Genomic DNA, 576,716 nt, shown 5'->3' on the forward strand with positions numbered 1-576,716 from the left:
GGGTAGAGCGGGGTTGAGCCCAGGCGGTGGTACCCCGCGCGTCGGAGGCTCCGCGAACCCGGCCCGAGGCTCTCTCTGCCGCGATGTGAAGAGTGCCGGCGGGGGCGGGCGCGCAACGGGAGCATCCACCTCCCGCGGTGCCACTCCGGCCTGGGCTGCCCGCGGGAGCCGGGGGCGGGGAGCCGGGAGCGCCGCCCAGCCAGCGCGCCCCGCCCGTGAGAGAGGAGGGGCTGCGGCGCGGTGGACCACTGGAGGCGCAGCGCCGCCGCCGCCGCCGCCGCCGCTGTCGGTGCTGGAGTCCGCGGCTCCGCGCAGGCGGCGCCCGCGCCTCCGCTCCCTGGCCAGCCCGCGCGCCCGTCTGCCCGCCTGCTCGCCCGCCAGGGCCGCCTCCCGCCGCTGCCGCCGTTGCCGCCGCTGCCGCCGCAGAATCGGCGCCGCCGCTGCTCGCCTTCCAGGTAGGTGTCCTAGCGCAGAGGGGACCCCGGGAGCTGACATCGCGGTACCCGCACCGCAGCCCGGGGGCATTGTGCGCGTCCGGAGGGCTGGAGGGACGCGCGGGTGGGCAGCCGGGCTTTGGGCCCTGGAGGCGTCGCCGCCCCCTGGGGGTTCCCTTGCCTGGTGAACCCCGGCGGCGGGGGCGGCGATGCCTGTCGGGCCCCGTGGCCAAGGTGGGAGGGGGCGTCTGGGTCAAGGTTCCCCGCTCGCACCCTCCCTTCCCCCTCGTTGTTGGGGGAATTCCGGCCTCCTGGCTCGCGCGCCCGCATTCCTCCGCGCAGCCCGGCACCCCCGCTCAGCCTGGCTGCCGGGGATTGAAGCTGGGGCAGGGAGAAGGACTGATGTAATTGTCAGCGGAGAACCGAACCCGCGCGGCGAGAGCGCCAGTGCCCGCGCCCGCTCCAGCTAACGCCTACGCCGCACCTCCCAGCGAATCCGGGGAGCCGAGATGAGCGGCTGGGGAAGTTGTGCATTGGGTTTTATTGTGCGCGTGCACTGCGGACTGCCCTCGCGGGCCACCCCTGTCCCCCGGCTGCTGGCTCCCCTGCAGCCTTCTCTGCAGCTTTGGTCCACACCTCCAGCCAGGGCCGAGTCTGCCTTCCCTGGTTCAGACCGGGACAGCGTTTGCATTGCAGTCTGGACGTGCTTCCCCTGCATTGAGCCCCAAGCTGCCCGAAGATCTTGTCGCCGGGGATGCTGGGGGGAGGAGAGGAAGGGAGACCTGGGGAGGAAGCCAGGAAGAAGTAATGACACCAGCAGATTTTTTTTTTTTTTTAAAGCCTTTACTGTTGTGGGCACATCTGCATGACACCTTTGGAGCTGTTTTTGAAAGTTATGACCAGATACTGATTTTGTGGCAATTCTATGATATTCCGAACAGTAGCTTAAACATAGAGACCCAAAGCTGGGGAAAGCATTACATAATGGACATGAAGCAAATGACACGAAACTAAGTGAACCCACTGGGTTGCCAGCTTATTTCTTTCTCCCAGATGCAAAGTCCTTTAGGGTTTTTTTCTTCATACCAATTTCCTTCTTTAAGTAATTGAACTAGTTTTAGCAAATTGTATGTTATATTCACTCGTGATTTCACTCGAGAACAATTTTTCCTTGACATCTTTTCTTAAAATAAAAAATTTGCATGCTAGCGGATAGTTGTATATCAAGGGGCTGATTTGTAAATGTAGTCTTCCGTCAAAGGTAAAATTTTAAAATATCCCGTCTTAATATCATTAACTTTGTTTTCCTCTTGGTTGTGTTTTTTCCTCCCTCCTCCATCCCCGTTTGTTTTTTGGAAGCATTTCTACAGTTTGAGGTACCGCAAGCTCACAATGTTGATAATCCTCTCCAATGCTACAGCATTGCAGATACAAAGACTAATAATAAATGAAACAGAAGACCTCACAGTAACTCAGAGTGAGCAGAGTTCCCAAGGTCGAAGGGAAGCTGCAGTGTAACTCGCTATTATCGCCTATAGAGAATGTGTCTTGTCTTCATTGAGTTATAAGGAAGGTCCTGATTGGTAGAATATTATTCCTATTATTCTTTTACCCCTGAATTTCTTGTGTTTCCCCTTAAAATTTTTTTTTCTCAATGTGGAAACAAAATATTTCCATTAAAATCTTTGCTTTTAAAAAACCTAAAAATCCTGTATTTGCTGATTTTTTTTTCAGTTTTGTTATTGATAACTCAATTATACATGCAATGGATGGATTCCTTTTGGGATATCTCAGTTTCAAATTATGGTTTTATCAGATGTCTCTTGGTATATAGTGTGATATGATTCTGCTGAACTTTTATAGGAACGCGTAAGTTTTCTCGTCTCTAGTTAACCTTATGTTAACTTATGTTAACCTTATGTTAACTGTACTCAGTGAAGAGGGATAAAGTCCTCCTAAGATGAAGCATTTGTGGTTAGAGATCTGTAGTACCACCGCAGAAACAGAAACAGGTTAATGCATCAGTAGTTAAAAGTTTTATGTGACTTTATTCATGAAACTGTTGGATTAGGGAGAAGATTCAAATTTGATTAAAACGCCTTGGTTAGGTAGCATTCAGTGATCATTGAGTGGATAATTTCTTATGAGCATCCATCTGTTCAAGACACTGGTCTAGGTATTGTGGGAAGTACAAATGAGAATAAAAAGATGTCTCTACCTTCACGAGTTTGTAGTCTAGTTTGGGAGGATAAGTCATGAATTCTCAAGAGGTTTTTTTTTTTTTTTTTTTAACTGCGAAGGTTAAGTAATGATTATAATACTTCTTTAAAGTTTGTTTTTAACCTTGCAAAAAAGGTCTCATGCTACGCATTGACTTCTGGGAATTTTTTTCTTCTCAACATTATGTCACCATGATTCGTCCATGTTGTATATAGCTGTAGTTCACTGACTTCCATTGCTGTACATGATTCCATTATGTATCCGTAGCAATTATGTTTCCCTGTTCTGCCAGTGGCTCCCTCCCTCCCCTTGAAAAAAAATTTGCAGTGAGTGCTGCTCTGGTCATTCATGCTTCCTGGGGCACATGTGCAAGTGTTTCTCTTGGGGAAATACCAAGGTACAGAATTGTTGATTTGTAAGATGTGTAAGTATTCAATTTCCTAGTTGTTGCCAAATTATTTCCCAAAATTGTTGTACTAATTTACACAAGCCAGGGGAATAAACAAATACAAATCGTCAAATACAAACAAGCATTTGTATAGGTATGTGTGTTGAAATACATGTTTTGTTTGTTTGTTTTAAAGCAGGAGGATAAACTTAAAACCTAGCACAGCAGTTGTCCTCTGAGAGGACTAGGGGGATGGCATGGGGAGGAACACACAGGTGGATATAAGTTGTTGGTAATGATCTAGTACCTAAAATAAGTTCATAGATGATTATCATATTTTATTTTTTATTTTTTAAAAGATTTTATTTATTTATTTGACAGAGCGAGATCACAAGTAGGCGGAGAGGCAGGCAGAGAGAGAGGAGTAAGCAGGCTCCCCGCCAAGCAGAGAGCCTGATGCAGGACTCGATCCCAGGACCCTGAGATCATGACCTGAGCCGAAGGCAGAGGCTTAACCCACTAAGCCACCCAGGCGCTCAATGATTATCATATTTAAAAAAAAAGAAAGAAAGAAAGAAAGAAAGACGGTCTCATGCATGGAACAGTAGTAATTTAGAGTTCTAAGGAAAAAGAAAATAAGGACAATACAGTGTTATTATAAGGCACACCAGGCTCCTGTACCAAAAGACCCAGAAGATGTCAGTTGAGGGATAAGGAAACAGTCCCTGTGTATAGGCATGTATTGTGTAGAGTTCATGGCAGAGGCTTACAGGAAAGATGAGCAGGAAGTGGCCTTGCTGAGAAGAGGAACCTCAGCCATCTTGAACAGAGGAAATGAACAGAAGTGGAAGAAGCCATGGGGAATTTTCCAACCATGAACCACTCAAAGAGTTTATTAAAAAGTCTAGAGAACTGATAGATTGGGGGTGAGGGTGTGAAGGGGAGAGATTCAAGGCAGGATCCCTGGTTTGGAAGCTGTTGATTGAGATGAGAATTCTCTGTTTGGAGAGAACTAAAAAGAAAGAATGGATTTTAAAAGACGCTGGGAGAAGAATCCAAGGCTTAAGATCCTAAATAGGAATAGGAGGAAGGAGTCAAAGATGTTTCACTTCATTTATTTTTTTTAAAAAGATTTATTTATTTGGCAGAGAAAGAGAGACACAGAGAGAACACAAGCAGGGGGAGCCAGAGAGGGAGAAGCAGGCTCCCTGCCGGGCAGAGAGCCCGATGTGGGGCTCGATCCCAGGATGCTGGGATCATGACCTGAGCCGAAGGCAGAGGCTTAATCCACGGAGCCACCCAGGTACCCGATGTTTCATTTTAATTAAAAGAAATAGAGAAGTTGCGGTGGGAGCTTTTAGCATGATTTAGACATGTCAAGTGTGGGATGATCGATATTCAGCTTATGTTTGAAGATACGAACTTGGAGCTAGTGGGCAGTTAGGACACTCACAGTGAAGACTTTGATTTTCTCATGTTGTACCTGGTGCATATGGAAGAGTATCTGAGGGAAGAGGACATAAAATGCCTTTGTGTAATTTTATTGTGTGAAAGAGGTAAATGCTCAGTGGTTAAGGTGTGAAGATGATGTTTTGGATTGACAGGAATCGGGTTCATGGAATTGAGAGTGTGTTGGCATCACAGTCAGAAGAGTTGGAATCAAATCTTTCTTGACAGTTTACTAGTTGTGTGTAATTTGGGGAAGCAGACCCCTCTGATCCTCAGTTATGGCACATGTGAAATGAAGATACTAATAACCACTTCCCGTGACTTCAGGGAACAGGATGTGATGGAGGGACTAGAGCCTTGCGGGCTGATGTTTGCTTTCATACTGTTTCCCATCTAATGTTGCAAAGTAATGGCACATGTGTTTGTATTTTCTGACATATACTCCCTTGAAAAGGATAAAGGATTTCAACCCTTGAAGTTCTCTTAATTATAATAAAGAGTTGCTTATGCTCTCCCATGTGGACAGGATAGGGCTTTCTATTTCTAGGGCCATTCTGGAGTAATATATAGTGTCATTTTGATTGAATACCATTTTAGCTGGCATTCTGATTTGTAAATATTATGCTAGGTACTCAGCATTTTCTTGTCCTATTTTAAAATTCGTTTTCCGATTTTGCTTCTATTTCTTGACGTTTTCTGATCCTCTGTAATGTTTTTTTCTTGCTGATTTCACACCAGCTGATACAATGATTCGTGGTTGGATAGTTTTCCCCAAGGCAATGTAATCCTCAATTGCCTTTCCTTGGCATAGTGATTCGGAGAACATCTTGACATCTTGCTGGTAGTTCCATCAGCGGTTGAATGGAAATGTGGCAATATCTTACAGGAAAAAAGAAAAGAAAAAGGAAAAGAGAAAGACAGACCTCCTGAAGGAAAAAGTTTGTTGTTTACCATTATAGTCAGAAGTTATCAAAGAGCTCCTAAGAGAGTCAAGGGCTCACTCCAGAAGCCTCTGTTTTTCAGGGATGATTAGTCATACCCTTCACTTCAGCTACACATTTCCTATATCCCATAAATAGATATAAATATTTAATGACTTGAAATCCAGGCTGGACTCAGGAGCTTTGGTCAAAACAATGAGCAAAAATTAATTTTAGGGATAACTGACATGATCTACATCTCACTTGGTGAAAGTGGTAGTCTGCTCTTCTGGCACGGTTCTCAGTTTCCATGAACTTTGGAAGAAGTTCTGCATCCCTACATTCAGTTACCAGACCCTAGGCTGATCAGTTTCACAGAGAGGTGACCAGCATCTGTGGGTCTCGTGTGAATGGGCCATGGGCCGTCAAGTGCCTTCCTTCTTCTTTCAGCCCCTCTTTATTGAGCACCTACTATGTACCAGACACTCTCTTAAGTGCCGGCTCATAAACCTGTCTGCCCTCAGGGTCCACCCAAGACAGAATCTACCAAAAACAAATCACAATTGAATATGTATGCGAATGTGGAGGGTGGATCTGGCTTTGGTTTTGGAATTTGCATGAAGTTTCTATTTTTTCATTTGTTCCTTAAACTTTTTCCAGATTTATGTTTAGACCTCCTTGAATTGAGAGTGCTATGGGGGAAAAAAACACGGTCCCTGCAAAGAACAGTTACTTTAAATGTACTTCTGTTTTATTGACTTTTTAAAGCAGAAGACTTTAAGCTCATGGCAAGTCCTTTTGTCAAGAAGATACCTCAGTGTTGTCACATAGGAGAGACAGAGGTCAGGGAAAGGAGAGCTGGGTGGGTGAAGTCAGATTTGTGAGAATGGAATGTGTCTTAGCGCCAAGTTGATTTTTAAAGGGAAAAATGGAAAATAGACCAGAATGGTTAATTAAAGATCCAGCTGTATTACAGGGAATTGACTGTACTGAATCATGATGGTCGCAAGATGAGGTTTCTGGTGGGCTACATGAACCCTTCTCTTTGTGTTCACTTACTTTATATCGTAGTACAGTTTTTAAAAATCAGTTCTTTTTGTGTTTTTGAAAGTTTATCTTCCTTAGTAATCTCTACCCGCAAGGTGGTGCTTGATCTCATGACCCCAAGATCAAGGGTCACGTGCTCTTCTGGCTTAGCCAAACAGGCAGCCCTTAGGGTGTGTCTACATTAAAATAAATCATAATATAAATGTTGAATGTCTTTAAATTGTAAGAATTATGTTAATTATAGCCAGCAGAAAAGTCCAGTGACTCTTTCTGCTACTGGTTTGGCAGTTTACTTGAAAGTAAAGCCTCTCCTGTGGGAGAATATTCCATCCAGCAGGACCAGAGTCTCAAAATCTATAGTAAGCTGTGGAAAGGCAGAGCAAGAAAGGAGGCCAAGGTAGGTAGCTTACTGTCCAGGACTGTAAGGAATAACTGGGTTAGAGAGTGTTAAGTATGTAACTTAACTCTTAAGCTTCAAATAAGTTTAAATAAATAAATATGTAAACAAGTTTAAGTAAAAGTAAATTTACATAAGTAAATAACATTTAAATAAGATATCAGCAGACTGTCTTTTGAATCCGTTTCTCCAGTGTTGATAGTGAGTACAAATAATTCATAATCAATACACAAAAATGTTTCTCCTTTAGAGATGATGGATTATGTTTTTCTCTGCTCAAGAAAATCTGTGTATCAATTCACATAAATAAAACACATGAAGAAAATACTACTCAGGCACTAGAAATACTCATCTTTGCTTGATGGCTGGTGCTTGGATGACCTTTATATTAGATTACTAAGACGTTAGAGCTGAAAGAGGTTTAAAAAGTCATCTATTCTAACCTCTCCCATTTTCCAGCTGGGTAACCTGAGGCCCAGGGACTTGCCAAGTGAGGTGCAAGCCCTGTGTACAAATAGAACTAGAAGATAATGTACCAAATAATTTACTCCTGTTGGGGAATAACAGGAAATAATGCTCTTCCCTAAATTGTGGGTACGGGAATGAGAGAATGAACCAACAGCAGCCTCTGCAGTGGAATTTTAACCTTCTTTTGTATCCTTCTCCTTCTTGAGTGGCCAGTGTAGAAAGTGAAATCATACGTATATATGTATATTATTTTCTTGGGTTTTTAGAAAAAAGGCTTTGTTCTGAGGGTAAGATGAAAGGAATGACACTACAAATATCATTATTTAAATTTTTTTGCTGTTCGCTGTCTTGATCCCTATAACTTTGTCTTTTAATTCCATGGTCAGGAAAGGATAGAGAAAAATTAAATTTTCCTGGGTTAGATGCTTTTCTATCTCTTTTTCTTTGGCATTCTCTTTCCATATGGTAATATAAGAGAAAATCAAAATGTAGAGGGAATTGAGTCAGGAACAGAATATTAACTTCTACTTTTTTATCTTGCATTATGTTGAGGCAATTCTCACCATTGTGCTTGAGACAGCGACCTATCCACCTTTTGAAAAGAGCATGGAAGGAGAAGGGAGAGCAACAGAAGCATATTTTTAGAATCTTTTTTTCAAAAGTCAAACTTAAAATAAACCTGGCCTCAATTTTTAGCAATAGCTTTATTTCACATCTGCTACACTAGTGCCTAAGTTTTATCCTAATTTGAAGAAGTTACTTTGCTTTTTTTTTAATATGTAATGCAATGTTGCTGGGAGTAACACACTATGAACAATTACTAAAGCTTAAAGTATCTAAAAGAATATTAAAATTAGGAAAATTGTGCCATGTCATTTCTGGAGATAAAGTCTGATTTTTATTTTAAATTAAGATAACATTTTTGCTTTCTGTTTATCTGTCTCAGCTAGACAATCTTTTGCATATTCACACCCCATCAGGCAACAATCTGAGCAGTTTTTGTTGTATAATTTTCCTAGAATAGAAAAAGTAGCACAGTTTGAATGGCATGTTGATTATGAAAAGACATTAATGAAATTCTTTTTGATCTCAATAAACTTCAAATCGAAGCAAGAACTATAAAAAGAATGTGATCTCCAAGGTAGGCCAAGCAAATGTAGGGTTCATGTGCAACTCCATGAAGAAAGCAAAGGAGGAGAAAGCAAAATCGGCAAGAGCTCAGGGTAATGAAAGAGGAAGGTCAAGGAAGGAAATAGATCGCTATTCTATCCCAGCTTGTCTTCTAGTCTCGTTTCAATCCCATCTGATGGAGGTCGGATATGAGGGAGGATATCTGTCGCTACACTTAAAAAAAAAAAAGTTTTTAAATGTTTTGAAGAACGTAGAATAAGTAAGATGAAAAGACTGATAAAGTAAATGCCATTTAAGGAAAAAATATATTCTGTACTGGCAGAAGATAAATAGTACCACATGGAAAAGAAACCATAACATGCCCCAAACAAGGTTTAACTCATTAATATCCAAAGAGCTCCTATAAATCAATTAAGAAAAATGACTGTTAATCTAATAGGGAAGGGGGCAACAGATTGAAAAAACAGTTGACAGAAAAGGAATTACAGATGGCACTTACAAATATGAAACTGTGCTCAACTCATGGTAAGAGAAATGCAATTTTAAACTATTTAAGTTGCCCTCCCCGCACTATTAAGTTGGGAAAGATTTTGATGTTTGTTAGTGCCTTATAGTGGCAAGGGTTTGGAGGTAACTGACAGACAGGTTCATGCATTATTGGGGTACAAAACGTACAGCATCTGTGGATAACAAAATTAAAAGTTCACCTACCTTCTCACCCCCGGAAATCTAAGAAATTTTTCTATAAATATACTTGTACATTGCAAAATGAATTTGCGTAAAGATGTCGATTGCAACATTGTCTGTAGTGGCAGAAGACTCAGGGAAAGCTGAATATCAGCATGGGATTGGTTAAATAATTAGGAGCAGAAACAAAACTAGGTAGCTATAAATAACAAACACTTATCAGTTGCTAAATTTCAAAAAGTAAGATCATTCTATATTTGCTGATATGAAATGATTTCCAAGGTATAATAAGGGAACAAATCAAGGTACAGAGTGGGATATGGCTGTTGGTGCTAAATATGAGTTTGTAAATATATGTTTATGTGTAACTGTAAAGACTATCTCTGGAAGATGACACAAAAAACTGGTAAAGTGATTGACTCTGGGGAGGAAAACCGGGTGGTTGTATGGGGATGTAAAGGACACTTACTTAGGACACTTAGTATATCCCTTACTACCTTGTGAATTTTTAAACTTACGAACATATTATCTATTCAAACCAAGATAATTTTAAAATTTAAGAAGTACAAACTTTCAGTTATAAAATATATATATTTTTAATTTATTCGACACAGAGAGAGAGATCACAAGTAGGCGGAGAGGCAGGCAGAGAGAGAGGGGGGAAGCAGGCTCCCTGCTGAGCAGAGAGCTCGATGAGGGACTCAATCCCAGGACCCTGAGATCATGACCCAAGCCGAAGGCAGAGGCTTTAACCCACTGAGCCACCCAGCCGTCCCTCAGTTATAAAATTAAAAAAAAAAAAAAGATTTTATTTATTTATTTGACAAATGGACATTACAAGTAAGCAGAGAGGCAGGCAGAGAGAGAGGGGGAAGCAGGCTCCCTGCTGAGCAGAGAGCCCGATGCAATGCGGGGCTCCATCCCAGGACCCTGAGATCATGACCTGAGTCGAAGGCAGAGCTTAACCCACTGAGCCACCCAGGTGCCCCAGTTATAAAATACTTAAGTCATGGGGATATAATGTGATATAGTGATATAGTGACCAATATTGTAACAACTTTGTATGGGGACAGGTGTTAACTGGACTCATAAACGGGAATCATTTCATAGTGTATAAAAATTATCAGATCACTATGACATACACTTGAAATGAATAGGATATTATATGTCCATTATTACAATTAAAAAAAAATTGCTCAGGAATTGCTTTTACTGATCAAGAATGTTGAGTAGTTGTAACCAAACAGTTGTAGGTAGCTGTTATACTTGTAACCAATGGCATTCCTTTGCAACTTTGGGGCTCATTCTGATCTGATAGTAGTTACCATAAAGACTCAGCTAACAGGTGAGTAACTCATCTAACAGGCTAGAGTCCAGAGAAGAGGGAAACTGCCAGTGGTTGTCCTTTGGTACAGAGTTGCTGGCCCCTACCCTTTCCACACCCAGTTCTGTCTTTCCCGTCACTTGCATTGCATCTCACCCCCTTTTACCTCATCATTCCTGAACCCCCACAGTAGTCTCTATCCCCTACAACTCAGAAGCTCCTTTTTGTTCCCTGTTCCACTAGGGGTCTTCGTTTGGCTGCCCCTTGTGGATTTTGTCCTCCCAAGCAGAGCAGAAGCTCCTTTTTCGGGCCAGTTTATACTTGCTCAGAGTATTGTAAGTGAGTGATCATTCTGACATTCTTTTTTTTTTTTTTTTTTAAAGATTTTATTTATTTATTTGACAGAGAGAGATCACAAGCAGGCAGAGAGGCAGGCAGAGAGAGAGGAGGAAGCAGGCTCCCCGCTGAGCAGAGAGCCCGATGTGGGGCTCGATCCCAGGACTCTGAGATCATGACCTGAGCCGAAGGCAGTGGCTTAACCCACTGAGCCACCCAGGCGCCCCCATTCTGACATTCTTTAATCCTGTCATCTTTCTCAGGATAATTTTTTGAGAAAGTATTTCTTGAGCACCTACTAAGTCAGAAAAGGCCAGGAAGTAAAAAGTCCTCATGAAATTGACATTCTAATTAAAGTAAATAAAAAGTAAAAGTTAATTGCTGTTTTAGTTGCCATTAAGAACTGTTTAAGGACAATAAACGTGATCGATGGGGCCGAGAGCAGTGGGTAGTGGTGGTGGATGTTTGCTTCCCAGCACCGCCATAAGTAAGTATCAGGAATCGGGTGGCCTAAAACAAGAGAAATGTATTGTCTCAGTGCTGGCGGCTTGTAGTTCAAAACTAAGGTGGGTCCCTCCTTGCCTCTTCTACCTTCTGGCAGCCCCAGGCATTCCTTTGCTTGCAGTAGCACAACTTAGTCTTTGCTAACCTTCTTCCCATGTCTCTGTTTGTGTGTCTCCTGTTTGTATAGGACACCAATCATGATGGATTAAGGGCTGACCCTACTCCAGTATGACCTCATCTTAACTACATTGCAACAATCCTATTTATGAATAAGGTCATATCCTAGGCGAGCGGGGGTTAGGAATTCAGCATATCTTTTGGGAGATACAATTCGATCCATAACATTGGGCTTGCCTGGGTGAACGGACCAGGGGAAAGGCCTTGCTAGGTGAAGACATTTGAATTGAACCTCAATAATGGGTAAGAGCAGGTTGTGAAAAAATCTGGGCGCAGAGCCTTTCCTGCCAGAGGGAACAGCAAGTATGAGGACCCAGGGAATAAGCCTCTTGGAACCCAAGGTTTTACATTCTTAAAAAGGGCAAAAAGAGTATGTGGTTTGAGCAGGTGACTTTTATGGTTAAAGTCAATAGGACTTTACTTTTTAAATTTTTTTAAGATTTTTTTAAAATTTATTTGACAGATCACAAGTAGGCAGAGAGGCGGGCAGAGAGAGAGACAGGAGGAGGCAGGCTCCCTGCTGAGCAGAGAGCCCGATGCGGGACTCGATCCCACGACCCTGAGATCATGACCTGAGCTGAAGGCAGAGGCTTTAACCACTGAACCACCCAAATGCCCCAGGACTATACTTTTGAACACTCTTGGATTTTTCACTTTTGGTGAGGCAAAGACTGAAACGTTTTTTTCCTTAAAAATTAACTGCTGAGGGGGTGCCTGGATGGCTCAGTCACTAAAGCGTCTGACTTTTGATTTCGGCTCAGGTCATGATTTCAGGGTCGTGAGATCCATGCCTAGCACAGGGCCTGTTTGGGATTCTCTCTCCCCTCTTCCTCTGCCCGCCCACCCCCATTAACTGCTGAGAAATCAGGCCTATAAGCAGTGGCTTATCACATTTTAAGAATTTTGTTGATTAAAAATTGCCTTTGCATTTTTTTTTTAAAGATTTTATTTATTTATTTGTCAGAGTGAGCACAGGCAGACAGAGTGGCAGGCAGAGGCAGATGGAGAAGCAGGCTCCTGCTGAGCAAGGAGCCCGATGTGGGAGTCCATCCCAGGATGCTGGGATCATGATCTGAGCCGAAGGCAGTGGCTTAACCAACTGAGCCACCCAGGCGTCTCCCTTTGCATCTTAATAGAATTCTCCATCACTATTTTTGGGTTTATTAACCTAAAAACTTTAAGTATAACAACATCTGAGAATTAAGTAGACTTCATAATAATAGAGGTTATTTTCTAGAGGTAAATTAATTAAGGCTAACTATAGCCTTTAAAAACCTGACATCATATATTAAATTGTCATTTTCAACAAGATTATAATGTTTTTGTAGTTCTCTGTGATACCTAATGCTAAGTAGCATTAGCATGATTTATATTACATATTCATGAAAATTCTTAGTTTCCTTGAATTTAAAAATTGATTCAGAGTACAGAAAAATCTATATGGAAATGTAAATTTCGGGATAGTTAGTCAAGAAGATTCCATGTTAGACTGGTACCATCTTTTAGCATTCAGAAGTTAAAATGAGGTAATTTAAAATACTAAAATATTTAATGCAAAATTGACACTATGATATTTGCATTAGAATATTACATATGCCTACTTTAGCCAGAACTTTGATATGGTTAATACAGATTTATTTATTTATGTTAGAGAAAAAAATAGTAGTTATGAGTAACAAGCTTCTGCAAAAAATTCTGAATGAGTTAAAAAATGTTTATGTAAAATTAGATTTTTATAGAGAACGGCTATTTAGGTAAGGCTTAGTGTTATAAACATAGACTGGGGCCAAGGCTGCCTGGGTTCAAATCCTCGCTTGGCTTTGTCCAGCTGCGTGACTCTGAATAAGTCCATAACTCTACTTTGCTTTGCTTTCCTAAAATGGCAAATATAAAAATGGCGCCTAACACAGAGGATTGTTAAGAAGATAAATATGGTAAAAATAATAACAACTAGCACTTACACAGCACTTACTATGTGCCCTGTTCTTAGAAATGTATATGATTTTATTCTTTTCTTAGATATGTATATGCATTAATCATATACCTGTATGTACATGTATGTGTACATATATACGATTAATGCATATACATTTCTAAGAACAGGGCACATAGTAAGTGCTGTGTAAGTGCTAGCTGTTATTATTTTTACCATGTTAATTAAAAATTTATATTATCACTAGTTGGAAACTTACTATGTAAAATGTAAATATGGTCATAACGTCTTTTATGCCTTGTTGCAAATCAAAAGCTAATATGAGAGAGATAAGAAAATTGTCAACAGGATTTGTAAGGCTCTGTTCTAATCTGTCAGAAGTATTTTATATGCTGAACCCCCTTAGTTATTGATAGCAATGACTATATTCAAGAGATTTGGTTAGGTCTTAAGGAAGAAAGAAAGATGATTAAGCTGTCAGTCCTACTCTCAAGATTCTGCCCATCCAATAGGGGAGCTAAGATATAATTTAGTATAATACCAATCGTAATGAGGTAAGTGTCATACCAAGAATGTGAGTTAATACTGTGAGGGCCTGTGGAGGCTGTGAAGGATCTGCGAAGGTTTTGTGATTAAGAGGGACATGGGTAAAAATGTAGGAACTGATGACATTTCTAGGAGGTGGGAAGGTTGGAGAGAGAAATATGGGGTAGAGGATGAACAGAGAGATGGATGGGCAGAAGACCAAGAATCATGTCCCTGAGTCAAGAGAGAAAAGAATTTCTGGGAAGAGAAATGGGCTATCACAAATATAAAGAAGAGTCAAGGAAAAAGAGATTTTAGAAAGATCGTGAAAGCATTCCCTCCTTATCCTCCATGGGCTAGAGATTTGGTTGCGTATCCATTGACTTTTCTTGACAAAATAGTACATAGTAGAATTTCTGGGACAAGGCATATAACTGAAAGAATTATCGGGTCAGGGGCGCCTGGGTGGCTCAGTGGGTTAAGCCGCTGCCTTCGGCTCAGGTCATGATCTCAGGGTCCTGGGATCGAGGCCCGCATCGGGCTCTCTGCTCAGCAAGAAGCCTGCTTCCCTCTCTCTCTCTCTCTGCCTGCCTCTCCGTCTGCTTGTGATCTCTCTCCGTCAAATAAATAAATAAAATCTTTAAAAAAAAAAAAAAGGATTATAGGGTCAGATAAGATAGCATTTATGGGGCACCTGGGTGCCTCAGTGGGTTAAGCCTCTGCCTTTGGCTCAGGTCATGATCTCAGGGTCATGGGATCAAGCCCTGCATCGAGCCCTGCTGAGGAGGGAGCCTGCTTCTCCTCTCTCTCTGCCTGCTGCCCTGCCTTCTTGTGATCTCGCTCTCTGTCAAATAAATAAAAAGAATCTTTTTTAAAAAAGATAACGTTTATTTATATTGATGTGATTTAAATATAGTAAAATTTCTAGTTGTGTGTGTGTGTGTGTGTGTGTGTGTGTGTGTTTAATTCTCTAAAGAGCACTTTTAAGACAAGCTACCTTTTTTTTAAAAAGAGTTTATTTATTTATTTGTCAGGGAGAGAGGGAGCACAAGCAGGGGGAGCAGGAGGCGGAGGGAGAAGCAGACTCCCCGCCAAGCAAGGAGCCCCATGTGGAACTTGATCCCAGACCCTGGTATCATGACCCGAGCTGAAGGCAGGCGCTTAACCGACTGAGCCACCCAGGCATCCTTTTTTTTTTTAAGATTGTATTTAAGGACTAACTACCATTTGTTTAGCACTTTTTGTCTGCCAGGCATTCTCCGAAGGATTTGAGGTGATTATCCTCTTGTTTAAAGCCTTGCAGATGCTCTTACAGTCAATATTGTTACTTTTATTTTATGGATGAGGAAGCCAGGGTCCAGGGAGGAGGTGACCAGCTCACAATCCGCCTGTAGCAAGTGACCAAGGTGGATTCGAAACTGGCCTGTCTGGCCCTGAAGCCTGGACTCCTGACCAATTTTAGGTAATGATTGTTCCGTACCTTCAAGGTATTCTAGATGCAGAGTTGTTAAGACCCAACTTCTACTGATGACCGGCCACACTGGCCTTGCTGTTTTTGTAATAAGCCCGGGTTATTCCCACCTCAGGGTCTTGGCACCAGCTCTTTTCTTTTCTTTGGGGCACCTTCCCCCCACTACCCCCCGGCTCCTCCTCGCCTTTCCCATGTCAGCTCAGATATCAGAGAGGCCGACTCCAGCACTGCCCCGGAGTGTGTCCATGCACCCCCATCTGAGAACATCTTCTTTATGGGTTTATTTATTGTTTTTCGTCTCCTAACTTTCGTTGTCTATCTTAGTCACTGCTGTGTTCCCAGGACCTAGTTTCATGATGGGCGCTTAATATCTGTGGGATGAACGAAAGCATGATATCTCGAAGATACAGGATTTCAGGTCATTGGTGAGATTCTGCAGGTCTGTGGAGATGCTAGCAATTCCGGTCGGCGGTTGTTCCTTTCCTATTTAGCATGTCTTTTTTTCAATAACTTTGAATTGAAAACTAGGTGACATTTTAAAGGAAAGTACTAAAACTTTCTGCTGTATTTAAAGCAATACAACTTCATTGTAGAAAATCTTGCAAACACAGAAAAGCGTGTTTTTAAAATTACTTTTAATCCTGTTTCTGGAAGCTGAATTTTAGCGTTTGGTTATATGTTTTCAATTCTTTATAAATTGCTTTCTTTTTTTTAGCAATGAATCATGATGATTTCTTGTATCACCCATTATTCTTCTTAACTTAATTGTAAAAATAGACTTTATTTTTAAGAGCCGTTTTGGGTTCACAGCAAAATTGAGCAGAAACCAGAGAGATTTCCCATCTATCCCTTCCCCCAAACAAGCCAAGCCTCCGCTATCCACACCCTACCAGACCGGCACGTTTGTTAGAACAGATGAGTCAACTTTGACACATCATCGTCACCCAAAGTCCATAGTTTAGAATAGGGTCCACTCTTGGTGTTGTACATTCTGTGCATGTGGACAAGTGTAGAGTGACATGTATTCACCATTACTGTCTCATACAGAATAGTTTCACTGCCCTAAAAATCCTCTGTGTTCCTCCTATTCATCCTTATCCCCAACACTATCCCCTAGCTGCCTCTGATCCTTTTACTGTTTCTATGGTTAAACTTAATTTTTAATAGGTGTAGAATATTCCATTTTATGTACATGCCATGTTTTACTTAATTCCATTTGGACAGCGAGGTGGTTTTTCTGCGTTAAAAAATAACCTGATGAATGGCCTTGTACACAGATTTTTGTTTACAGCTCTGATTGTTCCCGAAAATGACCATATTGAGAATTAAAGGATACGAACACTTTAAGGCCTTTATTATGTGTTCTCTAACAGCCCAGTCCTTCAGATGTTTTTTAAAACCATTTTTCTCTCCCACTGAGAATGTATGAATGGGCTTAGTAGGAAGAATTGTCCTATTAGCTGCAAAAATACAGACACAGTAATAATGGCGGATGTATGTACAGTTCACTATGTGCTAGCAATTGTTTTAAGTGATTGTCTTGATTTCAATCATTAAATCTTCACGATAATGCTGTTGGTTAGTACTATTATTAGCTCCATTTTATTTTATTTTATTTTATTTTTTTAAGATTTTATTTATTTATTTGACAGACAGAGATCACAAGTAGACGGAGAGGCAGGCAGAGAGAGAGAAGGAAGCAGGCTTCTTGCTGAGCAGAGAGTCCGATGCGGGACTCGATCCCAGGACCCTGAGATCATGACCTGAGCCGAAGGCAGCGGCTTAACCCACTGAGCCACCCAGGCGCCCTATTAGCTCCATTTTAAAGATGAGAAAACCAATACACAAAAAGGTTAAGTAACTTGCCCAAATGGTTTTCTTGGCTGTAATGTAAGGCCTAAACCTCAGCTTATTGTGTCACATGTTCTCTGTTTTTCTGGTGCGTAGTACAGACTCACCAAATGTCCCCTGTGGTATTCAGGATACAAGTAGTAGCATCAACGACATATGATAACTCGAATGACCATAGAGAATTTTTTGAAAAAGATTTTATTTATTTATTTGAGAGAGAGAGAGAGAGAGAGAGAGAACGAGCAGAGGGGAGGAGCAGAAGGAGAGGGAGAAGCAGACTCCCCACTGAGCAGGGAGAACGTGGGGCTCAATTCCAGGACCCTGAGATCATGACCTGAGCTAAAGGTGGATGCCCACCCGACCAAGCCACCCAGGCGCCCCTGAAATGATCATAGAGAATTTTATTGGCTCTTAATTTTTCAGGTAATGGGTACTCAACTAGAATTTTCCTTAATTCTTTCCTTCAAATTTCAACCTCATCTAACTCACTTGGCATTTAATACAACATTTATGCTGATTAACTGCTACTTAATGACAGGTTATAATTTTTTTTTTTAATTTCTGAGAAGCAACTGAATACAGCATACGTCCATCAGATGCTCTGAATTCTTAACTCTGGCTTTACTGTTTTTAGTATAGAAATGCTCTCAGGCAAGTAGTAAAATATGACCCACATTTTTATTTTTTGGCCAATATTATTAATCTCAATTGGAGACAAAAAGGAACGTAGACAAAAATCCACTTTGCTTTAAAAACCAAATGAGAGCTTCCCTGTGACAGCAGGTAAAGGCAGCATTTTAATTTTTGGCTTCCCTGTGGAAATTCTGCTTTAAGTTAATAGGAAGACATATTCTTTTCCTCCTTTCCACTGTTCTTTCCCAAACCTCAGCCATTACCCTTTGCACACATTTCGTATTTCTGGTGATTTGCTCCTGAGGATGCTTGCATATTTGCTCCTAAGTGCTTTGCTGGGTCTTTTTAGAAAGACAGACGGTTTTATTGCCTGGGTTTGGGGCTACATCCTATGGTTTCCTGGCTCACTGAGATATTGAGTCTTCAGCCTTTAGCTGCCTTTGAGCGAATGCTCCGATGTCATGGGGAGCCTCAGTGGGACTGATAACCATTAAGGGTTGTTTTTTATTTCCACTTGTTAAATCCCCAAAACTAATGCTATTAGAGGGCTTTTCATAGAAATAGAAAGCACTGTCTATTCATCTTTTTAGCTCCCACATCACATAGCCTTGTACATAGTGGGCATTCAGTAAGTGTTGTTGAATATATAATTTTTGTTAATTGATTCATATAAAATTACACTGTACATTGCTTGTTATTAGAATGCTAATTATGGGTTTATTTAGTTTGTATTTACACTCTAATCTGTGGGAGCATTGAAGGAAAAGCTTGTAGAGCTTGTCCTTTAAACTTTAAAGGAACACACATACTTGGATAAAGCAGTGCTGAAGTTCTCTTTTCAAATGCCCATTGTAGGATAGCCAACTGACAGTTATTTGCTTCTCTATGTAAGAAATACATAAAAAAATACTTTGAGTAAAATGCCTAATTATTCTTTGTAAGCAGACCACATAATGTGAAATGACCAGGTTTAGGGATTACATTTTTCAAAGCCAGCAGTAAAGTAAACAAAGGTTAACATGCATTTCTTTAAGTTGAAGATGCTAGAGCTTTTTAATTGCTTCTTTTTGGTTTAAAACAGTCCATTTGACAATTCTTTGCAAAACAGTAACTTATGAGTTAGTTGCAAGTAAGGTTCTGTTTCTTCAGACACATTAAAGAAATATCCACAAACTTTTTTCCTTTCTCCTCCTCTGGCATGGGTATCATGACTGTACTTAAAACAGGAAATTAGTAATCTCTTTTTGAAGGTGATGATAGAATGCTGACTTTGACAAGTTAGTTCACATCTGCCCCCAAGTTTTAGTTTAAAAATGCAACTTGGATGATAACATTGCCAAAATGCTTTGTGCCAGGATGTATTACTGGCGTTTTAGGAGGAGGGAGTTACTTAATAATTTTATGCAGTTTTTCATGCTTCCTTAGAATTGTCTTTCTAAAATGGATGGATTTTCTTTAGGAATTCCAGAAAGCTTTTAGGGGAATATTCCTAAAATTGTATCCTCTACATATATTATTATTTTATTGAGAATTAAATTTAAATTAATCTCTCTGATTTGAAGGTAGTTAAGAATCATGGTTAGTCCTCTGCCTAAAGAAAATATTGGTAGGCAGTGTTGGGAGTTGGCGGGTGGTAGACAGCTGATTTCCATAAAGTCAGGATGACAAATTGAAAGGGAAAATGGCCATGCTTCAAAATCATGGTTTTGGGAGGATAACTTTGAGAATATTTTATGACAGACAGATGCCCAAAATATCCGTCTTATATTCTCTTGTTGTCTCAATATCTAAGACTTACACCTAGCACATGAGACTTCCAGCATTACCCGAATCACAGAAGGGACCTTCTGGTCTACCTCTCTCATTTTTGAGGTGAGGAACCTGAGGTTCTGAGAGGTTCAGGAAGGTGTCCAAGCCAGGGCCAGTTTTATACTTACCATTCCAGGTCTGGCTGTGAATCCATCCAGACCTGGTACAAGGTACACATTAGGACTGATTTGCAAATATGTATACAGATGTGGAGAAGGTGCTGATGGGACTAATGATAGTCATTTTCATCCTGAGGAATCTGTCTACTGGTTAGAGTTCATGGCTGTTCTTACAGTGCCTTTTCAGATATGATTTTGGCTTTAAAACCAAGTCATATTGTAGGCAGAAGTAGATCCTGCCTTGGTCCATTTGGACTGCTATAATCAAGTACCAAAGACTGGATATCTTATAACAATAGAAATTTCTTTCTTATAGTTCTGGAGGCTGGAAATCTGAGATCAGGATTCTAGCATGGTTAGTCTGGTAAGGTTATCTTCTAGGTTGTATACATCTCATATCCTTACATGACAGAAAGAGTTGTGGTTTTTCTCATGTTTCTTGTGCTTGGGGTTCATTGAGCTTCTTGGATCTGTGAGGTTTTAGCTTTCAAGAATGTTTGAAAATTCTATACCATTATTCGAAAATCTTTTCTACCCCTTCTTCATTGTCCTTCCTTTGGGAATGTGTATTTACCTATATATTAGACTGCTTACAGTTGTCTTACTGCTCACTGATACTCATTCATTTTAAAAAATTCTCTTTTCTCTCCTTTTCACTTTAGAGATCTACTATTGCCATGTCTTCAAGCTTAGTAATCTTTTCTTTGGTAGTGCCTAAAATAATCCAGTGTATCTTTCATCTCAGACCTTGTAGTTTTCATCTCTACAAGTGATATTTGGGTCTTTTGAAATGTTTTCCATGTTTCTATTTGAATTTTTGAATATATAGGATACGATTATAGCTGTTTTAATGTCCTCGTCTATTAATTCTAATATTTGTATCAACTCTGGATTGAGATTGATTTATGTCCTTATTATAAATCATAATTTCCTGCTTCTTTGTGTGGCTGTTAATTTTTGATTGGACGCCAAATATTGTGAATTTTATTTTGTTGGTCCCAGATATTTTTAAATTCTTATCAATATTTTTCAAATTTGTTCTAGATGCAGTTAATTTACTTGGAAATAGCTTGATTCTTTTAGGTCTTGTTGTAAGATTTGTTAGGTAGGACTAAAACAGTGCTTAATTAAGGCTAATTATTCCCAGAACTGGGTTAGACCCTTCTGTGTACTTCGTCCAGTGTCCTCTGAATCACAAGACTTTCCATTGTGGCAGGTGGGAGCAGGCAGTCTTCCTGATTCTGTGTGAGTGTTACCTCTAATCCTTTTTAACATTTTTTTTTCCTTCAACGTCCTTAATTTCCTTATACCCGCAAGCAGGACCAAGCTGAATTCTCGAGGAGAACTCTCTGCATCTCTCCAGAATTGTCTCTCTGTAAACTTCTCTCCTTTCCTTTGAACCATAGCTACCTTGGTCTTCTGGACTTTTGACTCAGTATGTCTGCTGGTCCTTGCCTGGCTTCTCTCTCCCTGTGCTGTGGCCAGAACTCTCAAGGCAGTAAGCAGGTACAATCTTAGGACTCACCTCACTTTCCCATCTTTCAGAGATCACTGTTCTTGTTGCTAGATGGTGTCTTCAAAACCATTTCTTCATCTGTTTTGTCTATTTTTGGTTGTTTCAAGTAGGAAGGTAAATTTGGTCCTTGTTACTTTATCTTGGCAGAAGTGGAAGTTCCATGGTCCTTGGAAAGTAAGGAGGCAGACAGAGGAGTGACATACAGACCTTGAGAGGTTGTGGGAAAAGTTTACATAGACAGTGTCATGAATGGGAAAGCATAGGTGATGTGGTAAGAGTTTCTCTGACAGATTCAGAAGCAACTGAGCAAGGTGGCTACTGGCTTTATTGATTCATTGATTATTCTTTGGTAGCTACTGTTTGTTTGTTTAGTGTCTGCTCTGTGCCCAGGCCTTGACATGCATTATTTCTTATTTCTGCAATAAGCCTGAAAGGTATCGTTATTGATAATCCTTTTCCACCTCCCACCCCCCACCTTCTTCCCACCCTCCGTCCCAGCACTTCTCGATGTCAGAGATGAGGAAATAGAAATGTGAAGTGACTGCCAAAGTCTTGCAGCTCATAGTTTGTATAATTAGATTTCAGACTCCATTCTTTTTTTTTTTTAAGATTTTATTTTATTTGACAGAGATCACAAGTAGGCAGAGAGGCAGGCAGAGAGAGAGAGAGGAGGAAGCAGGCTCCCTGCCGAGCAGAGAGCCCGATGCGGGGCTCGATTCCAGGACTCTGGGATCATGACCTGAGCCGAAGGCAGAGGCTTTAATCCACTGAGCCACCCAGGCGCCCCTTCAGGCTCCATTCTTGTAGCTTCCAAACCAATTGGTCCTACTACGTTCTCCCTGCCAACAGTGAGATTTGTGTTGAGAGAGTGATAGGGGAATTGAGCTTTGCTAAAAATGGATACGTTTCAGGGACAGCTCCTGACTAACTAGATCAGGAATGGAGAGTGTCAAAGATGAAGGCTGATGGATGAGAAGAAGAACAGTTTCAGAGGCTTAAGCTCTCTGTGGCATAGTTAGCCTTGGATTATGGCAGTGAAAGTGAAAGTGATATGGAAGGACATTCCCAGAATTGTACCTGATATTCTCATTAATTCTGGATTTCTAATAACAGCTCCAGAAAGATTGTAGATCTGAAAAAGGTAAAACAACAATGCTTGTAGAAAAGAAATAAAGGAAGATTAAAAAAAAAAAAAAAGACATAAAGAGGGGCTCCTGGTTGGCTCAGTTGTTAAGCATCTGCCTTCAGCTCAGGTCATGATCCAGGGTCCTGGGATAGAGCCCTGCGTTGGGCTCCCTGCTAGGTAGAAGGCCTGCTTCTCCCTTGCTTCTGTTCCTTCTCTCACTGTGTCTCTCTCTATCAAATAAATAAATAAAATCTTTAAAAAAGAAGACATAAAGAGTACTCATCATAAAGGAAAACACTGAAAATTTGACTGTAGTGAAGTTACTTTAGTAAAAACACTGGCAGAGAGCAAAAGAGCAAGCAACAGAGTAGAAGGTATTTCCAGTACATATGTCCAAATCATCTTTAGGTCAGTCACTTGGACAAATGGGAAGTTAAAGGTAGTCACTTTTTGAAACACTCATATATTCTATTCTATCAGAAATTCATTAACAAACACAATGGCTTTGTATATTTCCAGAATTGTTTGTCTAATCCTCTTAAGGGCATTATGCTACTAAGCAGCACAGCTAAGTGTTTGATCAGTTTTAATTAGAATGATCATTTGTCACACTTTAGAAGCATTTGGCTCTTGGCTATAGGAGTATCAAAGGCTGAGCAAAGAAGTATTAATTCTGCCATCTTTTAAAGTTATATTTCGAGCTGTCAAAACTAGTCACAATTTCGTCAGTATGGAACCTTCAACTATTCAAGTTTATTTAGTGTGCTGATTAATCAAATTTTCATCTGATTTTCCACAATAATTCTTTTGTTAATATATGAAGGCCATGTGATTAGGATTTATCTTATTGGCTATTTTGAGAAAATCACCATCTCATTTTTCTCTTGTATGAAGGATTATAGTGTTTTCCAATAAGTGGAATGCAACAACAACAACAACAGATCCTTTTTTGGATTCTTGTATGGGTAAAATCTTTTGTATATTGTGTCAACATAAAGAAAAGTGGTAACTCACAGATTAAGTGAGAACTTAGGAATTATGAGCTAAGACATAGCAGTGAGGGAGACTGGGTCCACCAGCAGCATGTGAAAAAAGCGTCACTAGATAGTTTTCTTCTATATACAACAGAATAATGGGGCAGAGAGTCGGAGCACAAAACCATGAAGCCAACAGTACTTCAACCTATATAGCAAGTGATATTACAATCCTTCCTCCCTCCCTCCCTTCCTCCCTCCCTTCCTTCCTTACTTCCTTCCTTTAATCTTAAACATTATTTATTTTTGAGAAGTGGGGAGGGGCAGAGGGAGAGAGAGAGAAGCAGACTCCATGCTGAGTGCAGAGCCAGATGTAGGGCTTAATCCCAGGACCCTGAGATCATGACCTGAGCTGAAATCAAGAGTCAAAGGCTTAACTGACTGAGCCACCCAGACACTTACCTCCTTGGTTTTTAAGATGAAGAGAGTTAGAAAATTTGATTCATGTTGAATCACTTAAAAAAGGATTTCATTCAATTGCCAAAGGCTTTTTTAAAAAAAGATTTTATTAAAAAAAGATTTTATTTATTTTTATTTTTATTTTTAGAGAGAAAGAATGGGGGTGAGGGGAAGGGAGAGAAGGAGAGAGAAAATCTCCAGCAGACTCCGAGCTGAGTGGTGGGCTCCAATGTAGGGCTGCATCTCATGACCCCGAGATCATGACCTGAGCTGAAATCAAGAATCAGTCACTTAACTGACTGAGCCACCCAGGTGCCCCACAAAAGCCTTTTGTAACATCTTTAACAACTCTCCCTTATAGGATTTTTTTTTTTTTAAATGAGAAAATGGTATAACTGGTGGGTCCCTGCTTGTAAAGGTGTGTGCACCTGTGTGGGCTGGCATAGTGCTGTGGTGTATTAGTTTCCTATGGCTGCTGTAAGAAGTTACCATAAACTTGGTGGCTTAAAATGGCACAAATTTATTGTGTCATAGCTCTGTAGGCCGGAAGTCCAAAATCAGTCTCATTGAGCTAAAATCATGAGGTTGGCAGGACTGCTTTCCCTCTGGAGGCCTTAGGGGAAAATTCATTCCTTGCCTCTTTTAGCTTCCACACTTTGGTGTTTTTTTAGCTTGTGGCCACTCTTCAAATTTGTCTCATCTTCACATCCCTCTTTCCTCTGTGTCCATCTTCTCTTTCTATGTCTATGTCAAAATCCCCTCTGCCTCTTTCTTGTGAGTATACATGTTCTTGCACTGAGAGCCCACCCAGGTAATCCAGGATACGCACCTCTTCTCAATATCTGTAGCCATATTTTTTTCCCATATGAGATAATATTCTCTCTTTGGCTCTGTAAGGTAACATTCCCAAATTCTGAGGATGAGGAGGAAGTGACTCTATCTTTGGGGAGCCATTCTTCAGCCCACCCCAGTTGGTTTTTCTAGCTGTGGGTACACCTGCCACCAGGAGATGCCTTCAGAGTTAAATTAGCAAACATCTGGATGCCATGAGTGTGCAGGGGAAGTCACCTGTAAGAACCCAGGGTGCTGGGCCGGAGTTATTGCTCTTGGGTGTGTTTGAGAAGGAGAAGAGATGGAGGTGGAGGGAACATTTTGAACGAATCTTAAGAGAAGATATCAAATTTTCAGAGGTCTTTCTAAAGATGCATAATAACTGGTTTAAGAAAGTCTAATTTCAGAGGTGATAATGACTTGTGGCTAATATTGAGACTTTTTTCTTTTTCAGCCATTTATATTTAATGAACACTTACCAAAATATGGAGATTAAGTTTAGAGAGCTTATATGCCAGTGTGGTGAGTAACAGGGTTTTATTAGAAACAAAGCATCATCCAATAGAATACTTTCACTGTTAGTGCTCAGTTTGGTCTTAAGCTTTTTTTTTTTTCCTTAAAATTGGTATATACTTTAAAAATGTGCAGGTTCGGGGTGCCTGGGTGGCTCAGTGGGTTAAAGCCTCTGCTTTTGGCTCAGGTCATGATCCCAGGGTCCTGGGATCAAGCCCCACATCGGGTTCTCTGCTCAGCAGGGAGCCTGCTTCCCCCTCTCTCTCTGCCTGCCTCTCTGCCTACTTGTGATCTCTCTCTGTCAAATAAATAAATAAAAATCTTTAAAAAAAAATGTGCAGGTTCTACTGGGTATTTACCCTAAAGATGCAAATGTAGTTATCCGAAGGGGCACACATACCCAAATGTTTACAGCAGCAATGTCCACAATAGCCAAACTATGGATAGAACCTAGATGTCCATCAACGGATGAATGGATAAAGAAGATGTGGTATATATATACAATGGAATACTATGCAGCCATCAGAAGAAATGAAATCTTGCCATTTGTGATGACGTGGATGGAACTAGAGGGTATTATGCTTAGTGAAATAAGTCAATCAGAGAAAGACAGTTATCATATGATCTCCCTGATATGAGGAAGAAGAGATGCAACGTGGGGGGTTTGCGAGTAGGAAAAGAATAAATGAAACAAGATGGGATCTGGAGGGAGACAAACCATAAGAGACTCTTAATCTCACAAAACAAACTGAGGGTTGCCAGGGGGAGGGGAGAGGGGGAGGGTGGTGGGGTTATGGACATTGGGGAGGGTATGTGCTATGGTGAGTGCTGTGAAGTGTGTAAATCTGGCAATTCACAGACCTGTACCCCTGGGGCTAATAATACATTATATGTTAATAAAAAAATAAAAAAATTTAAAATAAAAAAAGTGCAGGTTTTGTTCTAGGCACTATTTAATTTATTAATTAATTTTACATTTATGATAATTTATTTCTTTTTCTTTTCATTTAAAAAATTCATAATAACCCTAGTAAATCAATAACTATTATCCCTGCTTTACAGACTTATTTATAAAGAAACAGTGGCACTGAGAAGTTAAGTAACTTGCTCATGATCACACAGTTAGTAATGGATTACCAGGATTTGAACTCAAGAGTCCCTACTTTTACCTATATGCCAGTGGTTGGCAAGATTTCTTAAAAAGAGCCAGATGGTAATTATTTTAGGCTTTGCAGGCTATAAAATCTCTGTTGCAGCTCTTTAGCTCTGCTGTTGTAGTAGTAAAGCAGATATAGATAATATGTAAATGAATGGATGGGGCTGTGTTCTAATAAAATTTTATTCACAAAACTAAGAAGTGGGCCAGATGTGGCCTTTGGGCCATAGTTTTCAGCCTTTTGCACTGTGCTGTATGAAGGTTTTTTTTTTTGTTTATTGCTTTAATGTTGTATTTTAAAATAACAGACATAGAGAAAAGTTAAAAATGTACAAGATTTCCTGGTCAGCCTTCATCTGTTCCTCCTAATGTCTTACATCACTATAGCACATAGTTGAAAATAACATTGCTACAGTGCAATTAGCTAAACTATAAACCTTATTTGAATTTCACCATTTAAAAAAATGTGATCCTTGGGCGCTTGGGTGGCTCAGTGGGTTAAGCCGCTGCCTTCAGCTCAGGTCATGATCCCAGGTCCTGGGTTCGAGCCCCACATCGGGCTTTCTGCTCAGCAGGAAGCCTGCTTCCTCCTCTCTCTTTCTGCCTGCCTCTCTGCCTACTTGTGATTTCTCTCTGTCAAATAAATAAATAAAATCTTTAAAAAAAAAATGTGATCCTCTCTGGTCAAAGATCCAGCCTGGGGTCATCTTACAATGCATTTAATTATTATGTCTCCTTAGTCTCCTCCAGTCTGTGACAGCTCCTTTGTCTTTCCTTACCTCTGATTACCTTGACACTTTTGAAGAGTACTGCTCAGATATTTTGTAGGGTGCCCTCCAATTAATGATGGTCTGATGTTTTCTGATGATAATAATGAGGTTATGAATATTAGGCGAGAATACCATAGAGGTGATGTTGTGCCTTTCTCCAAGCATCGAATCAGGAGGTGCATGATGTCGGTGTGTCTTAATTGCTGACCTCGATCACTAGATTAGAGTGGTATCTGCTGGATTTCTCCACTGTGAAGTTAACTATTTTTCCCTTTGTAATTAAAAAGTAGCTTGGGGGAGATAGTTTGAGAGTAGGCATGAGTCCTGTTTCTCTTCAACCTTCCACACACTAATTTTAGTATCCATCAGCAGGTCTTGTCTGTAACAGTTATTACTGAGATGTTTCCCTAATGGTGAGAAATGTCTCCCTTCTGTGAGAAAGAGCTACTCTTTCTCCCTCATTTATTTAAGTATATATGTCAGTACAGACTCTTGGATATTTACTTGATTGTATAGGTTATTATTCAGTTTGAACATTATTTTCTTTGTTTCTCAAATTGTTGAAACTTTAGCCACTGGAAGCCCTTTTCTTTTTGAGTGCTGCCTTATAGTTTTACCAAAAATGAGAATAGTTTTGTAGTCTCTTCCGTCCTCTTGTATCTTCCTCAGAAACCACCATTATCACTCCTTCAATTAATTGTTTTGATATTAACCCCCATATCGCTAAGTTAAATATATTGCTATTTTATTAAATTATAAGAATTGCATATTAATTTCTTACCATAGAATATTAGAATGAACTTCTTTCCTAACACCTTTTCCCTATCACCAACTTCCCATCATCCATCATTTCAATAGAGTTATGTTTTGGTTAGATCAGTATTTACTATCTATATTGCTGTGACTAGGAAAACACACTTCATTGGAGTAGATAGACCATAATAACTTTTCTCCTTCTACAAAATTTTTGCTTCGCTTTAGTTGGTAATTGTGGTTTTTGTTTGTACTTTGCTTAGTTTTCTATGTATTTATCATGAATTTAACCCCAGCTTTTCATCAGTTAGACGTCTAAGTCTTTGCTTCTCAAATTGTCATTCTTGGCCCAGTAGGCTTTGCATCACCTGGAAGCAGAGTATAAATACAGAAAATCAGACTCAACCTGACCATCTGTTACAGAATCCATATTTTAATAAGATTTTCCCACATTAATTCTTAAGAAATCTGGTATACATTTCCTCTAAATATGTTTACTGACATCACCACAGCTTTCTGGCTTTTATTTCTCCAGTTGGGCTGCCTTTTGTACTCAGTAGGGCACATCTGTCATCCCATTTTCCCTTTGGTGTTTTCCAGGGACTCCCCTCCATATCTCTCTCTCTTTGTCTCTCTCCCCACTTCTTCCCACTTTCCATTCCCTTTTTTAACTCCTCCAAAAGGTTTAGTAGTTACAGTATAAAGAACTATTTCCAACAATGTGAAGATGCTCAAGACCGATGCTAAAAGGTTATATATTTCTTAATTGTATTGTGCAGGTATATATCCTAAGTAAATTTTTCTGCTTGCTTTTCACATATGACAGAGTTGTGTTAAAATCTCCCACCACAATTCTGTATTTGTCAATTTCTCCTTCTAGTTTTATCAATTTTGCTTTATAAGTTTTAAAGCACTATTATTAGGTGCATACAGTTTATGATTGCTATCTTTCTGGTGGATTGACCCATTTATCACTAAGAAATACTTTTAAAAACTATTAATAACTTTGACTTCATAAGTGTATTTAGCATGATATTACTCTAATTAAACCATCTTTTTAAAATCCAGGCTCTTATGTTCAACTTTTCTGTATTTAAATTGTATTTCTTGTATGCAGTATAAAGTTAGGTTTCTTTTTTAGTCTGAAAATCTTTGTCTGTTAGTTTGAATGTTTAATCTACTTATATTTTAGGTGATTACTATCTATTTGGAATTAAATCTATTTCTATATGTTTTTTTCTCTCCTCTCTAGCCTCCTTTGCATTAATCCAGTATTTTTTTTATTGTTTCATTCCCCACTCTCTTCCATTTCTTTTTCACACTCTTCATTAACTTCCTGAGACAAAGTTTTGACATTTTAAATGTCTATAAATATTTTTACACTATTCTTATTCTTTATTGTTGATTTGAGTGGACACAGAATTCTAGGTTGGAAAATTTCTCTTCAGAATATTCAAAGCATTATTAGTCCATCGTTCCTTAAGTTCTAATATTTCCGTTAAGAAGATGATACTTATTCTAAAACCTCATTTGTAAAAATATAATCTCTGTTTATTTTCTGTCTGGCTGTTAGTATTTTCTTTTTTTGAATCTAGTTTTTTCTGGGTATTTGGTGGGCTAGTTCAGTCTGGAAAATTTAAGTCCTTAAGATTTGAAACATCTTTAGTTTTGTTGATGGTTTTCCTCCCTCATTTTTCTCTATTCTCTCTCTCTCTCCTTCTCTCTTTTTTTTGGGGATGGGCATGGAATTCTCTTTATTTGAGTATTGAGCTTCCAGAATTCACTGGTTCTCTAATTTTCTTATCTTTTCTCATATTTCTTCATTTTACAAGACCAGTGCTCTAACCCCTGAGCTATGGAGCCTATTTCTTCATTTTAAATCTTTGTGCCTGGCTTCTGGAAGATTTCCTCAGCTGTATTTTTCAGCCCTTCTATTCATTTTTTTGTATCTTGATTTCTTTTTTCCCCTCAGCCATACCTTTCTTGTTTTGTGGATATAATATCTTCTCTTACTGCCCTAAGGATGTTTTCTCTTCCTTGTACAATCTCTAATTTCTTCATGTTGCTTCCTTTCTTCTTGCTTGTTGGTCTATCTTTCATGTTAGAGCTTTTCCTTAAATATCTGGTGATCCTTGGTTACTGTTACTTAAGAGTGAGTGCCCGGAGAGCTGATTTGGAATCTAAAGCGAAGACTTAAGACAGAAGCAGTTCAGTTCCTTGAGGAAGACTGCCCTCTCTATCATAGCAACATCTTTAGTTTTTTTTTTCTGTTGGTCAGGACAGATTTTATAGAGAACAGTCTCCCAAGCTTCTACCTGAAGGCTTTTGGCAGGGCTACTATTGCTTCTTACCTACTAAATAACTTAAATAACTTCTTAACTTTTCAAGACATAATACCTTTTTCCTCTTTTGTCCCTTTCTATATTATTGCTGCATGTAAACATAACACTATATTGAAAGTAAAAGCTGTAAATAAATTTAAAAATTAAAAAAAAAAAAAGAGTCCACAGAGGCTTTCACACTGGCTTTCCCCTGAAATTAGGCAGATTAGTATTTTACTGTTAGATGATTCAACCCAAGGATATTATTTGATGGCTATCATTTGAATATTATGGCTCAATGGCTTATCAAGTTTGGGTATCAATTTTGGAAGACTAATGTAGATACAATATGCCTTATGTACATTGGACATATAAAAGACCACTGTCTCCCTCCTGGGATAGAGCAGAGGCTGGGACAGAAGGTGGGGTGAAGACTGTTATCTGGAGCCAAGTTACGAAGTTCAGATGGGGCGTGGCTATATGGCTAGACCAAGATACAAAGTCCAGGAGGTTCTGAACCTGCTGAATCCTAGGAAGTGCCTGTGTACACATAGGGGAGTAGCTGCATAGCTTTTTATATGGCTTCAGAGACTTTGGATAGCAGTCTGTCTGAAAGCCCAAGGCTCTTCAGTCTTTGATTTTTATTTGACCTTATTTAGGACTCGCCTTTTAGGTTGTCCCTGACCCCCAAACCACCTTTCCGCTTAGGGTTCCTGCCAGAGCATGATTGTTTCCAGCACTTGTTGCTTACTTCCTGATGTCATTTTGCAGGGGATTCCTAACACTCCTGATGTCATTTTGCAGGGGATTCCTAACACTCCTCTATCCTTGTGGCCCTTCCAGGGCTCGAGTCTTTGCTTTACTGTACTCTGAAGTATCCCCCACATCCTCATCTTTGGATTTGAATGCGTCCTCTGCCAGCCACTGGCCCTGACTCCTAGTTGCTGCCCTGTATTACCCCTCTGCCCAGCTTCCCAGGTCAGAGCCAGGTGGGCTCTTTTCCTGCAGTGAGGAGTGGCATCTTTGTCCATTCTGGGATTGCTGCAGATGGAAGCTCTGTCCTTGAATGCTAAATTGCGCTCAATGAATTTTCCTCACCAAACGTTGTTATAAACAGTGGTTAGGAGCTCTAGTTACACTCTATTACAGTTAGCACGTAGCCTGGGCTCCATCATTTCTAAAACAGAATTTTTAAGGAAAAGAGCTTTCAAGTTCCAGGAGATAGATTTGAAAAACCAACTTTTTGGCACAAGTCCCATTGATAAGTTGGGGGCTGTCTTGTAACAGTGTGCAAAGGAGGAAAAATGTTGTCATCAATATTCATTATGTTCCCACTTGGGTATCATGCTGTTGGGACTGCTGGATCTATGGGCTTCTGCTGGGCCCGTTTTTGTAAGTTATAATAAGGCCACCTTACAAATGGCCCTCTGTGCGTCAGCACACTGTAGAACTTTCCTTGACACATCTCGTGTCATACTAATGGGGAGGACTAAGGCAAGAAGTTGTTCCTAGTCTGAGAAAGTGCAGTTTTAATTTGAATGTGGCCTTTCCTAGAGCAGGTTCTTTTAGTCACTGAGCCTGCACTAATTTGTGTTACTCTTCTGGGTGCTGGGGCACTCATGGAACTTTTTAAAAAATTAGCACTTTCTATCAGTTCAGCGTTTTCTTTCAAGTGAGGCACTTTTAGAACAATGTGACGCAGAGCGATTTTCAAAAGATGAAAGCAGTGTGTTTGAATGGGAGTCTTACAACTAATTGCCTGAACTAATTATACATAAAGGGCCAAGCCATTAGTGTTAATAAGAAGTGACTTCAGAGAGTACGGTTTGACCCAGGGCCTGAATAACTGTTGCAAACAGTAATCAGTGAGGTGGTATTCATTGCATAGAACATCTTTAGCTGGAAATTATTCATGTCCGTTCAAATTGGGTTTTCCCTAAGTTGTTACTCTTACACTTGGTTATTTCCTTGTCGTTGAAAATGCGTACCCTTTTGAATGTGGAAGCTGAACTAGACTAGCTTACGAGGAAGTTCTTTATATAAATAAATGTCTACTCTGTGAACATGGATCTTCTTGATTGTTCCTTTTCAGGCCCTTCCCCACCCTGCACTTGAAATGTCTGTGCTCCCAGGGCTCTATCCTAGGTCTTCTCTGTCTATACTCCTTCCCTGTTTGACCTCATCCTGTTCTGACTCTGTGCTCACAAATTGCCCATATTTATCTAGACTGGGTATCTTCTGGATTCCAGATATGTATTTTCATGGGGATATCGTGTAGGAATTACAGAGTTGTGCAGGCCCAGAACAGAACTGAGACCTCTCCCAAATCTGCCCTCTCCCACCTACCCAGGCCTTTCAACTTGGGAAGTGATCCAACAAAACTCCATGTACCACTGGTTCTCTCTCGATCATTTCTGTCTATCCCCATCACCCCGCCTTTCCATGTTCCTGTTGTCTCCTTCTGGGACTGTAGCAAGAGCCTTATAACTGGTCTCCCCAAATCCAGTTTGCCTCCTTCCAGATGATACACAGCTGCTGGTATTAAGGCACAGATGTGATCAGGTCACTATCTGCTCTGAAGTGTGAAGTCATTACCCACTGTAAAGGGCAGCGTCTTTCAGTAGTATGGGCATTTGATCTTGCGTGCTCTTTATCTCTGATTCATAACAGCTTGGAGTTGCTGGCCGTCTTTCAGGTGCTTGAATTCATCTAGATCCTTCCCTGTGCAAGGCCTTTGTGCAGATGGCTCCCCGGGCCTGGGATGCTCTTCCTTTTATGCTCTGCCTGGTTACTGCCTACTTGCCCTTCTAGTCTTAGCTTCAGTATAATTTTCCAGTGACGTTCCCAAAGGCCCTCCCCAGTTGGTTAGATTCCCCTATTAAGTCTGCCAGCAGCATCCTGTATTTCCTAACACTCATCATAATTATAATTAAATGAGTATTTGTATAATTACTATTTTGATGCCTGATTATCCTACTAGCCTGTAAACTCCCTGAGAGCAGGGACCATGCCTGTCTGGCTCACCATTCTCTCCCCGGTGCCTTTCATAACAAATATTTGCCAAATGAATGTATAATGAGTGCTGTCAGGCAGAAGCGGTGGCATATGTTATGTGTATTTGTACTTATGTTTGAATGGGGGGGTATCTGATGTTCTAGGGCTCGAACACTTCCCACTCCATAATGAGCAATACTGTGAAAGCCTTATTTAGATCTTGTTAACTGTTCAGCTGTTGCATGCTCTTTCCCCCTTTGTGCTGGAAGTAGACTGTATTGGTCAGGGTTTTGCCAGAGAAATAGAACCAGCAGGAGACAAAAAGATGTATTGCAGTAATTGGCTAATGCGATCAAGGGGGATTCAAGGCAAGTATGCAGTGCACAGGGCAGGAGGTCAGGAAAGGCAGGCTGGAACTCACGGACATAGGGAGGGCCTAGCTGCTGCTCACAGGTGGGATTTCTTCTTCAGGGAAGCCCCAGTTGCACTTTTCAGGTCTTTTGATTGATTGAAGCAGGCCCACCCAGATTCTCTAGAATAATCTCCCATGCTTAAAGCCAACTGCTTATGTACTTCAATTACATCTCCCAAATGCCTTCACAGCGACCCCCAGGTTAGTGTTTGTTTGAATAAATGGAGACCGTAGCCTGTACCTAAGTTGACACATGAAGTTGACCCATCAGATAAACCTTTGATAAAAAACACCAATTTATAAAAACAAAGTGAACCTTAAAAAAAACAACATGGCACTTCTGGAATTGAGAATGGTAATTAAATACTTATTTGGTGGGCTTATCAGCTATGGAGATAATGGCCATTCTAAAGAGGTTTTTGCCTCTTCCTCTGAAGTCTGCCAAATAACCTAATTATTCTGTTATTCAAAACAAATATGTGACTTCTTCAAATGTGAATCAGTAATAAACTTCTAGGAAAATTGGCTTTAATGTATAGTGCTCTTAATAAGTGGACAACAAAGTCTTCCATGGGTGCCTTTTGATTTATTAACCCAGCAAACATTTCCTGAGCACAGAGCTGGGCATAGAGACACAAGGCGAAGCAGAATTCTACCCTGTATTTTGAGGTCTTGCAGTGGATTTAAGTGAACAAAAAAGTAAAAGAATCGCAGGCCTGCAGTTTAGTATAAAATGTGTAGTACAGAATGGGAGGGAGACATGGTTTAGTGGCAGAGACTGAAGTACCTGAGCCCCAAGCTTGGGGATGCAGCTTATTCTTCAGGGAGAGAAGAGGGTCTCTGTTGGGGAGTGCACGCTTCTAGAACCTAGGAAGAGGCATCTGAGGTGGAAGGTGAAGCAAGGGGAAGAGACGGTTAATAGATGTAGTGAAAAGAAGGGCCATCTGTACCCCAATGTTTATAGCAGCAGTGGCCACAGTCGCCAAACTGTGGAAAGAACCAAGATGCCCTTCAGCGGATGAATGAATAAGGAAGATGTGGTCCATATGCACTATGGAGTATTATGCCTCCATCAGAAAGGATGAATACCCAACTTTTGTAGCAACATGGACGGGACTGGAAGAGATGATGCTGAGTGAAATAAGTCAAGCAGAGAGAGTCAATTATCTTACGGTTTCACTTATTTGTGGAGCATAACAAATAGCATGGAGGACAAGGGGAGTTAGAGAGGAGAAGGGAGTTGAGGGAAATTGGAAGGGGAGGGGAACCATGAGAGACTATGGACTCTGAAAAACAATCTGAGGAGTTTGAAGGGGCGGGGGGTGGGAGGTTGGGGGAACCAGGTGGTGGGTATTGGAGAGGGCACAGATTGCATGGAGCACTGGGTGTGGTGCAAAAACAATGAATATTATTACGCTGAAAATAAATTTAAAAAATTTTAAAAAAATAGTAGGAGTCTGAACTAGAGGCTGGATTCCTACATGAGCAGAGTTTATCAGGTGAGTGAGGGAGAGAGGATATGAAGATGAAACTTTGAGGGTAGTGCTTCAAAGATGGGGACTGTAACAAGACCAGTCATGGAGGTGGTGGGACCAGAGGAGGAATGGATGTGTAGTTCTAAGGGAGGTAAAAAGACAGAAAGGAACACCACTTACTGAGCTTCTGTCCTGGGTCTACTGCATTGACACACATTATCTCGTGTCAGCTGAGATGCTGGTGTGACTTCTCTCCTGTATGAGATTACCCAAGGAGTATCCTGAACCAAGGGAAAAGTTTGAATGAGATGCTTAGTATTGAAGATTGTTTTTTAGGTGTTCAGTCTTTTTATAAAGGATAATATAGGTACTTCATTTTGAAAATTATCCGACATTTGATTCTAAGAGGATGTCTGTTTATAATTAAAAACGAATGGCAGCTAGTCACTATTGGGAAAGAAAAAAAAAAAAAGAACTAACATTCATCGGTGATTTCTGTGTGTTGTCTTACAACCCCCAAAGCAAATTGAAAAAGCAGAGTTTTTTGGCCTCCTCTTGATACATACATACCTCTTGATACATGAAATTGTGTTCACTAAATCTGCTTTCCAAAAAGGCAAGTGCAAGGGGCCCTCACTGATCTAATCTGGGAAAATTGCAGCATCAAAAGCAATAATGTTAGTAATGTATGATAAACCATCAGATGAAATAAGATTTGGTGAATCTGTATTGATCAGTAGATACATGGGAATGGGGGAAGGAAAGTTCTTCCTTATAGAAGAATGCCAACAAATAAATATAGAAAAAGGAAAGAAAATACAAAAATCACCACTTGGCAAACATCGCAGTGATGGTTGATGACTACAGGAGTTGTCTATGGGTGGGTGGATGTTTGATGAAGAATAAGGTATTGGCACAGTCTTACGGTATTTTTCCACTCATTATTCCAGAGGAGGAAATGGTGACTTTATGGTGAGGACTGGTGGATACAAACCTGTCCAGGAGATCAAGGTTAGCACCATTGGTGATGGGATGATCTGACATCCTGTGTCTTTTGTTGTCAGGTCTTCTTGCTAGGAATACACGGTCCAAATCTGGGCACAAGAAAACATCAGATGAACCCAAATTAGGGTGACCCAGGTCACAAGAGAAAGTCAAAAGTTCTGACTCTTCAAAATTGTCAAGGATGAGAGAGACAGGTAAAGACTGAGGAACTGTTCTAGACTGCAGGAGACTTGTCATTGTCATGTAAGTGTGTCCTTGTTTGGAGAAATGCATATTGGAATATACAGGGGTGTAGGGGCTCCGTAGCCACAATTTACTCTCATGTGGTCCAGAAAAAATACTGAAGACCAAACAATTGGTTATCTAGGCCAAGGGGGAACTAGAGTTCTTTTTATTACTCCCACAACTTTTTTTTTTTTGTGCCTGAAATTATTGTAAAATGGATTATTTTAAAAAGTTATGAAACTCCAGGAAAGACCAAGGAAGGCGACTGAGAAACGTAGTAAATACAATGAATGATCTGCAGCAGATCCTTTTGCTGCAAAGGAAATCATCAGGGTAGCTGGCCAAATTTCAGGAGGGTTTTTAGGTGACGGGTGAGTGTTCTTTGTCCTGTTCTGGCAATTTACCTGTAAGTTTCAAATTGCTTTGAAATAAAGTGTTTTGTTTAGTTTTTTTTTTTTTTTAAGTGCAAGTCCTTTTCTGAAATCCAAACTCACTTTACTTTCTTTTTTCTTTGATCAGAATAGGATAGGATTTGTTCCTGCTGTCAGAGAACAACCAGGCTGTGCTTTTAATGAGGAGATTAAAGAATGTTAAAAATTTAAGGGGTGCCTGGGTGGCTCAGTGGGTTAAAGCGTCTGCCTTCGGCTCAGGTCATGATCCCAGGGTCCTGGGATTGAGCCCCGCATCGGGCTCCCTGCTAGGCACTCTCTCTGCTTGCCACTCTGCCTACCTGTGATCTCTGTCTGTCAAATAAATAAATAAACTCTTTAAAAAAAAAAAGAATGTTAAAAATTTTAAGAGCAGGAACACGTCCAAGTGATGGATCTGACAAGTCAACCTCTTGATTCTTTGCCCTCAAATATAAATCCAGGGTAGTGGTATCTGCTGGTCTGTCTCACAAGGTGGGTCCTTCTTAGGGCAAAATGAGACAAATATGTAAAGATCCTTAAAAAAAGAGAGAATACGAATGAAATATAATCTGTTATTGAGCAAATAATATGTCGAGATGTGTGGTCTGATTTCTGATATCTTAATACTACTACTCATAGCGTGTTCTGGTTTGTTAATAGGAATGCCTTTCCCTGTGTTTCTCTTTCTTCCTCTTTTGCTTCTGGAAAATCTCCACACTCACTTGTGGCTTGTCCTTATCCCTGCTTCTCTTTCAACTTCCTCTTTCACTGGCTCTTCTTTCCTCTCTAAATTTTTTCCTCTTGTACAAATTCCTTGCTTGTATCTTTTATTCTTTTTTTTTTTTTTAAGGATTTTATTTATTTATTTGACAGAGAAGGACACAGTGAGAGAGAGAACACAAGCAGGGGGAAGTGAGAGAGGGAGAAGCAGGCTTCCCGTGGAACAGGGAGCCCAATGCAAGGCTCAATCCCAGGACCCTGGAATCATGACCTGAGCTGGAGGCAGACACTTAATGACTGAGCCACCCAAGCGCCCCTGTATCTTTTATTCTTGTCTGTCTCTTATTCTCCTCTCCCCCTTTTGTAGTCTTGTTTCCCTGCACTTTTTGTTGTAGCTTCAAGAATTCTAAATATAAGGGCACCTAGGTGGCTCAGTCATTAAGTGTCTGCCTTTGGCTCAGGTCGTGATCCCAGGGTCCTGGGATTAAGCCCCACATTGGGCTCCCTGGTCAGCAGGAAGCCTGCTTCTCCCTCTTCCACTCCCCCTGTGTGTGTTCTCTCTCCCCCTGTGTCTCTCTCTGTCAAATAAATAAATAAAATCTTTAAAAAAAAAAAAAGAATTCTAGATATAATGTTTCCACTTGCCTGTATTCAAGAGGAAGGCCAATCTGAATTAAATTCTTAGCCATAGACTATTGGTAACAAACAAACTTGTATTAATAGCTACTGTTTATTGAATGCATACTATAGGTCGAGGACTGTTGGTTGCAGTATCCATAGTCACATTTAATCCTCACAACATTTTGAAGTAGGTATTTTCATCCCCACTCTGCAGAATAGGAAAGTGAAGCACAGATGTTGAACCACTTATCCAAAATAAAAAATGGTAAGTGGTAAAGCCAAGCTTCAAAACCCGAGTGAATTTCAGAACTTGGGATGCTTCCCACCTACTGTGTCGCCCAAGGACATTAACTCCATTCCTGTTGGGTTCTACAGTTAGTGCCCAGGTCAAGGGCACTATTTAGATGAGTATCGGAAAGGAGCCAGGGATAACAATCTAGTACTGTTGATTACACTAGCAGTGAGGAGAGGCGAAGCTGAGTTACATGTCAGTGTCTGAATGGCTGGTTCTTGGCAAAGAGTTATTTATAATCAGTGCATGTTGCTGCTGAAAGCTATCCCATTGGACCCCCTTTCCAGCAAGACTCTCCTTTCAGAATGTAACAGGAACTAATTACGTGCTATTAAATCTAAGACCCATTTCATATTCAGAGGTTCCAGTGGTAAACCTCACATGTCAGAAGCAATTAGTGACATTGTGACATGTCATCTTCAATATGCTGAACTCGGATTGTTTTAAATAACTGTCACCACGGTGCTATGTGAGCAATGCGATTTTAAGGCAACAGATTCTGGAGAATTTGTTGTTGTCCTAACTCGTGTCCTGAAGGTTTCAGCAATGTGAGAAGCCAGTTAATTCTGATTTGGAGTTTTCAGATTTGGAGCGTTCACAAAAGGGGCTGGAGTGCTGGACAGGGGACGAAGTCACGTCGCCTCGGTCTGCGAGCTGGTTGGTCTCAGGGCCCCTGTTCTCACACAGTTCTGGTGGAATGACTGCTTTGCGCCAGTGGCACCTGGGCGTGCACGTAACCAAACTCCAGGATGTGAAAACAGGCCTGGCCACGGCGTGAGAAACCAAGTTCTGGTGGACTTATTTTCTACCTGAGATTAATGCCTTCCACTTTTTTTTTTTTTTTAAAAGCCATAAAATGAACAAACTCCTAATTGGAATTTGAAATGCTTGCTGGTAAAATGTATCTCACAGGTAGATGTCCTGATTCTATATTTATAAGGAAAAATGTGAAATTCAAATTATTTTTCTTCTGGAAGGAAAGTACACCGCGGAAGTGTCGTCAGTGGGGCTGTGTACAAAGGCTGCTTATGGGTTGCTGACATTAGGATTATCTCCTGAAGTGGCATCTTCCTGTGGGGTTTGGATTTTTACCATGTTGCTGAGACGCTGCTTGGGGAACTGCGGTGACTGGAGGCTGCTAGCATGTGGCTGAGCAGTGAAAGCATCTGAAAAAATGTTGCCCTCGTGGGATAACTGGACCGTGTCCATTAAGCCAGGTTCTGCCCCAGAATGCCGGCTCCGTTCCAGGCTTAGCTCCAAGGTAATTGACTCTTCAGCTCACTGAAGCTGCTCCACAACTCTCTGTGGTAAAGAACCTTTTTGTTTCCCCCTCCATTCAGGGGCTTGGCTGTTTCAACCAGACTGTTCCTATCGACTCTAACCACTGCAGAACAGTCTCTGGAAATCCCAACCGTGCACAGCTAGGAGATGGCCACTTAGCATTCGCCTTAAAAAAAGAGAAAAGGGGCGCCTGGGTGGTGCCGTTGATTAAGCATCTGACTCTTGATTTTGGCTTAGGTCATGTTCTCAGGGTTGCGGGATCGAGCCCTGCGTCAGGCTTGCGGGACATTGGCTGACTCTGGGTGGGCATGGTGTTGTCAATTATTTTAGCATGGGGTGGAAACACTGCTAGGATTTAAATACCTGATAAACACGCAGGACTGCTCCAAGGAGTGTGTTGTAAAGTAAACATACAGCGCTTTGATAAATGAGTGTGTCATTATTGAGTGAAATGGGAAGAAAACAATCTGCAAGGGGAGATGAAGCTATGAACATGATTTTCAGGACATATAAGTTAAATTCTAAGATTATTTGGTCTTTGAAGGGTGTGTGTGTGAGAGAAAGAGAGAGGGAGAGAGAGAGAGAGAGAAATTTTTCACTTGTCTTTCCCAAGTAATAAGCTTCTAAATATCTTCACAATGATACTGGCTAACGCTCAGTTTAGGAATAAAAGTTAGCGGTGTCCATCCGTCAAGTACAGTCTGTTCCTACGGAGATGCGGATTGTAAAGGTGTGTCTTTGATTAGTGTGAGCAATCCTCACAGGCTCCCTGACCAAATCCGCCAGCCAAGTTTTGGGGGGTGCCAGGAGAGCTGGTTTCACAGTTGATCATACAAGAGGAGGCATGCTTTAGATACTTTGATTTGGCTGTCCAGGTATAAATGAATGGATTTGACTTTCCTGAGCCCAGATTTGTACTTTCAAGTGACCCTGCACAGACACAGCATTTAAATTATCCCCCCGGAGTCAACTGCCCCAGAGCTCTGTATTTGAAAAATACACACACATCTTCGATCCCGTGTTCTCTGTTGTATTGTTGGCCTTTCTCTCTTTCTATGCATGCATTGGGAATAGAAGGAAAGAGGGAAGGCATCGGCTAAAGAAATCACCCTTCTGGAGTCTACAACCAGAGCTGGCTGGCCCCATGTTCTGTCCAGCCCCAGGAAGTTCTGATTCTGTGATTAAGGCAGAAGCAACCCTAGGCTATGCCTTTCCTGGGTAACCGGTGTGGTTTCCAGGAATTGATGCTGGTGATGTCCTTTTAATCTCTTGTCCATCATCTCCCTAAAATCCATACATGCTTAAGGACCTTCTATATTCTAATTCATAGAGACTCAGATATTGCAAAGATGTTTAATAATCTTAGCCTAAAGCAAAGGTTTGTTGAAAAAATAAAACTTCTTGATATGCATGAAAATTAATTACAATTCCTTTTAACATTTCAAAACTAAATATTGCTATGGGAAGTAGTATTTGTTCATGGCAGAAAAAAAATTAAAGTTGAACTTCACACAAGAAGTCAAAATCACCCATAATCCCATTATCCGGAAATAAATAGCATTTGGTGTTAAATACTCAGATTTTCTTCCTTAGGATTTATAGTCCTATAAATAAGTTATTATGTGTATATATATATATTTTTTTCTTACAAAAATGGAAACATGCCGCTTTATAAACCTCTCTCTTTCCTTATGCTTTCCCCAACCAGAGAAAATACCTGAGCCATTTTTTTCCATATTGGTGACTATATATTTACATCATCATTTAGAATGGCTGCAGAGATTGGCTGGACACATAAGTTGTATCCTGATTTTTTGCTATGATAAGTAATACTCTGATGAACATCTTTGTACACATGATGGGGCACTTGTTTGATTACGTACTGAAGATAAACTTTTAAATGTAATAGAGATGTGCCTGGGTGGCAAGTTAGTTGGTTAAGCAACTGACTTGGTCTCAGCTCAGGTCTTGATCTCAGGCTCATGAGTTAGACTCTCATGTAAAATAAATGAATAAGTTAAATAGTTAATAAACAAAAGTGAATGTAGTAGAATTTGTTAGATCAAACTAGAAAATATGTTGAAAGCTTGTGAATCTTGTTAGGATATTACTTTCCCCAAAGTTTATTCTGATTCCTTATCCACTTGTTATATCAAAAGTCATTTCTTTTAAATTGCATCCCTGTTTTTCTGGCTAAGCATTTATTTCTCTGTAATGTGCTGGTCATTTGAACTTTGTGGTAAATTGGCTAGTTTGTGTTCTTTTCCCATTTTTCCATAGACATGTTCCTGTTCTGGCTTATTGTTTTGTAAGAACACTTTATGTTTTAGGCACATGGATTTCTTCTTGGCCTCGTAGGTATTTTGCCCAGTGGATTGGAGTTTTGATTGAGATTTAGCTAAATGTAACATTAATTTAGTGGGTATTGGCCTGTTTTTCAATATTGAGTCTTGCTATTTGAGAACAATAGCTTAAACACTTCTGATCTAGGGAGATTATATGGAGTAAAGCTATGGAGTGACTTTTTCTAGGCCTTTCAGTTTATTGCCTTGCCTCAGAGTAGAACTATTTTTAAATCATTTGAGAAAACTGAGTAGCTTAAGTGTTTTTTTGTTTGTTGTTTTTTGTTTTGTTTTGTTTTGCTTTTTACCAGCTAAGCGATTGGATTCCATCTGGTTGGTTTTGATGTATTCTTTTTAATGATTTTAGCACACTCACCTATTGTTACTCCTTTTCAAAGCTCTCTTTGGCTCTTTAAAATAGATTGCTCACATGAGTCCTTATGGCTTTGGGAGTCTGACAATTTTATGATTATGCAAATGTTATTGAGCTCATCTGATGGATGTTCCCTGAGCCCTTGGCTGACTGCATAGAGACTGCGCCTTTAACTGTCACAGGGTTGGCTAGTGTGACCTTCACATCAGGCTGCGTAAAGCATGCTTGCCAGGCATCTTAGGACAATTTGGAGCGGTTGCCTGGGCAACCTCACTTGCTTCTAATCAAATGCCCAAAGGATAACCCAAGTCCCCGTGGGAATGCCTCTTCTGATGGGAGGAACTCTGTCTTTAGCAGCGGAAGTGCATTTGTCAATTTTAGGGCACTTTGCTAATGTGTTGGGGAGATGAGGTTAGGCCCTGATCTGGCAATGAACTCAGGGAAGGGAGAGAATGAAGGAAAAGTGCATCAAGAGGATAGGGATAGAAGAGAAGCATGAAGGAGGAGAAGGTAACATTGAAGTAAAGAGTGGAAATCAAAATAACAAATACCAGCATAAGAAAAAAAAACGCTATAGCACAGGCACTAAATATAAATACCAAAATGTTATGTTTAGAAAAAAGACAATCCATGGCCAGTAAATGAGGATCTGGCAAGGGAAAAAAGAAGGGTGAAGACTTCTGAAAAGCATACAATAACACTATTTTTTTCACTGAAACAGACTCATCTAATGTGTTTGGCCAACCCTGGTCTGAGGAACTAATGCTGTTTTTGTCTTGTACTCATCATTGTAGCCTGAGTAAATCATGGCTGATTTTTGGGGGATCAGAATGATGCCACTCAGAATCATAGGACACACTTTTACTTGTTAGTTCCATGAATCAGAGCCGTTAGAGATTTGAAACTAGTGTACTTAAAGTCATTTTGGTTTTTCTTTTAAACAAAGGAAATCTACAGTATACCAAGATGGTTATTACGACAGGTGGCAGTATTTTAACTGCTTGAATCAGCAGAATGCAGATCTGAGCAGAAAGGCATTGTGTAGCCCTGGGATGAAAGCCTTTCTGGGAACATCAGTGAGCGGGCCGTTCTCTATTCTCAGAACCCTCAGTCAGGTGCTTAATTCATCCCATTACATTAAAAAAAAAAAAAAAAAAGCCTGTGAGTCACTCCTAAAATACCCACAACTCCTCTTAAGACTCCCTTTTTTGAAGATGGCAAGCCAAGTCCAGGAGAGATGCAAACTTTACTGTAGTCAAAACTGGCATACCTAGCACGTGATAAGAGGTGCTGTCAAAGGTAGTTTATTTGATAAATGTTGGACAGCGATGATATTGTCCAGATTTCAGGCCCTTTGAAAACGTAACCGTTGCTCAGGTATTTTCTAGAGATTGGATTTCTTAGTTGCAGAAAACTATGGTTTCGGTTAGAGTTCTGGCAGGTAACATTTTGATGGCATGTTGTAAAAGTATTTAATGAAGGAGTATTTAATGAAGGAATGATTTAAAAAGTTGAGGACTCAGGGAAACCCCCAGGGGATGGCAAAACACTCCACAGGTAGCAAAGGTGGGAGCCAACACTGTGCCTAGGCCACAAGGAATGAGGGAAGAAGCAGTGTTCCTGGGACCCATTGAGAAGCATGTCCATGGAACTGTAAGGGTGAATCCAGCTATAGGCAGGACTGGGATAGGTAGGGAGATGGAGGTGAGTTCAATTAAATTGACTTCCCTCCACTCTCCTCTCCAGTCTTGCTCTGGTGTCTTCTATAAGCCACATCCATCTGGGAACTAGAGTAAAGGATTCTGGGTGATGCTGTTTATAGAAGTCAGTTTCCTAGAGCCCAGAGAAGGGCAGAGAAGGTTGGATCATGGGATCTGAGGTAGGAAGGGGTGAATGGAGAATAACCAACACAGGGTAAATCTTCTGTTCTCTGAGGATCTCCTTGCCCTTTGGAAACATACACATTTGGAAGATGACTTATTTATAAAAGAATGTCTTTTATTGGAGCCAGGTAGCAGAACAGAGACATCAGTCAATTTCATAACTTTCCCAGCTGATTACTCCCTTTCTCGTGCTCCACTGAGTCTAGTGTCTATTGTACAATTGTTATTATTTCTTTACGTGTGTGTTTCCCTCTCTTGACCTCAGTTACAAACTTCCTTTTATTTGTGTTGGTTTCTCCAGCATCCAGCCTAGTGCCTAGCATTTATTTAGTAGAAGCTTATGTCTTGAGTAAGTGATGGAATGAATGTTTCCTAGCCTATCTCAGGATAATTTTGACTTCTGTAGCATACAGGCTCACCTCAAAAATGTTGCAGGTTCAATTCCAGACTACCACAATAAAGTATATCTCATAATAAAGGGAGTCAGATGAAGTTGTTTTGTTTCCTAGTGCATATGAATGTTATGTTTACTCTATACACTAGTCTATTAAGTGGGAAATAGCATTATGTCTAAAAAACAATGTACATACTTTAATTAACAAATACTTTATTGCTAAAAGATGCTAACCATCATCTGAGCTTTCAGTGAGTCCTATTTTTTTGCTAGTGGAGGATCTTGCTTCAATATTGATGGCTGCTAACTGATCAGAGTGGTGGTTGGTGAAGGTTGGGATGGCTGTGGCAATTTCTTAAGATAAGACAAGTTTGCTGCATTGATTGACACTTCTTTTCATGAACAATTTCTGTAGCATGTGATGCTATTTGATATCATGTAATTTTCCATCTAAATCCTTTGTTGTCATTTCAACAGTCTTCATAGCATCTTCACCAGGAACCAATTCCATCTCAAGAAACCACTTTCTTTGTTCATACATAAGAAGCAACTCCTCATCCATTCAGGTTTTATCATAAGATTGTAGCGATTCAGTCCTTTCTTCAGGCTCCATTTCTAATTCTAGTTCTCTTGCTCTTTTCACCACATTGCAGTTACTTCATTCATTGAAGGCTTGAATCCCTCAAAATCATCCATGAGTACTCCAGTCAACTTCTTTCAAACTTCTGTTAATGTTGATATTTTGACCTCTTCCATCAACCACAAATGATCTTAATGGCATCTGGAATGCTGAATCCTTCCCAAAAGGTTTTCAATTTACTTTGCCCAGATCCATCAGACAAATCACTACCTATGACACCCTAAAGCCTTATGACACATTTTTCTTAAATAGTAAGACTTGAAAGTTGAAATGATTCCTGGATCCTTGGGCTGAAGAATAGATGTTTTGATAGCAGGGGTGAAGACAACATTAATTTCATTGCACATCTCCATCAGAGCTCTGGGATGACCAGGCGTGATGTCAGTAAACAATAATATTTCTAAAGGCATCTTTTTTTTCCTAAGCAGTAGGTCTCATCAGTGCACTTAAAATAGTCAGTAAACCACGAATATTAAAATATTCAGTAAGCAGGTGTGCAGGCTTTGTTGTTCCATTTATAGAACCCAGGCAGAGTAGATGTTCCATAATTCTTAAGGGCCCTAGAATTTCAGAATGGTCAATGAGCATTGGCTTCCAATAAAAGTCACCAGTTGTGTTAGCCCCTAATAGGAGAGTCAGCTTGTCCTTTGAAGCTTTGAAGGCAGGCATTGACTTCTCCTCTTCAGCTATGAAAGTTCTAGATGACATCTTCATCTAGTATAAGGCTGTTTTGTCTACACTGAAAATCTCTTGTTTTGTATAACCACTATCATGAATTATCTTAGCTAGATCTTCTAGAGAACTTGCAGCTTCTGCATCAACATTTGCTGCTTCACCTTGCACTTTATACCATATGCCAAAACAAAAACAAAAACAAGAAAACAACCAAAAAAAACCCGACTCCTTCTGGAGGCTTTAATGTCTTAAATGTCAAGAAGAAAACCTTAAGACTTGGGGTAGGAAAGGATTTCCTAAGTGTTTTCATACTTTTAGTCTTCAGAAATGATTTCTTAAGATACAAAAACAAAAAACAAAACCCCACACATTTAATATAAAAAAAGATTGACAAATTGGATATATTAAAATTAAGAATTTTGTTCATTTAAAGAAACTTATTGAAATTGTATGATGCCTAAATTTGCTTCAGTATTTGTTTGTGGGAGGGAAAACTGGGGTATAGATGAAACAAGACTGGTGATGAACTGATCGTTTTTGAGATTACACAAAGAAGTCCTACCAATCAAGAAGAAAAGCATGAACAACCCCCTAGAAAAATGGGCAAAGATGTGCCTGGGTATTTTATAGATACAGATAAGGAAGCACAGATGGCCAAAAAAAAAAATATATATATATATATAAAATGTTCGACATCATTTGTGATTTGGACTACAACTCAGAGCTCCAATGAAATGCCATTTTATACCCATTCAATTGGAAAATTTGAAAGATTTGTTAATGTCAAATGCTGGGGCAGATGGAGATCCAGAGGATCTCACACCTGCTAGTATATTTATACAAGTACCTTAGAAAATAGTATTGGCATTCTTTCATGACCACATTTCCAATATTTTACTCCCAAGTATATATGTAAAAGAGATCCTTGCACATATGCACCAGGAAATATGTGCAAAAGTATTTATGGCAGTACTGTGTACAACATCAGAAACCTGGGAAAACCCAAAATGTCTGTGGGCAAGAGAGTAGATGAATAAACTATAAATGCATTCAATGGGACATATACTCCAATCAAAATAAAGTATAATGAAAGAGTTGCAGCATAGATGAGTCTTACTAATATAAAATGAAAAAAATTAATAGTACATATAGTTCCCTTTTTTAGAAATTTAAAAATGACTAAAATTGTAACTGTAGGTTTTAGGAATATGTATAGATGAGATGATAATATATAGAGAGGAAAGTAGTAGAATATTGAGTATAGGATTCAGGATGGTTGTTACCGCAGGTAGGAGGAACCAGGAGGATGAGACTGGGAGGGCCATTTGGGTAGATGAGTTATGGCAAAGTCTATTTTTTGTGGCAGGTGTTGGGTTCATGGTCACAGCAGTTGGGTTCACCATGTCACAGAAATGTGACATGGTCTCATTTCTCACAGCTAAGAAATGAATGAGTGAATGAAGGCAGCTTGTGTGGCCCAGAGATATGAATGTGTCTCATGTCAAGATGGTGATTAATCCGTTATGTGCAATTGAGGTTGAATAAAACAAGAAAGGAGGATGAGGATGAATGGAAAGGGGGCAGTAGCATGGTACATCTACCACCGGAAATTTGGAAATTATACATTTTGCATAGGAGGACAATCAGGGTTTAGGCTAAGCAACTATTACAAAGAGAAACAAATAAAGCTAATTGCCCAAAAAAGATGGATGATCTCTTTCCCACTTTCTCTCTCTCATTCACATAATAGTTTAGATCAGAGCCATTCAATAAAAATGTGTGAGCCACACATGTCACAATATTAAATGTCCTGGTGGCCATATGAAAAAAAAAGAAAAAAAAAGTGAAATTCATTTTAATAACATATCCTCTTTGACTCACTACAGTAAAAAAATGTTACTTCAACATATACTCAGGAGAAAAAGTACTAATGAAATACATCATATTCTTTCTGTCTTCCTAAGTCTTCCAAGTCTGAGGTAGTTTACATGTTCAGGACATCTCAGCTTGGACACTAAATTTTCATCCAAAATACTCGATCTGTATTTAGATGTCAGAAAATTTACAGGTGAAAAAAGTCATCTCACATACTCAGGTTTTTTATTAACTAAATCAAGTATTGGTATTTAAGTTAACTAGAATGAAATAATATGAAAAATTCAGTCCCTTTGCCTCACTAGCCACCTTTCAAGTGCTCAGTAACAACATGGGGCTCGTGTCCTTCTTCTTCTTTTTTTTTTTTAAGATTTTATTTATTTGACAGACAGAGATCACAACTAGGCAGAGAGGCAGGCAGAGAAAGAGGAGGAAGCAGGCTCCCCGCTGAGCAGAGAGCCTGATCCGGGGCTCGATCCGGGGCTCGATCCCAGGACCCTAGGATCATGACCTGAGCTGAAGGCAGAGGCTTTAACCCACTGAGCCACCCAGGCGCCCTGGGGCTCGTGTCCTTCTTAATGAAAGAGCACGTCTAGTTCGTTAGGTGCCAAGATGTGCTCCCCAGCCTCTTGCATCAGAACAGTCATGTTAACATCACTTGGGAACTTGCTAGAAAACTAGAAAAGCAAATTGTGAATCAGAAACTGTGGAGGTGGGCCAAGCCAGGTAATTCTGATGCACATGAAAGTTCTTTACCAGTACCTGTACCAGTACCGGTACCTGCGCTACCATCATAGTATTGCCCTCATCTGCAGGGTAGAAGCTGGCTGGCTAGACCCCTCCTGGTACAACCTGTAGGAAGTGTGGGGACTGGGGAGGAGGGATAGAGTGGACAAGCAATTCCCTTTTTTAAAGTCCGTGACCCAAAATTGTGTACCTCCTTCTCAGATGCCTTTGAGTAGAACCAAGTAGCCATGACTTAGCCACAAGAGAGGCTGGGAATTGTAGACTAGCTGGCTGATCGTGTACCAGGTAAAGCTTGTGGAGGTTTCTGTTTCTGAAAGGAAAAAGTGGAGAATGGATCCTGAAGCAGTTGGTAATCTCACCACAACAGACAGGTATAGTTTGATTTATTTTGCGACCTAGAGCTTAGCTTAAGTTTTATTATTTGACACTATTTGATCTTCATTAGTATATTGGGTACCTTGGAAGAATCAAAAAGACAAAATATGGATGCATGTAATGCCTAAGGAAGTTTTTTTTTTTTTTTTTTTTAAGATTTTATTTATTTAACAGACAGAGAGAGAGAGAGTGAGAGCACAAGCAGGGGGAACAGCAGGCAGAGGGAGAAGCAGGCTCCCTGCCAAGCGAGGATCCTGATGCAGGACTCGATTCTAGGACCCTAGGATCATGACTCGAGCTGAAGGCAGCTGCTTAACTGACTGAGTCACCCAGGCTTCCTGCCTAAGGAAGTCTTAAAGGTGCTGTGAAATCTGTGCAAACTTGAAAGGTGCCAAAGAGAATTTGAGCCATTAAGATCAGCCCCTGATCATCCTCCTTTGAAGCAAACTTTATGCGCAGTCCATCACCTGGATGGCAGAATTTACCCCTTGGTGAGATTATTCAAAGGACAGGTATGGGAGTATTTCAACTGCACTCTACAGAGATAATACTCATTGACTAAGTTGCCTACTTTTTACTCTTAGGGTTTAAATAACATGTTACATGTTTGTGTTCCTGTTTTCTTGAAATCACATGGGTGGTCTTATTCCAAGAGCACTGAGCTTCCATTCAGCCCACTACCTAATTTGGGACTGACAAAGACCATTCGGTCTTCCAGAAGTAGTCCCAGCAATACTGCTGCTCAGTGCCTTTCCGTGCTCTGTGGTGGAAGTAGGGCCTGTCTTGAACCTTGGGTGTCCTTAACTGCTTAACTGTCCTTAGCCGTTCACAGTGACTCAGCATATGTGATTTTTAAAAAAACTATCATATAATTTGTGATTGTAGCTGACATTAGATGACAAATAATTATATAGAGAGATTTCCTAATGGCTTGAAAAGAAACACTCTATGGTATACTGCCTGGAATGTATTCATTTTCTTAATATTGGGAACTGTAAATTACCTTACCCTCTTTACAGTTCGTGAAGCCCTTTAAACACAGCTGCTTCAAGAGACATGCTTGATATTATGAGTGTAGAAATAGGAGCTGCTTTTTCAGTCTTTGGGTAGATTTGAAATCAGGACTTCTCCTGTAAAAACAAAACAAAAAAGAGGAGAAAATACTCAAAAAGAATCCTTGAATTGCCTTCAGAAATGAAGAAATTAGATTAACAGCTATTTCTGTGGATGACTTTCTGATTCCTGTAAAGTGGCCTTGCTCTCTTGAGACTTGTGGCCATTTCCATTGGTTTTACGTGGCCTTGTTTTATCCTGGCTGCTTTCTCTGAACTGGTTAAGGCTTCTCGGTGGGCTGTAAGCAGGACACCTTCATTCCCGGCAGTTCTGTTCTCAATGTTAGTTCATCCAGAGTAATTGGAATTACTCCAGTTGGTGCTCAGAATGCTTACTCCAGTTGGTGCTCAGAATGCTTAGTGCCAGATTAAAAACCTCATCAAGAGCCCCGGGGCCCTTAATTCTGGTCACATTTTCAGAGCTGTCCTGGGGGACCCCTTGCCCTCTGGGGGTATAAGGTGGTGATGACGTGTGGGAGCAGTGACAGGGGATGGATGTTCAGTGGTCATAGCAGGAGCTCTGTCTTCATAAGAGACCTGGCCAGGGATGAGCTATGTACTCTTCCTGTTTTTCCGTCTTTTATAACAATACCTACTTCATGGGTTGTTGTGAGTGTGAAGTAAGACAATCCACTTCTGATGAGCTTAGCATAGTATCTAACATATAGAAGTACCTTATAAGTACCAGCAGTTAATTAGTATTATTATTCACAGTGGGTGTCATTCTGGAGGCACTGAAAATAACTCTTGCTGTTACATATTATATATCGAAACAGTAATAGTTCTCTAGGACTAGTTTTTCTCCTTTTCTCTGTAACTTACTTTATTTAGCTTTTGAACAGTAGTAATATTACAGTCTTAAAAATAATATTCACTCAGTATTAGATTTATAGGAGAAAATGCAAATACTTTCCTAATCGTTCTTAATATTAATTATAATATATATACCTGAAGTCATATCACCCAGTTTCTGTAGTACATGTCATAACAGTGCTTTGGAGAGTAAAATAGTAATAATAATGACAACAACAACAATCTCAACTTTTGCACTTATATCTGGTATTATGAAGTGGGGGAGAATACCTGTCCAGTTCAGGGAAACATTGTTGAAGATTTTACAAGTCGTAAATTGTCAACTTCCCTGGACTTCAGCTCTGTTAAATAAACAGTGTTTCAGGCAGTCCTATAACCCACCGTCTTGTTACCAAAGTGCTAATAGTTAGGCAGACAAGTTACTTAAAAAAACAAAAAACAGAATCATTATAATTCTTTTTTTGATTTGAGATCATTATAATTCACAGGAAGTTGCCAAAAAATGTACAGGAGGTCTCATGTGCATTTCACTCAGTTTCCCCCAAAGATGACATCTCCCATGACTATAGTACAGAACAAAACCAGGGAACTGACGTTGGTACCATTGGTATATTTGGATATGTAAATATTTTCTTTCAGTCATAACTTGTCTTTTCATCCTACTCATGGGATCTTTTGTAGAGCAAAGCTTTAAATTTGGATAAGGCCCAATTTATCGTTTTTTTTTTTCTTTTTACAGTTGAGGGTTGTGTTTTTCCAAAGCAGGTCCACACAGCACCCGCTTGGGCATCATCTGAGCCCATTTGCTTGGGCCCCACCCCAGACATTGTGAATCACACTCATGGGGTTGGGGTCTGATGGTCTGTTAATTTAAGAAACTCCCTAAGATCTGAGAACCACTGATTCAGAGAGTTTGACCTTGCATCTTTTTTCTTCTTTCTTGACCTTGTCTATGACTGACCCCATTCATTCCTGTCACTTGTATTATCAAATATATGTGATAACTGCCATACAACCCTCTGACAAGCTCTAGATTAGCTGCTGTACTGGATTCTCTCTGCTGCTATATGTAGAAAGTCTTTAATAAGTGGATGATTGGTTAGATGTTACTTTCTAGGACCCCTATGAATAGGATGTAGTCGATAGAGTAACAGCCATCCTAATTATTATTTGTAGATTGTCTTGCAAAAAAAGCCAGACATTGGTCCTGGTGCTTGAAATTACTTAGTTATATAATATTTGGGGGAGAGAGATCTAGTTATATAAATACTCTTGGGGTTATTTGTTTCTTTTGTTCTTTGGTCTTATCTGTACCTCCTTTTCGCTTCATTAGAGCAGATAATTTGATGTAATCTCTATTTGCAGAACAAGTCACAGAATTTGGTGAGTATCAAGATTTCTGTGTTTGAACAACTGAATATTTAGATATGTGGTTGCTCTTTTTATAATTTTTAAGTATTTTGTTCACCAGCATAAAGAACTATTCCTTGGGTGTCTTTAACAAAGCCCTATGAAAAAGGACAGTTTCATATCTGGATACTTTATTTGATTTTGGAATGTACTTAGAACATTTATTAAAACATCAATTTTAGAATATCTCAATTTTATGTCATTTGTTTAAAGTAGTTTTTTTAAGTTAAATTCTCATTTATTTATTTAATTTTATATAAGTTAAATTCTCATTTTGTGTGTTCTCCCTGGTCATTTGCTCTGTTTAATCCATGTTTCTAGTTTCTGCAGTCCCTTAAAAATTAAATTATCCTTTTAAGATGATAGAGCATGCTGGAACAGGACTTGGGCTAAAGGGTAGCAGCCAAAAGGATGATAAAATGAAACTCTGTTTCTTATATGTGGATCTTGGAAGAAAACAGTTAAGTCCAGGAAAGTTTGTGTTTGTACCAGGAAAGTACCAGTGTTTGTGTTTTCAGACAATACAATCAATTAAAGTTTACCGGCAAGCAATGAAAGCTAATTTTGTCTTGGTTGTAAAGCTGAATTCACTTATTACCAGAGTAGAGAACAGTGATCGCCATAGGCCATGATGTCCATCTTGTAATAAAGAATATTATGTGCTGGGCACCCAGGTGGCTCAGTGGTTAAGCCGCTGCCTTCGCCTTAGGTCATGATCTCAGGGTCCTGGGATCAAGTCCTGCATCGGGCTCTCTGCTGGGCAGGGAGCCTGCTTCCCTCTCTCTCTCTCTGCCTGCCTCTCTGCCTACTTGTGATCTCTCTCTGTCAAATAAATAAATAAATAAATCTTTAAAAAAAAAGAATATTATGTGCTATCATATCATGATAGCATCTTTTATGTACAACTGTCAGGACAGTTTGACGTCAGAGAGATTCAGTTTCCATGTGGGACAGGTAGCTCTGATGATACAGTCTCTGCTGACTTCAGATGGTCATGTCAGCAGTGACAGGTCCTGTGAGATAGATAAGGGGGTGCAGCGACAGTGTGATTGGTATACCTGAACAGAGACATACTGTTAAGGAAGTGGTCACCAAAAACATTCTGTAGGAATATATTAAGGATGATACAGTCCGGGAAGCTTGAGTCCTCCCTGCCCTCCTTAGATGTCAGAAATAGTTTCTAGCCATTTATAGGCATGCCTTTGTCTTGGACCACATCATAATTTGAAACAATTTATCGTTCAAGATTTGAGACCCCCAAATTACCCTTTTGGCCTTGGCTTCCTGTCATTCCTTTTCTTCTCATTCTTCCTCCTACCCAACCCGGTACTTGCATCTTCTGTGGTGCCCAGCCTTCTTTCGGTCTTCTCAGTTCATCTGGCTTACATTTCATTGCCTTAGTTTGTACCTCGAGCAGCCTAATTCAGCAGGACTGTCTGGTTTTTATTACTTTTTGTCCTCCCCTGAGTTATTTGGCCAATCTTGACCTTGAGTTAACCCTAATGTTATTTATTCTCTTATCTTTGGTTCCAAGGATAAATGACTTTTTTGCATAAATCTTCAGGAAACTGAGATGATTTTTTTTTTTCTCCTGCCAAACCCTCATAGGTACTTGGTAAAACTTTCATATCCCTCTCACTGCCTTACCCACGTAGGGGCTCTTCCAAGTGCCTCCCCTCTCAAGACCCTACATTTATCCCCGTATTGCTGTGGAATTCTTGCTGCGAATTTGTCTAAGGAGATATTGCAAGACCATCAGAGATGAGTTCCCTTAACTTTCATCTTTTTGATCTCCAGTTCTCTGTATTTACTGTTGTCTCTGCTTCCATTCCCTATTTCAAACAACTTGGAAGGGACTTCTCTTTTCCAATGCTCATCCACCTCTTCCTGCCCTTAGTCCTATACCTTCCCATTCTTGGGAGACCCTGATTTGTCCACAGATCTTTCTTTTTTTTGTAACTGAAGTTTGGTAGCTTCTTAGCATATGCAAGCACTCAGAGCTATCTGATCTTTTACAGTACAATTTCTCAGTGATTGATTATTGATATTTTGGGTTCCATTAACATTTTATGCTGGATAATTCTTTGTTGTAGGGGGCAGTCCTGCATTGCAAGATGTTTTCCCGCAACTCTGGGCATTACTTACTAGATGCCAGTAGCACTCTGGAAAGTAGCCACACATTGCCAAATATCTCTTAAGGGGCAAAATTCTTGTGACCAAGCCTTTCCATCCAACCCTCTTCTGCTTTTCATTTCATCCTCATCATCACCAAGTTTCCCTGTGGACACTCACTTCTTATCTTCACTTCCTCACCACTCAGTCACATCTGAATCAGGCTTCTGACACTACCCATTACCAAAAACGCTCTCAGAGGACTGAAATGACCTCCTAGCAGCCAAATCCATTGACTGGTCTTTTCTCAATTCCTTAATTTTCTGTAACTTTTGACACTGGCCTCATTTTATGGTATCCATCTTATGTATTCTTTTGGCTTTCCTCCTAGCTCCCTGTCTCCTTTACATCTCCTTTCTCCTAGACTTTCTAAATATAGGAAATCCCCTCTGTGTAGGCCTCTGCTGTCTTTTTTTTTTTTTTTTTTTTTTATGGTTCTTATCCCTCCTCATGTCTCTTCCGGTCACTGCTATGCAGATGACTTCTAAATATAGATTCCGTTTCTCAGCTGCACTCTAGGCTTACATGTCCTTCTGCCTCTTGGGTACTTCAGCCTGATCTTCTACTTGACACATTAACTCAATATGTTTCAACATGTTTGAAAACAGACTCCTCCTCATCATCCCTCCATTGATTCCCATTAACGGGGCCACAGACCTTTGTATCAGCGGTTCCCCTAACATTTTTGGTTGTACACCATATCACTAAAATTATTTGTGCATGCTATATCCGAAGTATGATACTTATTAATAAATTTTATACATGTGCCATAATGTTAAGTTTTAAAACATGAAATAGAAGCTGAAGTTAATACTTAAAATTTTACAGTAAAACCTTTCTGTTCTTTAAAATATTAATAATTTAATTTACTTCATTTTTAAAAAATCCAGATCTAATACATTGTCATACAGAAATCTAAGTACAGTTTATTTTGATTCTTGATTCTAATGTTGTCTTAGTTGAAAAAGATATCCCACGCATATGTGTGGATTCAAATAGAAGTATTATCTTGGCTATACATATGAAATTGTAATTCTTGAGTGGAATGGTGATTGTTAGGGGTTTGGGAGAGAAGGGAATGGGATGGGGGTCATTATTTTATGGGTACAGAGTTTCAGTTTTTCAACATGAAAAGACTGGAGGTGGATGGTGGTAGTGGCTGACCAATGACGTAATTGTGCCTAACACCAGTGTACCATACAGTTCAAAATGACTTAGATGGCAGGGCATCTAGGTGGCTCAGTCAGTTAAGCATCTGACTTTTTTTTTTTTTAATTTTATTTATTTATTTGTCAGAGAGAGACAGAGAGGTAGGGCATGGGCGAACATAAACAGGGGGAGTGGCAGGCAGGGGGGGAAGCAGGCTCCCCGCAGAGCAAGGAGCCCGATGCAGGACTTGATCCCAGGATCCTGGGATCATGACCGGAGTAGACACTTAACTGACTGAGCCACCCAGGTGTCCCAAGCCCCTGACTCTTGATTTTTGGTTCAGGTCATGATCTCAGAGTTGCGAGACTGAGCCTGGCATGGCATCAGACTCTGTGCTCAGCGGGGAGTCTGCTTCTCTCTTTCTCTTTTACTCTCCCTCTCACTGTCCCCCCCCAAACCCCTGTGCTCTTTCTGTCTCTATAATAAATAAATACATATTAAAAAAATAATTTAGATGACACATTGTATGTTATGTGTCTTTAACCCCAATTAAAACTAATAATTTTAAAAAGGGCTTAGCAGAGAACCAGTCACATAATAATTACTTATTAAGTCAACATTAACAATTGTTATTATTATTTCTATACCACTATCATTACTAATTGTCTCCATGGGCCCATTCCTACTTCTCAGTGTCTTAATTTTGGTTCAGTAATTGATTATGTTACTCATTGTGTCTCACACAGTTCCTAACACAACATAGTAGGTACTCAGGAAACAGTTATTGAATAAATGATGTGACAACAATGGATTACAGTCACTTTTTGCTTTTCTTCATGTTAGGGATTTAGTTCTATGAAAATGGGCATTGCGTATGAGTGAATACTTAATTCATTTCTATTCGATGCCTTAAATGTACTAGTGGCATTCTGCATGGATGGTTATTCATTGTAGAAGTTTATATTTAAGTCAGTTAAACATGTATTGCATAGATACACATTTTACTCTAGAAATTTTGTTGCCACATATTGTGTATTAGCCATTTAAAAAGCTTTATTTTATGACCTCTAAAAAGGTGTTAGCATGGTTGCTTGGACAAAAGGTGGGTTTAAGATGATTTTAAAGTTTATTTTCTGAAAGCGTGATTGGGAAGCTATGTTTTTAAGTGGGTTAGAGGTGAGAAGTGTGCACTCAGAGAACGAAAAGGGAATGCTTGGTTTCAGCCTTTCATGGCTGAAGCTCTGCCTTTTACTTGCCTGCTTGACCAATACTATTTGGCTCTTCTAATCTCATTTCACAGAATAGCTGCCTTCTCCTTTTTCTTCATTGACCACCAGTAACCCATTGAAGCAGTTGTCTAGCTCAGCAGCCTACTTTCCAGTAAAATGTAATCACAATTCCCCTATCGCTCTTGGCTTCCCTGTTTGCGCCTCCTAATTCCCCCCTTTCTGCGTGAATCAGCAGATGTGGATGACGTCATCTTTTATTTGGCCGTCTCGCCTGTGTTAAATGTCACCTTGCCAGAAGTCAAGTGTGGTAAGCCTGCTTCTGCAGTTTTTGCTCCTATGAAATTGGTGGAAATTTTGAATGAACAAAGAATTTTGAATCACAGCAATTTGGTTAAAAAAAAAAACAAAAAACAAACAAAAAAAAACAACCAAAAAATCAACCCAGGGATCAGATACAGATTAGGAGCCCCTTACAACCTGAAACCATGAATCAGTGGTTGATATGATAAGTGATTTCAAACCATCTCGTCGTGCTTGTCAAAATACTACCAGGTGGCCGAACTGTGAGTAGGATATTGATGCCGTAAGTTTTTATCAGAGAAATAGTAGATGAGCTCAGTTAATCATCTAAGTCTTATCTTAAATACTAAAAATGATAATTTTAAGTTTTTTTTACAATAGCTATGGAACAATATGCATAATATATGAATTACAGAAAATCTTTAAAAATCTAGTTGTATTTTTTAAAAAGATTTTATTTATTTATTTGAGATAGCACGAGAGAGAGCATGAGCTGGGGGCGGGGCATGCAAAGGGGGAGGGAGAAGCAGGCTCCCCACTGAGCAAAGAACCCAATGCGAGGCTTGATCCCAGGCAGATGCTTAACTGACTGAGCTGCCCGGGCACCCCCCAACTTGTATTTTCTTGTATAAAATTTATTTATGTAGGAATATTGTTACAATTATCTTTATATATATTTCATTTATTAATATAGTCATATATGTATATACCTTATAAGATATATGAAATTGATAGCATATATAAAAGTTTGTAAAATCAGGGGCCCCTGGGTGGCTCAGTGGGTTGAAGCCTCTGCTTTCAGCTCAGGTCATGATCCCGGGGTCCTGGGATCGAGCCCCACGTCGGGCTCTCTGCTCGGCGGGGAGCCTGCTTTCCTTCCTCTCTCTCTGCCTGCCTCTCTGCCTACCTGTGATCGCTGTCAAATAAATTAAAAAAAAAAAGTTTGTAAAATAATTAGTGCTCTGTACCTTTATTCCAAAGACTTCTGCTTCCTCAGAATGTAAGTTGCCGTAATTGAGAATGAGCGCTGTTCGCAGTTCTTAGGGATGATCTGTCTTCCCCTCATTGGTCTGCTCCTTGGCCTGGGAGTGGGCTGTATCCAGAGGTGAGTGAGAGGGTGGGGATGCCCAAGAAGGCTGGACAACTTTTACCCAGTTGAGCTACTGATCTAAATTGTTAAGAGTGGCATGGCACACATGTTACATTTCTGTGTCATTGAATCCTACGACTTACTTGGCTTTTCCATCTAGAGGTCTCAAAGACATCTTTAACTTCTTAACATTGTGGTCAAAACCAATCTTTTCATCCCCAGTGTAGCAGCTAAGCCGGTGCCTCCTGCTGTGTTCCTTTCTTCAGTTGGTTGCTTCAACCAGAAACCTGCCATCGATCGCCTTTGACACCTCATTCCCTCCTACACTCCACACCCATATTGATCATCTCTACAATATATCCCAAATACATCCTCTTCCATTCCCATCTTAGAAAACAAAGATGTTAGAAAACCCAGATCTTTTATTTGACTCCAAATTATCTAGCTCTGGCCTACAGCTGTCACTTTGTTTTATCCTTCCTTTCCTTTCCACTCTCCACTCAAATGCTGCAGGTCTTTTTCTGGTCTTTGGTACGTCCAGCTCTTTCCTGTCTCAGACCCTTTGCACATGCTGTTCTCTCTGTCTGGACTGTCCTCTTCTTCTTGGCCTCAGTGTTATCTTAAATGCTAGTTTCTCTGAGATTCCTTTTCCTCCTTTCAAATTAAGTTAGGTCCCTCTCCTATTTTTTCTCATAGTAGTATGTCTTTTTTCCTTCCAGCATAATCTTGTGCTTAGCTGCTGCTGCTGCTGCTTCTTCTTCTTCTTCTTCTTCTTCTTCTTCTTCCTTTCTGCATAATCTTGTGCTTAGCTGCTTCTTCTTCTTCTTCTTCTTCTTCTTCTTCTTCTTCTTCTTCTTCTTCTTCTTCTTCTCCTTCTTCTTTTCTGTCTCTTTGATTAAACCATAGGTCCCTGAGAGCAAGGGCAAGTCTGTTTGGCTTAACACCATATCCCCAGCTGCTAGCAGTATGTCTGACATGTAGTAGATGCTTGGTGTATTGCATGAATGAATAAATGAGTATCTTTTAATAATAAGATAATAATAATAATAATAATAATAATAATAATATAACAGTCCTAACATTTTCCCCTTGGGTGTTAAAGGTAGTAGATCACTTTCTTGAACTGAAGGCATTCAGTAGATGGTGCTACTACTGTAGGCTTTTATACTTTCACATGTTTCTGCATATTCTGGTGTTTGCTATTCAGAGGAGACTACTGCTATGCTTATTTCGTGGTTCCTGACATTTGGTTAACAATTTAATTTTGAATCACTACTGAGACTTGCCTCAAATGGAAAAAAGACCTTATCTAGGTTGTTTAAAATGTATGAGCCCTACTGTACTGTGTAGAACAGCAAAAATAATTTGCTTCTTTGGTAGTGGAAAAAAAAAGTATTTTCTCTACATGTGTTATTTTTGCCCCCCTCCCCAAAGCTCTAAGTTACAGATGCAATATTATCTCTGTAATAAAAAGTTCTTGATTGAATGGTAGGTGAAGCTATAGCAGCAATATTAAAATGTACTTTTCCAGAGTATGCTCCATTTCAGAGGGAACAGGGCTGCAAGTGAGAAATGACAGGACGGATTTGACCGCCACACCTTCTTATTCTTACTGGATAATTTGACAGAACTCAAGCATGTCTTCCGCAACTGGCGGGTTTCTGTAGAACCACATGAGAGCTGTGTGGGGTGTCCCTGCCCCCTTGCTCCACTGGGATGGGTGGTTGATTTTCTCTAGATGCCTTTTCTAGGTGCGAAGGCTAAGTGCGCTGGGATGATTTCTTACTGTTTTCTTCTTAATTAAATAAAAATCATTGACTGTAACATATGGCAACCTTTTCATAATTGCACTTCTGCTAATTTGAAAACACTGTTACGAAGTGTATGGAGTTGGACTTTGTTGCAGTTTGCTAGAAGTCTTAACTAGAAACTCAGGCTGGGAACCTACCCCAGGTTTAGGGATGATGGTTTCACTGGGCAGTGGTGTGGGAGACAGAAAACAATTCCTCCACATACCCTTCAGGAAGATGAGTCGGTTCTTAGTCCAAGTCAGTGTGTGGTAAACACCTGTACAAAATAGTGTGTCAGACCCCGTGTGGGACATTCACAGATGAAACAAATGCGAGCTCTAGCGAGAGAGAAGTACACAGGGAATAATTCGATCCAATGATTTATGCGCAGGCCTGTTCTCTGCATCCACACTCTGTGTCTTCCCCCCACCCCCCCAAGACACCATGACTTAGGTGGGGGTGTGAGTGACTGGTATTGTTATACCTAATTTACTGACAGGAAAACTGAGCTTGGGATGAGTTAGGATGTGTTTGTTGCAAGGGGAACAGATGGGGAGCGGAAGAACGGGCGCCCACAGTTGTGTCTTCGACTCTGTGCCCCTGGCCTTAAGCTCCATAGTATACCCTAGAGCGGTTAAAAGAAGGATCGACTGTTCATGGGCCCCTGGGAGGTTCGCCTCTGGCACCGACACACAGCCTCTGCTCTCGTTGCCCTCACAGTTATGGAGGAGACCCTGACGTTGAAAGCTGATTTGGTAGCTTCCACTTACAACCCTGGCTCCTTCCTCTGTCCGCTCCTTCCTCTCTCTCATGCCATGTCTTCTATCCTCTTTATGGCATTTCCGCAGTTCTGGCCTTACTGCTGGCCCTCACCTGTCTATCCACCCCCAACATTTCCCTTGATCCAGCTTCCCATTGGTGTCACCATTCTTTGTCTTTCTTCCCTTCAATGTGAGAGCATTTCCTGATTTTCCTTTATGAATGCCATTTGCTCCTCAACCCAAAACTGCCTCTCAGTGGGATCACCAGTGTGGTCTGAGGTTCCTGTTTTCCAGCACTTACTGTCTTTGGTCTCCATACAGTCTGTATTTGGGGACCAGCTGACATTTCTGGAATGTGTCCTCAGGTGGCTTGTGGGCACCTTCTCTTTTGGCTACTTGCCTGCTGCTCTTCTTCGTCCTGCAGTGCTCTTCCTCCACTTCTACCCACAAATAATTGGAGCTCCCCAGTTGTTACATTGTCGTTAGAGGCACGAGCCCTCAGTTACCGATGGGCCATCTCTGCATGTCCAGCAGCCGCCCCTGCCACCAGAGAGATGACCACCCCCAAGATCTCCAGTTTCTGCTCTCTCCCAAGGTCCCAGTCTATATTGTATCCTGCCATGCCCAACATAGAGCAGAAATTCTTTCCATCTACTATGGGGTCATTCTCCAGTTTCCCAAAATAGAAGCCTTGGTGTCTTCTTTATGGGGGGCCATCAGGAAACCTTGATGTTTTTATCTCAGAATTATTTATCATGACCTGCTAATAGCCTCCCTTCCCGTCTCACCACACTCCAGAATGTCTAACATTACGCTTCTAGAGTTACCTCCCTCTCTGTTTAGTCTGATTATATCATTCTCCTTACTCCAGGTCCCTGACTCCCCATCTGTCTTCCCCACACGGCAAGGGCCAGTTTCACTGATGGCTTCCAGCAGCTGTGCCCTCCATGCTCAGACCCTGATGTGTGCTGGTTGTGATGGATGGCAAGGCTCTGGTGTATCGTAGGAACCTTACTTCCTCTCCCTTCTGTGCTGTAGCACCACTCCCTCTCTCTTCTTCTCTTCCAGAAGCAACACTTCTCTCTTGCCTTCAAGCCCTTTCACTCCATGGGCCTGGGAGGCTGAGAACTCCTGGGCCTTGGGCCCATGTGTGAGACGTGGACACTTGGCACACAACTTTCCCTTTTCAGGGGTGATTTTGTTTGGGCTTCATCGGAGTCCCCTCTGTGCCCCTGTTCTTTTTGCACACTTGCCTCTCTTCACACTCACCGGTGTGCAGCAGCAGAAAAAGCTTTTCTGGAAACTGGTGTTTCTTCTGACACTGAGAGGTAATGTGAAGTTTGTGGTATTCTGTGCCCTTAATTGTGACAAATGGCCTGGGGGCCTGTGACGATGTTTGCCGTCTTGTTGATTTTGTAGTCTTTTGGGAAGGATGTGTAGAGAGATTTGAATCCATGCAGCCGCCATGGTCCTCCAAACTGGAAAGCTCCCACAGGACAAATTATGTTCCGCCTGCCTTTAGGTGAGAAACCCAAGACTCAGAAAAGCTAAGTATCTTGGCCAAGATGGCATGGGTACCAAAACCCAAGATATTAGGAGAATTTTTCTTTTGCATATATCAGAGAAAGTCTAATCTGCTATTATGAAGCTTATTTATGGTTTAGCAGAAGGGCAATGTAAATTTTCTTTATTACTTTAAAGATCTTCTTTGTTCGTTTGTTTGTCAGAGAGCAAGAGAGCGCATTAGCAGGGGGAGTGGCAGGCAGAGGAAGAGGGAGAAGCAGGCTCCCTTCTCATCAGGGAGCCTGATACTGAGGCTCCATCCCAGGACCCTGTGATCATGACCTGAGCTGAAGGCAGACGCTTAACCGACTGAGCCACTCAGCTGTCCCTAAATTTTCTTAATAAATTTTTAAAAATACTGTGGGGAAGTAAAGGTCTTCTGACAATGTTTAATGTTCCTTTTAAGGAAATTTCAGGTTTGGGGCACCTGGATGGCACAGTCAGTACAGCGTCCGACTCTTGATTTCAACTCAGGTCATGACCTCAGGGTCATAAGATTGAGCCCCACGTTGGGCTCCATGCTCAGTGTGGAGTCTGCTTGTCCCTGTACCTCCGCTCCTCTCCCACCCCCAAATACATAAATAAAATATTTTTTTTCTTTTAATAAGTGATTCTTCCCTTAAAAAAAAAAAAAGAAATTTCAGGTTTGGTTGTGGGTATGATGGTATATAAGTATGTACAGACTGAAAGTTTGTGTAGCTTTATCCTTTTGCAATGAAATGGAATTTTGCTGTGATTGTCTCTTGGTGCATATTGTTGAAGATCAAGAGGAGTGTAATCTGATTTGTAACCTTAACATTGATTGTTTTAAGGTTAGAAAAGCACAGCCACTGGTGGAGAAGGGTTCTATTTCATTATGGAAGGATCAGTAATTATCGCTCTCCATGCATCCAACAGTGTCAGGTTCCTTTTACTGTGATGGAGACATTTGTATCAAGTCTTCAGTCTTAGTATTTGTCTTGAGCATTTTGGTTTGGGGATTTGAGGACTAAGAGTGTCAAGTGTTTTAGAGGGAGAGATGAGAGTTCTCTGCTTTGTTTCGTTTTCTGTTTATATAGTTAATATCTACTTATGCTGATATTTTGGAAAAAAATACAAAGAAAGAAAATCATCTGAAATCTCATTATCTAGAATCAACTGCTGTTGATTTTCTGGTATTGTTTGCTGGTGTTTTTTTGTTTTCTGGGATTTTTTTCTATTGTATATTATGCATGCTAGTTTGTAACCTACTTTTTTGGTGTACCAGTAAAATGTGAACATTTTTCCAATAAATCATCTATGGCATGATTTTTAATGCTCTATATTTATTCCTTTACATAGATGTGCCATACTTTACCTAATCAGTCTGCTATTATTGATTTAGGTTGCTTGAGGTAATTTTTGCTATTATGGCATTTCGGTGAATATTTTTATAAATATATCTTTGTGAATACTTCGATAAGTAAGGAGTAACTGACTCTCTTTTTTAAGATTGTCATTTTTCGGGCGCCTGGGTGGCTCAGTGGGTTAAGCCGCTGCCTTTGGCTCAGGTCATGATCTCAGGGTCCTGGGATCGAGTCCCGCATCGGGCTCTCTGCTCAGCAGGGAGCCTGCTTCCCTCTCTCTCTCTGCCTGCCTCTCTGCCTGCTTGTGATCTCTCTCTGTCAAATAAATAAATAAAATCTTTAAAAAAAAAAAGATTGTCATTTTTCTGCTTGGAGAAGTAGAATAGCATGTACAGGCTCTTTTGATGTCTCTTTGCTTTCCTTCAACTTTTCATCTTTGTTTTGTGTTTAACTAACTCCCTCCAGGCTCATTCCTTCACCCCTCAGTTTTTCTCCCTAGAGTTGACTTTTGCATCGAATTACTCTGTACTCTATAGCTTTGGGTGCTATCTATGTGCCGTTGACATCCAGACTATTGACCTTCTAGCTGATTTACAAGTAAATCTCCAGCTGCTATTATAAAATCTGTAACAAGGTGTTTGGTTCATAATCTCACAGCAGGACCGAACATTTGTCATCCCTCCCACTCTCCCAGCAGGAGAGATTTCTGAGCTGCAGAGCCGAATTATCTACCTGCCTACTGGACATCTTGCCTGTGGTCACCAACAGACATTCAAACTTTAAGTGTAAAAAAAAAAATAATAATCATACCCACTAGCTTTTTTTTTTTTTTTAAGATTACTGTGTGCCTGGAATCATACCAAATGTTTTAAATGCATATGCCTTTTTTTGTCATAGCACATAGGTTTACCATATTTCCCATTTTACAGATGATGAGAACAGACCATAGAAGTTTATCTAGAAGGCAGTAAATCTTTCTGTGCTCATTACAGACAAGCTTTGTGGTTGGCGAAATGGAATTCTTGATGCTTCACCCTAGAGCGTCTTCCTGAAGTATTTCTTGTCTTGGTAAATAGTGAGCTCTACCCAGGAGCTCATGCCAGCAAATTGGGAGATATCCTTGGTATCTTTTCTCCTTCATTTATCAGTATCTCCTGTTGATTCTGTTTTCCAAATATGCCTTGAATCATTCCACTGTTCTGCACACCCGCTGTACATCTCCCCCCCACCCCACCAGGTCACAGGCTCATCCTTTCTCAACAACTCCTGACCCTGCTTCTGTTCCTGCCCCTCGGGATTAGTCCTCACATACAGAGTGGCCTTTATATAGTCAAATCTAATCCTTCGCTGCGCTGGTCGTAGCCTCCCATACTCTTTCCGGCCTCACTCTCACCCCCCCTTGACGAGGCCACACTTTCTCTTCCTCAGGGCGCCGGCACCCTCTCTTCCTTCTGCCTGAAATGCCCCCTCAGCTCTGTCTTTGACCTGAGTAACTCCTGCTCCTGTCTCTGGTTTCATTTTAAATGTCACTTCTGCAGGGCAAAAGTCTTCTCAGATCCCAGATGAGGAACCTTCCTCTTTATATTGTCAGACTCCTGCCCTCCACCCTCACGGCACTGAACACAGCGTACAGACTCCTGATCTTAGGTTTAGACTCACAGATAATGTCACCTGAGACTCTGTGGGATTATTTACCTGGTAACTGCCCTTCTGCTCCCCTCACCTGTCAATGTCCTGAGAAGGTTGTGTCTGTGTCTATTTTTACCCTTGAACCTTAACCCTAAGCACAATCCTTGGCACATAGCAGACATCCACCAAATATTTGAATGAAAAAAGCATGAACGTATTGAGTTCTGGCTGCACCTGGAAGTGAAATGAGTTGGGATGTCTCTTTCCCCTTTCCGGGGGTGTGGGTGTGTAGTTGATTTTCTGTGTTTGTCCAGCAGGAGCCGAAGGACCACAAGCATGGGACCCACCTTTAGGCAAACAAGGGAGTGGTGGGCTCAGGGTGTGGAAGGGGATATGTAATGGAACAGTAAGACTCAAAGGAAGGAAGAAAGAACCACAGTGGGAGAGCCCCTTGTGATCCATAAGAGGGTTTGAAGGGTTGAATTAGTCCCAGTTCTTAAAGTTATTTGGTCAGCCATCTACTCTGTCAATATTGTGAAGTCAAACTTAGCAACAGTTACCATGAGTCTTCTTTTTTTTTCCTTCCTGGTCCTCTCAAAGAGAGGAATATCTGTGTTTCATTTTCTATGGCATAAAATTTCATTAACTGTGAGTGTGCCATTTCTGCTTACAAGGGCTTTCCGTGGAGCAGAAAGGAGATTACAAGGGGCCCTTCATGCTTGATTACTGCAAAGGAGACGGTATTCAGCAAGGGCCTCTCAGAGCCCATAATATGTCATCCTGGCAATCTGTCCTCCAAGGCACCTGCGCGGCCCTCTTTGAAGGCTCAGAGGCATTTCGGTGTTGAAGGCAGTTGTTCCTTCTGATCACGCACCTTTCCTCCCTAAAGCAGGGAAGTCACAGAACAACCGTGTTGATTTAAATTCTGAATTCCTGTACCAGCGACAATACCTTCATAGGCGCTGGCACCAAATGGAGACATTTTCTGTATTCCTGCTCTCCTGCATTTTCTTCCTCTAACTACAAGGAATGGCGGCAGCGCGTGTCCTGTACGTGTGCTTGTCATGACATAGTTCCACTTTTTGAAATGCCAGACTCGGAGCAGAAAGTAACGTGCTTTCTCCTATCTCCACACTTGTGTGTTTCTCCTTTGAATTCTGAAGAACATCTGAGGCTAGTGGGACTGCACTCGGCCCTATGAGCTGCTACACCAGAAACACTCCCAGGGCACTTGGAGAGTGCAGGGGATTAGCAGAGGCTGGCAAACCCTGTCTGTGGAGGGGCAGGTTGTAAGTATTTGGGGGTTCATGAGCCATACGGTCTATGGCTCACTACTCAGCTCTGCTGTTGAAGCGTGAAAGCAGCACAGACAGTACATAAATACGTGGGCATGGCTAGGGTCCAATAAAACTTTTAATACACAATAAGCAAAGGACAAGATTTGGCCCCTGGGCCACAGTGTGCCAATGTAATTAGCATAATTGCCCAAACCAAAACATTTAAAACAGGGAAGATGATTTGGATGAAGCAAACAAACAAACAAACAAAAAATGGGAGACTTGTTCTCATAGGGTCAGTGGTTTTTGTTAACAAATGGGACTGTATTAGATGCCCTCTCTACCACAGATAACAACACTGGTACTTGAGGCCATGTGACCAGAACCAAATTTATGCAGAAGGGCATAAATCCAATCCCATTCCTTATAATTAATGTTAATACTTCTAGACTGTCTTTGGTCAACAGGAATCAGACGTCTGCTGTTCCTTCCTTGGCGTGATGAGATCCTGACCCAAGTCCATCTTAGAGTGGGTCTGGATCTTCTGCTAAAATAACATGACCTGTTGGTAAGCAGTACGTCAGGGATCGCCGCCTGTGATAATGGCCCCTGGTATGACTAGATCACGAGTTTCTCCAACCGTGAACATTGCTGAGAGAGCGGACTGTGGATAGAATCTGTAGAAGTTGGCAAATATTGGCAAATATTCAAGCTACTGTCCAAGAGAAGTCATTACTGTTACTATTACTGTTGAGTTCCAGGAAATGCTTTTGAAAGAGAAGTAGAAGTAGATGACAAATTGAGTTGGTTGGTTTTTGGGTTTGTTTTTTTTTCTTTGTTTTGTTTTCTGCTTTGTTGAGGAAACTTCTTCCAGGAGACATGAGAAATTTCAGACATTGATGCTTAACTTTGATGTGGGGAAAGGTTTGTTAATAATGCAAGAGTTCCATGGAGTTTTCGATCTAGTCCAACCCTTTCCATTTCACAGTTGGGGAATGGTGGTTATCCCAGTAATGTCATCCTGCTTGTTCTCATAGTTTGCTCTATTATCTACCGCTGTATATTCTAAAGGGATAAATTCAGAGCTAGCAAATCAGAAGTGGATATAACAGTTAGTGTGTTCTTTATGGGCATGTTGATTGTATCCATCATCAGAGTGGAGGTGGGCTTGCGAATTGCCGTATTTAGTAAATAAAAATAGGACACCACATTAAATTTGGACTTCAGATGAACAAGGAATTTTTTTTAGTATAAAAGTTTATTATAAAATGCAATATTTGAGACATACTTATATTAAAAGATGCGTTGTTTATTTGGTATTCAGATTTAACTAGATGGTTCTATATTTTATTTGAACCATACTGGGGGCCCTATAAGCTGGGGGAAATATATACTCAGAACCCAAGTTTCATGGAGGAAGGTTTTATGAAAAGAGTGATAGCTAGCATGGAAGTTTTAGCTTGAAGCCTTGATTTTTCTTGAAATGACCAGAACTTTGGTTCTGGTGTTGTGTAATGTGTTCTACCATGACAAAGGAATAAGAAATGGGCAGTTTCGGTCATGGTTTTGTTTAGTAATTTCATAAACAGAAGCTCAGCTGGTATTCCTTGGACCTTCCTGAAACCCAGCTGCTGGCACCCCTAGCCAGCACTTTTCGGGGAGGTTGTGTGGAAATAAATGAACATGGTGTTTGAGGTTGCCTGAGGAGGATGCGGGGGTCACATCATGCAGAGTGGAAAGGCCAGGCTGGAGAATGGACATGAAAGGAGCCTGTTTGCCTAAACCAGGTCGAAAAAGATGTTGGAACACTGAAAGTGTGAAGTTGGTGCATACATCTATTATTTGAAGATTGGATGAATGCAGAGGAATATATCCAAGTGACTTTCTTATAAGTGTATTTTTGAACTGAAATGTGCTTCCTCAAGACATCACCCTGGCATGCTTATTTACTTTGAAACTTGAACCAACAAGAGCACACCAGGCCTACCCCTTAGTCTTTTCAGGGTATACTCTTACTCTTGGGGACTAGACTGGGACATCGGAATAGAGGTACACCACTTCTTCCTCTCTGTCTCTCTGTCGCTGTCTCTGCCTCTCTTTCCCTTTCCCAGTGCAAGTTGTATTTTGTGATAGTTGTAAGTGACAAAGGTTAGCTTAACGGACGAGTTAATAAAATAAAATAAAGGAATGGTCCACATGTCCACTGGGCTTCCTCGAGTTGAGTATTTATGTGCCTTAACATTGAAGAATCAGATATTTAGAAGTCCAGCTAACCAACTGAGCTAATTTCTTTTTTTAAAAATTTTTTAATGATTTTATTTATTTATTTGAGAAAGAGAGAGCATGAGAGGAGAGAGGTCAGCGGGAGAAGCAGACGCCCAAGCAGGGAGCCCAATGTGGGACTCGATCCCAGGACTCCAGGATCATGACCTGAGCCAAAGGCAGTTGCTTAACCAACTGAGCCACCCAGGCTCCCCCAGCTTTCTAATTTCTAAGCATAATGGAATCACATTAAGAATGTAATGTTTGTTATCCTGATACTGTGATTTTATATGAGCTCGTGAACATTATTTTGGATGGTCAAGCTTCACAGTTGAACCTCAGTTGTTTTTTTTGTTTTGTTTTGTTTTGTTTTTTTTAACCTCAGTTTTAAGCATGTGGATTATCTACGTCATTTAAGTTCCTAAACCAACTTCCTTCTGGCGTGTGCTTTCAGGCATCTTCTCTCAGCTGTCAGGTTGATGTTTGTGCAAGGCACTCAAACTTTTTCTTAAGGCATAAATTTTCATATTAGTAGGAAGTTATGCTAAATAAATCTTACAGTGAATATAAATAACATTTGTTATCCATCCTTTTGATTTATCAGTTCCATTACTATTTTTTTTAAGCAGGAATTATTGAAAAATGAATAGATACACCTCATGTTTCCGTTGAAAGAAATATACTAATGAGCTCCTCCAAACATCCCAGGATGGAATATTAGTTTATTATTAATTATAAATCTTCATTATTAATTTGTTACGTTTATGTATTACTTCACAGCTTAGAAGTTACTTTTATTTCCATTGCCTCCCATGATACTTGGCAACAACCCAGAGTTATTTTGATTGAGATGTACAGGGATCATTACCTTCAGCTTATAGAGAAATAAAACTAGGTTCAGAAAGGTTGAGATGATTTACCAAGTGCCTGATAGCTATTAAGTACTGGAGAGGGGATTAAAGTTCTAGTCTTTCTAAAAGACCATTAGCATGGAAAATTTAAACTTGTACCAAGTAAACAGCATACTGTGGTGAACCCCCATATACCCATCCTCCAGTCTCAACAATTGTCAGTATTCTGCCACCTTAAATCCTCTATACGTATCTTCACCAGTTCTTACCCCCCACCCCATGATGATGATGTCAGTATTTATAGTTTTTAAAAATTTACATACACTGAGAAGCACTAACCTTAGCTTTATAGCTTGGACAAACAGGGTATACCTATGTAACCTACACCCTGTGAAGATAATTCTGTCTCCTCAGAAAGTTCCCTCATTCCCCTTCTCAGTCAACTCCCCACCCTCCCTAGGTAACTACTGTTGTGGTTTCTTTTGGTTTTGTTTTTTGTTTTTTCCTACCAGAGATGGGTTTTATGTGTTCTTAAGTTTCATAGGAGTGGACTCTTTCAGAACATACTCCTGCCTCAGGCTTCTTTCGTTCAGCATCATGGCGGGGAAGCTCTAGTCTTTTGACCCAGGGTTAGGTGCGTTGTTCAGACTGGTGCTCTAGTCCTATCGCAGAGCTACAGAAAGATGATTTCCTGAATGATACCCCGAAAAAACCCAGGTCCAGGCCTCATATCATCATTGCTTAAGCTTACAGAGGGAGACAGACAGTTTTTCTTGATGTTTGAAGTACCCTTCATTCCATCCAGTGAGAGCAGATTCTGTTTGGAAGGTTGGTGGTGGAGGAGTTGCTGCACATGAAATATTTGCCTGTAGCTCACCAAGTCATTCGCTTATACGGAATGCTTCCCCACCTCTCAGGTCCCCTCCCTACTAATTTCCCCTAATGTGTCTGCCTATATGTTTTTGGAGGCCTCTTGATCAAATTCCATTTGAGCTTGTGCTGATTTTTTTAAGGTCAAGTACAGATAATTATAAGAATCAGAAGACATTTACCTGTCTTCTCATTTTAATGGGATTACTTGACGGCTTAGTTTTGCTAATTAAGTAGAAGAGGAATGATCAAAATAGTGGTTAAATTACTGTACCCAGAGCTTGCATTTCATTTTATTTCATTTAAAAGAAATCCGTGGGAACTCAACAGTAGAATTAGAGCCAAATGTGGTTTTCTTCTGTAGGGAATTTTCTTTGAATTCTTTAACTCAATTATCTCTGTTTTAAGTTACAGAAGGACAACATAGGCCAAAAATAAAATAAAATAAAAGCAGAATTACCCTTGCATGTCACTCTTAGGGGATATATGTGTAAGAGTTTATATAGGGAAGGCTCATAAGTAGAGCCGTAAACCCAAGGATGAACTAATTTATAGGTGCCTCTGGCGCCTACGGCAGACGGTTTCTTTCCCAAAGAAAGCTTATAAACTGACGTTGCTGAATTACTTGTAGTTTCTTTAACTGATTGAAAAGAAGAGAGTCTGAACGGTAAAATTAACTTTGACTTTATTCCATTTGCTGTTTGTGTTCGGTTTGAGTCAACAGTGGACGATTCATTTCCCTGTGAACCCTTCGAAGGATGTGGCTGGCTTTGGAGATCACAGCATTGAGGACCTTTGCTGAGATCCTGGTCACTCATTAGGAGGTGCTGCTTGGTGATCTAAATCTGACCTTTTCCTTCAGTTATTAGCTGGAATGCTTCCATAAAGAGAAACTCTTCTGTACCTCGTTCTTGCTTATCCATTACAAGGAGCAGGCTTGTAATAGAAAAGCAAGATAGATGCTGATTCTTTCTCTTTCCTTACCAGTTTCAAAGTGAGTTGGTTAACCGGCTTCCTCTAAAAGTGACCAGTAACTTTTTAAGTGAATTTGTGGATTTAAACACATTTGATCTATTTGAATTGCAATCATTATTCTGTTTGATGATCAAATTACCCAATTTTTGGCTAGGGGAGCCTCTTCTAATTGGCTTCGGAATTGTGTATATAGTATACATGTGTGTGTACATGTATTAATCAATCATTCACTTATTTATCTCTCTACTTATTTATTTAGAATGTGTTTCATAGACAAGATGTTCCAGGCTCATTGTACTTTTTATTCCCAGACCTCAATTCAGCCATTTCTCTAAGGGAGCTCCAGTTCCTTTTGATGGAAATAGTATTTCAAGACACAATATGAACTGTAGGGGTGGTGATTGCTGCTGGTGAGTCATTATTTTTAGGTTCTTTCAGGGCATAAAGTTAGGAAATTAAGCACATTCCTTCATGAGTTTGAACTTCCACCTCGAATTAAAGTTTACTAAGAAATGATGATTGTTTGGAAAAGTGTTAAGTGAATAACCAAGGACTGTACAATAATGGAGAAGAGGCTAAGGAAATAATTATAAAATTACAGAAAATGTTGCAAAGGAATCTTGAAATATCTGATCTGGTTTTCTGCCTACTTCTTTGCCCTTTCACAAAAGCTACATTTGAACATGTCTGAATAGAGAAAAGGATCAAGAAGGTGAAGCTCAAATCTTAGTCACTGGCTTCAGCCGGACAGGAAATGGCTGGACGCCTTGATGTGAAGTGATTTATGTGAAGTGAGGAGATCAGAAAACACATTATGGCAGTTTAAAGGGAAAACTTGGTATTGAGTAAATTTGAGCTTCAGTTGACCCTCCTTCAACTGTTTTCTCACTTTGAACTTTTTCTCAGGAAAGGGCTCTTATCTTTAGAAATGAGATATTTGGTGTGTGAAAACAAGGCAAAATTAACTGCCAGCAAGCCCCTCATACCTATGGTGGTTCTGGTTTTCCTTCATAGTCAAGAAAGCTTCTGCATCATTTTTGTCAGATTTCCCCTACTGGTCTTAACTTGAATGTTGTTGTTATTTGAGAGGCAGTGTGTAAGACATTTTGACTACTATTTTGCATTCTACAGGGTGGAGGCAAGAGGCCCAGGGTTCAGTGTCTCCTGGTTAGTGTGGAAGGCATATGCATTCATGTAAACATTCAATAGCTAAGGCAAAACATTACACATATGCACGTTATTACCATAATTAGAGATGCAAACATGAATATTTTACTGACTCCAAAGGGAGATTCAGAATTAAATACAGATGTAAATTTTTGTTCTTTGCTAGGAAAACTGCTTATAAAGGTTTAAAATGCCAGTCTCAAAAGTAGTCTGTTTTCACATTGAATATCTACAATAAATGAAGTAAATGTGTTAAATATTCTCAATTGTTTTAGTATTAAATATTCTCTAATGCTTCTTACGAAAGGGAATTGTTTTTGATGGGGAAAAATACAAATATGCCAGCTTTTTGAAAAAGATTTATTTATTTATTTGAGAGAGAGAGAAAGAGCATGAGTGGTAGGGAGGGGCAGAGAAAGAGGTAGAAGCCAACTCACCTCTGGGCAGGGAACCTGATGCAGGAGTTGATCCCAGGACCCTAGGATCGTGCCCCAAGCCGGAGGTAGACCCTTAACTGACTGAACCACCTAGGTGCCCCAAATATACCAGCTTTTAAGGTTAGTAACATGTTAGCAAAACTCTATTTCATTATTCTTATTCAGAATCTGTCTCCAAGGAAAGCATTTCATGAATCAAGATACATAAATGAAGTGTTGTTTATGTTTATTTTAAACTTAATATTCATTTTTAAAGAAGAAATTTTAATATTTTGAAAGAGGCATCAGTGAAATGCAATGTTGTAGTGACAAGTTTCCTTTCGATATATTTTTTAAAAGATTTATTTATTTGAGAGAAAGAGAGAGCGCATGCAAGCAGCAGTTGGGAGCAGAGGAAGAGGGAGAGAGAGAATCTCAAGCTGATTCCCCACTAATCAGGAGCCCCACAAGAAGCCTGATTCGACAACCCTGAGGTCATGACCTGAGCCAAAATCAAGAGTCAGATGTTTAACCAGCCGAACCACTCAGGTGCCTCCTTCTCTTTTATTTCAAAGAAATATAACTTAATAGCCTCCCTCTCTAAGCCTATGGGATCCAATGGATTAAAGATGGAAGAGGCTGGCCTTCATTAAAATTAAAAACTTCTCCTCTGTGAAAGATAATGCCAAGGAAATGAGAAGACAAGCCACAAGCTTAAGAGAAAATGTTTATAAAAGATATATCTGATAAAGGACTATTACCTAAAATATACAAAGAATTCTTGAAACCAAACAATAAGTAAATAAACAAACTGATTTAAAAATGGGCCAAAGACCTTAACAGATACCTCACCAAAAAAGAGATAAAGATGGCAAATAAGCATATGAAAAGACACTCCACATCATGTGTCATCAGGCGAATACAAATTGAAACAACAATGAGATACCACAGCACTCCTTTTAGAATAAACAAAACTCCGGAACACTGATAATACCAAATGGTGGTGAGGTTATGGAGCAATAGGAACTCTCATTTGTTGATGTTGGTGGAATGCAAAATAGTATTGGTTGCTTTGGAAGAAAGAGCGGCAGTTTTTTGTTGTTGTTGTTGTTTTTTAAGATTTTATTTATTTATTTTTGACAGAGAGAGATCACAAGTAGGCAGAGAGGCAGGCAGAGAGAGCGAGAGGGAAGCAGGCTCCCTGCCCAGCAGAGAGCCCGATGCCGGACTTGATCCTAGCACCCTGAGATCATGACTTGAGCCGAAGGCAGTGGCTTAACCCACTGAGCCACCCAGTGTCCCAGATCAGCAGTTTTTTACAAAGCTAAACAAACATACTCTTACTATATGATCTGTGGTCACTCCTTGGTAGTTACCCAAAGGAGTTGAAAACTTATGTCCACCCAAAAACCTGTACAGGAATGTTTCTAGAAGCTTTATTCATAATTACTAAAACTTGGAAGCAACCAAAATGTCTTCCAGTAAATGAATGTTTCAATGGAGTATTATCCAGCACTGAAAATAAATGAGCTATTGGGTACCTGCGTGGCTCAGTTGGTTAAGCGACTGACTGCCTTTGGCTCAGGTCATTATCCCGGCGTCCCAAGATCAAGTCCCACATCAGGATCCCTGTTCAGCGGGGAGTTTGCTTCTCCCTCTGACCCTCCCCCCCATGCTCTCTCTCTCTCATTCCCTCTCTCTCAAATAAATAGAATCTTTAAAAAAAAAAAAAAAAGGAATGAGCTATCAAGTCATGAAAAGACATGCAGGGAACTTAAGTGCATATTGCTAAGTGAAAGAAGCCAATCTGAAAAGGCTTCATACTGATTCCAACTGTAAGACATTCTGGAAAAAGTAAAACTATGAAGGCAATGAAAAGGTTAGTAGTTGCTCGGGGGTCAGAGTGGTTGGGTGGGGAAGGGATGAACAGATGGACGCAGAGGATTTTTAGGGCAGTGAAAATATTCTCTAAATTATTGTAATGGTAGATATCATTACGCATTTGTCCAAAGCCATAGAGTGTACAATAACAAGAGTGAACCAGAATTTAAATTATAGACTTTGGGTGCTTATGATGTGTCAATATGGGTTCATCAGTTGTAGCAAATACACGAGTCTGGTGGACAATGTTGGTAATGGGAAAGGTGTGCCCATGTAGCTGTGGGCGTTCATGGGAAGTCTTTGTACTTCCTCCTCAATTTTGCCATGAACCTAAAACTGCTCTAAGAAATAAAATCTTAATTTTAAAAAGTTCTGGGAGGGAAAAAAAAGGTGCTAGAAGAAAATCGGAATCCTAGGGTTTTTATATCTCTCAGCGTTTCTTGGAATTCGTAAGTTGGGAAATATGGAATAGAGGTGAAGAATCAGAATTGAAATTCAGAGTTGTAGAAAATATGTCCAAATCCCATATGATACTCAGTATACCCAGCACTTGGTACTTATCTTATCAGAAGTTCCAGACTCGGTCTTTTGTAAGATACATTTGCAAATTTATAATGGAAATGGAACCCATGTTAGTGTGATCCTGGACAAAAGTACAGCTAGAATAGACTGTGGGAGTTGGAAGGAGTTTTGTGATCATCTGATAGCCTAACATCTTCAGTCTGTAAATAAATAGACCAAGCCCCAGAGCCATTGCTCAGTGACTTGCAAAGAGACACACTTCAAAGCAGCAGGGCTGTGGCTAGAAACCCAGACATCCAACTCTTAGTCAGTGTGTTTTTTAGCTGTATTGGGATGCTTGGTGATTGTGCCTTTCTCTCTCTGACCACATGTCTTTCACACCTTGGTTAGGAAGCCTAGGGCTTGCAGAGATGCTCAGGTATGGGTATATGTGTGCTTCACACACAAGACCCAGAAATTCTCAGTACCTTCCAAAATGATGATGATCAACTTAAACTTGACCTCAGGATATCCTTGAAGCCTCTGACGTTCTAGCCTTTCGCCAAGAGCTTTTTCCTCTTGTTGGTGAGAGTCACACTAAGCCCATATTTAGAACAAAGGGCAGAACCGTTGCCTGGTAACGGGAGTCTCCAGGAGCTGTCCAGAGTGGGTGGGCCTCCTTACATGATCACCCACAGTTGGGCTGCACAAGGAACTCTCTTCTAATACTGTTCTAAGTAGTGAATGCTAGTAGCTTTGTTCCTTAAGGTTTTCCGGTTATTCTTGAGTTATGGAAATGATCAAATGAGGGAAAAGGAAAATCCATAAACATATAAAAAAGTAAATCAAGTCCCTTGAAGTTACTTGGTCGGTGGCATTGTTCCATCATATAAATGTCCAAAACAGATCATCAGGCCAATACTGTAGATTTATAAGGCATTGTCTTCTTTAATAATTGGGCTATAATGTATTTGGTCTGCAGGCAGTATTGCTCTGTGGGTGTATGTGAGCCTCTCACAATAGTTGTGTAATCTCTAAGGGGTCCCTGGGCCGTAGGTAGGGAATCACTGCTGGGCAGCTCAAGGGGGGTGTGAAAATTCAAGAGTATTATCAGTAGGGCACAGTGGGTTGTTGTTTCTTTTTTAAATATGTCACTTTTTTAGAATTTTGTACTGATTGTTTCTGTTAAAAAAATGTGTGAGTGTGAGTGTGTATGTGTGTGTGTGTGTGTGTGTGTGTACACAAAATGACTAAATACAGCCCCTGAAGTTTGCACGGAACCACTTAATTTAGTTCAGACTGTTTCAAGTTGTAGGACTGACTAACCCACAGTTGTATGAGAGGTCATGGAATCTTTGATTTGAAAGATTCAGGCCAGCTCTTGGAAGTGTGGCAACATTCGGGGGGCAAGTGTGAACAGGTCAGCATGCTTCCCTGCTGTCACTGGTCCCCATCTGACATGACTGTACCGTGTACACACTAGACTATTGTGTTTTTTTTTAAGATTTTATTTATTTATTTGATAGAGAGAGACATAGCAAGAGAGACACAGCAAGACACAAGCAGCGGGCATGGGAGAGGGAGAAGCAGGCTTCCTGCTGAGCAGGGAGCCTGCTGCAGGGCTCCATCCCAGGACGCTGGGATCATGACCCGAGCCAAAGGCAGATACCCAATGGCTGAGCCACCCAGCCACTCCTCGCACTAGACTGTTTATTCCCACCAACATTCACATATTGAATTCCTAACCCCCAAAGGATGGCATTGGGAGGTAGGCCTTGGGAGCTGATTAGGACCTGAGGACGGAGCCCTCATGAGCAGGATCAATGCCCTTCGAAAAGAGACCTCCCAGAACTCCCTTGGCCCTTCCACCTTGTCTAAGCCAGACAGTCCCTGGTATTTCAATCTAGCAGCCCGAATGGACAAAGTCAGGGTACTGGGTCCTTCAACCTTTCTCTTTCACTTTCTTTGTCTCTTGCTCCCCTTCCCTCTTCTACCCTTTTCATCCCCCGCCTTTTTTTCCTTTTCTCTTCTTTCCCCACTTTGTGCTGCAGATATTTGAGCATCGTGTAGCTGTGGGAAGTTTACAAACTAGTGGTTAAAATGTGCACCTAAAAAGAGATCACAGAAATCTCTGTCTGCAAAACTTGCTTCAAATGCGGGGGCAAGAATGCGGTGCTATGAGATGTTGATAGAGGGAGGGCCCACCCGCACGAGATCAGAGAACATTCCCTGGGGACTGACCTTTGGGCTGAACTGGGATTAGCTAGATGATGAAGAAAGGGAAAGAAGTATTTTCCAGGCAGAACGTGCTTCAAGAATCGAAAGGAGGGATAATGTGGGCGGGGCAGGGCAAGGAGAAATCGCTCTGAGGTTTGCAGGGCTGCCTATTTGGAATTCTGGTCTCAAGCCTAATCCTTAGTCCTTCTGTGAAATGCGTTTCTGTGCCCAGCTGATTCAGGGACTACATTGCCCCCGGTAGACTACCTATGTGTGATCTCTGATTTATGGGACGCCACTGCTTCTACAGCTCTTCGCTGACAGTGTTAGTCACCTGGAGCTGTTGCTTCCGTTCCGTGCGAACGGAAGCTGGCCACACACTAGGTGGCTTAAACAATAGGCGCTTATTTTCTCATAGTTCAGGAGCTACACGTTCAAGATCAAGGTGCCATCGGCATTGATTTCTCGTGAGGATTCTTTCTGACTCATGGATGACCATCTTCTCCCGTGTCCTCACATGGTTTCTGTGTGAGCTGGAGTGGGAGGGGGGACGAGAGACAGACTGATCACTATTGTCTCTTCCTCCTCTTATAAAATGCCAGTCCTGTATGATTAGAAGGGCTTACCCTTCTGACCTCCTTTGACCTTTATCACCTCCCTCACAGCCCTAGATCATATCCAAATACAGCCATGTTGAGGGTTAGAGGTTCAACATATGAATTATGTGGGGATGTATCTTTAGCATGTCTCCCTGACCTGTCACAACCTGGAGCATGACTTCTTTTTTAAAAATTTTATTTATTCATTTGTCAGAGAGAGAGAGAGAGACCATAAGCAGGGGGAGCAGCAGGCAGAGGGAGAAGCAGGCTCTCTGCTGAGCAGGGAGCCTGATGTGGGGCTCAATCCTGGGACCCTGGGATCATGACCCGAGCCGAAGGCAGGCACCTAACCGACTGAGCTACCCAGTCGCCCCTGGAGCATGACTTCTGATGATTGTCCCCAGGATAATACCTCATGATTTACAGTGGGCAGGTGTCTCAGAGGAGAACAGAAGAGTAAAGGCCTCCTGGCATTTGGGCTCGCCCCTTTGAATACCAGGGAGAGAACCAAACAGAAACCAATTCTGCTGAGTCAGCGCGCTCTGGCACAAAGCCGTAGGGCCTGTAGTGGATCAGCTTGCTCCGTCTCCGAAGTGGGCGTAGTGTTTGTGACGGCAGCTGGTGCTCAGCGGGTCAGTAGGAAAGTCAACAGGAAGCCTGACTGCATGGAGAGAGGCTGAGACTTCCAGATGCAAACTGCAGCCTTGTGACTTTAGGTGCTAACAGGTGGCTTTAGGAATCACGGGAGGCCTGCCATCTGTAACAAGACCACAGAGAAGAAAATGATGAAACTACAGTCATCCCCGGTTCTTGTCCTTTGGGTCAGATCCATGGTAGCTCTTGTTAAGTACATTCAGTTGTAGGGCCCATGCTTTTTCTGGAACTTTTAAATGAATGACCCTTGGAAAAGTCCCATTAAAAAAAAACATACTGGGGAGATGAGTAGCATGATATCCTACACATCATTCTCGGGTATTTTCTGGGCATCTGCATATGTATGGCATCCACAGGACTGTGAGCACTGTGGGAAGAGGAAGCCAGAAGGTGGGGCTGGTTTTTTGTTTTTGTTTGCCAGTGCATCGAAAGCGATCAAAGCAAGGTTTATTATTTTCTTCTCGATGATGTGAGTCTATCGATTACATCTGTACTCTTCCCACTTGACCTCTTCCATATTCTTTTTTTAAAAATTTTTTTAAGGATTTTAATTTATTTATTTGAGAGAGAGAGAGAGAGAGATGGTGGAGGGTCAGAGGGAGAGGCAGACTTCCTGCTAAGCAGGGAGCCTGATGGGGACTCAATCCTGGGACTCCAGGATCATGACCTGAGCCGAAGGAAGTTGCCCAACTAAGTTGAGCCATCCAGGAGTCCCCATATTCTTATTATAGGATTCTGCAATAGGATGAATCATATAGAGTGGATTTCGTTCTATTATTGGCTGAAAGGGTTAATGATAGAAAGAAAACTTAGAAAAGCGTAAGCCACATTCTACACTCTACTAGTAGACAGAGCTTACCTAAATACAGACCGTGTACTATCTGAAGTGTTTGACAGGTTTACAGGCTTCCTAGGAGTCAGGAAAAGGTGAAAATCTGAAGAAATGAACATTGGACAGGAAACACAAGGCTGAGAGAAGTACTATGGTGGTGATAGATGAATAAACAAGAAATTATTGAACACATGCTGGGTATGAGACTGTGCCTGGCATGCAAGGGCATAGAAGGAAAACAACCAAGGAATTTACATTTTAAGAAAGACCGGATATAAATTTGAGCAAACTATAAAATCATCACGTAATTGAAAAAAAGTACAAATGAGATGTCAGAAGGTGGTATATGATTTATCACCAAATGAAGAGTGCTACTGATGAAGTGATTTTTCTCCACTAGCGTCCAAACTCCGTAACAGCAAGGACCACCAAGGGCATGTTGGCAATGGTTAGTATAGTGGTAGGCATTCATTTAATTAATCAAGGCAAGGGAACACAACTTTTTGGGGGGGGTATTTTAAAAATTTTTTTTCCATTTTATTTTATTTTATTTCTTTTCAGTGTTCCTGCATTCATTGTTTATGTACCACACCCAGTGCTCCATGCAATATGTGCCCTCCTTAATACCCACCACCAGGCTCACCCAACCTCCCACCCCGCTCCCCTCCAAAACCCTCAGTTTGTTTCTCAGAGTCCACAGTCTTTTTAAAGGAAGGATGGCGTTTTTTGCTTTTGTTTAAAAGGTATGACTTATATACAATGAAGTATGCAAATCTTAAACATAGGCTCAATTACTTCTCTCTGTATCCATGCATAAAGCCGCCTCCAGAAGAAGATTGAGAGCATTTCTAGCACACTGGAAGGTTCTGTCACACCTCTTTCAGTCTGTACCAACCCGTAGTAGCTGCCTTTCTGACGGCTGTCCCTGAACGCGAATTCAGCCAGTCTTTGAACTTCACACACATGGAAGTATACGATCATACAACTCCTTGCCTTGAGATTCGTCCCCGTTGTTGCTTGTTCTTGCAAGCGTTGGTCATTCATTCTGGTTCATTTCTGTGTATCATTCTTAGTGGGCCTTGGGCTTATTTCAGGTTTGGTGCTGGTAGGAATACAGCTGCTGTGAACATGGCCAGATTTCTCTTTTGATGGACGTCAGCACTCCCTTCTCTTGAGCGTCTCTCCAGGAGTGGAACTGGTGGATCACAGAGTATTATTACCTTGAGAAGATTTGTCCAGCATTTTTCCAAAGTGCTCATCCCAACTTAAATTCCCCCCCAGCAATGTAAAACAATTTGACTACAGATTCTAAATTGGTTTTCTAGGTTTCATGAAAGGTCATTCAAAACTTACAAATACCCTAGTCATTACAATCCAAGGGAATGCATTTTTCTCAGTGTTAGTATTGCTCGTGTTTCCACACTCTCGAAGCCAGCGTAGGCATTCGGTCAGTATTTGAGTGGATCCTGAGATAGGTCCACAGTTTAGGAAGGAAGGTGAATATGACAGCATAGCCTAGTGGCAACTAATTGTTGAGTTCTTACCTTCACAGATACCAAGGCTCTCAGCTTTATCCCTTGCCAGTTTCCTGATGTCATTCCTTCTACGATTCTAATTGAGTCTGCTCTGTGCCAAGAAGTCTTGTCCTACTGTTCCTGCTGAATAAAATTAAGGATGTCAGGCAAGGCCCACAACAACACGGTTGCTGGTCCAGGATGGGTTGGTGACTGAGTGGGATGGGTTTGTGGACTACACCATGGTAAGGGTAGCCTATGATAGGTCATTGCAGCACGGTTGAGCATGGGGTCAGGTCAGGTCTGTTACAAGCAGGATGGGAAGTAAGCAGTAAATGCTTTCCAAGAAATTCTTCTGTGTGGTTCTCTTATCAAGGAATAGGAAGAACCACCAAGCATAACCAGGGGTAATTTAAGTCTTGAATACATGCAGTGTGACTGTTGAGCAAAGCTTCTTTAAAAGCTAATATTTGGGGATGCCCGGGTGGCTCAGCAGGTTAAGCATCTACCTTTGGCTTGGATCATGATTCCCAGGGTCCTGGGGTTGAGCCCCGTATCAGGCTCTCTGCTCAGCGGGGAGCCTGGTTCTCCCTCCACTCCCCCTGCTTGTGGGTTCTCTCTCTGTGTCAAATAAATAAATAAATAAATAAAATCTTCAAAATAAATAAATTAATGAAGTAATAAAAGCTAACATTGGGCACCTGCTACATACCAGGCATTCTTCTTTTCTCGTCATTGCAACCCTGTGCAGTGGGTTTGCTTACAGCCCATTTTACAGATAAGGAAAGCAAGGAACAGAGAAAAGATATAACTTAGCCAAAGTCATACACCTAGAGACAAGAAGAGCAGGATTTGAATCTAGATGCTTCCAGAGACTGGGTTCTTAGCCACTCACTGCCCAATAGCTGTCTGGTAGGGTAATTTAAACTCCTAAATGCGTAGTATTTATTTCTATGAACCTCATAAAAGTTGGGTACTTGAAATGAATATTTCACTCATTTTTAGCATGCCATTTCTCCCTGGATGGTTTGCAAACGTGTAGTCTGAAGAAAGCTTGACATATGGAGGTAGTAGAATAATCCAAGGATCTCAGCTTTTTTTTTTTTTTTTTTAATTTTTATTTATTTATTTGTCAGAGAGAGAGGAGTGAGAGCGAGCACAGGCAGACATAGTGGCAGGCAGAGGCAGAGGGAGAAGCAGGCTCCCTGCCAAGCAAGGAGCCCGATGTGGGACTCGATCCCAGGACGCTGGGATCATGACCTGAGCTGAAGGCAGCCACTTAACCAACTGAGCCACCCAGGCGTCCCGGATCTCAGCTTTTGAAAAGAAATATTTTAACCTAGTGTTAGTTGATCTGTATCAGAACGTCTGTAAATTAGTAGCCCAACATACTATTCAATAATGTCTCTGTATTTTTGCCTAAACTATGGTGTATGCCATGAGAATTAAAGGATAATTCTGAAATCCAGGAATTTGAGAGCTGGAAAACCCTTGCATGCAATTACCAGTGGAGTGTCTGGCATGTGGTGCGTGCGGTACTAGGTCCTGAACATGTATCACTTGTAATCTTCCTAGCAACTTGAACTAGGTTTTATTAGATCCCAGAAGCCCACTTTTCAGATGCAGAAACTGAGGATCAGAAAATCCTGCCTGGTTTCATAGCTAGAAAGCACCACCACAGGGATTTGAGCTAAGCCTGTTTGACCCCAACACCACGCTCTTTCCTTGATAATACGCTCTTCCACTTTGCCCAACGGAGGCACTCGATTTCAAGGAAGTTCCTGCTCTGTGATAACAGCTCACCTTCCTATCCCATCCATTTTTTTTAAATGATTTTATTTATTTATTTGAGAGAGAGAGAGAGAGAGAGAAAGAGCATGAGAGGAGAGAGAGATCAGCGGGAGAAGCAGACTCCCTGCCAAGCAGGGAGTCCGATGTGGGACTCGATCCCAGGACTCCAGGATCATGACCTGAGCTGAAGGCAGTTGCTTAACCAACTGAGCCACCCAGGCGACCCCCCCATCCATTTTTTTTTAATAAGTCTATGGCCTCGAATTAAATTTCCAGAAGAATAGCTTTGAATTGTAATGGATGGCATAGTTCTCTGTCTCAACATTTTACCGTGAATTTTACTGACAATACTATCTATCTAAATACAGGGTGTCTCGGTGGCTCAGTGGGTTAAGCCTCTGCCTTCAGCTCAGGTCATGATCTCAGGGTCCTGGAATCAAGCCCCGTATCAGGCTCTCTGCTCAGCAGGGAGTCCGCTTCCCCCTCCCCCTCTGCCTGCCTCTCTGCCTACTTGTGATCTCTCTCTGTCAAATAAAGAAAAAAAAATCTATCTATCTAAATACAGCAAACTTTAGACCTAATAGAACTGATTTAGTTGTCAGGCTTTTGTGTGTGTGTGTGTGTGTGTGTGTTTTGTTTTGTTTTGTTTTTGTGGTCTCATGAGCAAACAAGGAAGTTACTATGGAAACCAAATAGAAACCCAGATGAACTGATAACGCTAAGAGGCCTAAGAAATTGGGCAGCTTGAAATGATTCCATCCAAGTAGCATAGGGGATAAAAGAGAAGGACGTGAAGGGAAATTAGGCCAGAGTTATTCAGTTAAGTCATATATACAGATTATACAAACCTGATACTTGTTTAGAGTCTGTTTTATCATTTAACCCGTTGTGTAATTTATGACGATACCACTGACAATGTTTACCTAATTTGTTAACCTAGATTTTAAACCTTATCTTGACCTCCATTTGCATGTGGTAGGTATATTTGTACTTTAAAAGAATAACACATTATATGTTAATTAAAAAAAAGGAAGATAAGCAATGAAAAAAAAATATATGTAATAGTCATTTTAAAGGCAAGTGGGATAAAACAACTAGAGTCTCCTGCTCTCTGCCCGAGGGATTCAGTTGCCATTCCAGTAATCCAAGAGACGCCAGCAATGTGACATTGGAGACCAAATGTTCCAAATGTCACTGATATAAAAGCCGTATCAGGTGGAGCACCCAACAGGAATTTCCCATTAGCATGACTCTGAGTCAGGCCATCCCAGTGAGAGTGTCCTCTCACGTGGGGTCAGGGCTTAGGTCATGTATTCTTGCAGGATTGGGGGCTTGGGGAAATTACTTATGTCTAGGAGTGCATATGAGAACTCATTTATGTAACCGTTTGTAAACTGAGTAGGCAGAGCAATGTCCTCTGTGAACGGATGCCTGCGGACAGTGGGTGGCTGTTCAGTGGTCTGGCGAGAACGCACGGATCAGCACAGCCCCATGGCTTCACCCCAGAGTGAAGCCAGTCTCTCCCTTCGGATCCAGTTAAGCATTTGAAAGTACGCCATCCTAGTGGCCTGTTGGGGCTCCTGAACCTCTGCCCAAGCCGTGTTAGACTGCCAGGGTTTGGAGGTTCTTCGGTCACTGTTTTTTTTTTTTTTTTTTTAAGATTTTATTTATTTATTTGACAGAGATCACAAGTAGTCAGAGAGGCAGTCAGAGAGAGGAGGAAGCAGGCTCCCTGCTGAGCAGAGAGCCCGATGTGGGACTCGATCCCAGGACCCTGGGATCATGACCTGAGCCGAAGGCAGAGGCTTTAACCCACTGAGCCACCCAGGCGCCCCTCACTGTTTCTTTCTCCTGACATCTGCGGGTTCTGTTACGTATCAGATTGTCTGATTTTTGCATTTTGGTCCGTGCATATTTAAAGTATAAGGCATATTAGACGTGATGATTAAAATGATCATTATAGGGGTGCCTGGGTGGCTCAGTTATTAAGCATCTACCTTCGGCTCAGGTCATGATCCCAGGGTTCTGGGATCGACTCCCACATCGGGCTCCCGGCTGGGCTGGGAAGCCTACTTCTCCCCGCTTCTCCCTCTCCCACTCCGCCACATCCCTCACTTCCTGTCTCTATCTGTCAAATAAATAAATAAAATCTTTAAATAAAGATTTAATTTTATTTAAATAAAATTTAAAATATTTAAATTTAAAATATTAAAAAATTTTAAATAAAATAGAATAAAATGATCGTTATATACACAGGTCTTGAGAATTCTTTAAACAAAGCCCAGAAGCAACCAGTATTTTGAGTCTGTAGCAGAGGAAATGCGGGATCGGCTATCTGATGATTTCTCTAACTGGAAAGTACATTATCAGTTACATCAGTAGAAGGGAAGCTTTTAATGCACCGCTGTTGGTCGTTGTTGGTGAGTCACTGGGTGGTAAATGTGAAAGGCGGTTTCTTTGCTCTAGGAGTAGTGTTAAAATTCTCATCTCTCAACTTCATGTTGTGCTGTGGTGTGGTTGGACTTATGAGAATGAGCCAGATGTGGACATTACCCTCAAGAGCATGCAGTCTGGGGAAGAAAAGACACGTGTCTCAAGAACTCTGATCACGATGGACAGAGGAAAGTCCATGAGGTATTGAGCAAGGATTGTGAAAGTTAAGAACCTGGAGGGTTCCTTCTAGCTGAGCCATAGGCAGTGGCTCCCTGTCGGGGTCCTTACCTCTCACACGGGTTGTAAAGGAAGGGCAGGATTGAGATCTTAGGGATGTGAGAGGAAGACTGTTTTAGTTTAGAGGAGACACACACAGTGGGTGAAGAGTGGGTACATCTAGGGGGAATGGCTAGGAGTTCTGTTTGGTTGAAGAGTTCAAGAAGCCTGTCGCAGAAGATAAAGTCAGCTGGAGTTGGGTCACAGGGACCTTTAACAGTAGGGTAAGGAATTGGGGTTTATTTTCTGTTTTCTTCATTTCAAATTCTAGCACAAGTATGTTACTTTACAGTCTGATTGTTAAGTATGAGCATTAGTAAAAAGTTAAGTATTCCTTTTGGCAGTTTGTGGGAAAATACAAAAATAATGTTACACAGTTAAAGTGGGATGGGTCCAAATGGCTTTTTGAGGCTGAAAATTTTCCGTAGAGGCAGTGCTAAATATATCACAGAATCCTATCACTAAAGTGGAAGTCCGCTACATCCCTACAGCATGCCCTTATTTTGATTCCTCCTTAGGTTCAACAGTGTTATGATCTACATTTCATAGCAGGTTTTTTTGGTTTGTTTGTTTTTTGTTTTGTTTTGGTTTTTTGCCAGGTGGGTGGTGCTAAAATGCCCAATATCCCATTTCTCTGGCAAACAAGTTGGTTTGTTTGAAATATGAGTCATTAAGCTCCTTTATCTTTCCTCCCAATTTCCTACTTAGCATTTCCCTTCATATTGGGTACTTTGTAAGCAGTGAGGTGGCTCATTGATTTGCTGACCATGAAGGAGCAGCTCTGGTCTTTTTTCTATTTAAAGGAATTATTTTAGTCTCCCTGTGATGTGCCTTGGAAATATTCTGAGCTGATATTTTTAGCTATTGGAGGCTAACAGGAAAAAATTTAAATTTTATCAGATAGGGTTGAAACACTTTTCCATTGATAAAAACATTAGTGCAAAGGGCTATCTTTGTTAGTGTTCTCTGGCTAATTAACTCTGTTGACTAAAGCTTGAGGCTTATATGGCAAGGTCAATTAGTTTTACTCTATGATTATCTCTCAGAACCTCTAGTCCTGGCCATTGATTTCAATAAATAATTATAATAATAGTAGTCAGTTACATAGCTTTAAGTGCTATACATATAAACTTATTTAATTTTTAGAATAATCCTAAATACTAAGTATTGTAGCTGTCTCCATCTTTATAGATCATGAAGTTGAAAAGCTATATGATTGGCCCAGGGTCCCCTTACTGGTTACTGGCTGAGCTGGGATTTGAACGCAGGCACTTGGGATCCTGGGTCTTTTACTCTTGGTTTCATTAAAATCCAAGGACACCAGTAAGAATGTCCCTAGACTTAGGTAAACACTATTTGTGTCTAAACATTTAAGGCTATTTATTTTGTATAGCAGAAAGCTTTGATTTAAGAAATTTCAGACCAGGAGTGTCCTAGTGACTCAGTTGGTTAAGTGTCTGCCTTTGGCTCAGGTCATAACCCCAAGGTCCTGGGATTGAATTCTGCATTGGGCTCCTGTTTCTGCCTCTGCTTGGTGGTCCCCTGTTTGTGCTTTCTCCTTCTCTCTGTCAAATAAATAAGTTAAAAATCTTTAAAAAAAATTTCAGACCAGTGTTATGATATAGATACCAGAAATCTATTTAGCGTCTCTCTTGTTACCCATGAATACATAGTAGGACACTTGGGCAAGACTTCATGGTGGTGACATTTGAGACCTGAGACAGGACTTCGAGGATGTTCAGTGGTTCAGCAGGCAGAAAAGAGCACCAGAGGTAGAGGGAACAGCACATGCAAAAGCTCAGAGGTGGGATGGTATTCGATGTGCATGTTTGGAGGAAAATAGGATATCCGGTGTATCTGAAACAGGGTGGAAGTCAAGCAGATGCTGTATAAGGCTGCAGATTGTATCCTGCTGAAGAGTTAACATCATCCTCTCAGATGATGAATTTCATTTTGATCAAGGACTCACAAATTTTTATATCCGGTTTCAGAGGGTTTCCAGGTGTTCTGATGTTTACCTGTAGGTCCATAGGGCCCTTTTCCCCAAGCCGTAGAGAATAATTAAGAATCAGGAATAAAGGGCGCCTGGGTGGCTCAGTGGGTTAAAGCCTCTGCCTTCTGCTCAGGTCATGATCCCAGGTCCTGGGATCATGCCCTGCATCGGGCTCTCTGCTCAGCAGGGAGCCTGCTTCCTCCTCTCTCTCTGCTTGCCTCTCTGCCTACCCGTGATCCTGTCTGTCAAATAAATAAATAAAATCTTTAAAAAGAAAAAAAAAAAGAATCAGGAATAAGACAGTTAAATATATGCTTTAAGAAGGAGGACTCTGATGGCAGCAAAAGTGCCTATGAGGGGAGAGTGGTAGGAAGTAGAGACATCAGGAGACGGACGCATTTAACCAAGGCCAGCGATGGCCGAGAGGGCTGAAGAGCGCTATCAGGAAAACATAACGTGGGAAATAGAAGTGAGCAGACTTGGGGTGAGCTACATGGGAAGGTTGCAAATGAAGTGGCTAAAAGAACCTGCAGTTCTCTAGCTTGTTTTAAGGATAGATAGCGATGTCACCAATAAAAGCTGAAGACAAGAAGAGGCAAAGGTGGACAAAGGGGCAAGGGTAGAAAGGTAAGGGGCTCAATTTTTAGATCCATCGAGTTTCAGGTCATTCCAATGGAAACATCCAGTGGACAGTTGGAAATGCATCCTGGAAAAGAAGTCAGCATTGGAGAGAGACATAGCCATCTGCCTAGCGAATGGTAGGTTGAAGCCCTCTGGGTTAAGAGTTAGGCAGGGCCTCCCTGAGCGAGCAGCAGTGAGCCTGGCCGGGGAGAAGGACTCAGGGGAGATGCAGCAGCATGAGTGCACCCAAGTTTCCTGAGCGCTGGGTCTGTTCTGAATACTTCACATGCATCAGCTCACTTAGTCCTCTGCTGCCTCCGTGAAGGAGGCACATTTTCCACGTGAGGAACCCGAGTCACCTTCAGTGGTGACTTAGTGGTGAGCACCAGTGAGCCGATGAGAGTGAATTAAGCTACTTTTTGTCATAAGTCTTTTATAGATTTAAATATAGATGGGTAAGCTTTGATGACAGTATTTCCTTACATTCCCCCCTGTTCTGTGAAGTAAATATAGTAGGATCATCAGAATTCATGAAGGAAGCATGATCGGAGACTTCCATAAATTTCCAAATTCCCTGGCTTTCTTTCACATGAATATTCTGTTAAGATTCATGCATTTCTTAATATAGTCTTATTTAATAGCTAAAGCTTTCCCCTAAGTTTTTTCTCCTCATGAATGAGAATTTGGGGAATTAGTTGGAGCACTTCCTGAAATGGTTTCTTGAGTCACATTTTCATATTTCCTCTTAGTATATACATTGGACTTCCTTAGCAGTGATCTGAGATTTCACCGAACTCTACATCCCCTTCTAAACGATCCAGACTTCTCTTGTTTACTTACATGCGTTGCTTCCTTAGAACCTCTCCATTTTGTTTTCCTTTTAATCACTACTCTAGCAGTAGAGATCTTCTTTGGAGACCATTTTCTCAGAGTAGGTTTTTTGGGTCAGTTCACCAGTTATGTACATTGAGGAACAAAAAACAATGAAATCACACCAAGTTGCCATAGCTGGGTTCTCTGCTAGGAAGGGGTAAGCAAACTGTGGTCCAAGGACTGAATGCGATCCACCACTTTTTTGTAAGGAAAGTTTTGCTGGAATATAGCCATCCTCATTCATTTTGCCTCTGGCCGCTTTCCTGCTACAATGGCAGAGTTGATTAGTTGCAAATTTATGACCCACAGAACCTAAAATGTTTACTGATTTGGACCTTCACAGGGAAAGTACTAATTCTTGCTCTAGAATATACTCTTTTTGGAGGATCAGAATATGTCTAAAGCATATTTTAAAACTTAAAAAAAAAGTTTTTTTGTTTTTGTTTTTTTTAAGATTTATCCATTTATTTGAGAGAGAGAGCGAGCAAGTGAGGGGTGGGTCAGAGGAAGAGAGAGAAACCTGAAGCTGTTTCCCTGCTGACCACAGGGTTGTGGCTCCCTCCGAGGACACCAAGATCATGACCTGAGCCAAAATCCAGAGTCGGCCCTTAAACACCTAAGCCACCCCAGCACTCCATATAGCACTTTACAATTTTTAAATGAAATTTTATTCAACTGAATAATAGAACCATGGAGTAGCTTCTGTAATATTTGTTTTTTTGGATATAAAACAAATTGTCAAGGGAATAATAAAATTGAAGACTCCTTTAAGTAATATATAATCAGAATTCTTACCTATATAATCAGTCATCCGAATTTTTGTTAGCATTGACAAAATTACTAAATTTGGAAAAAGAAATTTTCTTTGAATCCTTAATAGATGCCAGGTCCTTAATTATGCTTGGCCTTTGGGATCTGGAAAAATAGAACACTTTCCCCACCCTTGGAGAAATACACGTCAATTTAAACCAAGTTAGATATAAACAAACAAATATGGAAAAATTGGCCTAGATCATAGAAATATAACAGATTTAGAAAATGTGCTGAGTGAAATACTTCAGTTTATTAACATGCTGACCATGTATTACTTCTTCAGTCATGTTTCTGAAAAAATGGTTGGGCTTTATTTCCCATTATTTTGCCAAGACAAAAAATACGTGTTATCAAACAGGATCGCATTCTGCTCTGTCAAATAGTTCCTCCTGTGTCGCTCTTGGATGACCACTCTCCCAGGTAGCTCCGCCTTCCTTTGAGGGCTGCTAATATCTTCTGAGGTCCTCTGTTGCCTCTGGATTCTCTTTCTTCAAATTTGTTCTCCTGGATTGGCCCCATTGATGCATAATCACATGATTCCACTGCTCTGAACTCAACTCCTGTTCTCTACAGACCACCTAGTAAAATCTGGTCCTGTGCTAGCATTTAAGACCTTCCACAGAAGCCTTTGTGGAAGGTCTTAAATGTTCCATACCTCCTCTCTGCCTTTCCTCCACCCCAACCCTCCTTTTTTTTGTACCCTAGACTCTGAGTACTGAAATAAGTCTGTGCTTTATCCTCTGTTGATTTTCATACACTTTTCATCATTGTTTGAAATGTCCTTGGTATCCATCTCTGCTTTTGTTCATTTCTTGCCTGAATCTACTCATCTTTCAGATGCCTCCTTTTGAGCAAGTTCCCCCCATCTATTTTCCACCTGCCTCAGAAATTCTAAGATAGAATGAATATTTTCATGTCATGAATATCCATAATATATTTTCTGGTTTTGTAACTTAAAAAGATTATTCACATATTGTATCCTGTTATCTATGGCTAAGCTCTAGATTTTTTTTTAAAGATTTTATTTATTTATTTGACACAGAGAGAGAGATCACAAGTAGGTAGAGAAGCAGGCAATGGGAGCGGGGGAAGCAGGTTCCCCTCTGAGCAGAGAGCCAGATGTGGGGCTTGATCCCAGGACCCTGAGACCATGACCTGAGCTGAAGGCAGAGCCTTAACCCACTGAGTCACCCAGGTGCCCCAATTTCTTTTTTTTTTTTAATTTTATTTATTTAAGTAATCTCTACACCTCACGTGGGGCTCGAACTCATGACCCAGATATCAAGAGTCCCATGCTTTTCTGATTGAGCCAGCCAGGTGCCCCTCAGCTCTAAATTTCTTAAGGGAAGGAGCTTTATATATATATATTTTTAAAGATTTTTTTATTTATTTATTTGACAGAGAGAGATCACAAGTAGACAGAGAGGCAGGCAGAGAGAGAGACAGAGAGGGAAGCAGGCTCCCCGCTGAGCAGAGAGCCCGATGCGGGACTCGATCCCAGGACCCTGAGATCATGACCCAAGCCGAAGGCAGCGGCTTAACCCACTGAGCCACCCAGGCGCCCCTATATTTATTGATTGTTACATTTCTATATTTCTTTAGTGTCTGGTTTTAATGTTTGGATATAATAACTTTACAATGACTTAGTGTTGAGTGGATAAATTAATTAATGCTTAATATCAGTTGTGAAAACTCTGTTATGTTGTATCAGATGGTGAATTTTAACTTATTTGATATATGGTAGCACTAATGAGATTAGATAAATTTCTGAGTTAAAAATCAGCTCTTCAGTTATTGACAGGAAAACCACAGTAGTTGCTAGGTGAAAGTGCCTACAGATCGTGTTTTTCATCTTTAGGAAGTTACCCCCAACAGCCTGTTTTCATAGAACGTTGGGTTGTAGCACTAAATCTATCCTCCAGGAGTTTAGACAGTGTAGAAATCCTCAGTGTATTTGAGATTGTCACAGATAAGAGGAGGAAAATCAATTTCTTGTCTTAACCTTGTTGCAAGTGAAAAAATCAAAATAGCAAAATCTTTTTATCACCTAAGGTATTTAGTGGAGATAGTAGACCAAGTAGACAAGATAATGAGAAAAGGTCTTATGCCATAAGGCTTAGGCTACAGTTTTCTGGGAAAGCAATTTACGATGTTTAACCCTAAATAAAGACTGTTCCATTTTTGTGAACATTATGCGGGCATTGAGAACAATGGGTCACCTAATGTGCAGAAAATAGTCAGAAACATCTCATCTCTTATTTTTGTTGTGAAATGGACTTTGCTATGTAGACTGCTAACTTTGTGTAAATACTCTTCTGCTGGTCTTTCTGTTTTTACTATTTTAAGAATCTTTACTTTAGTATGTTACAGAATGATAGAGCTCGCTTTCTCTTGTCTCCATCTTGCAGTCTATGCATTAACTTAGTAGCTATGCCAGACAATCTAGTGTTTGGTAGGATACGTCATGTGCTCTGAGGGGCCTGACTAAGGAATGAGCGGAATGTGTGGGGAGTGTGCTGGACAAGAACAAGGTGTATAGTGGGCAAAATTCAGACCGTGGGAGGATTAGTCACACAACTTACAGGAAAAATTCTGTTGCAAAGATAATGGATCATTTACTTCCTGAATGAGCCATTCAGAAGGAACCTTTGCCAAATCACTCAACTCCCTGATGAGATACTTCAAAGACTCCTACCCGGTTATTGGTTGGTATAGACGACTTTGTTTGAATCAGCCTTTCCACCTTTACAATTTCTAATTTATTAATTGCTTAGGTGGAAGGTGTTGGGGAAGCTTTTTGGTCTGTAGAATATATCATTAAATTAGAACATAATTCATGTGTTTTGATAGAAAGCAGATTAATTTTTTTTAAAAGCATTAATTTTGATCATAGATTTAAAAAGAAACTACCTCTTCCCTTGTCTGAGTATACTTTTAACAAGAGCTTTAAGAGTTAATCTTCAATATGTGTTGTCACAAGGAGTAATCAGTAATTTATAAGCTTAGTACCTTTGGACTTCTGCTGCACACAGTTTATGTGTAAGGGAAAAAACCCTGTACAGTTTCTTAAATAATGAAGTTTTGTTGTCACTTGGTTAGACTTCCTGGTTTTTGAACAAGACAATATATTAGCCACCTGCAAATGTGGAACTTGAATGTGATGATATAAATTTTTCTGTCCTACTCAAGTTTTTGAGGCTGAATTAAAATAATTATGCCTAATATTTCTGGCTTCAGGAACTATCAGGGATGACTGATTATATCTGAACCACATATTGATAGAGTGCTAATTTTTAATCAGAATGGTCAGCTACCGCCACTCCCCGACGGTTATAGAAGGCTCTTCACTTTATTGTGGTTGCTGTCATCTTGAAAGTTGTGCAGAATGTCCATATGAACCTTCATTATAGTCTCAAAACAAGCCAAAAGCTTTATGCTGTGACATTCCATACACGCTGTGTAGAAAAACACGCTTTTGTGCAAAAGGAACAATAATAGATTAATTTCTTACAAATCACATACATACAAATAGAAGTGTTGTTAAGTTTCACTTTTTAACTCACACTTACTGTGTGCGGAAAACCAAGGTCCAGTCTTTGCTTCTCAGACTCAGCACAGTCTGATAGAGGAGATAACAGGTGTAAGCAAGACAGCTCTATATACCAGTAGAATTGACCAAGGTATCAGGTGAGATAAGTTGCTTCTTTCTAGCAGAGAAGATCAGTGAAGGTTTTGGCGATTGTGATTTTGAGGTAGGGTTTGAAGGACGTATAGGTAAAGGGAAAAGAGATGAATGAAGTGGAAAAATGCTCCTTGGGCTAGGCTGGCAACAAAACACATGCACCATCTGGGAATCCCTTAGATATGGTGAGCAAGGTTCATCTGCTTTCTTCCTTTCCTCTGCTGCTGGACTGGAGGAAGCAGAGAGGAAACCATGATTTTACTCCATGGTCATCTTTTCTCTTTTACTCTCCCACTTGCCCTTTCGGGATTATAAGAGGTTATGGCGAGTAACACTAGGGAAGAGGAATGGGCATGGGTGAAAAGAACCTGCAGTTTAGCATGGGGTGGGGAAGGTGGGGGGTGGGCTTTGCCATAGTTTTCTTCTTTTACTTTTTCAGTGTCCTCTTCTTTTCCAAAGCTTGGCAGAGTCCATCATAGTAAAGAGCAAAGAAAAGTGGGGAGGGGATTTCCTGCAGCAGACCGTATTCAGTCCGCCTTCAGTTATGTGGGATTAAAGAGCAAGGATTGAGTGGTGTTTGCAGAAAGAAAAAACAGGTGTCATGCTGAGCATACAAAAATAATCTTGATGGACCCTGACTTTAGTTCTAATATTCTATGTCATCATAGCAGTCATCAGTGACATTTTACTTAGGACCTATAAGATGCATGAGATTGCCTTACAGCATAATAGAGGTTTTTAAAAAACCATTTTTTTGTAGAGGTGTAGGGGGTGTTAAAATACCCCCCTTTCTTTCCTGGAAAAATGTAACTTATAGGAGCAGTCACAGCATAGGCTCCTGAGTAGGCATCAATCTTTTGCTCCTCTGTGAAGTCTTTGTCTTTCAGAATATATATTTGTGCATTATTTTTTTTCCTTTTCCTTAAGTAAAAAGAGAAAAACCAAAACCAAGTGAAAGAAGAGGCTTGAAAAATAATCAAACCTGGGGACTTTTAAAGCTTTTTAAAACTACCTTGTGAATAACCAAACTTGCTAGAGAGGTTTATGCTTTGAAGGAAAAACCTGCTGTCTCATTTCAGGATCAGAGTAACCCATTTAGCTTCTACTTTGGAGTACTTATCAGGTTTTTCTTCTTCTTCCCCCTCCTCCTCCTCCTCTTCCTCATCCTCTTCTCTCCTCCCCGCAACTTCTTCTTCTTTGCCTTAAAGTGAACATAGTTTATCTTCTCATAAAATATCCTTTGCCTTCTGAGAAATAATGTCAAGTTGAAAACTGTATTCTTTGATTGTATAGTCAGCTTTAAAAAAAAATTATTTATTTGACAGAGCAAGAGAGCACAAGCAAGGGCAACAGTAGGGAGAGAGAGGGAGAAGCAGACTCCTAATGAAGGGCTCTGTCCCAGGACCCTGGGATCACGACCTGAACCAAAGGCAGACACCCAACCATATGAGCCACCTAGGTGCCCCTAGTCAGCTCTTTCTGCTGAGGATTGTTCTAGGAGTTTGGCAGTTGCACTCTGTATGGCACATAACAGACTACGAGTGAGTCTTTATCAGGGTACATAGTATGCTTATGTGGTGAAACTACTTTAACTTACTGTTTTTAAAAACTAAGGTTTAGGGGCACGTAGGTGGCTCAGTCAGTTAAGCATCTGACTCTTGATCTCAGCTCAGGGCTTGATCTCATTGTGGTGAATTCAAGCCCTGCATTAGGCTCTGTGCTGGGTGTGGAGCCTTACAGGAAGGAAGGAAGGAAGGAAGGAAGGAAGGAAGGAAGGAAGGAAGGAAACTGGGTGTGGAGCCTACTTACATACGTACATACACACATACACACATACACACACACTAAGGTTAACATTTAATTGGAGGGTTAAACATGTTTTTGGAAAATCTGCTTTGCCCCCTTTTAGAAAATATCTGCTATATAAATTGAGAGTTTTCTTAGTCCAAACTCTGGGTAAGATGTCAGTTATGAATGTTACTGATGGCCGATGCATTCAGTGGCTACATCCTTGAGACTCCGTAAGACAGACAAAAGAGGTAAAAATCTGAGACCATCCCTTATGAACTTTCTCCTCAAAAGATAAACTGGAAAGAATTTTCTGATTGGTCATCCGCAGTCCCCTGAGAAGCTCATGGAAGTTCTGTGGAGTTGTACTATGTGAGCATAATCTCTCTTTTTCAGTTCTGCCCCTTGCCATAAAACAGCAAGAGAAAGAAATCAAGGAGCCACTCCTGTCATCGACCAGATCACCCCAGCAGGGTCAACAGACAGACCGAGTCCCAGGGAAAAGGCTGCTGGCATCTGAGGATAAACCACTTTGAACAGCTTTTACCTTAACACTGACCTGGAAGACTTTGACTTCTGGTCACAAGGTAAGTTAGGAGAACACAAGCTTAAGATCAGACACAGGATTAGATTAGGCAGTGCTTAATAACAGCAAAAGATTAGTGAGACATTACCAAATCACGGGAAGATGTTTCTTTATACATTCTTTTCTGTGTTCTATGAGACTACAAAGTAATATATAATAATCCTGGTTATGTTTAGGCATCTTCATAAAAAGTTCTGCTGGAGGGGCGCCTGGGTGGCTCAGTGGGTTAAGCCGCTGCCTTCGGCTCAGGTCATGATCTCAGGGTCCTGGGATCGAGTCCCGCATCGGGCTCTCTGCTCAGCAGGGAGCCTGCTTCCCTTCCTCTCTCTCTGCCTGCCTCTCTGCCTGCTTGTGATCTCTCTCTGTCAAATAAATAAATAAAATCTTTAAAAAAAAAAAAAGTTCTGCTGGATTTTTTTTTTTTTTTTTTTAGGCTAGGAAGTAGAAAAACATGCCAAAAGACTTGTTAACCTTTTTCTATGTGTAGTCTGACATCATGTGGAAATAAGACATCGCCCTTCCCTTCTGGGGTAAAAAAGCTGCAGATAATAATCCCACAAAATGAAATGTTAACCCTGCTTGATTATTTACGTATATGCACATAGGTGCCTGCATACACATATTCTTAAAATGTATCCTTTTTTTAATAATCGTTCTTAGAAAACCAGTGGTTGATTTTCTTTTTTCCCCAAGAGACTGAAATAACAAATCATATATCAGCAATGCTTACTATGGTGGGGGGGGGCTCCTTGTCATCTTTGGTATTTGTGGTTATTATTTTCAGAGCTACTTCACATATGCTGTGTGATATCTTAGGCTCAGTGACTTCGATCTTCACAATTTGGACACATTCCTCCCAGTTAACACAAAGCTTTCTACTGTCTTGAGGTTAGTGATGCCCAGAGTGGGAGGGTGTACCAGCAGAGTTCTTGGGGGCTCCCACAAGCTGTGTGTCCTCTACTCAAACTCTTATTTGCCCTGGGGCACCGGGGTGGTTGTGGTGTTTAGACATCTGTAATTTGGGAAACACCTCAAATCTTCTGATACTGCTCCTACCCTTTCCTTGCATGGACTGGTTCCTCTTGGTAGAGCAGAAACCAAGGCTCAACACTTTAATGTAATCATAGTTATGTGAGAAGCTTTTTGTTTATTACTGCATTATTTAAAATTACATTTTAGAGCAGAGCTTGCCAACCAGCGGCCTATAGGTCAAATATTAGACAATAATCTTTTAACCTGTAAACATTTTCCTTTTTAAAGTGGAGTTAATTCCCAATATTGGACAATCTAGAAACATCACAGAAAAAATCAGATACCTGGCTTCTCTTGGAAGATTAAAAATCTGGTCTTATTACTATTCCAAGGACTGAAGTTTGCTAAGCTTTACCATTCCCTAAGTATTTAATGCAACCGGCCTTCCAGGCTCATGTTATGTGTCTTGGTGCCTGTAGGCGTTTGCAGTCAAGTCTCCTGCTTTGGGCGTCACTTTCTTCTCCTCTCCTTTCATGACGTCACTTCCATGTACTTTACGCATAACACACTGTTAGTCTTCATTCTTGTTTGTCATTTTATTGCTTTATATGAAAGGTGTGTGTTTGAAAAGTGATGGTTTTCTGAGGTTAAGCCGACCCCTCTGAGACTGGCCTATGAAGAAGGAAGACTTTTCCAAAATCAGAATGGTCCATTGTTCTTAGTTTGGAAATTTCATAGTGATGAGGTTTCCAGACCTTGAGGTTGTCATTTTCAGAGTGATAGTGTATGACCCCGGAGTCCAGCACCTGATCTTAACTGTTTTCGTCCTTGGGAGGCAAAACCGATTCATTGATTTGACCTCTTTTTGAATGATCCCCATGGACATTGGAGTCCATCTACCAGCCCCCGACTCAGTCTGGACACCAGAGTGATTCAGTGAACAATGTGCTGTGCCATCTACACGTGTGGAACTTTTGACATTGAGAAATCTTGCCATCAGAATCAGGTGTACCTTCAGGCATAGTGGGTTGTAGTCAAATCACAAAGTGTTTCTTTCTGCATCTTTGATCGCTGTATATTGTTGGAAGCTGAACTCTTTCCGGGGATGTTCCTGTCAATTTGATATTGAATCAAAATTTTATACAGTAATAAAGAACTTTAACCATAAAAGCATTTCAAATCATAGGGTCCTTTTCTGTCTACATTAGCTAAACCCAAACATTAATTATTTGATCAGAGTTTGATCATAGCTAGAGGAAACTGACTCAATCCCCAAACAGCAGTTCTTGGCCCAACAATTCATTTACCTTTGAATGGATAGTGCCTGTTACTTTAAGTGGAGTTTAGGTCTCAGGATATCCATTTGTAATGTTGAAGCAGACAGGACAGAAGGCTGGCTGGTCTGAATGTTTATTTCAGGTGGTTTAGGGTCCTGGCTATATTACTTTGCTCTTTCTCAGGGAATCTCCTAGGCCAGGATTGCTTAGGATCTCTTGATACTTGACCACAAACAGAGATGAAATGTTCATGAGTCCCTGTGACCATCAGGTTTAATTTCATGGAAATAAAGTAAATGGAAATTTGTTCCCATACACATTTGCTGAATTGTGAGTTGACCACGAGACAGAAGTTAAACTCTTCTTTTCTCTTTTTTTAAAAGATTTTATTTATTGATTTGAGAGAGAGAGAGAGAGAGAAAGAATGAGAGAGAGGGAGAGCATGAGAGGAGAGAGCTCAGCGGGAGAAGCAGACTCCCCGCTGAGCAGGGAGCCCGATGCGGGACTCGATCCCAGGACTCCAGGATGAGGACCTGAGCCGAAGGCAGTTGCCCAACCAACTGAGCCACCCAGGCACCCCTAAACTTTTCTTTAAAAGGAAAATGCAAGCATCTCATTTCCTTTATGAAATGTGTTTATTTGTGTTGTTCTTTCAACATAGGAATTAGTTTGTATGCATGTATACTCAGGAAATATTTCAGAAAGCCCCTTTTATCTCATTTTCTTGAAGTTCTGTTATTACCTCCCCATTCCCTTTTTCTTAACCAGGACTGACAAAATGGGGTAGGGAGTGCTTCAAAGCCATTATGGACATATAAAACAGGTTGGAATGTCATGATTAAGGTAAACTCAGGAAATCAGCTAACCAGTCAGCAAATATAACATGGATAGAGGAGAAACTCTTTGCTGATGTTTGCTCCCTTTTATCTGCTTTATAATTTTTTTTATCTCCTCCCTTAGGTAGTGGAAATGGAGGCGATATCCAGTGAGAATTGGTAATGCCAGTGTCATTTCACCTGCCCCTTTCTTCCTCTCCCAGGCTTCTCCTTCTCTTCTGTCTCTCAGGTTGAAGGAGGTCTCGTCTGCTCAACAGACATCTAATTCTAAAGAGCTGAAGGAGCCTGGGGGAAGGTAGCAGGCCGGTAGCTAGGTCTTTTCTACAGGGAAGCAGAATGAGAGGACCTCAAAATTTCCTTCTCACTCCATTGAGAAGAGTGGAAACAAATGACCAGGGAAAAGTCTCTATCCAGGGATAAAAGCTGTGCTCAGACAAGTTGATCCCCCTGTACATTGTCTTTCTCATTCTGGTAGGTGAGGTTTTGGAAAAACGGTTACCCCCAAATCTGAAAAATTTAGACCAGCTATGAAAAGTAAATTGTGCATTAGATACATATCCAGTAAAATTGGAATGAAGAAGTAAGTGGGAAAAAAACAAGTATGCTTTAATAATGTAGGTTTCATAAGTGAATAGTAGGGAAGAAGGAAATTTTGATTTATTTAAGATTCTTTTTGTCTTTTGCTGTTTTTTTCTCTACTTTAAAAAAAATTCCTTTCATTTAGAAAAATTTCAAACTATACAAAAGTAAAGAGAGTAAACTGTATAGTGAATTCCCATACACACACTTATTTATCCCTCCTCCTTTTTACTCTTAGGTGAAGTAGACATCGGGATGCCTGGGTGGCTCAGTCAGTTAAGTGTCTGCCTTCAGCTCAAGCCATGATCCCAGAGTCCTGGAATCAAGCCCTGCATCAGGCTCCCTGCTCAGTGGGGAGCCTGCTTCTCCCTCGCTCTCTGCCTGCAACTCCCCCTGCTTGTGCTTGTGCTTGTGCGCTCGCTCGCTCTCTCTCTCTCAGTCTCTCTGACAAAACAAACAAACAAACAAACAAACAAATAAGATCTTTAGAAGTAGATGTCATGTTTTTGGATCAACTTGTATTTGACCCTGAAATATAGTCATCCAGGAAAAGCAGAGTACGAGCTTAAAATTAACTTTTTGATAGACAGTTTCAGAATTAGTGCTTTAATTTCTTTAAAGGGTGATCAAAGATATTTCTTTGTGTGGCTTTTTGGTTTTTTTTTTTTTTTAGGGCAAGAGTTTCCTTTTTCCTTGAGTATCATCATAAATTCATAGATTTTAAAAATACTTATGTTTTTAATTAATTGCAGTGATTTCCCCCCCAGATCCTCAAGTAATACCTTTTTTGTTCCTTGGGATTCCCTTCAAATTGGCTCCTATGTATACATACAGAAGAGAGAGCCTATCATAAAAGAATCCCAATGAATTTTCACCAACTGACCATTTCCATATTATCAGCAACCAGATCAAGATAGAGAACATCCTGGAAGCACTTCTGTCCCATTAATTTCTTGACCCTGCTTTTCTGTCCCAAGAGAGTGCCCCAAGTTCCTCTTGTACATTTCCTACCCCAGTCTAAGTACCAGCCATTCCAAGAAACCCTCGTTCTTTTAAGTAGTTAATGGAATTCAGAAACTACAGTCTGGGTGTTAAGAGGGCTCATTCTTACGGGTTTTCACAGTTTCTCGGCTTTTTCAAGGGCAGAGTAGAAACTAAATATATTTAAAAATAAAACATATGAGCTCATACTGACTTTTTTCAAGTTAACTTTATGGCGTTTTAGTATTATTTGGTTTTATATCTGTATCTCTTTTCACTTACACTGAAAATCTTGGTTCAAAATAAGATTACAAATTTACTTGCTTTATTCATTAAGTACGTAAAATAGTTTCAAATGAATAAGCTCAGCATGACTACTACTTATTATGACTTTAATTTTATGCAGAAAAAAAGCTCTAGAGTTTTATTTATCTTTTATTCTCATTAGTTTTGGTCTTTCAAAATTTATGTGTGAGGTTAGAAAATTTTTCCTTCAAACTCCGTTTTTAGTATCAATGTTGATATGTTTCTTGGCAGTGAAATTCAGTCTATTCAACATTTAGTTCACCAGATATTTTGAGTTATTTGCCACTCAATACATCATAAGCAGGAGACGGTCCAGAAGCGACAGTGGGATTATTGTTCTCTTTGGATGGGGGATGGGTTTGTGCTGCATTAGATGTATTTATTAATGTCTACCCTTCCTCAACAGTGCGGGTCCAGAGATAGAAGAAAAACATTCTAAATGAAGTAAAGAGCCTGAAAGTGCCCCGTTCTTGTCTTCTTGCTTCTTTTTATTTGATAAATGGATATTTGACCGATCTGTATCTTGGAATGCCCTTTCCCCCACTAGGTTGGTCAAGTGATCAAGTGCTTTGATTTTGAACATATTTTCTAATATGTGATCATGGGATCAATGCAAGTGCTCCTAGAGAATATGGGGATAGGTAGTCTCTCCTGCCTCCCTCCCTTCCATCCTTCTTCCTGCCAGACATCTATCCTTCCTTTCTTTCTCCTCCACCTGGGTGATTCCTGGACCCAGAGCTGAGGGCTGAGCAAGGGAGGGAGAAGGAGAGCTACATCACTCCCTGTTTTGTCTTTTATACTTTTCACTCTTCTCCTCAAAATGTCTTATTCCCAAACTGCCACCATAACGTTAGAATCTAGTATTTGAGTTTTTTCAAATAAACTTTTACATACAGAAGGATAATTAAGACTGTAATTAATCTAACTTTGAAGTTGATTTAAAATTTTTCTTTATTGACTTTTCACATCAGATGAATAATGCTAGGAAGTACTGTGTGTCGTGAACCAATGAGACACTTCTTTCTTCTATTTATTTAAATTTATTTTAATTCCAGTATAGTTAATGGTGTTCTATTAATTTCAGGTGTAGCAATGAGACACTTCTACTTTGAAAAGTTTGGCTTTCAGAGAACAAGGATGTATCAGGAATAACAATTCTAAACTTTGCAGTAGTTAAGAAGTGATTTCAAAGGTGATGGACTAACACACAGGCTCCCCGAAACTTCACTGTGTATGGCTGGTGGTAGACTTTTTTTTTTTTTTAAAGATTTATTTATTTATTTATTTGACAGAGAGAGATCACAAGTAGATGGGGAGGCAGGCAGAGAGAGAGAGAGGGAAGCAGGATCTCTGCCGAGCAGAGAACCAGATGCGGGACTCGATCCCAGGACCCTGAGATCATGACCTGAGCCGAAGGCAGCGGCCTAACCCACTGAGCCACCCAGGCGCCCTGGTGGTAGGCTTTTTAAAATAAATTTTTATTTATTATTATTTTTTCATTATGTTCAGTTAGCCAACATAGAGTACAGCATTACTGTTTGACGTAAGTGTTCAATGACTCATTAGTCGTGTATAACACTCAGTGCTCCTGGGTATTAAGTATGGTGGTAGACTTTTAAGGTTTGAGGTTTCAGAAACAATGACAACTGGAATATATGTGTGTTTTATCCTGTGCCTTGTGTCATTCCTGCTGGGTCTGCAGTGTTCACTCATTTATGGAGGCATTTGTTCATATTCATTCAGTCATCCTTCTAGCAACGTCTCTTGAGCATTTGTCCCCTCAGAATATACCAGTCACTATTTTGGGCCCAAAGATTATAATAAGGAGAGCAGGAATCATAACTGGTAAAGTATCTGGGAACAGATAATATGCTAATAAACAAATGAACCCAACTATTGGGTGGGAGAAGTGTTGTGAAGGAAATGAAAAGAATATTGTGCTAGAAAGTGACAGAGATGGTGTCTATTTTGAGGTGACATGAGCTGAGAACTGAAGGCTAGTGTGCTGACTACATTTTCATGTTCAGAGTACTGAATTTGGGAGCACTGGACAGTTTATTTAAACAATACCTACAAATTTGGCATGTGAATTTATTTCCAAATGTCTCCTTTTTTTTTTTTTTTTTAAGTTGGGACTTTAAGGTTAAAATCTCTTGTGTTGTCAGCTTCTAAAAACTGGAGGAAGTCCTTGGGGAAGAGTAAATGGGAACTTGGCTGTGGCGTATTTGTAACTCCTCTGCAAATCTGAATTATTCCAAAATAAAACACTTAAGAGAAAGAACTGGTGAAGAAATACCAACGTTTATAGTAAATCAAGTACAGTGTTTCTTCGATTTGCAAAGATGACATTGCCAGATTTCCACAGGAAGGGACTGTGGGGAGGTTGGTTGAGAATTTATTACTTAAATGCTCTTGTACTTGACCCATCACTCATTTTTGGACTTGCCCTATTTTCTCCTTTTTTAAGTCTTCATTTTAGCTTATTAGATGTCAGAAATATAACAAAACTTACAGATAAAGTTAATTGATGTTTTTCCTTCTTAAAAATAATTTATGCATTTCTTGAAATACTCTTGAACTCTTAGGATGTTATCTTTCAGGTAAATGGGAGCGAACCTTTTTCACACGGAGCTTTTCAATGAACTGGCCTCTTAGATAAAAGTTAGCCCCTGTCGAAGCAATCCTCTCTGCCCTTTATCTTATTAGTATTTTTTAATTCATGTATTTCTAAACATAAAGTATCTTCTTTTGCACATTAGGGGTGATAGAGAAATCTGAAGTTGACAAGAAGGCATTAAATTCTGAATCTCCTTTGTGAACGCTTTGCCAACTGTTGTGTGGATTAACAGACCTGCCGTGGGAAGCTGTTTGGGAGTCTGCAGTCTTTAAAAGTACTTTGCAGTATCTGGTCCTGAGAATGCTTCCTAACCTTCCATCACCTAGTTCAAGCATTAACAAGTTATAGCCCACGGGCAAAACTGGCTTGCAAACCCGGCTTTAGAAATTAAGTTTTAGCAGGACATAGCCATGCTTATTCACGTGCGTAGTTTCTGTGGCTGCTTTTCCACTACGATAGCAGTGTTCAGTAGCTGCGGGGAGACGGTATGGCTTGTAAAGCCTAAAATATTTTGTCTGGCCCTTGATGTAAAAAGTTTGCTCACCTCCGATGGAATCAGACGGTGACCAGGTGATCTCTGTCCATTTCTGAATCTGGGAGCCCCAAAATGGTGTAGTCGCAAGCATTAGTAGACAATAAAGTCCCGTTGGTTCATGATAGAGCTCTGCTTTATCTTATTTTTTATTTATAAATGGAGATACTGTGTGTGTGTGTAGTAAAAATAGTTTTTCATAAGCTTGCTAGTTTTCAGTATTGATTTTAGTAGTAGAAGGCCATTTATATGAATGTGAAATGCTAAACATTTCAGCTATCACTTGAAATTCTTATGATAATTTTTTTAATTTCTGAGGGAATATGTTAACAATTCCCTTATTTTTGAGGCTTCAGATCTATTACTTGGGAGTGACTCTGTGTCATACTGTATTATTATTCCCTAGTGCTAGTGTTAGGTCAGTACAGAACAAGGTTGGGTGGGCAGTCCTTCACACCTACTGCCCAGAGTCAGGCTTGTTGAAACATAGGGCCTGGCCTCATAGGTTTTGACCCGCTAGTATGGACAAGCTCAAGAATTTGCATTTGAAACAAGTTCCCAGATGGCATGTTGGTCCTGGGACCACCTTCCAAAACCTCTCTAGCAGATGGCTAGTGTTGGCATTTTCCAGGCTTTGGATTTGGGGAAGAGTAGCTTTTTTTCATCTCAGCTCAGTATCAAATGATATATTAAAACTTCCTTTGAATTCCTTAAACTTCCACTCATCATCTTTGTGACAGGACTCATCAATGAACCACATACCATTTTACTACTTTTATCTGTTTTCTAGTCCCAAACTTCTGTTGCTATTGCTGCCTGTTCTCACTACTCTTGGGCTTTGCTTTAGAAAGGAACAGGGTGGCATGCCTCCGTGGCTCAGTTGGTTAAGTGTCAGACCCTTGATTTTGGCTCAGGTCATGATCTCAGGGTCATGAGATCAAGCCCCACGTCTGGCTCCATGCTTAGCGTACAGAGGTTCTCTTTCTGTTTGTGCCCTGCCCACCTCCATATTCTTTCTCTCTCTTGCTGTCAAATAAATAAATAAATCCTAAAAAAAAGTCCCTTTACTGTTGTTTTCAGTGGAGTTTGGGGGTAAAATAGATCCTGTATATAGTCTTTGAGCTTTATCCCAATATGTGTATTTTTTTTTTTTAAGATTTATTTATTTGAGAGAGAGAGAGCATGGGGGAGGGGCAGAGAGAGAGAGAAAGAGAGTCTTTCTTAGTAGACTCCTTGCTGAGCTCAGACCGCCCCCCTCCGTGTAGGGAGTTGGGGGGCTCCATCTTCTGATCCTGAGATCACCACCTGAGCTGAAACCAAGAGGTGGATGCTTTAAATATACCACCCACAGTGTGTATTTTAAAGTACCTCTTTCTTTCTTGATTCCTGTAAAATCCCATGACGTCAGTTGGGCACTGAAGTATCTTCCCTGCATAAAGGAAACAAAGGTCCTGAAGCACAAGATCTTGTGATCTTCTGGAAAAGGAAGGCTCAAGCACAGACTTTGTGCCATCCATTTTTGTTGTTTTTAGCTATAACGTACCGTGCATTAGATACTATCCAGACCTCAAATGTATTTTATCAAGGCATTACTATTACTTCACTTTATATCAGTCTCAATTATTTTTGGTACTAAAATAATCTTAAGTGTGTTATTTGATCATTCTCTTATATTTGAGTGTAGGCTTCTTTTTAATAAGGATATGCCCCCAACTCCATTTAAAGACATACTGGTACATCAGTTTCTATTTTGTGGACTTTTGTTAAATTATGCAGTTGCCCCCAAAATGCTCTTGATCCTTTGATGGAAAATTAGCAAACCTTTTTCATAGGGGCTTTTGATAAAACAGTGTCATGGGTCAAATCAGTCTCAAAATTGGTAGTCTTGAGAGTTAGGGGTCCTGAATCTGTTCATGGAGGAAATTGATGCTCTCCCGGAAACAGTCATTTGGATAAGGGGCTCACAAGTGGAGGTGTAATAACTAACCATTTTGCACAAATTATGGCATTTACTTCTTACAACTTCATGAAATTGATGTTTTTATTCCTGTTTTATAGATAAGGAAACTGAGGCACAGAGAAATTAAGTAAATTCCCCGAGGTTTCATAGCGAGGAAATGGCAAAGTTGGGATAGGTTTCAGACCTAGGCAATCCATGGTTTTTGTTTGTTTGTTTTGTTTTGTTTTCTTTTCTTTTCAGTGTAAAAATAAAAGGAAAAGACAGCATAGGATATAGGCAGTGGGGTACTGGCAAAGGCTTAAAAAATAAGCCCTCGAAAAAAAGGGGGCGCTGCTGATTCACCTGGCTTACATACTCTCACCATGGCCAATTTCACCTTCCCAAAGGAGGTCTCTGAAGGCTGGGCTGTCGAGAGATGCACCCAGTCCCCTCTGGAGCCTGAACTGGCTCCAGCTCACCACGAGGTGTGGGTGAAGATTACCACACCCCAGTTAAATGAGTACCTGAGGCTGAAGAGCCTGGGCCCCGCCCTAAATCCTCCGTTATTGTCAGCTCTGCCTTCTCTCCCGTGGCAATGAATGAGAAATAATTGAAACCAGCTTTCATGCTGAATGCCCAATGCAAACACAAATATTACCTCCCTGATACGTGGGTAAAGGCCTACCTACACCGTGCTATCCTGGAGGGGTGGCAGTTTTTAAAAAATTCTGCATAAGGCTCCTAATCAGGAAATATTTGTGACTGGGTAGATAATGGCTAGTAAATTAGGTGGGTGGCAGGTGTGGTAACTCTGGGCAATCAGGCTAATTCATTTGTGTTTTGAAAGAATTACACTCCTGCCTCTATTCCTGCTCCTCATGTATGACCCAGCACCAGGGAGAACAGAACAGATAATGCCCCGGGCCTCAAGAGTACCATTAGCAGCCGGGTGGGTCTTTTTTAAGGACCAACATGAGGTTTTCTCTTGGGAATGTTGAACTTTGTACAGTCTTTCTAACTACTGAACAGATAAGAAACTCCAGTCCGCAACTCATTTGGATTATTTTGGCCTATCAAATATAGTGAAATCAAAGAAATGGCCTGAGGGTGATGTCTCAGGCAGGCTGGGGTCACAATCAACTGTATTTAATGTCTGTAATAGAGGGCTTACGTCTTCACTGAAATGAGAAGCCCAGGAAACAATCCGACTGGTTATTGTGGCCCCTGACATCAGACTACAGTGATGAAAGGGGCATAGTTCCCCCTCACAAAGATCACACGGAACCAGGACAGATAAACACAAGCGGTGCATATTCAATAAAGTATGTATGCGTAACTATGGAAGTAATACAGATCGAAGCAGCAATTCTAATAGGTTAAGAAAGATCTTACAAAGAAATTGAAACCTGAGCATAAAATAGTACAAAATTAATGTCTGCATGTTATAAAAGTCATTATAGGTGATAGTATAGGGCCTTTTTTATTGTTATAAAATATACATAAAATTTGTCATTTTAACAGTTTTAAAATTCTCATTTCAGAGGCATTAAATACCTTCACATTATTCTATAACCATCCCCGCAGCTGTGGTCGGAATGTCCGGGTCCCCCCAAAATTCATATGTTGAAATCCTAATTCCTAAGGGGATAGTATTAGGAAGTGGGGCTGTGGGGACGTAATTAGGTCCTGAGGGTGCAGCCCATGCAAATGGAATGAAAAGAGATTCTGTAGAGATCCCTTGCCCCCTTCTGCTAGGGGAGGACACAATAAGAAGATGGCCAACTATGAACCAGGAGGTGGTTTTTTTACCAGATTCCAAATCCACTGGTGCCATGATACCGGACTTCCCAGCCTCCAGAACTGTGGCAAATAGATGCTTGTTTATGAGCTGCTTAGTCTACAGTATTTTGTTGCAGCCGCCCCAGTAGACTCAGACAACCACTTTTTTCTGTTTTTATTTGAAGTGCAGTTGACATACAATGTTACATTAATTTCAGGTGTGCAGCACAGGGATTCGACAATTCTGTGCTAGGCTGTGCTTGCCACAAGTGTAGCCGCCATCTGTCACCCTCCAATGCTACTGCAATACCATTGACTGTTTTCCCTAGGCTGTGTCTTCCATCCCTATGATTTAGTCATTCTGTAACTGGAAGCCTGTAGCTCCCACTCCCCTTCATCCATTTTGCCCATCCCCCCACCCCAGACAACAACTTTTCTTGAGAACTTTTTCATCTTCCAAACAGAAATTCTGTACTTATTAAACACAAGCTCCAATCTCCCCACTCATAGACCCTGCCAACCACCCATCTACTTTCTGCCTCTGTGAATTTGACCACTCTAGGTACTGCATATAAGTAGACTCCTACAATATTTGTCCTTATTTTACATAGCCAGATGTCTTCAAAGTTCATGCACATCATAACATGTATCAGAATTTCCACCCTTTTTAAGGCTGAATGATACTCCTTTGTACAAATATACCACATTTTGTTTATTCATTCATCTGCTGATGGACACTTGAATTGCTTCCATATCTTAGCTATTATGAAGAATGCTGCTATGAATATGATACACAAATATCTGTTCAGGTCCCTGCTTTCAGTTCTTTTGGGTATATACCAGAATTGGAATTGCTGAATCATATAGTAATTTTATTTTTAACTTCTGAAGAACCTCCATACCATTTTCTTTTTTAAAAATAGATTTCTCTTTAATTTATTTTATCTTATTTTATTTTATGTATTTACTTGAGAGAGAGTGAGTATGGGTAGAGGGAGCAGGAGGGGATGGGGCAGAGGGAGAGGGAGAAGCAGACTCACCACTGAGCAGGGACCCAAGGTGGGGCTCAACCCCAGGACCCTGGGATCATGACTTGAGCTGAAGGCAGATGCTTAATTGCCTGAGCCACCCACATGCCCCACCATTACCATTTTCAATAGCAGTTATGCCATTTTACATTCCCAGTGACAGTGCATCAGAATTAAATTCAGGTGCATTTTCAACCTAAGCCAATTTATCTGCTTTAGCCAACTCTTCAGTATACCTCAGCTCAGTATAGAAACGCTTATTTTGACAGGAAATTCCTCTAGAGAACAGGACATTTGCTGCTACTCATCACTTGGTGCCTCAGTATCAGTTTATATGCTGTCAACATGGATTAATGCATTATTATTTTAGATCATAAAGCAGAAGCCCAATCTTTAATGTTTCCTGTTGTTGCCTTTTAAAAGGTCTGCACTCTGCTGACAATCCATACTTATTAGCAGTCACGGGAACTGTAGTTCCCAATATTATTTTTCCTGTTAAAATAGGAATTATGACATTACCAAGCTTCGTTTCAAAACATGTTAGCGAGAGTCAGAAATCAAATGCTGAATGAAAAAGTGGCTGACAAATGTTAGAAAATTAGCTCTGGTAATAACAAATAGCATGGAGGACAAGTGGAGATGGAGAGGAGAAGGGAACTGAGGGAAATTGGAAGGGGAGGTGAACCATGAGAGACTATGGACTCTGAAAAACAATCTGAGGGTTTTGAAGGGGTGGGGGGTGGAAGGTTGGGGGAACCAGGTGGTGAGTATTAGAGAGGGCACAGATTGCATGGAGCCCTGGGTGTGGTGCAAAAACAATGAATACTGTTACGCTGAAAAGAAATTTTAAAAAATAAATAAATAAAATTAAAAAAAAAAAGAAAATTAGCTCTGGTAAAATTATCAAAGTGACACTTGAAACGGCCTTGTCAAAACTGTTCATGGCACATACTTTCATCAGAATCAAATGTCCTGTGATCTCATTCTATTAAATATGTGATCCAGCTTTTGTACCCATGGATTGTTTTTTTTTTAATCTATACTGGTATCAGTCCTCTTAGAAATATGAACTCCCAAGGATGTACATTCTTAGCCACTTGATAATCTGATAAAAGCTGCTGAATATCTCCCTAGGAAAATAAAATGCATGTATACCTAGCACTCTCCACATCATTCCTGGTTTTTATTTTTTATTTTTATTTTTCTTAAGATTTTATTTCTTCATCTGAGAGAAAGAGAAAGAGACAGAGAAAGAGAGAGCACAAGCAGGGGGAGAGGGAGAAGCAGGCTCCCCACTGAGCAGGCAGCCTGATGTGGGGCTCAATCCCAGGACTCTGGGGTCATGACCTGAGCCGAAGGCAGATGCTTAACCATCTGAGCCACCCAGGCGCCCCATTTCTAGGTTAAAGAATGTGCTAAATCCATCCATGAATCCCAGGTTAAAATCCTCTATAAATTTGTATTGCTTGCCATCAGTACCATCCTGTAAGAAAAAAAAAAAAAACTAGACTTGTCATTTGGTTAATTTATTAAATAATTAGTAAATTAAGGCTAAATAGCAATGTAAGAATTTGTGGCATGGTCTTTGAGGTCAAATAGATTTGGAAACCAAACCGAGTATCCTATTTAATAAATTTCCTAAACCCTACCTTGGTCATCTGAATAACAGAAGTGTATCTGAATAACAGAAGAATAACTTCTGAATAACAGAAGATATTCAGATAACAGAAGATATTCAGATTATTCTGAATAACAGAAGAATAACACTATGAATAACAGAAGTGTTCCTGGCTGGGAAGTGTGACATCTGGCCTGACACATGGTAAGAGGCTGCTGTTTTTATTGGTATTTTTCTCCTGACTCAATAGAGAAAGCTAGGAAGGAGGTGATGATCTGTTTTCTAGGTCCCTACCTCAAAATAATATGTTTGATATGTCATTTTTTTACTCGATAATTGTTTGAAAGGCCATTTGTGTTTTATTAATTATAAAATTCATAGAAGTCCAGAGAAGAATTACTCGAGGGAATAGTAGAGGTGTTTGGTTGTTCAGGATAAGGACCAATTCCCTAATCTCTTTATGATTACAGGGTTTTGAAGATTCAGTTCTGAGAATAGTCCAGTGCATAATGCCCAAACCCCAATAAAACCTAAAATAAGAGGAAAGAGCTGGACCATATTCCTGGAATAAAAGTTTCCTACCAATTACAAGATTAAAACTAGATTAGAAAGAATATATAATTATTAAATCTAGGGCATATGTCCCTGTTAGAAAATACATCAGCTCAGAAAAAAAAAAATCAGCTCAAATTACAGTTTTCAAATAAGGTCGTTGCCACATTATAATTTAATAGATTAGTGTGATATTCAAAGATGGCTGACTTCAGCTGACTTTCAGGAAAACTTTGATATGAAAAGTTACCAATAAATAAGTAGAACAATTCTTAAATCATTAGAGGAAGTTTAAGCTGGTTCACAAACCAGTGTGGCACTGATTCTAGCACTTTCCCCAAGAATTTGTTTAGGTTTATGTATAGCAGTCTGTTTATTTCGAGTTGTGTACTCCTTCTTTGCTAGTGCTGTGTGTTGAAAAAGATGTGCCATTGCTGGTACCTCATGGCTCTCTGGAATGCTGTCTCCTACTCCATATGATGTAGAAGAGAGATCCATGAAGAACTGATGTTCCCTTCATGAGGCTATTAGAGCCATGCCCTGGAATTCTCTGGTGCTTTTCCTAGGAATGGAAATTTGATGGACCATGGGTCTTTGGTGGACCAATGGGTCTTTGAACCTGGACACAGGAACTCACAATGGGAAAGGCTCAGGAAAGGGAGTCTATCTTGCCAGAATATGAAGCACTGCCCCCCACCCCCAGGCCTCTCTACTCTCTTAACTGAGGCCTTTTGCTGATTCAGCCCTGGGGCAGATCCCCAGCTTTCCCCACATCTTGGTCCATGGAGGCAGCTTTTACGGAGCCTTCCCCCACCCTGTTTATTTTCTTTGACCTTGGTTGTGCCCAAGGATCAGTTGGACAGCTGCAGGGGTTTTTTTTGTTCTCGTTGTCTGGAAGATCCCTCCCTGAGAGTGCTTTGTCAGATGCATATGACATACTGGTTCCAGTCATTGCGATAGCCACAGGGCACTCGGGTAGTCTCTTTAGGCAGATTTCCAGTAAATAACATATTTGTCATCATGAAGTTTCCAGAAAGTTGGAAAGAACCTGTATCAGAGTTTCTCAAGGGCTAGAATTCTCAAGTTATAATTTTGAGAATTTATAATTTTCTTAAATATTTGTGGATGGATATTAAATGGTATACTTTTAAAATCAGGATGATTATAGAATATTTAGCTTTTGAATAGTTATCACTTTTAGTTAGTTATAGATTGCAACAATTATCTAATAACTTAGTGCCTTCTATTCCTTGGTTATATATTTTTTATGACCTTTATTCTGTACACTTTTTCTACATATTTAGAAATGAACATATAAATAAATAAATAATATAAAATAAGTCAATAAAGCCAAGACATTTATTTATATTTTCCCTGTATTTGGCTCTTCTAATTTCATGAATTATAAACTTAGTGCATTTGTTTTTATTCTTTTGTGTTTAGTAATGCAAATGATTAAGACCATAAATTTTCCTTTCCTCATGGCTTTAGCTATGTTCTACATTTTTAAATATTCTAAATATTTCTATTATTCTAAATATTTTTATTACATTATTTTGTATATTCTTTGCTCACTTTTTTTTTTTAAGATTTTATTTATTTATTTGACAGACAGAGATCACAAGTAGGCAGAGAGGCAGGCAGAGAGAGAAGGGGAAGCAGGCTCCCCGCCAAGTAGAGAGCCTGATGCGGGACTCGATCCCAGGACCCTGAGATCATGACCTGAGCCGAAGGCAGAGGCTTAACCCACTGAGCCACCCAGGAGCCCAAGATATTTGCTTTTATTGTTAAAGATTAATTTTCCAAGTCAAAGCCTTTCTTGTGTTCAGGAATATTTTTGAACATTATTTCTTTTCTTTTTCAATGGTTGTGTTCAGGGCTATTCATATCTGTAGATTCAGGTTCCATTATCTGTTAACTTGTCCTGCCCTTTTTTCCATTTGCAAGGTGATTTCTTCAACTTGATCTTTTTAACCTATTTGTTGACTAGATTTTTCTGGGGAATCATTTGATGCTTCATTAATGCCATTTTAATTACTTTAAATTTGTGGTGTCATTGTTTGTTTCCTTAATTTCTTACCTTTGCCAGTTACCATTGCATTTCATCCTGTCTTATTTCTTATTCAGAGGCTTTTTTTTTTTTGAATTTGTGAAAGTATGAAAGCTACCCTTTAAAGCTACCCTCTCTATTGCTAGGATTAACATTCCAGATTATCCCTCTAATTATCTCTTGCACAGAATAATTTTCTCTCCTATTGGGAGAATAATTTTTCATATTGTTTCATACACACACACTTTTTTTTTTTTAACTTTGCTTTTCTTTATGTGAAATCTTCTCCTTCTCAAGAGTATCTGGGCCAGTTATCCTTGGCTCCCTTCATGTTTACTTGATTAGCATTCAGACCCTCTGAAAACTCCCCCTAGAGGGCTAAGTGAGGTAGAACGTAGGTCTGTCTTACTCATTTCCTTAGTAAAGGATCTTAGGAGGGTGGAGAGTGACCAGTTTTCAGCAGTCACAATCAGAGAACTTGTCTGTGCGCTTTTTTTCCTTCTTAGTTTGGTAAATGACGGCTTGGTGTGGGGGGAGAGGCTGTATTTTGGGCGTCGTTCGGGACATGTCCACCATGCTGTTTGGAAGCCAAGACTAAGGAAAGCAGAAAAAGACCAGGCAGGCCAGTGCTTGTGTGTTGGGATTGCTGTTCCTCCATGGCCTCAGAAAGCTATTAATCAGTGGCGAGGCTTGTTCCTGTGCTTCTTGCTCCTTGCCTCTCTAATCTAGGGGAAACTGGTGGAGTTTGCCAGACTTTCTTCTTACCACGACACTTGACTGTCTTAAGAAGGGAGTTGTATATCGGGTTTCATACGTACTGGTTTGGTTGTGAGTCCGGTGATTCCTTACATTTTATGGCATGTAGTGGCCACTATTCTTCAGTGAAAAGTACTAATGATCTTTTTCTTTTTAAAAAAAAATCCCTAACCTGGCGATTCACAGACCTGTACCCCTGGGGATAAAAATACATTATATGTTTATTAAAAAAAAATAATAATAAATAAATATTTAAAAAAAATCCCTCAGTCCTGCTTTTTAGTCATTTGCAGGAAAATCTTTATCAAATCTTACACCACCATCTTTTTTAGAAGATATGCCTTATCTTTATGAAAGCAGTCCTTGATTTTCTTTTTCTTTTGGGGGGTTAATGACTATAGAAAATAAAAAGATTCCCTACCCTCTCTCTTTAAGGAAAAAAAACTTGAATATATAATGACATCGTAATGACTATAATATATAATGAGAATAGGCATTCATTGCTCTGGTGATGATCTTGATAGAAAATGAATTTATTCCACCCAGACTACAGTGACATTGCATTGATAAGATCAGTTGATAATAGGAACGCTCTCCCCTGTGACTCCTGCTTGGGATCATCTAATGTCTGTAAATAGGCAAATATTGAAAAAGACAATCAACAAACCAAACACTAAGTTAAAACAGAATCTAATGTCAAAACTAGACCTAATTTTATGAAGGCAATTTCCCAAGTTGAGGAGAATCTTGATTGAGCAAGGTCTTGATTATTACAAACCTCAGCTGCGCTTGCAGTAAAGGAGACTGTTCGAGAAAGGGCAGAATTCATTCTTACAGTCTGTCCTCGTACTTGGAGACCTTAGTTGGCTTCACCCAGAAAAAAGTGGTATCATTTCCTCCAAGTTGTGTTAGAATACGAAGTGTAATTCTCTGAAACTCCCAATTAAGTCACCAAGATTGGGAAAAGGACTGGGAAGATATAATTTTGATTTGGGGTAGGGTGGGGAAGGTCTGACATTGCAAGGGAGGCTAGAAGGATACCATTTTACTCTTGATTCTCTCACTTGCAGACTGTGGGTTCTGACAGGACTTAGAGCAATTTGAAGGGAAACAATGTTACAAGCAGAATTTTATCTTTCACATTAAGGTCAAATTTAAAACTCAATTAAAACTATGTTAGAATCCATATTATAAGGAAAAGCCATCAAGCATTAAAGGAAACAGAGAAGAACCATAAAATAGAAAGTATAACATGATATGGCAGAGATAAATCCAGCTATTATTTATAACATCAAATGGAAGTGGGAAAAAGTCACTAATACTGGGATCATTAAGAAAGGAATAGATAATACAAAATGATACAGAAAGTTTCAACGTAAAAAAATGTACAAATTGCATTAATCGCTTGCAAACAGAAGGAGAACAGATGATATCAAATAAAGCAAAAAAGTATTGAAATGAACAAAGAGGGTCATTTTTATAATAATCAAGAGCAAACAAAGTTATTAGGAACTCTTCTGTGATAAATCTCATTGTTTCAAGATACACAGAATACAACCTAAATGTCCCAGTTGAAGCATGGTCAAAGGGATCATGGTATAGCTGTGTAATGGTCTTATATGTAGTGATTCAGAGCCATGATACTGATGGTCCTTTGTTCACAAAGAAGGCTGTTACCAGTATATTGTTGGTTGAAGAGTGTCTTACAGATAGAGTGGACATTCTTTTCCCACTTTGGTTAAAGTAGAATCAAATGTTAACTGGGATTATTTCTAGGTGATGAAACTAGAGTCAGTTTCAACATTATCATATGAGCTTTTCATCTTTTCCTATGGTGAATATAGTAGATTATTGACCCTAAGTATTTGTTCCCTTATATTGGATGCGTTTTACTTTCATGCATCATCAAACTCAGTTTGGCCTGCTTTGGCCAATGAGATGTGAGTGAAAGTGACATGCGTCACCTACAAGCAAGCACTTTAAGAACTATCTCATGGTGCCACCATGGCTGTTTTCCCTTGTCACATGGGAGTTACTCTTAAAAGCTGGAATGAAGAGGATATAGAATGGGGGTGCAGCTGACCTCTAAAGGACATGTAAATGAGACATGTAAATAAAGCTTTCTTGAAAGCCCTTGAGATTTGGGGGTTATGTATTACCATGTCACAACTTAGCCCAGCCTACGTAGTTGGGTTCCAGGTGTTTCATCTCAGTTCAATTTCAGATGAACACATGCAATTTATGGTGCCTGTGAACAGCAGCTTCTGGAAGACTTCCCTGCCACGTCAGGCTTTAGTTAGGTCTCTGGATCATAAATCTGAATTTTATGTCACTCAGTGTAAATGCAACTGTTAGAGTACTTTTTAAAGCGATTGTAGTGATCCCACTGATATGAATGGGGAAGGAGACAAGAAAATTAGATGTTCAGCTCTTGTATTGCTGTTACTTTCAGCAACAATGCTTTTCTCATTAAGTTTAGGAATTATGTTGGTATAGACTTTAAAATCTATGGTCTTTCAAAAAAATAAAATCAAATCTTTGGCTTAGGATTTTGTTTGGATAATTTATGAACATGTGCTTTGATAGAGATGAAATAATTATTTTTTGTTTTTTGTTTTTTTTTAAGATTTTATTTATTAATTTGACAGGCAGAGATCACAAGTAGGCAGAGAGGCAGGCAGAGGGCAGGGTTGCGGGGGGAGGAACAGGCTCCCTGCTGAGCAGAGAGCCCTATGCGGGGCTGGATCCCAGGACCCTGGGAACATGACCTGAGCCAAAGGCAGAGGCTTTAACCCACTGAGCCACCCAGGCACCCCGAAATAATTATTTTTAATGTCACACTAATTCTTACACTCTAAAAGTAAAGAGTAGGTGTAACTTACTCACTTGATCAAACACTTGGTTGATAATCAGATTGGGGTAATCTTTAGAGATCATCTCATTGAACGTTAGGCACTTGAAATCCTCATTGTTAAAAAAAATTCAGAAATTAATAGACACAACAATAATGTCAAAAATGATTCTTGGAATGAATTAGGTCCTCTTAATTGCCTTTTCTTCATTCTTGATATTATTCAAGATTTTCATAATTGTCATTCAACCAAAATGTCACCCTGTCATCATAGACAGGTGACCCTGAAAATGTCCTTTTAAATTAAAACAAGAACCAAGGTGTTAGCATTGGTGTTAATGGGGAAAGTGCAGTTGGGAGTTGGCTGTGCTTCAGAAAAAAAAGTTCAAAAGAGGAAATGCTGGCTCTTGATGTCGCGTGGATTGGATTTACTTCCAAATGGGTAACAGTCTAATAGGTTTGATTGTTCCAGCCTCATCCCTTAGGGGCACTTGAACACGTCGCAGAACCTCCATGCTCTTAGCTCAAGTGTCCGCATCTTGTACAATGTCTCGGACCAGAAAGTACTTCAAATCAAGGACCAGAGCAGTGTTCTTGCTTTCTGTTTGCTGGCACCAGAGCTTGGCTTGAGAAATCTTACTCACACTCATTAGACTCCCTTCACATAATAAAGGAATTAGATGGTCATCTGTCCACTGTCGGCTTCTTACTACCTTATGGCAATACTCAGTGGAACCCGATTCCCGGCCGATGCAAGAGCACTGCAGCTCTTTATCTTTCTATTAATGCAAAGACCAGTTTTGTTTCAAGAGAAAACTTTCCAGTTTTGGAGCTAAGTGGTGGTGCCGATGAAGTTGAAATCTTAAGAAAGGATTACAAGTTTTATTCACTAGAGAGTCCAGTTTTCCCAATTTATAATATAATTTAATATAATAATACATTATTATTATATCAATATTATTCATTATTATGTATTAATATATTGTATTAACATATGTTTATGTCATATTATAATCAACAAATAGTATATTAATATAGTAATGTTATATGATATATTAATATATTGATAATCTATTTTATTTATATTAACATTATTTATTATATTAATATGTTGATATATTTATAATGATTTAATATAATACTATAATTTTAGATAGAATAATTTATTGGACTGTTCTTTTGAATATTCTCTGTAGCCAGGTGACCATTAAAATCCTGATTAACACATTCAGGGTTAATTAATTGATAACCCATGAACATAATGTTGCAGATTTAGAAAATGCAACTATTTCAGACCTGTATAAAATTTACTTGCACTTGCAGAGTTTACATGGTCTATACATAAATCATACAATATATTTATCTTGGTAATATGACCTGTTAAACATTTGTCCACAGCCAAAATTACTCTGAGCTCTGGAACTATATTTCCAAGTGTTTGTCACCATTTGAATGCCTCAGTTACACCTGAAACTCAACGGGTCAAACCATACTCAGGACTTTCTGTCAATCCCAGATTTCTTTTGGCCAACCCTCGCTCAGAATACCGGAAACCCAGGAGGCCTCCTCAACTCTGCCTTCTCCTCCACTCCCCCATCCACCCTCCCTCCCCCACTCCTTCACATTCAGTTACAGCTGCCCGACTGGATGCCCAGTTTCCCATCACCTCTCTAACCATCATCTCTTGCTTCCTGATTGGGCTTCCCTCACCTTCTTTATTTCCCCAGTTTGGTTCTCCTCATGTCTGTCAAGGTATCCTTTTAAACACAGAAATCTGGTTAGACCACACCACTTTATGGCTTCTTATGCTCACGATAAAAATTGAAATGCTGAACATGGCCGACAAGTCCCCACGGGGACTGGTGTCTGCCTCTCTGTGACCCATCATGCCGCTCTAATCATGATGGCCATCTCTAATTCCTTAATCACGTCAGGCTGGACACACAAGCACCTGGTTAACTCCTGTTCATCCTTCAGACCTCAGCTCAGATCCACTTGATCAGGAATACCTCTGACTTCCGGATCCTGTGAGTTTCTCTCGCCATGTATCTTCCTCCATCTTTACTCTTTTCTGATTTTTTGATTGGCTCTCTCTTCCTCTGGACTGAAGTTCAGGTCTCACTTTTCTTTAGCCTTAGGATTGCTTTCTGATCATTGCCGGGAACTTTTTCTTCCAAACTGTGCTGTTGTACTTACCCAAGTGTCTACTTCCTTCAGGGAGTATTATCATTAAGATGGAGCTAGAATTTAGTCTTGCTGTCTTCTTGGAAAAGCAGACTGCTTTAGTGGTCAGTCTATGGGTCACAGATTATTGGGTAAGCTTCTCATCCTACACTGTCATGCTTACCTTTAAAAAAACCCCTTTGTTAGTGATCTGTGTTGCCAGTTGAACAATGCTTCTCTCAGGCACAAGTTTTTGGTCTTAGCACTTACAGTTCAGGCTTTCCTTACATGTATCCAAGTGAAAAATGAAGTGGCTCTTGGCTGTGGCTAAATGAAGCAATTCTAAGCGTTACCCCAGTTTCAGAACGTGCCCATCCATCAGTAGATTCTTTTGTTTTGTTTTGTTTTTTAAAGATTTTATTTATTTATTTGACAGAGAGAGAGATCACAGGTAGGCAGAGAGGCAGGCAGAGAGAGAGGAGAAAGCAGGCTCCCTGCTGAGCAGAGAGCCTAGTGCGGGGCTCTATCCCAGGACTCTGAGATCATGACCAGAGCCGAAGGCAGAGGCTTAACCCACTGAGCCACCCAGGTGCCCCCATCGGTAGATTCTTGAGAGCCTGTTGGTCATTGCCTTGAAAACCATATGGAGGTATGCCATAGTCTTGAGATGCAAATAACTGTGGGTAAGTGTATTCTTGATCTTTCCTAAGTGCTTGATCACACAATGCAGAAAATGCACGAACCCTTTTGCCCTTTGTGTCTGTTTTGTGTTGGATTTAACCATCATATATATGACTTGACTGTACTCAACTGAAGACACACATGGGCTGAGCTCTTATTATAAGACACTGGGCAGGGAATTGAACTTGCAGGGGAGGAAACTGATACACTTTGGCATGAGGGTCCAGAACATAACATTGTAATCTGCTTTAAAACAGAGAGAATGTGAGGGAAGAATTTGACTTAGCATATGGTTTCTTTCCATTTTCCTTGTTGACATTTATTTCATATTAACACTTTTAGCCTCTGCCTTAAAATCTAGTGGAAGACATAATACTTCCTAGTATGTTAGAGTTCTTCCTTTCCCTAACATGTTGGTACTTTTTCCTACAGATAATGGTTTTTTATTTGTATTTTAATTAAACGAGGTTTTGTTTGTTTGTTTTGCTTTTAGGTATTTTGGACACCTTCAATATTTGCCTTCTCTTTTCTGATCAAGCCTGATTCATGAAATGGAACTAAAGCTGAAAAATCATCTACTTCTTTGTCTGCAAATTTGAGACACATTTGGGATGGTCTTAAGTGCATACAACTAGACTCTAACTGCAGCTATGAGTTCAGACGAGAAGGGCATATCCCCTGCTCATAAAACCTCCACTCCGACCCATAGAAGTGCCTCTTCTTCAACATCCTCCCATAGGGACAGTCGGCAGGTAAGAGAACAGTACCAAGTGCATTTTGTTATTTTCTGCCAATACAATACCGTTAGGATATGATGGGCTCGCTAATTAATTCTGAAATGTTGTGAAGAGTTTTATTCCACAGGTAGATCTACCTGATGATGCCATGAAGACCCTGCTCTTGTTTTTCTGTTGTTTAGGATCCTTTTTTAGAGTGTAGACCACCAGGAGGGGTGGCTGGGGAAGCCCTGCTTTCCTCTTCACTGTGCACCCGAAGAGTGAGAGCATCTTCCGAAACTTGAACTCTCTGCTCTCTCTCTTTATTCATGGAGCAGGAGGAGGCGTGTGAGCCTGCACAAGGTCTTCTTTCTACAAGTCTCTCACTGGCCTGTCCAGCACGAACTTCTGTTGGGTGTTTCACGAAATGTGGTGACAGATTCAGGCATTAGGAAACAAGTAAAATCATAGTATCAGAGAATTAAGAGCGGGGGGTGGGGGAGGGGCTCTGCTAATGCGTAGAGTCAGTAGAGAAAATAAATTATTGTTAATAAAATAATTACTGTTATTGTTAATAAATAATTGTTTAATCCTGTGGAACCAATTCCGTCCCTTATTTTTGTGTAGTCATCTCGTTACTACCTCAGGAGCTGTTGTACCTGCCAGGGCTGGTACAAGCTGTTGTATCTGCCAGGTTTGAGTATTGCTGTTGGCCATTATGACAAAATCTCCTGATGGGATTTCTTTGTGGTGTTAACTGGAAATTTACAGTAAGCAGGTTTAGTGGACTATTTATAAAAATGTTCCTTTTGAGGGACATTTGCTTAGTAAGTCATTTTTGCAGTGCTTTTCCTCCCTGTCTTATGTGTTGAAGGTATATTGCCTAGTTTCCAGAACTATGAACTTTGGTTATTTCATAGTACATACTGTAGACGTGGGTCTTGAGACAGCCAAACCCGATGTGACTTCATTCTTCTAGATGGTGGGAAGGCACTACTGGGGTGTTCCCTTAGGGAGGCCTCTCTGAAGACCCTCCCTGCACTCCTCACATTTCTAGCAAGAGATTGCTGGGTTATCTGTAAGAATCAGAGAATCCTTACCTGTATGTTTTTCCCAGGTCCTAAGGGTTCTAAGGCAGATATCTCTGCTACCAGTATTTTGGACACTGGTGTCCTTTGTTCTAGAGTTCAAACAGGATGTCTTCCCTTCACTAGAAGCAATTATACCATTAACTAAATTTATGACTACACATAGTTAAAATGTTTATTGCTTTGCATTCATATAGAAAAAGAAAGTGAAAGTACCGTGAATGAAAACACATTTATAGTAAATAGCAGCTATATGCTGAGAGGCTTTCTAAGTCTGCGTTTCAGATTATCCTTCACTGCCTCCCTGTCCTTTCTTGTTTCGGCTTTTCCCTTTCTCCTTTGCCCTGGGCATTGCAACTGAAAGACACTTTAAGCAGCCTGGCCGTCCCAGCTGCTGAGGCAAGGATGGAATTGACCCGGATCACCCCGGAGAATTGTGGCAAATGGAAAAGATGGATGATGGCTGTGGAAACATCTGTCGTGCATTGTGGGGCGGCCTGTTGCACCTGAGCTCCGGGGCTCCTGTGCAAAACAACGGGGAGAAACCAAGACCCCGGTCTGCAGAGGGAGTCTGAAGGTAGAAGATGTGACTCCTGGCTGCCTTGTGAATGAAAAGTCTTGTGATGAGAATAAAATAGCATGTCTGTAAACCGAGACAATGTTCAAAAGGTCATTATTCGTTAAGGAGGGTTTACTTTAGTTTCTGTTTATCTCAGTGGGTTCAAACTCTCCCCAGTACTCTCTCCTCTGCTTCCTTCCTGCCTCCTGTTTGTTTTGGTTCATTTCTCCCAGGGGAGCGAATAGAGAACAATTAGAGTTCTGTTTCTCCCTCCCTGTCTCCATCACTTCCTAACATCCAGTATTAACTTGTAGAAATCGGAATTTTTGAGTGATCCTGTGGTATCCTATGATGCAGTGGTTTTTATATGTACTATTATTGTGTGTGACTGTTTTCCTAGTGAAGGGATGGGGAGAAAGTGTGATAAATTAGTCTTCCTCGAATGTTACTGTTCTCCTGATTTGATAGACATTGATGCAAATCGAGTCCATCCTATTCCTCATAAAAGGATCATATAAGTAAATGATCTGCACACAGCGGAGAATACATTGATACCTTAATGCACACTGTTTACCTGTCCTTACCAAGTCTAGTTCTAGATCACTAATTAATCGATTGGGCATTTCTACGTAGATGTATCACTACATCTAAAATTAATACATATAGGTCTGTTTGCTCTCAGGATAATCATTCTCTCATGGACCCAGGGTCCAACCCATCCTTTCTCCTTTGACACTCCCACATTCAGTAGGCTGACAGATTTTATTATTTCCTCTTCATAATGTGACCACTTCTTTCTATTTCCGCTGTCTACTCGCTAGCCCAGACTCCCATCATCTCAGTACCTTCCGTGGTTCTCTGGCCTCACTGTCTCCCTTACTGCCTTGTGAGATCAAATTTCCTTACTATGGCAGATTCATTCTCACAACCCTTCAAAGACTCTTGTTTGCCAACACAATTAAGGCCAGATTTCCTTCCTTGGTGTCCCATGATCTCCATGATCTGATCCAACCTCAGCATCTCGTTTTCCTCCCACCCCATACAGTCTTGTTTGTTCATCGCTCCTCAAACTGCCCCATCCCTGTCTCTGGGCTTCAAGGATTGGCTCGTGGGAACTTTCACTGACCACTCAACCCCACGTCGCCCTCTCCCTTCTCTGAACTTTCACAGAACTTTCTGGCAGCACTTGACATGTTTCCATTGTTTATCTTTTTGTACCGATCTCAACTGTTTTTTTTTTTTTTTAAGATTTTATTTGAGAGAGAAAGAGAGAGCATGAGGAGGGGGAGGGTCAGAGGGAGAAGCAGACTCCCCGCTGAGCAGGGAGCCCAATGTGGGACTCAATCCTGGGACTCCAGGGTTATGACCTGAGCTGAAGGCAAGTCGCTTAATCAACTGAGCCACCCAGGCGCCCTCCTCGTCAGTTTTGTGAGCAAACGGACGACATGCTCTAATTCTTTAGAGACAAGCCTTGCACCTCAAATATTTTAATATATCCTCGAGGATATTTTTAAAGACCTGCAATGGCATTAGTCTTGTCTTCTTATTACAAACTTGCCATTCCAGATTTATTTGTCCTTTCTCTTCTTCCCTCCTCATAGATTACGTAAAACAAAGAACATCTGGCAAGCACAAAGTAGTAATTGGCCCATCCTTCCTGTGGCCAAATTCTGTAAGCACAACAGGTGAAGGAGGAAGAGGAGCTGGGAATTGAAGTGATTCAGTGCCCCTGTGATTTCACAAAGTGTTTCTTCATCAGCACGAGAGGGTCAGGACTCCACTTAGTACTTAACAAGTTGGAAGGCTTCAGTAATTGCTCCATTTACATTTCATCCAGACTGATAGTCAATGTTAGAATATCTAACAAAATTAGCTGTGTGTGTGTGTGTGTGTGTGTGTGTATGAGAGAGAGAGAGAGACAGACAGACACAGAAACAGAGAGATCAACTATAATTCTTAAGCTGCAAGAAATAGATGCCCTAAATTTTTCAAAAAGGAAATAGAGGGGTTGATTAAGACATCTAGAACTTATACATAAATCAGTACTTCCAAGCATATCTGCCAAAGAAAGCCTTCCGAGGTGTTGTATGAAAACAGAGTTTTATTGTCAAGTAAGAGGAATGCTAAACACAATCTCTTTTTGCAATATACATTAATAAATTAAGGACACTGATAAATCCTGTTGTTAGAACTTTAACTGAGCACTTCTAGAATCTAGTAGATTTTGGAACTTTTTTTTTATTTTCCTAAGATTTGGTGGTTAAACATACACATTTTTCTTTCTGTTAAGAAATTGAAAGATCTGGGTGGCTCAGTGGGTTAAGCTTCTGCCTTTGGCTCAGGTCATGATCCCAGGATCCCGGGTTTGAATCCCACATCAGGCTTCCTATTCAGCTTCTCCCTCTGCCTGCTGCTCCCCACTGCTTGTGCTCTCATTTTCCCTCTCTTTCTCTGTCAAATAAATAAATAAAATCTTAAAGAAAAAGGAAGAAAGAAAGAAGGAAATTGGAAGATCTAGGAACACTGGAGCCCAGATTCTGAATTGGCAACACCGGACAGGACTTAGAAGCGCCTTCCCCTTTAGAAGGGGCATGTACCCTCTGATTGGTCATAGTCCCTGCCTTTCCTTATCGTGCTTCAATGCTTATGTTTCCTGCTCGGCCCCAGAAAGCATTTGAATTGCCAGCCCTGATCCTGGATATCAAGTCAACCATAGGTTGAGGTTACCAAGAGTGATCTCCAGTTGGACGTTAAGAGGGCATCCCAAACTTAGCATGGCCAAAACTGAGCTCTTAATTTTCCTCTCAAATCTACTGCTTCCCAGTCCTCCTTATCTCAATAAGCAGCAAGTCTCTCCTTTCTTTTGGTCCAGACAGAAACTTCGCCAGAAATCATCCTCAACACATCTTTTTCTTACACCTGCTTCCAAACCCTCAATGAATCCTATTGGTTCTACCTTCAGATGTACCTGGGCTCTGACCACTGCTTACCGCCTCCTCCCCCTCCACCCTGGTCTGAGCTACTGTCACATCTCATCCAGACGATGGCCATAGTCTTTTACCTGGTTTCCCTGCCTGTAAGTCCCTCACCCGACATAGAGGCCATTTTCACAGAGTGGTCAGAGTGATCCCTTCAAAACCTATGTCAGAACAAGCCACTTCTCCACTGCAAACCTTCTAGTGGTTCCCATCTGTTTCTAAATAATCTTTGAATTGCTGACCATTGCCTATAACCTCATTCATCATCTGGTTCTGCCTACCTCTCTGATCCCATCTCCGGCCTTGTTCTTCTTTACTTACTTCTCTCCAGCATTTTCCTCTGTTGTACTCCCACCTCAGGGCCTTTGCATTTTGGACCCCCATAGCCTAACTTGCTTTCCCTCCAGGCATCCCCAGGTTTGTTCTTACACTTGACTCAGTCTCCAAATGCACCCTTTTTGGATAGCCTTCTCTTTTCTGCCCTGCCTACCCTCATCACGCATTGCCTGCTCACCTCCCCTGTCTTCAGAGCATTAACCACCACTAAATAGGTTACATATATATCTGTTCCCGTCTATATCCCCTTCCTCTATGGCCTGTCACTGACCTGTAAGCTCCCTGCAAACAGGGATTTTATTTCCTTCAATAATGTCCGCCTAGCACCTCACACAGTACTTCACATATGGTACAGCTCGAATATGTTTGAATGAATAAATAAATGAGGAGTCGATATGGAGAGAAAGATTGGGAACCAGGTTCCAGAGGTCTTGATAGCTGTGAAGGAATAGTCATGAGGTGGCGAGATGACAAAGAGAGGAAGTAGTATCGTGGGGAGCTCTGTGTCTCCCAAGACGAGTGGATTTTGAGAATGGAAGAGGGATTATACAAAGGTGGTGAGGGGAGCTGAGAGCACAGGCCTTTCTGCTTGCCACTGACAGTGCTTCTATGGTGAACTAAGGGACTTGAGGCTAATGAAGGAAACGGTATCAGACAAAAGCAGTGTTGGGAGCATTCTGCATGAAAGTTAAAAATATTGGTGGGGGTGGGATGTAACTTATTTTATTTTATTTATTTGGTATAGTTGACACATGTTACATTAGTTTCAGGTTTACAACATAGTGATTCAACAACTTTGCACATTATATGCTATGTTCACCACAAGTGTAGCTACCATCTGTCCTCATACACTGCTATTAAAACATCGCTGACTATATACCCTATTATGTGCCTTTTATCCCTGTGATATACTCATTCCATAACTGGAAGCCTGTAGCTCCCACTCCCCTTCACCCATTTTACCCAACCTCCCATCCCCCTCCCCTCTAACAACCATCAGCTTGTTCTCTGCATTTGTAGGTCTTGATTCTGTTTTTTGTTTGTTTATTCATTTGGGATTTGGGTCTTTTTTTTTTTTAAGATCCTACTTAGGAGTAAAATCATATGGTATTTGTCTTTCTCAATCTGATTTATTTCACTTAGCACAATACCCTCTAGGTTCATCCATGTTGTCTCAAATGGCACAATCTTACCCCTTTCTTTTGGCTGAGTAATATGTATGTATATCTCTTTATATAGAGACATATCTATATATATAGACACATACCACATCTTCCTTATCCATTCATCTACCGAATGGATACTTCGGAAATGGAAAAAACTTGGGTTGTTTCCGTATCTTGGCTATTGTAAATAATAGAGTAAACATAGAGGTGTATATATCTTTTCAAATTAGTGTATTCAACAACTTTATCTTTATTTATTTTTTATTATATTTAGCTAGCCAACATATCATTAGTGGTTTTTTTTTTTCAAGATTTTTTTTTTATTTACTTATTTGACAGAGAGAGAGAGAGAGAAATCACAAGTAGGCAGAGAGGCAGGCAGAGGGGGGGTGGGAAGCAGGCTCCCTGCTGAGCAGAGAGCCTGATTCGGGGCTCTATCCCAGGACCCTTAGGTCATGACCTGAGCTGAAGGCTGAGGCTTAACCTTCTGAGCCACCCAGGCGCCCCCATATCATTAGTTTTTGATGCAGTGCTCATTGACTAATACGTTGCATATAACACCCATTTCTCATCACCACACATGCCCTCCTTAATACCCTTCACTCAGCTACCTCAATAACTTTATTTTAAAACAGGAGTTACTATTTCCCACTCATAGTGCTTATTCTATGGTGACATTATATGATAGGCTAAATTTATGACCAGCTGACTGGATTTTGTTTGTTTGTGTTGATAATTACTCTGACGTTTACATATTTTAGAGAATTTTTTACAATATGCAAGACTGAGACCACCTGTAGAGACAGTCTCAGTGGTTCAGGGCATTAGGGCCAAGGATCTGCATTTTTAAAAGTGAGGCCTCTGTTTGGAGCCATTGTTTATTTTTATTCGTATCATTATCAGGTCATTTCAGAAAACCAGATGCTATTGCTCTAAGAATTTAGGATTTGCAGTGCATAATTACCAGATGATAGTGTCTATTAGTATGAGTATTAGACACAATTAGAATTGTTATAGCTCTACCAGATTAGACATTGCAAATGTTTCAATGAGTTAATCTTTTTAGTTTAATGAAAAATCAAAGAAAAAAGTATTAGCCATTCCTTATAATGATTTAAAGTTCACTGAAGCTCGGAGATCATAAAATAAATAATTTTTAAGGAAAAAATTATATTATGAATAAGTCATAAGAGGCTTATAGTTAATCTTCTGGCCCGTTTTTTTTTTTTTTTTTTAAGATTTTATATATATATTTTGAGAGAGAGAGACAGAGACAGAAAGAGTGAGCAGGAACAGGCAGGCCTGGCAGAGGGAGAGGAAGAGGCAGACTCCCTGGGGAGCAGGGAGCTCACTAGCAGACCGATCCTGGGACTCCAAGACCATGACCTGAGCAAAAGGCAGACACTTACTGAACCACCCAGGAGTCCCTTGCCAGTTTTTATAAATATTTCTTTAGTATTGTAGTCAATCTTCAACAACAAATAGATTTCAATTACATGGGTGTCTAAAAACATTTCCTATACATTATCAACAGCAATACATTCCAAAACCAACCATGGCCTGTTCAGTTAATGACAAGTGAAAGCTGTCCCCAGCAGTGATTGTGTGGGACTCCTGGAGCCATGGACTGGCGATATAACCTCCCAGATCTGGGGTCAGCGGTATCTGACATACAGCTGACATTAGAAGAGAAGAAGGTGCCTAAAACCCTAGAAAGTAAAAAATGCCCCTCATCACTGTCTCTGCTTTATGTGTGGGGTTTTCATACAACATTTTTTCTTGGACAGACAGGCTGATAAAAATATCCCCCAGCGTATACGTGAACTGAATTGGACTATTTCTCTTCCAGTTGAAACTCTGAAGCATCTTCTTGAAATAGCTTTGTTAAATGAAATAACCAAATCACTGCTTTGAAATATAGTGCCTATCTTCTGAATATGAAAACTAGTTCCATCTTTGAGTTGAGAAAAATAAAATATTACCACAAACAAAAATGTTCCAGTTTTTAGAGAGAAAAAAAAAAAAAATGCAGGCATTCCCGACTTGATACCAAACCTCCAGTTTAAACTTGAGCTGCTTCCAGTTTAACCTTTTTGGGATTCCATTCATCCCGTGGAACCCTACTTTTAGAACTTAGGGCCAGTGTCAGTTGGGGAACAAAAAAAAAGAATTGCTTGCAAAACCATGCTATGACCAACTTCTGTGGTTTAGATGCGTTGTATAAATTGGGTGTTCTGGAAATCTAAGTATTAGGCATAGTTCCTGAATAAACAGAACGATACCAGCACCAGCGAATATTTCATGAGTTTTCACTATGGACGGTTAGAATGATCTTCACCGTTTTCAGAGACCTAAACTGTGGTATAAAGTGCTGGAATGTTTTCCCCACAACTTGTGAGCCCTAAGCCAGGATTTGCTTGGTGGAAACCCAATTCTAGAGCCCCTGTTCTTGGCCACACCACTAATTGCTTCATTGTGAGGCTTGACAAGCTGAATGTCCAGGAGATGGCCCTTCTGTACACTTGTAAGCAAACTTGGTAAGGTAGCATTTGTCTGTTATTTCTTAGTTATGTTTTGTGCCTCATTTTTTCCCTTCAGTGATAACAGTCATTTATTTACATCCTCACTGGCCAGGGAAACAATAGACCCAGTAGAACACAGGCCAATATGTTAATGGCTTTTATCATGAAATACTGTTATCAAAGGCAAATCATGTTCTTTGTGCTTTCCTGAATTTTCTGTGTTTGCACTTAGACCTGTTGCCTTGGTAATGAGAAGTTTTGACCATTTGTTTGTTCATTGAAAACTGTGATCAGCCTTTTCCATGAAACGAGATGAGCAGCCCCATAGTTGTCCTGCTGTCCCCACCGTTTGGAGATCTCTTTCCCTGCTGCTTGGTGTTTACAGTGTGTACTCAGTCCATGTCAAATGTGCTGAAATTGAGACCACTGGAAAGAAATTTGCCACCTGGCACTCAGATGCTCATTATCCATGAGTAATTCAGAGCTTGACACTGTTGTGGAAAGAATCTGGCTGCTGCTTTCCCTGATATGTTTGCAGAATCCTCTGGTTCTCCATGCCTGCTTTATCGGTTCCTCACTGAAGAAGTTATCTCTTATTACCTGAGCTGGCTGGTTTGGGATAGCATTTTTATAGCAGCAAATTTGCTTGTCAGACCCAAGATTAACACACCCCGTTCAGTTCTTTGGCATTACACCAAATGGAAAGAGCCACAGTATAATCAGTTAGTGAACCCCAGAGGGTCTCATTCATAGGTCATTGAGGGGGCCCGGGAATCTGTCATTCACAGAAGCTTCCTCAGGAGACTGTTACTCACCCAGGGTTGGGAAGCATCGCTCTTACAGAATACATTTATAGGTGTTTCTCAAGGACTATAAAAACATCATCTCAGAGGACCATCAATTCTACAAAACTAATTTATTTGATTTTCAATTTTGACAAATAGAAAATGTTACCATCCCTTTGCCCAGTAGCCACTGAAAGTGACTAGGCTGTAAGTAAAAATACTGTCACAGGGGTAAAGCAAAGCCCCATGCATGTTGCATGAAGTACCAGACTTCCTGACCTCAAATCCTGATTAAGAGCTGATTCTATAATAATGATAGTAGCCAGTGTTCGTGAGGTTTCAGGGAAACGGACATTCTCATGCACTACTGCCAGCCAAGCACGTTAACTGATTCTGCTTTTCTGGAGGGAAATTTTGCAATCCATATCTAAAGTCTTTTGCAAGTTCATCCCGTAGGATATAGTAACTCAACTTCTAAGAAATGTATTCCAAGGAAGAAACAAAGATAGATACATATAAAGATTTCTCTGGAAAGATATTTATGAAAGTATTTTTAATGTTCCACAGGTGTTATTTAAATAACCTGTCTCATAGTCGTGCAATGAAATATTGTACTGCTGCAAAAAATGTTTATGGAGAATGTTTCATGTTGTAAGAAAATTTTACATTGTTAATTGAAGAAAACTGGTTATTAAGTTGGAAATATAGTATAATTCCAATTTTATTTTTAAGAATTAAGTGTAGGGGCACCTGGGTGGCTTAGTCTGTTAAGCGTCTGCCTTGGCTTGGGTCATGGTCTCGGGGTCCTGGGATCAAGCCCCACATTGGGCTCCCTGCTCCCTCCACCCCACTCCACCCCTGCTCCTGTTCTCTCTCTCTCTCATTCTCTCTCTTAAAAAAAAAAATTTAGTGTATATAGGGGCACCTGGGTGGCACAGTTGGTCAAGCATCCAACTCTTTCCCTTGTGCTCTCGCCCTCTAATAAATAAATACATAAATAAATAAATAAATAAATTTTAAAAAAAGAATTAATTAAAAAATTTTTTAAAAATTTAAAAAGAATTGAGTGTATATACACATCAAAAAAAGCTGAAAGCAAATATAGCAAGATATTGAAAGAGTTTGTTGCTAGTGTGGTAGTTTTAATTTCTTCTTTCTTTTCTGACCCATTCCCTCCTCCCCCACCCCCACATTTCTGCAATGAATGTTTCTTGCTTCTATAGCAAAAAAATATATGTCCTATCTTTGGACTTGTATTTTATGAGTTAATGTGTGTACATATGTAGCTTTAAAATTGTATTTTGTACAGAGTAAATATAAATGTTGGCCATTTTAATAATGAAATTGTAAGCCTTAACTCCATAAGGAAAAAATTTAAAATTAGGTGAATATATAGGATATGCCATGTGGGAGACTTGCAGCAAGGTTTTAAAACCATCTTTGAGAGGGGTGCCTGAGTGGCTCAGTGGGTTAATAAGCCTCTGCCTTCGGCTCAGATTGTGATCTCAGGGTCCTGGGATTGAGCCCCACATCAGGCTCCCTGGTTTCCTCCCCTCTTTCTGCCTGCTTCTCTGCATACTTGTGATCTCTCTCTTTGGGAAAAACAAAACAAAACAAAACAAAAAAACCATCTTTGAGGTACCGAGGCAGGAGCTGGGGCCACCGTTTCTCCTCTTAACTCCCTGTATTTATCTCGTGGCAATTTAATTTGTTTGTTCTTTTCATTCAGCAAATATTTATGGATGCGCACAGGCAAATCATAGATATATTTGCTCTGAGTTCACATAGGTGATCAAAACAAATTAACTCCACCATCAGTACACACACATAAATGTTAAATAGATACAGATAGGATTTTTTTTTTTTTTGCTTTTATTGTTGGTAAAATCATGTGAGTGTCATCCTGAAAACGTTTGTCTCTTCTGGGTCATTTGAATAGCCTTGTAGAAAATTATAAATAATCTTGACTTTTGTGTTCTGTTCGAGTCACACATAACTGCTGTCCTGCCTTTTAAATGAACTCTGCGTGTTCTGGAGCCTTCGCTCTTGAGGTGACCTAGGATTTGTCACGTAGGATTTGTCCCTGTTATTTGCTATTTGTTTATAATTGCTGCAGTGAAGTATGACCTGAGTTGCTGGGGTTTTCAGTGATTTTGTTAGAGTGTTTGTAAGAGAGTACAGGAAAGGAGCAAACCCACCAGTAAGTTCCCGTTCTGATGTTCCTTGAAGGCAACCATGGGAATTAAAAAGCTGTTTATTCACATGCTTTTTACCACTTCAGAGTCAAGTTTGCTGAACTACTCTCAGCTGTCAATGGACCACTTGATGAAAAAAAAAAATCCTGATGGTATTTTTTGTGATGCAGGATTTCCAACCGTAGGCCGGTCCCATGTGGGGCCATGGCTATTGGTTCCCAGTAAGTTTCCTATTTCTACGCAGAAGGAGTCAAGACTGTGAGGACTGCTACGTTTCCCTTCAGGGCTTCCCAGGGGTGCCATGTGGAATTTTCCAAGTCACTGTTTCTAAGATTTTCTACTTTCATTCATTTCCGTGGCACTTAGGTGGAGATTTATGATTAATGCACTTCTGCCATCTTTCAGTGAGAGTAAGACAATTATTACTATAAAGAAAGTAGTAGAATTACTGTTTATTCAGGCGTGGCCCTCTGGCTTTGGTGATTTTAATATTTTATGCTATTGCAATAATAATAATGATAAGAATAACACTCTTTCCTTGCAGGAGTTACGGAGAAGTCAGCAGGCATGTCCACGTGCCTCTGCTGCTGGGCTGTTCAGGAAGGTGCAGGGTCTGCCTTTCCTCCCGGAGCTCTCGCTCTCTTGCTAGTAGGCATCTCGGGCATCTGTCTGGATGCACGTTGTCGGTTTCCTCAGTGAGCTCCAATGCTCTGGTCACGAGGTGCTGCTGCCTCCCATTACTAGGCTGACTAGGTAACATGACAGTCATGCCAGGTATGGACTCTTCACTTCCAGATATCCTACCCCCGCCAGGGTGTTCGGACACCTCTTTCTGTGGCTGCAAAAATACGAAGGATTCCTACAGATTTACTCTTAGGGCATTTGCCATGGAGATGTCAGCTACTATTATTATTAAATGCCCATGGTATGCCAGGCCCTGGGCAGTACTGTTGCTTACACTGGATTCCAGCTCTGTGACTTGCAGTGTCCTCTAAGGCAGACATTACCGTCCCCATTTTACGGCTCAAGGACACTGAGGCTGAAAGAGGGTCATGATTTGTCCAAGTCACCTGGTAAATAGCAGCACGAGGTTGGAATGCTCATCTGTGTGATTGCAAATTTATGTTCTTTTCTTGGCGTCAGACACTGCATCCCCGAAGGCAAAGCTCGCTGGCTTGCTCTTGGTCCCTGAGTTGGAAATGAACCTTAAGGTCGCACCATACTTAAGAGGACTGTAATCTTTTTGTTTTGTTCTGTTTTACTCATTCCTGCTTCTCTGCTTCCACAAAAGGTTGTGATCGAGGACGGCCTTTGATGTGTTCATTTAGTCTCGAGGGAATACACTGCTGGAAATCACTGCCGTTTGGCCATTTAACGTTGGCTTTCATTTCAGTAGAAGGCCGTGCTTAAAAGCCTGGATGCAGAGTAAAACCCCAACTCACATTCCAAATCCAACACTTACGGGCTCTGTGTCATTAATTTAACCCCTCTGCGCCTCTCTCGGCTCAGTCAGCTGTAAAATAAATGGCATGGTCATTACTCAGAGGCTTTTTGTGAAAAGGGAATGAAATAATCCATGTAAAGCCTGGAGACAGGGCTGCGGGGAAACCAGACATCGCCCCCGCCGCCCCCAGCACCGTCATCATCGGCGCTCTCGCGGGAAGGTTAGCAGCACCACTGAAACAGTGTGGCTGCATTAAAATTTAATGTAACTAGAAGAGACACAAGCCTCACAGCCAAAAGCCGGGAGAAGAAACTACTTCAGAAGTTTATAAACTGTTTTAGGTGTTTTTTCTTTGAAAATATTTTATGCAATTCACAAATATCAAGATAACTTAGGTATGATCATCAGATGAATGCTTTCAGTGGAGGTCACGTTCAGAGGTCCAGGGGCCAGTTCTCCTTATCGGTGTCCTAGATTTGTATGAAAAGTGAGCCTTTGCAGAAGTTTGTAGCCACAGCCTGAAATAGTTGCAGCAGCTCCTGTAGGTCTTTGAAATGCAATGAGTATAAAGACCTCACAGACTAGGAGAGCCGTGCAGTGGGTGTTGCACACTCGCACTTTGAGACTCAAGTTTCCCTCCATGGGAGTTGCACCAAATGAACTCTTACCAAATTAAAGAACTGCAGTGACATGTGTGTCTCAGACGCCTGGCTTTAGGCTAAATAGGCATCCATTCTCTCTGAGCAGGGGGAATAATGGGAAACTGAGTCCCGTCTCTGTGTGTTCTGAGTTCCTTAAAAAACTGACCTGTAACACAGCTACGTTCATCACTGTCACACATGTACCACTCTAATGGGGCAGACAGATGATTGATGGGAGAGACTATGCCTGCGTGGGGGCCAGTGGGATATGGGAAGTCTTTGAACTTTCCTCCCAATTTTGCTGTGAACTTAAAATTGCTCTTAAAAAAAAAAGTCTTGGGGGGGAAAAAAAACAAAAAACAAAAACCACTGACTTGAAAAGTTGTAATTTTAGTATTTGAAAGGAAATTTGATTTTAAAAGAATAATTAACAGGTTTATGCAATCCTTTATTGAACCTGCTTATATATGTAAAACACCTTGAAGATATTTCCCATGTGTTTCCACGTCACCGTGAAAGAATATGAAAATAGCCAGATTGTGAAGAGAAGTACACCAAAGTATAGCACCGAGTATGATCTTAAAGGAAACCTTATGGAATGGGTTCATTTTTGTTACTGTGGACGTCACCACGTTAGATTTGACCCAGCCATTAGCTTTCAGTCTACTCAGCAAGAGCTCTGTGGTTAATCCCCTGGATGTTTCAGTTTGAAAAGTTAAGTTCTTTAAAATGTTTTCAAAAGTCTATCCTATAAGAGCTGTAATTTTTTAAAAAAATAATTCCAGTATGAAACTAGAAAGCAGTTTTATGCCTAATCACATGTCAATGATTGCCAAGGGACTGGTCTCTACAAATTAATCAGAGCTCACCGAAAAACTCCAGAAATTTTTGACTGGCCACAGTGTCCAGGGTCTGTGCTAAGGGTGGGTTGGCAGTAGAGGAGGTGGGTTACCAAGGTGGAGAAGAGCCGGTCTCTACCTTCACAGAGCACCCAATCTAACTAGAGTCCAAGACTGAGTGTGGTGAAGTTTGAAAACTGTCTTCTTTTTTATTTGCCAATATTGAAACTATAGCATTCAAATATTTAGATATTTCATTACAAGTAATGAATGGGTGACTCAGTCAATTAAGCATCTGACTCCTGATTGTGGCTCAGGTCATGATCTCAGGGTTGTGAGATCAAGCCCTGCATTTGGGCTCTGAGCTGGGCGTGGAGCCTGCTTAATATTCTGTCTCTGCCCCTGACCCCCAACCTTAAATAAGAACAAAAACAAACAAAACAATCAAAACAAATAATGAATGGTTATTTGTATGGTTAAATAAGCTCAGGGAAACGCTCTTTTTTGGCTTTAAACACCCTGAGTGTGAAGGCAATTCTTAAGGTAGTGGATTGATTTTTTAGAATTGGGTAATAAATAATTGGATAGACAGCGATAGGTTCCAATATACAAATAATAAATCTGTGCAAGTTTGCTTAAGAGCTTTTGGCTTCTTCATTATCATTACAAAGGTTAAATGAAGTAGCTTATTTTTTGAAGCTAGTCACGTTTATAATAATGTATCACCTGGTAGTTTTATCAATTATGCTTTAATTTTTCAGTAAAATAGATACATACAGTTATGATAATAAAACATTTATTTACAATATCTTAGTAAACATTTTTTATGATTATCTGTGACTTGGCAAATCAACATTTGGGGCTTGTATTTTTCACTCAGCTTGAATGTGTGTTATATTGTACTATGTTGGAAATAAATGAACCTCTTTTCTTCCATAATATAAGCTGTTTTGTAAAACCAATTGAAAAAAAAAAAAAAAACAAAAAAAACCTAGCATGTTATTTGTCACAGATAATGCAGTAGGCATTCTGAAGCTCCTTTCTGGTTTGGTCGCCAGCCCTTTTGATTCCTAGAATATTTTAAATATTCCCAGGTTATCTATAGGGACAAAACTCATTTTTATCACACTTGACATATCCTTAATTGATCTTCTATGTCTGTGGCTTGGTTTGGAAATTAGAGGATTTAGTTACCTTCCTCTGGCTAAATTCCTGAATTAATACTTTATTTCCTGCCTTATAGGTGCTAAGGTCAAGTTTCTTTCCAAGTTTTGCTTTTCTTACAATGTTCATTTGTTGAAGGGTGGGGCCAGGGAGGCGATGTATATGTGTTCTAGTGCCCACTGACCTGCCAAGATGAGGGTAGAGGGGGCCCTTGAAGAGAAGCTTGAGCCAAATATATTTCACTGGACAATTTAGATTTAGTAAAATCAGTAACCAAGTGGAACAAGGGTGAAGATGCAGGTTTGCAAAAATTGGTTCAGCCTTATTTGGTCTTTGGTTCGTGGGCTACCTTTTGAGAATCATTGCTCCAGAAGCTAGGGGGTGGAATGATGAGTGGGAAGTTTGACCTTTCCTTTTCTATTTTTCTATGTTTCTATCTGAATCTTTTATAATGAGCATATATTAGTTTTGTCGTTTTAAAACATAAGAAAGAAAATGAAAGTTGGGAGAAGGGACAGTGATCTCCCAGAAGACAGTAATTACGTTTCCGCTTCAATAGCAACAAAATTCTCATTTTAGTTTCTAATTATAGGATCTCAGAATACATCTAAATTTTAAATGTAGTTGATATGTTTCGAATAGGCTCCTATTCAAAATACCAACATGAGCAAACAAATAATGCAAGTTCCTGGTCCTTTGTTCCCTTTTTGTCTGTTAAAGATCTGGGCACACACCACCAAGTTTTCCCTCCATAAGATGTCTTTGCTTTTTTTTTTTTTTTTTTTTTAAGGTAAAATGAAAACAGTGAGTAGAGTCTGACATATTTATTTGATAAAATATCATAGATCTAAATGGCACAATATAATTCAGATTTCACTAACATTTATTTAATATCATTGTCATGTATTTCACTTAATGTTTACATTAAACTTGTAAAGTAGCTCATACTATTCTCTCTTTTTCCAGAAGACAAGGATATAGATGCAGAGAGAAATTAAGTAATAGCCCCAAACAAGTACTTAGTATGTGTTGAGAACCCAAGTTCAGTTCTAGTTTCATCCGACTGTAGGCCAGTGGTTTTTCTCATTTTGCTCATTTCTCATCCCTTTCTCATTCAGCAGAGCTGATGATTCCTGCCCATCAATAGCAGTGTTCCTCTCTGGGGTAAGAAGGTGGGAGATTATCCCTGGGGGCTCATCAGAATCTATGTGTGGAATGATATGTGTAGTTTGGAAAAGATGCCAGAGATAATTCTACTTCCCTACCAGCTGCCCCGATCAACATTCTTTGCACTACCTCACACTGTACCATGATGGTTTGATTTTAGTCTATTGACTTTAGAATAGGACCTCTTTCAGTTTTGTATTTAATAACTCTGTAAATAGGGATTCCCCCCCACACACATAAATTTACCAGGCAATTCATTTCATGGAATTTTTCTGGGCTAGCATATTTCCTTCTCCCAGAAATAAATCATGCATTATGTGGGGTAAGGAATTATTTTTTTTTCTTACTTTTCCCCCCATTCTTTTAAGTCTAAATTCAATTAATTAGCATTTAGTGTATTATTAGTTTCAGAGGTAGAGGTCAGTGATTCATCAGTCTTATATAACAGCCAGTTCTCACTACATCACGTGCCGTCCTTAATGTCCATCACCCAGTTACTCCATCCCTTCACCCCACTTCCCTCCAGCAACCCTTAGTTTGTTTCCTATGATTAAGAGTCTCTTATGGTTTGTATCCCTCTCTGATTTTGTCTTGTTTTATTTTTTCCTCCCTGCCCTATGCTCCTCTGTTTTGTTTCTTAAATTCCACATGGGAGTGAAATCATATGGTAATTGTCTTTCTCTGATTGATTGACTTATTTCGCTTAGCATAATGCCCTCTAGTTCCATCCATGTTATTACAAATAACAGAATTTTTTTTTTTTTTTTTGACAGACAGAGATCACAAGTAGACAGAGAGAGAGAGAGAGAGGCAGGCAGAGAGAGAGAAGGAAGCATGCTCCCTGCTAAGCAGAGCCTGATGTGGGGCTCGATCCCAGGACCCTGAGATCATGACCTGAGCCAAAAGCAGAAGGCTTTAACCCACTGAGGCACCCAGGCACCCCAAGATTCATTTTTGATGGCTGAGTAATATTCTGGTTGTGTGTGTGTGTGTGTGTGTGTGTGTGTGTGTGTGTGTGTGTGTGTGTATCCCAAATTTTCTTTATACATTCATCTGTCAGTGGACATCCAGGCTCTTTCCATAGTTTGGCTATTGTGGACATTGCTGGTATCAACACTGGGGTGCAGGTGCCCCTTTGGATCACTACATTTGTATTTTTGGGGTAAATACCTTGTAGTGCAATTACCAGGTCAGAAGGCAGCTCTATGTTCAATTTGTTGAGGAACCTTCACACTGTTTTCCAGAGTGGCTGCACCAGCTTGCATTCCCACCAACAGTGTAAGAGGGTTCCTCTTTCTCCAAAGATGCCTTTGCTTTTGACTCTTGCACAAAAGGCACTGGCACACATATAAATACTCAGCTACATTTATCATTTTTCTCTGCTGATTCAGGTAAATCTGGGAATGGAAAGAACAGAGTCCCAGTTAATGCTTAGTTTATCCTTGGACATTATAGCTCTCAGATTAGGAATTCTTGCTAATCCCTGCCCAACTTTATATTTGGCCCCAAATTATCTGTTCTTATTTCTTCTGTTCCTCACAAATTGGAGAGATGAGAGCAATTCATAAACTTTTCACTATAATTATTCTCTTTCTAATAAATGATTTTAAAAATATATTTGGGAGGGTGCCTGGGTGGCTCAGTGGGTTAAAGCCTCTGCTTTTGGCTCGGGTCATGATTCCAGGGTCCTGGGATCAAGACCTGCATCGGGCTCTCTGCTCTGCGGAAAGCCTGCTTCTCCCTCTCCCACTCCCCATGCTTGTGTTCCCTCTCTCTGTGTGTCTCTCTCTGTCAAATAAATAAAATCTTAAAAAATATATATATATATACATATATATATATGGGTAGGATTTTAAAAATCTATGATCGGACCCTTTATTTTCAAGGTAAGAGAAATAATCAAAAGCATAAAACTTACCAATAAATAAGGAAAAAAATGGCTCAGGTCAAAGTGTAATTTCCTTCTAATAGTTTTCCAGCCAAGAGAAGAAAAGAGAGGCCTCAATGAGTAACTAACTGTAATACTGACCTTGTCTGTTGAACCAATGAAATGTTCTCACCAGAGTAAAAATGTCACATTTCATTTTCAGTCTATACCTAAATATTAACTCTATTGAGTTATTTCTTTGATATCTTTCAAGTTTATTCCCTCATAGAAAATATTTAATTTTTCCCAAAAATATAAGTAATATCTATTTACTGAACTAAAAAAATATATTAAGAAAAAGTTAAAAATCTCCTATAATCCTACCACCTTTACATAGCTACTGTTAGCATGAAGGAATATGTTTGACTACATGTATAGCACCATCATATTCTGCATGTTCTTTATAGCATGGTTTTCCAGTTGTCAGGACACCATTTGGGTATTTTTTCCATATCAATAAATATATATCAGTCATATTGTCATTTCAAATCATTTAATGGAATCCCCTTAAAAGTCACGTGTATTAGTTATTTTTTTACTACAACAAAATAATACTTTAGTAAACTATCTGTCCTTGTATCTTTGTATACCAGTCTGATTTCCTTAGGGTAAAGTTTTAGCTGTGGGATTGCTGGGTCAATGAGGCATGTTCTTCTTTTTCCAAAGACTTCATAATAAAATGACTCCTAGAAAGATAATACCTGATTTATACTCCGTTTGCCCCAGCTGATCCATTTTTGAATCTGATGGTTAAAAAAATCATTATTAGTTTGGTTTTCTTTTCTTTGACTACTTCTGAGGTTGAGGTTGAACGTCTTTTCAAATGTTCTGCATGAGTTGCCTGTTCATGCACTTTGCCTATTTTTCTGTTGGAATGTTATCTTACTGATCTGTGAGTGCTTTTCATCTTCTGTAAAACACAGGCTACTGTTTATTGTATTTGATGAACTGTTTTCTTCTCTGTGCATTTAAAAATTATTGTAAGATATTACTATTATAATTATTTCATAAGAATTATAAGCAGATCTAGAGACTTAAGTGGTGTTAAAGCTCAGAGGTTTTTTGATACAGACTTTCCTTTTTGTCTGTTGCCCTTGGAGAGGTAAGCAAATACTTTTATGTAAGACTGAATGGTAGATGTACATTCTCATAAAGTTATACATATGTTGAGACATGCTCTGTGATTTTTTAAATCTGTTGATCTCTGAACTTTTCTCCAAACCCGGAGCCAGCCCTGCAGCAGGAGCTGAACAACATAGGCATAAGAGGGAGAAACCAAATCCTGTGCTGACATTTTTCTGTTACTGTTGCCTTTGGTCTCCTCGGGAACTTGCCATTGTTAATGTGGCTCACTTTTCTTACTGTGATCCACGTGATCTCACCTCCAGGTCCATCTGCATAAAAAATGGATTGTCTAATGCTGGGCTGTATTTCCATGTATTTTCAGAGTATCCACGTCCTGGAGAGGACTGCTTCCTCCAGCACTGAGCCCTCTGTCAGTCGGCAGTTGCTAGAACCAGAGCCGGTCCCCCTTTCCAAGGTCAGTGACGGGATGTGATGCTTTCTAGGATGGCATGATGCCTGCTCTGGGGCCAGCAGGACTATAAACAGGCCTTCCACCTGACTTCCCTTAGGGTAGCTGGGATTCCTCCCATGGGCCTCTGCTGCCACATCTTTCTATCTCCAGTATGTTGGCTTTCTCTGCCCGGTGTGAGGGAGGAACAGATGAAAGTGTACTTTGCTGGGAATTGCAGGACTACAAACATCTGAAACACTCTTTAGTTTAAAGGAAGAGAAACCATGGTCATTCTCCTGTTGGAGACATGAGCAGCTATTTCTACATCAAGCTAATAAAAAAAATCATTGGGTCCAGCAAAAAATCACAGTACTAACAACAGCAGCAAGAGCTACCATGATCCCCTGTGTACTGCATCCCAGGAAAGGTGCCAGGTGCTTAAATACACGATCCCATTGAACAGAACCCTTGCTAACAGCTCCGTGCACTGTAGGTATCTATTATGTTTACAAATATGGAAACCGAGAATGAGGAACTTGCTTGAAGTCTGAAAAAGCTGTTCAATGGCAGGGCAGGGATTCAGACTTAAGACTATTTCAGTTCTAGCCCCGCTGCAGGTCCAATAGCACCTGCCTGGAGGGGCTGTTGGACATTCAGAGTCCCAGGCCTTCCTCGCTGTGAGCTCTGAGGAGAACACCGCAGACTACTGATGAAAACCTCTTTTGTTTAATGGAACCCAGGATTCCCTCCTTTCAGAAGCCTTCTCTTTCTTGGACTGGGAAGACATCTAAACTCATTTGTGTCTCAAATCAAAAAAATCATAAGGAAAAGTTGAGGAGACACCATCCTACTCATCCCTATCCCTTGCTCTACTCCGTGCAGTTTTCTTCAGCGGGCTGCCTCTTCTCTGGAGAAACTCAGAGAATAGAATGCTTGGGGATTTGGAATGCAAATATAAAAATAGCACTTTATTTCCCCAAAAAGACTTTGAAATATTTATCACTGATTCTTCCACTTTGCTTTTCCTATACTAAACAGAATCCTTTAAGGAAAGAACATACTTCATGGTATGGAATATATATTCTTGTGCTCTTTATGTTTGGAAGACATTGCAAGTTATAAAGTTTGTGGTATTGGACTGGAGTAGACTGAAGAACTAAGGAAAGGGGGTTATCAAACTTAAAAAATAATTTAGAGGGGCGCCTGGGTGGCTCAGTGTGTTAAGCCGCTGCCTTCGGCTCAGGTCATGATCTCAGAGTCCTGGGATCGAGCCCCGCATCGGGCTCTCTGCTCAGAAGGGAACCTGCTTCCTCCTCTCTCTCTGCCTGCCTCTCTGCCTGCTTTTGATCTCTCTGTCAAATAAATAAATAAAATCTTTAAAAAAAAATAATTTAGAGAGAAAGAGAAGATGATCTGATTTCTATTTGAACAGCAAACCGAGAGAATGCCTACCTGGTAACTACAACTAGTAATCTCTTTGAAAACATCAGTTCTGTCTTACAGGCAGCTAGCAGAGAGAGAGAAGAAGTAAATACTGGGGCAGTGGGCGAGGCAGCTAACATTTCTTGAGCATCTCCTTTGTCCCAGGCATTGGATCAATACAGACACTCTTTTCCAACATCAGCCTCCTCAACGAAGTTACTGCCAATGTTCCTCTCATTTTGCTGAGAAGGAAAACAGACTTGGGGCGTCACTAAGTTAGCTGTCCAGAGTCAGATGGCCGTGAGGTGTGTGCCAGAAACCGGGATGGTGGGCGATACATGGTGAGAGGAGACCTCTGAGACAGACACGCAGAAACGGAAAGGAGAGTTGCTGGTATTAAAAGCACAGATCAGGGGGCGCCTGGGTGGCTCAGTGGGTTAAAGCCTCTGCCTTCAGCTCAGGTCATGATCCCAGGGTCCTGGAATGGAGCCCCGCATCGGGCTCTCTGCTCCACAGGGAGCCTGCTTCCTCCTCTCTCTCTCTGCCTGCCTCTCTGCCTACTTGTGATCTCTGTCTGTCAAATAAAATAAATAATAAAATCTTAAAAAAAAAAAAAAAGCACAGATCAGGAGGAGCTTTCTGGTTGTTGAGCACAGGGAGGCCCTGGGGGATTGCTGCCCCTGCAGAGGGCACAGAAGCTGAGGGCATGGAAGCTCCATGCCCCGTGCCGAGAGCTTGCCTGAGAGTTTGCCCTCTGCGTCTCTTCCGCCCAGCTCTTCCCGAGTTTTATCCTTGTGTAATAAACTAGTGGTCTAGTACAAGAACAGTAATAAAGAGCAGATGCCCACGAGGCTTGCTCTGGTCCCTCGTCTCCCACCATGTGCACTGCTAGTATCCTTGGCGTCTGACTGTATACGCCGGCTACGTCCGTTTGCGCACAGTTCCCGATCCTGGCTGTGCTCTTGCTCTCCTCCAGTGTGGAATGTCTGCTCCTTCTGGAGTCTCTCCTGCACCTCGCTAAAACTCCTACTCTTTTTTTTTTTTTTAAACAGATTTTTATTTATTTATTTGACAGAGCGATCGCAGGTAGGCAGAGAGGTAGGCAGAGAGAGAGGAGGAAGCAGGCTCCCTGCGGAGCAGAGAGCCTGATGCGGGACTCGATCCCAGGATCCTGAGATCATGACCTAAGCCGAAGGCAGAGGCTTAACCCACTGAGCCACCCAGGCACCCCAAACTCCTACTCTTCTAAGCCAGGCCCACAGGACTCCTTCTTCAAAGGCTGCTCCTCACCCCCCTTCCCCGATGCACCCTCCACCCCAGCCTGTCCCTGTGCTTACGACATCTCTTACTTTAGCTTACCTTCTGTCTTACATCAGGTCGTCTAGAAGGGGGACTGGGCGTAGGCAGTTTGTGATTTATTGATGGAGAGCCCTCGGGAGCAAGGAGAAGCAGAGGCGAGGGCAGTGCGGTGCTGGCAGGAAGGGGTTTGCGCTGGAGTTCCCCCTGGACCGCGTTCCCAGGGTGAGCCCAGGAGCATGGATTGGACCACAGATTTGCTCTCACCCTGAGGCAGGGACTTTTTGTTCCCTCAGCTGTTTGTACTCTTGTGTCCTTCAGTAGGTGAGTGTCTTGAGGGAGGGAGAGGCTGAGCTATAAATGCCGCAGCTGTGGAGGAGGGAGATTCGCGCCCAGGCACCTGGGGCCAGGATCCGCTGGCCTGATGGGGGCATCTGGGTCGGGCTCCAATAGCATCCGCTTCCCATTTTCCTCCGTGGCTCCTGCTCTAGGACTGCTACTCTTGTTGTGGTGGGTTTTGTATTCATAGGTACCGTATCTCCGGGGGCCTCATGAAATCGAGGATCCCATCCCTTCCAGGGACGATAGCACCTCACCCTCTCTCAGTCCCTTTGCAAGAAGACAGGCTTCCTGGGCCCCGGTGGGTGGTGGAAGAACACTGAAGTACGCAGCATCCTGACTCAGGAGTTGTTGGCCTTCTTTGTTTGGTGTTTCCACCTTCGGAAGCACATTCCCAGACCACCTGCCCCCAGCTGTCCCGCATCTAGAGATACTGTGGGAAAGGAAATGTCTCTGTTGAACAGACTAGGGCTGTTATCAGATGACTTTCTCTTTTTAGTTATTATTAGATAAAAAGCATATTTCAGATTTCTGGAACAGCAAAAAATGTGTATCTGACTCAAGTTCTGATATGATCACATTAGGGCTTTTGACCCTGTTTCTATTATAAGTAAACCAACGAAAATTGGAGACTTTATTTATTTTTTTTTAATTTTGTTTATTTATTCGACAGACAGAGATCACATGTAGGCAGAGAGGCAGGCAGAGAGAGAGAGAGAGAGGAGGAAGCAGGCTCTCCACTGAGCAGAGAGCCCGATGCGGGGCTCGATCCCAGGACCCTGAGATCATGACCTGAGCCGAAGGCAGAGGCTTTAACCCACTGAGCCACCCAGGTGCCCCAGAAAATTGGAGACTTTAAAACAGAAAATTAGGATCAGTTGAAATTACAAAAAAATTCTTCAGTTTTCAGAAAATGATATTAACTTTCTTGAGGTCAACCTAGTCTACTAGGCATAGAGGTGGGTGGTAGTAAGTACTGAGATGGGCGGTTTCCATATCTTACGCACCGTATTTACAACATTATCATCAGCATTATAATTGAAATAGGGAGAATCTTGTTTGCTCTGGATTTACCTCCTTGCCTCTTTGTCAGTTTGACAGCTTATTTAACTTTAAGAACTGTATTAGGATTCTTTTCAATTTCCTTTGGCTTTAGTAACATTGGTTAGAGCAAATGGAGTTATTTGTTCGGAGCTACTGCATTTATGTTTAAAAATACATTTTAATTTTTTGCCTTTTCTATCTCATCCCTTTTTTTCCTTCCTCTGTAGTTAAATTAAAAAAAAAAAACTTATGTGATAGAAATCAGTAGCCATAGTACCATAGCAATAAGTTGGTATTATCGTCTGTGTTTAATTAGAAAAAAATCCAAAAAGCACTATACTTATTAAATACTTCCATTTTACAAGTTTTCCAGTGTATTCTTCAACACACACACACACCACATCATATATAAATATATATACATATATATGTGTAGAATATGTATACACACATTCTGTATATACACACACATATCACATATATACACACATCATACACACACACACACACACACACACACACAGAATAAGTCAAAGATGAATACTAGCCTTCAAATAAGATCTAGCTTAAAATGAAAATGTTATTCTAGAGATGCTCTCCATGGATAGGGCTACTAAAAATAGAAATGTCATTAAATACAGCTGCTATCTAAGAACAGAAAACTCTAATGAATATATTTACACATATAGAGTTTTCTTTAATTACTTGATTGTATCAAACTTTTAAAAAAGAAATCAGTAGAAAGCTATCATTTTTATGAAAATTTTAATTTACTTTTCTGGTGGTAGTAGAACCTAGTATTTTCTCTAATTATTCTAACATTCATAAGCAATGCTGATTTGTTGAGTTGCAGTTCAGTATTTTAAAATGGGGATACCAGAGCACCCTACTTTGTGCTCTGGACCATAATGCCACCTGCACTAGCATTGTACAAAAAAACATGGTATACAGCCTGAAATTGTCTCATCAGAAATATTTTTTTTTAAAGATTTATTTATTTATTTATTTGACAGAGAGAGATCACAAGCAGGCAGAGAGGCAGGCAGAGAGAGAGGAGGAAGCAGGCTCTCCGCCGAGCAGAGAGCCCGATGCGGGGCTCGATCCCAGGACCCTGAGATCATGACCTGAGCCGAAGGCAGCGGCTTAACCCGCTGAGCCACCCAGGCGCCCCAGAAATATTTTTTTTTAAATTACTATATCTAGCAGTGCCCGAGTGGCTCAGTTGATTAAACATCCGACTCATGAATTTGGCTCAGGTCATGATCTCAGGGACACGAGATCAAGCCCTGCATGGGGCTCCACACTGGGCATGGAGCCTGCTTGGGATTCTCACTCTCCATCTCCCTTTGCCCCTTCCTCCCTGCTCGTGTGCTTTCTTTCTCTTTTAAAAAAAAAATTAATAAATTGCTCTATCTAATTAACAGTTTTGACCAGCTCAGTCACACAGTTCCTGACAGTGTTATCTTCAAGTAGAAAATTACTTCTTGGGCTGTGTGTAAGGAGACACTTACAAATACTGTAAAGGTTCTTAAGGCTGATAAGTGGATACCAGTAAGTGTGGTTTTGTAAGGTAAATAGTTCATTCACTGGGGACCTCTCAGGGATGACCAAGTAGACAAACAAATGGCACTGGTCTCAGACTGGTCTTCTTTGTCCAGTGGGGGGAGCATTTAGAGTTGGATTTGGAAGAACAGAGGCATGATGTTGACTGAGGGGTCTTTTTATAAGCCAGGAGTGTCTCCTAGGCTTAGTGATGCTAGAATGAAGCAATGTTCGGCTGCATGTCCTAGAAACATAACTTACTGTGAAAAAACACACCCCTGTTTATACCTACTTGTCCTTAAACAGAGATGTGACTTGGCCATAGGGCAAGCGGCTTCTGGGATGGAAGGAGGGAAAAAGGAAACGGGGAATGGTAGGTAACTATATCAGCCCCTCCCTTCCCACCCCCGGGGCCAGCGTCAGTAACTGGTCATGGCACCTGTGCCTCTGGTTCTTGTCAGAGCTTCACGGTCCTTCAGCAGGTTCTGGGCAGCCACCACCTAGACCTTTGCACCAGCAGGTCCATCTGCCCTGAGGTGGAATGCATCAACCATTCTTGTTGAAGCCTCTGGTCTGTGGTTGAAGGATGATTCCCGATAGAATCAGGAACAGAATTGGAAGGCAATTTCCCAAGTCAGTTTGAGATGGGGCATTCCTCAGAGAGCCCTGCCCTCATGGGTGGCGCTGCACCCAGCTTTCCGAAGCTGAGTCCACCGAGCAGTTACCCCGAGAGACTGAGCTTCCCTGTGCGGTGGGAGAGGTTGGAGCCGTTGTGTGTGGGGCATGACCTTGTTGCTCCTGCCTCTGCTGCCCCAGTGCATCACATGCCCGAGATCTAGAATATCAGTGTTGGTCAAGTCTGCAGTTACTTTGGAGCTGCATAGGCCCTTAGGAATCACCTGGTCCAGGGATCTGAAAACCTGGAATGCTGCCAAGGGCCACATATCTAACATGGAGACAGGCCCAAGGGGCACTGTGACAAGCTGACGATTTCCCTCGTGGCAGGCCCAGTGCTGCCAGATCCCATAGACTTGAATAAGACACTCAAAATTCAGATTTTTTTAAAAAAGATTTTATTTATTTACTTATTTGACAGAGAGAGAGCACGAGTAGGCAGAGCGGCAGGCAGAGGGAGAGGGAGAAGCAGACTCCCCACTGAGCAGGAAGCCCGATGCGGGGTTCAATCCCAGGACCCTGGGATCATGACCTGAGCCGAAAGCAGTTGCTTAACCTACTGAGCCACCCAGGTGCCCCAAAATTCAGATGTTTTTTACATCTGAAATCTTCTGACTTTTAAATGTTGACAACTTATTAAAAAATGTAGACATCATAGACACATAGAATGCATCTTTAAAAGAAGAAGCCATGATTTGGTCTGTTTTTAACAAAGGAGGATGATCATGTAGCCTCTAGGATCCCAGATTTCTGGCCTGAGATCTGGTGCTCTTTCCGTGGGCTCCTAAGCATGCCTGTTTCTCAGGATGTGTGTCTTCAAAAGCATGGACTTCTGGGGGTTGTGTGGTGAGCAGGGCATGTCCTATGAGCTCTGAAATGCGTGGAGCCCATGGCACCACCTCTAGTCGAGTAGGTAATGGGCCACTCAGAACACTGTGGCCTTTCCATTTTGCACAGAAGTCCGGGACTCTGCACTAATTGAACACTTGTCATCAAAACAGCCTTCCCTTAAACTGTTAAAGTGGCTTGGTGCCCAGAGATGAACTCTCTGGAAAAATGTATTTTAAACCTTCCAAGTGCATGACATCAAAACTCCATTCTGCCCCTAAGTCCAGCGGCCAGCCCTCTCAGATGGGCCTGTGAGCATCCAGGTCTACCTGGAAACTCATTTTAACTTCACTTACCAGCACAGCGCTGTGTCGAATGTTAGACTTTGCACCAGGATGTGGTTCATACTCCTGGTGCGTCCGGTGTTCCTTCAAAAGCAGCTTCTTTGACCGTGTCATCAAACACTGAAAAACATGTGATTTAGTTTTCTTCTTTTCTCTCAGGAAGCTGACAGCTGGGAAATTATAGAAGGGCTGAAAATAGGCCAAACCAATGTCCAGAGACCAGACAAGCATGAAGGCTTTATGCTGAAGAAAAGAAAGTGGCCTTTAAAAGGCTGGCACAAGGTACCATTTTCATCGTATTCACCTTCAGATCGTCTTTGTCATAGAGAGGATCTTATTTGGTGTCATTAGGTGGAAATCAGAGAGTATGTTTGCTTGCATAAAGTAATTGTTACAGCCTTTTTTTTTTTTAACTGTATAGGCCTCAACCTATTACACCTATTGAAGACCAAGATCTGTAATATCGGTATTCAGAGAAAACATATTTTACATGATAGTTAACATCCAGCTTGTACATGTTGTCTACTCTGCTGTTTTCCATTTAGAAATAATATGAATATTAAAAAATAATAATAGGACTATGTGCTTATAAAGATATGTTTTTAAATGCATGCATATTTTCCATTGGATGGATTTTTGTTAGATATTCCACCATGATTGAACCAATTTCCTATTGCTGGACATGGAGGATATGTCTGACTTTTTTTACTATTATGGTGTTGTGATGACCATCCTCACACACAAAAGTCTGTGTAAGTCCTTGGGATGAAGTCTTGGAATGATTGTTACCAGTGCAAACTGGAGATGCTCAGTCACTGATCTTGGAAGTCTGTTTACCGCCCTCGGAAGGATGTGGCTTGTTCTTCTCCCCCCTGCCCCACATCCTTTCTCCATCTTCCAGTTTTAATTATGGAGCAAGTATTTGGTATTGCGCTGTTGCAATTACCTGAATAACGAGAATACTGTAGTGCTAAGAAGGAGAAAATTGTCCTCCATTTTCAATATCAACCCTTCGATAGACCACCAGTACTGTCTCTGAAATCACTGGGTCCTTAGGAAATAGCTTTTTTGCTATTTAAGGGAAAGACTTAAAGTTAATGGATGGGAAATGTTGCCCCCATCCCCTGTCTCTGAGGGTGAAGTAAAAACAGGTCCAAGAGGCTTCTGACTAGTGTTCCTTGTCACTTGTCAGAAGCCTCCTCAGTCTCCCGTGAAGCCATAATATTATCCCAATACCTGGAATTTCTCTCTACCCTTATTCTTCCTTGGATTTTGGCCACCTGGCCATATTCCTTCCTAGAATCACCTTGTGTTTTTCATGCTGGCCTCACCACTTTGCGGTTCCTCGAATCAGTGGCCCTGCTAATCTCTTCCCCTGTGATCACAAAATAGATGATCCTTGCTCATGTTCTTTGATAGGTAGAAATGGAAAAAGAGAAAAAAGAAGTCAAAGAAACCCATGCTCTCTGAATCGCTCACTGATAGCATTCTCAGGTCCACATCTCAGCCAGACTGGCTGTGGTTCAACAGCCACTCTTTCTGGGCCTTGCCTTTGAGCACTTTTCTATGTAAATAGTAAGAGGTTCTCACTTGCATTGCCTGTTCTCCCGGGCTCTAATGCCACAAATATTTATTCAAGTAATAGCCTGTTTGATAGCCCTAGCCATGGGTGATTGAGTAATGAAGTGTTTTTCAGCTGTGGAGATGCTTTCTTCCAAGGCTCACTTATTGCCCTAGAACCTGTGTCGAAGGGGTTTTTCTGACCTTCTCTGAGTTCCGTGCAGAGTATTACCTGAGCCTGACCCCTTGCCACCACGGCAGCTAAGTGTTCCGAATCGCATAAAACCTTCCCAGCAGAGTAATTTTCCAACAATAGAAAGACTCCTTGCATCTGTGGAGACTATAGGAGAGCACTGGACCCATTGTTCGATTGGGTCCTGAGAACTGCTCTTTCCCTTGTGAATTGCCCAGGGAAAGGAAGTCAGCAGAGGGTTCCTGAGCGTTTGTGAAGCAATGATGGCTAGATTCATTTGGACTGGACCAGGAGCATCTTGGAGGAGACAAAAACTGCCAAAAATCTTTCTCTCTCTCTCTTTTTTTTTTTTTTTTTTTGCTCTTAAAGTAACTCAGAAACAACATTTAATCTCTTGTACTAAAAGTGAAATGTAAGCATTTTGCTAAGTGGAGATGCAAGTATATTGCTAAAGCTCCTTCTTAAACTTTCCAGATGATTTCTTACTCATAGATCTAGTTCACCGACTCCTGTACCAGACTTGAGCATTTTCAGGAATTTTCCATGGTATCCAGGGTGAAAAAAGTCCCTCTGGTGAAGCTCCTCACAGAATCCCTGTGACCTCAACTGAGTTCTTCTCATTTCTCACTTTCAAAAACACCCCAGTGTGATTCTTTTAGAAAGTCATGGCTAAGGATCTGAGATTCTAGCCCCCAACCCCACTCCCTTGGAGGAAAACCATGACGAAAGATTGCATTCCCACTGGATTGTGTGTTTAAAACAACAACAACAACCATAACAACAACAACAAAGCAAAAAACCCAAAACCCTAGTAGGCTGATGAGGCAAAATTCAAGCTCAGGTTTCCTGACCAGTTAATGTGACCGACGATGACCAGGTGCACTAAATTCAAATACATGAAAATGATCAAACATACTGATCGCTAAATGCCAAGCCACATTAGCCGCACACTTGTGACTGTTCTATATGATTCAGAATGCACCCGGTAACTGGGGCTTGTTTGGTTCTTGCAGCGTTTTTTTGTCCTGGATAATGGAATGTTAAAGTATTCAAAGGCACCACTCGATGTAAGTAGCATGAAGGCATGTTTCAAAGATGGTTTTGAAGTGAGTAAACACCACCGTTGTGCAAGCCTTGTGACGTAGTTCCCAGCTTTGTGCATTTGTGTGCCTGTCAGATGTAACAACCTCCCAGACTTCCATGTTCCAGGCAAGGTGTGTTTTATGCTTGTGCTCACGCTAGCATAAAAATCTCTAACTGGAGCATGAAGATTTAATTTAACAATTGTCATGGATGTCGTTAAGAACAGAAGGTTAAACCTACATGTGATACGCTAATAAAATGACCCCTTCTGTCTTGGAGAGAAAACCCAAATAGACATTTTTTTCCTGCATCTCTCAATAAGCTGTGCTTTATGTGCTTTATTTTGAGATTTAAAGCAACCTTTGTTCTTATCTATATCCTTTTGAAACCTATCTTATGAACTTCATTTCTGTTTCACGCATCCTTTTATCTTGAAAATCCTAACTCACTAACATCATTGCAAATAAGTAGTTGTTTGCATGTAAAACTGGAAGATACCGTCCGTCTTGTCAGTGTGGCAGAGGGAAATAAGTCAGGGTTCTGTTTTGTCCTCATCTCCTCCATCGAATTAGCCGTGTGTCCTTGATCAGACAAGGGCAACCAGAGGAAGCACTGACTGCTCTGAGCTCTTAATCCCAGCTGCCCAGTTTGGCCTCAGCAGCTGGCTTCTGGTTGATTACTTGAGGGATATTCTGGGTTGTAGGTCAAAAATTGACCATAGTTATTTTAGGAACCACTAAACATAGCTTTTGGGGGGATATAAACTGTTCAATCTAGAATTATGAAAATTAGCATTGTAAATTATGCCAGAAACAGGACTAAGAAACCAGTAGTCTTGGGGCACCTGGCTGGCTCAGTTGATAGATCATATGACTCTTGATCTTGGGGTCATGAGTTCAAGCCCCACCTTGGGTGTAGAGATTACTAAAAACAAATAAAGTTGAAAAAAGGAAAAGAAATGAATAGTCTTGTTTATTGAAATTGGTGGGAAGTCATAGCAGCTCCAGCTGTCCTCAGATTAAGGACCTAAACCATTTTCTCTTTGTAAAGGAGGTGTGGTATTCCATCTCCCATAGATAAGTTAAAGATTCCATTACTCTCACTTCAGTACAGAAACACAGAAAGTCATATATCCTTCTAGCCTATTTACTAGTCTTCTGACTTCAGATTCAAAAGGGGAAGGTCCACGGAAGCATCGATGTCGGACTCTCGGTCATGTCAATTAAAAAGAAAGCTCGGAGAATAGACCTTGACACAGAAGAGCACATCTATCATTTGAAGGTAAAGTCACTTTTTAATAGTTTGAGAACAGAGAAGAGTTTCTCTGCCATTATCAGGGGAATTCACTTGCCTGTGCCCGTGGTAAATCGGAGATTGGTTCCACCCTTACTGTCTCTTCTTGTTCTTTGTTTCAGGTGAAATCCCAAGACTGGTTTGATGCGTGGGTCTCCAAACTCCGCCATCATCGATTGTACCGGCAGAATGAAATTGTCAGGTCACCGAGAGATGCTAGTTTTCACATATTTCCTTCAACCTCCACTGCTGAATCCTCACCAGCTGCCAACGTTTCTGTTGTGGATGGAAAGGTGTGACTTTGTTATATGAAAATCAGCCTAGAACTTGCTTGGGCAATTATGTAGGCACATAACTGGGTCTCATTTGACAAACCGGGAAGAGAAGGTTTATTTTGTAAACTAATCCTCAGGACAACAGTGACACTGGGCATCAGAGTTAATCATAGTTATAGATTAGGTAGAAATGTGGATCACCAAGAGAATTACCAATGACTTGTCCTTTGTATGAATGGACCACATCCTAACGTTATATGACTTTGTAGGGATATTAGGAACATTTGGTTAACCGGCCCCTAGAAACTGGTATCTTCCTGGGTAGTAATAAGAAGACCACAAAGTTTTAAAAATGAAACTTGCTTCCTTGCCTGGAGCTGTACTATATTACAAGACCCAGAGAGAGACCATTGAATTTCCTCATGAGATTAGGGTAAATTGGCTAGAGAATGTGACCCTAATACACATAGTAGACTGAATGGTGAGGCACTGTGTTAACCATTTGACATTCACTCATCTCTAATCTTTTATATAGCCCGAGCTCAGAGACGGTTAAAAAAAAAAAAATGTTTTCAGAAGTGACATGGCTGTGAAACAGCTGAGCCAGAATCTGAATCCTCATCTCCCTTTTCCAAAATCCGTGCCCTTCCCATTACACCAGGTACCAAATTAAGGGAGGCTGAAGTTGTTCTTTGGGCTACATTAAGAGTTCATTTTTTTATGTGGCTGAAAATCTAGAGGTGTTCCCTGTTAAAAGCTAAGGTTAAGACAAGAGGCAGGGTGACCACTGTCTCTGCCTTTGATTCAATAATTAAGTTTTCTGGACCATAGCCACATTGTGATGACCAGGGGTGTTCCAGCTGCCACTTGGCACCTACCATTGAGAACACAGACATCTGAGAATAATGGGCCACCATCAGGAGTTGGGTTTAAGAACCTTTCAGTGAAGATTCTGCCCTTCTCTGTTTTCTTACTTATGGATGTATGTAATATATATTTCCAAGTTTCCTTAGCATAACACTGAAAAACCTCATGGAATCTTCAAGATCAGCCAAATCAGATGAAATGAAATACTATTGTATTCACTCTTCAGTATTTCAATGGAAGTTACTTAAGTAATTTTTGTTAAATCCCATTAATGGTATTTCCAAAGGCTCTTAAACCTTACTTCATTCTGGTTATAGCCTTGCCAAGGGCTGTTCCATCAAGGTCATCCTCCTAGGAACAGGGTAGTGGTTTAACCCTAATACTAACCAGTTCTGAAGTGAAAAGGAACCAGGAGGTCAGAGGGTGGGCAATAGGGCACTTACTGAGGGACCCCACATAAGATGACTAAGATCGTCCTCTGGTTTTTCTGGGCCCCTGTATTCTCGCCACAGAATAGAGTGAATCCCAGGATTCATCCCAGCTAAACAAGAACTATATCCCAGATGGATATTTTTAAAATCTGAATGTTTCATCCTTTGGTTCTTTTGCTTCTGTGGGCATCTTGAGCATAGACTGTTGATAAAAGATGTATTATTTTCATCCCTTATGTTATTTATTAAATAACCTGGGTGATAGCTGAGAATGGAGAACTGAAACCAGTTCCTCCCCACTGTTTGCCTTGGAATAAGAAAACCCTTCAACTCTGGTTTTCGTAGAAGGTCTATTGCTGTAGTTATGAATGACACACTTCCAAGATGGAACTCGGTGAAAGATTTCCATTACGTTTCGCAAGATGCAATAAAGAATGAAGAGAGCTTTTTAATCCCTTGCCTTGCATTTTAAGTATCAAATTATGAGACTCCTGAACGCTAATTGGTTTGTGGCCCTGCGTGGGTAATAAATAAGTCTGGGTTTGCTAAATATGTGTATCGTTCAGTTCGTGATGATTTAGAACAGACACGATCAATTACAATTGAATGTGAAAGTCAAATATGGAGTTTTAGAGTTGTTTCAGCTTTTTCAGAAGTAAGCTTCTGCTTTCAACTAAGTGTTCATTGAACTCACTGTATTATCTCTTTACCTCCTGCGACTTTGTATCCGTAAAATCCCTTTACTGGAAAGTCTATCAGCTGTGGGTAATAATAATTTGCTGAGACTGCCTTTTTATAGACTACAATTTTTAAAATGCATTCAAAGCATTCCAGGGTTGCTTGGTGGTGGGTAATGTATTTAGGAATCACATGTGGCTGACGAGGCCTTGAGCTGATGGTAAGGAAGCAGAGAGCTTTTGGGAAGGAAAGGCCTTCAATCCTGAATTTAAAGTACAGCATAAGGACCCTATGTCAGATAAAGCCTGCTGAGCCGGTTAAACTCCTCAAGCTAGTAGGCCCTTAGGAGGATGAGCTGTCACATACTTGCTTAAGCGTTGTCCCCTTCCCTGTGTGGTGGGGAGAGCTGCTTAATGAGTGTCACTCCTTATGAATTTGGGCTTCGCTGGGCATTTACAGGTTTAGCCTAGAAGCTTCCTTCAGATTTCGAGTGTGCCTTTTCTTCCTCTCTTTTCTGAGGTCACTTGGAGGATACCTCAAAAAAATTTTAAAACTCACCTAAATATACAGGTTCCTGCTCACCCGTACACCCCCCTTTGTTCATCGTAGGTGCCACCAAACAGCTTTCCATGGCAGTCTCCTTTGCCATGCAGCAACAGCCTCCCCGTGACCTGCACGACAGGCCAGAGCAAAGTGGCAGCCTGGTTACAAGACTCGGAAGAAATGGACAGGTGTGCGGAAGGTTAGTCTCTCCCACTCTGGGCTCCCAGGAGAAGCGGACAAAACCGAAATGAGAGTGGCGAATCACAGCCGCTGCACCTTGCTCCCTCCAGCCTCCTTGATGGGCTCCACATTTCCTTGTTCTTATTTTTCCACACGAGGCCCTGCCCCTTCCCGTAACCCCAGCTTCCCCTACCTGTGCTTTCTCTCCCACTCTCACCCCTGCTATAACTGCTTCTGCCCTTCCCCGCCCTGCGCCCCCTTCCTCCCTGCAGGTTCACCTCACCACCTGCTCCCTTCTTTTTTCATGAGCTTCCCACTCCCCAGACTTGGGGGCAATCCCATGGCCAAGCACAGCCCCCAGAGCGCCCCCACCCAGCTCTTCACTGTTGCTGGGTCCCTTCTCCAGCTGCCTTCTTTGCTGCTTCGTCTTGCCCTCGAACAAGTGTATGGCACCTGTCCTCCACAGTTCCCTATCACTGGTGTTCCATTCTACGTCTGAACTCAGACACCATGCCCTCTCTCTGCCATCTCTGAGCCTCTTGCTCTCTAGAAACTTTGCTGCTCCCTTGTAATTCGCCTGAGCATTTTGGTCCAAACTGCTACAGACCATATCCATTCTAGGAGACAGTTTTCCTTTGACCTTCAAAACTGAGAGAACAAGAACAGCATAGCAAGTATTTAATATTAAATTGCTACATTGATTTAATTTTTAAAATTATTTTATGAAGATATGGGCTTAACTGATTTTTATTAAATCTTTTTTTCCTTTATGAAATGATGGTGAAAGTAGATGTTAGAGTACTTTCTTATGTCCTCACTTAGAAATATTGAAATTGCAGGGCATCTGGGGGCTCAGTCGGTTAAGTGTGTGCCTTTGGCTCAGGTCATGACACCGGGGTCCTGAGGATCGGCCCTATGTAGGGCTTCCTGCTCAGTGGGGAGCCTGATTCTCCCTCTCCCTCTGTCCCTGCTTGTATGCTCTCTCTCTCTTTCTCTTGCTCACTCTCTCAAATAAACAAATAACATTTTTATAAATAAATAAAAATTGAAATCGGGCAATACATATTGATCCAACCACAAAAAATATTCTTTTTCTGCTCTGCGTGTGCATGAATTCAATGTCTGCGGATTTTGCTTAGCCCTTGCCACATCCCAAACTCAATCTTTATGTGAAAATATGATATTAAGAGGGATGTTATAAGCATAAAGCTGCCTTTCCATTAAGAGGGTTTTCCCTGAACGTATTCACACACACAGACATTCCAGTATATGAGCTTCGGGTTGGGGAAAGAAGACGGACCTTCACTTTCCTAAAATGCTGCGGTTTTCGCCTCAGCTGCCGTTCTCGACAGCTCAGCCTCTCCTCTAACTTCGCCGCCTCCTGCGCACTCGCAGCACGGAGCCTGGCCGCCTGCTTTGCTGAGCAGATTTGGAACCACACATGGGGACAAAATCCGTTCTTCTGACCAAAATGAAGAGACATTGGCTCTGATGCCAGGAAAGCCCCTGGCTGGTGGGGGAGCGAGGGAGGCCTTTGTCTTTGTGTGCTTCAGAATACTCTGTGGCCTGTCCCTTGTGCCTTCTGTCCTGTTTCAGGGGTGCTCCTCCTTCTCCCCATCCTGACTACTCCACCTGTGTCCTCCGTCCTGCCTTCCTGTTTCCTTCAGCATTCAGTGCAATAATTACCCTCTTCTCCCGGGGAAGCCTCTCGCTTTCATTTACTTGGGCTCTCTGCCCCTAGCCTCCAGCTTCCCTCCCTAATTTGATGTTTGCCCTTCCTGCTCTATGAAGATGGCATTCTTGGTAGCGAGGTGCCATCTGATTTCCACTCAGTTCTCAGACCTCATCCTCTGACCCGCCCTGTGGCCCCTTCTCTAATGAGACGTCTTCCTTAAGCCCCATGAAGTTTTCCCTTTTTCTTCAGCTTCTCTTTCCTGTTTCACTGGATTCTCCTCTGGTTGCCTTGGCTGTGGAGGTGATCAAGGTTGAATCTTCTGCCTTCAGCTTCCATAACAGTGATTGTAGTCGATTGGGTGCTCATTACGGACCAGACATTGAACTGACCACTTTACATCCCTGTTTTTATGTAAATCCTCACAGTATTACACAGGCAGGATTGTGAACCCTATTTTTAAAGAAGGGCAACCCGATACTTCAGTGAAATAACTAGCTCATGTTACATAGCAAATACTTGGCAGGCTGCCGGGCTAACCCAGGCCAGCTAGATTCTAAGGACTGTGTTCTGCACTTTGGAGATGACAGGTATGGTCATAGTTTCAACTGAGAAGATCTCTGAAACAGTGGTGATGGTGATGACGGGGAGGACGGGGGCAGTGGGGGCTCACATGTACCTGGCCCCATGCGACAGGAACTCTTGCAGGTGTTTTATATGCAGCAACTCATTCAGTCCTCTCAAGGCCATTTTACGGGTGAGAGAACGTAGGTATAGGGAAATCCGCTCACCTGACCAAGTTCACACAGCTAGCAACAGTGGCACTGGGGTCCAAGCATGGCCAGTCTGACTCCAGAGCATAGGTACCATATTCCTCTCAAAAAGGCCGACAGCTCTCTACATCTCAGCTCCGCATCCAGCCTGGGCCCTGTTCCCACTGCCTCTCCTTGCTGGTGGCCCTGTCTGTCTGCACTCTCTGGCGTGCCCCCTCCTTGGCCTGTCTGAAGCCGGCCTCTGTCTTCTCCCTGAAATGGCCCCAGCCGCTGGGCTTCCCTGCTTTTGTCATTGCTGCTGTCCTAACCACCCGAGACCTCGGAGGATCTTTGATCTTCCCACCGTGTTGTTCATCCAGCCACAACAGAGTTCTCTTATTTCTCCAGAAACACCCACCCCTTCCCCAGGCCCTCATCTGCCCTTTCTCTCAAGTCTCTGCCTCCTGACTCAGACCCAGCCTCTGGTGGGTCGGCAGCTCCCGGCTGGCTTTCCCCCACTCAGTCTCTTGCTCTGCTACTCTGTCTCTCACAGGCTCATGGGAAATTGCTGCTCTTGACCATGTTTGCAGCTCTGGGCCGGCAATTAGCAGCACTCAGCCACGAGACGTAGGTGTATTATGCCTCCCCACTTTGCGGATGAGGAAAGCAAAATGCGTGCAGGTTAAGGAATGCGCCCAGGATTACACAGCTGCTCTGAGCGAGATGTTTGGCTAACCCCAAAGGCAGCCTTTTGTCCACTAGGACTGCTCCCTCGAGACTGGTATTTCCTTAAATAGCTTTTATGCAAAATTCCTTCACGGTTCTCCACGGGCTCTGCGGCTTGAGCCCAAACTACTTAGCCCGGCACTTAACGTCCACCTTCCAGCTTTCAGGCCCCACCTGCCCTTTCAATCTTGCTTTGCACTGGCCCCACAGAACTTATTTGCTGTTTCCTGAACATCCTTGTATATTCCCTTGTCCGAGCTTTGGCACCCCTCTGACCTTCTCCACTTTTGACTTTTGCTGAATCCTTTCCATCAATCCTCCAGACCCAGAAAAGGTTTCCCTGTCTCCTTTACGTGTGCTCTGATGACTTCAAACCATGCTAACTCTATTTTCCAAACTCCCATGACACTTTTCTTTGGTCTGTCCTGACCATTTCATAGAGACTTCCCACGATTGAAGTTTGCATTTCAGAAGCTCATCACGTAGCATCTTCTGGAACTCATAGCATATCTGATTTACAGTTTTAATTCTCAAAGTGGTAAACCATTCATAGATCTGAACTTCTGTCAATCCAGATCTCCTCAAGTATGTAAGGGAATTGCTTGGCTCCCATGGAGACAAAATGTTAAATTAGTGTTCTGTATGCCACTATTGAAGATGCATACATAATTGTTTAACATATAGAATGTTTGCATATCTTTACCAGTATGTAAATTCCATGAGTCCTACTTGGTTGTGATAAACCCTGTACTTAGAACTATGCTGGGTATACAGCGTCTTCCATCAACCGTACCTAAATGAAATAATAAATGGTTAACTTTGGATATACTTTATTTAACCATTCCACAGTTGGACAACTCGTTTCTTTTTGGAACAAACTAGGGCATGATGGGAAAACAAGTAAATTGCTAGAAAATAAGTAAATTGTTCACTGTTCTAAACTATCTCAGCAGTTTTTTTCTTGGCATAGTTTTTCTTTTTTCCACCATTTCTAAAACTAGATTTCCTCTTAATTTAAAGAAATTCTAGAGGTTTCTTTTTTTTTTTAAAGATATTTTTGTTGCCTTTGGCAAATCTTTATAATCCTTATGCACATCTAGACACTTAGGCGGTGAAGTCCTGCCAAGGATTTCATCTCTTCCGCATTTCAAGCAATAGGAGTGGTGGGAACAGGTGTGGCTTCCTCCAAGGGAAGGCCCTAGCTGCGTGATCACATGTGGTATGACCCGTACGCACAGAACTTCCTCATCTACCATCACAGTTGCCACTCTAAGCCAGGAAGAAGAGAGGTATATGCTCCTGTCACCAGGAAACGTGAAGTCAGTCCTTGTCTCCTGACTCTTAACTTTAGGTCTTTTGTCCTTGAATGAATTCATTTACAACGTTCTCTTTCCATTCTGTTAGGGAAAGGGTGGATATTATTGTGATGGTTTGAAGCCCCATTTCCAGATTTCTGTGCTACTTGTGTACCCCATTTGTGTATGTTAGTCACACTTATTAGGAAGCGTGAAGGTAATAGTCACTAGATAGAAGTCTCGATGGGTGGGTAATGTGAAATAATGTCCCTATTAGCATGGTGCTTATGATGCATTTTGTTCTTTAAAATGCAAATTAAGGGGTGACCACAAGGCTCAATGGGCTAAGTGGCTGGCTCTTGATTTCAGCTCAGGTCATGATCTCAGAGACCAAGTATGGAGCCTGCTTAAGATTCTGTCTCTCCCTTTCCCTCTGCCCTCCCCCCGCCCCAATCATGCACACACCTGCTGTCTCTCTCTAAAATAATAATAATAGGGCACCTGGGTGGCTCAGTTGGTTAAGCGACTGCCTTTGGTTCAGGTCATGATCCTGGAGTCCCAGGATCGAGTCCCGGGTCAGGCTCCCTACTTGGCAGGGAGGCTTCTTCTCCCTCTGACCCTCCCACTTCTCATGCTCTCTCTCTCTCATTCTCTCTCTCAAATAAATAAATAAAATCTTTTATAAAAAGAAATATTTAAAATAATAATGATACTAATAATAAATGCAAATTAAAAGGTAGGCCCTTTCTAGCATATCTCCCTTCTTCTCTTCCCTCTAACCCTCCTTCCTGGCACTTTCTTTCTTTCTTTTTTTCTTAAGATTTTATTTATTTAGTTGACAAAGAGAGACATAGCAAAAGAGAGAACACAAGCAGGGGTTGTGAGAGAGGGAGAAGCAGGCTTCCTGCCTAGCAGGGAGCCTGATGTGGGGCTTGATCCCAGGACTCTGGGATCATGACCTGAACCAAAGGCAGATGCTTAATGACTAAGCCACCCAGGCACCCCTTTCTTTCTTTCTTTGCATGACTTTCTTCCCTCCTAACTTTCCTTTCATCCTCTGTATTTTCTACCCTCCTGAGCCACTTGGCTTTGTTTTCTTAGGGAAGAAGATGTGGGCTCAGGGGGCACAAGAGCATGGCCTCCCCTGAAGGTGGAGGGGGTGGTGGCAGATGTGTTCATTAGTACAGTCCTCCCACCTCCACTGGGTTCCCTCTCTGAAGGAGTGGCTACTGGCGGTCAACAGTTCTTGGAAGAACAGAAGTAGTGCTTGAACACCCCACCCGGACTCCATCCCGAGGCGGGCGGTGGGGGGGGGGGGGGTGTAGGGGGAAGGGACCTGGGGATAGCCTGACCTGAAAATTGCAACTACCCTGTTCTCCACAGAGCATGCAGTGATTGGGAGTCCTGGAAAGATCCTTGTAGCAGTTACTCCTCCATTTTTATATCCAATGAAAAAGTCAAAAATCCCCCAAACGCAATTACCTATGTTATTTGGCCCAGCTTATCTTTAGCCATATTTCAAGATTGATTGATTGATTGATTTGAGAGAGAGAGCACGAGCAGGAGGATGGAGAGAAAGAGAGGTAGAGAGAGAATCCAAAAGCAGACTCCCTGCTGAGCAAGGAACCTGACACAGGGCTCGATCCCAGGTCCCTGAGGTCATGACCTGAGCTGAAACCAAGAGTCAGCCCCACTTAACCAGCTGAGCCACCCATGAGCCCCTAGCCATATTTAACAGCAATATTTTGCTGCCTATACTGTATCTGTAAAAATTAAGATCCTTGAGAGTTAATGAGAAACAAATGATATAAATGAAATTTTCACCAACTGACCAATTATAACCACCTTGTTTATATATAATAGATTTATAGACGTGCCCTATTACAGTCCCTTTATGAACAGTACACATGCAAAAATAATCACATAACTACTGGCATTTTCTAAATATTTGAAAATTGTGTGAGTAATACTACTAACTCAGTGTTCTTGACTGTATTTAATTTTCATATACTAAGAGTTCACTTTTAAGAGTGGTATTTTATTATAAAAATCTTTAAAAATTTTCTTTTGTTCAAATAAAGCTAAAAATTAAGAATAAAATTAAAAGCCATTTATTCATGAAACATTAATTCAAACAGAATATGTTTCATGCCCAGGTGACTCTGATGCTGCTGGGCCAGGGAATCTGAGAATCTTTGGTTGTGTTTACTATAACAGCCCTCATAAATTTTTTTTTTTAAGATTTTTTTTATTTGAGAGAGAGAGCATGAAGGGGAGGTGGAAGAGAGAGAGGGAGAGAGAGAACACACACAAGCAGGGGGCCACAGGCAGAGGGAGAGGGAGAAGCAGACTCCCAACTGAGCAGGGAGCTGGATTTGGGGCTCCATCCCAGGACCCCAGGATCATGACCTGAACCCAAGGCTGACGTTTAACTGACTGAGCCACCCAGGCGCCCCATCCCTTAAAGATTTTTTTAAAATCATTCATTGCAACATAGTTAGTGATAGAAATCAAAGATGAAGTTGTCTGCTTGACTTTGCATTCCATCTTGTTTTTCTGAACTTGACTTTGACTCCATCCAAATTCTAGGCATCAACCTTGTAAACTATTGTAGGAGTAGGTAAACTGGTTCCTAAGAATAAAACCATAAAACTACTGAAGTTCCCTTGAGTGTAGTTTCTATGTGACAAGGGCCCCCCGAATAGGAAAGTGAGAACACACAAGGTCACTGAGATTGTAATAGCTAGCTCTCAATTCGTAGGTAGGCTTTCAACTCATTTAATAATCAGTGCTTTTTTCGGGGGGGGGGGGAACCCTAAAAACAGGAATTCAGCTACAATCTTCAGATCACCCTTATAATGTGTTATGGGTCCATTTTTCCTGGAATAACTTAAACTGAAGCAGTTTCCCCTGTTTTGGAGATTTTGTAGTTAATTTTAATTTTGGCTATTGTTTGAAAAAGGTGGGCTTTCTTTGTAGATATGAAATATAGTTTTTCCATAAAATAGCTGTTTATGTTGTATTAAAAATACCACTGTTTTTGTTTTACACCATTTGTATACATGTGGTGATAGTCACGCTGGACTGTAAAATTCAAGAATTAAAATGTGACCCTGTAATTCTAAAAAAATCACCATCATTATCAATGCTTTTAAGCTTCTAAACCAGAGAAGGGTCTGTTTTGTTTCATTTGCCAGCACCATCATTATATAAGCATGGATCTGCCTAATCATACTTGCCATAATTTGTATTGTCTTTTGTTACCATCACTGCCCATCTCTGCCCAGTTCTAACATATTCTTATTTCTGATTTTTCTCAGACCTGGCACACTGCCAGTCAAACCTCGTGGAACTTAGCAAGCTCCTACAAAATTTGGAAATACTTCAGAGAACTCAGTCAGCACCTAACTTTACTGACATGCAGGTAAACATCACCGAGAGGACTTTAAAACATTAATGCAGGATTTTTACTGGATTGTTTTATGAATATATTCAGGTAACATTTAAAGGGAAAGAACTATAGCACAGATTTTTTTATATTCTGGAGTTAGTCTTAATATTTTTGAATTCTTGGTATTGTTATGTTAAGGTGTCTATTTTGAAATATTTCACATTTAAGTACAAACTAATAGAAATAAATATCTGAATTATTCTTCCATGTGTGTATTGCATTAGAATTGATACGTCTGAAGATATAACATATATATAGAGAGAGATTTTGAAGATATAACTTAGATACTCTCAGAATTACTGCCATCTTTTATTTTTAAAGATTTGTTTGAGAGAGAGAGAGAGCACACATGTGCGAGTTGGGGAGAGGGGCAGAGGTAGAAGGAGAGAGGAGAGAGAGAGAATCCCAAACAGATTCCCTGCTGAGGATAGAGCCTGTCTCTGGGTCTGGATCTCACTACCCTGCGATCATGACCTGAGCTGAAATCGAGAGTCAGCCACTCAACCCACTGAGTCACCTAGGAGCCCCACTGCCATCTTTTTATGTAGGGAAAAAAATGCTAAAAAGCTCTTACCCTGTTTTCCTTTTGTATAGCAAACAAATATATTTTATGATTAAGTTCTTATTTCTGCTTTTAATGCCCACTGTACATCAGATAGGACTTTTTCTCCTGGCTGGTTTGCTTTAGGGGGCTAACAACCATTCTTTACTAACTGGCTGGGCTCTTTGAATCTGTATCACGTGTGTGAACCGACTAATACTTTGTTGCTTTTAACTATTTGTGTAATGTAGGCTAACTGTGTAGATATTTCAAAGAAAGACAAGAGGGTCACAAGACGATGGAGAACAAAAAGTGTCAGCAAAGATACAAAAATACAACTACAGGTACAGACTTTACGTTTCCTTCATTCACATTTTTATATGCCTTTAAGATATTAGTCTTTATATATCAGTTTGTGGAGGTTAAGAAGTCTAAAGCGGCTGACCTGCTTTAAAGCCAGTGTTTTACAGACTGAGTTGTAAAATGCTAAAATTATTTGAAAGAGTACATAGTGGGATTTTCATTCTCACCACCTTTGAACTGTTAAAATATAATTTAACAAAAAATTAGCTTAAGAATCAAGCTAAAAATCCAGTGTGTTGTAATGAGCACTCATTTATACGTATTGGCACTCAAAAGAGCCTTTTATGTATTAGCTTTGTCCAAAATTTTATGTATCAATAAAAAGGCATGAGGGCTGCAAAAGATTCAAAGTGAGCAAACTCAGGTTCTAGGCTAATCAACTGTGATTTCCTGGCAGTATAATCTTGTGCATTTCTGTTAAATTTTCTAGGCTTCCATTTGCTCCTAGGTAACATGATAGAGTTAATTTAATGATCTCTGAATTCCCTTTCAACTCTAAAATTATATGATTCTTCAAAAATAGATATAATTTGGCCATCAACGATCACTTTTAAAAATATGAATTATGAAAGTCTTAATGACTCATGATAAATTTACTTGAAATTCATTTTAAATAAGTTATTTTTTGAAATGAGCGGTTTGAAATTTTTAGAGTAGCTTGAAATTTTACATTAGTGCATTGCAATGATATGAAATATGGTAAGTGCCTGAAACCTCTTATGTCATAAATCATATTACTTTCAGATCTTTAAATAAGAATGTTTACTACTCTGATCCTAGCTATCTGTTATTAAAAAAAAAAAATTCTTGCCCTGCACAATCAAAATAAGACTCAGGATTTTGCTTTTCTTTTTATTACACTATAAATCAATTTACATTCTAATACAAAGGAAAAGGAACTCTTTTCCAGAATTCTGCAATATTTTCTGAATAAGTAATAATTCTTAAATTCTGATTGTATTGATGTTCTTTGTGTTGTAATTCTGAATGTTTAAATAACAAACTCTTTGTTGCTTTGCTGTGCTTGCTAACCTGATATATTTGAAATAAATTCCATAAGCACTAAAGATTCATGTTTTTCTGGTTAGAATGTCTACATTCTGTGAACACAATTTATAGCGTTTCTTCAATAGGTATGTTTTTGTGTGTTCTCTTCAGAACACTAATACCATAGAGACAACTGTGCCAAATGACTTTCCCAGAAATTTACATAAAGGTGCTTTTGGCAGTTTCATTTTTGGGGGGCATGTGATTGTCTAGTTTTTTGGGGCTTTTTAAAATAACTATGGTTATCATAGCTAAGGAAAAAAACAATTATAAAAATAATTGAAGGAGGCCAGCGTTCTAAGAACATACACATTCGTGGACAGATATTCATTCAGTCTCGTTTTTATAAGGTATGCCACTGAACAGATTGCTGTTCACAGCTATTGTCTCGAACAGGCTGGCACATCCTCAAGAACGTGAGCGCTGTGCCCCTGGCCAGCCTGCGGTGGCTACAAGGTCCACTGTGGCCCTCATATCACTCCGTTGTTTCCAGAGGGAAGAGACAGCAGCTAGAATAGCCCTTCCAGTCACAGGCTGTGCTTTTCCATATGAGGAATGTTTAGGGAGACCTTTTTTTGAGTCATCAAAAGAGATTGTTCAAAAAGTAGGGAAATATTTTTCGTTCAAACTTCTGCCAAATATTTGGGTAGTTTTTTTTTTTTTTTTTAATTTTTATTTATGCTCTTTTGCTTGGTTTTTGTTTTGCCAAAGTGCAACAAGATGGCCCTTGTGATTCTAGTTCAGTTCTTTTCGAGGGAAATCGAAATCACCTCTTCCCCACAATCAAAGAAAACTTTAAACTTCTGAAAGTGATCCCAACTCCAAGTGGCGATCAGTAGACTTGGGGGTGGCAGTGAACTACTTATTACTCCCTGCCTCCACTTGGACTGGTGAAGCAGAAGGTATTGTAGGGTGAATTCTGTAGACTTTGGTACAATCCGTGCACCTTTTCTGCTCACCCAAACCAACAGGCTGTCACGGAGCCCTTAGAGTGCTCATTCTTTCTTAGTGGGAAGTTACTTGGAAGTTTCTTCAACACGCACACTTGGCTGGAGATCTGTACAATGAGCCAGGGGTGTCTATGACCCATATAAATGTCTTTATTTGTCATTATTTTCCTCATAGGAGGGCATCACATTTATTTTTACTTAGTGGATTAAACATACCTACTATGTTCTCCCACCATAATACACAGGTTTTTCCCTCCTCAACCCTAGAAGTCCCATCTGATGGTGCCGAGTGTTTGTTTTGAGCCTATCGTCATTTCACTGCTTGGGCCACCTTCTCTATGTCATTGTTGCGGCCAACTTGAGAGGCTTTGCAGTGAGCGGCCCGCGGCTCATCCCCTCTGCTGCTGGTAACTTGGAGTTACACCAGCCATTTGTGGAGGAACCTAGACTGTCCTGTGTTGGTCCTGGCAGTTATTGTTGTGACTGCTGTTCTTAATGATACTGTTAAAGCGAACTTGGCATCCAGCATTCTGCCGTAGTTGTTATTTTGAAATAACTTCAAAATGAATCATTTAAAAAATTGACCCCAGGAGAGTAGAAATGAAGAGCATGTTGTACTATATGTTTAATTGCTCATTCTTAATGCAGGTTAGAGTGTGTTATTGATTTGAATATGAAGGTTACATTTTAGATCCGCGTGCCCGTATTTCCACTAGAAGCCATTGAGAAGCCAGCCTCGGCAAGCCTTTGTGTAACTCATTGAAGGCATTGGTCCTAGAAAGCTCTCTGGAGATTACCTTTTAGAAAAAGACTTTCTCCCAAAGTTCAGATTTCTGCTTCTAATAAAAATCTCATTATCATCATTACATAGTAACTGTTTGTGTTTCCAATGAGGTAGAGGAGGGCAAGAGGGAATGATTGTTAAAGGGTTGCTATCAATGAGAGAGCTGCTAGATTTCCTGTAAGACGAATAGCACAGATTAATACTAGATCCCTAGTTCTTGGAAAGAATGCGCAATAGCAGGAACCATGGTCAGATATCATTCATGCATAGCTGTCCTAGATCTCACAGATGCTCAAATCATACTAAAGGGGAAAAATAAGTTCTTTCTCCTTTTACTTACTACATTAAGCATGAAGGGATTTTGTACAGAAAAATTTTTGTGGAAAACACATCATATATGTATGTGTGTCTACAGTAAACATTTACATAATGCATGCAGAAGACAGGAACGTGGAAGAGAAATGTGAATGTTATGGGGAAACTTTGAAGAGAATTGGAGTTCTTAGAATTTAAAATATTTTTCCATTGTTCCAAAAAGACTAAAGCAGTCGTGCTGCTTTTGCTTAATCTGCACTATTAGGTGACCCTAAGTATGTCTCAGTTCATTGGAACTGACCTTACCATTCACAACCATGAAGAGGGACGGTCTGTCAAAGGGACAGATGGAAACTTGAGTAGTTAGAAGGAAATGTCATTATCCCATGATCCTGTCCACCAAAAAAGAGGCAAAAAAGCTCTCAGCTTCTCTGCTGGTTTCTGCATAGGTGCACATCATTGTATGAAACCTCTGCTTCCAGGTTTCCCTAGTTGATTTCTGCAGGCATTGTCCCAACATGCTAAGCATAGTGAGTGCTCTTTCCCCTGTGCTATGCAGATTGGCTTCCTCCTTGGAAAATTCTCCAACCTCAAAATCCCAACACCATTCCTAATGTTGAATCCCAGAGAGCTTTCTAGTAGGGGAATAAATGGGATGTTGAAGATTCCCGGTAACCTTCCCCCTGGACTTTTCCTCCCAGCAAGAAAGAAAAAAAATTCTGCCTGGCTAACGGGAGACTCCCATTACACCTTGTTTGTTTTAGCCTCTGCACCACATTATTTAATCGTTTTTTTCCTGAACTTACTTTTATCTTTGCTTTCGTTGATTGAATGCCTTTGATTACATATAACATGAAGGAAACAATGTACATATTTATTTAACTTAAGATCACAAGCTATTATACATCAATCCCTGACTTCCCATTCCTTTTGGGGTGGGGTCATATTCAGCAGCTAGACATCAGTGTCTGGAGTTCTGCAATGAGGACAGTGAGCTTTTCTCCCAGTGTGAGTGGAAGAAACTTTTCAATGCTGCAATTTAGGGAAAAGTCAACTCCACTTAAAAACTCTCCCTTTCCCTTGTCTGATTATCTTTCATCCTCCCACATCCTGTCCCCCCCTCCCCTGACCCTCCCTCTCTCCTCCCTCCTCTTCTCTCATTCACTGTCAGGAAGGGCCATCTGCGAAGGGCCAGTTCAGCACCACTCGGCGCCGGCAGAGGCTAGCAGCAGCAGTGGCTACAACAGTGAGTGGATTTCAATCTCAAGTGGACATTGACTAAGAATGAGCAACTTGGTCCGAGTGGCGCCTCCCCTTTCCCTGTGGTGCTGTCTGTGTGCGACGGTCTCGACCGTAGCTCCCTCCCGTGCTGGTGTAGCTTTTGCATGTTGTCTGGCTGTCTCTGCATGGCAGGTGTCGCACACGGGTATTTGTGTTTGCAGTGGAAAATGACCCCTTAGCCCCATTCTTCACTGACAGTGTAAGAGATAATGTAAATGCCAGGTGGCAGAACTGAGTATGGCTCCCTGTGGTGTGGAAGTTCCTAAAATGATACATAAATATATATAGTTTTTTTGTCATACTGATATTGGAACCTCTACTTACTGATTTCTGTTTTTCTAAGAAAAGTCATGTTACTACAGACAAAAATTGTGCTTTTTTTTTGTAGCATTGTGACTATTTGAAAAGGATGTGAGAATAAAGAAAAGAGAGGGTAAGAAAAGGTGAATTTTGATGTCATCTCTAAATGACTACCCAAATTACATCTAGCAAGGAAAAATTTTCTGGAAAGAATATTGAGCGGAAGGTCAGAAAATATGTAGTGTGGGAAGGAGAAAACCACCAAGTTAAATGGTGTTTATTATACATCTAAGGTTTATTAGGAGGGTAGAATAAGTGTTGAAATAACTAAGGCAAATAACCACAATTTTAAATTGAGTAGAAGCTGTTTAGAATAGTGAACGGTGCATGCACAATAGGAAAGAGAATGTGCAAATACAAGAACCCTTTGCTGGATAAAAGCAAATTGTAGTATTTGCTTAATCATGACATCCCCCGTCAACTTTTTAAAATGTGAATACTAAGTTTATAGCAATCATGGATGTTAGTTTTTTTGGCTATTAGACAGTATTTTCTGAATTAACAAGCATTTTGCTCTCTTGCTCATGGTGGAATATACTTGAAGACTAGAATTGCTGAAAAATACGAAGAGGTTTTGCTTGCATTGTGAGAGAATGGCCACTCATGAGAGGATTATTGCTTTTCTACTTTTGATTAAAAACTGACCCTTGCTTGGTATCTCACTGCTTAGCTGGATTTTGTGAGAGAGAGAATGGCCTTTGATTATGAAATGAACCAGAGGCTTGGAGTTTATTAGGGAATGGATTCTTAAACTCACAGTTTTGTGAACACTTGAACAAATTCATGAAATTCATATCACAATTAGTGTTTATCTTATGCATGTATGTATAACATATGACACTGACATGGGAACAGATTATGCCAATAGAGACATGTAAAATTAGTTAAGTTGTTCTTAATCTTTCATTTATAAAATTAAGAAATCCAGATCATTATCAGAGAACAGTATCACAGTATGGAAAGGAAAGATCAGTCATTTTGTGAAAATACCTATGTTTCTTTAAATAATGTACTTCTAAGAAGGCATGCAGGGAAGCGATTGTGTTTCTACTGTTTTCATTTTTTAATTGTAGATGCATATAATAAAAGTGGGATTAAAATCTATTTGAACAGAATGGGTATATATATATATACATACATATATATGTATAGTGTCAGTATATAGAGTATATATATGTAGTATATACTATATATATACGTATATATGTATATATTTATTTATTTATTTTTAAATGGGAAGTGGAAAACGCTTTTAAAAGAGGAGAGTATTAATACCCATCTCCCAGTGACCACAGAGGTTAAGAATAACTTCCAGTAATTCCAAGCATCTCATGAGAAAAGTTGGCAACATTTAATAATGTATTCAGAAATAACTAGAGGGAATAGTTACTCTAAACCCTGTAGGATTTGTAGCTTTAACTCCATAGCAAAGCATGAAACCATGTAGCATGACCTTGAACTTGCTGCACCAGCCCTCTTACCCCTTCATTCACACCTCAAGTGATTGGACACTGGTGACTCAGCCCTCCTATTTCTCTTGGTGCAGTGTTCCTCTTAATTCCCACCCTCCTCCTTCCCGACACTAAGTTATCCCATGCATTTTGAGCCCATCTGATCCAGCTCGGTGCCTTTTACCTAGAATATTGCAAATGACTCCTAGTTGCTTATTTTCCTCCAGTGAGGAGGAGACCCACTCAAATATCTGGGGCAGCTGAGATTGCTCCCAAAGAAAAGTGCACCCAAAGCAGATGTTTCAGAGATTGATTCTTGTGGATTCTTAGCACTAGAACCCAAAATGGCTCACACCCAACATCAGCCAGACCCAACAGAATAAGGGGGTTGGGAAAAGACACACTGGCCCCTCCCCCACAGAAGAACACCGAGGGTCCCAATGCAATTAGTTCTCTACACAAGGATCCCTGTACACATCACACAGAGGAATTGCAGCAGGAGACTTTTCACATTGGCTCCGTACATTGTATATGCTCAGTATCTCTCTTAGCTCTGCTTTTGTGTGTTCCCTTTCTCATTCATGTCTACCATTGCTAAATTTGGGTGCAACTGTTCCACTGTTTGTTGATCCATGTTTCTCTTTTAACTTCTCTGTAGACAGGTGTTAAAAGCACCTCCTATCATCCCCATTCCGAGCTGCAGTTATTAGTATCCGAATATTCCAAGATCAGGCTTCCTCCCTGGCATAAGATTTCAGGGAAGCCTTGGACTTTGTTCCTAAGTGGGGTGTAAAGGCTGCATCCAATATGGAGGAGTCTCGAGTGCAAACAGTGAGAACTGTGGACAGCTCCCACTCTAGCCATCACGGACAGAAGACCTAGCTATGACTTACATTTTTTAATCCCATTGTACCCAAATTAATGAAGAAAAAACTGAGTAAATAACTCTAATTGAATGAAGCATTCAATTAAATTAATACATCTCCATTTGTATTCTCAATTTCATTTCATGAATTCTTCAATTAAAATGACCCATTCCATATACTTCTTTTAACAAAAATGGTAGCAATGTAAGCATTTTCAGTCAGAAGTATATAAAAACTGGGTTCAATTGCCCAGGGAGCTGTCTGATTGCAGTTTGAATGGAGCATTCCAAGTCCCTTTCCCTGCGGGTTATATACAAGATCAGTTTTACTGTTTTAATTGCCAATTTAAACTTCATTATGTTCAAGAAATAAATGTGTAACATGTGTTTTTCCTCTTAGTGTCTGATTCCAACTTTTAATAGACAGGCCATTATCTCAGGGACAAGTCTGGGTCCTCACTGGCATATCTGGGCCTCTACTGCATCATGGCCTCCCCCAGCCTCCATACCTCCTCTCCTATTTCGTGCCAGTCCTTGGAGTGTTGAGGGCACTAAATGCAGGCAAAACCCTTTTCCGTGAACCTCAACACATTACATTCCCCATTACCAGATACCCACCATTTCTTTTTATGCTCTCCTAGTTCTTTGTGTTTGAAAACCGTATCAAATCCTTAAATCTGCACACTTCCTGATCTGCCCATTTCCTCAAGTCACAGTTTCTTCCCATGACTTTCTAGTCTTCACGAACCTTCCCATGGATTCTCTGTGTCCCTCCCAAAAGGCTAAGGGCTCACTGCTGTGTCTAGATTTAGCATCACCACAGTTAAGATCAGAAATTCCCTTTGTCTATCCTCAAATATTCTTCCAGAATATATCTGGATCCTTTATAGGGACCCCCAGAAGACCTCAGTCATTATTATCACAGAGTTCCCTGGTCAGGATTCTACCACATTATCGAACCCAAGGACTTCGTTTTCTCAAATGGTTTCTCTGCCACTTTCGTGTCTCTTCTCTAGAATAGCCCAAAATTCTGATCCTGATGAGATAAACAAGTTGTTGACATGTCCCCAGTTCAGTGTAGCCAAGGTCCCTACAGAGGACCAGATAGACCCACTTGATAACTCCAGATACCAGATGCTTTGGATAACCTATAGTAGCGTGCTTAGCATAACTGAATTTAGGGAGAAAGCTTCATGCTCACTGTTCCCCAGTAAGCCTTGGATATCTTTTGAGATAATAACTCCTTGCCATCGCTGTGGCCAAGCTATATCCAAAGGGCGCCCCTCCAGTCTCAGTTACCCTTACCCAGGTCGGTAAACTGCAGTTCAGCCTGGATTTGTTGGTTCTCTCCAACTCCTCCATCTACCCTGTGTATCCTCAGTACACAAGTACAAGCCCCTTTTCCCGTTCTCTCTCTCTCTCTCCCTCCCTCCCTCTCCCCACTCTTCACCCCTCTCCTACTCGCTCTCTCTTCTTCAGTCAGGAAGTTTAAAGCTCTATCAAAATATGAAAAAAGAAAAAAAAAAAGGAAGTGGTTCTGATACACATCTACATCAGATAGGCATATTTCCTGCTAGCTAGGTGTGAATTACCCCTTAATGTATATAAAATTCAGCTTCTGGAGGAGTCTTAAGAGTGATTCTTGAAGATAATTGAAGGAACATCTGTGCAGTAAGAACTAGGGGAGGTTACTGGTAATCTGATTTACAATAGGAATTGGTGTTCTCATTTTTTGGGAATGTTTGGCCAATGGCGTTTATAATGGTCAGGTGTAACTTCTAGAAGGAGAGGGAATGGTGCTTTACCCCCACCCATCACAAGCCTAGCCCAGATTCAGGGCAGGCAAGAAAGTATCTGCAGCCATTTGGGAAAATCTATAGTAATATGACTTTTTTTACTTACTGCTTTTCAATATTGGCCATTTCGTAAGCCATGTTCGTATGTTTACCAGTGTTGTATGTAACGTACAAAGGTTAAATGACAGTAATTTATATCATATATATTTCATTTACAAATATATTTTAATAAATCAATTTCAGATTTAATTGAGTCTTTTTAAACCATGATTATATTTACTGTTAAACCTGTTTATGTTTTATCCCATGGCCACAGAGCAAGTAAATCTTTCTTGTATTTTTTACCTGTTTGGTGAGTTCCTACTCTGTGAACATAAAAAGTCCTCTGACACTAGTACCCAGACTTTGTAAGAGTTCCAACTACTGCTTCCTGCCAGTGATTTTTTTAGCTCCAACTGTGGGTTCAGAGCAAAGCTTATCTGGGATTCTGCCTTTCCTGCCTGACGTTCTGTAGTCCTCTCTCCCTGTAGCAGGCAAAAGCTGGCGGAGTCTACAGCAGTCCTAAATCTGCTTTCTGAACTGAGACTCCTTCCCACCCCAACCATCTGCCAACTAAATGGGTACTAAGTGTCTCTGGGTGTGTCATTACAAAGGAACCTAGTATTTTGGAGAAGGGAGGCCATCTTTCCTGTGTGCGAGAATGTGGACCAATGTACTGTTGTTCTTTCCTAATTTGTGCCGTCCCCTTTCAGGTCCCTTTCAGTGCTACCATGTCACCAGTCCGCTTGCACTCCTCCAACCCCAACCTTTGTGCAGACATCGAATTTCAGACTCCCCCTAGCCACCTCACTGACCCTCTGGAAAGTTCGACAGATTATACAAAGCTTCAAGAAGAATTTTGTCTAATTGCACAGAAAGGTAATGACAAATATCAGGTGCCCTTTAGAAACGCTCTCTTCTTTGGTGAGAGGTTATCGTTTACCCTTCAATCCTTGTCCAGGTGGTCGTGGTAGAAAGACTAAGTAGTGTCTATACTGATCGGAGTCCTAGATACAAAATGCAGTGAGGTGTGATGCCTGCCTCTTGGTTCACAGTTTTGAGTGGAGAAACAAAGTCTCATAAGCGGGGAGAGAGGAGGAAAGACACAAAGGGTTATCCTAGGCAGGCCAGCAGACACTATGACTCAACATTTCTTTTTCAGTGTCTTTTAGTTCTCATTTAATACAGACTGTGGGTTATCCTTAGCAAGGAGTTCAGTGGCAAGCGTTATTTTCCTTTATTAAATAACACTCCTTGATCATAGCTCAGGCTCAGTCCTCTGTCGTGTGACGTGGCCCGGCCTCAGTGCTATTCGGCTGGAGGCTGGGCTGGGCTGAAAGACCAAGGTGGCTTCACCCAGGTACCAGGCATGTTGGGGGGATAGCTGCAGGGGTGCACACAGCTGTGTCCCTCTCCATGACGGCTCCGGGCTCCAAGGGAGTGGATAAGCTGCCAGTTATGTTCACTTGGCACAATGTCACTTCCTCTGCCCTCTATTGGCCAGAGCTTCACAGGCCAGTTCAGATTTGAGGGGAGGGGTAATTGAGCCCACCGGGGTGGGGGGGGGGGAGTCCCTTTTTCCATATTTAATTCCAGTAAAGCATGCTGTGTAAGTTCAGGTGTTATCAGCCACAGAGAGCAGGGTATAATAAATAAGAGGCAGGTAGTAGCTTGTAGGTGGACTGAGCAGTCCTGTCTGTGTTTACCAAGAGCCTGGGTTCCAAATTACCACCCCTCCCCCGCTTTTGCTATAGCATTTCAATTTCAGTTGCTGATATTCATGTTTTGATTCAAGATAGTACCTTCCCAGGCATTCTCTTTGAAAATGCATACTCTCTTGAAGAAAGATACACATTTTGTGGTTTTCAGTCATTAACATCTTATTCTGAAATCGTCCCATTTATTTACCCTGAGGCTGTTGGTAAGAGATGATAAGATATTCTTGAAAATGTGTTGTAAATGGAACATCTCATGTGCCCCCATAATGCTCAAGAGCCTGGTGGGTCAGGAAAAAGACGAGACATACACTGAGAACATCTCTAGGAATGTTGAAATCAACAAAATTTCATACTCTCAAACCATCATCCAAGATGTTCTATCAGATATTTCTTTAATTCTGTAATCATAAACAGTTAAGCTAAATCATCTTCCCCCCACCATTTTTTCTCTGAAGATTTCTCAGTGGAGATTCTATAAGGCCAACACTCTTTCACCTGCAATTTTACTCCTGATACATTTTTATTATATTTCTTAGTCAGATACTAATTATACCATTAGACAAGAGCAGTATTATTTTCTTTATATAACAGCATAGGATTACGGCCAGGAACGTTTACTTCTAACAGCAGGGGGACAAGGGGGCAGTTGTAGAAGCAGGCAAAATGAGACAACAAATGTGTGAATGAAGTATGTATAGCGCAGCCTCTCAAGGGAGATGAATAAATTAGAAAGTGGCCCCAGGAAAGCTTTGTGTATTCGGTTACAATCCTGAGGTTTTCAGGAAATCCATGTTTCAACAGGATTTTAAAGCCTCTGTTGAAACAACGTATTTCTTTCCAACTATGCTAAAAAAAAGGGGGGCTTTTCTATGACTATGAGCAAACTCTTTAGAAAGAATTATGATTTTAAAATGTCTGAGAGTCTGCTTTTAGAACGGCCAGTGGGGTTAATGTATGCCAGCTTTCAAGTTAGTACCTTTAAATCAATGATGACTAGAATGTGGCACATAAATCAATAGATTGTGTGTCCCTTGTGATCCCACCATTTTTCCCCTCTTCATTCAGGCCTGTGTTTTTTGCTAAAATTTTCCACTTCTTTTAAAAATAATTGTTCTCGAATATGGAAATCCCTAGTTTAGCAGACTTTGCATATTATAGAAACTGCTGTTATAAAGATAGGAATTGGAAATCCAACCTTCTTGCATTTCAGACTTTAAGACTACCTCCGATTCTACCAATGTATGTTATTGGGTTCACAAAAATGGGCGGGGGGTGTTGTTTTTACGGTGGTTTTATTTTGTTTTTTATAGCTTTCTCGAGATATGATAAACATATAACATTTAACAAGTTTAAGATGTACCTGTTGACTTGATACGCTTAAATATTACAAAATTATTACCACCATAGCATCATCAGCTAACACCTCCCTCATGTCATGTAATTGCCATTTCTTTTTTGTGGTGAAGACATGTAAGATCTACTCTCTTAACTTTGAAGTATATAATACAGTATTACTAACTATAGTCATCAAACTGTACATTAGATGTCCAGAACTTATTCGTCTCCAACCTGGAAGTTTTACTCTTTGAATGCAGTGCTTACCTCAAGATGTTCCTGGCTGACAAAGCAATTCAAGTGCTATTCTCAAGGCCAAATCATTTCCTACCTCAAAGAAAACTAGTCAGGACTTCTAAATCAGCTTCCTGTTTTATTTTGGCAGAATTTATAAAATGCTCTTTTTGGGTACCTGCTTTGGGGAAATAATATCTGGATAGTTCTAAATGATTTGCATGAGAATTCACTGTACACAGAACTGTTCAAATATTCTTATCATCCGTGACAGAAGAAAACCTGTTGCCTTTTCCTTCTAGGAATTATAGATTAATTTTCTAAATCTTGATATTTAAGAATTGATATCAACATTTTATATCCTGCTTCTAAATCGTCTCAGGTATGAAAGACCTCAATTTTCACTCTGAGTAATTACTGTTACCATATGCATTTTGTGTATAGGTATTTTGGAAGATTCCGTTGTTAGGCTGACTTTTACCTAGACTGTAATATAATCCTTCCAGATAATGTCTACCCATGAGTTAAAATGCTGAAAAATTTGTAATTTTATATATTCTTCCTAGATCCATATGATCTTTGTTTCTCATTTTTTTCCCCACCCAGTGCATTCTCTTTTGAAGTCTGCATTTAATAGCATAGCTATAGAGAAGGAGAAGCTTAAGCAGATGGTTTCTGAGCAGGATCACAATAAAGGCCACAGCACGCAGATGGCACGGCTCCGACAGTCACTGTCTCAGGTAAAAGAGAATGTTTGTTTCACTCTCATGATGCATACCCGATCCTGGAAGGTAAAATATTGGGGTGGAGGTGGTCCGTCTTGCATGGCATGTTCAACCGAAACCACCCCCCTCAAGACATTACAATGTCGGGATTAAATTTTAAAATTCTTTAAAAATTAATTAATTTAATTAAGGTTGAAGTTAACTGTTTCTTGCAAAATAGATCAAGGTAAGAGTAAAAATCAACCAAACTTGCTTGTAAACATATAATTGTGTTTTTTTGACCGATTGAATACTTTTGATGTCTTTCAATGGTCATTTATAAGACCGCCCCTTTAAAAGACAAATCATGCATTTATACATGATTTACACTTCTAAAATATGTTCCAGAATATATTTAACCTAGTGTTAAATACAACAGAATCTACTAGATCTTCCACACTTAATATTTTCGACTTATACCACATCTGTTGAGAATTACTGCTTACTCTTACCTACTTTTTCCTTTTCTGCTTTATACTTTTAGAATTTTCTTCCTATCTAAGTTATGTTCCCTGAAGCAAGACCCATATATTTCAAGATATATTGTACATCATAAAATATATTATTCAATATATATTCATTACATATTATTAATATACATTCATTATCTATTATTCATTATATATTATTCAACATATATTGATCTTTGTAATACTCACCAAATACCTATGTATATCAAAGTTGAAATTTCTGATAAAAATCCTTTAAAACTGCGCTTAATGCTTTTTTACCCCAAGCACTTCCTCTGAACTATTTCCTTCCTTTAGTCTATAAATGCCCTTTTAAAAAGTCTTTTGAGAATTCAATGTTGTTATGTGATTTTGTGTGAGAACTCAGTGTTTATATAAAATATTGTTCACTTCCTGGTGCCTTGGATCAGAGTGAAGGAGCGAGCAAATCCTGGGTAAGTGGTTTTCCATGTGGATCGGCTCCTGCTTGAGTAGTTTCCCTCAGTCCCTAAAAATAGACAAACTGTCTCACCGTGTTTTATGTACCTAAACTGTCAGCTTACCCTCAGTGTTAAGTTTCACGCTATTGAGTATTGTTACCTGGGCCACACTTGCTGTGTTCACCATAAAACACTGTCAGTTGAGGTGCCTATCCTGCTTCTGGGGCACAACCATGGGACTCGGGAGCATGAGCACTCAAAGTAGCACCTGTCGTGCCCGTCTGCAGAGGGCTTTTTTTAAATAAGTACATTTTAATGGTTTGCCTTGGGCTCCTCATGTCATGAACTCAGTCTGTGGTAATTGATCTTCAGAATCCTTATTCTGAAAGTATCATGAATCAGAAAGATCAAAATAATGGTTGGGTAGGGGCGCCTGGGTGGCTCAGTGGGTTAAGCCTCTGCCTTCAGCTCAGATCATGATTCCAGGGTCCTGGGATCGAGCCCCACATCAGCCTCTGCTCAGCGGCGAGCCTGCTTCTTCCTCTCTCTATCTCTCTGCCTGGCTCTCTGCCTACTTGTGATCTCTGTCTGTCAAATAAAATAAAAATCTTAAAAAAAAATCTTAAAAAAAATAATAATGGTTGGGTAAACACGTAGATGTCATCCTGTAAACATGCAAAATATACTCTTACCCTCCTAAGTGTTGCAGTGTTTCCTTCAGGTGTAGTAAATGATAGAGGCTTAGTGGCATACGCTTGTACTAAGAAAAATAAGAAAAGGTGTTGTTTCTTTTGTTTTTCCTTTGCACAAACTTTTTTTTTTTTTTAAGTTTGTATTTTTATCATCCGGTGCTCATCATAAAGTGCTCTCCTTAATGCCCATCACCTCTTTCCTCCATTCTCCTCTGGTGACCATCGGTTTGTACTCTATAGTTAAGAGTCTATTTCTTGGTTTGTCTCTTTCTCTCTCTTTCCTTTTGCTTGTTTCGTTTTTTATTTTTTTATTCATTTTTTAAAAGATTTTATTTATTTATTTGTCAGAGAGTGAGAGAGGGAATACAAGCAGGGGGAGTGGCAGGCAGAGGGAGAAGCAGGCTCCCTGCTGAGTAAGGAGCGCAATGTGGGGCTCGATCCCAGGATCCTGGAATCATGACCTGAGCCAAAGGCAGCCGCTTAACCGACTGAGCCCCTCAGGCATCCCTGTTTTGTTTTTAAAATTCCATATATGAATGAAATCATATGGTATTTGTCTTTCTCTGATTGACTGATTTTGCTTAGCATTATACTCTAGCTCCATCCATGTTGTTGCAAATGGCAAGATTTCATTACTTTTTATGGCTAAATAATTTTCTATTGTGCGTGTATATATGTATACCACATCTTCTTTATTCATCAAATAATGGACACTTGGGCTGCTTCCATATCTTGGCTATTGTAAATAATGCTGCAGTAAACATAGGGGTGCATGTATCCCTTTGAATTAATGTTTCTTGCGGGGGGGGCAGTAAATACCCAGTAGTGCGATTGCTGAATCATATGGTATTTCTATTTTTAACTTTTGAGGAAGCCCTATACTGTTTTCCGCAGTAGCTATACCAGAAGGTGATAGTTCATTGTGGTTTTGATTTGCATTTCCCTGATGATAAGTGATGATAAGCATCTTTTCACGTGTTTGTCAGCCAGCTATATGTTTTCTTTGGAGAAATATATGTTCATGTCTTCTGCCCATTTTTTTTTTTTTATTCATTTGACAGACAGAGATCACAAGTAGGCAGAGAGGCAGGCAAAGAGAGAGGGAGAAGCAGGCTCCCTGCTGAGCAGAGAGCCCGATGCGGGGCTCGATCCCAGGACCTTGAGATCATGACCTAAGCCGAAGGCAGTGGCCTAACCCACTGAGCCACCCAGGCGCCCCTCTTCTGCCCATTTTTAATTGGATTGTTGGTTTGGGGGGTGTTGAGTTGTATCAGTTCTTTATATATTTTGGATACTAAGCCTTTATCAGATATGTCATTTGCAATTATCTTCTATTCCATAGATTGCTTTTAGTTTTGTTGATGGTTTTAAAATTGTATTTGTTTCTTGCTTGCTTGCTTTTATTTGCTTGTTTGCTAAGACAGAGAAGAAGTAGAGATCTGGTTTGTGCCACCAGATTAGAAATGATGGTAAAGAAGAATTTTTAAAAGTGATTCATTTGTTCATTCATTTATTCATTGTATTTTATTCAACTGACTGTATATTAGGTGTAGTACAAGGTTTGAAACACCAAGACAAAAGTAACCCTCACTGTGTCCGCAGGAAGCTTATGATCTGATTAGTGAGATGAGCAGTATTTACAAAGGAAACAGTTAGATGGACCATGCTCTAGTCCATTCAGAGGAGCATGTGGGTGATACAGGTTTCTGGGGCTCTGGGGGTTCAGAAGAATGGGAGTTTCCTGACCTCAGAGCAGAGCCACACATCAGAAGGAACTGAGCTTTGAATGGGGCCCGAGTAGACAGCAGCAATTTCCAAGCGAGGACCTGATGCTAACATGATAAAAATAAAATAAAGCGAAGTTATCTCAGCTTTATATTTTGGAGGGTATTTCCCTGTCATGTCAAAACATAATTTATTTACCTCTAAACTTAGAGCTTCAAAAGATTTTTGTTCAGTTGTTATGGGTTTTTCTTGTTGTTTTGTGGTGGGGTTTTTTTGGCTGTCATATATATTTTTGGCTGTCATATATATATATTTTTTTAACCAGAAACTTCAATATTACCCTCAAAAAATAACTTGGTACTCTAAAGACAGTCTATTGTACCCTATTCACTAGAGGACTCAGTGCTTCCTGTTGTGTGTCATCACAGCATTTCGGCCATGTTCACGTTCTTGTGTCTGTCCATACCTCCCGCTGGGCCAGCTGTACCCTCGCTGGCTGTCTATACTCTTTGCCCCTAAGGCTGGACTCTCTTTTGGAATTTCCTGTCGCTTTTGCTCAGACATTTCAGTTTATAGACAGCTCACTCCCTTCTAGGGAATCGCTGCCCATGGTTAGACCACTGGAGAGGTATCTGGAGAATTGCATTTAACGCCTAGTGGCCTAAGCCTGGGTTGAACAAGGAAGAATTAATCTAGAAACAGCTAAGTAAGTAGATGGGAACCAGCTTATCAAGGTCCACACAGAGAAGTTTAGATTTCTCTCATCAGTGCTGGGGAGGCCTTCAAGAATTTAAACTCATGAGTGATAATGCCAGAAATTGAGAATATTAGTGTATATTTCTGTACCTAGAAAGCTTACTCTGGTGCAGTATGGAGGATGGATAGAATTGAGGGAAAACTAGTTGGACAGAGTCTTAAAATATTTGAGATAATGCAAGCCTGAACCCAGGAATCACCGGAGTTGGTAGAAGGAAGGGATGAGTCTCAAAGGCTGGGGAAGGGGGGCTGGATAGAATCAGCATGGCTTAGAGATCAGCTGCATGTTAGACAGGGACAAGGAAACAGTAGCACATTAGTAATAGTTCTTTTCCCTGATATTGGAAATACAAGAGGAACTGATTTTTCAGGCCTGGGTAGGGATTTTTTTTGGAGACTGAGGGGTCTGTGGACCATCCATCAGACATCAGATATGTAGATAATAGAGCTCAGGAGAAGGGTCTGGCTGAAAAGAAAGATGCGGATACCCTGGTATGTTGGAAAAGTTATAGATGTTGATAAATCAAAAGAGGGCCAGTGTGCTGCTGTACAGAACATTAATAGTTAAAGGACATAACAAAAGAGGATCCTTTGATGGAGACTTAGGCGAAGCAACCAAAGAATTTAGATGGCACTGACCATTGAGATCAATGGTAAAGGGTTTGATTGTCTCAAAAAGAATCCAGTTAAGTGCAAATACTATATAGACTGAAAGTCAGCCTTGGAGTTTGTTCGTGTTGTGAAGGGAAGGAACCAGAAGATGAGGAGACAGTGAGGATGGAAACAACTAACTGTTGGAGCCGTCCTGGTTGGCCAACTCCATTTTCACTGTCCCTCTTTCAACATAGCACTCCAAATTGAACAAGATGCTTAAATAGCATACATTGAGACAAGTGTTCCAAGTACATCTTTATATTAGTACAACTTCACACATTATAATGTGATTTTAGGTGGCCTGAAGATATCTTCAAACCATATTCAAGGGTTATCAGTTAAACTTTCAGGTTTTTTTCTTATAACCTGCTAAGTCTCTCCATGGAGAGGGGAGGAGAGAGACTGTGTTTGAATAACTTCTTAAATTGGTCTGACTTTTTTAAAGTATATTTTTCATTTGTTATAAGTCCCATCTGATACCTGTAAAATTATCAAAATGCTGCTTTTCAATACAGCTTTTCAAGATATCAACTTGGCAAACTCCATCATCCTTTTAGAGGACACAGAGCATATAAAATACGTGAAATTAGCATTCTTTACTACCTGCTCAGAATAATTGTTACCTGCCTTGGGCATGCAATAATTTACAAGACTGCAGGATAATGAATTCCTCTTCTAAAGTGATATTTCTTCCCCAATCTATGTGTATACAAAGACATACATAATTCTGTTATTTTACCTCCATGAAACTTTAGAGGTAACTTCTACACCTGAGAGGTAGCATAGATGTTAGATTCGAACCTGTAAGACAGGGCATTGTGTATGCTCTTGATCCCTTTATAAATGATTTTACAATTTCACATCCTCATAAATGAGTATCCTGAATCCCACGATCAAATAGTATCTGATAAGACTAAGGTAGCTTTAGTACCCCCAGGTTACTATAATAATAAAAGATTTGACTTGACTTGAGTCTGTCTTTAATACATTACCCTCTGACACTGTTACTAGTTTGGTCTCTGGCCCCAGAATCTATGCACAGCTTAAGCTAAATGTAGTGGGTTTGGGGTCCATATAAATGTGAGCAGCAGAATGTGTCCCTTGTACTGCAGCTAGAATTACCATATTCATTAAATCAACATGCCATCGATAGTTAGATGTACCATCATTATGTGCATTAGTGGAAAAGAAAGCAGACTGTGCTCAGTGAAATTGACGGTGCTTCAGAGATGTTGAATGGAGGAGGAGATGTGCATTTAGAATCAATGAAATACAGTATATGGAAATGTAAGTAAAAAATCAACTTAAGGCACATAGTACCATAATTAAAATCCCAATCGTAGTATTTACCATCCTTCCTGTCTACAACATTTCACATACACAAAATAAATATTCTGGGGTATTTATCGGGATAAAACTTCCAAGAGTATTCCTGATTTTGAATTCCCTGAAACGTGGCAAAATTTGTTGTGATGAAGATATTCTTCATGGAATTATTTACATCTCTTTCTAGCTATCCAGTAAGTTCAAATTGATGTCATTTTGGACATAATTTGGCCATATGTCTTAAAGCCTTAAAAAGATCTTATCTTTGACCCTTTAGCCGATGACTGATATTTCTAGTCTGAGAAAGTAATGCTGAATGTAGAAATCCACTATGCATACAAACATTCATGGCAGCATTATTTATTCTAGGAAAAACCAGTAATACCATAAAGTGTCCAATTATAGAAGATAATCACTTGCTATGCAAAAATGCAGTCATATTTGTGAAAAGTTTGCAACATAAAATAAATGTTTATACACAAAGAATAAGTGGCAGACACAGATGTCCAGTATGCACCCATCAAAAGATGTGGGAAATGTATAGGAAAAGGCTAGAGAAAAATATACCAAGCTACCAACAATTGGTTGATACGGTAGTAAGTTATGAATTTTTAAATTTTTTTTTACTTTTTGCATTTTCCATATATACTGTAGTAGTATGTACTTATTTTAAATTTTAAAAAAAGAAGGTGATTTTTAAGTGATTCCCAGGATTTGATTCTTGATCACTCTAGATTTCACAGCTGCCGTAGTGATTTTCTTGATCCTTTTGAATCAGTTTTGCTTTTCTCCAAATTCTATCTTGCCATATGTCTCCTATCCTTCCCCAGCCCTCAGGCTTCCACATTTCCTTCCCAGAACACACAGTTCCATTCAAGTAAAATGTATCTGTCCAAGTCTCACCCAGTCCAAGGTTATCTTCACTCACCATCTGCCAGGGTGGATAATGGTAGTTAATAGCCAACATGGTGGGGATTTGGACAATTGATTCTGACTTAGGATCTCAAGATGGTAACTTCTTTTATAGATTGAGAAGGTGTGGTTTGTCTCTTGGATATATTAAACTTGAATGTGTCCGAAGGACATGAGCTATGGAGAAATGAACACACTTTGTGGAGAGTTTTGTGCTGAGTCCAAGCTCACTAGCTCAAGCAAGTCGTGAGAATAAGCCTAGAATCTGCCTGGTGAAGAATTCAAGCACAAGAATTCCTGTGGCACTCCCTCCCTGTTAGGTCTTTGGTCCCATCTGCTGCTCATAGAGCAATGTCATTACTGACATGTCTTCTTAGCTTTTCTTGCTCCTTGGCTGGTGTGAGTAGCTGATGACGCCCCTCCTTTTTCCTTGCTCCTCCACTGTTCATGATCCTTGGGTACGTTCTGAATGTCATTTCTGCCATCATCTGGGCTCTTCTGTATTAACTATCGCTAATAGTGTCCTTCCACAGAAGCTACCTATATTCCTCCATGTTCCCAAGATTTCCATTATATCATTACAAAGAAAATAGTTGTGTTTCAGGGAGGGGAAATAATAAATGTGGTCCTGCTCACTGTCTGAGAGCATGATACCACAAAGCTCGTGGCACTTGGCTGTCACAAACGTCAGAAACAGTCTGTATGATCAAGGCAAAAGGAGGAGCTGCCCAGGGAAAATGTGCAGAAATGGACCGTTGCACGCTCGGTTGTCTGCCTGCTTCCGCCTTCTGCCGCTAGGGCTGCCAGACTTGGAAGAGTACTTATATACATGCTTTTGGGGCTACCGAACAACAACCTTCTTCTACCACTGCATATGTATTATTAATAAAATTTTCCTTTTGAACTTTTAGTTCATCTCCTATGGCTAGTATGGCTAGAGGTTACTGTGTGTGCCACACACGCCCGTAGACACAATTGCATTTCGTGACAATTGGCTGAGATGAGAGCTGAAACGGGAATTTCACTAAAGTTATCCGGAGCAAAGAGTACTATAAGTTTCTTTACAAATGGCAAGCCTGTGTTAAAAACGCCTACTCTGAGGAAAACCATTATTTCTCCTCGCCACTGAGTTTTTGTGGCATTGTTTTGTTAACTCTGTTTCAGTGCCCACAAACAGTGCAGGCACTCTGGAGAAGCCCTCCGTTGAAGTTGTCTGAAACTCTCAGGTCAAGACTATGAATCTGTAGTTAAAGCCCTCAAAGGACCCACCCATGAGGCCTCCCACCTAAAAGATAGTAAAATGTAAAATATATCTGATTCCAAATATTTCAATAGACAAGTCAACCTTCAGCATACTTATGGGCAAAGAAATAGGGAAAGAACAAATACACATAGGTATAGTGGCCACAAAGGAGGGGGATAAAGTAGTTTGGTTTTTTGTTCATTTGTTTGTTTTTTTACCTACCAAGTATTTGAGATTTTGCTCTGGGAAAGATGATCCTGAGCACTTTTGCAGAATGTAAAGATATTAGGATTCTTCCTTTAAAGTACATGCCTTGTTTACTATAAGGGTAATCACCGCTTATCTAAATAACACATCCCTGTTTTCCCAAGGAGCTAGACACGTATATCCTTCAATCCATAAACATAGCAACTATAAGATCTCTATTCCCCTTTCATCCCTCAATACCTAACAGTCCACCGGATCAGGTGTGTTACATTTCACACATATTTTAGAAGCTGATTATAAAGAATTTTAAACAAATGCCAAAAGCTGTGAGTGAACAATTTTCTCCTCAAAAAGCGGAAACCATGTTGGAGGGAGAGAGGAGAGGCCGTTCTATGCCCCAAGGACTATGTACTCCTCAATGCCACTGTAGAGTTTAGCCACTTTGTAGTTTATCCTGACTGTTTTAATAGATACAGAGTTAGAATTATGATGTTACATTTGTATATGTGTATTGGATTACTACATCCATACACTGCATCTGAAGAACAACAGTATGTCTGCTCCCTGGGGGAGATGCCTTTGTTAGCCCTGACATTTTTCTCCCACCCAGTAAGGCATCCGCCTCCATCTTCTTTCTCATTGCTGATTTTAATGCAAAGGGAAGGAACTGTCCAGCTTCTTGTGGGGCTTTGTTCTCACATGTCTTTTGATCCTTGATGTAGTTCCAGTTTGCTATATCTATCTAACGTTAGGAAACATGTTCCCATGCAGCCGTGGGATGCAAGCACCTTTGTCCACAGGGCACCTGGAGGAAGTAAAGCTTATATAAAGCTGTTCTCTTCTTGCCACATGTCCTAACTTGTTATATACCAGGTAGTGTTTTACTGATACAGATATCATGATGCCGAAAACTTGGAGTTAGTTCCTTGTCCGTGTCTATACTGCTCAATGAAGATACCTTTTGGGCTGCACTTGAATTAGTTCTGCTGCACCGTCATGTACATGTGCTCCTAGAAATTGAAAATACAACTCTTTTATCACTGGAATAAAATATAAGTCTATAAATTAAAGTCAGCTCATTGTTCATTCCATTTCCAAATAATTTTTCATGTCACTACCTGGCTTGGAGACAGCTCCCAAATTTTAGAAACTAGAACCCAAAATGGAAAGAATCAGCAGTTTTTATCTCAGGCTGTAAAACATAATATATATGTGGTGGTAGACCGGGTTTGGATGTAATAATGGGCCTGACTCCAAGGGGGAGAAAATTCCATGAATCATTTTTATGAAATCCATGAACTCTTTCAACCCACTAACCTACTAAGTAGCGCTCTTATTTTATGAAAAATGAATACCTTAATTGGGAGCCATTCATTTCCTTCTTACGGGTAGGATCTGGCCTGTGTTGACTCCAAAATTATAACCAAGAACATCATAGACTCTTGTCTGCTGTGAATTTGTGTGCTTATTCTGTTTTGTGCTTGCTTATTAACTTGAAATCACATGTGCAATTTTTGTTATTTTAAGGCACTCAACCAGAATGCTGAGCTAAGAAGTCGGTTGAACAGAATACATTCAGAATCTATTATTTGTGATCAGGTTGTCAGTGTAAATATTATTCCTAGCCCTGATGAGGTAAGACTCATTTTTAATGGATGTAGAATACTTACTTTATAGCATCTAAATCAACTACATATTTGGGGTTTTTTTTAATACAGTTCTTTCACTGTTAATAAGATTCTCTGCATAAATATCTGTGTTGTTGACAGTTTGGTGTTCTTCGGAGTGAAGGATGTACATGAGCTCAATATCATTTATTCTCGGTGATCAGTCTCTATTTGTACTTTTATCTGTGTTCACCTGATGCTACTGAATAATTTAGTTTATATATCTACTCCAGCTTGTGAATTCTCCGTGTCTGTCACAGACTTTATTGGAAATGTTCCTTATCATCAGATGGCCTATGAAATGTTGGGGGGGAAACAGATTCATCTGAGAAGGTGCTAAATGATAGCTTCTTTAAGGTTTATTTTAAAAGGCCTATCTTAGGAGAAATCACCTAACGTTACTAAAATAACACTAGTGATGCAATTACAGCCACTAATAGTGATGTTGATAATTAATAGCTAGCGCATGTCAAGTGAATGCTTACTGTGTGCTGGGCATTGTGCTGACAACGTTCGACACTCCCAGTGACCTCTGAGGTAGGTGCTATTATCACTCCATTGCTCAGGAGAATTTTTGACGTAATGCTCAAAGGACAGGAGAACATTCAGTATTTGGGCCAGACTTAGTGTATAATTCTGCCTATAACCCTTTATAAAATTACTGTTTTATAACGATGAGAATTTAAACTTTTCAATGGTAATATTGGAGTTTTATATGCAGTGATATGATACATGTAACAAGGTGAGAGTTTTAACTCGGCCATATTTACAGAAAACGGTACATTTTACTAGAAATCTACAGGGGCCAAGGTCCTGGCATCTAATTGCTTAGGAAATGCCATCCCAAGACAAGCTTCTTTTTGATTTAGGTTGTTGAATCTACGTCCACTCACCTTCATGCAACACACGGTATCTGGTGACATCATGCTCACTCAACTGCTCAGAATCCAGAAGATTTCTACAACTTCATCATTCAGAAATCGTTAGCAGTCTTAGTTCGAATCTTTGCAGTCTGGTGTTTATTTGTACTACCATACTGTGTGTATATATATCACTTACTGAATAAAAATATAGTTTGCCATAGGTTTAATACTCGAGTCATATTATCTCATTGGTTAAAGTTCATGACCAAGTTGGAAAATGACTTTTATATATTCTGTCTCAAAAATTTAGTTTTATGGAGTGTTTTCTTAGCATATTTCTAGCAGTTTCTACAAATATGTCTTGAGATTTAGCATACTGGTTAGAATATGGCTAGTAAAGATGGATCTAAGAATATGAAAGTGAACCTGTCTCCATAATCAATTCAGGGTCTTCGTAGGGGTTCAACCTATTAAACTCCACTGAATATCCACTGAGCATTGATTTGAAGTCAAGTCACAGTACCACCATTTTTCAGCCATGCCTTTTGGATTCTTTAGACATATTAGAAGGAAATTTAGGCCATGGTCATGAGTTGCAGGTGAAAATTACTTGTGGTCACCACTCTTAACATATGGTATGAATTTCTCTAGAAGTCTGACCTAGTACGTCATGGTCTTATTTGAACAAATAGCTTTTCTTTGAAGGGAATAACGATGACCCCAAATGCTTCTGTCCTCTATAGGCTGGTGAGCAAATCCATGTCAGTCTCCCCCTGTCACAGCAGGTAGCCAATGAGAGCCGCCTCTCCATGTCAGAGTCTGTCTCCGAGTTCTTTGATGCCCAGGAGGTGCTGCTCTCTGCGAGCTCATCAGAGAATGAGGTAAACTTTTTTGATGTGTCAACCCTAACTGCTTCTGATGAGGAGTTTGGGTTAAAGAAAGTAAGGCTATGGGGACTTTTCTTTCCTTCTTTTTCTTTTCTTTCTTTTTTTTTTTTTTTTAAACATCACAGTAAGATTCTCAAATTGTAGGAAAGCCAAAAACATGCAAACTACATTACTGAGCGCTGAACACTTCTGGGAGTCAACTTATTACTTACTAAATTTGATGAATTAAAGGAAAGAATCTAGCATTCATTTGGATGCTGTTGTATGATTTGTATTTCAGGATAACCAAATAGTTGATGGCAGAGTTTTTTTGTAGAGGAGACTGGTTAAATGTAGAAAGAAAGGGTAAAAGAATTTGAAAATCACCATGTGTGTGCGTATGTGTGTGAGTGCACTGATATATGCGCACGTACGCACACACACACACACATATACATACGCATCTTTACCAGAGACAAGAATTTGAGCTCCTTTAGAAAGATGATGTCTAGAATATATGGTTGGGTAATTAAGATTTTTGGAGGTTACCACTGGCTAGCGTAAAAACTCTTTTGTTGTCTTTTATTGAGGTATAATTTACATACAACGTTATTTTAGTTTCAGGTGTACAACATAAGAATTTATATTTATATATATTTTTAATTGGTCACCCCTAAAGCCTAATTAACATCTGTCATCATATGTAATTACAGAGTTATTTTCCTATAATAAAAACTTTTCAGATCTACTCTCGTAGCAACTTTCAAATATGCAATACAGTATTATTAACTCTAGTTAGCATGCTGTACTTATATCTCCAACTTATTTATATATTTTATAATATATATTTTTTATAATATATATTTTATAATATAATTGGAAGTTTGTACCCATAAAGACTTCTTAGATTGTTCTTCATGCTCATAAGTCTTGGCTAGGTCTTGGGAGCAGGGAATCTTCCTTAATCAGGTTGCAGAAATGGATTCTTTTACTGAAATTTAGAAATTTAGTCAAGCATCCTTTGAATTTTCTGCTTTCTTTCTTCCTTCCTTCCTCCCTCCCTTTGTTTCTTTCTTTCTTTTGTTCAACATGGGAGAACCAGCCAAAACTCTTTCCAACACAGTTGATTAAAAATTTTGTCATTTGAGGTTGCAAATCAGTACTACATTTTTACAAAAAGGAAATGAAATAGTTGCTGAATGTTATTTCCATATGCATAGAAAGTAGATTGGAAGGAAGCATCCTGACAATTAGTTATAATTGTTTTTGAATGTTGGAAATTATGAGTGATTTTCGAAACAAAAATAAGTGGAGAAGAGAAAGAAATAATGAACACATACCACTTTATAATGAGAGAGAAGAAAAATAATATTCTTGTATGAGATACTGAATCTGTTACTACACCAACCCATGCACCTGCCTCTCCGATCCATAGTCCTGTTTGCCGATTCAGAGACTCTCAGGTACAAGCCAGAGTACTAGTTTAATTATTCATAATGATAATTGGTCAGATGCTATCAGATGGGCAAAATAATTATGCTTGCCGATTCATATCTCTTTCCCGAGGGCCCACCTGCATGGAAAGTCTAGCTCTAGTCAGTTGCTTGGTGAGCAAGGAATGGGAGCAGGAACAGTGACTTGAGTGAACTAAAGGCTAGGAAGGCCAGCATGTCATAGCTCTGCTCTTGTCTCCATTGTAGGGATACTGTGCCACGTGAACAGGCTCTTTGTGTCCGGGAGCCAGTCATACCCACAGGGACCACCATGCTGAAGGCATGCTACCAGCATTTTCTTTTCTGACTCTCCTTTCTCTGACCTCCCATTGCTGACCAGTCCTTCATCCTTCTTCAGTCAGGTTCCAGTCAAATTTGGCTTCATGTTTCCGGAGCTCTGACCCATTAGATGATGACTTTACAGCTGTCTCTCTGAAAGCCACCCAATTTCCCTATTTTTAAGTTCTTGGTGGCACACTGTCTAGGGGCCAAGTGCCACTTGTACCAGACACTGATGATACTGAGATGAAAGGGGCGTGAAGTGGGTTATTTCTCAAGTCCAGGCAGCATGTTGGTACCAGCTCTGGCGGAGGAGTGATCCTGGTAGCAGAGGGAAGGACAGGGGGTGCGAGGAGATGATGTGTTCACCTGGAGGTATTGTGAGTTGATCAGACATCTCAGTGGAGTTATCTGGCCAGTATTTGGGTATTCAGATCTAAAGCTCAAAGAGAGAACAGGTCTGAAGAGAGGGCAAGAGTCAGCTCAGGTCCCACATAACGAGCCGCCTGGGAGACATTGCCCCCTGGGAGCTCTACAGAACCTCTCATTCAGCATGTCCCAAAATGGGTTAATCACCAAAGCGCCTACCCACACACACACCTCCAAGTGGAGAGAAGCCTACTTATACTTCTCGTGTTGCGTGTCAGACTGCTCTTTGCCCAGGTGTTTACATGAAATGCCTGGCTCTTAGCCTTCCCCTGCACCTGCCTTACTAGGACCCGCCACCCACACTGATTCACTCATTAAGTTCTGTAATGACTCACCTAAAAACTATGAAATCCATACATCTTCCTCTAGCTTCCCTGGCACTACTCCACCTCAGTCCTCCATCTGCCCCCCCAGATTACCTGACCAGTTCCCATTACTGGTTTCCCTGTCTCCCTTCTTGCTCCTCTAATCCATTTTCCACTGGTCAGCCTGATTCATCTTTCTGAAGTTCAAATCTGACCATGTTTCCCCAGTGTCCTTAAGATAACTATCTTAGTCATCATGCAAAGACCCTTATAATCTGATCTCTGCTCCCAGCTGCAGCCTCTTGCAATTTCTATTCTTCTGGATCCTTCCAGAGGCCAAATATTTGCTAACTGAATGAAGGAATGCTTATAGCACTTTAACACATGGTTAATCTGAGAAACATCTGGGCTATCTTATATTAACGCTTTCCACGAGTGAGAGAAAAATCCTCTTTATGTGATATCTACCCATGCACTTCTCTTAATGAATATTCTGCTTCCTTTAAAAAATGCTGGTTTTGCTTCCAGAATGGTCTATTTCCTTTCCTCTGCTATTAACTTGTTTCCACAAGGCTACATGCCTGGTTGCATTTAGGAAAAAAAGAAAAAAAAAAAATCCCTGAACTCTTTTGAATGCCTAAGCTCTTCAGGAGAAATATTTGTCCCCAGGACTTCTTGACTGGTGCGGGGCGGGGGTTGGGGAATGAGTATATATTAACTGTTTTATTATAATACTGCAGAGCTTTAACTTTATATACAGGATAATGTGCATGGACCACAGCTAGACAGCCAAGCCTTAGCTATTGCTCACACATATGGGAATATAGATCTGACTCAGGGCCCACTGTGATTGGGGAATTATTTTACATTCTGCATGATCCATTCTAGAAGGAAATGGGTATTGGACAATTTTTATCATATAGTAAATTTTTATCATATATTATACATATATCATATATTTCTAATAGATTAGAAATTCAAGAAGAATAGGTTGTTTATAGCTTTTTGTAGGATGAACATGAATGTTTTCTTAATAAATGTTAAAACCAGTGCACAGGGATGCAACATGAATTTTGTTTGAACAGGCATTTGTTTCCTCTAACATAATTGGGTATGATTAGCTTTTTTAAGAGAAATCATGCAGAAGAGTTTGATTTACTTTTTTTTCCCCCCTATCAAGTTTAAGAAGGTGGTTTTCATGTGCCTGATGATTTCACCATTGGCTCTTTTGTAGTCAATAGGAACTGGAAAGCAGTTGCAGGGGGAAAACATGAATCAGAAAAAGACTTTATTCTCAATTTGCCATCTTTATAGACTTGGTCAGGCTGCAAAGCAAAACTTCCATTATTTATTTATGTATGCAATAACTCCATCCCTATTCTCCCTAAATGTAGGAATTCTTCTCAACTTTAACTTTCAAAACATCAGTAATAAGTCCAGAAACCTTAAAGGCAAGCCTGATTGTTTTTTATTACCTACAAACTTAAAACTTTTACATGGCAAAAGAAAAGAAACAGGCAAAAACAGCATTAAAAACTAAATTGCAGACTAGCCAAATGCAACCTAGATGATGAACTGAAAAAAAGAAAGAAAACAAATTTACCTAAGATGAAATGCAAACTTTTAAAGAGATCTCTTATGTATGTTAGGTAAATAGATACTGAAAAAGGATTGATAATACATAGTGTTTAAGTGGGTGGAGAGATGGATGTTCTCATATGCTGCTGGTGAGAACAAATTACTATACTCTTTGAGGACAACAATTTGGCAACCTGGGGCCTATAGCCTAAATGTGGCCCATTTGATCCAGCCATTTCACTTCTAGGAATAAATATTAATGAAATTGCCAGACAGATTCACAGAAATATATTTACAAGGACGTGCATCCCAGTGTTATCAATAATAATAAAAAGTTGGAAACCATTTAAATGCTGGCTAAATGCCTTGTGTTGTACCTGTATAATGAATTATGTTGCTATTCCAAATGAAGGTGAGAGCTGTATTTATGATCATGGAAATATATTGAGAATACTATAAAACAAGATGTAAACTGACCCCCTTGTTCAGTATCTAAAGATAGATAGACCAGTGTGTTTGCATAGGCATTTTGACATTGGCGATAATACCCACCAAATGTTAGAAGTGGTTTCCGTTAGATGATAGAATTATGGTTCATTTTTCTATAATCTGTTTACCCTCATATAATTTCTAATTTTTTTACAGTAAAGATGTTTTATTATATGTACAGGGGAAAATGTAACATTATTTCCACTTTGAAGAAAGTAAATAAGTGTCAGCAGCTTTCTTGCCTAGAGTAGAGAGGTTGGTTTCCGTTTCTCTGAGTGGCTCTACTGAGCTCTGTTTTCTTATCTATTTCTAACTCCCCTTAGTACATAGGTTACCCCTTAATTTCATTCTCATGCAAATTTTGCTCTCATTTTCATTCCATGTTGTTCTCTTGGAGAGAGTAGCTTCATTCTCGATTTCCCTCGTCCTGGGATCTTCCTCCCTCACCCCCAAATAATCTGCCATATTTTGTCCATTATCTTCAAATGTGGCTCTTAAAGCAGCTTTGCTTCCCGACCCTCGTCATGGCCATCTTAACCCGTCAGCATTCCCTACCCACATCCATGTAGTAGCCTATCATCTGAGCTCCCGAAGAAAAGCCGCCAGGCATCTTCCTGAAAACTAAATATGGTAATAATAAAAAATAAATAAATAAAATTTAAAAAATAAAAAGAGGAGTTGTGTTTTGAAAAAAAATATATGACTGTCATCCCCTTGCATGTAATAACTGGTGGGATTATATGGGAACCTGTTATGTTGACATGAAAAGACCTTCACAGTCTGACCTTCTTCCTGGTCACCCCACCCTCTGTCACAGCCACTCAACTTCTGAGCCTTCCTGGAATGGAATGTTCCTCTCATGTTTCTCCACACCTTTGTACACTCTCCTTTCTTCCTGTGCTTCTTTTCCTTCCAAAAACCTCTCCAACACCCAGTGCCAATTTTATTTCCTCTGGGCAGCACCTCCTGATTCCCTAGCGGGAATATAAGGCTTCCTTTTTTGTACATTCTTGCTGACATATTTCTGATTACTGGCCTCCCCCAGCCCCCCACCCCAACTAAGGCAGGGGCTACTCAGAGACGAAGGCTGCTTTCAAGCCATGCTACATTCTGGCTCATGGCTCACTCTCTTTCTCAAGTGTTCCTTGTACATATGCCAAGTACATTTCCCCTGCGACCTGTGTTTTTCCTTATTTGGGCAACATTTTGCTTTTAATCATTTGATTTTCTAACCTTTCAAGACTGAACAAGGGTTCTGATCCTTTCTGTGTTCTTCCCTTTTTCAGGCTTCAGATGATGAATCTTACATCAGTGATGTGAGCGATAATATATCCGAAGACAATACCAGTGTTGCAGACAACATTTCTCGGCAAAGTATGCATCCTTTCAGCTCCCAGGTTGTTCCGTCTTCTTTCCAAGTTAGAACGCTGGTGATTCAGCGAACAACCTTTTTCTCCCTCACTGATTTTTCCCTTTGCAGCAAGCTGATTTCAATACATTTTATATTTATATAATCTGTTAAGGTAAATGGTTGAAAAATCCATTAGGACAGCTTAAATGAAAAGCTTTTACTTCTTGCCAAAACCAAAAGTTTGAGTCTTTCTTATTAAATGTATTCAATTCTTTAAAATTTGGCTTTTCTGAGGGTTTTAGGGGGGGTGAGCCTGGTGGTGGGCATTAAGGAGGGCACAGATTTTATGGAGCACTGGGTGCGGTGCATAAACAATAAATCTTGAAACACTGAAAAAAAAGATAAGATTAAATTTAAAAAACTGCTAATAGTAAATGAATTATGAAAAAATTTGACTTTTCTGGAATAATATTTGAGCATATGTAACACCTTGTTTAAAAAAAAACTTGTACATTGATGTTTTGTGCATTTATTAGCAACTCTGTGTTGAAATAATTTCATTCACTCTTGAGAGAGTCTAGTGGAGGCTTAAGAAATGTATCACATTCAGAAGTATTTGAAAGAGTTATTTCCTTCCTAGATGCTATGAAATCAAAAGAGCAAAGTATCTTTTATCGTGCTTCTTGTCTTTCTCTCTCTTCCAGTCTTAAATGGGGAGCTTACAGGAGGAGCCTTCCGAAATGGACGTCGAACATGCCTGCCAGCTCCCTGTCCCGACACCAGTAACATTAACCTGTGGAATATCCTGAGGAACAACATTGGTAAAGATTTGTCTAAAGTCTCGATGCCTGTGGAGCTAAATGAGCCACTCAACACCCTGCAACATCTCTGTGAGGAAATCGAATACAGTGAGCTTCTGGACAAGGCTTCCGAAACGGACGACCCCTATGAGCGCATGGTAATACATAACACAGCAGTGCCTCTCAGGGAGCTGTCAACCCTAGGCGTGGACTAAGGCAGAATTCGTTATGATGGCATATTTGGTTTCTGCATAACATTCTCACTGCATAGGTGAAAGATGAGACAGTTCATTTGCACAAACTGGGCAGCGTCCGAAAGTTCCAGATACTTCTACAGAGGATGTATGGTTTGTGACTTATCTTTGGTCATGAGTGTTTCCGAAGTTAGGATGTAAAAGTATCACACTCTTTCCAGGTTTAAGGCATGCCTAGCCTTGCTCTAGCAGCTTCTCCTGGAGGCCAAGAGAGCCCATGTGTTCAAGAACTTGGGTCAGAGAAAGGAACCTCCTGTTTGTGCTTTGCTGTGGCCTCTGCTGCACCTAACTGTGGAAGGCTTGACTGCCCTTCCGAAAGCATCAGCAGCCAGAGGCCTCCTGCGCATGGTGCTAAGTTGTGCGAAGGACAGAACCTATAAGCTGGGTTTCAGAACCTCTGAACGCTGTGATACTCAGGAAGCTGGGTGACAGCTGAATGAAGAATAAGTGGCCTCAGATGCAAGGACTTTCACATCCTCTTCACTCATTTTTTTAACCCATGAGTTTATGAAGAGTCTGTGCAGATAATGGAAAATGCAGAGGTCATCAGATCAGCACCCACGAACGGGGGTGTGTAAAATCTAGAGGAATAAGGGACAAACAGACCTGGAAGTAGTCTCTCCTATATTATTTTCCTTTCTTAAATGTTTTAACAGGTTCTTATTGCTGCATTTGCAGTTTCAGGATACTGCTCCACCTATTTCAGAGCAGGAAGTAAGCCATTCAACCCTGTCCTTGGGGAGACTTACGAATGCATTCGAGAGGACAAGGGATTCCGATTTTTCTCAGAACAGGTAAGTCCCACCGGACTCAGTGAAGTTTCTATGCAGAAACTGTAGGAGCACCAGTTGATGATGAAACAGCTTTTTGATCAACCACAGTTTGAAGTGAGCTATGATATCAGTAACAGAAAACTCTGTCCGTTGTATATAAGTTCTCTGGGTTTAAGCATGAAGTCTTAAAGTGAAAGTGAAAGTAATTTACTTACACATTCTGAGAATAATTCAATAATAGAGATGGATGAGTTAATTGTTTTTATTTGGGGGTGGCCAATATATGTTGGGAAAAAATGATCTTTATGGAAGTTTTAACACTGATATCATTGCCCTCTCTTTTGTTTTTAATTACCAGGTTAGCCATCATCCACCCATTTCTGCCTGTCACTGTGAATCCAAGAATTTTGTGTTTTGGCAAGGTTTGTATTTCAGTTATAACTTCAAGATCCACTCAGTGAGCCTTTGAAACAGTTTCTAATTTCTGAAAGGTACATTATGCTCAGGTTAGATTTCTACCTTTGGGACTCAGAGAATGTTAGTAATTAGTATGGAATTAGTTTGAGAAATTAGATTTCTTGGTTGAAATATGAAACTGTGTCATCTAGGAGATGAGATTGTATATCTAGGAAACAAAGCCCTAGGGGCAGTCTCAGTGATCCCTCAGTGCCGACTGCCAACTCAGGGCTATCACTCAACCTCATTATGCCTTATTGTCTGCATCTGTAACATAGAGGTTCTGTCTGCTGCCTCCTTGCTTCTTGAGGGTGTACAAGGAGAGCTTCATCATGAAAGAAGATTCTGTGGCTCATCATCTGTGGTCATGACCTATTTAGATAGGTAAACATTATGCTGATTTTGTGGTCTTTAACTCACCAAGGTTCAGGGATTTGGATTGAAGTCTCCACTTGTACAGTGCCCATTGTTAAGTCAGAATGTTAAAAACTCACATAAAATTACAAGTTTCAAAATCCATTTAGAAAGAAAAATATATTCAGGTGAGCCTTGAACAAAGCTGGGGTTAGGGGGCTGACCCCCACACAGTCTAAAATTCATGTGCTACTTTAACTCCCCCCAAAACTTAACTAGTGATAGCTTACCGTTGACCAGAAAACCTTACCCATAAAGTATAAATGGTCTAGGAACATGTATTTATATGTTATATGTATTATATACTATATTCTTACAGTAAAGTAAGCTAGAAGAAAGAAATGTTATTAAGAAAATCATAAGGAAGAGAAAATACATTTATAATACTGTACTGTGTTTATCAAAAAAAAAAAAAATTGGGGCGCCTGGGTGGCTCAGAGGGTTAAAGCCTCTGCCTTCAGCCCAGGTCATGATCCCAGGGTTCTGGGATCGAGCCCCGCATCGGGCTCTCTGCTCAGAAGGGAGCCTGCTTCCTCCTCTCTCTCTGCCTGCTTCTCTGCCTACTTGTGATCTCTGTCTGTCCAATAAATAAATAAAATCTTTAAAAAAAAAAAAATATCTGCCAGTGAGTGGACCCACGCAGTTCAAATGCGTGTTGCTCAATGGTCAACTGTATATGTACGTTTAACCATTAAGTGTAAATTGTTCTTTTGTGTTTGGAAGGGGGGTTCATTGCTCACAGAATGTCTCTTCTCATCTGCCCTTTCTCAATCTAAAAACACACAATATGACAGAGCATGTAACTGTATTTCATTGTAAAATACAATAATACATCATTTCTTGGTCATAACAGAGAGTCATAAATTTTGTGGAGACAGCACTAAGCTCCCTTACTTAGTTCATCAAAATAGAGCCAAGTGGTTATTACAAATGCACAGGCAAAATCTGAGTACCCCAAATAAAACATAAAGCCATCATGTGAGATAAACCACTGAGCCCTGGGCCATATCTTAACCACCAAAGTAGGAACATATCGCTAATTTTCACTTTCTCATAAATTTTGCTTACCTTTCCATATTTAGAGATTTTGTTTTTTCCTGTTTTCCCAAATCCTATAACTTTTCAAATCAATGTGTATATAAATCAATGGCATTGCCATACTGCAATTATTTTATTTTTTTTTCTAAAGATTTTATTTACTTATTTGACAGACAGAGATCACAAGTAGACAGAGAAGCAGGCAGAGAGGGGGAAGCAGTCTCCCTGCTGAGCAGAGAGCCCGATGCGGGGCTTGATCCCAGGACCCTGAGATCATGACCTGAGCCAAAGGCAGAGGGTTAATCCACTGAGCCACCCAGGTGCCCCATACTGCAATTATTTTTACTACACGTCTTATTTTTAACATATATGTTAGCTATTTCCACCATTAGTTAAAACTTTTAGTTAAAACAACATTTATGTAGACATTAAAGCACGGTAGAGCCTGTGTATATACATGTATGTGAATTCCCATGCACACATACTGTTCTGAGCTTTTCCAGTTTTATTTGTTGAAACAAATACGAAACATGTGTTCCGGAAAAACAGCCAGTAGATTTTTTTTGGTTCATAGTTACTTTTTTCACCTTGGGCCATCCCCAGGTATGTGAACTGTTAAATCAACAATACAGAATCAGTTGTTGATTTTGAAAGTTCTTTGTGAAATATAGAGTGTAATATAGATGTTGGTTTTTATAGACTGAATGATTAGATATGGAATATCTGTTTCTTCTCCTCTGCCTATATTGTTTAGATATCAGATGGAAAAACAAGTTCTGGGGAAGTCCATGGAAATCCTGCCTGTTGGAACACTGAATGTCATGCTTCCAAAGTAGGTTGCTTTCATCTTCCTTTTGGTGTCTTATGTGCTTTTCTAAGTCAGATAAACTCTAGAAGGTGCCAGTGATCCATTTACATGTATGCCTAAAGCTACTGTTAACTTCTCCAAAGTTTGGAGAATGGACCCCCATGAAAGCAAATGAGTACTTGGCATATGTACTCATTTGTACATTGGCATATGTACATTGGCATATGTACAAAGCTCCCTGCTTCTCTCTTTACATTCTCTGTTTATCAAGTCAAAGCCAGCTACCTTACCTGCCCCAGATAACTTGTTAGTTTGCATTTTATAGGAAGTTTCTCTTTTTAGAACTTTTTTTCTATACAATATATATTTTCTCTTTTGAATTCATCTTAGATCCAGGAACTATTTTTAATGTATAAGTTAGTTTATTAAAGAAGAGTGATGGAATCCTTTCATGGTATTTTTCTAAAGGATGTAGCCTGTGAATTTTTAAAATTAATTGAAGTTTTCATTGAAGCCAAAGGCTTGGTTGTTTTTGTTTCTTTCTCTAATTGGTTGATGTTGTTTGGTTTTTCTTTTTGTTTATTCAGTGACAGAATTTGCTGGTAGATTGAATATGAGGGAAGGTAGGGCGAGAGAGGAACCCCAGGACCACAAAATAGACTTTAAATATTTGCAAACTCATGAGAAGAGAGTTTTCCCAGCTGCGTAGTGAGACTGCATCATACCAATTCATAATTTTTTTTTTTAGAAACTTAGAAGTGTTTTATTTTATTTTGAAATAAAATGTTATTTGAAAATACAGATCGTGTGCAAACTTCAAGGTAATCTGAAGCTATGTCACCTCATTCCTTAGCAGAAACTCTATAATCTTCTGTAACCCAGAATTTGCATTAGACATGCGCTGTCTATGATCACCAGTCTTTTCTCCAAGAATTATTCACATCTTTGGTCTTAATTCGGAGTATGAAACAATGTCCATCCTTGGGGTAATTTTTCTTAAAGATACATCCTATCATGCCTATCTGCTCCCTCAAATCATTCCACAGTGGCCAATTAAATCCAGACTCATCGGTGCATTGTTAAATGCCTTCCCTGCTCTGCCTTCCCAGACTTGCCACCCCCACACCCGCTCACGTAGGGTAGGCCCCCAGATACGTCATGGTATTCTGGCCTCTATGGCCTTGTCAGTGCCTTTTCCTGGCATATGGTGCCCTCCTACCTGTCCTCCAAGCTTAGATGGATTCCAGCCTTCTCCAGGAAGTCTTCCTTGATACTCACCCCACATTCCAGGCAGATCTAAGGACTCCCCTTCTGTGTTCTCATGACACTTCCTCATCACATTTTATTATAAGTACTTTTTGCCATATCTGTCTACTCCTCCCATACTGTTGGCTCCAAGAGAGCAAGAGACAGGTCCTATTCAACTTAGTAGCTTTAGCACCTGGACTATAGAAAGCACTGAAGTGTTCCTTAAAGGAATGAGTCTTATTACAAATGTCCTTGACTATATAGAAACTTTCAACAGAGATATTAGAGGGAAAGGAAGCTTTGGCCAAAGATATTCTCAGTTGTAGAAACAGTACTATATATTTGTGACCTTCATTGTTTTTAACCAACATTGTATTCTTCACTAGGTATGGAGATTGCTATGTATGGAATAAAGTCACCACGTGCATACACAACATTCTCAGTGGGAGGAGGTGGATAGAGCATTATGGAGAAGTAACCATTAGAAATACCAAAAGCAGTGTTTGCATTTGCAAACTCACATTTGTCAAGGTAAATGGTAATCTTCCAACAGTAAAGAAGAAAAGAGTATAAAACGCTTTGTAAAGGAGAAATATAAGTTACCTTAAACAACAGCAAGTGAGACTGCCCCATATCATTGTTCCTTAAGGACATGTTAGATAAAAGAAAGCAGAACCAACTGATGGAGTTACTCAAGGCGTGCAGACTTCTACGCCTATGTGGAGGTCAAAAAAGGTACCATCTCAAAACAGAAGAACTACTCTTCTTTCTAAAGAATTTTCTTTTTAAGCAGCCAGTCAGTATTCATTAAGTAAAATTCCAGAAAACACTTCTTGCCTGTAGCAAGTCTTCTGGTTTCTATTTCTGTTCCTGCTTGATTGCAACAGAGTTAAGTGATCTTATTTTAGGGAGCTAATTATAATGCATTTGTCATTTTCTGAGGGTGCATGTGAATAACTTCCAGTCATTATAAGCTTATCCAACTCTGCCACTATGATGATCCAAGAAAAAGCATCACCTTAATCAACAAGAAAAGATTCCTGAGGTAGAATGCCTACACAACAGCGTTTTCCTCAGTCACTCTGGTCTCAAGTGGAACACACAGTCTCACCCTCATGAATAGGTGTGTTCCCGAATTCGTGGTACAGAAACTCTACCAGCCCTTTTAATCTATTCTACTCTGATCTTGTTCTACTGTGGCAAAAACAAGTAACATATTGAAGTCTTAAAACTCAAATGTGTCTTCTTAGTGAAATCCTTTGAAGCTGTACTGGAAGGTCATGTTAGTTTTAATTGAAGATCTTTATTTTTACTCAAGATGTTTCCCCCATTTTCCTTTTTTTCTCCTTTTGGACTCATTAGGTGGCTCAGAACTGAAAGGACAGGATCATTACTTGCTCTGGTTGGGTGATGACAGTCAATGTGTGCATTTAGTTTTGCAGACCACGAGAAGCTTCTCAATTTAGTCCTGTCCCTAATATTTGCAAAGCTCAGGGCCAAAGTACAGATGGAGGCCCCATTCCATATGTGTAAATATTTAAAATTTATAGACCAGACCTACAGTCTCTCACATAACTTATGTTCTGTTCTTTCACCTTGACAAATACACTTTTATAACAAAGTCCGTGAGGCTAGGTTGGGCACTTTAGAACTCTGAGCTGGAAACCTGGCAGCGCAGGAGAGCCAGCCCTGACACATGGCCTTTCCGCTCTCTCCCAGCCTATGGCAGCCTCTGTCCTGCTCCACAGGGGGCCTCACCCACCCAATCGAAGGCAGTCAAGCTCCACATCCAAGCTCTATCCAAGCTCAAACGGCCACCCTTGGCTGCCCCTCAGCCCTCATTCACACCTTGGTGGTGGACAGTCTGCCCTTTAGATGGAGGAATCCAAAGAAAAGGCCAGTGTGAGCTGTGGAAGAAGCTTAGAGTGGTTGGAAGAAGAATTCTGGGGGCTAATTGAGAAGGGGGCCATGGTATCCAGATGGATGACTGCCCAGACTTCTCATCTCCTAGGAAGAAACATGGCCAGAAGAGGGCCAAGCAGGGTTTTCCTCATGAAATTTAGCTGTTTACAGACTCTATAAAAATTACTTCCCAAGTGACTTGTACAGCATGGCCCGTTGAAACTCATTAACATCAATAACAAGGGAAAATTTGAGACAGGGGCGTCTATGGAGGAAATTACCAACCAATAAATTAATACTGGGTTATTAGGAGAGAAGCTGAGCCTTCTCTGCCCTAGCATAGAGTAGAGATGATCCCTTTCTGGGAGTGGTTTGAATGAGTGACTTCAAAGTTAAGAATGTTTTCCATATGGAAATTATAGGGATTGGTGTTTTAAAAGAGATTGGATGTTTCCAGTGGGATTTGGTTTTTCCAGGTGAATTATTGGAATTCTAATGTGAATGAGGTCCAGGGGGTCGTGATGGATCAGGAGGGGAAGGTGGTGCACCGGCTTTTTGGGAAGTGGCATGAAGGGCTCTACTGTGGCGTGGCCCCCTCTGCAAAGTGCATCTGGAGACCAGGTGAGATGGGCAGGAGTGTCTTCTGTCCAGAGGGCACCTTGAGTGACAGAAGGAAGGGAATGTCTCATCTCAGGCAGTTCAACATAGGCTTCTTTCATTGCGAGATTAAAATCATAGATGCTTAAGGTAAGCATATATTTTACACTTAACATTCAAATTAGGTAAATCCCAATTTTTGATCATCAGGAATTATGAAATTGAGGCCAAATCTGGCATGTGGTCAGAGACGAGGCTTCATGTAAAGCGATTCTAAATGTAATGCCTACTCTCAAAAGTGAGGTTTGTTTATTAAAGAGTTCACACACTCGAACTATTCAAACTTAAATCCTTACTCATTTATTCTCTGTTCTAATAAAATAAGGGGAAAGCCTACAAACATCTCTAATCCACAAAGTCAATAACTTAACCAGAATAAGTGATCATCTCACTTGGGCAGCAAAAAGCTGCAACATGTTGACATTTAGTAAAAGATATTGAGAGTTCTGGTACTACACTAGCAATAATTGAATATCAAGGGTAAATACAACAAGTGTCCGCATGATATTTATTTTCATTGCAATTTTGTCAGTGAAGTCCTAACTTTAAAATTAGTTGGTTTTCTAAGGGACCTCAACAAGTATTTCAGTTTCCTGCTGGTGGAGTGGTAGTTCATTCAGCAGCTATTTCTTGAGTAGTGACTATGCATCAAGCTTTACTCTGTAAGAGCTTGAAATATACCAACAAGCAAAGTATACAGAGATCCTCCTTTGAGTTTCGTTAAAGAGTGCCAATACATATTAATTTAGATCTGCATTTTTTTTTATGTTTCTAAAAGGAAGTAAACCGTGTTTCTGGTGAAATCTTAATGTTCCTAGTTCATCACCCTGGGATTTAGTTACCCAATTGAACATTTGAAAGAAAATGATGGCATTGTTTAACCAGTAGAGTACTCTATGTACAAAGTTTTATTTTAAAGGCTGGATTTTAGGGGTGCCTGGGTGGCTCAGTTGGTTGGGCGACTGCCTTCGGTTCGAGTCATGATCTTGGAGTCCTGGGATCGAGTCCCACATCGGGCTCCCTGCCTGGCAGGGAGTCTGCTTCTCCCTTTGACCATCCCCCTTCTCGTGCTCTCTCTCTCTCTCTCACTTACTCTCTCTCTCTCTCTCTCAAATAAATAAATAAAATCTTTTAAAAATTTAAAAATAAAGGCTGGATTTTATTAAATATATGAATCTACCAGTTCTGATAACTAACGCCAAGTTTCCTATCTAGGAAAACACAGCCAATTTAATTTGCTTAAGGAAAGTCTTAATCTGATTTTTAGAACTACAAATTTAGTTATTCGTGTAGATATTAATTAAGCGCCTGGGTTAAGTCAGCTTCTGCAGGCTTCCTTAAACCTCTCTGCCACTCACGGTGGTTTATTGGCATTTCAGGTTCCATGCCAACCAACTATGAGCTCTACTATGGCTTCACGAGGTTTGCTATCGAGCTCAATGAGCTAGATCCTGTCCTGAAAGATCTCCTTCCACCAACAGACGCCCGGTTCCGGCCAGATCAGAGGTGAGTAGGACAACCATGTTTGAAACGGACACTAAATCACGGTGTGGCGCTCTAGATGCCATCAAAGCTTATTTTTGCCACCCTCATTTATGTATTCATGGAATCATTCATGAATTTCCTCATTCCCTTAGTCACTCCACACTATCTAAGCCTTCCACCCTAGCTAAGAGGGTATTCGTGGGTGATCCCGACCGACACTTAGCTCAACAAAGTTTCCCACAGAAGATAACACAGTTCTTAACGAAAGGTTCCTGCCGCCCCGCCCCAGACTCACCAGCAGTGTGCAAATTCATGAACTTGCTCCACTAAAACCTCCCCCAGGGTTTTCCCCTCTGTACTTCTACTACTCTGTCACGTGGACTATCTTTTAACCTGATAAAGAAGAAGATGATGGGTTACAGGAGCATCTAGAAGTGCTCCGAGTCAAAGTCTGGAGTTTGTCTGGCGTGCTTTTGATCCCATGGGATGTGAGATGTACTCAAAATGCAGTCCCTTTAATACCTTCTGATTCTTAGTTTTTATTAAATAGTTCTATGTGCATGTTGTCCATTCCCACAGAGTTAATTATACCTTTTCCAGAAATTCTGTATGTCACACAACTTCCCCCCAAGATAATTTTCTGTTGCCAGTGTATCTGTGGCTGTATGTGTTTTCTGCCAAAATGCTCCAGTGTTGAATGTCTTATTCCTCAGTCCTCTTACACCGTGCCCGACCCCTCACTCCCCTGCCCCTGGAACGGGAGGTCTCATTGTCTGATATTCCAGCATATCAACAAACTTCCTGTAGGCATCACATTGAATCCCTGTTCTTTGCTCTCATTTTGGAAATTTAAATATAGGTTTTACAAAACACCACTGGGTCTGCCTTTTCTTTCTCGATTCCATTCCAATATTCTCTTCCCGAATTTCATTTACGATTCATTTCCTTCTTGTGGGCTTTTGTAATTTCCCCCAGTGTTAGATTCTCTTTTTGTCACCCGTTTTACTCTCTCCAGTAAAATGGGTGACAAAAAGTAAAACAGGGAAACTCCTTCCCTCTCAGGCTCTTCTAAAAGTAGGTGGAGAACAGCTAACTACCATCCTCCCTCCTCTGGCCTTGACCAAGTATTTTTCAAATAATATGAAAAAGGAGCCCAACCCTGTACTTCATATTGTCTGGAGCCTGGGCTCTCCCATTATCCTGAAAATCTCAAGTTAGAGAACCCAAGAGAGCACAGGAGAGTCTCCAAGGCCAAACTAGTCCCCTTCCACCCCTATGTTTGCACTGCTGTACACAATATTTCAGTTGACATACACGGCAAGTGTGTGCCTGGTGGGCAGGCAGACAGAGGTAGCGTGGCCTGGGGCAGGGGCAAGGCGACATTATCAGAGTATGACCCTTCACCATGTTATAGTCTCAGCAACTAGAAGGTAATTTTATACAAGACGAGATTATTTTTTTTCTCAGCGGAGAGGATGACATATTAGAGGGATAACTGTGTTCTGCTTAGGTTTTTGGAAGAAGGAAATTTAGAAGCTGCAGCAGCAGAGAAGCAAAGAGTGGAGGAACTCCAGAGATCTCGAAGGCGCTACATGGAAGAAAACAACCTTGAACACATACCAAAATTTTTTAAGTAAGTCAGTTCATGCCCATAACAAGTTCATGTTTTGCAAATGATGGCCACCAGCCATGAGAAACCCCAGGTGAAAAGAGAAAATGAGGCATAGTTTAGTGTGCAAGCAGCTTAAAAGTAAACTGATTAGGGTAACTTTGGTTTTGGTAGTGGAGGTATTGGACTAGATCTTGCACTTGTGAACAGTCTGTAAACATACAAGTCAGTTCTCTTCCACGGCTCTTTTCTTTTCATGGATAGCAGGAAGGGTGAGGGCCTTGCCCACAATGCTCTCTCTACTTCAGCTACAGCACTGAGAATGGTGGAAACTTGTTTCCACCCCTCAGCTCAAGGACACAGTGGGACACCCACTGCCCACAAGGTCATCCTGGCTTCATTAGTGTTTGATTTTATTTCTGTTGTACGGGGCTTGTGTCGTTCAGATTTGTTCCTTCTGTGGTACCGTCATGGGTGATTATTACAGGATTATTTGAAGGATTATATATAAATCACACAGATGAAGCTGTGTTTTCCAGATCCATCTGTTACCCTCCAGAGCCAGGGTATATCAGCCCAGAATAACCTCCTATCCTTTAGAATTGCCCACTCATGACTGTCTTGGGGAGGAATGCAGCCTTGCCCTTTTGATGTTGAAAGTGCACTCTGGTTGTGGACCATGCGGAGGCTCACGGACTACTGTGGTTGCGTACTCTTCCCCACAAGCGAAGCAGTATTCTTGTGGGTTTGGGGCCTGAAGCTCTTAGTATAGAACTTGTTCGTGCTTTTTCTTTCTTTCTTTTTTATTTATTTACTTACTTTTTTTTTTTTTTTTTTTTTTTGGAGATTTATTTGAGAGAGGGAGAACGTATGGGGGGAGGGGCAGAGGGAGAGAGAAAGAGAATCCAGAGCAGCCTCCCCACTGAGCTTGGAGCCCAATGCAGGATTCAAACTCACAACCTGAGATCATGACCTGAGCTGAAATCAAGAGTCAATGACTGTGCCACGTAGGCATTATGTACCTGATTTTGGGGGTGGGGGGCAGTTCACTTTCTAGCCTTGCCTAGAAGTGATTTATTTGTGCCCTTTGTCCCTCTCCCCATGACCCCATCCTATTTCAAACAAATAACACAAACAAAACGGAGTTTCTTTTTGGTCAAAAATAGTCAAGACAGGGACACCTGTGTGGCTCAGTCAGTTAAGTATCTGCCTTTGTCTCAGGTCATGATCCCAGGGTGCTGGGATTGAACCCAATGTCCGGCTCCCTGCTCAGCAGGGAGCCTGCTTCTCTCTCTTCCTCTGCCTGCCGCTCCCCCTGCTCATATGCTTGCTGTCTCTCTCTCTCTCTTTCTCTGACAAATAAATGAATAAAATCTTTAAAAAAAATAGTCAAGTCATCAATAAGCAGATAGGACACTAACTGGTTTATGGAGTACCCCTTTTCCATACACATCCTATCTATGGGAGAGGGTCCAATGACCAGGCCACCTTGATGTGATTTGTGTCTAATGTTGATTTTTATATTTCCACAGAAAAGTTATTGATGCCAATCAAAGAGAAGCCTGGGTTTCTAATGATACCTACTGGGAGCTGCGGAAGGACCCTGGGTTTAGCAAAGTAGACAGCCCTGTTCTTTGGTAAACGGGGAATGTAGAGCTAGCCAACATATCACGCTCTGAATGAATAAATAACTATGCACAATTATGTTTCCTAGAGCTCCGCGTGGTTTCTGGGTCGACTGAAAACCGACCATTTGCTTTTCTATTCATCTTTATAATGGACTTTCAGAAGTGCATTAGACGAGGCCCCTAACCACTTTTGGATCCTTTCTGTTTTGCTGCAACCATATCCCTTAAAAAACATCCACGCCCTCCTTGAGAAGCCGAATAAAAGGAGCAGAATACAAAATCCAAAGTCTGAAGTGTTTGTAAAGAAAACAAACTGTAACTGGTGCTTAAAGCTGATCCAGAGAGCTTAAAGCAACACGACATGTAAACCACGCATTCGGGCTTTGTGTGGAAGCACCATACCCGCATCATAGAAGCTCCAGGGCCACGGCAGTCGGTCAGCTCAGCCTTCGAGTGTGTCTTTTGGATGTGGTGTACTTGTGCTGACCTTGTCAAAAAAGATGTGATACTCCTCAGACCTGTTCCATCTGTACGCCATTGTTCATGCCTTAAGAAATGCAAAGATGTACAATAAATCATTTTTTAAATGTGTGCTCATAGGTTAATGTGAGGGACGGCTCTTTGGAATCATGGCGTGATTCACTTTCTGGGATCAGAACAAGTAAGAGACTAACGTAAGTGGATTTTCAAAAAGTAAACTACACATGCTTTTATTTGATATGTTAGTTCCTGTATCATCTGTCTGAAGGGCAAGAAGGAAAAGGTGTACTCACTAGATCTCTGTTTTCACATTGCTCGTCAAGTTCCTGTCCTGCGACCAGATAATAAATCCTCTTCCACCTAATCTCACAGTGTGCCCTATTCTTTGGCAATATCTGTATTTGATTTGAACACTTGGCATCAGTGTTAAAACCATAGAAGGAAGTAACAGAAAGCCTGTGGGATTTCTGCGTGGGCTTAGGAGTCACTGCAAACAGAGCTATTTTTGAGTGGAACACAACGTAACCTGCATCTCGTCCTGGGCCCAAGCCGTGGGCACTCACGGAAACCCACTGGGAGCAGAAGCGGGCGTACTGGTAGCTTATTTGCATTGTTTAAATGAGTTCTATGCAAAACCATATTTTATATTCCCATCAAGTGATTCTGTATGATACGTAATGACCTATTAGGCATTTGCCTTGCTATTGGCAGAGATAATAAAATAAGCTAAGGAATTTATCCATCCCAACAAAAGTCGGGGCGGTGGGGGGGGGGGGGGGGGGGAAGGGCAGAAATATGCTTTGCATACTTCAGGATTTGTTTTTCCTTCCAATATACAGAGGCTTTTGTAAGAAACTTGCATCAGTGTTCCTGAGTTTCTGCACGTAGATGACTATATAAATGCCTGTATGTTTAAAAAAAAAAAACTCTTCTGAGTTTTTCCTAGAGAATTATAAAATTACATATGCTTTATTCTTGGAATCTTACCATCAGGTTTTAAGTGCTATTTTAAACTCTGATAACAAGGTTATTGACATTTTACATTTGGTTATGAGGTGTTAATTTTAGTGTTCTTTCTCCTCAGCAAAGCATTCCTAATGAATGACTAACCCACTCTCAAACCCTAACCACTGCTGAGAGCAGAAGGGAAAACTCCGGAGTCTCCACTAGGTGGAGCAGTGTTTTAGTTCTGAAGCTCATCCCGCTGCCCATCTGCCCTCCCCACCTTGTATGGAGTCCCTACATTATGTGTACCATAGGGTTTAAAGTGAAATTTCCTTTTCAATAGTAAATGCCCTAATCCATCACCAGATCTAAGCATTCCACTGGAGCAACACCTTCCCTAGAATTCTCAATGCCTTTAATTCACATATTAAATCTATAGGTGGCTTGCCCCGAGGTAGTAAAATTATTCCCTTGTTATTGATTTTTTTTCTGTGCATTCATCGTGACGTCTTTTTATCTGCATCCTGAGATACATGCCTTTAATTTTAATTAGAATTTAATTAAAATTATAATTCTAAATTCTAAGTCTAGTTCTAAATTCTAATTCTTCCCCGTAGAAGTCTGTTCTCCCGCAGTTGGTAAAGCTTTAAATACTATTTAAAGGGGTTCTGGTCTGAACTTACTAGCACTTCCCTCAACAGTCTCAAAATATCTAGCCTAAAAATAAGAAGAGAATTCTGCAAAGCAAAGGTACTGCGAGTAGAGAAGTAGGAAGGTGAGGCATTAGGTGACTGTGGGTGTATCAGACAGCTGGAAGAGGACCCAGGGCCCCATCAGGGAAGCAACTACCATACCTGGTATTCAGGCTGAAATTGAGAAAAAGAGTAACGACTAGAAAGGACCTTCATTAGACAAGTTCAAGCAACAAATCAAGTAGGTAAATGTTGGTCAAAGCTAACCTGAAACTCTGATTAGGATTTCAAGATGAGAATGGGAAGAATGTCACGTTAATGAAAAGCACCACATTTTATAATATTCCAGATTTAGAATCGATTTTGAGATCCAGACATCCTGATTAGACTCCCAATTCAAGTGATCAATTAAGTTTTAGATAATATTCCTATAATACCTGATTCACAATTCTCCCTATTAAGGATTCATGCCCATGTAATGGTCTCATCCCACCTACTCCCTGCCCTATTCCCCCCCCGCTTTTTTTAACTTTTGATTGATATCGCGGTTTTAGAATTATCAGACTTTCTCTGTTTGGGATTTTCATCCACATAATTTGGGGGCTTTTGAGACAAGTTTAAACAGCAAACAGAATAAATGTTAGATCATTCCTGATAAAACCTGACTTATTTCTTAGAATTTTATATAAGCCTCTTTGTTTCAAGGGTACATTATTTGTTTTTCCCCAGAACAATCTAAACTAGAGCAAGACTTAATATATCTTTATACCTCCCCCGTGATTTATTCATCAGCTCCTTCATCTTTCTGAGCTGGTCATTAAGGAAAGCAGTAATAAGTGATGATGGCCCTGTGGATATGGCTAGACTGAGCAGATCGATGGCACACACCAGCACTCATAGAGGCCAACAAGAAACCAATCATTTTGCTTCCATATGCTGCCACCCAGGGTGCAAATGTACTCTCAGATTTTGCCATTATTTTTTTTAATTAAGTCATTATTTTTCATGGGTTACTTACAAGTATCCCATAATTTCCAGGCAGTTGTAAAAATAAACCTCATTTAAGATACCTTTTAATATTGCCTATCAATTATATGCGACATAAAAACTACCAAATGTATTTACCAAGGAAGAGAAACCAAGGGGTCGTCCATACAGAGGATGCCAGGTTGTTGATTTTCCAAACCTTTTGCTCCTCTTCATTGTTCTGGTCCCCGTGCCTTTCAGCAATCCCACTAACCAATAGTGTTAGCCCCTGCCTGGAGGAGCACTTGGAAGGCAGGGGTTAAAGAGGAACCTGATCAGTGGTTTGCTTAGTTCTGGTTACGGCTGTGGCTGGAGAAGACTTTATAATCATAATCTAATGTATAATTTTGTTATTACAAAAATTAATTCTCCATCTTGTCTAATCTTGTTCCCTATCATCCTGGATAATGAAGTGTTTGGGGGAGCAGAGCTCCTCACACGCCAGGGGGTATAATCAATGTTTGCACTTGGCTCAAGTCATTATATTATGAATGTGGCACAGTAAATAAAGTTTGTGTACAAAACACTAGTTTCTTTCTATGGGAGCCATTATGTTCAGGATATATATAATGTATCTAATTAAACAATTATGAATCTATCTTGTGCTCTAGAAATGTTCTTTTTGGGGGAAAGATGAAAAAAATGTAATTGGAGCTAAGATTAAAGTGTTTTGGTCTTGTTGGGGTTTTGTTTGTTTGTTTTCAAAAAGCTTCCCAATCATTTGGAAGTACTGCTTATCAAAACATGATCAAGCCCTCTAGATTTTTATAAAATTGATACCTTTAAAGTATACATTGCATGAATCTTCCGTTAAGCCTGACTGTTTAGCTTTAATACATGACTGTGAGAATGCACATATGTGACTGAATTGTAAGAACTTCACTGCAGGCTTTGCTATTAGAGAAAATGGTAAACTGCTTAAGAAGGGTTAGCTTTAATTCTTTCAAAAGGAGATCTAAAAACAGAATTCTTTAAAAATCATTGTGATGAAGCAGCATGGCCAAAATTCGGAGCTAGTGAAGCCCCATGATTAAGGCAACTTACACGGGGCAGTTTCCTGTCTGTTACATGCATCTTTTTGTTTTCCAAAACCGCCATCCTTTTTCTCCTGCCTCTGATCCTAACAGAGCGAGGGGCAGGGGTACACATGTCTATTCTTTTGCACTGTGTCAATGAGTATGGGAAAAATATGCAGAATTTATGCACAGTTGCAGGGAACCTCTGCATTAACCCTCCGTGGAGCATTAATAAATGTTCATGGATTTAAAATTGCCCCATAATTACATATTATTCGTTTCCTTGGTTTCTTCAGATTGGTAGGGAAAAAAACATAAAACAACAATTTCTTATTTTCTGCAGTTTTTCCCCATTATGCTTCTTCTAAATATAAACTAGGGCAATGGTGATTAAAAGGATCTTGAGTTTTCAGAAAATAAGGTATAATTCTTTGAGTCTACCCGTTTCTTCTTTCTTTAGGTTAATAAGGTAAGCAAAAATTTACTACTGTTAAACAGAAGAAATGCTAAACTTACTTCTTTCATCGTAGGCACCAACTTCCCCATCCCCTATTTATCATCATCCAGTTATTTCTTTAGGAAATGATGTAGTTGCTAGAAACTTTTTTCAGTCATTTCCAACTTATCGAGCTAGAGCTGGCAAAAACTTTACATGTATGAATGAGTAATTTGATACATTTTGACATATATACATTCTTGACACCATCACCACAATCACAATAATGTAAACCATCACCACCAAACATTTCCTCCACCCCTTTCTCTTCCCTCCCCTGACCTTCCCCATCTGCCACCCCTAGACAGTCCTTGGTCTGCTTTCATTACTTCTTAAAACTCTGCATATTTTCTTGTCTTTATTGCATATGGGACTTTTCTCGAAGACCGTGTGCTTAGGGTAGATATGTGCCACCAAACACCTCCCGTGCCACTACCCCAGTATTCCACCATCAGTACTAACACATTATAAGAGGATCTCATTAAGTTCTAGGTCTGGTGGCCAAGTAGAAATTTTAAATTTTAAATAGAAGACAGTAAACTGTTTCATATCAAAATGGCCATTAATGAATTCATTTCCATCTTTGGAGTGGGGGGTAATCCACAATAATGATAACAATGAACTTGTTCTCAGTGCTGTGGAAACCCTGGGAAGGGTTTTCGTCTTGTTTGTAAGGAATGCATCACTGACAAAGCCGTGAGAATCCAGAATGACTGCTCTAGAAATGATGGCGTCTTGATAAAAATGACGCAGGAAGTAGGCTTTGCTGCTTTCTTTTTTACCAACCTAGCTCCACTTTGAGGTCACAAACATTCGAAAGCTCCGGGGCTAAAAAGGCTGCCTTTCCATCTTTCCGAATGCGCTCACTCCTCATCTGGAAATCAAGTAAGCCTAACTTCCAGAAAGTTCATGGAAATGAAGTAATTGCAGTCCAGGTTGCTTCCTGGCATTGGCCTCTGTGCGAGTTGAGAGCTTATTCCTTCTTTCCTGCCCCGCAAAGCTTGTTGCTCAAAAGTAGAAAACTTTTCCAGAGACCATTAAATACAGCATGATTGACATTAAATGCTAATGAAGAAAAAAGCCAAGAATGAATAAAAGAGAAATGGAATCTGAGAAGGAAATGTAGGCTCCCTAAGTGGACCGAGGGTCATTCTCCGTGGGGGCATGCGAGTGGATCCCAAGGGGCCAAGTTATTGCCTTGGATGTTTATTTAAAGGCAGATTCCTGAGCTTCCCTATGAAGATTCTGAGTCCCTAAATCTAGGGTGTGGACCAAGAATCTGCATTTTACCAAGCATCCTTGGCCCCTAAGAAATTTTGAGGCAGATGGGAAACCTCCATGAGCATGGGCTAGCCCCACCAACCACTTCCTGGTCCCTGCTCCAATCTCAGGATTTTGTTTTTTGTTGTCTCATAGCGACATTTAGGAGTCAACAAGAAAGTCTGCTTCAAGGAATAAAAACTGACTAGAGCTCGGTGACTTGTGACTCACCCACCACGCGTGGCTTCTTGTCAGTTTGATGACTTCTGTCCTGAGGCCAGTGCTGTGATATGGACATGAAGAGGAGGGAAGACAGAACTCTGAAGCCTGAAAGATGAGACTGTGTTAACCAGAGACCATAAAAGTCTGTTCTAGGGAAATTCTAACCCGCCCAGATAAACAGAACTTCTACTCTTCAAAGCAATGGACCAACCTCTTCTGCCTCACCTTCCCCTCCCTCTTAGATTTGGTTCATGCCTCCAAAGGAAGTTTTAAAATTGGTCTGAGGAGGGCCTCCTGGCTGGTGGAAGCCCACAGGGAAATTCTGTAGCAAAGCACGCTCTTGGTCACCTGACAGATTTTGATAATGAGGTATAACAGCAAATTCTTTATCCACATCAGCTTCTTCCCTGAAAATATTATATTTTTTAAATTTTTGTTTGAAAAAAACTCCACTGTGAAATTATTCTGCTTATAATTGAACGTATAAAGGCAATAGTCATACTGTTAGTTTGCATATGGTCATTTTGAGATAGAAAAATTAAATTTTGTCTTATATTGGGAGTAGAATTTCAAGCAACTTTCTACAAAAAAAATAGCTTATAGTTAAATTTCCTACTGAAAGAGTAATTATTCACTGAAAAATACTGTCTAATCTGTGTCACCTCAAAATAAGAATTGTGCCTCTTCAATGAATGTTGTGTACCAGAATGTTACATTTGTAAGAGCACAGGAAACTCAATAAATTTTAAACTACATAAAGAGGCTTGAGTTTTGTGTGTAGCGTGGTCTAATGACCTGTCCACACAATGAGTAAACATTTGTATCTCCAGCGAGAGACTTCAAATTGGGTTTAAAGAAAATTGAATACTTACATTGACTACATTTCCAGCTCATTTTTTCATCAGAAAAAACTGTGTTCAAATCAAGTACTAGGACAAAAGACTTCTCCCTGAGTTTTGAACTTATGTATATGAAGATTTAGGAAGCTGGTTTCAGTTTTCTATTTTGTGTCTAGATTATAGGAGTAAAAGTGTATGTAGTTCTTTTTTTTTTTTTTTAAAGATTTTTTATTTATTTATTTGACAGAGAGAGATCACAAGTAGATGGAGAGGCAGGCAGAGAGAGAGAGAGAGAGGGAAGCAGGATCTCCGCCGAGCAGAGAACCCGATGCGGGACTCGATCCCAGGACCCTGAGATCATGACCTGAGCCGAAGGCAGCGGCTTAACCCACTGAGCCACCCAGGCGCCCCAAGTGTATGTAGTTCTTAAACGCTACAGGAAACTCAAGCCCACACAGATGAGTTTTTCCATTGCTGGGCTCTTGGGAAAACCCCTAGGGATTGGCTTGTCCTCATCCAATAGTCCTTCCTCAGAAAGAGACTGTTCATAGGGAGTGTTTACTGTCACTGAGGAAAACTCTTTCAATAAAGTATTGACCGTGTATGTTGTTTTTAATCTTTGTGCACATTGTAAGCAGAAGATTTCTGAGTCTTGACCTCCAAATCTCTGATTTCTTATAAAGAGGTGGAGGAGGAAGTATTTTCAGAGGCAGTGTCAAAGCAATATACGAAACATTTGGTCACTAGAATCCCCAAATCAGTTTCCTCTGAAAATATTGGCAGTTGCCCTATTTCGATCCTGCTAGAATATGTCAAGTGCATAGGACTTTCGGCAGCCCGGTTCACTGTGGGGTGTTCCTGGGGTGGTGTGTCATCTTGATGTTGTCCCACGGACATGTGAGGGTCTTGTGAGCGCACCTCCTGGAGTTGGGGTCCCAGGATTAGAGTGAGAAATGTTCATGTGGGTGGCAGGAGCACACAAAGAAATCTTCCTTCCTTGCGTCTTTTGCTGTGTACACCCTAGAATTTCTCAGAGAGATAGAGGGAGGAAGAGAGGCACAGACAGACTGAGAAAACTCCAGATACAAAGGAATACCCCTCCCCTTGCTGTACCGAACAAGCAACAGGAAAGCAAATGCAAATTAAGTAGCAAAGAGATGCAAAGAGTAGTAGATGAGACTTTTATTTGCGTAGTTTGTGATTATGGAATCATGGTTGCCCTGTCACTTCCCTGGTGCAGGGAAGAAACCACGCCAGAGAATGAACCTCTTACGAGTACATGTAGCCCCGCTGACACGACACTATTGCGGATTTGTAGGGAGTGATTTCTTGGTGTCATTTTAGCTTCCTGGGTACAAAATATGGGTGCACACTGGGATAAATACAGATGAGCCCCTAACTAGGCCGCAACACAGTATCTAATGACACGGGAGGATGGCAGGGCGGGGAGCACCCCCAGCGTGGCTTTTTTAATCAGTAATGTTCGGGTTTGTAGTCTCAGCCCTGAGAGTTCAAACTCATTTTCTAAATTCCTCACGAATTTGCCAGACAGCGTTAATGTTATTTAATGGAACGTTCTCAACTTACTCTGTTCAGGAAAATATGTTTTTCCACAGGCAGCCTAGCTCAGCTGATGAAAATGCCTAAAGCTAGCGTGGCTAGAACCCCTCAGATTATTCATTATTCATTGAGATGTTTTATTTTTCATTTGTTAGCATTTGGGACAGATCCTGATGACAAAACTATGTGGGTGGTATTATCCATGCTTTAATGTTGACAATTCTGGGAGGCCCTGTCTCTCTGATGTCATCTCACGTGGTGCTGCCTTCCCAACAGATCTGGGGAACCACAAGAAAGAAATTTTCTTCTTTCTAGCTAGTGGGGGAAATTTGCAAAGCTGCTAATTTATGAACAACGTCAGTGGTTTTAGAGCTGTCCCAGACTCTACTTTTGTAAGTCATAATTATGAATTCTAAAACCTAGGCTGTATGAGTTTCCTATTGGTGCTCTAAAAAATTCCATAAACTTAGTTGCTTAAAACAACAAATATTTATTCCTTTACGGGTTCTGGAGGGGTAGGAGTCCAAAATAAGTCCTACAGAGCTAACGTCAAAGTTCTGGCCCAGTTGGTCTTTTCCTTGTCTTTTCCGGCTTCTGATGGCAGCCTGCGTTACGTCGCTTGTGGCCACATCCCTCTGATCTCTGCCTCTGTAATCCCAGGGCCTTCTCCTCTCATGTAGTCAAATCTTCCTCCTGGCTTTTATTAAAACACCGTGGTTATATTGAGAGCCCACCCAGACGATCCAGGATAATCTCCCCATCTCGGGTCTCTAATATAATCAGATCTGGAAAATCCCTTTTGTCATATGAAATAGCATTCCCAGATTCCAGGAATTAGGAGAAAGACATCTCTGGGGGACACTATTCAGTCTACCACAATGACTGACAAGTAGGAGGAGGTGCGTTGCACAATGTGAATATAGAGAAAGTAAAAAATCTCTCATTCAATAACAGAATAGCCAGATGCTCAAGACATCGAAAATGATTCTTTCACAAAAATCTTTCACCTTTACCTAAAATAGTGCTTGTCATATTGTAGGTGTATAAGAAATACATATTAAATGAATGAATGGATGGATGCAGCTCCCTGTGGAGATTGCCGACAGCAGAAAGTGTAAGTCTGTGGAGAAAATAACTTTGAATTTTTTTCATTACATTAAAAATAAGCAAGTATGTGTTGAAACCTTTTTTTTTTTGTAAAAAGGATTTTCCAGTTCTGTGAAAGTGATTAATTCAGTTAATTAATTGGGAAAATAAAATCTGTAACTGTCAGGGGCAAGGAGCCTCAGTAGCATCCATTCCTGAGTAAACTCATTCAGCAAGGCATAAAGCTCTAGAGATAAAGGAAGTGGGAGCACAGAGCACCACATTGTCATGGGACCATCTTTAGCAATGACCTGCCCCTAGTCTTTTCTTTGACTTCTCCCACCATACTGTACCACATCTGGGTGCCGCTCTTATGAGGGTGAGTGACTAAGGGTATCATCCTAAATTTAGACTCATGTCACTGCGATGACTGGATGACTCCATATGGCACTAAATAGATGGGACTTTGGAATAGTCAATCCCTATTTCAAGTAAACCCTGGTTTAAAGTATTAGGAAAACCAAACTCCCATAACATTCTTAACTTGAAATGAGAAAAAGATTTGTTTGAATTGGGGAAGTCCCATCCTTTATAAATGAGAAAAAGCTTCTCTCACCCTCCTCTCTAAACAAACTCACTTTCTATTCTCATTGGCTTGTCTCTAATGAGACAGTTGGGATTAAAAGGTAACCTCTTATTCGGATGCCTGGGTGGCTCAGTCGGTTAGGCAGCTGCCTTCTGCTGGGTTCGTGATCCTAGGGTCTCGGGATCTAGTCCCGCATAGGGCTCCTTGCTCAGTGGGGAGCCTGCTTCTCTCTCTCTCTCTGCCTCTGCCTTCTTGTGCACTCTCTTTCTCTCTCTGACAAAAAAATAAAATCTTAAAAAAAAGTTTTTTCAAAAAGGTAACCTCTTATCAATCCTATCCTTGGGGACCAGAAGGAAAATTTCACAAAAAAATCACAAAATTAAATTTAAATTAAGCCCTTATAAGTAAGAATATAAAAGTAGTATGGAAACTCCACGGTAGCAAGTATATACCTGTATGCTCCATTGACGGCATCATTACACAAATGAGAATTAACCGCAGATGTGTTTTCTGTGTTAAGGCGAGAGAGAGGAGTAGTTCGTGTAGAGCAAGTGGCATCTGTTGTCTAGCACCAAGAGCAGGAATCTGAACAATTCTGCCAATGCAAGTCGGTTTCATTTTGATAACCTGTTAGTGAAACAAAAATCCTGATGTTTCAACACAGTGGGTTTTTTCCTCTTACGTTTTTCCCTTGGCAAACATCCAAACGAGACAAGAACCTTAGAAAGTCAGATTTGAATGATAACAGGGGCACCTGGATGACTCAGTCGGTTAAGCATCCAACTCTTTTTTTTTTTTTTAAGGAGGTTTTCTTTCTTTCTTTCTTTCTTCCTTTCTTTCTTTTCTTTCTTTCTTTCTTTCTTTCTTTTTCTTCTTCTTCTTATTTTTTAAAGATTGTATTTATTTACTTGTCAAAGAGAGATAGGGAGAGTGCAAGTAGTCGGAGCTGCAGACAGAGGGAGAAGGAGGCTCCCTGCTGAGCAAGGAGCCTAATGTAGGGCTCCAACCCAGGAACCTGGGATCATGACCTGAGCCGAAGGCAGGGCATGTTTACCTCAGTTTACCAACTGAGCCACCCAGGTGTCCCAGCATCTAACTCTTGATTTCAGCTCAGTTCATGATCTCTGGGTCCTGAGATCAGGCCCCAAATCGAGCTTTGTGCTCAATACAGAATCTGCTTGTCCTTCTCCCTCCCTACCACCCCTGCTTGCTTTTGTACCCTCTCTTTCACATGAATAAAGAAACAAACAAATAAATAAAATCTTAGAAAAAATGATAACAGAGCATGCAAGTATCTTCATATTTCTTATCATCCACACAACCTTTAGTGCCCACAGCCATCGTACTAATACTTTTCGCTGTGGAGTCTCTTTATCCCAAGTGGTATCTTCTCCTCGGTGAGGAATCAAAATATGAAAGAAGAAATTTGTCTTTCTCAGGAAATTTGATGAAGAATGTGTGGCCTGCACAAAATGTTTATTTTTATTTAAACATTTAAATAAACATTTAAAATGTTTATTTTAACATTTATCATCCTCCACTGGCGATTTCACCCACCACAATGAAATCAATGACCACATTATGGAAACAATGAAGACCATCCACATGAGAACAGAGGATATTTATTCAGATCTTGCTTTAGCAAGCAAGGGAGCCACCATCACTTGCATTTGGCAGAGACTGACTCAGAGGCAGACAGGGGAGTTGGGAAGTTCTATACTGAAAAGAAATTTCAGATATGCCTAGATGGAAAGTTGTTGGCATTGGGAAGATGGAGGCAGACTCACTAGAAGCAATATAGCTTATTTAGCTTGGGAAGCATATTTGGCTTTCTCTGGTCCTGAGTTGGGAACTGAGGCAAAAGAGGGAAGCTGGAGCCATAGACTGAGTCCTGAAGTTGTGGGCTATTTGGGCTGATGGTTGCAGAGGTTCTGGCTGAGAGTTCTATTGTCATATATGGTCTGGCCATTGTCTGTTTGTGCTTTCGGTCTTTCAACATGAAAGCCAGGTTATTAAAACAACAACAACAACAACAACAAAACAAAACTCCAGAATGTCCAAGCCTGCAGAAGAAGCATCAGCATGTACTTGAAAAGTTAGTTGTTATTTTAAGAACAATGTGCCTGAAGATCATGATCTAGCACATAGAGCAGCAGAAGGTGCATTTTCATATTACTCTGTGAAACATAACTTTTCATTCAAGTCACGTGTCTCTACCCTATACATCTGTATCCCCCACTCTTTCCAAAATCAGGTTCCTAGAAGCCCTTTCTTCCTGTTGGCTTTTTGGTTTTCTGAGGGCTTAGGCCTAAAAAGAGGACTTTCAAAAGATAAGGAAGGAACAAACAGCTCAACAACAAAAAACCAAGCAACCTGATCAAAAAATGGGCAAAGGGCTTGAATAGACACTTCTCAAAAAAAGTACACAAATAGCCTACAAGCACATTAAAAGATGCTTAGCATCGCTAAACAGGGAAATGCAAATCAAAACCACAACAAGATGCCATATTAGTCTTATTAGGATGGCAATTCTTAAATAAAAAATAAAAACAAAATAACAAGTGTTGGCAAGGATATAGAGAAATTGGAACCCTTGTACACTATGGGTAGGAATGTAAAATGGTGCAGCTGATGTAGAAAACAGTATGGGAATTCCCAAAAAATAATTAAAGTTGATCATATGATCCAGCAATTCCACTTCTGAGTATATGCCTGTAAAATTTGCTATGGGCGCCATAATACAATGCCTCACTCTGGGTGTCTTAAACAACAGACATTTATGTCTGTTACATACTGTTACAGTTCTGGAAGCTAGAAATACAAGATCAAGGCTCAGGTGGGTTTGGTTTCTTCTGAGCTCTCTCTTCTTGGCTGACAGATGGTCACCCTCTTGTTGCTTCTTCCAATGTTTGTCTCTCTGTATATGCCTGCCCCTGTGGCATCTCTCAATGTGACCAAATGTCCTTTTTTTTTTTTTAAAGATTTTATTTATTTATTTGAGAGAGAGACAGTGAGAGAGAACATGAGCGAGGAGAAGGTCAGAGAGAGAAGCAGACTCCCCGTGGAGCTGGGAGCCCAATGCGGGACTCGATCACGGGACTCCGGGATCATGACCTGAGCCAAGGCAGTCGTCCAACCAACTGAGCCACCCAGGCGTCCCCCAAATGTCCTTCTTAAAAGGAATGCAGTCAGATTGGATTAGGGCTCACCCTGATGGCCTCATTTTGACTTAGTCACTTCTTAAAAGGTCTTCTCTTCAAATACAGTCACACTCTGAAATACTGGGGGCTAGAATTTCAACATATGAATTTGAGGGGGACACAATTCAGCCCCTAAAAATACCCAAAATAATTGAAATCAGGGCCTCAAAGAGATATTTGTGCATCCCTGTTCATACCATTATTCACAATAGGTGGAACCAGCACAAGGGTCCATCAATAAATGAACTGATCAACAAAATGTGGTAAAACACATACAGTGGAATATTATTCAGCCTTAAAAGGGAAGAAATTCTGATATATGCTACAATGTGGATGAAACTTGGGGACATTATGCTAAATGACTTAAAACAGTCACAAGAAAGACAAGTACTACATTCTACTTCTATGAGGCACCTGCAAAATTCATAGAAATAGAAAGTACAAATTCATAGAAGTAGAAAGTACAAGAGTAGTTGCCAGAGGCTGAGGGGTGAGGAATGAAGATCTGGTATTTAATGGGTATAGAGTTTCAGTTTTGCAGGATGAAATAGTTTCGGAGATCGGTTGCACAACAATGGGAATCTACTTAACACTACTGAACTCTACGCCTAAAAATGGTTAAGATGATACATTTTATGTTATGTACCTCTTGCCACAATTAAAAGTCTTTTAAGTAATAAAATGACATAGATGTATATGCACCTTGTACCATTGTTAAATTTCCTGGATTTGATATTGTACAATAGTTACATAAGATGTAACCCTTTAAGGGGCGCCTGGGTGGCTCAGTGGGTTAACCCTCTGCCTTCGGCTCAGGTCATAATCCCAGGGTCCTGGGATTGAGCCCCGTGTCGGGCTCTCTGCTCAGCAATGAGCCTGCTTCCCTGCTCTCTCTCTGCCTGCCTCTCTGCCTACTTATGATCTCTATCTGTCAAGTAAATAAATAAAATCTTAAAAAAAAAAAGATGTAACCCTTCAGGGACATGGGGTGAACACTACAGGGGTCCTCTCTGTACCATCTTTGCAACTTGCCATAAATCCATAATTAATGTCAAAGCAAAAAGTCGTTTTTAAAAAATTGCACTCTTGTGTTTAAGAAGAAGGAAGTTATAGATCGCCAGTTGAGTCTCTTGGGCCAGCATAACAGAACTTCACAGACACAGAGATGAAAGGGTCTATTTAACCACAGCCTGCCCGTGAGGGTAACTTTGATCAGCAAGAAGCTCACAAGCTGGGACCCAGCAGGACCAAGTAACCCATGTAATGATTATTACAAGTTATTAGCCGTCAAGGAAAGGAGAATTAACATGCTTTCTTGTTGGCACTGGGGCCTTGGTAATGGCTTCCTACTGAGAAGAGTCCCCAACAATAATTCTGCATGTCGAATGCCTCATTTACCCAACAGTAAACCACAAGCTATAGCCTGGATTCTCTTCATGTCCATCACTCAGTATCACAGTGTGAGGGCACAATGGGCAGCGTGGTTTCAAGCCAAAGCCAAAATGCAATGGTAGGTTTTTCCCTCCAAACTCAGACACAAGGTTTATCCCTCCCCTTGAAAGAGAGTCAGCCTCCCCTCCCCCAAACTGGGGTCTAGAATTGTCTAAGAGTTATGGGTGCTATCTGTCTCAACTACCAACTTTTTCAATTGTGGCAGTCCAATTTTTTTTTTTAAAGATTTTATTTATTCATTTGACAGACAGAGATCACAAGTAGGCAGAGAGGCAGGCAGAGAGAGAGAGGAGGAAGCAGGCTCCCTGCTGAGCAGAAAGCCCAATGCGGGGCTCAATCCCAAGACGCTAAGATCATGACCTGAGCTGAAGGCAGAGGCTTTAAACCACTGAGCCACCCAGGTGCCCCGTGGCAGTCCAATTTTAATGACAGTGTTGGAGCTGTTATCTAGGACTTTAGCTCATTTTTTCACCTGTGATTCGAATCTCAAACTCTCTACTGTAATGACTGCCTCTAGAGGAAATATTCCTAGTTGCCTGCTCTGAAAAGAACTCTCACATAAGGCTAGTTATAAAGAAAACTAAAGGCAGATCTCTTCTTTCATGGCCAGTAACCAGGGTCGTTTCATAAGCATACGAAGGAGAAACATACTTCCCCATTCACCACGAGCAAACATCCCCATAAAGGGCCCAATATCGGGACTTAACAAACAGATGATCCAGCTTGTGTGATCTCGTAGTGCCATGCCATAGACTGAGTATTTGTGCCTTCCCCCTCCCAAAATTCATGTTTGGTACAAGTGAGGGAGTCTGCATTGTGTGAATGGAGGTCCCAGTCCTTGGATTCCCTATGAGCTTTATGTGGGGATCCTCGCTTGGGCTAAGCGGACCAGGGGGAAGTGTCCCCCGGGGTTGTTTTGGGATTGGATATTTTTGGGTCTCTCTGGGAGGAGCGGCAAGGTACAGTGGGGTGGGCTCCAATGGATGCTGTTTCCAATCATTTGGTAAAATCCTCCCACAGGTTTAGTGTAAGGGTGTTGACCCTACAAGGTTTGTACCAAACTGTCATGGCAGCTTTTCTCTATGGTGTGTGTGTGGGGGGGGGTTGCAAATGCATTATAAAGAGTCTAGGGATTACCCTGGGGCAGATCTGGAAGAGGAGAACCCATGTTCTTCACCTGTGGCTCTGGATCCATCAGGTCCAAGGTCTTAGAAGCCACAAGGTCAGGATGTTGAGTCTGCTAGCTTTTAATGTGTAGTTTATTTACCACGTCTTTGCCTCCAGCTCTCTATCATTCCCCTTCAACAACTTGGAACTCTGCCTTAGGGCATTCCTTCCACTGCTCCTGTCTAGCTCCTACCTAACACATCGAAATCTAATCTCCAAAGTGGTGGTATTTGTGAGTGGGACCTCTGGGAGGTGATTAGGTCATGAGAGTGGAGCCCTCACTAATGGTATTAGTGCCCTTAAAATGAAGAAGCAGGCTCTCACCAGCACCTTGATCTTGGACTTCCCAGCCTCCAGAACTATGAAAAATAAATGTCTGTTGTTTGTAGGCCACTCAGCCTGTCACACTTTGTTATGTAATCGCCCAAACTGACTTATACATGTAGCATGCATAAAAAAATTCAGCAATAGTATTTGGACTCTAATCACAAAGTAAAAACAAATCCTTGTGTAAGTATTCAAAATAAATGTTATGAAAATTCTTCTACATCCATTTTAGAGCTTGCCACTGTAATATGAGTTAGGCTTCCTTATCTTTCCATCTTCCAAGCTATGGTCCCCCATTCATGGCATTCAATATTTATACTCTTAATAATGACTATTAAAAAAACTTCTCTGCTCCAGGTGCTTTAAAACATTATCTCTAATGTTCCAACGATATACACAGGAGGTATCATTAACCTAAAGTTATGGAAGCTGAGGTTCTAAAAATTAAGTCACTTGCCCAAGTTCAACAGCAGAAGAAAATTCAACAAGAAAACAAATATGGGCAATAGTGAAGGAAAATAGAATTTTTAAAAAAGATTTTATGTATTTATTTGAGATAGAACAAGAGAGAGAGAGCGCACACGAGCAGTGGGAGGGGCAGGGAAAAGGGAGAAGCAGAGTCCAGGCTGAGCAGGGATCCCAATGTGGGGCTTGATCCCAGGACCCCGAGATCATGACCTGAGCTGAAGGAAGACACTTACCCCACTGAGCCACCCAGGCACTCTGGGGAAATAGAATTTTTAAAATAATATGTACGGATATGATTGCAGCAAAAAGAAGGAAAACCACAGATGTAAAAGGAGACTAAAATTTTAAGTGTAAACAGTGGCAATCAGGAAAGGGTTTTTTGTTTTCCATTGCTGCTGTAGAAAAATTGCCACAAATGTAGTGGTTTAAACCAACACACGCTAGTTACCCTACAGCTGCTCAGAGCAGAGGTCCCAGGAGATCTCACTGTGCTAAAATCAACTTAGCAGCGGCGGTCATCCCTTCCCGGAGCCCCAAGGCGAGGATCCATTTCTAGGTCCTAGAGGCAGGCTCCCTTCCTTGGCTCATGGCCCCGTTCTCCCCTCTTCAGCCGGGGACCTTAAGCCAAATCCTTTTTGTGCTACCAGCTCTTTCTAAGTCTCTCTCTTCTGCCTCCTTCCTCTTCAAGACTCCTGTGATTACATCCAGCCCAGCTAGATAATCCAGGATAATCTTCCTATATGAAAATCAGTTGACTAGCAGCCTTAATTCCATCTGCAACCTTAATTTCCCTTTGCCGTGTAACCTAACATATCCAGAGCTTTAGGCTTGTCCACATCCTTGAAGGGCCGTTGTTCTGCAAACCACAGAGAGGGTTAAAGACCACGGAATCCCTTCACGCTAAACAGACAAGTGGGCCTTAGGAAGTCACTCTTCCATCCTACCAATATTTATGGAGCGCTTACAAGGCATTGGGAGCTCTTTTAAATGTGAAGCCAGGAACCAAACTAAAGGGTTAACAGGACTAAACAAGTGCAGCTGCAACTTTTTACTCAGACCTTTTCTCTTTTGCCTTTAAAACACCTGGACGAATGGATATAAAGGTACGGCCAGAGCAAACTTGGGCCCTCAAGTGGGGCTATCATGCTGGGATGGAGAAGTCCCATCAGAGCGGCCGGAAGGAGTCACTGGAAAGATCGGACATCTGAGCAGACGGGAAGGCAAGATGAGCAAAACCAGCTACCCCTGACCCTCCCCCTTCCAGGAGGCTCCCACTCCCGTCTCCTTGTCAGGCTGCCTCCCACGTAAACACATTCCTCACTGCGTACGCTATGTCTCCTCTCCCAGACTGCCTTTGCCGCCTGTTGGGCAGACAAACTCCGCTTCAGTTACAGGTGTTGCCGAGAAAATAGAACACGAGGCAGAGTGCTCTCGGTTTTCATTGGATTTACAGTAGAGTTCGCCCGTATGCTTTTATTACATTTTTTAAAATCCCTGTTAAAATGAAACAGCACAGCAATATAATCTGAGAATCTTTAGCCCCCATGGGTTCATAAAAGAAATCGTCTATAACTCCCTTTTCTTATCCTGTCCCTATCTGATTTGGCTTCAAGGTTACTTAAGTCACCCCAGGGGGCCTCTGGGTGGCTCAGCATCTGCCTTGGCTCAGGTCACAGTCATGATCTTTGGGAACTGGGATCAAGCCCTGCATTGGGCTTCCCGCTCAGTGGGGAGTCTGCAATGCGCTTCTCTCTCTATCTAATGAATAAAATCTTTAAAAAACAAAACAAAGCAGTAGTTGCCCCAGAATGGTAGTGGAATAGTTTTCATTCCTTCTATTTTCGAATGATTCTTAGAAAACAGGAATTATTTGTTCCTTGAAAAATTTGATTGAACACTTCTCTAAAATTGTTTGGGCCTGGGTTTTTGTTCTGTTGAGCTTTTCATTTCCAATTCAATTTCTTTAATGGTTATGAGTCTATTCAGATTTCTGGAATTTTACATGTTTTGAATATTTGTCAGTTTTATCTAGGTTTTGAAAGTTACTGCTACACCATCGCTCATAATACTGGTTTATTATTTCTTAAAATTGGCTGTGTCTGTAATTACTTCCCCCTTTTTATTATTCACTTTGTTTCTGTGCATTTTCTCTCTCCCGGTTGGTTTGTTGGGTTTTCTCTTAAATTCTGCCAGAGGTCTATTAGGGTTGTTGTGGGTTTTGTGTATAATCCCCAGTGGTTTTGGTTTTCTTAATGAATTTCGTTGCCCTTATGTTTATTACTTCCCTCCTTGTTTTCTTTGCTGTATTTGTTAGCCTTTTGTAATCTCTTATTTCCTAAGCTTATTTCTCATGTTTTCAATCAAATATACCTGGAGCTGTACATGGTTCCTTAGTACTGCTTGTTGTGTTGCATGAATTTTCACCCAGTACTTTCATGTCCCCTGCTCTAAATATTTTGGGATTACTCTCCTGATTTTGTCTTTAACCTAAATACTGTATCTTTAAATTTCTAGACTCGTGAGATTCAGCTCTCAACCTGCTGTTGATTTCTAGTTCTATTTCAATATAGTCAGAAAGGATACTTTGCGTAATGCTGATTCGGGTCATGACCTCAGAGTGGTGAGATGGCGCCCCCATGGGCTCTGTCCTCAGTGGGGAATCTGCCTGAGGGTCTCTCCCTCTCCCTCTGCCTCTCCTCCAGCGTGTGCTCTCTCTTTCTCAATCTCTTTCTCTCTCAAATAAATAAATAGATAAATAAGCAAATAAATAGATAAATACAAAATTAAAAAAGGAAAAAAAGGAGAAGACTGTCACGTGCACAAGAAGCAGGATTTTGCAGTGGTGGCTAAAGAGTGTGTAGGAACTTGAATTTCAGTTTTCTTATGAGGAATTTTCCAGAAAGAATTATCTTCATTGTGAAATAAGTGTAATAAGTATCAATATTGTCCTGCTAGTAGCAGATCACCATAAAGTAGTATCAATAGGGGTTTTCCTCCAGATTTTATGACCCTATACAAAGGGTCAATACCAATCTGTCCATGAGAAATTTCTTCACAAAAGTACCTGTGTGGTTGCCAATTGATAGGGTATGTTACCTTGCCTTGCCCAACTTGGCTGGTGTCGACCCTCTCTGGCAGGGCTTGCCTCAGCTTGCCTTAAAGTGGAAGACACATAATAACTCTCCTGAAAAAGATGAAGGTCTGACATGAGGAAAGATGAGATTTGTTCTCTGCTTCATGGAGCATACAGGAAGGATGATGAGAAGATATACAGATTTTTTATTCAACTTTAAGAAAGGATTTACCATTTTAATAGCCCTTTCGTTCAACTAAATTGGAGGAAAGATTGAGTTCTCTTTCTATTCTGTCTATAGAAAATATTACAAAACTGTGGTGATTCAGTGGGTTGTTTCTGTGAGGGTTCAGACCGAGTCTGGGAGATTTGATGGTACGTGGTAAAGCAGAACCCAAACATGAGATGGGAATTGTACCTGATAACCTTTAACTTAGTAATTAAGAATGCTGGCTCAGAAATAAAACATACTTGGTCCAAATACCAGCTCTGCCACTTCCTATCATGTATAGTTTTAAGTAATCTTCATTCGATGAAAGTTAAAGACTACATATGTTGTTCTCATTTTAATTGTGATATTTAGTCATTTTTATTTAATGTAAGTATTGATATGGTTGCATTTAGTTCTAAAGTTTAATTCTGTGGAGTTTGTTTTGTTTGTTTGTTTCCTGTTTTTTGTCCTCTGTTCTTCTTTACCTTATTTTGGGTTAATTACACATCTGGCCAAATACTAAGCTGCAAATATGCAAGGTGAGACTCTGTTAGGTCCAGCAGAGGACAGCTGGTGGGGATGGGGGGTCAGTAGCTGAACAGAGTCAGAGGTTCCCCAGTGCTAGGAGACCTAGGCATTTGGACCAGCCAGAATGCAGAGATCTCACAAAACACCAGGCATTTATTTGGCATACTGGAGGGACTATACTTTAGAAGTAGGGCTACTCTAGGATTTAGAAAAGGGCTATTTTAGACTCATGTTAGCAAAGCTTTGTAACAGCCTCAAAAGAATCAAGGTGATCCATTAATAAATTAACTGCCCTTCGGGGAGGTGGGGGGAGCATTATTCTCAAAAGGAAGACCGCAAAATCCAGATTCATTGCAGAAATCATCCATTTCCAGTGAGAACTGAAAAATCTTGTCATGAACAGTTTCATCCAACCACCCATCCCGGCTCACTGATAGACGTGACCCAACCTTATCATGACTTGTAGCATCCCAAGGCCTTGTCCCCGGGACCTCCCAGCAGGCTTTGAGTCTGAGTATGTCACATATGTAAGATAACGTTGATCACCAACATTGTGTTTCCCAGTACTGGAAGACCTCTAGAATCCCTGTTCTCTGCTGGGCCTCATAGAGTCTTACCCTGCACACAGATGCCTTGGTGCTGGGGTCCATGTGCAGGACTCAGAGGCTTCTTTCTACAACTCTCTTCCCTCTGGTACCTGGTCCTCCAAATGCTCACCAACTCCACATCTCTTAAGTCTCCCAGACTCCACGTCTCTGCAATGCAGTCTGTACTGTGCCCTTGAGCAAAGAGCGAGAGAACCAAGGGGCCCCCCTCCTGCATTTCCCCTCTCCTGTGAACAGTCTGGGCTCTTATCCAAAGTCTGAAAGCAGTCTTGGGTCTTCTGGGCAGTTTTATAGCTACTTACAGTGAGAAGGTGAGCCCAGCATCTGTTAGGCCATCCTGCAGGAAGAGGAAGTCAACTTCTCTTAGAGATGAGAAGATGGAGGAATGGTAAGGTTAGGCAACCCCTCCAAAATCACACAGCAGTTTACACACTGGAACTGGAATCAAACCCCGAGCAGTCTAACCTCAGAGCAGCTCACATACTTGCTGCATGAAAAATGGCCTTCTGTAGACACGCAGGATGCTTGGCTCCTTATCTGGAAGCATAGTATGTCCTTAATAAAGTCTGCCTGTATTATTCTTAAAGACCCCAAAGCTCAGTAGGAATTTGTATCAAGCCTAGAGCTTCAAAGCAGAAGTTGGTCAATAGGACATTAGCACCACCCCATGAATTGTATTCCTGATTACCCCTGATCTTTATTACTGTCCTACCATTAGTTAATGAAAAGAGGGCATTTGCTTAAGACCTGTTTGTTTGCAGGAACAAAATTTTTAAATTCTTAGTCTGCTTTCTTTTGCCATTAGATTCTACCTTTATTCATTAGAAATATAAAGCAAAACAAACAAAACAATCCAAGCAATCAGGCATGGATGAGGACTCCTATCAATTTCTGAATTTCATCACTAAATACTGTGCAGTAACACCCCCATCTGGCCATGAAGGTGATTGCAAGCAGAGCAAAGGCACAAGCTCCTGAATAGGAATGCAAATATTTGTAATAAAACCCTGCTCTTAATCTACCATCTAATTCTTAATTGTTTTTAAAGATTTTATTGATTTGACAGAGAGAGACCCAGTGAGAGGGGGAACACAAGCAGGAGGAGTGGAAAAGGGAGAAGCAGGCTTCCCCGCTGAACAGGGAACCCAATGCAGGGCTCAATCCCAGGATCCTGGGATCATGACCTGAGCTGAAGGGAGACACACAATGACTGAGGCACCCAGGTGCCCCAATTCTTAATTCTTAATCTACCACCTAAATGTGCTTTAATTTTCCATCTTATAAAAAATTATGATGAGACCTCTTTAAGTCCATGCTTTTCCTCGGATTTAGCCTATATATTTGAAAACAGTTTGCAGAGGACATGAACAGACATTTCTCCAAAGGAGACCTCCAGATGGCCAACAGACACATGGAAAGGATGCTCAACATCACTCAGCATCAGGGAAATACAAATCAAAACCACAGTGAGATACCACCTCACACAGGTCAGAATGGCTAAAATGAACAATTCAGGAAACAGTAAACGTTGGCAAAGATGCAGAGAAAGGGGAACCCTCTTACACTGTTGGTGGGAGTGCAAGCTGGTGCAGCCACTCTAGAAGACAGCATGGAGGTTCCTCAAAATGTTGAAAATAGAGCTACCCTATGACCCAGCAATTACACTACTAAATATTTACCCAAAGGACACAAATGTAGTGTGATCCTAAGGGCCTGCACCCCAATGTTTATATCTGCAGTGTCCTCAATAGCCAAACTATGGAAAGGGCTGAGACAGATGAATGGATAAAGATGTGGTATATATATTCAATGGGATATTACTCAGCCGTCAAAAAAAAAAAAAAAATGAAATCTTACCATTTGCAATAACATGGATGAAACTAGAGGGTATTATGCCAAGCAAAATAAATCAGAGAAAGGCAATTACCATATGATTTGATTTCACTCACATATGGAATTCAAGAAACAAAACAGAGGATCATGGGGGAAGGGGAGGAAAATAATATTAGATGAAATCAGAGAGTGAGACAAACCGTAAGAGACTCTTAACTACAGGAAACAAACTGAGGGTTGCTGGAAGGGAGGTGGGTGAGAGGATGTAGTAACTGGGTGATAGGCATTATGGAGGGCACCTGATGTAAATGAGCACTGGGTGTTGTATGCAACTGATGAATCACTAAATTCTACCTCTGAAACTAATAATACATTATATGTTAATTGAATTTAAATTTTAAGAAAGGAAATAGTTTGCCTCGGTCTTCTCTTTTTTTTTTAATCCCTGAGATATATGTAAATTTCTTCTAAACTTCAGTTACATTAACTAGCACAAAATGCAACAGACATATTACAGGTTTGCACTCAGTCTGATTAACGTAGGAAGGAGAGCTAGCTTGTTGATGTCCTCTTTCCACTCCATTCTAGCCCCAGACCAAAAAAACCCAGATAAGCAAACAAATAATATATTCCTTTCTATTGACCCTGGCCCCGCCAATGTTCAGATTAACTGAGTAGCACCTATCTAATCACTGCACGTGTTTTCTCTAAATGAGCCTTTTGATAAATCCTAACCTTAAAACAATTACAAAGGGAAATGAGGAAATCAGGAAATGCTAAGTTAAATAGATTAAATCAAGGCTTGCTTTACTGTTTTCTTCCAAGAAGCCCAAACTTCCCATTCTTTTTTCCTTTGCTCTTTTTAAAATTTGGGATATAATCAACATATAATATTATATTCCTTTCAAGGCATAGCATAATAATTTGGTATTTGTGTATGTCACAAAATTATCATAATAAGTTTGGTTAATAATATCCATCATCACACATAGTTAAATTTTTCCTGAGATGAGAACTTTTAAGATCTCCTCTTTAAAAAACTTTCAAACACAGAATACAGTATTCCAAACTATAGTCACCATGTTGTACCTTACATCCCCGTAACTTATTTATTTTATACTGGAAGTTTGTAACTTCCGACCCCCTTCATGCACTTCACCCCCCCCCCCCACCTCTGACAATCACAACCACTGTTCTATGTATCCATGAGTTCAAACAAACTTTCCTTTTTTGATATCCACTTTTTCTGGGGACAGAAAGCCATCATGACTATCTATCTGTGAATAATTCTGAATAGGTTGTCAAGCTAATAAAATGTATAGAGTGGTCCACACCTTCAATAATTTCCACAAGTTTGCAGTTTTTCAGGTTAAGCTGTACTTTAATGTGTCCAAATAAATTCATTTTTCTCTCCATCTCTTAAGAGCTGATTCTTTGTTCTAATACTTGGGAGCTTTTGGGCTGGGAATCCATACTTTTCAGAACTCATAGTACAATATGGGTGCTTTCATGATTTTTAACTGTTCTTTGGCCCTTGAAATACACTATGATTCTAGATGTAGACTTACTTATGGTGGGCTTTGTCCTCAATTTAGGATAATTTAGATTTAATTTCCTACATATGCTTTTAGATGTCAGGAGGGATCTTTTCCAAATGCAAATATGCTTTCTTGCGGGAGCACATATGCAGACCACCCACAGAGGCCCACAAAAGAAAAAACTGCCTACAAATTCACAACCAGCCCTCTCTCTAGAAATTTTAATAAACGGCAAAAGATATGTCTAAAGAGAAACTTGAGTATTTCAGAGTTGTAATTGTGTATGACTTGTAAATTACAGAATTAATCTGATTTTTTTCTATTAATATCTTTTCTCACTAAGCTATACTCTCCATCTTTAGTTGGGCCCCTGAGGTGGAAGATTCCGAGGAGACAGGAACAGAAGGTTTATTTAGCAAATGGTTCTAGGATCACCATCCATGGAAAGAATGGGAAGAAATGGAGATTGGACAGAGGAGTTGGCTTGTAATATAGTCTCAACCAAATTCTCAGCTGACCCCCTGAGAAACTCTGAAGCTGAATGGCCCTTTAGAATTGTCCCAGATTAGAGCAGGAGGCTCAGATCTTTGTTTGCTGCTCCCCAGGTTCAGCCTGCCAAAACAAGGAGATGCGACCATCACTGAATGAAGTGACTCTTGTCACCTTCGAAATGACTTCCCAGGGCTGATAGCCGGGGTCGGCGCCATAGATGTATGATTGTACGGTGACACAGGGATTCATGCTTACAAAGGCCTCACCCTTAGTTTTGCTGCCTCTTAAAATTCATTTAATTCCCACTCTTTTATTATCTTTTTCCAAGATGTCATTTGAGTTTAGCAGTAACAGCCACTTCTGTTGTCCTTAGTTACTGTTTCATTTCTTATTTCTCTACTATCTATACACTGTGCCCATCACTGGCATCCATCCCAGTTCACTACTGGTCATGTGTGCGAGGGGATATCTGTGACCCACCTACCACCCGTGAGGGAGGGTGGTTGTCTCATCCTGTAAGCCAAGTAGCAGAAGAACCAGCTCCATAATCCAGGTCTAGATCTAATATCTGCTTTTTGTATTCTATCTGGTACAAGTGTTCTAGGCTGGGTTCCCTGGAAAGTAGACTCTAGGATAGAGATTGGTGGGTAAGCCGTTTATCAGGGAGTGCTCTTGGGATTGCCACAGGTGGAAGGAAAGGAAGCTCCCCTGGGCAGAGGGAGAACATGGGCTATGACGCAATCTCAAAAAGGCCTCAGCTGACCCTGTAGGAATGGGACTTCTGAAGCTGGATCGCCTTCTGGATTGTCTGCAAAGGGGCAAGGGACCGTTCTTTGAATGCAGGCTGCTGGGAATGGAGTGTGACACTGAGTGAGGGGATTCTCTGAATCAGAGACCTGACAGCTGGGGATGGTCCGCCAGCAGCACTCCCAGGGCAGGGGAAACAAGCCAAATACTGGAGGGGAGACTGCGTGGTGGCTCCAGGCACTCCCTGAGAGTGGGAGACGGGTCTTTCTCATAACGTAATGTCAGTCAACACTGTATCCCAGAAACCTGTTATAACATGGACACATTTGTGTTCATAATTTATTGAATTCATATTATCATATTGGGCTGTTGCTATCTCTATCATTTATTCATCACTTGATGCCTATCGCAGGTTAGAACTGATTCCACAAGGAGGGTAGTGGTCAAGTTGCCTGTTCAAAGCCTATTTGGAAAATTCACCTAATGTGGTTAAACAGGTAAAACTGATTTGATAGGTTAAGAGCCTTAAAAAGGGGGGGAGCGAAATGCTATTAAAGATCACCTGCTGCTGTAGCTAACGCCCTAGAAAGTTCCTACAAAGGGGACATTTGAACAGTATCTTTAAAAATGCATGTTTCCTCCAGATCCGGAAGCAGGGAATACCCACACAGTGGGCAGGGTAGGACTTCTGGGTGCCCTAGATGCAGATATTCACTTCATCAGTACTGTTGGGAACTGAATTGTATTGTCCTTTGCCCCACTTGATCTCTTCTTCTTCCAGTGCCTTATGAAATCTTCCCCTGATGATGGGGAAGTCAGCATTTTAATGTGCAGAAGTCTGTCATCCCTAATGAGTTCATTGTGCCCTTTCTCTAGTCCAGAGCATTCATAAAAACCTAAGATCAGTCCAATAAACTACGACCCTGTTTATGCCTAATGTTTCCAGTCTGTGTAGTCCTTAACCTCCTCAAAAATAATACCCTAAATTCCGTGTTTGACATATAGTTGATAATGTGAAACTAAGTGCTTTTTAGAGTTTTAGGTAAATAATGTGCGTTAGTTTTCCTTTATGATGTTGTATTCTTACAGGATTCTACTCTGGTATTTTTTTTCCAGACAGAAAAATACTTGTCAGATAATTCTGCTGGATTAAGACTTGAGATAGTCAAAACCTGCCTTTATCAATTTGGAGCTCTCTTGCTCTCTGCAGCTTTCCCTGATTTCCAAGACTTCCACTGAATCCACAAGAGTAGCACTATCCGCGGGAGCTGGCGGAGGGACCACTGATGATCGATGGAAACAGAAAAGGCAAAATTAAAATTTGTGCCTGAGGCTGATCTCCTAACCTTTCGCTCACTCACTGCTTTGTTGGAAACATTCTTGTAACTGAATTAAGTGCACTGGGAAGTTTTGTTTTTGTGATTTTACTAATACTTTTTCAACTGCCAACTCCTCTAAGTGGTTGTCAAAAAAAAAAGACGATGTTACATTTGCTTGGAGAAAGAACATGGAAGGGACTCATCACACAGATATTTGTAAGTTTTTGCTTAGGCCATGGGTGCTTTATCAACTTGGACTTTCAGAAGGATACTAGAGATAGGTAAGTAACAGGGTATCCACATCGTGTCACTGCCAAGAATGGCTACAGAGAAGGGTCGGTAGGTCGAGAACAGTAGGTTGGTAACACTTTCATAAAACGAGCAGAACCTATTACAACAGCTCTTTATTACACGGATTCAAATACACAGCAGACCAATCATGTTCCCTGAAATTCAACAGTGACATTCAATGAACGCCTGTCAGCGCATTCCTCCAAACTCTAAGGGGCTTCCCTCGAATTCCCTGTACAAAGCCTTGCGCAAAGAAGAGGTTAAGCACCATTAAGAACGACTGTTGCTAGCAGTAGTTTCGTTTCTTCGCTGTCTTCATCATCCTCATCATCAGCAACATGCAGTTTCTTCCCTGTATGGATGTGGCATTGTAACATGGGTGCTACATTCTGCCTATGGTACAAAGTTTATAAATACAATATACCAGTACAAAGTTGAAGCCATTAAAAAGAGTTTAAGAACTACGAGGAGGTCGTTAATTCTGGAGTGTTGATGGAATCTAGGTAGGGATTTAGAAACAACACACAAACTCAAATGTAGTAAACATTTTACTTGGTGAGGGGCGCAGGGGGAGTTCTTCTGTGCTACTGAGGGCTCCGGGAGTTGCTCCAGGCTCACTTTCTTTCTGCTATTATCTTTAAATACTGTAGGGCATTGTGAGCGGCGTCGCTCTGCGCGTTGCCACAGGAGATCCCAGAGCCATGACAGACTGTAATGGGGCTGGTGGAGAGTTCGGCGAGACACTGATACTGTCCGTTGGCGCTCAGTTCTTCTGCAATGACATGTTCGAACATGACAGTCAATGTCAAGTGTACAGAAAGCCCATCCTTTATGAAAACAAGTCTTTACTACAGTCTAAATCTATACCATTCCGCTTCCTCCTCAACTTTATCATTCTTCTCCAAACAGGAAACCAAAATACGACAGCTCAACTCTAGCAGTTTTCAAACACAGCTGGGCTCCGAAATCACCTAAGGGAGCTTCAAAGGCGAGCAGGTGCCTTGGCCTCACTCTAGCTTGCTCAGTCAGAAACAGAGGGTTGGGGAAAGAGGAGCCAGAGTCTTGCATTTTCTTTTTAAAGCCCCTAAGGCCACATTCTAATGTGGTTAGCTGAGCAGCATTTGCAAACTGAACCATATCCAACTTTTTTTTAGAGGGGAAAAACCCACTGGCTAGAGCACTAAAGAGACCGTGTTTTTCACTATGAAATCTAGGGTTATTTTCAGGAGACCTCTGAACCAAGAAATAAATGGCTCAGGGCAAGACCTCTCTTTTGCCTTCTGTATTCTTTCCTTCTACATCTGTGCAGACAGTCTCGTTGCATGCTGTGTATGTGGGTTAGGGTGTTTCAAAAACAATACCTAAACTCAGGAAACAAATGTTCTTCTCCTCAAATGATGAATCACTGTCTCTAAGGATGGTTAGATGATACAGGGGAAAGAGAAATAGGTAAGTTACAATTTATTTAAAAGTGGCCACAATTCAATGTTATCTCAGCCACAGTCAATATAATAGGAAACATTCAGGTACAGTGGAGGTGTTTTAATGTGTGAAGAGGCTTTCTAGTTCTGGCATTGAGCTTTTTTTTTCTTTTTATTTGTTAATTAGTTAATTTTTAAAGATGTTATTTATTTGACAGAGACACAGTGAGAGAGGGAACACAAGCAAGGGGAGTGAGAGAGGGAGAAGCAGGCTTCCTACCAAGCTGGGAGCTTGATGTGGGGCTTGATCCCAGGACTCTGGGATCATGCCTGATCCGAAGGCGGACGCTCAATGACTGAGCCACCCAGGAACCCTTTTTGTCCTTTTAAACTGAAGTAAAATTCATGAAACATACTATCAACCATGTTAAAGTAACTATGCAGTAATATTTAGTACATTCACAGTGTTGAGCAACTGCTATCTCTAACTACCTACAAAATATTCTCGGGGCGCCTGGGAGGCTCAGTGGGTTAGGGCCTCTGCCTTCAGCTTAGGTCATGATCTCAGGGTCCTGGGATCGGGCCCCGCATTGGGCTCTCTGCTCAGCGGGGAGCCTGCTTCCCCCCACCTTCTCTACCTGCCTCTGCCTGTTTGTGATCTCTGTCAAATAAATAAAATCTTTAAAAATATATATATATTTTCATCATTTCACTTTCCCAAGAAGAAATACCATACACTTTGAGAAGTTGCTCCCTACCTTCCCTCCCCCCAAATCCCCTGGCAACCACCAATCTATGCAGTAAACTATCCTGGATATTTCATTTAAATGGTATCATATAATGTGACCCTTTTGTGTCTCACTTTTCACTTAGTAGGTTTTTGAGGTTAATCCATGTGGTAGCATGTCTCAGAACTTCTTTTCATGGCTGAATATTTAATTGCACATGTATACCACAACTGATTTGTCCATTCATCTGCAGATAGACATTCGGGCTATTTCCATCTCTTGGCTAGTGTGAATAGTACTACTGTGAGCAGGTGTGTACAGGTGTTTGACTACCAGCTTACAATTCTTCTGGGTATATACCTGGCAGTAGAGTTGCTGGGTCACATGGTAACTCATCTGAAGAGCTGCAAATTTCTGGTTTCCACAGTGGCTGAACCGTTTTATATTCCATGCAGTGTGGGAGGGCTAAAATTTCACTACATCTTTGCCGACATTTGTTATCTTCTACTTTCTTCATCACAGTCATTCCAGTGGGGACAAACTAGTACCTCACTGTGGTTTTGATCCGCATTTCCCTGATGACTAAGGATAGTGAGCATCTGTCTGTGTGCCTGTTGGCCATTTGTGTATATTTTTTGGAGGATGTCTAGGTTCTTTTGTGGGTAACTGCATAGAAGTTAGCCAAATTAGTGGACTGTGCTGTTTAGACTGCTGTTCTATATTTAGAAGACTTAGTTCTTAAAATTGGTATGATGCATTTCAAAGGCATCATTAATTCATAATCTCAAAAGCCATCTCAACTTTCTTTTCCCAGATTCTACCATCCATAGTCCTATTCTTGACCTAGCTTATTCATCTCTGTGTCTGAAACACCTAAAACAATGTGGGTACTTAATAAATATTTACTGAATGAATGGTCTCCCATCAGCCACCTCTTCTGACCACGTGGGTCTGTACTAAACTCCCATGTTCCACATCTCTCTCAGTATATATTAAGACATTACACTTTATCTGTCACATTCAATCCCAAAGTAGCAGAGAAAATAAAAAATTCTTTAAGCACCTAAACACCAGAGCTGGCAGCTCCTTCAAGCTGGGTCCCCACAGCCCACAAGGATGGAACAAGGGATATCAAATTCTTCACAAATTACACTGATGTCATCAGTTAAAATCAAGACACCAAACACACATGTGCCAGCTTTATAAAGTAAATTAAAATCCAATGTGACTTGTTTTCTAATCTATCCACAACTGTCTACCTCAATGATTAAGGGTGAGGAGATACAGAAGTCGATTGCTGGGATGGAATAAAGCTATAAAGTGTTTGTCCCCACTAATCTCCTTGAATTGGCCAACAGTGACAATGTGGAGAGAAGGGGTCTGGCCCCCACCAACTTAGTGCTTGTTCTAGAAATGTGGCTGGTTTTTATTTGTCAAGCTCTCCATCAGAGCTGGTTTAATGGACACTGGATCTGCAGGGGCTCTTCCCCTGATCGGGCTCTACCGCTAACCAGCTACGTCATCTCAGGCAAGTTTCTGAACCTCTCTGTGCCTTTCTTTCTCTCCTTATATATAAGGATAATCAACCTACTTCATAGATTAGTTTGAGAATTTAATGAGCTGAAATATGTAATATCCTCAAAACTGGGCCTGGGCTATAGTAAAACTAACTATTACCTACTGTTCTCTATTATTATAACATCTATAGAGATGTTAGCTGCTATTATTATTTATAAGAATGGGACATATCAGTGATGAATAGAACTCTGCTAATTTTATATGCATAAACATATGTGTGTATGAAAGATGTGTGTGTGTGTATATATATATATATATATATATATATATATGAGTCACTTCAGTATCCTGGGTTAATGAAATAAATTGTAATACAGGCATTGTTTCTGAAATACATTTTAAAAACAGATTTTGAGGCAAGCCAAAGGAAAAAAAAATCCTACCTATATCCAAATATGTTATATTAAAACCTTGTTCCTTGGCGATTTCACTAAGCAGCTGGATGTAATCTGTATTTGGAATACTGAGGAGGCTCCTTTTCAGTAAGTTGATCTTTTCACCAGGAGAATTCCTCAACGAATGCCAAGTACATCCTAAAGAATGGCCTACTACGTTTGTCTGAAAAACAGAGATGAAGAGTAAGACTTGTAAATCAGACTGAGTTCTAATGCTATGATATAATTACAAGTATTTATTAGACACTCATATTTAATACCTTATAAAGCATGTTTAAAGATTTTTTTTTTTTTTAATTTGACAGAGAGAGAGAGATCAAAAGTAGGCAGAGAGGCAGGCAGAGAGAGAGGAAGGGAAGCAGGCTCCCCGCCGAGCAGACAGCCTGACGCAGGGCTCGATCCCAGGACTCTGGGACCACGACCCGAGCCGAAGGCAGAGGCCTTAACCCACAGAGCCATGTTTAAATGAATAGTATCTGGTTAACTTTCCCATTTTAAATGAGATAACACCAATAAGCACACATTTAACAAACACCAGGACATCAGAGAAAAAAGCACATGCAGTAATATACTGGGAGTTTTTAAAAATACTTTCGTATGGGACAAAGGTCTCTCAGTCAAATTTCCTGAGGCCACATTTAGATGTATAAAATATTTTTAAAAAGATGTAGAAGATATTTAAGAGCAGTATAAACCAAACTGTTAATAACTGAATCTGCCTAATAGCAATTTACAAATTAAAATATAAAATAATTTCATCATTATGATTTCTTGTATTGAATACCAACCAATCACTCTGACAGCTGGGAAGCAGAAAACTCTAGAAAAGGTGCATTGTACAAGTTAGGTTTGAGAAGGACAAGTCTTTCAAATGAATGGCAGGAGATCATCAAGTGCTTACCAGCCTTTTCCCAGAACCCAATAGAACGTTCTCCTCTTCCTCTTTTCCTTATTGTCCCCTCTATCCTTCTCTTTGCACCTCTGTTCTTAGAATGCTTTACATTTCCATGTTAACTTATTTTTCTCAAATTGCCTTCATATATTATGCCAAAAATCTCACAAAACAAAAACTACTGCCATCTGAAGTTGGGCAACCTATCCATAGTCTTATTAAAATGAGCCTGGCAGAGATTAAGGGATTTTCAAAAAAATAGATCACAAGGATGGCCAGTATATAGAATTAATAATCTGCAAAATTTGTTAAGCAGAATTTCATATTCCTTGGTTGGAACTTTTTTTTCTTTTTTTTACAAAATTCTAATTCATTGATAGAGTAATTTCAGTAAGAACAAGTATATAATGAAGAATAGTCTCTTTCCTTACCACTCCTTCCTGAAGACATGTTTCACTCCCAAAAGGTACTTACTGTTAAAACTATTTCTTCAATAACCTTCTATAATTCTAAATTCAAGTGCACATAATCTTTTTATTTTACTTTTTACTTTTTTCTTCCTCCCTCCCTCTCTCTCTTCTTTGTAGCTCCACACCAACATGGGGCTTGAACTCAGGACCTTTGAGATCAAGAGACATTAGCTCTGGCAGAGCCAGCCAGCCTTCCCCATAATCTTCTTTTTTTTTTTTTTTTAAAGATTTTATTTATTTGACCGAAAGAGATCACAAGCAGGCAGAGAGGCAAGCAGAGAGAGAGAGAGAGAGGAGGAAGCAGGCTCCCCGCGGCTGGGAAAGCCCGATGCGGGACTCGATCCCAGGACCCCGAGATCATGACCTGAGCCGAAGGCAGAGGCTCAACCACTGAGCCACCCAGGTGCCCGCATAATCTTCTTTTAAACAAAAATGATAGCTTACTCTTCTATATCTTATTTTTCTCATATCAGTGTACATCTAGGCACTATATTTCACCAGTTTTCAATTATGGCTTTTGGGTTATTTCTGACTTCTTTTTACTAACAATGTTACAATAAAACTTTTGCGCTTGGACGACTTTCTCTGTAGAATAATTTCTAGAAGTAGAATTGAGACAAAGAACAGGTATGCTTTTAATTTTGATAAATACTTCTGGACTGATTTCTAAACCAACTTATACTACCATCAACAGTCTTGGCGGGTGCTTGTTTTCTGATACCCTTGCCCACACCTGGGACTATATAACTTTGTAGGTTTCACCAGTCTAAAAGGTGGAAATAGTTATCTCTCTAATTTCCATGAGTGAAGCTGATCATTTTTTTAACCATTTGTATCCTACAGGATTATCTTTTTTATTGATGTGTAAGAGCTTTTTATGTGGTACTGAAAATAGTCCAATTACAGACCTGTGTTAAAAGTAATTTGTTCTTATTCTTGGTTTTATTTACAGATTTTATTTTTTGCAGTGTAATAGATTTTATGGAGTCAAATTTATCAGTCTTTTAATACTTTACATCTTCTAGGTTTTAGGTTCTATTACAAAGATCTCCTCTATGCTAAGAACTTTAAAAAGCAAAGCTCTTCTATGTTTTCTCAAACTTGGTTTCAATTCTTATGTTCAAAATTTTGATCCATCTAAAATTTGTTTTGATATAAGGAGTAAGGCAGCAGCCTAAATACGCCACACTCACACCGCGCCCCTGCACACATCCTCCCCTCCACCCCCCACTGCAAATGTGGCTGTAAGTTATTTCTACATCATTTATTGAATAATCCATCCTTTTGCCCACTGATCTGAAGTCTCACTATTGTCATATACTCTGCTCCTATGTGGATTATTGTCTGTACCTGGATTCTCTATTCTATCCTCTATCCCTGTACCAGTACACGTTTCACCACTATAGATTTATAGTATGTTTCATTCTCTGGTAGGTAGAGTCCCACTCTACCTTTTCAGTTTTCTTGACTATTCTTGAGAGTTTATTTCTCCACGTAAACTTGGTAAAGCTGTATTGTGATCCAAGATGAATTCTGGTAGATTTAGAGTGAGACTACATTACCTTTTTATATATTTTACAATATTGAGTCTTCCCACTGGAAATAGGTAGCTTTACATAAATTCAATTTCTGTTAATCCCTCAGTAGAGTTTGGAAAGTTTTTTTTTCACATGGGTCTGCATATTTTAAGTTTATTCTCCAGCACATTATCCTCTTTTCTATTATTGAAATCTTTTTCATTCCAACTCTTAATATTTATAAATAGGAAAACTACTGATTTTTTTTCCCTAGTATACTTTTTAAGGATAGATTTCTCTTTTCCTTTAAAATGATCAATGTTATCAATCTTCATAAATTTTGTTAATAAAACACATACCACAAAAAGTAAAAAAGTACAGAATTATAAAAACAACACTCCTGAACTCATTCCATCCCCACCTTCAGCCCCCTTTCCAGAAGCAATTTTTAACACTCTTCTTTAATTATTCTAGTGGTTACCTTCATAATCCTAAATCTGAAAAAGCTATTGGTTTTATACATTAATTTTATGATCAATCACCTTGATGAATTCTCTTATTCTAGAAATTTTTCTTTTAAAGGGGCACAATCATATTATTTGTAGTTAATGACCATGTTTATCTCTTCTTTTTAAATTTTCAACCTCATTGTTTTATCTAATTACATTGATTGGTACTTCTAGAACAAGATTTAAAAAATGGCATTCATGGATATCTGTCTTTTTTTCTGAAATTAATGGGAAGGGATGTAATATGTAAACATGTAACTGATTCTGATTTTTTTTTTTAGGTATCTTTTGAGTCACAATAGGGATATGTTTTTAAATTTTTATTTAAATTCAATTCAGTTAACATATATTGTATTATTAGTTTCAAGGGTAGAATTTAGTGATTCATCAGCTGTATAGAACACCCAGTGCTCATAATCATGTGCCCTCCTTAATGCCCATCGCCCAGTTACCCCATCCCCTCACCCACATCCCCTCCAGCAACCCTGTGTCCTAGAATTAAGTATCTCTTTGGTTTGCCTTCCTCTCTATTTTCTTTTTTTTAAAGATTTTATTTGTTTGTCAGAGGGAGACCGCGATTAGGTGTGTGCATGAGTAGAGGGAGTGGCAGGCAGAGGGAGCAGCAGGCAGAAGAAGCAGGTTCTATGCTGAGCTAGGAGCCAGATTTGGTACTTGATCCCAGGACCCCAGGATCATACCTGAGCTGAAGGCAGATACTTAACTGACTGAACCACCCAGGTGTCCTTCCTCTCTATTTTCATCTGATTTTACTTTTCCTTCCCTTCCCCATGTTCATCTGTTCTGTTTCTCAAAACAACAGGGATATTTTTAAAAGAGTTTATCAATGATTGCTAAATATCTTTTTGGCATCCATTGACTTGTTTTTCTCCTTTGACCCATTAAGGTGATTAATTATTGTAACAGATTTACAGGACCCAGCCTTGCATTCCTGAAATACAAAAGAAATATCCTTGTGTTCCTGAAAGAAGCCCAACTTTTTTCTGGTATAATATTCTTTTACTGTTCTACTGGATATTTTATTAAGGTGTTTCACTATAAGGGAGCTTAATCCATAATTTTTTCCATTGGGATTTGCTATTGTCAGGTTTTGGTGTTAGTGTTATGTTGGTTTTGAAAAATAAATTTAAAAGCTTCCCCTCTGTATATATGTATTGCCTGGAAGAGTTTAAATAGCATTGGAAATGATTTCTTCCTTGAATATTCAACAAAATTCACATATAAAACCACTTATAAACTTACTGTGCTTTGTGATTTCAGTGTCCTTTCTGATCCAATTTTAAAACAAATGAATGCACTCTTTAATGTTTTTCTATTAAGAATGTAAAACCAAAATTTTATTACTTTATTTGTGTATGGTCTTCGATTTTTTTCCCTACAGGATGAGCCCTTATTTTGTTATCATCATCTAGGACACAACTATAGTCCTCACTTCTCATGCCCCACCTAATAAATCCTCAGATAATGTACCATAAGATGGAGAATATCATAATCTCAAACAATATGTCACAGGTAGCTCAATCTCTTACACTCTGTATTTGTTTGCCCAGCTGCCTACTCCATATCTTTACTTAATTCTCCAAACACTTCAGATTGAATATATCCTACTCGCTATAGGTATTAACTCATTGCAGATATTAACTCAGAATCTTCTCCCTCTCATGTCCCACTCATCTTCTGTGCTCCCCATACTACTAAATGGTACCACCATCTACTCAGTTGTCAATCTAGCTTACTTTCTCCTTTCTCCTTAGTCCCCACATTCAATCAACTGTCATGCCCTCTTCACTCCAGTTTTCTAAATAACTTTTAAACTAACCATGTCGACTGCCACTAGCTTAGTCCAGGCCACCAACATTTCTCATCCATTTTTTGTAAAACATTCTACAGGTCTCTGAGTCTAAGACTCATTCACTCACCATAGTTCAGCCAGTGATTCCCCTTCTAATCCTGTCCTTCCCAGCTTAAAATTCTTAAATTTTAAGGAAGAGTTATCAGTGATTGCCAAATATCATTTTTGCTCCACCCTCAGGATAAAGTTCAATCTCTCGACTATAGTAGTCCCTTGCAGATTTAATCCCAAAGAGGCCTTCTGGCCTCATTTTTGAGACACCCTCCTCCAACTCTATGCTCTAGCCAAGCCAAACTACTTAGGGTTCTCAGATGACATAATATTTTACTCCTGGTCTGTGTAGGTGCTCTTTTTTCTCTTTGGAATTCTTTCCTACTGTTCTCATCCTGTAGGTCTTGGCTTAGATATACCTCCTCCAAGAAGTCCTCCTGAAATCCCCTGTCTTGGCTGGATCCTTCTAGGTTGCCAAGCCCTCTCTGTAAGGACTAGTCCATCAGGTTATTTTCTCTTTTAGTGGGCTACAAACTCCCGAGTGGCTGAGACTGTCTTATTCAGATGCACAGAAGCTGGCACAAAGTTCGGCACACAGTACGAGCTCACTAAATGTCTGCTGAGTGGATAAATGAATGAATGCATTCTCAATGTGAAGACAAAATGGCAATATTGGCTTATCATCTTTCGATCCCATCATGTAATTTTGAATTTGACTATGTCTCCCAAGCGCTCTTACCTGGTCACCCTTGTGACAGCTAAAATTGGGGTCGTGTACATCTGAACAGTGAAGAGATTTTTTAAAATTATGACTCTCAAGTGTCTATGTAACAAGGAATCTAGGCAAGTTTCCTACAGCAAGAGATGCTTAATTGCATTGTCATCACAGGCATCTTGATCATTACTTACTAAAGAAATGTGGTTCTCTGGAGAAATATTACTGAATTTGGCAAGAAATTTCTCAGCAGCGTTTCTCTTGGCTTGCTTTTTTGATGCCCCCTTTCCTAAATAAAAAAAGAAATGGTAGGTTTAGAAAAGAAATTAGTGTCCATAGAGTATAAAGTGTTTTTTTTTTTTTAAAGATTTTATTTATTTATTTGACAGAGAGCGATCACAAGCAGGCAGAGAGGCAGGCAGAGAGAGAGGAGGAAGCAGGCTCCCTGCTGAGCAGAGAGCCCGATGCGGGGCTCGATCCCAGGACCCTGAGATCATGACCTGAGCCGAAGGCAGCAGCTTAACCCACTGAGCCACCCAGGCGCCCCTAAAGTATTATTTTTTGATCAGAGAACTATACTATTCTTTTGCTGACATCTTTGCTTATTGTGGTTCATACAACTATTAGTTCTTTTTTTTTTTTTAAGATTTTTATTTATTTATTTGACAGACAGAGATCACAAGTAGGCAGAAAGGCAGGCAGAGAGACAGAGGAAGGGAAGCAGGCTTCCCACTGACCAGAGAGCCCGATGTGGGGCTCGATCCCAGGACCCTGGGATCATGATCTGAGCTGAAGGCAGAGGCTTTAACCTACTGAGCCACCCAGGTGCCCCTATTAGTTCTTTTTTTAAAAAGATTTATTTAGTTTAGAGAGAGAAAAAGTGAATGCACATGAGTGCGGTGGGGTGGGGAGAGAGGGGTGGGAGAGAGGGAGGGAGAGTCCAGACTCCGTGCTGAGAAAGAAGACCGATACAGGGCTCAATCTTACAACTCTGATATCACAACCCGAGCCAACACCCAAAGTTGGGTGCTTAACCAACTGCGCCACCCAAGTGCCCCGATACAACTATCAATTCTTACATTTCTGAAGGCATTTCTTTGACATTTTTTCTTTAATAGTTACACTTTCTATTTTTAACAGGTATATTTCCCTATGGGCTAGCTTTAATGAATCATACTTGGTTTAATTCTGACCAAGTATTCAAATTTATTAAGGTACACCTGAATTATAGCTCTTACCTCTTGAGGTCTACTTCTGACTTACCATCTTCTACAAACTGACAACCATGTGGAATTTTTCTTTAACATGAATAAGAAGGGCACAGGAGATACTGCAGTTGAAAGACACCATAAGTATCATCTGCTGTCATGCTTTTTGTTTTACAGATTTAAAAACTGAGGTCTAGAGAGATTAAGTAATTTGCCTACACTCGCAAATCAAGGTGCATCAAGAATGGGTACAAGGTGGGGTGCCTGGGTGGCTCGGTGGTTTAAGCATCTGTCTGCATTGGCTCAGGTCATGGTTCCCAGGATCCTGGGATAGAGATCCATGTTGGGCTCCTTGATCAGTTGGGGAGCCTGATTCTCCCTCTCCCTCTACCCCTCCCCAACCGCTGTGCATGCTCTCTCAAATAAATAAATAAAATCTTTTTAAAAAGAATGGAAGTTGGGGTTCCCACTTGCAGTCCAATGCTTTTTGTATTGGGCAAACAGTTGTTTATTACTTGAAACAGATACCTAGCCCATTCCATTTCATGCCATTTTAAGAATGATAGAAACATGGTGAGACATTACAATAGGGACCCTTACTTAGTACTCTATTAAGTGACTTCCCCCCCATTATTTCTGGCCCTTATAACATGGAAGTTGCTATCATTCAAAGGGATAATTTCTACTTTATTTTTAGCTCATGCTATTTTTTGCCATCTAGCCTCTTATTAATCATCTTATTTTCAAATGTGATCTTCTAGTCCTCCAATTTTCTAGAACAGCTGTTGAAACTTCCAAGAGATTTACATTGCTTTTTTCTAAAATGATTCTAACACATCAACACGAGTAATGTAAAGTCAATTATTTCCATAAATGAGCTTCTCCAGGATTTTTAAAAATATCAAATTAAGAAGCATAAGTACTCTTAAGCCAAATATTTATACTTAAACTCAACTGTAGAAAGAGCCAGTAGAATAGGAGTGTATCAATTTTTCCCCCCACAGAAATATTTGAAAGGAAATCACAACAGATCTTTCTATGGTCATTCATCATCTGAAAATATTTCAAAGGTCTTCAGTTGTATAAGAGTAAAAGAAATACCTACCAGTTTCCATAAATGACTCTAGCCTACAAATTGTGGTATATTCTCTCTTATGCGCAGGTCCTCCCTCTTGGGAAAGAGTATATTCAGGAAGTCTCCAGCCATGATGAATAGCCAACTCCTAGAAAATCGAGATGAGGCTTTAGTAGTAATTTTTACTATGCAATGGCTTAATCACATAAATGATACTCTTTCATGATTTTGATCCCATCTCTATTTGTATGTTTGAAAAGAATAATGATATTCTGCAATGGAAAAATGGGGGAAGACTTTATATGCTCCATAAATATTCCTGTATTTTATATCTTGCAAGCCCACAATACCACAACTGAAGCAGTTTACTGCTAGGATAGGAATGGTGTTCCCCTATTAAGCCAGAGCAAGCAAATACCAAAGAGCTAGAAGAGAAAGAGAAGCTACTATGGCCCTCCTGGGGAACATCTACAGGTCTCACTGTCAGCAGTTCTAATGCCTCTCCCTCCTAGTTACAGACTTCCTGCCCACAGCTGGCTAACTACTACACTGGAACAAGAGCAGATGCGCAAAGGCAGCAAACAAACAGACTTGTACAGAGCTGAGGAAAGATCAGGTGAAGAAAACTAAAGAAAAAGACAGCAAGAAAGGGACCAAAAGACGGGCTGGATAAGGGTTAGGGGAGCTGTCCAACAGAGCACATGGATAAATCTGCAAGAAGGCTATTCTGCATGCAGAAATTCAAAGCTGAATTTTTTTTTTTTTTTTTTTTTGTAGAATAAGCAAATAGACTACTTCCCCTCTCTTGAGGTAGGTTGCCAGATCTGGGTTCTTTATAAAATCTTCTGTCTTAACAGAAGTAGAAAGAGGTTTGTCACAACAGTGGCAAGAAATATTCTTAAAGTATAAAACATTCTACCCATGTGCACTGGGGTCCTGTTGATCTCAAATGAGAATTCCACAAACCAAAGGCAGATACTGTATATAGAAGAAAATCCAAAACGTAAATAAATAGGAAAATAATTGCAAGTAAGTGCTGTAATAGCTAATGATCATAATTGGGAAAACAAAATATTATACCATCTTATCTTTGAAATATTTATTCCTTGTTTCAGCCCTTGTCATATGATCAATTTATGACATCTTTCTTTAATAGACAAAGTGTTATGTAAGGAAAAAACCCTGTGACTTACCTGTAATGAACCAATAGGGTTAAGCTGATTCTTTGGTTGCTTAGAAGGGTCAGGCATTAAGGGGTCAGGAACTGCAAAGCTGAACATTTTTTAAAAATGTTATAAAACAAAACAATTTTCCCCAAACTATTAAGTAAATGACAAGCATTTCTTATTTCATCCTCCATGCCCCTGCTGTTCTCCATGGGATGCCCTTCTCTCCCACCTATTCTATGAGAATGTGATCTATCCACTAACCAAGGTATATCTCAAATGCCACTTCCTCTAAGAAACCTGTATTATTAAGGAACATAAAGGAGCATAATTTCTCCCTCCTTTGAACCATTATTAACGTTTAGGTTGACCCTTTCTTAGGCAAATTATTTTACCATAAATTCTACACTCTTACAAATACATGTAATTTGTCCATCCCTCACCACGTCGCTCCTGTGCTCAGATGTAAAATTCTTGATGGCAGAGCCTATGTACTACTTACCTCCATAAGCCTCACAGGACTGTGCATATAGTAGGTGCTCAATAAAAATGTTTAAATAAACCATAGTACTGTCACAGCTACACAAAAAGGGAAAGACTAGTGATCGGACAGGAAATTTAGCCTGGTAATGTGCATGCTACAGATCATAACGCTGTTTTTCAACTAAAATAATTATGGGAGAAAAATCCATCTGATCTATCATCTGCTCCACGCTAGAACAATCCTCCTGAGATTGGCATGTACCCTGCATCAAGTAGATGGCCTACATGTACCTGGTTTTAGCACGTGGGGACTATGGTTGGGGAAAAAGAGAACAGTGTCTTCTAACTCGTTTGAAATTACTCATTATTTAGGCGATGAGTTTCTAGCCCCGAGTAAAGCTACATTCAAGGTTACTACCACCCAGGTGACTGAGGAGTCACTTTTCCATGACAAAAGCGGTTTAGTTATTGCCACTTCATCAGGTTGCTTTTCCACCTGCCAGAATCTCAAGCTTTACATAGGCTGATGAGACAGGAATATTCACTTACTATGCTGCACGCCGAAGCTACCCAAATAATTGTGATGGAGAAGTGAGAAAGTCTCTGTATTAAATCAGGCCACTTTAGGCCTGATTACAGCTTAGTAATTCCCATCTTATCTGTCAAGAAGCACAAATATATAGTAAAGTTTGTTAGCCTTTTTTTGCTGACAAAGCGAAATGTTCCTGTGCAGAAAGGACACCCCATATTTCTACAGATATACTCGACACTTTGGGTTGACCTTTGGGCAGCACAGAAATAGCATGGTCATCACCGGCGAGGGGAGAATCTGACACCTCCCATGTCGTTGGGCATGTCTTCAAAGCCAGCATAAATCAGCTATAATGTATGACCCCAAAGACTCAAGCATTATTTTGGGAGATCTAAAGCTTGTCAATGCTTCATTCTAAGCCACTCAAATGCTTTGGAAGGGCTTGGGAAGGGGAGGAGCACCGCATGAGAACCTAAGTACATGCTAGACCAAAAGTTGTGAAGCTGGAGGAAAACCCCTTCTCAATTCCCATGGACCTCTGCTTTCAACGCTGAGCAGGCACCAGACTACACTCCAGGAATAACTGAGTGCATGAGAAGAGGAGAATTTAAAGGCTCAGGATGCTCCAGACTGTGTCCATTAGAAACCAAAGGACCTCACTCTACGATACATGAGAAGCTCCAGGACCAATATTTTCCAAAAGTACCTAAAGTGACAACAAATTTATTTTGGAAAAAAATCTCATCAAAGGTTAACATCCCACTTAATGGCACTTAACATCTTCTTATATTTGGTATACATTCTATAATAAAAGGAAATCACTTTGTCGCCTTCCAAATTAGAATCTTCTGAAGAGTACTTCCCACTGACCTTTTTGCAATTCACAACTTATTGTATGTAGTGTAGAAATTATTACAGTCTTAACACAGTAAGATATCTTCCAGAAAAACTGGAGTTCTCTACTGTTGCATCCCACTGAGGGGAGAAAAAAAGCCTCATTCCTGAGAGCTTTCATTTAACACTTAATTGCTGGATTGAATTTCTTAAGGATAAAGTCGCCTTTAACGAATGACCGGTTTTCACAAGGAAATAGAATTTTAGAGCTAATACTAACAACTGTTCACTTTGTTGCTTTTGTGAGCTTGTTCAAACTTATAATCTTACCTCAGCCATGATATTTTTGAGCTGCAGAATACAAAGAAATTTAGCTCACCAAATACTTGCATTGGCTTTCAAAATGTTTATGGCAGCCTCTGCAGCTCTATGTTTCGCCAGCTTCTTACTTGTACCTTCACCTGAATTAAGGTTAGGAAAAAAGAAATGTCTTTATATGCTGTGAAAGTGTGAGGCTTGCATAGACATTTGCATAACACAAAACAAAGTCAGTAATTGTTTCTATACATACATACACAAGGGTAATAAAAATACATACTATGTATTGTAACAAGTCTCTACATGAAATTCATACACTAAAAACCTGTGATTTTTTAAGTTTTATGTATCTAATTCTATGTACACCTAGATGCAAAAATTGTGTATGTTTGTTTATTACATACAATGGTAATAAAGTAGACCATGTCACACTTTCTGAAAAAATGCAACTTGGTATTTTACTATTCCTTATTCCTGGAGAGACAGCAAATTCTTCTTTGGCAAGAAGTCTCCTTAAAGGGAGCCACTTATATCAACAGTGTTTGATAGCAAAATGTGCACAGTTTTATTTCAATAGTCCATCCTATACTGAGTTTAACTCCTCTGTTTGGCTAAGCAGTCCTGGCTACATGTTGGGTACAGTGGGAGAAGGCTTCTACAGGGAACATGAGAGATTATGTCATGTGTCTTTCACACAATCTATATCCCTTACTTTCATAGCTAACAGGGTGTCCGGTAATGGGCCTGACTCATTACTGAAACTGCAGCCTAATTTCAGTAAGCCATCACACCTGTTAAATGGTAAATTCGATCTTTTGCCCTTCTGAGTTCAAGCTAGGTGCTGAGAACCTTTCATAAGTGGTACCAGAATACTGATGTCCATTTCTCTGGTGTGGAGGAAAGAAACAGGATATGGAATGAATTTCAACCGTGACCCTCAAATGTCAGAGGACACACAAAACATACACCTTTATCCACTAACCCAGGGACTTAAGAGATATCAGAGATTTCGAACCAGAATCCCGGTCCTCAAGGAGCACACAGCCTAGTGCAGGATTTTGTCTGTGAAGAGGCCTCTGAAATACAGTCGTAGGTGTTACAACCAAAGTGCAGACTGGAGGGGAAAGCACGCAAAAGGGGCAGCTCCCCTCCTCTTGGTAAGGATCCAGAGTGGTTTCAGGAAGGAAGAGATAGTTGAACGAAGATATAAAAGACTAGTAAAAGCTAGTAAGGTGAAGAGAGCTGGGGCAACGGGGTTAGGAAGAGCATTCTGGGCAGAGAAAAGAGCACCTGCTGGGGCTTGGAGGTAATGGGGAGCATGGTGTTCTCAAGAGCCCAGAGCAGCTGGGGAGAAAAGAGCTTAAGGAAAAGGGTTTTGAGATAAAAGACGACAGGGCTGGGACAGTAGGAAGAGAGGTCAAAGAACGGTCTTCTAAATTTGTGCTTCTCAAACTTGAATGTGCATAGGAATTGCCTGGGAATTCTGTTCAAATGTATGCTCTGATCCCACAGGTCTGGCATGGGGTCTGATATTCCAGAGCATTTGCAGCAAGGGCCCAGGTGATGGTAATGCTGCTGCTGATCACATTTCGAGAAGCAAGGCCATTAAGTCATATCAAGAAATCTGTATTTAACCAGAGGGTGATGGGCACACCACTGAATGAATTTTAGGAGCAAGAAGCACACGAACAGACCTAAAGAGCCAGTGTCATATGAGAATGGACAGCCTGGGACTAGAAGCTGAGAGAGCAGCAGCAAGATGGCAGCTGTGGTCCACGTGCGAGACAATGGCGGTCCAGACTGCAGCAGTGGGAAGACAAGGGAAGCAGGGAGATGCCAGGGCTGCTTAAGAAGTAAGACTTGAGGGCGCCTGGGTGGCTCAGTGGGTTAAGCCGCTGCCTTCGGCTCAGGTCATGATCTCAGGGTCCTGGGATCGAGTCCCACATCGGGCTCTCTGCTCAGCAGGGAGCCTGCTTCCCTCTCTCTCTCTCTCTCTGCCTGCCTCTCTGTCTACTTGTGATCTCTCTCTGTCAAATAAATAAATAAAATCTTTAAAAAAAAAAAAAAAAAAGAAGTAAGACTTGATGGAAGAGCGGGCAAGAGGCGGACGGAGAGCGAGAGGAAGGAGTCACGAAAATGAAACCCAACTTTCCACTGTGAGCAAATGGGGGACAGTGGCGCCTTTAGTGAGTGAGGCAATGCAGGGAGAACAGTCTTGAGGGAAAAGAGATGGTCTCAGTCTGGGAAAGGTGAGACTGAGATGCTTTTGGGTCATCCAAGTGAAGAGGCATAGAAAGCACAGGTTGACAGACTGTTCCATAACCAGACCTGGGCTGAATGAAGACAGAAATTTCAGGATGTTCAGCTTTAGAGAGCACTTGAACCTGTGGAGGAGCATAAACTTGCACAGGAAGACAGGGCAGGGGGAGGAGAGCAGGGGCCTAAGCGGAATGATTGGTTGCCCTAGGTTGTTAATCCCTGGGCCCAAAACACACTGAAGGAGAAAAGACTCTTTTTTTAAATGTTCACTGAATATTTAAAAATAGACCTGTTAAGGAGTAATGCAATGATTCCATGGTTCATTATGAGGAAACTTCCAGCTATCACCTACAATCCACCTGCCTCATATAAAGCCTCAAAATTAAAGTTGTTTCAAAAAAAATAGTGGAATCCAGATTTTCAGGGACCTAAACAAATGATGTCTTTAGATTAGGAGATGATGCAACTCCAGCCTTCCTGTTGAATTGTTTTCTTGGCATTCTCCAGAATTAAGTTTAGTATTATTTTTTGTTTGCAACTAAATAGATACATAAGAAACAAAATGCCTACATTTACAAATGGCAAATTTAGTTATCATTTGTTCAAGCTCACAGACCATAAGGGGAGTCTGAGCTCTGAAACTTCATTGTTATGTGTCTTTGGGCATGTTAACCTGTTTTCTCATGTATAAAAAAGGAGATGACATCTTACTAAAACCTGTACAGTGTTAGGAACTAGATGGTGCTAGGTGCTATGAAATATGGTATTTGCAATGAAATGGTATTTGAGCTGTCTTCCTCACTTGGCTTGGATATACAAACAAGTGTGGCACAATGGGCTCAAAGTGTCAGATGAGTCCATACAAACAGAGGTGAGGCTCAGAAAATTCTGTGCTCATGTCTCTTGGCATCTTCTATAATCTATGAAACTTGTCAGCACCTACTGATCCAGCTATGGTTGCTCCAAGAACCTTTCCTGCGTCTCCCTAATTCTTAAATAACCCTAGGAGAATCCTAGGGCATGTTTCTGAGCTTTTCTTGGTATCTGGAGAAGAGAAAATTAGGGAGAGAATCAGATGGAGCTGGAAAGTCCCCATGACCTGAGATGAGAGGTCGCAGTTTCAAGAGCCTGGTCCTCACAGCCGTCCCTAGTAAAAAGGGCACTTTTCCGAACTGAAAAGCAATACCAAGTCTTGCCGGACAACCCACACGAGCATGGGGTTAACTGTGCATACAGACCTGTGCAGGTTATGTCACCAACGGTTACTCTGAAGGTGAAAGTGGGTACGTGTATTTGCACATCCGATCTTTCACATTCATAAACCGGGATGTTCTTGGTCTTCATGCCGTATTCGTGTAATACCTGAATTGGTGTTTTCCCTGGCTTAGCTGTAATCATCTTCCCCAAACTGCAAAAACCAGAAAAAGGTGTGCTTTGCATGCCAAAGCGGGGAGGGAAGCAGAAGCATACAGAAGCTAGCTTTGATTGCCACCAACACTGATGCGGGAGGCGCCGAATCTCCCCTGCGGTCAACGCCAGAGATGGCGAATCGCACCAGTCTCCGGGCCCCGCTGCGGCGGGCAATCCGCAGGGTGAAAGAGGGCTTTGGGGAGATAACTTGAAAGCGGGTGGGAGGGAGTCCCCGAAGTCTCGGGCGCTGCAATCTCTCAGGACCAAACCCACAGAACCGGTCTCCCGGGTGGCGGCGGCGCGCCACCTCCGCCCACCCCGCGCGCAGCTTGGGGCCGCAAGAGGGGCGGGGCCAGGCCGCAGACCCCAGCCCGCGCGCGGCCGGGAGGGCGGAGCCGAGTGCCCCCGGGTCCGCCCGCAGCCGCTGGGGCGAGGGCGACGGGAAGGGGCTTTACCCAGAATGCCGCTGGAAAGGAGGCTCCTCCGCCCCGCCTTTCGCGCCCACCACTCCCGGCCCTGCCCGGCTCGGCCCCGACTATTCGGGCGCTGACCTGAAGGTCCCGCTGTCCTCGCGCTCCAGCGGCGGGGCCGCGGCGTGATGCCTGCTCTGGGACATAGCGAGAAGGGACGGCTTGGCGGCAGGCGGAAGAGCGGTGCGGAGCGATGTCCTCGCTCCCTGGGTCAGCCGGTCCCCGAGAGGAGCGCTCCAGCGCCGCCGCCTCCTGAACTCCCTTTCCTCCCGGCTTGCGTCCCTCTTGCGAAGAGGACGGGCGGGGGCGGAGTTTGGGTGCAGCAGTGCCGGCCACGCCCCCTCGCTGCCCGGGCTGCGGGCCAACTCCAAGCTGGGCCCCGCCTACCGGCTCGCCAGGCTCCTGGGCGCCCGGCCCCGCCCCCTTCCTTCTAGACTCCGCCCCTTTCCCCCGGCCTGGCTCCTCTAGCTCTTGCGGGTTCCCAGACTTCGTCCGGCGGATTCCAAGCGCTTACCGGTCTACCACCGCCTAGGTGTGGCTGCAAGTTCTGCGTCCATAAATGGAGGCGGTTTCCGTCCAGGAGAGGCGGCTAAAATTTTGGGACGCAATCCTCACGGTGTGCGAGGCCTGAGGCTCAGCTTCTCTTTCGGTGGTGGGGCTGAGGGAAGTTAGGGATCAGAGCTGCATCACTTTAAGAGAAAGATTTCAGGGGCGCCTGGGTGGCTCAGTGGGTTAAGCCGCTGCCTTCGGCTCAGGTCATGATCTCAGGGTCCTGAGATGGAGCCCCGCATCGGGCTCTCTGCTCAGCGGGGAGCCTGCTTCCCCCTCTCTCTCTGCCTGCCTCTCTGCCTACTTGTGATCTCTGTCAGATAAATAAATAAAATCTTTAAAAAAAAAAAAAAAGAGGGGCGCCTGGGTGGCTCAGTGGGTTAAGCCGCTGCCTTCGGCTCAGGTCATGATCTCAGGGTCCTGGGATCGAGTCCCACATCGGGCTCGCTGCTCAGCAAGAAGCCTGCTTCCCTCTCTCTCTCTCTGCCTGCCTCTCCGTCTACTTGTGATCTCTCTCTGTCAAATAAATAAATAAAATCTTTAAAAAAAAAAAAGAGAGAGGAAGATTTCAGGATTCTAAATACAAAATTGCTACGGAAAGTCCCTGCACCTGGCCCCGAAGCTTGGGACTCGCGGTATATCCGCCCTGGGGGGGCTGCAGTGGGCTCTGCGGGTCTGAGCCCTGCCTTGAGGAGCTCACAAGGATGTCCGGGCACCCCCCCACCCCCACCTCCACGCCCAGCGCCTCTCCGGCCGGTGGTTTCCATTGTCTCTAGGCTTTCGTCGCGGCTGGAACGCTGGGCAGGCAATGCCCGTTAGGTGTGAACGAAGGCTTTTCTGTAAGCTCCAATAAAATGCTGTTTCTCTACACCTGTGTTGTTAGTCGTAATTGGGTTTGCCTGGGATGCACTACCTTAGGTGGGGATCAGATAGCGACGGTAGATGAGTCGCCTCGGGGATTGCTAGCCACTTGCAGAAATGACTCCCTGTGCTTTCTCTGCGTTGTTGAAGATTGCACAGTGCTGTTCACACAAAGGGACGTTATTAAAAACTTTTAGTGATTTTTGGTTTTGGGTTTTTTGTTTTGGTTTGGTTTTTTTTTTTTTTTTTTTTTGGTTACATGAGAGTCTCGGATACTCGCAAGCAAATGAAAACAGCTGAATCCTGAATCTAATCAAATTGATTTATATTATTTGGGGCTTGAATTAGGCCTATTCTGTCTTCCTTCCACTATCCCTTCTGTATATGTGTGTATCGTGATTACTAATTATATTTTAATGAATATTTTACTGTAAGTGCACATAGCCACTTTTTCAAGATATTTGAACATCGACATAACTTTGGCAATACAATATTTCAAGCACTCAGCTTTGTTTCTAAACATTTATTTTTTGCCCTGATATCTTAAAAACAAGGCCAAACTTGATATAGCTCTCTTTAAAGTTTGAGTAACTGAGATAATGATGATGAAACAAAATAAATGCAGCACTATTTCAAATTTGGAGTTATCTATGTGCCAGCTACAGAGTAAGAAACCCCTAAGGCATAGTTTGGGTTTGTTTTTTTTTTAAGATTTTATTTATTTATTTGTCAGAGAGAGAGAGAGAGAGAACACAGACAGGCAGAGAGGCAGAGGGAGAAGCAGGCTCCCTGCCGAGCAAGGAGCCTAATGTGGGACTCGATTCCAGGACGCTGGGATCATGATATGATCCAAAGGCAGCCGCTTAACCAACTGAGCCACCCAGGTGTCCCCCACAAGGCATAGTTTATAGGTATTTATATATGTTAATATTACATAGTTATTTCTGCATTTATATATGTAATATGCCTTTTATTTGTTATTTCATAAAAATTGGTGTGCAGTTGCTTCTCTATATCCTGTGAATTTATATTTTATATTAATCACTTGGTTTTGTAGCATATAAGAAGGGAAATGAATGAACTATATACTATAAGGATTCAAAACAGCACTTTAATATTGCCACAATTGGCATGACGTTGTTGTGAAGGAATTCCCTTTGGACTAGGTCCACTGTAGATGGTATCCAGGGCTAATGTTAGTGCCTCAATTGCCTTGTTCCCATAGAGCTATAGGTTTCCTCAAAACTGGCATACTACCCTCAACAGCAACCCTCATCAAGGACACTGGTAGTATTTTAAAATTAGTAGTTTTCTGCATAAGCGTATTGACTGCAATTCCAACTGCACTTGATCGCAGTATATCATTTAATACTGTTGATCTATAATTCATTATGTGAGCACACCAAGAGAGGCAGTGTTGTGAATTGTACACTGGTAAGCTACTTGGTGAAACCATGTTTTGTATTTTTAATGTGTTCAATTATATTTAAAATCAAGCAAGTCTGAGGTGTGTGCCTGGCTTTCTTTGAAAGTATGGATTGTTATCGGAGGGTTACAGTTGAGGACGTTTTGATACCGTAATAATATGTTTGCTGCGGCTACCAAGAGCTTTGTCAAGCAAGTTGGAGATGGAGGGAGATTAGTTCCTGTTCCAAGCCTCAGTGAGGCTGACAAATACCAACCTCTAAGTCTGGTGGTAAAAAAGAAGCGATGCTTTCTCTTTCCTAGGTATAAATTTACCTCAACACCTTTTACACTGAGAGATATTCTTCTAGGAGACAGAGAAATTTCAGCTGGTAAGTTTAAATACCTGTTTGGGAGTGACTACTCATTCAGCTGTATTAATGACATTCTAAACATCAGTTGTATATACTAATATTTGTAATATTTGCACATTGATAAAAGCAACTTTTCTTAAGATAGTGGTATTAAGATTAAGATTAATAATATCTAAATTTGTGTTGTATCAAATCTCATGGGTTGAATAATTTTTGTGTAGTATCAAATCTTATTGGTTGAATAATTTTCCAACCTATTTTGTGAAATTATTTATTGTGTAATTTTCTTTCAAGTATTTTATAGACTGTTTAAACTGAATCAATTTAGAATATGACAAAATAATATATTTCTTTATCTATAAAGTGGGATATCACTTAGTCTTACCTATCTCACAGGGTCAAATGAGATGAAAGTAATTTACATTTATTTCTTATGACTCAGTTATTGCAATTGGTCAACTGAATTGTATTTTACAGGCTAGATTAGAAAATAAATTGACATTTTGACAAATTAGTTATAAACACTTGTTTTTCTTTCAACCACTTAGTGGATCTTATAGCTTACAGAGTTCTTTTGGTGGAACAAAGAAATTGAGTTCTCATTTAAGTACTCTATTTTTGTTGTTGTAAATTAATTGAGTTGCTATTTAATTTTTTAATTAAAAAATTTTTTAGTTAATAATATTTTAATAGTATTATGTGGTGACAGATGGTAGCTACATTTGTGGTAAGTATGGCATAATGCATAAATTTGTTGAATCACTATGTTGTATACCTGAAATTCATGTAACATTGTGTGTGAACTACACTCAAATAAAAAAATTGATTTTTTAAAAAAGAGTTCATTCTCTCGCAGGAGTGATATTTTACATGATTTAAGATGTATACCTGTTTTGGGGCAATTGGGTGGCTTAGTCGGTTAAATGTCTGCCTTGGGCTCATGTCATGATCCCAGAGTCCCTGGATCGAGCCCCATATCAGGCTCCCTGCTTAGTGGAGAGACTACTTCTCCCTCTGCCTCGGCCTGCTGCTCCCCCTGCTTGTGCACTCTCTCTCTCTCTGTGTCAAATAAATAAATAAAATCTTCAAAAAAACATGTTTATGTGTTTTAACAATAAGGTCATAATGTATATAAACATGTATTTTTTTCATTTAAATGAGTTGCTACTTTAAATTTCAGTGTGAAACATCACCTTTCTCAACATTTATGTAATGGAGTCTTACATAGTAAATTAATGCATTACTATAAATAATCTATATTAGATGAAGTCAAGACATTTAAAAATATTGATTTCCTTTTCATAAAGGTATTTCATCTTATCAGCTACTGAATTATGAAGATGAATCAGATGTTTCACTCTATGGAAGGCGAGGCAACCATATTGTGAATGACGTTGGGATTAACGTCACTGGATCAGATTCTGTGGCAGTAAAAGCTTCGTTTGGTGTGGTGACCAAACATGAAGTAGAAGTGTCAACATTACTCAAGGAAATTACTACACGGTCAGTAGAAGAACACTTAATATGCTTCAGTGTTTCCATTAAGTATTTTAATTGTATAAACTTTGTTATAAACAATGCTGAAAACATTCAGGTTATGTATATTGTCTAATGTAATTTATTTGCTTTATTTGCTTGAAATATACAAATTAGCAATTTATCCAGACTTTAGATAAGGGTAGATATCCAAAAATCACTTGGTTTAAACAGATTTTTTTAATTGTTCCACAAAATTGCTTTGGTCCTATACACAGGTACTAAGTTATTAGATTAAAAGGATACAGTGTGGCACCTGGGCAGCTCAGTGAGTTAAGTGGTCGACTCTTGATTTCAACTCAGGTCATGATCTCAGGGTCCTGGGATTGAGCCCTGTGTCTGGCTCTGTGCTCAGTAGGGAGTCTGCTTGAGGATTCTCTCCCTCTCTCTCTTCTTCTGCCTCTCCCTCTGCTTGTGCTCTCTTTCTCTCAAATAAAAACAAATCTTAAAAAGAAGAATACACAAATCTGCTTGCAACAGATATTCTAAGGGAATCTCTTCCAACAGACTCCTATAATAAGCATGTTTTAAGAAAAGAGAAAGGAGAGGCAGATTACTAGTGGCTATGGAGCATATTTTCTGGTTTGTATTAGACCTGCCTTGACTTGTTTTTAGTTAAGGTGGACCATGAATGAGTAACACATGACAGCAAGAAATGTACTCGATTATATATAATTAGAATGTGACATTCTTGTGAATATCTCTATTCTTTATTCTAGAAAAATTAATTTTGACCACAGCTTGATACGTCAGGCAAGGAACAGCAGAAAGGCAGTATTGTGTGTGGTCATGGAAAGCATTCGAACCACACGACAGTGCTCACTGTCTGTGCATGCTGGAATTCGCGGGGAAGCCATGCGGGTAAACCACACTCATGAGGTTTCTCTTACTAAAAATGTGCAATGGGAATTAAAAAAAAAAAATTAAAAAAAAATTTTAATGAGATGTGTGTGTTTTGTCAAATGTTGAGATTAAAGAACTACAAGTGTATATAGGATTTTGCACAGTAATGGTTTTGTTTTAGAATTTTTAAAAAATCCAAGAAAACTTCACTTCTGAATGTGTAACATAATGCAAACAAAACACTAATCCTTATGAAGTAATGCATACTGGAGTCCCTTCTATGACTATTTAAATGATGTTTTAAGAATAAAGTTTGAATGCTTATGTTGAATTCTTGATTTTATTTTTAAGTGAAGTACTTTATATTGCATTTTTAAAAAGCTGATTTTATATTATTTTAACTTTTCTAAAATAATATTGTGAATGGTCAAACATGCTTCATTCAGTGTTAAATACCTAAGACAAAAACAAAAAACAAAAAAAAATCTTGGGAGTTACTTGTGTTTAGTTCTCAGCATAGTATTGTCTTTGTCATTCACATAGTAATGACACATAATGACTCGATTCGTCTTATTAAAATCATTTGTTAGAGAGTCCAATGAAAAACCTTTTGAATCTTTGCAAATTAAAGTTCTGTTCAGTCAATGGCTACATTTAGCTGTCCACTGAGTTGTTTAACATTGGATCATTCTGGGGGCACAAATTGAAACATTTATTTAATTGCTGGAGATTATTTTGGTAAATAAATTGGTGATTGCTTTGGAAAGCTGCTGAAAACTCTAGGAGCTTTGGAACAATTGACAGAGTAGGCTCAAAACAACTGTAGCTCTTAAACAGTTGGTTTGTGGTTGAAAGGAAAAGGTGTCTATGTCAGCATTACTGTTGCGGCAGCACTAATCATTGGCCCTAGGACCAATGTTAGTGAGAAAGTGGTGAGTGGTATTGCCTAGATTGTGAGACCCTCATTGGACCATTTGGACTTCTGGTATAGACAGTTAAATTCAATGGGATAATTTGTTTTTGTCTTAATAGTAAGATTGTATGAAATGTTTTCTTTCTCCAAAAAGCTCTCCTTATGTGCTATGCCCCTTAATAATGTAATTTACTTATTTACTGTAGTTTCATTTTATGGATGAACAGAATCCCAAGGGAAGGGACAAAGCTATTGTTTTTCCAGCACACACAACCATAGCTTTCAGTGTTTTTGAACTCTTCATTTACTTGGATGGTGCCTTTGGTAAGTGAATGATTTGCATGAAACACTGAAATGATTATACTTTTAAGAAGAATTTAATGGGAAGCAAACACATACACACCCTCTCTATGTAATTCTGGAAGAATGATACTCTCGGTACTGTCAATCTTATGCTTGGGTAAAGTAGCTGGGAAAGACCCTCTGGTCCTACTTACCCACTCCCTCTTTCCTGCTTCTTGGGGAATGCTGCAGACTCCCTACCACCCCACTTGCGATTATAGATAAGAGCTCACATGCAGTCCACTGACAAAGTTTTTCTTGACTTACATGAGGAGATAATAAATGATCTTCTAATAGGTCGTTTTTGAAGACGGCAAATAAAGGAGTGGGTAGGTAGTTAAGATGCCTGTTAGTGTCTGGGTGTCCAAACTAAGATACCCGAAGACAAATTCTTTTCAGTTTTACCTCTCATGGACCCAGTTTCCCCTCAACTCTCCCTAAAAAATAACTTTGACAGTATAAATGCTTACCCTAAAATTGTCTTTACCCTACAGAATACCTTGTATACCTTATATAATAGTGTAGCTTGCTTTAGACTTTGACATTTCAAGGGTCTTTAAGAGGCCAGAGCCTCAAAGGATGGGCAAAGGAGCCCCCTAGCCATAGTAATTCATAGACATTTTTAGACCTGTTTGTTTCTGTAGTTTTGTGGGAAGTGGGAGTGGGAAGTCCAGAAACATGACAAAACATGCTAATTACAGTCTATTTGGGACATTTCAATTGTAGGTTTTTACAATTATATTGATCTTTAGGAGTATAAACTGGTAGAACTGACACAGGTATCGAAATTTAAAATGTGCATACGCTTTTGGGAATTTATCCTACAGATATACTTACACATATGGGAAGTGATATGGGTATAAGGATATTCAGTTTGTAAGAGTGAAAGATTGGAAATAATCTTAAGATCTATTATCAATTACTAGTTCAATAATGGTGCATCCATAACTATGGAATATTATGAAGCCATTAAGAAGAATGAGATATGGGCCCTGACATGGAAGAATGTCTAAGAGATATTTTAAAGAAATGTGCTTAGTGTATAACTATTTGAGCCTAATACACACACACACACACACACACACACATGCATTCTTTTATGTGTGTATGAGCCTACACACACACACATATATTCTTTTATGCTTATAAAATATACTGAGTATATCTGGAAGTATACTCAGGAAACTTAACAGTGGTTACTTGTGGGTGGAAAATTGAGTCTGGGGTCTAGGGTATACTGGAGACTTGTTACCATATCTCCCTTTCGTAGTCTGGATTTTGTGCTATATGAATATTAACTTTTCCAAAAATACATAAAATTTAATTTAAAAAATACAGTGAATGGCATGTACCAGCATTCATCAGCCACAACTAAAACTGCCAGTGAAATTTGAGTTGTTCAAGTCATAGCATCTTCTAAAATTTTTTTTTATAGACCTTTGTGTCACTTCAGTGTCAAAAGGAGGATTTGAGAGGGAAGAAACAGCAACGTTCGCGCTGCTCTACAGACTGAGGAATATACTATTTGAGAGAAGTATGTCTGTTAAAAAGAGTATTTCAAATGTCTCTTTTCCTCTTGGATTAAAACTTGAGTTTGTCCAATCAGTACTCCTTGTCTGTTAAGGAGGATTTTAAATCTAAAAGCCAAATCATTTCATGACAGATGGTTTAGATTCGCGTATTTAAAAATGGGATTTGGTATATATTTCTAATGTGACTTCTAACCCATTTCTTTGCTTTTGTGCTTTCAGATAGAAGAGTGATGGATGCCATTTCTCGTTCCCAGCTTTACTTAGATGATCTTTTTTCTGACTATTATGACAAACCTCTCAGCATGACTGATATTTCTCTCAAAGAAGGGACCCATATCCGAGTTAACTTGCTTAATCACAACATTCCAAAAGGACCTTGCATACTCTGTGGGATGGGAAACTTTAAAAGGGAGACAGTTTATGGGTGCTTTCAGTGCTCTGTCGATGGGCAGAAGTATGTGAGACTTCATGCAGTTCCTTGTTTTGATGTTTGGCACAAGAGGATGAAATAAAGTGGGAAGTGAACGTAGTGTTTTAGGTGCAACTGTGCCACATACCTTTCCAAAATCATTTGGGTATGCTTTGATGAATTGTGGCAAATTAAAGAGGGAGAGGAAAGAGAAATTAACCTGTTTGGACATCATTTTCTTCCTCTATAAACATGGAGATGATAATAGTATCTGGCCTACAAATTGTCATAAAGATTAATATGTTTGTGTAAAAAAAGGTTAAATATAAAATTCAAAATATAGATGTTCCTTCCTGAAATCTGCCAGTTACTTTAGAATTATATTTGGGATTTGGCTATCATTTTAGAAAACTTTACGTAGTGATTTTTCTAAATATCGATTTTATCTTTAGTTGACTTTTAATTCAACATTTAAGAATGACAAGAGGTTAGAAGTGGTGACTTTATGATGCTTTAACCATTGCCTTAGGTCTGGTAAAATGAGAAAAATGTGTTAATAATTTAATGTAATCCTAAATGTTTAATTATGGTATCAAATGAAAAGCACATTGAGCTCTGGGTGGGGTTTTATGGGCACAGTTCACAGGGTGTCTGAGAGCAGTGTGCTATTGTGAAATGTGCACAGGCTTACTGGTTTTCTCCTTATAAAAACTCACTACTGTCATTTTAAAGTTAAGACCACTAGGACACCTTTATCTTTCTCCTTTGAAAATGTTTAAAATATTTAACATATTCAGTTCTGAGAGATCTTTTTCATCCACCCTATAAGACATCTGAGATTTTTCATACATAAACAACCTAAATTATTAATTTATTATATACCCTTATTATAATAATTGCAGAAGTAATGAAAATTCTAGAACTCAAAATGTAGCGACAGCATTCACTATGAGATATACACCTGTGAAAGTGTAAGGCAATTGTGTAACTATAAAATGCCTGATTATGTATGTAGGATGATTAAATTTTTACTTATTTAAATGTGACCAGAGTTTTAGAATCAATCTCCATTTTACTTCATCTATAATTTTTAAAAACATAAGTTTAAAAGCATTTGGAAAACAATGGGACAGAAAGGACAGAATTACGAAGTTTTCTTTGTTATGGAATGATTTCCATTTCTTCTTCCACTGTGTTGGTGGTTTGAGCCGAATATATGACTCAAATGCAAAGAGGAGTATACTGATTGCAAAATGCTCTAGTGACTTTTTTTTTTTAAGAACAGGGGCAGTTTCCAAACCAAAACACAATATTGAATCACCAACTTCGTTCCAACGGAACAGGTTTTCCTGAGGGAAGTCAAGGAACAAGAACTGGCAGTTGAGCAAGTGAGGAGGAGTTACAAAATTGGGTACAGGTATGAAGCACTCTTGGGAGGAAAGGAAACCAAAACCCAAGGTGTTGGTTTTATGAAGTGTCAAACTCTGTGCTATGCATACGTGATATCTGTCAATCTGGTGGGTTTTGCGTTACCCCTGAATTTTTAGATAATAGAATTTGGGGCAGTGTAGTTAAAGAGGTTAAAGACAAACACTGAACAATGGTTTGGAAAATGGAAAATGGAAAAAGCTTTGGTTTGAACTCACTTGTTTGGAGCAGAGAGCTATTTAATGCCTGACATACTTTTCTACATATGCAATGGGCAAAACCTTCCATGGTCCAATAAATAACATGCACTTTCTTTGACACCAGTGTGATCTACAGCATCTCTTACCTCCTATTCTCAACAAGTTGGATATCATGATTTGACCATGACGCAAAACTGCCACTGAAGTGTATATCCCCATTTGTATCTTCATTTGATACCCTCACGTGTAAAATAAATTCTACATCTTTTCAAAAATTTGATGGGGTACCAGTTTGTAAGGCTCAGTCATGATCAAGAACAAGGACATCGTAAAATGAAGTGACATAGGATAAAGATACATAGAGAAAGGGAACCGGAAATTAAGGAAAACCATGGCATTAATTTAAAACGATCAAGACAAAAAGCTAGGGATGATAGATCTAAAAGCCTACAAGAAGGAAGAGGAAGTAGCACATTTATAATGATGTCTGAAGAAGTACAGACTCAGAGCAGTATAGATTTTATTATGTCTGCTATGTAAGAGGCACAAAGCCTTTGGTCTGATCAATTGTCTTTAAGCATTCCCCATTGGAATAATGACCAAAGGCCAGAGCTTGCACCAAAAAGTACAGAAACTGTGTTTAAGGCTCTCTGTGGGACAGAGGTATACAACTACTTTCTTACATGCATACAAAAGGAATATTTGTTTAGTTCTGTGATTTTTATATGCTTCTACTTGTAATGCTGCGAAATGTATAAACAAATGAAATGTTAATTCCTGGGTCCTATTGAATATTTTCAATATACGGGGCATTTTTACAATTAAAATGTTAAAGATTGGATATTTAACACTTATACATGTTGTTAAGGTTAGAGCTGGGAAGAGCTTGTAGATTTTGACATAGGTGTCCTCCTACCTCCTGAAGGGGGAAAACTGCCCAGTGGGACGTGGTGTATTTCATGGTGGTGCAATTTGTGCTCACAGAATAAAGCAATAGGAACCACAATTATACTTTTCCTGAACGTTAAATTTGCAAAATACCACACATTTATTATGCCAAAATTACGTGTATTGATGGCATCAAAATATACTCTCGTGGGAGGAAAACATAAAAGACAAGTTCTAGGGAAGTGACTTTGTTTTATATATAAAGTACAGTAAGTACCTAAGAAAATTTAGAAATAAAAATATACTACAGTTCATCATGTTGATATACATTGTATTCCTTGGAAGAAATGAAGCCATCACCATCATGATCATTCTTCTTAAAAATATCTTCTAAAACTGCATTCTGATATGACTTGTCTCGTGGCTTATCATCCTTTTTAAACTCCCTTTGCAGGTAGTGATTTATCTAGAAGGCCAAAATAATGTCTTTAATAAAAAAGTACCACAGTAAATTTTCTGTAACTTTAAGGAAATGTTTACATAAGGAAACTCAATGGTAAGGCTACTTATAAGTGATATTAAACATTTAAAAAACTGTTTGAGGTTTTATTCTTTTAACCTTTGAAGCAATTTTTCTGAAAAGAAACATCTTCAAATTAGCTTTCCCTGAGGTTACAGATGGTTACTGGTACATACTCAAAGATTAACCTTTGAATTGAATTTTGTTGAAACCAAGTATTTTCCAATAATCTATACTGTCCACATTATGAAAGGAAAATAAGGAAAATCATTCTTAAGGAACCTATTAGTGAATAAAAACCAAATTGGCATTTTTATAATCTTTAAAATTAATGTATATATTGAATTATCAGTAAAACTCAACCATAGGTTTTTAAATAAAATTCAATTTTCTTAACTTTTCTATGATTCTATAACTCTCCTTCAAATCCATATAACTATGGCAATCTCTATAATAATAAGACCAAATAAAGAACAGGTATTAAGTATTCTTTCTCTGCATTAATATGACATTTCTACTAACCACATGGGACTACTAAACACTTGACATGTGGCTAGATCAAATAGAGGTATGCTACTCTCAGGGTTAAACACACAACATATTTGGAAGACAATAAAAAATATTTATAATTTTTACATTGATTTCATGCTGAAGGGGAAATATTTTAGTTATACTGTTAGATAAAACATAGTATTAAAAATCATTTCACCTGTTTCTTTTTGCTTTTTTAAGATGTGACTACTAAAATTTTTAAATTATATATGTGACTCAATCATATTTCCATTGGAAAGTGCTAATATATATAATAACTAAAGAATATAATGTGTGACAATCTGGAGATACTGTTCAGCAAGGCTGGGTATTTTAAACGCAAGAGGATTTTTAAAGCTAAAGTTGAACTTTGAGAGGTTTTTAGCAGTATGTATCCCAGCTCAGTCCATCATGAGTAGACTATTTTAGAATGATCAACAGAACTGTTCTCAAGTGAGACTTTAGTCCTATTGAGGGAGATACATTTTTTTCTTCTAGTTGAGCCATAACAATGCTATGTAGGTGAAAAGAATTTTAAAGAACCTCAAATATTCCTCAGTTTCTAAGTAAATATATTTTAATAACCAATATTACTGACTCTCAGGACATACTTTTCTAGTATAGTGTAGTGGAAATGTACAAAAAGGCAGCAGTAAGAACATAACCTTAATTTCGCTGACAATGAGTTCCATACTATTTCCACTTCATAATTTAATAAAAAATACTGTGTACCTCTTCTCTCCCACCTATACTAAAGAATTGACTTGATCTTTCTAACAATGAGAGGAGGAAGCTTCTTTTAGTTCATGTTTTAAATCTAGTCTTTGTCATGTACTCGCTATGTGGTCTTGGGACAAATAATTTAATCTCTCTGGACCTCAATTTTGTCATCTGTAAAAGAGGAGAAACAGTATCACTATGGTAGTATTTATGTGAGTATTAGAGTAATGTTTATAGATGTCAATGAAAGCTATTACTATTCAAGCATGTGAAAGTCACTCTTAACCTAGTGACAACACAGCTGATACCTGACAGACATCTGGACAGACTGTTGCTAAGCAGGTCACTGTTTTGGACTTTCTCTACTTTTTTTTTTTTTTTTTAAGATTTTATTTATTTATTTGACAGAGATCACAAGCAGGCAGAGAGGCAGGCAGAGAGAGAGGAGGAAGCAGGCTCCCTGCTGAGCAGAGAGCCCGATGCGGGGCTCGATCCCAGGACTCTGAGATCATGACCTGAGATGAAGGCAGCGGCTTAACCCACTGAGCCACCCAGGTGCCCCTGGACTTTCTCTACTTTTATTTTCCAGAAAGAACTAAAGATCCCATAAGAACTACTGAAGAGTATTCATATGCAGAATGTGCCTTTTTGTGTACATCTGATAACGAATGGTTTGTATGCACAGGCTGAGCTCTTGGGTACTTTGTGAATTCATCGGCTGCCATTCACTCTGAAACTCATAAGGAGTCAACGCCAAGTACGTCCTGGCTGGATTTGTCACTCCACTTATTGTCCTCCTTCTTAAGGAACAGGGGATGTTTTCGTTCACATATCTCTCTTCCACTGCTGAGCAACAAAGGAGCTTCAGGGGCAAGTCCTTACTAATATCCTAGAGGAGGAAGGAGAATCAGGGTGGGGGAAGGACTGAAGAGGGAGCACACCTGTCTCTTGAAATCAACCCCTCAGGTACCTTTTGTTACTGAGGTGGTTGAGTCATGCTTGTTAAACTGTCTCCCAACAAAGGGGAGACAAATGGGTTACTCAATTGAAACAAAAAGGGTATAGTCAGTGGGACTAAGCCAATCACTGGCCTTCAGTAGTACAAACATTAGCCCTCAAACATCCATACTGGAAATTCCCTGAAAGAGGTATGTAGGCCCTGGTTAAAAGCAAGGTAGTGGGGGCAACCAGGTGGCATGGTGGGTTAAGCAGTCAACTCTTGGTTTTGGCTTGGCCTGTGTCCGGCTCTGTGCTCAGCACAGAGTCTGCTTGAGTTCCTCTCTCCCTCTGCTCCTCCCCTCTCTAAAATAAAAATCAATCTAAAAAAGAAAAAAAAAAGAAAGAGCCAAGTAGCAGAGCCAGACTGATTTTGCCACTTAAGAGTGGTGTGAACTTAGGCCAGTTACTTAACCTGCCTGGGCAGCCTTCCATAACAAAGAGATAATGACATGTGTATATCTCATAAACTGTCATAAAGATTAAGTGAGCTCACAGGAATGTGCTTCTAGTAGTACTTGGTACTGAGAAAATACAAAAGAAAATTACTATTATTGTTCCGACATCTTTATTAATCCCCCAATTCATATAGAAGACTGACTGGAGGGGTGCCTGGATGGCTCAGTCAGTTAAGCATCCGCCTTCAGCTCAGGTCATGATCCCAGGGTCCTGGGATTGAGCCCCACATCAGGTTCCCTGCTCAGTGGGGAGCCTGCTTCTCCCTCTGCCTGCAGCAACCCCCCAACTTATGCTCTCTCTCTCTGATAAATAAATAAATACAATCTAAAAAAAGAGTAACTGGAGTGTGGAAGCTAGTAAGGGAACTCCTGGATCCTGCTTACAACTTTCTAGTGCACACAATTCAAATTCTTGCTAGCTCTTTTCATAGTTTCATGTAATCCCCACAGTCCTGCAAGGTAGAAATTATTTGTACTATTACAAATTCCTATGGTGTTGCTTGAATGAGTTCTGTTCCAGTCTAAAAACTGTAAATGCCCTATAGAGATGAGCTTGTTATTTTAATGAACCTCTGGCAGGGAGAAAGGCAACTGAACAGGATGACTCATTACAAGTTTTATGTTGAAAAAGGCACATTTTCTTCTTGGAGCTTAGATTTTTTAGTAATCGGCTCTATAAAAGCAAAGTAATCAGCCTATGTTCAGTAGAACTTAAAAATAACCGATGTAATAGAGATCTATTTAAATTATGAAGAAAAAAATAGACTGTACACATAGAATTTGTTTGAATTACCTCAGTTTTAGAGAGTTGCCTGTCGTTGTCTGTGTCTATTTGTTTAAATGTTTCAATGCTTCGTGGTCCTTTGGTCACAGCATAAAGTTCAATCTCAAAAATCAATGTTGCATCAGGTGGAATCTTGCCTTCTGCTAAAGGTATAATTTTTAACAGTTTAACTTACATGAAGATAAGGTTCAGATATTTATTCACAAATAGCCATTATAGCATTATGACTATATTATTTCACATTTATAAAAGCCACTTACTAAACACTTTTAAAAAAATTTTCCATGTTTTTAAACCAAATCAGTTTTAAGAACCTAGTAGGTCATTAATTTCTTACTGAATTAAAATAAATACAATTCATGTAATTTTTATTAATATACCCCATCATTATACAGAAGAGAGCTAGTGCAGAGAAGAAATTCATGGGCAGAAAAATTTCAAAGTGTAAATCAGTAATCTTTTAAAAAATGACATTGTGTAGTTATTTGGAAGCATAAATAAAACATATGTTTCAATATATTTGTCTTTCCAGTCCTTTACAGACATTAAAAAATAAGTGCAATGACAGAATAACACAGTAACAATTTTATGAAATCTGTAATCACAATAAAAAAATTAAGTTGAATAGTCCTCTTGAATAAAGTTAACCTATTCACTCATCTATTACATCACAAGACATCACAGATGATCTTAGCAAGCTATGGGCTGTTTCAGATGACCATTTCATAGAAATGACCTGCAGAAATGATGTGCTAAGAGGCAGGGGTTGGCTTGTGTCACCAGTATTGCCCAGTCTCTCCCAGAGTCTCATCCACTATAGGCACTCAAATATTTGTTGAATGAATGCCCCTATGGTTTATTTTTTAAATGGCTGCTTGTTCTCTGAAGTAAATAGAATTCTTGCTCAAGTATTGATTTAACCCAGAGAGAAAAGAGCTTGAAAGTTACAGCCAAAAGGAGAGGTCGATCAGTCATCTCCAAAACCAGGACATAGAAAAAAATCTACCCATACATCCTACGACTAATGAAGTTCCAAGCTACGTAACCACCTCTTACCTGACTTTAGAGCAAAAAGAGGTAGAGATTAATTCAATGATCATTTTTACAAAATCCATCCCTAGTCTGTCCAGTTACAATCTCCTTACAACAGGGAAACAACTAATGATAATAAAGCAACCTCAAAACACAAATTCAAATTTCTTAAGAAAAATATTACAAGTCCATATGAAGTTTCTAAATAATTCTACTGGAAACACAGAAAATATTGCAAATTAGGCTTTGTCATACAAAGAAATCAGAGCATAAAAAAGGAGAAAAAGGTGAATTTGCTATAGAATTACTTGTATTTAGAGAAGCAGATCAAAGACATAGGAGTTAAAGAAGCTATACGTACCACATGTACTGTTAATTTAAAGCACTAAAAAGTCACATGCATTTCAAGACATGCAGGGTGCTCTGTCATATGAAGCAAGGATATTGCCCAGAGGAGAGCCTTCTTCAAGTACTACCTAAAATAAAGTTATAGCTGATGTTAGGTCTCAATGACAACTTATTTAAAAAAAGAGCTTATTTGACAAGAAGTGGTTGGTTAAGCAGTGATGTATGGGCTCCACCACAATTTTTACGTAATCTAATCCCACCTATGTGATGCAGGTAAGCTAGCAATTAAGTATGTTCCAAAGAACATACTTTAGTTGGGCCACAGTTTCTTCATGTGTAAAACAAAAGCGTTGGTGGTATTACTAATGAGATTCATCATTTTTATGTCTATCGGGGACACCTCAAATTGAATACCAACTAACTTCTTCAAAGTTAAATTTGTACCTCTCTGCAGCATGGGTCTGGTTTATTAATAGCTTAGGCAGCCTGGGTAATCATTCATAGCTAAGCATAAACTAGTTTACAAAAAGGGTAACTACGTGGACTTTTGCTATAGGGAAACGGGGCCCAACAGGATGAATAAGCACCTATTAATGTGGGATGTGGTTAAAATGAGATTGAAGAGTCAAAAGGCAAACTTTGCCTGTATCATCTTGCCTAAAATCGGTCTCAACCTATGACAATATTTTTGGGCAAGGACTGCATTCAATTTAACTTATCTTCAATTGTTTTTCTTCTCTCCCTCTCCGAGATTCCTGTGCAACTCTAAATAGGATATACAAATTATGGTTCCATGGGAGCTATTTTGATGGGACCAAATGATTGGTCAAAAGCATTGAGAATGAAGCTGTAGTTACCTGGAACTGTCTCTTTAGCAGTTTTCAGTCTGACTGGGTCTGTTTTGTGCCACTAACCTCCCTGCAATCCAATCTGGGGCAGTGGGCCCCTGCTCTTGCTGGAAAGAGCACGTGAGGGAATCACAACTATCAATGAGTTAACAAAACAGCCTCAGAGAGGGTGAGCCATTCAAAGAAATATTTGGGAATAATGACAGTATCTCATCGTAGAAAACGAATCTTTAATGACTTTAATCACATACTAAATATTTCAAATAGGTGGTGTTAGCAAGGGTTCTAAATCGTATGAGGAGGTTATGATTATAGTCTTCACATAGCAAGAGGGAGCAAGGATCTGATAAAGAATGCAAAGTAAAAACCATCCCTCTGTCAGGCTGACCATTTCCCCCCTTTAAAAAACTTCTCTTTATTCAGCTTCATTTTTAATTTTGTCAATTTCAAAAATTTAAACAGTACAAAATATTAGAGAGTAAGAAGAAATCTCCTAACCCTTGAGCCTCAGGGTTTCCTTCTCAGGAACACTTAATATCATCAGATGACTGTGTATCCTTTCACATATAATTTGTGTAGATGCATGATGCATATGTGAAATTCTCCCCCTCACAAGTAAGATCTTTGAGGATAGGAAATTGTTTCTTCTTTGTACATTGGCTTTATGCTCAATGCCTGGAACAGGGCCTGGCTTTGATGCTCAATAAATACTCCTTGCATGAATACATTCTATGTCACTTTATTTTATTTTATTTATTTTTAAAAAGATTTTATTTATTTATTTGAGAGAGAGGGAGAGTGAGCATGAGCAGGGGAGGCGGGTAAGGGCAGAAGGAGAAGGAGAAGCAGAGTCCTCACTGAACAGGAAGCTCAATGATGATGCAGGGCTTGATCCCAGACCCTGGGATCATGACCTGGGTTGGAGGCCGAGGTTTAACCCCGTGAGCCACCCAGGTGCCCCATCCCACTTTATTTTTAACATATTAATATATCTGGCTTTTTATTGGCTGCACCACAATCCATTGTATAGATACATCATATTTGACTAATTCCCTACGGATGGATACTCAGGTACTTTCCAGTTTTTTGCTACCAAATAAAAGTCTGTAATGAATGTTCTTTAATATATACCCCTGTGTACATTTCTGTAAATGAATCTACTGGCTCAGAGGATATGTGCTTTTAAATCTTGATAGAAATTGCTAGATAGGTAGAGTGATTTACATTCCCAGCAATAATGCATGAGAGTGCTAGTTTTGTATACCTGTGCCAACTTTGATGCCTTTGATCATCTGATGAGTGAACATGATGTCTCACTTTGTTTTAATTTGCCTTTCTTTAATTATTAATGAAACTAAATATTCCCATAGATTTAAAGGTGTTTTATTTTTTGTTTTTGTTTTTTTTGTTAGTGGGCTGCTTGCCTATTTCTAGGGTTGGGTCATTTTTACTATTGGTTAATAATAGTTGCCAAAATTTTGCCCATTTAGCTGCTTTACCTAGGTTCTTAGATCTTATAGTAGGATTTTTAAAATAGGTAAGATATTGAAAGAAGCAGTTCATTTCTTCCACATTTCAAGGCTGCTCCTGAATTCGGGGATTAGTGACTGATAGCTTTTTATATTCAGATGCTCTTTTTACTATGTTCTAGTGCTGTCCTTTTATTCTAAGATATGTTCCAGTTTCCTGAGGTTTATGAATTTGACTTTGGTACTGCTTACCTAAGATATATGATATAGACATTTACATAATAATTAATAAAATAACATGTACTAAAACCAATAAAAATGACTAAGGTAGAACTTATAGAATACATAGGATCTTTATGAGTACTGCCACTATACGAGGGAAAGAACTCTGGCCAGAGAGCTATCTTCCAACTAATGTCTTAATTTTCTATAAATGTGAAAAGTGAGGACCAAGCTGGACTGGACTAGATACGGCTAGATTATTGGTCCCTGTGATTCTGTAACTATTTCCCCTGTGGTTTTTTCATTTTGTTTTTAGTTATTCAAAAATTTTTAATTATGGAAAATAAATGTAACATAAAATTTATCACTGCAACCATTTTAACTGTATAGTTCAATGCATTCACATTGCTGTGCAACCAATCTCTAGAACTATTTAATCTTGGAGAGCTGAAACTCTACACCCATTAAACTACTTCTGCCTATTCCAGCCTCTCTCCAGCTCCTTGGCAGTCTCTCTTCTTTGAATTTGACTAGTCCAAATACTTCATACAAGCAAAATCACATAGTGGTTTTTTTGTGATTGGCTTATTTCATTTAGTATAAGATCCTCAAGTTTCATCCATGTTATAGCATATAGAATAATTGCCTTCCTTTTTAAGGCTGAATAACACTCTATTTTATGTGTATACATGTTGTTTATCCACTCATCTGTCAACAGACACTTAGGTTACTTCCACTTTTGGCTTCCACTTTTTTATGAATGGTGCTGCTATGAACATGAGTATACAAATATCTCTTTGAGACCCTGCTTTCAATTCTTTTGGATATATACCCAAAGCTATGCTTTATTTTTAAATATAACTTAGACATAGAATATTAAAACACCTTACCATAGCCTTCCTTTCCGTATGCAAATGAAGGGGGTATAATCACTTTCCGCTTCTCTCCAGGGCACATATCCATCATGGCAATGTCTAGCCCTTTTATGACTTGCCCAACACCAAGAACAAACCATTTGGGGTGGCCTTCATTTTGTGTCCGGCTATAATAAAAAACAATACTTAGGTAAGCTGATTTTAAGAAAAATGAAATAAGACTTTAAAATACACCTGGATGGGATGCCTGGGTGGCTCCGTCAGTTAAGTGTCTGCCTTTTGCTCAGGTCATGATCCCAGTGTCCTGGTATTGAGCCCCACATTGGACTCCTTGCTCAGCTGGGAGCCTGCCTCTCCCTCTGCCTGCTTCTCCCCAGTTGTGCTCTTTATCTCTCCCTATGACAAATAAATAAAAAATCTTAAAAAAAATAAAATATTTCTGGACATGAGGTTATAATTTAAAATTGGGAGTCCTTTCTCTTTTCTCAAATTAATATTCATTCTGAACCTCCTGGCAGGATGTTTGGCTCAAACTTCCTTCAAAATAGCCAGAAAGAAGTATGATTTGCCCAAAGCTAATCATTAGGAGTCATGTCATCATCTTTTTTATTGCCATCTTGCAAAAACTATTCAATAGTTACCTTTTTAATGAATGGGTCTCTGGCCTCTAACTAGCTGCATGGCTTGTCCAAATAACTCATTCAACCTTTCTGAGTTTGTTCTAAAAACTGATGGTGCAGGTTTAACCTCAAAAAGTCATTTGAACAATAACTAAAATTTGTATCTTTTCTTACTAAATTTATCTGTTTTCTTCCAAATGAAAAGAACTAAAACTTTCCCCAATCCTATCTTTAGAGGGTTATAGCACAGATGAAGAAAAGCCATTCTTCCTTTGAGTAGTAAAAAGATCAATTAAATCAGAGCAGGCAGTGGTGAGATTATAGGGGTGAGATGAGAGAACACAGGGCCCAGAAGACACCAGGGAAAGTTATTGTTGTGGTTTTTGGATACAGTTGGAAAGTGGTCCATAGTCTGTTAATATTATGCTTCTGAAGATTCTTAACCTACCCTACCCAATCCTCTGTAAAGATGCTCCAAAAAATGGCAAAAGAAAATGTTGAGAACATCCTTACAGACAGTACCATAACTTACCCTTCCATGGATCCCAAGGCTGGTGGCAGTGGCCGGGGTGCGTCTGTATGTCGTGTATTTCCGATAATCTCGTGGGCCACCATTTTTAATAATTTAAAAAGTAATAGTTCAATAGGGAACTACTGCATATGAGTAGGAATTCCCCCCTCCCCCTGAATAAAAGGCTCAACTCTTGCTGTTAAATAACGAGAACCAATCAACCAACCACATAGCTTCTGCTTAGTAGAGGAAGCCTAGATTTCATGCATCAACTGGACGCCAGAGCAGTTCACAGCATTTCCTACCTGCAGTAGAACTTCGAACCGTCTTCAGCCAAGAAGCCGTCGTAATGGGCATTTAGCAGGTCTCCCTTCTTGCTTGTCTTAGAACAGTTTTCTGGACGATGCAAAACTTCGATCTTCACTTCCTCTGTGCTCTCCTCTTCCTTTTGTCCCTGAGCGGTAAAAATGCCCCATATATAAAAGAAAACGATTAATCTTAACAGAAACGGCATGATTCCTGAAGTTGGCCTCAGATGACCACGGCGTTCCTTCACGCGTGTCAGTCGTGCCCAGTCGCTGCCACCGCAGCTGAGTTCCGACGCGTGGCAGGCATTGTTCTACGTCACAAAGGGCTGGGGGCGGGGCGCCCTATAGCCACGCCCCCTTCGGGCTGCGCGCTCAGCCTCAAGAATTTTCGTCTGTCCGCCCGGGTTCGTCCCTCTGGTACCCGAGGCTTTGGATCTCTGTCATTAGTCGTTAAGGCAGTACTGAACACTTGCACCGCTTCTTGTTAAATCCGCATATTTTACAGAAGGTTTCCTCAGAGTTCGCTGGTAATGATCTCGTTTCCTAAAATGAAACAGGCAAAAGAATTAAACGGCCTGGTAGTGGGATGTTGTAGTCAGAGAATACGGCTGTTATTTCTGGGCGTACAAGGTTTCTCCTCAGACCCACAGGGCACTGGCCGGCATCTGGGGAGGCATTCTGCTTCTGGTATGTCCTTGAAAGCACCTTCACGGGGCGGAGTCACGCATTAAGAGGTCCCAGGCTAAGCCACACACCATCTGACGGCCACCTGGTCGGGAGTAAACAGAGGTGCTGCTGCTCCTCTACCGTTTAAAGGCGTTTCCCACCAGCCAACTCCGGAGATTTGGGGACCTGCTGCTGGCGGCCTCGGGGCCGCCCTCGATTTGAGGGCCCATGGGAGTTGGGGGAAAACCTGACGGTGTCCCTTCTCTTACCAGCTCCGCGAGGCTGGTAACCATCCACGGTGCACAGATGAAGAAATGAAGTTATTTGAGTATTTGGCCTTTTCAATCTCACAGCTAATGCACAGTAGGGATTTCACCAAGTTTGACACAAAACCAGCCTTTACCCCACCCAACATTTTAGTATGAAAAACTTTCAAACATACAGAAAAACTGAATTTTATTGCCCCATTCCCGCGGCCTTCTAGCCACCACTTGGATTCTATCATTAACTTGTAACTATATTCGACTTTTTTTTAACACCATCATCTACCCATTTCTGTACCTGTTCACCAATTCACCTGATTTCCAAGTGAATACCCAAAGACTATTTACCCAAACCAGAAAAGCTTCAGCGCAGGCCTGGATTAGGTTTTGGAAAGAGAGTTCGTTCTACCTCGTGTACCTCGGCCCTGCTAAGCGAAACCGCAGCACCGAGCCTGCCTGGCTTAAAGCCTGCAGCATTTCATAAATCTGCATTATTGTCATTATGTAAGATGATCATTTCCAAACAGGATTTCTTAAAATCACAAAAGCTAGGGGAAAGTCTTCATTTCTAGAAAAGAAATAAATTCCAAACTTTGGTTCCGTGTTTTATATTCTAAATGAAGTCGTGGCTATCTAAGGTTAATTGTCGGCGTGGTGACTGTTCTTGGGGCCCCTCACGGTTCCTTGCCGGAGGGCTCGTAGCGGCACCCCGAGGGATATCTTCCTAGGAGATAATTTCTTGGGCTCTCTAAATTTGGGGAGGGTACGAGGGAAACAGAAATGGGTAGTCTTTCACGTTCTTGAAACAACCACCGGAAGGACCTGAGGCTCGGCGATAGGAAAACCTACCGCGCACCAGGACGTGTGCGCGGGCAGTTAGTCGGCGCTACGGGGGGCCGAGAGCGCCGCGGGGTCCGAGTCCGCCCGCCCGGGCTCGGAGGCTTTAGCCCCATGGCGTGGTGGGTCCATGCCTCCCCGGGGCGGGGGGAGAAGTGTGGGGAGCCCCCGGACCGCCGGCCGAGGGCCTGAGGAAGAATGAGGAGGAGTCAGGCGGCCAGACTGGGAGGTTAAGGGTGCGCCGCGGCCGCCAGCCCTCTCCCGCAGCCTCCAGCGCCGCGACCCGGCAGCCAGGCCGCGCCCGCTCCTCCAGCCCCGCCGCCGGGGAGGGGTTTCCCGGGACGAGCCGGCCCCTTTCATCCAGGAAGTGAAAGCGACGTCGGGGTCAATGAAAACAAACGGGGAGCCCGGGGGGTGGGGTGGGAGGAAGGCGGGCGAGGAGGAGGGAACGCCGGGGCGCGGGAGGGAACAGCCGTGTGGTGGAAGCGCGAGCCGGAGGCGGGTTGCGGTCGTGATTTTGTCGGCGCCGCCGCCGAGGCTCGCCCGGGGATGTCTGAGTCCGCGCCTCGCGGCCTCCGAGCTTCACACGGCGGCCGCCGCCCGGGCCTCTAAGGGCCGCCACGTCCCGGCTGTGCTCGCGCGGGCTCAGGGCAGCTCGGTGCCGGCGGGGTTGCCCGGGGAGTGCCGGGGCGGGCCGGGAGGGGCTGCCCAGGCTCCGCGCCTACCCAGCACCGCGGCCGGCGCCCGGCCAGGAGGATGCGCGGCGCCGGGCTCTGAAGCATGGAGGGGGTTCTGTACAAGTGGACCAACTATCTCACAGGTCAGAGGGCTCGGGTACCCGGCGGGGGCCTCCGGCGGGTTTATGTGGGGAGGCTGCGGAAAAAGAGGGTCAGGGGCCTTTCCGTCTGCTTGGCCTGCAGTGACCCTCGCGGAGAATGGGCTTCTTTGGCTTCCCGGGCTTAATCCTTCCCTCCGTCCCTTGTTAGAACTGGCCTCTGCAGGGGACGGTTCGAGACTGCGCACCTTCCTGGCGGTGGGAAGTGTGCCTGACCACTTCTTTCCCCGTGTAATAATGCTTATTTCCTCCCGTGGCTTCGGTAACAATTTCCAGTCACTCTGCATGTGTTGTTGCAATCTCCATCCTTTTCTACACTTGATTCTGCATTTTGTTAATAACTGAGTTGTCAGGGTGTAGGACTAGAATTGATCCTTTAAGATCAAGATTTAATTTTAGGGAAACTTTTCTATATATTTTTTTAAATTTGTAGAAAATTTTAGCACGGTTTATTTTAAAAGTTCTCTTGTTAAAGTTGTTAAACTGTTCCCAGATAACATTCTCTTAAGAGTTGGTTGTCCGCGTGCTATCTTTATGTTTTGGAATTAAGGTAAGTGTGAGAAATAGTGGAGGACGGTGCAGTACACAGTCAGTGTCACCCATGAAGCAGGTTGGAAGGAAAAACTCCCAAGAATTTGTGTTTCTGTAGAAATGAGAGACCAGCAGGGAAGGGGCTTTTTCCCTGACACCAAGAGCCTGGCCCATTTAAAGACCCTTAATTCTGGGGCGCCTGGGTGGCTCAGTGGGTTAAGCCTCTGCCTTCAGCTCAGGTCATGATCCCAGAGTCCTGGGATCGAGCCCCGCGTCGAGCCCCGCGTCGAGCCCCGCGTCGAGCCCCGCGTCGAGCCCCGCGTCGAGCCCCGCGTCGCAGGGAGCCTGCCTCCATCTCTCTCTCTCTGCCTGCCTCTCTGCCTACTTGTAATCTCTGTCTGTCAAATAAATAAATAAATTCTTAAAAAAAAAAAAAGACCCTTAATTCTGAGTTGTAGTCCCATCTCTGCTATCAATCAACAGTAAGGACAAGTCACTTACCTAACTCTCAGGATCTCAGTTTGTGAAGTACAGGATGGTCAATTAGTTTATCTTGAAAGGTGCCTTTTAACTCCAGAATTCTATGATCTCAACACATTAGAGGAAAGGAAGTGAATTTAAAGGAAGACTAAGTAGCAAATAGATTTCTTGTTCTAGTGTAATATAGACATCTTGATTCCCTACCCACTTATATACTCTGCCCAAAGTATTGAAAAGTTACCCAAAGTTAGCCTTGGTAACTGCAGGTACACTCAACTTGTGTCCACCCTGACCATGTGCAAAATCTGCCCATAAACACTTTAGGGCATAAGCATTGAGCTAGGGTTGCTCCCTCCTTCCTTCCTTCCATCCTACCTCCCTACCTTTCTTTCTCTCTTTTTTTCTTTTTTCTCTTCTTCTTTTCTTTTCCTTCTTTCTCTCTCTTCCCTTCTCTGTCTCTTCTTTCTTTCTGATTAATTAGAATGCTAAAGCCTGATTTATAGCGGCAAATGCTTTAACATTTATCATACATGCATGTTTTATTTTGCTCATTTGACATTTGCTCATTAAAATGTCAAACAGTTTGTTTCTATAAATAACATGTTTTAGCAGGAAGCTTTTAAAAACCAAGGTATGTATTTTTTCTTAAGCATTTTTTGGGGGCAATTGTGAGAACAGTTACCCTGTTTACTTGAAATACGGTATTAACTTTAAAGACAGTGGTTTCTATGCTTTGAGATGCAAATGATCATCTCATTGCAAACTTTCATAAGCATAGTGTCTACAGTGTCTTGGGAGGAATCACTTAATGCTAGCCTAGAGCAATGGGTGATTACTGACATGAGTCATAATTTATTCCTGGAGCAAAATGTGGTCTTGGTGGCCATCTTTCTCATCTAGGGCACTGAGCACCAGCTGGTTGAGCTTTTAACCACATGTTTGCAGAGCATTTAAGCTAACTGCTAGTATGCATTGTAGAAGCTTGCTGAAAGAAAATCTTTGTTTGGAAGAATTCCATTTTAAAAATATAAATTTGACTTGGTGGCATGATGATTATTAATTTTAGTTCATTTTAGGTCAGAAGAATGAGCAGCTGTTCGTACTGAATGATCTTGAAGGAACTTTTTAGTTTCATGATCGTGTTCTTTCAGAATGTGTTCTTTGTAGAGAATGAGGATTTCAGTAACATTTGGTAGTTGGAGATAAAATGAAAGTTTTGTGTTTTTTTTTAAGAATGCCTCTGAATCTTTTTCAAAGAGATATAGTCTTCTGTTATATAAATGTGTGAATTAATTAGATTGTTTTAATTAAGCATTTCTTCAAAAAGGTATGTAGAGATAACTAACAGTCTCAATTATTTTATTAAGCATGATCAGCTTTCAAGTTGCTACAAATTATAAATGAGTCATTTTACTCATTTGTTTTAAAGAGATATTGAATCTCAATAATGGAGGCTTACAAAATCACAGTTTGTCTTATAGGCACCCTGGACATGGGGCGGAGTATACTTTTACCACCCTGCTTATAATTTGTTTGCCACAGTGAATTAGTGTTTGGAAAGATAATGTTTTCACCATTTCTGTACATACTCAATATACAACATGTGCTCATGCAATATATTGCATATCTTTACTCTCATGGATAACATGCAATATCTCACTTTTTTAGTATTTAATCACTGGTTTAATCATTGATACATTTTTTTTTTTTTAGCACCTGTTATGTGCCAGGCACATTCTAGGTGCTGGGAATGTAATGATAAACAAGATAAAGTTCATGTACCAAAAGACTTTAACGTTTTAATTTGCTAGGCCTTATTAGGAGTTGTAGTGTTTCATAAAAAGATTTTTTCTAGTGTTTGAAATGTATTTTAATTATTTTGGATATCCAGCTTTCTGAATTGTATTATGACATTCCCTCTTCTGAAATTTAACCTTTTTATGATGACTCGATGCTGTCATTTCAAAAGTGTAACAGGAAGAGCCATTTGGGGAGATAAGTCCTGCGTTTGTATCGGGGGTAAGAATGAATCTCCCATCTGCCACTGTCTTGGTACTCTTTGGCCCTGGAAAAACTGAATTCATTAAGCATATAGCAGGCTGTGTGTAATGTGACCAGGCTGAATTGTGATTTAATAGTTACAGAAAGAACAAGGAGAGTCTCACTGGCTTCAGTGAGGCACTATGGTCATGGTCACTCTGTTATTAATCAGTGAACTGTTGTAAATTAGTAGCATGCTTGATAAGATTTTAGGGATCACTGAGTTTGGCTTGTAAGAGTAGCATTTGAACTCTGGGGAAAGCCATCAACCTCATTCTCAGCTTTGCCTTAGAGCCAAGTCTGTGACAGTTGTGTGATCTAGTCACTGAGTAAACACAAATGAAATGAATGATTGCAGTTTCTAGCATTTCTGCCTGAGCTGTGTACAGCAAGGCAAGGAGAGAGGGAATGTGGGAAATCCATGTTATTGCCACAGAATATGCAGCTTCTGTGGAAGAGATTAGAATTCATTCAACACTCACTTGTGCAGGAGAGTTTGCTTAGGCTACATGTAGAAGAGGGAAGGTCATATTGCAGAATTGAAAGGCTGAGTGACACCTGAGAGGTCATCTTGTTCAATCCCTCATGGAGACTGAGAATTTTTGATATTTACTGAAATGGAAAGATTTTTTTTCAGCTTATCTAACTAAAGAGTGAGAATAGAACTGGGGCTAGAATCTGTGTTTCTGTTGCTTTTTTCATAATGTTGAAACCCAACTCTATTCCCTTCAGGAAAAGGGGGAAGTCATGTTTTACCCTGTGTAGGGTTATTAAAATATTATTATATTATTATAACATTATTGAGAATGAGTCTCATGGGTTGTTAATAAGAAGGTTGTGAGTCAGAATACAGGTATTACTCCCTATATTTATGCTGATCGACAGATTTCTGGAGAAGGCTCTCCTAGCAAAGTGGGATTGCGGCAAGAACATTTTGGGTAAGACTTGGCCATTAAAAATGTCATTGTCAGAATGTTACTTTAGAACCAAGAAAACATGGATGACAAATCTTAGAAATCATATACTTCTATGTGATTAAAGTAATTTCTTATTAATCTTTTGTTATTTATAATCTTTGTAGGTTGGCAGCCTCGTTGGTTTGTTCTAGATAATGGAATCCTGTCCTACTATGATTCACAAGATGATGTTTGCAAAGGGAGCAAAGGAAGTATAAAGATGGCAGTTTGTGAAATTAAAGGTAAGTGAATACATGGAATTAGAGAAACTTGAAGTTAGGTAAGTAAAGCATTCTTCATTGTAGTCTAAAAAGAGGAAAAAAAGCATTTCTAGTCCAATAGAGATCTTCTAATATCATCTATTTGCTTAGCAATTAAGAGTGGCACTTAGCATTATTAAGCACAGTTTTTTGCATTTCTCCTTTTATACATGTACTTTGAATTGAAATTCAAAAATCTCAGTGTTGGTTTTCTAATTTGGACCTGAAAAACAGTCTCTTGGGGATGCTATTTCAATAGCATACAGAGTCCACAAGTGTTTTCTTTCATTGTCATTGTAAAGGTATTGTGAAGATTAGAAGCTGAGCTTTAAAGATGATGAGGCAGGGCGTCTGGCTGGCTCAAGTTGGTAGAGGTACAACTCTTGGTCTTGGGGTCATGAGTTCAAGCCCCACGTTGGGCATAGAGCTTATTTAAAAAAAATAAATAAATAAAAGCTGAAGATAATGAGGCAAGCTCTGTATAGTTTTTGATAAAACATGAAGTCAGAGTCATAAATTCTGGTTCTTTGCTGAATCAGAGATAAGCTCTTCTGGGGAATAGAGATATTTTCCTTTTCTTCCAAAAGAGAAGAAATAAAGTGATAGGTCATGCTGTAATTTTCATGATGGAAGGTTTCATAGACCATTGATTCATTTGGACATGTGATTGGGCTATGTATGGGGGGTTGAGGAAGGTAGGAGAGATCAGACAAAATGATAAAAAGTATTGAATTCTTCAGGGAATTGAAGGAAAAACTAAAACACTAGAGGAGTGAATATCAAACACCTACAGGCCTTTTTCATTTTTACTCTGTAGCTTGGATACTTGTCCTTCCTGAAGAGTACTTCTTTTGACACGGTGAGCTCTTGGTCATAGCTGTCAGACACTTCAGAGTAATCTCACTGCTTTGTGCATTTTCTTATTTAGATTAAACCAAAGCAGCAGCTAATGCATTACGTTACATTTTCCAGGGCTGGACCGCTAAATTTGTGTGGAATCGTGGTAGTTTATTGTATGATTTAGCCATGGAGACAAAATAGAATTTTCACTTGCTACACATCTGGTTCTTCACATTCATTTAAGACTTCCTACCACTGGGACTCTTTCAACAGCAGTGATTAATAACTTGGGGTAGATCAGTGTAATCCAGGGAGCTTTCTCCAAAATGCACATGTCTGCCAAGTGATTGTAACACGCACCCGGTAGTTGAGAATTACTGCTGCTCTAATGGAAGTCATGGCTATCTAAGGTAGAGAAACACTTCAGCCTAGTTTTTTGTTACTGCATCTTCCCTGAAATATATGTGGAATAATTTTGTTGTTTATTTTTAACAAACATACTGAAATGTATACCAATAAGTGTTAGCTTTCCAGGGACTCACTTTTGATGTACTTATTTCTAATTGCACCATCATCACCTGTAACACTTCAGAACTCCTCTTTTAGAATTACCATATGGGGGCCCCGGGGTGGCTTATTCAGTTAAGTAGTTGCCTTTGGCTCAGGTCATGATCTCAGGGTCCTGGGATCAAGCACCACATCAGGCTTCCTGCTTGGCAAGGAGTCTGGTTCTCCCGTCTGCTGTGCATGCGTGTGCTTTCTCTCTCTCGCATGTAAATAAATAAAATCTTTAAAAAAACAGAAAGAATTGCCTTATGAACCAATTTATAAATCGCACAAGAAAAGCACATTCAAAGCATGAGGTTTTTTTTGTTTTTTTGTTTTTAAGATGATGGTTTTATCTTATTTTATTCCCCAGATTTGATTCCAAATGATACTTGGTGAGAGTCAGAAATCAAACTACAAAGTTCAAAGATTCTCCACCCTTGGGGATATTTTAAAAACTTAGTAGTAGAATCCCAAGGCAATTCTAAAATGTTTCAAGCTATGGCAGCATTTTTGCTGTTGTTGTTTGTTGGAAGTAATCATTCTATTCAAGAATAACATACAGAAAAGGGAACAGATCTTAAATATTCAGCTCAAAGAATGTTTACAAAGTTCACACACTCGTGTAATCATCAATCAGATTAAGAATTCAAATATTAGGGGCACTGGGTGGCTCAGTCTTTAAGTCTCTGCCTTCAGCTCAGGTCATGATCCCAGGGTCCTGAGATCAAGCCTCACATCGGGCTCCTTGCTCGGCGGAAAGCCTACTTCTCCCCCTCCCACTCCCCCTGCTTGTGTTCCCTCTCTTGTGCTGTGTGTGTCTCTGTCAAATAAATAAATAAAATCTTAAAAAAAAAAAAAAAAAGAATTCGGATATTATCAGCATTCCAGATGCTGGGATATTATCCTCTCTCCTCAGCCACTAATCCCTCTAAAAAGTAACCATTAATCTTTTATTGCCATAGATAAATATTGCCTACTTTTGAACATTGTATAAATGGAATAAATCAGTATTTTGTGTGTGTGTGTGTTGGCTTCTTTTACTCAACATTGTGGAATTCATCCTTGTTCTGTGTAATGGAAGTTCAGTCATTTGTATTGATTTGTAGTATTTCTGCTGTATGAATATCCCACAATTTGGCTATCCATTTTAGTATTGATGTGTATATATGTTTTTCCATTTGGGATTATAATGAGTGAAGCTGCCACACAGATTCTTATATATTTCTTTTGTTGAACATATGTATGCATTTCTCTTCAGTATATATCTGGAAGTGGAGTAGAATTGCTGAGGCATTCTGTATTCATACATTTAGCTTTAATAGAATTATAAGGAGAAAATTATTCTTGACACTTGCTAGTAAGGCCGACTTTATTCAGGTCTCTTATGATAGGTATAGGGACTACTGCAATGGGGTTTTGCAGTAGGGGATAGAGATTGGGCTCAACTCTGAATATGATAAGAAAAGTGGAAATTTGTAGCCAAGGAGTGGCGAGGGGGAGATTGGTGGATGGAAAATTACTAAGAGAAGACATCAGGGAATAGGGGCCATTCTGGCTAAATCGATCTTAAGGATTCTTGCTGAAGGCTGGCCGGAGTGATCAGATATTACCTGGAGTATGTTGGGGGTAGAGGAATTTGTTCAGACATTGGGGGTAATCAGATATTGATGGTGGAGGATTCTGGCTAAACTGACTTAGCGGAATTCCTGCTAAAATTGGACCCTGTAAGGACAGAGATGGAAGCCCAAGGTCAGGCCTAGTCAAGCAGAGGGAACCTGACTGAAGTTCGATCAAGGAGAGAAACTTTGTCACAGATAATGCCAAACTATTTACCAAAGTGGTTGTATCAATTCATTCTTTTTTTTTTTTTAAGATTTTATTTTATTTTATTTGACAGATAGAGATCACAAGTAGGCAGAGAGGCAGGCAGAGAGAGAGAGAGGAGGAAGCAGGCTCCCTGCCGAGCAGAGAGCCCGATGCGGGGCTCGATCCCAGGACTCTGGGATCATGACCTGAGCTGAAGGCAGAGGCTTTAATCCACTGAGCCACCCAGGCGCCCCTCAATTCATTCTTGAACTAGCAGAGCATGAGAGTTCTAGTTGCTTTGCATTCTTTCCAAAACTTGATTATCAGTTTTAAATTTTTTGAATATTTCTAGTGTATATAATGGTATCTCGTGGTGGTTTTAACTTGTATTTCTTCAATAACTGATGATGAGGTTTTTTTTTTTCAGATATTAATTAGCCATTTGAACATTTTCTTCTTTTGGAGTCCCTTTTCAAGTCGTTAGCCTAATTTCTACATTGGGCTATCTTTCATGTTGATTTGTAGGAATTTTTTATATAGTCCGAACGAGTCTTTGTATTGTGAGGGGCTTCTTCCACTTTGTAGGTTTCATTTTCTTTCTATTAAAGGTATCTTTTGATAAACAGAAATTCTTAATTTCAATAAAGTCCAGTTTTTCAGTTTTTAAAATTAGAGCTTTTTATGTCCTGCTGAGGAAATCTTTTTTCTTCTTGAAGGCTTATTGTTTTACCTTGTCCGTATTAGGTCTGTGATTGACTTAAAATTTATTTTTATATATGGTATCAGCAGGAGTTAAGATTCATTTTTTTCTTATAAGGATATTCAATTGACTGAATATCAATTATAGAAAACAGCAACCTTTCACCTAGTGCACTGTAGGAATGTCTTTGTCACAAGGTGAGTGACCGTGTACATTGGGTCTTTTTCTGGACTGTCTTTTCTTCCAAGGACCTGCTTTATATCCTTGCGCCAATATCACACTGTCTTAATTTCTTTAGCTTTATACTTCCTCGCAATTGATCGTCTAAGTCTTCTAACTTTATTCTTTTTCAGGATTGTCTTGGCTATTATTGGTCCTTTTCATTTCCTTAATGCATATTAGAATCTGCTTGTAAATTTCCACAAATGTCTGCTAGAATTTTGACTGGCATTGTGTTAATCTATACATCAATTTGGGAGGAATTGTGTTCTTGACAGTACTAAGTCTTATGATCTATTAACATGGTATAGTCCTATATTTAATTAGGTTTTTAATTTCAGTAATGTTTTACATATTGCATATAGAGGTCTTGTCCATTTTATGCTAAAGAATTCGGTGTTTTGGGAGCCTTGTTCTTAAGTTTGTTGTCTTCTCAGGTAACTACTTTGGAGGGGACATCCTTGGCTAATACACTAATTTTGGTATGTTTTAAAAGGAATCATCTTTGAGCATCTGGCTGGCTAAGTGGGTGGAGCGTGCAACTCTTGATCTCAGGGTTGTGAGTTCAAGTTCCACACTGGGCATGGATCCTACTTAAAAAAAGAAAAAAAAGGAGTCATCTTATTTTCATTTGTAGCAACAATTATTAGAAATTTGAGGTTGGTTTTCTTTTGAGGTATCTACTGATACTTTCACTAGTATTAACAAGTAGCCAAAAAAGAGTTACTCTTGGAGCCTGGGGGTTTTATCCTAGTTTGGAAATCTTTTGCACCCATCATTGAATGTTGCATATTTATGTATTTCACTATCTACATCCAAGGATGGTCTTTTTAAGTAGAATAATAAGCTAGCCAAGCTTTTTTGGCACTATTTGCCATAGTACCTCTGGTCAGTATTTTCAGTAATTAATCATATAAATTAAGGCTTCTTCCAGACTTTCAGGGCCCCTGAAAATTTGGCTCAACTCAGCTTGTCCATTCATGAATATCATTACCATGTAATACAACACAAGGCTCTATTTAGGCTTGTTTCCTCCCTACATATTGTGTTTATTTCCTCATCTAGGCCTTTTTTATGCAGTTTTTCTCTTAACTAAACCCTACTGTTGTCAAATCCTTCTTCCTGAAGGCTTATTTCCTACCTTTTCTTACTTTTTCTCAGTTCAATTACATATGGTGTCTTCATACCAAAGAGTTTATCATTTAGTTGTTTTGATTATTTTTAGTGTGTCAGTTTGTTTCTCTGGCTAAAGTGTCAGCTCTGTTAGAGCAAAGACTCCTTTCTTTCTCCTCTCCTATTTTCCCCCTCTACTGTCACTCCTCTGAGCTGAGTAAATGCTTGTTGATTAAGGAAGATGTAGCACAAATTTAGTCTTACAACAAGGATTGGGGATTGGCTCACTATGATCCTTGATTAGTTCTCTTTTGTCAGAGTATCAAGGCGGGGGTGGTTTAGGAGAGCAGGGAGGATGGTAGGAAAGAGAAGGTCTCAAATACTCATGCTTATGATGTGCCCTTAGTTGAGGACTGCTGTGCTAATGGAAGGTGGCCTTAGCTACCATGTATTGGGCTTCTTCTGAATGTCAGGCACTATCCTAGGTTTGGGGGATAAAACACAGCCTTTGCTTTCAAAGAAATCAGTAAAACCTGTGTGATAAGTGTGACAGTGCCTGTATATCGAAAGTAGTATAGGCACCCCCCAGAGAGGGAGTTTTTTAGTTGTCAGTGCTGTTTTCGCTTTCTCTTGCGAGCACCACTTTGGCGCCCTGCCAGCATGAATATGTGAGCATGTGGTTTTGAGAGACCACTAGACAGCCCTTTAGGAAGAGGCAATGCCTGCCTCCTGAAACTCGACTTCTTGTTTTAGGTGTCTGAAACCTCTAACACTGTGTACGAGTGATTGTTTGATTCTCCCCTAATTACTTAAGTTCATGACTGTATTTCCCCCATGTTTATCATCATAGTCCATTCAGCAGACAACACAAGAATGGAATTAATCATTCCAGGCGAGCAGCATTTCTACATGAAGGCGGTGAATGCGGCGGAAAGACAGAGGTGGCTGGTTGCTCTGGGGAGCTCCAAAGCCTGTTTGACTGATACTAGGACAAAAAAAGAAAAAGGTAAACTATATATTTTTTCTTTTGTGATGAGAATATTTTCTTAAACATAAATGTATAGTGTCTTGTGCACTTTTAGTCATCTGTCCTAAAGACATAATCAGAAATGTAGAAGATGATTTACATGCTTAGATACTCATTATAGTAAAAAAAAAAAAACTTGTGAGCAATGCAAAGGTTGAAATTTAGGGGAATGGGTCAATAAAGTATAGGCTGATATAAGCTGGTATGTAGCCAGTAAAATGTTTGCAAGGAATTTTAATAATGTGAGAAAATGCCCAACATTAAATGATAATTGGAAAAGAGCAGGATTCAAAATTACATATCCATTCATTGGTCAGCTCAGAAAAGCTATGTAAAATTGGTCAAGTTGTTACCTTTGGAGGGTAGTTTATAGGAAGGAGGCTTATTTTTCATGCATAGGGCTCCCTGCTCAACGGGGAGTCTCCTCCTTCTCCCTTTGTCCCTCCTCCTGCTCATGCTCCCTCTCTCAAATACATAAACAAAATCTTTAAAAAACATATTTATATTTTGGGAGTGAGTTTGCAGTTGTTTGATTTTTCTTTTCTATTTTTTTGGATTATATAATACTTTTAATATGATAATTTTAATAATTAAAAAATACTAGGAGTTAGGTTACTGAAAACAAGTAAACTATGGGTATTGAAAAATGAAAGCCTAGAATTGAATCTTAATCATTTAAAAATATATGAAAGAACATCATGGGTAGAGTATGGCTAAGGGTAGGATAAGAAGGAATGGAAATTCACAATAGCCAAAAGGTAGAAATAACCCAAATGTCCATAGACAAAGAAAGAGATAAACAAAATGTAGTATTACACATATAATGGAATAGTATTCAACATTTAAAAGGAAGGATATTCAGACACATGCTACAATATGGGTGAATCTTTTAAGGTAAGTGAAATAAGCCAGTCACAACAGGAGAAATATTATATGATTGCACTTACTGGGATACCTAGAGTAATAAGATTTATAGAGACACAGAAGGTAGAGTAATGGTTGACTGGGGCTAGGGGGCGGGAGAGATGGGGCTTTATTGTTGAATGGGTGTGAAGTTTCAGTTGGGGAAGATGAAAAAGTTCTGGAGATGGATGATGCTAATGGTTGTAGGCATTATGAATGTACTTAATGTCGCTGAACTATATACTTAAAAATGGTTAAGATAGTAAATTTCATTGTATGTATTGTACTGTAGTTGGGGAAAAAAAAAAGGTATGGACTTAAATTTGAGTAGAAACTAATTTAGGTTAGGTCAAATGGGCAGATAGAGCTGGTTTGGTCCACTGTGGCTAGAGTGACTTTGTGTCTGGTATCACAAAGCTGTGCCACTGATTCAGGGAATAAGGGAGAAATGGCAGGATCTACTACATGTATTTTTCCCTGCTTCCTCTGCTATTTACACTGCTAGTTTAGAAGGTATTGGTAAGTAATGACTGAGATTATGGCTGGATATTTACTCTTTCTGGACATAGTAAAGAAAAGAAAGTAAGTTCTTAATAAAACCATTCTGAAAACAGTATAATATGAAGATGAAGTTATGGAAGGAACAGAAGAAAATAGATGTTTATATGATAGTTTTAACTACATAAAAATTAAAAACTTCTCTGTGTTAAAATGCACAATAAAGAAAACCAAAAGACAGCAGATATGGAAAAGGGCAAACAGTATATAGGAAGGGAAAAATTACCATCTTTAATGGGTAAGAACTTTCATAAATTATTAATTTGAATATTAATAAGAGAAAACTGAACATTACAACTGGAAAAACGTGTAAAGGTTAGAAAAAACCATTTACAAAAGAAGAAATATAAGCACTTTTTAAATGAAAGGTGAGTAATGGAATGAGAATATTCTGGATAAAATATCCAATGGTTGGGGCTCTTGGGTAGCTCAGTTGGTTAAGTGACCAACTCTTGATTTGGCTCAGGTCAGGATCTCAGGGTAGTGAGATGGATCCCTGAGTCCTGTCAGGCACCATCTCAGTGTAGAGTTTGCTTGAGGTTCTTTCTCTTTCTCTGCCCCTCTGCCACTCACATGCTCTCTCTCTCTCTCAAAATAAATAGAATCTTTTTAAAAAAAGATTTTCTTTATTTACTTGACACAGAGAGAGAGAGAGAGAAAGAAAGAGACAGTGAGAGATGGAACACAAGCATAGGTAGTGGGAGAGGGAGAAGGAGTCTTCCCACTGAGCTGGGACCCTGATGCAGGACTTGATCCCAGGACCCTGGGGTCATGACCTAAGCTGAAGGCAGACACTTAAAGAGTGAGCCACCCAGACTCCCTAAAATAAAGAAAATCTTAAAAAAAGATCCAGTGGTCATCACCCTGCCTCTGGAAATTAATCTACCTAAACTTCATGTCAGATATATGACTCCCGTTTTTTCCCAGTTGTCTGAAGAAACGGTATTTCTTCAAGACCCTTGTATCCTATTTCCAAGAGCTCCCACCTCATAAGCTATAGGTATTTATATCTATTGCCTTACTTTTTAAATGATTCCATTTGTTTTATTGCTCAAAGGATATGAAAACAAACTAAGTGAATGTTTATATATGTTCCCTTCAGAAATAAGCGAAACCAGTGAATCACTGAAAACCAAAATGTCTGAACTTCGCCTCTACTGTGATCTCCTAATGCAGCAAGTTCATACTATCCAAGAATTTGTTCACCATGATGAGAATCACTCATCTCCCAGCATGGAGGTACACAAAAATGATCCCTTTATGTCTGGTTATGCTTTGTAATACCCTGATGGGTGAGGTTCTTCCCAAGGGGTGACAGAGAAGCATTTTCTAAATGAGCTATTTTTAGCTACTCTGAGCTGTCCCTACTACAGACTCTGGATATCTGTAGGATCTTCTAGATTATATCTGTGCAACCAGAGGAAAGCAGGAAGCAGCACATTTCTCTGGGAAATCAAGGCATATTTTTGCAGCCAATCTGATGATTTGGAGGTGGGGGTGGGGAAGAAGCACTCTGGGCTTTGTTTTCTGGACTGGAATCATTAGGCAACCACTGTTCTCTTTCTTTTGGTATATAAGGCCCCAGTTTCAGTGACTGAGAGTTGATAATTTAGCTATTATCAAAGAACTTTTAAAAAGTGTCCTCAGAAGAGTAATACAGGAATCAAATTTCAGATTTGTGGGGCCCAGCTCTGAAATAGGTTCACACTTTCTGATAAAAGAGGGTCAGTGGGCCCTCCTTTTCTCTAGGTGGGAGGCCGGCATGGTTCCTAGTCTCCTTCTACCTGACTTGGGAGAAATGGGACAAGAAATCTTCCTGTCCCTCCTGTGGCCTTCTCCTGGTGGGAAGTAATCTTCTGTGAGGTCACCTCTGGTTGCAGGCACGTGAAACTAGAAGGGCATTTACTGTTTCACCATAAGCTCTCTGGAAGTAGGTGCCCTCACATTTGCTCCGGGAGCTCTGTGGTCGTATTGAGGACTTGGGCTTGTTCTGTCCTTCCACTCTGCTGTTCTTGGTGTATTCAATTTTTCCTCTCTGCCCAAGGCTTCAGGGTGACTTCCAACGTCACACAGGTGCAGGAGGCAGTTGGGATAACCAGAGTGGAAAAAGACCTTCTCAATTTGCTGTCCTTGGCTTTTATCCAGGAACAAAAGTCTCAGCAACTCCTCAGTGGACTTCTTATTTTTTTATTTTTATTTTTATTTTTTTTGGTCTGGGTCAAAGGAAACTGAAGAAATACCAATATTTGACAAAGGGTCATGGACTAACCATGACTGGCTCAGACCAGTCTGTATTCACCCCCCAGGGTCAGGACATATTGCTGTCCCAAAAAAAAAAAAAAAAAAAAAAAAAGATTGGGGTTTGTATTCTACCAAGGAAGAAGTAGGAGAAGGGGTTGGAGGTAGATACGAATTGTGCCTGCCACTAAGTAACTAAGTAACTCTCAGGGTGTTCTACTGCTGTGACCTCCTTCAGAATTTGGTTGCTTAGAAAATTACTGTTTAGTTAGGTTATCTAAGATATATTTTTGTACATAGTTTTTAATACGATTGGTATTTGGGTTAAATGCAAAACTGATTTTTTCTTAGACTCTAATTCATGCATTGTTTGCTTGATAGGCATTTCTTATTCCTGTATTGCTTTAATTTTCTAAGGTAGTATACTTTGAGTAGATTTGCACAAGCTAGTAAGGTGTCTGTTGGAGGTAATGTTTAGTCACTTGGTTAGAACATAGTGCATGAGTCCATGTAGTCGTTTTTGAGTCTGTTCAACTCTGCGTAATTTTTCAGAACATGAATGAAGCCTCTTCTCTGCTTAGTGCCACGTGTAATACATTCATCACAACACTTGAGGAATGTGTGAAGATAGCGAATGCCAAGTTTAAACCTGAGATGTTTCAGCTGTCCCATCCGGATCCCTTGGTTTCTCCTGTGTCACCTTCTCCTGTTCAAATGGTTAGGAATTGTTTTTGTTTGTTTGTTTGTTTGTTTTCCCAGTGATATTGCATGTTTGTTTCTGTTTTTATTTTTAAGGGAGGAAACTGGCAGTGGGAGGGGAATAGTCAACAAATTGAATCAACAGATCTAACGTCTTCAGTGTTGGAGCCTCTCAGGTCTTTGGGGTTAGAATGTGCCAAGGTCCTGATTGCCTCCCCTTGGAGGACTGTGCCATTTATCCCAGCATGCTGGGGAAATAATTAAAATGCTCTGTGGGTGTTGGGACACAGAAGAGGTCGGGGGCACTGCTCTCCTTGGGACAAAATGAGGGATAAAATTAAGCAAAGGGATAAAACCAAGCAAATCTTAAAGGAATTGTAAAGAGTTTGAAGCAACATGATATAGGGAAAACAGTATTTTGTAGTCAGTATTTGGATTTGAGCCCTCTGAATAGGCAAGTTCCTTAATCTCTCTGGACCTCATTTTCTTCATCTCTAAAATAAAGGGCCTCCTCCATCAGCAGGTCATTGCAAAGGGGCTGACCTGTTTACCACAGGTGATTTTTTTAGTTTCTTTCTTTCTGATTGCCCTGAACAACCAGTACTCTTTGCTGGGGGCAGTGGACTTGTTGTCCTTCCCAAGCTAATAAACTCGCTCAGGTAAGCTATACAGAACTCACAGGTGAGACTAGAGTTTGATGAAACTTTTACATTTCTTTCATCCAGGTGTTTTCAAGAATATATATTTGTATGTGTGTGTGTGTATAGATATATATACACACACACACATATATATGCATATGTATGTGTATATGTGTGTACATATATATGTATATATACATATATATGTACACTTTTTTGAAAAAGATTTTATTTATTTGTCAGAGAGAGGCAGAGAGAGACACAAGCGGGGGCAGTGGCAGGCAGAGGGAGAAGCAGGCTCCCTGCTGAGCAAGGAGCCCAATGTGGGACGTGATCCCAGGACCTGGGATCATGACCTGAGCCAAAGACAGACACTTAACCAACTGAATCATGCAGGCATCCCAGGAGCCCTTTTATAGAAGGAAGAATGCCACCTGGTACTATTTTAGCAATTTCTTGAAGGCTTATTTGTTAGAAGAAGGAATAGGATAGAACTTACTTATTTCTAGGTTCTTTTATCCACCCCGGCCAATTTAGCAATATGAAATTAAGTAAAGATTATTACCTGAATTTATTTAGATCATTTTTAATAATATGAGTAAATGGAAAATAAAGCTATGGAAGATTTGAGAATTCTAAAACTATTTCAACTGATTTTTTAAAAATTTATTTATTTATTTGACAGAGAGATCACAAGTAGGCAGAGAGGCAGGCAGAGACAGAGGAGGAAGCAGGCTCCCCACTGAGCAGAGAGCCTGATGTGGGGCTCGATCCCAGACCCTGGGATCATGACCTGAGCCGAGGCAGAGGCTTTAACCCACTGAGCCACCCAGGTGCCCCTAAACTGATTTTTAAACTACTTTATGTAGTTAATCTTATTGTGTCCCTTCCTAGAATAAATGTGCATTTGGTTTTATTTGAAATCATAATCAGAAGTTCAAACAATCGTCATTTGACCCACAGATTGAATAATAATTGTAGTTGGGATGTCCTTAGGTGGTGAGTAATCCCAAAGGACTTGACTTCTGTTAAAGGAGATGTTAATGTCCAACTGCAGCTTAATGTCAATCATATTAGTGTTCCTGGACTATAAATTGGGTTGGTCATATCTGTTATCATTTCAGCTGGGACTTCTTTGAGCACCTGGTGGCTCCTGTTACAAATACAGCAGGCATTTACATAAATCAGATGTTAGACTTGGACTTGTAAGACCCTTGAGCCCCTGCATGTAAAAGCAAATGACCTTATCCTGTAGTATAAACTTTGCTTTTCAGCTGCCTTGCTAAACATTGAAATAATCTATTTTAATTGGGGATCTCCTTCAATTTTTTTGGTGGAGTAGTTGGATCTTTTAAATTAAATTTGGTATTTGTCATATTTATTAGTGCTCTTAATTTTTTTTTTTTAATTTTATTTTTTATAAACATATATTTTTATCCCCAGGGGTACAGGTCTGTGAATCGCCAGGTTTACACACTTCACAGCACTCACCATAGCACATACCCTCCCCAATATCCATAACCCCACCCCCCTCTCCCAAACCCCCTCCCCCCATCAACCCTCAGTTTGTTTTGTGAGATTAAGAGTCACTTATGGTTTGTCTCCCTCCCAATCCCATCTTGTTACATTTATTCTTCTCCTACCCCCTTAACCCCCCATGTTGCATCTCCTCTCCCTCATATCAGGGAGATCATATGATAGTTGTCTTTCTCCGATTGACTTATTTCGCTAAGCATGATACCCTCTAGTTCCATCCACGTCGTCGCAAATGGCAAGATTTCATTTCTTTTGATGGCTGCATAGTATTCCATTGTGTATATATACCACATCTTCTTTATCCATTCGTCTGTGGATGGACATCTAGGTTCTTTCCATAGTTTGGCTATTGTAGACATTGCTGCTATAAACATTCGGGTGCACGTGCCCCTTCGGATCACTACGTTTGTATCTTTAGGGTAAATACCCAGCAGTGCAATTGCTGGGTCATAGGGTAGTTCTATTTTCAACATTTTGAGGAACCTCCATGCTGTTTTCCAGAGTGGTTGCACCAGCTTGCATTCCCACCAACAGTGTAGGAGGGTTCCCCTTTCTCCGCATCCTCGCCAGCATCTGTCATTTCCTGACTTGTTAATTTTAGCCATTCTGACTGGTGTGAGGTGATATCTCATTGTGGTTTTGATTTGTATTTCCCTGATGCCGAGTGATATGGAGCACTTTTTCATGTGTCTGTTGGCCATCTGGATGTCTTCTTTGCAGAAATGTCTGTTCATGTCCTCTGCCCATTTCTTGATTGGATTATTTGTTCTTTGGGTGTTGAGTTTGCTAAGTTCTTTATAGATTTTGGACACTAGCCCTTTATCTGATATGTCATTTGCAAATATCTTCTCCCATTCTGTCAGTTGTCTTTTGGTTTTGTTCACTGTTTCCTTTGCTGTGCAAAAGCTTTTGATCTTGATAAAATCCCAATAGTTCATTTTTGCCCTTGCTTCCCTTGCCTTTGGTGATGTTCCTAGGAAGATGTTGCTGCGGCTGAGGTCGAAGAGGTTGCTGCCTGAGATCCTTCATCCATTTTGAGTCTATTTTCGTGTGTGGTGTAAGGAAATGATCCAATTTCATTTTTCTGCATGTGGCTGTCCAATTTTCCCAACACCATTTATTGAAGAGGCTGTCTTTTTTCCATTGGACATTCTTTCCTGCTTTGTTGAAGATGAGTTGACCATAGAGTTGAGGGTCTATTTCTGGGCTCTCTATTCTGTTCCATTGATCTATGTGTCTGTTTTTGTGCCAGTACCATGCTGTCTTGATGATGACAGCTTTGTAATAGAGCTTGAAGTCCGGAATTGTGATGCCACCAACTTTAGCTTTCTTTTTTAATATTCCTTTGGCTATTCAAGGTCTTTTCTGGTTCCATATGAGTTTTAGGATTATTTGTTCCATTTCTTTGAAAAAAATGGATGGTACTTTGATAGGAATTGCATTAAATGTGTAGATTGCTTTAGGTAGCATAGACATTTTCACAATATTTATTCTTCCAATCCAGGAGCATGGAACATTTTTCCATTTCTTTGTGTCTTCCTCAATTTCTTTCATGAGTACTTTATAGTTTTCTGTGTATAGATTCTTAGTCTCTTTGGTTAGGTTTTTTCCTAGGTATCTTATAGTTTTGGGTGCAATTGTAAATGGGATGGACTCCTTAATTTCTCTTTCTTCTGTCTTGTTGTTGGTGTAGAGAAATGCAACTGATTTCTGTGCATTGATTTTATATCCTGACACTTTACTGAATTCCTGTACAAGTTCTAGCAGTTTTGGAGTGGAGTCTTTTGGGTTTTCCACATATAGTATCATATCATCTGCGAAGAGTGATAGTTTGACTTCTTCTTTGCTGATTTGGATGCCTTTAATTTCCTTTTGTTGTCTGATTGCTGAGGCTAGGACTTCTAGTACTATGTTGAATAGCAGTGGTGATAACGGACATCCCTGCCATGTTTCTGACCTTAGCAGAAAAGCTTTCAGTTTTTCTCCATTGAGAATGATATTTGCGGTGGGTTTTTCATAGATGGCTTTGATAATATTGAGGTATGTGCCCTCTATCCCTACACTTTGAAGAGTTTTGATCAGGAAGGGATGCTGTACTTTGTCAAATGCTTTTTCAGCATCTATGGAGAGTATCATATGGTTCTTGTTCTTTCTTTTATTAATGTGTTGTATCACATTGATTGATTTGCGGATGTTGAACCAACCTTGCAGCCCTGGAATAAATCCCACTTGGTCGTGGTGAATAATCCTTTTAATGTACTGTTGAATCCTATTGGCTAGTATTTTGGTGAGAATTTTTGCATCTGTGTTCATCAAGGATATTGGTCTGTAGTTCTCTTTTTTGATGGGATCCTTGTCCGGTTTTGGGATCAAGGTGATGCTGGCCTCATAAGATGAGTTTGGAAGTTTTCCTTCTATTTCTATTTTTTGGAACAGTTTCAGGAGAATAGGAATTAGTTCTTCTTTAAATATTTGGTAGAATTCCCCCGGGAAGCCATCTGGCCCTGGGCTTTTGTTTGTTTGGAGATTTTTGATGACTGTTTCAATCTCCTTACTGGTTATGGGTCTGTTCAGGCTTTCCATTTCTTCCTGGTTCAGTTGTGGTAGTTTATATGTCTCTAGGAATGCATCCATTTCTTCCAGATTGTCAAATTTGTTGGCGTAGAGTTGCTCATAGTATGTTCTTATAATTGTATGTATTTCTTTGGTGTTTGTTGTGATCTCTCCTCTTTCATTCATGATTTTATTTATTTGGGTCCTTTCTCTTTTCTTTTTGATAAGTCTGGCCAGGGGTTTAATCAATCTTATTAATTCTTTCAAAGAACCAGCTCCTAGTTTCGTTGATTTGTTCTATTGTTTTTTTGGTTTCTATTTCATTGATTTCTGCTCTGATCTTTATGATTTCTCTTCTCCTGCTGGGTTTAGGGTTTCTTTCTTGTTCTTTCTCCAGCTCCTTTAGGTGTAGGATTAGGTTGTGTACCTGAGACCTTTCTTGTTTCTTGAGAAAGGCTTGTACCGCTATATATTTTCCTCTCAGGACTGCCTTTGTTGTGTCCCACAGATTCTGAACCATTGTGTTTTCATTATCATTTGTTTCCATGAATTTTTTCAATTCTTCTTTAATTTCCTGGTTGACCCATTCATTCTTTAGAAGGATGCTGTTTAGTCTCCATGTATTTGGGTTCTTTCCAAATTTCCTCTTGTTATTGAGATCTAGCTTTAGAGCATTGTGGTCTGAAAATATGCAGGGAATGATCCCAATCTTTTGAAACCAGTTGAGACTTGATTTAGGACCAAGAATGTGATCTATTCTGGAGAATGTTCCATGTGCACTAGAGAAGAATGTGTATTCTGTTGCTTTGGGATGAAATGTTCTGAATATATCTGTGATGTCCATCTGGTCCAGTGTGTCATTTAAGGCCTTGATTTCCTTGTTGATCTTTTGCTTGGATGATCTGTCCATTTCAGTGAGGGGAGTGTTAAAATCCCCTACTATTATTGTATTATTGTCCATGTGTTTCTTTGATTTTGTTATTAATTGGTTTATATAGTTGGCTGCTCCCACGTTAGGGGCATAGATATTTAAAATTGTTAGATCTTCTTGTTGGACAGTTCCTTTGAGTATGATATAATGTCCTTCCTCATCTCTTATTATAGTCTTTGGCTTAAAATCTAATTGATCTGCTATAAGGATTGCCACTCCTGCTTTCTTCTGATGTCCATTAGCATGGTAAATTCTTTTCCACCCCCTCACTTTAAACCTGGAGGTGTCTTCGGGTTTAAGATGAGTTTCTTGTAGGCAACATATAGATGGGTTTTGTTTTTTTATCCATTCTGATACCCTGTGTCCTTTGATTGGGGCATTTAGCCCATTAACATTCAGGGTAAGTATTGAGAGATATGAATTTAGTGTCATTGTATTGCCTGTAAGGTGACTGTTATTGTATATTGTCTCTGTTTCTTTCTGATCTACTACTTTTAGGGTCTCTCTTTGCTTAGAGGACCCCTTTCAATATTTCCTGTAGAGCTGGTTTGGTGTTTGCAAATTCTTTCAGTTTTTGTTTGTCCTGGAAGCTTTTAATCTCTCCGTCTATTTTCAATGATAGCCTAGCTGGATATAGTATTCTTGGCTGCATGTTTTTCTCATTTAGTACTCTGAATATATCTTGCCAGCTCTTTCTGGTCTGCCAGGTCTCTGTGGATAAGTCTGCTGCCAATGTAATATTTTTACCATTGTACGTTACAGACTTCTTTTCCCTGGCTGCTTTCAGGATCTTTTCTTTGTCACTAAGACTTGTAAATTTTACTATTAGGTGACGGGGTGTGGACCTATTCTTATTGATTTTGAGGGGGGTTCTCTGAACCTCCTGGATTTTGATGCTTGTTCCCTTTGCCATATTGGGGAAATTCTCTCCAATAATTCTCTCCAACATACCTTCTGCTCCCCTCTCTGTTTCCTCTTCTTCTGGAATCCCAATTATTCTAATGTTGTTTCGTCTTATGGTGTCACTTATCTCTCGAATTCTCCCCTCGTGGTCCAGTAGCTGTTTGTCCTTCTTTTGCTCAGCTTCTTTATTCTCTATCATTTGGTCTTCTATATCGCTAATTCTTTCTTCTGCCTCATTTATCCTAGCAGTGAGAGCCTCCATTTTTGATTGCACCTCATTAATAGCTTTTTTGATTTCAACTTGGTTAGATTTTAGTTCTTTTATTTCTCCAGAAAGGGCTTTTATATCTCCCGAGAGGGTTGCTTTAATATCTTCCATGCCTTTTTCAAGCCCGGCTAGAACCTTGAGAATCGTCATTCTGAACTCTATATCTGACATATTACCAATGTCTGTATTGATTAGGTCCCTAGCCTTTGGTACTGCTTCTTGTTCTTTTTTTTGTTGTGAATTTTTCCGCCTTGTCATTTTGTCCAGATAAGAGTATATGAAGGAGCAAGTAAAATACTAAAAGGGTGGCAACAACCCCAGGAAAATATGCTTTAGCCAAATCAGAAGAGATCCCAAATCGTGAGGGGGGAGAAAGGGGATAAAAAGGGGTTCAGAAGAAAAAAAAAAAAAGAAAAAAAAAAAAGAAACTACTAAAAAAAGAAAGCCGATAAAAAATATAAAAAGGAAATATATATATATATATATATGATAAACTATTTAAAAAATGTTAAAAAAGAAAACGGTAAGAGTTAAAAAAATTTAGCAGAAGAGAAAAAAAAATTGAAAAAGAGAAAAAAAAATTAACTGCAAAGCTAAAGAATCATGGGGAGAAAGCCATGAGTTCCATGCTTTGCTTTCTTCTCCTCTGGAATTCCGCCGCTCTCCTTGGTATTGAAACTGCACTCCTTGGTAGGTGAACTTGGTCCTGGCTGGGTTTCTCGTTGATCTTCTGGGGGAGGGGCCTGTTGCAGTAATTCTCAAGAGTCTTTGCCCCAGGCGGAGTTGCACTGCCCTTACCCGGGGCTGCGCTGAGTAATCCACTCGGGTTTGCTGGGTTTGCTTTCGGGAGCTTTTGTTCCCTGAGCGCTTTCCGTAGAGTTCCGGAGGACGGGAGTGAAGATGGCGGCCTCCCAGTCTCCGGCCCGGAGGAGCCGAGAGCCCAGGGCCCCACTCCTCAGTGCGCCCTCAGAGAACAGCGCCCAATGACTCCCGTCTCCCTGGCCTCCGGCCGCGCTCCGAGCTGACCGAGCCTGCGACCGGTTCAAGGTAACCCCGAGCTGAGAGTGACTCCTCGGCTCTGTCTCTGTAGCCGGCTTCCCTGTTCTAATACCGGTAAGCTCTGCAACACTCAGACTTCCCCGATCCTTCTGTGACCCTGCGGGACCTGAGGCTGCGCTGACCCCGCCTGGGCTTCACCCCAGTTAAGCTTCTGGAGCGATGTCCCTCAGCAGAACAGACTTTTAAAAGTCCTGATTTTGTGCTCCGTTGCTCCGCCGCTCGCTGGGAGCCGGCCCCTCCCCCCACGGTCTATCTTCCAGTCACTTTGGATTCCCTTCTCCGCCAGTCCTACCTTGCAGAAAGTGGTTGATTTTCTGTTTCTGGAATTGCTGTTCTTCTTCTCTTCAATCTCCCGTTGGATTTATAGGTGTTTGCAATCTTTAGATAAGCTATTTAGCTGATCTCCCGCTACCTGAAGTAGTCTCAGCTGATACTTCTCCGCCATCTTGACTCCTCCCTCCTTAATTTTGTTTTTAAAATTATTTTAAAATACATGTTTTAGGGGCGCCTGGGTGGCTAAGTGGGTTAAAGCCTCTGCCTTCGGCTCAGGTCATGATCTCAGGGTCCTGGGATCGAGCCCAGCGTCGGGCTCTCCGCTCAGCGGCGAGCCTGCTTCCCCCTCTCTCTCTGCCTGCCTCTCTGCCTATTTGTGATCTCTCTCTGTCAAATAAATAAATAAAATCTTTAAAAATAATAAATAAAATAAAATAAAATACATGTTTTAGAGACCTATTTGAGATTTAGGATTCTTCTTCTGAGTTCTTTAAAGACTTGGGTTACTAATGGCATCATCCATGAAAACCATACTTTAGAACATCTGTGTAACAGCTACCTGAATAATGAATTATAAAGAGAAGCTTTGCTACCAGATTCTTTTCCTGGCCTTTAAGAAAAAGAGAGGGAGAGAGATTATTTTCTGGCTTGCTATATATTCCTTTAAATAGTATGGTTTTTTGGGTTGGTTATATACTTTTTAAATATTTTTATATATATGCACACACTCAGACACATAGGATACATATAAAATTTGATTTTTATTACTGAGGAAAGAATCTAGCATGTTTTTGATATGTGTCGAGAAAGATTCCAATTAATGGTTATTAGGGACAAAGCTTGACATTGTGCTGATAGTGTTGCTTGAGTTTGTATAAGATAAATTTCTTGGCCAGTCATCTTTTCCTCTGAGCAGATTTGTGTTAATTATAATAATGATAATAAATCAGAACTGTATTATTCTACTTGGTGTATGGATTATGCTCATTATCCTTTTCTATTTCTAGATGAAGCGTTCTGTCAGCCATCCTGGTTCTTGCAGTTCAGAGAGGTAAAATAAACTTTTCTTCTAATCAAGTTCTCTCAAAATTATACCTACTCAGAGAAGTTTTTTGGGCCTTTAACATGAAGTAGTGTGGGTTGGCAACTTTTTGAGCAGAGCCTGGTTCTGATTTGCTTAGCATTGTATCTAAGTATAGGGCCTAGCCCCTGTAGGTAGTCAGTGAGGATAAAAATGAGTGAATAAATTCACCAGCAAGGTAAACAGCTTGTCAGCTCTTGTACCTTTTTTTTTTTTTTAAAGATTTTTATTTATTTATTTGACAGACAGAGATCACAAGCAGGCAGAGAGGCAGACAGAGAGAGAGGAAGGGAAGCAGGCTCCCTGCTGAGCGGAGAGTCCGACGTGGGGCTTGATCCCAGGACCCTGAGATCATGACCTGAGCTGAAGGCAGAGGCTTAACCCACTGAGCCACCCAGATGCCCCTCTTGTACCTTTTTTAAATGTTTGAAATTATATCAAGTGATGGTTATAGAAATCCATTTTGAGGTACTGGGGGGTCCAAAGCTTAGGCTTACTTTATGACAGCTTTCTATAGTCTTACATTCATTCTGATCTGTTGTTTTGTTAAGAGTTAAAGATCTTATTGAAAAAAGAGAAAAACCAATTGATACTCATAGCAACACATTTAAGACATTTATCTTCTAGATAGATCTTGCTAATATCCCAGGCTACTAAAGTGTTCTTTATCTTGGTAGGTCTTTTAAGTTGCTCTGATTGGTTCTTTGGAAAACAATGAAATTGTAGTGGCATTAGCTTTTATTTCTCTACATTAAGAAAAAGTGCTAACTGAGCCCTTAGTATTGTCACTCCCTCCAACCCCCCCACCATGAGTATGTAACCTCTGAACTATCTTGTGCTCAGAGGAGCCCTGCGATGTATACATACCTGATCCTGTCAGGGAGTGAAGAGTTTCACCAGTTAAGTAAAAGCTTGATCCCTTTTACAAACTTATTTTTGTGATAGATGTTTTTCTGAACTGTATTTTATCCTTTCTACCGTATTAGATAAAATATAACTAGAATTAAAAGAAAAAAATGGGCTGGATATCACAACCTGAGATCAGGACCCTGAAGTCAGAACCTGAGCCAAAACCAAGAGTCAGACGCTTAACCAACTGTGCCACGTGGGTGCCCCACGTAGGTGCCCCAAATATAATTAGAATTTTAAAATTATATTTTCTTGATAAATCAGGATAGTCATTACGAACAGTAATGTTGGGCTTTCCATACAGTGGTAGCTGAAGTGCTGTTGAGTGGTGCCGATTTGCTTCTGTGCTGGATATTTTAGATTGATTTTTCTAGTTTTCCAAGCTATTTTTTATTTATTTGGTTTTGTTTTGTTAATTTATTTGAGAGAGAGCACACGTGAGAGGTGGGGGAAGGAGCAGAGGGAGAGGGACAAGCAGACTTCAGCATTAAGTGGGAAGCCAGACACCAGGGCTCAGTCTTACCACACTGAGATCATGGCCTTCCTGAGCTGAAATTGACAGTCGATGCTTACCTGACTGAGTCACCCAGTCGCCCCCACAGACTGCTTTTTTAAAAATAGTTTTTGTAGCCTCTATTTGCCAGGGCTATTTGTTTTTGCTGCTGTCAGGGAGCTGACCTCTAGCATGTTCTTGCCTGCTTGCCTATCCCCTTCACGCTGCTATTTTTGATCAGATATGGATTGACACTAGATACATGCACTTGTGAAGTCATAACTTTTGGTTTTTGAACATTTGTTAACCATCTGATATGTCTATGGTCTCACTGGACCCTTCTCTGTAAAAGAAGTTGCTTTCTTTTACCCCCTTTCCGTTTAGTTTGGTTCAGAGGTCTTATTCTTCAGGTTACCAGCTGGATTCTAAATGATTTGACTTGCCTGTGGCCTGACCTCTGAAGGAATCAAAAGTTGCTAAAATAAAAATTTGGAAATAAATATAGTTCCACTTTCATTTAAAGAAGTCATTTAAAACTCCAGTTAAGGGGTGCCTGGGTGGCTCAGTCCATTAAGTGTCTGACTCGATTTCAGCTCAAGTCATACGTTCAGGGTCATGAGACCAAGGCCCATGTCTGGTTCATGCTGAGTCTAGAGCTTGCCCCAGATTCTCCCTCTCCCTCTGACCCTCCTACCCTACCCGCATCCTCCACTGACTCTAAAAACAAACAAAAAAAACCCCACTCCAGTTAAGGGTATTATCATTTGTTTAAGGCCTTACAATGTAATGCATTTTACTTACTTTGTAGGAGTAGCCACTCTGTAAGAGAACCAGTATCTACACATCACCGACTCGCCCAGCGCCGCCGAAGAACCTACTCAGATACAGACTCTTGTAATGATATTTCTCTTGAAGACCCAGATAGTGAGTTAAATGGGGCTCTGTCTCTTTCTTTGGCTTATTCTCCAGAATTATTGTGGTGCCCTCTAAGCAGGATACTGAGAGTCAACACCGTACTTTGCCCTTGGATTCATTCCTTAATTCAGAGCCAGGCAAACAGCACACAATCCACAGAAGCTCATATTTCTTCTTACAGACACCTTTGTTATTAACTAAGAAGTGCTGAATACATCCATGTAAGTGCCATATCTTTGATTTATAGATATAACATCAAAAGTTTTCTTCCCACTACATTTTAGTAATCTCTTAGTAATGTTCTACTCCCACTATATTTACATTTCAAAAACATTTTAGAAGAAAGCATGAATTGTGGGTAAGATTCTAGGGGAAAATAAAGGCAAGGTCTTAAGTTCAGAGAAAAAAAATCAGCATTGTTACTTAAATAATTTGAAAGGGCTAAATTTTTCAGGTGGTGGTGGTGAATTATAGTAGCATTTATTTTTGTACCTTTTTCTCCCTTTTTCTTTAAAGAGGCAACATACTGTGATTGAATACTTTAGGAAAGGTTTTGTGATTTATGTTCAAATTTACTTATTTTCTCTTCAGAGAGAAAGCTTTGAAAGTATGTCAGAATATCTAGTTCGACAGTAGTGACCGTGATTTCTAGTGAACACAAATAGGGTCTTACTATTACGACTCCATTAGTAGACTTTTGCTTTTCAGAGTCTTTACTCTTGACCATGAAACATGTGTGATGGAAATTACATACAGTTCCTACTTAGGGGATAGGTTGTGTTCCAAGAATTTGTAAGTCTGTTGTTTGGAACACAGATTTTATTTCTCTTGTGGAAATGACATAAACAGTGTTTAGATTTCTTTAGGTTGCCTGGAAGAGCCCAGCTAATTCACTTTGATTAACATTTGTTTTACTGAACCAGAAAATTAAACGGGTTTAATGAGAGGGGAAGATAGAGTTTGTAAAGATGGTGGAGATTAGAGAGGGACTGCTGGTCATTTTCAGATTTTTAGAGGATGATGACATCTTTTTTTTGTTTTTTTTCTTACAGAACACTGTAAGAGCACTACTCTATGCTTATTGCCATTTTTGAATTTAAGTTGGGACAGTGGGTAAAAGAAGGAAGGAAAAGGGGTGAGGGTGGGAAGGGGGAAGGAGAAAGAAACTTTTCCAGGCTGATTTAGTACAACTTGGAGGAGATAAGAGGAAGAGGGTTAGAGGTTAGGTGTGGAAAGAAAAGTTACCAGAGACAAGTAGATTCTGATTTACTTTGTTCTTTCTGCTTGGTTTACGTGACTCTTTGAGTCTAGAGCCCATGAAAGGGTTCTGTATGCTGCCTTGTACTTTTCTGTAGATGCTCTCCTTTTTACTCTAAGGGGATCATTTTTATTTGTGATGGTGAAAGTAATTTTAAAAAAAAATCCAGCCATTTTTCTTAGCGCTCTTTTAAGCACCCTGGTTTTGATTTTTGAAAACAATTTCCATAAGCTCTCAGTGCACATGCCCGAGTCCATTTGGCATTCCCATAGCTAGCTGTTAAGGAGTGTAACAGAACCAGTCACACATATTGCACACACGTATACACACACACATGAGCATCCCTGTTTATATACATGTATCTCAGGTTTCTAGGTCAGAAGTTTTATCCTTAGATTTCCTTCTGTTTATCCTAAAGTTTAGTGTCTCAGTTAGTTGATAAAGCGGAGACTGCATTTTAGTGCTCTTCTTTAGAAAGTATGTGTTTTGCAATTGGGCAGTCTTAATGGCGGCCCCACTAAGAATATTTATCCCCAAATATTCTTTTCCTTGAGAGAGAAAATCCCTTCTATTTTTTATTAACTAGATTTAAGAAAATTATAAAAGTAGTAATTGTTCATGGTAAAATCAAATACCATGTACATATAAAAGCGCAGTTGTTTTGGGGTGGGGCCATGCCAGGGCTCTCAGCCCACAGCTGCAGCAACAGTTCTGTGAGTTGTATTCGACGTGGAAATATAGGGACTCCTGGTGACAGGTACCTTGTCAGTTTTGCTCAGGAAGTCGTTCTATTACCAGTTGTGTGATCTTGGGTTACGCATATAACCTTTTTCGAGTCTTATTTTTTGTTTTTTGTTTTTCCTTAGAAAACAAGGGGGATACTAACAGCATTACCACAGTCAGGCTGAAGAAACCATAGTTAACCAAGACCACATTCACTTCAGCACATATTTCTGACTGCCTGTTATGTGCCAACTGTGCTTCTAGCCGTGAACAAAACAAATATCTCTACTTCTGGTAGCCTCATAATTTATTTCCTTAACTATGAAGTTTCTCCTTATGATTGCCAATAGCAGGAAAGTGAGATTTTTCTCTACTAGGCAAACAGTCAAAATATTAATAGGAAGCTGAAGGAATTTCATGTCCCTAAATAGGAAATTTAAGTTGTTTTTTTTTCCCCCACAGGGAACTGGAGTTCGTATCAATAGGGTGTTTAACCGTTTAATTAATTTCTTCATAGGACCTGTTCACTGTTCAAGAAATACACTCAATGGAGATTTGACATCAGCAACAATTCCTGAAGAAAGCAGACTTATGGCCAAAAAAAAATCTGAATCGGAAGATCCTCGTCCATCCTTCTCTTCCTGAGGAAATGGAAGTGTCCAACTTCCTCTAAGTATTGCTATGCAAAAGCTGCTGTAATTAAACTATGTTATAGGGAGTAGTTTTTCCCTTAGGATTTCTCTGCACTTTATAGAATACTGTAAAACAAACAAACAACAACAAAAAAACAACCCACATACCTTTGAAGTGTATTTTATCTTTATATAGTTTATTTGCAAGAGTATTTTCCTAATAACTTCACAATATGAATGTGCATCTTTTTTTTTTTTTTTTAAACAAATGATGGTGTAACATTTTGACCTCCATAAGGACAAATGTAGATATTTTTCTAAAAAACTGTGAGGGACTGACAGATGAGTCAGTGTGTATTGTAGCTTATAAACATGAAATCTTAGAAACATAAGGTTTCTGTTTGACAGAAGTGTGATATAATATGTAACTTGTGCCATGGACCAGACGGTCACTTTACCCCAGCTAAAAATGAGTTACGATAGCAGCTTGATGGAGATTCTATTGTATTCCTTTAAGCAAAAGGAAACATTTAATATTCTAAATATTTTTAGCCCGAAAACCGTGACATATTGAGGATTTTTTAAAAACCAGACTGTGCTGTCCTTCACATGTGAAGTTGACACTACTGATTTGTCAATACCAAATGTTGGGTTAAAGTATTTAACTTTTATTTATTTATTTTTCTGTTGCATCAAAAAAATGATTGCATCCTAACTTTTATGACCTACCAAATTTAAGATGTGTATACATTGTTATTTACATTGTTCTAGAAAAGAGGTTAATTTGTAGTGACCTTGCTCACTTATACCAGAGAAATAAATGCCTTTCAATGGAAGAGGATTTTAGTGCTTTTTTTCCTAAAATAGACATTAAGCTGCTGTTGTAAGGTATTAATGTTTGCAGCTGTAGACTATCTAGGGACATTTTTTTATTTATGACTATTTATACAAAAAAGGAATTCTGTCAAGGTGACTGCTCTACATCACTTGAGAATGGCATTATTTAATTAAAGAACGAATAGCATTTTTTGGTAGTGCCTGTCATACCTATTGTCAGTGTTTGCCTTGTAAACTGTTTTTTGTTTTTTTTAATTCATTTTGGAGGGATGGTTTTGTCCAAGGTCTTGGATGAGGAGCACTTTAAAACAAACTGGTTTGGTGTTTTTAAGTTAATCACATGTTTAATAAATATATGGTTTTTGCATTCAAACTCCTCATATAATACATTGTATTTTTTATATTATTGATACTCTGTCTAATCTTTATCAAGTGCTATTAGTGTTCTTTATTGCTTTGGTTTTGTTTGTATATTTTTTTGGTTTGTTGCATATTTTTTGAGGCATATTTTTTGGTTTGTTGCCTATGAGCTTAGACTAGTGTGGCCTATTTCACTTTAAATTTTTCTCGTAGGTTTATGTGGGACTTTTTTAAAAGAGTTAATATTTGGTATTTACTTCACTAAAAATAAATCTGTAATTATAAGTTTAAAATGGACATAAACAATCTAAATATATTAATATTCATTTAGATAAACTGTATGCTACTTTAAAGTATTTGTGATTTTAAATAGCACACAGATCATTAGACTATCTTAAGTGGAATTTTTTTCTGCTCATATGTTGTATTTCATATGTTTGATTTGAGAAAATTTTAATGATGTAAGTTTCACGTTGAGTGAGTAATCAGAATTTTTGCTTTTTTTTGTGGTAGTAAGAATTTGCATAGTGATTAGATCATGAAAGTCAAGGTGCTACTGAAGGGCGTTTTTAGGTTGGTATTTTTTTTGTTTTGAACCAGTAGGTTTATAATGAAAACACTATACCAGGCTTTTGAACTCATAGGAAATAAATCCATTTTTTTATTGCTTTATCCAAAAAGATGAGTTCTTGAACAGTTTTCTGTAAATATTTTTTAAAATAAAATACTATCATTTCTGGGTTGTATCATTTTTTTCCCCCTTGAAATGGGTGCTTTGAACAGGTGTTGCTATATTCCTCAGTATGGCTTTTATTGTTACTGGAATCTGCTTTTTCCCCTTAGGAGCCAACACATTTGTGAAATCATTTTTTGGGGGGAGTATAAATGTATCCTGAATGACATCTAGATTTGAATTAGTGACTTGATAGCATGAAGCAACGTGTAAAGCCTCAGCGAACCTTGGGTTTTGAGGAGCCCTGTGTATGTTCAAGTATGGCCTGACTTTTCTGAATTGCAAGAAAAAGGTAAACCAAATAAGAACAATTCTATAAGAATTTTAGCTTGTCAGAATTTTCTGTAATGTATAGTTATTGGTTTTTTGCTTTGTCTAGGCCTTGAGGTTATCGAGAAACTTGGGGACTTCTGGTATATCATTAATCTTCCAAGCAAAGCCAGTGCTGCTTTTCTTTCTAAGTGCCTGGTTTCTGTTGTGTGAGAACCCAGGCTTCCACGGTTAAAGCTACTTGGATGCAAATTGTTTTCTAACTGGACTACAATTGAATCCTGTTATGTTACATTGAATTATTGTATTATCTTTAATCAAGACAGGTTGAGAAATGGTTGCTGTTTCTTGAATTTAGTTCTACAGCAGGAGATGAAGTATCTTTATTTCCATAGTCACTATGGAAGCTTTGACCCTAAAGTGTAATTTTTTCACTGTGCATTCTTACACTTGGTGTTTAAGTTAGAAATCATCATGCAGATCTCAGGAAATATATCTTTGTAATATCTTACTATTATACTGCTGTTAATACTAATTCCATGTGTGTTACTATATCATTAATTTGGGTTCTACCAGTTCTTACCCCACCCCTTTTTTTTTCATTAAGTGAAGTGCCTCCAGGTCTGTCCTTTGAGCCTTGCTGTTGCCCTTCGGTGGAGAGGGTATGACCCGGCCAGAAAGAAAGCCTGGTGAGGCTGGAGCACCTTGTAGGAGGTCTGTCTTTTAGTAGCCCAGCTGGGGTAAGCAGGTTGAAGCTAGTAAAGAGGGTTTCCTTTTCTTGTATTTCCCGTTCCCCAGTTCTCTGTTCTTGGAATTCATACCAAATTTGTCAATGAAAAGCATTTTTAAAAAATTTCTTTTTATTAAAAAGTAACTCATGTACATAGTTCCTAGTGAAAAGAAGGTCCTTCTCCCCAGCTTAGTGCCCCAGAGATAAGCACTTTCAGCTCTTACCAGTTATTTCCTACTTGAAAATATGTTGTGTTCCTTTGTCTTGATTTATCAATTTCAGAAATGCTTTCTGGAGTTTCTTTCAGAGCAAGCAGGATTTGCTTTTCTTGTATCTCTCCCTCCCCCCTGTTGCTTCCCTGTCTCTCCCAATCTCCCAATATAGGTTAGCTGCAGATTTTTATAAAATCAGTAGCTACATGGTAGTTCCCACTTATCTGCTGTTTTGCATCTGTGGCTTCGCTTGCTTTGGCTTCAGTTACCCACACTTAGTCGCCGTCTGGAAGCAAGTGATCATCCTTATGTCATCAGGGCAATAGTAGCCTAATGTGTCACAGTGCCTGCGTCAGTTACCTCCCTTCGTCTCATCCCGTAGACGCATTATCATCTCATGTTGTCCAAGGAGAAGGGTGAATACGATACTAGAGAGAGAGACCATGTTCACTGAACTTTTATTGCAGTATGTTGTTATAATTGTTCCATTTTATTAGCAGTTGTTGTTAATCTGTTACTGTGCCTAATTTATAAATTAAACTCTATCAGAGGTATATATGCATAGGGAAAAACATAGCGTGTTTTGGGTTCAGTGCTAGCTGCAGTTTCAGGGGTCTTCTGGGGGCCTTGGAACGGGTCCCCAGGGATAAGGGGGGGACTGCTATAAATGTTGGTCATTCATGAATGCTAGGGTGATCTATCAGTATTTCTTCTCTACTAGGCCCTTATTTTCCCCAGAATTAATAACTGCCTGATTTTAAGATTTTGCTTGTTTTTTTATATACCTATCACAAAGATTATCCAAAGGCTTAAGTGCTCAAAAACATCAAATAATCTATCAGTTCCTTTTTTTTTTTTTTTTAAACCTTTGGAGACCTTTCTTCTTTTTTTTTTTTTTTTTTTTAAGATTTTATTTATTTATTTGACAGAAAGAGATCACAAGTAGGCAGAGAGGCAGGCAGAGAGAGAGAGGAGGAAACAGGCTCCCTGCTGAGCAGAGAGCCTGATGCGGGGCTCGATCCCAGGACCCTGGGACCATGACCTGAGCCAAAGGCAGAGGCCTCAACCCACTGAGCCACCCAGGCGCCCCCTGGAGACCTTTCTTCTACAATCCTTTGTCTTCTGCCATCTGGACTGTTGCTTTTCAGGCCAGTTCATGGCTCGGCAGTCATTCTGGGACCTATTCTGTTTTTTGGTCTTAGGTTGCATTTCCTGTTTATTGGATCCTATGACTTCCTCTTTCTTGATTTACTGCCCCTTTTTTTGCTAAAGTGTATTCACCACTGAAAACTTGCTTGGAAGAGTCTGAGAGGTGAAGATTTTGAAGCTTTACAGGTCTGAAAATGTCTCTGCTCTTGATGGACTGGTAGTTTGGAGTGTATGTTGAAAATAATTTTTTCTCAGAATTTTAAAGGCAGTGCCACATTGTCTTATTGTATTTGTTATTTTTATGAGATTTCTGATACTAATTTTTACACAGACCTGCTTTTACACTCTGGAGGCTTTTAGGAGCTTCTCCCTACCCCTGATGTTTCATGATGTTGTGTGGGTCTTTGCTGATTCATGTTGTTGGGTACTCGACTTGGTGGAGTCCTTCAATTTGGAGACTTGTCTACTTAATTTCTGGGAGTATTTTGTGTTATCTTTCTGATAATTTTCTCTCCTCCTTTTTCTCTAGCCTGTCTTTCTAGAATTTCTGTTATTTAAGTGCTGGATCTTCCAGATTAAGCCTCTAATTTAAAAAATTTTTCCTCTCCAGTTTCTCATTGAATTATATATTATCTTCCAGCTCTCCTGAAATTTTAAAAACTATTTTAATATCTTTCTTTCTTTCTTTCTTCCTTTCTTTCTTTCTTTCTTTCTTTCTTTTCTTTTTTTGAAGATTTATTTATTTTAGAGAGAATGAGAGAGAGAGTGGGGAGGAGGAGTGAGGGCCAGAGGGAGAGGGAAAGAGAGACTCTTAAGCAGACTCCCCACTGTGTCCAACATGGGCTCGATCTCACACCCCTGAGATCATGACCAAATCAAGATTCAGATGCTTAACTGACTGAGCCACCCAGGTGTCCCTGTATTTTAATTTATAAGATTTTTTTCCCCTCTTTGTTTCTTTTTTAAAAATATAATATCCTGTTGCATTTCTGTGGAGATCTTTTCTTTGGAGCCATTTGGTTTCTCTAGAAAGGACTCTTGGGTTTTGGTAGTAGGGTAGAAAAAGAGGACTAAGGACCCCACAGTTTATATGGTGACTTTTACTTAATCTCCTTCTTTCAGTCTCCCCATGCACTGTCCCCCCTGCCCACCCCTTCCAGTCTTCTTCTTGAATGGTGACCCACAGGTCACTTGTGGATGGGGGTTGGGTGGTGGGTGTGTTGTCTGGCTAGGGAGTGGACCTGGGGTTTGTTGCTTCTTTTTTTTTTTTTTTTTTTTTTTTTTTTAGATTTTTATTTATTTATTTGACAGAGAGAAATCACAAGTAGGCAGAGAGGCAGGCAGAGAGAGAGAGGAGGAAGCAAGCTCCCTGCTGAGCAGAGAGCCCGATGCGGGGCTCGATCCCAGGACCTGGGATCATGACCTGAGCCGAAGGCAGCGGCTTAACCCACTGAGCCACCCAGGCGCCCCAGGGTTTGTTGCTTCTTATACAGACTTCTAGTCCTATGTTCAGCCCTATACTTCACCCCTTTTTTCTGTAACACCTGGTACTTCCAAGTCCTGAACTTATTAGGTACTTGGTAGAATGTATTTGTTGGCTTCTCTCTTCTGGGTAGTAAGGCTTTAACTTCCTCCATTCTGCTAGGTTAGTTATCACACCTCCTCCTGTTTTTTATTTTTTTAAAATCTCATGGCTCTATAGTCTGTTCTCTTTGTCTTTATGAATTAATACCTTTTATATTCCTTTAATGTCTTTTTGGTGGGGTTTGGAGGTAGAGAAAATAAATACAAGTGGTCAGTCTACCATATTTAACTGGAAGTCTAGTTTTGAATTCAAATAGTGTCCAGAAAATACAATTTCTTGAGTATTATTTTGTAATTTATTATTTCCACTCTGATTTTTAATTAATGTGATTGATTCTGTTGTAATACCTACCTCATACGGTGTTGTGAGGATTGGAAGAGTCTGTGCACATGGAGCACTGAGAACACTACTTAACACAGTAGGTGTTAAGTCAGTGTTAGCTATCATTACTATTGTTGTTACCATTATTATTTTTATGACGATCATGCTTAATTCAGTAATCCATTTAGACTTGGATTAAGATGTTTTCATCATAGGAAGCATTTTGACATATGGGAAAATCCAGTGTTTGATAATATGGACCCTACATTTAACTAGACTTCACATGAAATGTTCAGGTGTTAAAGGTTATCTCTCTAAGACACATGAAAGCCTTAAAAATCCAATCAGTAATTATTACTGTGTAAGTTTTTAGAAGTGTGTAATAACAATTTTGATGTGTTTTAAAGCTTTATTGGTATTGCGTTTTGATCATCTAAATATGAAGTATGGAAAATAAACTTAGGTAGATGATTGTTTATTATGCCTTACCTACAGCCAGTAAATGTAATATAATACTCTTTGAATATGTAGGGTATAGAAACAGAGAAATGGCGGTCTCCAATCCCTGGATCTATGACCTTGTGAGTGGTTGTACAGTTTTCAGAAAATGTGAATTGATACATCAGAATGTCTGCATTTGCTCAATTTTAAGTATTTCCTTTATATCTAGATTGACTGTATGGTAACACTGGATTCTAACTCTTGGAGGTCAAGTGGGATTAAGTGTTTACACTCCTGTTTTTATGACTAGTGAGCTACATACTTTGGAGGAGGGTTTTTCTTTTTTTGAGGGATTTTTATTTATAAGGAGATCTGAATTCTCTCTCACTAGAGTTCCATGATTGTGACAATGGCTGTAAATATTAATGCCCCTAGACATGAGGAATTTTTCGATAAAAGGAATGACCAGTTTCTTAGTATGAATAAACCTCTGCAAATTATCAGGTTCATTTTGGTAGTACAGATGAAATGGAGACAGGGCCAGGGTTAAAACCGTGCCTGCCATTAGCTTGCTGCACGCTTTCCCCCTTCCCTAGATGTGAATATTACTGTGCCTTATTATTTGCTTTGATATTTCATCTCTGAAGCTTTGAGGTCTGCAGCTTTGGAGCCCTTATGCTGCCTTTTCTCCAAATGCAGTAACTAATCTAACATATTTTCATAGGATAGAGTTTTTCCTTTCTGTCCCATAACGTGCTTCCCCCCCAAAAGTCTTTTGTTGGTATCTTTGATAATAAAACATTTGTAACACTTATTACAGGCCAGTTGCTTTATCTCATTATACCCTTATAACAAAGATACTGAAGTACAGGCATAGAAAAACGTCCAAAATATGCAGAACTGGGATTAACTCCTATGTGCTGATCAGCATGAACATTTTGTCACTGTATCTTGAAATTCTTTTTTTTTTTAATAATTTTTTTTTCCTTAAAGATTTTTTTTTTTTTTGACAGATCACGAGTAGGCAGAGAGGCAGGCAGAGAGAGAGAGGAGGAGGAGGCAGGCTCCCTGCTGAGCAGAGAGCCCGATTCGGGACTCGATCCCAGGACCCTGAGATCATGACCTGAGCTGAAGGCAGAGGCTTTAACCACTGAGCCACCCTGGCGCCCCTGTATCTTGAAATTCTAAGTGTTTACATTATCTGTTTATTTTATTTAGTATTTTTAGTTTTTATGCTTCTAGACTAGTGTTAGTTGCTGAATAAATAACCCACCAAAGCCAGAATTCGTAGCAGGATGGGTTAGATTTTTATTAATTGTGATGGATAAAACAAATGAATTAGTGTACAGGGATATTAACAAATTAAGGAATTCCCTTGACACCAGGGAAGGAATAGTTTTATATGGGTGATATATTCAGAATATCAATGATGAATAAAACGTATGACTCTAATGAATTCTTCCTTAGTTCTATTTTGTCACAGTGAGAGGAGGATGCTGATGATATTCTTTGTGCTTTTGAAAATTTGTCACAAAGACTGTTTTACTCACTTAACTCTATATATAAACTATATTACCAGATGTGGTAGCACAGGGACAGTTAGGAACAAAGGAGAGAGAATAATGTCATGAAGGGAGCTGTAACCACCATGAGCTATACCCACACACTCTTTTCTTTTTCAGCCTCTCTTGGCATTAGCAGGCAGAGGTTGTCATTTTGGATGATAGCAGTTTGGGCATAAAGACTAACGAGTTACGTGGAATGAAGAGGAGGCGTTCCAGGGAAACTTGGCAGCCCCACTCCATGCCATCATCTTCTCCTAGGACTGTAGACTTCAATTTCTGAGAGAGCCTGGTTATTTCCTACCCTTTCTCTTAATTTATTTTATTTTATTTTTTTAAAGCAGTACATTAATATATTCTCTTTATTAAATTATCATTTGGACAATATGAAGAAATTTTGCCTTGACACCCCCATATCCCCTGCAATAGCCACTTTTCTTTGGTGTGTGCCCTTACAGCCCTTTTCCTAAGGCACTAACTTTGATGGTGTACGTGCACTTGCTTAGATGAGCTCTCCGACAGAAAGGTGGCAGGTCTCTAGGGTGCGGCTGGTAATCTAGAGGGAGGTAACTCTATATATCTTCACAAACATTTTTGGTGTGTGACAGTAGAATAATTCTGGCCTCTGCTGTGGTTGACCTGACCAGCATTTCAGCTCTTTTATTTTCTTTTTAATCCCCCTCCGCAAGGAGTTATGAATTGACTCCTTTTTTCTGGGTAGCTAGAATGAGGCCATTTTCTTTGGAAAGGCAGTCGTAGAATTTCTAGTGCTTTTCTTGAACTGCGTGTGCATGATGTGTATGCAAGTATGTCTGGACATATGGTTTCTTGGTTGTCGACAGTGGAACCTGGAATTATGTCGAGATACAGCTTTATATATATTGAGTTTCACAATTGATTTCACAAGTGGAGCTACAAGTTTGCTGGAGAAGTTACCACAACTCAGTCAAAACAGAGTTGTGTTTTTAATTTTTTTGGCAGCGATCAAAAGTATGGCCCAGGGACAGCAAGTATGAAGCATCCAGTTTTGTGTCTTGGAATGTATACCTGTCCATGTGATTAAAACCTTTATTTGACAAATTTGCATGGTAAATGAGCATACAGTGAATATCTTTTGAGTCTTATCACCCGCATCAGACTATACTGGAATTAAAAAGGAACTTTCTATACTGTGCCCTTTCCTGTGGTATCTGTGGTTGCTAGGGTATCCAGGTGTTTCGGCATGCCTTCAGAGGAGGCATACCTAGCCCAGAAGGTGATCTGGTGTCCCTTGCTGGGATGCCTCATGTTGGGTGAGGCCTTATAGTGCAGGTAATATATGCAACTGGTATTTGGCTTGTTATTTTTTGTTTGTTTGTTTTCTTGTTTTGCAATGGTTGGCTGGGGAGAAGTGTGTGGCAATAAACAACCTGTAGGTTAGCACTGTGACTGTGGATGGCAGACGGTCTTTTTTTTTTTTTTTTCTTACGTGCCAACTCTGTTTAGTTAGCTATAGCTTCCAGAGATTCTGAGTTTGAGGCTGGGATCAGCAGAGGTTAACCTGCTTGATTAATGATGTCTGTCAAGTTTATCTTTGTGTATGGTGTAAGAGAATGGTTGAGTTTCATTCTTCTATGCATAGCTGTCCAATTATCCTAGCAACATTTATTGAAGAGACTGTCTTTTTCCCACTGGGTATTTTTTTCTTCTTTGTCAAAGATTATTTGACCATAGAGTTGAGGGTCCATATCTGGACCTTCTACTCTGTTCCACTGGTCTATGTGTCTGTTTTTGTGCCAGTACCATGCTCTCTTGGTGATCACAGTTTTGTAGTAAAGCTTGAAATCAGGCAACGTGATACCCCCAGCTTTGTCTTTCTTTTTCAACATTTCCTTAGCAATTCAGGGTCTTTTCTGATTCCATACAAATTTTAGGATTGTTTGTTCCAGCACTTTGAAAAATACTGGTGGAATTTTGATCAGGATGGTATTGAAAGTATAGATTGCTCTGGGCTGTATAGACATTTTAACAATGTTTATTCTTCCGATCCATGAGCATGGAATGCTTTTCCCTCTTTTTGTGTCTTCAATTTCTTTCATGAGTGTTCTGTAGTTCCTTGAGTCCAGATTCTTTATCTTCTTGGTTAAGTTTATTCCAAGGTATCTTACGGTTCTTGGTGCTATAGTAAATGGAATTGATTCTTTAATTTTCCTTTCTATATTTTCATTGTTAGTGTGTAAGAAAGCAACTGATTTCTGTGCATTGATTTTGTATCCTGCCACATTACTGAATTGCTGTATGACTTCTAGTAGTTTGGGGGTGGAGTCATTTGGGTTTTCCACATAAAGTATCTTGTCATCTGCGAAGAGATAGTTTGACTTCTTGGCAATTTGAATACCTTTTATTTCTTTCTATTTTCTGATTGCTGTTGCTAGGACTTCTAGTACTGTGTTGAACAAGAGTGGCAAGAGTGGGCATCCTTGTCCTGTTCCTGATCTCAAAGGGAAAGCTGTCAGCTTTTCCCGATTGAGAATGCTATTTGCTGTGGGTTTTTCATAGATAGATTTTGTGAAGTTGAGTAATGTTCCCTCTGTCCCAATACTTTGAAGAGTTTTAATCAGGAACAGATGCTGTATTTTGTCAAATGCTTTTTCTGCATCAATTGAGAGGACCATGTGGTTTTTCTCTCTTCTCTTATGGATTTGTTCTATTGATTTGTGAATGTTGAACCACCCTTGCATCCCAGGGATAAATCCCACCTGGTAATGGTGGATAATCTTTTTAATGTACTGTTGGATCCTGTTAGCTAGGATCTTGTTGAGAATCTTGGCATCCGTATTCATCAGGGATATTGGTCTGAAATTCTCCTTTTTGATGGGGTTTTTGCCTGGTTTGGGGATCAGGGTAATGCTGGGTTCCTAAAAAGAGTTCTATTTTTTGAAACAGCATCAGGAGAATAGCTATTATTTCTTCTTTGAATGTTTGGTAGAATTCCCCAGGGAATCTGTCAGGTCCTGGACTCTTGTTTTTTGGGAGGTTTTCGATGACTGCTTCAATCTCGTTACTAGATATTGGTCTATTCTGGTTGTCAATTTCTTCCTGTTTTAGTCTTAGAAATTTATAGGTTTCCAGGAACGCATCCATTTCTTCTAGGTTGCTTAACTTATTGGCATATAACTGTTGATAATAATTTCTGATGATTGTTTCTATTTCCTTGGTGTTAGTAGTGACCTCTCCCCTTTCATTCATAATTTTATTAATTTGGGTCCTCTCTCTTTTCTTTTGGATTAGTTTGGCCAGTGGTTTATTGATCTTATTGATTCTTTCAAAGAACCAGCTTCTAGTTTGTTGTATTTCCCCCTTAGGACCACCTTTGCCATATCCCATAGGCTTTGGACTGATGTGTCTTTATTCTCATTGGTTTCCATGAATTATTTAAGTTTTTCTTTGATTTCCTGCTTGATACAAACATTCTTGAGCAAGATGGTCTTTAGCTTCCAAGTGTTTGAATTCCTTCCAAACTTTGTCTTGTGGTTGAGTTCCAGTTTCAGAGCATTGTGATCTGAGAATATGCAGGGAATAATCTCAGTCTTTTGGGATGGGTTGAGCCATGATTTGTGACTCAGTATGTGGTCTATTCTGGAGAAAGTTCCATGTGCGCTCAAGAAGAATGAATATTCTGTTGTTTTAGGGTGGAATGTTCTGAGTATATCTATGAAGTCCATCTGGTCCAATGTGTCATTCAAAGTTCTTGTTTCTTTATTGATTTTCTGCTTGGATGATTTGTCTGTTACTGAGAGTGGTGTGTTAAGATCCCCTACAATTAAACATATTCATATCAATATGACTATTTTGAATAACAGTTGGCTTATGTAGTTGGCTGCTCCCATGTTGGGGGCATAAATATTTACAATTGTTAGATCTTCTTGTTGGATAGACCCTTTAAGGATGATGTAGTGTCCTGTATCTCTGACTACAGTCTTTAGCTTAAAATCTAATTTATCTGATGTGAGAATTGCTACCTTTTGAGCTTGCTTTTGAGGCCTGTTGGCTTGAAAGGTGGTTCTCCATTCCTTCACTTTCAGTCTGGATGTATCTTTAGGTTCAAAATATGTCTCTTGTAGACAGCATATGGACAAGTCCTGTTGTTTTTTCCAGTCTGCAACCCTGTACCACTTTATGGGAGCATTTAGGTTGTTCACATTGAGAGTGATTATTGAAAGTAAGTTTTCATTGACATCGTGTTGCTTGTGAAGTCCTTGTTTCTATAAACTGTCTCAGTAAATTTCTGTTCTGTGTCACTCTTGGGTTCTTTCTTCTTTTATAGAAGCCCCCTTAATATTTCTTGTGGTGCTGGCTTGCTGGTCACATTTTTTTTTAAACCTTGCAGGTCTTGAAAGCTCTTTATCTCTCCATCCATTTTGAATGTCAGCCTTGCTGGATAAAGTATTCTTAGCTGGCTGCATGTTCTTCTTATTTAGTGCCTGAATATGTCTTGCCAGCCCTTTTTGGCTTGCCAGGTTTCTGTGGACAGGTCTGACATTCCTGACATTCTGATATTCCTTCCTCTGTACTTAAGGAATCTCTTCCCCCTAGCTGCCCTTAAGACCTCCTGTCTGAAATTATGATTTGTAAATTTCACAATTGAGTGTCTGGATGTCTTTCTAGACTTGTTGATCTTGGGGGGTGTCCTTTCTGCCTCTAGGACACGAACACTTGTTCTATTCCCCAGATTAGGGAAATTTTCTTCCAGAATTTGTTCAACTACATCTTCTAGTCATCTCTCTTTCTCTGCCCCCTGAGGGATCCTAATAATTCTGACATTGGAACATTTCATGGTGTCATTTATTTCCCTAATTCTGTTTTCATGGTTTCTAAGCTGTTTGTTCCAGGCCTCCTCCTGATCCTTTTTTTCTATCAGTTTGTCTTCTAGATCACTAATTCTATCTTATGCCTCAGTTATCCTAGCTGTTAAGAGTATTTAGATTAGATTGGATCTCATTGCTAGCATTTTTAACCTCTGCCAGATCAGCTCTCACTTCTGCCCCTAGAGATTTTATGTTGTCACTAATGGTCTTCTCCAACCTAGCCATTGCCTGGATTATTGTTACCCTGGATTCCCTTTCTGACATATACTGTTTATGTCCGTATCCAATAGTTCTGTGGCAGAGGTCACAGTCTCTGAATTTTTCCTCTGTTGGGTGTTCCTCCTCCTAGTTATTTTGGTGAGAAGTGGTTGAGGGGAAGTATAGCTGAATATATCAACCATGATCCAGTCAAGGTGCCCCTCTCCACTTATGTCTTCTGCCCCCGTAGAGATCCAGAAATGTATAATCCTACATCCTAGGCTGATTTCATAGGTGTTCAGAGTGTTCTGGTAGGTATTTCACTCACTTTAGGGGACCGGTTGGAACAGGGTCTCCTACTTCTCTGCTATCTTGCCCCTCCTTCATATATATATTTTAAATGGAAGCAAAACTAGCCCATCACCTATTCAGACCAAGTGTGTATGTGTGTCTAAGGAACACAGACCATTCACTTATTAGCAGTGCCTTTGTGAATTTGAAGACTTTTGCAACCTTGGTGTGGTGCTCAGTTAGGAAAAAGACACCAAACAGTGGCATACTTGTTAAAAACTTTAAAAAGTCTGAGGTTAGCAAGTGAAATTCAGTAGCCTACCAGTGCTTTATGTTAGTCACTTTTTGTGTGTCAATCTCCCTTAGTCATCACTTGAGAGAAGAGTTTTAGTTCATCTGCTGTTTTATGTAAGTAACAACCCTCCTTAGAGTTGTCCCTTCTCCTTGCTGTTTCTTTGATTATTTGTTTCTCTCTTTCTTTCTTTTTCTTTTTTTTTAAACAGAAGCCATGGTTTTTGGTGGTGGGTGGGGAGAGGGGGCATTTATAGATTGAAACTTCTTTCTTGCTTTTGTGAATCAGGCCATGTTGGCCACACAGTGTCCTTGAATATGGCTTGAGGCATGAAGCCTAGCAAAATGTACCAGTGACTTACCAGTTTTGGCCTCTTAATAGTATATTTTGAGGACTCATGGCTTCCTTTACTGAAGTGTTTGTCAATTTCCGATTCAACTCCTGTAGATGTTTTTTCTTCCTTTTGGGAGAGTATAAAGGGATTAAGGGAGTAGATACAGTTTTAGATGAGGTTTTTAATAGTTCAGCTTCATTACTAGCTTGATCTAGAGAAACTGAAAGACTCACTATGTGATTTCCCCCTCCTCTGGTTTTCAAATTCTGTATGTTATTTCAGCCTTTCCTTTTTGCCAGCTCTGAAGAAATCATGGTTGTATGTTGTGTTATAAAAATCATGGTTGAATGTTAAAAGTATGTTTCTAAGACCTTTCCAACATTATCTAGCCAAAGACAAAGTCATAGGAGCTTTTCCCATTCTGCTTTTCCTTTTTAGATATTCTTATTCACTTTATCTTTTTCTCTATTTTTTAATGCCTCAAACAAAATAGAAGTTTTTTAAATAATTGAGATATAATTGACATATAACATATTAGTTTCAGGTATTTAACATAATGATTCAATATTTGTAACTTTTTCTCCATAATGATTAGCGATATAGAGTCCCCCAAAAGAGCCCCCTCAGTATCTCCATATTTGGTGGACTGTTTTGGAAAACAAAAGAATCACTTGGGAAGGGTGGTGAGTTCAAGAGGGCATTTAAATTTAGGATAGCTTATGTATTTATTCAACTTAAAAAATCTGTTCAGTCACTATTCATTGACTGCTAAGTGCTATTTTGTTAGCATTCATCTTTGCTTTGTAATTTTTTTTTTTTTTTTAAGATTTTATGAGAGAGAGAGAGAGAGAGAGCACAAACAGGGGCAGTGGCAGGCAGAGGGAGAATCAGGCTCCCTGCTAAGCAAGGAGCGCAATGCAGGACATGATCCCAGGACTCCGGGATCATGACCTGAGCCAAAGGCAGCAGCTTAACCCACTGAGCCATCCAGTGTGTCCCTTTGCTTTTTAAATCTTGAGTATACTTAAAACTCAGTGCTTTATTTTTAATAGTTTAGATAAATTGACTATCTTAAATATAATTGGCTGTCCTAAATTTTCATTTTTTTAGTTAACTAGTTATATAGTATTTAATATTCACATTTGCACACCAACTATTATTTCACCTCAACGCAAATAAGCAAACATTGGAAAATAGTTTTAAAATAGATTTTTCTTTGTGTGTATAAATACTATTAAAAATAGAAGCACATGATTTTTTTGCCTTTGAAATGTTTTTATTTTGGGTTAGTCATAACCTAATACACATAATGGTTCTTGCAATAAGAGTTTGTGGGTATTTAATGAACAGTTTGTAACTTTAGAAGTTAAATTTGGAAATATTGGAAATATTGAAATTGACAGAAAAATTAGTCTCTAAATAAAACTTAATAACCTGATAGCATATATGGCTTTAGATTGGTATAACTAAGCACTTTAATCTTGAAACATTCTTAGACTAGGGTTTTTGTTCCCAGGGGAAAAACAAATTTCATTTTAAAGTATATGTATACTTACTTTGTGAGTATTCTTTTTTCTCTTCCAAATGCCAAAAGGTGTACTCTATATTTTTGTTATGAAAATTCTGGTTGTTTAAAATATTGTAGCAATTTTATAAATCAATAAAACTGAGCCATGACAACAGCGTGGGGGAAGCTTTAATAAGTTTGCTACATCACTAAGAAAAATTTTAAGGACAGCATGTATTGAAAGTTTAAGGAAGGGTAACCCTTTGCTTTAAAAATAACGTGACAACTGGTTTGCTGCACACTTAAATGTAAAATCTGATTGGCTTAATCAATAGTGCTTTGATGTGAGGAAAGACTGTAGAAGGAGAACACTACTTAAATGAAAACATGTAACGGGTCACCTGATTTGGCTAGATCAGGGGTTCTCCCCTTGGCTGTACAGGAGCATTTACACTTGCTGATGGTTGACCCAGACCAATTACAGCAGGATCCCTAGGCGTGGGACCCAGTTACTGGTATTTTTTGAAGCTCCTCTGTGATTCCAATGAGTAGCCAAGGCAGAGAACCACTGACCTAGGTGGAAGCTCTCACTCCTGATTGTTACATTTAAGAGGTGTATTAGATAGCGTTCAAGATCGGCGCGCCATCATCGAACAGCCAGAAAGGTCAAACATTTTTCCAGCCTTCGTAGTGTGGCCTGAAGATCAGCAGCACTGGCTTCACTCGGGAGCTTACTGGTAATGCCTAAGGTCAGGCCTCTACCTCAGATCTGCTGACCCTCAGGTTCTTTCTATGCTCAGTGAAGCTTGAGACGCACGTTGCAGGTGGAATCAGGGTAAACATAGCTCTTGATACATCCTGCCTTCTGCTGCTTTCTCTGGTTTTCTGTCCTAAGTAAGTGGTGGTATTTTCATACATGGTTGGAAAATGAAACCAGTACTACTGTGTGCTCATGTCAGCAGGTGACAAGCTAGAGATGATTTTTCTGATCTGGAGCACGTGTGAAGGAAGTGATGCCCACTGTCACATCACCACCGAGCTCCACGCTCCCCAAGGTGGGGACAGAAAAGGAACTGAAAGAAAGCCCTCTGGACAGAAGGCTGTGCTCTTTGCTCTTTCAATCCCCGCACACAGCTTTCTCATGTGCTAAGGAAAAAATAGGTTGTCTTCCTTGCAAGGACATGTCCTCATTCTCATCTTTACTTTGATAACTGTTCATGGAAAGAGAAAGAAATTTCCCTTTAAGAAATGTACTCCTCCTTGTTTCCTGTGGAAGTGAAGAGAGCCAAATGCTCCTAAGTGCTCTAGAATAATGTCTGTCCAGCACCCAGCTCTCAAAACCCCCCCTTAGCACAGCTGGGGTCTCCTACGTTAAACATTCCGGGAGCTCTCCATTGGCTTCCCTCCGTCTAAGGCCTCCATTGAGAACCAGGCAGATTGCCTTGTTCCTTGAAGGTGGGAAAGGCTCTTTTCTGTTACTTCTTTAGAGCCCATAACGTGATGTCCAGAGAGCTGTCGGCTCTCTCACCCAGCGTCTGTCCACATGGCATGTTGCTGGGTCAGATAAGCACCCTATCTCCTGGCTATATGGCAGATGCCTGTGAAGGGTTCGAAGCTTTCTGAGAAGAGGAACTGACCACACTGGCACAGAGGAGCCTTTTCATGGGGAGTGACCCGAGGGCATCTTGCTGTCTACCCTGTCCAGGAACCATAATGACCCTGCAAGGTGGAACAGAACCCTCTTCTCCCCAGACAGGTCTCCCTCCTGCCCTCTTGCTCTCCCGCAGGTGTGAATGTTGGTGTTGTGAAGGGGTGGCGAGACCATGCTGGGAAATGGGGAGCTGGCCTCTTGTTCCAGCTCTGCTATGATGCGGCTTTGGGCCCGTTATTCAAACACCCTAGATCTCAGTGTTCTCCACTTGCAGCTTGCTTTCTGGTGGATCTCTCCACTTGCGGTCCCTTTTGCTTCTCCTTAGTGGTCCTTCCATTTAGTAGACGGGGCATCTCAGGCTCCCTTCTGGTCTTGGCCTGATGGACCTGGTGGTGTCCCTTCTCTGCATCTTCTTCAGATTATTCTAGGCAGGGACTTGAGTGAAGGAGGATTGGGTGAGGTTCTCAGCAGATGGGGTCAGTGCTCTCAGAAAAAACTGTCAGCTGTCAACAAAAAGCTGAATTTCATTCATGTGTTGCAAGTGCGGGGAAGAATTCTGCCCTCGAGTTCCTCTTCAAGGCTGAGACGGGGGCCAGACAGGGTTTCCTCAACATCCCTAGAACCTTCGCCTATAACTCAAGAAATTTATACCTGTTCTGTCCTTAGCAAGAAGGGTTTGTCCTTGAGGCTCCGCTGGTTCAGGAGCCCCTGGTTTGGGGGGACCCCTCAGAGAAGCGCACATCCACCCCAGGCTCATCCACAGCGCCCCCTTCTGGCTGCAGAAGGAAAGGAATCCTGAGCACAAGAGCCCTGGGGGGGTTTCCAAAATGGGGCACCACTGCTTCTTTTTATGGGAACCATGTGTGGGTATTTCTCAGCTGTCTTGGCATCTACCTGCCTGCTCCCTTTGAAACATGTACAGCAGTAGTTTTTAAGCTTTTCGAATCATTGACATCTTTAAAAGTGAAATGAGAGCTAAGGAGTCACAATCCCTAAAAAATACACATAGGCATAATCTCAGAATGTTCACGGACCCCTAAAGATATGAGGATAACCATGAATTTCAGGTTTGAAGTCCCGATTTTCAGGACTTGCTGACTTTTCCACAGGATTCCTGACAGACTGGAAAGCACTGGTGTGCTCTCTCCCCTTACTCGCTTCCTACGTTTTCTTAAAACATAGTAGAAGGCACAAGATTTATGCGATCTGAAGAGATACCAGGGTACAGTGAGTGCTGTGAAATGTGTAAGCCTGAATCTACAGACCTGTATCCCTGGGGCAAATAATACATTATATGTTAAAAATTAAAAAAAAAAAAAAAAAGGAGTAGGAGTGAGTGGGGGGTCATCCCTAGGAGCCACACACAGTCCCACATGGCAACCTCAGGGAAGCTGGCCTGCTGGCCTGGACTACTTTATCCACCCCCCGCCCCCCCCCCCCCCCACCGTTAGCTCTACTGCCATGGTCATTGTCACTGAGAAGGCTGTGGGCTGTGGGCTGTAAGGTGCCCTCTCAGCTCCACAGGTTCCTTCTTTCCCCTACCTCTTGTGTACCTAGAATGGGCCAGTCTGACTTTACCATTGTATTCCTAAGACCCCAGACAACCTTAAGCAAGACCTTTCCAGGAATGGTTCTAAAGCCCCAGGGGTATAATTAATTATAGGGCCATTAGGGGCTAGAGATTTGGTGGTAGGTAAAGGTCTTCCCGTGAATGGACGACCCCCAGGAGGGAATCAGCTCTTTGTTGTAGAATGGCAAACAATCATCATAGCTATCTCAGACTAACTAAAGACTTTGTAAAACTAAAATTCGATCAAGTAACTACTTTGCTTAAATCTCTTTCCTGGTTCTTTACCTCACAGGGAAAAGCCCAAAATATAATGTGGTTTATGAGGCCTTTTGCAATGCTACCCCGCCTCTTGCCCTCAGCCCTCCAGAGGCTATTGTACCAGCCTTACCGTTCTTGCCACTTTTTTTGGAAAGCAGCGTTCTCTCCCTTGCTCCCAGGCCTCTGTAGGTGCAAAAGTGCTCGGCCTGGAAAGTCCCACCCTGCTTCTCCTTATCTCCTCCCTAATTCAGGTGGAAGCTTTGACAGGGAACTCCTTGTCCAAATGCTGATTGTCCAGCATTTCTTTGACTGGATCAAGTGTTCCAGCAGTGTGCTTTCAAACACTTTGGATTTTTTTTTTTTTTTAAAAACCATGGCACTTAATTTCATTTCTTAAGTGATAGGCAGTTCCTCCTGCGAAGATGTAGGCATGTTTACACCTTGCATGTTTCCACCTGCCGTAGCCTGGTTCACCCTGCATGTTCCACTGATGAAAACTTTTCTGTCATCAGTGAATTAACTTTGGGGAGCACTGTATCACCTCCTGGAAAGTCACAACACATTTAGCTCATCAAAGACTCTGAGAAGTCCTGCATCAAGTCCTTGCAATAACCAACGACCCAAGTTCATTTGGTTGTGGAACACTTTTTTCACAGCATCTACGGATATCCAGAGGAAAAAAGTTCGGGAAATACCAATCCAGAGATATCAAAGGCACAAAGTTGAGTTGTAAGCTTTCACTATTTATAAGCGTAGACTAAAAACGATGGGCCAATCTATTTTTTTAAAGTCCTTTTTATCAGGGCGCCTGGGCGGCTCAGTGGGTTAAGGCCTCTGTCTTCGGCTCAGGTCATGATCCCCAGAGTCCTGGGATCGAGCCCGCATCAGGGGCTCTCTGCTCAGCAGGGAGCCTGCTTCCTCCTCTTTCTCTCTCTGACTGCCTCTCTGCCTACTTGTGATCTGTCTGTCAAATAAATAAATAAAATCTTAAAAAAAAATCCTTTTTTTAAAGCTTTTCTTTTTTTAATTTTTTTTAAAGATTTTATTTATCTGACAGAGATCACAAGTAGACACAGAGGCAGGTAGAGAGAGAGGAAGGGAAGCAGGCTCCCCGCTGAGCAGAGAGCCCGATGCAGGGCTCGATTCCAAGACCCTGGGATCATGATCTGAGCCGAAGGCAGAGGCTTTAACCCACTGAGCCACCCAGGCACCCCTAAAAAAAAAATCCTTTTTTAACTAGCAATCTTTTCTCCTATTACAAGGAAACTGGACTTTTCTCTGAAGTTTTCAAAGTTATATTTGGGGCAGAGTAAACAAAATCAAATTTCTCTTTTTGGAGCACAAGCATAAAACAGTATTCTTAAATCAGTCTCCATAGAGACTGCCAATTTAATTTGTTATTTTACCAGCTGTTTGCGATTTACATCCCTGCCCCCGCAACCCCCCCCCCGAGGTTTATCTACGTCATCAGCTACTATTGAAGGCAGGCGATGCGTTCTAATGGCCGCCCCATGCCGCTGGCCTAGGCCACAGGCTTCTCCTAAGGCAAAGGAGAGGTCAGACCTTGCCTCTGGCATGGCTGCGCCTGGCTGGCTAGGCTGTCGCCCCTCCCATCTCTCCCCGACCCAGACTGGCTCAAGGCCTGGGAGCTGCAACTGCGGGAGTGTGCAGCCCTTTCAGCTTTAGAGCTCTCCTGAGCTTGGACAGTATCTCAGTCGTGGATGGGACCTGTGAGAATATTAGCATGTTGGGGCTGGGAACCCACCCCAGGAATTACCCAGCAAGTTCTGCCTCTCATTTTAAGGTAAGAATAGGCATTTCAAATGGTTACATGATGTCATAGATGCTGTTGGTAAGGCCCAGGTCCCCCAAGGTAAGTGAACCCACCGGGTTTCTTGAGTGGTGGTTCCTTAAGCGCCCCGGCCTGCAGGGACTGCTCTGGCCAACAGGTGTCCCTCTTTGGGAGGTTATTTCCCTACCCTCCCTGGGCCCTCCCGCAGCCACTGGCTGTCACTGTCTCCACTGTATTCCTTCAAGGATAGGGTCTACTAACCTTACTCCTCTCTGTGTTGTTCTCAAGGGTGTCTAACAAAAAATACTGTGAAATGTAGATGTTCAGTGTTTTTGATGGATTTAGTTGAATCAGTACCCATAAAAATGCTCTCCATAAGTTTAAATGATTCAAGCTGTTATTTTGGGGGATTTTTTGTTAAGTTTTGAGGATAAGTTTATCCATGAGAATAAAATCTGTGCTTTTAAGAAATTGTTGAATATATTCAACACAATAATCAAAATACTTGCTTTAAAAAACCTGTTGATATGGGCCATTTTGAACTTGATTTACTCTAATCTGTCCTCATTTATGTGATTCGTGAAGTCATACTACCCAACCCCAGAATTTCACACCCACACACAAAAAACAGCAAACCACTCATTTTGAGGTGCAGATAGCTTGCTTTATTTTGTTGTTACTATTTCTCAAGGAGGTCCAACAATTGTAACTAACAATTGAATTTATACCTGCATGAAAGGAACTACATCAAATTGACATTTTGGGCAGTTAGTAATGGTGTAGTTGTTTTTAATTTAACGACAGCTTTATTTTGTTGTTGTTCTTTTTTTTTTTTTTTTTTTTTTTTTTTGCTGTGGCTCATCGCTTAGTTGCCCCAGTTTCTCAGGTTTAAATTTAAATTTAGAGCTACCACACGAAGGCATTGGCTGCACCCCCAGAACCTCCAAGAGTTGACACTGCTCTGGCATAGGAATACTTGAATAGCTTGGTTTAATGAAGGGATGGCCAGGCGATGTTACTTTTCCAAGCTATCCCTGCACTCTCTATGGTCAGAGACAGTGTAGAAGGAGCGAACAGAGTGTTGGCCGTTATACTCTGCTCTGGTAATATTTAAGTCATGATAATTTAGAGTGTGACATCATCAGAGAAAATGTAAGACGTTAAAGTGTTGCTTACAGGAGGGTAAATGTAAACATCACCAATGCCTTACATTTCTGATTCAACAGGTATCGGTGCACATGTCCAGTTACGTGCATGGCATCATCTCTTAGGTGGATAGGACTTCTTCAGTAGGGAATTTCTCAACCCACTGAGGCATGCTTAGACATCAACATTACGTTGAGGCACAAAGATTGATTAAGTATTGAGCAGGGTATTCGTTCCGTAGGAAACTTTCTCCTACCAACGGTTAGTTTCAAAAGTTACATTGTAAAATGTCATAAAATAAATGGTACAAAACTTTATAACCGTTAATCCGGCTATATACAGTATGTACATGTCACTAGAAAATGTGTAATATTCTTAGGTCAACAATTATGAAAGATTGAAATGTCTGATTTTGAACTTTGACTCATTTAGGTTGACACAAAACTACTTTTTCTTTTGGAATATTTACAGATCAGAAAGATTAGTCCATGTGGATCATTTGTGGAAGGTTAAGAATGAGCATGAATATGAGGAACACAGGCCCTCTTACATGGATCGAATATTTATATTCACAGTGGCAGAGTCAGATCCAAATTCGTTCCCTAAGCTCAGGGTATAAAGTCCACCATCTTGTTTCTGTACGTCCATGATGATCAGAGTCGTCAGGTCATCTGTGTTTTCAATGTGGAATCTCCCGTGTTGTTCTTGGTTTTGAATTTTTCTTCCGCCATGGGACCATACTATTTCCGGGGTGGGCTCACCAGTAAAAGCACAGGCTACCGTTAAAACTTTCCCCTCATCAATGCTGATGTCAGAGGGGAGAGCTTCAATTTTAGGTGGAATTCCTTTATGGGACAACAACAAAAATGTTTTAGGATCATGAAAACATGATTTGCTTTCTGCTAAATTATATAAACTAAAGACTCTACTGTGCTACTAGGCTTATCTACCTCTACCGGTAATTTATATTGCTCACCTCTTAGGCCTGCTTTAAGCATTCTACTAGTTGAGCTTTCCAGTTGTGTCATACTAGATTTTCCCATAAAACTGCTGGAACTCATTTCTACAATGGACTCTTGCATGGAGGACATGCTTTGGGCAGACATGCTTGCAAATTTCATTTCAGTCATGCTGCTAGCGCTGCTGCTGCTGAAACTGCTGAAGGAGGCCTCCTGCTTAGAGGCAGACATTTGCATTGACTGAGACGAGAAGCTTCCTTGCAAGCTTGTGTCGCCACTTGTCCTCAAGACTACCTCTCTGGGAGGTTCTTCAACTAGAGCTGTGGAGCATAGCAGATACACAGTGAACATCAATGACATTTGGTTAATTGGGGACATCTGACATTGACTTGCAGAAACGGAAGACTTACACACACACACACACACACAACGTAACCCAAACAATTTGCTGAGAAAGCATAAGCAGATACATACATTTGTCAAGAGCTAGCTCAAAGGTCTCCAAGAAACAAATCTTTTGATTTCTATCGTTACATTACATGCAGGGGCTAGAATAACTAGGAGAAAAATGATTAGCCATATAGGAAATCACAGAGATTTTGTGCATTCTGAAAATAAATATAATAGGGGATTTGTTAGCTTGGCTTCAAAAGTTAGCTTGTTCACGTATCTGTTTAGCTGAAAAGAAAATTTGAGCATTAGGATGAATTCCCATGGGTGGTCTTGTGCTGCTTACACTTGGAATTTAATGAGGCTTCTCAGGGTTGGCTGTGCTCAGAAGACAAAGGGGAAAAAATACATAAAGGCCTTAAGCAAGTGAGGAAAATGGGAAAGATATACTTACGAAGGACTGTTAAGGAAGCAGTAGCTGAACACTGGCCACGGAAATTTTTGGCCTTGACTGTGTACTTCCCACTGTCGCTTACTGACGCATTTCGGATTTCAAGAGAATATACATTTTTGGAGCGACTTACACTGATTTTTGAAGAAACAGAAATCTAAAATGTAAGGGGGGGGAAGAAGTGTTTCTTTGAGCTCTTGAGGAACAGATGTGGCCTTTAAAATTTTCTTCAATGATATACTCATGATTAAACTTACCGGCAAGTTGTTTTTAAACCATTCGATTTCTGGGGATGGCTCACCACTGATTTCACAAGAAAAGACAACATTTTGTCCTTCATCAATATTTTGAGATCTGGGCTGTGAGATGAAGGCTGGAGCATCAGAGAGTTCTTTGCTCAGGGTCAGATCGTACTGACATTTGATGATCCCTTGGCTGGTTTTGCCAATGCAGGTGAGGATGCCTTCATCTTTGTGACTGACCTGCTTGATGGTTAGGGTCTGATCGCTGCCCGAGACACCGTATCTGTACTCTTCGGAGTTAGTGAGCTCTACGCCGTTCAGTACCCATTTGACATCGGTAGCACCAGCAATGTTGGCTTTTAAGGTCACCTTCTGACCATCAGTTATGCTCATCTGAGTAGAAAATGCTTTTATCTCCGCATGTGTTCTGATTTCTTCCGATGCCTGTGATGTTTTGGTGATTTCTTCATGGACGATGGATTTTTCCAGAGAGGTTGCTTCTGATTTCTTGACTTTTTCAGATATCCGAACCTTTGAAGATTCCTCCTTGAGGGCTAACTTTTCTTGAGATTTCACCTCTGATTTTTTCATTTCTTCAGAAGTTAGGGCTTTTTGGGAAATTTCTTCTTGGACAACTGCCTTCTCTTGAGACTTCACCTCTGCTAATTTCTTTTCTTCAGAAATTAGGGCTTTTTGGGAGATTTCCTCTTGGACAACTGCCTTCTTTTGTGACGTAATTTCGGAGGTCTTTTGTGTAGATACTTTCTGTGCCTCAGTGTCTTTTACAGCTAAAAAAGAAAACTCTGTAAGGCAAATGAAATTGGAAAGAGGCCCCACCCTTTTTACTCTTTTGTAGATTCTGCAAGCAAATAAATAAGACTCAAAGAAAGGGATGTTGCCTTTTGTATGCAGTGTAGGTAATATTGAGTTCTTTCTCAGTCCTAGTCTTGGAAAGTTGTCATACATGACTTTTGAGATCAGTATAATGATTCTTTAAATTGAAGACGATTCCTATGACTTGACAAAAAAGACTTGAAAAGAATAGTTGAGATATTCAGGATACATGTGGATTTAGGAAATTTTGATTAAAAAACTGAATTACATTTTAGAAGGTTGAAAGCAACCTAATTTTAATTGGAAAAGTAATATAGCTCTTTTACTAACTGCACTGCTTGGGAAAATTAGCAAGAGTGAAGGTTTATGGAAGCATTTTGTATATTCACCTGACTTCATTCCTAAGTGTTCCTGGGAACAGCAGCTGCCTCTTGGAATCTTATATACCACCACGTATAATTTGGCACTTATCAAGTGCTTTTTATGCTAATATTACGCTTTTAAAAAATACTTATATTTCTCTATTTGTGTACAAATGGTATTCTGGAATTTGGAAAACAGTTTTAATACTTTCATGTGTGTATTTGTAAGGGAGAATATTTGGAAAACTTCCTGCTAATCGTTTTCTGAAAAATAGTCGTAAAAACAAAAGCCAACCTACCTTTTATAGTTAATTTGCAGCTAGAGGACACAGATCCGGCTGAATTTGTTACTGTGCAAGTATAAAGCCCACTATCAGATGTATCAGTCTTATGAACTTCTAAGAAGAAAACTCCTTTGTCTTCAGAGAGTTTGTATTTACTTCCTTGTGTAACAGCCTATAGAATGCAAATGATTTGAGTTTTAAAAAGTTAAGTGTAAACATTTTTTGGGAGGAAGGGAAGAAGGGATGAGATTTTTAGGAAATAAAATTGAGAGACATTTAAGAATGGTTTACCTTTCCATCCTTTGTCCAGATGACAGTGGGCCGGGGTTCTCCAGTAGCTTTAACTGCAAACTTAGCCACGCTGTCTGAAGAAGCAGTTGTATCCTGCAGCCCAGTAACGATGGCTGGTTTTGAGGAAATTGGTTCAGGTACTTTTGGTTCAGTTTTCTTGGTTTCTGTTGACTCAGCAGTTTTCTGAGCCGCTTTCTTAGTTTCTGATATCTTTGACACCTGCTCATGGATACTCTTAAAGGCTTGTCCCATAAAGTGGAAGTTCGTTTTAGAAGTTCCACCTTCGCTAGATATCTCACAAATGTATTCTCCACTATCAGATTCTGTGAGGTTATGGATTTTGAGCTCATAGGTACCATCTGCTGAATAATGAAACTGAAAATGCCCATCTTCCTTCAGTTTCTTACCATCTTTATACCAGGTCACCTCTTTTGCGCATAATACACTACTTTCCACTGCGCAGGTCAGCTTCACAGTATCTTTAGAAGCTTCTGCTTTCAGAGACTGAGTTATCTTGGGTGGGACAGAGACCGGTAGCTGCTGAACCTTCTCTGTGGGTGTGGGTTTTGTCTCTGTGGGTGAGACAGCTTTTGGGTGAGAAGTGACCGGTTCTGGGGATTTCACTCGTTTTGGAGACCTCGCGGCTTCTGGAGATTTCACTCGAGGCTCGGGAGATTTGACTGTCGGTGGTGAGGTCACAGCCTTTTCAGTAACCCTTGCCTTTTGAACGGTCAGAGTGAACTGAGCTTCTTGCCTCCCTTCACTGTTTTCTACCACCACGCTGTAGTTGCCCTCATCGGAAGCCTGAACCGAAGAGATCTCGAAGGTAGATTTGTACTTTGTGGTGGTCACTTGGTGGCGAGCAGAAGAACTTATCACGTGGCCCCCACGCTGCCAGACCACGGTGGGTACCGGCTCGCCGTCAGTATCACAAGAAAACCTCGCAGACTCGCCTTCATACACGGTGATGGACCTTGGCTTCGTCAGAATTCTTGCTCCCACCAAAGTCGTCTTAATCTTCCTGTGTGTGGTTTTTTCTTCCAGCGACTTTTGTTCCATGGCCGCGCTTCTCATTTCCGCGGATGCGTGGTGTTCATACGCCGAGAGACTTTCCCTTGTCTCGGTCATCTGCGACTTCATCTCCCTGACTGAGGAAGACGCTTCCATCTCAGATGTTTTCTTGAATGACGAAACCGCGTATTCCTCTGTTCTTGTCAGCTCAGGGAAAACAGACGCGGGGACTTGTTCGTCTCTGCGCTGGGAAGCGTAGGTGGTGTAATCCCCGCCTGTTACATCCAAGGTCGCGTAGTCCGAGGCCTCACCTTTGTAGTTGGTGCACACGGCGCGGTATGTTCCGCTGTCCTCAGCTTGACAGTCCAAAATTTCTAGGGTCAATACCCCACTCATGTTGGTGTAACGAATCTTACTGCTTTCCTGGAGTTCGACACCATTGTGGTACCATTTAACCTCAGCGGTTGGCTTAGACTGAACATTTAAGATAAAACGGGTATTTTGGCCACATGGTACCCTGTGGGAGCGCATTCTCAGTGTGATTCGGGGGGCATGGTCCAGCGTAAAAGGCTGCTGACTCAGAACTTCATACATCCTTTCTGATGTCTTCTGAGTCTTTAAAGCAGCTTTCATGGACTCATACCTGGAAAAGATATCAAATCTTGCAGACCTCTCAAATCTCGAGAGTGATCTTTCACTAGACACGGGGCTTGGGGAACGTGGGCGAGTTCTCTCTGGAGTAGGGGATCTTCTTTCTGTGTCATCTTCATATTCCTCCTCTGGTGGTCGACGTGGCCGGATGAGCTCAGACACTGGCCTCATTAACTCAATATAGGTTGGAGACAAGGAACGCCGCCGTCTCAGTAGCCTAGACACTGAGGAGGAGGAGGCCTCTCTATGAGCATGTTTCGAGGAAACCTCTCTCTGAGCGTGTTTTGAGATTTCATATTCTTCTTCGATTTCTGTTATTTCTGTCACTTCTCTCTGTCGCCTTGATTTCTTTCTAGACTTTTCCTCCTTCGACATGTGGTCAAGCTCACTTCTGTATTCCGAGAGGCGCTGGGTGGTGGTAACTGGGCGGAGCAACTCTTCATCTTCTTTCTCAGCCATGATCCTCTGCCGTTGTTTCGGCTGCCTGTAGGAGGCCCGGGAGTGCCGTTCCCGCAGTTCCGCATAACTCGTGCTAGTCTCAGCCCTTGTGGGGATGTGATAGGTTGAATACCTGAAGTCTTTTCTGGTTTCCTCCACCTTGACGTGAGCTTGTGGTGAAGTGTAACGCAGACTAGAAAGCTCAAAACGTGGAGGGCTTCGGCTTGGCGGTGAAGCTGAGAAACCCAATTCAAGCTCTTCTTCAAGACGCAGCCTCTCTTCCTCTGTTCTTTTCATTGCCAAGTAGTCATCGATGGGAAGGAGTAATTCCTCATCTGATATGTCGCCAAGAGAACGTCGTCTAGGTCTGTAATAAAAGTCATAATCAGGAGAAGGTGTGCGGCGGCGGGCTGGTCTCACCATTTCAAGATCATCTTGGGAGAGTTTGGGAATACGCCATTTAGGTCTGTATTGATCTGTAATGCGTGGAAGAGGCATCACATAGAACTGTTCCCATCTTGAAAGGCGGATGCGCTTGGGTCTTTTCTGTACAACTCTGTCAATTTTCCCAGGCATTTCAAACTGATCACGTATCTTTTTGTACCATTTCATGTCGGACATAGGCACAAATTGCTTAATACGTTGGTCTTCTTCTATGGTAGTCTGTTTGTACTTGCGTGGTTCTGGTACCTCATAAGGCATACGGAGTTTCCTCTCTTCCTTCTTTTCTTCCGTCTCAAGTCGGAATTCCCCTTTTACAGTCTTGGTGCTTACAGCTGGTTTGTAAAGGATGGCAGCTTCTCTCAGAGCCTCTTGGGCTACCTGTGTCAGTGGCACCGTTTCAGTTCCAGAAAGAATTTCAGCCATTCTTAGCGTTTTGTCAATTTGCTTTTGGACATGTCGTTCACGCTCCTCCTTAGTCTTGAATTCTTGCTTGACATACCTTAAGCGTTCCACTTGGAGGTGAGCCTGGCAGCTGGTGGATCCAGCTGTGTTCGTGGCTGTGACCCTATAGTAACCCGTGTCTTCGGGCAAAGTGTCCCTGATGTGCAAAGCATAATAATCCAGGCCTTCGTGGATAATTTCAATGTTAGGCCCAAGGGAGAGTGGCTGGCCATCTTTCTCCCATTTTAACGTTGGTGGGGGGATGCCAGACACTCTGATCTCAAAGCAGACACTTTGACCTTCTTGGCATTCCGCATTTGCCAGCAGCCGTTTGAACATGGGTCTTAAAGTTGTATCTGTTGGCGGTGGGTGTGGGGTTACAGTCAGTTTTGCTTTACAGCTGTCCTCGCCGTATTTGTTCCTTGCCACAACCGTATATTCAGCATCATCATCTGTAGTCACACTGCTGATCGTTAACTGGTAAAGACCCTTGTCAGACTCAAATGTGTACTTTGCATCATCATCACCTGGTTTGATCTTCTGCCCTGATTTATACCATGTTACACGAGGCTCTGGGTGGACAGTTATAGTCACTCCAAATCGGACATTTTCACCCACATAAGCAGTCTTGTTATAGAGAGGCAGAGTAAATTCTGGTGGCCTTTCCAGGAGTCTCATCGTGTCAGTTCTGCGCTTAATTTTCTTCATGGTTCTACGGCAGTAATAGTCGTAAGTTTCTCTCACACCTTTAACAAATAGTTCTGCATAAGAACTATCTTCACCATAGTCATTGACTACTTTGCATCTATAGGTGCCATCATCAAATTTGGTAATGTCTTTGATGTACATGGTGGCTACTCCATCTTCATAGGTGATTTCATATTTCTCACTGTTCTCCAGCTGTCTGACTCCAAAGTACCAGGTCACTTGGGTAGACTGATCATAATTTTCAATTTTGCATACATATTTGGCATATCCTCCTTCTTCACCAACTGCATGCATTATCTGTCCAGAAACTGGGCCAATTTCAATGGATGCTACTTTAACTTTAGCAATACTCACTCCCTTCTGAGATCGAATGGCACCACCACAAGAGATTCGTGCTGCTGACACAACCATGTTGAGGTCTTTCTTGATGAGAGTGTGGTAGTAACGCCGATGTTTTAGTGTTCTGATAACTTTAGTACTGACCCTTTCTATCTTCTGCTTCAGCCATGGATGCTGGAGTGCCTCGGATGCCGTCATGCGAGATTTTCTCTCTTTCACTAACAGCCGGTCAACAAAATCCATGGCTTCAAGGCTAATCTCTTTGAAAGCTTCTTCCTCGAAAGTATATTCAGCATTCATGATGTTCTCAATTATCTGTTGGTTAGTTTCAGCCAGGAATGGATTGGTACCACTTAACAGCACATACACCAGTGTTCCAAGTGACCACATGTCTGTGGCCGTACTGACAACATCATGCTGGTGGACTTCAGGTGCATAGTATTCAGGGGCAGTGAACAGAAGCCTAAAGTTGTCCCCTGGCTTCAGCTGACGGGCTTGACCGAATTCTATGATTTTAATGGTTGAGCTCCTTCTTGTTTGGTAAATGATATTTTCTGGTCTAATGTCAAAGTGTCCAATATTATGACTATGTAAGAACTCAAGTGCTTCGCAGACCTGGCGAATGTAACTTACAATTTCTCTTTCATTAAGCTCAAAAGCACTTGTGTTAATGCGCTCAAATATGTCGAGTCCTGATATGAACTCAAAGATCATAACTAATTCTTCCATGCTCTCAAATGATTCATGGAGGTATAAGATGTTTCTGTGCCTGGCGATATTTAGAATGGAAATTTCCTTCTTTACCAAAACCTGATCAGTTCCCTTGACTTTAACAAATTTGGCCATGTAAGTCTTCTTTGAGGATGTTTCGACACAACGGTGGACAATTCCAAACTGACCACGCCCAAGATCTTCAGCAATCATATATTTCTCATACAGTTCCTTAGTTGAGGAGTGAGATGCTTTAGTCATGGAAACTTCCCTGGTTTCATCTACCTCTTCATCGTAATTCATGGCTCTGGTCTTATCTTCTTTGGTTATGGTTGGTTCTGAAGGCTCAGAAGGCTTGCTCAGGCCAAATTTATTTTCAGCTATTACACGGAACTGGTAGCTTGTTTTTCCAAATAAGTTGATCACGGTATAACGTGTTTCTCGGGCCTGTCCTACACGGAGCCATCTTTCTGCAGTAGTTGCACACTTTTCAACAATGTAGTTGGTGATTTTGCTACCACCATCAGAAGCTGGCTCAGTCCATGTTAAGTTGACAGAATCTCGTGAGACGTCACTAACTTTGACTCCTCTGGGTGGGTCAGGAACATCCGCCACATCCAGTTCAACGGTCTTCTGATCAATTCCAAATCTGTTTTTAGCGCAGACCACGTAGAATCCAGCATCTTTTCTCTCTACTCCACTGGGGAAAACAAGTGATGTGAAAGATCTTGTGACAATAACTTGGTAGTGGCCATTATTGTCGATGAGATCTTGTCCTTTCTGCCAGGTGATCACAGGGTCTGGTTTGCCACTGAACGGGATCTTGATGCTGACCACCTCCCCTCGGAGAGCATGAACTGCTCCCATGCCTTCAAGAGTTTTAGGCAAGTGTATCTTAGCTGGGACTGTAGAAGAATAAAAGAAGAAAGAATGCAATTTAGCAATACCCAACACTATTTAAGTGCAACAACTCCCCCACCCCCATCCCTAATTCACAGTATGTCATCTAGCACCAAACTGGTTTTTATAGATCTGAGGTCTTTACCTTCTACTTCTAAGGAGGCGGTGCCAGACACAGATCCCCCTTGGTTGGTAGCTCTGACTTGGTAAATTGTAGCATCATCATCTGTGACACTTGCAATGATGAGCTGGTGGTAGCCACCCTTAAACTCCTGAATCCTGTACTTCAATCCATCTGCAATGATCTCTTTGCCTTGTCTGTACCATTTCACAATAGGTTTCGGATGACCAGTCACTTTGCAGACCAAAGTAGCATTGCTCTGATATCTGACATTCAGATTTCTCAGTTCCTCTTTAAAGTGTGGTGCCTGAATTGGGACATCAGATTTGGGAATGGCAGGTTCTGATATTTCACTCCATTCACTCTCCCCACCTAGATTTTCACATTTCACACGGAACTCATATTCAAGACCTTCAATAAGGTTTTGCACTGAAAAGACGGTTTCTCGTATTTCTTCTGTTGTCACAGCAATCCATTTATTCTGCTTCTTTTCACGTTTCTCAAGGTAGTAATTTCTAATCTTTGCACCTCCATCACTGGCAGGTGGCTTCCAAGCCACAACACAAGAATCTTTTGTGAGAGCAGTGATAGTTGGTTTGCCAGGAGCACTCGGCTTTTCTGTTTCAAAGAAACAAGAAAGATTTGAGTCATGATGTGAAACAGGCAGCTTTATGAAAAGTTTAGTTTTTTTAAATTAAATTAAATTTAATTTTTTAAAAGATTTTATTTATTTATTTGACAGACAGAGATCACAAGTAGGCAGAGAGACAGGCAGAGAGAGAGGGAGAAGCAGGCTCTCCACCGGGCAGAGAGCCTGATGTGGGGCTCGATTCCAGGATTCTGGCATCATGACCTGAGCTGAAAGCAGAGGCTTTAACCCACTGAGCCACCCAAGCGCCCCCAAAAGCTTAGTTTTTAAAAAGACAATCTTACAAACCCAAAGTTCTAAGAACAGCTATTCCAGAAAAAGGAAATGGGTCACTTTATGCTAAGAAACTTATCAAAACACAAAGTTCGTTTTTTAAAGAACAACTAGGGTTTATATTTGCCCTTGTAGATGTGCAAAAGTTCAGTTTAAGTGAGATAAAAGGCACTTGTATTTTATCTAAATCTTGGCTATTTCCTTTCAAATGTTATTTCTATTAGTAAGAGTTTTGTGTAAGGATGGAATTTTGCCATAGGAAGATTGTAGAGATTGTACTCACCAAAAGGACTCTTAATGATCACAACTGAGGCAACCTCTAGAGGCTCACTGATGCCAAAAGTGTTTTGGGCTGAAACCCGGAAGTAATAGCCAGCATTTTCTGTGAGGTTTACAATTCTGCAGGTTGTCACCGAGATGGCTGAAGACACCAATTGCCATTCAGCTCCTTCCTTGGCCTCACATTTCTCCACCACATAGTTGGTGATCCAGGAGCCTCCATCATCTGCAGGTGGTTTCCAGCTGATCACTGCGGAGTTCTTCAACAGAGCTTCTATCACAATTGGTCCTGTGGGTTTGTCTGGTTTATCTGTTGAGAGAAAATACAATTGTAGTGGTTTTTTGTAGTAGGTCACCTGAGATCTTTTTTTTTCTTGAAAAGTTAAAAAAACACTAAAAACTAAAATAAGATACCTTGTATTTCCACATCAAGGATGGCATCAACTGTTCCAAAAATATTGCTGAGCTGAACTTTGTATTTCCCAGCATGAGTCTTATGTTGGACATTCTTCATGACAAGATGAGTATAGTGCTCAGTGTTTTCAATAGTAATGTTTTCTGAGTTTTGCAGAAGTTTCTGGCCATGGAACCAAGTGATGGAAGGTACTGGACGACCAATGTACATAACATGAAGTCGAAGTGTCGAACCCACAGCACCATAATATTTCTCTTTCAGTGGGTAACCGGGATGGAACTGTGGTGTTGCTTGCAGGAGAAGCTTACTACTGGTTTCTACTTCTCCAACCTCATTAGTAGCTAGGCAGGTATAAACACCTTCATCTTCTTGTTCCTCTGTCATTACAGTTAGCGTATGTGTGCGTCCATCTGAAGACATTTTGTACTTCCGGCTTTGTACCAGCTCCTTTCCAAATCGGTACCATTTAATGTCAGGAAGAGGCCTTCCAACAATCTGGCATGACAGCTGAGCAGCTTCACCCAACTTGGTGGTAACATCCTTCATTTCTTTGCGTACTCCTGGAGCCTCTCCGGCTGAAGGATATGAAAGATAATATTAATGCATTATTATTGCTACTAAATCTGTAATCCTCTGCCCTTGTATAGCAGGAATGAATTTACCCTTTTGACTAACACTCTCTTAGATACCATGATTTACACATGAGTACCTAGAAATTTAATAGCGTTTTTCCTGGGGTCTTATGGGAAATAGGGATTCAGTGAGCACATCATCACATTATTACGTAGAGTGACTTTCCTCTTTACAGTTGGGAGACAATCGCTTCTCGGCCTTTTGGCCAAGATCAAGTGTACAGTCAGAAATTATAAGGGGTCTGGGGAAATTTATGAATTCTCTCTATAAATCTATAGAAAGAATCTTTGCCTTACTTAGGTTCACTGAAGTGGGGTACATTTGTTGACCCTTCAAGTCTTATTAGGAAGCATAAAGAAACCCAAACCATTGCATCTGAAGAGAAATTGCTCTAAGAATGTGCTCAGGTCACTGCACCTAACATCTACTGAGGTTACATGCTTGGAATGACTTCCTGTAGAACATGACAGCTATTTCCTGTGTATGTGTATGCCAAAGTGAGTTCACTCTTCCCAAACACTTGCTCTCCTCCAGTAAGATTTTCTGTACATCTACTTAATATCAAGGAAGAATGAGCCTTAATACGTTGCTTATACGTCAAATATACGTCAAAAGCAGAGAACTAGTGGCTACTTACATGTTAGCTTAGTCTTTACAGACATAGCAGTTCTTCGAGGTCTGCTAAGCCCGGTCTCATTCTCAGCAAAAACCCTGAATTCATATTCAGTGGCTTCCAGCAACCCCCCTATCGTGAACTGCCTGTCCTTGATGCGCTCCTTATTGCTCTTCTTCCAGGCACTGTCTCCAGACTGCCTGTATTCAACCCAGTATCCAAGGATGTCTTTGCCACCATCACATTCTGGTTTCTCCCACTGCAGAGTGACACTATCTTTGGATATTGAAAGAATCTCAAGTTCTCCAGGTTGGCTTGGCTTATCTGAAATATTTTCAAACAACCAAAAAGGGAATCAGTTTTACTGCTGACATAAAAGCGAAAGACCCAAGATGGCTTGCCTCTTTGGTTTGAACCCCTTTAGAGACTCTCTCCTTACCAAAGGGATCTTTGCAAACGACTGGTTCAGAAGCAGGGCTGGTCTCACTCAGGCCAACCTCATTCTGTGCGATGATGCGGAACTGATACTCCGCGTCGGGAACAAGCCCAGTGACTGTGTACATTGTGGTCGTTATCTGAGTCTTGTTGTGCCTGACCCACTTGTCCGTTGATGTCTCCTTGCGTTCAATGTAGTAGCCTGTGACTCGAGAACCACCATCGTCTTTGGGCCGGGACCAAGACAGGCTGACAGAACTCTTGGTCACATCAAGTACTTCTGGAGGATTGCTTGGAGGCTCCGGAGGATCTATGGATATGAAGTAGAAAACATGGGTTGAGAGTACGGTCCCATATCTTGTAAGCTGATGGCTTTCATCTCAAAATGAAAGAGTACTGGAAGAATTTTTACAGTGTCGTGGTTGGAAGAGTACTTACTCAGTGGCGTTTTTGGTATGACTGGTTCTTCAGATTTCAAGGGTTTGCTTATGCCAAACTGGTTTTCAGCTGAAACACGGAAATGGTACTCCACATTCTCTTTGAGGCCCTTTACCACCAGAGATGTACCTCGGACTCTGGAATCAATCGTATACCAGGCAGCTTTAGATACTTCTCGTCTCTCGAGAATATAGCCTAAGATGTCAGCACCACCATCATCGGCAGGGGGTCTCCAGCTGACCCTTACAGAGCGAGCTTGTATGTCGTCATATTCAAGTGGCCCTTCAGGAGGGTTGGGATTTCCTATTACCCTGACTTTGATATAGACAGTCTTCTTGCCACACTTGTTTTCCAGAACCAGGTCATAAGTGCCAGAATCATCCCTGTCTGCTTCTTTGATTACAAGCTCAGTGTGTGTTTCAGAGGTTGCAATCATGGCACGTTTACTAACATCTTGTCCTTCCTTGGTCCATTTACATATTGGGAATGGTTTTCCTTTGATTGGTATGGTAAGTCTGATGACTCCACCTTGTCTCACAAAGATACCTTCTTGGTATCTTTCATCAAGTTCATAATCAGGATATTCTAGGAAAAAAGATCCAGTTACAATTAGCATTTCTTAGGCGGTGGGGTGGGATGGTAAGGCATAAATCTTAAGGCAATTATTCACAGAAAGTAAGTGATCATATTTCTTACCAAGCATTTCGGTGACTTTGACGGTTCCTGGTACTTCAGCAGGCTCCCCAGGTCCACCAGCGTTACAAGCTAGGACACGGAATCTGTATTCAGCGCCCTGAGGTAGATGTGTTAGGGTATACTCCCGAATCTTGGTTGGGGTGGTGTTACATTTGGTCCATTCGTGTTGATCTACTTTTTGCATTTCAATCAAGTAGCCTGTGACTTTAGATCCTCCTTCATCTTCTGGAACACTCCAGGCCAGGGAGACTGATGTCCTTGTTGTATCAGTAACTCTTGGATTTTGCGGCTTTCCTGGAGGAGCTGGGGTTAAGAATAAGACAATTAGATATTGTTAAAGTTGCTGCCAAGCTGAAAATCAACTGTGCCACCTAACATGCAATGAATTGTGTAAACGTGAACTATCAGCATTAGAATACAGTTTTTTGTTAAAATTTTATTCATTTTATCAGTTAATAATACTTAAAGCTCTTGCTTTTTCCTCAGTCTTAAATGTGCTTTATTTATGATCACTACTGCCATCCTACATTTATCATCAGCTCTCAAAGTGCTTTTAGAAGTAGTAACTTATTCAAAGAACTAAGCACTGATATAGGGCATGTATTATAAGTCCCATTTTAAAGAATGGGGAATAGATTCAAGAGGATAATACAAAAAGTTACTTGCCCAAAGCTGCTAGGGGCTGGAGTGGGGAGGGGATCCACAACTGAACTTTCTGAGCTGATGGAAGAACTCTCTCTCTCTCTCTCTCTCTCTATATATATATATATATATATATATATATTTTTTTTTAAGAACTCTAAATTTTGACTGTGGTGGTGCTTACAAACAGGACCTTTTCAAAACTTAGAATTTCAGAAGGATAAATTTTACTATATTTAAATTATACCTCAAAAAATTGACCTATACACAATGTATTTACCAATTGGATCCATGGCAACGATGGGTTTGGAAGGACGACTTGGTTTCCCAGTCCCTCTCACATTAATGGCTGTGACACGGTGTTCATATTCTAAGCCTTCAATAAGGCCAGTGGAACGGTACCGTGTCATCGTCACTGGTACTTTATTTACACGGACCCATCGATCTGCTCTCACTTCTTTGCGCTCTATGATATATCCAGTCACTTGGGAGCCACCATCGTTTTCTGGTGGATACCAAGTCAGTGTCATGCCATCACGGGAGATATCGAATATTTGTAATGTTTCTGGAGGTCCTGGAATACCTGCAGTCAGACAGAGGTAAACACATTATGGCAATGAGAATAAATTTAAGACTCGCACATTTCTGTAAGTATGTCTTAGCCTTTTAAATAGCATATAAGACTTGTGACTATTTTTTCAATGTTTTTATTTTTGTACTTTTCTTGAGGTTCCTCATTTTCTTTAATTTTGTAAACATTTACTAGGCATGTATTCTGTGTTTTTTTTCCTCACTATAACCTAGCCAGTCCCCCCGTCTCCCTCATTCCTTTTCTCCTTCCTCTTTTTCATTAAAACAAACAAACAAAAAAACGCTGTTGAAAACCTCCAGGAAACTTTAGAAAGACCCTAGGGTTAATTTTGGGAAATCTTTTTCCTTAGTACATAGTAAAAACAAATTCCCTTCTGTCAACTTTCAGAATCAGGTGGGGAGAATGGTAGCCTTAAGGGTCCAAGCACTTACTGATGCTGCTGCGACATTCTATGACCTCAGACTGCAAGTAAGAGCCAATCCCGAAGCGGTTCGTTGCAGCCACGCGGAACACATACTCATTGCCTTCAGTGAGTCTGGTAAACTTAAATGTCTGTCTAGTCACGGATTCAGACACTGGCAGCCATCCTGGACGATGGGCATCACGCTGTTCGACCACATAACCGCTCAATGGAGCGCCACCATCCAATTTGGGTGGTTCCCAGGAAATGGTAATTGAAGTAGCATCAATTTCATCAATCTTAATAGGCCCAGTTGGAGGACCAGGCTTGTCTATGAAAGAGAAAGAAATCGGAAAATTAATTTTCACTTCAAATCACAACTGGGTGACCAAACATCAACAACTCACATGTGTCTTTGTCACACATCCTTACCAAGAATGATAACTTTAATGGTCTCTGAAGTAGTTCCAGTGACATTCTTCAGTTCAAGTGTATATTCTCCAGTATCTCTGATGGTGGTTTCACGGATGGTTAATTTGGCTACTTTACTATGAGTTTCAACCGTGATACGCTCTGATTCTCTTAGTTTCGAACCAGCAAAGAACCAGGAAGCAGCAGGAGGTGGGCGACCAGCGATTGGTATCACGAGCTCCACTGGTCTGCCGGCTGGGACATGAACAGTCTTCTGAGGCATTGTAGAAAGATCGATTGTTGGCAACACTAGGAGAAAGAGAGTAGGCCTTAATTCTTAAGCATTATTTCTAATGACAAAGTACCATGAATTCTGAATGTTTTCTTTACATCACTGTTATGGATGTTTTTGGTGATTTGATACATACCTCTGAGGTCTTGTATAGTCACGGCTGTGACAATCTCTCTTGGCTCTGACACGCCTTTCTCATTTTGTGCCCTTACTCTAAATAGATACTGTTCACCTTCATTTAAGGAAATAACAGTGTGCTCTAGGACTGTGGGTTTTAAGGTGACGACTTTCATCCACCTCTCGGTGCCAGCTCTGCAGGCCTCAAGGACATATCCTGTGAGTCGGCTACCACCATCGTAGAGTGGTTTTTCCCAGGCCAGAGTGACAGTTGATTTGGTGACATCGACCACTTCTAGCTTTGTAGGCACCAGAGGTACTTCTGAGACCAGAACTGCATCAGATGTTTCACATGGTTCCCCTATGCCATAAATATTTTCCGGCAACACTCGGAAATAGTACATGGTTCCTTCTACAAGTCCGGAAATTCGGTAAAGTGTCTTGCTGCATTTGATAGTTACTGTTTTGAATGCTCTCATGGCAGCTTCACGTTTCTCAATAATGTAATTGTTGACGGGAGCTCCACCATCAATTGTGGGAATTTCCCAGGTAATGGTTACAGAATCTCTTGATACTTCTTTAACTCTCACTGAAGGACAGGGACCAGGAGTATCTAAAAAAGTAGAATGTAAGATTCATACTTATTTGCTGATTGGTTGGTAGATTCTGTTTTGTGTTTTTCAGGAACACATATTCAACATGGTTTCTCTCTAGAGAGGTGACCAATCCTAGGTCAAGTGGTATTTTTTTTTTTAAGAAATCTACTCAGAGTGTAGTCAATTTTAAGACAAATACTTACCGTATACTTTAACAAGGACTGTTGCTGATTTCTTGCCAGATTGATTTTCAGCTTCAATAGTGTATTTTCCAGCATCGTACCGGTTAACTTTGTCCACAATAAGTAAAGAGTAGCTGTCAGTGGTGTCAATAATGGCCCGGTTTGCAAGGTCAATGCCCTTCTTGCTCCATGTGATGACAGGAGGTGGTCTTCCAGATACAGACACCATCAGGCGCAATGAGGCCCCAGCTCTGATGGTCACAGTCTTCTTTAAATCATCGGCAAGCTCTAGGTCTGGTATTTCTGGAAAGCAAATGTCAAAACTTAATTTATGAATAGGTGCAATGAGAAAAGAATTCACCTAAAAGCTTTTATTATAAATACCTAGTCTTTCCATGGGCTCAATTTCAGCAGTTGACTCGCTGTATTCACTCATACCCTTCGCATTCACAGCAGCAACCCTGAAGGAGTATTTCTGGCCCATTTTAAGCTCTGGCACAGTGAATTCAGTATTTCTTATTGTGGCATTGGTATGCACTCGGTACCAGTGATCGGTGTCTTTCTCTTGCATTTCAAGAACGTATCCTATGATGTCAATGCCACCATCATACATGGGCTTGGTCCATGCCAAACTAATGCTGGTCTTGGTGGTATCTACAACTCTTGGAGCAGAAGGTGGTCCAGGGGTATCTATGGAATTTAAAAGGGGGAGTTCACATATTATACAAATAAGGAAGGTTTGAGGGTTTATATTTTTGGTTTTCAAGACTCACAAAGGCATTATTATTCCACCCCCTGCCCCGCCACCAGTATTTCAAAAGGTCTTTTAATAAGGTTTAGAGGGAAAAAAAAAAAACCCTGTGATTTATTAAAGTCAATATTTTAAAAGGTCTTTTTATAGTGTAGTAAAGGATTAAAATTAAAAAAAAAAGGATTCATTAAGTTGTATCCTTATTGGCCATAAGAAATAGAAGTCACCTGATGATCTCTGCATCTTAACCCACAAGTATGTGGTCACCTTCCCTTTCTTCTGATTCTCCCACCCCCAGAAGAGTAAGGCATTTTTGTTTTTTGTCCACACTCACCAAGGTAATCTGTATAACTGGGCTCTTCTTATATTCTAGGACAGTGCTGAATGCTATATCATTATTATTCATATATCAACATCATTATTATTTTATTTAAAAAATTACATTTCTTTAGAAAGGTAAATGGTTTCTTCCCGCTACTTTGGCTAGCTATGTTGGATTCTTCGAGCTCCGCTCATTGCTTAAAATACCTGTTCTCAGGCATTTTCCCTTAGTCACTCAGCTCCCACAGGGTTAGTATCACTTGTCTCCTCTGTGTTTCTACTGAGTACGCAAAGTGGTTTCCTCTTCTTCCACTATTCAGTCACAGTGGTTTATTCTTTTTGGTCAGGCTCAAACTCTGTACAAGGATTTGCCACTTATTTTTGAAGCTCTTGTGACAGTTTTGTTAGGCACTTATTGGAAAACTAACCTTTATGCTCTTCTTAAACAAGACATCTTTTTTCTTTTTAGTAATTATTATCACTATGCCACATTTTTCCCATTCTTAGGAATATTCATAAAATATATCTCTTTCATATTGGTAGTAAAATAATTTATTTTTTTCATAGACTGGAAAATACTGTGATAATTTTTAGCGATGTAACTGCCAACTTATCAATAGAAGTAGTGGTTAAAATGTTCTGGCCTAACTATATTTAAGATCCCTCTAATAAGCATATGCTTTTCTAGATCATTCATAAATTCTAGAGGTTCTTGGAAATGGTAATATTGGAAAATTTGTAACATGGTTTTAATGGGCATTAGGTTTGCGTCTGATTCTTAGAACTCACATGATGGTTCTCGGCATGAGATAAAGTTGGAAGCTTCGCTAGGTTCACTGTTACCAGCAGCGTTCACAGCGGTGACCCGGAACTGGTAATCACAACCTTCCATGAGGCCAGTCACCTTCAGCCTGGTATCATATACCACGTAGTCTTTGTTGACACGTGTCCAGCGCAGGCTCTTTTTCTCACGTTTGTCTACTAGATAGTTGTTGATCTCATTACCACCATCAGATTCAGGTTTTGTCCACTGGATGATGATATGCTCTTTGCCAGCCCCAACTTCTTCGGGTATGCCCGGTTGTGATGGAATAGCTATTTATATTTTTATGAAAGTGAGGATGGTCAGAATTACACAAAATCACTATTGATAGGATAGTCCCCCTCGCCCCCGATCCCATTATATTTAACTACCAAGTTGTTTCAGAGTGTTAATACTCACTGAATGAGTTTCTGGCTACAATTGGCTCTGATTCAACAGGCACACCAGGGCCATATTTGTTCACTGCCCGCACTCGGAATATGTATTCATTGTTCTTGATGAGTCTGGTAACGACATGGGACAGGGTTGGGCATTCGCCTTCAACGATCACCCAGTTGAGCCTGCTAGTCTCTCGTCTTTCCACGATGTAGTGAGTTATTTCTGCCCCTCCATCTTCCTGAGGAAGGCTCCAGGCTAAAGTGCACTTTTCCTCTGTCACTCTGCTGACGGTGAGCTTTCCACATGGGCCAGGGGAATCTGAAACAGGTGTCAATGGCAAGCAGTGATTCAGATGTTTTTTTTCTACCCACACATGAAAACGCTATACAAACTAAAAGAACATTTGACAGGCTTACCAAGAACTTTGACTATGACAGACACGGCCTTGGTCCCACTGGCATTCTTCACTGTTAATGTGTATTTTCCGCTGTCACTTCTGTCACAGAACTTGATCACAGCAGTTGCACGCTTGCCTGTATACTGCAAAGAGACCTTTTCACAGAGATCTAGTTCCTTGTCCCCTTTGGTCCAGATAATTTTGGGTTCAGGTTTGCCACCAACTGCAGCATCGAGGACGAGATCCGAGCCTGCTCTGATGGTAACCAGGTCACCCTGTAATCTGGCATCCAGTTCAGCTTTGGGTGGAGCTGTCATAGACAGAATGGATATGAATAAATATAGGACCGTTTATTTTCACAAAAATTGTGATCATTTAAAAGGAGTACATTGAATATTATTTTACTATTATTATTATTATTATTTTTTACCATATTCATCTCTGCAAGTGACAGGGCCTGTGGATTCTGATCCTTTGCTAATTACTCCTGCTGCATTCTTAGCCAACACACGGAATTCATAAGTGTCTCCTTCACTGAGAGCAGTCACAGTGAAGAAATTGTCGGATACGATGGTATAGTTGCATTTTAGCCAGCGACCATCTCCAACCTCACTGACAGGCTTACGCTCTACGATGTAGCCCACCACCTTGCTGCCACCATCATAAACTGGGGCAGACCAAATCAGTGACACTGTTGATCTTGTGACATCTGTCACCTCTGGTCTTCCTGGTGCATCTGGAAGGGATGCGAAAGTCAAGTTAAAAAAAATACAACTCTGAATTCTAGTGTCAATGATGATGATAAACTAATGTACCCATTCAATTTTGATACATACCAACTGGGTTTTGAGCCATCATAGGTCTTGAAGCTTCACTGGCTTTGCTAACACCCGCAGCATTGAGTGCATATGTTCTGAACTGGTATTCAAGTCCTTCTACCAAACCACTCACTTTGTAGTTGCACTCTAAGCATGGCACTTTGTTTTCTTTCACCCAAAGAATGGTGTTCCGTTCTTTCTTCTCAACCCAGTAGCCAATGATTTTACTGCCACCATCATGGTAAGGTTCTTCCCAACGAATGGACATGGCATTGGCAGACACGTGGTAGACTTCAGGTCTGGTAGGAGCACTTGGAGGGACTAAATACAAACAAAGGTATCAAATATGAATACAATTTTATAAAATTCAGGGGAAATGCTTAATAATGGAGTTTGAAATATTTTAATTTTTCTCACCAAACGGATGCTCTGCAATTATTGGTGCTGATTCTAGAGGCTTGCTGACACCAAATCTGTTCTCCGAACTGACCCGGAAAGAATATTCCATGTATTTTGTGAGATGAGTGACTTTAATCTGAGTGCGCTTGACACTGGAATTGACAAGCTGCCAAGCTGTTGTACCCGATTCACGCTTTTCAACTATGTAATTGGTAATGTCAGTGCCTCCATCATCTTTAGGTTCAGCCCATGACAGGACACACGATTCAGCCGAGACAGATGAGACCTCAATGGGGCCAGTTACTGGGCCTGGCCTTCCAATGACCACAACTGTGATGGTAAATGTTTTAACACCAGCTGTATTTTCCAGGGTCAAGAAGTATCTTCCAGAGTCACCTCTCATGCTATCCTTTACAGACAGGGTGGTTCTGTCTTTTGTTGTTGTGATACTCACTCGATCTGTCTCCTTAAGTCTCATTTCTTCAAGCTTCCATGTTACTTTGGGAGCAGGACGACCAGTGATAGGGATATCAATGGTAAATGTGCTTCCTGCTTTGCAAGTTATGAGCTGATTAGTAATTCCAGTGAGATCAGCAGTGGGCTCAATTTGAGGCTCCTTGATGATGACGGAGGAGAAGGCTTCCCTGGGTTCGCTGTAGCCAGCATCATTCTTGGCCTTCACACGGAATTCGTATTCGGTGTTCTCAACCAGGCGCTCCACTGTGAAAGTCATCTGTTTGGTGCGACCAGCCTCGACCCAGAAGTCAGATCCCTTTTGTCTCATTTCGAGAAGGTAGCCAGTGATCCGGCTGCCTCCATCATGGTCGGGTTTAAGCCATGCTAAGACTGCCGACGATTTGCTCGTGTCAATGACATCAAGTCTCTTAGGTGGAGCGGGCTGTTCTGTGGCTACGATCGGTTCTGGCATTTCATAGGGTTCACCCACACCGTACTCATTTTCAGCAGAAACACGGAAATAGTATGGAACGCCTTCTGCCAGGTCACTGACCTTGAGGATCTGACGAGTGCATTTTTCACTGATAGCCTGCCAGCTACGACGACTTGCTTCTCGTTTTTCTACCACATAATGATGGATTCGGGCACCCCCGTCAAGGATAGGAGCATCCCACATCAGTGTAACAGATCCGCGGGTCACATCCTTGAAAGTGATTGGGCCAGGTGGGCCTGGAGTGTCTAGCACCTTTACAGTGAATGTGATTGACTTACTACCACTGTTGTTTTCTACGGTAAGGGTGTATTTTCCTGCATCATTTCTGTTGCAGTTTTCCACAGTGAGGGTGCTGAAGGAGTCTGTTGTGTGGATGTCAGCCCGAATGCTCAGGTTGGAGTCAGACTTGGTCCACACAGCCGTAGGAGTCGGTCTACCCTGGTAGGCAATGAAGAGGCGGATACTGGCCCCAGCTCTAACAATATGGGTCTGCTTGAAGTTTGCATCAATGTCTAACTCAGGAGCTGCTAATCGGTCAACTGCTTTAATTGCGCTGGTCACTTCGCTGCTCTCTCCTTTTCCGGCACCGTTGATAGCACTAACCCGGAATTTGTATTCTTCACCTGCTTGCAGATCAGTGACTGTGTATCTCGTTTTCACACACGCCTCTGCATTTACCTTTTGCCAGTCTCCTAAGTCAGCTTTGCACATTTCAATGATATATCCAATTATTTCCATGCCGCCATCGAACACTGGCTTAGACCATTCTAAGCTCACGGTTGTCTTGGACGTGTCAGTCACCTTGACCACAGTGGGAGCACTTGGTGGGCTGACCGGCTCTCGACATTTGATTAGTCTTGAGATTCCGCTTGCAGGTCCCACTCCTGCTGCGTTTTCAGCCATGACGTGGAATTCATACTCATTGCCCTCTATCAGACCAGTGACTTTGAATCTCGTCTCAGAGATTGGTCGTTTGCTGATCACTTTTACCCATCGTGTGCTTTTCTTTTCTCTCCTTTCAAGGATGTATTGTTGAATTTCGTTGCCACCATCTGATTCTGGCCTCGCCCATGTCAGGGTAATGCTATTGCCGGTTACATTACTAGGTTCTGGAGTGCCGGGGGCATCAGGAACAGCTGTAAAATTAAGACAAATTAGACATGTGGATTGGAAGTTAATCTTACGACATGGTACCCCTTAGAAAAAAACAGATACTTACTGTATTGTATTTGAGCAACTACTGGGTCAGAATCAAGCGGCCTCCCAACACCAAACTTGTTAACTGCAGAAACACGGAATTGGTATTCATTGCCATTTATTAGTTTCGTGGCAGTATAGCTGTGGGCCTGGCAGTTATCCTCAATTAGTGCCCAAGCAAGTCTGCTGGTTTCCCGTTTCTCAATGATGTAGTGAGTGACGGGAGCACAGCCGTCATTGACAGGAGCATCCCACCACAGGGTCATCTTCTCGCCAGTGATATTGGTGAATCTTATTGGCCCAACTACTTTTCCTGGTGTGTCTGTAAGAAAAGGTTCAAGAGTTAATTTTTCCTTGCCTCTTAAAGTGCAATCAGGCATGTCTATAAATTATAAATTATAAGTCCTATAAATTATAAGATTAAGAAGTCGTTTTAGAAGTACCTTGTACTTTCACCGTAATTTCTGCTTTTGAGGAGCCAGATGCATTTTTGGCTTCCACACAATATACACCACGATGTTCCCGGGTAGCATCTCTAACAAAAAGGCTGGTGGATCCTAGGACATCAGTTATTTCCATATTCATCTTCTTTTCAATTTCTACTCCATCTTTGAACCAAGTTACTCGAGGTACTGGCCGTCCCTGCACCAAAGCTTTAATTCTGAGGCTCTCTCCAGACTTAATAATGAGACCATCAAAGTACTCAGGGCCAAACTCTACAGTTGGTGGAACTATAAAAGATATAGAAATAATATGCGTTAGTTTGGCTAGATAAAAAGGTAAGCATGTTTTTCATTAGCACCATATCCTAGAGCCTGGAAGGGTAATGTTTATCCTGTGTTACCAAAGCCTTTTGTGAAAAGCAGGATTGAGAACTGAGAATCGAGATTATGGGGCAGAACATCTGCATGCTATGAAGTCATCCCCTTTTTATGTCTATCATGTTATTAATCTTGCATTGCCATTTGTAATTAGAAGATATTTATAGATCATTTACTTCTTAATGCTGCTGTATATTCAAACAAGTTCCTGTAGGTCATCAGCTGCACTCAAGCAAGGTGAGGACTGTACCACAGGGGTGTGCTATATTTTCGTAACTTCAGAAAAGCTGGACAGTTATTCCTGAGAGTGTTTTTGTTATAAAGGACTGGAATTACAAAACTCAAACCTCCTTCCCATTTGTATGCTATTTATATGGCAACAGAGTGAAACAGTAACCATGTTAAAAAGAATCGATGCTAATCAGTTAATTTTTTTTCCTTCTTTTTATCTGAAAGGTAGAAAATCTAATTCATCCACATAACAGCCTGGGAAATCTATATGAAAGGTGTTCCCGTTCCCCTGTTACAGACCGGGGCCAAAAGTAGCTTTAAAAAACGTGACTGCTCTTAAACATGTTTGGCGATCAGTTGGAAATGCTCACCATTTTCGTCTCTTGTCATGATTACACCAGAAGACTGTGAAGGCGGACTTATGGTCCCGACGGCATTTCTTGCGATTATTCTGAACTCGTATCGGTCCCCAGGACTAAGTCCTGTGACTGTGTACTGACATTCACTGACGTCAGTAAAGTTGCATCTGACCCAGCGATCGCTCCCTTGCCGTTTCTCAATACTGTAGGCCACAATCTTACTGCCCCCATCACGCAGGGGTGGGTTCCATTTAAGTGTGATGGTTTCCCGGGTGACATCAATGTAGTCAGGAGTGCCAGGAGGGTCTAAAAAAGTATGGAAATTAACTCTATCATTTCTGTAATCCATTTCTATCATTAATTCATTCACAGTGGAAGAAAAAAATAAATAAATCCCCCAAGCTAATTTTAATTTCATATTTTTTTGTAGCTAAGCTTTAAAAAGAACTTGAAATAATTAGACTGACCTAAAATCATTCCTTTTGCTTTACTTGACCAGCTCTCGAGAGTGGACAGAAGATAGGTGAAAGCAGATAAGTGGAAGAAAAGCAGTGTGTGTTTGTAGTAGGCTATTCAGTTGCCGAATTAGATATATTCCAGTAATACTTAGTTACTTACCTACTGGAGAAACAGCTAAAGTAAATTTGCTTGGGTCACTGGGCGAGCTTAGGCCAGCAGAATTTTCAGCATATACACGGAACTGGTAATCTAGGCCTTCCATGAGTCCGGTAACTCTATATTCTCTTCCAGATATAGGTGATGTATTAACTCTTTGCCAGAGGATGCTATTTCTTTCCTTCTTTTCAACATGGAATCCAGTAACTTCTGAACCACCATCATAAACTGGAGCATCCCAAGTTAGTGACATGCCATCAGAAGTCACGTTGTATACAACTGGCTTTCCTGGGGGGCCAGGAATCCTGAACTGATGTTTCGCCACAATAATGTTTGAGACAAGTGGCTCGCTGACTCCATATCTATTTTCCGCCCTAACCCTAAACTGGTATTCAGCATCTTTGACTAGATTAGGAACTTTGAAAGTTGTCCGGGCAACACTTGAACACACCATCTTCCAATTAGTTTGTGAAGTTTCCCGCTTCTCAATGCTGTAACAGGTAATTTCTCCTCCTCCGTCATCTTCAGGCACGTCCCAGGACATGATGACACTGTCAGCCTTGATTTCATCAAATCTAATGGGCCCTTTGGGCTTGGACGGTGGGCCAAGTGTGATGATTGTGATGGGATAGGAGTTTCTACAGACAGCATTATCGAGAATAAGGGTGTATTTCCCTCCGTTCTCTTTCTTGACGTTCTTGATACTCAAAGTAATTTTGTTTTCGGTTTTACTGAAACGAACATGCTCGCTTTCTTTCAGTGGCAAACCATCTTTCAGCCAACTGATAGATGGTTTGGGTTTTCCTTTATAAGGCAATTCGAGGTGCACATTATGCCCAATTCTCACAGCAATCTGTGCCCCAGGGATATCTGACAGGTCAACTTCAGGTGTAATCACAAGTTCTTTCACTGTAATTGGCCCAACAGTGACAGCATCACTCAGTCCTTTCTCATTTTTGGCAGATACTCTGAATTCCAGGACTGACTGTTCCTTAAGTTGGGTAACTTCAATTTCACAGGTCTTACTTGTGCCGGCATGTGACCATGTTTGTTCGCCTTTCCCTTTCCTTTCCACAACATATTCTGTGATGATGCTACCACCATCAAAGTCAGGCTTGGTCCAGCTCAGGGTGACAGATGTCTTTGTCGAGTCTTTCACTGACAAATCACGGATAGGAGCTGGGACTTCAGCAGCCTTCACTGGCTCTGTAGTTTCACAGGGCTCCCCAACTCCAATTTCATTTTCTGCAAGAACTCTGAAGAAGAATGGAGTTTTCTCTGACAAATCTGTTATCTTAAAGGTTGTACCGGTACATTTGTGTGACACTGAAGACCATGTTCTCTTGGTGGCATCCCTCTTTTCAATGACATAATTGATTATGGGAGATCCTCCGTCAATGAGAGGAGGATCCCAGAACAGAGTGACTGTGCCTCGAGAAACATGTTTCACCTGTAGTTTCTGGCAGGCGGCTGGCGTATCAAGCACTTTAACGCTCACAGTGGAAGACTTTGCTTGACCAACGCCATTTTCTATTGTGAGAATATATTTCCCTGTATCGTTGCGAGTGACTTGAGGAATGATGAGTAACGAAGATGAGTCAGTGTTCTGAATGTTGTATCTGGCATCACTGCTGAGATTCTTCTCATCTTTTCTCCATGTGACAGTAGGTGGAGGTCTGCCTTTGAAGGGAATCAACACTTGTACGTCTTCACCAGCTTTAGCTATAACAGAGGTTCTGAGAGCCACATCTAGGTCAATCTCTGGTTCCTCTGTAGACGTAAAATGGACATACATTTTGAATTTTAAAGCAAGAAAATGAATGATTTCCTAGATGCACTCTCATTAAAAAAAAAAAAAAACCAAACACAACCATACGAGTAGGTACATACCAAGTATATCTTTAGCTTGCACAGGTTCAGTCATTTCTATAGGTTCTCCTTGTCCAGCACAGTTTACAGCAGACACCTGGAAGTAGTAATTGACTCCAGGTGTCAGGTTCGATACCACATATTCTGTGGTTCTGACTTCTCCCTTGGTAGAGACAACAGTCCATTCCTCTTCCTCTCCTTGTCTCATCGCAACAACATATCCAGTAACAGCACTGCCTCCGTCATAGACGGGTTTACTCCAGCCAAGAGTGATGGAGGATTTGGTTGAATCTGCAATTCTTATCTTAGCTGGTGGGCCTGGAGGGTCTGGAATGACCAGAATTACATTTAGTGATTACACGGTCATGTACAATTTAGGGACATGAAGGAGCCACAGGTGAAGATGCTGCGTGGATGGGCACTTACCGATTGGATCGGCAGCTTTGTAGAAGTCAGATGGTTCAGAAAATGGACCCTGACCAGCGGCATTTACAGCACAAACTCGGTATTGGTAGTCAGTGTTTTCCGTTAGTCCGGTCACTTTCTCTCTGGTGTCACGGATAGTCTCCTTTAAGACTTTAAACCATGCTAGACTCTTCTTGTCTCTTTTCTCAAGGAAATAGCCGCTAACCTCACTGCCACCATCTGCAACTGGCCTGCTCCAGACAACAGTCATTGAATTCTTGGTAATCTTGGTTACCTCTGGTATGCCTGGAGGCCCAGGAGTAACTATTTAGAAAGGAAAAGGAAAAAATGAGTTTGAAGGATTGACATCACTGATAAATTCTACCTTTCATTCTTCAAATCCTATGCAAGAGTATTAGTTTCACTGACTGTCCTTTCCCTTGTGACAAAGATGATGGTGAGGGGAGATGGGAGACAAAACATTCTAAGAAAATCATTCTGAGAAAACATACAAGCTAGCAGAGTAATTCATTTGAAAAATTTCAAACATTCGATTTCAGTTTGCTGATGAACTCATGTCTCACCAAAGGCATTCTTTGCTACCACGGGGTCAGATTCCAGTGGATCCCCAATTCCATATTTGTTTACGGCTCGAACCCGGAAGATGTATTCATTTCCTTTGATAATTTTGGTGGTTGTTATGATGCACTCTTCCAAATTTTCAGACACCATAGACCACACTACGCGGCTTGTCTCACGTTTTTCCACGATGTAGTGAGTGATTTTTGCACCACCATCATCCACTGGAGGGCGCCAGAGAAGGGTTATTTTTTCAGCAGTGACCGTCTTAAATTCAATGGGACCACCTGGAGGTCCTGGTTTGTCTGTGAACGAAAGAATAACACAATATGTCAGTCAGTACTTTTAAAAAAGCTACTAATTTAAAATTGCTAAGTCCTAGGCAACCAAAATATGACTGGCCTATCAGCAGCACCTACCAAGGATCTGTACTCTGATGGTGGCCGAGGCTGAGCCCATGGCATTCCTTAGTTTTAGTTCATAGCTTCCACTATTCAGGCGACTTGCATCTTTGATGAGTATAGACGCAAGGTCGGTGGTATTTTCGACACACACCAGTGCATTGGTTTGTAACTCTTTATCATCTTTATACCACTCAATTGTAGGCTCAGGTTTGCCAGAAATGCCAGCTCTGAGCTTCACAGATGTACCTGCTCTGTATTTGACAACCTCTGTATATTCTAGAGGCAAATCAATTACAGGTCCACCTGTGGGAAAAACAGATGAGAAATATTTAAAAGATCACAAGGATGGAAAAAAATAATTGCAACGTCAAAGCAAGGTCATTGGCTTTTACTAAGTAATATCTAAGTATATAATAGTTCTAATTTTATTTACTTATTATTTTAAATATTTACATTTTAGAAGCCAGGCTTCTAGCCAGATGGGGAAGAAAGGTTGTGAGGAAGCTCTGTCCTTCGGTGACACTGTAGTAATCACACAGGCACTTTAGTGCCTTTGAAATGTATCTTAAAGTCTATCGGGTGTTTAATTTCAGGGACAGAATGGGATACGGTAGTGAGAACATCCTCGAAGAAGCTGCATTATACCTTTGGTCTCATCCTAGGTTCTCCTTTCTTTTCCTCGGACTATCTCCTATTCTAGTTTTCCTTTTGCAGTTCACTGACATCCAACTTTGGGTCGTTCAAGTCTGACTCTTGAAGTCTGAATTCTTTACTCACAGAGCTCTATATGTCACTGGACAGTTTTTCTGCCAGGCTGCTTAGAACTTTTGAGAAACAGAACTAATTTTGACTTGTTTCACAGTCTCACAACAGTGTCCACAAAGCCTGATTCATAAAGAGCAGCCCTGGGATTCTGAGCATGAGAACAGGAGCGGATACTTTTGCCGGGACACCAGAGAGACTCCTTGAACACGGGGAGCTTTTAGACAAGGTGTCACAGGATACCTAACCCTCAAGAAATTTTAATTTTGAAACTGCTATGAAGTTGAATGTGTTCCTGGTTTTCCAGAATGGCCAAGTATGTTTTTTTTTTTTTTGGAATGACAACAATGTAGAGAGAGTCCTGTTGTCTCTTTGAATTCCCACTCCACACTAATGAGCTTCTCCATGTTAGGGAAGTTACATAAGTGCTCTGAACCTTAGTTCCTGTTCTGTAGAATGGGCTAATGTTAGGGTTGTTAAATTAAGGGAGAGAATTCATGAAAAATACCCAGTAAATTTTAGCTACTGCTAATACTATTATTGTTAACGCCTCTGTTTAGTTTTTTGCTTATTTAAGGGGAATATTTTCTGTGCATTCAACCATGGTTTTAATTATTGACTCTGGTAGTTTAAAATAGAAAAGGGAAAGTAGCAACTCATACAAAGCATTCTAACAGGTTGAATTTGGAAGGGACTTTAGATATCCTGTTGTCCAAATCTCACATTTCACAGTTAAGAGAGCAGGAGATACTAAGGAATTCTCCTGAGACTCCCAGCTGTTGTATATACTTTCTTCTAAATATCTAATTAAGGTTCAGAGTAAAAGATATTCTATAGATCATGACTAGAAAAAGTATGGACAAACATTGAGTTAAATTGCTTTTGGGATTCAAAGTTCTAAAAATGCTTACCATAAGAATCAATGCACGTAATGGGGCCTACAACCTCGGACGGATTGCTGACTGAACCAACAGCATTCCTCGCAAAGACACGGAATTCATACTGGGAATTCTGTGTCAAGCCAGAGACGACGAATTGAGTCTCAATAACATTGGTGAAGCTGGCCTTGGTCCATCGGCCATCTGGGAGGTCTCGTCTCTCAACAATGTAGCCTGTAATCTTGCTTCCTCCATCAAAAGCTGGTTGTTGCCATGAGAGGCTGACAGAGTTCTTTGAAATATCGGTGATACGGACATTTCTTGGAGGCTCTGTGGTAAGAAGAGAAGGCAGGTCAGTGGAACTTGCATCAACATTATTTTGCTTTGCAGAAATAAGATTTGCATTTTTAAGTAGTCCGAATCCTCCTCCCCGTGAAAAATAACATACCACAGGCATCAATGGCTAGGACTGGTTCAGAAGGATGGCTGGGTTTTCCAATACCAGCAGCATTTTCTGCATATACTCTGAATTCATAAATAAGTCCAGCACTGATTGTTGTGACTTTGAAATGAGTTGTGCGGATGACCAACTTGTTGGCTTTTTGCCATAAAATACTGTTTCTGTCTTTCATTTCCAGGTGATAGCCTATAACTGGACTGCCTCCATTGGACACTGGTTCATGCCAGCCCACGGTGATGCTTTCTCGAGTAACATTAGTGACCCATGGTGTAGATGGCGGTCCAGGTGTTGCTACAGAAGAGAGAAATGCCTTAGGTTAATACAGACACTTAAAATATCTATGTAAGTAAAAACCTGGGATCTTTAAAAAGTCTACAACTTACTGTATGGTAGTTTGACAACCACACACGCTGAATCTATGTGATCACTGATGCCAAAGCGGTTTTCTGCCTTGATGCGGAATTGGTATTCTTCTCCTGTGGTCAGCTTCATGATTTTAATCGTGGTCCTTGCAACAGTTGTAGACACTTCAGTCCATACTGCTGTACTTGTCTCTCTCTTGAGTACGATGTAATTAGTAACTTGACTTCCGCCGTCATACTTTGGTGGCTCCCATCTGAGAGTCACGCTTTCTTCTGTTATATCGCTAATAACAACAGGGCCAGTTGGGGGACCAGGCCTGTCCAGTACAATGATGTTAATGAAAGCTTTGGTTGTTCCACTGGAGTTGGCAGCAGTGATCTCGTATCTTCCAGCATCAGTGGCAACACTTTCTTTGAGATTGATGGTCAGGTTCTCAGCAGTAACTTCAGTATTAAATCTCATGGTTGCCTTTAGGGGGACACCATCTCTTGATAAGGTCACTTTGGGCAGTGGTTTTCCAGAAATTGGAATGTCAACTTTGAGGTTTGAACCAGCTCTCACGTATACAGTATGACTTGGGAAATTCTTCATATCAATTTCGGGTGGTTCTGAAAAATAAGCGTACAGTAGATGAAGGTGAAAAAGAGTCTCTAAGAATGAAATCAACACAAACCACCTGAAATTTTGCTTCTACATAAAATTAGACATACCTAGTTGTTCCTTAATAAGAACAGGAAGCAGAAGCTCTCTTGGATCGCTCAGACCAGCTTGATTTTCAGCAGACACCCGGAAAAAGTATTCAGAATTCTCTCTCAGACCAGAAACAATGTGATGGGTTGACTTGACCACCGCACATCTAACCCAATTTTTCTGTCCCTTTTCTAGTGCTTCAACAACATAATGTACAATCCTGCTTCCACCATCGTGTTCTGGCTTCAGCCAGGTCAGGGAAACACTATCTCTGGATACACATGTTACTCCAAGTTTTTCCGGTGGGCTTGGTTTTTCTAAGAAAGTAAAACACCAGAAAAAAGGGATTATTACAACATTTTTTCCCCATGTGTTCTTTCTGCATTGTCAAAGAAAACTTTTAAATGAAGCCCACATTCTTCCTCTGATTTGAGTCTGTCTTACTTTTTATATAACTAGTTTGGGTTCTGAGCCAAGCGAAGCTTCCCCAAACTTTGTCATTACATGTCATAGTATGTGGTAGTATCCAAATTCCAAATTAAGTGTCAAGTGACTAGATTAAATGGTAAAATTTATCTCAAAATTATCATGGGTATGAAAGTGAGGAATAAGATGAACAATCTTCATAATACAATTTCTGCACACACGCCATATATATGTGCGGTCAAATTCAGTTATATTTAAATTCAACATATATGATCTACTTCCAGCTTTGTAAGTTTCCACATTTTTTAACCAACAAAGAACTTTCTCTATTAGAGATTTTATGTCATGCTACAGTATGAATTATTTGAGGTGTGAAGCAAAAGCATTTTAAATTAAGTGAGACTAATTAGAATGATTCACAGTATTCTAAGAAAATTAATATGGATATATATAAATGTTCTTTGTTCTTAAAACATACCTGTTATTTTTACTCCTTCCTTTGTTTCAGCTGGTACACCAACACCAAACTCATTCTCTCCAGATACTCGGAAGTAATAAATCGCCCCTTCTTGTAAGTTGGTGATTTTGTAGGAGAGGCGGTTACAGTTGTTGGTCACAGAGACCCATGCTTTCTTACTGGCCTCACGTTTTTCTATGTGGTAATTCTTCACTGGTGCTCCGCCATCATTTTCAGGAACATCCCAGGATAACACTGCAGACTCTTTGGTTATATCATGTACAGTGATATTGGTTGGAGGACCAGGAGAATCTAAAACTTTGACAACTAAGGTCAGTGAAGCAGCATTCACAATATTCTGAATTGTTAACATGTATTTTCCAGAATCATTTCTGTTGGCATTTTCGATAGTAAGTGACGTACGAGAGTCTGTGGAATCAATATAAGCTCTAGCACGGAGGTCACTGTCTGGCTTACTCCACATGACACTAGGTGCTGGTCTTCCCCGGAACGGTATGGTCATGGTAAAGGAGGTGCCGGCCTTGACAATCAAGGTCTTCTTCATTTCACTGTCAAGATCAAATACAGGTTCTTCTTCTCTTTCTTTTGCTACCTGGGGATCGGTACTATCGCTGGGATCACTAGCACCAACCTTATTGACAGATCTTACTCTGAAAACATACTCGGCTCCTGTTGTTAGTCCACCTATGGTATATTCTGTGCCTCTTAAGTTCTGAATGGCGGTCTCCCACTCAGTTTCATCAGATTTCTTATATTCTACAGTGTATCCTGTTACTGGGGCCCCACCATCAAACAAGGGCTTAACCCAGCTAATAGTTATGTTTGTCTTGCCTGAGTCCACAATTTTGGGTTTGGATGGAGGAGATGGCAAGAACACTGGATCTTCTGCCCGAATTAAGGGAGAGGTTTCACTTGGAAGGCTCAGGCCAGCAGCATTTTCTGCGTAAACCCGGTACTCATATTCACATCCTTCCCGAAGTCCGGTTGATTTCACTCTCAGGTCATAAACTGGTTTTTTGTTTACACGCACCCATCGTAGGCTGTTTTTCTCTCTCCTTTCAATTATATATCCAGAGATTTCACTGCCTCCGTCACTCTCCGGTCTTGACCAGCAAAGGGTCATGGACTCTTTGGTCACAGATGAAATTTCCAAAGATGTAGGTGGACTTGGAACAGTAAACGGATCTAGTGCCTTTACTGCCATGCTCTCCAGGGACTCACCAACACCATATTTATTAACACCCGTTACTCTAAAGATGTATTCGTTGCCTTTGAGTAACTTGGTTACTTTACAGGATGTTGTCCTTAATTCTCCTTCACATATTGTCCATGCGAGGCGGCTTGTTTCACGCTTTTCTACGATGTAATAGTCAATATCTGCACCACCATTTTCTTGGGGCGGTCCCCAGGAAAGCGAGCATTTCTCAGCTGTGAGGCCATTTATTTCAAGCGGTCCTGCTGGTGGGCCAGGCTTATCAAGTACCTTGCAGTTAACTGCCATAGACCGAGTTCCTGCAACGTTCTTCAGTGTTAGTATGTACTGCCCAGTGTCTCGTCGGATACAGTCTTTCACTGTTAATGATGTGCTATAGTCTGTGGAGACAATTTCTGTTCTTGCTCTTTCTTCAATTTCCACCCCATCCTTGGCCCAGGAGATCACTGGCACAGGTCGCCCTGCAATGTCTGCATTTATCTTAAGGACCTCTCCAGCTTTGACAACAACCACATCTCGGAACCTGACATCCATCATAATTCTTGGAGCCTCAACATCGTCTTTAACTGTAATCGGCCCAGTGGATTCAGATGGTTCACTAACTGAGTCAGCTGCATTCCTTGCAAAAACCCGGAATTCATAACGCTGATCTTCAGTAAGTTCAGTGACTTCAAAGTATGTTTCTTGTACGTTAGTAAAATTGCACTTCAGCCACCGGCCATCTGGTAGTTCTCTACGTTCGATAATGTATCCTGTTATCTTAGCGCCGCCATCATAATGTGGTTTAGACCATTTAAGTGACACTGATTTTCTGGTGATATTTGTGACTTCAGGTTGTCCAGGAGGGTCACAAGGGTCTCTTGCAGGGACTGGTTCACAAGACTTACTGCATTTACCAATTCCAGCAATGTTCTCAGCATATACACGATACTCATACATCAGTCCTTCATCAAGGCCCGAGACTTTCATTTGTGTATCAGCGATGAGGATTTTATTTGCTTTTGACCAAAGAATGCTGCTCCTTTCTTTATATTCAAGGTGATAGCCAATTACTCGACTTCCTCCATCATTAACAGGCACTTGCCAGCTTACAAGCATGGTAGATTTTGTGGCATGCACAACTTTAGGAGTACCAGGAGGACCTGGAGGGCTGAATGGATACTCTGCAACAACGGGTTTAGATTCACTGTAGGAGCTCTTGCCATAGCGGTTTTCTGCACAAACACGGAACTGATACTCACTTCCTGTTGTCAGACGAACTATTTTAATGGACGTTCTTGCAACTGCCTGTGAAACTATGTGCCATGCGGTAGAAGTGGTTTCTCTCTTTTCAACGATATAATTGCTAATTTGGCAGCCACCGTCATATTCTGGAGGATTCCAGGAAATTGTTATATTGTCACAACTAACCTCATCAATATGAACAGGTCCCGGAGGCCCTGGTTTGTCAAGGACAATTACAGTTATAGGAACTGTTATGGATCCAGCGCTGTTGGAAACACATAATTCATAAGTGCCAACATCTTCCCTGGAAGCCTCCTTGATAGATAGTGATGTTACAGTCTTTGAAGAAGAAATATTTACCCTTGTGGTTTCTTTAAGAATCTGACCATCCTTTTTCCAGCTTACAGTAGCTTGAGGTCTCCCTTTAAATGGAACATCAATCTTAAGTTGGTCTCTAGCCTTTACATTGAAAGTATTGAAAGGAAGCTCGACGGAGGGCTTTATTTCAATATCCCTTGCGATTACTGGCACTCCGAGTTGTCTCGGATCACTTCTTCCTTTTTCATTGACGGCAGATACCCTGAAGGTATACTCTTCTCCCATAGTTAAGCCAGATATAGTTGCTTCTAGAGTCTTAACTTGTGTGCAAGTGCTCCATTTTTCACTCCCTTTAGTCTGCATTTCAACTACGTAGCCAGTAATTTTGCTGCCACCATCACTTTCTGGCTTCTCCCACTTAATTGTAGCTGTGTTACGGGTCACATCAACAAGAGTCACTCTTCCGGGGGGGAGGGGTGGTTCAGAAACTTTAACGGGTTCCATGGTTTCAGCAGGCAAACCAATTCCATATTCATTGGAAGCCAAGACTCGGAAGTAGTAAGAACATCCTTCTTGTAGATTTTCAATTTTAAAAGAGTTCTTCGTGCAGTTGTTTGTAACAGTAGCATACGCTTTTCTTGTAGTTTCTCGTTTCTCAACAATGTAGTTTGTAATCTTAGCTCCACCATCAATAAGTGGTGGCTCCCAAGACAGCGTCACCGAGTCTTTCTTTACTTCTCTTACATTCAAATTCACAGGGGCACTTGGCGAGTCAAGAACTCTGACGTTAACGAAGGCTGTTTTGGAACCACTGTTATTTTCTAGTGTCAGATTATACCGACCACTATCAAATCTGGTAACGTTATCAATTACCAACATTGTGTAGGAGCTGGTCACCTCGATCTGGGCCCTCTCTGTGAGAGTGCCTTCGGCCTTTTCCCATTTAACTTCAGGTTCTGGTCGACCTTTGATTGTGACAAATAAGCGTAAAGTAGTACTTGCCCGCAGAACAACCACCTTTCTGAGATCAGCATCAAGTTCTATTTCTGGTGGCTCTAGCCTCTCTTTAGCAACAACTGAGCCAGGGATGGTTGCAGGTTCACCTACACCTTCAGAATTGATGGCACAAATGCGGAAGTTATACTCGGTATTTTCTTTAAGCTTGGTCACTGTGAACTGCTTTCCTTGTAATCCTGTCGGTGGAGTGCAGGTTGTCCATTCGTCAGCAGAGGCTTCTTTGACCTCCACCACATAGCCCTTAACAGGTGCACCACCATCATAAATTGGCTTATTCCATGCCAGGGAGACAGAAGATCTGGAAGTATCTGTCACCTTTGGATTACTTGGTGGACCTGGTGGATACAAGGCATCACATGCACGATAGAAAACTGACGGCTCGCTAGGTTCACCCACACCAGCTGCATTTTCGGCAGTGACTCTGAACTCATAGGAATGACCTTCGGTAAGGCCAGTTACTCTGAATCGGAGATCTGTTAGAGTTTTCTTGTTGCACTTGGTCCATCTAATGCCTTCCTTATCTCGTTTTTCAAGAATGTAGCCCTCAATTTCGGCACCTCCATCATCCACTGGGCGTGTCCATGTTACTACCATAGAATCTTTGGTGATTGCTGAGGCTTCAGGCGGTGAAGGAGGACCTGGTGGCTTATACGGATTACAGGCTATCACAGGCTCAGATTCCAAGGGCTCTCCAATTCCGTATTTATTCACAGCCATGACACGGAAAATGTACTCATTACCAGGAAGAAGTTTAGTGACTTTGTAGTTAAGGGCCTGTACCTCCGTTGAAACCTGGGTCCAGGAGAGTCTGCTTGTTTCTCTCTTTTCGATGATGTAATGTGAAATACTAGAGCCACCATCCTGTAAAGGTGGGTTCCATGCCAGGTAACATTTCTCAGCAGTAACTCCAGAAACCTTCAGAGGACCTTCAGGGGGCCCTGGCCTGTCGAGTACCTTTACAGTGATTGGTATGGACTTTGTACCACCGACATTGCTGAGTTTCAGAATATACTGTCCTCCATCAGTACGTATACAGTCTTTGACAACAAGAGTGGTCTTTTGAATAGTAGATTTAATTTCCATCCTAGCAGTTGTTTCTTCAAGCTCTTTGCCATCTTTTGACCAAACAATATCAGGTATAGGCTTGCCGCGGATATCAGCTTCGAGGACAAAATTCTCTCCTGCATGAACGATGATTACATCTTTGTATTTTGGATCCAGTGAGGCATTTGGTGCATCAATTTCATCTCTGGCAGTAATAGCACCAGTGCTTTCAGATGGTTCACTAAGGTTGCCAGCTGCATTTCTTGCAATTACTCTAAATTCATATCTTTGGTCTTCTACAAGTCCACTCACTGTAAATTCTGTTTCTAACACATTGGTAAAGCTGGCTTTCATCCAGCGGCCATCAGGTAGATCTTTCTTTTCTACAATATAACCTGTTATCTTGCTACCACCATCATAGGCAGGTTTCTTCCATTTCAGTGTAACGTTGTTTCTTGTAATAACAATGGCTTCAGGGCGACCGGGTGGGTCACATGGATCACGAGCAACAAAGCATTCTGAGACTTTGCTAGGCTTGCCAATGCCAACAATATTTTCAGCAGAAACTTTGAACTCATACTCAAGGCCTTCATCAAGGCCAGTTGTTTTGAATTTGGTGTCTTGAATAGGAGTCTTATTTAATTTCACCCATAAAATGCTGTTCTTTTCTTTCTGTTCAAGATGGTAGCCAATAACTTTGCTTCCTCCATCATGAACTGGCTCGTGCCACTGCACAATCATCTGATCTTTTGAAATGGATGTCACAAAAGGAGTTCCAGGTGGCCCAGGTTCTTTAAATGGATATTGTACAATAACTGGTTTAGAATCCAGAGGGGCGCTCTTTCCATACCTGTTTTCTGCAAAAATTCTAAACTGGTACTCTGTGCCTGTTTTCAGTTTGGTTATTTTAATTGTTGTTCTTGCAACTGTTGCTGATACCATCTGCCAAGTGGTGGTAGTTGTATCTCGCTTCTCTACAATGTAGTTGCTTATCTGGCAGCCACCAGTGTAGGCTGGAGGTTCCCAAGAGATAACCACAAAGTCTGCACTAATTTCATCAAACCGAACTGGTCCAACGGGAGGTCCGGGCTTTTCCAAAACAATGATGCTGAGATTTTCTGTTGCCGTACCTGCACTATTTGTTGCTGTTATAGTGTATTTTCCAAAGTCATCTTTGTTACTTTCTTTAATGTGCAGCATCGTTGAAGTGGCTGTTTCTTCAACATTTACTCTTGTTGTCTGTTTAAGAGGCTCACCGTCTTTGACCCATGAAACGTTAGGTCTCGGTCGTCCGATAACTGGAATTTCAATTTTAAGATCTTCTCCAGCTTGGACAGTATATGTGTTAAACGGTAACTTAAAGCTAGGCTGTATGGTCAAATCTTTGGCTATGACAGGAACACCAAGCACTCTTGGATCACTTTTTCCTTTCTCATTGTAAGCCTTGACACGGAACTGATATTCTTGTCCAGAACTCAAACCAGTAATCATGGCATTACAGACTTTGGATTCGGCCACAACACTCCATTTTTCTGTTCCTTTGGGCTGCATTTCAACAACATAACCCAAGACTCTGCTGCCGCCATCATGTTCAGGTTTCTCCCACATCAGCGATGCACTGGTCTGGGACACATCCGTGAGTGTCACTTTTCCTGGTGGGGAAGGAGGTTCAGCGGCTTTCACAGCATCAACGGTTTCCACTGGAACACCAACTCCAAATTCATTTTCAGCCATAACTCTAAAGTAATAAATGGCTCCTTCTGTAAGATTCTCAACTTTAAAGCTTGTTTTGTTGCATTTACTACTCACGTTAGCATATGCTTTTCTGGTTGACTCACGTTTGTCAATAACATAGTTCTTCACCTTTGAACCACCATCAATGATGGGTGGCTCCCATGCCAGCAGGACAGAATCTTTTTTCACTTCTTTGACTGCCAGATTCTGTGGTGGCCCTGGGGTGTCAAGAACTTTCACAGTTACAAAAGCAGACTTAGATCCGCTGCTGTTTTCCAGCTTGAGAATGTATTTTCCAGCATCATTTCTATCACAGTTATCTATTGATAGCTGGGTATAGTTTACTCCCTTTTCAATTTGGACCTTATCTGTGAATTCACCTTCCTCTCGAGACCAAGTGATCTCAGGTGTTGGGCGACCTTTGAATGGAATGTGAATTCTGGCAGATCCACCAGCCCTTACAACTATTCCTTTCCTTAATTCAGAGTCAAGGTCAAGTTCGGGTGCTTCAAGTTTATCTTCTGGTTTCACGGTACCGGGAACTGATGTAGCCTCACCTACGCCAACTTTATTGAGGGCAGAGACTCGTATTTTATACTCTTGGTGCTCAACGAGTTTTGAGATTTCAAATCGTGTGGCTTTCAGGCCAGTCTGTGGAGTAACTATTTGCCATTCTTCTTCATCTGCTTTACAGATTTCTACTACATATCCTACAATCTCACTGCCACCATCATAGATGGGCTTACCCCAGGCAAGTGTAATTGAATTTTTAGTGGTGTCTACAATGTGTGCGTTGGTGGGTGGGCCAGGTTTGAACACAGGATCACAAGCCTTATAGTAAACTGTAGCTGGACTTGGTTCCCCAACTCCAGCAGCATTTTCTGCAGAGACTCTGAATTCGTACTCATGATCTTCTGTTAATCCTGTTACTCTTAGACGCAAATCTGTAATGCGGCGTTTGTTACATTTTATCCACCTTATGCCACTTCTGTCTCTTTTCTCTACAATGTAACCAATAATCTCACTTCCACCATCACTCTCTGGACGGTTCCAACAGACAGTCATGGAGTCCTTGGCAATGTTGGTGACTTCCAAGCTTTTTGGTGGTCCAGGAAGCACAAACGGATTTTTCATTAGTACTGGTGCAGATTCCAAAGGCTCTCCAACACCGTATTTGTTGACAGCCATTATGCGGAAAATATATTCATTCCCTTCTAAGAGTTTGGTAACTTTCAGAGAATTGGTCACAACTTCTGAAGCAACAACAGTCCAGGCAAGTCGACTTGTTTCTCTCTTTTCAACAACATAATGAGAAATATCACTGCCACCATCTTGAAGTGGTGGAGACCATGTTAAAGTGCATTTTTCAGCAGTGACTCCAGTAACCTGGACTGGCCCTTCTGGAGGTCCTGGTCTATCCAACACTTTTACGTTTACTGGGAATGACTTGGAACCTGCAACATTGGAAGCTCTTAAAATATACTGTCCACCATCAATCCTAATGGCATCCTTTACAATAAGTAAAGCCTTGAAATCTGTGTTCTTTATTTCACATCTGGCAGACTCTTCAATTTCCTTATCTCCTCGTAACCACTCGATGGTTGGTAGGGGCTTTCCGTGGACATCAGCCTCAAGCCTGAACGTTTCTCCAGCATTCACCACAATTGTGTCTCTGAATTTTGGATCCATTGAAATTCTGGGAAGTTCGACCTCATCCCTGGCAGTTATTGGTCCGGTACTGTCAGAGGGTTTACTTATTGTACCAGCTGCATTCTTTGCAATGACTCTGAACTCATATCTTTGGTCTTCAGTAAGACCGGACACAGTAAATTGAGTTTCAATGACATTTGTAAAGCTGGCTTTCATCCAGCGACCCTCAGGCAAATCACGTTTCTCTACAATGTAACCTGTAATCATACTTCCACCATCATAAACAGGTTTGGTCCACTGTAAAGTGATCTCATTTCTTTTAACCATTATTGCTTCTGGCGTTCCTGGTGGGTCACAGGGATCTCTGGCTACATAGCATTCAGAATTCTTGCTTGCTTTACCTACACCAACAATATTTTCAGCATAAACTCTGAATTCATATTCAATGCCCTCTTCTAGATTGACTGCTTTAAACTGAGTGTCATGAATAATAGTTTTGTTGACTTTTGTCCACAAAATACTATTTCTTTCCTTTTTCTCGAGGTGGTAACCTATGACTGGGCTTCCACCATTATTGATTGGTTCATGCCACTGAACAACCATCGAGTCCTTGGAAATGGCTGTGACAAATGGGGTGCCTGGAGGGCCTGGTTCTTTGTAGGGATATTGAGCTACAATTGGATCAGACTCCAAGGCAAAGCTTTGTCCATATCTGTTTTCAGCAAATATTCTGAATTGGTATTCTGTACCAGTTTTCAGTTTGGTCACTTTCAGTGTGGTTCTGGCAACAGTAGCAGAAACAGTATCCCATACTGTGGTGGTTGTGTCTCTTTTCTGAACAATGTAGTTGGTGATCTGGCAGCCCCCTGTATATAATGGGGGATTCCAAGATAACGTAATACTTTCAGCACTGACTTCATCAAATTTAACAGGTCCTTTTGGAGGATCAGGTTTATCTAGAGTTATAATTTCAATGGATGCTGTTTTCTGACCTACAACGTTAGCCACTGTGATTCCATAATGTCCACCATCATCCTTATGAGTTTCTTTAATGCTGAGTACAGTGAGGTCACGTGAATCAGTAACATTGACTCTTGTGGTCTGCTTCAGTGGAAGACCATCTTTAGTCCAGGTAATGGTTGGCTTAGGACGTCCAGAAATTGGCACTTCTATTTTCAAATCTTGGCCGACCTGTACACTGTAATTGTTGAATGCAGGTCTTACATCTGGCTCAATGACCAGATCTTTGGCAACTATTGGAACTGCAAGTGACCTAGGATCACTTCTTCCCTTTTCATTTACAGCAACAACTCTAAAGAGATACTCTTCTCCCTGAGTTAGGTTAGTAATTACTGCTTCAAGGGACTTGACTCGAGCACACTCTGACCATTTCTCGCTGTGTTTAGCTTGCATTTCCACAATATACTGAATGATTTTACTGCCACCATCATGTTCCGGCTTTGTCCAACTCAAGGAGACACTGTTTCTGGTGACATCATCCACAGTTATTTTTCCTGGAGGTTGTGGGACTTCTGCAACCTTAATAGGATCAGCAGTGTGGGCAGGAAGGCCGATACCGTACTCGTTCTCAGCTGTGACTCTAAAGTAATAGCTGCTGCCTTCTTGGAGTTGATCAATTTTCCAAGAATTCTTATGGCAGTTTGTTACCACCGCAGCATATGATTTTCTTGTGGCCTCACGTTTCTCAACAATGTAATTTTTTATTTTGGATCCCCCATCCAACAGGGGAGGTTCCCATGCAATTGATACCGAGTCTTTAGTGATTTCTGTGACTTTCAGGTTAACAGGTGGACTTGGTGTGTCCAGGACTCTCACGGTAACAAAGGCAGACTTTGTTCCACTGCTGTTTTCTAATGTAAGAGTGTATTTTCCACTATCGTATCGGTTGACGTTGTCAAGAACAAGAGAGGTAAAACTGCTAGTGACATCAATTATAGCTGCATCTCGGATTTCACCATCCATCTTCCCCCATTTCACTTCTGGTGTAGGACGGCCTTTAATAGGAACAAAGAGCCTTAAGGAGCCACCGGCCCTTATATTTATAATTTTCCTCAGTTCTAGGTCAAGTTCAATGTCTGGTGCTTCTAATTTTTCTTCAACTACAACAGGTCCAGGGACATCAGCATGTTCTCCAACTCCAGCTTTATTAACAGCACAGATACGGAAATTGTATTCATGCTTTTCCAACAGCTTTTCTACTTCTATATTTGTTTTATGGATTCCAGTTGGTGGAGTGCACATGGTCCATTCACCAACACTCACGTCACATTTTTCAACAATGTAACCTTGGATTTCACAGCCACCATCATATATTGGTTTGCTCCAAGAAAGGAAGACAGAAGATCTGGTAATATCTGTGACTTTGGGGTTGTTTGGAGGTCCCGGTTTATAAATAGGATCACAAGCCTTTTGGTAAGCAGAAGGTGGGCTTGGTTCACTAAGTCCAGCAGCATTCTCGGCTGAGACTCTGAATTCATAATTGTGGTTTTCTAGGAGTCCAGTTACTCTCAAGCGCAGTTCCCCAATCAGGCGTTTGTGACATCTTGTCCATCTAATGCCCTCCTTATCCCGTTTTTCGAGAACATATCCAAGAATTTCACTGCCACCATCAGATGCTGGTCTTTCCCATACAACGATCATTGAGTCCTTGGTCACTGTTGTGATTTCTGGAGCCTTTGGTGCATCTGGCACTACGAATGGATTCTTGGCAATCACTGGCTCAGATTCAAGAGGTTCACCAACACCATATTTGTTGACAGCCATTATACGGAAGATATATTCATTGCCTTCGAGAAGCTTAGTAACCTTGCAGCTGAGAGTTTGCACATTGGCATCAACCAGAGTCCAAACTAAGCGGCTGGTTTCTCTCCTCTCCACAATATAATTTATGATGTCACTCCCACCATCCTGTAGTGGGGGTTTCCACGCTAGTGTGCATTTTTCTGCTGTCACTCCTGATATGAGAACAGGTCCCTCCGGTGGCCCTGGTCTATCAAGGACTTTGACATTCACAGTAACTGATCTCTCCCCTGCAACATTTTGGGCCTTCAGTATGTAATTTCCACTGTCGGTGCGTGCTGCATCCTTTACACTGAGACTGGTGGCAAAGTCAGTGCTCTTTATTTCTAATCGAGCTGTATTTGAAAGCTCCTGGTCACCTTTTACCCACTGAAGGGTCGGTATTGGTTTGCCATGAACATCTGCATCAATCTTGAATGACTCACCAGCATGAACCACAATTGTGTCTTTGTATTTTGGATCCATACTTATTCGTGGTGGCTCTACCTCATCTCTTGCTGTTATTGCTCCTGTGCTTTCTGAAGGCTCACTAAACACTCCTGCAGCATTTCGAGCTATAACCCGGAACTCATATCTATGATCTTCAACTAGGCCAGTTACTTCAAACTGAGTGTCAATGACGTTCGTAAAACTGGCTTTCATCCAGCGGCCCTCAGGCAGTTCTTTCTTCTCTACAATATAGCCAGTGATCTTGCTACCACCATCGTAAGTGGGTTTCTTCCACTGGAGAGTCACAGAATTTCGTGTGACAATAATCGCCTCTGGCCGCCCTGGTGGATCACAGGGGTCACGAGCCATGTAGCATTCTGACACTTTACTTGGCTTGCCGATGCCCACGATGTTCTCTGCAGAGACTCTAAACTCATATTCAATGCCTTCGTCGAGGCCAGTCGTTTTAAACTTGGTTTGAGGGATGGGTGTTTTATTCAACTTTACCCAGAGGATACTATTTCTTTCCTTGCGTTCCAGGTGATAGCCAATGACTTTGCTACCTCCATCACTAACTGGTTCATTCCAATGTACTTCCATGCTGTCCTTGGAGGAGAGCGTTACAAATGGTGTGCCAGGAGGACCAGGAACTTTGAAAGGATACTGGGCTATAACAGGTTCTGAATTGAGGTAGGTGCTCTTTCCATATCTGTTTTCAGCAGCAATCCTAAACTGATATTCATATCCAGTCTTTAGTCTGCAAGCCTTTATTGTTGTCCTTGCAACAGTCGCTGACACAATCTGCCAGGTGGTTGTGGAAGTGTCCCGTTTTTCTACAATGTAATTATTGATAGAACTCCCACCATCGTACTTAGGTGGGCCCCAGGAAAGAGTAATACTATCAGATGTCACTTCCTCCATTTTAACTGGTCCAGTTGGAGGCCCTGGTTTGTCAAGAACAATAATGTTCAGGGTTTCAGTAGCTTCACCAGCCGAGTTAGTCAGTTTAACTGTGTAATGTCCAACATCTTCTCGGCAGGCTTCCTTTATTGTCAGTAGTGAACTATTTTCTGTGCTCTCCGCATTTACTCTAGTTGTCTGCTTCAGTGGGACATCATCTTTATGCCAGGTGACAGCAGGTGTAGGACGTCCAATGAATGGAACGTCAACTTTTAGGTCTTCGCCGGCCAGTACAGTGAAAGTATTGAACAAGAGTTTGAAGGCTGGTGGAATGACAAGATCTTTGGCAATTACTGGCACACTCAGTTGTCTAGGATCGCTGATGCCCTTTTCATTCTGAGCCGAAACACGGAAAGAGTATTCTTCACCCTGAATTAATCCGGTTATGGTGGCTTCAGTGACTTTGACTGTGGCACACGTGGCCCATTTGTCACTACCCTTGCTCTGCATCTCAACGATGTAGCCTAGAATTCGGCTGCCTCCATCATGCTCCGGTTTTTCCCAAGAGAGGGACACGCTGTTTCTGGTGACATCCACCAAAGTTATTTTTCCTGGAGGAAGGGGTCGTTCTGATGCTTTCACAGACTCTGCAGTTTCAGCAGGCAGCCCAATGCCGTACTCATTTTCAGCAAGAACCCTGAAATAGTAACTACACCCTTCTTGAAGCTGGTCTACCTTCCAGGACGTCTTGTGGCAATTTGTTGCAACCGTTGAATATGCTTTTCTTGTTGATTCCCTCTTTTCAACAATATAGTTCTTTATTTTTGAACCTCCGTCAAGGAGAGGAGGCTCCCATGTCAGTGTGACCGATGACTTAGTGACCTCCTTTATCTTGAGATCCTGTGGAGGGCCTGGTGTATCTAGTACTCTAACATTGACAATGCAGACTTGCTGCCTGAGCTGTTTTCTACAGTTAGTATGTATTTGCCACTGTCGAATCTGTTTACATTTCCAACGATGAGCAGGGTGTAAGAGCTTGTGGATTCAATGCTAGCTTTATCTAAGGATTCTCCACGTTCCCGAGTCCACTTCACCTCAGGTGCAGGCCTGCCTTTGATCGGAACAAAAAGTCGCAGGGTGCAACAAGCTCTTATGGTAACAACTTTGCGCAGGTCAGCATCCAGTTCAATCTCTGGAGGCAGCATCCTTTCTTCAGCCTTTGGAGTTCCAGGAACAAGTGCAGGTTCTCCCATTCCTTCAGAATTCATGGCATAGATGCGGATTTTATATTCCTGATTCTCTATGAGGTTGGTGATGGTGTAAGAGGTTGCCTTGAGCCCAGCGGGTGGAGTGACAATCTGCCATTCATCTTCCTCTGGCCGGGCAATCTCAACAATGTACCCAGTGATTTCTGAACCACCATCGTAGATAGGTTTATTCCAAGCAATGGAGATGGATGATCTGCTCGTATCGAGAACACGCGGGTTACCTGGCGGGCCGGGCTTAAACACAGCGTCACAAGCTTTATAAAATGGACTGGTAGAACTTGGTGCGCTAATTCCAGCAGCATTTTCAGCCATAATCCTGAACTCATATTCATGTCCTTCTGTCAGTCCAGATACTTTATATCTTAAATCAGTAAGAGTTTTCTTGTTGCATTTCACCCAGCGCTGCCCAGCTTTATCACGCCGTTCTACGATATAATTGATGATTTCACTTCCACCATCAGAGTCAGGATGTCCCCAGCAGACAACCATTGAATCTTTAGTAATAGCTGTAACTTCAGGGTTTTTGGGTGGATCAGGGGGTCCATAAGGATTAACTGCTACCATAGGCTCTGATTCCAGTGGCTCTCCAACTCCATATTTATTTACAGCCATGACGCGGAATATGTATTCGTTGCCTTTCAAAAGTTTAGTGACCTTTAGTTTTGTCACTTGGACTTCTGAGGCTACATTTGTCCATGCCAATCTGCTGGTTTCACGTTTCTGAACTATATAGTGATCAATTTTGGCACCTCCGTCATCCAGTGGAGGCAGCCATGACAATACACATTTTTCTGCTGTCACTTCAGAGACAGCTAAAGGTCCTTCAGGTGGGCCTGGTCTATCAAGAACTTTGACATTGAAAATGTGTTTAGCAAACCCACCAGGATTTGTTGCCATAAGGATATAGGCACCACTGTCTCTCCTTGATGAATCCTTGTTTATCAGGTAAGTAGAGAAATCTGCAATTCTTATTTCTAACTTTGCTGTGCCTTCAAGCTCCTTTCCGTCTTTGGTCCATTCCATTGTTGGTGGTGGGCGGCCTGAAACATCAGCTTCTAGCTTGAATGCTTCGCCTGCTTTTAATATTACTGTGTCTTTAAATTTAACATCCACCATTATTCTTGGTGCTTCAATGTCATCCCTGCACGTGATGGCATCAGATGGCTCAGACGGTGGACTAATAGCACCAGCAGCATTTTTGGCAATCACTCGGAATTCGTAGGCAGCGTCTTCAGTTAGGCCACTGACTGTAAATTCATTCTCCAGAATGTTGCTGAAGTTGGCCTTCAGCCACCGTCCATTGGGAAGGTCTCTCTTTTCAACTATATAACTGGTAATTTTAAAGCCTCCAGTGTATTCAGGCTTAGCCCATTTAAGTGTCACTGTGTGTCTAGTAATATTTAGAGGAACTGGTTTCCCAGGTGGGTCTATGGGATCTAAAGCAAGCATGGGTTCAGATGGCTTGCTCGGCTTGCTTTTGCCGGCCAAGTTTTCTGCAATCACTCGGAATTCATAAGCAATACCATCTGTAAGTCCACTTGATTTGAAAATGTTGCCTGGTACTAATGCTTTGCTCACAGTCTGCCAGAGAATACCATTTCGTTCTTTTCTTTCAACGTGGTATCCTAAAATGGGGCTTCCGCCATCAGAAAGAGGCTCATTCCAGCTAATTGTCATTGAATCCTTGGTAACTGCAGTCACCTGAGGGGTCCCAGGAGGCCCAGGAACCTTAATGGATAGTTGGCAACTACAGATGTGGATGTGATGCCTGGTCCAACTCCGTATCTATTTTGAGCTTTTACCCGGAATTGGTACTCTACTCCGGTAGTAAGGTGAGTGGCTTTATAGGTAGTGCGAATGACAGTGGTTGCTAACTCAACCCATGTAGTACTGTCAGTCTGTCGCATTTCTACTACATAGTTGCTTATAGGTACACCTCCATCATTCTCAGGTGGGTCCCAAGAGAAGGTTACAAAATCAGATGAAACTTCATCAAATTTGATTGGTCCGGTAGGAGGCCCTGGGATGTCATGGACTTGAATGGTGATGACATCACCAACCTCTCCTACAATGTTCCTTGCTGTTAATGGATAGGGTCCACTATCACTTCTTACACACTCATTGATATTTAAGATGGTTGAAGTGGCTGTATTTTCAAATTAACTCTCTGTGTCTGTTTAAGAATCTGGTCTCCTTTTTTCCACGTAACGGTGGGCTTTGGCCGACCAAGCACTGGAATTTCCACTTTGATGTTCTCACCGGCTCTGGCGATGACTAATTTCTGATAAATGCCACGAAGATCCAACTCGGGAAGCGCTGTCTGCTCCTTGACAATGACGGGTCTGCTTTCTCTGGGGGCGCTTCTTCCTGCACTGTTCACCGCCATCACTTGGAATGTGTATTCTTCCCCTTCGGTTAGATTCTTCACCACGCATTCTAACCCCTTCACGGTGCTGATGTGGGTCCACTGGTCAGAGCCTTTTCTTTGGGCTTCGATCACATAGCCAGTGATCTTACTGCCACCATCGTGCTTTGGTTTAGGCCACGCCAGGCTGACTGTGCTTTTAGTTATGTCCATGATGTTCAGACTGTCCGGTGGTGACGGTGCTTCAGAGGCTTTCACAGGTTCTGTTGTTTCTGCTGGCTCACCGATTCCATATTCGTTTTCCGCCATCACTCTGAAGAAGTATTCGCATCCTTCTGACAAACCAGTAACTTTATATGTGCATTTATGGCACTTGGTGGTAACGGTGGAGTAAGACTTCCGTGTTGCTTCTCGTTTCTCCACAATGTAGTTTGTTATACGGGAACCCCCATCTATCAGAGGGAGGTCCCAGTGGAGGGTGACACTGTCCTTTGTGATGTCTGTAGGCCTCAAGTTAAGGACAGGTCCTGGGGTATCCAAGACTCTGACATTAACAAAGCCACTTTTCTTCCCAGCAGGGTTCTCAATGGTCATGACAAATTTACCAGTGTCATATCTGTTACATTCCGGTATGATCAGAAGAGTAAAGGACTCTGTGTTTTCAATGTTAGCTCGGTTTTTAAGGTTGATGTCATCTTTAGTCCATGTCACTTCAGGAGCAGGGCGACCTTTAATTGGCACAAATATTCTAATACTGAGTCCTGCCCTAACAACAAGTGTTCTTCGAAGCTCAGCATCTAGTTCAAAATCAGGAGCCAGTTCCCGTTCTACAATTTCAACATCTGGAATCATTGCTGGCTCCCCGATACCTGCATCATTGATGGCTCTGATTCTAAAATTGTATTTTTCTTTAGTCTGAAGATCAGGGACAACGAACTGAGTGATTCGGAGACCAGTTCCTATTGTATCTTTTATCCAGTCCTCATCTCCTACTTTTTGATGCTCTACGATATAGCCAGTGATTTCAAGTCCTCCATCATAGTGAGGCTTGCCCCATGCTAAAGAAGCAGATTTTTTGGTAGTATCAGTGACATGTGCATTTGAAGGCGGGCCTGGGGGATCTGAAACAGAAGCAAAGACACAAAAGTGTACGTTAGGAATTTGGCTTTTGGATAACTTTGCTAAAATAGTGGCATTCTCAAATGAGTGGTGTTAAAAAAAAATACAAACATGCTACATCTTTCATCAGAACAGGTTTTGAAGCATCACTTGGTGGACCAATTCCTGCTTTGTTTTCTGCACTGACACGGAATTCGTAGGTGTTTCCTTCTTGCAGTCCTGTTACTTTGCATCTGAGATCTGAAACTGGCGTCTTTGTTGCTCTCACCCATCGCAAGCTTTTCTTTTCTCTCCTTTCAACATGATATCCTGTGATTTCGCTACCACCGTCATCCACTGGTCTTTTCCAATTGACGGTGGCAGTGTTTTTAGTGACATTTGATATTTCGGGTTTTCCAGGGGGGCCAGGGGGACCTGAAAAGAAAGTAAATGGATGAGAAATCCATGCCTTCATAAACTGGGCTGCAAATGTTAACATGTCAGTTCCCTTATATGCTCTACGTACCAAATCTGTCCACCATTTTGACAGGTTCAGACTGTACAGGTTCTCCTTTCCCATATTGGTTTACAGCTGAGACCCGGAAGAGGTACTCATTTCCTTGAATAAGTTTGGTGGCCACATGCCTGCAAGACTGAATATCTTCAGCAACCACTGTCCACAAAAGTCGACTGGTTTCTCTCTTTTCAAGAACATAGGACTTTATTGGTGAGCCGCCATCCTCCAATGGAGGTGTCCACGTGAGTGTTGCTTTTCAGCAGAAACATTACTGATTCAATGGGACCTGGGGGACCAGGTACATCGAGGACTGTTACCTTCACGTGTTCCTCCTTGTGCAAAAGGATTGGTAGCAGTAATGGTATATTCACCAGCATCTTTTCTAGTGGCATACTTGACAGTAAGCATGGAAGATGTTGGGGTCGAAGATATCTGAACAATATCTGATGGTCTCATGTCTTTTCCTGCCCTAGACCAACTCGACTTTGGAAGGGGCTTGCCAAGAATGCTAATGGCATTCAAAACAATGGTATCTCCTGCCTTAATTGTCAGCCCATCTTTTATTGTGGGATCAAGGACAATGGTTGGTGCCTCTGCAAAGAAAAAAAATACATTTTAATCAGCAAAGAAAGGAGGCTTAATTTGTGATTTTTTATGTGCATAAAAAGTAAAATTAGACCCACCATATTCATCCTTGCAAATAATGGTTCCTGTACTTTCTGATGGAGCACTGATAGCACCTGCTGTGTTCTTTGCTCTAACTCTGAATTCGTATTTTCCACCTTCAATGAGGTCAGTTACAGTAAAGGCACAATCTGGGACATTAACATGGTTGGCTTTCGTCCAAGATTTAGAGGGTAGATCGCGCTTCTCCACTATATATCCAGTCAACTTATGACCACCATCATATTTGGGTTCAGTCCAAATGAGGGTCACTGAATTCCTTGTTACATTAATAACCTCAGGTTTGCCAGGAGGATCTAAAGCAAAGCAAAAAAAGCCAGTCAAATACCAATTCTTTTTTCATGCAGAAAACACACCTGGGCTTTCCTTTGTATAATGACTTACCAATTGGATCAAGTGCCACAACAGGCTCTGATGGCAGGCTTGGCTTGCCGACTCCTGCTAAATTGATCGCCATGACTCGGAATTCGTACTCAAGACCTTCTGTTAATCCTGTCACTTTGAAGTCTTTCATCCTAATAGGAGTCTTGTTAGCTCTCTTCCACAAAAGGCTGTTTCTCTCCTTGAACTCAATATGATACCCTACAAAAAAAAGACAAGACCCAGTGAATTTCTCAATTCAGGTAGAAAATACTGATTTTTAAGTACATGTTTTTGGCCAAATGGTTTATATGTGGACAAATATGGAATAAATAGTCATTCTTCTGGGCTATACTCCTATTTCTAGGCACTTTTTTCCTCTCTTGGTTTCTGTGTATTTATTGCACCTTCTGTTGAAAAATTCTAACTTAAAAAAAATCACTATGAAAGCCTTTAACTATTAGGAGATTTCTCATTGAAATCAAGTGTTAACTAATGCTTAATGTACTGAAAGGAAAAAACAATTACTGTATTTGCAGGTTGTGCTATAACAAAGGAGCATCCATTCAGCTTGTTTTTCAGGGAGGACAATTTGGAAGAAACATTAATGTAAAAGCTACAGGAAAAAAACAAATGAAATACCTGTAATGGGAGAGCCACCAGTTTTCTTGGGGTCAGTCCAAGTTAGAGATACCGAATCATGTCTGACATCCACGATATTGGGTGGTGGGGGAGCATCAGGCACATCTAGGAAAAAGTAGATGATGCAAGATTTGTAATAGGGAACTTTTCTCAAAAACATGTTTTGCTCTGTGTTTTCTGACTCTGAGACACTCACCAAATGGATGTTTAGCAACAACTGGCTCTGATTTCAGGCCTTCACCTACACCATATTTATTTTCGGCACTGACCCTGAAGGTGTATTCCACGCCCTCATGAAGTCTGGTTACTCTGAAGGTGGTTTTCTGGACAGCTGAGGCACATGTCACCCACTTGTTGTTTACAGAATCTCTCTTCTCTAGGATATAGTTGGTGATTTCAGAACCTCCGTCATCCTTTGGAGGACCCCACTTTAAGGTCATGGCTTCTGCTGTGACTTCATCAAATTTGATTGGTCCTGTGGGGATGCCAGGCTTGCCAACAACTTTTATAGAGAGAGTTCCTTCCTTGGTGCCAGCAACGTTCTTCAGTGTGATTGTGTATTTTCCAGCATCAGATTTTTGGCAATCATGTACCACAAGAGTTGTGTTAACTGCAGTTGACTCAACACTGACCCTTGTGTCAGTTGGTAGAGGATCTTCCCCTTTCTTCCAGGATACTGATGGAGCTGGCTTGCCTTTTATGGGGATCTTAAGACGGAAGTTGCTGTTTTCTTTAGCCAAGTAGCACAAATCAGGTATGTCCTTTAAGTCAAGGTCAGGAGCCACTGTAAAATAGCAGATAAATTATTGTCATTTTTTAGGCCAGGCAATTGATTTTTTTCAAATCATTATAAATTTTAAAGGATTTTCAGATAAGCCAGTGAATAGGGCTCAAGAGTGCACTTTTGAGGACAATAAAGGGAAAATGAAGATGCATGGCTAAAGGCTTACCAACATCATCCTTTGCCACAGCATTGATTTCACTTGGGGTTCCTTCTCCGTTTTCATTCTCAGCACTCACTCTGAAGGTATATTCCTTGCCTTCAGTCAAATCTTTTGCAGAGTACTGTAAGTTCATTGATTTCATAACACGTTGCCACTTACTGTCTTCAGTGAGGAAATCTACTACATATCCGGTAATTCGGCTGCCACCATCACTGCGAGGCTTTTTCCAGCCTATGCTACAAGACGACTTATTTACAGATAGCACTTTCAGGTCCACAACTGGTCCAGGGGTTTCTAAAGCAAAGAAGAAATGATAAGACTTAGCTCAAGATAACCAAGGTCAGAGGTCACTCAAAGTAATAGGATAGTAGCTCATTTGCTTACGGGAAGCTTTGACGGCATCACGTGTTTCCCCAGGATCCCCAATGCCATACTCATTTTCAGCAAACACTCTGAAGAAGTAGGATTTTCCCTCCTCCAAGTTAGACACTCTGAAGCTTGTTTTTGGGCACTCAGTTGTCACCGTAGACCATGACTTCCTCTCTGCGTCACGTTTTTCCACCACATAGTTGATGATGGGACTTCCACCATCAATAATAGGAGGATCCCAGGTAATATAAGCAGAATCTTTGGATATTTCCTTAACAGTGACATTGACAGGTGGCCCAGGAGTATCTGGACAAATCGTCGGTAAATAAGAAATGAATATGTAAAAAAATACATAGACTACATTTTTAACATATGATTGTTTTTTTCAAATAGACTTACCCAGCACTTTCACTACAATGGTATATTCCTTTTTACCACAGCTGTTCTCCAGAGTCAAGATATATTTTCCTGCATCGTATTTGTTCACATTTTCACAGCGCAAGAAGGTATCAAAGTCTGTTGATTTTATGTCAAGTCCAATCCTTTCTCTTAGATTGACGTTCGGTTTAGACCAAGTTATCTTTGGAGGCGGACGTCCTTTTACTGGTACATACAGTCTCATTGTAACTCCAGCACGTAATATGAGTGTTTTCCTCAAATCAGCATCAAGTTCTCCCTCAGGTGGGACTGTTCAAAGCAATAATTTAATGGTCAAATGTGTTTCCGAGGACTAGCCTTATCACTCAGTATGTTTCTTTTCCAGAACTGATTTCTAGGTCTTTAAAAAATTCTTAGTATGATCCTCAAAACTTCTGTATTTCAGTACTCTGTAGTGATTTTTGATCTTTCTATATTCTGATATCCTGTAGGCTAAACCAAGTTTTCCCTGAAGGATCTGTACCTCCCCTCTTCCTTTTCTCATGAACTTCCATACTCTCAAACTCACTCTCTATTAAATACAGACAACTGATTCTTGTCTCTCTTCCATTCTTGTTTTTCTTTTCTATATTCAGTGAAGGCTCTCTGATGATACTCTGGCTCTCTTTCCTTATTTCATCATGGGAAGAAAAATACATAGAGGGTGAAGTATTTCACCAAGTAATTAAAAATAAAGGGAGAAATGGTTATGGGAGATAAGAAAATAGAAGAAATGGTGAAATGGAAATTAGGATGGAGAGTCTACAATCACATACTTATGAAAAGGGGTAGATTAGAAGATGAAAAATTAGAATGACAAATAGCTCACTACTTAGTTTAAAAAAAAACGCTTTGTTTTCAGGATAAAATCCTATATTCCATATTCTTTGGAAGATAAGAATTCTCATGTAAGTGTGAGTATGAAAAGCTTTTCAGCCACAGATCAGCTGGCATTCCATTTGATCTGTGTAGGATACCACACAGTACCAACCCATCTCTCCATTACTAGGTACTCCTAGAGCTACCAACTCTAACGCTCATAAATAAACAAATCTACCTAACGGAGTTCTATACTGCCTTTCATAATATGACTGATGTGGGTTGAGCCACTGCGGCTCGGGTCATGATCTCGGGGTCCTGGGATCGAGTCCTGCGTTGGGCTCTCTGCTTAGCAGGGAGCCTGCTCCCCCCTCCCTCTCTCTCTGCCTGCCTCTCCGTCTACTTGTGATCTCTCTCTGTCAAATAAATAAAATCTTTAAAAAAAAAACCAGAAAAACAAAAACATAATATGACTGATGAAGAAAACTCTATTTCCGCTGGTAATACTCACTTAAGATGTCTTTGGGACAGTGTTTGTCTGGCACATCACTGGGGTCGCTGTATCCAATCTTATTAACAGCATATACACGGAACTGATATTCTGTGTCTTCCATTAGGCCGGTAACCTCAAAGCGGGTTTTCTGCAGCTTCTCTGGTAAATTGCACCTCACCCAGTTATCAGAGTCAGCTCGTTTTACTTCAACAAGGTAGCCAATGATAGGGCTACCACCGTCATAGGCTGGCTTGCCCCAAGATAGACTCACGGAGCTACGGGTCGTATCGTATACTTTAGGAAAAGCTGGTGGGCCAGGAGGATCTGAGGATAAATAACAGAAAAATTTCATTAAAAATCTCATTCCTGGTTGTTCAGGGTTGATTACAACACAAGATAGGGGACTCTTTCATGAAAACTTACACAGCGGGTCCCGGGCATAAACAGCTTTGGATGCATCACTGGGTTTCCCCGGTCCAGCCTTATTTAGAGCGGTAACTCGGAATTCATATTCAGTGCCTTCTTGGAGACCTGTTGCTTTTATGGTTCTTTCTATAACAGGTTTTCTGTTGACTTTAGTCCAGTTAGCTGCCTGGGTTTCTCGCTTTTCAACCAAATAGCCAGTGATGGGTGAGCCGCCATCATCTGCTGGTGGTTTCCAGCTCACCGTCATGTGATCTTTGGTTATGTTGCTGATAACAGGAGGATCACAGCGCCCAGGTGGGTCTGCAGAGATGGATTGAAAAGTTACTGGGTCAGTCTAAAAGGTAATCTTTAAAAAGTCAAACGAAAAGCCGAAGGAAAATGTTCCTACCATACGGGTTTTTAGCGATTGCCGGTTCAGTGAAGATCGGATCGCCCACTCCGTATTTATTCTCAGCACAAATTCGGAACTGATATTCATGGCCCTCTATGAGTTTCTCCACACTGCAGCTGGTGATGGGCACCGTGGCCGAGACTTGTGCCCAGTTGGGCCTGCTTGTTTCACGTTTGTCAACAATATAGTTGGTGATTTCTGAGCCTCCGTCTTCAAGAGGAGGTTCCCAAGAAAGCATTGCACGATCTGCATACATTTTGTTGATTTTAACAGATGCTGGAGGCCCTGGTTTATCTGGAAGAGTACGGAAGACAAGTGAAGTCTTTCACTAACACATGTGAAATGGGGAATGAGTAGACTGGAGTTCTGGAGACCTGAATGCAGTCTTATATTGTCATTAACTTCCTGTATGACCTTAGAAAGTACGTAATTTTTCACAACCTTAATATCCTCATACGTAAGATATGTAACTGAATATATCACTTCTAATGCTCTTTTTAGCTCTAAAATGCCACTGCCCTGTGATGAGAATAATTCTCTGATTACAAATGATAGATATATCAGGATATCTATCTTTTCTCACATATGATTTTGTAAATTCTGTTATCTCACATTAACCAAAGTAAAATATGAGAGTCTAAGTAAGTGCATTAGTTACCTAACACTTGAAGCTTAATTGTGGCTGATTTGGAACCACTCGAATTTTCAGCAGTAATGGTATAGTCGCCCGAGTCCTTCCGGTTCACGCTGAACAGCTCCAGGGTGCACAGGTTCCGCTTCATGGCCATCTTTATGCCTTCCCTTGGCTTCAGCACTGTGCCCTCTTTCTTCCAAAAGACGGTTGGCATTGGTTTACCAAAGACAGTAGCATCCAGGCAAACATTGCTTCCAGCTTTTACGGTAAGCAGACCTTTCATAGCCACACTTAGTTCTATCCTGGGAGGAACTGGAAAGTAATAAGATCAGGATTTAATGTAAGCAAAGCCATATCATATCATTCTTGTTAATAAAAGTAGGAAATTCATATTTCAAGATGGGATTTTTATTTATTATAAAAGAATATAGGTTTAGGGGGTCCTGGGTGGCTTAGTCGGTTTAGCATCCAACTCTCAATTTCAGCTCAGATCTTAGGGTTGTGAGATCAAGCCCTGCATCAGGCTCTGTGCTCAGTGAGGAATCTGCTTGAGATTCTCTCTCTCTCTCTCTCTGCACCCCCCGTTGCACTCTTTCTCTCTCCCTCTAAATAAATCTTTAAAAAAGAATATAGGTTTAATAAGAAGTTTGGTAATGCTGAAAGCATATAAAAAAAACTAAATATCTTCCATAATTCCAACATCCTTCAGTTTTCACTATGACCATTTGGTGCATTTCCTTGTCATCTCTCTGCCTGTGTATGGTTGAAATTACAACGTCCTCACAGTTTTGTACTGTTTTTTTTTTTTTTTTTTTAGTTTACTGTGTTATTAAGATTTTCCATAATCATAATTTTTAGTTGTCTATATACAAAGTACCTATCATTTTCCTTGTTTTTCTTCCCTCCCATGATGTATATTTTATTTTTATTTAAGAGAAAGGAAAATACATTTCTGTTGAGTATTATAGGCAGAGGTGGAATTTTACCATTTTCCGCCTGGATGGTCACTGGATCAGAAGGTTCGGAGGGCTGGCTGATGTTTACTGCAGTCTTGGCAATTGCTCTAAATCGGTACTGAGCATTCTCTTCTAAGCCAGTGACTGTGTACTCTTCCTGGGGAATCTGGTGAGGTGAGGTATTGCACCGTACCCACTTATCACCAGGAAGTTTGCAAGCTTCTACAAAGTAGCCAATAATTTTGCTGCCTCCATCATGTTTTGGACGAGCCCAGATGAGGGATACAGTACTCTTGGTAACATCAATAACTTCAGGCTTTCCAGGAGGATCTGAAATCATAAGAGGTAATCTTAGCGTTTCTCTTAACAGCAGAAGTTACAAACTTCCATATTTCAAAGTATCACCCAGAAATATTGAGAATATCTCTGAATAGAAGTAATAATCCTCAGAGACTTTGAGATTTAAGTATGCTCCCATAATACTAACAAAAATTACTCACCAACTGGCATTCTTGCGGTTACGTATTCTGTTGGTTTGCTGGGTGGGCTGGATCCAGCTTTGTTTAGCGCATAGATTCTGAATGAATACTCGAGACCTTCTATGAGGCCAGCACAAGGATATTCAGTTGACCGGACAGGAGTATCGTTAGCTTTCACCCAGAGCAAGCTGTTTCTTTCTTTGCGTTCAATCAGATAACCAGTGATGGGACTCCCTCCATCACTGTCTGGTCTGTCCCATGCCACAAATATGCAGTCTTTGTTGACTTTAGTGACCCGTGCATTCTTCGGTTCACTAGGAACACCTGGAGAGGAGGAGAAGGGAGATGTTAGGTTTTTTTCCTTAAGTAACAGACTGGAAGGAAAACAACTTTTTTTTTTCCTCCCTGAAAGAAACCTACCAAATGGGTACTTAGCCAGCATCTTTGGAGATGTGAGAGGCTCTGAAATGCCAAATCGATTTTCGGCACGGACCCGGAAGATATACTCCTGGCCTGGGATCAGTTTTCCAACTCTGCAGGAGGTTTTTGTCACTGAGGCAAGAGCCGTCACCCAGTCGCCTCGGCTCACGTCACATTTCTCCACTATGTAATTGGTGATGTTACTACCTCCATCCTCCAGAGGGATGTGCCACGACAGGGAGCAAGCGTCAGCGTCTATCTCAGAAATGTCAAATGGGGGCTGAGGGGGCCCAGGAGCATCTGCAGAAACCAAGAGAAAGAGATATAAGAACAGGGATTTGCCAGGAAGAAAATGTTTCTGATCGTCATATCTAGGTAGCCATTTGTCTAAAGCTTAACCTACCCATGACGGTGACTTTGATTTTCTGAGTGTCTGTCCCAGAGCTGTTCTCTGCAGTGAGGCTGTAGTACCCGCTGTCTTTCCTGGTAACATCCTTTATGATCAGGATGGAAGAGGTGTCTGCTTTATGCACTGCCAGGTGACTGGAAGTGACGACGTCATCTTCTCCTTTTTTCCATTTACAGACTGGATTAGGCTTTCCATACACATGGGCTTCAACTCGGAGTTTCTTCCCAGCTTTAATAGTAATTTGCTCTGGCATAAGGATCTTTGGAGGCACTAAAAGTAAAACGAAAACTCGTTAAGTGTGTGGGGAGGCTAGAGTTCCTCTGATGGGAGCTCTACTAGTGTTTCTCAGACTGTGGGTGGCAACCCATTAATGGCTTCGAGTTCATGATTGCATTACAGCTACTAGTATTTTTTTTTTAAGATTTTATTTATTTTATTTGACAGACAGAAATCACAAGTAGGTAGAGAGGCAGGCAGAGAGAGAGAGAGGAGGAAGCAGGCTCCCTGCCGAGCAGAGAGCCCGATGCGGGGCTCAATCCCAGGACCCTGGGATCATGACCTGAGCCGAAGGCAGAGGCTTTAATCCACTGAGCCACCCAGGCGCCCCACAGCTACTAGTATTTTTGAAGAAGGATAAGATTGAGCCAAAGAGAAAATATGAGAGTCCAGTCTATTGTGAGAAGAAAATTCTCATGGACTTTCATCACATGATAAAAGGAGATGGCGACCACTTACACAGCTGTTCTTTGGCTTCATATACTCCTTCTGCTTCCCTTGGCAAACTAACTCCAACGGCGTTTCTGGCCGCTACTCTGAATTTATACTTCTTTCCTTCCTTTAGGCCAGTGACGACAAGGCTGAGATCTTTTACCACCGAGTACTCTGTCCAGCGGTCTGCAGGCTGCTCCTCCTCTCTGTAACTGATGATGTAGCCATCAATTTTGGCACCTCCGTCACGCAGGGGAGGTAACCAGGCTAACACAGCGCTGTTTTTGGTCATTTCAGTAACTTCTAGTTTCCTTGGGGGATCTGGCTCGCCTAGAAGAAAAATGGGATTCAGAAAAACTGTCCAGGTATGCTAAGCCAATCCCTTTTTACTCTACATAAATGTTTGAGTATGCTGCTTGCTTGGAAGCATCTGGAAACTGGAGCTCAGTGTGTTGAAAGTGGGAAGTACAAGATGGGGCAGATTAAACACTCTTCAATGAGTGAGTTAGAGATTTATTTGTCCTGTTTGGGTTTCTACAAATTAAAGCCCTTTGGTGTGGTAGATGAACGTGTTTCAGTATCTTGAGACTGGAGTGAAAAGGAGGAAAAAGGACGGTCCTTACTCAGAGGATCTGACGCAAGCACTGGTTTGGGGACATCTGCTGGCACGCCAGGGCCATATTCATTGACGGCAGTGACTCTGAAGAAGTACTCATTCCCAGGGACAAGGTTGGTGACTTGGAAGCTCGTTTTCTTGACTTCCGGGGTAACTGTTGACCACGTCTTTCTTTCTGCCTCACGCTTCTCCACAATGTAATGTGTCACTTGGCTCCCACCGTCATTCTCAGGAGGGGCCCAGGAAATGTGGCATGACGATTTAGTGACATCCGAAACTTTTAAATCAGTCACAGGTCCGGGAGTATCTGTAAAGAGCCACAAAATCAGATATACAGGTCTCTTCAGCCTTCTTCTTAACTAATGTGTTTTCGAAGGGGAAGAAGGAGCTTGTTAGTAACCCACCTAATACTCTGACATTCACAAACACGGCCTTTTCTCCTGCTGGGTTCACAAGTGTCAAGGAATATTTTCCCGAGTCATCACGGGTGGAATTGGGGATGACAAGGAAGGCCATCGTGTCCACCAGATCAACTTGTCCTTTTCTGACCACATTGTCAATACCCACTTTTCGCCAAGTGACTTTAGGAGCAGGTCGTCCTCTCACTATGGCAAATAGTCGGATAGGGCATCCTGCTCTCACTATGACCAGTTTTCTCATGCTGGCATCCAGATCAATCTCCGGAGGTTCTGCAAATGATATGAAAACCATTAGTTGACTTTTCGGAATGTGGGGAAATCATGCAAGAAGTGTAAAGTGAATGAATCCTAGGACAAAATAGGGTCTCACCGAGGATTTCTTTAGGTTTAATAGCATCCTTTAGTTCGGCAGGGCGCCCAATGCCAGCTTGGTTTTGGGCACACACCCTGAACTCATATTCCTGGTTTTCATCCAAGCTGGTAACAGTGAACTCCATGCGAACAAGTTGTGCGGCAGCATTGCACCTTTTCCAGCCTTCATCAGGAGATGCATCTTCTCGTTTTGGTCTCATTTCCACAACATATCCGATTATTGGCGCGCCACCATCATACACTGGTTTTCCCCATCCAAGAGTTATGGAACTTTTGGTTGTGTCGACCACTTTGAGATTGGTTGGTGGACCAGGTGGTTCTGAAAATAGTAAATATATAAGAATGAATATACCCTTCATTAACTCTAACTGGTGATACTCCAATGTGTAGTTTGTATTACATAGTCGTCCATTTTCAGTTAATCAAAGATAGGACATTCAACTTCTCAGTCACTGAGTCCTTATTTCCCTTTATAAATTTAGAATCTACTGTTGTTTGTACCTTTTAGGTGATCTGGTAAAAGATCTACTTGGAAGAATATTGGCTAAAGTTTTGAAGTCATGGATTTAACTTATTTGTCTAATACCTCTGTGCTCGGGATTAAGATTTGCTGCGAAATTAGAAAAAAAGAACATCATACCTATGGGGTCTTTTGCCACCACTGGCCTTGAGGGCAAGCTTGGTTCTCCAATTCCAATTTCATTTTCTGCCTTGACACGGAACTGATATTCATGTCCTGGGAGGAGGTTCTGTACTTTGAGACGTCTCTCGGGGATTGCACTCTTGTTAACAGGGACCCATCGTACTGAATGTTTTTCCTTTTTCTCCAAATAGTATCCTGTGATGGATTTTCCACCATCATATTCAGGTGGATTCCAAACCACGGTCATCTCTTCTTTGCTTACTTTGGTGACTTCTGGAGGATCTGGGCGACCAGGTCTATCATATTTGGTTTTTGCAATGACTGGTTTACTTTCTGTTGGAGGCCCTGTGCCTATTTTATTTTCTGCACGGACTCTGAAAATATATTCATTTCCTTCTATGAGACGTGTTACTGTAGCACCAGGTGTTAAGACATTAGCAGAATAGGTAGACCAAACCATTCGCTTACTCTCACATTTTTCTAGAATATAATTTTGGATTTCACAGCCACCATCATCCTCTGGTGGATCCCAGCGAATAGTACACCGATCACTAGACACATCAGTAATTTTCAGATTTCTTACAGGACCAGGCTTATCTAAAACATTGACAGTGGCATAGGCCACAAAACTGCCAGCCGTGTTAGTTGCTGTAATTACATATTTACCGCCATCACTTCGCTTTGCTTTAGAAAGAGAAAATTTGGATGAATCAGCACTGGTATCAATCTTGACCCTTGGTGATCTTGTTAAGTCTGTAGCATCTTTGTCCTTGGTCCATAAAACTTCTGGGAATGGTTTGCCTCTAACACCTGCCTCAAGTCTAATGGTGTCTCCTGCTTTGACAGTCAGCACGCCACTTAATTTCAGATCAAGTACTGGTTTCTGTAAATCTTCCTTCACAACAACTTCCTCTGTCTTCACCCAGTCACTTTCTCCACCTTCATTCTTTGTTTGCACTCTGAACTCATAAATCTGGTTTTCAACACATCTGTCAACCATGTAATGGGTTTCTTTAATGCTTCCTTTATGCACTCTTTCCCATTCATCAGAGCCCTTCAGCCTCCTCTCAACGTGATAGGACAGATTTGGGCTACCACCATCATAATCTGGCCGCCGCCACTTGAGATAGACAAATGTCTTTCCTTTATCTGCAATGTGAAGGTTTTCAGGCTCACCTGGCCTATCAATAGGGTTAATAGCCAGGATTGGAGTTTTTGTTTCAATGGTTGGACCAACTCCTACTTTATTCTCTGCACAGACTCGGAAATAGTATTCGTTGTTGGCTAAGAGGTTGGCCTTAATTAATCGCTTAGTGGCATCTGAAGCTACAATTGACCAGCCTTTCTGGTTTGGTTTGCGATATTCTACTATGAAATTCGTTATTTCTGAGCCACCGTTATCTAGTGGGTTCTCCCAAGAAATTGTACAGTTTTCTTTGGTTACATTGCTAACCCTTAAATTCTGGCAAGGCCCAGGTCGGTCAAGAACATTAACAATGGCGGAACCTTGGGCATGCCCACTGGTATTCTTGGCTGAGATAATATACTTGCCATGATCAGCTCTAACAGCATCTTTAATCTGTAACTCAACACGAGGTAGATCATGAATTATGTCAACCCGCTTTTCTCGGACCAATACTTTGCCTTCCTTGGACCAAGTTATGTCTGGATCAGGTCTGCCTCTGACTCGAGCAAGAATGCGGATAGTTTGGCCCACTCTAACGGTAATAACATCACGACAAGTAACATCAAGTTCTACTTCTGGAGGATGAAGGATGTCTTTCGCAATCACAGATTCTGCTAGTTCTCTTGGCTCTCCCTCTCCCACAATATTAGCTGCCTTTATACGGAATCTGTACTCATTTCCTTCAACTAGTCCAGGTACCCTAAAGGCACACTGCCTAATGAGTTCATCTTTATTAATCCTATTCCACTGTGTTGTACCAGGTTTCTGACATTCCACTACGTAGCCTAGAATGGGGCTGCCACCATCACTGAGAGGCTTTGTCCATACCAAGTCAGCTGTTTCTTTGGTCTTGTCTTTCAGTTTAGGATTAATTGGTGGTCCAGGTGGTTTGATGGGCCGGCAAGCTTTTATTGGGTCAGAACTTGGCGATGGATTGCTTAGTCCTGCAAGATTTTCAGCAAAAACCCTAAACTCGTATGTATTTCCCTCATACAGTCCAGTCACTCTAAACTTCAGGTCAGGTATGGGTGTTTTGTTGACTCTCACCCATTTGCCAGTTATTTCTCGACGTTCCACATAGTAACCAATTATTGGACTGCCGCCATCAGATTTTGGCAGTGTCCAAGACACTGTTGCAGCATTTTCGGTAATGTCAGTAACCACTGGTTTACCAGGAGGAGATGGAGGACTAAACTTATGTTTAGCAACAGTAGGAACGGAGTCAAGGGGAGGACCAACACCCATCTTATTCTCTGCTCTGACTCGGAAAATATATTCACAGCCTTTTTGCAGATGTGGGATTTTCAGCTTTGTCTTACTGCTTCCTGATGAGACAACACCCCATGTGCCTTTCCTTGTATCTTGTTTCTCAACGATATAATTTATCACAGGGCTTCCTCCATCATCCTTTGGTGGCTGCCATGAGATAGTCATATATTCTGGGGTAACATCCAGAATATTAATAGGACCTGTTGGTGGACCAGGAACATCAAGAACAGTAAGATGTACAGCTACTGTTTTGGTGCCAGCTGCATTGGAAACTGTGATTTGATATTCCCCAGTGTCTCTCCTTAAGCAGTTCTTAATAGTAAGTACTGATGAGAAGCTGTCAGTTTCAACTGTGTAGTGTTCATCTGTTTTGATCTCACTCCCATCCGTTGTCCACTTGACAGTGGGAATGGGTACGCCTCTTATGATGGCAGGGAACCTGACTGTAGTTCCAGCTTTTACCACAAGGCCTTCAATTAATTTCACATCTAGTTCCACGGATGGAGGCACTGGAAAGTAAACATGAGAAAATTAGATGTTGATTTTCGCAACATGAATTAAAAAAAAATAATGCCAGTCCAAAAATTACCTAGTTTTTCTTGACATTCTATTGGGATAGTTGTGTCAGGGAGACCAAGACCCACAATATTTTCAGCTTTTACGCGGAATCTATACGTCTTTCCTTGCTGCAGTCCAGTAACAACACACTCTAAGTTTGTCACAGTCTTGAACTTAATCCAGTCTTCGGTGCCCTCTTCTTGATATTCCACCAAATAGCCAGTGATTGGAGAGCCACCGTCACGATCAGGCTTATTCCAAACAAGTGAGACTTCAGTCTTGTCAACATCTACATGGTGTAAGTTTTTCGGTGGCCCTGGGGGATCTTTTCAAAAGAAGAAGTTATGATGAGTGAATAATATTCTCAGAGACAGTCAGAGAAAACCTCTGTATCCAGAGAAAGCAACTTACGGAGAGGATCCAGAGCCTTGATGGGTTTAGGTGTTTCAACAAAAGGACCACGTCCATACTGGTTCTCAGCAGCTACTCGGAAGAGATACTGATTGCCTTCAGTAAGGTGTTTAGCCATGTGGCTCTTCTTCTTGGATGTAGCTGAAAGAGGTGACCACTGGGAGGTGGCAACATCTCTCCTCTCAACCACGTAATTTGTAATAACAGAACCACCATCATCCAGTGGTTCCTTCCAAGTAAGGTAACAAGAGTCTTTCCTAATTTCACTGACTTCCAGATCTCTAGGTGGCCCCGGCTTATCTGAAAGTGTTAAATAATGAAGTTATAATAAGTGATTTAACCCAATAACAGCTCAAAATGTATCAAAATTTATTTTTAATATGTTATGGCATTAAATACATAAGTATGAAAATTCTCACCTAATACGAGGACTTTTACTGAGACAGTTTTTGAACCAGCTGGATTCTCCACTGTTAAAGAATAAATTCCGCCATCTTCATGGGCAGCATTAGGAATTTCAAGCTTGCTACCAACTGGAGTAACATCGATTCTTGCTTTAGTTGGAGCTTCTCTGTCTCCTTTCTTCCAAGTTACTTTTGGGAATGGCACACCTTTGATGACAGCACTAAGTCTTAGAGTATCACCAACCTTTATGTGTTGTTCTCTTGCCATGTTGGCATCAAGAATCAACTCTGGGGGTTCTGGAATAAAGCAAATAGTACTTTCAGATTTGATTTATGTATTTTACAACGAAGCATATACAAAGAGACACCTATCTTCTTTGCTATTATAGGTGAGATGATTTTACTCACCAAGTCTGTCTTTTACTAGCACTGGCTCGGGAACATAAGCTGGATCCGATTCACCAGCTTCGTTGACTGCCAATACCCTGAACTTATAGGTTTGACCATCCCGAAGACCGGTGACTTTATACTTAGTTTCAGGACATGACTCAGGAGTGTAATTAGCTCTCTTCCACTCTTCATCTCCAACTTTCTGGTACTCAACAATATAACCCAGAATCTTGCTCCCGCCATCATGACGTGGTGGCTGCCAGGTTAGATCAACTGAATTACACGTTGTATCAATTGCTTCAGGATTAATTGGTGGACTTGGTTTAGCTATGTAATAAAAGAAAAAAAAAAAAAAGGAGTTAGAACACAGCCGCAAACCAAGTTGGATAACGTGAAGACAGAATGAATGCTTTAATATTGTACCAATTGGATCTTTAGCAAAGACTGGTTTGGATGGTGGGCTTGGATCGCCAATACCAATTTCATTTTCTGCAGCAACCCGGAATTCATACTGACACCCTTCTAGAAGATCAGGAACCCTGAATTTAGTGTATGGATGGATGGGCTCTTTGGTAACTCTAGCCCATCTTTTTGACATAGTTTCCCTCTTTTCCAGGATGTAGTTTGTGATGGGCTTTCCTCCATCATTTGGCTTGTTCCAGGATACTAATGCAGAGTCTTTGGTAACCTCTGTGACAATGGGCTGCTCTGGTGCATCAGGAACCCCTACGACAAACATTAGCAGAGCGTGTTAGAAATGTCGTTTTCCCTACTAACAATATTCAACACAGAATCACTAAAAGGAAATGTAATGCGTACTGAAACGATCTTTGGCTTTCATGGAATCAGACACCAGAGGATCACTTATTCCATATAGGTTTTCAGCATATATCCGGAAAATATAATCTTTTCCTTCAAGGAGTTTAGAAACTTTGCATGTTGTTTTAGCACTTGCAGAAGTCACAGGCATCCAAATGTCTTTGCCCACCTCCTTCTTCTCAATAATGTAATTGGTAATTTCACTGCCTCCGTCATCTAAAGGTGGCTTCCAAGAGATAACCATGTAATCTTTGGTCACCTCATCGAAAATAACTGGTCCTACTGGTGGTCCAGGACGGTCTGCAGAAAAAAACACAGCCCAAAATGTAATTGCCCATTCTGCTTTGGAAAGAACAGAATATCTATTCTTCTTGCTAAAGGATACTTACCAACAACATTGACTTGACAGAACCCTTTCCTGGAGCCTGTACTGTTCTCCACAACCACGCAGTATTTGCCGGAATCTGAACGTTTGGCCTTGATCTTCTCTAGAGCAAGTGTTGTTGGAGTGGTCTTTATCTGAGTGCGATCATCCTCCAGCACATCAGCTTCATCTTTGAACCAAGTAATTTTAGGCTTTGGTTTGCCTGAGTAATGGCCGGTGAGAGCAAAAGCTTCACCAACCCGAACTGTGAGCTTATCTCTGAAGTCGAGGTCAAGGGTTGGAGGAGCTGAAATTGTAATTATACAGGCAAGTCAGTTTTACTGATGTCTTATGGCAAATCTGTAAGAGTACAAGTTTTCAGAGCATGTATTGCATTTGACACATACCCAGGTCATCCTTGCAAGTGATGGGCTTAGTACAAAATGAAGGTTTGCCTTGTCCCACGATATTCACAGCACTGACACGGTACTCATAGGTATCACCTTCTTTTAAGCCTTTCACAGTGTATTTTCTGCTAAGCAAGTTGTCATTTGTAACCTTGTGGAATTTCTCAGTTCCAATGAGGCGGCTTTCTAGGACATAGTTGATAATTTCTGATCCACCATCATACTTAGGAGGATTCCAAGTCAAGGAAACAGAATCTTTAGTAACTTCTTTGACTTCCAGGTCTTCAGGACGCTCTGGTACAGCTGCAAGTAAAATACAGTATTACAATGAGGAAAAGGTCATGTTAAAAAATGTAGTAAATCATAGTAAATAGTAAATGATACTCTTGGAGGACTGCACTTAAATGTTAAATTATTTGCTTTGATAAGTAACAGAAAGTTCTCACCATAGCACTATTAGAGTTAAAAAAGACACCACCCAGTCTAATTTTCTATGATAGATGAGGAAATAGAGGTTCGTTGAGGCCAAATCATTTAAGAAAGTTCTCCAGAGTTGGGATATTATTTCATATTCATGACATTAAGTGGAAAATTAAAAAAAAATAGTGTAGTATTCATGGAGGAATTGGAAGACTCCTATATTCCCATAATGTCTCTCACGACCGCATTCAAACACTACCAACATGAGGCTTTGAGCATTTGTCTACTGAATGCTTTCAAGGGAATGAAATGTTTAGTCTAGGTACACATATTCTCACCATCTTCTTTTCCTAAATGAATGAAGTGATTAAGGATGAAATTATTTTAAATTGCACTTACTTATTGGATCTCGGATGACAAGAGCGGTTGGTGTCTCAGTAAATGGGCCTATGCCAACACTGTTTTCGGCTGCAATTCGGAAAAAGTAGGATTTTCCTTCAATGAGACCCTGGACAGTAGCATTCTGTCGGGTAACTGTGTATGTCACTGGGGTCCATGCTCTGCGGTCAGATTCACGCTTCTCAATGACATAATTGGTGATTGGAGAGCCTCCATCATCTTCTGGAGAAAACCATGTCAGTTTGCAGGAGTCATTGGTTAGGTTGTGAGCTTGGAAGGGTGTTCCAACAGGACCTGGCACATCTGGGAAAAAGAGGAGACAATTTCTAGCTGGCTGTTTTCAGTGAACAACCGGGCTCAACATTTGTTACCCTCTGTGTTTAAAAAAACAAAACTGTTATGAATAAGATTTCATGGCTATTGATTTTTTTCTTCCCCATGGTATCTATATTCATATTTTTAAATGAAGTACGTTTATAATTACTGTTTGCCACTGTTTTAGTAGAAGCTGCAGGAATAGTAATGTGTGTATATATATAACATGTGGGTATTTATATATGTATGTTTATACTTTTTTTTTGTAATTTGTAAGTCCAGATAGGGAGCTGCTAGAAGGAGAATGCACAGAAGGAGACAGGAAAAGGGGTGAGGGGTGGCATGGCTACTTTCTGTTGTCTAGTTTACTCTCCAGAAGGGAAAGGAAGAGACAGCTTTTTCTAGGTGACTAGTAAATCAATAAGGAGCACGGGAATTCCCAAATCTCAGAAGGCCCTTTGAGAGGGCTGGAATTCAACCTTGAAAGTGTACTGGTTCTCAAGTTAAAATAATGGGTGTTGAAGAGCTTGAAACTAACCTAAAAGCTTGTAGGACTGTTGGGTCAATGAGATCTTTTCCCTCATGCCTTTTTCATTAATGAAAACACAATATGTTTACATATCATTAATTATGTTCAGTAGAGAACCAGCTATTTTCACATAAAAACTCATTGTTTGGAGTATGGTTGTGCCTAGAGACATGATGAAAGTGAAATCTGAGTGGGAGGGGTTTACTCTCTGAGCAAATCACTAGCATAAAGCAGCCAACAAGGGGCATGAAAAACTGTAGAGTTCACCTCTATTCAGTGACTAGAAATCTAATATTGATAATCAAATATGCTTTTTTTTATTATGTTCAGTTAGCCAGCATATAGTACATAGTTTTTGATGTAGTGTTCAATGGTTCATTTTAGTTGTGTATAACACCTAATGCTCATCACACGTGTCCTCCTTAATACCCATCACATGCTTTTCAATTAGAATACTGAAACCCTTCACAGAGACTTTTGCTTTATCATGATAATTAGCAAAGGATACACTCTCATGATGTGAAATTGATCAACCTTAGTAAATTATTAGATATTCATGTACATGTGCAGGAAACTTGCTTTTATAAGAACTATATAAAACATAGTGCTTATGTCATATAAAAAGGCAATATACAAAATTTTATTTAAAAAACTTTGCTTTTATATAACATAAAAACATAACTTTTTAATGTTATATTAAAAAGACAACATATAAAACTGTATTTATAGAAGTACAACAATATAAAAGAGGTATAAGACAAAAAAAAAAGGGGGAAAGATTTTTAAATGTTAGCAATGGTCAGTTGGATTGTGGGTGATTTTTCTGATTTTCCAAAACATTTGTAACAGTTTTACTGTAACACAGCTTGGCTGTAGATGAAGTCAAAATGTCATTTTTAAAAGCTGCATGGACAAATTAAAGGTATTTACCTAATACATCAACATACCTAATACATCAACAATAATGGTCTTCTTTCTTTCTCCCCCTGCATTTTTGGCGAGAAGAGAATAGACACCTTGGTGGCTCCTCTGGCAATTCTTGATGACCATGGAGGAGCTAATGGCTGTGGTCTCGATGGTAGCTTCTTGAGGTAATGCTCTTTCATTCATGTTCCAGGTGACAGTTGGAGGAGGTTTTCCAGACACATACGCAATGATCCGGATCACCCCTCCAGCGTGAACCACAATTCTGTCTCTGACACTGGCGTCTAGCTGAAGGTCAGGTGACACTGGAACACAATTGAAAATTACAAATGTGGTTTTTATTACCAATCCAAAAGACAAATATGGAGAAAATAATAGCAGTGTGAATAATTACCAATTCTGTCCTTCATTTCAATGACATCTGTGACTTCTCCAGGTTCTCCAATGCCTGCAATGTTGACTGCTCTAACTCTGAATTTGTAGAAAGCTCCCTCTTTTAAGCCTGTCACAACAAGCTTTGTTCCTCTCACTTCTTTATCTTTAGCCTAGGGAAGGATTACATGCATTCAGTTCTTTGTAGCTTCTTGTTTTCATGGCTTTCTGAAGTCTAACCAACAGCATATTTAACTACTCTGGGAAAATTGTTGCCACTTTAGGTTTTGCGGATCAGATATTGCAGGTAAACACTGCAAGAAATGTCTTGCCAGGAATTGTGTTTTAATAACAATATTAACTTTTGATTAAATTTTTGACATAAAAGGTGTTTGGATTATCAGTTGTAATTGTTTTCTGATTTCTTAATAAAAAGGTATTTTTATTTCTACAAATAGAAATTAATGTGATTCAGAATAACAGCTACACTTTTCGCTTATTTATAATATATTTTCATAATGCCAAATGTTAGCTACCTGTTCCCATTCCTCTTTTCCTTCTTCTTTATATTCAATGATGTATCCAGTTACTTTGGATCCCCCATCTTTTAGTGGCGGAGACCACTCCAAATCCACAGATGATTTAGTCCAGTCTGTGACTTTGGGAATTGGAGGACCAGGAGGGGCTGGAAAAAACCAGTATACATAAGTATTCTTGACTTTTCCACGGCACTTTGGGGTGGAGTAAAAAAAAAGGGAATGGTTTCAAGGCTTACCAATTGGATCTCTAGCTGTCACTGGGTCTGATGGCAGACTTGCAGGACCCACACCAGCAGCATTGATTGCATATACACGGAACTGATAGTCAGAACCTTCGATAAGACCAGTCACTTTATAAGAAACACCCAGAGTCATGGCCTTGATAGGATCTCGGTTAACTCTCTTCCACCTCTTTGAAGTGGTGTCTTTCATTTCTAGCCAGTATCCTGTCACAGGAGAGCCTCCATCGTATTCTGGTTCTTCCCAATTGACAGTCATGGAGTTGCGAGTCACGCTGCTAACTGTTGGTTTATCTGGTGCTCCAGGGACAGCTGTGGAAAAGAAATCACATTGATTTCTAGAAATTATAAAAAACAAAGCAACAGTAAGAGTGACTTTATATGTAAAGCATTTCCTACTTACAGAAGAGGTTTCTCGCTGTTTCAGGTTCACTGTCAAGAGGCTCCCCAATGCCAAATTTGTTCTGGGCCATGATTCTGAATACATATTCATGGCCTTCTAGCAATTTGGGAATTGTGTATGTGCACTCTTTAGGTTCACTGGAGACACGCACCCATGTCTTCCTGTTAGCCTCCCTCTTCTCAATTACATAGTTTGTAATCTTAGACCCTCCATCATCCAAAGGTGGAAGCCAAGATAATGTCATTTGATCTGCTGAAATAGATTCAAACTTTATTGGTCCCACTGGAGGGCCAGGACGACCTAAAATGGTTTTAAAAAGGAGAAAAAAAATATTAAAAGAATGGTTTTAAAGCCAAATAATATACATAGGAACAGAAAAACATGTAGTTTTAATTAAGCCGTGCTATCTTTACCCAAGACATTCAGTCTCATTTCCTTTGATGCTGTTCCCAGATTATTCACAGCTGTGATGGTATATAAGCCAGTGTCACTCCTGCGAGACTGTGGAATAACTAAGGTGCAAGTGTCATCCACTACCAGTTTGTTGACGTGCGTGTCATAGATGACAGGTTCTTTTTTGTCAGGCTTCCTTGGAGGAGCTTTAAACCAGGTCAGTGTTGGGAATGGCACACCTTTAATTTTGGCCACAATGTTAACATCTGTTCCTTCTTCAACCTCCATGAATTCTTTTAGCTCAATTGATGGTGGGCCTAGATTGTTTAAAACAACAACAACAATGTGGTCACTAGGGACAGAAAGTAGAATTTACAGTGCCTATAAAGCTATTTGTATCTACTATAGACAGGCTTCCTAGCCCAGCCCAATATGAAGAACAGATCTGACTTCAGTTTATACCAGTTTGGAGAGCAGGTATATGTAGTCATCATCCTTTATTGGACCTACATGTGGCTACGTAATCAACTCTTGCCTCTCCCTTATTGGGTGTTATTATGCATGTAGATACTGAAAGAGGGCAGAGAGAAGTGAAGATTGTGATAGCCTAGGTTTAGAGTTCTTTCATGATATTCCCTTTAATATAGATGCATGTTTTCTTAAATATGCAGAATTATGAGAGGACTTACAGTTTTTATTCTGAGAGAACGCCCTCAGAAATACAACTACTAGTGGAGGCAAAGCAACTTCCCATTTTCCATGAATGCAGGAGAACGTGCAAAGAGGGTAGTGACTACAACCCTCCTAATTTTAGAAGAAAGAACTGAACAAACACAAAGCAGTAGGGATCGAAACAATAACAGAGGAAGAATTATTACCATATTTGTCTATATTAATCTATTAAAATGGATGTATCTTTTTCTTAAATAGAGAAAAAGAAACTTGATTGGGAAGATAAATGGGGTTCAGAACTTGCTGAACAAATAACTGCTTACTTTCTTCCCCTTTTGAGGATCATGCAGAAAATTATAGTATGGAAATTCCAAATGTCATCCCCTTCAAATAAGGGAAAAGTTTAATATGTAAGGAAATAGGATAATTCAGTAGAAGTTGAGGGAAAGAGTGATTAATATGCCCGTGTTCACATTCCACTCACACTAGCCTCCTGATGTACAGATATTTTTCTTTTTACTCTGGACTGATATTAAATTACTAGGAAGGGGTTCCTAGAGAGGACATTCTCAGTTAATATGTGGGGGCTTACATGTCTGGTCTTTGACAGTCACTGGGCCCACAGTGGCTGAAGGTTTGCTGACTCCTGCAGCATTCACAGCCTTGACTCTGAATTCATATTCGCCACCCTCAACAAGGTCTTCAACAGTAAATTCTAGTTCTTCCACATCACGCTTGTTGCACTGTTTCCAAGCTTCTTTCTTTTTCCCAGTAGGGTCCCATGCAAGGCACTCAACAATATAGTGGGTGACAGGGGAGCCCCCATCATTCTTTGGGGGTTTCCATGATAGGTGTACTGTGTTCTTTGTTATGAGGCCAATCTTGAGTTTAATGGGGGGATCAGGAGGATCTTTAAAAATAGGTAAAGGAAGTATTAAGCATTGTTCATAATGATATATTTCAAATTTGAGGAACTATTTTAATCTCATATTAGGAAAAAAAAAAAACTTACATATTGGATCTCTGGCTGTGGTCCTCTGAATGGTTTCTGCAGGTGCACCAATACCGAAACGGTTTTTCTGCACGCACGCGGAAGAAATACTGCTGTTCAGAGATGAGATCAGGAACCACAAATGTGGTGCTTCCACAGTTTGGATTGACTTTAGTCCAGGCTTTTCCATCAATAGTCTTCTTCTCTATAACATAGCCCTTAATCCTGTCTCCTCCATCGTCGTCTGGCATCTTCCACGAGAGTCTGCAACTACCCCTTGTGATGTCACTGACTTTCAGATCTTTGGGTGGTCCTGGTACATCTATTGGATGGAAATCACCACATAAACAATGTCACTTTGTTTAAAATAACTTGTTCTTATTCTATGGTCACTTTTAAAGTCCTTCTTACCCATGACTTTGACTCTGCAATGTGCTGTCTTCTGTCCGGCCTTATTCTTGGCTGTGATGCTGTATTTGCCTGTGTGAGATCGTGTGCATTCTGGAATAATGATTACTGAGGAGTTTTCAGCAGTCTCCAGCTATACAGAGAGAACAGTAGTTACATATTGGATGAAGTAAGAGTGGTACTGCAGTCAACTGCGTTCTGAACTACTTCAATTTTTCTTTTTACCTGTGCATCCTCGGGTATATCATGAACTCCATCCTGTTAGAGAAGAAGATCATTGTAGTGTTAATAATCCTTAGAGTGATTCAATGGGAGACACAGAAAATTATATTTTTCTTACCTTCACTGCCTTCTTCGCCTTTCCGTCAAATTCCCACGATGATTTTGGTGTCGGGCGTCCCTTGATGACAGCAGGAATCCTAATCTGGGAGCCAGCTTGACAAACCAGACAGTCTTGTGCTCCAATGTCAATAAAAACTTCTGGTGCCTCTGTAATACCATGAATAATATAACAGGATTTAGCATACCTTTTTCAAAGAAGTAAGTGACCTATCTTCGGGATATTAACTTTCATAATCAGATCAAATGAACACAGAAATGCAATAAAGGACGAGTACCTTGAATATCCGTGGCAGGGATCTCTCCAGTTGTATCACTTGGTTCAGACTCACCAGCATCATTGACAGCTTTCACTCTGAATCGGTACTTGCGGAGTTCTTTCAGATTTGGCACCACACATTCACAGGTGGTTAGCAGTTTGTCTGGCTCGTTTACTTTTTTCCAGTCGGTGCTGCCTTCTTCTTGCATTTCTACAATGTATCCTTTGATTGGACTGCCGCCATCTTTGGCTGGAGGTTTCCATGCCAGCGAGATGCTGGACTTGGTTTTATCTTTGACCTCTGGGCAAGAAGGTGGCCCAGGTGGATCTAAGAAGAAGAAGAAGAAGAGTGTATCAAATTCTGAAGCCAATGGAATGCTAGATTTAATCTACTAAATACTAAAGTAGGAATTCCGAAAGAATAAATTACATTCCAGAGCAGAGAATATAAGAAATAGTCTCTTTTCGTTTCGCATTAATGTGAAAACAAAATAAGCAAACAACTAACTGTGATTAAAAAGACAATACATGATCTCTAGATAGATATATGTTGCATTTATACAAAATTAGTGAAAAGCTATTTTAAGATCCCTTTGAAGAGACTCTGTCATATTCTCTACTAAAACCTTAGTTTAATTTAAAGTAAAAAAAAATGATTTCATCATTAGCTGGTAAGCTTTGGAACACAAACTAATTGTATGCTCTTTAGGGACGAGATCGATATATAACAATCCTTTACGTTTCTGACAGTGCTTTACCATTACAGAAAGTCTTTTGAACCCTCACTCTTCCTCTCTAGCACACTACCTTGAACAAAGCACATGTTCAGTACAGGCTTGCTAAATGAGTGAATGACTACTTCATTTTATATATATATGCTCCATATAGAACTTAGAGTATTTTAAATCTTTTTAACAAGTAGCTGATTTTTTTTTTCCTACAGAGAATCTAATCAGATATATAGCAAAAACAGTGAATCATTAAGACATGGTATTTTAATCTTTGAACTGATCTGCTAAATAGATCTTTCGGAAGGATTTTTTTTTTCTTACGACCTCATGGACTGTGCTTGAGAATCTTGCATAAAGGTACAATATATCTTATTGAAGATTATATTAAAGATACAATATATATGTTTGAAAAGTAAACATTTTGCTTTTTGTTCAACTCTACCTAGAGGGTCTCTTTAGGGAGGGAGATAATTTTCATAGTATGAAATGAGATAGGGGTATGGGAGCAGAGAGGAGCTTATAGTGCAGGGTCTTTATCACTGTGATTCCTCATAAATACTAGGCTTAAACCAACAATTAAAAACTATATGATTTTACGTATGTGTATACATGTGTGTATGAATACATACATAGAGCTGTGTGTATAGTGTGCATATCTGTCTATACATATACACAAATTTATGTACTTCTGATACTCTACGTAAGTATGAGGTTTTTACTTTAATAAATAATTGGGCATAGAAAAATGCAAGAAATTTAAGAGCAGAACTATTCATTTGGTGGCTTTGCTCTTCGTAAACTCCAGAAATAGAAGCATACTTACATATGGGATCTCCTGCAACAGCTGGATCTGATGGTTCACTGGGAGGACCCACTCCTGCAGCATTTATTGCCATTGCTCTGAACTGGTATTTAACACCCTCAATCAAGCGGGGAACGTTGAATTCTATGCCTTTCAATCCCACTTTGGTTATTGGTGCTCTGCTGACACGTGACCAATAGGAACCTCCCTCTTCTCTCTTCTCCAGCCAGTAGCCAGTAATGGGAGAGCCGCCATTGTCCAGAGGAGGAGTCCAGCTCACTAGCATTGACCCTTTGGTGCGCTCCAGGACTTTCGGTTTTCCCGGAGGTCCAGGAAGGCGGAAGGGATCTTGAATGACAACTTTATCTGATTTGCAGTCATCACTGATTCCGTATTTATTCACTGCCCTAACTCGGAACTCATACTGACCATTGGGGATGAGTTTCCAGACCTAGAAATCAGATGAATAGTGATTTCTTAAAAACAATGGACTTGTTGATTTCACTTATTTTAAAATTCAGGTTCTTTTCATATGTCAGACTATAAAAAAGAAACCTATTAAAATCAAGTAAATACATAGTTTAAAAATACATAGACACAAATGTGGAGAAAGCATGTGCAGCTAATAAGTTATTAAATACTACATCAAAAACTAATGATGTACTATATGTTGGATAATTGAATTTATTTATTTATTTATTTATTTATTTTTTAAGATTTTATTTATTTATTTGAGAGAGAGACAGTGAGAGAGAGCATGAGCGAGAAGGTCAGAGGGAGAAGCAGACTCCCCATGGAGCTGGGAGCCCGATGCGGGACTCCGGGATCATGACCTGAGCCAAAGGCAGTCGTCCAACCAACTGAGCCACCCAGGCGTCCCGGATAATTGAATTTAAATTAAAAAATACAAATATGTATATTTATTGTACCTAGTAGTGGATCTCTCAAATAAGAGAGAATTGGTTTACCAAATAGTATTTTTTTTTAAGATTTTATTTATTTATTTAACACAGAGAGAGAGATCACATGTAGGAAGAAAGGCAGGCAGAGGGAGAGGGGCAAGCAGGCTCCCTGCTGAGCAGAGAGCCCGATGCAGGGCTCGATCCCAGGACCCTGAGATCATGACATGAGCCAAAGGCAGAGGCTTAACCCACTGAGCCACCCAGGAGCCCTACCAAATAGTACTTTTTTTTTTTTTTTTTAAAGATTTTACTTATTTATTTGGGAGAGAGGGAGAGAAAATGAGAGAGAGAGAGACCATGAGAGGAGAGAGGTCAGCGGGAGAAGCAGACTCCCTGCCGAGCAGGGAGCCTGATGTGGGACTCCATCCCAGGACTCCAGGGTCACGACCTGAGCCAAAGGCAGTCACTTAACCAACTGAGCCACCCAGGTGCCCCCAAATAATACTTTTAAGTGGCCTTATGTGCATGGTGCTAAAAACTGTGATAAATCTTTTTATGTGCAGTTTCGAGTTTAATCATTAAATTCCAAGATTGTGCCAGAATGGTGTTAATTCAGTGTCATGTCCTTTTACCGCATATAAAAAAACATTTAGAACAGTTTACCCCATATTTCCTCTCTACGGCAGTGTTGGTGACTTCTTCCCATTCACTCTTCTTCCGGCTTGCATCACGTTTGTCTATGATATAATGGGTGATTTCACTGCCACCATTGTCTAGAGGGGCATCCCATGTCAAGTAGCAGGATTCAGCTTTAATGTCAGTAACAGCAAGATTTCTTGGTGGTGATGGACGATCTGGAAAGGAACCAAGAGAGGAGAATGAGAAGACAATTCTTAAACAGACACTGGACTCCATTTTGAGCTAAGAAAGCAGGTCCCTTACCATATACTTCCACATGAACATTTCGGAACACCGAGCCCAGGCGATTGGAAGCAGTAATGGTGTAAGTGCCTTTGTCTTCCCGGACTGCTTTGGGAATGATAACCTCGGTCTTTGCCTCACTTCGGGATACTTCTTCCTTCGTTATCTTAAGCGCATCAGTGGGTTTTTCGAGTACGGTTTCATTCTTGGACCACTCAATCTTAGGCATTGGAAGGCCTGTCACATCTGCGGGGATGTTAACAGGCTCTCCTGCCTTGACTTTGATAGTGTCTCCTCGAACAGACAGGCGCAACTTAATGTTGGGAGGCACTGCGAAGAGAAGGGAAAGAAAAGAAAAGTCATAAAAATGTTTGCTCACTCTATGAGATAAAGGCAGCACCAGAAAGTGCACTAAAATCAGGCTCAGATTCCACACCTTCGTCATCTTGTATGACCACATTAAGAGGCAGGGATGGTTCACTTTCCCCAATTGCGTTGACAGCTTTGACGCGGAATTCATACATTTGGTGTTCATCAAGATCTTCAACCGGAAAAGATGTGGTTGGGCAGAGTCGCTTGTTAACCCTTTCAAAGTTAGGTTTGTCGTGACGCCGTTTTTCAATGATATAGCCCTGGATGGGGCTGCCACCATCGCTGCGGGGCTCCTTCCAGTCAAGGGTGATAGTGGACTTTGTCCTTTCTGTGTATGTGAGCCTCTCAGGAGACGTTGGAGGACCTTTAACCAGAGGCAAATTGAAATGACAAGCATCAAATAAATATTCATGTAAGAGATACTACTTCACTTCAAATTAATTATGTGAAAAATAGGTTTCTGTCTGGCATAACCTTAACATCCATCTTTAAAATCCTTCTGAAAACACATCAGTTACCAGAATGATAGGCATTAATAATAGGCAGACTTTCTCTTAGTGAGGTTTACAGTCAAAATTCTTGATTAGAAATAAAAGACATGTACGCTGTTGTTATTTTTACCATTTTAGATCTGTTATAGCTCTGTCACTGGGAAAGCTTCTAATCCTAATGAAGTAGAAGAGAACGTCTGTGAAGTTTTGCTTTGGATGACCAGCTGAGATTAAGGTGTTTCCTTTATTAATAGACAGTAGATATGTCTACCGAATTTTGAACCAAGTTGCCTCTAAGCATGGGTTTAAAATGGAATGGAAAGAGAATTTATGTAATGTTGCTGTAGTTTTGTGCCCAAAGGACACAACAAAGAATAAGTGTGAATGCTAAAACTAGACCTGATCCCCTCCTGTTGACTGTTACTACAACCAGAAGCTGAGCTTTGTGGTGGAAGCTCAGCTCTGTTCTGATACCTCTGGTAAAACTTGACATACAGCGGACGTATCTGAGATGAGCTGTCACAGTGAGGTTGTAATTTTCTTTTTTTGGTTGGTAGGGAGGTGGTGGTGGAGGAGGAATAAAGCCTCTGTTTCTTGGGGAATGGGTCATCCTCACAAATTTTGCTTTCTTGGTTGGGATGTCAGGATGCATTTCCAAGTGTGTGCGATTTTAGGGTTTCACATTTGTTCATATTGTTTAAGGAGATTTCCTTTGGTTAGATTTCTATTCTCTGGTGGCTTTTTCTGATTCTGGGTCTCCATATCCTTCCAGTGTGGAGACTACCTGAGGACTAAAGGAAGACTAAGGCATTTATCGTAAGGCTGTTGTCTATCCTGTACCCTTTTAAAAATAGTGAATTCCCTTTAACTACGGGAGTATTAAATGAATTACTCCAGGGCACTCTATTGCAGAGATGTAGTATTTCTAACTATTTTTAGGTTATTGCTAAGCCTCACTAGATTCAGGTTTTTCAGTACACAAAACTGTGCATGGATTGTGCAAAAATTACAGTGAGCCAAAAATGACATTGAAATTATAGCAAAAACGGTATTCTTTAAAGTTGCTAGTAGTTACTTGACTTACCTTATCACTCTCTAGCTATAGATCATGGGATTGTTAGGGAGTTCAAAGCCATAAGGCTCAATAAATAAATGACATAACTAGAAGCAAACACAAAGAAAACACAACGAAAACCTCCTTTACCTAGTGGATCCACTGCAAGAATCGGTCCTATTTCAACAGGAGGGCCACAGCCAAACTTGTTCTTGGCAATCACGCGGAACATATACTCTTGCCCCTCAATGAGACCTGTGATGTCACATTTAGATCTCTCGGTCTCAATTGGTTGTCTCCAGGTATGCATCTTAGCATCTTTTCTTTCAATAATGAATCCTGTGATTTCACTTCCTCCATCATCTGCTGGATCAGACCAGTTAAGTAAACACATTTTTCTATTTGTTACAACAGGTTTTAAGTCAAGAACTGGTCCAGGAACGTCTGTAAAATAAAATTAACAAACAAACAAACATAAAAAATCAATGCGATAAATTGTATTACTTAGGAAAACCCTCTGAAAATCCATGTAACATTCCTTACCAAAAACTTCTACCCTGGCTGCTGCAAATTTGGAACCACAGCTATTAGTAGCTGTAATCACATATCTGCCATGGTCTTTTCTCAATGCATTCTTGATAATTAGCTCAGACTGGGTTCCAACGTTCTCTATTACAACGCGGTCTTTATCCAGCTCCCCTTCTTCTATGGTCCATACTCTGGTAGGCACTGGACGCCCAGTCACCACAGCTGGAATTCTAAGTGTCTTCCCAGCCATTATTTGTATCCCAGCTTTGACAGAAACATCTAGTTCCACAGTTGGAGGCTCTGTTTTAAAGAGAACAGTAATACGTTAGCCCAAGAAAGATGGGGGAAAAGTCTCCTACTAGGAAAATATCCATAATCTTATCTAGGGAACTCTTAGGTTACCTTGTGGTTCAGCCACAGTAACAGGTCCTGTCTCTCCTGGCGGTCCTTCACCTGCAGCGTTGACAGCACTCACTCGAAGTTTATAATCGGCACCCTCTCGGATTTCTTTGACAGTGTACTGACGGGTCTTGATCATCTTCTCTGTGCAGCGTGACCATTCATTTGTGCCAACCAGCTGCTTATCGACAAAGTAGCCAATAATTTCCCCCCCACCATTGAAAGCTGGGGGTTCCCATTCAAGATCAATAGTTGTAGAGCTTGTGTCAGTGACTTTTGGGACAGGTGGCCCAGGTGGAGCTGGAATGAATGCAGTTACACAAATAAGAACTCACTGAAGCTTTTAAAATGCACAATAACTTACTCTATCCACTTTTTTCCAGAATGCATTGCAGGTAGTATGGGTAAGTACTGTCTTGTGAGACTTTTAAGTTATATTTATAGATGTTTAAAATTTTACTTTGTGACCTTAGCATGTGTCTGTAGTCATTGTTAATATTTTGCTTGTTTTTTTGTTTTTTTTTTGGTAAGTTTCTTTAATTTTTTAAATTTAAATTTTATTTATTTGACAGAAAGCAAGCACAAGCAGGCTGAGTAGCAGGAAGAGGGAGAGGGAGAAGCAGACTCCTTGCTGAGTAAGGAGCCTGACACGGGGCTCAATTCCAGGACCCTGGGATCATGACCTGAGCTGAAGGCAGTTGCTTAACCAACTGAGCCACCCAGGCATCCCCCACTTTTTTGGTAAGTTTAAGGTATACAACATGATAATCTGATACATATGTTGCAAAATGATTACCACAGTGTTGGTTTACACCTTCATCGCCTTACACAATTATCATTTTTCTTTTTAGTGTTAACATGCAAGATCTACTCTCTTCACTTTCAAACATATAATATAGTACTTAATTAAGTGACTTAATTATAGTCACCATGTTGTACCCCACTCTCTTCATGAGAAATTACTTACAGATTGGATCATGTGCTGTTTTGGGATCTGAAGGTGGACTGAACTTTCCGGGTCCAGCTGCATTTTCGGCACATACTCTGAAGACATAGGTGAGTCCTTCTAATAGGCCTTCTACATTGGTTTTCAAAGAATTCAGAAGGCTTCTGTTGACACGAGACCAGTGTGTACTATTAACCTCTCGTTTTTCAAGCCAATAACCCAAGATGGGACTTCCATTATCTTTTGGTTCATTCCATTTCACGAGCATACTGTTTTTGGTAACGTCTTCTACAATGGGCTTGTCGGGTGCATCAGGTGGTTCTGATTAAAAAAAAAAAATGGCATATTTGAATTAATTCCCTAGTATCATAAAAATTCAAGTTTAAAAGCTATGGTAATGTATATACCCATGCATATGATAAAAAGGCAAAGTGTAGATGCTAAAAGAACCTTACCAAACGGATCTTTGGCTGTAAGTGGTTTGGAAACACATGGTGGTCCAGGCCCAAACCTGTTTTCAGCTCTTACACGAAAGAGGTACTCTTTTCCTTCAATTAGTTTTGTCACTGAATATTTGCAGTGTCTAAGTGTTGCAGTGACAGTAATCCACTCTGAGTCAGGTTTTGTCTTGTCTTTCTTTTCCAAAGTGTAGTTTATAATTTCACTGCCACCATCATCAAGGGGTGGTTCCCATTTGCAGAGGACAGAGTTCTTTCTAATATCTTCAAATACAAAGTTGATTGGTGGTCCTGGTGTATCTAATATTTCAAAAGACAGCAGTGATTAAAAATTTGTGTAGAAGCAGTGGTTATGAAAAACGTCCATGTCAGCATGCCCCTTTAACACAAACTTCTGTGTTTTTCTACATCGGTCTTCATACCACACTAGCTAATAAACAACAAGCTTGGGTGATTTTGTTTACATAGCCAGGAGGAAAAATGGGTCGGAGGATAGCTTGCTGAAGCTATTTCCTACTTCTTTGATACCCCTACCCCCTGGCCCAAACCCCCTTTTTATGCTTACTAAAACTCTTCCCTAGACTTCCTTCCATTGAGAAGTGTTGTTTTGCCTACTCACCTAGCACACAGACAGTACAGGGAGCTTTGGCAACGCCATGGTCATTTTCAGCTTTGATCATATACACGCCGTGGTCAGGTCGGAGAGAATCTCGGACGCGCAGCTGAGACTCTCCTTTTTTACTGTTGTCGATACTCAAACGTTCTGTCAGAGGCAGGACAAATGGTTCTTCTTCTTGAACTTCACCCTTCTTCCTCCTAATTGTGGGTGCTACTCGCTTCTTAATTTCTTCCGGTGTAATGACTTTTTCATCCTTTAGCCATGTAATAGCTGGGTAAGGAGACCCAGAGATGGTTGCATCGAGGGCTATTTCATCACCTCGTTTCACCTCAAGGCTGGTTCTCAAAATGACCTTCGGGGCATCTGTAAGAATTAAAGACAGCAATTGCTTTCAGTTCTGATCAAAACATCTGACAAGACATTATTCTTTTTTACTGTACAATGGGACAGTGGCCACCCCATTAAATGAAACTTACCAATAGGATCTACAGCTTTCGTTGGAGGAGTGGCCCGAGAAGGTTCACTAATGCCAGCAGCATTTTCTGCTCGCACTCGGAATTGGTATTCCTTTCCCTCTTCAAGTCCTTTTGCTGTGTAGGTCAGGACTGGTACCAGGTGTTCATTGCATCTCTTCCATTTGTCTTCACCCTTAGCAATCTTTTCTATGATGTAACCCATGATTTTGCTTCCTCCATCATACAAAGGTGGCTTCCACGTAATAGTCATTGCCTTAGCTGTAGGATTGTGAACCTCAACATCCACAGGTGGATCAGGAGGCTCTGAAGAATAAGAAAAAAACCTGTTAATATGTACATGTATAAAAAAACCCACTTTTTTAAATTAAAAAATTGCATATTAATTCCTAGCTATATTCTAACCATGCCCAAACTTACGCTTTGGATCTTGAGCAATGACTGGATTTTTCAGTTCAATATATTCGCCTCCACCAATCTTGTTGACGGCTTTAACACGGAAGAAGTATTCACCATTTGGTATCAGATCTTTTACGGTCCAAGACAGTTTGTTCTCACCAGACATGACTGGTATATATGTCCTCCTCCCAGCCTCTCTGCGTTCCAGGACATAATGGAGGATTGGGCTTCCACCATCATATTCTGGAGGTTCCCAGGTTAATTTACAAGAACTCTTGGTCACGTCACTTGCTTTAATATCTTTGCATGGTCCAGGTAGGCCTGTTAGAAATAAAATGATACTTGTTATTGTAAGACGAATAGTCAGCATGTTATAGTACACTTTTTTTCTAAGTGGGACTAGTCACATTTTGGGTGGGATAACCTTTGATGTGTTGGAGTATTCCCCCATACATTTCAGGCCATTTAGCATCCTTGGCCCCCAATTACTAAATGTCAGTAGCCCTCCTGAGTCTTTATTCCAAACAAAGACTCAGGAGGGCTAACAAAGACTCTCCACACACAAATTTCTAAATACCATCTGCATGGGACAGGATAGAAAATGTTACTGATCCTGGTGAAAACACCATGAAAAAATATAAATACAATTATAAATGAGTATTGGCAATTGAAACTTTTTGGGGGTGTACTCTTTTATTTAGTACTTCACATGCCAGTAATTACAACAGAAGTGAATTAGTTTAATCAGATTTTTAACTGGCAATTTCACGTCTATAATTGCTTTGCTTCTCGTATGGGAAGAAATAATCTGGAAGGACACTTAGTTTATACATAGCCAACTCATGAACCCTTTATACTAACACTGAAAAGTTAACTAATTTTCCTAACATGTGAAGAAGAATATCTCATATTTCATCAAAGCATGATTACCTATGACTTTGACATTGATTGAGCCAGTCGCTGAGCCAAGCTTGTTCTCCAGCGTAATGGTATAAACTCCAGCATCTGCATGGACACTCTTGGGAACTTCAAGGTGTGCAGAGATGTGATCATTCTTCATTGTTAATCTGTCACTTGCTTTGACTTCTTTACCATCTTTATGCCAACTAACAGTTGGAACTGGGACAGCTCGGAAGGGAACGGGAATGCGTAACTTTTCACCTTCAATGACAACAATGTCATGTGTCTCCATATCAATTGTTGGCTTGCCTGTGAGATATCGAAAAGAGGGAAAAAAAGGTACGTCAAAGTGTAATGTGTAAGCAAAGCCTGTTTTATTAATTATAAAAGAAACTGTGTTCTTACAGTCTGGGTCTTTGGCAACCACGTTTTCAGAGATCTCAGATGGCTCACTGACACCAACAGCATTGACAGCTCTCACTCTCAGAACGTACTCCTTGTCAGGAACAACACCTTCTTCAACTTTGAACTTCAAGTCTTTTATTGGGCGGGAATTAACTCGCATCCATTTCTCAGTGCCTACTGGGCACATTTCAACATGGTATCCTATAATAGGACTTCCACCATTTTTCTCTGGCGGCTTCCAGGCAATAGCAATGTGCTTTCGCCCAGCATCAGTCACATGCAAGTCAAGAGGAGGTGAAGGAGGACCTGAAAAAAGAGTGAACCGTTCACATCTGTGATCTCATCATCGAGTTGTAGACAATATCCTTTACATAACTGATCCTACTTACTTGTTGGATCTTCAATTGCCAGGATTTCTGTGGGTTCACTTGGGTGACCAACTCCAGCTTCATTTTCTGCCCGAACCTGAAACTGGACCTCTGTTCCTTCAATGACATCAGTTACTCTGAAGTTACAGTCAGGTCCTGAGGTCTTTCCAGCTTTCACCCAACGGGTACCTAACTTTTCTTTCTTCTCAATGATGTATCTATTGAAATAAAGCATTTTATTAGCATTAATAGGGAAAACAAAGTTAAGAATGTTCAGCTGAGTATAGATTATTCTTTGTGAATTAATTAAAATTCTACCTCTGTATTGGTCGTCCACCATCATTTTTCGGTGGTTCCCACTTCAAGTCAACATGTCGCTTGGTTACATCAACCACTGCCAGAGCGTATGGTGGACCAGGGGTGGCTAGAAGCAAAATATTCAATGGTTAGAAAAACCAGAGGGAAAAGTGGTAATCTACTACAAATGGTATTACAGAGATGAAGTTAGAGAACATACTAAAGGTGTCTTTGGCCAGGACAGAGTCCTCAATTTCACAGTAGTCACTTTGTCCTATGGCATTTTCTGCAGCAACTCGGAACACGTATAAAGAGCCCTCTGTCAGTGGGGTTACTGTGCACTTCGTGTCCTTGACAGTAGTGTCCACCGTTTGCCAGCCTTTTCGCCTCACGTCTCTCTTTTCCACAATGTAGTTGGTGATGGGGGACCCTCCATCTTTCTCAGGAACTGTCCACTTGAGGTCTGCTGTATTTTTTGTGATATTAATAACTTCAAGCCAGCGAGGTGGTGATGGAGGATCTGAAGAAGAAAAAGAGAATTCAATTTTTGAATTGTCCAATATTCAGTCTTCAATGAATTATCTCGTAGTCCTTGGAAATCACATAGCAAGGATGAAATAATCTAGTAACAAGTTTTTCATTTTTCTCATACTGTTCTCAGATATACTTTAGAAGAATTTATATACCTTAAACATCAAGAGTGACTTACATAGTTTTTCCCTGCAAAGCACAGGGTCACTGGGTTCACTGGGCTCACTTTCCCCGGCCTTGTTCACAGCTCTAACTCGGAATGAGTATTCCTGCCCTTCCATGAGACCAGTGAGCAAATGCTGAGTGGTGGGAACACCTTCAGCCACTCGGACCCAGTCATCTGTTCCGGTCTTTAGCATTTCAATGACATAAGACTCAATCTTTGCCCCTCCATCATGTTCTGGCTTTGTCCAGTTCAACATCAATGATGTTTTGCCTACATCTTTCACAGTTGGTTTTCCAGGAGGCCATGGAGGATCTACAAACCAATGAAAGGAAACCATTATTTAGGTTTGTCAAAAAAGAAATTAGTAGGAGCTTCAAAATAACCACAGAAGGATATGTAAATAATACCTATTGGATCCTTTATTAAGATTGGTTCCGTTGATCTACTTGGTTTTCCAGGTCCAGCAAGATTCTCAGCCAAAACACGGAATCTGTATTTTTTCTTATTCGTGAGACCTTTCACTCTGAATTAGGGACAAAGGATGAATTGGATACCATGATCAGCAGAAACCTCTGTGTATTTTACTCTGACGGGGTAATTTATTTAAATTGTAAATGACTGATATTGAAATTTAACTGAAAATATTTCATTATAAACTCAGATTTGGTCAAATGTACCAGTGTAATGATAGCATCTGTAATAGTGCTCCTTCTCATAATATACTAGAAGACCACTTTGCAACGTACAGAAAGGCAGTAAAGAAATGAAGAAATGTGTCCTCGAATGGAATTTACATCATTTTTGAAATTATGTGGTAATATAAATGTAAAAATTAAATAAAATTAAATATAAAAAATAAATATAAAAATAATTTAAAATTTTATGGTAATGTGTAAGAATGTATAATCAAAAGGAATGCTAAAAAATGAAAAATCGTATATACTGCTATCTTAACATCTTGATGGAGATACTGGACATACCTAAATGTTGTGTCCTTTACTGGCATCTTATTGCATCTGACCCATTTATCGGTATCAGGATCTAATCTTTCAACCCAGTATCCAGTGATTGGGCTGCCACCATCATCGTCTGGCTCACACCATGTGAGAGTAACTGCATCTTTAGTGATATCAGAAGGTTCAAGGCGAGTTGGAGGTCCAGGTGGATCTATAGGCAGGACAAGGATATAAGTGTTACATGTCCTATATATAAAAATGACACCTAAATCTATGTTTGACACAAGAATCTTTCTTTTTTTAATAATTTTGGCCAACAGATTAATGAGAAACTTACCAAACTGAAATTTAGCTATTATTGGAGAGGCCTGAACTGGTTCACCAACACCGTACATGTTTTCTGCAGCAACTCTGAAGATGTATTCTTTGTTAGGTGTTAATTTGGTTGCCTTGTAGTTTGTATCCTTGACAGTTGACGAGAGCTTGTGCCACACTTCGCTGTCAGTCGCTCTTCTCTCCACAACATAGTTTGTGATTTTAGATCCACCATCATCACGTGGTGGGTTCCATGTTAGAAGGCATGATTCGTTGGTCACATCCGTGATGTCAAAAGCGGCTGGTGGTCCAGGTTTGTCTGTGGAGGAGATTACACACTCAGGAAAAAAAGCATTTTTTAAAAATCCTGTTTGTTTTTAAGGAGTAACTGCAATGATTTTGCCCATTTTTGAAATGACAGCCTCACTCACCCAAGACGTTTACTTCGACCACCGCAGTGGCCCGACCACAGACATTCACAGCCTCGATGATGTACGTGCCGGTGTCACTTCTCTTACTATCCAAGATAGTCACTGTGGATTTCTTAGGAACGTTTTCAATGCTGATTCTTTTGTCCTGCTTCAGAAGCATATCGGCCTTCGTCCAAGTTATTTGAGGTTCTGGTTTTCCAGTTACAGTGGCAGGAAGTTCGATCTTCGTTCCTGCTTTTACGGTGAGACCAGCGAGCAGCTTCACATCAAGGAAAATTTCTGGAGCCTCTAAAATGGGAAAAGATTTTTTACAATGTTAGCAAGATCAAACAATTAAAGGCAGAGGCCTGGTTAATAACACAAACCCCAACATACATACCCTGTGTATCCACCGCCTGGATTTCATCTGTGGGTTTGCTTGGTTTGCTAGGACCTTGCCGGTTCAATGCCTTCACACGGTACGCATACCATTTGCCTTCTTCAAGACCAGTCACTTCCATTCTATCAGAAGACAAAACAGGATATTTTACGATGATGCACATAATCTATAGTATTCATAATCTTTCTAAAATGTATACCTACTCTTGACAGAATACTACTCCTTAAATTAATTCTAGGTTGCTTCAGTATTGCAAGTAATGAAAACCTTGGAGAAGGGATAAGTTCAGCAGCACTTTTTAAAATTGGACAGGCACACCAGGGGAATTCTCAGTGAAAAAAAGTAACAGATTTTTCTAAAAGAAAAACACTCATTTTAGTGAGTAAGATGAAACATTTACTCGTGTGCCGTAATTATAATTAAAAACATATATAGATATTAAATATAAATATAAAATAAATATATAAAACATAAAATAAAAATAATTATGAAAACCTACTTTGTTTCTGCAACTGGTTCTCCACAGGCAACCCATCGATCTGAGCCACGTGGACATTTTTCAACTATGTAGCCTGTGATGCGTGAGCCACCATCATGTTTAGGTGGATCCCATGTTAGGAAGATGCTGTTGGCTGTTCGATCTCTCCATTTAACATTCTCTGGTGGGTCAGGTACCGCTATAAACATTTTAAGGTGAGTCAGTCTTAGCTAGGTCATTTATGAAATCTCCATGTTGCCAACCCGTGCCGTTCCCCACTCCCCATTAACTTCGACTCCAGGTCTAAAAGCAAAAATGGTAATAAGAGGCTAGATAAGACATTGCTAAGAATGTACTCACTAGCAGGAACTGACATATTTACAGGTTCGTCAACATATGCAGGTTCTCCAGGGCCACATTTGTTACGAGCACAAACTTTAAATAAATACTCTTTTCCTTGAACAAGATCGGGAACTGTGAATTCTAGGTCAGTCACGGAGTCTGTAACCTGGGATGAAGAAATACAATTACTTGTCTCCCAAAAACCCTTTCCCTGAGTCAAAAGCTTTTTATCATGAACAGGGATACAAATAGAAATTGTTTTTGAGTGGTAAGGATTATTTCATACTAAGGAAAAAGCTGCAGAGAAGACACATAACATTTTAAACCTAATATATTAAGGTGAAACTTTCCTAGTGTACAGAGGGCACATATTGCATGGAGCACTGGGTGTGGGGCATAAACAATGAATTTTGGAACACTGAAAAAAAATTTTTTAAAAAGGTGGCAAAAAGGTATTGATGGCAAAAAAGTATTGATTCTTTCCACTAGCTTGGTTATGGGAAACATGATTTTAAAGATTTTTTTTTTTTTTAAACTAGAGAGCACTTGTGAGAGAATGGGCAGGGGCAGAGGGAAAGGGAAAAGCAGACTCCCTGCTGAGCAGGGGACCCCCTCTCACCCCCCTCCCCAACAATGCTGGGCTTGATCCCAGTGCCCTGGGATCACGACCTGAGCTGAAGACAGATGCTTAACTGACTGAGCCACTTAGATGCCCCTAGAAATATGGTTTTAAATCAAGGTAAAAAACAATACTGAGTATTGAATAAATAATAGTAACAAATTGAGGAGAAAAAAAAAGGGTAGATTGGGCCAACTAGGATAATCTAGTAGCGTGAGAAGTCTGACCATCAGGGAGTCACGTGCTTAGTGTCCTTAGAATGGCTTATAGCTTAATAGGCCATATTGGGTACTTATCAGGTATGAAATGAAAAGGTTAAGTTTTATTTTTTCATGAACTTAGTAGAAAATCTGGTAAGGCATAAAATAAGGCAATTATACCAAACCTTGGTTGAACTACCTCATTAAGTTTGTGGTTCTTTTTTAGCAAGGCAAAGTGAAACCATATAAACTTTGCATGGCATCCCAGGATGCTGGGCTTTCCCAACTCTTTTTTCTGGAGATGGATCATTGCTGCTCAAAACTCACTTTAGTCCATGTTTTCCGGCTGACTTCTCGCTTTTCAACAACATATCCTGTTAGTGGACTTCCTCCATCGTCATCTGGTGGTTCCCAAGTCAAATGTACTGAGTCTCTGGTTATGTCACCAAATTTCAGCTCTTTGGGAGCACTTGGGCGAGCTGAGAAAATGTAGTCAGAAATCAATATAGGTAATGTCTTGAACCAATATTTGTTAATACTGTCAAGTCACCTTATATAACAAAAGTTTAGGTACTTACCAATTACATTGACATCAATTTCCCCAGAAATTGCTTTCACACGATTTTCTAATTTCAGTGTATAAATGCCCTTGTCTGGACGTTCACTTGGAGAAATGACAAGTTCAGCGTAGGCAGATAAAGTTTTAATTTTCACACGGTCCCCTGCTTCTAGTACTTTATCTCCAAAAGACCAGGTTGCACTTGGCCTTGGATAGCCTGTACTTGGAACCAGGATCGTGATAGGATGCGGGACAATAACTTCCAGACCATCTTTGAATGCACTTAAATCCATTGTTGGTTCAACTACCAAGAAGAAAAATTAATGAGTTTCTAGTACTATATTTAAGGCCCTGGTACCCTGAAGTAGCTACGTGCTATTCCAAACCTAAAAACGGAATAGCCACTTACCAAATGCATCATCAGCCGTTAGAGGACCAAGAATTTCAGATGGATCTGAAACACCAGCTTCATTTTCTGCAGACACTCGGTATAAATATTTATTTCCTTTTTGTAATCCAGTAACCTGAAGTAATGAATCAGCAGTTGTAAAAACATGTGCATTTAAGTCCATGATCATACACCGCATGTTTTTTATAGATGCAAATTCCCTACCTTGTAAGTCAGTTCAGGGACAAGTTTCTTATTGCAACGAATCCAATTATCTTTTCCTTCTTCACATCGTTCAATTATATAACCCAGTATTGGGCTTCCTCCATCTTTCAGAGGAGGCTCCCATGTAAGCTGAACTGACGACTGAGTCTGATCTGAGGAATTTAGGTTCACAGGAGGACTTGGTCTCTCTGGAATGGAAGAAAGAGTTGGAGCATACCATTTAATTCAGTGACAATTTATTAAGATAATGTATAATCTTTTCTATTATCCCCATTATCCCTATTATCAGGTTTATTGAATTTACTGAATTAAGTAGGCACAGTCTAGATTTCTGTGATTTTGTTCACATCTTTCTGATGTCCTACCTTCTCATTAACTTTAATTAATAGGCCTAATTTCTAGATTTCATGGAGTAATTATTTCCTTTTTTTGATAGGCTTACCAATCGGATCAGCAACTTTGACAAAGGGTGTGGCTGTACTTGGTTTCCCAACTCCAATTCGATTTTGGGCTCTGACCCGGAAACTGTACTCCTGTCCTTCTACCACGTCGGTGACAGTTGCAGACAGGTCTTCAGCTCTCACTGTCATGGCAGTGTCCCATCTGATAGAAGTCTTATCTCTTAATTCAATAACATAGTTTGTGATCACAGCTCCTCCATCATACTCTGGTGGCTCCCATGTCAGTGAGACCCCAAATCTATTTATATCAGTGATGGCTACATTCAAAGGAGGGCCTGGAACATCTGGATTTCATCACAGAAGAAAACATGGCTTTGGGTTAAATCAGGGATAAAAGCAAAGATGAGCTCATTTGCAATTTACTTAAAAACTTCTTACCATATTTACTCCTTGCTTCCACAGGATTGTCAGTTTCTACTGGTTCACCAGTGCCAACTCTGTTCCTTGCACTGACACGGAACAGATACTCAACTCCGCCTTTTTGTAGTCCAGTGACAGTAAACTCACAACTATCTGCACGATCCGTGGCCAGAACCCACGTCTTCCTTTTGATGTCCCGTCTTTCAACAACATAACCTATGATTTTGCTTCCACCATCAGTTAATGGCTCTTCCCAGCTGAGGCTTACTTCACCATCAAATGTTTCCGTCACTTCTAAGTTACGTACTGGCCCTGGAACATCTGAAATTCACGTATAAAAATTTTTTTAGTGTGTTACCATGCTTTTGGTTGTGCTTTGCCGATCAAGTCCAAGTGATGCAAGGGCTTACCGATAACTTTTAAATTGATGAATCCTTCTGCTTTTCCATGTTTGTTCTGAAGCACAATTTTATACCTTCCTTTGTCTCCTTTCTTAGCTTCTAAAATTCTGAAAGAAGTTTGTTCAGCTGTAGTATCAACAGTTTTTGAAGACAGAGGTTCATTTTCTTTAAACCACTCAGCTTCTGCTTTAGGGTAGGCATCATAGGGCACCACCATAGTCAGAGGCTGGCCAACGTCAACCACAAGATCTTGGTCACCTGTCTTGATTTTAGGTGCAGCTGGTGAGAAAAAGAACATGTGAATGCTTCGGAGTTATGCATTACAGTCTAGCTAAACCACAGCTTCTTTGCTATATATTTGTTAGCAAATATTGGTTACATAAACTTGGAAGTATATCACAATAACTTTAGAGCAGAGAGGGCATCTTTGCAAATTGTCAGACTTGAGAACAGAGGATTAAGACTGATATAAAACTGTAAAATCTCCCTTCTTTTCCAAAAATAATAATGGAGAACTAAATATAGAACAAAACATGTTTGTTTGTTTTTGTAAAGTAGGCATGTCTTAGTTCAAGAGAAACCAGACAGAATTTTATGTACAAGGGAAACTGGCTTTTTCGGAATGACAACCCATAAGGATGTCTTGGAAGCTTGAGTCAAGATGAGAACGGACATAAGACGGTCCAGAGGGGTTTGGAAAATAGAAGAGACCAGAGCTTCCTCTAGGTCCAGGTTTTTGGGGATGACTTTCAGGGCAATATGTTACTTCTAGGAAATAATGAACAGTTACCATGTGCCAGCACCTGTTCAAGGTTCTAGCACATAAAGAAGAAGCTATCAATGACCTCTTATTCAGGACACTTTGTGGTAAGAGACATTAGAATAGTTAGACATGGGTAGAGCCTAGCAGAAATAAAAGGTTTCACAAGCATTATCTAATTAATTGTGAAATCTGAAACTTACAGAGTATCTGTGATATTGTAAGGATAACTGAACACAAAAGAAAGGGATTTACCTGCCAGTTCCAGCTTAGCTCTGGCTTCTTTGTCTTTGGCAATAAATCTGTATTCACCCTGGTCACGAGGTTGAATATTACAAATCTGTAGCCTGTGTACCTTTCCTTCACTCATCATCTGGTGTTTGTCACCCTGAACAATGACCATGTTATTTCTTAGCCACTGAACTTCCACCTTATCTTTGTTGAGCTCAGCCAAAAAGACAACATCAGCACCAGGGGCTTCCAGAATATCCTGGGGAGGCCTGATGATCTCAACAGGGATTTCTGAAAAGAAAATGTAAAATGAATACTAATGTTCACATTTGAGTTAACGACCTTTAAAGGCTGGTACTAATATTAAAATTGTCCTTGCACTCAGTATGTACCTTCCACAAAAAGTCTGGCTCGAGATTTTCTGTCTTCTACTCCACAAGCATATTCACATTCATCGTCCAGCCTGCAGTCTTTTATAATGAGTCTATGTATCCTTCCATCTTTTTCAAATTTGTATCTGAGAGAAGAGATCGAATTATTGCTTATTGCTTAGCCTAATGATCACTGAGTCATCACACATGTACAGGTAGTTACAGAAATAGAACTTCACTTACTTTTTGCCTTCTTTGATTTCTCTCCCATTTCTGTACCATTTCACATTTGCCTTCTCTCTGGAGAGCTGGCAGGAGAAGACTGCATCGTCAAACTCAGTGACTGTCTGGTCTTCTAAGGGCTCTACAAATTCCGTCGGGGCTTCTATGATCAGAAGCTCAGCAACAGATTTATCTTGTCCAGCCGTGACCATGTATTCACCCTCATCTGGGAAGCCACAGTCTTTAATGATTAGAGAGTGCTTGTATTTATCAATTCTGTATGAAACACGGTTGTCTAAAGGCACCTCTTCTCCATTTCTGGTCCACTTCAGGGTTACGTTGAGGCGATTCACCTTGCACCAGAATGTGACAGTTTTCTTCTCCATTGTTTCAATATCTTTAAGAGGCTCAATAATCTTCAGGTCTTCCTCTGTTGTAAAGGAGAAGAATAATGTTGACTTGAACTGTTGTTCAGAGTAGATACTGATTTAAAAACTGTTGTTGATACCACGTAAGTGACTTACCTTCTACTATTAGATTAGCAGCACTCTTAACATTTTCACCTCTGTGATTGGTCAGAGACACACTGTAATTGGCTTGATCATCTAATCGTGCATCTCTAATTCTGAGGGTGTAGACCAGGTCTTTTTGGAGAATGATGTATTTTGAACTATCGAATATGGCCTCTTCATTTCTGAACCATTTGGCTTTGGCACCTTCTGTATTGACTTCACAGTTGAAGACGACTTCTTGTTGTTCCTTTACACGAGTGTCCTTTAGAGGAACTATGATCCTGAGTTTTTCTGAAAGCAACCAACAATTCTTAGAGTATGAAGAAGGACTGACATAGAGGCAACTGGAAGCAAACCCAAGAAGCAACTTACCAATTACTGTCAAGTGAGCTGCTGCTCGTGCGGCTCCAACCATGACTACGTAAGTGCCCATATCTTGTAATGTGGCATCTTTCACAACCAGGATCCTCTTTTTGCCATCAGCAATAATGTCATATTTGTCTCCTGACTCAAGTGTCTTATCATCCCTCTTCCACTGGACTTCAAAGCTCTCCTTCGATATAGTGCAGACAAATTCAGCCTTTTCTCCTTCAAGTATTTCAAGGTTCTGAGGCTTTGAGATAAATTCAGCAGCGAGTTCTGGAAAGAAGTCGCAAGGTATTAAAAACTTCAGCATCTGTACCTTAATGCATCAAGTATGAATTCTTAAAATATGATTTATTGTAATTGTCCTACCATGGACTTTGACTTTGCCATCGGTTCGTGAACTTGGGAGCCGGCAGTTGTAGCTGCCGGCATCCTCAAGGTGAGCGTTCTGAATGATCAGGATTCTCTTTCGTCCTTCGGTAAGGATTTCATATCTTCCTGTTTCAATGATCTCCTCATCCCCTTTGTACCAAACCACTTCTGCTCCAGGCTTGGAGACTTCACAAACCAGTTTTATAGTGTCTCCTTCATTAACTTCAACGTTGCCAAGATTTTTTGTAAAGACAGCTTCTTCTTCTGCAAGAATAACAACAACAACATTGAGTTCAATTGAAAATTATTTTTTTTCCCCAAAACATATACTTCTGCAAAGAAAGACTTCACCCTTACCCAATACGGTCAGCATGCCAGAAGTTCTTGCTGTCCTTACTTCACAGGAATACTCTGCTTCATCATCCAGTAGACATTTGTTGATGACAAGAATGCGCACGGCTCCCTTAGATATGATGTCGTACTTTTTGCCCTTTTTGATTTCGGCACCATCTTTAAACCACTGAACCTATATTTGAGATACATAGACACTTTTCTCAGTTTTCTTATTGTTCCTTCACCTATGTGTTCTTAAGAGGAATTAGGATTCTGAGGTTTTTTTGAAAACAATCAACAGGACTATGGTGTGAAGCAGAACCAGAGTGGTAAATACAAATATAACCTAGACCCAAAAGGGCAAGAACAAACTCCTTCCGTTATTGTTAAGTGAGCTGCTGTGATGCTACTACCAGTTGTTAAAGATAATGGGATCGTATATGAGAGCCATAGAGGGCTTTAGGTATCATGTAGACTAAGTCCTTTATTTTCGGATGTGTAAACTGAGACTCACAGCTGACTTGCCAATGGTAGTTAATGAGACACATGAAATTACAGATATTTGTTCTCAGCCTAAGAACACAGCAATTTCATATGGCCCAAACCAATAATATCTGAATCTCTTGATTGTAAGTCCATTGGTTTTCAAGTGATAGTTAATGAATAATACTACAAAGGAACAATGGGATCAAGTACGTATTTCACACCAAAGTAATAATCTTTAATCTGAAGGCAAAGTGATACTCAGATCTGATTCACTTTCTCTTTTTTTTTTCCTGTTTTGTCTGGGCCAAAAGTGAACAAAGGTATCTGACAACACAAGACAGCAATCATACAGTCACAGACCTTAGCGTTTTCTCGGGAAATTTCACACTCAAACCGAGCCATTTCTTTTTCTTTAACTTGAAGATCAGTGAGTGGTCTTAAGAATTCCACATGAGGAGCTGTAAGAGAAGGTCATCAGAATTCAAAATGAGGTTTCTAGCAATTTACTCTGACATTTGCTGTCAGAGTACTCTTTGTACAGAGTAACAATTTACTCTGGCCCTTTGCAGGGCCTTTCCATCTTAATAGGCTACAATAGACTTTGAAAGCACTTAGAGCTGCCATTCACGTATGATGCTTTGTTTTTTTTTTAAACATATCTCTGTAGGTTTCATAAAACTATGTGGCATACTGTATGTCCAATAGATTACATATCTGTATCTACAACCTATCGATGACCAACAAGGTTCTCCTGAATGATAGCTAGAAGGAAAATTCTCTTTGATACTGCTCCAGAGAAGGAAAGTTCTCTTTGATACTGCTCCAGAAATCAGACCATTTCCTGATATTGTCACAGGAAACACCAGTAGCAAAGAAACATTATTTTATTTAAGGCAGGCTCATAATAATCTTGGAGAAATTAGCAGAATTCAGTGATAATGCAGCTTGAAGTGCTAGAACCAGTCTTGTCTATGGCTGAGAGGCATGAGTCTGCAATTGAAATCACACATGCTTAGCTTTTTTCTTTCTTTCTTTCTTTCTTTCTTTCTTTCTTTCTTTCTTTCTTTTTTTTAAATCAGCTTCACTTCACTTATGTCACACATAAGTCAGATATCTATTAGTGCAACAAAGCAATGTGTTTTGTATGGGTGGGTGATTTGTTGTTGTTTTTTATATATATCTCATTTCATTTATTTCCAGAATTAAGTCAGCAGATGGGTAGGATCAGAGGGCTGCCCCCTTGTCCCTCCTCCTTTTAGGGCTCCTTGTGAGTCCTTCTCAGGATGATCGGTCTTGATCAGTGAAACTCTGGGACACAAATGCTGGCCAGTGGGATTGAAGATATGCTCGTGGTGGCTGAGCTTTCGTGGCGTGGCAGCAAAGGAGATGACAAAGGGAAGAAGGAGACCCAAGAAGCTACTCTCTCATTCGCTAAAAGAAGAGTGCCCACAAAGAAGAAAGAATAAAGCAGTACAAGACACATGGGAGCACAATCAAAGCCACTATTTTGTAGCTGTTGACAGATGGGAAGCAACTAAACCAAACAGCAGCTATCGCACAAAAATACACACTGGAAAATGTTATTACTGGACAAATGAACGACTGAAGAAAAGAGCTAGCACGTGACATTTAGAAACGAGATGTATTTTTCACCAAACGAAACGGTAATGTGAAAAACCATTAGCATTCTCTTCATTCACAGGATCCAAGAATCCAGGCTTCGCTCCACCTTATTTTCCCTTCTTATTTTCAGAGATAGCCTTGTATAAGCGGGCTTTATTGTACTACAGTGGACTGGAGCATGATCCCATTCAAATTGAAATTTCATGCTCATTTTCTAGCTGTTCCTGACATCTGAGAATTCATTTCTTTCCAAGTGGAAATTGCTTTCCTTTCTTTCTTTCCTCTTTTTTTCTTTTTTTAAAAAATCATGACTCCTTTTTTGTCTCTGTCATTCAATTTGTCCTTATCTGTCTCAGGATATTCCTACTGTAGCTTTACTGCTGTAAACAAAGAGCACCTCTGCTCACTGGTCAGAAGCACAGTAAAAGGGATCAATGTGTCCTTATCAGACCAGATGTAGTGGAACAGCTTTTCTTTCCTTTTCTTTCTTTCTTTCTTTTTTTTTTTTTTTTAAACACATAAAGGTTGTGTCAGTATTGATACTGTAAGTTGCCAAGAAAGCAGTTAGGCCAAGAAGGGCATGCAAACAGTGGCAGGTTTGTTGTTGTTGTTGCTGTTATCAAAGAGTTGCAAATGAAAAGTCCCATGTAAGAGGAATACTTACGCACGACATTCAGGTTACAGGAAGTCTTAAAATCCTTAGCGTCACAAGTGTATGTTTTAATATCCTCTGGGGTACAGCCGTGTATAATAAGTTTTCTGACCCTGCCATCAGCCACAATTTCATACTTCTTGCTTTTGAGAATTTCTGTCCCATTTTTGAACCATTTCACCTTAGCATTTTCTCTGGATACTTCACACTCAAGGACAGCGGTGGCTTCTTCTTCGACTGTCTGGTCCTCAAGAGGCTTAGTGAACTCAACGGGGGGTTCTGAAAGAATCACACTAATTAGGCAAGGTAGTTTTCCTTTCCTTCTCCAAGAGTCTGAGCACCTCCTTAACTTTCCTCTGAGACTGCCAGGGCTTTTTCTGTTTTTAAATTGCATTTGTAAGTCTTGATTCCATTTGGATGCTTTCCTCTAATAATGATGTTTCATCATCATTGGTACATACAGAGGAAAGGTGTTTTAAACCATACGAAACATCGAGGACATAGTAGCTAAGCCTCAATTAATAACATGATAGATACCCAGTTTGATAATAATTCTTCCTCCAGCCATTTATTGAAAGCAACATAAACAGGGGGGACAGGAACAGAAAGTAAAACATATTCTACTTCATTTTGACTCTTTTTTTTTTTTTAATAGTCTGTGAACTATTTTGTTAGGCCAAAAAAGTAAAATTCGAATACTTGTTGGATTTTAATGATCTATGGTACTCCTCATAATTGAGAGTTGACATTATTTATGAACCTCTGCATTACACGTTTTTAAAAATAAGCTTTGTAATCACCTTTCACGAAGAGGTTGGCATGAGTTTTGAAATCTTTTGCTCTTAGTTGGACTTCTCCAGCATCTTCTAACTTTACGTCCCTCAGAGTAAGTGTATGAACTTTTCCTTCTGAACGTGGGACCACCTAATTTTTTTTAGGAAAAAAAAAAAAAAGCATAGTTTAAGACTATATGAAACAGCAATTCAATACATACATAGGTACATTTAATTCACTTAGGTAAATAATTTGAAACAGTTCTTTCCAAGTTGTTTCATAAGCATATATATATATATAGAGAGAGGGCACACATGCCTTTGAAAATGATTTTAACCAGTAGTTTGGAATCTTTTAAGGAAATTTTAGGCTTTCCTATTTATCCTTATATAATTATGAAGTGGCCTTTTATGTTGAAATGCCTAGGTGAATTTCTGCTTATACTTCTGTATATATATTTAATAGATAAATATTTTCTTCCATTCTGCTACTGAGTTTATATATATGATAGAACTTGGAAAAGCTAAATCATGAAAGGAAGGAAAAATTACTGGATACAGAAAGCTGCAATATTGTGATCTTAGAATATCAAGACAAATGCTGCCATCACTGTTAATATTTGGGTGAGGAATTCTTGTTGTAAATGCAACCTTAGGTGGTTTGAAGAGGAAGTCTGTAGGATAATGAATTGTCCAAAGGAATACACCTCATTGGTGTGGGCTGCCATTAGGTCCCATAATTGTGGCTTGTACGATTATAAATCAGCCTACAGACAGGGCCGTCTTCACTGTAATAATGCTAAGATGACAAGGGCTGCTTCTAGTTTGCCCATAGAAAAGTCTGCGAGATGCTGTGCCCTGTCATTGAGACCAGTTTTGCACTACTTAAGAGTTCATTTAGATGAAAAATAATGTGAACGTTATTACCAGTGAAATTATTATTTTGGTGTGAAGGAAGGGGTCAAGAATAAAGTTTCATATGAAGATTTTCCTTAATTAAGTCATGGCTATATTTAATATAACAACCTAAATAATTGAGAAAGGTTGAAAACACAATAACGGAATACAAACAGATAGGAGAAGGTAATTAAGATGTCCTGCATCACAGTTACTTATTCAACATGATGCTTGAATGGGAAAAAAAATTTGTTTTTGTAATGATGTTTCCAAATAAATTTTGGACTGTGAATTCAGTCTCTTAAAGTATTTCAGAGTCCAACCCATCCACAGAAATAGCTTACGGATTTACACATTGTTTTATCATTTAAATTCCTCTGAGGCTGCTCCAGACTATTCTGTTACCAAGAATTTGTCTCAGAACACAGTGGTTCTCAGTAAATAGCTCATCTACAATGTACCTTGATTATGTTAAAAAAGGAAAAACTAAGCTGAATTTTGTGGTGGTTTATGCTTGTAAGGATAACGTTAAGGGATTATCCTTTTAACATATTGTTAATCTATCATGGGTGCATATTGCTGTAATATGTGACTGACATGTAATATGTGACCAAGCTGTTAAAGTTTCAATTTATAATTATTAAAGGCCAATTAAGACTTAGCTGTGCTTTCTCGGACTGATGGCCAAAGGAAAAAAAGTTTTCTCTAAAATTTTCTTTTTTGATTTCCTATTACAATCCCTGTATTTGATTGCTGTAGTTCTGGAGGCTAAACATTTTGTAAACTGAAGTTGAAAGGCCTAAATTAAACTGGTGTTAGAAAGTTTGTTATGATAGCTTTAAAGAAAGCCTGCAAAATGTAATAAAATGATTTTACTACTTCACAGTTATACGTAAGTTTATTTATTTATTTTTTATTTTTGTGAGAGAGATTGAGAGAACATGAGAGGGGTGGGGCAGAAGGAGAACGATAAGCAGACTCCCTACTGAGCAGAAAGCCCAATCCCAGGACTCAGATCGTGACCTGAGCTGAAGCAGATGCTTAACCAACTGAGCCACTCAGGTGCCCCTCTTTAAGTTCTTTTAAAAAAGAGACATAAAAGTAATACAAGAACAAGTTCACAAACAGCTAAACTGTTTCATATTTTAGGTGGCTAAAGTAAAGAATTAAAATTCTTGTGCCAAAAGAGACCCAAGGAGGACCCAAAGAATTATAGTAAGGTGATCTTTTTTATTCCTGGAAAGAAGTTTAGTGACCATATATACATACATACATATATATACATATTTAAATAAAATGTGGATACATTTTTTATGAATCTACATTTCAAATTAAAATAGTAGCATTTCTTACATTAGAAATAGTGAGACTGATCTTTTAATTAAAAAAAAGCTCTTAATTTGATCAAAAGATTCTCAATAGCAAAAGAATAATATAGTCCTTAAGCAGTGTTCCTCTATTGAAATCATGAGTTTACAAATGTCCAAAGGATCAGCCAGTTCTCTGCATTTGGACACGAAAGCAATGAAACCACACTTCACAGGACAAATGTACATTTCAAAAAAAAAAAAAAAAGCAAACTTGAAGGTGGAGATGCCTCTATCACCCAGTTGAGTATTTAGAAGACCTTGCTGCAGGGAATGTGTCCTCACATGTAGCTTAATTCTCATGCTGCCATTTCAATGCACAGTGGCTTTTTCTGTCCTTGGCAAAAGAGGAGACCGATTGGCCATTACTGTCTGTGTAGCCGGCAGATTCTGTCTGCCACTGAATTCCCCTTTAATCGCTGTGGTAGAAAACTCATTTTTTTGTTTTGTTTTGTTTTGTTTTACTACAGTTGTTCAAAGGCGTTTGCCTTCTTATTAATTACTTCACTCAACTTTGTGGCTCTTTGTTACCTGGATCCCTTTTAACTTTTATTCCTTCACCTCTTAAAAGTTTGATTTGTATCGAAGCTTTGATGCCATCTTCGATATGATTTTTTTAAATACTAAAAAAAAGTCCTAGAATAATGTACTGCCCTTTATTTCCAACCCATGTTGGATATTCTCTGTAGGTTTTATTCTAAGAATTAAAAATTAATGGAGAATTATAAAGATAATTTAAACATACAGACTGCTGTGGGGGGCAGAACAGATAGCTCAATTTAGGGAAATTATGTTTTGGGTCTATCTGAATGGTCATCTCAGTTTTTACTTATTGCTAAAATTTTAGCATAGAAGAGCGAACACTGAGAGGTGGTTATTTCCTCCATCTTTTTTTTTTTTTTAAAGATTTTATTTATTTATTTGACAGAGAGAGATCACAAGTAGGCAGAGAGGCAGGCAGAGAGAGGAGGAAGCGGGCTCCCCACCCAGCAGAGAGCCCATGTGGGGCTTGATCCCAGGACCCTGAGATCATGACCTGAGCTGAAGGCAAGAGGCTTTAACCCACTGAGCCACCCAGGCGCCCCTATTCCCTCCATCTTAATGTATATTTGCACACACATGTGGATAACCTCAGAGCCCTCCTTGTCACAACTGTCAGCTGCACTGTAAATAGTCCACTTGGCATTCCAGAATTTGCACAGCTCAAAGCACTTGAGGGTTAAAAATAGCTTTGGAGAAATGCTTGAAGAGCAAATCTGCCCAGAAGTTATCTCAACTACTTGATCAACTGCCTGAAATGGAATTTCCATCTTCTCTTCTTAATCCCCTTATATGCAGAACACTAGAGAGCATGGAGAAAATTAGTCACAAAACTTAATGTGGGCTGTGATTACAAGGCATCTGATCAGAAGGCCTTTTTGATCCCTCCTGTCTTTCGGTTAATCAAACAAACTATCACTGATAGCTAATGAGAGTTTGCCTTTTCCTCAAAAAACAAAAAACCTTATCACACTTGAAATTTTTATTTCCACTTCAATAAAAATACCATCAGGTTAAGTCCAACAAAGATGTGATGAATCTGCTTTCTAATTTCAACAGAAATCAGGCTAGAGTAGGGCAGGGGAAGGGCAAGGATGAAGAAGGGCCATTAGAAAGAACAAAGAACAAGGAACATACAGGTGGAGATGGAGACCGTGAGAGAAAAGGAAGAGCAGGCCATGGCAACCACACGCCTGCTTTTTACCTTATCGCTGGGCTCGAGTTTCTTCCCTTTGAGATACCATTCCACGGGGATATCCTCGTAAGAGAGCTCACAGTCGAAGGTGGCTGTCTCCCCTGCGGTCACCGTGACATCCTTCAGCGGCCTCAGAAGACCAATGACTCGTGCTTTGCGAGAAGAAGGAAACATCTCGGGATCACTCATTTTGTAATTCCAAAAGAATGAATACACCTAGTTATTAATCTTCATGGTTGCTCTCTTCAAGAAGGAAAGAGCTGCAGGACTGGCCACCGTTTTAACTCTCATGTGAACGTGGCCCCTTGGTGCCGAGAAGGGGAGAGCTGGTAGCTGGAGGGTGGGTATTTGTAGGGGCCCTGCCGTTGTGATGCACGAGGTCAGCAAGAAATCTGCGCTGCATCTGTCTCTGCCAGGCATCAAGTTCCTCTTGCTACATGTGGTATGTGACTTCCAAAATAACTAAGACTATGATTGGGAGAGGACAGGGGCCCCGCGATCACATAGCCTGTCCATATCCATCAAACACTTTGCACCTTCCAAAAATGTTAGCCCACGCACCCCGCCTCCCTTCTTGAGTCCGAGTGCCCACACAGCTGAGTTTTTCTACAGTGCTACAGTTACAGGCATCGAGGGATGGGGTCTTCTCGATTGCTCACTTAGATCCTCGTGGCATGCATTACTGCTCTGAATGGAAAAAGTACACAGCAGGAGAATATGACTTGCTTAAGTTTCTTTTGTTCCAAAGGCCAGCAAGGTCAGGAAAATTTCCAAAACTTTGGAATTTGAACCTTGTGTGTAGTAGGAGGTCAAAGAAGTAAATACAAGAAAGCCAGTTTCTGGACCTCAGTAATGTTTTCTAATTAATTAAATAAATCCAATTACCGTTACGTTCATTTTCTGCAAGAGCACATCCTTTCTTTTCACTAGGAACACGTCCAACTTACGTTTCACTCGGAGGTGGGCACTAGATTTCACGTTGGCAGCTTGGAAATCCACCCCGCCAGTCTGGTCCAGGCGACAGTTGTGCAAAATCAGGAAGTGCATTTTACCTTCTTCCTTGATCTCACAATCCTGTGCCAATGGAGAAAAAAAGGTTCTATAGGAAACAATCTTTGGTATTTTTCCAAGACCATCCTAGCTTCATGAAAGGAATGTCACAAATAACTAGTGAGGAGATTTGATATAGTTTTGAGCTCTTTTTCATGAAATAAAGTTGGCAGGTACTATCAGGAAAGCAAGACATAGTCTGTCTGTATAATTTGGGACCAACTAGCAGCATCGCAGGGTATCTGCAACCTTATACCAGTACGCTGGATCAAAAGGAAGGCAAGCGTGCCTGTCTGTGCACAGTTGTAGATCCTAGTGTCTCTCTTTGGCCTGAGGTCTGATAGAGAACCTGATATCACTTTTTAAATGCCCTGCACACACTCTGACTTTTTGCCTATCCTTTTTTATGTCACACAGCTCCTCTAGTTGTTGACAAGTTCAGAAATAGCCTCACAGGTGTCTGGAGTAGCGGCTCTCCCTTGAGTTTCCAGTTGGCATGGATATCCTCCTCCGAGATTTCGGTTTCAAAGCGGGCCGTCTCAGTCTCCATCACCTCCACGCTGTGCAGAGGCCGCACCAGCTTGATCTCCCGATCTAGAAAAGGGAACGGGCGGCATGGGTCGTTAGCCTCTGGCAGAAAAAAAACCCAGCAGTTTCAAGACTGGAGCTCACAGGAGTCTCCTCACCTTCAATGTTAAGCTTTGCTGAGGTCTTATCTGTCCCACAGTCACAGGTATACTGTCCAATATCTGGTTTCAAGGCTTTCTTTAGGATGAGTATACGCTTCTTGCCGTCTGCCTTAATGACAACATTTTTGGATGGCTCTATTTCCTTCCCATCCTTAAACCATTTCACCGGCGCATCTGCTTTGCTAATTTCACACTGTAGAACCACTTCATCTTTCTCTACACCGGTGTAATCTTGAAGCTTTCCGGTAAAGTATGGATCTCCCTCTGCAAGTAGAGTATAAGTGAAAACGTCTCATTAACCACCAAGGAAATGCAATCCCTCGAAAGTTCAAGAGGCAGCCTGCAGAGTTCTGGGTACCAAGCTTTTTCTTATTTAACAGGTTCATGTTCAGAAGTTCTCTGTATGTTAGAAAGGGAACCAGGGCATGTGATTTATCAAGAACTAATCCATCTATCTTACATTTTGAAGTATGTTATTGACAGTAGTTTGAAAGACACTATGAAATTTAGCTTCAAATATATTGACGTGTTCTTTCATGACTCAGCTAAATTTCTAATTCCTTAGCAAATTATGTCTACCTTTAAGCTTTCAGATTCACATTATTAGTTTTTCTTATATCAACAGTTTGCCATTAATAATTTCTATATATGTTAGACTTCGTATGTAATCTGCTTGATATTAAGGGGTCAAGAAAAATAATGACTTTGATGAATGTAACTTCTGTGTTTCTTCTCTTAAAAGAAGTTTGAAAACACTTTCCTGAAATCAATTTGATAAAGTGAGGAGAAAGGAAGTATTTATAACCCCTCTTAAACATGACAGAGCTCAATAATTAAGAGTTTTATTTCTGATCTGAACTGGCTGTTTTGTGAGCTTGAGTTTTCATGACATGAAAGTCTTCATATTTTTAGGTAAAAAAATTTTATGAAGATGCCTGATAACACATGTGAGAGTTTCTCAAGGACAGGGGCTGCTTCCACGCACTATAACCCTTGGAAGACTATCTTATACAAAAGATATTCCATAAATTTCTGCTGAGTTTAATGTAATAAATAGAAAAAAAAACAAAAAACAAACAAAAAAACACCTACCGAGCACAGTGAGTTTAGCTTCTGAACTTAGCCCCATAGCTTCCACTCTAATTTGAGAGGTATCATCTATAGAGAGGTCCCTGAATGTGATGGAATGAGTCTTTCCTTCATCGTCCATCCAGACCGACCTGCTGGTGTGCAGGCGCTGGTCGTTCTTGAACCACTTAACCCGAATGTTGTCGTGGGAGAGCTCCACAGTGAACACAGCACTCTCCCTCTCCTTGGCTGTTACATCCTTGAGTGGGGTGAGGAATTTGAGTCGAATTCCTAACCAGAAAAGAAAACCTCATTAATTCCCACCCTTCAGGAGGAATTATAAAATAAAAGCAAAAAAAATAATATTTAAAATGTGGTCTCTTTCATAAAGAATATTTACCTTCAATGATCAATTTGGCACTTGTATGTTTATCTTCAGCTTCAAACATGTATTTTCCTTCATCTTCAAAAGCAGCTGCCTTGATCACCAGGGAATGTTTAGTGCCGTCCTTTATAAGCTCAACTTTGTCATCACCCGTGATTTCCTGGGTTCCTTTCAGCCAACGGAACGTTTTGGGCTCCCTGGACACCTCGCACTCAAACTTAGCTTCATCTTTCTCAAAGACTTTAACGTCACTGAGAGGCGTGATGAAGATGAGTGGCAGTTCTGCAAAGAGAGGATGGGGTGGGTAAGGCCAGATTATGCTTCCGTTCATGACCCCCGGTCAGCTCAGGACCTCAAAGTCTTGAGAGAAAATAACAAAAGGGTGTCTGACAGGCAATGCATACCTTTCACTTTCAGATTGGCTGCAGATTTGGCATTGGCGGCCTGGAAGGAGACCTCCCCTGTCATATCCAGCTGGCAGTTATAAAGGACTAGAATATGCTTCTTCCCATCTTCAATGATCTCACAGTCCTATTTGGAGTGAGAGGCAGAAGGACAGAGCAAGAAGAACGTCACTGTCATAACTGGTGATCCTTACCAATCATCAAGACATTTTAGACCCGAAGCCTATCTTTTTTTTTTTTTTTTAACCCCTAACAACTAAGCAAGCCCCTGACTGTGTGATAGGATGATCTTGACTTACAGGGGAAGCAGTTAAAGGCTCTCCTTTTAACTTCCACTGGCCGTGAACATCTGGTTCAGAAAGTTCAATTTCAAAGCGAGCTGTTTCACCCACAAACAATTCTACTCCGTACAGAGGTTTTTCCACTTTTATTAGTCGAGCTGGAAGTACACAGAGTTTCATTAGGATGATTGAACACATACACTGTGTGTAGAGAGGGTGAGATGAAAAATTCTCAGCAACTCACCCTCAACGTTAAGATTTGCTTTTGTCTGGTCGGTGCCACAGTCACACATGTATTCGCCTTTATCTTTAAGCTCTGCCTTCTTGATTTTTAGGATGCGGCGCAGCCCATCTGTTTTGATAGAGTGTTTTGTTGATGGTACAATCTCTTCGCCATCTTTGAACCATCTCACTGGCACGTCTTTGCTTACTTCACACTTCAGAATAATCTCATCCTTCTCGACTCCAGTTTTGTCGTGTAATTTCACAGTGAAGTAGGGATCGGCCTCTGGAAAAGCCAGTCAGCAAATCATCAGGAGAACGTGAAGAGTAAAGTATACTGGAATCACAAGTGGTAAAATATTCAACGACCACCCCCGCGCTATCCCCAAACTGGCTACCCAGTCCTCGTTGGTCATGTTTACCTAAGACCTTCAGGTTTGCGGTGGAGCTCAGGTCCTTAACTTGAGCCTTTATCTGGGATATATCATCCAGGGTCACTTCTCTCATTTCCAGTTTGTGAGTCTTGCCCTCAGAGGAGATGAGTACGGTTCTGCTCGTGTGGAGTTTGGCATCATTTTTGAACCAGACTACATGCATTTTTTCATGAGAAAGCTCACAAACGAAAGTTGCTGTTTCACCTTCTTTCACCGTTTGGTCTTCGAGAGGCGATATGAATTTCAGCCGTATACCTGCAGTGTTCAGTGTGGAGAATGTGCTTAGAAACACAGTTTACCTTCAGAAATAGTCTGCTCTAATCTGCCAAGGTCTAAAGGATCCATTTTGCATAGCATTTATTTATTCACCTTTTCAAATGGATCTATCCTCCATTAAAAAAAGGGGGAAGGCTTCTTTTGGTGACGAAGTGACAGTAAAATTATGGTGCCCACTGTCACTTATCCCTATTAGACCTTGGTGTTTGTGGCACAAACCTTGAGAGTTGGTTTTTCTCTCTATAATTCAAGAACTCAACCTCAACTTTGACTGCTAAGCGCCCACCTCAGAGATGGCCGTCTTGAGTGAACACACTGCCAGCCACAGGCTAGAGCAGTAGCCAGCCTGGGCCCCTCCCCACCATGCCCCCCAACAGGCTCCTCTGTTTCTGAGACCTTGGCTGATTTTTGAGACTGACCACTCGGACAGCTTGTTTCGTTTTGTTTTTCCTTCCCTCAATTTAACTTCCTGCTCTTATGTTTTAAATTCACCAACAAATAGTGAGCCCATAAAACCATAGACCCCTACCCTCAACCTCAATAAAAGCAGAACCCAAGCCTGCTCTCTATCCCTCTCCCTCTCCTCCAAAAACAAAAAATCAAAACAGAACAAAAACCCAAACCCAAAACCAAAAAACCCCGACTCTGTGGCCCCAGTGGTGCTGTGTAATTTCCAGGTCCTGTAGGTAATAAACCTGTCTCTTTCACTGTTTCCTGACGGTTACTATGAGGGCATCTTTCAGTCATAATAAGAACCACAAGGGCTGGTCCAGCCACAGCATTGGTTGACAGGCTGGGAATGGCACACAGCATTCTGTCTTTACAGTCATGTGTTTGTATGCTTACCCGGGGGATACTATGGCCAGATCTCATCAGCTCTTACCTGTAACAAATAATCGTGCCGAGCTCTTCTTGCCCTCCACCTCAGCAGTATAGACCCCTTCGTCATTGAACTGAGAATCATTGATAACAAGAATGTGTTTCTTTCCATCAGCAATGATATCAAACTTGTCAGATGCCTTGATTATGTCAGGTCCTTTAGACCATATCACATTTGCCTCTCGAGTGAGGACACATTCAAATCGAGCTTGTCGCCTTTCTGGAACAGTGACGTCCTTCAGGGGCACAGCAAAGTCAAGTTCGATTTCTGAAAATCAAACGTTAAGAATGAGGTTGCCAGAATGCACAGGGCTGTGAAATGAAGTTGAGTCCTCCCCACGTATTCTATAAGCCCATACGTACCTTTTACTGTCAGAATGGCAGTGGTAAATGCATTAAGTGCCTGGTAAAGGACTTCCCCAGCTTGGTCCAGTTTGACTTTGTGCAAAGTTAGGAAGCGCTTTCCACCTTCTGCTTTGATTTCACAGGTCTGAAAAATAACGGTCTTGGTTAGCGTTTGAATGAGATAAGTTCCAGTGAGGAGAAATGTTTCTCATTTATCCATGTACCCATGTCTACAGATGTCCTAAAAATTACGACTAATAAAAGTGAGTAAAAATGTCTAGTCATAAAATATTTAAACATTGCCAGAGCTGTCCACAAAGAGTGTATCAAAATTCTTCCCCTCTGAGACTAGAATCCTCAAAGAACTCCATTGTCATTGAACCATATTGGAACGTCAAACTGAAGACAGACTAATATGGATATATTGTGTGACCGACGACTTAAATGGGAAATGACTCACAGGTGAGGGCCGAAGAAGCTCTCCCTTCAGTTTCCACTCTCCAGGAATGTCTGCCTCTGAGATTTCTGCATCAAAGCTTGCGCTTTCTTTCTCATAAATGGTAACATCCTCTATGGGTTTAAGCAATTCAACTTCACGCTCTGTATTGGTCAGGGACAAAAAAAAATCACAATGCTTTAAACAATCTAACAACACTTTGCTTTCTTTACTTTTTTTTTTGTATGTTATTTTGCCTTATTCACACACAAAATTATCTTTTAGAATATAAGGAAAGACTTTTTTTTTTTACCTCCGAGTGTCAGCTTTGCCGGGTATCTTTTCCCTTCAATCTCCACCGCGTATTCATCGATATCTTCTGGTGTAGCATTCTTCACTTTGAGGAATAACTGTTTTCCGTCTCTTACTATCTCCGTCTTATCATTTGGTTCCAGCGGGATTTCATCATATCCTTTGAACCACTTAACGTTTGGAGTTTCCTTTGCTATCACACAGGAGAAAACAGCCGTCCCCTTTGGTTTCACGTGCTGATCTCGTATAGGTTTTACCAGCCAGTCTCTGATGACTTCTGCATGAAAACGAGGTCAGAAAAAATAGTCATGACCTGAACAAGTAACAGAAATAACTTCCTTAGTAAATTTCAGAACTTGAAAAAAAAAATTATCAAAACTTGCTATGATGGTTGATATTCCTCCATCTTAGATAAGGTCCGAGTCTGGGAAATAAAATTCTCTTCCGTTTTGTCAATATTATAAGAAGTACTAGTAAGTATAATAAGCAGAACATAATTTCCCAGACAAGTACTAACCTACTACTTTGACACAGGATGAACATTCCAGGTTGTTGGCATTTTCCACAGTAACTGTGTAGGTTCCAGCATCGAAGTCATCTGCATCATTGATGGTCAGGGCTCGCAACAGGCCAATGACACCAGGCACAATTTTTCCAGGTTTCTCCACCACAATCTTCCCATCCTTTCTCCAGACCACGTCGCGCTCTTTGTTTAACTCACAGCTCAAATACAGTGGCTGTCCTTTGACCACTGTGACTTCCTCTTCAAGTGTTTTTACGAAACGCACAGGAAGTTCTGTGGAGAATTTCAGTATTAAAGATCTGCAAACACTTCAATCTACATACTATCTCTTCAATTATTAAAAAAAAAAAACCTTGGAAATGAGAGGTTTTGGCTCAAGTTACAAACAATTGCTAATGAGGTGTGTTGTGTTAAAGTTTAATAGGGATCGTATTCGGCAGGCTGGAAATTACCTTCTACAACAAGTTTAGCAGTGGAGGTCTTCTCCTTGTTTCCCAAACGTAAAACACAGGTGTATTCGCCAGCATCGGAAAGCTGGACATCCATGATATGCAGCTTTCTGTCTTTCCCATCTGCGATGAATCTATGCTTTGGGCTCTCACGGATATTGCTACCGTCTTTCATCCAGCTTGTAATTGCAGTGGAGGGGGAGACTAAACATTCAAAGATGGCAGAAGACCCCACTGACTCTGCTTCAGTCAAGACAATGTCTTTGATTTCCTTCACAAACTTGAGGGGCACAGCCTTTAGCTGGTAAGTGAATGGGGCTTCATCAGGAGGCTTCTCACCACCACTTCCTGGTCTTAGCTTTTTCCTTTCAGCTTCTATTGGCGAAGGAGTCTTTTTGGCGACACCTAATTCAAAAGAAAGTTAAATGTTGATTTAGCATTTTCCTAAGGGCCAGAAGCACACAGTTGGCTGCCTGCTGGATCAAACCAGTGATAGAGCAACTGGAAGACAAGAACAGAAAATTAAAGACGAGGCATTTGAAAGGCCAATTGAATTTATACTGCCTTCTTCAGACAAAAAATGAGAAAGCACAAGGAATCCGTGAATAAGAAATGTTCTTCATTTTCTCAAGTTTTAAACCAGAATATAAAATGTCCCAGTTAAGGTCTAATTACTTTATCTGTCCTGTATAAATACCATGTATATGAGGACTAAGCTAAGAATTTATAGGGTTCATTATGCTAAAATATTGTTGGTTATACATAATACCCACTTGGATAATATTAGAGGTATATTACTTGAACTACCAGAAGACATATTTGTTTTATCAGAATCAACTAGGAATAATAAAGATTGTTATAAATTTTGAAACTTTTCCCCCCTTGAATGTGAAGTTGTCCAGAGTGAACGGTTAATAGTTTAGGAGCAGGGAAATGACTCTTACCTTTGATGGGACCTTTTGGCTTGGCAGCCTCCTCTTTAGGTGCTTTGGCTTCTGAAATAAAAGAAAATTCAGCATTTAAACAATTTTTAGACCTATTTTATGCTTGGTAGTAAACCAGGGGGGGTGAGTCATATTCTTTATTATAAATATTAATGCATGAAGAGAAATTGGCTTTACTTGTGCGGCTTTCGTGGAGAATACTTTGCTATTTCCAAGAAGGCATATTTTGTTCAGTCTCATTCTGGTCAATGATGTGACCAAGCTAAATCACCAACATATTTAGGATTAAAAAATTGCTTTCAGCAAATGCCTTTATTCTTCTCCTATTTTTAGTCTTTCCCTTTTTTATTGTAGTAAAATAAACCTAACATAAAATTTATCATTTTGACCATCCTAAAGTATACAATTCAGTGGCATTAAGTACACTCACAGTTTGCAATCATCAACACTACCCATTTCCAGAACTTTTTCATTTTGTTAATATGCAGTCTTTTAAAAAAAATATGACAAATGATTCCTACAGGGCACATGGGAAATTGGAAAATCCGTGGGCTGCCTGTATGCATGTCCTTAGAGGGTCTGTCTTTTGAGTTTTCATCAGCTTCGAACACATTCATTACTTAATTTCAAAAGCATATAAAGCAATGATGCTTTGAAGGAATGCATAATCCAGTCAAAACACAGTATGTACCCAGGGGTGAGAGATCAGCTTGGGAAAGGACATCAGAAGAAGAAAATTTAATCCAGAATTTATTACCCTTCCCTCCCAGCTGATGATGCCTCTTTCAACAAAAGAGGGTCTGCATTTTAATGAAGGATGAAAACTTTTATTAAGCCACCAAAAAAACAAACAAAAAGAAAACTGCAGAATAACTACCTGCTTTCTTTCCGACCACGGGCACTGTCACTGGGGCAGCGATGGGGGTGGGTGCTGGCTCCACGGGAGGCGGTTTGATGACTTTTACTTCTGTAGAGAGATGCCCATTGCATTAATGTGTCCATTCATCTCTTCCTAAAATCTCATTTGGTGGCCTATTTGCCTTTTCTGATGTAACTTTGAAATTTTCAAATCACTAGTTTTTTCAGAGAATAATATATTCTAACTATAGCATGATCTATATACAGTATAATGTAATAATATATTCAACATATCCCAATATATTTAATTATATGGAATAAAAAATAATATACTCTAAAAATACATGGGGACATTATAAATCATCTGATGCACGCTGACTTTTACTTCCTTGTTTTTTAAAATAACTACATATTTGTTAAAAAACTAACAGGCTCAAAGCGGTGTTACTTAGACCAAGTTCCCAAAATGGGACTTAATACCTAGTCTAATTGCAGTTTCAACCTCCCCACAGATATGTGACCTTAACTGGTCAGCCAGCAAATTTCTCTTTCTATCAGTGCCAGCGAGTGTCCCCCCCAAAAAAGAATGAGATCATCTACATGATAAAACAAACAAACAAACAAAAAACACCCCCCCCACTTTTTGCCTCGAGCAGACAACCTACTCTGCAACAATCCTTGTCTTTTGCTCATGACTTTCCTGTCCTCATTCTCTGTCTATAAAAACCTGCCATTCTGCATTAACTCCTTGGAGTGCTTCTCTATTCGTCAGACAGGGTGTGCCCCCTTCATGAATTATTTTGTGAAAGCCAATTAGATCCTTGCATTTGCTTGGTTGAATTTTGTTATTTGACCCATTATTTGTAAGAAGCATGAAGGAATATGGGGTTGACATTGGAGGTGGGCTTGCTTACCTGGTTCAGGCTTTGGTTTTGGTTCAGGTCCTGGGAGAGGTATTGCTGGCTTAATTTCAGGCACTAAAATAATTCACAGTTGTAAGCAGGTTATTTGAAGGTTTTTTTTTTTTTTTTTTAAGACTTCTGAAGTTTTTCACAAAATTAAACCAAGATTAGGCAGACCTAATACATCTTGGGAGATAGTGGAATTTAAACACCTATGGTCAGTATATCAAGTATCTGATCTAACTTTATTTTGCATCTGAAACAAAATACTTGGAAAATATAGTAATGCATTTTATTGGTTCTAGTGTTGTTACTCTCATTATCCATTTTCCCCCTAGTGCTTAAAACTTATTTTAAATTTAACAAGTGGGTGGTCATTAGCCAAGTGCACCTAAGAGTGAAATGATAAAGAAAATGAAAGCATATGTGATGAGTAGATTAAGGGCCTGTGTTCAAATCTTAATGCCAGTGTGATGGTTTTTTAAATGATGCATATTTGTATTTTTAGAGACAACTAAGAAAGTGCCATTAAGTTTGTACCTTTAACTGGTTCAGGAACCGTCCTTTCCCTTTTTGTAACAGTAGCTGGAGGTACTTCAGCCTCTGGAACAGCTTTTGGAGGTGGCTCTGTTACTTTAAGAGAATGAGATTATTTTCTAGTGTTATTTGAATACTTAGAAATCAACTGACCTGAAATAATCAAATCAAACTATTTTTCAAAAGCTCTCTGAATGGCTTTTAACCAAACCTTATATTGTATCAGTTCATTTCTATTTTCTCCCCTTGACTGTGCCTCAATTTATTTTACTCCACCCACTTGCATCCCAACTCCGTGAGCTCTCCCTTCCTAAATCACTTCCATAACAGTTCCCAATAAATACACCCTTTGAGAATAGGCTAACGATAACAAGCAACCCCATTAAAAGACCCCAAATTCTGTGCCATATTTGCCAACACCCTCCTATGAAGCTATTTTGCAGCTGACCTGTTTATTTCATAGTCACTACTACCAGAAGAACAAGGGGCAAAGTAGTAACAGCAATGATGTGTGGGAAAATACATGAATGGATTTGAAAATTACTATAAAGATATTTAAACAGAAAGCAGACGATGGAAAGCACAGACTGTTTTACAGACGAAATATGAAGCTATATTTAAATATGAAGTATATTTAACTCCGATGATGTTTACAAGATAAACCTTTTGTTAAATGTCCATTTTGTTAGAAGATAATTGTTTACTGAGATTCCTACCTGGTTTTTTAATTTTTTCTAGTTTTTTAGGTTCTACTTTAGGTTCTTCTTCTTCAGGCCTTTTTCTTAGAACTTAAAAGACAAAAAGGTTTATATGTAAACCAAGACAAACAAACTAATGAAGATGTTGAACACACCCGACAAATGCAAGGAAAATGAAAAGCATGCGACCTGGTATACACTGGCCAATTAACCCTTATGCTAGAAGTGCTTGTTTTTTGTTCTTGTTGTTCTTGTTGTTTTTTTTAATCAAAGGTTGTCAAATTATTAAAATAGCACTGGGAGTCACTTTCCATCCATGTACATAGACAATCTGTTGTTCAGAGACAATGCTGTTGCAAAAATGACCAAAACACCAAATGAATAATTTGAATAGCAACAAACTGAATTCATAATTCAACATTGGTAATATAATGAGGAGTATTTAAATAAGTATAAAGTTTACTTAAGTGGAGATATCCAAAGAAATGTAGTCTAGATACCCATAATTCTGTGTGAAGAAAATGTCAGAACTTGATTCCTCATCTGAATATCTTGCTTCCAATTCTTTAAGATTTTATTAGTAGGAAGATATGTTTAGTTTTTTTTAATATTATTTATTAGTTCTGATGATTCTGTATCACACTTTAAAACTGAATACTGCATTTAGACTTACAAAGTTTGGTCTGATTTAGAATATTTAATAGGTTTAGTGTATTTTACTGCATAATTTGACTATGAACATGAGAGCTGGGGTCATTATTATTAGCTTAGAGTATGATCAATTTAGTTATATCTATGCATGTAAACTTCAAAACTGAACGCTCACAAAATTTCTGTCTTCTTTTTAAAAAAGCTATGGAAATGATAGCCTTCCCAATTTTCAGTGCAACTATAAACGAATTTTGATAAATAGGTAATCTGATTAAAAGAAAACCAAGAGACAGAAACATTTTTGTAAGCTTTCAGGCCTATTTTTTGTAAATTTAAAGCTAACAAAACAGTTGAAAAATACTATACCGCTTTTGAGAACAACTTCTTCCTTTGGTTGAGGTTTAGGTTCAGGAAGTAATTTGCGAACTTTCTTTTCACCTCCAGGCACTTAAAAGAATATGATTTCAAATTTTGAAGTAAATTCATAGAAAAGTAAATTTCAACAAGAAAAAGGTCTCTTTCAAAACTAGTTAACTATAGTGCATGATTTTTGTTGCAAAATAATATCACAGAATTTAAAAGCAAATAATATACTTCAAATTATTTCCTCCGCAAACATTTATCTAGCCTTGTGACAAATTCTGTTGCATTTACTGCAAACAAATATAGTCATCTTAAATGAGGGTAGATGTTATTCTATATTGACTTTATGAATCTTTGATCAAATACAGGGTTCTTGACAGTATCCTTGCCCTAATCTATAATTGTAGATTGTTCAAATCTACATTGGTATCTCCCCAACTGTCTATTACATTAAAATGATACTGGTAAGTGTTCATGTCGTTATCCAATTTTCTCCACTGGTGAGAGAAGAACCCAAGGGATATGGCTGATGACCTTGATGTTGGGAAAGGACCACTCTCACTTTATTAACTGAAGGGAAATATCGTTTCTTAAGATCTCCTTTTCAAAATAATACTAATCTAAAATTGTAGAGCTATAGAATTTAAAAGCTGGTGTTGGAACTCATTTTTAAATAAGAAAATGTTCTTGACTTTAGACTAAAAGGGACCCAAGGAATTCTAAGTTCATCCTCTCTTGCATCTTTGGTGACTATTGGGCGTGATAGATGATATTATATGGAGCAGCCTCCTCCTTCTCCTACAATCCTCATGGATTTGAGTGGAAGAAAGAGAAATGCTTGGTGATGGCTGACCCACCTTACCTCTCTAGTGATGTAGTCAATGAAAGTCAGTTTAAAACATTATTGATTTGTATAACTTAACGTCCTATTTGTTTACTCATGTGAAATCTGAACTTTCAGATATTTCTAAAAAACTTCCCATTTGGTGCTTTAAGCAGGATATTTGCAATTCATTAAGTAGGTTTTTTGTTTTGTTTTTTTGTTTTTTTGAGTAGGCTGTGGAGCCTAACATGGGGCTTGAACTCTTTGCATTTGTTTTTCTGTATTATCATTTTATTTTTAAAGTCTTACTGACATTTGAGACTCTGGTACAGAACACACCATTGCAGCTATTATTTTAAAAATTACTATATGTCATTATATGTCATTTTCATATTTAAGTGGCTTTTCCTTCATTACTAGTTAACAGCCATAGTAATATTATTTTGTGATATCCATTTTATAAGTCAGAAAATGTATATTCAGAAAGGTGATTTTTCTAAAATTCCAGAGTGAATGAAGAACATTCAATTTATGGGTCTGGATGTGTTAATTACTTAACTAGAATGCTGCTACCCATTTTAGTTACTAGAAAAATTAATAACTTTATTTTTAACAGAAAAATTTCTAAAATTTAAGATCCATTTATTTTCTTTTAGGGTCTAAGTTTGCTCATGGAAAATACTGCATCAAGAGAAATGAATTTTGAAAAATGACCTGCAGCAATCCTGAATGCTCCCTAAAATTCCCAGTGAGATCTGTATGTCTGAAAGAACGTCTAGGAGTCAGTGACGAGAGAATGACAGGAAAGCCCTGAGGAAGACCCTACAAATCATCTCAATAATATAGAAGGAGGACATGAGTTATTTTTAGCACCCTAACACTGGCTAAAATACTGTTGTTCAGGTGAAATTCCAAAGCTTTCTTCTATTAGCTCTCTGCATTTTAACCTAAGGTGTATCCTGAAGTTAATTTCAGCTAACCAGTAACATTTAATATTTTTAAGTTGAGGAAAATACAAGAAGACATATGTAGATGAAACAGATAAACAATATCTATGAATGTATGAAATTTGATGGGAGACAAAGGAAGCAACACTTATGAGCCAGGGCCATAAAAACTATAAAAATATAAGAAATAAATGAAACTACTCTGATTTAAAAAAAGAAAGAACATACTAGAAGACAGGAAGAGGAAGGAGCCTGATGGAGGGATGCTGCATAGAAATGCATTTTCCAGATTGTGAAATACCTTTCAGAGGCTTAAGCTCCACTTTTTCGGGAACTTCAGGTTTTTCAGGAACTTTCTTCTTTGGAACCGCTTTAAAGAATATAATCTTAATTTTATTATTTGTATATTTATACTAATCTGAAGCAAATTATTAAATATCTGCTCCAACAGTCAAAACCAAGTTTGCTTACAGCCAAACAGCATTGATAACAGCCAAGAGCAGCCACCAAAGAACACACAAGAAGCGTTCAAACCGTGAAAACACTGCCCTTCTACTCTGACGGTGAGTAGTAAGGTTAAGCCTGGTGGAGAAAGAAGATAATTTTTGTTCTTTGCTAGAAGAAGAAATTTTCCTTTAAGTATAAATTTATATTACGGGAAGTATATTAAGCGTGTGTCTTCATGGAGTATGAATCAACAGGTACCCTTGTAAGACGTGCCCATTTTCTATGGCTGACTGAAAAACGCCAGAAGTTACCCCTACTGGCCAGGAGGGATAGAGAGGGGCAAGAATCATGAGAAGCAGTTTTACTCTGGAAGATTCTGGCTTTGTATGTGTATAGGTGAGCATGGGAAAAGGGCTCAACTAAGATTATACCTAGATTATTTTAGATTGAGAAATCTCACAACACTAAGACAAACTGTATTACCATAAAAAGAGTAATATGCTTTTACCAGTTTACTTCAGCTTTTAAAGATGTCATTTTTTTAAGTTTTTTTTTTTTTTTTTAATTTATCAGATAGAGATCACAAGTAGGCAGAGAGGCAGGAAGAGAGAGGGGGGTAAGCAGGCTGAGCAGAGATGTGGGGCTCTATCCCAGGACACTGTGATCATGACCTGAGCTGAAGGCAGAGGCTTTAACCCACTGAGCCACCCAGGCATCCCTAAAGATGTCATTTTAAGAATTAAGTAATACTGCATCAATTCCAAGAAATGTCAAACTACAAAAAAGGATGAAGGGAAATTTAACAATGAGAAGAGATGCTGGATACCAAATGTATTCATCACCACTCTTTCTGGCCGCTCCACAAGACACAGTTTGGGCTTTGGTTAAGTTGCAAAAGGAAAAAAAAAGTGGGGTCACAGTGATGGGTCATTCATATGCTTTCGTGTGAGGGTATATGAGCACATATCAGCTATCAATGCCATAAATATATTTCTTATAGTATATTTAAAAACACATGAAATTCTTTAGGAACAAAGTTTTGGCTTTTGTATAAATTTGTTACTGCAACATTACAAGTTTCATGCAACGTTTTCTCATACATTCCAAATGTTCAAGATCCCAAAGATAGGCATAGCAATCACACTCTGAAATCAGAAAACCCTTTCTCGACAACTATCATATGATCTCCCTGATATGAGGGAGAGGAGATGCAACATGGGGAGTTGAGGGGGTAGGAGAAGAGTAAATGAAACAAGATGGGATTGGGAGGGAGACAAACCATAAGTGACTCTTAATCTCACAAAACAAACTGAGGGTTGATGCGGGGAGGGGGTTGGGAGAGGGGGGTGGGGTTATGGAAATTGGGGAGGGTATGTGCTATGGTGAGTGCTGTGAAGTGTGTAAACCTGGCGATTCGCAGACCTGTACCCCTAGGGATAAAAATATATGTTTATAAAGCTGTAAAAAAAAAAAAAGAAAAAAAAGAAAAAAGAAAGGATGAATACCCAAGTTTTGTAGCAACATGGACGGGACTGGAAGAGATTATGCTGAGTGAAATAAGTCAAGCAGAGAGAGTCAATTATCATATGGTCTCACTTATTTGTGGAGCATAACAAATAGCATGGAGGACAATGGGAGATGGAGAGGAGAAGGGAGTTGAGGGAAATTGGAAGGGGAGGTGAACCATGAGAGACTACGGACTCTGAAAAACGATCTGAGAATTTTGAAGGGGTGGGGGGTGGGAGGTTGGGGGCACCAGGTGGTGGGTATTGTAGAGGGCACGGATTGCATGGAGCACTGGGTGTGGTGCAAAAATAATGAATACTGTTATGATGAAAAAATAAAAAATTAATAAAAAAAAAAAAGAAAAAAAAAGAAAACCCTTTCTCCATAAGAACGTTAGCTGGATAGCTCCTGCATCCAGATGTCCCGGATGAAGGTAGCAATGAGCCAGGCTGCGCATTCTGTCAGGCATTCCCGACAAAGCACGCGAAGGCAGCAGAAAACACGGGTCTCTATGCAAGTCCCACAGCTCCATCATGTTCGAAAACACACACTTTTAGAAATACATGTCTCACAAGCACCATTTTGGTTGGCTGAATAGAAGTCTGAAGCAGATTAGTAAAACTTGGGAGTGGCATTTTATACCTTTAAGTTGGAACATTTTCTCCTTCACATCTTCCTTTGGTGGAGGAGGAGGAGGTGGTGCAGGCTTTGGTTTGAGTTTTGGTTTCTCAATAACCTTCTTTTCAGGTTCAGGTTCAGGTTCTTAAAAGAGTATTTCAGGAGGGTTAGTTTATGTGTATGTTAATTGGTGTGTGGATATATAATACCTCCAGTAGAAATTTAAACATGTACATATCAAGTAAAAAGTTTACTTTTTACATTCATAGTAGCATCCAACATCAAACGTAAAACAGTTTCCAACATCAAACACAAAAATTTAAACACTGTACACAGATGATAAGAAATACGGCAAAGGCACTGATAAAAACAAAGGAAGTATCCGTAAGCCACACTGACATGGGATCAATCGTACAAATGACATGGATGAATAAGAATGCAATGCATGTTTAAAACAGTGTCTTACATACAGATGGAGAGAGACACGCAGAACAACATAAAACATACATGTATGTAAAGATAAAGACTATGATGGTGAAGAGGGAAGTCCAATTAACTGAATACCTTGAATTGGCATTTCTTCTGGCTGTGGCTCAGGTTCAGGTTCTTCAGGCTCGATATACTTTTGGATTTCACGTTCTTTAAAGAATATTGACAGAGGATAGGAGATTGTGAAGTTCTTCACAAAGACTCATACAAATTTCACAGAGATGTAAAGATTGTAGTCACAAAAACAAAAATATACAATTCACGCATATTCACTTATACAGAAAAAGAGGAAAGATTTCTATTACACTTAAACATTCAATTAACTACTTTATTTGATGTATGTGGATGGCAAATGAGATGACTTGTAAAATTTGATGTGGGGTTATTGTTTGAAAATCCAATGCAATTTTTCCAGTTTTGCCTTGTAAGCTGTATCTTTGGGAATTATTAGTTACTATCAAGAAAAGTTAAATATTCTACTTCAAAAGAAGTGTAACTATTTGAAAAATAAAACAAGCACATGCTGGAATGCTTCTGTATATAATTTCAAGAAAGAATGCCACCCTATGAATAATTTTCTTTTTTTATTTCTGGCTGGAGTCTTTAAGAGACTAAAAAAATTTATGTTTATACATATATATATACCTTCAACAGGGGGAGTCACTTTTCTACCAATGGTTATAGATGCTTTTTCTTCATACATTATGTCCTCAGGAGACTCTTCAACTTAAAAAACACAGTATTATATTTTAGACTGTATTCACAGTAGAATCTTTCAACTGCTAAGTTGTAACATACCAACTTAGTTATACTCTATAACATATTCTTCAGATGACCCCAAAATACCAACAACTTAACTACGTAAAGACAGACAACAGATAAGTACATAAGACTCATCTACAATCAAAGCAAGATGTTGAAGACAACTGTCATCTTTCCAAGATTTATAGAGCAGCTGTGTACCTTGGACAGGGGGAGCTTCCGGCTCCTCAGGAATAGGAATGGACTCTTCCTTTTCTGGGATGATTTCCTTTGGTACTTGAGGCACTTTAAAGATATTGATTTCGTTTATTAAGAATTTAGAAGATGTGCAAGATTCTGCAAACAGCAGGCAAAGAATAGAGTGGAAAGAACTTTATCTTACAAGACTTAGTGGGGAATATGGCTTTGGAGGCATGGCACCCTTTTGGACATTCCAATTTTATTAAGGAGTCTTCTCAGCCTTCTTCATTTGCTTCTCTTCCTCTGTGTACCCTTAAATGTCAGTGTTCTCCACTGGTCTAACTTTGAAGCTTTAAAAAATTGGCTCTACACTCTGTGAACCATCACCGCTACACTCTCTTATTTCTCTTTGGGTGACTCCTAGATCTCCATCTCTAGCTCTGTTCTCTTTCCTAAGCTCCAGATGAATATTCCCAGCTTCTATATTTGAAAAGTGAAAAATATGTATTCACTATCTTCTTTCTAATATTAATTATGGACCCAATGAACCATTCCCATGGATAGCTAGCTACAACCCTTACGATCATCTTGGGCTCCTCTACTTAATTATTTCCCTAATAGAGAGCAATTCGATCTCCCATCTCTCTCACTCTTTTCCCATTTCTACCACCACTGATCTTGTCCAGCTCTTAATCACCCTAAATGACTGCAGTGGCTCTTCACTATTATCACTGTCTTCCGGTAGCTAGAACTATTGCCAGTCATCTTTCTGAAGCCCAACCTCCACTCATTTGTGTACCTGCTTCAAAGCCTTTGCAGCTTCCTGTTACTTACAGAATAAAGGACATGCCTGATATGCACATTCGAAAAACTCCAAAATATGAACCTTAGCTGCTTTATATCCAGACTATCTTTCAAGATATCCCAAGACCAATCCATACTCAAATTGCACAAATTTATTTGAAGGTCCTTGAATGTCCTAGACTCTTCTACCTCTGTGCCTTCGATAAAAATTTTTCCTTTGCCTAGAAAACCATTTTCTCAATTGCTATATAGTATAAAAATCCATCAAAACTTTAATTTTTTATTTCTTTCATACAGCTTTCCCTGATGCCTCTGCCTGAAATTTATCTTCCCTTGCCTGTGTTTCTGTAGCCCTTATACTCCTGTAGGTATGGTCACTTCCTGTCTCTATTAGAGTTGTGCTGTGCTTTCTTCTCACCGGCTTTAAGTTGCTTGAAGACAGGACCAAATCTTATTTTTTCTACCATGCTGTTTTGTTAATGGTAGGACATTCACCAAAATATGCTGAATTGAGCTGTTTACCCCTCGAATCGGAGGAGGTCCTTTGCTACCACATGGAACCTTGTCATAGCATAACTGAATCTCATTTGTTTGTTTCCTCCTGCTTATCTATCTTGTTTTTTCTCTTTGCCCTCATTATTTCCCCTTTTCATCTATGAAATGTGGTTTTGCATAAGAACCATTATTAAAATGCTCAGAGAGCATTCAAAGAAATCTATATTTTTCCTTCACGGTAGGTACCTTTTTCTGGCTGGACTTCTTGTTTTCTGGTAATGGGCACAGTTTCCTTCTTTACTGGAACAAGTTTCCTGGGCACCTCAGGCACTTGGAAGATATTAGTTGTATTTTAAAAAGAATATTTAGAAAGATTTTAAATGTTAAGAATTAAGAATCTATAGTTAAAGGAGCAGTATTAAAATTATTGGAACTAAATAAGGACATTTTGTCCCTAGTTACACAACAACAAGGACAGATAACAGGTTACTTTAAAAAAGCAATGATACTAATGATATCAATGATGACGGGAATACCTTGAGTTTCTGGCATTTCTGGCTTCTTGACAGTTGGGACTTTCTTCACTGGGACAACTTTCTTTGCCATCTCAGGTACTTTAAAGATATTAGTAGCATTTAATAATATAAATTTGCAAGATGCAATATGTACACATTAATTTGACACCAACATTTAGATAACAGTTATGCACATAATACAACACAAAATAGTAAGGACTGTCGAATTTTAGCACACAAAAATGAAGCAAATACTGATGTATTTTACTGTGAGTACCTTTAGGAGGTGGAGCTTCTGGTTTCTTGATAACAGGAACTTTCTTCTCTGGAACAATCTTCTTGGGTTCTTCAGGTACTTTAAAGATAGGAATTTCAAATGATTATAATGAAAAGCCTAACACTAATGAATGAATAAAGATCACACCCATCCTTCAGTAGGCACACTGTAAAATCCTATAGCTTTGTGTGCGCAAATGACTTCTGTTCTTGCCAATGAAGTCGAATTTCAAGAAAGAAGAGAGAAGACCCACATTTTACCTTAAAGAAAGTATGTAATAGATATAAAAATCAAACCATGTATTTTCCTATACAGTACAGGACCCTGCCTTGTACCTGCTGGAGGTGGGGCTTCTGGCTCCTCTTCCACAACAGGAACTGGCTCTTCCTCTTCAGGAGCAATTTCCTCAGGTTCTTCATATACTTTAAAGATAAAGTTAATTGTAATTCCATGTATGGGGCAGTATTCTAAAATGCACAAAACACTGAACATAAAAACTAGTAACCTTGATTTCATCCCTTGTTTTAATTAATAACTTTTCTTAGTTTTGTGAAGATGAAACCTATCTTATTTGCACTGACTTTGGTTTCTATTGATCTGAATGCTTGGAAAGCCCTTTTGGAGTTTAATGTCATTTATAGTCACTGGCTCTGTCCTACTTTCTGTGCGCATTTGAGATACTTTAATACAGCTTATGATGCCCTATGGAGAGATCACTGATTGAAAATTCAAATCAGAGCTAATTAAGAATGATTAAGACAAATAATTAAAGGACAGAAAATGACCAAGAGATACCAAATAAGAAAAAAAAGAAGAACAAAGCTTCAATTAGCAACTGTCTTTGAGTGGCAAGCTCATTAATAGTCTAACATGTACCTTCTGGAGGAGGAGACTCTACTTTCCGGGGAGCAGGAATGGCTGGTTCCTCTTCTATGATAGGTTTCTTTGGCACCTCTGGCACTTTAAAGATATTAGTTAGTTTTACTTCTGGGTAGTTGAGAAGTACATGAAATTTATACCATCTCTAGTTCACATCTAGGTCAAATAACCCAGAGACAAATGCAAGAACAATATTCCCAAGGCCAGTATCTGTTCTGAGATCCACATAGCAATGAGGGAAATGTGGCCTTTTCAGACTAACAAAACCATATTAGCAAACTCGTTAATGCACATAAGCGATGCATCAGTTTTTTGTCTGTTTTTTTTAAACAAGTGATGTTATTTAAAAACACTTAAACCCTAAAAATCCAGAATGGCATGTTTGTAATTGTGAATGTAAGAAGTTTGACAAACAACAGGGTTTCCTGTAATAAGTAACTTTTGAAGCCAGAGTGAGGGTTTTCCTGCAGAATCTCATTAGTGACATGTACCTTTAGGTGGTGGGACTTCCGGCTTCTTGGGAACAGTTACTTTCTTTTCAGGAACAGCTGCTTTTGGAACTTCAGGCACTTTAAAGGCAGTAATATTTTAACATTATGAAGAGTTTCTAGTAAACATTCATCACATTTGCACAGCACAAACTACTTCCAAAGAATTGGAGGTTTTACCCTCCATCACATGGTAGACAACTGTATGTACCTTTAGGAGGTGGGACTTCCGGTTTTTTGGGCACCACTGGAGGCATCTTCTTTTCAGGGACAACTTCCTTGGGTACCTCAGGCACTTTAAAAGATATTAGTTATTTTTAGCTCATAGTTTCAACCACATGAAAATCATTAGGTATAGATATAGCAGTGGAACCCAACACCCAAAAGACTTTCTGAAGGAGGTTAGTGGCAGTGAGAAATACCTTTTGCTGGTGGTGGTTCAGGTTTTTTGGCAACGACAGCAGGTGGTTTCTTTTCTGGGACAGGTTTCTTGGGTGGCACGGTCACTAAAGATATTAGAATTTATTTCAGAATCAGCGAAGATGAACGAGAAATAAGACAAAAGCTCAAAGAATTTTCAGGGCAAGAGGGGTGGAAAGCTGGCTAAGGCAACCTAGCAGGGGGCCAAGTACCTTTCGGAGGAGCAGCCGGCTCTGGCTCTTCCACAGCTTCCGCAGGAGGCTCTTCCCAGGCAATTTCCTCAGGCTCCTCATGCACTTGAAAGACACAAGCTCATTTTAATGCTAGAGCTGACTCACGCATAGGAAATAGGTTACAAACAGATTTTCACAACACTAAGAACTGAGTTTTTTCTTTTCAAATATAATAGTTTTGATAGTGTCATTATTACCTGCAGGGGGAGGACTCTCTGGTTTGGGAGGAAGAGCCTCAGGCACCTTCTTTTCTGGAACAGCTGCCTTGGGCACTTCGGGCACTTGAAAGATATTAGTATTTTCATGATTAGACAGGGTAGAGACAAATGAGTGGTATCAAACCCAGTGACATGGGGGTGACTACCTTTGGCTGGTGGGACTTCGGGCTTTTTGGGAGGCATCACAGGCACCTTCTTTTCAGGGACCACTTCTCTGGGAGCCTCAGGCACTTAAAAGATATTAGTAAGATTATATTTAGGAACTATGAAGACAACTGGAACAAAACATTTTCAAGAGCAGAAGAATTATGTCTCTTTAAGCCTAAGGTTGGTGACAAGTACCTTTAACAGGTGGGACTTCTGGCTTTTTAGGAGGTGTCACAGACACTTTCTTTTCAGGGACCACTTCTTTGGGAGCCTCAGGCACTTAAAAGATATTAGTAAAAGTACACTTAGGGGTTATGAAGACAACTGGAACAAGATATTTTTGAGAGAAGAGTTACATCTTTTTAAGTCTAAGGTGAGTGACAAATACCTTTAACAGGTGGGACTTCTGGCTTTTTAGGAGGAGCCACAGGCACTTTCTTTTCAGGGACCACTTCTCTGGGAGCCTCAGGCACTTAAAAGATATTAGTAAGATTATATTTAGGAACTGTGAAGACAACTGGAACAAAACATTTTCAAGAGCAGAAGAGTTATGTCTTTTTAAGTCTAAGGTGAGTGACAAATACCTTTAACAGGTGGGACTTCTGGCTTTTTAGGAGGCGCCACAGACACTTTCTTTTCAGGGACCACTTCTTTGAGAGCCTCAGGCACTTAAAAGATATTAGTAAAAGTACACTTAGGGGTTATGAAGATGACCGGAACAAGATATTTTTGAGAGCAGAAGAGTTATATCTTTTTAAGTCTAAGGTGAGTGACAAATACCTGTAACAGGTAGGACTTCTGGCTTTTTAGGAAGTGCCACAGTCACTTTGTTTTCAGAGACTACTTCTTTGGGAGCCTCCGGCACTTAAAAGATATTAGTAAAATTATACTTAGGGGTTATGAGACTGCTGGAACAAAACATTTTCAAGAGCAGAAGGGCTGTATCTTCTTAGGACTGAGGTGAGTGACAAGTACCTGTAACAGGTTCAACTTCAGGTTTTTTAGGAGGCAACACTGGTACTTTCTTTTCAGGGACAATTTCTTGAGGAACTTCAGGCACTTAAAAGATATTAGTAGTTTTACATTTAGATTAATGAGGTCAATGGACTAAACATATTTCCAAGAGCAGAAGAGGTACTTCTTCTTTAGATAAGGACATGAGTGAATAATACCTGAAATTGGTCGGGCTTCTGGTTTTTTGGCTGGTGCCATGGGAAATTTCGGTTCTAGGACAACTTCTTGAGCAACTTCAGGCACTTAAAAGATATTAGTAGTTTTAGAATTAAGTTAATGAAGAGCAAGGGGCCAAAATTATTCTGGAGGAACGAAGAGATACTTCTTCAAAATGAGATCAAGGCTAACATGTACCTGTGACAGGTGGGGCATCTGGTTTTTTGGGTGGTGTCTTAGGAATTATCTTCTCTGGGGCAACTTCTTGAGTAACTTCAGGCACTTGAAAGATATTAGTAGTTTTAAAGTTAAGTTAATGAAGAGCAAAGGGGCAATATTATTCTGGAGGAACGAAGAGATATTTCTTCAAAATGAGATCAAGGCTAACATGTACCTGTGACAGGTGGGGCATCTGGTTTTTTGGGTGGTGCCTTGGGAATTATCTTCTCTGGGACAACTTCTTGAACAACTTCAGGCACTTGAAAGATATTAGTATTTTTAGAAGTTATGAATAGTGAAGGCATATATTACAATGATTGGGAAGAGCACAAGACAGCACTTTTCCTTAATGGGGGTATGAATAAATACCTTTAGCAGGTGGTGCTTCTGATTTTTGGGGCACAACCACAGACATTTTTTTCTCGGGGACAACTTCTTTAGGAGCTTCAGGAACTTTGAAGATATTAGTATCTTTTAGTTAGAGATTATAATAGAGCAATATTGCCAACATGTTCACCCAAGCAAATACAATTAATGAGACAGGCAGACAGTTCCATACACACTCTTCCCAGCCCCCTGAAACAGGTGACCAACAACAACTTGGAAGAATAAATACCTTTAGCAGGTGGAGCTTCTGGCTTTTTAGGAGGAGCCACAGGTACTTTCTTCTCAGGGATGACTTTCTTTGGCGGTACCTCAGGCACTTCAAAGACATTGGTAATTTGTGTTTAGAAAAGGTTAAAACATTCCTCATTGTATCATGTCATTATACACTAAGATATTCTGGTTAACTTCTTTCTTTTCTTTAGAATCATATCACCGTTATGTTGTCATATTTGTATATATAATTTTCTAGCTAAAATAACAGTTTTCTCCCTAGTATATATGACTCTGACCTTACCTGCAGGAGGAGGACTCTCCGGTTTGGGAGGAAGAGCCTCAGGCACCTTCTTTTCTGGAACAGCTGCCTTGGGCACTTCGGGCACTTGAAAGATATTAGTATTTTCATGATTAGACAGGGTAGAGACAAATGAGTGGTATCAAACCCAGTGACATGGGGGTGACTACCTTTGGCTGGTGGGACTTCGGGCTTTTTGGGAGGCATCACAGGCACCTTCTTTTCAGGGACCACTTCTCTGGGAGCCTCAGGCACTTAAAAGATATTAGTAAGATTATATTTAGGAACTATGAAGACAACTGGAACAAAACATTTTCAAGAGCAGAAGAATTATGTCTCTTTAAGCCTAAGGTTGGTGACAAGTACCTTTAACAGGTGGGACTTCTGGCTTTTTAGGAGGTGTCACAGACACTTTCTTTTCAGGGACCACTTCTTTGGGAGCCTCAGGCACTTAAAAGATATTAGTAAAAGTACACTTAGGGGTTATGAAGACAACTGGAACAAGATATTTTTGAGAGAAGAGTTACATCTTTTTAAGTCTAAGGTGAGTGACAAATACCTTTAACAGGTGGGACTTCTGGCTTTTTAGGAGGAGCCACAGGCACTTTCTTTTCAGGGACCACTTCTCTGGGAGCCTCAGGCACTTAAAAGATATTAGTAAGATTATATTTAGGAACTATGAAGACAACTGGAACAAAACATTTTCAAGAGCAGAAGAGTTATGTCTTTTTAAGTCTAAGGTGAGTGACAAATACCTTTAACAGGTGGGACTTCTGGCTTTTTAGGAGGCGCCACAGACACTTTCTTTTCAGGGACCACTTCTTTGGGAGCCTCAGGCACTTAAAAGATATTAGTAAAAGTACACTTAGGGGTTATGAAGATGACCGGAACAAGATATTTTTGAGAGCAGAAGAGTTATGTCTTTTTAAGTCTAAGGTGAGTGACAAATACCTGTAACAGGTAGGACTTCTGGCTTTTTAGGAGGCGCCACAGACACTTGCTTTTCAGGGACCACTTCTTTGGGAGCCTCGGGCACTTAAAAGATATTAGTAAAAGTACACTTAGGGGTTATGAAGACGACTGGAACCAAACATTTTCGAGAGCAGGAGAATCACATCTTTTTAAGCCAGGCATTGGTAACAAATACCTGTAACAGGTGGGACTTCTGGCTTTTTAGGAGGCGCCACAGACACTTGCTTTTCAGGGACCACTTCTTTGGGAGCCTCGGGCACTTAAAAGATATTAGTAAAAGTACATTTAGGGGTTATGAAGACGACTGGAACCAAACATTTTCAAGAGCAGGAGAATCACATCTTTTTAAGCCAGGCATTGGTAACAAATACCTGTAACAGGTGGGACTTCTGGCTTTTTAGGAGGTGCCACAGACACTTTCTTTTCAGGGACCACTTCTTTGGGAGACTCGGGCACTTAAAAGATATTAGTAAAAGTACACTTAGGAGTTATGAGACCACTGGAACAAAACATTTTCAAGAGTAGAAGGGCTGTATCTTTTTGGGTCTGAGGTGAGTGACAAGTACCTGTAACAGGTGCAACTTCAGGTTTTTTAGGAGGCACCATTGGTGCTTTCTTTTCAGGGACAATCTCTTGAGAAACTTCAGGCACTTAAAAGATATTAGTAAAATTACATTTAAAAATGATGAGACCACTAGAGCAAAATGTTTTCAAGAGCAAAAGAGTTCAATCTTTTTAAACCTAAGGCTGGTGACAAATACCTGTCACAAGTGGGACTTCAGGCTTTTTAGAAGGCACCACAGGCACTTTCTTCTCAGGGACAACCTCTTTGGGAACCTCGGGTACTTTGAAGACATTAGTAAATTTACATTTGAGTCACAAGGATCCACACAGACAAGAACTTCATTTATACAACAAAAGAGCTTTCAAACCTAGCCTGGTGGTTCTTGCTAAGGCCCTCCCTACCCACCTTAAATAAAGGGTGGTTTAGACTGTACCTTTGGTTATGCTGAGTGAAATAAGTCAAGCAGAGAGAATCAATTATCATATGGTTTCCCTTATTTGTGGAGCATAAGGAATAACACAGAGGACATTGGGAGCTGGAGAGAAGGGAGTTGGGGGAAATTGAAGGGGGAGAGGAACCATGAGAGACTGTGGACTCTGAGAAACAAACTAAGGGTCTTAGAGAGGAGGGAGGTGGAGGGTTGGGTGAGCCTAGTGGTGGGTATTATGAAAGGCACATATTGCATGGAGCACTGGGTGTGGTGCATAAACAATGAATTCTGAACACTGAAAAGAAATAAAAAAAGGAAAAAAAAAAGAAAAAGAATGTACCTTTGACAGGTATGACCTCAGGCTTTGGGGGAGGATGCACTTTCCTTTCTGGGACAACTTTTCTGGGTGCCTCTGGCACTTTAAAGATATTATTATTTTTACATTTAGGGGTTAGAAGAATCTGTACAGACAAGAAACATATTCATACAGAAGAAGACATTTCCCCAAATTTCTAAGCTCCCAGCAACATATACCTTCATCACGAGGAAGTTCAGGCTTTTTGTGAGGAATCACATATGTTTTCTTTTCAGGGACAATTTCTTGGGGAGCTTCCAGCACTTTAAGAAATTAGTATTTTAACATTTAGTGATATGAAGAGCACTAGGAACAGCAAAATATTTTCAAGACTACAAGAGCTATTTCTTCTTTAGCTTGAGGGCATGGTCACTTATACCTTCAACTGAAGGAGGTTCTCTTTTTTTGAAAGGAGTTCTCTTTGCAGGAACAACTTCTTGAGGAGCTTCAGGCACTTTAAAGATATTAGTATTTCACATTTAAGATGTAAAAGGATTAGTGAAAACAGTAAACCCAATAAGTGGGTAAGTGTAGTTTTCTAGAGGTCTCTTCTCTGCCTGCCTCTTCTCCCCTTGCTCCACCCATCAAATAAGTCTTGGGGGCTCGTGGGATCCTCAGGAAGAGGGGCTACCCACCCTTCACAGGCACTTGGCTTAGTTCCTGTGACACTGTGGACCTTCCTTACTAAGCATTTGTTGAATGAATACTTTTATTAGAGGGGGTTTCTGTTTAAACAGGAACACCCACAAGTATTTTCTCAAGAGGGAATTTCTTGTGCAGCTTCAGGTGTTTGGAAGATATTAGTACATTTACATTTAGGTGTTATGAAGAACATTAGAAAAGCATAGTTCTAAGAGCAGAGGACAGATCATTTCTTCAGTATCCGTTCACAGGTATCACACACCTTTTATAGGCAGAGGTTCTGGCTCCTTAGGAAAATCCTCAGATACTTGCATTTTGGAAACAACTTCTTTCATAGTTTCTGGGACTTTGAAGATATTAGTATCAAGCTTAGAGGTTAAGGCATCAGTGAAGACGTTAGTTACATTAACTACATCAAAGTGGCATTTCTGGCTCCAAGGGCGCTTCTTTTAAAAACTGGATGATGTATAAAGCTTTGAAGAAAGGAATCAAATCCTAATTGTCTTTGTTTATTATTCCTCAGCTCCCTAGCCCCCCACACATAATTGGCATTTATTAAATGAATGAAGGCAGGACTGATAGAATGATGGATAACTTTACTAGAAGGTGTTTCAATTTCAGGGGGAGCAGCCATTGGTGTTTTCCTTACAGGGACAGCTTCCTGTCCTTTAAAGATATTAATATGTTGTTCTTCAGAGTGTAGAAGACTTTTAGTCCTAACTCTGCCTACAGAAATGCCCCAGACTGGGAGACATTCCTGCTCCCTGTGTCTGATTCTTCAATGATAGGATGGGTACTTGATTATCAGGAGCTCTTTTCTTGGTCACCTCAGGTACTATCGATATTAGGAATTTTATTTTTTAGAATGGTGGATGTATAGAAAATGAGATCATGGAAAATTAGCTTCAAGTGAAAAAGAATGATCTTGTATAATTAATGATGTACTTTTAGCTATTTAATTTGAGGAGAACCTAAGAGCTTCTTTCTTGTCTGGATAGGCTTCATTTTACCCTTACCTTGGGTTAAGTATTTGTTTTTCAAGTATAGGAGAGAGGAGAATGACCCAGAGATCCCAGACTGAAAAATTCATGTCAAAGTGTTCAGATATTCTTTAAATTACAGAATATCCTGGATATCGTAAAGAAATTGTTAAGCTGGATGTTTTAAAACTTTCTCATCTTTTGATTTACCTAAAAACATTCAAAATGGAAAAATGCAGGACTCTAAAAAATCAAAGATAATGAGAGGAACAACTAAGTGTTCCATGCAGAATTCCAATGTTAACTAGTTTTAACTAGCTTAATTCTGGAAGGTTCTCAGGTGGAGACCATATGACCAAAAGAACTGCTCAAAGTTGAATTTAATATTTTATTGTCTGTAAGTCATGGTTTTCTGAGAATATTTCTATACTTACTTCTTATGGGAAAAGAATTTTTTCACATTCGTGTGTTTGTGTTTAGTAGTAATTTTATTTTTATAGAAAGGCAATTCCAAGAAGCAGTTATATTTTCTCCTGAAATTTCAACTCCATGGAGAGTTAAATTACTGATTTACAGTGTACAGCCAAGCACCTCTGTCATTTGATGGCACTGAGTTCTGCTTTAAAGGGGGAGTGCTAAACCAATTCGGCCTAGTTTCAGGGATATAAATGTTTTAAGTGGTCTTGTATAGCTTTTTTTTTTTCTCTCCTAGTCTTTTTTTTTTTTTTTTTTCCTTTTTTTGGAACAGTATTGCTATTTCCTATTGAAGAATCCATCTGGGTCACATCTACACATTGTATGTCTTCATATATTCCCTGGAGACTTCATAGTTAGACTTTATAGCCCAAGCATCTTCCATTTAGATAAGTTAAAGATTTTTTCCTCTTTCTATTTTCTCTTGAATAGCTCATGGGAATATGTATATGCCCTTGAGCTTCTGCTTTGGGGGACCCACTTCTCTGCAATGATATTCCTTAGTAGCATGTGGGGCTCTCAAGATATTAGTATATTTACAGGTGTTAAATAAAACTATAATCATGAGATATGAAAGTCTGCTTTCTTCTGGCTTGTACCTTTTGGTGGTAGTATTCTTCTTTTAGCAACAGGAGCTTGCTGCTCTGGAAGACCTTCCTTGGAGACTTCCAACTCTTTAAAGATATTAGTATTTTTTAGTTGAGGAAAGGCAAAGACACGAAGACACACATATTTAAAAAGTTAGGTATGTTAACAGATATTGTAACTTTAAATTAGAAATTTAACTTTTGTTTTAATTGCTTATCCTAGTACATAGTACATAGTATGAATGGGACTTTTTTTTTGGTAGGGGGCAGGTCATAGAAAGTTCCTTGTCTTTGGTACACTGGGGACCCTAAAGATATTAGTATTTTAGTGTTAGGGGTTCTGAGAACCTACACAAAACACTAAACATATTTTTCAGACTGAAGAAGAAAGATTCTCTTTAGATTTTCATAACTAAGAATTATACCTTCAGTTGGAGGATGCTCTGGAATTTGGGGAACAGCCTCAGGTAACTCCACCTCTGGAAAAACTTCTCTGGTTGTATCAGGCTCTTTAAAAATATTATTAGGTTTACACTTAGAAGTTGTGAAAACAGTAAATCATATAACACACAGTTTTTGAGTCTCGAATCCAAAGTTATTCATCCAAGTTTGATGTTGTTGAAATGTACCTTTAGTTGCTGGCGTTTCTCTCTTTTTAGGAATAGTCACATATATTTTGTCCTCTGGAACAACTTTCTTGGGTGGCTCAGGCACTTAAAAGATATGAGTATAGTTATATTTATAAACAGCACAGGAGAAGATTGAGCTTTTAAAATGAGCCCTAAATAAATTTTCTTCAGACTAGATCATTGGTGTTATATACCTTTTGCAATTTTGGTTTTCGTCTTTGGAGGATGAGTCACAAGTACTTTTTCTTCTGTGGTGGATTCTTCAGACACTTCATAAACTTTAAAGATATTAGTATTTGTACAATTAAGGGCATTTCAAGGCAATGACGAATAGTATTAAGAAAACATGATACATAGTACACACTCATCACCCAAATTACCAGTAATACATAGACACAAACTAGCGACAAGAACACATCTGCTAAGAGAAAGCCTCATTCCCAGTGGTATCACATAGAACTCTCATTTATGATGACAATAAAATTGAGGAATTCACTGGCTAGGGACTATATAATTCTTGTATTTTGTCTGCAGAAAGTTACTGGTGAAATTTTCCTTTGCTCTTAGTTTTGTCCATAAAGAACAAGGTTGATTCTCCTACATTTGACCTACTGGAAATTTGTATAAGTTCTTCCCTTTTCCGGGAATCTAGGTGGCTATAATTTTAAACCATATTGGGTTTATGGCTGCATAGTTTTATAACCATTTAGGGTTTGGAAGCAGGAAAGAAAAAGAAAAAAAATAATTAAATCTTTGAAAATAAGGCAACTGAAGAAAATAAAGATTTCTCTAGCTTTTAGAATGGAAGAGGGGCTGGTGACAATAACCTGACTTTAGCATAAAAAGGGTATTCAAAGGAGGGAGTCATCATATATATGTATCCCAACCTAGTATTATAGACCCCCCCAAAATGGGTTTAAACAGGGAATTTTTTAGATTAAAATAAATGAAAGAAAATCAGAACTACTGGTATTTTTAGATTAAAATAAATAGAAAGATATCTTGAGTATTGGCATTTTTACTATTCAGATTACTGAATAATATTCTATTCAAAATATTTTATTATTCAGATTATTTTACTCCTCAAATTAATCATAATTTTATGTAAAAGCAAACAAAAAATGGCTTGAGAATTCTTTTGCTGTTGTAATGGCTTTATAAATATATGGTCATTAAAGCAACATTGTCAAAATGTTTCCAATGATGGCTGTAAAGAGTAAAAAAATAATAAAGAGGCATTTTGATTCTAAGAAATCCAATTAAAATATTATTATGAAGTTGAAGTAAAGTTACTTCATGGCCCGAGAAAATAAATTGCTTCAAAGCAGAAGATATTTGTACAAAGAACAGTTTAACAAGACAAGACAATGACAAATTCAAAAAGGTAAACGACTTTTCTAAAATTGGGCAATGTTATAAGTACAGGACTATTTTTTTTTTAAATTGGTGAGGAGATATACCTTGTCCGAGACAAATAGCCATTTAAATTATTTAATTTTAGCCAAATATTTTTGGCACATTAGGCTTTGATAAGATATTAGTATACTTATTTTTAAAAGCTATGGAGACAAACACAAATGAAACCAAAGAGAACCACCAATTTTTCTACACTCACTGTATATCGTTGTGTCTTCAGAAAGAGATTTTTCTTCTTGAATACTTTTCTTAGGCACCTCAGGAACTTTAAAGATATTAGTATATTAACTGTTATAAATAACAAGTATACTAAGAATATAAAGAAGCAAAATACAAGGATTTAACATCACACACATTTACTTTAAACCATGAATAACTAAACAAAAAGTCCTTTCATGTCATGATTAGTTTCAGTGTATACCTTTAGTTGGTGGAACTTCAGGCTTTTTAGGAACAGCTTCATGAATCCTTTCTTCTGGAACAATTTTCTTGGGTACTTCAGGTGCTTTAAAGATATTTATTTTATTTTTAAAAATATCATAATTGGATATAAAATATCAAGACAAAAAGGGGATCTAACAAGAAGAATGGCAAGAATTCCAAAATCATAAGCCAACTAAACACACAGTCAATGCATCTCTCTAGATTGCCTTGTTGATGAGTTCTTGATTTGTCATATTAAAAATACTTTGTCCTTGGGGTATAGCATCATTTTCTATTGTTATCTGGAATGTTTGTTTCCAAAGCTCCCTGACAATAGCTTCTGAAATAAATTATTTTTGAAAAGAAGTTGAGGGGGTCAATATCAATTAAGGCTTAAGAAGATCAACAAAAACAGTAACAACTTTTAGGTTGATGCCTTTGTTTCCAGAGGATCATCAAAAAAGGGAGGACTATGTTATAGAACATAAATTGAAGTTTGCATAATTAAGCTCTATTGTGGCATTGAAGGGGGAAGTATCTCCCTCTCTCTCCGCTCCATTGTAAGTGAATAAGAGGGGATTTTTATATTAGTGGTGATTCAGCAAAGGCAGGTACCTTCAGCTGGTGGAAATTTGGGCTCTTCAGGAACACGTACTTCTTCTTCTACCACAATTTTCTTGGTCACTTCAGGTACTTTAAAGATAGTAGTAATAATTTCTTTTACTTTTAAACATTCATAAAGATTTGTAACAAGCATAATGTAATAAAAATGTAAACACAAAACATGACATGGTCATAAGAGGAAACAGAACGATCACTTTATCAAATATATTACAGTACTAAAATGAGTTGAATATTCATAACAAATATGACAACAGAAATTCAGAAGAATTTCCCATGTTAGAATTGTAAGAACTTGACAAGAAAAATTAACAAGACACCTTCTGCTAGGGCTACTTCCGCTTGTTTTGGTGAATAGTTGGTGCTTTCTCTTCAGTGATAATGTTCTTTTTTTTTTTTATTTCTTTATTTGACAGACAAAGATCACAAGTAGGCAGAGAGGCAGGCAGAGAGAGAGGAGGAAGCAGGCTCCCTGCCGAGCAGAGAGCCCGACGCGGGGTTTGATCCCAGGACCCTGGGATCACGACCTGAGCCGAAGGCAGAGGCTTCAACCCACTGAGCCACCCAGGCGCCCCCAGTGATAATGTTCTTAAATAATTCAAGGACTTTAAAGATATAAGTATATATTATTTATCAGATGTTTTTCTTATTTCTATTGTAAAATTCAAGAGGTTCCCCAAAATGAACATAGCAGGGACATTAAACACATAGTCACTATGTATTTATTATTACTAGGTGATTAAAATTAAGAATTAATAGGAAAACATGGATTTATCAATAAGCATGTTAGTGAATATACAATCAAATAGTACCAAAGAAGGAAACCTAGGTGCACTATTTGATTAATAAGGATATTTGCTTTGGGTATGACAATATTGACTTTCTCTTTTGGTAGAACTTCCTTTGGCCCCTCAACCCTTTTAAAGATATTAGTTTGTTTTAGAAATTCCAAAAACACAAAACACAGAAGAAAAACATCAAGAACAGAAACATTTAATGCAATCAAGGTGCTGCTGCACATATAATAAGGTAAGTAGTTTTTCACTAATGAAATACCTTTAGCTGGTGGCTCTTTTCGAGGAACAACTTTAGTAGGTGGTTTTTTTGGAGGGATGATTTTCTCAGATATTTCAGGCCCTTCAAAGATATTGGTGTTTTGATTTAGAATAAGTTCTTGAAGTATCAGGAGCACTCCCAATAAAGTTAGTCCAGTGTGGGCTCATAAATGCTTTCTCTACTTATATTTTTTGAATTTATATCACACTTCCAAGAGAGACATGATTTTGCTAAATTTCATCTATATGGTAGATTTACTATGAGTAAGCACACATGCACACATACATATTCCTTTATATCACACACATATTAATTTGTGCAAGATCTGGAATGGTACTGAAGAGAATTTTATGTATCATACTTTATCCTAAAAAAAAAACCCACAAAACAAAACTAGAAAGCAGGTAGTGTTACCAAGGCTTCATTTGCTTCCTTAATGTTATTTCTCTAACGAAAATATCATAAAATGCAGAAGCTTTTGATAAGCAATGATCAGTTTGTGAACAGCTGACTCATGTTAACAAAGCAATGGTTGTTTTTCCTGAACATGTAAATTTCTCAGTGAACTGAGCAGCTTCTATTTCACTCAACTGATGACACTGGTCAGATATTTTGGTACCCGTAACAATCACGTAACAATCATTCTTAGCTGGGTTCAAGAAAGAATCTACAAATTCATACAAGTGAGCTCCTTAGATAAGTAGGTATCAAATACCATTATCTTGTCTGCTAAAATTATACACTGTAAGGTTAATCTCTACTCCATATTAATCTTCGTATCAAATAGCTGAAGCTCATGCTTAAAGCATTCCATGAGTTTAACTTGGAAAGACAGTGGGTTTCTAGTGTTCCAAACTGGGCATGAAATGCACTTTAAAAAAAAAGTGAGTTAGAGCAAGGTATAGCAATTTGTCATAGCAACAGAATTCACCTATACCTTTAGGTGGAGCTTTGGGTTTTTCGTATACTTCCACTTCTTCTGTCTCTAAAACTTCTATTACCCTATGGACCTCTTCAGCCCTGTGTACTTCTTCAACTCTAGGTCGTTCTACTTTGATGAATTCTTCTACTTCATGGAACTCTTCTTCTTCAAAATATTCTTGAACTTCATGGAACTCTTCTTCCTCAAGCACTTCCACTGGTGTTTCTACTACTTCTAATTCCGTTCTCTCTCTTACTAACTCCTCTTTGTGGAAGGCAACTGATATTTTTTCTTCAACGATGGTCCTCCCTGAAAGAGCATCTACTTTAAGAAATTTGTTTTTTCAAACACAGAAGAAATGAAGATATAAATTCAAAATACAGAATGACAACAACTGGAAAAAAAAAAAAAGGCTTTCATCATGCAATAATATGTGAAGACACAGAAAAGATCTTTCCAAAAATACCTTTAGCTGGGGGAGCAGCTTCTTTTTTAGGCACAGGGACTTTCTTTTCTGCGATTTTCCTTTCTGGGACTTTCTTTTCAGGCACTTTAAAGATATAGTTTTAATATTTAGGACTATCAAGAGCAAGTTTTCATAGACCAAAGACATCTAAACAGTCAAGACACAGAGACATTAAACATAAAAACCATTTTCTTTAATTTTAAAAAATTTTTTATTTTTTAAGTAGGCTCCACACCCAATGTGGGGTTTGAACTCATGACCCTGAGATCAATAGTCACATGCTCTACTGAGCAAGCCAGCCAGTAAAAGATTTTTACCCAAACATAAAAATCTTAACGAAAAACTATTAACAGGAAATTCAGGTTTAAAACAGAATATGTACCTTTGGCTGGAGGTGGCTCTTTTTTCTGAACAGGAACAGGTATTTTTTCCTCAGGAACCTTCTTTGGCACTTTAAAGATATTAGGCATTTCAGTTAGCTAACAATACTAAATAATGAAAATAAAACAACATCTTTATAATAATTAAAGTGTAAGAAGTCATTCTTCTACTGGACACCACTTTACAGACAATAAAGATATTTTCCCAATTCACTTACTTGTGCTAACTAGATAAGATGAAGGCATATGCTGTTCTATTCTTTTTAAATAGCAAGGATTACCAATATTGGGCCTACTTCTAGTATTTTTAATTTGATGAAGATTGTTTTGAAGTGATTACCATAACAGAGTACTTAAGCCTTAACACAGGTGTCCTCTTCCACTGAGTACTATTTTATATGGGGGTTGGGGGATGCCAACTATGATAGGGAGAGCATAGCTTATCTGTTAAGAGCACTCCTGAAGTAGTAACCTAACTAGGAAGCAAAGGCATTTTGTAATAACCTTAAATGCTTAGGCCAAATATTAGAAAGGACATGAGGTTCTTTAAAATAGTTGTCATCCAAGCATTAGAACAGATTTTTTCCCCCTATAATATAGTATACGTAATTATAATAACATGGGAAAACACTATATAATGGAATAAAATTCATAAATGGAATGTGGGGAAGAAGGGTCTATTGTTATGTATATAAGCATAGAGAGATGTGATCATTAACATTAGAAGTCTCAGCTGTTTAGAATGAGAAGCATCCAGAAAAATTCATATACACACAGCCATCCAGTAACATAATCATCACTTAAGATTCCAAAACAGACTAAAGATATGAAAGTTTGCTACTTAAATGATTCTAAGAAAGCAATCAAAGAAGTTTCTGTTCTTTTTTTTTTTTTTTTTTTTTTTTAAGAACGTTAACTGGAATTTAAAGACATTATTAGGGACGCCTGGGTGGCTCAGTGGGTTAAGCCTCTGCCTTCAGCTCAGGTCTTGATCTTGGGGTCCTGGGATGGAGCCCCGCATCGAGCTCTCTGCTCAGCGGGGAGCCTGCTTCCCCCACCCCTCCTCTCTGCCTGCCTCTCTGCCTACTTGTGATCTCTCTCTCTCTCTCTCTCTGTCAAATAAAAATAAAATAAATATTTAAAAAAAAAAGACATTATTGAGATTTGCTATACCTTTAGCTGGTGGTGCCTCCACTTTTTTAGGAACAGGAGTAGGAGCTTCAGGTACCGCTTTCTTAACCACTTCAGGCACTTCAAAGATATTATATAGACATTTTGAAAAAGGACATGCAATGAACAGAACAGCACCCATAGATACAAAAAAATAACACAAAACATTGACTTATTTTTAAAAGATATTAGCAACCTAAATGATAATAATACATTTGCAGCAGTGACTCTAAAAGTGGAAGGCTATTACTTCTTAATCCTATTAGCAAATGTAGTATCAGTTATACAAAACTTGTCACAGTCTTCACAAATGATAGGCTAAGAATTATTCTAAAAAGTAAACAACACAGAAATAGATTCCCCCCCACTTTAATACTGAATAGAAATTAAAAACTAGAAACTAGGAGAAAGTGTTACAATAGGGCCTAGCTAGGAAAATTTCTAGTGCCAATAATACAAGAATTATATTAGAGATGCAGTAGAAAAGCTGGGTGGAGTCCTTCAGGTGCCATTACTTACTGATCATTAATTTGTCATTAGTAAGATGTAAGAAAAGTATACTGAGAAATATCAGACTTTGACTTATTCTGAGAAAGATTTGGACCACCATAGATTTTAAATGTCCAACTCCTAAAAGCAGCTGTACCTCTAGGTGGCGCCACTTCCTCAACTTCTTCTATGCTAGGTGGTTCTTCAGCGATCTCTTCTTCTGGAATAGGCTCTTCTGGTTCCTCATACACTTTAAAAAGATTATTATTTTGTAAATTAGACTTCTTTTAAATATTAGACTAGGAGGATGTATCTGAAAATGGAGGTTGTCTTAAATATAGGTAATTCATAGCTCAGCCTTTCTGATGCATGTACAAACTCACTAGTTCTTGAAAACAATCTACTGAGTCCTCAAAATATCTTAGGCCCTTCCCAGAATTTTAGAATTAGAAAAGATGTCAGAGAATTTAGTTGAAATTATTATTATTATTATTTTTAATGGAGGTGGACTTGTTGGAAGGCAAATATTCAGTTAGGGGTAGACATCAGATTTTCTGTGTCAACTACTCAGACTTAACTGGGATTTCTTGGGGAGGTTTATCCCACTATTACCAACCAAGTCATTTGATGAAAAATTCCCCATAGAAAATGGATTTCCTTTCAAAGACTGCCATTAAAATGAAACAAATGAACAGAGAGACAGACAAATTGGCTAAATATGTAAGAAAGTCAGTTGATTTTAATTTGCCTGCCCAGTTTCTATTAGGTAAATAATGATTTCTTTTAGAGTCTGAATATCTTTATTTTCTGAAGTGAAATGTGCATTTGCCTTCTTCTAGTATTAGATAATGATAAGACAATGATGATCTGGAAAATCTATTTTCTTAGAAAGTCATCTACCTTCAACCGGTGGAACTTCCTCTTCTTCAGGGAGAATGATTCGTCTTTCTTCTACTTTTTTAGGTACCTCAGGAACTTAAAAGATATTGATCGTTTTAGGCACTTAAAATGCAAGAACCAATGAAGAGTGCATAAAGACCAAGTTTCCCCCTTTTCAACACAAGGGAGTAAATATCAAGATACACATGCACAAGACGAAACATGGAGATTTCACAGAATCAATTAATGAAACAAAAATAAAGAAGTTTGTAATTTAAGACTAAGAGCCCCTTAAAGAGATATTCTGCCTTTTACCGCTGGAGCCTCTAGTTTTGTGGGAAGAGCAAAGCATACTTCAGGGCCTGGCTTCTTAGTTACTTTGGGCTCTTTAAAGATGTATTAGTTGAGTGTTTTTATTTTTTAGACATAACATACATATGGAATCAACATAAAACACACAAAGTGGAAAAACTGACATAGCACAAACATGGGTGCTTCAGAGTCACAAATGGTGAATGGCAATGACAGACCATACAAGGCAGACAAACGTTTATGTTGAACATCTGTGTGGACAGCATCGCAGTTCAACATCGGTACAGCAAACACATCCTTTTTTGGGTGATATACCTTTGGCAGGAGGAGCCACTGCTTTCTTAAGACCAGGAGGAGGCACTTTCTTTTCTGGTTCAGGTTTCTTAAGCACCACAGGCACTTTAAAGATATTATTTTATTTTTTATAGTTTAAGTTGCACAAACATGGAGACATAGACATAGCAATAATACAAGTTATACTAACAAATACTGAAAGAGGACACTTTGACTCTCACAGGTGAGAGAAAGAAATGGCGGTGTCTAATTGTCTTGGGAATGGTAGTACCTTTGGCAGGAGGAGCCTCCTCTTTCTTAGGAATGACCACTTTCTTCTCTGGTACTTTCTTCTTAGCCTCAGGCACTTTAAAGACATCATTTCATGATAAGAGTTTATTGTGAGGAATAAAAAAGAGAGAGCACAAGAAGTTCACACACAGAAAGACCACATGCAAGAGTTGCTCAAGATAGAGACATAGGGCATGTCGGGAGCCCAGTGTTATGACAGAAATAGGTTTTATAGAGTGAGGGATCAGCAACCTACTTGAATATCAGAGGACAGATGCTGTCATTTCATCCATTTAAATGTCAGCAGTAATTTATTAAATCATTATCTATAAAATATTTCTGAATCCTTGAAGTTTAATAAAGGACTGATTGATTATATTACTATATTGATTATATGACTATTTAACCTGGTGGAGGCACTATGCTTATTATGCCATCACATTTGGCAGAAAATAGTTACAGATATGTAGACTTCATCCTATACTATGAACTGATCTGCATAATTCATTCAGTGATAGAGCACTTCCACATACTTTACTTTATTTTATCCTCATAATAATATGAGCCCACAAGGACCGCTATTAGTCTCCCCATTTTATAGGAGAAAAACCTGAGGCTCAGATTGGTTAAAAGACTTGCTCAGAATGATACAGCAAGGAATAAAGCTAAGGCTAAAATCAAAACCTGCTGGGCTGCCATTTGTATGTATGTATCAGAAGGCATAAGCTATTACTCAGTGTTTTGATAAACACTCCCATCATTTTTTCTTTTCATCCTGGTGTTATAAAAGCACTTCATATAAATAGTTGAAGGATGAAATTTAGGAAAATTTATTCATTATATTTTTCAGGTTTCTTTTTGTGGAGATAATTTAGCTCTGCAGAATAGCTATACGAAAATTATGAAGTTTACTAAAATGACAGGTCACTAGGTAGAATTCTGTGGCAATTTGATAAACAGATAATACTTCCTTTTATCTTTGTTCTTGAATACTGCTTTGCATCCAATGAAAAGTGGATATCAGTGTTCCTGAACATTTTAAGAAAAATGTGACTGTCTGTTTTCTAAATATAACTTTTCCTAAACCCCAGTTCCACCATAATTTTCCTGGTGAAGCTATGGATGAAGAATGCATATTCAGTTTGGGGAGGTATACCTTTGGGTGGTGGAGGTTCCACTTTTTTAGGAGCAGGAACAGGGACTTTCTTCTGAGGTACAGGTTTCTTTGGCACTTCAGGCACTTAAAAACATTCATTTTAAGACATTAAAAATCACATGCACAGTACTATATATATAAAACAAAAAGACAAGTGAAAATAAGACCACAAACAAATAAATAACAGTTCATATTATGAAATTTGAAGACACCCAAATCATTTTCAAGAGACAGACACATGTGACAGACACAATAATAAAGGCACATGTGTCTGGAATGCTTTCTCAGATTTAGTAGATAGACAACATAAAGAGTGAAGTATTACACAGATAAAACTGGAGATGAATAAAAAAAGATGAAAAGGCAGAATTCAACACAAAAGAGACCTCGATGACTCCAAGAAGAGTTGCTATACCTTGTGCAGGTACTGGCACCTTAGGTTTAATTTCTGGAAGTACTTCCTCTTCTTCGGGTTGGACTTCTTCCTCAGGTATAAATTCTTCCTCCTCAGGAGGAACTTCTTCTTCCTCAAGAGGAACTTCTTCTTCCTCCGGAGCAACTTCTTCTTCCTCTTGAGGAACTTCTTCTTCCTCAGGGTAAACTTCCTCTTCAGGGAAAACTTCCTCTTCAAATGGAACTTCTTCTTCCCGAAGTAGAGCTACAGGAACTGGAACTGGCTCGTGTTTCTTTGGCACTTTAAAGATATTTATTCAATCGTACAAGTGTCACTTTTATGTATACTATTCATGACAATGGGACAACATGAAAAACAAGTATTCTGTGATCATAGAGGCATCAACTGTCATCAGATTCAAGGTCATGAAGCATTAATAGTAATTAGCAAGGCCAAATAAGACCATTAGTTTCCCTTTCTGCCCTGGTTCTGTTAGAGATTAATGTACCTTTGGGTGGTGGAGCTTTTTTCAGAATAGGTGTTGGCTTTTCTTCTGGGATGATCTTCTTGGGTACCTCTGGCACTTTAAAAATATTATTGATCTTTAAATATGTGTTCTTTTATATGTCTTAGAGCAATATATATGAAAATAATCACTAAATATTTACCAAATCACTAAATATGTATATAATAAGGCCAATTTTTAAACTTGTAATGTTATGGGGGGATTTGCATGTGAATATATAAAAATGAAAGCCCCCCCCATGTACATGAATGATGAAATGATGTACCTTTTACAGGTGGAGCCTCTACCTTCTTAGGAACAGGAACTGGCACCTTCTTCTCAGGCACAGGCTTCTTGGGCACTTCTGGCACTTTAAAGAAATTTTTTAGAAAAAAATGTTATACAATGTAAAATTTGGAGGTTAAGCTCAGTCTCAAAAAGATGAAGAGATAGTAATAAAAGTATGACAAAGGTATTTCAAGGAGGTTTTTATCTTTAAAATAGAATCTTTTTTTTTCCATAAAGCGATATTAAAGAGTTCCATCCCCAGAGAGCACGGAATTGAACCAGTTAATTTTTACTTGTATGCAAATGTGAATTAAAAAAGTGTTGGCGAGTTCATGTACCTTTGGCAGGTGGAGCTTCCACCTTTTTAGGAACTGGTACTGGTACTTTCTCCTCTGGTACTGGCTTCTTGGGCACTTCAGGAACTTTAAAGATATCAAGTAGGATTAGTGTCAAATTTTCCACCCATTGATAAGAATCCAGCAATTTTAGGACTTTACTGAAGCATCATACAATTTTACCCTTTAAGAATGATAAGAATAATAGCCACAAAACAAAGGCCAGGAGATGCACACAAATTTAAATAGAGAACACTGAGAAAACATAGACTGGTGATAGAGACAAGACACAATGCCTAGCAAATGGTGATTTTGCCCATTTTGGTATTATAATAAGAATTTTAAGAACATTCTACTGAAGAGTAAGAGCCAAGCGCTAAGCGTCAGCATGCTTTGATGGTAAAAATCAGAGATGAATACATGGTAAACTCTTCCTAGAACCAGTTGGGTGGTCCTTGTTTTGTTAATATTGCCATGGGGAAAGAAAAGATAGGGGTTGTCAAGTTCTACTACATGAGTAAATTATCACATTATCCCACTGATGGATTATAAAGAGATGTACCTTTAGCTGGTGGAGGCTTCTCTTTTTTAGGAATGGGTACAGGAACTTTCTCCTCTGGCTTCTTAGGAATCTCAGGCACTTTAAAGATATTGTTTATTGGTAAGTTCTAACTAGTGGTAACAACACATCTGTATAAAGCACAATTAACATCTCTAACAACAGAGAGCAACACACAAGGTTGTGAACTCAGAAGATAGTGAATGATTTCTATGCAGATTAAGGCCTACATTATGAATGGTGAATATACCTTTTGCTGGTGGGGCTTCCTTCTTTTTGGGAACAGGAACAGGTTTCTTCTCTTCTGGTACAGGTTTCTTGGGTATTTCCGGCACTTTAAAGATATTATTAAGAATTTTGGAAATGTTGCATACAAGATAGAAAATGTGAAAGGCAACAGCAGAAATCATATTTCAGCATCAAAAGTGTGTGTTTCTAAAATAAGCAGAATTGGCTATTGGTGCTAATAAACCCCAGAATCTGACTAAATTAGACACCCAGATTCTAAAGATGCCGCAATGTATCTCTTTGTAGGAGATATAATCTACCTTTGACTGGTATCACTGGTACGACTTCTTCTTCAGTTATGAGTTCCTCTTCTTCATGAATGTACTCTTCTTCTTCTTCAAAATACTCTTCTACTTGAGTTACAACTTCCTCTTCGAAGACAATCTCTTCTTGCTCTCGTCTTTTTGGTACTGGCACTTTAAAGAGATTATCTTTAGGTTTGACATTTACCGATGACTCAATGAAATTAAGACACAGTAGGAACACAGCCATTTGTAACAGAAGAAAGAATAGGGTTTATCTTTCCCAGAGAAGAACTTCACACATAGAGCTGCACATGAATTTTACAGCAAAGACGACAAAAAGCACATTAAAAAGAGTGGTATTAGGTACCTCTAACAGGTGCTGTTACTTCTTTTTTAGGAACAAGTACTTTTTCTTCTGTGACAACTCTCTTGGGCTTCACAGGCACTTGAAATTTAAGTATAAGGATATTTTATTGTCAGAAACAGGCCACCCAGGCAATGGTTGCTTTGTCAGTTTGAGCAGATAGAATAATTTTGCAAGTGCCTCTCATATGATAGATACACAACTGCTCATTCATAAAAAATTTTATATGTTCCCTGAAAAATGATTCTGAATCTCACCGGGATAAATATATGCAGATATACACAAATAAGTTTGAAGTAGCAGAACCCAAACATGAAATAATGTTTAGTGTTCCGGTATCTCTACTTGTAGGAAATATCCTTTACTGAAAGTTAAATTTCCTTCTGGATAAGTATACCTTCTGAAAGGGCAGAGAAGTTACTTCATAGTTAGAAAACAAAAATGACAAAGGTTTTTTTTTTTTTTTTTTTTTTGTAACCTTCAAAATAACTTCAGAATGCATAAACAGTTGTTGAACTGGGGTCAACATTGTTATATCATTACATGAATTTAGATAAGTCAGGAATGTACCAAATGTTCACCAGTTTTAAATCCAAGCATTCTATTTTATCTATATTGTAGCCACAGCTGTTGTGTAATAGGCTATGGATATATTTCAAAAATAACTTTTTCTTTTGAAGGTAGCATTACCTTTTTATCTTATGTTGACAGATTTTTATGCCCAACAAATTCTAATGACTAACTTCAAAGACATATGTAACAACAAAACAAAGCAAACATAGCTACGTTAATTTTAAAAGAGGTATTGTAAAAGACCATGATTTTGGAAGGAAATGATTATACCTTTAACAGCGGGCTCAGCCACCTGCTCTTTTTCACGTTTGGTAATTGAAATGTGTATTTTTTCCTCAACAAGTTTCTTTGCTTCTTCAGGCACTTTAAAGATATTAATTATTAAAGAGCATTAAAACCAATCACACAAATACCATACACATAAAAATACACACAGAAAAAACCCCCCTGTGAAATATAAGAATCGGGACCACAATATATTCAGGAAAAACAAAAAACAGCAGACAAGGTAGAAAGACATGTTATAGAACATGAGCAACAAAGATGTTTCTCGTAATTATCACTCTGCAATGTACCTTTGGGTGGTGGAGGTTTGAGTTTCTTGGTAATGGGCACTGGGACTTTTTCTTCAGGGACTACTTTCTTCAGCACTTTAAAATATCAAGATTAACAGATTTTAAAAACCTGAGCCAGATGTCTCAAGAGTAGTAAGAACAAAACGTTAAGAAATACGATGTACAACACAACATCCCAAACACACACACAATTTGTGCGCTGCCACTTCAACATGTGTTTATAGTATGACAGACATGTAGGGACACGGGTCTCTTGGACTCATAATGTCTTGCTCACTCTACCTTTAGTTGGTGGGGCCTTTGGCTTTGTGGGAACCGGTTCTTCTTGGACAGGTTTTACTGGGAGAGGCTTCTTGGGTTCTTTAAAAAAGTACATACAGGGTATATAATGTCAGACTTTGGAACATAATAACAAATTCTATTTCTTTATTTATCTTTTATCTACAGTGTAGCCATAGCCTCTAGAAGTGATTGAGAATCACAGGTCCAAGTAGAATAAGGTCTAAAAGCCCTAAACAAGCTGACAGTATCCTCTCCTGCTGCCTTTTTGCTTCAATTAGGTCATTGTAATTCTCTTCTCCATATTAACAGTCTCATTTCACTTCGGGTAGAAAAAATCATGGTTAAAACTTCTTTCTATATAATATTGAGTTTTATTTATTTATTTATTATGTTCAATTACCCAACATATAGTACATCATTAGGGGTTTTTTTGGTGGGGGGGTGTCTTTCTTTCTTTATATATTTATTTTTTTAAAGATTTTTATTTATTTATTTGACAGAGAGATAGAGAGCAAGCACAAGTAGGCAGAGCAGCAGGCAGAGGGAGAGGGAGAAGCAAGCTCTCCACTAAGTAGAGAGCCCAACACAGGGCTCCATCCCAGGACCCTGGCATCATGACATGAGCCAAAGGCAGATGCTTAACTGACTGAGCCACCCAGGCACCCCATTTTATTTATTTTTTTAATTATTGTGTTCAATTGGCCAGTATATTTAGTTTTTGATGTGCTTTCAATGATTCATTATTGTGTTAACAGCCAGTGCTCCATGCAATACATGCCCTCCTTAATACCCATCACCTGGTTATCTCATCCCCCAACCTCCTCCCCTCTGAAACCCTCAGTTTGTTTCCTGGAGTCCAGAGTCTCTCATGATTTGTCTCCCTCTCTGATTTCTTCCCATTCAGTTTTCCCTCCCTTACCCTATGGTCCTCTGTGTTATTCCTTGTATGTAATATTGGTTTTTAATACTACATGTAAAATCACATAGAGTGTTCTCAAAGTGAAGCTATGAAATGTCAGAAACTGGCTAAGTGAAATAACATTGCTTAATTTCAAAATTCCAGTAGCAACTTATTGACTAAATAAAGGAATTGCATGGAGCCAAATTGTACACCTACAAATTTGATTATCATTAGACAGAACACAACTGTTCGTGTTAGCCTTCATGTTTGTCTTTACTTTGGAAGCAGTCTTTGTCAGGTTTTCAAGATGGGAACCCGGAGAGAGTGTATTTTTCTATCATGCTTGATAATAACAAACTTTAGAAAAAGAGATTTTCAGACATTCCATGTATTGGAATGATCACAGGCACTTGCAGAGAAACTCGTCACCTTTTTGAGAAAGAAGAGCAAACTCTGGGCAAAGTTTGCTATTTTGTGTCTGAGCAAAAATGAGGGAGGAAATAGATAATTCCCAAAGTCTAACAGTAAGTCTAATGATAACCTTAAGATTTATAGAGGGTTTTTTTTTCTAGAAGTTATGTAAGAAAAAAAATTCTGAATTTGTCAAATGAAATAAAGTTCTTTGCAAATTTCTTTGGGCACCCAAATGTTTGTCTTGCTCTGAGGGAATCTGTGTGTAATTAAGGTGTTATCCGGTTTGCAGTCTTGCTCATACCTGTGACATACTCCTCACGCTCTTTATACTCTTCATAATGTTCAAACTCACGTTCCTCATATTCTTCATATTGATCATACTCTTCTGTTGGTTCATACTCCTCAAATTCTTTATAATCATACTCCTCATACTCGTCATACTCCTCTTCCCGTTCTACTGAAACGATTTCTTCTTCCCGGGTGTAAGACCATTCCTTCTCTTCAGTTACGGTTACTTCTAGAATAATATTGACAACAGGCAGCTTTTACTTGAAGCTCATTTAGGGGTGATGGTGACCATGCACGTTGATTTCATTCATATGTGATGGATTCATGCACTGGTTATGGGAGAACCTGAATGTCTTTTCCTGGTCAAGGTATGACAGAGTGTACATTTGCTATTTATGATTTCAAATGTTATATTTCCTGCCTTTAATCAACAATAAGCCAATAAAGGGTGGGAAGTAGCAGGCAAAGGGCTATGTAGTTTCATGCTTCAGTGTAATACTTGGTGAAAGCAGAACATACCTTTCACGGGAGGAGCTTCTCTTTTTGGAACTTCAATGGATACCTTTTCTTCTTTAACAGCTCTTTTTCTGAATTCAGTGACTTTAAAAAGAGTAATTATTAAAAGTGAATTAGGAGATCTTGAATATATACATGTTAAGAGATACTGTGTACGAACAATCCACAGACAAAGACAACCATCACCATGCCCGTCATTCACACTTCTCATTTACGTGGCAAGAAAAAGCAACAGACTTGGAAATAAACACTGTCTAACATACAGAAGAATACTTGTTTCTAACCTGCTTAAGGCTTCAAAGGTATTGAATAAGTTTTTAGGAAGATCAAGTAGTATTTATAAGAGAGTTCAAAAAGACAACAAGACAGTAGCAACAGAGACTATCAAATAAGCATTGGACAGAAATTTGAGTCCCATAAACAGGGTCTTCATCTGAATTCTCAAGTAGTTTCAAGAAGCTCCACTGGCACAATGTAGAAAACTCAGAAGTTAAAAAAATTTTAATTTTATCAAAGATTGCCACACAAAACAATCCTTTGGGCAGATGAGTTTAGTATACAGACAATAACATATTAGAAAACAAGTACATTTTAAGGGAAAGTACACATTTGGGGGAGCTTCACAATTTTGTGAAAAGAAGAGAGAGTACTTTCTGGTATCTGAAATGTTAAGCTTTGGATTGATATGATATTGCACATGCATATGACTTATTTTAAAATGTATTTAAATTATTTTCTCCAAGGATCCCAATTCCACTAGACTAGTTTCAATACCTACATGCTCATTTTGATTTTTGAAAAAGTTAGTATACCTTTTGCTGGTGGTTCCTCCTCTCTCTTAGGTCTGAGTTTTGGAATTTTTTCTTCTGGAACAGCTCTCTTGGGTTCCTCGGGCACTTTAAAGATAGATTTCACTTTAAGGATTTACCCCTCACTCAGACCACAAAAGGCAGTCTTCTAATAGTAACCCAAACATAAAAGACTTGACATTTTCATTATTTAAAACATAAAAAAAAAACCCAACTATAACAACAACGACAACAACAACAAACACCCATAACGAGTGCATTTGGTAAAGAGAAGAGGGTAAGTACAATAGTCTGTGTATTGAAAGGTCACATGTACCTCTTGCTCTTGGAGGCTCCTCTTTTTTAGTTACAGCAACGTGTACTTTTTCTTCTTGGGTAATTTGCATGTGCCTCTCAGTCACTTGAAAGATAATTTTAGGATTAGGGAATTAAGTTATTTTAAGTGTATTTGGGCGGGGAGTGGTAATTGGCCAGAAAGGACTGTGATTTCAGACTACAGCAATTCACAAAATACACACAAATAAACTTCACAACAAGTAATACTCCATCCATAGATAAGGCAGTAATACAACAAAGGTGTGACCCAAGGACAGCAGTGAGAGGATGAAAGACAAGACCTGTTCCTGGTTTTTGTGGGGGAGGATTTCATTTACCTTTGGTGGGAGGAGGTTCTTCTTTCTTAGCCACTTTTAGAGCAACCTTTTTTTCTGGAACTGGCTTCTTTGGCTCTTCCGGCACTTAAAAGATATCAAGCAACACGGTCAAGCATACAAGATGAAAAAACATTAAACACAGACACTATTTTCTTATTAAAGTTTTTAAAAATTTGAAGAATGGACCACTTTAAGATGGAGAAAGACGGACATTGTTCAAGAATAAAGCAAAGCCCAGGATACCTGGTGGCACCTTTTCCTTTTTGGGAACTGCAGCAGGGACTTTCTTTTCTGGCACAGGTTTCTTGGGTGCTTCAGGAACTTTAGAAAGATTAAGTTGAAGCGTATTAGTTTGCATTACAGAAGAAGTGACATTTGGGGGCTTAGAATTCACCTTTTGAAAAGATCATATGTACACACAAACATTAATGACTCTGTTCAGCAAATATATCTATACATCAGGGCGGACAAAACTCAGGCAGCATGCAAATGGAAGGCACTGATACAGCCACTGAGACAAAGGGTACCATGTTTCTTTGAGAGAGGACTGTACCTTTAGCTGGTGGGGGTTCCTCTACTTTAGCAGGAATTTTCGGTTTCAGTACCATCTTCTTCTCATGCTTCTCAACCACTTGAAAAGATGATAAAACACGCGTGTAGAAATGCCCAGATTTCTTTTCCATAAAAATGTAAGCAGTCTGTTTATTTAGCCACGATAGTTATCAAGATAGGCAATACAAGTAATAGACTGACTGTAAGAGAAGATAAATAATGGGACGAGCCAAACACAAATAGGGCTAAAATTAATTCAAGGGTTGATATACCTTCTGCCGGTTCGGCTTCCACTCTCTTAGAGATAAAGTGCATCTTTTCTTCCACAACGTATTCTTCCGGTTCTTCCATCACTTTAAAGACATCAGTTTTAAAGAAAAGTTGTAGTGTTTTTCATGTTTAATTTCAGCAGTGATTTATTACTTCAAAGAGTAATTACAATAATAAAAAGTTTAACACTTGCCAAATCCCCGACTGTTCCCATTTAAAACCTCCCAAAAGTGCATTTTAATTGAAGTGGATGCCTTAATAAAGAATTTGGGAAATAAGTTTCAGTAATTTAATTTTCAAGTGTATTGTAAAGATAGCAATGCTTGTATTCACAGGAAGAAGAGGACAAGTACAAGACATAAAAACGGTCCTAGTGGCTTAATTAGTAACAAGAATTTGAAGATAAGTTTCAAAAATAACAGAGCACTCTAGATTTGAAGGCTTCGGGGCAGGAACATACACTTGAGGAAACATAATGGATGATAAAAAAGAAAAGACCTGTATTACATGTGAAAAACCTACTGAGGACTTGGAAACAAGCTTTTTTTTTTTCCCCTTGTTTTGTAGGGGCAGGTACAGTAGAAGAGGCAGGTGTCTTCATATGGTTTTTGAGCCTATATGTATAAAGTTAACTACAGAATAGGAAGATCTAGTTGTAGACATATCTCTTTACACTAGAAGTAAACTTAACAGGCTACCCACCTTTTCCCTAGATCAAGACTTAATGAAAACAAAGAATATTATAGAATGTCTCTTTTCAGCTATAAGACTGAAAGAGATTTATAATAGATACTGTTAAAAATTGAAATCAGATTCGTGCAATGGGAACTTTCCCTGTGTACATGTTATGTTTGGTTTCCCAAACATATCTAGAAGGGATGGGGCCCTTTTTGATCTTTCAGATTCCTGACTTATGCCCAACACCTTGGCCCTTCCCAGGAAGAACAACAGAACCAGTGGGCCTCCTCTTGGAGTCGTGTCCCATCCTGCTCTATTCCAAGCCATTTCATTAAGAGAGCACATCAGGATTTCACAAGAAATTTTCTTCTACATGGAGAAGTGGGGCACCTTTTATTAGTCAGAAATGCACTCAAAGGCATCTACATATAGAATTCTATTCTTTTTTTTTTTTAAGGAAGAGAGTTAATTTGTTATAGAACTTATTGATTTTTCTTTGAAGCAGAGCTACATTAGAACTTTCTCATGAAAGTTCTTTCAGATAAATAGCTTTAGTCAGAGTGCTGGACTTTAGGGGTAAACCTAGTGGTACCTTAATTCATTGCAAAGGACTGAAATAAAGTTCATTGTTCAATCCTTAAGAAACTGTAGAGAACTAGCATTATAGTTTATAGGTATAGGAATGTCTAAACAACAAACGAATTCAATCAAAGATATTACATAATTGTTTTTCCATACATGAAATAGAAGAAAGACCTATGTGTTCAGTGCTTCACTCTCAAACAGCCTTGACTTCTGGAATGTAATAAGGTAATACAAATTCTTCTTCATTTAAAAACTGTGAGCCAGGACACATTAGTGAGTTGTGCTGTAAAAACTGCTTTCTCTTCCCCATGTTTTAGACATTAGACTACCAGGTGATGTTCATGCTGGCCCACCATGCTAAAACCAAGTGCTGTCTACTAAAAGGATAAATATAGATGGAAACACCTGCGCCATTAATTACACGTAAACATAAGGCCTCCCCCCCACTCCCTCCCACATAGCAAGTAAGAGACGATAGACAAACAATACATTGGATTTTTACTCTAAGTAATGTTCCTGAATCTTGTGTTTTGATCAAAAGATACATCTAATGAGGCCCTTGGATATTCACTGAATTTGTGTCCACTTTCATTAATCTGATAAACAATCTGTGCAAGAAAACAGCTCATCAAGACTCCAGATCATCTCTAGCTCATTGGCATTGTTTACCTTCATATTCTGTAATCTCCACTTCCTCTTCCTCTCTTTCCTCTTCTCTATAAACTGAAACGGATACTCTTTCCTCTTCTTCTGAATAACTCCACTCCTCCTCTGTGGATATTTTAAAAGATAGTATTTAATTTAAATTCAGGTCCCTGGAAACACTGGTAATAGCCATGTATTCCCTACAGCTGGATAGTGGTTCTTATAACTGCTGAATAGGACTTCCTCATCACATGGAAGAGAGAGCTGATTTAAGATTAAGATAAGGGGACTATACCCCCAAGACTGAGAAGAATGTTCAAATCATGTCCAATGTGGCCATGTTGACAATTATCACATTTTCAGCATCCTATTCACTGTCTTGAAATGATTTAAGACAACTGCAGACACAAAAGACTCAGTCTCAGAAGGCTAGGCCAGTAGACACTGATAAGGACAATTTACAAGGTAAACAGTCACATCTGGAAAGAAAGACTTCGAGGAAACACGCACACCCATTTCTCCCCTCACTTCTGATTATATACCTTTGTGTTGCAGGACTTCCACTGTTTGAGGAACTGCAACAGATAGTCTTTCTTCGGCAGCAAATCTTTTTTCTTCTACCACAGTTTTCTTAGAAACTTCAGCTTTAAAAAAGCATTAAGTGGAAGTGTAAAAGATCAAGAATCTTAAAAATCCTATTTCCCTAAGAGTTTGGGGAAGAAATGCACGGTATGCCACTCTCACTAACAAAATGGGAAAACGAGTCATGCAACAAACATCACGAGGATACACACACACACACACACACACACACACACACACACACATCCTGTCAGAAGAGAGATGGAGGGTCACACAAGAAGACACTGGATAGAACAAGAATTCACAGGCAACAAGATTTTTGTCAGAGGTCTGAGACAAATCCTACCTCGGGGAGGAGGAGCTTTCTTAGCGACAGGAACTGGTACAGAAACTTTCTCTTCAGGGATAGGTTTCTTTCGTAGAACTGGCATTTAGAAACATGCACTTTTAGAACTTCAGAGTTATCTCACTGAAGCCCAACCCCAAACACAGATATACACCCACAATGTATTCATATCACAAAGCCAACAAAACCACCATTTGCCTTCTTACATGATATCATATAAAGATGGTTCTTGGAAAGAGAGAGAGACAATACCTTTTGGTGGTGGAGCTTCTTCCTCTTTTTGAGGAACAGGTCTTTCTTCAGGAACTTTCTTCTTTGGTATTTCTGGCACTTAAAGATAGCATTTGATTTTAAGATTCTCAGAAAGGCAAAATAAAAGAGCAACATAGAATCGGCATGCCCATTAAAGAAGGCATGCAATTAAAGAAGCTTGAAAGAAAGACAAGGTTATTTATGAAGATGGAATTAAGTACCTGCTGGTGGTGGAGATTCCTCTCTTTGAGTAACAATGGTTATTTTTTCTTCTGTGACAACCCTCTTCTGTACTTCAGGAACTTGAAAAGACATTAATTTTTAGAAATGACTGTATTTTCCAAAGTAGCTAATTTACAGCTATTTTTTAAGAAAGTAGGCAGGTGGACAGACACTTCCATTGAATTATTACTCACACCATAAAACACTCGTTTTCAATTGAACTAACTCAACAGATAGTTAAACACAAAAATGTTTTGTACTCAAGATATAAAAATAGGGCTTCTTTAGCAAGCAAGGCACTATACCTTTAGCTGGTAGAGCTTCCTTTTTCTTTGCAACAGGAACAGGTATCTTTTCTTCAGGAACAGGTTTCTTTGGCACTTCTGGAACTTAAAGTTTTTAAAACAGAACATTAGTTCAACATATACCACTTTTATGAATGGATGTAGGCACATACACCAATCTTTAGTAGTTCATTAATGCCCTAGGGTTTCTATGCATTGACAAAATAATGCAGAAAATTAAACTATGATGTTAAAAAGGTCACAATGTAATAAATGTCACGAGTAATGTTATAGAGACATTTAGGAAATTAAAAATGAGTCATATACACAAAAAGATATGTATAAAATTCATTGGTTATATATTGGTATGCTTTTGATAAAAACAAATTAGTCAGTGACTACACAAATGATATAGATTGTAGATATAGAATGTAGCAAAGTCTTGTTAGGCTTTTTATCAAGAAATGGAATCCATAATAAAAATGGATTTAATTTATCTAGGACTATCTTAGACTAAGACATAGTTAGAATATTTGTATCTATATGATACCATTTTGTTCCATTTCTCTTCTGATTTTGTTTGGTTTTGGTTCAACTATAGTTTATTTGCAACTCAGGAAATACTCATGATAGAGTAGGCTTCTCAATCTGATAGCCATGTGTCAGTGACTTTGGGGGAGTTCTGTATATGACATTTTGTGAGTATACGCATATATGCTTTTCTCTAAGAGACTCCATAGTTTTCAACAGGATCTCTGACCCAAAAAGGTTTACAATGACTTAGTTTCTCTATTCTAAGTGTTAATGATGTGGAATTTTTAAACTGGCAGATGCATTTTAACAGCACACATTGCTGGCAATAATTGTTTCCATTTTAAATAAGATAGTTTTTGTGAACTCCTGCATCTCTATGCTTGCATTTGTAATATTCTAATGTAATTATACAGACATATACATTTGCGTCTGTATTTATTATCTATACATGGGTGTTTACACATATATATTTTTCACTATGCATATTTATTTTTACTGGTAGGTGAGACATGCCTCTGTATCTCCCTCAGCAGTGACCAAGGGCTTTGGTATTAGTACTGGTTTTAGTAATATGACCTTTTTTTTTTTTTTTTAAATTTATTTGACAAAGGGAGAGAGAGATCACAAGCAGGGAGAGCAGCAGGCAGACAGAGAGAGAGAGGGGGAAGCAGAGCAGTCTCCCTGCTGAGCAGAGAGCCCAATGTGGGGCTTGATCCTGGCACCCTGAGATCATGACCTGAGCGAAGGGCAGAGGTTTAACCCACTGAGCTACCCAGGTGCCCCATAATATGACCTTTTAATGTATCTTATTTTCACATAACCATATTTTAATGACTAGATAATCAGAAATCATATTTTGATGATTAGATAATCAGGAATCATTTTTTTTTTTTTTAAGGTAAGACCCAGAATTCTGATAGTCAAGAATTTGAGAAAGAGAGAAACAGATTTGTTTTGGGAAGAAAATGGAAAATGGGAAGTCAGGGACAATGGGAACACTATTTAAAATGTGTGATTTCAGTAAGCCTGGTTTTCCTAAATCGGATGATACTGAATTCTTACTGAGTCTCTCTGTATCAGACCAGACGTATGCAGTTTGTAGCTTCGCTGTATCCATAAAATAGTGTCTCTAACATCACCAACCCCCTCACCCCAAAAAAGAACAAACCAAATTCAAAAACCAAAATAAAGAAATTAGCACACTGAATCCAAACATACGCATATGAAAGGTCCCCTGACTAGTTAATTAGAGAACTGCAACGCTTACGGTAAATATTGACATTCAGTTAATGTCAGGGAACATGGTCAAAGTAAATGTCAAAAATCAATGTCTCCAACTAGTCTAGACTTGCTGCTCTTGACTTTTCAGAAGAGTGGAGTTACCAGCAGCATTGTATACATCTTTATCTCGTTACCATTCAGTTCTGTCAGACACTTTCCAGTTGTGACTCTATAACTCATCATAACTCAAGGAAGTGTTTTTTATTAAGAAAAATCGCAAAGATGAGGGGTAAAAGAGTCTTTCTAGAAAGATGCCTGTAGAAAATGAGTTTCACAAAGATTTCTTCTTTCTCTATCAGAGCAAATATAGTAAAAATTTAATACAGCATTTTGACATAGTTGCTTCTTTTAAGAACACTTTCTGGTGGTGTCTTTGAGATTGTTCAGTGTCATAAATAATGTATGTCAAGAGTATAGCCTTGGAAGGTAACCAACAAATGAAAACACTAGGGGCATCTAAAAGACACAGAACAGTAAGATAGCATAGTACACTATGAAGACCATATAAAGCAGAACACTGGCATTTGGGGCAAAGGGCTGCCCCCTGATCAGTTCTGGTGTACCTTTTGGGGGAGCGGCAGGTTCCTTTTTGGGTACAGGAACAGGTTTTTTCTCCTCAGGCACAGGTTTCTTGGGAACTTCAGGAACTTTAAAGATAACGTTGTGGAAACAATGTTGAGAGTTCTAGTTTCCTTCTGAGACATTAAGATTACACTAAAGCATCAATCCTCAGTAAGAGCATAAGAATTTAGGCATTCATTAAACATGCTCTACTTGTGGCAGACCTGTATGCAAAATAAATCGGTACCACAGAGACGCTACATACATTTCATGAAACAAACACCCAGTTAGTATGGTCTAAAGTTACTGATACTTGTACAACACAATACCACAGCTAATGAGATCAACATACAGAGAAAACGTCACAAATCATTTACAGATGCTATTTCGTTCATACACAGATCCCACAGAAAAAGATACAAAAAGACAAACACCAACAACTTTTTTTTCAAAAATATTATTCTACCTTTGGCGGGTGGAGGTTCCACCTTTTTAGGAATGGGAACAGCAACCTCTTCTTCTGGGACTCGTTTCTTAGGTGGCTCGGGGACTTTAAAAACAAATGCCATTTTTGAGAAATTGTGTGGTTTTACAATAAGGCAGGACAGAATTAAAGAGTAGACACGACTCATAATTTTATGCCAGATGAATGCAAGAAAACTCCATGTTGGAAGCAAGAGGCAAGGGAACCAGAGGAAAGACTAAGTAGAAAAAGTTGTGGTTGTTAATGACCTTCAACTGCTGGAGCCTTCACTTGGCTAGGAACAGCTAGGAGCTGCTCTTCCTCAGAGGGGCCAGTGCCTGAGATGCTGGTTTTAGAAACTTTACATTTATAAAGCAAGTGCATTACAACAATTGCATTACATTATCTTAAATATTTTTTGTATCCTAAATGTTTAACAGTTTGGGTGGAGCATGTGGGGGAGGACAAGCTCTCATTTGTAGCAGCTGCCGATTTTCAATTTCTGGGGTGGTGTAAATACTCCCACCCTGGCTAACAGGGGAGCCATCAGGGTGGCAGAGGTGGGAAGGATGCGCGGCAGCCCCCCACAATCTAGCACCTCCACCGCCTCGCCCCAATCGATATAAACAACAGAGAGAATAACAACATGCTGTACAAGTGGAAGTAAGCCCTCAAAATGGCTTATCATAGATTTCAATATAATTTAATTGTGAGTTTACAGGACTCAACTTTGAATCATGGAGGTGTTGAACACTTGGTAGCAAAATTTCTGCAAATTCAACCATCAGCTCTGGTGAGCTGGCACAAGCTGGCTCCAGGATATCAAATTTCTACTCCCAAGTAGGTGGTCACCAGATTGTAAGGTCCCTGGAGCAGGGGCCAGAGCCTCCAATCATTGTCGTCCCGCCTCCCCTGGAATGTCCACTATACCTAGTGGCTGTAGGTCTGCTGACTTGTGTGACCAAGCTCATTCCATAGTATTAACATACCCAGAGGCTTACGATGGAAACTTTAAAAGATTTTAAATTTAGAAGGAATCACTGATACCTTTAGGTGGAGGCTCAATCTTTTTGGAAACAGCAACATGAATTTTTTCTTCAGTAACAGTTTTCTTCTGTACCTCGGGGACTTTAAAAAATGTACATCTGAATTACTGGTATGCCATATTAAGGGTGGCAATTATAGTTCACAAAGAATCTTGAAATACAAACTAAAACAGGGACAAGTGTGCAATGAAAAGACGACAGAGAGCTACAAGGAGACAGAAACGCCTATATAATCGCAAATTGGGTCTGGAGAAGGGGGATCAAAATTCATCTAAAGCCCTTCCATTCGAGCCCCAAATTCAAATGTGTCTTATACCTGTGACTGACATCTCCTCCTCTGTGTGAGAAGCAAAGAACATCTTTTCTTCTGAAATAACCATCTTCTTTGTATGCACAGCTGGTACTTTAAAGAGAGTATTTCACATTTAGTATTTCTTTTTCTAGAACAAGATACCTGATCAAATACATACGTGTAAATTTGTACATTACATGTAACGAACATTACATGTAAGTCTTTAGACACAGAATGAGTGGGTTAATATGAGTAGCCTCAGAATAAATTTAGTATTGACAAGAATACAAACCATGTTCTGATATATAGGGACAAATGACCCATGCAGCTTTATCAAAGATTGTTAAATGGGAATCAAATAGACACAACTTCTTCACACGTAATGTGATACTTTTCCAAATCCACTAGGGTTTACTCATGTAAACAAGAGGATAGGGGATATTATATGCAATGGAATGCCTTGCATAGTAAAGTTAGAAGACTATTTATTAAACAAAATCTTCCTTTAATTAAAAAATGTAATTCTAAAGCAGAATTAGAAACAAGGGGAATGTTATTATTTCCTTAAATTATACATATGTACAACTCAACATAAGATAATATACTGTAGAAGAATGTATTTTGGTAGTTTCAGATTTGTGAACTGTTTAAATATGTACACATATAGACATTAATGAAAATGTTTAAAACTTGTAGCTGGAAAGACAAAGATGTATACCTTTCACTTCAATAACTTCTTCCTGCACTGGAATCCGAGGTTTTTGTGGAACAATCTTCTTTGAAACTTCGGGTACTTAAAAAATATGTACAAATATATTTGTATTGTGAAGAATATTGCTTTGCACAAAATTTAAAAATATCTTATTTTAGATGATTACATATATAACTAACATGGGAATATACATCAGTAAACAGATGACGTGTGTACATGGTATTAGAAATGTTTTAAATCATAATACCTTTGGTGACTTGAACTTTCTGTTCCTCCATTCTTCGAGAAGTCTTTTCAATTTTTTCAACTACTGGCTTCTTTACAACTGCAAGCATTTTAAAGAAATTGCAGTACTTTTAGAATTTCTATTCAAACTCTCTCTTTGTCCCTATGTATCTATCTATGTATCTATGTATGTTTATATAGAAATATATATGTCTACATGCATATATACATATATATACATATATAATTTTTAAGAAGGAAATGAGTCTGGTACTCCGAACTTTAAGTACAAATTTCTGTACTTGAAATATTTTGGTTATTTAAAAAAAATATTTATCATAACCATCTTTTTATCATCTTTTTAATTTTTGCATTAAGTACATTAGATATTCTTAGGAAGAAAATTCATTGAGGCAATAAAGCTTAGAGAAGAAGTTGTGCCTATTGGATTGGACTGGTGACTTATACATCTTTGCCAAACAAGCCATGATAATGATGTGGATGTTCTGATCTAGTTCAAGAATCCCAATTGCATACCTTTTGGAGGCGGGGCTTTCTTTTCAGGCACTTTGGCTGGAATTTTTCTCTCATGTGATTCTTTAGCAAAAACAGAGGAATAAAAAGGGATACTTAAGTAAGTTCTAGCTGACTGTATGAACTGCATAGGAAATAAGAATATATATTTGCGGAAAGTATTGCGTTTGGGATCTTTATGGCTAACATGATTCCTGGCGCTGGATTTCGAAGCAGGATCGAGCAGAGATGCAGAGGGGCGAGGAAGTAAGCCCTGAACTCCTGCATTAGATGACAACCCTCGGGGTTTCGTGATAGGGCATGATTCGACTTAACAATGTCAAAGCCTGAAAGTGACTGAAGAAATGCCAAGAATAAGTTTCTAAAAAGGTCTAACTTCGAAAGATCGAAATGGTCATTTCACTGCTTTCCGGTCTATTGCAGCTCAGGTTCATAGCCCTAAAAATATCACACACTGAGGAAAAGAGAAAAGAAGTGACCCCAGTCGATACACACCTTCATAAACCTCCTTTTGCACTTGGATCACTTCTCTCTCTTGGTAAGCTTCCTCCCAGTCTTCCTCCCCTTCGTCATAACCTTCTTCCCTTTCATAGTATTCTTGACCTTCCTCGAAGTCTTCTTCCCATTCCTCGTGAACTTCCCTCCTTGCTTCTACCTTGGTCTCCTCATAGTCTTCGTCTGGTTCTTCATAGTAAGGTTCTTCATATGGCTCTGTGTACGGCTCCACTTCAAGTTCGTCGTAAGGTTCTTCCAGAGATTCAATGAAAAGTTTCTTCTCCTCGTAGACAGCGTGCTTCTTCTCGTACACAGCCTCTTGTTCTTTGTGAACCTCTTTCTTTCGGGTTATGGTCGTTATTTTTACTTCTTCAGCCTTGGAGGATACGTCAATAATTTCAGGAGCTGAAATAAACAAACAAATAAATAGACAATATTAGCATACTAATTACATTCATACCGTTACTTCAGAAACCAAAGTCTATGTTGTCAAACAGTATCAGTGTCTCAGATCTCAGTCTGATGTCGATAACTTATTATATCTTCTGTCTGCTGGTTCCGTTTACTTTTTTGTTGGCTATGGAACACAATAAAGAGTGTGGAGAGGCACTCACTCTTCATTTGGGGATTTTTCCAGTGTGAACACAATGGTATTCAGTAACCTTCCAGTGGACACATCTTCCACTGTTCTGTGGAACAGTTTAGAAAGCCCCTGGGGTCTCACAGGATTTTTTAACATTTGATCACTAAATGGAATTTACATGTAATGTTAACCTCTATTTAAGTTTCCAATTTCTCTTTCAGAAACATTTCTAATTTTAAAGCTACACTTTTGATAGTTGAATATGACTCTATCATCAGTTAAAAAAAATAATACTCAAAATTGTGTAACCAAATCAATTAGTTGCTTTTATAATAACAACTCTTTAAAAAAATTAACGCTAACATTGTTTACATGATCCTTAGCACCCGTGTTAGCTGCAACTGAAGCAAGAGGACAACGCCTCCCTTTCCGCCCCTCCCCCAGTGCTTTCTCTGTGTCCACAGCACTGAGGCTGCATAATCATCTGCCTGCACTTCCTTTCCAGGGACTAGAGTGATAGGACGTCGTCATTTCTCGTGCTAATTCTAATATGGTAGAGGAAATGCCTTAACTTTACAATCAGCTGGAAGCCTTCCATTTGAAAATAAGAATACAAAGCAGTGATGCACATCTCAGAGATACAAAAAACATTTAACAATATCTTTTCATTTACCTTTTGCTGGAATCAAGGCAGTAGGAGGCGGGGGTCTCTTGTCCACCTCTGGGATTTTAAAAAATAGAATGTTTATTTTTAGATAATGCATGATTTAATGTTTACTAATCCCGTGCACCTTTGTCAGTCATTTGTACAATCTGTGACTACTGCTAACATACAAAATGCCTTTGTAATTTCCAGATTTATCTCACCAGCATTGCGATGGAATGCCATATTAACAACAATGGGGAAAGGCTGAACTTTGATTCTAGCTTAGGTTGATTTAAAACATTTTCAATCAACATGAAACATTAGGAGACTATTCAGTAAGTCTAATGCTAACAAATAATGTTTGATTTTTTTCAATGGTTAATTGTAAAGCTGAGGAAATACCCATGCTTTATGAGTGCTCTCTTCTGCCATAATGTTTCTGGGAGTGGTATCTTGTGCTCCTGGATCCTCCTCCTTTTAGGAGGGATCTGATCTTAGTTAAGCATTTGAAACTATTTGCTTAAATTTAGTGATCTAATCTTCCTCTTAAAACTCTTCCAGGAGCGGGACGCCTGGGTGGCTCAGTTGGTTGGACGACTGCCTTCGGCTCAGGTCATGATCCCGGGGTCCTGGGATCGAGTCCCACATCGGGCTCCCAGCTCCATGGGGAGTCTGCTTCTCCCTCTGACCTTCTCCTCCCTCATGCTCTCTCTCACTGTCTCGCTCTCAAATAAATAAATAAAATCTTTAAAAAAAAAAAACTCTTCCAGGAGCACTTGGGTGGCTCAAATGATTAAGCGACTGCCTTTGGCTTGGGTCATGATCCCAGGGTCCTGGGATTGAGTCCTACATTTGGCTCCCTGCTCAGTGGGGAGCCTGCTTCTCCCCCTCCTGCTCCACTGCTTGTGCTCTCTCTCTCTCTCTACCAAATAAATAAATAAATAAAATCTTAAAAAAAAAAACCCTCTTCTGGGGTATAGTTAAAAAGGGAGGGGGGGGGGCGCCTGCGTAGCTCAGTAGGTTAAGCTTCTGCCTTTGGCTCAGGTCATGATGTCAGGGTCCTGAGATCAAGCCCCACATTGGGCTCTCTGCTCAGTGCGGAGCCTGCTTCCCCCCCGCCCTCTGCCTACTTGTGATCTCTCTGTCAAATAAATAAATAATATTTTTTTTAAAAAAAGGAAGTAATTAAACTAATCTTCCTTCAAAAAGCATTTTGTTTATCTGCAGGGACTGACAGCTCAGGTGAGCCAGGAAGTGTTCGGAGTTGGGCTGGAGCAGTTACTGGAAATTAGCACTGGTCCTTGGCTGTCTATTGGTAGGACCAGATGAAGAGCAGCTGTGGGACAGGTACGCAGTGCCCTCCAGAGATAACAAGAACACTCTGGTGTTACCACAGTGTGCCATGGGCAGACACAGGCACAGGAGGATGGGGAGAAAAAAAAAAAAAGGAAAGAGTAGAAAGTTGGCAAAGAGAAAACAAGGGCTGAGTTCTAGAAGACAGTGAGAGTGAGTGAAGGCAGAGCCTCCATTTTGGGAATTCAAACTCTTACCTTCCTCCACCCTCCACTATTCGGGGTTTAAAACTGTTAACCTAGAGAAAAGCTGTAAGACTCAATTTTCATTAATTAATGATAATACCTGTAGGTTCTTCTTTGGGCTTCACAACAATTTTTTTGGTATCTTTCTTCACAGCTTTTTTGGTCACTAAAAAATAAGATATCAGACATAAGCAAGTAAAATGCTTTCAGGAAACAAAGAGGTTTTAATTGAAATACTTTATTTATTTTTTCATATGTTTTGATGGTAGAGAGACTCTTGCCACCTAATTGCAAGATACCTGATTCAGAAAGGTTTTACGCTAGAATGCAGAACACGTTTTTTGGATGGAGATAGGACATGTAGGGTGATTCTACATCTTCACAGATTTTATGCCTGCCTACAGTTTTCAAAACACACAGAACGTGAACCTAAGTGATACCATAAATAGAAAAGGACGTGTCTTTACTTTGTTTCGCTTAGATAAGAACACTTTAAATTTATCAGGATGAAGAATAGCAAGTGAATTAGGAAAGTTAAAAAATTAATAAAGTTAAAATCTATGATATTGTGGAAATTTTCTTTGTTGTTGCTGACATTATACCTTGATCATAGCCCCTACTTATAACTTGAGTTATGGCTCTTAATATTCATGAATAAATAACACTGTTTTTAATTTTTAAAATATGATTTAATTTCCCAAGTTCCCCAGTGGGTAGTCAAACTTAGCCCTGTTGCCAGTAGTACTCAAAGACTAAATCATTCATTAAGGTAAATTGTTACTCCTGACAAAAATATAAGTAGAAATTTATGATTTTTGATTCTTGCTCCTCTGCTATTAAAAGTAGATTTAAAAAAAAAGAAAAAAAAGAAAAGTAGATGAAATATATTTAAGTCTTCATATAAATTATAAAATGCTTTTATTTGTTATTGAGATATATTAGTCACAATACTGGAAGGTTTTGTTTTTTTTTCCCCCACTGAATTTTCCCCGAGGCTGGCTGAACACCAGCTCAAGCTCTTGATACCAGAGGTAGCAGATATTGGGGTACTAGCATGCCAAACCCTGGAAACCACTACAGAAAAATCTGACTATGGAAAAATCTGGCTTTGACATGCAGAATTTCTTCCTGAAGCAAGGAGAATTCTGACAGCAATTCTTAACTACCCAGAACTCTAGAAAGTCCCAGGTAGTCTGTTGATTGATTTAGTTGAGCAGCTTGGGGAACAAATAGTATAATCTGTCTATTGAAATATTTGTAAAAGGAAGTTGCTTGACACACTCAAGAGCTCCTTATTAGTGAACTCATTCCTTAGATAAGAAAAAAAAATCAAATATATCAAAGATACTCTAAATCACATTTTTGTAACAAAATAGCGAATTTTAAAAGGGTGTTAACCTTGTAATTGAGAAAAAGGACACTATAACTTGCAACATGACTATAAACTAGTATGGTTTATTTCCAGAAGCTTCACTAGAAATTAATTCTATTATTTTATTATAATATATGTAGTTACATATAGCTAAAATATATAAAATATGAAACATGAAATATAGTCACCATTCATGTTTCAGTGATTATATCAAGATGAAATATTTTAATATTAAGCAGTGCATTTGGTTTGTCTGATGATTTTCAGTGTTTTAATCACCTGTCTTACACATTTCATTAGAGCAAATAATTTTGAAAGGCAATTTAACCTGTTGGCCACTAGAGGGCCAACATGTTGCATTAGACAGCATGTTCTGGTCTGTGATAGTTGATTATGTGTATTTTGACATTTAGGTAGATAGCATAAAATACCTTCAATGCGTTTTGCTGGTGGCTTCTTTTCTTCAGGTGATGGTAGCAACAGAGGAATAGGAGGAACAACCATAGGAGGGATTTCTGAGGAAAAGAAATGCCATCATCATGGTTTGGTTTCTTATTTTGTGTGAAGTATAATGAAAAGTCTTATAAGTTCCTTTCAGTAATCATAGGTATTAGAGTACCAACTCATCAATCAGCACAAATAAAAAAAGCATATACCTGTAATTGTTACTACTCTCTTGCTTTGATTTTTAATTATACAATGAAGACTATGACACACAAGGATGTGTTCTGGCTCTCTACTATGGTTTGGCCTCACTAATTTCCTAGTGGTACAGAACATTGTTGCTGCAAGCCCAGGTGTTATGCTGGGTCTTACCCTCTGGAGGTACTGCTCTGATAGGCATGGTTGGGATTGGAACTCTGGAGTCAGGAATATCTGAAAAGGAACAATTGATGGTAAGCAGGGAGGCACTGAGACCACACATATTTATTAGACAACTAAGATGTGCTTGTTAGGCGTTTCCAACAGCAGAATCTAATACACAGACACAGAGATATTAGGATTCTTTTGTATACAACCACATAGGCATGTTTCTTCCCTGTGAAAACTGGTTCTGTTCTATGGCCACACAATTTTGGCATGATCCTAGATATCAGCTGGATGAGACCTTCCTATCTCTCATTTCCCAAGCTCACAAAGCCTAACAGTTATATTATTTCCTGAAAATCATTTTACTGAATAAGATCTTACTGAAAAACCTAAAGAATATTTTTAGACATTTCAGTTTGGCTTCTATCATTTACAAAATTCTGCTGAATATATTTGAGCAAGGGTTGATTTTTCATTTTTTTTTGTTTGTTTTTTCTTTTTAAACTTACCAGGAGGTTTCATCTCAAGCTTAATTTCTGCAAAAGAAAAACATGACATTTTTGTATTTAGAGTCGTCCAGGCAGGACTATTTCAGGGATTGCAATGTGGCTTCAATGGGGGTGTTCTCTGACCTTTAGTCGTTAAGTACAGCTCTGCTGTGCTTCTTGCTTCACCTCTCGGTTCCAGTCGAGCAATTACTGAATAGACACCTAAGAAGAATCATCAAACTTTTATTTCCTGGTATGTCTGTAAATAACACTTCTTTATTTAAATACAGTATGGATTTATTTATCATTCTCTTTCCTAAAAAAAGTATTCTACATAGAATTACAGAGTGTAAGTTAGGGCAGAAATACGTAAAACAGACAAGATTTAAAGTATATATTCACAGGGATGCTGTCCACTAAATTACCTTCATCATCTGGGGTCACATTGTGGATGGTCATATAATGGCACCGACCATCATTCCTGAAGTTGTACTTCTGGCTCTCAGTCAGTTCTGTTGGTCCTTTGTACCACGTTACAATGGCGTCATCAAAGGACACTTCGCATTCGAAGGTGGCAGACTGATGCTCGCTCACCACAATGTTCTGTATGCGCTTCGTAAACTGAATTGGTTCAGCTGTTCAAGTACAAAGGAGAGTCAAAGTGAGATTGTACAGGGAGGAAATTTTTCCACTGTGCTTTCCCCTCAGATATCCAAAGCCTCCACCTGTGTATCCAGCTGGAAAAATAACACAGGCTGAAAATATAGAAAAAAGAAAGTGCTCTGTTTTGCATCAGTAACAAGAAATTATCCCCATACTTAAGTGTATTTCTTCAGGACCAATGTAGCAAAGAGTAAGAAATCCACGGGAGTCCTTAAAGCATTTGCACAAAAGCAAGAGTCAAAGGGGCTTAAGACCCAAAAGTCAAATTAAACTTTAAAAATGTTAGTGAAATTGGGGCTTCAAAATAAAGGGAACATAAACTTCATTTTCCTCTGTAACTTATTCACCTCTGAAATTCTTTCCTCTGTTAGAGAATTTTCCGATTCAGGACCTAGAATTGTTTATTATCTAGTATGCCATAACTTTCCTTGTGAAACTTTAAACTCAAGAGGAAATCTGAACTTCTCAATTTCAGACGGTTCACTTTTGAGAGTTCTGAAACCTGCTCTGTAAGCACCTGTGGCCATGTACGAAGGGCTCACCCCGCCCCCCCCACACCGGGAATGAATGGCAAGGGTATTTAATAGGGGAATGGGCTGCAGTAGAGGGTCTTTTTGCAAGATTTTACCTAGAAGTCTGGAATTCACTGTCTAGCTGTATCAAGAACATCTCAGACATCATAAATACTCTGGTGAGTCTTTTCTTTTTTTTGAAGGATCATGTAAGAATGCAATTATTTAAAAAATGAGAAGTAGTTTTGAACTGGATCCTTCACATGGAAACCTAAAAAAATTTTCTGACCTTTAAAATAAAACCAGGCATTGATATCCATTTAAAGCAAGCCTGAGAAGTTGAAATGTTTGTGTAAATAAGTCATCTAATTATATTTTAACAACTATAAAAGGCCACCCACCACTATGTTGAAACATCATTATAGCTAAAATGTTGCTCACTACAGTCCAAGGGTGTCTTCAAACAGTGCATATGATCAAAGGATTAGAAAATAAGTATTATTGCTCCTAAATCCAGAGATTTCCCTTTATCTCAGAGATTTAGAAGGTTGGAATATAATCCTCGCATGAAATAATTATTTTGAAAAAGACCTGCTAATCACATATGACATTGTTAATTTTATCTAATAAGTTTCAGACAAGTAGATTCAAAGATCAAAGGATTAGAAAATAAATATTATTGCTCTTATATCCTGAGATTTCCCTTTATTTCAGAGATTTAGAAGGTTGGAATATAATCCTCGCATGAAATAATTATTTTGAAAAAGAGCTGCTAATCACATATGACATTGTTAATTTTATCTATTAAGCTTCAGACAAGTTAATCTCACACAAATTAATTTCTATAGACAAAAAAGATTTTTTTAGATCTATTAGATATAGCCAAGATCTTTTAGCAATAGCTATAAAATCTAGTCATTTCCAAGATCTCTATCTTACAGTGAGAATCATAGAGGTGAGAATTATGCAATTTAGTAAAATTACAAGGAATGATTGAATTTAGCCGAATTACGGAATTCAAGTAACTGTTAGTCATGTCTTTGTCTGGACTGAAATCTGCCTTTGGTAAAAGAAAAAAAAATGCAAAAGATCCAGCACTTGTGTGAACATGTCTCTTGATTTAGTGTGCATCTTGAGATGTGAGTGAATGCTGGGACCCTGTGCTGGGAAAGAAAGACACACGGGCACTTTGGCCACGGGAGGGGTCCTGCACCACATTTGCCATTGACTTTTGCACAAATAACCCCAGCTGTGACCATTCACCCACCTTCGATTCTGAGCTCTGCTGAAGTTTCAAGGTCTTCATATTTGCAGGTGTACTGCCCCTGGTCTTCTGCTCGAACATCAGCAATGGTCAGCTTATGGACTTTGTGTTCCACTTCTGTCTTATGTCTAGCCTGGGGCTTAAGGATTCTGCCATTTCTGAACCATTCAGATTTTACGTTTGGCACGGAAAACTGGCATGTCATGGTGCAAGTCTGGCCTTCTTTCAAAGTAACATCCTGAAGATGCCGTTCCCAGGCAGGCTCTGGTATAACACAGAAAACATTTTGTTTAATATACATGCAGATGTGCTCAACAGTAAATGAATCTCACACGCTGCTTTTTTTTTTAATAAAATGCTTTCTACTTACCGATTACAGTTAGTTTAGCACTAGCGATGTGTGGACCACACACCAGCCTATAATTGCCCTGATCTTTAAGTTGACAGTTTTTGACTCTGAGTGTATGTCGATCACCATCAATACTTATTTCAAATTTATCACTGGGCTCCAGTTTTTCAGTCCCTTTGTACCATGAAAGCTTGATTTCTGGATAATTAATCTTAATGTCAATTTCGAACACGGCATCATCATCTTTCAAAACTGTCTGATTCTCAATGTCCTTGATCAGAGTGACAGGCTAGGAGAGTAAAGAATTAACACACATTAGTCACTCCTTCCCTTCTAATTCCCAATAACAGTCTGTTCACTGTATTATCTTCATGATTCACTTTACCTCTGTCTGTGACAACCTTTGCTGAATAAATGATACAAGTTCCTCAAATTCCTTTTCATCCTTCTCTGACTTCTCTATTTCCTCAATTTCCTGAGGAGGAAAAGCGTAGAAGTATTACATATGGGGAAAAAATTGCATTGGAGGATGCATGACTATGTTCAGCTTCCATTATTGATGCTGCTTAGGTTATATTAAATAATCTCACATAGCTGTAGGGTTCTGGAAATTCAAAGGCTATCTATTAGATGTTTCCAAAGTTAATTTTTAAGATGATGTTATTTACAAAAGATCATACCAATCTATGAGTCTCTTCTTCCTGACTTTGCTTTAGCAGTTCAAATGCTTGAAGAAGACCTCGGAAGTCAGTGATTCCATACATGCGGGCATATTTTTCATATTCTTTAGGATCAACATTTTTGAGAAGTTCCATGATATCGATTTCCTCTTCTTCTCCAGATCCTTTCTTTAAGACCGGAGTCCTGAAGGAAATCAGAAATAAACATGAATCACCTGTTTTCTACTTATTTTGAATTGCCTATCATCATTTAAAGATTACAAATATCAATAATCAATTTTCCCCCTCACAAAGGCATAGTGCTATGTCCTTTGTTTAAGAAATATTAGTTTTACTGCATTAACAATAAAAAAAAGTGGGTTTGGTGATGAAGTAAAGATTAGACCATTCTAACAAAGCACAGAAATTTAATCGAAGAATTTAAGAAAGAATTTGGAATGTTTGTAAATTTTACAACCAAATGAAATAATTAAAGGGAAAAGCAACAGCATTGGAAAAGTATTAATAATGGTAAACATCATGTGTCATGGGAAAGATGTGTGGAAGGCAAATGTTGATTAATAACCAACTATATTGAAACATAATTTGTGTTGAAAGTATTGGTAATTATGGAAATGTTTCAAGTGTTGATCTAGAAAAGAATTCAGAATATGAGAAATAATACGTAGAAACAAAAATTTCATATTGAGACAGATACAGATTTCTCTGTAGGCCAATTCCTTTGTCTAAAATTTTAATAAAAACACTTCATTCTCAAAACTTCCTCATGATCGTTCAGAATCTGCTAACCTATGCCCAAATACTGGGTGTTTGCTTATACGTTTCTGTGAGAATGTCTGTGTGCTTTTCATTTATCATCAGAATCTTGGAAGGGATGGTCCATGCCTCTTGAGAGATCTCTTTTGTGACTGGAAAATGACCACGTGTGTGTTTTAATTGAACTTACTTTTTCAGCATTGCTCTGAGATCTCCTTCAATCTTCTCCTGTTTCTTCCTTTCATCCACCTGTAGGTTAACGTTACTTTCAATTTCACCGTGTTTATTAAATGCGACACACCGATACAATCCAGAATCGGTCTTTGTGGTGTCTCTAATCTCCAACTTTGCTTCGTCGCCTTTCTGATGGATAAGAATGCGACCCCCCTGGTTCAGTTGCCTCCATTTCCCTTTTGTCCATTTAACATTTGGGATTGGATCACCTCCAACTTTTGCGATAAATGTTGCGGTGGTTTCTAAGGAAGAATGAAAGCAAATGAATAAAAAACTTTGATTTCCCCAAATCTTCCAAAATCTTAAATCGGTGGTAAAACCATACAAAGTCAATGAAGGTAATGTATCATTCACGAAATACTTACTTTCTACCACTCTGATACTCTGAGGTTCTGACACGAAGAAGAGTTTCCCGTCTACGGCTGCTTTCTTAGCTGCTGGGACTGCAGCTGGTTTGTCTGAAAAACATTTACATGTTTTATTCTCACAGTTACCTTAAAAGTAGAATAAATAATTCCTTTGTAAAATAAGCTTTAGGCATTTGGCAGTGTCAAAGATATCATTCACTCTAGGACTCACTACGTATGAGAGTGGATTATGGAAGATAAAGCAATTTTATAGGCATTTATAACTATTTGTAGCTTTCACATGCAGGTTGAACTACAATAGTTTTTTTTTATAATTTTTTTTAAAGATTTTATTTATTTATTTGACAGACAGATCACAAGTAGGCAGAGAGGCAGGCATAGAGAGAGGGGAAGCAGGCTCCCTACTGATCAGAGAGCCGGATGCAGGACTCCATCCCAGGACCTTGAGATCATGACCTGAGCTGAAGGCAGAGGCTTAACCCACTGAGCCACCCAGGTGCCCCGCCTGAACTACAATCGTTAAGAGCAGTGTCCAATTTCATATTTCTAGGCTTGGCTTTATTCAATTGATTTCCTCCAGGACTATGACATTAGATTCCCTCATGTCACATTATCATAGATCATCTTTGGACCTTAGTTACACCTTCTTGGATATGGTGGGAAGAGGTATGAGAAACAGGATGGTGAACTGTGGGTAATGTCAGACAATGTGTATCAAAATTATTCCCACTCAATTATCTAATACTTCAGTTATAACAAGGAGGCTATAAATTGCAAGTGAGCATTAATTGATATTTCTGAAAAATGAATTCTATTCTTACTTAAGTTGTAAAATGCAAATCAATAGGAGCAGTCATTGGCTTAACTGGAATGCTAATTTTGAGGTATCTGTACCTTTAATGGTCACTTTGGCTTTTGAAGTGTCACTTCCAGCCACATTCGAAGCTTTGCACACATAATCTCCTGAATCTGCTTTCACCACATCCTTCAGTTCCAGCACGGCTGTCCCGTTAGCAAAGCTGAAGCTGCATCTGTCTGAGGGCTTTACTTCCCTTCCCGCCTTCAGCCACTGGACCCTGATGGGTTCTGATCCCCGCACGTGGCAGCTGAGCTGCACAAATTCTCCTTCACTCGCTGTTACTGGAGTAAGGTGCTGATCAAACACAGGTGGCTTCTTTGGTTCTGGAATTACAAAGATAGCTTTGCTTAAAAGGAACATAAAGTAAAAAGTTTCGAAATTCCAGAAAAGAATCCAGTTTTGCCTCTAACGGGTAATGAACCGAATCAGTAACCAAATCAAGACTGATTGTTCTCTGAAGGCCGTAGTTGCATTTGTTGGAGTTTTTAAGGAAGATAAAGGTTGAAAAACAAGCAAAGGGTGGATGCCATGTTGACCAAAGATCGTGCAAGCTCCAAGTCTTGACTAAACACTGCAAACATGGCAACTGGCAGTTCCCATAAACTTCGGTGCTGTACAGCACACTGCTGATTCCCCCGAACGTGCATATAGCTGTATTTTTGCTGCGCCCTAAAAACGAAGGGCCTCCTGGGGAATTCTTCTCATCTAGAGCAGCAGTCCTTGCCGCCCTCTGGGAAAGAAAGCTAACATTTGAGTAATCTGTGAACCCACATTGTAATATGTGATTTTCCCTGGTTTTCATCTTTAGCTATGAAATGCGGCTACAGTAGCATTTAAAATCTCATCTTTGCCCAAAGGAAATAGCAGTTGAAGCTCAGTGTTCAACTGAAAACCAATGAGGAATATACAGGTAATGTGGTAGGAAGGGCACGTACAACTCAATATTATGTAATGGCTTTATTCAATGATCCTGAGAACTAGATATAAACGTAAGGCAACAGTCATGACTGTAATGATTAAAACTTGCAATACCTACTCTTAAAAAAAAAATCTATGAAGAAATAGCCTCAGAATGTGATAGAAAGTACTCATCTACTCAATGGCAAAACCACCAGGGACATAAATCATGAATATAAACCACCATTAAGGATATGTTTTTTGTTTCATTACATATATTTTAAAACTAAATGCACTTAAATTCTATAAAATGAGTGTGTTTTAAGTTAAGACAACTCAAAGACACAAGCCAATTAGTGGCATTAACCTATTATCTATGCCTGTGCCCTGAAATGGCCAACTATATCACATCAGAGCTGGTAATCAAACTCCAAGCTGCTCTAAGAAAGTTGGCTTGTAAAGTGATTTTGATGAATCGGCACCATAATCATCTGGATGAAGCCATTTTATGGTCAGAGGACCAGAAAAAAGGATCTCCTTAAAAGAGTCTATTTCTTTCCCTCAAGTTAGGACTGTATACGTAAATACATCCTCCATAATATGCAGCATCTTTCCTCTCATCTTTTTTTTTTTTCCCCTTTGAACAAATTTTACTCTTTTGTCTGGGATTAACATTCATTTACAGGCCAGTGACATCATATTTATTTGCAGTCAGCCCTTAAACAACATGGGTTGGAATGATGTGGTTCCCCCTTTGATACGGATGTATTCTTTTCTCCAGTTCACTGTATTGTAAGAATATATAATCAACTGTTTATGTTATTGGTAAGGCCTCCGTCAACAGAATGCTATTAGAAAAGTCTTGGCAGAGTCAAAATTTACACAGGGATTTGTTGGTGATCCTAGACTCCATGTTGTTTAAGAGTCAACTGTGTATCTTCTAGAACTTACCTGACCAACAGAGTTAAAGAAGAAATGCACAAGTCAGAAGAAATGCACAGGCCTAGCTAGCTAACAGGCAATAAGAAGAACACTGGCGGAGGCTGGGGACCACGGCGATGACTCACCTTTGATGACAATGGAAGATGTGCACAGAGCAGAGCCTGCGTCATTTGACACTTTGCATGTGTACAAACCAGCATCGCCCATGCCCGCCTTCTTGACGTGCAGCAGGAGCGTGTTGTTCTTGAATGTGATCTCACAGTTAGCCGTTGGGTGTATCTCTATATTATTCTTGTACCATGCAACTGTTATAGGTTGGGAACCGGCAACACGGCCCTCGAGTCTGAAAGAATTCCCTTCCGTTTCTTCAACGGTCTCTGAGAGTTTTTTAGTGAAACTTGGTGGGATGAGCCGCTCTGCAAGAAATGGCAAGGGTATTTAAAATGGAAGCCAGAAGTGGGTTATTGATAGGAGGCTCTTCAGGAAAATGAAGTCCTACTTTACATTAGAAGTTAATGCTAACTGACTAGATGCAGTGAATCAGTGTCTATTTCTAAACATCTCTACCTCCTTCCACAAGCTTATTCTAAACTGTCCTGTGATTTATGGAATAAATGATAAAATAACTTATGACCATTTACAGAACCACATAGCTGTAAAAAAAAAGAAAAAGAGGAGGGTGGTCTTAGGGTCATGTAGGATATCTACAATTTTAGAAAAATATAGATTTAAGTTTTCATGGAAGAAAGTAGGTATCCATTGGTTATTGAGGTGGAATGAGAGGTGGGTGGTGGAAAGATACATCTGATATGTCAGAAATATACGTGTGTGTGAATATATGTATGTTTGTAGAATATAAGCTATAATTAATACTTTATTTTTGGCTCTATATAGTAACCATAGAACTTTATATTCTGTGCAATGTTAATAAAATGTTTATAATACATTAAAAATATGGATTTAAAAAGATCACTTGTTCTCTAGAGAAACTTACTTCTTCTTCATCATTTTTATGTCATTTGTGGAAAACTGTCCTAAATTTCGCTGTCCTGATAGAAACTCCACCCTTGGAAAAGAACAGGAAACAATTATGCAAAACAAAAGATACCTTTTATGTTAAGTTGAGCCGTACATGAGTCCTTTCCCACTTCATTCACAGCATAGCAGGTATATTGCCCAGAGTCTCCCTTGTCTACTCTCAGAATTGTCAGGTGGGCTGTGTTTTCCAGGTAACTGATCTGGTAGTTTCCGCCACTTCGTATCTCTCTGCTATCTTTGGCCCAGGCGACCTTAATTGGTTGTGTCCCAGTAACATGACACTCGAAGTCAGCACTGTCACCAACCACGGCATCCACAGGGGTGACGGGGATGTCAAAGAAGGGCGGGTTCTTCCCCTCTAAAAGCAGAGTAGAAGGACACGGTTTCAGCCTGTGCAGCCATCCCACTTTACAGAAACAGTAGCATTTTCTCCTTCATTTTGATGATAGAAATTTTAACTACTAAGACAGAAAGAAGCTGAAGCAGCCACAAACCTGTGAGGAGGAGTCTGGCACTGGAGGAAGCAGACCCAATGGGATTCGTGGCTGTGCAAGAATACTGGCCCGCGAGGCTCCGGTCTGTTTTAAAGATGTTGAGAGTGGCCACGTTATCCAAAAATGACGTTTGTACATTCGGGCCATCTTTCAACGGCTTGCCATCTTTAAACCAAGACACCGAGATAGGTTCTGATCCATGGATGGTACATTCAAACACAACTGGCAATCCGACCGTTTCTTGAACATCTCGCAATTGCCGGGAAAACGATGGTGGTAGTTTTTGCTCTGTAGGAACAGAATTAAAATAATGAGTACTTCTGAATATGTACATTTAATTTGGCAAATACCCTTCTCACAGTGATTGCTATATAGATAATAGGATGTCTATAAAAATATCAGGAGGTATTGGGGCACCTGGGTGGCTCAGTGTGACTAAGCGTCTGCCTTCAGCTCAAGTCTGTGATCCCTGGTTTCTGGGATCGAGGCCCACATCAGGCTTCCTGCTCACCAGGAAGCCTGCTTCTCCCTCTCCCACTCCCCCTGCTTGTGTTCCCTCTCTGTGTCTCTCTCTGTCAAATAAATAAATAAAATCTTAAAAAAATATATCAGGATGTACTAACAGCTCTTGAATTAATGTGGACACAAAGAAAAACATATAAACTTCTGGGGTAAAATTTTGCCTCTGCTGTCACCCTAATGCACACTAGGGACAAAATTATGTAAGCTCAAAGAGCAACAGAGGAGCTTGGGGTAGGTCTCCAGGCACGTAGCAGATTCTTCCACTTTTTTTTAAAAAAAACCGCCCTATGGCAATTTTAATGGGACACTTATGAAATGAAATTTTACAAATATGGTTATCATTTTTCTGAAAGATTTAATGATAGAGACAAGTGACTGCATGATCCTTTCAACTGAAGATGTAGTCCTCTTATCTCTCCCAGTCTCAGAAAAGGATGAGCCACTAACTGTAGATGGAATTTCTTAAGCAGAACATTTTGCCTTGGGCAAGCTTCTCCTAAAACGAGGGCTTCGCCAGATATTTTAAATCTGGTTCAAAAGAAACACAAATTCATTCATGCCTAAAACATTCCAATCACCTTGAACCGTGAGGAACGTTGATGAAGAAACCTCTCCCACGCTGTTTTCAGCTCTGCAGATATACTCTCCACTGTCATTACTATCAACCTGGTTGAAAACCAGTGTAGCGACATTGTTCCTAAAATGCATTTTGCAGGTGGTAGTCGGTCTTAATTTTGTATCGCCTTTGTACCAAGACACTCCAATTTCAGGGGTCCCAGCAATCTGACATTGTAAAGAGGCAGAATCTCCAACGGTCACCTTAACAGGCTCCAACTGCTTGACAAAATACGGTGGTTCTGCAGGCGAGAGAGAGAATTCGTCATGAAGAGACATGTCAGAATGAGTCTTTATACAGGGCGCAATGAAGGCAGGATCGCAACAAACCTAGTATCAGTATTTGTGCCGAACAGGAATCTCTTCCAGAAGCATTTTCAATGTAGCAGTTGTACTGTCCGGCATCCTCTATGGTGCTACTTGGAATTTCCAGGATTGCAGATTTTTCAGTTGTGGTGATATTACACCTCTGAGAAGGCATTATATTTATGCCGTTTTTCTTCCACGTGACTGAAATGGGAGGCGTTCCAGTGTACGTGCCCTCTAGAATCAAGGGTTTCCCTTTCTCTATGCTGTAGTCATTGAGTCTCTTCACAAATTTGGCTGCAGCTGTCATAAGCAAATGGGAAAATATGAAATCAAACACACATACATTCGGATGGAAACATAGCTGTTCCTTCACGTACGTCGGGTGTAAAAATGCGGACTAGCCGTCAAACAAACCTTTTACGTGGAGATGCGTCGTGCAAGAAATTCTGCCAGCCTCATTACTGACTATGCAGGTATATTCTCCACTTTGTGTTGTCTCTACGTCAAACAACTCCAGCTCCGCCACGGAATCCTCCAGAGATATGTTACACCTGTCCCCCGGGATGAGTTCGCTGCTACCCTTGAACCAGCTGATGCTGAAAGGAGGTGTTCCTTTTACGATGCTTGTGAAAGTGACATTGGCTCCAGTTAACACGTCCATGGCCTCGGGTTTCTGAACAAAGGATGGTGGCTCTAAATAAAAAATCACATACCAAGAGCAATTTAATATTTTTGAATTTTGATGATAATCATGCTTAATATGTTATGAAATGCAGTTTCATTTTCCTGTTGTTTGAACTGACCTCTCACGGTCAAAGGAGCATGGCATTCATCAGAACCGGCCACGTTAGTAGCTACACATGTGTAGTCACCGGCATCTGATTCTTCTAGCATGTTCACAGTTAAAGCACAAGTGTTGTCTGTCAGGGTGGTCTGGTATTTCCTTCCACTGCTGATCTCGTTTCCTTCATGGAACCAGGAGACAGAGATGGGCGGTGACCCATAGACTTTGCACTCCATGACAACTGAGGAGCCAGACAGACCCTTCGTCTCTTTCAATTTTCTCGTGAATGAAGGAGGAACAACTCGGTCTGAATGGGATAAAAATCAAACAAGGGACATCAGTTATAAAACGATTTGAGAAGAGAATTACTGTCTTTTTGATGGAATACCCCTATATCCACTGGGCTTTCTTACAAGGGTATCAAAGAATTCCCTCTGGGTTCACACAGCTGAAAGCCTTGAGAATCAATGGGCAAGATGTGCTAGCTGACAGGAGAGGGCTTTTGGTTTCTCATCACTGTGAATCATTATATGGTAAATTATCCCAGTATAAGTGAGGGTTAAATACCACCTGATCCGGGGCACCTGGGTGGCTCAGTGGGTTAAAGCCTCTGCCTTCAGCTCCGGTCATGATCCTGGGGTCCTGGGATCGAGCCCCGCATCGGGCTCTCTGCTAAGCAGGGAGCCTGCTTCCTCCTCTCTCTCTCTCTCTGCCTGCCTCTCTGCCTACTTGTGATCTCTGTCAAATAAATAAATAAAATCTTTAAAAAAAAAAAAGACCACCTGATCCTTGTCCAGGGGTTCAGTTTTACTCCTACCACTCTGAATTGTGGAAATCTCCCCCCAAGAAAGGGATCTAACTTACTCATGTCCCGCTGTAGAAGACAGAGCATCCCACACACATATATGTAAATCGGGAACTATGTTACGATAACAATGAGATAAAAGCACCACCGACCAACCTGAAACTTGAATTGAGGCTGTACAGCTATCTTTGCCAACGGGATTTTGCACCTCGAAACTGTATACGCCACTGTCACTAGGTGCCACATTGATAATCTTAAGGCCAGACACTTTGTTGAAGAAGCTTATTTTGTATTTGCTGTCACTTGTCAGTTCTTTTCCATCCTTAAACCATCTGGTACTGAGTTCGGGTGTGCCTGTGACTGTGCACTCCAAGGTACAGGTATCCCCTGTGGTGACCCTTACGGACTCTGGCTTTTCCACGATCGCTGCAGGTTCTGGAATGAGATATAAATTACCTTCAACATTTACATTCAAACTGAAAAGCTAGAGAAAACATAGATACTAGAAGTGAGTGGGGGGATGGGTGAGCCTGGTGGTGGGTATTAAGGAGGGCACATATTGCATGGAGCACTGGGTGTGGTGCATAAACAATGAATCTTGGAACACTGAAAAGAAAAAAGAAAAGAAAAGGAAAGAAAAAAGAAAAAAGAGAAGAAAAGACAAGGCAGATACTAGTAAGTGTGTGCTTCTTGTTCATGGTAACGTTCCATTCCACTCGTACTAACCGAGAACAGATAGCATGGCAAAGCATTCTTGCATTCCGGCATCGTTTTTGATCTGACAGGTGTACTTCCCAGCATTGGCTGTTTCTGCTCTTGCAAACTGTAGGGTTGCTATGTTTTCTGAATAAGAAACCCATATGTTGTCACTTTCTCTAACAATCTCCCCTTTATCTTTGAACCACACCACTGATATTGGCTCAGCGCCTTCAACAGTAGCCTGCAGCTGAACTTCTTCCCCAACGATGGTAGAAACATCACTGAGCTTCTTCACAAATCTTGGTGGTGCTGACAAAAAAGAGACAAATCGTTTAAAATGTGTGGGGCTAGTAGACCTCCCTCAAGTCACGCCATGCTAGGAATTCCACTAGTGACAATACATTGTTTCCATTTCTTAAATAAGAGGTTATTTTTGGTGAACGGGAGCAGGGACATGTTAGAGTTTATATTAAGCCAAAAGAGTTGAATGTCTTGTCCCTTCCAAGCTTTCTGAGTTCAATGTTACCCACTGGAAAAACCATCTCAAATGATCTTTGGTAGGATTCGGATGTGAGATGCACACTAAACATCAAAGGATTTGGAAGAGCAAAAAGGAAAAGGAGAAGACACAGGGGGTGATAAAGGACTGGGCAATCACTAGGAAGCAAACAGAGCATTAAAATTAGAGGGAAGGAAATTAGAAGGGAAATAGCAGACAGAAAAGACTGAGGCTGTTCTAACCTTTCAGAGTGATAGAACTGACACAAGTGTCACTCCCCACGTCATTGGTGGCTTTGCATTGGTACTCCCCCATGTCGGCGGCATCCACATTTAGGATGTGAATACTCGTCAGGTAGTTCTCAGACATGATCTTGTACTTCTTGCCACTTCGAAGTTCTCTCTTATCTTTATGCCAAGAAACTTGAAATGGGGGAGTACCCTGAAGCTCACATTCAAGATGGACATCAGCTCCTTTGAGCGTCTCAACAGGATAAGGCTTTTTGCGAAACATGGGCGGTTCTACAATCAGAAGGTAATTGAATTAGAAAAGACAGGAAAATCAGGATGTATTCTGTAAGTTTTCAAGTAAGAATCAGCTTTCCATTCCAACACAGAGATAGAAAACATCACTTTCAATTTTTGATCCTATCCTTCAAAAATTTGAAGACGTTGCTGGAGAGTCAAACAGGGACCTTTGAGGACAACTAGAGAGGCGTCGACTGTGAAAAACAGGAAGGAAGAGTAAGAACTGACCTTTAACTTTTAAGGAGGTGCTGCTGCTTGCACTGCCCGCTGCATTTCGGGCCTCACACGTGTAGTCCCCGCTGTCCTCAACAAGGAGGTTGTGCATTTCCAACACTGCCACCGAGTCGAGGAATGACATTCTGAATTTACTGCTCTCTTGAATTTCAGTCTCATCTTTGTACCATAGAACTTTGATCTCCGGAGACCCTCCTATTTTACATTCATATCTTGTGTAGTCATCCTGTTTCACAATTCTTGAAGGTTCTAGCTTCTTAATGAACCTGGGTGGTTCTATGGGATCAAGAAGGAAAATAACAACATAAGGGATGGAAAAGGCACATATAATTCCAGATGACGTAAGAAAAGGAATCCTTCTGTCGGAGAGGTCTTAAACTCCGGAAAACATATTTATGTGATGTAGTTCAAGGAAGAATAGTTCATAACAAGTCCCTAAGAATGGTTAAGTTGAATCTAAGTAGAAATTTCTTAAAATAAAGTGTGTGTATTTCTGTAAGCACCCACATCAAATGTTATTGCAAACAGAAGGAGGAAAATACACTAATCTCTATGGCATGCTTCTCCTCCCAGCAAAAGAATCATAACTTTAAAGCAAGATCAGAGGCCAGGGGCTCTATCTGTTGTTGGAAGCACTCTGAAGTTCACAAGGAATAAGAGTCTTGTCTTACTGTCTTGACTAGTCTCCTGAATGTAAACCAGGGGAGATGGATCTACTCTGGCTGCAAAGATACCAGATGTGTACCATGAAAAATCAGAATAACAAAACTAGGTGAGATATCTTAAAATTTATGCCCATTTCTCTTATAGACCTTACATAGCTATTTCTTCAACCCTCATAATTTCCCTTTGCAGGTGGGGAGAGCAAGGCTTTCTTCATGACTGAAGCAAAAAATTCAAGCTCAGAGAAATAAAAATGATCAAGAGTATGTCATAGAGTAAATGGGCTGCTAAATAAAATTCCATTTTAATTTCAAGATGCCTATAAACCACCACCACAAATACCCTCAAAAATTCTCTAATGGGTTAGATCAGTAGCTCACTGAGTTAAGGACTTAATTTCTGACAATGGCAACCATTAACTTGGTACAGAAAGATACAGCTGCCTTCCAGCAGGTTGGATATCGATGTTGTCCCAGCCTTCTGGCTTCCTACACTATTTCAGTGGGGGCTTGTGGAGGAAGAGAGGTGAGCACAACCTGACTCTTCCTGAGGGGCTTGTTTGGGATCTGCTGTCCTCTAGAGTGACAAAATCCATTAATTTACAAACTAGTGTGCAAAATAAGGCATTTGAGATCACTTCCTTTTTTGTCTTAAGCTGATTTCTTTCAAACTTAGATTTTCTTGCAATTCCATGAAAAAATTTTGTTTGCTATTTCCCTAGTCTCTACATTTAGCCTTTGAAAATGGACGTTCAGTCCATGTTTCATCAGTTTTGTATTTTTTAAATAAAAAATGTTAAAGCTTGGCCCCATTTGGAAGGTCCTAGATCGATTCGATCTAATTACTAGACCAATGTCCTAAACATAACTTTCAAGCACACCCTTCCTCCTTTATTTCAAGATACTGAAAACATAAAAGAGATGTTGCTACTTGACCGGAACATGTACCTTGTACACCCAGGTGAGCAGAACAAGAGTCTTTTCCAGCAACGTTGCTTGCGTAGCACGTGTACTGCCCGGCATCACCTTTGCTTACTTTGAGAACTGTCAGAGTGGCAGTATTTTCAACCAAAGTCATCTTGTAGTTGCCTCCGGGGCGAATCTCTCGGTTATCTTTGGCCCAAGTGATTTTGATGGGTGCAGTTCCAGTTACATGACATTTAAAAGAACCACTTTCTCCAAGAGCAAGATCTACCGACACAGGCTTTAAATCAAAGAAAGGAGGCACTTCATGCTCTGAAAAGGATGAAGACCAACATGGTGACTTCAATTTTCATGCTCTCAGCCATGGAGCAGAAACTAAGTGGCACCAGTCTTATGGTGGCTCACGTCAGTGAAGCTTTCATAATGAAGAGGGTAATGTGATGAGATACTCACCTGAGAGAATGAGCTTGGCACTGGACGAAGCAGTTCCAAGAGGATTAGAAGCTGAACAATTGTACTGACCAACGTGGCTCTGGTCAGTTTGCAAAATCTGAAGGGTTGCTACGTTATGAACAAAAGATGTCTGTAAATTAGAGTCATCTTTCAAAAGCACCCCATCCTTGTACCAAGACACCTGAAGAGGTTCTGAGCCATTGATTCGACATTCAAATGCAACTGGGAAACCAAGAGTCTCATGAACATCCTTCAGTTTTCTTGCAAAGGAAGGTGGAAGTTTGCGCTCTGTAAAGAAGTTACAGATAATCCTTATTTACAAGAGAGACAAGATCCACGACATACTTCAAGTCATTATGATTTTGATGTTTTTAAGAAAATGGTGCCATCAGCACATGGCACGACTTGTTGAATGAAACCATCATCACCTTTGATAACAAGCACGGCGGAGGAAGCGACGGCCCCCACGCTGTTTTCTGCCTTGCATGAATACTCTCCCACGTCACTGTGGTCCACTTTGTTGATTATTAAAGAGGCAATGTTATTTTTAAATTGCATTTTATATGCAGGAGCTGATCGTAGCTTTGTGTGTTCTTTATACCAAGAAATTCTAATTTCTGGGGTTCCATCCACTTTACATTGTAAAGTCGTGGGTTCTCCGATGGCTGCTTCTACGTGTTGCAGAGGTTCAATGAAATAGGGCGGTTCTAGGGTATGAAGGATAATAACCAATCAATCACGTGAACTTGAAGAGGAGGTTTTAAAAGAAGGAAAAGACAGGAACAAAAAGAGGTAACTTGTTAAACACACCTAAGACAGACACCAGAGCTTCACAGATGTCTTGCCCGGCCTCGTTCTCTATCAGACAACTGTACTGTGCGTAGTCCTCTATAGTGCTCTCTGTAATTTCCAGGATCGTCGATTTCTCTGTCATGGTAATACTGCAATTGTGAGACTGTGAGAGAGGGAACTCATTCTTCATCCAGCTCACAGAGATGGGAGGTGTGCCAGTAAACGTGGCCTCCAGAACAACGGGGCTGCCTGTCTCCACACTGAAGTCAGCCAACTTTTTCACGAAGGTGGCTGGTTCTGTATGGAGGAAACATGAGGGTGAAATGTGCATCTTCAAATGAAGACTTGGAAAGGAATTTTAAGAGACACATGAGGGGGAGAACAGAGCAAACCTTTCACAAACAGATGCGCGGTACAGGAGGCGCTGCCTGCGTCATTGGTCACGAGGCAAGAGTAGTCTCCACTCTGTGAGGGCTCCACCTCCAACAGCTCCAGTTCTGTCACAAAATCTTCCAGAGAGATGGTGCATGACTCCCCTGACACCAGTTCCCTGCTGCCCTTAAACCACTTCACCTTGAACGGAGGGGTGCCTCTAATGATGCTGGCAAAGATGAGGCTCGTTCCAGGTAAGACTTCCACAGAGTCGGGTATTTGTTCGAAAGAGGGTGGCTCTGGATAGCCCAGGGGAGGAAGAGATCAAGAGAAAGAAAGAAATCCAGGTGAGATGAGTTTTGCTCCTCTGGGAAAAGGGAGCTAAGCCCGCAAATGAAGACAAGATATAAAGAAATTCCACACGAGGCGGGCGCCATGTCACGTGGCCGAGACGGGAGGGCGGCCACGCCCCTGCCCCTCGCACACTGACCTTGCACAGTCAGCACGGCGGAGCATTCATCAGAACCAGCGACATTGGCAGCCACGCACGTGTATATGCCTGTGTCCGAGGGCTCCAGTATGTGCAGATTCAACGTACAGACATTTTCCGAAAAGCTGGACTGGCATTTAGGGCCGCTAATGAGCTCATTTCCGTCCTGAAACCAGCCAACTGAAATCGGGGCTGAGCCGGAGACTCGGCACTCCAGAACTGCCGAGGCCCCCAAGACGGCGTTCGTGTCCTTCAGCTTGCGGATGAAGGAAGGAGGCACGACTCGATCTGTGTGGAGAAGGGTAGTTTTCCGTTTACAAGAGAAACTTCCTTTCTCTCCCGCCCACCACCCCAGGGAAAAATGATAGATTCCTAAAGACCTCATACCACTCACCCGACACGTGGACCGAGACAGAGCACGTGCTTTTACCAACACTGTTTTTCACTTCAAAGCTATATAACCCCTTGTCGCTCATTTCTGCACAAGGGATTTTAACTGAAGCCACTCTGTTGATGAACGTAATGTGATGTCTGCTGTCTGCAGATAACTCTCTCCCATCTTTGAACCACTTGATGGAAAGTTCTGGTGTTCCAGCCACTACACATTCTAATGCAAAAGGATTTCCTGTAGTGACAGTCATGGGTTCTGGTTTCTCTACGATCCTGGCTGGTTCTAAAAGAAGAAGTATAATGCATTGAAAATAAAGTCACCTTCCAAACTGAGAGTGTAATCAATATATAATGGGGTAAGAATAATATTTGCAGATGATGATCATGAGCCAATCAATTTGATTTTTCTCTCAGGTTGTACTTTGTTACTAACCTACTACAGTCAAGACGGCTGAACATTCTCTCATCCCGGCATCATTTTTGATCTGGCACACGTATTTTCCAGAATCAGATGCTTCGGGACTCCCAAGTTGGAGGGTGGCGACATTATCGATGAATGAAATCCTGGTGTTTTCACTCTCTCTGATGATATCACCTTTATCTTTCATCCAGACAACAGAAATGGGCTGGAAACCTTCCACTACCGCCCGTAACTCAACAGCATCCCCAATAAGGGTTGAGGTGTCAATTAGCTTCTTCACAAATCGTGGGGGTTCTAATGAAAGAAAATTGTGGTTAGAGAGAAAAAGAATCACAGCCACATAAGTTATTAGTTAAGCAAGAAAAGATGAAAGGAAGAGACATATTTTTGTGCCCACGTATACAAACCTTTGAACTTGACAGTGCAAACACACGTGTCGCTTCCCACCTCATTAGTAGCTTTGCAGTGATATTCTCCTACATCGGAGGCTTCCAGATTAAGGATGTGAAGACTTGTATCAAAATTTTTTGAAGTGATTTTAAATTTCTTGCTGCTCCGAACTTGCTTTCGATCTTTAACCCACACCACTTCAAACGGGGGGGTTCCCGAAATTTCACATTGTAAGATAACATCAGAACCTTTAAGAGCTCCTATTGGAGAAGGCTTCTGGGTGAAAACAGGAGGTGCTACCAGAAAAAAAAAGAAGATGAATGATGAGAACATCTGCTTACTAAAAAGGAAAAATAATATTCTAAGAATCCAGAATCATTAAGAATGATTAGTGTGACCGCAGGACGGTATGCTAACACAAGAAATAACAATCCACAAAAACTAGTTTAAGAATTGCAAGCAAATCCCCAGAGTGAACCTTTTTATTTTGGAGCCTATGATATCGCTGAGAAAGAATCCGATCAGAGAAGAAAGGAAGGAGCTTAGTGTGTCTAACCTTTCACGGTCAGGGCTGTACTGCAGCTGGCCTCACCAACACCATTATGAGCTTCACAGATATAGTCCCCGCTATCCTCAGTGCTGCCTTCATTGATGGTAAGCAGTGCCACAGAATTAACGAACGACATATTGTACTTCCAACTTTCGTGAAGTTCGCTGTCATTTCGGAACCATACAACTTTGATTTCTGGGGAACCACTTATTTTGCATTCCAGTTGGATGGATTCTCCCTGCTTTGCAACTTTTGAAGCTTCTAGTTTCTTAACAAACTTGGGAGGTTCTAGTAAATCAAAGGAAAAAAACAGCTTGTGTTGGTAGTTGAAGATCCCATAAATATATATTTCAACTGGTTTATGAAGAATATACTTCCTGGTAATTTTATGGTAAATATTATGTTTTCTATTAAATAAGCTTTGAATATAGAATTTAATTGTTAAGTTTATTTTTGTAAGTTAAAACATATAAGTTAATGTATTACAGAAGTATTTGATCAAAATTTAGTAATGATAAATCAGAACTCCATATAACAGAAAAAATATGAGGACAGTAGAAACAATATTTAACAAATTTCAACTAGACAACACTATCTGATTGGATCATACTTAGAATTAACACTACTTTAGAGAACAATATAGAGACAAACAGAATTTTGATTAATGTTTTCAATACTAATATATGAATTCTAACATGACTCAGTTAGTTTATCCCAAACACTTAAAAACTGAAGGCACTTTTATAAGACACAGATGTGGGAAAGAACAGATATTGGTAGATGCCACGTAATGATACCTTTTACACTGAGTTGAGCTGAGCACGTGTCTTTGCCAACATCATTGGTTGCTTGGCAAGTATACTGACCAGAGTCTCCTTTGCCTACTTTAAGAATCCTCAGATGGGGAGTATTTCCCACACAGGTGATAGTATAATTTCCTCCAGGACGGATCTCTTTGTTATCTTTTGACCAAGTGATTCGCATTGGTTGAGCACCAGTAACGTGACACTCAAAGTCAGCACTTTCCCCAGCAATGACATCTATAGATACAGGCTTGATGTCAAAGAAAGGAGATTTCTTAGGTTCTGGAAAATGAAAAGAGAAGGCAATGTGTGTTTTGTTTTACTTTTCCCATTGGCCATTTCCACTCTGGCAATGAATAAGAAGTCATGTTTTGGTTTGTAAAGGGAAAGATTAACATGGGAACAAACCTCTTGCCGTCAGTCTAGCACTAGAAGATGCTGTTCCGAGTGGGTTAGAAGCTGAGCAGGAGTACTGTCCAGAGTGACTCAAGTCAGTTTGCAAAATTTTTAAGGTTGCCACATTATCTACAAATGATGTCTGCAGATTCTCGTCATCTCTTAAAAGTACCCCATCTCTATACCAGCACACTTGGATGGGTGCAGAGCCATTTAATCGACAAGTGAGTGTAACCGGCAACCCAACAGTCTGTTCAATGTCTTTCAGTTGTCTTGCAAAGGAAGGTGGGAGTTGGCGCTCTGTAGGAAGACAAGTGACACTTGAGCCATTAGTAGCCTGAATAAAAATTTCTCCATAAAAATAAAAGAATTAAGATGAAAAAATTTCTTAATTTCTAAATTCATATCATCACCTTGAATTCTGAAGACAGTCTTAGAAGAGGCAGTTCCTATACTATTCTCTGCTTTACATGTGTACTCTCCACTGTCATTAATATTCACTTTATTAAAAACCAGTGTGGCCACATTGTTGGTAAAATAGGTCCTGTATTCAGGAGTTGGTCGTAACTTAGTGTCTCCTTTGTACCAAGATACTGTAATTTCTGGTGTCCCAGCCACCTGGCATTGTAAAGAAACTGAATCTCCAACGGATGCCTCCAGAGGTTCTAGTTCCGTAACAAAATACGGCGGTTCTAAAGAAGAAAGGATCACAGTCAGCAACTGGACTTGAAGAACACCAAACAAAGCATGCTTTGTGCCACATAAATGCCAATCATTGACGAGGGAATAGTAAGACAACACACCTAATGTAGATACCAGAGCTTGGCAAACATCCCTCCCTGCCTCATTTTCAATTTCGCAGGAGTACTGTCCTGCATCCCTTTTTGTGCTATTCAGAATTTCTAGGATGCAGGTTTTCTCTGTTGTGACGATGCTGCATCTCTCAGATGGAGTTATGTTAAAACCATCCTTCTTCCAGGTCACTGAAATCGGAAGCATCCCAGTGTAGGTGCCCTCCAGAATTATGGACTTCCCTGGTTCCACGGAGTGATCGCTTAATTTCTTCACGAAGGTAGCTGGTTCTGGTGAGTGAGAAAGCACAGCAATTAAACACAGACAGAGTGCAGAGATCCCCGTGTAGAGAAAATAGGAAGGGCAAGTGCAATTGAGCAGACCTTTCACAAAGAGACGCGTAGTGCAGGACGTTTGGCCTGCACTGTTAGAAACCACACAAGTGTATTCCCCACTCTGAGAGACGTCAACGTTGAATAATTCCAGTTCTGCCACAGTGTCTTCAAAATAGATGTTGCACTGGTCTCCTCTCACGAGTTCTCTGGCACCTCTGAACCAGCCGACCTTGAAGGGAGGGGTCCCTCGGATAACGCTCGTGAAAGTGACATTTTTGCCTGGTAGTGTTTCCAGAGGTTCAGGTTCCTTCACGAAAGAGGGTGGTTCTGCAGAGACATGGAGGACATGGAATAGAGCCTATAAGCTTCTCATTTAGTTGCAACTTTGGATCAAAAATGAAGAGCCCTTTTGAATGGGCGTCAAACGGGTGCCTGGATGAGCGCCCAAAGGAGAATCTGTAAGAAACGGTTTGCGTAGGGAACACCAACCTTGCACAGCCAAGGCTGCCCGACATTCATCGGAGCCAGCCGTGTTAGCAGCCACGCATGTGTAATTGCCCATGTCCGAGGAGTCCAGGGAATTCAGCTGCAACGTGCAGACGTTATCTGAAAATGTGGTTTGGTACTTTGCTCCGCTGACAATCTTCGTTTTCTCATGAAACCAGGCAACAGAGATGGGTGATGACCCAGCTACTTTGCACTCCAAGATGCAAGAAGTACCCAGCACCCCAACAGTATCTCTCAGTCTCCGCGTGAAAGAGGGAGGGACCATTCGGTCTGTGTGAGGAAAGGCAAGAGATCATCATGATTTGAAAGAGAAGAACGCTGAGAGACCCAAGCTGGATAAATGCATTTGCATAAAGCCATGGGAGGCGGGAGGGATGGAGCGGAACTGACCTGAAACATCAACCACAGCAGTGCAGCTGCTTTTTCCCACGTTGTTTTGAACCTGGAAGGTGTATGTGCCTGCGTCTTGGCTTTCAACAGAGAGTATCTTTAAGGAAGAGATTTTGTTGTAGAAGCTAAATTTGTGTTTTTGGCTGCTGGTCAACAGCTTTCCGTCCTTGTACCATTCTACAGAGAGTTCAGGAGTGCCAGCCACCTTACACTCCAGAGTGCACGTTTCTCCCACAGTCACTGTCATTGATCCTGCTTTCTCAACAATGACCGCAGGCTCTGCAATAAAGCGTGAGAGCCATCTGTCAAAGTCTGTTACCTTTACCATGCCTCTACTCTAAAAATTCCCTGAGACTGTTTCTTCCCATGGTGTGGTTGTATTAGGGCTCTCTCCCTAGAGAGAGATGATTTCCACAATTACATGTTATCGTGAAATTCGGGGTTAGTGTTAAGAAATATTTTTCTGCACTAGTTGACTTCCAAAACAATTCAGTGTATATTAGACAGTATGTACTGATTTGCACTTGACCCTAATGCAAAGGATTCTTGTTATTATGAATTACTTGATATTTTTGCTTTAAGGTGCTAAAGCTAGTAGTGTTCAAAGCTGTTATCCAAACAGCTGTCAAGTTAAAATGTCCAAAGATGCAAGTGCAGGTCTTTCCTATTTAACTTGGATCTTGGGCATTCTTGCCATATTTTGGAAACAATTTCCTTGTTGCCTCTGCTGGCTTCCAGCAGTTTTCATGCTTAAACAAAAGTGAGTCATGATTATAATGGCTAATCCATCAAGAAGAGCAGTAAGTAAACATCGAAACAAATGGCTAAGTTTTGTTAGGATCACAGAAACAGGAAAGAGTTTGAAAGATTGATTGGGGGGGAAGAAAAGATTGATTAGGTCCTTTCTCCTAAAGCTTTTTTTTCTTTCTTTCATTTCGTTCTTAAAGGTTTTATGTATGTATGTATGTATGTATATATTTATGTATGTATGTATTTGAGAGAGAAAGAGTGAGAGAGAGGTGGAACAGGAGATGGGCAGAGGGAGAGGGAGAAGCAGGTTCCCCACTGAACAGGGAGTATGATGTGGGGCTCAATCCCAGGACCCTGGGATAATGACCTGAGCCGAAGACAGACGCTTAACTGACTGAGCCACCCAGACACCCCTCTCCTAAACCTTTCAAACAGGTAAGGATTAATATCCTTCTAGAAGAAATTCAGAACAGGAGGGTCTACCAGTGACTCATCTTGGTGTTTGGCATCACCTTCTATCAGGGACCATTGTACTATATTGTACCAACCTAACACAGTCAGTGTGGCCATGTTCTCCCTCATTCCACCATCATTGTTGATTTGACAGATATACTTCCCAGCATTAGCTGGTTCTGCTTTTGCAAACTGCAGAGTTGCAACATTGTCTACGAATGTAATTCTGATGTTTTCACTTTCTCTGATCACTTCTTTCTCTTTAAGCCACTGGACAGAAATAGGCGGGGCTCCTTCTATGGATGCTTGTAACTCAGCAGGCTCGCCAGCTACAACGGTGAGGCTGTTCAGTTTGGAGACAAATCTTGGTGGTTCTGAACAAGGAAAGATGGGTGGAGATTATTGAAAATGTTGTCCAGATAATGGAAGACAGAAAGAAAAAAGTAAGTTTTGCACATTCCTGCCATTTCTGCCACGTGCAGGAAATATGCTTACCTTTTAATTTTACGGTACAAATGCAAGTATCACTTCCAACTTCATTCTGTGCCTTGCAGTAGTATTCACCAATGTCTGAAGCTTCAACATTGAGAATGTGAATACTTGCATGGAAATTTTTGGATGCAATCTTGTATTTCTTACTACTTCGGAGCTGCCGCTTGTCTTTGTACCAGATCACCTCAAACGGCGGTGTTCCCGAAAGTTCACACTCAAGACTAACTTCAGTATTTTTAAGGGTTTCTACTACCGGAGGGAAGCTGCTAAAAACAGGTGGTTCTGTAAAAACAAGAATTTCTAATGAATTGGGCTATTTCATTTCACACAATGCTTTTATTTCCCTGTTTTTAAGTTGGAAAAAAGAGTCAAGATACTATAATGGGGAAATGATGTCCAGAACTATCACTTTAGTGTGAAGGAATAACTGCATTGGAGAAGCCAGTAGTTTTTACAAAATCACTCTTCTTCCTTGGCAAAGAGCCCAGACAAGAACACTAGGTGTCCTTACTGAGGAATTCAATCTTCTATCTACCTGACCATACGAATTTATCTTGGATGATAAGGACTGATGCAAAAATTGTAAACAAAAACCAAACCCAAGTACATTTAATGAAGATGATTTGCATGAGGTTTAGAATCCTGACTTCAGAGATGAAATGTTTTGTAAAGGCTTTATAACCGAGATACGTGGAAGCCATTATGACACCTGTGACCTACGTCTTCCATGTCAACAAATGTTATTGAAATAATTGCTTCACACCATGACAAACTTGGACTTTGGATAAAAAATACTGAAAAATGGCCACAGAAAATACTGGTATTAATTGCACCAAGACATAGTGATATAATTAAAAAAAAATAGGAACCAATTCTTGAGAGAGGAAAAGAATATATAATGTTCCTGTGTTTTTAAAATGTAGGTATGTATGTATTTTTAAGTAGGCTCCACACCTAGAGTGGAACCTAATGTGGGGCTTGTACTCAAAACACTGAGATTAAGACCGGAAATCAAGAGTTGGACACTTAACTGACCAAGCTTCCCAGGCATGCCTATAATTGTCCTGTTTTAAATGTAAGGTTAAAACCTGGATTGCTTGCATCTTATATACATGTAGTAAATATTCTTTCTTTGTTATTAATGCTAAAGATTATAGTGAGGATGATGATACATTCGTAGGATAATCAAAGACAAAAATTGATTTTAAAATACCTACTTTTCCCTTCCCCCCTTTTTTTTTTTTTGGTATGTTTATGAAACATTAAATTTAAACTGCTTGGCCAGTGTGTTGAGATGAGCAGAATTAAGACACTGGAGTAACAAGAAAAATACCCCAGAATGACTGGCTACATGTAAGCAAATCTTAAGAAAGAACCAAAAAGGGAAATAATACTAGTTTGCGGAAATATTCTATGATCTCAAATGGAGACTAAAATGACAGTAAAAGAATTAAGACCTTTGATACCCCAGGGGAGAAGAAGGTGGGTTTCAGGTAATGAGGAACAGAAGAGAGAGATTTCTACCTTTCACGATAACCTTGGTACTGCAGCTTGTGCTGCCGGCAGGATTCTGAGCCTCACAAATGAAATCCCCACTGTCCTCAGTGCCCAGACTGTTCATCTGTATGACGGCCACTGAGTCAATGAAAGTCATTCTGTATTTGTCACTGGCTTGGAGTTCGTGTTCATTTCTGTACCACACAACTCTGATTTCTGGGGATCCAGTTATCTTGCATTCCAGTCGCGTGGAATCCCCTGCTTTCACTATTTTGGTTGCTTCTAATTTCTTTACAAACTTTGGTGGTTCTAGAGAGTGAAAGAAAGAGGAGATTATGAGGGAACAGATATAAATGACAAACGCTAAATCAGGTGGTATGCGGGAAAGAGTAAAAGACGAACAATGCCTGGCAAATACAGTGTACTGTTAGAGAGAAGTGAACTTTCTAGGTTGGGGAGATGCACTGGACAGAAGGGAGCCACAGGCCAGACAGAAACATGAAACAATCCAACGTGCACACCTGTCACAAGCAACATCGTGGTACAAGAGTCGCTACCAACGTCATTGGTAACTTGGCAAGTGTATTGTCCCGTCTTGGAAGCATCCACTGAATAAAGATTTAAGAAGCTAGTTGACCCTTCCAAGCCAATGAAACATTTAGGTCCAGAGGCAAGTTCCACATCGTCTTTAAACCACTTAATTTTAAAGGGCGGTGTTCCTTTGAGTACTGCTTTAAATTCTACTGTAGCGTCTGGTACGGCTTGCTGTCGTTCAGGTTTCACCAGGAAGCTTGGTGGTTCTATAGACGTTAAGAGAAATATACTTAATTAGATTCCTCATAGTTAAACTGTTTTGACACTCCTACGGACATGTAAGCAGACATTTCTAAAAAGAGGCAATGACTGTGTATTTCTTGAACTCAAAAATATGGACCTACGGAAACAGAATTACCGATACTTTATGGTCTCAAGAATACAAGGGAAGAGTGCCACGTTTAAAAAGCAATCACAAAGAAGAATCAAGAGGAGGAAAAGAAGTTCTAACCTTTAACAGTTAAGATGCCGCTGCAGGCATCATCCCCTGCTATGTTGGAGACCTTGCAGGTGTAATTGGCAGTATCTTCTAATTCCAGGTTATTAACTTCCAGTGACACTGTGTTCTCGTGACAGACGGGTCTGTATTTTGTACTTGTAGATATTTCTTTTCCGTCCTTAAACCACTGAGCACTAATAGGAAGGGAGCCAGAAACCTTGCACTCCATACGAATAGAAGAGCCCAGAACTTTATCCATTTTGGTTAATTTTTTGGTGAAAGATGGAGGAATGTCTTGATCTATCCAATGCAAACAGCAAAACACATCCATTAACATGTTGCCACTTGTTTACAAGGGATAGAGGTAGCAGAGATAAGGGAAGCCGACTAGGGCCCAAGTACACACCTAGCACTCTAATGTCGGCGTCGCAGCTACTGCTTCCAAAGTCATTTTCCACCTTGAACGTGTACTGACCACTGTCCTGCTTCATGACTGACTGAATCCTAAAACTGGCCACGTTATTTTCAAAACTCATCGAAAAATATCTACTGGGCACAATTTGTTTTCCATCCTTCAGCCATTTCACTTTGAGTTCTGGTGTCCCGGCCACCACGCACTCCAGAGTCACTGGGTCTTTCTCAGTGACATCCACAGACTTAGCTTTCTCTAGGATTTGAGCAGGCTCTGCAGTAAGAATTAAAGTGCAAATTAATTGCATTGCTAATTCCACTAGAAATAAGGGGTGCTTATGTAACTGTCCCCCACCGACTAAGTCTTCAAGACAACAGCTCACAGACCTTGTACTAAAAGGAACGCGTAACACCTCTCAAGGCCCGACTCGTTCTTGGCTTGACACGTGTATCTCCCGCTGTGTCCATTGTCCACAGCTCTGATCTGAAGTGTGGCCACGTTGTTCACAAATGAAATATGAGCATTATCATCTTCATCAAGAATGTGATCATCCTTGAGCCAGGTTATAGAAATGGGAGGAGAGCCCGCCACCGTACTTTGAAAGGTGGCAGAGCTCTTCAAAACAGTAGTGACGTTTTCTATCTTCTTAATGAATGACGGGGGTTCTGTGATGCAGTGAGATAGTGGGGAAAAGAAGAGGCATAGTTGAGCTTCTCCTCATGATCAGAAAATGAAAGAGCATTACTGAATTTTTCGTGGTAGCCTACTTTGTGGGTATACCACTGACCTTTCAGGGAGACTCGTGTCATGCTGGCGCAGCTGCCACCTTCATTGGATACAATGCACTGGTATTCACCAGTGTCTGATGGGTCACACCTGGTTATGTGGAGGTTGAACACCGATACGCTGTCAGTGAGGGTATATTTTTTGCTGCTTCGGATTTCCCTGTTATTCTTCAGCCAAGTGACCTCAAATGGGGGTGTCCCCGTCACTTCACACTCCAGCTGCACGTCACTATCTTTCACGACCTCCACCGGCCTCAGCTCCCTGATAAAGGTGGGAGGTTCTAAAGATTCAAAAGGAAGATAGAGACGAGCTTACTTGAGGAAGACCGGGAGCCTGGCCAGCAGCACAGCCAAAGGGGAAAACGGACCCAGGAACGCACCTTTCACTTTTAATTCAATGCTGCAGCTTGCTGTGCCCGCGTCATTACGGGCCTCACAGACGTAAGTCCCATTGTTTTCTACCCTGGCACCAGAGATTTGGAAAGTGGCTAAACCATCAATGAAGGAAATGCCATGTTTCTGAACAGCTGTTATTTCGTTCCCGTCCAGATACCAAGAAACTCTGATTTCAGGAGTGCCCATTATTTGGCATTCAAATGTTGTCGACTGTCCATTTCTCAGCACTAATACGGGGCTGGGCTTCTTAACGAATTGAGGAGGTTCTAAAGATGGGCAAGAAAGTGTAACATGAACATTTATTAAAACAAAGGCTGGAATCACTTTCTTCAGCCTCTTCCCTCTCCCCAAGAAAATGCAGACAAGCAAGCAAGAGAGATGTATGTAGAGACCAGACCTTTTACAAAGAGCGTAGCTTTACTGGTTGCGGTGCCAACATCATTGCTTAGTTGGCAAATGTAGGTCCCAGAATCGGCGGCTTTGGCTGAAAAGAGCTCCAGGATGGTGGAGGTGTCATCCTTCCAAATGGAGCGTGCTGCTCCCGAGTGCAACTCTTTGTTATCTTTAAACCACTTTATGGTCATGGGTGCAGAGCCACCCACAAGAGCCTTGAGCTGAACCCTTGTGTTGGGACTGATGTCCTGGGACTGTGGCTTTTCCATGAAGTAAGGGGGTTCTGGGATGAAAGACAAAGAAGCAAAAGGAGAAAGGAAGGTTTACTTGGGAATGGGGCAGTAAGGGCGAGAATTAAGAAATGAGACAGCAGACCCGTCCCTGATAAAGGGAGATAAGAAATGCCAACCTTTGACCGTGAGATGGCCACTGCACTGGTTGTGACCTGCCTTGTTGGTGGCCGAACAAGTGTACGTCCCACTGTCTGTACCTTCCAGCTGACTGATTTCCAAGAAGGCAGTGTTGTCATGAAAAGAGAATTTGTATTTCTCACTAGCTGTTATTTCTTGGTCATCTTTGAACCACTGGATGCTGATGGGATGTGAGCCAGCCACTATACATTCTAAGTCAATAAAAGACCCTTTAATGCTATTCATCTTCTTAAGCTTTTTGGTGAATGAGGGAGGTATGATAAGATCTATGCAATGAAAAAGCAAGAAACCAAAGGAAAAAAAGGTTAGGTCAACACAGCAATTTGTGTTTTCTGTAAAACTGCAGGAGACGAGGAGCAAGGACATGTTCAGTTTCGATACTAACCTAATACATTAATGCTAGCCTTGCAGCTGCTTCTCCCAACATCATTCTGGACCTCAAAAGTATATTCTCCACTATCTCTCTTTTCTGTAGAAATAATCTTCAGTATAGAGACTGTGTCAGTGACACTGATTTTGTATTTTTGGCCCAGGGTCAGTTCTTGGCCATCTTTAAACCATCTGGCTATAAGCTCCTTAGTCCCTGAAAATTTAACTTGCAAAGTGGCTGGGTCCCCTTGGGTGACATCTATAGACACAGCCTCCTCGGTGATCGTTGCAGGTTCTGTAGAAAACAAAGGGACAGGTGTGGATTGTGAGTGGCTCCGCTGAAAGGCTCACATCGGCCTTATTTCCTAAAACCCGTGGCAAACCTTCTGCACCGACCTTTCACTGAGAGCAATGCATAACATCTTTGTATTCCTGCATCGTTTTTGGCCTGACAGACATATTTCCCATCGTGCTTGACTTCGATGCCACTGAGGTACAGACTAGCCACATTGTTCTCAAAGGTGATTCTTATATTATCGTCCTCGGTGATCTCATCATTGTCCTTTAGCCAAGTCACGGTGATTGGCAAGGAGCCCTTCAGGGTGGCCTGGAAGGCAGCGGTGCCTCCCCGAAGGGAGCTGGTGCTCTCAATCTTCTTGATGAAGGTTGGGGGTTCTAATAGGAGAATAATTCTCAATCAGTGTCAGCTTAGAGCAAAAGTGGAGTTTTGACGGCACAAAGAGTTCATTCTACGGGAGAGCCAGTGCACGGCTGGAAGCGACACTAACCTCTGAGAGTCACCCGGGCAGTGCAGGTGCTGCTCCCCACCTCGTTGGTCACCCGGCACTGGTATTCCCCAGCATCCGTGGCAACAAACTTGAGGACCTGCAGGCTCACCAGCTGGTCCTGAATGAAGGTTTTATACTTCCTGCCACTTCTCAGCGTTGTGTTGTCCTTGAACCACGTAATCTCAAAGGGAGGTGTGCCTGCCACTTCGGCCAGCAACATGACATCGTATTCCTTCAACACTTCAATGGGCTTAAACTCTTTGGTAAAGTAAGGTGACTCTATAGCGGGAAAGGAATTACTTGGCATTAATGCGGGGCGAATCTGGGCTGGGGGCTACCACCGTGGTAATACAAGGACCAATGTGAACACAAACCTTTGACTATTAAAATGCTACCGCAGTGATCACTGCCAGCTTCATTCTGGGCCTCACACATGTACTCGCCACTGTCTTCAATGGCAACATCTGTAAGTCTTAGAACTGCAGTGGACTCCACAAAAGACATTTTGTGTTTGCTGCTCTCCTTAATTTCTCTATCATTTGCAAACCATGTTATTTTAATTGGAGGGGTGCCAGTTACTTTGCAGGCCAGCTGGGTGGTGTCTCCCTTCTTTAACAGCTGTGACGGCTCTAACCTCTCAACAAACCTGGCGGGTTCTGTGGAAGGAAGGAAGTTATTAAGAAACATGAGGAAGAAGAAAGAACGCATAAAGAGGGTAGCACAAAGATGTCAAGAAAACCAGGCAAACCTTTTACAAATAAGTTTGCACTGCACTCAACGCTTCCGGCGACGTTGCTGACTTGACAGGTGTACGAGCCCGAGTCAGAGGTTTTTACTGCATAGAGTTCCAGAGAACTTTCTAAAGCTTCTTTGGTGATATAGCAGCTTCCACCAGAGACGAGCTCTTTGCCACCCTTAAACCATCTGACTGTGAAAGGGGTGGACCCCTGGAAGGTGCTCTTCAGGCAGACTGCTGAGCCGGGCAGAACGTCCTTTGATGCAGGCTTAGTTACAAAACTGGGTGGTTCTAAAGGGGGGGGTAGTAAGAGAGAATTTCTAAGAGTTAAGAGGCACGATCTAAGGGAATAAGTCTTAATTTGAACATCGTCTATATCAGAATGAAATGCAAAGTCTCCAGCCAACCTTGCACAATCAGGGCTCCGCTGCTGTCTTTGCTTCCCACAGAATTCGTGGCACGACAAGTAAAATTGCCCACGTCATTCATGTCTACTCTGCTTATCTCCAAGGAGGCCGTGCCTTCCACAAAGGCTATTCTGTATTTGTCAGAAGAAGCTATTTCTCTACCATCCTTGAACCAGGACACCCTCATAGGGAGAGAGCCAGCGATTCTGCAGTCCAGCCTGCAGGTACTGTTGACAACACTGCCTACGTTGCGCAGGGGTTTGGTAAAAAACGGAGCAATGTCTCGATCTGTTCGTAGCACAAGAAGAAAAGAAAGGTAAGCATGGGAAAGTGCTCAGTGATTTGATGTGTGTGCACTGGCTGGGTTACAGAGGAGTGTGTAAGCATCGGTTTCCGAAGGTACTAACCTAACACAGTGAACGTTGTTTCGCAGGAGCTGCTGCCCACCTCATTGGAAATCTCAAATGTGTACTGGCCGCTGTCGTGCAGTTCAGCTGAATAAAATTTGAGTTGGGCAACATTGTTTTTAAAACTTATTCGGTACTTTTTGCTAGCAACCAAAGGTCTTCCATCTTTGTACCATTTGGGCTTGAGTTCTGGGGTGCCTGTGACTGTGTACTCCAGCGTGGCTGGGTCTCCGGCTGTCACCTGGACCAGCTCTGCTCTCTCAACAATTTTGGCAGGTTCTACAATGGTATTAAATAGTTAGCATGATCAAGTGTGCATTAGGATTCCACTTCAAATGGAAATAGTGATTCTAAGTTACAAATGTTCCTGCACGCACCTTTGACTGTTAACTCCCCAATGGAAGTTTGGCTCCCAGCTTCATTTTCAGCCAGGCATGTGTACTTGTCACCAAAACTAATCTGAACATCAGGGATGATCAAGACCGCAACACCATTAGAAAAGCTCATTTTGATCTTTCCATCTTCTTTAATGATCTCTTGTCCTTTAAACCAAGTGACCGAGATGGGTTCTGACCCTCTCACGGCAGCTTGTAAGGTAACGGTCTGACCTGCTAGTGCGGTAAAATCATCTACTTTCTTTACAAAGGTTGGCGGCTCTAGTTAAAGAAAGAGAACAAAGCTTGTCAACTCCCAAACACTTTCGACACCATATACCTTTATTTCATCTAGGTTACATTACTCCCATCCAATACCGCCCTTCTGTAGTGTCGGTTCATGAGAAGAATAAATTAAAATTTAAGAACAGTTACACCTCCATCCGAGAGAAAGAAGCACAGCTGTGGTTATCAGTGGACAACGTGGTCATAAAAGATGATTATGAAACCCACTTTTGTTACCAGAGATTAAATATTTACAGTCCTCTCAGAATAAAGCCTGGATGAAGGTCACTGACTTTGTCCCCAAGATCCCAGGTTAAAACAAAAGTGAAACATACTGTCACGGAATAGGAGAAGAAGAAAAAGCGCTGGTTTTCCTTCAGTGGATTAAGAAAGTGATTTCAACAATAGGTTAGTGAGGCACCGTTTTGTTCAAGCACTGACCTTTTAAGAAGTGAGTTGCTCTGCAGCCACATTTCCCAACTTCATTAGCAACCACACATTCGTATTCACCAACGTCTGCACTATTGAAAGAAAAGATCTCCAGAGACACCAGAGACTTCTGAGACAACAACCTGTACTTTTTACTACTTCGAATTTGCTTCTTGTCTTTGAACCAGCTAATTTCAAATGGTCCTGTGCCTGAGATTTCACACTGAAGAAGGGCATTTGTTCCTCTCACTATATCTGCAGGCTCAAGAGTTTTGATGAAAGATGGAGGCTCTACAAAGGCACGAAAGCATTGTGTAAGTGAGGTGTCCCGAGCAAATACAAAGAAAATCTTTTTCTCAGAAAACCCATGGACTCCGAGTCAACCAACCTTTGATAACTATTTCAGCACTGCAAGAGTCACTGCCAACGTCATTCACCGCCTCACATGAGTAAGTACCACTATCTTCGACTTTGACATCCGTCAGATCAAGCACAGCCTCAGAATTGACAAAAGACATTCGACGAGTGTTACTCTCACTAACTTCTTTGTTATTTTTAAACCAAGTGACCTGGATCACAGGGGAGCCTTTCAGCTTACAGTGGAGGCGCGCGGATTCACCTGGCAGCATTAAATAAGAGGGATCCACCTTCTTCACGAAGGATGGTGGCTCTATGGGAAGTTAACAAAAAAGAGAAAGGAAAGAGATGTGAAGCATCAACTCCACAAAAGAAAAGGAGACGTATACCACAAGAAGACACAACACACATCAAATATCTCGATGAAATTTCTGACAGGGTTGTGGTGCCCTCAATAGTTCTCTAGGGTTCCATGATTTTAAAACCTATCCTGGGCTCTCAATTAAACAAACAAACAAACAAACATAAAAGCAAGCCAACTCTTGTCTTATGTGAAACACAAACTCTCTGTCTTACACAAAAAACAACTGCATAAGAGAAGAGAGTTAAGGGTTGCCTAGACACTTGAAGTTCTTAGAAGACATTTTAAGCACGTTTTGTTAATGGCACACAGTTTTAAAAGAACATAGTAGCTTCTGAAGAAGATTGAAAATATAAAATCAGACAATGCCAAGATTTCCCCAAACCAAAGGTTTGCTTGCATGAAATTACTTTAATAATAAAATGTATGGACTGCCTTGTCAATAGTTTTTCTCCAGTGGCATCCTTAAAATGAAAAATAACATTCATTCATACATTTCTTACCTCTGATAGTAACTGTTGCCGAAGAGGAGCTGCTCCCAGCCTCATTGGAAGCAGTGCAAACATAGGTGCCTGAATCTTTTAGTTTGGCCAGAGGGATCTCAAGGGATACTATCTTATCTTCAAAATAGATCTTATAATCTTTCCCAGGGGGTAGTTTTTGCCCGTCTTTATTCCATGTTACGGTCACTTTTCTGTCTTCATCTACTTGGCACTCAAGATGGATCTTCTTATTGATGGCGGATTGCACGGGTTCTAATTCTTTAATGAAATGCGGCTTGTCGATGATGATTAACTCAGCTTGGCAGATGTCAGCTCCAAACTTGTTGGAAGCCTTGCAAGAATAAACTCCTCGATCTTGAATTGTAAGATTTGAGAGTTCTAAACTGTGTTTATTTTCTGCCTCTGAAATCTTGCAGTTAGGGGAAGGTGATAATGCAGCACCGTCTTTCTGCCAAATGGTTTCAATCACGGGAGTCCCTAATACCGTGCAGAGGAACTTGGCTGTCTTACCCACAAAAGTTGTAACAGACTTAGGTCTGGAGTAAAAGCTTGGTGGATATGCCTCTGCAAAAGAAAGTTTTTCCACATTATATTTTTGTCCCCACAGACGCTCTTGCTGTGATTATATATTCTAAGAAAGAGAAAAGATGAGCTACATATTTAGATAGACACGAGACATTATTTAAAATAGGATAATAAATTCATCAGATGAAAAGATTGGCCAAAGGAAAGGGATGAGAGGGTTCTTTATAGAGGCACGAGACACCACTTTCAATGTCTCCCATAAAGGAAAGAACAAATGTTGCTTTGTCTAGTAACATTAACTTATTATTGTTAATGATTTGTCCACTTTAGTAGCTGATTCGTTATCTGAATCATTTGATAAGTAATTCAGCTGCTCCTTAAATTCTGTGAATTAGAAGACTGTGTAAGGAAGATAAAGAAAATGTACTCGACTTTCCTGAAGAGTAGGGACATTAAGTGATAAGAAGACAGAGTACTTTGGTGAAGTCTCCCTAACCTTCATGTCAACCATCAGCAAATCCTTCAATGGCCCAACTCTGAATCATTCCCTACATCATTTTGAACTTGTAAAAAAATTTATAGAAGTAATTTCCTATTTCCATTCTGCATTTTGAAGGAAGTCTTTAGGAACCTCTTTCCAATTAAATTAAAAAAAAAAAAACCTCCTCCTCTTCCTCCTTTCCCTCTTATTATTTGAAAGCTCAGGTATTAGTGCCCTTATTCAGCTGGACTAATTTGGGTGAAGAGGTTTCCAAAGGCATCATTAAGAATACTGCCAGACAGCTGGTTTTATGGACACTCCAATCACAGAGTGAACCATTGGATGGGTTATCATGGGCCTGAGTTTCAGATTTTTTGATACATGAAAGAGCTGCAGGGAAGAGGAAGCGAGAGGGAACCCTGACTTTTCCAAGCTAAAAAGATGGCTTTTGTTTGCCTTTCCCTTTCAGGCTTCTATTGGAAAAGACCAAAGGGGCTCTTCCACCCAGATATTTAGTGCATATCTTCTCTCAATAGCACAGAGAATTGCTACCCCAGACTTTACATTCACACTTATCCTTGGAAGAAGAAAGCAAAAGAGAAACAGAGACAAACAGACAAAGAAAAGTGCTACTGATTTTTTTTTTCCTAATGAGGGAAACCAAATACTCAATGAGTGTGAGCTATTCAAAAGTCATCTTGTTTGTCAATGAGGAAATTGAGAACAGAATATTTATGTAGTTGCTCTTATTTTTAAATTAGTAGTGAAACCTAGGGTGAAAATCCTAGTTTATAGTCCTGAAGAGCTCCCTGTCTTATTTTAGGATTTAACTTTAATCTTATGTGCTGGCTTCCCCCCCTCCCCCAGTTTTTAATTCTGTTCTTAACTGGTTCCAAATTATTAAATACAATGGGACATTATTTATATTTTAGTAGCAATACACTATCCTGAAATGTGTCACATTAAGTGCCAAGCCAGGCCAGAAGGAATTAGCCAAGATATTTCCACTATGCTAGTCATTTTAGAGAGAGAGAAAGAGAACAAAACAAACCAAAAAAAAAAAAAACCAAAAAAACAAAAAAACAACCAAACTCCAAACCAAACTTTCAGGTGCCACTGCTCATTGGATTCCTTGACATTGTTCTCAAAATAATAAGTTATTTTTATTTTTCCCTTAGCTGCTCTTAGAAAGAAGACAGTAACAAATGAGATCTCATCCCACATGGATGCTGTGCAAACTAGCCCTTGTGTTACAGCATGGCTGTTGGTCTCTCCATTTGGCAGCACAAGCCCATCCTGCGCTGCAGAAAAAGTAAAACAGGCTACAGTGTGAAGCAGGGCAACCAGCTCAGTCTATGCCATTTACCTGTCACAGTTAGGGTAGCTGTACAGCTGACACTGCCATACTCGTTGGAAGCTTTGCAGGAGTACTCGCCGCAGTCCACCACCTGGGTTCGCAGGATTTCCAGGCTGGAGACATACTTCGAGGAGCGAATGGAACACTTGTCACTTTCGTAAATTTCTCGGCCAGCTTTAAACCACTGGAAACGAACATTGGGGGCACTTTGGACCTCGCAGGTGAATTTGGCTAGGTGGCCCAGAGCTACTTCTAGGGGCTCGATTCTCCTTTTGATCACGGGGGCAGCTGCAAAGGGAAGCAGAGGCTGTTAGCATGCCTCCTTATCAGGCAGACCACATTTTTCTTTCTCTTCTCACTTTTGTTGCTGTTAATGAAGTAAAACAGTTGAAACTGGTGAGATGGATTGCAGGGGTTTAAGACAAGTGACTGGAAAATGAGAACAATCATTGAAGGTAAAAGAAGACAATAAGTAGCTTTTAACACATTCAATCGTTACTTTGCAGTGGACTGTGAAAAACATGATTAAAATGTGATGCTATGGGCTTACATGCATAACAACATGATATATTCTTTAAATATACCATGCTAAGGACACTGTGAACAGCATTTTTAAAAAGTGATATACTACATCCAGTGATGAAGTGAAACAATATCCAAAAAGAAATACAAATAAGAAACGCCAATGGACAATTAATCATGGTTATTCTGAATTTAGGGATGAGACTGGTAATTTCAGGCAGCAAGGTGTTCACTGACAGCTTTTGTTATATGTTATATTAAAGTACTTTCAACTAAATATAACTAAAAAAACATACTGGTATTATGGAACATAGGAATATAACATCTAATTTTAAAAATAAATAGGGACGCAGATAGGATAATGTATGACCTCGTAAGGCAGTAAGGGAAAAGGAAAAGAATTAATAACCATGATTATGTCTGTGGTTTAATTCTTACTCTACACAAATCACATTCTGGCAGAGGCAGGTAAGTGAAAACTCAGTGATGGAAACTAAATCATTACAATCCAGTGAACATTAGAGCTCAAGCCCCCTCATCCTTAAAATCCAACCTCTTTTGACTACAGTGAGTTTGGCTGAAGTTGCTGCGTTTCCCTTGTCGTTCAAGGCCTCACAGGTATATGCTCCTTGATGTTCTTCTGTATTTACTTGGTAGATTACTAACGTAAATGTATTTTGATCTTGTAAACACTTGAACTTTTCATCTGAACGCACCAGTGTGCTCTCAAAATACCAATTCACCTCTTTGGCGTTTGTTATGGATGACGAGAGTTTTACAGTGTCACCTTCCTCCACAGTAGTGTCCACCAAGGGTGTGTGAATGACAGGAGCGTTCCCTTCAACTACGCTGCCCTCAGCTTTCTGTAGCTCTCCTAGGCCAGCCTCCCCAGTACCACTTCTGGGGGACTTCTTTCTTTCCTCTGACAGCTTTGGGGTCTCATCCTGTTTTTCATCAGGGCTAGGAGCTGGAACAACGCCATCAGGGACAGGTGCGGTATCTGCAACTTTGACCTGACTTTCCACATGAAAATAGCTGACCTCTTCTGCAGAGACAAGATGTTTAGATTTGACTTCTGGTTCCCAGACTGCGTCAACCTTCTGGGAATCTGGAAAAGGACCCATCTCTTCCTGCGAGCCTGTTCTGGCTCCCTTCAGGATTCTGGGACCCTCGGCTGTCAAGATGTTTACTTCCTCACACACAATAGAGCACAAAGCATCCTTAAGCTCGGTTTTCAAGTTAGCCATTTGTGGATCAATGCCTTCAATAGCAATGGTTAATTCTTCTGTTAGAGTCTTCATTGAGGTAATAAGGTAGGTACACAGAATGCGCTTGGGCTCTTGGGTGAAGTTTATGGCCTTCACCTCCACCTTTTCAATGTTCCTTAGCCATTCAGAGAACAGACCTGGTTGCTCACTGGCCACTGCTGCTTGCAAAGCCCTGCAGATCTGAGTTTTGAGGTTTAATCGTTGTTCTTCTGGAATTCCAGGAAGCAAACTCTCCTTAGAAAGAGTGTCACTTGCCTGCACCTCTTGCACTCCATTGACCATCAAGGGCTCTTTCTTACACTCACTGGTTTGGTTCAGGGGCATGACCAAGTCATCAGAACGCTCTTCCTTGAGCAGTACCTGCTTTTCCTCACACACTAGTGGAAATCTTAAGGATTTGCCTTCCTCAGTCCTGGCTGCATGATCTTGCCCTGTGCTTTCCAGTTGATCTGCACTTTCCATCAAAATTTCATCTTCTCTGCATGTGTGCTCTGAAGGGACCTGGGGCTCCCGGTTGACCTCAGAGGTGATGACCTCAGGGCCCTTAAAACTTTCCATGCTTCCCTCAGCTAAGCTCTGACTCAGGGTGAGAGCGCTTGGTGTGTCTTGCTTGGGAAGGGTCAGTCTTTGCTCTTTGTCCATTGAAGACACTGTCTTTTCTTCTGGTAAAAGCTCTTCCTCAGCCATAGAGGTTGGATATGAATGGGCTGGAGCATCTTCTATTGAAGACTGTGGATAACTCCCTTCGGGTTCAGCTAGTAAAGTTTTCAGAGGCTCCACTGTTAATGAACTGATTTCTTCTACAGATACAGCACTTGGGAAGATTTTTTCAGCATCTGATAGGACCACCTGTGGTTCAGGTTCTTGAAGCATTAGGACATCTTTGCGGAGAGTTTTCTGGGACTGGACCATCTCCAGCTGTAAATTGGGAGACAGTTCCTTGATAGACTGAGTACAAATGGTGCCGCTGACAGAAAGAAGCGCCCTGGTGCTTTCTGGATCAGGCACATTCTGCTCCAACATGACTACCGATTGCAAGTGCTCGGCCACTAACGTAACTTGACTACTTAGTTCACTGGCTTTAACAGTATGCTCATAAGCAAGCTGCTGGTTTTCTTCTGCCATGGAAGCGGCTTTCAAAACGGTGTTGTTTACAAAAGCTGCAATTTCCTTCTCTGAGTCGAATGTGTCAACTGCAGGACCCTTTAATGGAAAACCTTCAGCAGCCTCCGGTGTGGGCTCTGCTTTGCAGGGAGCATCGGTCATGTCCCTGTCTTCCAGAACTACAAGCAGCTCTGCTGCACAGGTGGACTCACCCCATGTATTCTTTGCTTTACAGACATAGAGGCCACTGTCCTCCCTCTGAGGGTCATTGACAATGAATGTTCCAGAACCATCTGGGTTATGAATGATGGTATAGTAGACATTGGTGCAAAGCTGCTGGTTTTCTTTGAACCACGAAACAGTGGGTGCAGGCTCTCCAAGAACCCTGTACTCAAAGACAGCAGGGAGCCCCCGAGCACACTGAATTGGTTTGAACTCCTTAAGGAAGTAAGGAGGACAAGGCCCTTCAGACTTCTCCAGAAATTTCTCCACTGGTTCTGGTTCTGTCTCTTTGTGCCCCTCTCCTTTGGAACTGATTTTTAGATAGGCATTGCATACTGTCCGTCCATATTCATTACTGGCAACACATGTATACTCTCCCTCATCCTCAAATTTGGTGAACAGAATGATCAGACTATGATCATTGCCGTCAAAAACCAATTTGTAGTCAGCAGAAGGGGTTAACATGACTCCATTAAAGAACCACTGAATTTTAGGCTTGGGAATGCCAGTGACAGTAACAGACAGTTTAGCTACATCCCCAATGCTTATTTCAGCATTTGACACTTCTTTGGTGAAAACTGGAATATGGCCTTCCTTTTTGGAATCAAATGTAGTTGAATGAGTTGGAGGTTCAGACAAAAGTTCAAGTGTTTCATTTCTATTAGATAACTGAAGGCCAGAGCTATAAGTTTGGAATTCTTCTTCCTCAGCAGACAGAAGAGAACTAGAAAACTCTGTATGGGGAAAAGTGATTATTATTTTACTATCAATTTTATTTAACAACAACAAAAAATAGAAGTCAAAAAATTATGCACCAGCTGATGGCTTTCTTCTGCTTTATTCCTGGAATCATTAGATTATCTTAAGATTTTTTAAAAAGCACATTTCTAAATTTTTAATCTTAGCTCATTTTATATTATATAACTATAAATACTGTATTCATGAAATTTTCAATCCACTTCATTTGTGTTAGTTTATACATTTTAAAGCTATTTTATGAATTTTTCTCTGTGGTATAACCCCAATTCTAAAGTTTGAAAAACTGCCGCCTGTATATTTGAAATAAAAGAATCTAGAATTATTTAAATCAAATTCAAAAAGATCCAGAATTATTATTTATGTTTAGAATTTTCTTGAGTTAAGAATGATAGCCATTGTCAAACTGAAGACTGATTATTTCCAAAATAAAACACTGATGTTTCTGTTACTGCTTATAAACTAAAGCTATTAGAAAAAAAAGAGGCTATAATTTGTATTTGTAAGAGAATCATTGGTTTCACTTAAGAGAAATTCTTGCCTTCTTTGGCTATGTAAATTGCCATAGTATTTCAACAGAGCTTTTATAATAAGGTTTTGTTAAGTCAAGAAAATGGGAGAATCAGGAATGAAAGAAAATAACTCCAACACTAAAAATGGGATTGTACTTTATTGTGTGAGAAATACCTATACAGCATTATTGAACAGAAAAACAAGAGTGAATAACAGATATTCTTTAAACAGAATCACGGATGACAGGCATAATTTGATAAGAAGGAATTAGGCTTTTCATTAAATCTGGTAGGAATGTAGAACAGCTCTGTTAAAATAGTTTTATTACCTTTCCCAAAAGCAGAATTATTATTTTATTAATTCACTCCCCTTGCAACACATGGAATAGTCATGCCTTAATTCCTCTCTGTGCTGGCATAGAAGTATTAGAAGGCATAACTCTAGTGTCTAATGGCTCTAAATGTACTGGCAAAATTTACCAATGGCATTGTAGAATACATATGCAGTTACTTATTATTTCAAATTAGTAAACTGCATAACCATTGATTAATTTCACATACTAATGGTGACCACTTAACTTTACATTTATTACTCATGTCCCTTCATTTGAACTCCCAAAATATCTGTAAAGGGAATGAATGTGAATATTTAAATCATCTCAACTCACTAATATTTGAAATATTTTCAGTTGTATTCTCTTACTTCTAACATGGTGTATTGACCATAAAAAATACAGTAAATAAAATTTAAATGTGCTGAAACATCAAAGGTGTAAAGTACATGTAGTAGCTGCAGCTAATGTCTAAACTTTACTATGTATAACACAATGAATTCTCTATCCAGCATCAGAGAAATTAATATTCCCGGCTTTTAAGTTATGTGCTATTGAATCAGAAAAAAAAATTTCATTTAATTACCTACAACAATAAGTAAGCCAAGTAAGTAAGGCAAGGCTTGTTTTCCTTCCTTCAGTCATTTGTTATTCTGAATATCCTCAATTCATTGCATTAGAGCCTATAAGAATTCTAATGAGCAAAATCAAACTCTTCCTTCCTCTAAATTCAGTAAGACATTACAAGGTTTTTCCCTTCTTCCTTCCTCCCTTGTCTCCTTCCGTCCTTCCTGCACCAGCCATTGTCTTGTTTGTCATGACCTGAATTTCTAATTTATTGAAATGTCCATTTTGTAACTAAGAGTAGAATAAATCCCTAAGTCCCTAAACTATAGAACTAATTTTATTTCAGGGATTTATGATGCAATATATTATATCTATACTTATTATCACAGATATTATGTGCTCACTGGTTGAAACAGAAACGATTGTTCCATAATAGTATATCTATCTGGATGAGTTATGGTGACTCAAGACAGGAAAACAGATGTTTTAGGGGGGTAGGGTGGGGAGGGGTGTAATCCTGACTGCTCTATATTCTGCACATTCTTTTTTTTTTTTTTTGTAATTTTTTTTTTTTTAGATTTTATTTATTTATTTGACAGAGAGAGATCACAAGTAGACGGAGAGGCAGGCAGAGAGAGAGGGAAGCAGGCTCCCCGCTGAGCAGAGAGCCCAATGCGGGACTCGATCCCAGGACCCTGAGATCATGACCTGAGCTGAAGGCAGCGGCTTAACCCACTGAGCCACCCAGGTGCCCCTATTCTGCACATTCTCAATTGCTTCTTGAATTTGGGAAGGCTTTAAGGGACTTCTACTGTGGGAATAAAAAACGGATAGATGAAAGAAACAAACATAATTGAATATATGAATTCTTTTGAAAATTAAATTTAAATTGCTTAAGTTATTATAATTAAAAGCAATATCTCTAATATGATCATGGTACATAAAAGTTCGATGCAGAGGACAAATCCAGCTGTTAGGTAACAGAGAGTAATTCAGAGTTGGAGGGAGGAAAGATTCGTAACTTCATTACTACATTCTATTATTTTCTCATCATTTGTTGTAAAACTAAAGTTAATCCTAAATTATATTAAGAAATGTTACTATTAGGATGACACAGAATCGCAGAGTTGAACAATTATTTCTGAGGTCTTTTGGTCCAAGTCCTCATTTTTAGGTAAGAAAACTGAATTGTCTTATATTTATTACATCTTATGTGAGAAGATTTAGGTTCACAGTGATACACAGATACATTGTCAAGAGTTTTGTGAATTTTTTATAATTTTGAAAAACAAAGTCACCTTAGAGACACATATATCTTAAATTTGAATGCTTTTAAATTTCTATTTAGTTTTAAAAATTTCTAGTTAGTTTAAAAATGATAGGAAAGCTTATTATCTTGTTATTTGCATATAATCTGAGATATAAATTACTGTATTGCTGGATATAAAAATGCCCCACCTTCTATTTTCTAATGTTAAAGATTCTGAAATTGGACTCTATATAAACGTAATAAATCTCTATATAAAATCTCTATATAAACGTAATAAAATAGTTTCCTCTCTCCCCCAGGTCAATATCAAGTGAATGTTGCATTTAACATTTGATGATATTTTAAAAATTGAGAAAAAGAGGTATTCCCAAAAGTGGAAAGATCTTTCTTCGCATATTTTGCAAATGTACAAATGTCTAGATTAACTCCATCCAAAAAGAAAGCACTGTTGGTCCCTTCAAAACCAGCAATAGTCAAAACATTTACAAAGAAGAGGGATATTAATAATGAAAATGTTTTTAAAAGAGCCAAACAAATATATTAAGGTTGCAATGTAAAACAGATTAGAGAACTAGTTATCAATTGGGTGAGGCTGGCTTCTGTTATTTGTTTTATCTAAGTCCAAGTCAGTAAGCCTGGATTTGGATACAAAAGGGTTACAATTTCAAAAATGACTTAATACTCAGAGCAGAGAGGAGATTTACCTTAACAACCTGTCTGCGTGGTCATCTGACCCGGTCTTCCATCTTACGTTTTACTTTACGTAATAGTAAAAGAGAATGCATTCTACCGAAACTCTTTTGTGGAGGAGGAACGAGGGTAAAGCAGCGGTACAAACAGTTAGGTAGCCACGGAGATATTTAATCATGTTTGATGATTCACAGCAGAGTTGACACAGTGATGGTTCCACAGTTGAGATCACAGAATATTTACATGTCCTACAAACATGAGATTTCTACAGAGAGAGACTGTTTTCCCAGGGGTTTTCAATGTATCAAATTCAAATCAAGTAGACCTATTTGGAAATTTATTGGATCTATATAATTTGGAAAATATGGCAGCACTCAATCAATTTGATCATTACGGAGGCACTGAGTTTCCGTAGTGTAGTGGTTATCACGTTCGCCTCACACGGAGGCACTGAAACTATGCACAAGATACTAAGTTAGGGTGAGGGCTGCACAGGTCTCTGCCATTCCTGACTCGTTTGTAGCCACACACCTGTACTCGCCTTCGTCATCTTTTCCTAAGTTCGTTATGAACAGGTTATGGAACCCTATGCCACTTTCCTCAGCACTGAACCGTGAACCTTGCACCAATCTCCCATCTTTGTACCAGTAAACCGTGGGTCGTGGAGAGCCACGGACTAAACACTGGAAATAAGCTGCTGTGCCTAAAGGTGCGTGACAGTCAGAGATACCTTTGATAAACCTGGGAGGCCCATCCACCACCTGAAATTCAAAAAAACTGCCTGAATATTTGCTCTTTAAGACTAACTCTTCCTTCAAGCTGCTTAAAGTCACTTTGCTTTTCTTTGTTGTCAGAGCAAACATTTCAGAATCTCCCATGGTGAGAAATCCCCGGCAGATAGCCTCTCCTACGCGGTTCATAGCTCTGCACCTGTATGTCGCACTATCAGATGGACCGACGTTTAGAATTGTAAGGGTGTGACTTCCATTCTCCTCACTGACCACATATTTGACATTATCTTGTTCAATACACATATATTCTTTATACCATTTAACTTCCGGGCTAGGGATGCCTATGACTGAACATTTGAACACCGCATCTGAATTTTCTGGAATTCTAAAATCGCAAATAGGCATTATAAAGCGAGGAGGCATTTCAAATACTTCTAAATCAATTTTTAAATCTTTGCCTTCTTCCTCCATCGAGGCCATATTTGGATCTGCTAAATTTGATGGTAGAACGTCCAGACTCACAATCATGCTTTTATGATCAGGAGTGAATTCAGGAACTGTGACTATTTTCACTTGCTTCTCAAATTCTTTAACGTCTTTGTCACTTAATTCAACTTCCAGGACAATTTCTTGAGGAGAAGGAGTTCTTGATGATGTTGTGTTTTCCAGTTCAAACTCCATAATGTGCTGATGTGTTACTGGAGGTGGGAGGGCCACTGCTCTTTCTTTTTGGGGCACTATGTCTACTTTTGCAAAGCTCTTTGCTTCCCCTATGATGTTCACGGCATGGCACATGTACTCTCCCCTCTCTCCTTTTTGAATGTTAGAAATTTCCAAAGAGCACACATTACCCACCCTTTCTATTTTGATTCTTTCATCTGGCTCTAGCAGAGATTTATTTCGATACCATTTCACACCAGGAACTGGAATGCCCTCAACTTCAACAATGAAGCCTAATGTTGTGTTTTCATATACACTCCTTTTGGTCAGAGGTTCAATGAAAGATGGTGGCATTTCATTGTCTTTTGGTTCAATGGCTTCATTGGGCGTGCCAAATGAATCGGAACGCCATAGTTCATTAGCTGAACTCCTCTCTTCTGTAGGTGTATGGAAACGTTCATTTGGTGTACTGTCTTCCCTTTCTATTTTTGATGGGTACCTTTTTAAGTTTCCAGTGGGATTTGGTCCTCCAGTAGGAATAGAATATCTTTCAACTGTTTCTCCTCCTAAAGGTGTAGAATATCTCTCCATTGTCTCCCCTGGGGGTGTAGAATATCTTTCCAGTGCCTCTCCTGGGGGTGTAGAATATCTCTCTAGAGCCTCCCCTGGGGGTGTGGAATATCTCTCCAGTGCCTCTCCTGGAGGTGTGGAGTATCTCTCTGCTACCTCTCCTGCCGAAGGTGTGGAGTACCTTTCGGCAGCTTCCTCTAAAGGTGTAGTTCTTCCCACATTCTCACCTCCCGAATTTGTTGCAGACTGTTTAGTTGTATCTGAAGGAGTGAAATAGAAATCAGGAGACTTTGGAGTTTCAAAATGTTCAACAGAGGATGGTGGGGTATAAAACTGATCTAACTCTGAGATTTCTGCACTGCTTATACTTCCCACATCAATCGAAATATCAGATTCAGGGGAAAATGGGCGACCTAATGATTCCTGTTGTTGGTTGTAATATTCATACACAGTGTTGAAAGTTACTTCTTCAACCTCCATTGATGTGATTGATTCACTCTGGAGAAGGTTTGCCTTGTGTTTGGCGTCTTTCGTTTGAGGAACTTCGTGCTTTCCAGCAGCAAGTAAATATTTTGTCAGAGAGGTCTCAGAGTCCATTACTTCTGTTGTACGTGCCTCATCCGATTTAGGACGATTTTCAGAAAAACAAGTTTCTATCTCTTCTCCTTCAGTAGTGGAGACAGAAGTTTCATTCTGAACCTGAACTTCATTACATTTTTCTTTTCCAAAGGCATCAATTTTTTCCCTTATTTGTTCATTTGGATCCTGCTGTTCCTCAGTCATTAAGAATGGAAAGTGCTGGCTCACTTCTGTGTGGCATGGGGCTGCCTGGTGAACATAACCTCTGTGGTCTCCCAAAATTCCAGTGACATATCCCTGTGTCCTTCCATCCTGCTTCTGAAATGATGCCGACTCTGGTTCTAAAGTGTGTTCTTCTTCCTTTTCACAGACCTCTAAGAGCTTTTCCTCACTTGCTGCTTTTTTCAAATGTGAAATGAAACTTCTACCTCCATTTTCTAGAGAACTGTTTTCCTCAGAAATATCAGTTTCTCCTACATCAGGAGATGAGGTTTGAAGTAGGGCCCATGATCTATGGGTTTCTTCGCAAAAGGATTTAAGAGAAATATCAGGATTTAAAATTTCTAAATTATGTTCTTGTGTATGTTTTTCCAAAGAAAGAATATTTTTATCAAAATGCCTCTTCTCCATCACAGTCCTATCTGAAAATTCATGGCTGGGAGACATTTCTGGACTGGTAAAAATGTTATTCAGCACACTTTTAGAGGTATTTTGTGTCTCAGGTTGTGATGTTTCAGTGCTGGCAATTTCTTCTGTATAAGGTGTTTTCTGTTGCAGAGTTTCTGGCCCTTGGAATTCCTTAGCTGGATCTCCTATATGAGAATACATTTGTTTTAGATCAAATACAATGTTCTCTGCATCAGCTATTTCAGAAGCAGGATGTTGGATTTTAAAACCAGCTTCTTCGGGTTGACCACCATCTAATGCTTGGAATTTTCGATCTGCATTTTCTATTTGAGAGTGGAATGGCTTTAAGTTAAATGTAATGGGTGCTTCCTGTTCAGCCCTTCCAGAAATTACAGATTGATCTATAAGACCTACTTCTTTCTCTTGTTCCCCTTCTTGTACTTCAAATTCCTTATACGTTTGAGAAGAAAGCAGCTCTAAATTCATTACAATGTCAGATGAATCTGGTTCAGTGTCTGGAGACATTGTCTCTGCCTGATATATATTTGCATTTAGGTTACTTGATCTTGATTCTCTTTGCTTAAAAGGAAAGTCTCTGTCATCAAGCTTCCTCTGAGGAGGACTGACAAATGATTTCCTGGTAAGTCTTTTTTCTAGAACTCCTTTTTCTACATGTTGTAACTTTTCAAATGCAATGATTCTATGCTTCACATTTTTCCTTGGGTAGTGTCTCTCTTCAAGGGGTTCTTCATATATGATGAGAGATGAATCTTTTGGATTGTAGCTATCAGAAGCTCTCTCAGACTGGATATTTGGTAAATAGTCTCTTGGGGTGTATTCTCGCACATTTTCCCTTTCTGCATCACCAACTTTCCCGAAATCAATTTTTACCTCTTTCCTAATTCTTTTAACTTCACCGAAATCATCAACAAATGGATAAACAGCACCCTTGGCTTGGTACAGCTTTGATTTTTCATCTATGTGTCCCTCTCTCCCTTCACCCTGACACTGCATGAGTTTGGCTCTGACAGGCTTGTTGATTTTTATGGCTCTAGAAGCACCTTGCATAAATCTGGGTAATTTTTCTCTAGAATATGTGCAACGAACCTGATCTTTCTGATCTATCTGTTCAATTGTCTCAAGGCTTTGAAAATATTCCCTTACAGAATGTTCTTTTATATTGGATTGGGGAGTAAAAGGACCAGGCGGATAATCATAAAAATGGGCCCTTACAGATTCTCCCTGAATTTGTTGATCTCTGGAATATTTTGTATAAATTCCACCAGTATTTTCTAAATGACTATACCCCCTGTAAGTGACTGGTTCCACGGTCAGATTTGAAACACTCTCAACGGTTCCTGAACTGTTTTGAGCAACACATTTATATTCTCCAGAATCTTGATAATTGATATCATTAATATATAATCTGTGGCTAAAATTAACTTCTTCAAGTTGAAACTTCTGGGTCTGCTTTAATAGGAGCCCATTTTGAAACCATGTCACGACTGGTTTAGGCTCACCAGATAATACACATTCAAATACTATGGAATCCCCTTCTCTATACCTGGTATGCTTTGGCATCTCTTGTAACATTTTTGGTGGCTCATTAGTAATATCTGATGAAAATATAAATTTGTGATTTGGTGACGGAGGAGCCTCATCCTGGGGTGTTACTGTAGGTTCCAGTTCCTCAGGGTGAAACAATTCTCTTGACTCTTTATCCTGTTCTGGGGTTGGAGTAGCTGCTGTTATCTGAATTTCTACAGGAAAGGAAAGCAATTCTGCGTCTGCAGAGGGAGGAACTGGGAAGTTGGTTTGGAGATGTTTTCGACCCTCTTGTCTCCAAGACGGCTGAATGCCTTTTGTTTGGTCAAACACCAATGCCAGCTCCTCTTCCTCATCAGTGTATTCGCACAATACTGGGACTGTACGTGCATCAACCCCATGTCCTTGCTTTGCCTTCACTTTAAGTACACCAGTTGTTTTTACTGTTCCATATTGGTTAAACAGCACACAGCTAACAGAACCTTCATTTTGAGGAAGAACAGAAGAAAAAGTTAATACTGAATAGTTCTCCGAGGTGTGAGTGACAAAGTCTCCGTGATGTGGGATTGGTATATCATTGTTATACCATGTCACTATAGGTAGAGGATATCCTTGAAAGTGACACACAAATTTACAACTGTCACCTTCATAAACTTCTTGAGATCCAATTTCTTGAAGAAATGAAGGTGGGCAACGTTGTGGATGCTTTTGGAAAGAACTTGCCAAAAATCTTGTGGTCCTTCCTTCTTGATCGGTTTCAAATTCATCAGCTTCTGTGGAAGTAAAGTGCTGTACTTCTCCCAAATCGTCATTTCTTACATTCTCACTATCTAGCTCTGCATTTTCTTCAATATTTATAACTGCACCCAAAGCTTCACTGGTGTGTAGTACGACAACTTGGGACACCTCTTCAGGAGTCTCATAGATTTCCTCGTTCTTATTTACAACAGTGATATGTCTAGAGGACCTTCCAATTTCAGTTTTGGTCATAATTTCTTCAAGATCTCTTCCATGGGTATCCTCGCTTACCAGAATCCTACTGTATAAATGGTCTTTTTGGAGATTTTCTCTTAGAAACTCCTCTTGGCTCATTCTTATTTCAGTCTGGAGGATTTCTTCATCAACAGTAGTTTGAAAGCTTGGGGGAGGTTCTCCAGATTCTACATTTTGATCCATTTGATCAGGAAGGACCTGTGGATTTTGGACAATCCCCTCACACGAATGATCTACTTTATCCTTATTTTCGGCTTCCAGCTCCTCTCTAGAGAACAGAAGGTCTTTATCCCTAGCTTCACTTCTCAGAGTTCTTGTGCTTATTTCAGAGGACACATCTGAAACAGATAATTTCTTCTTCTCCATTAACATTTTTCTAGCCTCCCGCAAACGTTGCAACTTCATTTTGGTCTCCTTGTCCAGGAAGCTTTCACCTATGCTAGGCCATTCCCTTATGTCAGATTTACTTTCTAAATATTCCTCCTCATAGGGAAAGTCCATTTTCCTGCCTGGACTTACTGTCTTAAAGTGTATCGTCCTCATCATTCCTATTTGTTCTACGTCTTGTTTTTTGTTAAAGGGAGAGCCAGTAAACCTCAGGCCAACCTCTATCCTGTCTTCTCTCCTTTCAGCTAAAGCCTCTGTATTTCTATGTGTCTGTTCTGCTCTTTTCAGAAATTCTAAACATTTCTCATCTTTCCCTTTTTGCATAACAAGCAATGATGCCGTCGATTCAGCCGACCCTTCACTATTCATTGCTAATAATCTATAACTTCCAGAATCTCTGCTTTGGACGCTTTTAACCTCTAAGCTGGAAGAGTGATGATGTAAATCACTCTCAGTTTTTATAACCCGTCGAAGACCTGTTGGGATGGGCCGATTGTTATGAAACCAAGTCATTTCTGGAGTTGGACAAGCAATTAATTTACACGTAAAAACAACAGGTTCCCCTTCTAAAACATATTGAAAGGTAAGTTTTTGGGTAAAAGAAGGCTTGAAATATTCGGGCCAGGAGCTCGTAGATGATATTCGACTTGCATATCTTTTAGCAGCCATGGAGCTGTGGTCTAAGTCTTCAGAATCTGAAAAGGCATCGCGGGAATCTCTTTCAGAATGTTCAGATTCCCCCTTGGAGAATAATTCTGAAAAAAAAGTAATTTATAAAGCATTTTACTATTTTCCGTAGTATTTGAAAAAGTTGAAAATAAATGAAATTGCAAAATAGGAAATAGAATAAAATGCATGCTACAGATTCTCACAAATCCATAAAAAAAAAATTCACTCACCATATTTGTTCGAATAAACGCAACACCATGCTCTGTTTAAAAGATTCTGACACGAAAATCGTTCGTTGTCTGGTCTTTTCTTCAGACTGTTGAAATTTCTTCTTGAACAAGCAAAAATGCATTTCAAAATAACATGTTCCTGTGCATGTTTGTTTTGAGATCAGGAAAACTTTGTTCTTTTGATGGCTAAGAGGAAACTCTTACCTGACTTGCAGAGAGTGGAATAAACGCCCTTTCTGATCCTTTTGATTGCAGATTCAATTATTATATTTTTGAGAATTAACTACTTAAAAAATATCTATTAAGAACTATAACCATAAATAATTAGCTAAAATAAAGTGAGAAGGCGTTTATTCGAACTAATACAGCTATAAAGTCACAATGTTATGCAAAGGAAAGCAGGCAATGAGGATCACGTAAGGCAGCTATCTGCAAGCCAGTGTAAGAGACATATCAATGTTAAAATGATGTATGTGCATGAAGTGTACACCAGAATGGGAATGTAACATTTTCACACACCCTAAAAAAATAGCATTTCAATCATAATTCATTCAGGACATTGCATTCTGAGAACGATAGCTAGGTTATTGTCTATTGTTCAATTTAATTCACTGTGATTTTGAAAACAAACTTCTACTTCTTGATTTCATGCATTAAGATGACAACTTTTCCAATACGCGCTTTCGAAAATGGCTGCAAACATGAAGTTGAATGTGACTGATAAATTTTAAATACAAAATTTTAAATGACCATCAAACAAATTACCAAGAAATGCATGTAACCATCAGCATACTAAACTAGGCATGCGACACAGTAATATATACTCTAAGAGATATATTTGTATATCTATGTCATTTTTCTCAATATTACGAAGAGAAAGTAGGCAGCTCAAGGATTCTATTAATCCTTTGGAATTTCTATTTGAATTTCACATCCAATATAACAATACCTTTCATCTCCACCTCAATCTGCTCCTCAATCCTTCCGTGCAAAATGGATTCTGGGGCTAAAATGGAAAAACATATACGGAGATTTTAATGATTAATTCCACATACTTTCTGCCTCAGTTCGAATATTTGTACAATTATGATTTTTCTTGATTCTGGTTATAGAAAACTACATCTCTGAAATGCACCCTAAAAATCCATGCCAAACAAATCAATGAGCTGATAAAGTACATGACAATGTTTGCAGAAAGATTTTTTAAAAATTTTATTTTAGGTTCTCTGTGAAATTTCCACTTTTAGTTCTTTAATTCCTCATGCCTTTACATGCATTCAAAAAAGCAATCCACAAACTACAGGAATTTTTTTTTAACGTCCTGTCGACTGATCACTAAAAGACTAAGGAACATGCATTTTCTAACTTGCCACTTTTTGCTGAGGGCTATTCTCAGGTTTTCCTGCAGAATTAAGCATTTCCTACTAGTAAGTACTCCTTTCATTTGAACCCTCTTTAAAACTTTAAACTACACAAAGTCTGATGACATATTAAGGAGCCAAACAGAGAGCCCTCAACTCAAAATGGCTTTTATTATAGAGGGAAAAGCCGCAGGCCTTAGACACAATCATCCCTGGGGCAGCCTGATGAGCAAGGTGGGTTCCCTGGGTTCCCGCTCGGTCTTCCGTCCATCTGTGTGGCAGCACGCACGTGGGCTGGCCTCACTGGCTTCTCCGTTCCTTGTGGGCTTTGGCACGAAGTGAAGGACAAACTTCACGTTTTCTTTGATGATTCTCTCTTTACTTCATGGCTTGTTTTAATTTGTGACTCTTTGAGGGTTTTAATACTTTTAATGTCTGAACCAAGGGCAAGTTTTGTAACTGCTCTGGTTTGCGATTCTTTTGCTAGGTGAGAATAAAGTTAGGAAAAGGAATAAATTAGCTGTGTTTGTAAGAGTAAAACACATGCTGAATTTAGAGAAGGTGACATGTGATTAGGATGAGAAGGAAGGCGGCATGTTAGTCCCCAAACTAATATATATCTGTGCTTAGTATGCACAGAAGAACTCTACTCAAGCAGACTTATGGGGTTTTATATTCCTACTTGATCATCATGGATAACTATGTGGCCTACATCAAGTTATAAGACCAAAAGAGGAACATATGAAGACTGGTCTTATGTTCCACAATTAGATGACTGTGCCTGATCCTTCATTCTTCAAACACTTAAAAGTGGCTTATCTTTCAACTTGCTTAAGTATAAAAGAGGCAGTCTGGACTTTCCAAGAGAAAAATGCTTCTGCTCCATGAACACTTCAATAATATAATCAATTAGAACCGAAGGAACTGGAAACCCTGTGGCAAAAATGTCCAGCTCAAATCTACTCTAGCAATATGACAATCAATCACGTGGCCCCAGGTTCCTTAGAAAGCAAGCTGAAAAGGCCTAAATTTCTCCTACCTCCACAACACAGCCAACACCCAACTGCATGGCTGCAGAACTTGTCCCGATTGTCACCCATGTCACCCCAAGATAAATAGTCACTCTGGGTGATTACTGCACTAGCCAGTAGCTATGGGGAAATGGAGGGTCAGCTCTCTGGATGTCACCAGATTTTCCATTTCACTTGCATAACTAGACCTCAGTTCTTGAGATAGTCCCTTTGAGGACTATGGAAATATTACCAGGAATATCAACAGAACAGAATATCAGATTAAGAAAGAAAAAAGGCTCCTGTGGGTGACTGAGGATTACAGATACATTAAATGATGTATGAACCTGTTTCAAAATTCAGAGCCAAGACAGCAGTCACATAGTACCATATTATCCCCTGCTCATCTCTAACATCTCAAAAATGGTATGGACAGGTCAGGAGAGACCTCGAGGCCATAGTTCTCCATGGACCCCTGGAGATGCTGGAACTTTTTCCATCGGCTTCCTTCCATGGGACTCAATGAAGATCCTTTACCTGCTAACATACAGCACGGCATTCTAGCACCCGAAGAATAACTTTCCTATCTCCTTCGTATCTAAGAGGAAGTCCATGGATAAGAGGAAGAACTTCTCTCTTCTAAGACAAATTTATTCATGCCCTTCCAGATACAGCAGCAAATCAAGCATGATAACAACAAAAATAATACTCTTGCCGTTAGATAATTCTGTGATTCCAGGAGGATCTGAGACTGAAAAGCAGTATCATCTATCAAGAAATATCTATAGACTTCTCATTTTGGTCCAGACAGAACCCTATTATTTTCAATGACCAATCTGCTATTTATATAATCTCCTTATAAATATCTAGAACTTCCAGATCTGTAAACAATGAGCAGAAATGAGAAACGTTGAGCCCCCTCATATTAAAATAACTAAATTTAATCTTGGTCAGGCACAACAATAAATAATTAATTAATACCTGATGAACTATAACATCCTGACCTTCTTTGGTATACTTCGTAGGTGGCACATTTGGTAAATACTAGAAAAAAAAGCACATACGAAATGAACATAACCTTCTGAAACGAGATTTGAGAGTTAAACTTCCTTGAATCTAGACTGGAAAGTTGAATGTTCGTCACAAGTTTGGCCAATGACCTGGCTGACTTGCAGAAGTCGTTTATCAATAGAGTGCTGAGTTAGGGATATGCTAATTAACATATTCACTGATTCGATCTGCAGGGCAGAAAAGCTGCATAAAGCGATGAGGATGAAATGAAGAAAGTCACAGCTAAAAACCAAAGAAGCACCTTCTATGCTCAATACTGCTGACGTGGTCTCCTCTCCATAGTCATTGCGTACGATACAGCTGTACAATCCTTGGTCTACCAGCTGAACGTGACGTATGCTAAGAAACTGAACATTTCCATCTTGCGACTGCGTCACTCTTTCCGAGTCCTCTATCTTTCCGCCTTCGTGAGTCCAGGTTACATCAACAGAAGAGTCATCTTGTAAAACACAGAGGAACTGAGCCATGTCGCCACACTTTACAGAGAGGTCTTGAAGTGGCAGCAGAATCCGTGGGCCCTTGCCCACTGCCTCTTCCGCCCAGTTCCCAGAGAACTCAGTGCTCTCTGCAATTTGTGAAAGGGACGCAGTATGATGCAACTCTATGTTTTGAACCGATGAGGCTGTGTGGGTGGAACTTTGAGATACGTTTTCAAAAACCTGTGATTCGTATTCATAGGATGATCCTTGAAATGACTTAATTTCGTTTTGGGATATTCTGCTCTCCTGCTTTGTGAAAGAGGAATCTGCCACTGCCTGGGACATGGTGGACTTTCTTACATCTTTCCCAGAACTCTGCCTAGCTAGGGCTCGCACTGTATAATCAAGTGACAAGAAAAAGAGAAGAATATTAATATCTAAGCGTTGTCACTTGGCTAGGTTAGTAACAGACAATGGCATGGAAGATGAAGATGAAAGACATCAGTGTCACTTGGAAGCAGCATGCCAGATGCAGTGTGCTCCAGGACATCACATCACACAAAAGAACGTTCATTCCCAGCAATCCAATGATGAATGGATGACGAAGGCTCATGCGATGCTGTAGAGTATCTGGGTCCTTCCTTCTGTTGTCACCACAGCTAACCAGAGTGACACAGTCTCTCGTTCTCTCTCTCTTCCCTGCCCCCTCCCACAGAATACCATTTGTCCCCCTTCTTCCATATGCTGTACAAAGAATATACGGCAAACGGATCATTAATGATCCAATGATGAGATGTTCTTTAGAAAAGGAAAAACATCAAGCAAAGTTGATGCCTAAAAAAATACTTACTGATGTAATGCACAGATTATACACTTCAGAGATTTAAACCATATAGGTGAACCCATAATTGAGAACTTAGGAGGACCTACTGGGTGTTACTTCATTAGTAAATTATGGACTGACCACACTATGCAATGAGACAAACAGCAGAGACTCTCATTAGTAACAGTGGGAGCAGGAGGTATGAAGTAAATTTCCAAGTCTTTACAGAAAGATAAGCTTTACCTTTTGGAGTCACTGTGAGTGCAGCTGCACAAGAGGCTTCCCCAGCGCTATTGGTGGCTTTGCAAGAGTACTGCCCAGCATGCTCTGAGTAAGCATCAACTATAAGCATTAAAGCCATGCCTGTGGCCTCCTCATAATGGAAAACTACATCTTTTGTTGGTAGAATTGGCTGCTGGTTATGAAACCAGTGGATTTCTGGCTTGGGAATGCCAAAAACCCTTGCATGAAATCTGACTGTCTCCCCGTTGTGCACCCTGACGCTTGACAGAGGCTGGATGAAGATGGGCTTTTGGCCAAGGGACTCCTTCTTAAATGAAACTGATGAAGAGACATGCCATTGGGAGTTTGACGCAACTTCTTCAAATTTGCTAAATCCTGAAAAGAAGCATGCCAACCTTTAATGTCTTACCCTCCACTGAAACCAGAACTCATTTGGAGTTGCAGAGTTCAATGGTGGACTAGAATCCAGTCCAGTCCTAATGTCTTCTCAACATATGCCACCATTGGTTCCAAGTCACACATGTTCCCTTCCACTTTCCGGGCAAACAAGTCGAGACATAAATAGTCTAAAAAAGTTCACTGTATTGTTTGTGAAGACACTAGTGAAGTACATAATCTGGTTTAGGTATTCTTATTTTCTGTTTTTACTTTTTCCCCTCTGGTTGTAAAATTACATTTTTTTTCTATTTTGTGAGCCACTTTAAATTGATTATTAAGAAAATATCTGATTATTAGTAAGTGTTTAAAATTAAGGGAAAAAACAAAGTTGCTCTCAATCTGGATGTATTTATACATAGTTAATAATACATAGATTAAATTAGCTCAGCAAAAATAGTCTGTATAAAAAGATTGTTATCTTGTTTTGAAACTAAGTGCCCTCCACTACCAGGGAAGTGTTTCTGATGGCAGTTTAAAAGTCCCAAGTATCAGAAATGCTAAACCATCTTAGGACGAGACCTCTCAACCTTCAGGCATTCTTTGAACGATGGTGAATACACCTATGTGGTATACAGACCTGAAATCATCCTCCATAGCTTCTGTGAAATCAGAATTTTATCAAGACAACAGGAGGATAGTAATGCTTACATTACATTTTTTTAAAAAAAAATTTTCATCCTAGCTAAATGAGAAAGCAAATCTACCTATTTCTTTAGCATGTTTCTCTCCATTCTGATACATGCTGATCAGAAAGCATGAAAGCTGGTAAGGAGAGCAATACATTACAGAACATTATAAAGACAAAGCAGGGCAAAATGAGAAATGATGTTTTGTGATTCATAATGAGATGGGATAAATGGAAAGTGAGAATGCAGCATATAACATGGAAACTATTAGTTGCATTAAAAGAGAACGATAGGGCCAACGATGGTTTACATGGAATCTTTAGTGATTGTTACTGACATTGTGAGATTAGAGCCATATTTAAATGTGGTTCTGAAGGTTATTCACTGTACCTGCCAGTCTCAAGTTGGCTGTGCTTGATACCTGACCCACAGCATTATTGGCAACAAAAGTGTAAGTTCCTTCATCTTCTGGATAAGCTTCAGCAATTTCCAGTTGGTAAGTGTCTTCAAATTGAGTCATTCTAAAAAACCTAGATGGCTTAATTTTCTTGTCTTTGCTGTACCAAGACACTTTTAGATCTGCATCACAAAAGGAAAAAAAAAGATATTTGAATGACAAAAAGTGGTGGATATTTTTACCTGAAAAGACAATATTGATTATATCGGTGACTAAGTTTCCGATGTATCTTCATAACATTATATTTCTCTTTTTGGGCATGCCACATCTGCTCTTACAAGATCTCTTTTCATCTTTAAGAAAGAAACATGATTTTCTAGAAAAATCCAGCTTATAGGCTGATTCTAATGTTTGGAAATTTACTATTTCCGTTATATTCTTTTTAATCCTGTGCAGGTTATGCTGTGGAAACAGGGACAAGGTTTTGATATAGTCAGTGACCTTGAGAAAAAGATTGTGTCCTAAGGAATAGTCATCATGATGGGTTTGATCTAGGATTGTGGTTGCCTACTGCGCTTGGGGTTGTCTACTGTGCAGAAAGATCAAAAAGCAATCTGAGATCAACATTCCCAGAAGTTTAAAACAGACACCCTAAGGCTGAAGACAAAATTTCTACATTTTCATTATCTATGAGCAAGCATTGAAAGGTCTTAGCACAGCAAAAAATAATTTTAAAATTGAAAGAAAGGGTCATGGAATTTGGTCATCTTAGATATATTTGGCTTTTTTCAAAGTAACGGTAATAATAAATGATAATAAAACTGGCTCTTTTCACATAAAGTTGAAAATAACTCCAAAGCAAAGATTAAAAAACATTATGTTCTTACAGTTTAAGGTGAACTTTAAAAAAATATTACACTTCCATTGAAACAATCACCCTCTAAGTCAAGAGTGAATTTAAATTTAGTCACAAGTTTTAAAAGCCACAACCCAAGACTTCTTGTTTTTGGAATGCGATCATGATATCACTTCCTTATCCCAATACCATCCACAGGGGGATTTTTCTAATGGCCCAGTGAGCTAGCATTTGTTTGCATTTTAGCACAAATTTTGGTTTGTGAAGGTTCCCCTCCTGCCCATGATGATAGTTGTTTATAAATTACAGGTTCTTCTTTTATTTATTTATTTTTAAGATTTTATTTATTTATTTGACAGAGAGAGATCACAAGCAGGCAGAGAGGCAGTCAGAGAGAGAGGAGGAAGCAGGCTTCCTGCTGAGCAGAGAGCCCGATGTGGGGCTCGATCCCAGGACCCTGAGATCATGACCTGAGCTGAAGGCAGCGGCTTAACCCACTGAGCCACCCTGGCACCCCCAGGTTCTTCTTTTAAAGACACAAATGTCTTCACTTCCTTAGGTAGCAAGGTAAAGTAGAAAATGGAACACTGATACCACAATTTCCCAGCTGTGTGACCTTAGACCCATCATTTAATCTCTCTGGGCCAGTCTTCTCATTGGTAAAATGAGATGCATAATACTTCATGAGCTCTTCATTGCAAAAAAAAAAAAAAAAATGTTGTGTGAATTGAATGACTTACATGGGAAGGACTTTATAAACCACTGGCATAAGTCAGTTATCAAAGCAAGACTGTTTAAACACCCCCCTGCCAAGGGATCATCAGTGCCTTTAATATTTTGCACCAAGACAGGGTCATGTGATATAATAGATAATGCCATCACATGGAATTTAATAATCATTCTACAACCATTTAGTCTGTCTGTTAAACCTCAGTGGAAATGGGATGATGAAGAGTTTGTCCACCTCTTTACAGGGTTCTCCGCATAGTCCTACAGTAACTTCCTCCTTTGGAGAAGGGATGAAGCCCTAGGACAGGCATGCATGGCCAAAAATAAAGGAGCTAAGAGACGAGACCTCTCTTGGTAATGAACTTGGTGCTTCTGACGGGACTGACACTATCTGTGTTGGTCACTGGCCTCTTCTGGCTTCTACAAGGCCACCCCACTCTTCCTGCTCCCCATTCCACCGCTCCATTGTATTTGGTCCCTAAATTCCCTTCATTCCACCTCTCAAATTCTCCCACAATCTACACCCTTCTTCCTCCTGACTCCCCTTGTTGAGGGCCTCATCAGCACTTTCCAAGTCTATCAAGATGGCCTCTCCCTTGGTCCTCACCAGGTCTCCCCTCTCACATCTGACCATTCTTCTTTGCACAATCACAGTATTGTCTCCAAAAAGCAAACCTGATCATGTTACCCAGAGGCTTAAAAATCCTTCAGTGGCTCCTCAGTGCAAACAAGATAAAATCTAAAATCCTAAGCGCAGAATACCAAACCCTTTGGGATCTGGCCCTTGCCTTCTTTTCTGGCCTTTCCTCCACTAATTACATCACTTTCCAACCATACTCAAGCCACTTGTCATTTCCAGCACATTAAGTACTCTCGTAGGCTTCTATGATTTGTAAATGTCATTCTCTGCCTAGAATACCCTTGTGTTCAATGATCCTGTTGATTCTTCAATGCCCAGTCCATGCATCTCTCTCTGACTGTCATGCAAACAGACAGCACCAAATACATGGGCTGTTAAAGCACGTACAACCTTGCGATCTAGCAGCTAATGTAATAATATTTCAATATCAGGAACACTGACATTGGTAGAATACAACTGAAGAGATACTTAAATGAACAATGGGCATCCATCATAGCTAGACTAATTAGTTATCATTTTATTTAGCTAGAGGTGGCTCAGTAAGCCTCCAAATGATACTATCTGTAGGATAAACAGCGAAAAGCTAGCTTTATTACAAATTTTAAAATTCTACTTTTCCAAATTGCTTTTCCACCAGTAGGTGGCACCAGAGACCTTCAACAGGCAACACTTTCTCATAAAAGTCCTACCAGATTGCTCAAGGCCAACAAGTTCTAAGCTTAGGGGAGTACTAAATTCCAAAAACATGTGATTGGGGTTTCTGAAGACGCAATTATTTTCCAGTATAGAAGGCAGGACTGAATTTGTTTCCCTAGGGTAGTACCGGGTCAGAGGAATTTGTGTAAATACTTTCAGTGGCAAGAGCATAAAACTTTATCATTTGGTAAGCTTTTAAAGGGGCATTTTATTAATAATTTTTGCCATATAAAAAAACACATTTGCAAGAGGATGCTCAAACCTCTGTATGTGTATAAATAGTACACACATAAAGAGTTAGTAACTCACGAATTTATAAAGTCCATTTAAACATTTAAAGATGTCAGTCATATAGAAGATATTTTTCTATTTCTACCCCAACTGGAGTCTTATAGAAGGCTTTGAAGATACTTTTGCAACACCTTAAAGGCAAAACTATATTATTTATAAACTAAAAAGTGCTATATGAAGACTACTGCTTTAAGACAATCATATATATGTATATTGATTTGAAAATTTTCCTCTAAAAATTCAATGAAAGGATAAATTTAGTGTGACTTCAGTGAATTTGATATTAAAATGCATTTTTCTTTATTGTGTTAGCAAAATATTATCAAATCAGTCCCTATTTCTTGATATTTAGTATTTCTCAAACTCTGTGCTTTGAAGTCACAAAGTCTGTGGTGTTTGTCTGTATTGGTCACCCAATACCAGACTTTTATGTTTATATAATTCCCCTCTATGGCTATAATAAAATTAATGTATTGAGCACTAGACACTTGCCAGCCATGCCTATAGGTACTTTACATACATAATATCTTTTAATTATGCCCATAAAAATCAAATAGGTTCATTTGGTTTCTAGATCAGCATCTCTATTTCAGAGGAGGAAGTCATCAGGTCATAGAAAGCCAACTGAAATACTAACTTGTTTAGGAAAATGGCTCATGGCAATGCAGAGATTGAGTCATAAACTAATGGAAGAAGTATAAAAAAAAAACCCAAAAACAGAAAAAAACCCCACACTTACTAGGTGCTGTGAGAAACCCTAGCTCTAAGAATTTCCCTTTGATGGTCATACATAAATGCCTGCAAATAAGAGAGTGACTTTTACTGGGGATAAAGCTGATTTACCCTATCTGAGGTAAATTTACAATCATAATTGGCTTGAAATGGCTGCAAACATCTTGTCTCATTCTACTAGGACCGGATTCCTGAGGTTTTGGGGGAGGGCCCAGGACCATCTGGGAGACATGCCCTTACTAAAGAGTGTAACAACGAACTCACTGGGTGTTACTGCCTGATGAACACGGCTAAGTGCTGCTGAGTGTGATCTAACATGCTCCTGATTGGTGTTAGTCATATGACAATCATTCTTTTGCCCAATTAACAATTACTTATTGAGTATATACTATCTATGAAGCTATTCTGGGACAAGGATCCACCCTTGCTGCCCAGGATAGTACTTCCCAACAGCTACTCCCCTTTTAGGCAAGAGGTTCTAGGTACTAAGAGTCTCTGCCCTCCTGAAATATACATTCTAAGATCAAATGCAATACTATCCTTACTTTATTCATGAAGCAAAGAGAACCAGAAAAATCTATTTTCCTAAGGTCAGAGTGGAGCCAAGATTCAAATCCAATCTCTGATTATAATGCCCCTACTTTTGATGCTACTGGCAATTGCTTTCCAAAGGAATATACCTTTTCACACAAGCACTGTCTACAGACTGAATAATGTCTTACATATAAGCAGACTCTTCTTTTGAAATATATGTAGGTACAATATTATAATTAATATAATAACAATTGTAGTTTTGTTGTATTTTTTTGAAGAGATAACAAAAGTTATCTATGCGGGGGACACCTGGGTGGCTCAGTCAGTTAAGCATCTGCCTTCAGCTCAGGTCATGATCCCAGGGTCCTGGGATCAAGTCCTGCATCGCACTCCTTGCTCAGCAGAGAGCCTGCTTCTCCTTCTCCCTCTGCCTGTTGCTCACTCTCTCTTGCTCTTGCCCATTCCCTCTGACAAATAAATTTAAAATATCTTTAAAAAATTTATCTAAGGGAACGGGACATCTTTTGAACATCAGAAAACACAGATCAAGTTCTTTGTTGTTGTTGTTGTGGTTAAAAAAAAAAAAACACTACATAAAATTTACCACCTTAACCATTTTTAGGTGTATACTCAGTAGTGGAAACATGGTCTATTCCTTTATTCAGTAATTCAAGTAAGTCTTCTGCAAGATTCTTAATAAAAGTCAAATTATGCACAAGAGATGTTTGTGATGGAGGAAAAGGTAAGAAACCTTGCCTCAGATCATTGTTTGTAAATATCAGCACTGATACCTTTGCTCATAAACCTACCTGTTCCAGACACTCTGCACTGAAAACGGGCTGGCTGTCCCTCAGAGGTGACAGTGTCCTGAAGTGGAGTGATGATGGCAGGAGGATAAACTGGCATTTCTTGATCTGGAGACACAACTTCTGGAACTAAAGAAAGGGATCACAAGATTGGTCATGATTAAGTCACTTACAGACTGCACAGAATGGAGCATGCAGATTTATCTTATCTTCCTAAAAGTTGGGTAGCAGTCTACTTTTAGGAGCTCCAAACTGTATTTATAAATGCAGTCGGAGAACGCAAAAGAGGGTTTCTTAGGTTTGATTTTAAGCTGAGAAGTAGCAAGGCCTGTGTACCTTCCACCGAGAGCGAAGCAGAGGTTGTGGCAACACCATAGTCATTCTTAGCTTCGCAGGTATAAACAGCTGCGTCCTCTGGGAAGGCTTCGATGAGCAAAAGTGTGTACTCTTGCCCATCGTGAAGAAATTTGCACTTGAAGCCCGTGGAAAGCAGCTGCTCCTCCTTGTACCAGGAAATCTTGGGCTGTGGTCTGCCGGATATCACGGCACAGAAGCGGGCCGGCTTGCCAGACTGCACAGTCACGGGCTGGAGTTCCTGAAGGATCTGGGGCGGTTCTGGAGCTGGGAGTGAATGAAAACCAGCAGCGTGTGAAAAAGCATGAAAACACGGGAGAACATGTGAATGCCTACGTTAATTTTTGGCCAGTGGTGACGTGTCCAGAAACCAAACTTTGGAACCATGAGAGCTTTACTTGCCTGAGAATATCGGAACATTCTTTGTGCTAAGAAGAAAGGACATATTGGGAATTCTGTCCTCAGATAGAATGACTTTAGAAAGATACTTGTGATGTTTGAGGCTTGGTCAGGGGTATCATCATAACAGGATCACCCCTTTCCTTGTTGGAGTCTGTGTGGGGGTGTGGCAATGGCCAGCACCCTAAAGAATGCCAGAACGGCTGCCACGTGCTATCTATTTTGTATCATTTGGGAAAACCATGTGCCCAGGTGTTCATCACCTTTAGGTTTGTTTGATTTGCAAGTATTTGTGGATATGTCAGAGTCACTTCTTTATAACCAGGTGCCAACGAAGTATAACCATTACATACGAAGAAAAGAATAAATGTTAATCTTGATCTACTTAAAGGCAATTAATTAGACTTAAAAAAAAAAAAGAAAAACACTTTCCTGCTATGCTAATGAAACCATCTTCTCAGTGTTATGATGACTGAGGGGAACTGGGTAGTTCATGGAACAGAGAAATGGGGAGAAAGGACTTCTGTGAGGCTGTTTTCTGACCTTTACTTCTCTGTGCCTCAGTCTCTCTACCACTAATCTAGAAAGAGTAAGAACTGGATACCATGATGGTTTGGTCTTCTATGGTCTAAGGGGATGTTGGCAATGTGGCTCATTTTTGTTAACCTGAGATTATTCCTGGGGTTCTTCAATCTGCTTCTGAGGTATTCGTTCAGAGTAGACTCAAGATTCAAATAGGGATGGACAGTCCTTCTTCTCCGTATAGATTAGTCTCATTTCTAGAGGAGCCTCAAATTCAGCTCTCAGCTTTTCATGAGGAAGGTGGGTGCTTTCAGGGCTCTCCTCTGAGGATGTGGTAGCGTATGGAAAAAGAGCCTCTGGTCCTCGGGCTCAAGGCAAAGAAAACCTAGCTCCGCAGCATCTGTGGCTCTCCAGGCCCCCTGGGGTCTCAAAGAGGATTTCTGCATTTTCCCTGGCACTCCCCACTAGAGGCTGCAAATGCCCTGGGGCTTGGTAGCACTACTAGCACCTAAGCAGTTGGCTCCAAGGGTGGAGAACTTGACCAGCTGAGTGCTGTAGCTAGAAACCCACTGAGGGTCTATTATAGTTGACAGACGGTAGATATTCAATAGAGTTGAATAACTAAATGAGGGTCTAGCCATTAGGCACTTTCTGGAAATGACATCTTTACAGTCATTTTAATAGCTGCCGTCCCTTCACCACAGGTGATATGTGAAAATAAATGTAGCTGCAATACGAGTAGCATGGCTTCTTCGGAAGTTGCCCAGAAACTATCAGCCCTTTAGGAACTTAAAGGGGAGGATTATCCCAGTTGGTTCCACAAAATATGCGGGTATCTCTACCTACCATTGACATAGAGAGTAACGGAACTCCTGTTCCTTCCTGCCACAAAGGTGTATTCACCGGCATCGCTATGCCTGGTCTCAGAGATAAACATCCGGTGGATTCTTCTCTCCACCACATACTGGTGTCGTTCTTGAACTTGGAAATTGATTTCAATGCCGTCTTTATACCAGTGGGCATCAACATCGTCTTCGTTGACCTCAAACTCAACGACAGCACGTTGTTTCTCAATAACCTTTCAATGGAGCAACATAAAAAGAGAATTGAAGTCCTGCTTTCCTTTCAGTTTTAGCCTATTTCTAAAACTGCTCATTTCAAAAGCATGTCAAAACTATACATTATGATATAAACATAATGTGGGTGAAGTGCATTCTAATGTGTCCTGCATATCCTTAGACAAATGCTGCCCTAACTTCTTCTATAAAGAATCCTGCTGACACCTGCACTGAGGAGAGACGCCGCCTCAAAGAGACTGATTTGAATCCTTAAAATGCTTGCTTTTTAACTAATCACAATAACAATAACAATACCTTATATCTGTGGGCTTTTCATTTTTTTTTGGCTTTTTTTTGGCTTTTCATTTCTGACAAAGCTCTTCTACTATTTAATCTGATTTCTTGTGGTATGAACAAGAACCTCCTGGGGTACGTAGAAACTATTAGCCTCATTTTTAAAAGTGAGGAAATCAAGGTTCAGAATTGGGCAGTAAAGGAAAGAAGACATATTTAGGTCATCTGTGTCCTCACTGAAGGCTTTTTCACTATGGCCTAAGGTCTGTCATGCCTGGCTCTCCTCAGATAAGCAGTAGGGTAAATCTGAATTCAAAGGATATTTCTCCTAACACGTTCTCTCCATTCCACCATTTGGGAAGACAGGCACTCGTGAAACAAGCTCTGCACAAGTGGTAGAGGGCAAAGCTATCCAGCTCAGCACCCTTGCTGGGAATCCAGCTTTGCTCCAACTGGTCTACCTCCTGGACCTCAGAAGCAGCATCCCCGACCAAGTCCCTGCACCCCTGCTTCTCCATGACAGAAGCCGTATGGCAAAACACCACCTTGTCCTACCTTCCCTGAGTTCTGGTTGCTGTGTAAGCACCACAGTGTAAATTTTAGCTCTTTCCTGGTTTGGACTGCTTGGCAGGTGGCCATTTATGAGGCAGCAAAGTTTCTACAGCTGCTTTAATTAAAGTATCCAGACAGCTGCTAAGGACACACTATTTCCCTAAGTGAGGGAAAACTGTGACTAAATTGATGTCAGATTAAGAGTCTAAGCCAGCAGGGATCAGCTGTTTTCATTCTTTAGAAGACTGTGGTTAGAAAATGTTAAGGTTAAAAATTAAAATCTCAAACTATGGAATATGAGCCCTTGATGACGTCTCCCCACATTCAGCACATAGACAATACCTGAACCTCCCTTTTGAGACTCCGGATGCGGACATCTCTGCCCTCTACATAGAGGTTGGCGGTGGAGATGTTGCCTCCTGCCACCACTGCATACTGCCCGGCATCAGACATCCGGGTGGACGGGATCAGGAGGCGGTGGACGTATTTCTCTTTCTGTATCTTTATTCTATGGATGACATGGAAATGGAAATTTAATGAATGGTGACTCAAAGCAAACTGGGAATTACTGGAATGTAGCCAAGGAACACAACTGACCTATCCACGGCTGGCAGCTCTTGGCCATCTTTCATCCACTGAACAGTGATGTCAGGTTCAGAAACTTCACATTCAAACATGGCTCGCTTCTTCTCAAGAACCTTGATGTCCTTAATGTGTTTTCGAAATTCTATATGGCGAGCTGGAAAACAGCGTGTACAAAAATTAATCTTCCTAATGGCTTTAAGACATAACTCACAATTCAGGGGCTTTCAGTGTAGTCAGAATTGTACAACCATAACTATCAATGTTAGAATATCCTTGTCACCCTCCCCAAAATCATACAACCCTTAGTCATCACCCACCAAACCCTCCAATGTAGGCACCCATCTATGGTCTCTATAGATTTGTGTATTCCGACTTTCCTATAAAGGGAATCAGACATGACACGGTCCTTTGGGACCAGCTTCTTTCACTTAGCGTAAAGTTTTTTCAGGTTCATCCATGTGGTAGCATGTATTGGCATTTGCTTTTTATTGCTAACAATATTTCATTACACAGAAACACCATATTTTATTTTTCCATTCATTAATGCACTGACTAATATTTTATAAGGTGCGTTTGACATCTAGTTGTATGGATAAGACATTTATGACCCCATACCTTCCACATAAAGGGTGGCTGTTGATGTAGCTTTTCCAGCTACAAAGGTGTACTCGGCTGCATCCCCAAAGTGAACGTTCCTGATATTCAGTGAGTGCGTGAGCTTTTTGGTTCTCATCTGGCACCTGTCAGTTGATTTGATTTCCACACCATTCTTTAACCATTTGTAAGAGATGCCTTCATAGTTCACCGTTACCTCAAAGGTAATTGTGTCTTTTTCTTCAGCATTGATGTCCTTCAGCATGGATGTAATCATGATTGCTGCAAGGGGGGAAAGAAATACACCCAAGGAGACTTAGTGTGATGTGAGTCATAACGAGCACAGAGTGAAAACTCGGAATGTGTTTAGTCTGTCTGCAAAGGTGATTATAGTTCTGGGATATGAGCTATGCTATCTTCCAGGTACCCTCTATGGGACAATACCATGTGACAGAGGAACAGAGAGAGCTAGGGATAGATACTATAGCATCTATATAGGTAGCTTTTCAAGGCAACTCTAATCAGAAAATTTTATCCAGGTGGAGATGCAAGTGCCTAACTTAGGGTGAACACACGGTAGATGTTTCAGTCAAGAACTTTTGGAGTGGATTAACTGGTCAGGAAGGAAACGTGTAGGATATGTAATAACAATGAGTTTACCAAATATATTATATATATTTTTTGTTTGTTTACTTACGGGTCACTTTCAGGGTAGCGCTGACTTGGTCATTGCCACAAACAAATGTGTATTCTGCTGAGTCCTCTGTGCTGGTGTTCATGATGATCAGCTGGTGGAGTTTCCCTTGCACGACTATCTTGAACTTCTCACTCATCTCAATCTCCACACCATTCTTCAGCCACATGGAAGGGACATTGAAGTGGGAAACCTCACACTCAAAGGAGGCAGCTTTGGTCTCAGGTACCTCAATGTTTTTCATGGTTTTTGTAATATGTAATGCTTGGGAAAATCAAAAAGCACTTCAGTTAATATATTTTATTTAAAAAAATGGATGAAACCAACCAACCAACTGACCGACCAACCAACCAACCGATGAGCCCATGGGGATCATCTCGGGGAAATACTGAAAGGGGCTAATACTTACTCTCCACGAAAAGTTTAGCTTTGCATTCCAATTGCCCCACCACAGCGGTATATTCCCCAGCATCCGAGGGGGTGATATGTTGCAGCATCAGCTTGTGGACCTTCCTTTCTGAGACCAGTCTGTGCTTGTCACTTGGCTTAATCTCCACATTCTTGTGGAACCATTTTACTGGAACAGTGTCATGGGAAACACTAACTTCAAAGGCAACGGTGGCATTTTCCAAGGCGGTCACATCTTTCGGCTTTTTAATGATCTTGACAGCTAACAAGGAAAGTTGAGGCAGTTCAGTGATACGGTTAACTTAGGGGCAACCATACATTGGCTACATGTAAAATGGTTCTAAATCAACTCACTTTCAACGTGCAGTCTGGCACTGGCTCCTAGCTTTCCAAGCTTGAAGCCATATACAGATTCATCCACAACAGCACAGTTTTTAATCCTCAGAGTGTAAACTGTTCCTTTGACTGAGATGTCATACTTGTCACTGGGTTGCAGCACGACACCATTTTTGATCCACTGGACACCTTTTACATTAGGGTGAGTAAGCTCGACAGTAAAAACAGCATCCTGTGTCTCTGTCACTGTGAGGTTCTTCAGAGTCTTCTTAATTTTGACAGCTGAAGACAAATTTATGATTGGTTTAGGAAATAAAGATGGTACGGCCAAGTAAAAGAAGTCCTGGGATAAGATCATTACCTGGTCATCTTGCAAAAAAACAGTTATCAGAAATGTTGCAGTTATGCATCACCTCTGTTTTAAAAGACACCTTGAGATTATTTAGGAATACCTGGGATCCAGTTTGAGATGCACACTACACCATGATTTTTCTATACTAGAATGGGATGAAGTTTTGCAAAGCTGCATACGAATAGCTTAAAAGACTGGAGAAGAGCAAGAGGGGAATGGAGAATGAGAGTGTCTAATTAGGCTGTTCCTCCGAGATAGAACCAAAGAAATGGCTTCTTCACAGAAACATATCCTAAAAGCAATTCTGCACCTTGTGGTAGATGGCTCAGAAAGTTGAGAGAGTTTATAATGATTTTGTGAAATGAAGATTTATGGCATCCAGAATGATTATACGTCTGACTTTTTAAAAATGAGACTATTAAGAATGTAATATGATGTGGAACAAATACATCTGTTATTATAGCACAAACCTTCAACTTTGAGTTTGGCAGATGTTTTGGAGGTGGCCACCTTGTAGGTGTACTCTCCAATGTCATCTAATTTGGTGGCAGCGATGATAAGTCTCCTTTTGTGGCCATCAGATTCACTCCAGATGTTGTTACTCAGTGGTAGGTGTTTGCCATCCTTCAGCCACTCGCCTTCTGAATCTGGGTTGGCAACTTCACATTCAAATATAGCTTCCTGTGATTCAGCCACCGTCTGATCAGTGAGTGGCTTGGAGATGGCCCCCCCTTTGGAACAAGACAAGTGTAAGTGTGAGTCCTTTAAAAAATATTATGCAAAAAAGAAATCCTTGAACAATTAAATATAAAATATCAAATTTTAAAACACGATTTTGAATATCATGAAATGTCTAGAATTATCTTTATCCATATTGAGAATATATCACAAAAATCCCTATTCTAGTCTGCATGACTGACAACCAGGGGAAACACTGGAATCAGGAAGGTTTTGCAAAGAGAAAGCAACCGTTAATAGAGAATTTTGAGAACAATACCACCTGGATGGCTTCTAACTCAATTTGTCCTTCAAAAGTATTCTACTTACATCTTCTAAGGACTGTTTGCTGCAAATATATCTAATATTTGATTGGGAAAAGATGTGCTAAGAAAATGTTCAGTCATCAATATTTCTATAAGATTAAAGATTCTTATATACTAAAAATCACTATTTTTCTTAAAAAACATTAATTTATTTACTTTGAGAAAGAGTGGGGTAGAGGCAGAGGGAGAGGGAGAGAAATCCTCAAGCAGACTCCTGCCTGAGCACAGAGCCTAATGCAGGGCTTGATCCCAGGACACTGAGATCATAACCTAAGCCAAAATCAAGAGTCAGCCACTCAACCAACTGAGCCACTCAGGCACCCCCCAAAATCACTGTTTTGACATGTGTCATCTCTTTCATGAAACTTCCCATATTGCCTCCCTGGCCACTATCCACTGGCGAATAAATAACTCCTTCAGCAAGTTAGTTGCTAATGTATCTGTCCCTTTCTAAATTGTGAATTTCTCAAGAAAAAAGTATCATGCCTTATTCATTTTTGTGTCCTGTGTTTCTAGCAGTGTCTTGCCTATGGTAGGACCTTAGTAAGTCTTGAGTGAAATCACATAGAGGTTCATAGATTTTCCTCGTTTAAAAATGTGACTTATATTAAAAATGTGACTTATATTAGACATGTCAAAGTTCAGGGCCTAAAGTTTTGTTTGAGAAGTATTTTTTCATGGTCAAAAATCTGAGGAACTATTATAATGTAATAAAGTATAAGATAAAGTGGGATACACAATTCCCGCATGGACTTTACAATTTAATCCCCATGTCATATCGTACTCCTCAATAAATATATTGTAATGAACCAAACACATTTATGATGTCTTCTAGTTTTTTCTTGACAGTTGATTTCTGCTTTTGGTTTTTCATTTTAGAGTAAGGGATTTCTGCTGAATGAGAATGGTCTACTTCATCTCATAAGACAGAGATACACAGATACACTGACTTACATTTTAAAATGTTCATTGGATTCATAAAACAAATATGAAGGGAACAAAGGAAACAAAAGTTAAAGAAACAAGAGTGATTTAAAAAAAAAAAAGAAATACACCTTAGAGTAGGAAAGTTTAAACAAAGCTCAGTTCAACCACTGCTTATTAATCACCTATCATGTGCAATATGTTGGAGAACACAGAGAAGAATGAAGCATTTCCAGATTTGGGGGCTTGCACTCTGGTGTGAGAAGAAGAAATGGGGCAATAACACAAGTATGTACTAAGGGCCATGGAAGAGACACACGGAAAATAATCTGATAATTAGAGTAGTAAGATCTTACACAGATGGGAAGATGAAGGAAGGCTTCAAAGAAAATGGCAACTGAGGTAGGTCTGCCTAGGAGAACACGGTGGGGACAGTGTTGAGGGAACTACTGGCTTTGAGAACAGCACAAGCAGAGGCATGAAGTAAAAACTGATGGGAATTTGAAAGGGAATGGGCCACAATTTCTTAAATTAAAATGACTTCCCCACATAAGAAGTTAGATTGAATGATAAATATACCAACCTGCCACAGTAAGTTTTCCAGATGTCATATTTTCTCCGGCAAAAAATGTGTATTCTCCTTCATCATCTTTCATCATATTTAGAACTGTCAACTTATATATTTTTCCATGTGCTTCAATTTTATATTTAGAACTGGGTTTGATTTCCTTGCCCTTAAAATTCCACAAAACATCAATTCCTGAGTGGGACAGCTCAACTTCTAAGACGACATTTTGGGTTTCTGTACAGGTAAGGTCACGCAGACCTCTGATAATTTTAATTTCTGGGGGAAAAATAATCACTTGGTTAATATCACACTGGGAAAATAGAAGGCTTAAGACACTGATAACTTAAATGGAAGAATCCTTACTTTCCACAGAGAGATCACAGCTGGTTTCAACCCTCCCAACCATCAGCTTGTAAGGTCCTTCATCTGAAGCGTGGGTCCTGTTAATCACTAGTCGCTGCTTAGTGCCTTTGACAATGGCTTGTACGCGATCATCAGGCTTGATCTGTTCATCATTTAAGTACCATTTAACGGAAGTCACATCAGGGACTGAGACCTTACATTCGAGCACAGCCCTGGTGCCCTCAAGCACATTAACATCCTTTAGAGGAGTTATCACATCAACACCTGTAAAACCACATACATAAATAAAAGATTTATGAAAGTGGATTTTGCTTTAAATGCCTGCTTACTGAAGTTCTCTACCCATTAACAGGGTACTCTACCCATAAAAATATGTAAGTTGCACTCACTGTAGACAGAGACACGCCCACTGGTTGACAGTCCAAGGGATGGAATGGTGAAGGAGTAATTTCCAGCATCCTCCTTAGTCATGTCTTCAATGAGCAGCATATGGGACTGTTTGTCTATCACAATGTGAACTCTGTCACTGGGCTGCACTTCTTGGCCATCTTTCATCCAGACACCCTCCACGTTCTCCAAGGAGACCTTCACTTCAAGCTGGACAATGTCACCTTCACAGACTTTTTGATCACTAAGTCCTTGTAGGATAGCAATGGGGCGGGCTGTGAAATACAGGGAGAAAAAAGAACTTTATGGTCATTTCTTTATCAATAAGCCATGATGATATTCAGTGCAGACCAAAAGGAACAGGCAGACTTACGTCTCATCTTTAGTTTACAGGTTGTCTTTTTCCCATCAACAACAAAGCTGTATTCTCCCTGGTCCTCTTTGGTCACATCCTTAACTGTGAGATTCTGACGTCCACGGCGAGATGTAATTGTGTATTTGCCATTGGACTTCAGCTCCACACCATTATGATACCATTTGCCTTCTATATTTTCTGGGGATATAACGCACTCTAACTCTCCCGAAAATGATTCTGGAACTTCTATGTCCTGAAGTTCTTTCACAAATTCAACAACTGCACCTGAGCCATAAGATAAAGAGAAGTTATTTCCTCTGGAGAGGTACACATCTAGACTTAAGGTAGAAAAAATTCCTGGTAAATCTCTTAAGTCTCCCATGCTATCAGGAGTATTCCTAATAGCAACCTGTCGATGGACTGAGAAATAAATTTTTAATAAAAAGAAGTTATTTTGATATTTAAATCATTTATTTATTTTAAAGATTTTATTCATTTATTTGAGAGAAAGAGAGAGAGTAGGGGGGTGAGGGGCAAAGGGAGAAGGAGAAGCAGTCTCCCCACTGACCAGGGAGCCCAAAGTGGGGCTCAATCCCAGGACCCTGGGATCATGACCTGAGCCGAGGGCAAATGCTTAACTGACTAGGCCACCCGGTGCTCCTAAATTATTTTTTAAAGCACAGAATTTTATTTCAATATAGAATTTTTAAAACAAGACATCAAAATAACCTTGATTTTTAAAAATCCAAATTGTCAATATTTTTAATTGCTGGTATAAATTTAGAAATCTTACTCTGCAGCTTATATCCAATTCCCAAATAATTCATTTTATGAAAGGAAAACTGCAAAGCTAATTTTATCACATACTAATGGTGACTTTAAAACTGAAAAATAGTGAGATTATGGGCGCCTGGGTGGCTCAGTGGGTTAAGCCGCTGCCTTTGGCTCAGGTCATGATCTCAGGGTCCTGGGATCGAGTCCCGCATCGGGCTCTCTGCTCAGCAGGGAGCCTGCTTCCCTCTCTCTCTCTCTCTCTGCCTGCCTCTCTGTCTACTTGTGACCTCTCTCTGTCAAATAAATAAATAAAATCTTTAAAAAAAATAGTGAGATTATTATTTACTACCTTCGACAATAAGTTTCGCTGTTGTTTTTACATTTTCGTCTTCTACGAGTACACAGCTGTAGTCTTCAGCATCAGATGCGTCAATTGTCAGTACGGAGAGGAAGTGAACCTTTCTGTCAGAGTGCATCCTATATTTATCTCCCGTATGAACCTCCACACCATCTTTATACCACTTCACTTTGACAAATGGCTCTGAAGTTTCACATTCAAAGGTTGCCATGGTGTCTTTTTCCTTAGCAACAACATCTTGTAATTCCTGTGTGAAAATGATCGATTGCTTGGCTATAAGGAAAGGGGGGAGAAAAAGACATTGTATTAAATTAAATTCACAATTTGAATAATAGGAAAAGAAAAGAAAAGAAATACGCTAATGGATAGTCATGGATAAACAGAGACAGATCCATCAAACCAAAGACTTCAAATTACCTTGGACAAGTAAGAATGCATGGCTTGAGGTTTCCCCGGCTATGTTGATGGCTTTCACCATGATGCTGGCAGAGTCCTCGGCAGTCACATCTCTTATGACCAGTTCACAAACATTGTCCTCAGGCCAGTACCAGTAGATTCGGTCAGAGCGTTCAATCTTTACCCCATTTTTGTACCATTCACATTCAGGGTCTGGTTTTCCCACCACTCTGACCCGGAAGTGTGCATCAGATCCTTGGCCCACTGTTTGGCTTTGGATTCTTTCAAAGATTTTAGGAGCCTCCATACTAGGACTCAGTTCAATTTTATCAGGCTTAAACGTTGGAATAGTGATCTTGCCTTCTTCAGCAAGGGCTTTCTTCTCCTCTTCAGTTAATTCTTTGGTCCAGTGGAGAAGCTCATCTTTTGTCTTCCTTAGGAGCTCTTCATAGGATTCATCCTTCTTACGAGACTTGAGCTCCACAGCAGTAATGGCTTCGTAATATCCCTCCTCGGTTCTGCGCTTGAATTTACTGCGCAGCTCTTCAGACTCTTCAGATACTTTTTCATGGGTAATTCTTTCAGCCCTTTTCAACTTCACAACTTCCTTGGCGTCAGTGGTATCAACAGGTCTATCTACTTTCTGTACTTCAAACTGAAGTTTTCCAGGTTCATGTATGTGAAACTCAGGCTTTGGTTCAGGGGCTCGCCTGAGGACAGACCTAAAATCTTCCCTCTGTTGGATCTCAAGTTTCACTTTATGCTCTATCACACCTTCAGGATTTTCTGCAGTGACCTTGACTTCCCCTGTGTCGTAGGATTTGCAGTCCACGATGTCCAAATAGTGAATGCCATCATAGCGAACTCTGAACCTTTTGCTTTTGCGGATCAGCTGTCCATTGAGGTACCAGTTGACTTTGGGTTGAGGGTAACCTGTCACTCGGCAACGGAACCTAGCGGTCTCCCCTTCGAGTACTCTCACTGGCTCTGGGAATAAGACGATGTCTGGCTTTTGCTTCTCTTTTTGATCTGTTGTTACACCTGTAAGTGCACCTTCATGAGCCATCCTCTCTAATTCTTCAATTCTCTGTAAGCCTTTCCTCCCCTCAGGCAACTGAGATTCTTCCACAAGACTTTTTTCATCTTTAACAATAAGTGTGGCAGATGTGTGATCTGTTCCATATTTGTTAGTAGCTCTGCAAGTAATGATGCCACTGTCTCTGGAATATGCAACTCCATAATCAAGGCTGCAATACCCAAACTCATTGATCATACGGAGCCTGTTGGCTGCTTCAAGTGGCTTTCCATCATGGAGCCATTCCACCACCATCGTTGGGTCACCAATTGGTGTTAGCCTACACTCGAAGTGGGCAGGCCCAAAGCGCTTGAGTCTTAAGGAAGTGAGTTTTTTCTTGAAAAATGGTTTCTGTTGTTTCTCTTTATCATAGAGGTCACCCTCTTCCCATTGCTCCTGACCATATCGCAGATGGAGGGGCTCCAGTTCTGGGGCTGCAATCTCCTTTGCTCTGTAGGTCCCTCGTGGGATGATTAATTTTCTCTCTGGTTCAGGTTCTGCAAACTCAACTTCAACGTTCACTTTGCATCTTGTAGTGTCTCGGCCAGCCTTATTAATAGCAGTTGCAGTATACCAGGCAGAATCCTGGCTGACAGTTGAATCAATTTTAAGGGCAGCTTCTCCCTTGGTTCCTTCAATTCTAGAAAAAGTGAAAAAAAATCAATACAGGAATAGTTATTGCTTTCTTGATTATTGGATTTGTATAATGAGCTTAGTTTTATTATTTTCAAGCAAACTTACCTGATTTTTGGATATTTATGAGGTACAATGATGTCACTGTTTTTCAGCCATACGATATCAGGGTTGGGATTACCCGTAGCTCTGACTTTCATTTCAAGTCGAGAACCTTCCTTTATAATGAGGTTTTTTAGTTTTTCTACGAACATTGGTTTTACCTGATGTTCCACAGCTGGAAGAGAAAGGTTTTGATTCAGAGTGAGTTAGGACTGAAATACTTGTTTAAAGCCCAACTGATAAGGTAGTTTCTTTTTTAAGAGCAAATACCTTCCACAGATAAAATCACTGAAATTGAAGATTTTCCTGCCCTGTTTTGGGCAATGACAGTCCATTCACCAGAATCACTGGGCATTGCAGGGACAATAATCAGTGATTGGGTACCATCTTCTTTAATGACTACTTTATGGGTATAATCATTGACAATTTGCTGGCCTATAAAAAAATTAAGTAAAAAAGAAAACATGTATTAGAAATAATTGCTTTTAAAGAGTTGTAGACACATATAAACTTAATTTTGTGTTTAATGACTTGTAAGTAAAAACTTATCATACATACCATCATGAAACCAGAAGGTCTCTGGCATAGGTCTACCAACGACCTTTAAGTCAAATCTGGCTGTTTGCCCTTCTAAACATTTGAAAGAAGCAGGCTTTAACACAAAGACTGGCTTATACAGTCTCTCAAGTTGTGACTCATCTGTTTCCTCTAGCCTACGTCCAGGGGACATCCTTGCAGGGGACATCCGTGCGGGGGACATCCGTGCAGGGGACATCCGTGCAGGAGACATGCGTATAGGAGATCTACTCACTGAACGTGGAGAGATAGATCTGAAAAACCAAGGCAAAACAGAGTATTTGCATGAGGCATAGAGAAAACCCAGCAAAATAAACAAACCTCTTTCTTAACATCATTTTAGAATTGGCTTCATGCACATATTGGATGGCACTTCAAAATCACCGGGATTCAAAACAGAATACATTATTATTGCCCCCAAATCTATGTTTTTCATATACCCTCCATTCCAGTCAGTAGTTCTTCAACATAGCCAGGTACCCAGCCTTAAAAATCCTGGAACAACTTTTAATAGTCTTTCCATCACCACCTGCCTTTAATTAGTCACCAACCCTTCTGATTCGACTGCCGAAACATCTCAATAAATATTGGTTGGTTAAATAAACCACTGAATACATTTAAAAAAAAGAGAAATATAATTTTTTATCTAAGCAAAGGGAAAACGTAGAAATTATATTTGAGAAAAGCCTAAACCCTATCTAATTGCAACCAGAAGGGCTTGGATTGGATTTCAAGTGTTGGCACCACCACCTACAGGCTGGGTGAATGAAGACAATTTTCATAGGCTCCCAGAGATCAAGTGCTCCCACTTCCAAAGCATTAATAATACCTACATAGAAGGGTTGTTGTCTAAAGAAGGGATAACATATGTAAAATTAGGAGTTAAAGAAACCTTGATAGTTTTCATTACATTAGTTACAGCACTGGCAAAATGAATAGCATGCCACTCCAAGGAAAATGCTTTGTTCACCTTACACAGGGGTAAGAAATAAAAATGCTTGGCAATTATATGTATGGCTAATGGCAAGTTTCTGTGCTTCTCAGCCTTTTTTTTTTTTTTTTTTTTTGCTGCCCCTTACACAATAGCAGTTTGTTACTGGGATATTTGGTCTTTTAAACAATTTAAATCTTCATCAACCCAAATTATTCCGAGTCTTACCTGATTCTGCTCACTGGTTCTGGTGTGGGTATGTAAGTCGGAGCACCAAGAGGCGCAGCAGGCTCTACATACAATTTCCCTGAGCAAATTGCGTTTCCTTTCATATTGCTGGCAAATGCAGTATAGATGCCTTCATCTTCTGGAAGAACAACAGGTATGCGTAGACTAGCTCTGCCATCTTGCAGAAAGTCCATTTGGTATCTCTCTCCATGCTTGATGCGTTTGCCATCTTTGTACCATGCAATCTGCAAAAAATATCATGCATATTTGAAAAAAAATTTAGATAAAATAGTTACTGTAATTGATTTGTATCTTTATTGTAACCTGGAGACCTGATGTTTATATTTTACCTTGGGTAATGGATAGCCAGACATCTTGCAATGAAAAGTAACACCCATCCCCTCAAGAATTCTATAATTCTTTATTCTTAAGTCAAATCCTGCTTCAACAGCTTCAGATTCTGAAATGTCAACTGCCATCTTTTCTTCTCCATCTTCTTCAAGAAGTTCTTCTAACGTAGTCTTTATTATTCTGTATTCAATTTCTTTGATAAGCCTTTCTTCAAAGGAAGAGATATGGAATTCCTATATAGTAAAAAAAAAAAAAATGACAGTTTGTTAAAAAATATATATCCTAACGGAAGGAAATAATCTTTAAGAGTGTTAGTTTTAGAGATAAGGATTGATTAAAGTTTTTGACTGGGAGAAAAATCTAGAAGGCTGTTTGTTTTTGTTGAGAATTAGACAAGTCACTGTTTTGTTTTTTAATCTGCATTATCATCACCTTTGTCAGTTCATGCTGTGGCATCTTGGGTCAATGACAGCCTAAGGGCATGGATTATGTTTGGAATGTCCATCCTGCAGATGAAAGGATCTGGGCAATAGTGTACTTGGTTGTTCTAATATTTGTCTTTTCCTACATATATGGAATCCCTATTTCTAAAGCCATGTTGTGCAACATGTCATGAAGATTAAGGAAACTCATCAATAGTGAATCTAGACCCACTAAGCATAG

General features: G+C 40.1%; 7 protein-coding genes across 13 annotated transcripts in view; 3 read left to right on the forward strand and 4 right to left on the reverse strand.

Annotated features, from left to right (window-relative positions):
• The first annotated feature begins 281 nt into the window (after positions 1 to 281).
• OSBPL6 (oxysterol binding protein like 6) lies at positions 282 to 211,711 on the forward strand. Its single transcript, XM_047722287.1, is given in 28 exon segments — positions 282 to 455; positions 36,074 to 36,134; positions 96,007 to 96,197; positions 120,207 to 120,465; positions 140,688 to 140,780; positions 148,406 to 148,528; positions 151,013 to 151,066; positions 152,250 to 152,363; positions 152,498 to 152,668; positions 155,236 to 155,368; positions 163,115 to 163,218; positions 164,038 to 164,130; positions 168,417 to 168,491; positions 173,751 to 173,916; positions 176,931 to 177,064; positions 187,020 to 187,127; positions 188,766 to 188,903; positions 194,748 to 194,835; positions 195,517 to 195,770; positions 196,523 to 196,660; positions 196,998 to 197,061; positions 199,302 to 199,328; positions 199,331 to 199,379; positions 200,990 to 201,134; positions 202,982 to 203,126; positions 204,542 to 204,668; positions 206,158 to 206,280; positions 207,789 to 211,711. Coding segments are annotated over 25 exon segments (2,877 nt in total). The 5' UTR covers positions 282 to 455; positions 36,074 to 36,134; positions 96,007 to 96,197; positions 120,207 to 120,363; the 3' UTR covers positions 207,898 to 211,711.
• A 23,730-nt stretch (positions 211,712 to 235,441) lies between these two features.
• Positions 235,442 to 255,489, reverse strand: PRKRA (protein activator of interferon induced protein kinase EIF2AK2). Of its 4 annotated transcripts, XM_047722288.1 has the most exons (8): positions 255,266 to 255,488; positions 254,543 to 254,712; positions 251,107 to 251,188; positions 248,906 to 248,984; positions 247,743 to 247,860; positions 245,624 to 245,718; positions 239,454 to 239,628; positions 235,442 to 236,115 (listed from the first exon to the last, which is right to left on the reverse strand). In XM_047722288.1, the coding sequence occupies exons 1-8, from the start codon at positions 255,328 to 255,330 to the stop codon at positions 235,958 to 235,960; spliced, it is 942 nt and encodes a 313-aa protein (XP_047578244.1). In that variant the 5' UTR covers positions 255,331 to 255,488; the 3' UTR covers positions 235,442 to 235,957. The 4 variants fall into 4 exon arrangements, with proteins under 4 accessions (XP_047578244.1, XP_047578245.1, XP_047578248.1 ...); XM_047722289.1 differs by lacking the exon at positions 255,266 to 255,488 and having other exon boundaries at positions 251,058 to 251,188; positions 254,543 to 254,680; XM_047722291.1 differs by lacking the exon at positions 239,454 to 239,628 and having other exon boundaries at positions 235,978 to 236,115; positions 255,266 to 255,489.
• A 2,690-nt stretch (positions 255,490 to 258,179) lies between these two features.
• On the forward strand, positions 258,180 to 264,050 carry PJVK (pejvakin). Its single transcript, XM_047722293.1, has 6 exons — positions 258,180 to 258,390; positions 259,680 to 259,875; positions 260,628 to 260,769; positions 261,871 to 261,988; positions 263,442 to 263,540; positions 263,758 to 264,050. The coding sequence occupies exons 1-6, from the start codon at positions 258,180 to 258,182 to the stop codon at positions 264,048 to 264,050; spliced, it is 1,059 nt and encodes a 352-aa protein (XP_047578249.1).
• Positions 264,051 to 266,584: 2,534 nt separating this feature from the next.
• On the reverse strand, positions 266,585 to 277,059 carry FKBP7 (FKBP prolyl isomerase 7). 3 transcript variants are annotated; one of them, XM_047722298.1, is made up of 5 exons: positions 276,703 to 277,039; positions 275,282 to 275,433; positions 270,482 to 270,615; positions 268,354 to 268,405; positions 266,585 to 266,929 (listed from the first exon to the last, which is right to left on the reverse strand). In XM_047722298.1, exons 1-5 carry the CDS (start codon positions 276,909 to 276,911, stop codon positions 266,901 to 266,903), a joined length of 576 nt encoding a protein of 191 aa, XP_047578254.1. In that variant the 5' UTR covers positions 276,912 to 277,039; the 3' UTR covers positions 266,585 to 266,900. The 3 variants fall into 3 exon arrangements, with proteins under 3 accessions (XP_047578254.1, XP_047578253.1, XP_047578252.1); XM_047722297.1 differs by lacking the exon at positions 268,354 to 268,405 and having other exon boundaries at positions 270,482 to 270,612; positions 276,703 to 277,059; XM_047722296.1 differs by lacking the exon at positions 268,354 to 268,405 and having other exon boundaries at positions 276,703 to 277,031.
• Positions 277,060 to 277,131: 72 nt separating this feature from the next.
• On the forward strand, positions 277,132 to 310,337 carry PLEKHA3 (pleckstrin homology domain containing A3). Of its 2 annotated transcripts, none has more exons than XM_047722295.1 (8): positions 277,132 to 277,232; positions 283,439 to 283,555; positions 289,651 to 289,806; positions 292,391 to 292,527; positions 294,079 to 294,243; positions 303,397 to 303,440; positions 305,681 to 305,796; positions 308,286 to 310,337. In XM_047722295.1, the coding sequence occupies exons 2-8, from the start codon at positions 283,534 to 283,536 to the stop codon at positions 308,411 to 308,413; spliced, it is 768 nt and encodes a 255-aa protein (XP_047578251.1). In that variant the 5' UTR covers positions 277,132 to 277,232; positions 283,439 to 283,533; the 3' UTR covers positions 308,414 to 310,337. The 2 variants fall into 2 exon arrangements, with proteins under 2 accessions (XP_047578251.1, XP_047578250.1); XM_047722294.1 differs by lacking the exon at positions 277,132 to 277,232 and adding an exon at positions 278,891 to 279,291.
• A 19,789-nt stretch (positions 310,338 to 330,126) lies between these two features.
• TTN (titin) overlaps positions 330,127 to 576,716 on the reverse strand; it is a 274,867-nt gene continuing 28,277 nt past the window's right edge. Inside the window, 327 exon segments of the mRNA XM_047722299.1 lie at positions 330,127 to 331,331; positions 331,463 to 331,765; positions 332,290 to 332,443; positions 332,544 to 333,316; positions 334,024 to 334,180; positions 334,300 to 339,947; positions 340,088 to 340,681; positions 341,269 to 341,574; positions 341,679 to 342,254; positions 342,950 to 343,249; positions 343,365 to 343,670; positions 343,799 to 344,383; positions 344,495 to 344,797; positions 345,417 to 345,719; positions 346,160 to 346,459; positions 346,561 to 346,848; positions 346,968 to 347,561; positions 347,748 to 348,029; positions 348,111 to 348,416; positions 349,588 to 349,893; positions 350,021 to 350,317; positions 350,416 to 350,706; positions 350,827 to 351,132; positions 351,233 to 351,535; positions 351,632 to 353,698; positions 353,782 to 354,081; positions 354,203 to 354,490; positions 355,183 to 355,476; positions 355,789 to 357,555; positions 357,676 to 357,981; positions 358,081 to 358,383; positions 358,644 to 358,943; positions 359,058 to 359,345; positions 360,716 to 361,012; positions 361,131 to 361,433; positions 361,526 to 362,113; positions 362,216 to 362,512; positions 363,100 to 376,389; positions 376,392 to 378,449; positions 378,452 to 378,877; positions 378,880 to 380,202; positions 380,312 to 380,614; positions 380,706 to 380,948; positions 380,951 to 380,971; positions 380,974 to 381,032; positions 381,034 to 381,289; positions 381,380 to 381,676; positions 381,765 to 381,962; positions 382,383 to 382,487; positions 382,579 to 383,166; positions 383,333 to 383,620; positions 383,711 to 384,001; positions 384,095 to 384,382; positions 385,443 to 385,748; positions 385,848 to 386,150; positions 386,239 to 386,535; positions 386,900 to 387,187; positions 387,862 to 388,161; positions 388,332 to 388,634; positions 388,731 to 389,030; positions 389,134 to 389,409; positions 389,875 to 390,177; positions 390,471 to 390,770; positions 390,868 to 391,152; positions 391,253 to 391,573; positions 391,895 to 394,861; positions 394,942 to 395,235; positions 395,322 to 395,621; positions 395,741 to 396,022; positions 396,134 to 396,442; positions 396,539 to 396,841; positions 396,935 to 397,234; positions 397,324 to 397,605; positions 397,706 to 398,008; positions 398,525 to 398,827; positions 400,316 to 400,597; positions 400,687 to 400,837; positions 401,201 to 401,349; positions 401,440 to 401,754; positions 401,846 to 402,145; positions 402,259 to 402,555; positions 403,503 to 403,820; positions 403,923 to 403,986; positions 403,988 to 404,223; positions 404,313 to 404,442; positions 404,535 to 404,567; positions 404,650 to 404,798; positions 404,927 to 405,235; positions 406,462 to 406,891; positions 408,006 to 408,196; positions 408,285 to 408,593; positions 408,700 to 408,999; positions 410,331 to 410,624; positions 410,724 to 411,008; positions 411,111 to 411,407; positions 412,075 to 412,374; positions 412,509 to 412,811; positions 413,131 to 413,493; positions 413,607 to 413,909; positions 414,024 to 414,323; positions 414,933 to 415,211; positions 415,308 to 415,613; positions 415,697 to 415,893; positions 415,994 to 416,099; positions 416,193 to 416,492; positions 416,682 to 416,981; positions 417,077 to 417,192; positions 417,650 to 417,836; positions 417,963 to 418,259; positions 418,372 to 418,659; positions 418,751 to 418,872; positions 419,250 to 419,427; positions 419,589 to 419,736; positions 420,717 to 420,868; positions 420,968 to 421,252; positions 421,358 to 421,472; positions 421,562 to 421,749; positions 422,004 to 422,306; positions 422,401 to 422,703; positions 422,793 to 423,062; positions 423,799 to 424,065; positions 424,167 to 424,291; positions 424,389 to 424,797; positions 424,892 to 425,170; positions 425,252 to 425,518; positions 425,615 to 425,881; positions 425,975 to 426,143; positions 426,797 to 426,894; positions 428,724 to 428,990; positions 429,512 to 429,635; positions 433,493 to 433,635; positions 434,431 to 434,557; positions 434,988 to 435,127; positions 435,220 to 435,486; positions 436,315 to 436,581; positions 436,691 to 436,957; positions 437,080 to 437,206; positions 437,379 to 437,518; positions 437,605 to 437,868; positions 438,005 to 438,271; positions 439,176 to 439,439; positions 439,535 to 439,661; positions 439,977 to 440,116; positions 440,266 to 440,541; positions 440,782 to 441,060; positions 441,240 to 441,641; positions 442,181 to 442,231; positions 443,058 to 443,147; positions 443,953 to 444,015; positions 444,481 to 444,573; positions 445,194 to 445,265; positions 446,193 to 446,273; positions 448,261 to 448,329; positions 450,555 to 450,674; positions 451,095 to 451,169; positions 451,665 to 451,745; positions 451,983 to 452,066; positions 453,507 to 453,590; positions 453,797 to 453,874; positions 454,053 to 454,130; positions 454,388 to 454,474; positions 454,929 to 455,012; positions 455,423 to 455,500; positions 455,631 to 455,714; positions 455,842 to 455,925; positions 456,052 to 456,135; positions 456,270 to 456,353; positions 456,437 to 456,520; positions 456,633 to 456,716; positions 456,826 to 456,909; positions 457,022 to 457,105; positions 457,413 to 457,496; positions 457,610 to 457,693; positions 458,002 to 458,085; positions 458,196 to 458,279; positions 458,443 to 458,529; positions 458,728 to 458,811; positions 458,895 to 458,978; positions 459,091 to 459,174; positions 459,284 to 459,367; positions 459,480 to 459,563; positions 459,676 to 459,759; positions 459,872 to 459,955; positions 460,068 to 460,151; positions 460,263 to 460,346; positions 460,458 to 460,541; positions 461,032 to 461,109; positions 461,226 to 461,309; positions 461,426 to 461,500; positions 464,155 to 464,238; positions 464,359 to 464,442; positions 464,553 to 464,636; positions 465,974 to 466,039; positions 466,196 to 466,279; positions 466,813 to 466,890; positions 467,875 to 467,955; positions 468,812 to 469,105; positions 469,263 to 469,346; positions 469,645 to 469,713; positions 470,816 to 470,893; positions 471,459 to 471,551; positions 472,202 to 472,276; positions 472,808 to 472,891; positions 473,058 to 473,132; positions 474,213 to 474,296; positions 474,628 to 474,906; positions 475,115 to 475,189; positions 475,398 to 475,481; positions 475,738 to 475,821; positions 476,297 to 476,374; positions 476,544 to 476,627; positions 476,842 to 476,997; positions 477,194 to 477,271; positions 478,034 to 478,126; positions 478,339 to 478,413; positions 478,621 to 478,698; positions 480,237 to 480,452; positions 480,743 to 480,823; positions 481,552 to 481,635; positions 481,865 to 481,948; positions 482,202 to 482,285; positions 482,445 to 482,522; positions 482,755 to 482,832; positions 483,026 to 483,106; positions 484,956 to 485,057; positions 485,474 to 485,575; positions 485,860 to 485,937; positions 486,112 to 486,189; positions 486,333 to 486,413; positions 486,639 to 486,722; positions 488,996 to 489,079; positions 489,460 to 489,543; positions 490,504 to 490,584; positions 490,819 to 490,905; positions 491,513 to 491,587; positions 491,754 to 491,831; positions 492,269 to 492,328; positions 492,761 to 493,165; positions 494,017 to 494,064; positions 495,628 to 495,693; positions 497,331 to 497,414; positions 497,716 to 497,775; positions 498,219 to 498,245; positions 498,342 to 498,419; positions 498,623 to 498,832; positions 500,640 to 500,900; positions 501,007 to 501,274; positions 501,371 to 501,460; positions 501,666 to 501,849; positions 502,612 to 502,897; positions 503,021 to 503,113; positions 503,918 to 504,205; positions 505,847 to 506,137; positions 506,830 to 507,117; positions 507,254 to 507,541; positions 508,354 to 508,632; positions 508,721 to 508,999; positions 509,114 to 509,392; positions 509,503 to 509,790; positions 510,445 to 510,723; positions 511,015 to 511,296; positions 511,729 to 512,007; positions 512,242 to 512,523; positions 513,858 to 514,145; positions 514,287 to 514,574; positions 514,715 to 514,993; positions 515,097 to 515,375; positions 515,471 to 515,749; positions 515,941 to 516,228; positions 516,335 to 516,613; positions 516,764 to 517,045; positions 517,159 to 517,437; positions 517,698 to 517,979; positions 518,489 to 518,776; positions 518,903 to 519,190; positions 519,304 to 519,582; positions 519,694 to 519,972; positions 520,066 to 520,344; positions 520,507 to 520,794; positions 520,915 to 521,193; positions 522,213 to 522,491; positions 522,613 to 522,891; positions 524,134 to 524,415; positions 524,628 to 524,906; positions 525,152 to 525,439; positions 525,546 to 525,824; positions 525,938 to 526,216; positions 526,339 to 526,617; positions 526,717 to 526,998; positions 527,130 to 527,408; positions 527,535 to 527,822; positions 527,942 to 528,220; positions 528,322 to 528,600; positions 528,714 to 528,992; positions 529,088 to 529,369; positions 529,462 to 529,740; positions 529,857 to 530,144; positions 530,264 to 530,542; positions 530,641 to 530,919; positions 531,364 to 531,642; positions 531,740 to 532,021; positions 532,573 to 533,136; positions 534,945 to 535,223; positions 536,011 to 538,785; positions 550,119 to 550,175; positions 555,551 to 555,739; positions 560,845 to 560,970; positions 561,178 to 561,462; positions 562,963 to 563,194; positions 564,363 to 564,528; positions 564,618 to 564,759; positions 565,221 to 565,481; positions 565,897 to 566,157; positions 566,303 to 566,563; positions 566,656 to 566,919; positions 567,460 to 567,720; positions 569,540 to 569,800; positions 569,888 to 570,151; positions 570,277 to 570,549; positions 570,648 to 570,914; positions 571,753 to 572,034; positions 572,179 to 573,872; positions 573,974 to 574,142; positions 574,238 to 574,402; positions 574,526 to 574,797; positions 575,703 to 575,947; positions 576,053 to 576,286. Of these exon segments, the coding sequence (XP_047578255.1) occupies positions 331,033 to 331,331; positions 331,463 to 331,765; positions 332,290 to 332,443; positions 332,544 to 333,316; positions 334,024 to 334,180; positions 334,300 to 339,947; positions 340,088 to 340,681; positions 341,269 to 341,574; positions 341,679 to 342,254; positions 342,950 to 343,249; positions 343,365 to 343,670; positions 343,799 to 344,383; positions 344,495 to 344,797; positions 345,417 to 345,719; positions 346,160 to 346,459; positions 346,561 to 346,848; positions 346,968 to 347,561; positions 347,748 to 348,029; positions 348,111 to 348,416; positions 349,588 to 349,893; positions 350,021 to 350,317; positions 350,416 to 350,706; positions 350,827 to 351,132; positions 351,233 to 351,535; positions 351,632 to 353,698; positions 353,782 to 354,081; positions 354,203 to 354,490; positions 355,183 to 355,476; positions 355,789 to 357,555; positions 357,676 to 357,981; positions 358,081 to 358,383; positions 358,644 to 358,943; positions 359,058 to 359,345; positions 360,716 to 361,012; positions 361,131 to 361,433; positions 361,526 to 362,113; positions 362,216 to 362,512; positions 363,100 to 376,389; positions 376,392 to 378,449; positions 378,452 to 378,877; positions 378,880 to 380,202; positions 380,312 to 380,614; positions 380,706 to 380,948; positions 380,951 to 380,971; positions 380,974 to 381,032; positions 381,034 to 381,289; positions 381,380 to 381,676; positions 381,765 to 381,962; positions 382,383 to 382,487; positions 382,579 to 383,166; positions 383,333 to 383,620; positions 383,711 to 384,001; positions 384,095 to 384,382; positions 385,443 to 385,748; positions 385,848 to 386,150; positions 386,239 to 386,535; positions 386,900 to 387,187; positions 387,862 to 388,161; positions 388,332 to 388,634; positions 388,731 to 389,030; positions 389,134 to 389,409; positions 389,875 to 390,177; positions 390,471 to 390,770; positions 390,868 to 391,152; positions 391,253 to 391,573; positions 391,895 to 394,861; positions 394,942 to 395,235; positions 395,322 to 395,621; positions 395,741 to 396,022; positions 396,134 to 396,442; positions 396,539 to 396,841; positions 396,935 to 397,234; positions 397,324 to 397,605; positions 397,706 to 398,008; positions 398,525 to 398,827; positions 400,316 to 400,597; positions 400,687 to 400,837; positions 401,201 to 401,349; positions 401,440 to 401,754; positions 401,846 to 402,145; positions 402,259 to 402,555; positions 403,503 to 403,820; positions 403,923 to 403,986; positions 403,988 to 404,223; positions 404,313 to 404,442; positions 404,535 to 404,567; positions 404,650 to 404,798; positions 404,927 to 405,235; positions 406,462 to 406,891; positions 408,006 to 408,196; positions 408,285 to 408,593; positions 408,700 to 408,999; positions 410,331 to 410,624; positions 410,724 to 411,008; positions 411,111 to 411,407; positions 412,075 to 412,374; positions 412,509 to 412,811; positions 413,131 to 413,493; positions 413,607 to 413,909; positions 414,024 to 414,323; positions 414,933 to 415,211; positions 415,308 to 415,613; positions 415,697 to 415,893; positions 415,994 to 416,099; positions 416,193 to 416,492; positions 416,682 to 416,981; positions 417,077 to 417,192; positions 417,650 to 417,836; positions 417,963 to 418,259; positions 418,372 to 418,659; positions 418,751 to 418,872; positions 419,250 to 419,427; positions 419,589 to 419,736; positions 420,717 to 420,868; positions 420,968 to 421,252; positions 421,358 to 421,472; positions 421,562 to 421,749; positions 422,004 to 422,306; positions 422,401 to 422,703; positions 422,793 to 423,062; positions 423,799 to 424,065; positions 424,167 to 424,291; positions 424,389 to 424,797; positions 424,892 to 425,170; positions 425,252 to 425,518; positions 425,615 to 425,881; positions 425,975 to 426,143; positions 426,797 to 426,894; positions 428,724 to 428,990; positions 429,512 to 429,635; positions 433,493 to 433,635; positions 434,431 to 434,557; positions 434,988 to 435,127; positions 435,220 to 435,486; positions 436,315 to 436,581; positions 436,691 to 436,957; positions 437,080 to 437,206; positions 437,379 to 437,518; positions 437,605 to 437,868; positions 438,005 to 438,271; positions 439,176 to 439,439; positions 439,535 to 439,661; positions 439,977 to 440,116; positions 440,266 to 440,541; positions 440,782 to 441,060; positions 441,240 to 441,641; positions 442,181 to 442,231; positions 443,058 to 443,147; positions 443,953 to 444,015; positions 444,481 to 444,573; positions 445,194 to 445,265; positions 446,193 to 446,273; positions 448,261 to 448,329; positions 450,555 to 450,674; positions 451,095 to 451,169; positions 451,665 to 451,745; positions 451,983 to 452,066; positions 453,507 to 453,590; positions 453,797 to 453,874; positions 454,053 to 454,130; positions 454,388 to 454,474; positions 454,929 to 455,012; positions 455,423 to 455,500; positions 455,631 to 455,714; positions 455,842 to 455,925; positions 456,052 to 456,135; positions 456,270 to 456,353; positions 456,437 to 456,520; positions 456,633 to 456,716; positions 456,826 to 456,909; positions 457,022 to 457,105; positions 457,413 to 457,496; positions 457,610 to 457,693; positions 458,002 to 458,085; positions 458,196 to 458,279; positions 458,443 to 458,529; positions 458,728 to 458,811; positions 458,895 to 458,978; positions 459,091 to 459,174; positions 459,284 to 459,367; positions 459,480 to 459,563; positions 459,676 to 459,759; positions 459,872 to 459,955; positions 460,068 to 460,151; positions 460,263 to 460,346; positions 460,458 to 460,541; positions 461,032 to 461,109; positions 461,226 to 461,309; positions 461,426 to 461,500; positions 464,155 to 464,238; positions 464,359 to 464,442; positions 464,553 to 464,636; positions 465,974 to 466,039; positions 466,196 to 466,279; positions 466,813 to 466,890; positions 467,875 to 467,955; positions 468,812 to 469,105; positions 469,263 to 469,346; positions 469,645 to 469,713; positions 470,816 to 470,893; positions 471,459 to 471,551; positions 472,202 to 472,276; positions 472,808 to 472,891; positions 473,058 to 473,132; positions 474,213 to 474,296; positions 474,628 to 474,906; positions 475,115 to 475,189; positions 475,398 to 475,481; positions 475,738 to 475,821; positions 476,297 to 476,374; positions 476,544 to 476,627; positions 476,842 to 476,997; positions 477,194 to 477,271; positions 478,034 to 478,126; positions 478,339 to 478,413; positions 478,621 to 478,698; positions 480,237 to 480,452; positions 480,743 to 480,823; positions 481,552 to 481,635; positions 481,865 to 481,948; positions 482,202 to 482,285; positions 482,445 to 482,522; positions 482,755 to 482,832; positions 483,026 to 483,106; positions 484,956 to 485,057; positions 485,474 to 485,575; positions 485,860 to 485,937; positions 486,112 to 486,189; positions 486,333 to 486,413; positions 486,639 to 486,722; positions 488,996 to 489,079; positions 489,460 to 489,543; positions 490,504 to 490,584; positions 490,819 to 490,905; positions 491,513 to 491,587; positions 491,754 to 491,831; positions 492,269 to 492,328; positions 492,761 to 493,165; positions 494,017 to 494,064; positions 495,628 to 495,693; positions 497,331 to 497,414; positions 497,716 to 497,775; positions 498,219 to 498,245; positions 498,342 to 498,419; positions 498,623 to 498,832; positions 500,640 to 500,900; positions 501,007 to 501,274; positions 501,371 to 501,460; positions 501,666 to 501,849; positions 502,612 to 502,897; positions 503,021 to 503,113; positions 503,918 to 504,205; positions 505,847 to 506,137; positions 506,830 to 507,117; positions 507,254 to 507,541; positions 508,354 to 508,632; positions 508,721 to 508,999; positions 509,114 to 509,392; positions 509,503 to 509,790; positions 510,445 to 510,723; positions 511,015 to 511,296; positions 511,729 to 512,007; positions 512,242 to 512,523; positions 513,858 to 514,145; positions 514,287 to 514,574; positions 514,715 to 514,993; positions 515,097 to 515,375; positions 515,471 to 515,749; positions 515,941 to 516,228; positions 516,335 to 516,613; positions 516,764 to 517,045; positions 517,159 to 517,437; positions 517,698 to 517,979; positions 518,489 to 518,776; positions 518,903 to 519,190; positions 519,304 to 519,582; positions 519,694 to 519,972; positions 520,066 to 520,344; positions 520,507 to 520,794; positions 520,915 to 521,193; positions 522,213 to 522,491; positions 522,613 to 522,891; positions 524,134 to 524,415; positions 524,628 to 524,906; positions 525,152 to 525,439; positions 525,546 to 525,824; positions 525,938 to 526,216; positions 526,339 to 526,617; positions 526,717 to 526,998; positions 527,130 to 527,408; positions 527,535 to 527,822; positions 527,942 to 528,220; positions 528,322 to 528,600; positions 528,714 to 528,992; positions 529,088 to 529,369; positions 529,462 to 529,740; positions 529,857 to 530,144; positions 530,264 to 530,542; positions 530,641 to 530,919; positions 531,364 to 531,642; positions 531,740 to 532,021; positions 532,573 to 533,136; positions 534,945 to 535,223; positions 536,011 to 538,785; positions 550,119 to 550,175; positions 555,551 to 555,739; positions 560,845 to 560,970; positions 561,178 to 561,462; positions 562,963 to 563,194; positions 564,363 to 564,528; positions 564,618 to 564,759; positions 565,221 to 565,481; positions 565,897 to 566,157; positions 566,303 to 566,563; positions 566,656 to 566,919; positions 567,460 to 567,720; positions 569,540 to 569,800; positions 569,888 to 570,151; positions 570,277 to 570,549; positions 570,648 to 570,914; positions 571,753 to 572,034; positions 572,179 to 573,872; positions 573,974 to 574,142; positions 574,238 to 574,402; positions 574,526 to 574,797; positions 575,703 to 575,947; positions 576,053 to 576,286 (101,727 nt within the window). The 3' untranslated portion in view covers positions 330,127 to 331,032.
• Positions 540,283 to 549,392, reverse strand: LOC125095801 (titin-like). Its single transcript, XM_047722300.1, has 3 exons — positions 549,374 to 549,392; positions 549,170 to 549,270; positions 540,283 to 549,025 (listed from the first exon to the last, which is right to left on the reverse strand). Exon 3 carries the CDS (start codon positions 548,937 to 548,939, stop codon positions 542,649 to 542,651), a length of 6,291 nt encoding a protein of 2,096 aa, XP_047578256.1. The 5' UTR covers positions 548,940 to 549,025; positions 549,170 to 549,270; positions 549,374 to 549,392; the 3' UTR covers positions 540,283 to 542,648.

Source organism: Lutra lutra, chromosome 3 (assembly GCF_902655055.1).
Source record: "Lutra lutra chromosome 3, mLutLut1.2, whole genome shotgun sequence".
NCBI classification, from domain to species: Eukaryota; Metazoa; Chordata; class Mammalia; order Carnivora; family Mustelidae; genus Lutra; species Lutra lutra.

What these genes read in the sequence shown, in the direction of transcription:
- PJVK (XM_047722293.1), top strand. Translation starts at nt 258,180, where the DNA reads ATGTTTGCTGCGGCTACCAAGAGCTTTGTCAAGCAAGTTGGAGATGGA. An exon ending in AGACAGAGAAATTTCAGCTG is followed by an intron (nt 258,391 to 259,679) that starts GTAAGTTTAAAT and finishes CTTTTCATAAAG; the next exon opens with GTATTTCATCTTATCAGCTA. An exon ending in GAATATACTATTTGAGAGAA is followed by an intron (nt 263,541 to 263,757) that starts GTATGTCTGTTA and finishes TTGTGCTTTCAG; the next exon opens with ATAGAAGAGTGATGGATGCC.
- PRKRA (XM_047722288.1), bottom strand. Translation starts at nt 255,330, where the DNA reads ATGTCCCAGAGCAGGCATCACGCCGCGGCCCCGCCGCTGGAGCGCGAG. An exon ending in GAGGACAGCGGGACCTTCAG is followed by an intron (nt 254,713 to 255,265) that starts GTCAGCGCCCGA and finishes TGGTTTTTGCAG; the next exon opens with TTTGGGGAAGATGATTACAG. An exon ending in AGAGTCATTTATGGAAACTG is followed by an intron (nt 245,719 to 247,742) that starts GTAGGTATTTCT and finishes TTTTTTATTTAG; the next exon opens with GAAAGGGGGCATCAAAAAAG.
- FKBP7 (XM_047722296.1), bottom strand. Translation starts at nt 276,911, where the DNA reads ATGCCGTTTCTGTTAAGATTAATCGTTTTCTTTTATATATGGGGCATT. An exon ending in GGTTCGAAGTTCTACTGCAG is followed by an intron (nt 275,434 to 276,702) that starts GTAGGAAATGCT and finishes TTTTTATTATAG; the next exon opens with CCGGACACAAAATGAAGGCC. An exon ending in GGCAACTCTCTAAAACTGAG is followed by an intron (nt 266,930 to 270,481) that starts GTAATTCAAACA and finishes TTGGCCTTCTAG; the next exon opens with ATAAATCACTACCTGCAAAG.
- PLEKHA3 (XM_047722294.1), top strand. Translation starts at nt 279,252, where the DNA reads ATGGAGGGGGTTCTGTACAAGTGGACCAACTATCTCACAG. An exon ending in GGCAGTTTGTGAAATTAAAG is followed by an intron (nt 283,556 to 289,650) that starts GTAAGTGAATAC and finishes TTATCATCATAG; the next exon opens with TCCATTCAGCAGACAACACA. An exon ending in TAGGACAAAAAAAGAAAAAG is followed by an intron (nt 289,807 to 292,390) that starts GTAAACTATATA and finishes TGTTCCCTTCAG; the next exon opens with AAATAAGCGAAACCAGTGAA.
- LOC125095801 (XM_047722300.1), bottom strand. Translation starts at nt 548,939, where the DNA reads ATGGCTGCTAAAAGATATGCAAGTCGAATATCATCTACGAGCTCCTGG.